A 534,399-nucleotide genomic window follows, 5' to 3' on the forward strand; every position below is an offset into this window, starting at 1 on the left:
AACTCAGGTTTTTTTCCATGTTGGTTGGAACAGGTGTTGCACATTTATGACTAAAGAGCAGCATTTAGATTATTTCATTACTGCAATCCTTTATGTAAATTCATGTGGTAAAACTTGCTGTCTTGAGCTAGAAAAGCTAAACTTCCTCTGGTGTCTCATCTACCTGCAGTAAGGAAGTATGACTGATTCAGCAGCAGCAGCTACAATTAAGGGGTATTTCCCACAAAAGTTCCTCCTCCATTACACGCCTTGACAGCCTCTTCTGTCAGAATGTGTCATGCATTTCAAACAGCTGTTAGGAAGTCTGACCTGTCCAGGTCGGTGGATGACTTGGTCACATAGAAACCCCATGCTAATAACAGGGATTAATTCAACTAAATATAGTCAAGGGCTAAATGAACACTTACCGGAATATACAGCCATAATATCACTATGTTTTTCAGAAAATTCAGACTGACGTTTACAAAAACATCTGAGTTGGGGGTTCAGTTGACCACCATTGCTTAAAGACTGTGTTGAATGGCCCTCCTAGGCAGACCACTTATAAAGTGTAGATGTAGATACGCAGAATTGGCTTTCCAGGTTCTTCTTACAGACGTCAAAATATCCAACACTGCATCAATGAAAACATTTATGCTGTATTTAAAAGCTTATGTATGCTAGAAAAGCCTCCATTACCATAGTTACGTTGTCATATCAATTGAAATGCAATGTCAGCCAAAAGTTGTCCTTGGGCTTCAGTGGCTTATTCCATATTTATTCCAAGCTGATGAAAGCCCCTTTCTTCAGGAATTCACACTTGTGGTTTTGCTAGAGTAGCTGGGCTTTCTTAGGTTGTGATTTTATTTTTGTGGGTGGTGAAAGAAGATTGTCATTCCCTCAAACATGTTTTTTGTATTTTGTGAGATTTTTGGTGTGTTATGGGACATAGGACTGAGAAAACCTGACTTGGAAAACAGAAAATAATGAAAGCTACATCTGGTATTTTATGTTCATATTAGCTCTTCTCATGTCAAATACAGAGGTAGTCGTTTAATATTCTAATAACTGTTAAGGGTAATTCTTGAGTATCTTGCAATATCACTGTAATGAACACTTTAAAAACATTTGCTAGGAGAACTAAAGATAAACATAATAATATGTGTAACAATTTAACTGACAGCCATATGACTGTCAGTTCTTTTGGTAATGAATTACATCACTGCAGCATTTAAGTGAATGTCAAAATACATTTTTCTGTGGGAAACCTGTGGCTTGATGTACATTGGTTCTTCCCAATAGCAGTATTTTGGATACACATTGCCATTTCCGATTACCCTGTTGCAACTTGGATGAAAACAGCTGCAGACTGAAATCATTGTTACTGAGAACAAAACTAAGTATGTTTCAGAAACGAAAAGCTGTTTTACAGAACTGTTAGGTGTGTCTCAAGCGTTAACAGCACGCCGCAATGCTCCTTTCCAAAACACAATCGCTAACTCCCTCTGCAGGCATAATAAGAAGAAGGGACTAAGTTTCCCTGCAGTTTAGCAAATCGGCCTGCATCACGTGTGAATGAAAGCTCCATAAGGAAAGCACTTAGCATCTTAGGGGCTTCGAGCATCACTGTTTGGGAGTGGTGCTCTTAGTTTATCCTGCAAGCGTTTTGCTTTCCCCCTGTCATTCACCTGGTGTCTCTAATGGCTCTGGCAAAAAGCAGCTGGTGTATGGGGTGACACACACTAGCAGAGCAGTTTGCGTGCTGAGCAGCTCCCAAGCCAGCCACAACTTCTTTGTATTCGGACCACAGTTAGATTCAAAAATATGTCCAAATGCTGGCGCATAAGTAAAATATGCTGTTTGGTATATTTTTTTGTCAGTCATTACTGTATCTCTTCCTTTGTGAACCAAGCTGTTTAATATTTGGATCAAGTTAATGAACTGAAAGGTGTATTATCTTCTGCAGTGAATGGGTTTATGTATGACTGAGTCCCTGCCTGAGATCTGATTTCTCTACACTGGTTTCAATGTCACATCAGTACAGAAAAATCGCTGACAAACCTGTGGGTATCGGTACAAAATGGGTTCGATTTTCCTTCTGTGGTACATTGAAAGGCGCAGCAGACTTGCTGCGTTCACATGCACCAGCTGCATGGCTGGAGGGGCTTTCTGGTTTCCTGCACCCACCTGAAGGACACTGCCCTGAGCTGGTGCCAAGGAGGGCCACCCACTTCTGCTCAGCAGAGAGCCTGGGGAGGTTCACTTCATTACACAAAGCCACAGGTATGCAACCTCCATGTGTCCTCATGCTGTTACCAAAAATCGTCACCAGGAAGACTCTCCAAACCAAGTGATAGTTTAGAAAGCCAACGCTGGTTTATTGCAGTGCTGGGTGCATGGGGGATCCTTCCTCCTAACACGCACACCAAGTTACTTGAGGGTACACATTATATACAGTAGAGTACTTGCATATTCATAGTACATTACATATTCATTTTCATTCATGCACAGAGGTTTCTCGCTTCTGATGCAAACTAGTGTGCATCCTCAGATAACACTACTGAAGATTTTTACCAACTACGCATGCTCCCCAAGTGGGAATTTCCCCTTTTTTGGGGGGTCTATGGTTGGAGGTCCCCATTACCACAATTACCTTTGTCCTACTTTCAACTAATTTTCTGTGGGTTTCAACACCTCATCAGCTTGTCTCTTCTTGGGGCCAGAACTTTCTCACTTGGAGGCTTCTTTCTGCATAATTTAGGTAATGGTGTTACCATCATCTTTGTTTCCCAAGGCTGACTCCCTTGGTGCAAAGTCCTTTCATTCATTAGTTTTGACAACTTGAGAGGGCGGGTCAGCTTGACCTAAACTTTGTGCACTTACTTGTTTAACATATAGTTAATTTGGGAGTTTAGGCAACAATGTCATTTCTGTTTTCATATGTATTTTTTCTGCTTCTGTGTCAGTGCTGAGGCTGGGTCAGTACAGCAATGGAAGCAGTGACGGTGCTGGACAAGGCAAATGTGGTGGCTGGAGCTTCCCATCACCTCAGGTTTCTCCTGAGGCCCGACCATGGAGGTGTGAGGGTCAGCAGGGTCCCAGCCTTGTGGTTAACAAGATTTATGGTTAGGAATTTTCTCACTGCCCTTTAAAAACAAAGAAACAAACGCACAAAGTTATAAAGTAACTGAACAACTGAACACATGCACACATACACCCCCCTCCCCCCCCCGAAATCCAACATACTGTGTATTTGTGATTAGCTGTAGAAACCACTGATAACCACTTAGTTTAGCATCACAGGGGTGATGTGTTAATGGAAACATACTATTAACGTCTCCCTTCAGGCAAAGGGTTACCCAGTGCCCCGTGGCCTCTCGGTACAGGCGACACATCTGGGCTCGACCCGCAAAAACTAGCAAAAGGCGGCGGGGGCGGCCCCGGCCCTCAGTTAAGATGGCGGCGGCAGCGCCGCGTCACGCGGTGGGCGGGGCGGCCCCGCGCGCGCTCCCTCTCGCCGTGGCGGCGCGGGCGGGAGGATGGAGCCGGCGGCGCTGGAGCGGTTCCCCAGCCCGGGGAAGGGCAGCGGGCTCCGCTCCCGCCGGCGGCTGCGGCCCGGAGAGCTGCTCTACCGTGCCGAGCCCTTCGCCTACGTCCTCTCCAAGGAGCAGCTGGGCGGCGTGTGCGAGCGCTGCCTGCGCAGGTACCGGCGGCCGAGGGGCCGCCGCCGCCTCTCCCGCCCGGCTAGCGCCGCCCATGCCGCTGAGGCGAGGCGGGGCGGCCGAGGCGCGGCGTGCCGCTGCCTGCCGCTCTGTTGTGACGGCTGTAAATTTCAGCGGCTTCTGTCTTGCCGGGCGCGGGGGGCTTGGGTGGAGGTTTGCCGTGCAGCGGGCGGCAGCAGCCGGCAGCGCCTGGGTGCTGTGCTGCTGCTCGGCGGCGTTTTGGCGCCAGCCTCCCCTCAGGGGATCTCCTCAGCCCGGCCGCCCGCCGCAGCGGCAGGTGCTGCTGGGGGCGAAGGGCCGGCGGCGGGGGTGCTGCCCAGAGTTACGTCTTGTGGGGTGAGGGGGGAGTTCTTACCTGCTGTAGCCCCACAAGGAAGCGGCTTGTGTGACCGTGACGCTGCTGCGTTATTATGCTCAGCCCTGGGCGTTCGTGGAGGCGGCAGGAGCCCCCGTGAGGCGGCCGGGGGGCCCGTCACCTGCGCAAGCCTGTCCTCTCTTTTGAGATGTACATTGAATAAACGCCTGCCTTCTTCCGCCAAATCCTTACAAGTGACAACTGGCAAACCAACAGTAGCTTTCTCTGTGTGTTTAAAAGGCCCTATGACTCTTTTCTACCCTTTCGCAATTTTCCAGCAAGATAGAATGTGATAGACCTCTTTGTAGGAGATCTGGGTATTAATACCTGAAACATGCTGGTAGATAATCCAAACCCATGCGTAATTACCAAGACTTGAAGAAGAGAGACAATTCAGTACTGCTAGACTTTACCTTTTTTTTTTTTTTTTTTTCTTTTTGAAGCTATTTGATATTTGGTTTCTTGAAACCTTCCCAGTATTTTGCTTCATGTCCTTACAAGGCATCTCAGCTTCTGTTTAAAGAAATGACAATATGATCCTCATTTTCCCAGAGAGAAGTCTGGCACTGTGTTCCAGGTCAGGCTTGCACCTAACCTCAGCATATAAAATAAAACCAAAAAAGTCTTAGCTAAAATACCTGTGAAGTCTGGCTCACGACATCAGATTCTCCTTCGAGTCATGAGAGGCTCCATGCAGGCTTCACGAGACAGGCTGAGTGCAGCAACAGGTGAAGTGAGAATGAGTCTGAAGTGTTTGGATATAGAAGTGTAACCAAGGCAAGTTTTATTGGCAGAAATGGTGGTATTGCCAACTGACATATTATGAAAGGTTATGCATTTGTGGAAGATGGTGGGGTTTTTTTTCTGAATAGTGGTGTCAGTTAAATTAAAAAAGTTAAATAAGGAAATAAAAATAAATTTCCACCAATCTACCTTCCATTGCAAAATGTACTGTGTTTTTAGTTTTTAGACAGAGTTTATAGATCAAGATTATGCAATCTGACTTTCTTCTTGCTCATCTAATTAAAGGTAGAGGCTTCTTATTAAATGGACTTTGTTAAATTAGTGAGTGATATGTATATCTATACATAGATCTCTTTTAGATATGTATATCTATACATAGGTCTCTTTTAATAATGTATAAACACCAGAAAAATGGTGAATGAATCATGGGATGTGGAATTGAACCGTTTCACGAATCTAATTTTCATTTAATACAAAGTGTGATCTTTGTTCAAAGCCAGGTATAAGAAAAACCATTATTGCTCACTTCCAGTTCTACACATGGAAGGAAGTCTGCTACTGTTCCTGTTTTTCACTCTGATCTTTAGGTGGCAGTACAGGAACACAAATTAAAAAAAAAAAGAAAAAAAAAAAAAAAGTCCTGTGCTTGACATTGATTTAGCATTTTAGCAGTCATATTGTATATAAAATTAATGTTTGAGGCTTTATACCGTGAAGTGTAATTCTATACTTACTTTTGTCTCCCAACATGTAGAAGTAAATGTTGTTGGATGCAGCTTTTGGCTGTGTGAGAAGCGCTGGATGAGCTAGAAGACGGGTAATGTGCAGAATATCCTGTTTCTGGACTGCTTGCTGAGAGGCAGCATGGTCTCGACAGGATTTGGGGTCATGGGCTTGCTACAGAGCTGAGTTACTCTGTGACTTTGATTGAGTCCTTACAGCAAGGGTCTGAGGTACCCAAGCAGAGTGAGGATGACTTTTGGGGGCAGAGTTTGCTGCTCTGAATGTTATTGTGGATTTTAAATATTGGTGTGTGTATATATATATATATGCAATCAGTGCATCTACTAGTAGAAACATTAACATCACTTCCTTACCTTACTAGGCTGTTGATACTATTTGTGCAGTGAAATTAAATTTTTTGGTCAGTGGTGTTAGGTCTATGTTGTATGTAGATAAGATGTCAGATTTTGGTAACTGTCACCCCTTCTATGAGAAAATCCTGCGTTTGCTAATGAATAGGTTCCTGTTGTTTTTTTAAAGAAGGCTGGGCTGAAATATTCTTCTATGGCTCATTTAATATGATAGCGTAGCTGTTTTGAATTCCATAAGCACTTTAAAATAAATACTGTCCTGAAGTAGGATACATAGTAATGGTTTGCTCAGAAAGATACATTTTGATAAAGAAGAAAAGGGTTTTTGACAGAGTGTATTTCTATGGAAGCAGTGTCTTGTGAGAACATGTGACATTGTGTTGCGTGATAGTACCTCCTTTGCAAAACAGTATCTGTAGTGTTAGGGTCAGTGCCTTGCTGAAAACACACTGTGCTTTTATGGAAAGCTGACAAGATTTGAATGGCCAGTCTCTTCCAGCAGCTTACGGGGGAAAGCAACAGAAAAGATTCTCGTTAACTAAAAATTTTCTGTATGGCTTCTTCCATGCTTTAATACCTTCTTAATGTGATGTCAGTGGCAGTACGGCTCAGTACAGGTTTATCTAGCAGGACTGAGAGGGTAAAGAAAGCAGGTTTATTTAAAATCTTAGGGAATTTCACTGTATTTTCCATTCTGCTGGACACTGATGATGATGGTGAATAAAGATAGTTGCCAGTGATCCCCAGAGGCTTCTATCACCTTTCTCTGCTCTGGAAAGCAACTATTACACCTCATTTTTTCTTCTCTATCCTTTACCTGGCTATCAGATTATAAAATGACCTTTCTTCCAGTCCCTAGTAATTTCACTTAATTTAGCCTTTCCACATTTCTTATGTTCAGTGAATCCCCTTTATTCATATGTGTGTTGCCAGCAGCCTAGAACTCAGGTGAATTAGAAAAGTAGGCTGTCCTTTCATAGGAGCTGTGCTTGCTCGATCCTTGTAGATTTTATTCATCCAGCTGATTAATGGTTTTATGCTTGATTATAGTCTCTATTGACTTGCCAGTGTGAGAAGCCAGGCTTGCAGTCAGTATAGTCAAGTAAGTGTGATGATTGCTTTTTTTAAGGAAATAAAAAAAAATGTAAATAATTCAGAGTACTGCAAGCACTGGAATACTTGAGTTGCTTGTACATTTAGAATTCTGCTGTTAATATTATGTGAGATTATAGATGACATCAGACTAGATCAGAAAATACTGATATTCTCAACTTTCTATGCAAAATTCTAAGTTTAAAGAAAAATATTTATCTGACCTATTTTTCTGCCATCAATTAGAAATATTTTTAATATTACTTTTATTTTAATTTTGTGGTTTATTAAAATTTGCTTTTATGTAGTTGATCAGATTTGGAGTTCTGTTAAATTGAGAAGTAACTGGTTATATCCAGATTTTAACAAAATAGTCCTAAATCAGTACTGACTTTTAATGTAGGACAACTTAACATTGCAAAGTTTGCTTGCCCATGCTGATTTATCAGGCTGTTTTATCTGGTGGTGTTGCTCAGTTTGCTTAGCTTGTTAAACCTTTACATGGCCTTTAAAGATGTTCCTTGTCTTGGTGTTTGGCAGTTCTCTTTCTCTGCTTATTTAATGTTCTGTTGGCTATTAATCCCTGCTGTTTGAGTTTCCTGCAAGGTATGTGGTTGTGATGGCACAGCTTGCTGTGACTTCTGGATTTTGAGTTGAAAATATACCCAGTCTGTTACAGAACAGAAGTCAAAATGAGAGTGAAAGTCAAAGTCAATTCTGCCTTTGGTGTTTGCTTTTTACAGGGCATTTCTGTGATGGGTTGTATTTACAAGAATCCACTGCAAGAAAACTCAAGTCTTAGCTGACACTTGGAAACAAGCAAAGAAACTTTCTAGAATCTCATTCTCAGAGAAAGTAGGAAAAAGAAGTAAAAGGAGGTAACACTAGACTATTTCCAAATACTGTACCACTTGCACTTTTAAAGGAAAGAGACACTTAAGAAAAGTGAATATTTGAGAATAGATAATGTACACCATGTATTAGACTACGAAATAAGACATAAGTGTTTCTTGTTTGGGTGAGGTCAGAGGTTTAGAACCTAGTAATGGAATATGAGGAAGTATGAATGTTTTTTTGTATGACTGCAACTTTTGTAAACATATGCAGAAAGAGGAAAAACATCTGAGTTAGAACTGTTGGTAAGCTATCCATGGCAGCAGATACAACTGCAGTATGGGTAATATAACGAAGAATTTGGTAAATAGCTGGGTAATTACAAAGTGCTAAACACGGGACAGCAAGTGTATGCTTCTTGCTGTACTTTACCTGACTTAAACATAGCTAAATGGACACACATTTACATTCAGGACTGTGCATTCAGTACTGTGCCTTCAGCACAGACACACTCTTAAATAAACTGCTCTTTTATTAATAGTAACAATATTATGTTATCCCATCATCAAAAGTTGACATACCATTGTTAATGTGGAGTGCCTACGTTAATGGCATCCTGAAGGTACAAAAATACCATTAAGTTATAACCACAGTGTGGAATGTTTTAAGTAGAGGGGAGCAGGGTTTGATTCAGAAAGAGAATGACAAGGAGGGTGGTTGTGATTGTGTGATCCTTCATACCACTGTGACCCTGGCTTAGACACGCACAGCTCTGCGGAAGGACAGTTAGCCCTTAATGCTCCAAGTGTACCTCTTTCACCCTGCAACTGGGAGATCGAGAGAGGAGAGTAGCTTGTTATTTTGGCTCTGTAGCAATGAGAATTTCTCCATGCAGGTGCTGTCATTCACCAACAAACCTAAGATGATTCCTTAAGCACCAAAGTGAGCATCTCCATTAGCACAGCGCCTGAGTTCTGCTGCTTCCAGCTGTGCTGTGTGATTAGGGGTTTGTTCGTTCTTTACACAGGTAGAAGTTTAGCATATATGAGACGTCCAGTAAAGTGCGAGGCTATAAAATCTATACAGTCTCCTCACTTACCTTTGAAAAATACTTCTGTTGCTCGTTAATATAGAGTTAGCTTTAAAAATATGCTAGCTTCTTCAAAACATACTGGCAATCACATTTTTGAGATGTGAGAACGATGGTGTGTATCATGTCCCTTCTGTGACAGCCAAAGTTCCAGACAGCAGTTTCCAGTAGTTTTTGAGATGCATAACCTCATATGAAGTAGAGGAATATAAACAAATTATATCTGATTAGTGGTAATCACAGTGTGGAAACAGTGTGACTATTAGCAGCAGGGATGTTTTTCTGCTTTCAAGGTAGGATAATCCTGGGAATTATATGCTATGATTTGATAGCATTTCTGACTAATGAGTTAGGAGTGCAATTGCAGTGCTCTCTTCTCTTGATATGTATGATTTTGTGTGACGTAAGGTCAAAGGATGTGAAACAAAATTGTATGTGAGACATGAGCTATACAGGGTATCAGAATTTCAGTTCCATGTACATGTGTGAGAATGTTTCCCAAGACCTGAGGAACTGCACACCACCACCACCACAAATGTTTCTATCTGTAGCTGAATGACTAATGTGTTTTAGGCATTAATGTAGCCTAAAACAAGTAGCATTTTCCTAAGAAGATATATCCTTCCCTCATGTCATCTTACTACAATAGCGAAGGTTGAAGCAACCTTATAAAGAACAGGACAGAAATGCTTGTTTCTGTCCTTGTGCCAGCTGGAGCCATAGAAGTGGCTTCCAGACTGCTATCCCATGCTGCCACAAAAATCTTCTGTAAGAGAGAGTGAGGAGAATAGGCTATTGACTGTGCTTTACTGCAGTATCTTCTCCAGAGAAGACTCTGAACTTTCTTGTCTAGAAGAATAAAGCCTGTGGCAGAAATTATACTTACAGACTCCATATCCCCTTCCTCCTGCTCAGTCAGGTTGAAGGTAGGGAAGGAGGAAGCTCTGGCATTCAGGATAGCATTCATACTAAGTTGTCCTGGCCTGCCTCTTGATTCGGTTTTCTTCCCTCACAGTACCCTTTAGGGTGGTCAGGAGTTTCCTATGTTGCTGTTAGGAATAACCCTTGGCAGGTGTTTTCCTTGACCAACTGTTTCTTCCTCTTGGAGATTTGTTTTGGGAATGTAATTCAGGTTCTGTTTGCTGTAAACCCTCTCCTTTCCATTGTGCAGAATTTAGTCCTTGCTCCGTGCCTCCTTACCGCCTTGGATGCTCTGGGATTGCTTTAGGTGAGGTGTGGGTCCTTGCCCATCATCTTCTTCCCTTTCTCCTGTCTTGTGATCTCGAGGCTGCTGTTATTGCCTTCTGCTGCCAACCTGGCTTTGCCCCTGTTAATAACAGAAGAAACAGGAAAGGTAGAGGCATTGTTAAAAATAAATTCTCCCAGGTCAAGTGTTTATTGCCATGTCTGTCATTTATGGAAAATGAAAATTTAAAAATAAATTCTCCCAGGTCAAGTGTTTATTGCCATGTCTGTCATTTATGGAAAATGAAGATTTAAGTTTAGCCATGCTTTAGAAGTCCCTAAAGGTCTTACCGTGTTGTGATTTTGTGTTTACAATTTCCATGTTTATACTGCTCTGTAATTTAAAGGCATTATATCAAAAGTGTTCTCTTGTCAAGCTGTGACTGGTAATTTAAGTTCTAGTCATCTTGTAAATTCTTCTGAATTTAGGCTTTACTATATATCCACAATCCATACCTGATATTATGTTTCTTTTGTGCATATATCAGTCAATAATATTAAAGTTTTAAAATATTAATGTTCTGCATGAATATTCTTTGCTTGTGGTAAGTGATAAAGTTTGTGAATTGGATTACCTTTAGCATGCATTTTCTTAGGGTAGTTTGTAATTGTGAAAGTACAAAATTAAAAGTAGTGCTATGAGGGAAAACATAAGTTATTAAAATATGGGTAACTTCTAGCTAATGTAATATATAATGACACAATTAGTTTCAGATATCTTCTGAGAAAGTTCTTAATTTTGCCTAAGTTGCTGGAAGTTTTATACTGCATTAGGGAATTTATTGTTTAACTTCTTTAAGAACTGTTAATGATATCTTGTCCATAGGCATTGGAATTCATTAATTGTTAGTGATTGCTTCCATTGTGGTTGTACTCAAAAGCCACTGTGTGCTTATGGCTGTATGGTGTACAAATGATGCTTTTTTCCCCTTGTAGAATCTATAGTCTTCTTCAGAACCAGTCATAACAGCTGTTTTGAATTGTTTGAACTTATATAGGTGAGGATTAGGGAGTTTTTGTCATATCTCTCCACCCCACCTATTCATGTTTTGAAGTGGGATATCAATCCATGTGACAACCTATCTGATGTGATGACTAGGAGCTGCTGAAAGGGCAGGTATTCTTACCACTCCCCAAAAGTCCTTGTTCTCCTTCCTGCATGCTCCTTCTGCTTCTCTTTTGCCATCTTTGCTGCTTATCTGACCTACGATATACTGGTGCAGAGATATAAAGTGGCACAAAACATATTTACCAAAATATAAAAATATTTTAGTACCCTTGAGTCAAATTATTGCTGGGGGGAGAGAGGAGCTGAGGTGGCCGTTGAAAGGGTGAGTCCAGGTCAGATAGTCAGGGGTGTGCCTTCTGCTAGTAGCTAGCCTTTAGTCTGCTGTACCTAAAAATGAAACCTTAAAGAGCATATTTAAGAGGCTTTTCAAGCTCTTGTGGGTGTTTTCAGGGTAAGTGGGGCTTTCAGAAGTGCAGGACTGACTGGCTTGTTAGTGTGGTGGGGGATTTTTTCCCACCATGTATCACAGATCAGTCCTGGGCAGTCAGGCCCCACCTTCGTTCCTTTACCTGGTCATGTTTCTGCCATATTTTACTTCCCCAGAAGCACTTCCTACCATTAGCTTCAGTTTAGTAGAAGAAACACTGCAGACATTTTCAGTTGCTTCTTACAACAAAGAAAGTATTTTATTTTTGGCTCACGTCTTGGTTACATAGGAGTGTCTTGACTTTTTTGACTATTTTTGTTGCTGCTTTTACTTATTTCAGGATCTGTGCTTAGTTCCTGCAATCATAATTCTCACAGTGTGCCTCTGCAACTGAATGGGAAATTTTATTTGGAGGCCAAGGTCAAGTTCTGAATAATTCCCAAGGGTGTCCCAATGTCTGTAGGGTAGACACCAAGTGGCACAATTGGTTGAACACCAGTAATTTCTATGCTAACTCAAGCTGTAATCCCCTGTTCATGCAATATTTAGCTTTCCTGTTTATCATATTAGTTGCCTTCAGCTCGAGGCTTGTTCTGCTATTGTCTTGATTGCTCAAGCTTAAGTAAAATTAAAGACTGAATTTATTTTTTTATTTTTTTTAAAGTAAAGTATCTTCTTGGCCTCTGTATATCAGAGCACCTGATTCTGCAGTCAATAGGCAGGAAATACCTTGCTTGGGCATTCATGTAGGGTTTGTGTGCTGCCTGTGTAATCAGGTTTTAGCATCCAAAGGAAGAAAAGCCAGCCTGTTGAGATGGACTTTTTAGGAGGGTGTGATTAGGAGTGGTTGTGATGTAGAAGTGTAGGAAAGGAACAAAAGATCATCCCTGAGAAAGAAGAGAGAGTAAAAACACTCTTATCGACTGTAAGCCTTTTCTTACAATTCAAATGAATATGGCTCGTTCATACAATCTAAAGGCTCATTCAACTGCTAGGAGGGTGTGCTGGTGACCTGAAAAGGCAGTATCTGAGGAGGTGTTATTCTTGGTGGTGGTGGTAAGAATTGTGGCAGAACAGGGGGAGAGAGATTGAGACAAGATGTTTGGTGAAGCATCGCCCTGGAAGAGGAAAGTTTTGGCTCAGGAAATGTCGAGCATGAAATAAACAATGTATGTTTCCTATGTTAAATCTTTGTTCAGTGGATTTCATGCTTCTCAAAGGCTTGTTTTTATTTATTTGTCAAGAAAAGCTTGAAAACAGCTTGTTTTAATGTAACGGTTCAAACTGGAGTGACGTGGGTTTTTTTGTTTACATTTTTTTATTCTCATTATTTTTTAAGTACTACTTCTACCTGATAAGACAAACTGTAGCACCTCTTCTTCTTGCTGTAGCCTGGCTACTGTTTTCTGTCACAGAAATAGAGCTTGCAGCTCCTTCTGAGATGAGTGGTGTACTTGCTGTGTATAAAAGCGTATCTCACAAATTTTGCCTCCTCCATTTCTATGCAACTTGTTTGTGTGGGAGGAGTAAATTCAAGTACCACATTGGAGATTGTTGTGCTGGGAATCTTTATTGAATGTTGCCTGGGATGAAAAAGGTTTGTGTCAGGCTAGTGCACTACAGTTTAATTTCCTCTGAAAAAAATTGAGGGTTTTTTGATGAAACTCTGGAACCAGCCGTTCTAAGCATTGGGCAAGTGTTGATGTGGGTCTGTACTTTGTGTAGCTTGCTCTGATTTCTGTGGTGCATTAACTCCAAGTCCTCTAGCTGCTGAAAGTATCTTAGTCCAGGTTTCTGAAGATGCAAAAACATACAGAAAGATTAAAAAGAAAAAAATGAAGTGGCACAGAAAATCACTTCAGAGAGGTTTGTGTTCCTAAGTGTCTGTGTTGTTTTAGCAAATGTGACTGGCTACTCAGCTATTTACAGATTTTATCCACTTGTAACATTAAAACAGGCTTATTAGCTGATATTGCTGTACAACAGATGGAATAGTGTGGAAACGATTTCTTGAAATACTGTATGAAACTCAGTATATGATGACGGATTTATCTGAAATTTTTGCCCTAGGAAAAAAGAGGCTATGCAGTAATCCATGCAAGATATGTATGACATCAGGTGCAAACCAGATGTAGCAATGAAATTGTTTTTATCTTTAATAAAATCTATTACAGAATTACATTGATTTTTTTTTAAAAGACTGTAGTTCTGGTTTTATTCCCCCAAATAAGCACAGAATACTATCTTTTACTCTAAGAATGTCTCTTTCTGTGGCTGAGACAGTAGATGAATTGTGCTAATGAGCACTATAAAGAGTGACAGATCAGGCACAATAATAGCGGGAGAGTTATAAAGGCTCATAGTTAGCAGGCAGTTACTGAAACGAGTTAATTTTGCCTCTTCTAATAGATACCTAGTATTTTATCAGACATGCAGTCAGTCTGCATATTGCTCATATGTGGGTTTTGGTGCCCCTTAATAGCCTTTGCTGCTTTGGCAGTCATTTTGATTGGATTACACTAGCTATTTTATGTGGTTAATGCCTTATTGTGTATTCTGAAAACTCAAAATTACTTAAATTAGATTTTTTAAATGAAACTCCGTAAGAAGTGTGGACATGCTGAGCATTGTATGCAAAACAATTAGACCTCTTTAAAGCCTTTGTGGAAATTTGGGGTGGGGAAATTGGACTCTCCTTTCTACTGAAAAGTGTGCTAACTGGAGAATCCTGTTGCATATATATGAAATATAACAGGCTGCATTCACTTGTGCTGAGTTAATGCTCCTTTTAGGATTTAGGACTAAAAATAAATAACTACATGGAAGGTGGTGTGTGCGTTTGTGCTGAAACACATGTTCAACTAACCTCTCACTGATTAGGAAGTTAGTGGATTTGTCAAGACTTAATTAGTTTTGTTTTTATGACGTTTGTTTTATTCAGTGTTTCGGGAAAGGTTTACCCTTCTGTTCCTGTTCACTGCCTTTATAGAAAATCACTTTGCAATAAAACATGTCACTAATGTTTTTATCTGAAGAGGCTATTGTAAGATTTTTCACTTGTAAAGGCTGGTTATTGTTTTCCTTTCTGCCGCCAGATGAAGCCTTCGTAGACAATCTTCAAACACAACTTGGGATAGGGGGTCAATTAAAGCAAAGAGTGGCAACTCTCTCCTTTTTAATTTGTCTTGCTTGTGTATAAAACCAAAGATATTCTCAGCTGATGGGTATATTTTAATGCATGTATGAGGAACACAACAGATGAAGGACAACCTTGTAGTTCAGCTACATCACTGAAGGATTAGAGCCCTTGTTTTGTTGCTGCCTTCGTCTGTGAAATTGAATAAGGTCTTTCATTGCTTACCTATTTAGAGAGACTTGAAGTTTATTGCATTCACCCATATACTTCGAAGTTGTTGATAGCATGTAAAATAGAAAATATTTTTATTATATGTTTGTGTATCACCTTAAGGGCAATATTTGACCCTAGCCCACTTGAACATCTTAAAAAGTGATTATAGGCAGCAGAAGGCATATCTGCTATAAATGTCATAGTACCACTAGGAAAAAGTCCAACACCAACAGGTTTATATGTATATTTAGAATTAATATGGCTTTTCAAAATTGCTAAAATATGTCCTAATTCTGCCAGAGCTGGAAGCTTTGTCGTGCAAAACTTTATGGCCTGTGCAATTTGCCAGATCAGAATATTGTGGTGCTAGATCATATGGTGGTTTCTTCCAGTTTCAAAAGCTGTGAAACTTGATCATCCTTGGGCCAAGAAAAAAAATCTATGTGTGGAAAAAAAGCAGCTTAACTGATACCTTAGAAGAAAAGAAAAGGGACCAGTGTAATCTGAATTACAACAGACTAAAGGAAACATCAGTGTGTAAAATTGTTCACCTGAGATGGGCTCAGGAGACATAACCTAGAGAGCAGTTTTAAGCAGAAGGGATATTAAATATTTCTGGGAAAAACTGATCATAAAGGAAGAACATGTCAGTTTTTTAAAGTGCTGGTTTGTCATGGGTGATATTGTGATATAAATCACCACATCAAAGAGAGAATTTAGCAGATGGAAGCTAAAGTAACAATTTATGTATGGTGTGAAGGGTTATGAGACATGCTTTCTGAATTTTGCATGTATGTGTAAAAATCTCAGAGAGATTTTGAAAGGTGAGACCTACAGTCCTTATTTTCCCTGGAAAGTTACAAGGTTGTGGCTCCTCTGTGTGATGGATGGGAACACTTAAAAGAATGAAGGGGAAGTGGAAAATACAGGTCTGGGAAGAGATTAATAATTTCTGTACATACAAGATTTGGATTTCCTGATGTTGCGAAGCATCTTAAGTAGAGGATAAAAGCATTTTAAATGAACAGGATTTCTTAACGGAAAAGTTCTCTTAGAACTTCTATGCAAACTGATGTGGAGGGAACTGGGTTTTGGGATTGGCAGTATTAAGTTGAGTCTTTGTATTTGGCTGGGAGAGCTGTGGGATGGAAGCACCAACACTAGACACGTAGCTGGAGAGCCTGGGGCTCTTTCTGTGGTGGCATTGGGGTGGTTATGCTGTCTGGTGATGGAAGAGCTCATAGGTATTACGGTCCATACCAGTGAAAGTGGACATTACTTGCAATTCAGAATATCCTGTTTCAAAGTTGGTTTTAGCCTCTTATCTTGTTTCTGAGTCTCAGAAGGAATTGAATTATTAAAGGACACATTCTGCCTTTGAACAGGTAGCTCTCAGCAAGGTCAGTGTTTCACGTGCAAAGAATACAGTGATGTTTGGCTTTCTGTTGGGGTGAGCTGGTGTAGGGCTCCGGTCACTTCTGCAGCGTTCCTTCCTTTATTAATCTGCTTTGAGGCAGATGAAATAATTTGCAGAGCTCCCAAGTGCTTCAGAAATAATTATGGAGCCAAATTCCTTGTCCGTAGAGATTGCTTTGGGAGTTGTGACTTCCGGAATATGTCTGTTCAGAACAACTCTACTGTAGACTTACTGTATCTTCTTTTTAACCTCCCCCCATGGAGTCTTATAAGCTGTAACTGTCTGTACACATACTATTTTATGACTCTTGTAGTTAGGGCTGCTTGTGAAACACATACTTGGTACTCATTCCCATATGTTCATATATGCTTTAATTATGTAATTAATTTCTACTATGAAGTACTTTACTAATAGCTGTTATTAATTGAAAGATTATGCTTGCTTTTCTGCTAGATAGCACATAAGGATTCAGTATCAGTTTTAAAAACTGCATTTGTTGGGGCATCTCAATGTTGATTCGTTTTACAGCTGGAAGGTAACGGCATTTTAAAATATTCATTTTATTTTCCATATACAAAGTCACCTGCACTGTGTGTTTACCCCGCTCCCTTTTGCTGTAAATTCTTCGAGGCATGTAATAGCTTGCCAGTGGTCTCTTACGCTCAGAAGGTAATGAATGGTTAGCAGTTTATTGCAGATAATAACTTAGCCACAAACTGTAATGCATGCATAAGCTCATTGTGTAGAATTTTTGCCTTTAAGACAATGTTTAATTGGTGGTTGTAGGTTTAGTAATGTCATTCCAGGCTGTGCTTTCCCCCAGGTCTTCGCAACAGAAACATCCTCCTCCTCTGCCATCCCGCCCCATTCTGTGAGCAGACGAGGCTAAAAACTTTTCTCAGTTTTGAAATGCTTCCAATTTTGCCACAAACTTTTTAGTAGCTTTTAGTAGGTGTTTCGGCTTTATCTTGTGATTCTTAGTATTCATTCCAACTGAAGGAATGAAAAGAGGAAATAAGTGACCTCTAGTCTTTCCCAGGCTTGTACCTGTGAAGTAAAGTTCATCTTTTACATGTGTATATCTTGTTTACTGCTGCTGTGGATGTGAGCTCACGATCAGGAACAACAAAATCTCAGTGGACTCACTCCTGCAATTATCTCCTATCAGAGTTTCTAATAAAGATAGAAAAAAGTTTTAAGTTTTTTGAACTTGTATGTCTCCTAGAATTAGTAATTTCCAAAAGAGCTGCTTTTTTATTCATGTTTTTTGTTTCTATGTTTATTTATGCTGCTTAAGCAATAAAAAGCTGGATTAATTTTAATTGGAAAAACAGTATGTTCTCTTAAACTTGTCTTGTAGCTGAAATAAATAGAAAATTAAGTTTTAATAGTTGCTAAATAATTTAGTTCTTACTTCTGAGAAGTTATTTCCCAACCAACATTAATTAAAAAAAAAAAATCCCTTAATTCCTTCTTCTTGATTTTTATTTTACAGATACTGAGGACATATTTAACAAGTAAATATTGTGTGCATTTGGGGAAATAAGGGTTATTATAGCAGTAAGGTTACTGCAGGCACCATGCACTACAATGTGATATGGTGGTCATAGGCCATCAAATTGATTTGTTACTTAATGAGATTTATTGCAAAGCATTGTATGGTAATGGCTTTAATATCAGGCTTTTGGAGGAGTTCTTCATGTAAATATTCTATTTTATTCAATTTTAAAAGTGTCATAGCAGTTACTGCAAATAAAATTACAGCCTTTAGACTTCTTTTTTCTTGTTTGACATTAGGATTTTCGCCTACTTTGCATAACTCTGTTGACAAAGCCTCATTGACAGAAAGTTAACTCTCGTTCTCTCATTTCATGTCTACAGTAAACATAAACATTGTAGTTGATGTGATTGTAGTTCCTGTAGCAGTGTCCATGAGGAGTGAAGTTTTCCAATTACACGGTATAATTCCCTAGCCTATTTCAGCAGTGGACTTACTTGAAAGCAAATGTCGCTCCCTCACACTGAAGGATTGCAAGCTTCTTAATTATGCATCAGGGTAGGGCGATGTCAGTGCAGCTGCTGCTCTTGTTTTGCTTTTAACACCCAAAGACTAATATTTAGGTGGTCCTAAGGTAGGTGTTTCAGGGTGCTCTGTGTGTGGGTCAGGTGCTCCACACTTTGTTTCTGGATTCCATGCTAGAAGCAGAGCCTAACTGTGAGCTTCTTCCGGAACTTGTCCAGTACTTGAATTCTGCAACAGCTGCTGGGGCTTCACCTGTGACCAAAACCCTCTGGGTCTTTGTTTTTTTGGGGTGCTCCAGGTTTGAAGAATTTCCTTAGGGAGGGCTAATGTGTTCTGGTTTGTCATGTAAACAGAGCTGTTTTGCAATAAGATGAAGAATTTTTCCAGGAAATGTTGCTTGTAGTGAGGAGAAACTGTTCCTGGTGAACATGAGTAGCAGCAGCTGAGGGAATGAACATTGAAGAGGATCAATGCCATTTGAAGAGGAAGTAAATGGATGTGATTGTGATAGACATGATTAAAAATGTTCTCTTGTGTACTGCTTTACGATACACTCATCTGAAACTATATTAGATCAGTGGAAGGAAAAAAGAAATTTCAAAACTTGAAATACAGTAGTGTCTGGTGATTCATGTCATGCTTTTATTTTAAGGTTGGCTATTTTTTGTGTGATTTTTTTCCAACATTTAAATGTTTTACATTTAAGGAGAAGTTGTGATTTTTTTTTTTTTTTTTTAACCTGGGAATATAGTCAACAAAAATCTTGAAATGAACAAAGGAAGAAAAATGCAAAGAATAGGAAAAATTTATTTTTATTACTGGAAGTGAAGTTGAAATGTAAAAAATGCCTTAATAAAAGGCATCATTGCTTATACAAGCTAGAAAATGCCTAGTTAGTGTGATTATTTGGTTGTGGTTTTTAATTTTTTTTGAAGTCTGGAGACTTAAAAAGTATGTCTGGGTTTGTTTCTAGAAATAGCCTAACACAAGAATTACCCAGGAAACCCCCAACTTTTTAATCTCAGACAACACGCACACCCACCACCCCCCGCCAAGTAACAATTTGTAGTTGCATTTGTCTTTTTGTCTAAATTCGCTTGAAAGGTTAAAAAGGCTTAGAAGTGTGCTCAAGTTTTTAATTTTTATGTTTTTTAATTATCTTTATATGCTAATATTTTCTTATTATATATTATTGCACACTATATATTAATATATAAAATAATATTAATATTTATATATTTTAATAATATAATGTTTATAGATTTAAAAAATATAATATATAAATATTTTAAAATTTATATATTATTATAATAAAATTATTATTATACAAAATAATAAATTTAATAATATATTAAATATCTTTAAAAACTTTTTTAATGCTCAGTTTCACTGAAAAGATGCTCATTGAAAAGATCCAGGCAGAGAAACAGTATCTAGGTAGGATGTAACAACATATTGTAAACATGCTTAATGAATTCGAAAGTAACTCTCAAAGATGTAAGTGGCAAATTGATCAAAACCACTCTCTTATGTAGTCCACATTTTTCTGCTGAGTTTACATGAAGCCACCAGCTTTAATTTTGCTTAAATTGTGGTTTAGAAGTGTGCATGAGTGTAATCTGTAGGAATTAGTGATTAGGAAGTCACCCTTTTCCCTTTGTGTTGAGAAGACTGATATTTACATATGGTGCTCACATTTGTGGATTTGAACTATTGAGTGTTTTTAATCACATCCATCAGAAATGTAGTCTGCAAATGGACTGTGTTTGGGAAGAGAAAAGTCTTCCACAAGTGTCAGTATGTTGTTACTACGTACTGGATATGCATAGTATGTTGTGTGTATAGTAAACTGACCTGTCCCATTAGCAGATGGATCTTTAGGCACCATGAGGGTTTAAGGAAAAGCTGTTACAGTTATGGTAGTGCTGCTCTTGATGTAAAGCCTAATGTTTTCCTAATTGCAAATATATTAATCTCTTACCTCAATTAACTTTTCTGTAGATAAGCAACATTATATGTTGCAGTAGTTCTTTGGGATTTATTTCCTCAGTTGTGCTGGTGACTAATCTGTTACTTAGGGCTGTAGGACCTGAGACATAGACAATTCCATCTTTCTTGACAGGTGTTGAATTTCTTTGTGTGTATAAAGACAGATAAATTAAAAAAAAATGGTGAAATAACAAATGAAGTCTGTCTACCCACTTGCAAAATGGGCAGCAGCAAGAGAAGCAAGTGAAAACCACCAAAACTAATTTAAATACAGCTTGATGATACTTTGGGTTTGTTTTCTAGGCAGCCAAAGTGCAGTTACATGTATCTTTCCAAGACAATAGGGGCTGGTGCTAACACAGTCTGACCTTGGGAGTTGTGTAGGTGTATCCACTCCTGTTAAAGTGAATAGACCCTGGATACAAGGTGCAGGAGGAGATGCATCATCTTGTAAGACTGAACTGTTTCACTTCATTTGTGACCTAATCAGGATTTGAAGTCAAGTTTCAGGAAATTAATGCTTACTGTTGCTATTTCATTTCCATAAGATGCTGTGGTGAATTAGGAAATTATACTTCAAGGGTACATGAGAACTCAGAACATCTGTTACAGTACTGGTGAAATGTGCCTTTCGCATGCCTGGCACAAGCAAAATAAATCCTTTAGATCTCCATATATTTTGGTATTGCATTTTTATTTAACCCCTTTAACTTTTTGCTTTTTCCTCTTAAATACTTTTGTTATTTGCAGAAGGCCTGAAAGGGTAAACCTGCAGGATTATTTTTCAGGACCATAGAATTATTAAACAACTCATTTGTTATAAGTTACTTCTGGTTAAAACTTCCACTCTGGATTTGAATTTTGATGCTTAGAAAATCAAGTTCTAACTTTAAAGCCTGATTTATGACAGTGTATGTCCAAGGAAGGTCTACTGGTTTTTTTTCTTGCTCTTGTGAACTATTCTGTGTAACACTTCGTGATACAGGATGTGGATCACTTTTGATACCAAAAGACATTAGACTGTTTCTCTGAGTGTTTGTATAATAAATAGCCAAATACTGAGAATGCTGAGAGGTTTACAGTAATGGAAGAGATTATTTATATCCCCTCCCTATTTTTTTTTTTTTGTTCCCCCTAATAACAACAGAAGATTTTGGGCAGTTATCTTCATTACTGTTGATGCAGGTATATTTAAATCTTGGTTTCTTCCTCATGATGGATCCCATCCTATGACACTGGATGGCTGACATTTTTCTGGAGGGTAGCTCGGCAGGATTATTCAGAAAAACCCAACCCACCTGGGGAGGGAGCAGAAATTTCAAAACAGAAAGATCAGGAGGGAGTCCAGTCATGCTGATTGTGTAAGCTGGGGTTGGTTCCTTGTGTTCAGACACTCATTGTCTTTAATCTGTGGGTTCTCCCCCTGATGTAAACATACCCCCAGTGATTGTGGTTATTGTTCTGGCAGACGAGGAAGTGTATTCAACATTGAAATGCAAAATTATCTTCAAATGATAGATCTATTTTATTGGGAATTGTTTAGCAGAATGTGAACAATGAGTATGGGCCGCTGTAGCTAGGAGATGCTCAGTTTTAGAGGTCTTAAATCGGGAATCAGTCTCTTACTTGTAGTGAAGTGTTTAAAACTACTTCTGTAGACACTAGCTATAATCTAAAGCTTTGTGCGTGTCTAAGAAATAATTATTTGCTTGGTCTGGCTATTGATGCTTGATGCATTTTATGATTACTCTGCCAGCCAAGAAATGAGATTGCTAATGAGAAACAAAATGACTATGAAGAACTGAAAACATGAGGGTTCAGTCAGGCTCTGAAAAAGCTGTGCAGATTCTGCTTTAAAGAAAACACCCTCCATTTTGCATATATGATATAGATTATAAAATGTACATATGCTGTTGTTATATGAAATGAATAATAACTGTACCTATTACCTAAAAAAAAGTATATATAAATTGTGGATTTTATTAAGAACATATTAGGCAGTGTTGCAGTCTTCCAGATTCAGTTGTAACAGGCTGCGCACAAAATCTCTATACATATCAGCTGCAGTTGCTATGAATAACTGAGTATGTTTTACATCATTTGTATCTATGTGATCATTTCTGTGATCATAGAATTTTCTGTGAAATGGTTTTGGTGGCTCAGAATTAATTTAAAGCATACAGAGTGTAGTAGAACAGTTATCTGATCATGTGACACACTTGCAGGAGGAAAGATCTATTTGATATAAAAAGACTTTGCCAGATGTTTTTCTTTCTCCTGACATATTTCTTTTATATGTGTCTGGATTTTAAGAGAGTTGAACTTTACAAGAGTTCTGTCTTAACCTCTGCCAGAGTCAATTCAGTGACATTTCTAGTTAAACGGTGTTCTTTCTTCATTGTTGTCATACATATCAGATAAAAAAAAAAATAATTTGCTAGTATGCCATAGAGGAGGACAGAGCTTTTATTTAGCTTTAGTTTTGCAATTCAGGACTATTTTTAATCCTGCAGTGACATTTTCCTCAGCCTAGTTTGTGTTGTGAAGCAAGAGATGATTTAACCTCATGTATTCTTCAACTGTTTTGTGGTACCAAGTAGCATCCTATTCTGCTGAAAAACCAAATGACAGAAAAACCCCAGTAACAATCCTGGTGAGGGACATGTGTCACTAACTAGCAAGTTATTAGGGAGAGAATATTGCTCAGCTGTTATTAGTTGCATTCTGTAAGTGTAGCAGAAACTAGGTTAAAATATAATGCAAAAGGAATCTTGTTTGTGGAATAAATTGAGTATCTTTTTAAAAGAGGGTGTGTCTGGCATCTTAAAGTAACTCTTTTTTTTGTGGGGCATATGTCCTCGGAAGGGTGAGCTGAAGAACTGAAAGCTAAGGGCACCATGTGATGGGTGCTGCTGTCACTGTTTGCCTCCACAGAGGGCAGTGAGCTGCTTTTCTGATTACCAAGAGAAAGGACTGATTTTAGTAAGCAACAGGATACCACAGGATGCTACCCCATGTGGAGCTGCGAGAATATCCCCTCTAACACTGCCTAGCAGAGCCTCTGATCATATTCTTTAAAAATACCAAAAAACCAAACCAAAACAAAAAACCCGCCACAAACCACCAAGAAGGCAAAACCAAACCCACTCCAAACCCAAGAAGGCTTAATACACAACTGACCTGCCATACGATTCATCCTTCTGTTCCCTGTGTCCTTAAAAGGTGCACGTTGAAGATGTACAACCCCCCACTCCCCACCCCACCAATATCTTAGTTGGAAGTTGTGAGATTGCGGTGTCCACTTCAACAGCGTGCCGTTCCACCGTGCGCTGTCATTTCAGGACTGGGGACTGACAGGGGAAGGCTAGTTCTGCTGCTTGTCTTTCAGAAGAACAGCGTAAACATTGCATATGTCTTGGCCCACTGCACTGATTTCCAGTTGCCTGTAATTGCATCCAGAAATGTTTGGGAACCAGGGCAAGTGATGAAGTGAAGGTAGGATGTGCATCCTAACCTATACCACCTCAGCACCCCAGCTGCAGTGTCATGAAATGACGGGAAGTTTCAGCTGGCCTTCCAGAATAACACACAGAAAATGCATTGCAGTAGATTAATGCAGAAATGACACAAAGGAAATGGTTGCAGGGAGGTGGAAGGAGAACTTTTTTGTTGTGGGCTGTAACTAACTGTGGCTAAAGAACCAGGACATGCATCACGGCTGTGGCTCTGCAGCCCAGCAGCAGCTGGTGGCCCAAAGGCGAGGTGAGATTGATGGCTTTGTTCTGCTCTTCTGCTGCGTGTTCCCATCAGGCACAGTGCGGCTAAAAGCCCTTCTACCCAGAAACTGTATGTGTAGCTAACACTAAACAAGAAACGGAGCAAACCCTGCTTTGTTTCTTCTTATTTAGGGTATAAACCTGGGAGTTTCATTCAGTTAGATGTTGGATCTGGGCTTCCTGATATGCAAACTGTCCTGGGTCTGTTTGTTTATTTGTGTTTATTTTAGAGCTTCCTTAGCTGTATCTGATGTTGTATGGATCCTTTTTTTCCCCCAAGAGTCAGTTATGAATTTTTATGGTATTTTTTTATATGAATTTTTGTGGCAGTTCATATACGTCTTATTTTAAACCTACTAGAATTATTATCCAAGATGACGCTGTGGTTGTCCTTGCCTATGGAACAATCGAAATCAATGAGAAAAGATGCAAATGTATTCAAAGATTATAGGAAGCCCTCCCAGACACGTTTGTAGCTGCAAGTAATCTGTATTCATAGTCTGCCACATGCAGGGATTTTACTGGTTTGAACCACGTGCGCTGTCCCACTAGAGGAGGCAGTTTTGATTTCTTCAAAACCATGTGAGGAGTGAGCTCTTTCTTGTGTTCCTGTTACAAGTAAGTGGGCTTCCTAATGAGAACCAGCAGGGTATTGTTTTGGTAAGGGTTCAGTGATGGGGCTACACTGTTTGCCGGGTGCCTGCAGCGTAGCACGTAACGGGGTGCAGAATAGTCACAAATAGCTGGACTATGGTTTCCAGTTACTCTTTCATATTGTGTTTATGTAACAAACGCAATGAAAGATAAAGATTAGGTTTCAAACTTTGTTAGTTAGGTATTTGTTAGAAGTCCGCTTCTGAGCGTAAGCAATATTTTTTAAATGCATACAAGCATAGATGTGCATTTTCAAGTTTGCTCAAAATTCAGGATGTTTTGGAAACTGAAGATAAGAACAACTGGTAGAAATAACTTAAGGTCTATTAGTATTACATTACTGCCTAAGGTATGCATCTTAAACTCAAAAACTGGATCGGTTTGGTTCCAGGAGGGGCAAAAGACGAAGGGTGAAGTAACTTTGGTAGAATTAAGCTCAAATTTCATATAGTATAGGCTGACTGAAATTGTGTACTATGCTAAGAATAACATTTCTTTTAAAGTTGCAATTAAGCTTTTAGTGCTGTTAGGAGGTTCACTTCTAACTGTTAAATTGTGAGGTTCTCATCACTCAGCTGCCAAGCTGTTTGTCAGGTATTCATACAATAATGCAGGCAGTGCTGGTCACAAGGTTGGGCATCTGTGGCCCTGATACCACTGAGCTGATGGCTGAGGTTTGGAGTCCTGTGAGTATTTTTTGGTTTAGAAAGGATGGCTTTAGTTTGCAAGAGCAAACTTTGCTATCCAAAGTTTATCCAAAGATTAGAATTTCTTTTGCAATGCAACTGTTATTTCAATGATACTTTTGCATTAAAAGCAGACTTGAGACTGTTTATGGTTTCTCACGAAAAGCCATCTGTTACTACAAATTGAGACATTTTCAAGGGTGTACTTAGAATTATCTTTTTTTCCTACTATTATGTTTCAAGTTAAGTGCATTAATCCTAAGTAATGTATTTAGTCCTGGGCAATAAATTTATTCAGATTGAGTATTTCTTTAATTTCTTTCAAAAAGAAAACTGTATTTGTGAGAACATAATGAATGACTTTCTAAGTGATATGAAATATCTAGAGTTCTTCACTGAAGCAGGACTTTTTCCTTAATAGGCAGGCTTAAACTTGTAACCACTCTTTAGAGTATTTAAATACATTAGTGACTGGAAACAAGAAATTCTGATAGACTCTTTCTAGGCATCCCACAACTGCTACCATCATTGTGCAAGCTCTTCCAAGTAATTGGGTATAATTCAAAGACTCATAGGCAGTCTAAGCTATTTCTGTATTCTTTTAAATGTCGTAATGGTGGTCATATGTAGACGCTGGGTGTAGTTTTTCTGCTATATGGTCTTAGCTTATTTTTAGGAAATGTATTTTATTTTTTATTTCAATTAAAGTAGTAAGTTTTGCATAGATATTAAATTTTGTTTTGCATATACATTAAATATTTTGTGTGCCATAGGCTTGGTAGCAGTGTATTTTATAAGTGCAATTAATAAACTCACATAAATATTCTCTGTGAGGCAGATTAAAATAAAAGTCCAGGTTGATTAATTTGTTTTCCAGGTATGGCAGATGTCTGTTGCAGGCATTTTTAAATAGTGGTCTATCCATGATGCTTAAAGCTATTTGAAGATGTCCAAATATGCAAGTTTTTTCTTGTTTTCCTTTTCTAATCTTACTCCCAGTTGGTCTCAATAACTGTATCTTACGTGGATTGAAATTCATGCCAGCGTAGGGGTTTTCATAAATCCTTCCTTACTTTAGGGCTTTTATACTTGTATTTAGATTTTGAAAGTGTTTTATTTTTTTTCCTAGGCATTTTTCTTCTTAGGATATGGCATGCATTTTGGGAGACAAATGTCTTTTTTTGTTTTGTTATTTAATTAATTGTTAATCAAGTTTACAGTAGGAAATACAGTGATAGCATGTAAAGGCATATCTGCCAGGCTCAGCGTGTGCTCAGCCCCTCTCTGTCCTGCAGAGCTGTTAGGATGCACAATATGAAATTGCTGAGATGAAGCATTAGGTGCAGAAATTTGCCTGGAGGCATGCATGTGCTTTACTTCGGTGGGGTGGCACAGCGTGCTGGCCAAGGGTCTAATTAACCATGTGTGCCGCAGCTTTACTTTGATGGATGGTGCGTGTAGCTTGGATATGGGTGAGATGTGAATGCCTGCACAGATTGCTTATTGTGAGAGACAGCAAGGGAAGAGAAGTTGGTCTAAGAAAGTATTTCAAGAAGAGCACTTCCTATGTAGGTAGCCAAAGAATGACAACTGCTGATCTGGTTGGGTCTTCAGAGATCTTTTTTACAGTTAAGCACCTGTGCACCAGAGGGAAGACTAAATGTCAAATTCTTTGGATGGGTGGGGTTGTGTTCTTACAGGTACTGCAAATTCTGGCTACAAATCTGTGATTTCCTCTTAAAGGAAAACTTGCTGTGAATATGTGGCTTTCTGCTGACGAGTGTGTGTTTATCTGAATCTGACTTTTGCTATTTTCTATCCAATTTTTAGATCTGTTTGATTTAGAGATGAGTTTTGGGCTCATAAAGCTAGAGTGAAGCAAGCCTGGTCAAGGGATGTATCTTGACTTTTAAGGGATGCATCTTGACTTTTAGTGGTCGGGACGATTGCCATTATGTTTACTGCCATAAACATAATTACATGGTTAACAAATTATGTGGATTTTTCTATAATGGTGAGATTGGTTGCTCTCTGGTTACAATTATGGTGTAGCTAATGCATTTATTGGAAACATTTATCTGTCTAAGACAAACCAGCACAGGGGTTCTGCTGTCAGGATAGTGAAGCTGGCCTATGCAGGGCTCTGCTCTCAATGTCAGTTCAGTTGGATTTGCAAGTTTTCTAACCTGTGCATCACAGGTACGTCATTCCTGTGACTGGGACTTCTCAAAGTGTTCCTTCAGGTTCTGCACTGGCTGCTTAATTCCTCCAGAGCTTCCATGTTGGTATCTAGTTCAAGTACTTAAAGTATCTTACTCTTTGAAATCTGAATATCTTTGTGTGGCTTTAAAGAGTTTGTAAAGTTCCTTTAAACTAGCAAAGGTTAAATGTTTTTATGTTTTTTGATGTAGTCTGATTATCTTGTGTGCTTTGTTTTATATTGCCCTTCTGTTTTCCTTAAGCGTAAACATTCCTGAGAATGGGCCCATCCTGATTTCTACAATCTCCGTCATAACCTTCTGAACTTTTAGTATGGTGAATAGGTTATTTTCAATAATTCTCTTATTTATATGGAAAAAGGGATAGTTAATGTGTTTCTTGCTTTCATTGTTCCATGTATCGCAAGTATGATATTTGGCTAATTAAATTTATCTACTTCTTTTCTGTAAGCATGTACTGCCCATCATTTGATAATTATTTCCAGAAAATTTTACTTGAACTTTCATAATTATGGAATTAGTTTCTATACATAAAGCTATTTGGATCCTTCTTTGTAGGAGGATCTAAACTGTAGAAATGTGGGAGTAAAATTATAATAATGGAAAAGAAATACCTATAAAGTTCAATTAGTGCCTTTATTGTACCGGTGTTCTATGTTACGAGATGTCTTATATTACAAAGATTTGGGTTGTTGGTCAGTTTTTATGTCTTAAAATCATAAGCTGAGCTGAGTAGTTGAACAGAGCTAAATATTTGTAGCTGAGGAAAGTTAATAACTTTAAGAAAATGAAGGAAGAATTATGGACTCTTTGGGGTTTCCAAGTCTCTGAAAAAGACTTAACCCAGATCTTTAAACTTGCGAGTAAATAGTGTTTGCTTTCTCAATAAATTAATCAGTTTTACTCCTATTAGGAACTCTTAAAAAGCAATGCTTCTTGCTTTAGGTAAGCTTCAGGCTATTTGGACAATTCCATTTGCACACTATATTTGTTGTGTACAATTTTTTTTTTTTGGTGTGGATTCTGGTACTTTTTGAAAGGCCAATATTTAGACAAAACTCTTTTTCCTTTTCACTCCCTCTTGTTCCTGAAGAATTTCCAGTTTCTAAGTTAGAGATTTTAAACTTCTTTTTTAATTTGTGGTATAGAATGGTATGCAGTTCCCTTTTTATTTATTTATTTTTAAAGCCATCTCATAACCTCACCTGTTTTATATTCTATTCAGTTAGATTAAAACAAAATGCTTATACATAAATCAGGCTCTCTGCTCTTGATTATTGTGGCCAGTGATGCAGGGACCAATTCTAATAGAATTTACAGGAAAGAAGTCAATTGAGTTTCGACAGGGGTCATTGTAAGATCCATAAACTCCCACGGGGCAGTTATCAAAGATGTAACTGTATGCAATGGAGCATAACAGACCTAATGCCTTTTACTTACTGATTCTTGATTGAACAATTAATTTGACAGTGGTCACCATGCACTTTGCCCTTATTAGATAGGTTTGATAGTACAAACAATCTTACAAGACATTTATAAGCTTCAAGGTGATTTTAAGTTCACAGATAATTCTTCTGAAAAGCTAGTTAGGTATTGATTATCAGAGACTTTATGCTTGCTTTCTAGGGTGTGGTTCATAGTCACTGTGTTTTTCTTAATATTATCACTGTTTTATGAAAAAACCACAACGTTAGGTGTTTAAATCTTTGTTTTAACTGGTTGGCTGGGCTGCTGCCACATGGCCCCCAGAAAAAGGAGGAAAAATCTCTGAGAAGAAATAGAACATGCATATTTATTTTTTAACAGAAATTACCCTATGACTGACTTATCTTTGTTAAACAGAGAAAAAAATTCAGGTTATAATCAACAGGTATATCCCTTGAAGTAATATCCCTTGACATTTTTTTCAAGGATTAAAATAAAATTGCCAACTTTGTGGCTGTTTGCTTTAGCTATTTATGCCTGCAATTAGTATTTACAAATGACAGTAGTGACTAGAACATTACTGTAGTAACAATCTTTATGGCAAAAATGGAATATGACACACAGCTTTTGTTCTGTAGGGTATAACTCATGTTGAACCCATTCACTCTAAATTTACAAGTGTGATGATAATGTGTCTTATGTCATTCAGTGTCTGTGTTTCGAGCCAATGTTGACTTGTCTCATATTTAGATGAATAAATAGGCAGGAAAAGTAGAAATTTTGCAGCATTTTCAATGGAAACTTTAACAGATTGCCTTTTAAATTGTTTTTATAGCTTTCACATATAAAGCTTTTCTGGCCAGGAATGGCTGGATGCTAAATATTTGAGAGATTCTGGTATGCGTATATGTTAAAATATTGAATATTAAAAAAATATTCAGTGACACAAAGCAACTTCAGTCACTGCACATCTGGATATATATTCAAATAATCTTTTATCTTTTAATCTTTAATCTAATTCTCTTCTTCTTGGAGTAGGATTGTAATTATTCTGAGACAGTTTTTATATAGCAGCTGGATACTTAATTTAGTTGCATTCAAAGCTCAGTTTAGTTGCAAATTACTCCGATCCTCTACAAGATAGTCAGGTTATCAACACATGTGGGTTTTTTTCCTGACAGAAGTTTGGGCTTTATCACCTGCAGTTGTTGACTCATCATCAGTTTCTGTGAAATTCAAATCTATACATACATTTGAAGGAAACTGTACAGGGGAAAAAAAATCAAAGATGATCAAAGTGAAACCGAACCTCTGCAGGATAAAAATAGACTGTCAGGACAACCTGTTTCATAGTTAAGGCAGCTGAGCCATCTCTTTCCCACCTGGGAGAAAGAGATGCTTTTGCCTGAGACCAGTTTCAGCCTTGTTCATTGAGTGGACACAGGAGGGCTGGTGGTATCTTGCTGTACCAGGGTGATGCCTCTGCCCTCCGTTTCTCTTTTCTTTCTGTGTGCCTATCCCCTTCGTTACAGAGATGCCCATATTTCTGAGCTGTGACCACTGTGCAACCTGGCACCCCTTCACATCAGTCTCCGTTGCACTGACTTGCCATGCGTGGGCTGTGGGACATCCTCTGAGCCTGCCCGTTTCATGGCACCTCCCTTAAAGCTTTTTGATACCCAACACTACTTAAATGATATTGCCAGACATGGTAACAAAGGCGGAACTGAAATGAGCAGTGTAGGAGGTAGTAAAAGTCACATTTGTATCTGCCAGAGTTGTTTGAAGAAACTCCTCATTCAAGATAAGAGTGGCAGAGCATCTGAAAAATTAAACAATGTAGTGTAACTGTGTGAAATCCATGGCATGATCTGTCTTGGTTTTCATTAAAGCAAGTTTGTCTGGTTTAAAGAGGCTTAAAAATCTGTTTCTGGCCTTGGGTTAAGGTTTGTAGCTCTTGAAGCACATAGATGGGTGAGGTCCAGGCTTCCAGGCCTGAGGGTACAGGGCAGGGGGTTATTGGTATCAGCAGCCTCCCAGAGTTGTCACCTTTCGAGTGCAGTGACAGGGAACATGGCGAAATGGAAGGGACTGAACCCATGGAGCACGGCCTCTCCAAGCCACTGCCACCGCTGAGCAAAGCCAGTACCCCTAGGACTGGTAGAGCTGGGGCTTTCCTAGCACGTCAGCATCCCTGTGGTGGCCAACCTGCTGACTAAGCCCAGCAGCCAGGGCTCTGGTGCTGGTTGTGGCAGCGATGCTCCTCCCGTTACTCAGGCAAATCCTGTTAAAGCATGTGCCATATTTCTGCTGCCCTGCAATATTCAGCATATGGGATTAGGCACTTTTTGACTTTCAGTAGCCCTGTTCATGACATAGGTTGCCCAGCCACTGTAATGTGGGATCTGCATTCAGCACTTGCAGTCAACTTTGTGACTCAGTGGGTGTACAGCTGGGGCAGTTTCAAAATGACCAGAAGCAACTGCAATGTTGTTTTCCCTTTTGTACCAATTCCTCCTATTGCAGTGATTATACTCATGGAAAAAATTGATTTTTTTTTTTTTCCAAGTGAGTCAATAATTATTAAAGCATCAGCAACTTTTTTTTCCTGTTCATCATTAATTGAATGATGAAATATTATGGAAAAGGCTCATTGTGGATACTCTTAAGTGTATGAAGCTGGGACAGTTATAATGAAGATTTTAAAAAATCAGACAAGCAAACTGGGAAAGACTATTCAATAATATGAGTGCAGTCATAGGATTGAATTCTGCCACCATAAATACTGTTTCCCATCTTCAGAGTACACCGTAGAACACCTCTAGGGTTTTCCAGAAGTACTGTATTTAAAATACTTTTCAAAATTATATTTTTCTTGTTCCAGTAAAACTGTATCAAGTTTTTCCTCTGTTGCTTATAGCATCTGCTGTATTTTTAGTGCCTTTTATGATTTTGAGACTAAGCAAAAAGGTGCTTTAAAAACTAAAGCATTATAACTTGCCTGGACGCAAGTCAGTACTATGGTTTGCTGTAACATTCTTCTGTATTGTTGCAGCTTTGTGTGTTACAGGGGACATTTTTGGCTCCTGGATTATGGTAAATCATATATGCAAATGGAATAATGTGGAAATAGCAGTGTGTGTACAATAATTCTCTGTCCCTGTGATCTTAAATTTTAAATTGTTGTTATATTTTTTATGATTGAGTCAGCTGGCTGCTAGGTCAAGGTTATCATTGACAACTTTTGCATTTGACCCTGTATGCATAAGCAGTAAGTGCCCAGTTCTCTCTTCTGTCTGACTAGAGAGAGCGAAGAAATTTTACTGTGGATTAATTCTTGAATGCAGATCCAGAATCTATGATAATGAGGTAATCTGTTTGCATTTGCAGTAGGCTTTTATTATTCATTCTTTGTAAACCATTTAGTTAGGAATATGGGCTAACATTGATTACTCCATAATTAGTGCTCACAGGCAGTATGGTTGGAGCCATGTTGGAGGGGAAAATTTATCAGCTGTTGAAGGCCACATGACTTGCGTGGAAGAACTGAAATGCAAGCTCTAAAGTGTATTAAATTGCTGTGTTTATCATCTACCTAAATGCTACTGTCAGTTCTCCAACTGCTTTATGTGCAACTGTTCCTCAAAGTGAGGCAGGAGTATCATGCATTTTATTCATAACAGATTGAGCATGAGGCAATTATCAGTAAACCATTTGATGCTGAAGCTTATTCCCCAAGTCAAGAAGCTAGAAACAGGTATTCTGTAACAGATTGGGAAAGGGCTTTTCAAAATGACCACATCATCAGTGCAGATGCACAGTGGAGCATCTGTGCAACCTTCAGGCAGTCATTTATATACATTAGTGAGAGCATCGGTCTTTGTGTGACTCCTGCGGGGCATGCAAACGCAGCTCAGCTGTTATTTTGCTGGAAGATTTTCTTGCCAAATTTTATTAAAGTACGTAATGGGATAACATACAAATGAGATGAGATAAAATGCCTAAAAAGACTATCTGCGAGCCTGTAGATAGTCTGCAGTCACTACTGTGACTTGCAAGCGTTTATTCTGGAGTTTGTCTTCCATTAAGTTTCAGATCTTCATGGGTTCACTACATCTGTCTTCCTTTAAAGCGATTCCCTGTGCAGCACTAAATGTAGTCTAGCTGCCTCCTGTGCAATACCAATGCCACTGGTATTGCTTGGTGATACTGTGTGTGTTTGAGCTCAGTGAAGCCTCACGCACCTATAAAGGATTTTTCGGCAGCAGTAGGTGCAAGGTAAGTGTAGGGGACACAGAATTGCTCCTGTGGAAATGGGAGAGGCAGCATGGCCTCAGCAAGCTGGGTGCATGTGTCCGTCTGTGCTGCCGTGTGTGTTTCTTCTGGTATTTGCACACCGAACAGTGCTGGAAAGTCAGAGGGCTGCAGGGGCCATTGCTCTGGGGCTGGCCAAGTGGCCTTTCTTTTCCAGTGCTGGTCTGCTGCCAGGGTGGGTGGGTGACCTGTGGTTCTTCCCTTAAATCGCTGCCCCCAGACACTCTTGAGCTTGGATTTTCAAAGGTTGCCTGGCTTTCCTGTCCACTTTGCCTCACTTCTTACACTCTGCTTAGCATTTTTACCTGGTTTCTTATTCATTCTCTGTTTTGTTGCTGCTATTAATGTGAGTTTAGAATTGACCAGTGCTATAGTACTTAAAAATTTTCAAGAATTCATGACACTGACCCAATGCCTCTTCCAGGTTTGTAAATAACCTGGAACTGAAAATAACCAGTTTCACAGAACTCAAAACAATAAAGTGAGTGAAATTAATTTATATCTGTTTAGGGGTTCATTTGCTCAGTGTGTGGAAAGCCTGGCCTCTAAAAGAACCGAACCTGGAAGTGATCAGCTGAAGGGGAGAAAATGAAGAATTTCTCCCCTTGCCCGCAAAAGTGAAGGGAGGGGTAGGATCTGGGCAGAAAGCTGTCTTGCATAATTGCAAATATATCAGAAAATGTAACTTTTAATGTGACAATGTAGGTTTTGAGTTTGCATCTTGTATTTGAGCCATCATTGACCTCTGAGCCTCTATAGTTAAGGATATGCTTGCCCTCTGCTTGCTATTGTAAACAGATACTGTCTTACCATTATGTACTGTAGTGAGGATCGTGTAATTATAATTTGTCTTCGTAGTTTAATATCTTGAACATGAATAAAGAATTGATTCACACAAACTTTCCAACAGCTCTGTGATCATTGGAAGGTATTGCGTGTGCAGTGAAATACAGAAGTCAATCATAGATATTCTATATCTATTAACCTGAATAACCTTTCCTTTCCTCTTGGTATGATGGATGGAGGAATCTCTGTCATGAACTCACAAGGTTATCGTATATGGATGTCCCATCATCTTTCAGACGGACTTGCTAAATCATTTTGGCAGATGAAGAGCTACTTTATTTTTTGACAGTATTTGTGTAGTTGCTGAATGCTAGGTAATGGATCTGTTGTTAACATTTATAAAGTTTTGTACTCACTGGGTTATTGAAAGCATTTTGGGTTTGTGTTCTAAATGTAGTAAGCTTCCTGGCTATTTAACAAAAAATTATGTAATCTCTGCTATATATAGATACTGAATTATTTTTTGAGTAAATGTGTTCATTAATTTTTATTTTTTTTCATAATGAGAGCTGTATGTGCTGTTAGTTACCACTTTTTCTATCTGTTCCTCTCTGACAATACAGTTCTTGAATCTGGATATATAAAGGGCTTTTTTTTTTCTTCTACTTCTTTGGGCTTTTTTTGTTGTGTGGTGTGGGATTTTTTTTAGCAAAAGATTTCTTTATTTTGTGGTATGGAAGGAGACGAGACTGAAAATATGTGGCGTATACTTGATACAGTGTTCCTTTGAGTCTTCAGACAGTCTGAAAGAACTGGATTTTCAGGTGATGTATATGACCTATATTTATTGATGCTAAATAATGACCTCTTCCAGTATCTCTTGCAAGTGGGATCTGCTCTTGTCCTCTGTACTCACCCTTGTTTCTCTATACTTGCTCCTGGATCCCAGTGATGCCAATTTGAGTGTCAGTGGCTCTTGGATGTCACCAAAAGGAATCAGTGACCCAGCTCATGCTGGTAGCTGCTCACCAGTACAAATAAACAGTTTGGACTCCTTACAGGGGGATGGATATATGGATTTACAGCAAGACCTGTGGAGTTCATGATTGTGGGATTTTCAGTGGCGCTTACTTTTAAGCAGAACATCTGCTTGTGTTACACCTGGTCAGCCTCTGAAGTCAGCCTTGCTTTGGGCAGGAGGTGGGACATGGTGACTTCCAGAGGTTTCACACAACGTAACTGGCTTTATGGTTCTGTGGTTTCATATGCTGGCTTGTGGTGTAAGCATCTTCCCACAGCTGCGCGCTGCTTTGTCCTTGGAGTTAAGAGGGGCCCTGAGAATGGTCCCCACAAAACTTGCCTGTTAATTTGAATTGAAAATCTTCAGAAAGCTCCCTTTCTTAGGCTGGTCTAATCTATACCTGCTTTTTCTCTTTTCCTTTGTTTTCCCAGTCCCTGTATCAAAGATGCGTGTAGCTTTAGTAGTTATTGACGAACATGTCAGCGAGTCTTGAATGTGGAGGATGGATTACTTCCTGGCTATCATTGTGTAGATGGTTTATTTATGAACAGTGATCACTAAAACAGCTTTCTGTTAGTGCTGAAGTTTTTGTGAAAGAATTTTTTCCCAAATCAAAGTTTTGGATTGTTTTTGTTACAAAATGTAGATCTGAACATGTGTCTGTGCTGCTGAAGCTTTAGATTTGCTGGGTTGACTGCTGGTTCAGTTGGGTCATTGCACAAGGGGCTGCAGCTCATAAATGGCCTGTTTGCCCCAGCTAATCTCATCAGATGGTCTTTTTTGCAGTGCTTTAGTGCACAGTTGATCTACTGTGGTTTGACCTGAAATCTAGAGATGATGATTTTGGTGTCAACGCAAATTTACTTTTCCACAGGTCAGAGGAAAGCAATCCTTGCTGGAAGAAACTAATCTGATTGTGTAACTTATTTTTCTACTCCTGCCTTCATCCTGTGCTAGTGTAGTTGGTGAAAACTTTGTCAAAGACTTCAGTGGTACAAGGGAAGTCCACAGCTGAGGAGGGTGATGGTACTGTAATGTAAGTTTTACCTTCAGGAGTTAGAATTCAGCATTGGAGAAAACACCAGTTCTTGTTTTCTTGTTCCCAGAAATCTGTTATTCCTCCTTTCATTTACATAGTTGCCTTTATCCAGTATTTTTACCTGCAACTGTCTACTCATCCAACAAACATTTGTTCCCCTAGAAAATGGTAACTTGTAAAAATTTTCCGTGTATGCAGCCTGAGTATGCATCATAAACAGAATTTTTGTCATCTTAGAAAATGTGCTTGAACAGTTTTAACTCTAAATCAAATAAGTATTTGGGAACTTAATTGGTTTCTTGAAGTCATAGCTACAAGAGTTGTATTTCTTTGTAATTGCACAGAATGAACAAATTGTAAGAGTAGAAGAGATCCAAGAATGAGTAACTCCCTTTTAAAAGTACACAAATCCAGTAAGAAAAATGGGCTTAAGCTGCTTTTTGGTTTATGTCTTTATAAGAATTCCAGTTAAACATTATAAGCATTATAGGATGGTAGAACCCTTTATCCTGCCAATTTGTCTGTTTGCAATTAGTTTAAGGTACACTGAATATGTTATTGTAGTACTTCACAAATTAAATGTGATGATATACTCCATTTAGGATTTTTTTTTCTTGCCAACATTCTAAAAAAATTGCACTTCCTCTTATTTTTTTTAATCTGATTTTCTTTTCAAAGTCACCTTCTAAAGCCATATAAAAGTGGTAATAAATTGGTAATCTGTTACCTGTTTTTATCCTTTGCTAAAGCTCTAATTTGAGAGTCATTTACTCTTAAGTATTTTACAGAGTCCAAGTCTCAGTGGTTCTGTTTTTCCCACCGGTATTTTTTAATATGTGGTGGTACAATTAAGTATATCATATTTTCACTCTAAAAGAAGGTTGTAGCGTTCTTTTAGTGTCCTAAAACAACTGTCTTGGCACTGTCTAGTTTATGTTAATCTGTTCCATATTTTCATAGGATCTATACTTTGCTTTGGGGTTATGTGTTTATATATATTTAGTTTTAGCAGATGACTGCATATTTATTTATTTTGGCAATATCATTAATCGTTCAGAAGACTTTTATCCCCAAATCCCTTAGTTTTTCAGACAGACTAGAACATCTGTTTGTAATTCTATCTTGAACATTGCCAACGCAAATTAGTCTTGGAAGCTCAGTCCATATTTTAGCTTAAAACATTCACAGACGTTTTCAGGGTTCACAAGTTTTGCAACAGCGATTAATACTGAACATGCACTAATCTGGATTTCCACCCAAGGTTTTAAAAAGTTTTTACAAAGAACAACATTGCCGTTGCCTGGTCAGGTAGGTTAAGGAATTTCTGCTGTTACAGGGTGAGACACTGCTGCTGTTCAGCTAACCTGTGCTTTAGGATAAGGAGTGTAGAGAAATAATTTCAAAAGATTGTGTTTTGTGTGTGTGTGATTGATCCATCAGTTCTTGGCCTATCGTGTTTGTGTGTTGTGGTTTTTTTTTCTTTTTTGTGGTGAATGCAGTGGTCAGAGCCTTGACTTTTTTTATCTCCTGCAGACGGCCTCATCTTTAGCAGTGCAATGACCTAGTATCATGCTGGGAACTTTTTATCAAATTGGATGAAAAAGTAGCTTTATATGAAGTGCAAACAAATGGTCCTGAATCAGCAAATTATTCTGTGTCAGTGTCTTCTTTATACTCTCCCAATTTCAAGTGACCTAGTTCGGAAACATCTGGCATATAGATATCTATCTCATAAATGCAAGCTTTTCAGGTTCTTTGAAAGTTTCTCTCTGTTGTGAAGAATCTCTACAAAATCCTGGAGTTACTGATGTGAAGTTAACCACATTATGGATAATTGCCATGTACTTGGCCTGACTCTGGTGTAGTGCACAGCAGAGGGGATGTCACTACTCAGCCCTCCCACCCCGACCCTCACCCCCCGAGTGATGTCATTTTAGAACAACTGAAATGCCTATTTTTAAGAAGAAAACAACCTTAATTACAATATGTAATTTTTCTAATTGACAGCCCTGAACATACATACGTTCTTTAAACATAACCCGTTAGTGTGGAAGCAATCATACCAGTAGAAAATGCACTACATGTAATTTCCAAAATGTAATTTACTTTTAGGTTAAATAACCCCAAACAATATGGATCATCTAGAGATTAGATTTCAGGTTTGAAATCTGAGTGGTTCCTTGGGTGATGGGAGTTTTGTTCCATGGTCTGGAGCTGTCAAGAAATCTTGTCTCCTCCAAAGCTGAGTTTTGCCACTGTTAACAAGTAGCTAAATTGTGGTGGGTTAAAGGTGGTATTCACCTTTTTGTCATTTTTGGCCTTCCTGTGTTTGAATGTTTTTATAATTTTTATTTTGTATTAACAGAGGTGACTTCCACAAGCAGCACTTACAAATGCAAAAGAGTTTGTTTTCCTCAGACAAGTATTTCAATAGTAGAACTAGTTTTTGTAGATGAGAGCTGTTCCCTTAGCTGCAATCACTGAGAAGTAGCAGATCTCTCTGTCAGGTGATGTATTCAGGTTTGGAGCAGTCCACCAAAAGGAGATGTGGAGTCTTTTCATATTGAATTCTTACATTCAGCTTAAATTGTAGTTGTGGTTTGGGTTCTTTTAGCTGTCTTAGTGATCTATATGAAATTAATCAGAGGCTTCATTCCACTTACTACTTGAGAATTATCTCAGTTTAAGCAGAGGAGCCCATCTCTTGATTAAAATGAAACACAATAAAAATAGTCAAACCCAAAAGTAAACCTGCATCTCCTGTTGTTTATACTGACAATATAACTTTGTTATTTCTGTTCAGACCTTAAAAAATACCTACTTCAGCAAGTATTTCAAGCACAGCCTAAGCAACCAGAATGACAGAGGCCAGGTGTCTGTCTCCCGGTCTGCAAGGTGCTTGTTCTTCCACCTGGCCTGCAGAGGAATACTTTCTCCGCACCTCTCATTTACAACTAGTGCATGTTGATGGATGCTTTCATAAGAAATACTCAAATCAGCTTTAACTTAAGCACCTATTGCAGGTGTGTAACAACAGTGGGGACTTAACATGAGCTTCTTTAAGTTCTTGGTATGTTGTAACGTTTTTGAGTAAAGAGTCCACAGTAGAAGGACACTTGTCCTTCCCTCCACATATAGAGACAAAGTCTTTGATTTGGATGTAAAGTTTGACTGGAGAGCAGTAAAATAAACTAAATGTAGGGTTTCTGCAGATCATTCTGGTACTGTGTCGGCCAGATGCCTGTGTGCCAGCAGAACTGTCAGAGGGGACAGGTGCCCGAGCTGGTGAGGGACCTCTACTGAGTTTCATTGTGTTACTGCAGGGGTGGTGGTGGATATTCAGAAAAGGTAATGAATTAGTGTAACGTTTTCATGAGACATAAAGTAGCAAATATGAGATGAAAAATTCAGAATAGGAATGAGAAAACCAAGAGACGCTGTATATATGGATAAAAATATGTACATGTATATGCACACACTTGAACAAAATATTTTTATTTTGCAATCTTAATGAAAGAAAAGTTTTTATAAACAGTGTGATTGTGATGGATCATTCCTTCCCACACGCTTTTTCAGTTCATTGATTTGGGGCATGGTTGCCTTTAGAAATTACCAGAGGCTCATGTTTTTCAAACATGTTTTGCTGGCATTTCTTTTATTCTGCAAAGCAGAGCATTGCTGTTGATTATTTAACTTCTACTGATATCTATAAGCCATATCAGCACTGACATACATTAACAAAAACTCTAGCTCTCCCAGTGTTTGCCTATCACAATAAACCTTTGCTTTCTTCCCTTGCAAATAAGGAATAACATATTTCTCATTTTCTTGTACTGTGCTCTGCAAAGTCTCATTCCATGGTTGTTGAACTGAAACAAATAATGTGATTTCACTCATGACCTATCGCTGAAGCTATGGTATGATGATTAAAGGCCCACGTTTCTTGTCCATAAAGAAAATGAGCTTTAACTGAAGACTTATAGTGATGTAAAAGTAGCATTTTCTGGAACATAAAAAACAATTTTAACTGGATAATTGTGCAAAATCTATGGCCAGTCCATTTCAATTTGTGATTCTCCATATTCAAACCTCTTTTCAGTGTCTGTGCCTCTTTGAAGCTTCTTCAATAACAGCGGCAATTTTTTAAATAGAAACGTGTGCACTGATGCATTGTGATTTGGACAAGTCAGCAGGAAGGTAGATGACAATCTCTTATCTTATGACAGATATGGCTTGGCAGATCCTCCTTCTTTCAACTTTCCCTATGGAATGTTGTAAGAAAAAAATAAGAACCAGTAGCTAAGTGTGAGGATGCATGTTGTATGTTGAAATTACTGTGGCTTAGTTAAGAAATTGATTCCATTAATGAAAATGATAGCTTCAGATTTTTAAAAAGCATTTGGTTATTTCTCATGGTAATGCAACATCATTATTATATTGCATGATAAATCTGAGCTAGAAATGGAGAAGGCTTCATTTAAAAATACATGGGCTCTTTTATTAAAAATTTAAGTTTGAACAAAATTAGTTCAAGAATTACTCGAATTCTGAAAGCTACCCACATTTTACCTAATTTTTTTACATTTCCAACAGAATTTATTAAAAAAAAATTGCAAGTATTATCTGAGCTCCCTCTCTAAAATAAGGTGTAGTTTCTGGGAGACACTAAATTATTCAGGTGCTTCCTTAGTTGGAGCAAGTACCTTTTATGAAGATACTGAGTACAGTTAAACTGTAGCAGTACTAAGAACTAGTTTATGAGACAGGGCTGCCATTTACAGACGTGCCTAAGCATGTGTATGTCCTCAAGCATGTCAGTTAGCTAGTGAAATTTTCAGTGTTACTCCCAGGGTTAGATGCCTTCCTTGTCAAACTGTTGATTTTTCAGCAGGAAGGTTTTCTGAAGGTAGTGATGACATTGGGTTCTATTTACATGTCTGAACTGGGCCAATTTCTTTTAAAATATCTTTCTTTTCAAAATGGACCAATTTGGAAACCATGAAGGGTGTATAGATTTGGCCTACTTACTAATTGATATGTAAATGGGTGGGAAGTGGACTGAGGCAAATTAACACTAGTGCTCTCAGCTGTTAAATTATATTTACCTTTTTTTCTGAAAGTATAGGTGTCCCTATAGTTATAGAGGCATTTCTCTTGACTTTTTTTGCTTCTCTACTAAAGGGAAACTTGGATGACTAATCTTTGAAATTGAAGAAACATTTATTACACTTTTAGCCATTGGATGTCACCAGAGTACAGAGAGTAGTTGGTGATGTGGAACCGATTTATGCCTTTCCTTGGCTGTTTATTTTGGAGTAGAAAGGCTCAAGTCCTGCAGAGGATTTCTTAGATCAGTAGTCGCAGCATCTTGGCCAGCCACAATGGCCGTGACTCTTAGATTTAGAGTATGGATTTGGGACCTTGTCCTGTTTCTGTAGAGGCGTTGACACCAAATGAAGTGGGGGAAGAAGCAAGCAAGAGGTGACCAAATATCACCACACAGTTCAGCAGTGGTATTTCTGGGTTTGTTATGGTGGAATATTTAGCAGAGCCCCTGAAACCAACTTGTGTCTTCACTGCACATGTAGCTATGGGAGTGCTTACTAGCTCGTGTACCCTCCCGTGCTTTCTGCCCTTTGGGTGGTGTTCTGCTGGCCATGCAGCAGCGTGAGCCTTTGCCCCGTTAAACGCCCGGGTGCTTACTGCTTTCCTGGGCAGCACCGTGCGCTGCCTGTGCGTTCCCGTAGTCCCGTACTCCAAGGCTGTTTGGGGACATGTGCAGGTGTTTCTGTGTACACAGGTTAACTGAAGCATGGAAGGACCTTACAAAGACCTTTGAGAAAAAGATGGATGCTCCAATGAATCTTTAAGCTCTAGGACTTTATGATTTCAGATGTAAAACGTTTAGTGACTACATTTTTTTTATAGTAAGGTTTCTTTTTGTCAGTCTGGCATTATAAGTTTTATATAGACATTAGAGAAGTTTCAAGGTTTAACTTCAACTTATGGCTATTATATACTTAGTCCTGCTTCAATATCTTGCTTTCCATCACTAATGGTGTGAAATAACTGTAACGAAAATAACAATTTGGCTTTAAATGCCTTATATAAGTCAAAAGTAAATATTTAAAAATATGTGTTCTGAATTTTCTGAATACATTCTATGTAGCATTGCTGTCCCACTGCTAGAATTAAATACCTTCATTCTTATTGGTGAACATCTTCAAAATTAAGCTTTAGAATGGGACTCATGAAATCCACCTTCTGATGACATGTAAAGGAAGGAAGCATGGGAAGACATCGCTTTTGTATTGACATCCAGAATCTGTTGGAGAGAGAAGTGGGAGATGTGACAGAAGAGATTTTATTGAATCACTTGGCATTTGGAAACTTCGTAAAATGTTCTCAGATCAAGTTGTTTGAATGTGGTCACCCTGATGTGCAATGAAAACTGCTGTAAGGAGTGTAAAATGAAAAATCATCATTCAGTATTGGTATTTTGCATTGTGCTTTATAAATAAAAGTCCACTCTTTTCAGGTATTGCCAAGCCATGTTTTGTTTCATTCTTGAACAGAAATTATTGGGAGAGAAAAACCTTTTGGGGCTGATGGGGAGCAAAGTGAGACTTCTCCAAGCAAACAACCAAGGCCTTTGTAATCTAGAAAAGGGGAAAGAGGTTCCCAACATCCGAAGAAAAGATGTTGAAACACTGAGAAAATTAGGGGAAAAAATACAAACAGTGGCAAGAAAACTAAAATGCCTGCAAGGCTGGAGATGACAAAATGACAGGAAAAAACCTGATGAAATATTGAAGCCTTGAAGAAAAATGTATGTTTAAAAAAAAGTTGGAAGGGGAGTGTGTGTTAATGGTAATTTAAAAGGCTGTCCATCCAGCTAGACTGAGAGAACTGGTTAGACAGCTCTTTGCAAATTTATTACAGGTGTTTGTAGATCTACTAAAAATGATTTTTCTTCAGGTTTCCTCACTGCTTGATAATTGTGTAGAACAGTTTAGGAGAGTAAACAGTGGTGCTGTCAGGAGTAGTCTGCATTTCTAAGATGTGAAGATTAGGCTTTGTGTCAGAAGTGCTTTTGTCTGAGGAAAACTTAGATGTGTTTAAGGGGTATCCCAAGAGGAACGAGTACAGCAGAAAGCCATCATGCTTTGGAGGGCTTGCTGGAGGTGGGAAGTGGTTGCTGATATCAAGAATATTTTCACATTCTTCTAATGCAAGTGCCTTCAGTGGGATTTTATGAGCATCCAGTTCATGAGAAGAATGCTTGGGATATCTTACAAGACCTCACAATACCAGATTACACCTGAGCAAAGGGGAAACAAGCAGTTTTTCTGGGCTCTGTGCCAGTATATGTGCAAATTTGTTTCTCTCTGTGTCATCAGCCCTCTCTATCTGACAGAAATACAATTTTCCCCCTGCATTTCACTCCTGTTTTCTAGCTTTGTGGGTTCTTCAGCTTAGAAGCAAGCAGAACTGACTATCTGTTCCAGTCATATTTGTATCCTAACTTGGGTGTGATCAGAACTTAAGGGCTCAGCAGGTGAAAAGGAGGGGTTAACTTGATGTACTTCCTTACCCAGTTCTAAATCTAGGAGACAAAATGCACTGCGATTTATTTTGAGCCCAGCTGCATTGCTATGTCTATCCAAGTTTGTTGCCTGTAATATTTTATTTTTTGTTCAGCACTTTCCAAATGCATTCCATAGGGAATGAAGGGACTTCTGGATGTAGCTCTTCATATTTGGAAGCACAAAACCAAGTAGATAAGTATTGCAGAATCTCTAAAAAAAAAAAAAAAGGTATCCACAAAGTGTAAATATGGCCAAGAAGGGAAAAGAGCTAAGCGGCAATATCTTCATCAGCTTTTTTTCTTTTTTGAGGGGGTCAGAAGGATTTATATTTCACTGAAAATCATAGATCCGTGTGATCCAGGAGGTAATAGTGGCAGGATGTAACTATTTACAGCAGTATGATATTTTGGACTAACAGCTTTCTTTTTGTGCAATGCTGACTTATGGGTCAACAAAAAAAGTACTTGGACATAGAGCAGACTAATGAACAATGCATTTATCATTTTTTATAGGGAAAAGTGAAAGATGGGATGTTTTTTTATGCTTGGCTTCATTGGATTGTAACCATATGTTCCAGAAATGAGCATTTAGAAGTATCACCTGTAGCTTTTTTTACAGGTTTCTAAGTTATAGATATGACCTTTTCATATTATGAAATATAATCTTCGTCTTCCTCAGTATTTGGCTTTCTTTTTTGATTAAAAACCCAAGGTGAAATGAATGTGCTGTGTGCCTGAAATTAATCTGTTTAAGCCTGAAATTGCTGGAGGCATATTGGTGTGCCCACTGCAGGCAAACACTGGAGATAACCTTGATTTAAGGGAAGTTGTGGCAAAGTACCTTTGCAGGGCAGGTAGGCGTAGGAGACAATTTGTAGGAGTTACCTTGTGCTCTCAGAGCCAACTTCTGGTGTGTTTCTGCTTCAGTGCGCTCAGTGAGGTATAGCGGTGAGTTTCACTGGGAGGATAATGACAGTATTTTCACACAACTATTGATTTCTGTTGTGATGGCATTTGTTTTACTCATTGTGCATGTTGATCAAGGGTGGATGTGTGTATATATGTATTACAATTGCTATGTGTGTGTACATATATACACATATATAAACATAAAAGGTATTTTATTCTAAAGCTAGTCTGTCTTCTAGAACAAAAATGTACTATTTGGGGAGATGCTGAATGCTTCTCCTGAAGAATGTTTTCAGTTAGAGCCTTGTACTGCTGAAATTACTTTTGAAGTCTTTTCTTGTTTTTCAGTTGAGAGATTTTCTTGTGTTTCATTGTATAGGTTAGGATCAGAGGTAAAGACTGAAAGAAGAAATATAATTCAAAGGTAAGATTAGATGTGTTGCCTGTTTGAGGACGGCATTTTTATGTATATTTCTTATAAGTTCCTTCACTAATTTTGTTGAAAAGCACTGCATCTGAAGCTTTTTATTAGTTACCAGCTTAATGGGGAGATGTACAGTTCTGGTTTTGGCTATATCAGAATAAATACTGCGCTTCTAGTGGACCTATTTTCAGAAAATTAGTGTGGATTTTTTTTTTTCAGTTTAACTGAAGAAGCATCTTTTTGTGGCTCTAGATCACTTTTCAGTTTTAGCAAAGAATCTCGCACCATTCTGTGAGTGTTGGATTTTTTAAAAAAAATCCAAACTTTTTTCAAAATAGTGCAAAGAAGTTTTGAAACATGAACGTTTTCATATCAGAATTTAGCAATGCCGCTATCGTTCCTTCTACATAATAGTAAATGAAAATCTACCCTTTGCATGTCTTTTAATTATTTTTGGTGCTCCTTTGAGTCCCAAAAGAAGAAAGAGCTGCAAATCCAACAGAAATTGTCAGAAAAGAGGATACTGGAATGAAGAAATGACTGTAACCAGTAACAAGGTCTTATTTAGAAAATGTTTTTCACAATTTTCAGACCAGGAATTCTTCAGAAGAAAAATCAAGATGCAGAAAAGAATTATGGGAAATAATACCTAACACACAAAACTAGACAAAAAATACCACCCGGAACATCCTGTCAGCTAGAGTCATATGACCCAGCGTATTCATTACCTATTCAATGTATATTTTAAAACCAAATAAAGTTAATACATATGTAAAAAACCAAAATGTGTAAGATCTGGATAGAACTGATGCCCACTAAGCAGAAGGATCCTCTCTCTCCCCTCATCTGTTTGAAATCTATTTTTTTTACCTGTAGAATGTATGCAGAAAGGTATTAGGGTGTTAAATATCTGGCTGGGAGTAACAAGGGTTACAGAAACCAGCAGCAAATGTGGGTGTTCAGGGTGGCATGTTCGACTTCAGAAGCCAAGACTTAAGTTATGGGAAGTCATCTTGAATAACCTGTGTTTTTGTTTGTGTTAGTAGGTGGTGTGCTTGGGAGTGCAAATGCCTTAACTAAACTTTTGCCACAGACCAGGTGCTTTTGCTGTTCATGTTTTTTGGTTTGGTTTTTTGGTTCCCCTGCTCCTGAACAATGCAATACCACTTTTGTAGTATGTTCTGGTATGAAGTGGTTAATCATTATATATGGAAATGAAGTAAGTGTGTTTTTCCTTTATATAAAAGATCTTAGTTCTTCCTTGAATAAGTGACTGATCATTGATGGTTAGCCGTAATTAGTATTTTTCAACTCTAAATATTCGTCATTCTTGCTGCCTCTCGGAAAGCTACTTCTCCCCAGTACTCCTGCTAGGTTAAAAAAGATTAACTCATATACTTAACACAGTGAGGTGTGCAAGTGGAGAATATGGGAGATTTTTGCGTGACTTTTAGGAACATAGATTTCAAAGGCTTTTTACCAGTTGTACTCTTGTTCGCCCAGACCTGAGAGCTGTGCACAGAATAACCTTAGGACAGGAAAAACCCAGCGGTCTTATTTCAGAGGCCATGGGGTGCATGAAGGATGGCTTCTCCTCCACCAGCTGCTCTGCTATTGCAGAGCAGGTCCAGAGCCCTCACAGGGGAGAAGCCCTGAGCCTGCCAGACTGCCCTAGGTCAGCACCTGGGGCACTGGAGGGGCTGGGAACCCCTGCTGTGGTGCTGGCTTCGGAGGGTTGTTGCTTGCCAAGGGCTTGGATTTGGGGGTGTTATAGAGTTGTATGCCTTGGGGTTGTTGCCACCTGGCCCCCATTGTTCTTGTCCTCAGAGCCCTGCTATGGCTTTTGGTATAGTGGAGATGCCGCCCCTGCCCCACAGGGCCTGGTGCCCACATGGGGCAGCAGTGGGGTGACAGCTGGGGACCAGCTGTGCCACTACACTGCGTGATACTTCTGCTGGGAGAGAGATAAGGAAAATAAGTTGTAATTGCATTATGATACTCCCTCTGCTCTCAAATCTACTGAATCTAAAATAGCTGTTTGATATTTGCATCTTTATTTTTATTATTGGAAGGCAGAAACATATTAGTAAAATGATGAATGACATGTTTGCTTATTGTAGGTATCGATTGCTTTCGCTTTGTGACAGGTCTGAAATGCACACTTGAGAGAATCCAAGTAGACTTTATGCACTTGACATGTTCGACTGAATTGCAAAGGTCTAAGAATTTGTTCAAGAAATTAGTTCAACATGACATGCATCTGAAAGAGCCGCTCTTTTGTTACATGTGTTATAGGACTTGATTATTAACTGAAAAACAGTATCAACAACAAAAATGCAGTAGGGGATTCATGTGAGATTGCCCTTTTCCCCTGCAAGCTGTGGCAGAATCAGAAGTGTGAATAAACTGCATAGAAAAGTGTGTTGAACGCAGTCTGGTAATCAAATGTTCTGTTCTGTCTGGCCATTACCTCGTGAGTAGGGCTGCAAATCAAATGTCTGCAATCAGCACATAAGTGTAGATGCATTTTCTTTATAAATTAAGTAGTCTAATTGTATTTTGTTGGAGTGTTGTTGTGGGTTTTTTTAATTGTATTGGGTCCTTTCCTGGCAAACAAGTATTTTGTGGTGTTTTAAACATTAACTTTAAACATTAATTAAACACATTAAAAGGGCATATGCTTTGTATGTTGTGAGAGTGCAGGTGTAGCACTGATAGGACCTGACAGTTCAGTCAAACCCTCGTCAGCCTCTTCACGTTGGGATTTAGACTTGGCATGTTCTTAGGATTTTAGCCAAGTGTTTTCAGGCTGCCTCCTGTGCTGCCACTCATATTTTTGGGAGCAGCTTCCCATAGGCCCGGCTGCCTCACCACTCATCATCAGCCCCTCCTTACAGTGTTCTGGTGGTCTTGTACCTTTCACAAAAGGGATTTTAAAAAAGCCAAAAGGAAAAAAGTTACTTTGCTGGGGAGGGTGTGTGTGCCACTTCCAGTTGAACTGCCTTACTAGTTTTTTCCCTGTCATAGGTTTTCTTCTGTTTCCTGTCCATATCAATCCCATCGGACTTCCTCCACTCACCTATATATTCAGGTGTAGTTTTTGTCTTCTCAGTACACATTGGGAAAGCTTATTCTATGAATGGTATTTGTAGACAATAATGATGAAAAGATTTAGTTATATCCAAATTCCTCAGGTTAAAGATCCTTCAAGCCACCGTAATGCCACACTAGAGGACAGCCGACAACCCCTGCTTATTTTATTCTTGTGGATTTTTTTTTTTTTTAATTACAGGCCAAGATCCTCACTTCTGCTTGGTGTTTTATAAGGGGTTGTGGTAATCTGGAAGGTCTTGTTGAAGCTGTATTGGGAAATCAATAATTTATTTTCAATTGCTGCATCTTTCCTTTTATATTGCAGCAGAATCTTTTTCAGAGATTGAAGTATTACTGAATGCATTACATCAAATTCTGTGCATTTTCTTCTCATCCATGAAATTAGTCACGTTAGGCAAGATGCAGTAGATAACTTGTGAGTAACCTGTTACTATTTCTAGATGATGTTTACAGGTAATGAGAAATGCATGGGAGTATTTGACAGTGACTTTAAAAGTGTTTGAATAAAGCCTGTAGAATTAATAAAATATTGAGAAGGATAGGAATAAACTAGGCAAATTGCCTCACTTTTTAAAATGTTCTAAAATACATGAATCTTGTGTGTATGTGTATATATGTATATATGTATATATAGATGAGTCTTTTTGAATTCTTTATATTTAGATTAAGTGTTTTAGAGCATGCTGTTCTATGTTTAAAATGTCATGTAGCAAGATTTACAGATACTATAAATCTAAACAATTTATGTTTAGTCCAAGAGAGAGGAAAGGATTGGAAGAAAAAACAACAGTTTCCTCAGTAGTTTCACTATTCAGCTCTGTAACAGACATTCTACATCTGCTGCTCATTCAAAGAAACCTTAAAATATGAATGGATAGTTCATTCATTATAAGGTGCCAGCAGGGGGTCACCTTATTCAAATAATCTGACTGGTAGTGTCAGTTTGGCAAAAGTCCAAGTTTTGAGTGATGGTCCTTAGATTTTTGTTACTGCAGCATTGTTAACCCTTAGGGACAAAGGATACAAAAGATATAATCCTGTGAAGTATTGAAACTTCTGTGGGTGCTGAAAGAATTTGGTGCTTTGTGGTGACAGGTCCACTAGTTGTTTTACAAAAGAAGGAATGAGTATGTGTTGGTGACTTAACACCTATGATTCCCGTAAATCCTGGTATCTCTTGGAAAAATACAGAGGTATACCAAGGCAAGGTATGCTTGCAGTATATTAAGGCTGCTGGATCTAGCCTTCTGATGGAAGAATGTGTAATCTGTAGGAGAGACTTCTCTGATAGTTATAGGCATTCATTCATTTAAATTCTGACTCCAGAGGGTTATAATTACTTTGCTTGGGAATTTGTTTTACTTGCTGGTGCTGAGACTTTTTGGTACTTTAATGTGTGTGGGACTACAGCTGCAAATGCTCTGCTATCAAAGCCCTAACTCATTACTGTGTTTTGATGAATAACATTTAGAACAAAAAAAGTCTGTCTTCAAAACAGTTTTGCTCAGTCATTGAGCAGTTAGGTGAACACTGAGTCATTTAGATAATACCATGTACCAACGAAGAGAAGTTTGATAGTGACTGCCAGCATGGGTATAGAATATTGAATACAGAGGAGGTATCTGGAAATGGAGAGGTTGAAAGCTCCTTCATGACCTTTGTGTGATTCTGTGCAGCCATGTAAGACAGACCTGTAAAGAGCAACAGGGATGGGCTGCGGAGAGACCGTCTCAAGGGCTGCAGCTGTGTGTGTGGGGAGCCAAACAGCAAATCAAAGTTCTAGGTACTTGGCTTTCTTTTTTTTTTTTTTTTTTTTTGCAGGTCAGTAGGCAGATTTTTAATGGTAATGTTGCCTGTGATGATGTGAATGGTTGACTAGCAGACTCTGAATGTAAAAAAAGTGATAGCTAAACAAGTTAAAGATCTTGTAGTGTTTTCTTTCGGTAATTTGAAATGTCTAGCTTCAGAAAAGCTTTAATCTGTATTATTAATTGTGAAATACCTAGAAAAAAGGTATGGATTTCTTATAAAACATTTTATGTCCTTGATACAATGTGCTGCTTAGTATGAAAAGATGTGTCAAAACTTGTCTCAGTGGAAAAGAATTTATATGCGTAGTTTACAGGCATGTGTTTATACCTGGTCTGCTTCTGATACCCAAATCATTAGGCAGGTCCAAACAGCATTTCTGCTTTTTTATTTTTTCTTTCCTTTTTTTTTTTTTGTCTACAATAATTATTCTACAGAACGTGTTTCTTTCCAAAATTACTCTGACATGAAGCTTCTAATCTAGAATGAGAAATACATGCTTCTCTATTGTAGGCTGGTTAAAGTTGTCATTGCTCAACCTTAAGAATGAAGCAGCTCTCCCCAGCTGGCATAATGAAGATTTCACACTTGTTTTGAACTCTGAATCATCCTCAGGCTTTGCAACTTGAAATCAAAACCCTGCTATGCATGTACAAGATTTTAGATTCTGTTTATAGGAATCCAACCATTGCTAGTTTTTTCAGTCTCCAGCATTGGCTTTGCAGGTAGGAAGGTAAAGAAAGCACTAGCAAAACATGTGCTTTATATCTGAAACGTTCCTGTTTCTCCTGGTAGTTAGTAGGAATGCCTACAATATATTGTGTGACAAAACAGTGATTTTTATGCAGTAGAAATGAAAATGTTGTTACTTGATTGTAATGATCTGTACGTTATGCTCCTCTTAATATTTAACCGATGCAGCTATCAGAACTCTCCAAATACTTATGAGTCCTAAGATAGTGTATAAGCTGTTATTTTTAATAATTCAAACACAGAAATATTTTGATACATTAGCAAAACACCCTTTCGACTTGTGAAGCTTGAGGGAAATGACAGGTTGGTTTGTGCTAGAGGATGCTCCATGGTATTTCTGCTGTTCTGCCCCTTACTCCTGATACTTTTGGTGTCATGGCTGAAATCAGTGGGCTAAATTCATCATCCAGAAGTTCTAGATTGAAATCTGTGGGCACGTTGGTGCTGTCTTTTTTAGGTTGTGGCTTTTGGAGAATGTTCTACCATTTTTAAAGTCACCCACAGAAATGAAAATTTCGTGACAACTGAGTGGTGTAAGTAAAAGAAGGTCATGTTGTAAAGCAGTTAAGCTGGGAATATGACTATATGGTATACAGCCTCTAGATTACCCATGGCAGTGGGGAAGTTTTCTTTTGCTGTCAGCAGAAGCAGAGAATTACACCTTGTTTTAGCCATACCAGTTGGGAGTGTGAGTGTAAAGAACGCACCTAGTACTGATGTGCAGGCACTGGGAATCTTGCCGTGAAAGGTCCTCCATCTGATCATTTGAACTTGCCCTTTCTGTTCAAAATGGGCTGTGTTAGATCCATAGTTACTTCCCAATTAAATGGGAAGGCTGTATTAATCTGTATAATAAGATTTGAGGTGGCTAAATGTAAAGCACTATAGCAACACAAAGATTATATAACTAAAATTACGTTTTGAGGGGGAGAGTGGTGTGACTGGCACATACCTCCTTCCTTGCCTTGCAGAAGGATGGAGAAGGGGGTTCTGAAGAGTAGCTAGTGGTGATAGTTTCTTGGGTGTAACTAAGCTGTGTGCAGCTGACAAGGTTAACAGTGGCACCTAGTGAAGTGTTGTGCTTGGTTGCGGTCAGAGAGATGGCCATGAGGGGAAGTAATAAGGATTATGCCATCCATACGGTCTAGCTAATTGTTTTGTCTGTAATGTAACTCTCTTGTCTTCAGTTTTAAAACCAACAACAAATATATACTGTTTTCCCAGCCTAATGAATGCCCGCAAAGCATGTAACTCTGCATGTTATCAAAGTGGAAACTTCCCAGTGTTACTAGGATAATGTAATATCTTCGTTATTTTCTACAGGAAAATGAGGGGAGAGAAGCTTTGAAATCTATTTTGTTTCTACTGATCTAAAGTAGATATCTTTAGTTGAATTTTTATACTTGAGGTGTAAGATTTGCTCTGTGTGTGCTTGCTCATTTATTATTTCCTTAGTGTCTAAAAATGTACATAGCTTCAGTGATATTTTCTTAACTCATATAATGGTAAAGTAAGACAGCAACAGAAAATGGTACTAGAGAGATGTGTTTGTGTTTTTTTTGTTGTGGTTTTTTTTCTTTTTTTTTTTTAAATTGTGATGCATAGCTCCGGTAGTTATTCTAGCTTTCACTGGACTTTTATTCTTTCCTCCACCCCACCCCACCCCCCCCCCAAAAAAAAAAAAAAAAGGATTTTGGTGTTGCTGTACACCATTCAGAAATATTTTCTTAGAACAGAAATTTCTGCTGACATGTCAACTTCAGACTCCATTATAATGTCACAACTACAGGTTCACAGCAGGGTCTTGCTTAAGACAGATAGTGACGCTTGCTTAAGACAACACTTAAGATAGAGAATAAATAGATTAGGTAGCTGTATTGCACAGCTCTGATTATGTTATCTACAAAATCAAACTCCTAAGGGTTATAGCTGTATGGAAAAAAAAAAAAAAAAAAGAAGCACATTTGGTATTTCTTTACTGTTGATCCAAAGTGGCCCCAGAGGTGCTGAGTCACATGAGTGAAGGGTTGTGAATACAGTTTTGAACATAATCGTCACAATTTGTTCTTGTCTAACAGTGCATTTTAGACTACTCTTGGTTTTCAGATATTTTTCTTGCCTTGAAATATCTGAAAATTGCTTGTTATGTAAGAAGGATAAGAACAAAGCCCTATTTGTATTTATAACTGATTTTTTTTTTCCCCCTAAACAGGAATGAACATCTGCACAGATGCTCTCAGTGCAAAGTTGCTAAATACTGTGGTAAATCTTGTCAGGTAAGATGAAAAATAACAGCTGTAAAGGGTTGGAGAAAACAGCCATTTGAATTCTTCATTTACAGGGTCTCCATGCATGTAGCACACTGTCATACCTCCACACTGCAATTTCTTAGTTGTAGTTATGGACAGAGTGTGTAAACATGCTGTCCTTTTTTATTTGAGAATTTTTCTAGCTACAAATATAACATAATCAGTGCAATAGACAAAACTAAGCTGAAATGTGTGGGGTTTGGCTATGCTTTGTTAGAGGAGGAGGAATAATTCTTCAGCTTTGCTGGCTGTCAACTCAAGGCTCCAAGTCAATTTTGAAGTAAACCAATTTGTATTTCAAGAGTAATTTTTATCATGGCAAAGTATATATTTCAGTTTTTTTAAAAGGAGATAAGGGTCAAGAATGTGCAGAGAAGAGGTGGCCTTGGGCAAAACTGCATCTCTGAGGAGATTTTCAAGAAGATAGAGCCAGGCTCTTCTTGTGTGCCTTGTCCTGCCCCTGTACATGGCGGGACAAGGGACAACAGGCTTAAGTTGAAAACAGAGAGGTTCCCGTGGGGTATAAGGAAAGGCGGTTGCACCCTAGGGACAGCCAAGGGGTGGAACAGGCTGGCCAGGGTGTTTGGGTTATTTGCGTGCTTTGAGGGTTTCCAGACCCCACTGGGTAAATTCTGAGCTGGGTCTGACCGCAGAGCTGACCCTGCTTTGCAGCTAGAGATCTCCATAGGTACCTTCCAACCTGAATTACCCTGGGATCCTATCCTGTGAAACAGTTCTTAAAGGTGTCTTAAAGGCTTTTATATTTGACTTGTGTTGTCACTTAAGCATATGCACCGAAGTTGGCAGGACTTGGTACTGAGTGGATGTAGAAGGGTAAATGACTGTAAGGTCTTACACAGCAGAGAAGCAGGCAGCTGAGATGTGAACCATGAGGGTAAGATTTGAACCATGAGGGTTGTCTTACAGATCCCTTAAATATTTAAATGATTCCTCTTAGCTTTGCATTGTGATTTCTGGGTTTTGGTTGCTTTTTTTTTCTTTTTTTTTTTTTTCCTTAAATAAAGAAAAATGAAGAAAGCTAACTAATGGTCAAACCAGACTAGTACTGATAGTCTATTAAATGTACATCAATTTAACTTTTAAAGTCCTTGATATTAAAATGATCTTTTCACATATCATGTGCTTCTATAAACAATTCTGCCTTAGTATAATCTACAGTATTCTCAACATGCCAGAACCCCCTCCTTTTTGGGATTAAAACATATGGAGAAGGAAAGGAAGATGATATGTCATTTTGATTCATTGTATGGCAAATGTGTGAAACGTACATTAGGTGCTTACTGTAGCATCAATAATAATGCCACAGGTAGATTTATTATGGGAGATCATAAAGGAAAATATGACTGTGAAGAGTATAAAACCCCCAGAGTATTTGCAAGGTAAGTTTAAAACAAATATCTGCCAGGGGAGTCATTGGTAAACCTTCTATTGGTCAGTCTCTAATGGGAAATGAGACTGTGCTGGCCCTGACCTAATACCCTGTCCCAGTTTAGGTGTAGTGGTAATGAAGGTAGGAAATGGGGCTTTCTCCTTGGGGAAAACAACCATGTGAACATGTTTCAGAGATTCACAGTAGATAGCCTGGAGCCATCTTGGGTATCAGTGTTTTGTGCTTCCAGCGCCAGTGTTCCTGTGCTTGGAGCCGTCCACAGTTGTAGGTGGTGTTTTCAGTGAGACAGGTTACGCTGCTAAAAGTAGTCTGCACTTAAAATGCTGTGTATTTACTGTTACATAATATCTTGAACTGTTCATATCAATATATTTGTATTGAGTTAATATTATATAATATCCTGTGCTATTAGGTAGCAAGTGAGAATAAATGCAAATTTTTTTTTTCTAGTCAAAACAGTGAGTTTATTGGGATTGACAACTCAGGGTAGGTGATCCAGGTAAAACTGAGACCAGCCAGATCCGTTTGGTTTTGAGGACTGTCCTCTCATTCATACTACTTCTGATAAGCTAGCTACACTACTGTGCAGCTCTGGTTTCATAGCAGATGTTAGCAAAGCTCTCCTTGGCCAGGCCAAAGGCTTTGTGCTCTACTTAGCTGCTGTAGATTTAGTGCAATTCTTTAATATGTGTGCTTCTAATTAAACTAATTGCTGAACAAAGTAAACAACAGGTTATTGAATGAAATTGCAGCTTGCACATTTAAAAAATTGAACATTGGCAGAACAGGACTATTTTAGTTTTTTAATACAAATAACTTCAGAATTCAAATTGTGTAGTTGGATTTACAATTTATACTTAGTTGCAGAATGATTTGATTATTTTTGTGTGTGTTAAATTAATCTTACAACTGAAAATACTTGGCTTATGCTTAAAAACTGACAGTTTTCTGGTGAATGCATTAAATGAAATCAGAATGCATGTAAAAATCTGACTTAAAAAAAAGAGATTAAAACAGAGTAGCTGAACTAGGTTTAGGGTAATAGTTGACTTTGTTAAGGAAACTTCAAAGTAAGCACGTCAGGGGATTTCCATGTTAGGATGTACCAATATGAGCCATTTTAAAAGCTGCAAATACCTTGTAAAAATCTTCATTTGATTTAAAATGTCAGATGGTTAAAAAAACTGTCTTTGGGCTAACCTATAGAAGACAAAATAGTCTTCTGAAAGGTATTTCCCTTTTTGGAACTTAGTGTGAAAATTGTTATCCTTTAAGGAGATATGTAGGCAGAGCCAGGAGTCCTGATCAAAACTATACGGGAATTCATAGTTCCAGTTTGTAGAAATCTCCATAATGTCAATATTGAAAATTTCAAGTGAGTTGTGCCAAATTTCAAATCCCGCCCCCCCCCCCCTTTTTCTTTTTTTGTCAGGCCAATTGAAGCACTTTGCTTTCACTTTTACCACTTCAATTCAAAAAATATTAGAAGTGTGGTACTGGAAGCTATCACAAGAGATTCTTTGGACTGACCTTTTTCAACTCAATTCTGATTTCAGGATCAAGCATATGTAGACCTTTTGTTTGTAAACTCCAACCCCCTCACCCCCCCAAGTTGGACTTCATAGACTTTTGCCACTCTTTGACAGGTCTCTGTTGTATCCCCTTTCCCACTTGTTGATGCTGAATTTCCTGGAGCTGCCTTCTCACAATGTTGGTTGGGTGCCCCTTCAAACCACTTCTGCTGCTCATAATTAGTGCTGTGATCTCCCCTGGCAATGTTTATTAATTTGGTGCATCCCATAGACAGGGGACCAGTGACAGAAATGACAATCCCTGACAAATACGAGAGTCATTTCAGGTAGAATTCAGAATGTGTCATTATCAAACATCATTAAAATGGCTTAATTAAAAAAAAAATATTTTTAACAAATCAATACCTTACAATGGAAAAAAATCCCACTTTTTTTAAAAAACGATCTCTAGTCTTCAGCTGCTTTTTATCAGCAACTTAATCTGCAGGAAACATGCTTTTTTTTTTTTTGAACCTGCTTAGGTTCTTTCATAGGGTTAGGGAGCACTGGGAGACAGGGATAGCATATGTCTGTGCAAGAATGGATGCACATTGGCAAACCAGTTTATCTAAAAATATCAAGACCTTGCAGGTAGATGCGAGGGGCCTTTGCCAGTGCCCTGAGCCGGCAGGAGATGCTCCTGGGCCTGGGCTGGCCAGTGAAACCCAGTAATGCTTTGATGCTTGTGTGGTGCTGGTTTGGAGCTGGGAGGGGGACAGACTCTCAATCTGCCACCACTAAACTGCTATATGCTGCACTATCTCCTAAATCATGTGGGATGCTGACCTTTTCACTTGCATAAAACCTGAGGATTTGTACTTGACTGAGAGAGAATGATCTGGGAGGAGGTAAAAGGGATTTCTGAATTACTAAGTGTAGTGAAGCCCAGAGGAGGGCTGGGCACTGCCCTGGGCTGTTGACTCATCTTTCTTCGCCTCCTTTTCATAGCGTTCCTTTCTAACAGGGGAAAAAATAAATCTGCAACATTCAAGATCTTCTGTGGCAGGGAGCAAGAAAGGTTGTACCAGGTGGCCGTACCTCTGTGCTGTAGTATGTATACTGTAGTATACTGCTCGTGCTGGGTATGGGGTATAGGAACCTTGACTGAAAGCCAGGATGTGTAGAGTTAAAAAAAACCCTCCCCCAAAGAACTGCAGGACTAATATAAGCCCACCAATAAGTATCGTTAGAGACTGATTTTAAAAATCGGTCTCTCCAGAGTCACAAATCTTCATGGTTTCATATTGTTCTGTGTTGTATTGGTAGTGAGAAGAAATATTGTTGAATTTCAAGACACTAAAGGCATTTGGAGCTGCCCCCCCTCTCCCTGGCCAGCTGGGAGGATGTGAATGCCAGTCTCCGTTCCAGCGCCCCTTCTGCAGGGGAGTCGGACTAATTCCTTTTTGGCGTTGGTTTCGGCCAAAGCGCTGTTTTGCAGAAGGCACGTGTTTGAACTGTTCTTCTCATGTGGGAACATGTCTCAAAGAAATGTGGCATATGATGCTGTGTGGTACTGCATTTTCATCTCATTAGGGCTTTATTTGTTGGGTAAGCTATTAATCATTTCGTTGTCACCTCTAGCATGCTTACAAATCTGTGCAACATTTATGTAGGGAAAAAAACTGACAGATAGAGGCTCACCCCAAAGAACAATTTTAGTTTAAATAGGATAAAAATGCCAATATAATTATATTACCCAGAATGTTGTCTGGACATTTACAAGCATGACCTTGTTTCTTCTAGACAGGAATAATTCTATTCAGCACTAGATACTTTAACTTTTATTTGTCAGACAGCATGTGACATAACTGTATGTGGATTAATGCCTTCTTGGTGTCATTTTTTCCCCTTTAGAGTTATGGGTAAAGGAAATGAAATCACAAATCTCCCATGTATCTGAAAGAAATAAAAAGTCCAATTTATTTATTACGTGTAAGCCAAAGGGCAAAAGAAAAAACTTGAATGAAATGGAATAAATGCTGCTGGTGCTGAAACCTAGTTACCTGAGCAATTCCCCCATTTAAACGCAGCTTAAGAAATAATTGTGATAGTCTTTGTAATCTTACGCCAGTGTCTACAGGTGTGATGTGCACTTGCACATATCACTGCCATTCCCTTTTTTTTTTTTTATTACTGAACATGTAATTTCTTTATATTAAACATTTTATCATTTTCTGTGTGGCAGTTACCTAACAGAAGCTGTTTTTCTGAGTTTGTGCTTTGGTTTGTGTTTTTTTTTTTTCTTTACTGCATATCTATAAGAAAATGCCACTTTCAGAAGCCCTTGGTTATTTTGAGTTCTTGTCATTGTAGCAATTTTTTGTTGTGCCTTATTTTTTCAATTTACTTTTAAAAAGTATTTGAAACAGCTGGGTGGCTTCAAATATATACTGTGAATATGTAAATAAAATGTGTAAATATGTACTATGTTAATGAGTTGGGCTTGGAGTTTCTGTAAATTATAAACAGAATTTTCAGCTTGTAAAGACACAAGGCAAAAAAAAAAAAAAAAAGTGATCAGAAATTTACTGTTTCTTCCAACATGTTTCTTTAGCTGAAGACTCATTCTTGTTCCTCTTCGGCAATAATTTGGGAGGGACCAGTAAAGGGAAAAAATTTAAATAAATCTCAAACCTGCTCTAGGTGAACCTACCTTAGCAGGGGGTTGGACTAGGTGATTTCCAGAGGTCCTTCCAACCCTGACCATTCTGTGATTTCAGTATATAGCAGCTTTCCCTCACCTTGTTATCCTGTTTCTTCTCTGCTATGGAAATGTTAGTCATTGTCTGCTACTCTAATAAAAGTGACCTGTGAAACAAAAATTGCAGGTTCAGGTATTACATGCAACTAAAATATTTTTGGTTCCATCTGTGGTTTGGTAAGTTTTGGTTACAGTGACCATTCCTGGTCTGAACTGTGAAAATATCATCGCCAGTCCTCCCAGCCATGGGCATTCATGCCTCATCAGCTCAGGGATCTTTGGGGACAGTTTCTGCAGCATGGAAAACTTGACCATTGCTTTAGAGCATCTGCATTTTGTTGAAGTGGATAGGCACTGAAGGCCTCTGTGGTCTCGATTGCTGAGTGAATGCTTGCCTAGAGTGCTGTGTATGTTGGCAGAATTAGAGGAAATTTTTGCATCTCTTCTAGTTCTGTCCCGTCTTGTGAAGTATACAGCTCCATCTCTTTTTACCACAATGAAATGAGAATTAGAGCCTGTTTTTTTTTCCCTCTAATACAAATTTCAGCTAGCTGGAATGGTGATATCAAGTTGAACTAAGCTGATGATGCTATTTATAGCACGTTGCATAAATGTAAAGAAAATTATTTGTGTAGCAAGAACATGGGACAAAAAATGAAGGTATTTGTTCTAGGTTTCTATGCAGTTCTCATTCTATCTTTGTGTTCCTAAAGGCATCAGATAAAATGCTTGAAAAAGTATGGTACAAACTATGTTGTCAGACAGCAGCATGAAGCAGACTGAACTAGGGTTTGTATTGGCAAGGAACTGGACTGGGAACTTGGCCGTATGGTTTTTTGGTTTGTATTTCTCTTAAGTTGTCTTAAAGGTAAGGTTAAATTCTGGAGTAGCATAATGGTGTCATGAACCTGCGCTGCTGTAGCTCCAATGTACTTAGTATCAGTTACACAATTAATTACATCAGAGGAGGGATGGAATGGCGGGGTTAGTTTGAGTGGATAACCCAGCCTACCCCTTTTCACAACACTCATATTATAGCTGCAGTCTTAGGCTGTGCTGGTAAAGCGTGTGTGCGCTGCTGTTTGTTTGGCAGTCGGCATCTGAGGTTGCCTGTGTTGGAGGCTGCCAGTCAGTGGCCATCAGTACCTGAGGAAGGTCCCTTCCTGGTCCTTTGGAGCTGACTTTCGGCTCTGCAGCTGTTCCTCCCAGCCCGGCTCAAGGGCTGTGATGCTATTGTGGCTCTGGATTGCCAGGTCCAGCCTGTGATGAGGCTGAGCATGTTTGTTTTTGTGCATATATAAATGCTGATAACTACATATATATAAAATATATGTGTATATGTAAAAAAATAATGTTAAGTAACGCGCAGTTTTTTCTTTCTCTTTAAAAAAATCGTAATAGAAAGAAGCTTGGCTGGACCACAAGCAGGAATGCAGGTGTCTTAAGAGCATCGTGCCTAATTTTCCTCCAGACTCTGTGAGACTTGCAGGCAGGATTGTTTTTAAACTAGTAAGTGGCATTTTTTATATTTATTCAGTGTAGCAAATACAGATAATACTTTTTCACTCTTCATTTTTAATGTAATTAAGAGCTAGAAAGCTGAAGTGACTGGGATTACTGAATACAATTGGACTTCATATTGCATTACAAGATTACTGATTAATTTGCAGAAATGCTGAAAGGATCAAGAGATACTAAAATGGATGCAATTAAGCTCAAGGGACCTGTTTTTCGACTTTCTCTTCCGATGACTGTATGGTAGCTTTTTAAACTTAACTCTGCCTAGAAGTAAAGCACAGAGGGATGCTGTTTTATCTTCGATACTACTGAAGTTAATGGTGCTTTTCCATTAATTTTGCTGGGAACCTCATTCAGCCTTATTTGGGTGCATGGTAAGGACAGATACACTGTTAGCTAGCCCTTCCTTTAGAGGGCACAATGCATGCTTTCAATGTTGGGTTTCCTTAGTGTAATTTACTTTTTTTTTTTTTTTTCTTTTTCTAAACTCTCATGGAAGTCCTGGGTGTTTGACATTGCCGTGGTTTGATTCCTTTATGTAGACTAAATTTTCTGTAAGGTTAAGCAGCTTATGACTGTGTGAGACGGTAAATCTAAAAGGATTTGCCCATTTTTTTGCTGACCCTGCCATGATGCTGTCTGTCTTGGGTAAAAATGCATGCATTTGTTGTAGTCTGAGGTGATAAAATATGATTTCACATCTTAATTTATATGTTGTTGAGAAGAGTGTGTACATGATTGTTTTTAAAGGACAAATATGTACCCAGCTATACTGTGTGTTAATTGTAGTCACATGAAATCTGAGACTGCTAACCTCATAAATTGCTTTCAATTATAGTGTGAAGGGCCAAAATAAATTACAAAGGGTAAGCTGCCAAAATAAATAAATAAAATAGTAGAAAGTGTTACATAACACTTCAGGTTTTTTTTTTTTTTTTCGTCTAGTTTACACCAAGTATGGAATGACCATATTTATGTTGATGCTGTTAGCCTTTTGTAATTATCTTACAGGCATGTCACATTGAATAATCAATCTTGTAGCATGTTTTCAAGATAGTGTGTGCTATGTGAGTGTTAATTATCTATTTTTCTCTACAGCTTAGACAATCAATGTGCCTTTCTGAGAGACTCTACTCTTTTTCTGATCTTCAGTCAAGTAAGTAGTCGTCCAAGTTCTGCTTTAGAGAATTATTTTCTTGCAGCTTGCCTTCTGAGGGTCTGTGCTGTAGAATAACAGAATGAAAGACAAAACCTGCTAAAACCTTTGTGGGGAACAGTTTTTTCAAAGATCAAGGGAAAAAAACACGTGTATCTTGTTCAAGCTAAACTTCCACCTGATTTTTTGGCTTTAATATTTTGTCTCATTTTATAGTGTACATCTTACCTGTTCAGTTTTTAATTTACCTGATGTCTGCCTTACTACATACAGTGGCAATATTTTTACTGTCTTATATTTTAGAAAATACATATATATTTTTACATAGAGCTTTTACTTTTCCAATATTTATTGCTGTTGCATAAAACATCAAAATAACTTCCAGAAAAAGGAAAGAAATCTAAAATTTACAAGGGATATGTCTGTTTTCTATGTGACTTTTTTTCAATGGCGCAAAATGATAAAATTGTGTAGATATTTTAGTGGTTTCACAAGTTTTAACTGCTTGGGTGGGAAAGGATGCTCAGTATAATCTCTCAGCAGAGCTAATGTTGGAATAGAAAACATTTTTTTTCCAGATTTTTATGGTAGCCTAAAGTTTAAAGACTTACAAGGGAAGAAATACATCCTTAGTTCATTCTTGCGTCTTGCTTAAAGGGATTTTCTAGAGAGTAATGTGAACGTTTTGATTACTTCTATAGTTTTTAGCATTATTCAGACCTTTGGCTATAAACCGGCTTGATCTATTCATACAGTTAGGCAGAAATAAAAATCACATAAATATAAAAAAATACAATAACTACTGTTATGTTTTACCTCTGTACATCCTGACATTCTGCCGCCTTCTCCCAAACTGCAAGGGCAAAAGACCTTAAGAAGGCAATGAATTAAAAGGGGGGAACAAAATAAAAGAGGGAATCCCTTTCACTAATTTAAAACAGCAGGATTTTCTTCCATAGGTATTCTGAAATCGTGTGACAAAAAATTATGGGGAATTAGATGAGTACCTGAATTAAGAGCAGCATTTCCAGATACTTCAAATGCACTTAAAATGCTGAAGACTATTGACTTCTATGCTTTGTGGCACTGCTGGGATCCAGGGAAAAAAAACAATTCATAGTGCACTATTGTACCAATGGCTGTTGCACAGTGACATGGGAGGAACTGGAAGGAATTGAAGAATTTCCCTTTGAATATTGATTGCCTGTACAGCAATTGTCTCTAGTGTAGACAAAGATTTTTGGGTAACTGCTAATTCCATACAAACTGAGGTTTCTTAGTACCCCTCAGGAGATGATCTCAGCTTCCCTTTACTTGACTGGAGACAAGGGGAATAGTGTGATAAGTTGTCTGGAGAAAAGCTTGTATTGCACAGGCCTGAGCTGAAATGGGAACATTGTACAAAAATCTGTAAAATAGTCAGAAGCTTCTACTCAAATTCTCGTTTTGAAGGAAATGCTGATATGACCTGTGATACAGGTGGAATGACTGTCCTCTCACTGACACAGAAACAGCTGGTCAATAGCAAGTTAGTTTAGCAGGAGGCAGATGAGAAATCTGCATCCAGTGCTTCATCTGTATTTACTCTTAACAGCTTTAATAACAATTCCTGTGTTATCTTGTTAACTCTAAAGCACAAGGTGTTCAGTACTCCTAGACATTAACTGAAGTTGGTACTTTACAGGATACACTACAAATGGCCTATGACGCTTGCATAATCTTACGTAAAGGTTTTGGCTGACTCTTTCCTTCTGCTGTTTTCACAGCTTCCTTGCTAGAGTGAGTAGATGTTTTTTATGGTTTTGTGGTTAGAACAGTTCCAAAGAGTATTTTGGGATGGTGTGACAAGTTGTAGTAGCTGTAAAGCTTTCTGCTGCCTCTGTATCCTCAAAAAGCTACTGTTATTGATAACTTTTTTCCCATTTACTGCACGATTTGTGTTGATAAACATTTACTTTCCTTTGATGCTTGGTAGAATCCATAGGAAAGTCAGAAAAGCATTTTTGTTAGAGGCCTAAGTGTATAGGGGGAAAGATTTCATTGGAAGGAGTCACATGAACTGCAAATACAGGCTGTGGTCTTCTGAAACAAGAAACTTCTCAGGAAGTGCCTGTATAATAGGAGATAGTATTTCAATACTAATCAAAAATATAACAGAATTGTAATTGATACGCCTTTTTTCTACTTCTTGTTTTTCTTTTTTTCTTCTCCTTTACACTGTTACTTTTCAATGTTACTTTATACGGTTGGGTGATTTTCAGTGTGGGAGACAAACTGAATAAAAGCATATGAAGTTTTAATCACTTATTGAGTAAGTATCTGATAAAATATATAATACATATTTTTTTTTTTTAAAAAAAACAAAAACAAAACCATGTGGAAACATCTGGCCCTTTATGAAGTTTTATTCCCAGCTTCATAGTTCTTTCAAATCCATTGTGTACCCTGAAACTCAAATTAAATAGGAGGGGTGTCTGCGTGCTTTGTTACTTCCAGTTCTCATTTATTATAAGACAATTCCTTACTTATGAGGTTCTACAGGCTTGCTATCTGTTATGATCATTCAGAAGTCAACTTTATTTTAGCCTAACAAGATTCAGCATGCAGCAGAGAGTTTGTGTACTGGACTATGGGCAGACCTTTTGCTACTTTACTTGTATCAGCATCAGAGCTGCATAATTAAATCCCCATGCCTTATTTAGAAAACTTTCCACAGGCTTTTTGTACCATTTTCTTTCCCACGATAGGGTTCTTACACAGCTGAAAAAAGTTTCTTAAACACAAAATGAAAATATTCTCAAATTTCCTTTCACTTTGCTTTTGGCCTTTGCTTCTTGATGTGATGTGAAAACCAGGTCTCGATCATTTGCCGTTAAAGATCGCATGGGACTTTTTGCTGGGATCATTAGCTCTGATGTCCTGGACGGATTCCAACATGAATGATTGCATTCTGCTCTCATCTCTGTCAGTTCTCCCTGAAGTTCCAGTTGGAGTTGGTGTTCTTGTTCGTATCTGTCCTAAGCTGCAGTGTCCATTTATACCATGCTGCTTACGTGAATCCTCTTCACCATTCTAGAGTTTTTATTTGATAACAGTGAAGCAAATCTTGCCTTCCTCTCCTTGTCGTAATACATTTTGCAATGTTTGTCAGGTAGCTTAAGATGAATGAGGTGATGTCTTGAAAGATTACATTTGAAAGAAGCAGCATCTTTAGTTTCAAAGGACTATTACATAAGAAATACGAGTATATGTTTATGATTTTCTTTAAAAAAATATTTAAACTTGACTTTTCCAGTCATCTAGATGTTTTCTGCTTTTCTTGCGGATACAGTCCTCATAGATATGATACTTTTCTATACCAGAGATTCCCATACATTGTGAGGAGCCCACATGTCTGGATTTCTAACATGTACATTCATTCTGGTTTGCATGATCACCCTCAAATGTCCACACTGTTAAGATGCACGTGGGTAGTGCTGTGGGTAGCTATAAAAAGGCAAACACTTTAGTTAGGTGCGTTTTGTGCCAGGTGTGGAGAGGCATATCTCAGCATTCTTAGTACTAACTGGTTTGAACTTTGTGAGGAGCTGAATCTGATTATTCTGGGAGAGCATGTCTCTCCTTCCCTAAATCTGGTAGGGGCGCACCACTCTTAAGATTCCTCTGGAGGCATTGCTTGCTCAGCATGTTGCAGAGTCACTCCAGGCATGGCTTGTAGATGGCATTTCAGCAGCAACAACTGACCATTGGAATTAGTCCAGGTCTTGGAAAGCGTTACTTTATGCTGAGATGGAAACAACAGATAGATAATATAGATGTTTCTTGAACTCTGTGTGTAGCATGAAGGAGGGGTACATTTGCCATAATCCAGTGTACTGGTAGGATCGCCTCATTCAGCGAGGCAAGGTGGCCCTCAGTGACTCCAGAGAAAGTCTAAACGGAACCAAAGTGTTTGCAAATAAGGAAACCCACACCAAACTAGAAGAAAATTGTGGCTGGTTCCACTGGAAGGCTCCTGGCTGGTACCATGGGTACTGGTCATTTTAGTAAGCCAGCATTTAGTGCTCTGCCAGAAGTAGTTCATAGGAGATTATTAAAGCAGCTCGCTTGTGTGGTATGTGTGGAAGGGAAACTTTGCGATAGCCAATTTACAGCCAACAAAACAGCCAGTATCTTCAAGCAGAGGGATGGCAGGTGGGATAAAGCACAGAAACCCCAGTATTGTACGTGCCAGACGGCTGTTTAACGAAACTCAGTGACATCTGCTTTAATTGCATCCTCTTTTTAAGTGAGTGACTAGGAGTTAGCTTTAAAGAGGAATACAGATCTTGAATTGTCCTTCCAGGAGGCCAGCAAGCTTGGGTCTAAAGTCTGGGAAGAACCTTTCCTGGTAAAAGGTTACTTCTGTTTCCATTAAGAATAGATGTTTAAAATAAAACAACAATTCATCATTATGCAGAGATGAAATTCATTCCTAGTCCATGATAATCCTCTTTGCCTTTTGTTATAGACTGATTCTTGAATCTGTTCACCTTCACATTTTCCATTGTTTTGTGCTAACTGGAAGGAAAAAGATGATGTGAAGTGGGGTAATTGGGCACTGAATTTACTAGGGCAGCTGAGTTTCACTTTCCATGTTACCAGTGACCTGATGCATGTGTGATCACTTCATTAGAAGATAAGGCACTATGTTTCTTTCTGCTTCAGGCTTCCTATCTGTAAAGCATGAAAAATGGTGTCTTAGTATTTAATAAATTGATATTTGCTTAATATTCTTCCATACCCATCCTGTTTACCAGCTGCTGTGTAGGAAACTACCTTTGTCTCTAAAATACCCTTTTTATCTGCTGGCATAAAGTGTTTCTGACATCTATGGAGAATACAGTATAATAATACACACAGCTGCAAGGAGGAAGGTTCTGCTGCATAAACTTTCAAGAGTGCATTTTTAATGTTACAAACCTAGATGCCTAATTTTCATATCTAATGCTTTATATCTGCTTACAGCTCTGTTTTATCTATTGGCTTTTGATCTTTAACTCACCATTGCATTCTTATGATATGGCAGGAGCAACCTGATAAACTTTTCTGTGTGTTGAGAGGTAGCTGTCACAAAAAATGACAAATGTCCGCCCTCCCGTCAAAATTGCCCTCTGTTAAGATTAATTGTGGGACTGGAAATGTCTAGACTGTATGGCTGCCATTGGACATCTTTAAAATGTTGGTGAAAGGTTCTGTTTATGACATGGTGTGCTTTTTTCCCTTCCCTCTAAGATATTGAACAGTTAAGTGAAGAAATGAAAGATGGCCTCAGGCACCTTGCGCAGACGTTGCAACTGTATTTGAAAACAGAGATCCAGGATGCGTCTCACTTGCCACCCGCGATTGACTTTTTTCAGATCTTCACAAAAGTAAGTGTTAAAATGTGATTGCTTGACAACCCATAAATTATCCTTTCCTTGTGTTCTTGATTTATTTTTGAGTTGGGAGTTCAATAGATACAGCCAGAATATGATATATGACAAAGTTAAATCAAACTTTTAATTTTTTCTGTTCACTCAGTATTTAAGCAGAAGTATAGCTTTTATATAATTGCAACACTTCAAAATTAAGGCAGCAGCCAGAGGATATTTTTTCTTTTCCATTTTTAAAGTATTATATTAAAGCTCCTGGCGGGGGGAGGAATTTGCATTAAAAACCAAACAAGTTCAAAAACAGTTGAGTCAATCAACCTCAGTAATTTTTTTCCACAATGTTAAAGAACATATAGGATCACTCTTTAGCCTAGAATTTTTTTGCAAAGTACGATATCTTTGTACATATACTCCCATCCCGTTATGTCATTTAGTGGTATGTGCTAACGAGTGTTTGTGACAGTACTGTATCCCACAAACTGCCTTCTCAGAGGCTGTGGGATCATCTATTCTGAATGGCTACATGTAAAGTAATAGAAATTAATTTCCACAATATGTACAATGTCTGTTATGTTACTAACTAAATATTGTTGGCTTTTGCTGTACATATTTTATTGCTTTCAGTTCTGAAAGCTTAATTCAAACAATGCTAGCAGAAATAATTCCGATGAAGAATAGTCATAGTTTTTAACTTGATTTCATCTTTTTGATTTCTAATTTATTGATACATTCTACCATAAGATTTATCTTCTCATGCATGTTTTACTTGTTTTAATAAACATTTTCTTATGCAGCAAGTCAAACTCTTAGATGTTTTTCTTCTGTTATAAATAAGAGACTTTTTAAAAGACATTGAATAAACACGCAATATATGGTTTTTACATTTTTTAAGTTTGTTTGCACAATCGTGGAATCTTTTTTGCTATGGACAGAAGGAGTAGGAATAATATAATCAACTGTAGTGTTTTTTTGGATTTTTTTAATCGGTGATTAGACTGCTAGGATGTAAAGTTGAATTTTCCTGAAAAAAAAAAATGCAGGCTGAAATACATTCAGCCAAAAGGACTTGTAGATAAAAACCTTTATGCACTACTTAGTCTCCACTCAAACTGTTTTACTGTCTTGTGTTGGCATGCTGGTTTGGTCTATGTTAGATACATTTCACATGAAATACACATGCTGTGTTATCTGGTTTAGAAGATTTGTACAGCTGAAGATAAAACTTGAGTATCAGAAGATGATCACTGTCTAACCGGTTTGAACTGAGTCGCAACTTGTAAGAAATTCTTCACAAATGTTGTTGCCTTCTATGTAATAATAAGCTTAAGATAAGCTGGCTGTGGTGGTTTTACAGGAGCAGTATGATGATTGCTCAATATATTGGAGCACTAGTGAAGAAAAGATCGAAGCTTTTAATTTTTTTTTTATGTACACACATGCATAAGCATCTGAACGTATGTGCACCTCCTCTTCCCTCACATGTGTTTTACTAAGGTGGTGCAAGCGGGCATGAAGGGCAGAATGAAAGTCAGAACTTCCCAGCTCCATATCCTGATAACTGGAGAACTAAGAATGCTCCTGTTAATGACAGCGTTTGTCCCACTATAGCATCGCTATCACAAAGATATTTTTAACTCAATGTATTCCTTATATTGCCTGTGAATTTGTCCCTACCCTATTGAATATACTGCAAAGTACAGAGTTTTTAAGTTGTTGTTGACTTTTCTTTTTTTTTTTTTTCCTTCTGGAAATTCAGAGGCTCTCAGACCATTAAAGTAGGTCTCATTTCCTTCTTTTGCTCATTTTGCTGAGTCTGTGTGACAGTCTTTCCTAGGAAAAAGGACAGCAAATGATATAGAACTATCATGGGTACAGGTACTTCGTATCACTAATAATAAAAATAATTGATAGAAGGGAAAGAAGAATCTGGCACAACAGGTGAGTTGGTAGGGAGAAAGGAGCTGTCAACTAAATATACTCATATGCTTTACATGGGAGTAAAATTAGTACCTCATTTGGTGTTCTGTCAAACACAATGCTTTTTGGAAAGCTCCATTGTCATTTTAATTTTCCATGTGGTAATTTATAGCCTTCCCAATTTGGTTGTTCAATAAGTGTGTTAGGAAGCATGGCATTATACTAAAATATGATTTTAATATGACCCCATCCCATGTGAGCATTTTCTGTCGCTTCCATAGACTGTTTTTTGGAAGAAAAGCTGAATGTCAATGCAAAAAATACTGTTGTGGGTTTGTTGGTTTTTTGTTTGTTTTGTTTTGTTTTTCCCCTTAAGCTGAATAGGATGCTTACTCCCAGCAGGTAAAATTTGAGGCTTTGGAATTGCAAAGTCTCTGATAAAAGACTTATGTGGTCTTTTCTCTGTATTGTAACTCTAAAAAAGACCAGCTGTGATGACTTCGCTGTGTGGTCATAGATAAAGAAATACTGCAGATACATGACTTCAAGATGTAATCTTGTTTTCCCAACCTCTTCCAAAATTCCTTTCAAGTTCAGTAGGTGCTTATTCTAACATTGAACTTTTTTGGATCAGTTCTTTCATTGCATGCCACAAAAATATCCAGTCAAAGGTCATTTTTTATTCTGTTTGATGCTGAATCCTCAAGAAGGAAAATAAGCAGACAGCCAGACAAAAGGGAGAAATGGTCCTGCAGTCCTGCAGTGAGATGACTGAATTCCAGATAGTTCTTGGAAAATCTCCAACCTGATTTAGGTCAAAAGAGTTTCTCGGAAGCTCTTTTAAACAGTCCTCCTTCTCTGCTGGCCATTGCTCTTGCTTTTGTGAAAATTAATTATAGTTTTAGTCACTTGCTTGTGACACTTAATAAGCAGAGAGTCCCCTTGAGTGCAGACTTGTGGAATCTTCCCATCAAAAGTCAAAGCAAGTGTTGCCATTTCTTTCTTTGGGTATAGAATTGCACCCCACTGTATGTTGAGTTTGCATAAAACGTGTGGAAAGCATCAGCTGTACTGGATGGAGAGCTGTTTCAGAAGGGTAGTATACCTTCCTTTTTGACAGTGTTGCCCTGTCCTTATTAGAAAATTTGCTTTTGAATCAACTGTCCTTTAAGCAGGAGTTGGATTTTTTCATTCTTGCTATCTGATCACTCTTTGGAAGCTCCAAGTTAGTTAGCGTGCCACTTATCAAGGTTGTGACTGTTTTTAAATTCTGATCCTCAGTATTAAACAGAATTATCTGCAGTTAATTACGTGTTAAGGCTTTAACTCCACTGAGACATTTTCTAATGTCAAGATAAATTTTTGACACTCTGGTTTTATGGTTTAATGATGTTTCCATAACCTTGAGATAAAATCAGTCCTTGCTTTTTATTCTTCAGCTTTTACTTACATGTGCGAGGAAGTGGCCTGGAATCCTGTGAGACATTTTATGGATGCAGGATAAGGAATTAATTTTTTTTTTGTATACATTTGTGGTTCTTTTCATAATAGCAGACAGAACCACGTAAGCTACTTAAGACATTGAATGAAATCTGCATGTTGACTGTAAAACTGTGAGTGATGCCACTGACTGGAATCAAGCCTAAGACAACTCTTTTTATAGACCAAATATAGACTTGGTCTCTTACATAGAATTGCAACTACTTATACTGTGTTTCATACTGTGTCTGAATTGACTTTTTGAGCATTATGAAATTGTCTGGAAAAAATAATATTTTTTTCAATTAATAAGAAAAAGAAGAGATTCTTATGTTAGATAAAATGGTAGCTGTTTTAAAGATCTAATTTCAAATCCTCAAATTTACAAAAAAGAGTAAGATATATGCAACTTCTGTCATTAAGTAACAGTAAGGTAGTAAAATTCAGTGACATTAATGAACTGTAACATGACAGATTTCTAGAGCAGTTTAGTAATCTTAAAACAGAATTTATTTGGAAATGGAAGGTTTTCTAAAAGATGATTTTATGAAACAGTTCATAAATTTTTGGGAAGAGGGTGCTGGATTCAAGATTCTTGGGAAATCTATAGAGCACAAATGATATTTTACTCCTGAAATAGTGATCTCCCTAATTTTTCTGCTATGCAAAATTTCACTTTCTGGACAGTATCTTAATTGCACATAGGGTGATAGGGATTAGAGAATTTTTAGCTTTTCGAAAGTTTTAATCTTTCCTACAGTTCCAATCTTGCCACTTTATTCTTATAAGTAGATTCAACTTTGAAAGTAGATGGGCTGCTTTCAGTCAGGTCACTAAAAACATCACGCATTTATATATGTGAGGGATGAATATGCCTCATGTTCTGCTGGTGGTCTGCTGCCCACCACCCTCTTCCCAGGTGCAGTCCTACTCTTTCATTTTCAGATCAGTTTAGAATCGACATAAATCAATGACAAAGGAAAAACAGGTCTAAGTGAGCAAAGAGATGTAAGTCTAGCATAGGATGAAACTCTGTATCCATATACATCGGGAACATATGTGCATCTTTTATATGTCAGGGGTTTTTTTTGTTTTCTACCATTTTTTTTCTAAGGTTCGTGAAGTTGAAATTAAAGTGAAAAAGAGAAACAAGTTTGACGCTGTATGCTAGTCTCTGTGTACCCACAGACAGTTTTAACTGAAAGACTGGTTTTCTGTTTAGGCTGTTGGTATAATTGATTGTATTTTTAACAGAAGTAGTAAGGAGGCCACTGTAAAGTGCAGGGGTACATGCCTCAAGAGACAAAGTGCCCTGGTCCCTTTAAAATTCTTTGTTTATTCTTCTTATCAAAATTTAAATATAGTTTACTTGTTCTTCTAAGTTTCAGACCTTACTACTTATTCCACTCAGTGCTTTGAATGAGTTCCTTTTCAGCTTAAAAGGTATTAATACAAATTTTAAAAAATCATGGTAAAGGGTTTTTGGTATGCATCTGCATAGGCAGAAGAGAACTGGGAGTTGAGCAGTGTCACTTGGCCTTAGTGAAGTCTGAATACTAGATTATGGTAATATATTTGGGTATCTTTTTAAGTACAAGTTGAAGGAAATAGTCTCACTTAATGATATGACTGGGAGAAGTATGTTTGATCTCCACATTGCTCCCTCAGATCTTACAGGCATCAGGTAGCACATGTTTTCTAAGAAAACCTTTGAAGACAAGATAAGCCTGCCTGGTCAAGATACTCTTTAGCAACACTTTTCAGTAGGCTACTCTTAGGATTCATTAGTTAACTTAGTAAACCATGTTTGCAGGGAAACGAAAGTGATTTGTATCAAGAAAGTCAAAAGAATTATTAGGATAAAGTTAAGGGTAAAGTTATGAGCAAGTTAAGAATTGTTAAAAGCATACAGGTGAAGGTTGCTTTCTGATGCCGGGTTGGCTGTTCCAATTAACTCTGGATGCATTTCTCAGTTTCCCTATGATTAGGAGGCCATGAAGTTCTTTATCTGGAGGTGACAAAAACAAGTGCATGTTTATCCATCACCACCTTTTGTTTAATTCAGACCTAATGTATGTTGCTACCCTGTGTCATGCAAACCTTTGTGTTTATGGTAAATTGAAGATCAGGCCAGTACTGACAGATTTATTTTTAGTCATGGCCCAGGAAACTATTGAGCCTAGGTGCTCAATAGACAAATCTTCTTGACTATTTTATTTTTGAGTTGGAGAAAGATATTCCTGCTCATCAGACTATATCAGAACCTTTTTCTCTGACTATTACCATCTTTAAATCTATTAACATGAGATCTGTTATCTTTTTATCTGAAGTACTATTGATTCAGTATTTCTGTTGATGGTTGTGCGCTCTCTCCTGTTCTCTCTGTGTGTAGTTTTAAGCCAGTGAAAGCTTCACACTTACAGCTGTTAAGAGCTGACTTGTGGCCATCAGAAATACTGTGCTCAGTTACTGCCTGAATAACTTCAGGATAATTTTTCTGTGCTCTGTTTCCAGTGTATTCCATAGGAGCACAACAAAACTAATTTTTGTAGACCTTTATACTTGTTTTCAGAGGACAGGAATGATCACTTTCCAAACATTTATTGTTGGTTCTGTAGAGCTGTCTTATCTAGCAAGAGGGGAGTTAGTGAAGGTCAGCCTCTGCTTGTGCAGTATGTAGAACCAAAGGAAATGGGAAAAGCTAAATGTATCAGGAGAAAACTAAGCACTGGTTTGTGCAGAATAGCCAACAACCAAGATTTAATTGAATATTGGATTTTATTGTTCCCATACTTTGACTTCAGCATTTTAAATTCATTTTTTTTATAATGATCCATTAACTGAGGCATTAGAAAGGTTTGGGTGCCCACACGTGCTTCCTGCCAAAATGGTTCCCTTTGGTTTGTTGGACAGGCTTGTGCAAGCCTGGGTGAGCCAGTGTCAGCTGATGGGCAGAGCAATTTGTCCCCTAGAGTTGAGTGCAGCACTAGAAAAAGTCCACAATGCAGACTAATTTCTGGCATAACTTGCCTTCTGCATCTTAGGTCTTTTGAGGAAGGATGATATTTCATAAGTGCAGGGAGGAGGAAAAAAGTCAGGAGGTTGTTTTGTAGTGAGGAAAGGTAGGGAAGGTCTTGGGGCTGTTCAACAATTCGTTTACTTGGTCTGGAATCACTGGGTTGTCTGCCTGGTATCCCTTGTTCTCCTGTCAGTTCTGCTACTCTTGAAAGAGTAGGGGTAAGTTGAAAATCTGAAGTTGACCTTGTTTTTCATTTATCTCTGTTTATGATTTCAGCATGTTTATTAAATTGCAGTAGTGCTTTTCACTTGCACAGTGCTTCTGATAAGGCTTAAGAAGAACTTGAAGACTTATCAACTATTCTTTAAAATTTTCTTGTGTAGCAGACAAATATAATTTTTGAGGAAGCAGTAAGGATGACAGAGAACAGCCGTATGGCTGTCTTTTCATAAGAGGTCTGTAGGGCAATCAGAACTGAATTGCATCTCTCCTAACGCACAGCGTAGCAGTCTCACGCTGCTGCTTGTTTCCACAATGTAGCAGTGAGTAAGTGTAAAGACACTTGGAATAGGAACAGTTGTGAATAAGAGCCTGCATCTTGGGTTGCATCTCTTTAATTTTGCAGAGCTAGTTCTATACTGCTGCTAAGATTCTCATGCAGTTTGGTTAAGTAGGTGTTCTTTCTTAAAGTCAGGATTGCAGAGGAAGCGGCAACCACTGTGCATCAGGTTTGGAAGCAATGGTGTAGATAGAAATTAGAGGGAAAAAAGTAACAACTTTAATAAAATGGGAAGAAATGTTTCAACAGTAAACAGTCTGAGAAGACTCCCCCCCTTCCCTCCCCCCAATGAAAGCTGCATTTTTACAGGATGTTATTTCTGTCTAATGTGATTTTTCAGGTTTAGTTATTTCCTGTTATTTACCCATTGAATTAAAATTTGGGGAGATAATTTTCCATAGCAATTATCTTAATTTTTAGTCAGAGTAGTTACCTTCAAGAGCAACAGGATATTGTACCAGACCATGAAACAAGGCTTTAACCATCCTATCTGATTTTAAATTAGAACAACGTTGTTACAATTAAATTATAAGCTTTTGCTAACAAAGCTTGGTGCAATGAAAGTAAGACCATAAGACTACAATACTTCAAACTGAGCTTATGGTATAATGCAGGTCCCTTTGTTTAGTTGTAGTGTGCACCATCTGTTTTACAAACTGTCTGTAGTGTAACAAACACCAGGTGTAGAAAATGAGGTAGAAGAGTTCTAAAACAAAGAGTGGTTGGGCAGAATTTGTAGTAACTTGGTTGTGTGTGTTAGTAAGGAAAGCTTTGCTTTTGGAGGGCAGGGGTTAGAGAAGAGAAAAGACTGTTTTTTAAGGACATTAATTAAGCCCTGATTGAAAAGCATAAGGTTCTAGAAAAGTCACTGCCTTGAGTGAGCCTGGGTGGGTAGTGGGGGAGGAAAGCACTTTTTGTTCAGTTGAACTTTTTTCTAATGTCATGCTAAGTTGGAAGCAATACATCAGAAAAGAGTCTCGAGAAATAAATGGCAGTGTAGTGTAGGCTATTTTGCAACTCTCACTTTTACATATTTTTTTTTTCTCCTCTGTCTGGTTTAGGTCTAGAGCTGTGATAGTGTTGTGCAGGACTGAAAAGGATCCAGGTGGCCAGAGACTTGATTATCATTACTTTGCCCACTGCTGCTCAGAGCACATCCACAAAACGCAGTGCTTAAAAAGCTAATGGTCTCTGACATGTGATATATATCAGTCTCTTTTCTGGCACCCTTATGGAAGTGAACTGGAAACTGTAATGACAAAAAGCTTTAGTGGCTGCGTCAACTGGAATACATGCACAAAAATATGTGGGGTGAGGCACCTTCTATGTTTAGGAAAAGCCAGCATGAGACAAGGTCACAGAGATGTTTAGTAAAGATCTGAATAGTAAGTGAAAAACACTTACATCCTCTATCAGCAATTTTAAAAGCCTTTAATTGAGGAGGATAAGCCTGATAACTGCTTGTAATGCTGTTGGCAGCAAACTGCTCTAGCCTTGTCTTTAGGATGACCTGCAGTGGGGTTGCTTAGAGCATTTTTGCTTGTTTGTTTTGGCTGTGAGCAGAGCTAGAATTCTGTGTGGCAGGATTATTAATCAGCTCTGAGACTTGTTTAACATGTTTAATAGATGAAAACGCTAAAAATTATTTTCCTTCCAGAATGGCATTGGATTAGATTGATAGTCTGTTGAAAAATAGCATGCTCTTTGCATATAGGATGGGGAACCATGTATTTGTGGTGTTACTGGTGACTTGCTGTTATCTCAGCTGCTTCAGAGCTGCTCTGAGAATGAGGATAACTTTGACAAAGTTATCCTGTAGAGTTAAATAGCTGTTATGATCTAAATATCAACAGAAGGTGAGCCAACTTCTGTCACATGTATGGCATTTTAGAGGGTGTCAATTAAATGATACCTACCTGCATGAAATGTAGTCGTTAAAGGTGTGTTCTCTCCCTATTCCCCAGTATATGGATATATATTTATTTTATTAAGACTGTGCTTATGATGTTAAAATAATTTTGGTGTGTTTTATTTCATTAAAACTACTCCTGAGTTTGTTGTGGAAATAAGATGGAGAAAGAAACAATAGTCGCACTGAGTCAGGATCACTGTTTAATTGATCCACTGTCCTGTGTTTTGGTGTGGGTGAGCAGCAGTCACAAAGCAGCTGTAGTGCTGATACACTGTGAGCTGGCCGGAGATCACTTGGCTTGTACCACAGCAACTTGAAGCTGACACAGTCTAATTTAGGCAGCTTCTTGGCATGGCAGTGGGTATAGCTCTTCCATAATAGTGGCTGGCAGCAGGTACTGCGGAGCAAGGTGCAAGAACTCTCAGATCAACAGGCCCGATGATTTGTCGTAGCTTGCTTTCTTGCATCTCCCTACACACCTACCCTGGTAGTTGCCATGTTGTCCTCGTGTAGTTAGATGTTGATTAAGTTGCAGAGACAGATCCAGGGATGGGTTTTTTATGAGCTCGTCTAATTTGCCTTAGTGATTTAATTTTTTTTCTTTCTTCCTCCAAACCCACCCCTTTCCTCTTGACTGTATAAATATTGACTATTTTTTTCATACCTATAAGCATCAATCAGTTGCACCACTTCTTAGAGATCCTTTGAAACTTACTGTGCTGGTTGTAGACTTCTTGAAGTTTTAAATGTGTGCAATCAGATGTGTCCCTAATGTCATAGATACTGCAGATGATGGATCTGAACGTATCTCCCTTCTGAATTTAAAGTAAATGTGAGATGCTATTAAGGCTTTTATAATCGCTTTTGGAAATTTGAAGGTATTGTTCTAGTTTAAAATAGAAAAAATGCAAGATTGAAGCTCCTTTCCACCTCCCATCCTACAAGAACATTTTTCAGTCTGTCAGTCAACCTTGTGCTTTGCATGTACTCAAAAGTATAAAATTCATCTTCTTTCTTCTTCTATTACTATCAAGGACAAGGTTTCACTCAAATTTCAGAGGAAACTGGATTGGACTTCCACTCATTGATGGGTATTTCCATGCATCACAAGATCACTGAAGTCAGAGCTGTCTACATTCATCATGTAAATAGACAGGATGTGATGATGTGTTGCGATTAGCGTAGGTAGAAATGGTGAAGTGTCAGCCTGCTGGTTTGTCCACGTTCATTCAGCGTTGTGTGTGATAAATACTTTACCTATTTGGGCCTCTATCCTGGGAAGATGGTAAAGAAGGGAGGGAGGTGCACAAATTGCTGTGCAGAAACTATATAGGCCAAGAAATGGTGACATGCTCCTTGTTCTGTAGTCATTTCAGCCTTACTGAATAAGCTTGCACTCAAATTTAAAAAATCTGTATTTAAAACAGCTACTTGCACTGTATGCATTGTGCTGTCTAATATTTTGAAGAGTCATGTTTGCTTTTATACTTTACAGAATACAAGATAAAATTCCATAAACTCACTGATAGTGAGAAACTTCAGTAACAGCATAGAATCACTGATTTTGCTTTTAAACTTCCAACTTCTAAAATGTTTTTATGTGTTTGAGTTTTTTAACTTGAGACAATATCCATCATCCTGGTGATATTTTAATGGCATAAATCTGAAATGAACATCTCTCTGAATGAGAGATTTCACTCCCCTAGGTTTTGTAATTAATGTTGCTTATGTTGACTTTATTTTCTTGTGTATTAAAGTGAAGTATGTCTATAGTTTTCTAAAACGTTATATATTGGCTGCAGAAGCAGCTTGTCTTAAAAATATAATGATAGTGTTGGCATTTTTGTAGTGAGTTTGGACCAATGACAGGTGAAAGTCCAACAGCATTTGCTGTCTTAATAATACAAGATCATTATGTTTCTTGTTCCATAGTAATTTTTTTTTCCATTAAATGAATTTTTTAGATGTATCAGACAGTCAGCTAGTAATTTTTGCTGTAAGCATCAGTTCATTTGACTGAAAAGCCCAATTCTGAAAACAAGCTACAGTGGTAAAACTTAGTGCGGTACTTTACCAGTTTGCCCCCATTCTGTAGTTTGCCAACAATGACACTCAGGACCAAAATTTGTACCATCACATGGATCATGTAACTAGGCCGACTCCACAGCTGACTGATGGCAAGAATGACCAAGGGAAGAATTCAGCTTGCTGTCTTAATACCTTGTCCTTGTACCTGTTAGTTAAAACAAGAAGTATATTTAACCATCTCCTGTAAGAAGAATATATTTGAGATGAATTAACAGTGGCTGCTAAGAATTACAGTAAGATGTTTACCATCATCTTCAGCATGCATGAACCACAAGGTGTGAAAAATAGAAGCAATTTGGGGTAATTGTGTTAACTGCAATTTTGAAAAATGTTTTTCCTGGTGAACTCTGTCTTTACAGAGTTCTCTAAAAGACTTTTTGACTTAATGAAAATGTTAATGGATATGCTTCCTGTGTTTTATTTATTTAACAGTCCTTATAATATCTTGGCACAAAATTAGAGAATATAAGAACCTGGAAACAAAAAATACTCTGTAACAGCAGGATCTTGTACAGCATTAATGGTTCTTATTTGCCAAACTTGCATCTTCTTGGAAGCAGGTGAATTTAAGGTAGATTTGCTGATGTCTCACAATGGCCCCTGCTGCTGCAGGTGTTATCAGTAGATAATGAATCATGGTGCATGTTCTTGCATCAGCAAGACAAACATAAATCTGTATGTGGGTACAAGACCAGAGAGATAACATATCTCCATAACCGCACAAATTGTGTAAACACAGAGAAGCCGTGCCAAATAAGTAGAGATGTGTCTGCTCGCTTGTGTATTCTGGAAGAAACGGTGATCTATTGGTACAGGTCTTCTGGGAGAGTGAATCAAAAGGGCTGGGGGTGTCCCAAGCTGTGAACAGTATGTTTTCAGTGAGAGATTTTTGACCATGAAGTAGCATACTGTATGGGAGAAGAGTAAGCATATGCACATCTGCTTTCCAAACGTGTTGCTGCCAGGTATATTTCTTCAAAAGTCTTTATCTGCTAATCAAGAAATTGCACCACAAACAACAAAATGAATACAAATTATGCTGGCAAACCTGCCCATGATATAAATAAACAAACCAACCCAGTTTAGTAGGTCCACAGTTGTATGGTTTCTACATATTCTACTCTTTTTACTACTATCTAAATATTGTAGATTCACAAGAAATTAATTTTGCAAATTCAATTTCCTGGTCACTCCATTCCTAGGTGAGAGGGATGAGGGAAATGTGGTCTCATGAGAAAGGCACAAAGCGAAAAACAAGCCTGGCTGTTAGGGGGGAACATAGCGTTCTCCAGTTAACTTCGAGACATTTGGGCACTGTTGTTTGCAACATCTTGATTTGCATCTCTTGATTTTTTGGGATGAGAATATTGTAATTTGTAGAAATTTAAGTGAATGTGCTTAAGTGTGAGAAATGGAGCTTAGGAGGGGAGAGTGAGTGAGTTGGTGGGTTTCCTACTCATTGGTGTAGCTCATCATGTTTTATATTAATTATTTTACTAGCATTAACCTGTATGCATAAGGGGAAGTGGGAAGTTGTGACTATATGTCAGAATATGCTTTTAATCACTCTATCTTGCTGATATACACTTGATTGGAGTTTTATTGTCAGTGTGTGGTTGGAGGAGGATTTCCCTGGACTACATTTTTGCATTGCTGGGGTAAAGGGAGGAGGTGGTACACAGGCAGATAAAGATGCACTAAGCTTGTTGTATCAAGCAGGTGTATAATAACAGTTAATTTGTATTTATCTACTGCCTTCTCCTGGACTATTTAACTCCACAGTTCTCACAGCCAGCTTTCCAAGATGTGAGGGTAGGATTGTGTAACATTCTTTTTGTGGCAATTGGTATTTAGTTCATCTAGGATTAAGTGGGGAATGCTCTATTGTCTGATGTTAATTCTGTAATTAGTATTGTTAGTGATTAGGAATCTTCTTAGGTCTCATTTCATGATTTATTTTCATGTAGCAATATGAAACAAGGTATGTAGCTGCAGTTTGGCAAGATTTTTCCTGGTGTCTAAAATTTTCAGTGGGTATTTGTTGTGCATGTCCTGCCTTTCCAGTGGGGAGATGTTAATTGTTTTAGTTCTTTATGGCAGAACAACTCTTTTAGACTAATAAAAGTTTCTCCATCCACCTTACCCTGTCATGACAGTGCTACTAACACAAGTACTCATCACTCAGCAAGTGAGAAGCGCTGAGTATATGAATGCTTTTGCCACTATTTAGAATCAAAATTGCACAGAAAATTTGGAGAATGTTTGAGAGGGAGGGCAGCTGGCTGTTCTAGCTCATGCAACCAAATGACTTGATTAAATTTATGTAATGATAAATAGTGGAATTTAGAATAATGAGGCACAGTGACTTCGATTTATCGCTCCAAGTAAAGCAGAGTTCTCAGAAAAAAAGATACAGTAGAAGATCTGACCATGGCATCCTACAAAGTTCATTTTGTCCTTTCAAAAAATGTAGCTAGCTTTGTTTAGTCAACTTTGCTTTTCTTCCAATAACGCTGATTTTATAAGTTTAAATGGAAAGCAAACCAATATATTTTAATATCCAGAATGCCTGAAAGATTTTTAAAGCTCAAAGATAATTTTGCATAGTGATGTTTATCTACCATTCTGTCCCAGATTGCAGGTTAGCTTGCAATTCCACTTGACTTACTCTCTCTGAATGTTGAGAGGTGAGGGTGATTTCTGCAACTTCTGGTTTGGCCCATGCATTCAAAAATTTTACTCTGGGAAAATTTGCCTTGGCAGAATGATTATACCTCTACAGGCTTTCTCCTTCTCAGGTTTGAGCGTAGACTTTTCTTGACAAAAGGCAAGAAACCGGGGCTGCCACCAATAGTAATGCACTGTGTGCACCTTCAGGAGGTCTCCAAACTCCCAAAACCAGAGCTCAGAATCCAGCCTCCCTGAGGTGGACCCTCAGGCTCATGTGCCAGGGCATGCAGTTCTGCTCCATGCATTGCCACAGAGGCTCATTCTTTTCCTGCATTTACAGTGTAATAATGTTCATCTCATACCCCTTGTGTTAGATGCGGTTGGGGAGTCCACCAATGCCTCCTGCGTGGGGTCCAGAAGGAGATGCTGACGGAGGGCTGTCCTGTTGGAAGGCAGATTTCCAACTGCATCGGGGCTCCGGGGACCTTGCCCCACTGTGTGCTTCCATGTGCCAAGGCACACACCTGTCCTGCGACCATGTGCCAGGCATGTGTGTGCTCTTTGACATGGGTATCCATTCCCCACCATGTGGCCTTACATTTAACCTTGTGTGTTGAGATTCCAGTAACTTGAGATTCAGTCACTGGAGTTCCATCATCAATTTCATGGGATCAGTGACAAGATCTGAATGTACTCATCGCTGCTTAGGAACAAACGGGGAACTAAATTTCAATTTTTTCCACACTGATTTGTTGCCAGAAGCTGCCTGTGTCCTCTCACATGTCATTCTGTCTTGGTAAGTAAATCTACCTCCACAGATCTGCCTTAGCTCTTCTGTGTTCTGGGAGGTGTTATATTTGAATTATGTTTGGCACAATGAGTATTTTCAGTGGAAGATGTACAGCATGGATTAACTGTTAAAGCTAGCAGGGTTGTGCATACTGTTTTGCTACAGGGTAGGATGAAATAATTAGCACTGCTATTAGTATAGTGTTACTAATTTATTTTACACTGTAGTCTTATGCTATAAAAAGCTTTCAATAATGAGTGTTTCACATGTATAACTAGAATGTGTTACACAAAAGAAAATTAAGTGAAATCAGGATTGCTTGGCTTTTTACTTAATGTAGGATGTATTTTCTAGGTAAAATGAAACTGGAAACTTACAGATCACACAAGACTTCTGTATGTGTGGCTTATACAGAATGGTGTATGTGAACCTGTGAACTTTGAATCCCTAAGACAAGACCTTTATAACTGTCATGAAGCTTGCTCTTATGCCAGAAGACTCTGAAATCACTTTGAAAACAGTATTGATGTGTTTGTTATAAATTAAGGCACTCAGCATCTTACCAGAAGTGCTAGTGCGCTTTGGAAGTTAGCATGAAAACTACTTTAAAAGTATCTCCTATGAAATCTCTCTTGCTCTCTGATGCTTCCATATGGCTGTGACAAATGCTTCTGCTCTTTTTTTTTTTTTTTTTTTTTTTTTCAAACTAGGAGGGAACCTATAATTAAAATACAGAAAGATGCACTGGAAAACAAATTGTGTCTTTACTTCCAGAATTTTGCTGGATTTCCTAGGTATGGGAGTATCTTTATTTGTAGAAGAGTAAGATGTGCTTGGAAATGCAGAAGGCTGCTCTGATACTCGAGACATCTGTCCTTGATTAGCTGTTTGAATCAGCGATGTTGTGTGTTTGTCTTGTTGCCAAGGAAGCTATCATTGGTAGCTTCTTTTGAGAAAGAAAAAGCAGCAGAAGAAAATGTACTCATTTACTGCTTCATTTTGAGGTTGAAACATTGCTCAAATTAATTCTTACACATTTCGTTTTTTGAGTGCTTTGTGGTTTAGTGACTGAATAATTGGGAAATAAGTTTGAGGACTTTTATGCAAAAGTGTAAAGGATAGAAAATACACTCTTTAAAAAAGTTCAGCTGGTATTTACCCATTTGTAACTATGATGTGGTATGAAAGACACCCTGTAAACAGAATTTGGTTATGCAGTTATTTGTGTTAATGAACTTTACCCATGAAAAATTATTTCATATGCTGTTCTAGTAGTTAGCAAGTTAAAAAAAGCAATTACCTTTTATGTCTTCTAATGTGGGACCAACCACCTTGCCTGATATCTTGTATTTTAAGCTTCAGCAGTTGTTGCCAGCAGCCTACCTGTCTATGCTAAATAGCTTTTGGATTACACCAAAGTACTTTGAATAAATTTCTTTTAATAAGTGAGTTCCAGAAACCCAAAAAGCACTTGAATGTAAGGATCTGGCAGTGCCTAAGCTGAAAATATTTTTAGAATTAAATACAAAGTATTTGTTTTTTACTTGTTTCCAGGCAAGTTCAACTCCAGGAGAGTTGAAGTTTTAATAGGTCAATGACAGTGAAAGAAATAATTAAGCTTTTTAAAGTAATCTTTATAATTTTTCAGATGTGCCTTGTGCACATCTTGCAGAGTCAAAGCTACGATAATGTTACTGATATTCTTTGAGTGGTGGGTTTATTACAGCAGAATTCCCAAGGACTTTAAATCAATGGGTTTTTTTCAGTCTTCTTCACAGAAGAGGACGACGATGGCGGTGATACTTAAACTTCAGAAACAGCTTTAGTACTGCTGCTCTTACAGGAAAGATCTAGCACTCTCTTTGGATGTAAATTACTTTCTCATGGGTCTGTCTGAATGAGCCTGGTGATACCACACTTAGAGATGCATCCTGTGGGAATTACTGGCTGCAGGGAAGCATTGTTGCAAGCAGAACAGATCTGTAGGCTGGAGTATCTCCTACGGGCTGGAAAGGATTGAAAAGAGAAGAGGCAATCCAAAGGTTATTTGAGCGTGGTTAATAAAGGGGACTTTTTCTATGGTTCAGAGTATAATGAATACAACACTCTGCTACAGCTTTTATTTTCTCTTCTTGCAGTGTTACTGGATTACTAGAAAGTCCATAATCTAAATAGTATTACTGTTATTTGTAATTGCTTTTTACTCTTTGGGTAAATGCTACCCTGTGGGTGTCAAGAAACCGGTATGTGGAGATAAAACAAGAGATAAAAAATGATCAATTTATTTTTACTGTGGTTTTGGTATCAGCTAAACAGCTTTTGTGAAGACTGTTTTAGCAGCTAAGACCAGACAGCACATGATGTAGAAATTTTCAGCAAAATCCCTCATGAATTTTATGGGTGCAGTGGAGTTATTTCTGCCCTTTAAAAAAATATGTTGCCACAGAAGCGACATAAGGTTTAATGGGTCTCTTTTTTTTCTTATTTACAATGTATCATTGACTTTCAATGAAAGCTGAACTAGAAAGCAGGAAATGTTAATCATGTGTGACATGATCTAGGATTGATTCGTTCATGTTTTTATCCCTTTTGGCATTCAGTATTTCTCTGAAATTTGCGTGGGTTTGCATTAGTAAACACAGTGAAGAATAATCTCAATACAAAATTATTATAATTGATATTTCTTTGTAGGCTTGGCTTTGTCAGGAAAACTAGTTGTGACTACTGGGTAATTATAGGGTTGGGATTGCCCTTGGAAATCCGACTGCGGCAGATTACTGTGCATGATTTAAAAGCTGGCGGACTTTTTGGCTCTCTTTAAAGGGATATTATTGTTGATAGTGACTTTTCCCTTTTTTTTTGATTAAATACAATCTATGTTGATTAGTTTTCAAGCTCATTTGTCTTTATTAAAAAGGGACTATGTCAACTTCTTGCAGGCCAATTTGGATTGTTTTGAATAACATGACTGGTATTTAAATGCTGCCTCCAGAAACTGCTTTGTTAGGGAGGCTCTATTTGTTCTTGTGCTATTACTAAACAATTTGAAAGGGTGACTAGTTCACATCAAAGCTCTGGTGCCTCTAATGGCCTGTTAACATCATATAAATTAAGCTAAACTGGGTCAGTATATTGTGATATAATCATGTTAATGCAATGATTTACTCTTTTTTAATATTATTTTTATTTTTAATGCTATTATAATTTAAAATATTGTTGTTCCCTGAACCTTGAACTTGAATAAATACTCTGGTATGTTTGACTCCAACGCTTTCTTTCTGTTTCAATTAGGAAAATGCTAACTGTTTTTAAATTGAGTAGAAAACCAAGAAACCATTTCACACTCATGGAGAAAAGGAGCAAGAAAGGCAGAGTTAAGGGTTAGGCCTTTCCATATTGTCCAGTAACTCCAGGTAGAGAAACAGCAGACCAGTGGAAAAAGGGCTGGAGTTCCAGTCACAGCTGCATTTTTATCTAGCATTTCACAGTAAACAAAATTTGAATCTTATGGCAATGTTTATAACGAAATCCTTTTGAAAAGGAGTAAAATCTTCCACTTGGACAGTTTAGTACTTTGAACGTGGAAATCTTCCCCAGCTTGGTCACTACATCAAATGGACCAAGAGATTTATGCAATTCTGAAATGATATAGAATATGTTTAATTATTTTTACTTACAACTAGTTTGGATTGCATGACACAGAATAGATTTAATCAAAACTGAATCTCTTGTTTCTGTGTTCCTATAACAGTGGAATGGTTAGATCTGTGATGATCTACATTGGTTAAAACTATGGAAGAAAAAACCATCAATAATAATAAAAAAAAATATCACCTCTGGCTTGCAATGTCCTTGAGAGCCAAATCGGCAAAGCCTTGGAGAGTGTATAAACAAAGTCTCACCCAAAGTAGCGCTTGTCTTGTTCATGGAGTCTTCCCTTGCCTCCTGCTGCGGGCCGCTTTTGGAGACAGGCTGAAAGGCATGATGGACTTTGAGTCGGCACTGGTGGAAACATGGGTTGCTTTGAAGGTCCCTCAGGGTGCTAAGCAGCTCCGACTGGGTGGAGGCTAGCTCTGCTCTCCAGCTGTGAGTTAAGGGTAAGGACACAGGCACCCGAGCAAGTTTCCAGGCATGGGCCAGGTGGTGACCCATGAGCTATGCTGAAGTTCGGCAACTCATTCGTGTGTCTGAACCGTGATATTGCTTCCCTGCTGGGAAAGCAAGAGAGACAGAAAAAGGAAAAGAGAGGGAGTATAAGAAGGTGAATAAAGTTTTTCATTTGGTGATTTCTTCATCTATTTGTTTGTGGTCCATATGCATAGGATATAAGATGCTGGGCAGCTACAGAGGAGTTATGTGCTGGCAGGTCTGCCCCGACAGCTGTTACCTTGGGCTGTGGAGTATTTTTGCTCATCTGAGGTACCATCTGGTTGGTCTGATCTGATAGCTCTACTTCATCAGTCTTTGGTAAGTTGGGTGGAGCTGTGGGAGCCATTTCACAGGGTGTTTCTAATGCAGTGTTGCTGTTGTAGTTAGTCCTGTGTAAGAAGCTGGGAGATTAAAAGGCAAGGCCTGGGGGAAGAAGATAACATCAGGTTTGTCATGTCTTAGGCTGGTGTGACTGCTGAGCTGCTGACTTGGAAAAGAAGACACTGTCATTCTTAAGATGAATACAGCCTCTGGCTCAGGAAATTCCTAAGGTAGAGGTCAGTGGGTGCTGGCATGAATATATCAGTGGCAAGATCCCTCTGTATCTGTGCTGTTACTATGCCTTTTCATAAAGGATCTGGTGTGGGCCGCTCAGAATCATGATACTGTGCTGCACATTGACCTTTGGTTTGACCTGGAATAGCCATCTTTAAATGACAATTTGTTAATCCTGTTCTATCAAAATCGAAACTTGGTGATCTGTCTGCCTGCTGCTGGAATTCCTCATGACTTTTCAAACACCCTTTGAAAGAAGGGAAGAATGATTTTTCTCCATATTAGTGAGTGAAGAAATGTGATCTGACTTGAAATTGTTACTTTGTTCCACCGATCTCTGATCAAAACCCTGCTTTGCTTACAAGACAATCCTAGCGCCATCTTTTGACTGTATGGATACACCTGCGTTGGGCTGCTGGCTTGTTTCTCCATTTTACACCCCTTCCATCCATGTGTCATGGTGCAGAAAGTTAAATATTGTAAAATATTCAATCTTTATCTTTATTTGAAATCAGATTTGATTGAGACCTACTGAGTCTCGTTACAAAAATGCCTGCAAATAAAGTAGCCAGTAGTTCTCCTTATTCTCAATGTCAGTGTTTTTTTAAAATATTTATTTTAAAAGATCATTTCTGGGTAAGATTACTGAAGTTGTATTTTATTATTATGCTGGAAAAAAGGTGAACAGCACTCCAGTGGTTAACCTCTGGCACTGGATTTGGGGGAGAAATTAACTTAAGGCAAGAATTCTTGATATATTGACTTGTATTGGAACTCACGTTCACAGGAATAAGAATTAAAACTCTCTATTAGAGTGAAATTAAATTTTATACATTTAAAATGCTTTAGAAAATTTTTTTAATAGGTCACATTATTAAACAGGATGGCTGTTTCATGGAGGGATGAAATTATAGTGATCACTGTCAATCTTTATGCTTATAATGTGCACTGGTCATATTTGTACTCTAATATGCTCTTTTCATACCATGTGAAAAATCTGTAACAGATATAAATTCAGATAGCTTTGCTGATTTCAGTGGATAGCTGTAATAATTTGCATTATGAACTGCAGTTGTATGCTTTTTTTCCCAGAAACAAAGTATAATGGTTGCTAGCAAAGGTGCAGCTGATTAATAACATGTGGATTTTGTGGTCAATGGGTGGAAATGATCTGCATTTGATTTTTATTTGGGAAGTGAACAAATAAATTACTTCTTTCACATGAATTGTGTACCTGCTTGCTACAGTAAGCTGGTCTCTGGATGACAATACAAAGCTGTTGGCTAAAATATTAGCAGTTATTGTTATATTTATAAAAAATGACATATTAAGTAAAAACAGTGTAGTTTTTTAAGTTTTCCTTTTTTAGTGTATGTGATCTTAAAAAAAACCCAGCACACCACATTTTCTGTATTTGCTTTGTTTTAATGCCACACTGTTTTTTTACCACCATAACCTGACAACTAGGATTAAACAGGACAAAACAGCATCAGGAATATTAATACTGGTTGCCAGGTCTTCGATTGGTGAAGTTTTTGAAAACTGGACAAAAGATGATGTTTAATCAGTATTTTAGAGAAAAAGTTCCAGTTTGACCTGATAATAATGTCACTGTCAAATACAAAATACTTTTAATAAAGACAACATGCAGATAAAAATGAAATCTTATCAAATCAGTCTTGACTGATTTAGTCTGGAGAAAAGGAGGCTCAGGGGAGACCTTTACTGCTCTCTACAACTACCTGAAAGGAGGTTGTAGTGAGGTGGGTCTCAGTCTCTTCTCCCAGGTAACAAGCTACAGGACAAGAGGAAATGGCCTCAAGTTGCACCAGGGGAGGTTTAGATATTAGGCAAAATTTCTTCATGGAAAGGGTGGTCAAGCATTGGGACAGGCTGCCCAGGGAGGTGGTGGAGTCGCCATCCCTAGAGGTATTTAAATGATGTGTAGATGTGGCACTGGGGTACACGGTTTAGTGGTGGCCTTGGCAGTGGTAGGTTTATGGTTGGGCTTGATGATCTGAAGGGTCTTTTCCAACCTAAAAGATTCTATGACCTTATGCAAAAATAGATTCTTGTTAAACTAATGATATGTATTTTTGACGAGTTTATGTGTTTGGCGGAGAAAGAGAATGTTTATGGTAAGACAATTTTAAGTATTTTTGGACATGTAAATTAAGAAAAGTATAAATCACACATCAGTTCAAAGCCTTGTAGAATTTTACAGTTATCTCAGCATTCATTGCAAATAAATGAATAGTCACTGTACAGATGTGGGGTTTTTTGATGCCTCACTCACAGGGATAGATGCTGGACCCTGTGCTGCTCAATACTTGTGTCAGTGTTTGGAAAAATGAATAAAGTGATCATCTTCTGCAAAGACTCTGACTAGAGACCAGGGAGCAGTCAGGTATTTGGAATGACCTGTATTGCTTGCCAAAGTGGGTAGAAACAAACTTTTTATTTCAATACAACTGATACTTACTGTGTCATGTTATTACTCAGTAAATCACATCCTCATTTGACCAAAACCATGTATTCTTACTGTAACCTAAATTGCTTGTGGCTTAAAGTGATAATCTTACAGGCTTTTTTTTTTATAGAGTAAGGACTAAAAAATCTTTATTATTCTATTCTTGTGGTGAAAGAGACAGAAGCTAATATATTTTCATTTATTTCAGTTTCAAATTCCTTAGTTTCCTGTAAATAAAAAGTTGAAGAATGCAACAGACTTTTGTAACAAAGAGAATTATTTAAACCACTCAGTGTGTAGAAATCTTTGTCTTCTGTTTTAAAAGCTAGTATGGCAAATAAGATTTTTTCCCTTTATCTAACAGATTACCACCGTGCTGTATCTTATTAGAGTGTTTTCATAATTGTTGGAAGACCTTTCATGCTACTGTATCTATTTGAGTTTGACAATGTTTTTGCTACTTTCCTTTATTACAGGGATATAGAGGTCAGAAGCTGTATGCTACTCACTCTGAAGCTAAAATTTTAACTTAATAGCTTCTAGAGAAAGAATTAGGAACGTTACTGTCTTTCGACAATTCTTTACCAAAATGTCATGTGTGCCATAGCAGAAATCGCTGGGCCACTTTCCTCCTTAAGCTGTTCTCTGGGATTTAGAGATTTAATTTTGGGTACTGGTGAGAGGACCAACCTTTGGTATTGATGAAAAGCAGAGTGTGTGTGTACGTGTACACTTGTGTCCAGCTTTTTTCATGTCATGGTATGTACGCTTGGGGGCAGAGAAGGGAGACAGTGGTGTCTTACACTGGAGAACTGCAACATTTCTGTGGGGATTATGGTAATGGAAATACTGTGGATGGTCTTGATTTAGACATTGTTTTCAAAACTATATTAACTTTTTAATAATAAGGTTTTTTTTACCGTAAACAATTTCTTTGTAACTCTTCAGATAAAACTAGCTTGCTATTTACTTGCATAACTAGATAAAGATGTTGTCTACAATGTTTTATTTGGAATGTAGTCAAATGATCACTTCCAGTAAATGAAAACAGCTAAGACTCTCCAAAATACTTAAGTAACTACTTTTCCAGTTATTGTGATAGCCAAACATGGAGTTGTGCAAACGTAAGCCTTTTACATTAGGAAGTCACAAAACTGCTTAATAGAAGGATATTTAATAATTATATAAAAACTTACTCTAAACTTGCAAATCTTGGCTTTGTAGAAGAAATTAAATATGAAGAAGTTGCACAGTTTCTTGGTAAACTCAAGGCTGTCAGAGGGAGACAGAGCATGTTTAAAAAAAAATACAGTATCCTCATTTTTTGTGGCTGACTGACTAAATTTATGCTGAGGTCATCTTTGGAGATAAGTAATTTTTTTTATGTTCTTCCTGATAATCAAATTGTCTGGGAAAATTCTCTGTGTTATCATAAATCCATGTCTGTACAGTCATTTTATGCAGGTGATTTTGAAAAGTAGATTTTTGACCTGATAGAAATGGAAATATTTTTTAGAAGTGAGAAGGAAGCATTAGTGAGGCCTATGTGTTTGAGATGATTTCTCTTCGAAATCTAAGAGGCAAAAATTGTAGATACTTTTTGAAAAACACACTACATCTTCACATCACATCCTGAGGAAAACCTTGACAGTCTCACACAAGGATGCTTAACCAATTTCCATAATAAGCCCTGTGTCCACTATTCCCTCCTATATAAGGAGAACTGCAGATTTGGTGCTGGTACATTTGGCAGGCTCTGCCTTCTGCTGAGAAGTGAACTCTGGAGTCAAGGGTATTTCACGGAAAACATCTGATCGTTAATGCTTTTTCTTTAAAGAAGGGTGATATAGCTAGAGTGTTAGCTGGATATTTGCCGGTAAACAAATGGTAACCTGTGTAGACCTTCAACAGTAAATGTCATCTGAAAAGCAATATATAGCTAGAGGCCAGTATATAGAGAAGTTCTATTGTGTTGCCAGCATATAGCAAAATGAAACAAGCAACTGTTTTCTGCACTGGCTTCAGCATTTATCTGGCCTCATATGGTCTGGCTGGATTATGTTACAGTAATCTGGACAGTCTTGGGTAAACATAGGAATGAACATAACTGGGAACTGTCTTTTCTTACAGATTTCTTTGTAGGAACAGAAGAGGCAAAAAAATCAGTGCTTATAACTTGCAGCTGTCCATTTGAATTAGGAGTGTCTCAAGAATTAATGAAAATCTTATGTGTGATTCTGTATGAAAAGGAGCGTCTTCTTTCCCAGAAGAGTCACGGGCACATGCATCACTTGGTTGAAACTTAGGCTTTTTTTTTTTTTTTTTTTCCCCTGGGATTTCTCTTTAATATTTACATATGAGTTCTTGAAAAAGACCAGTCATGTATGTACTCCAGGTAGGGGAAGGTTTCAGTCTGTCCTGTTGGGAATCCGTTGCACCAGCTCAATAACTACATTCTCGGCATTGTTTTCACCTGACTACTGCTCCTGTTGTTTGCCTCGGTTGAAGCCATGGCACTGTGGCTTGATTGCTCTACCCCAAAGGAAGGCTCCATACTTTTACTACATTTTGTTACTACTTGCAAAAAATAGCACTGAAATAACCTCCCACTGTTCTGATTGATTTCCACAATTTTCTGTATTTTGGGTGTTATGGTTTTGCCTCATCCGCCTTAGCCAGCTGCATCTGGTCCAGCTTCTGGCCGTGTTCATGCACGGGGGCCAGTAGCTCCAGTGAAGGATATAGGCCTGATTCATGTGCTTCAAGCTGAAGAAATGATTGCAACCCTCTGTTCTTCCACAAGACAGTCTGACAGAACAAAGGATTATATGATATCAGAGTAGTAAACCAGTGCCTGACCACAATTCTTTTCAAGCACGCCAGTTACGTGTTTTTATCGAACTGAAGAGTGGCATAAAATCTTTGCGCTGTCCTGTTGGAGAGGGAGGGCTGCAATTTTCTGTAGCTAGCTCATGGGAATTTCCAAGAGCAAATACATCCACCCTCTGCTGGGAACTGTTTATATGTCAACAATTCAGGCTTTTATGGCTGCCACTACTTAATGCTTCTTTTAAACTGTTGGTGTGTTATATAGATGCAGGTCAATTCAATTTGTCCTTTTGAACAAGTGATTGCAAATCCTCTAGTGCAGATATTCTGTCTTAAGTTCATCAGATCCCTATAAGACATGACTGGTGTAGTATGTATTATGAATGTGTTTGGTGCATTTTATGGTGACATGTTACACAATTTTGCTTTTTGTTTCATAAACTAGAGAGAGGAACCCCTCCTTGCCTCAGGTTTTCTGGTGGAAAAAAATGCTTTAATAAATTATGTTTTAGGAGGTAGGGTATGAATAGTGGTGGATGCTTAAAATGTGGTCAAAAGTCACAGAAAATCTAAAAGAGCAGGGAGGACAAAAAGGCATAATAAGCCAGATTACACTTGCTGTGGGATTTGGCCAAATATTTCAAGTTTTGAATCATGACAGGGTTTTACTGTGCTGATTGAACTAGTTCAGTCTACTGTGCTGATTGAACTATTGTGCTGAACTACTAGTGGTTTTTCATGCACTGCTTGATTATAGATTATAGACATGAAACTTGATGTCTGAAAGTGGAAAATACTGAATGAGCCTTACTCCGTCGTGGTACTATTCTTTTAGGCCAATGCAGAGTAGTGCTCTCGCAGACATCGACTGTAGTCCCAGGTCTCTTAGACAGTTTATGAAATAGCAGTTCCAGCTATTTCCTACCCTATAGTACCAGTTTCAGTCCTCTAATTTGTAGCAAGTGAGGAAGTAAACCATTTGCTATTTATAGTCACATAAAGTGAACTTTTGAACTTTAATGAAAAATGAAGATATTTCATTAAAAAATTCTAACCAAATGATTATACTGTAGCTGTTGGAAGTATAGTCCTTACAGTTACGGATTTACACCTTGTCTAAAGCATGACATTTCTGCTTAGTTGATCTTGCCACACAGGAATGCTAATGTTTAGTTTCTTTTTTTTTTGGTATTTAATTTAAATCTTGAGGAAAATCCTATCAAACAGGTTTATTATAAAGCATATGAGGTAATAGCTTCATAACCTTATTCTGACCCCTTTGCATCCTTAAAGGTACTGCCTGTAAAAGAGGCAGAGTTTTTGTCCAAATGCTATATGTATACATAGTATACGTACCTTCCTCCCCAAACATTTGCAAACAGGGGAAACATTAGGCAAAATGAAAAAAATTGGTGTGAACACAATGATAAAATGACATCTCTTAACTTTTCTAGAAAAAAGATTATTTAGATTTGGAAACTTTTATGGTAGAATCAACATTTTCCTCGTCATCTAGAAAATCTGAAAATGGTACAAATATGACTGTGGAAAAAAGCACACCCAGAGATTTTTTTTTTTTTAAAAAAAAAGATATCCCCCAATAATGTTTGTATTTCTTAAGCATTGCCTGATTAAATACTTTCAACTTCGATTCTTTAATCTTCTGTGAATATTTCTTTATGAAGGAAGGCAATATGTATTTAACCACAGATCACATACTGTATCAAATATTTTATTGTATGTTTTAGTCATAAATAGAAATGCAGTACTATCTTTTAGTAATACTGTGTGCTACCAGTCAACATCACTTAGTAACATTTAAATGTGATATTTTTGAATGTATGATTCAATGTAAATGCATTTTATGAGAAGGCATGTAAGAAAAATGTGATATAGTTGATATACTATTTCTGTAAAGCAAACAATTAGAATTATATAATAGCTTGAATTTTTCATTACCTGATATATTGAGTCCTCAGCAACCTAAGTTGACTCTGTAACTTTTTGAGTTCATAGGGTGGTATATTTAAATTAAACAACTGAGGATGGAAAAGGAAATTGGAAAGTAAAGTAGATGCCACTGTGACACTGTATTTCAATTCCTTAATGGTTTCTTACAGAAAACTTTGTGATCAGGATGGGTGAGCTTTTTTGGTTAAAAAAGGATAAACTGGAGGTTTTGTGCATTTTCCAAACTATTCAAAAGTCACCTAAAGAGCTGAGATATTTCCTAATTTTTACTGCCTCATCTCTCTGGACACAGACCACTTTCATTTTAATTTGACTCCTTAAGGGAATGAAGAGCTGTAAAATAGAACTCTTTTCCCCCAGCTGTTGCTTCAGTCTTTTTATCACTTTACCTTCTAGCATTTCCATTCCATTCTGTATAAGAAGCTGCAGAACGTACCCATGCAAGATTCCTCATAGAACTTCGTATTTTATTTCCAGTTATTTATGTTCCCACATTCCTGTTCCTTTTCTTGTTGGTGCTTCAGAAAAAATGTGTTGTTGCCAAACTTGGATCTTGTGAAGGATGCAATGCAGCCTGTCATACAAAAACATGGGAAAAAGTGAGATTTATAGAAGAAAAATAGACTAGTGAAATCAGTCCTTGGTAGACAATTGACAAAGTGCTCCCCCTGCCATTAACATTCTTTCTATTAAAAAAAAAAAAAAAAGTAATTCTTGAGCTACCTGAGTTGGTTTAACTTTCTGTTATGGATAGAAAGTATACTTTGTGTTTCTAGCCTATTACAATCTATGCTTGCTGTATTTATTTGTGTGTTTCTAGCAAACATGATCAATGATTTTGATATAGGAGAGACAACATATTATACTCTGCACTCACAACCTTATTTCCAAACCTCAAACAAGGAAGTGAAACTGTTGAAAAGCACGTTTTTCAATTAGATTTCTAATGCATTCACCATAATGAAAGAATCTCAAGAGGTTTCAGGTGAAGGCAGATATTATAAAAAGTGCCAGTCAGCTACCAAATGATTATTATTTTTGGATACTGATCTAATGTTGTTTAATTATATCAGAGTGGAATTGACAATTTTGAATTATCTTGTTACAGGACTAAGACAACTTTTGCTCACAAGGGATTAATTATCAGTGTAAGTTTCTAGATGAGCCTGTACTCAAATCACCATTGTGGTGTCACTTCAGGACTATGGGTTTGTCTGTTTTTTTCATAGGTGCCTGTAAAATCATGAAGCACTGAAAGACTGATGAAGTCTGTAATGGAAAACCTACTTATTCTACTGGTAAACTTAACTTTTAAGGATGCCTACATATATATCTGTATGTGTATATATATATACAGATATACATACAGATATATATATACACACACACACACACACACACAAGACTGTTGCCTTGTACTGGGTTTGTGCTGTGTAAACAAAGCATCTGGCCTGGCTGTTGAGGTTGTGTGGCTGACCCAAAATTAGCTGTGCAGTGTCTTTGTATCTGAATTCTTATTACTCTCTGAACTTTTGAGTCATAATTTAGTATGTCCGGGCTGATGAGAGAGAAGGTGTTATTTGTTGAATTTTACGTGACCGGACCCTAGGTACCCAAGCCAGTAATGGAAATGTGCAGAATGGGTGTGCTATCACCTTTAGTGCTAAACTGAGCTAGCTGTGAAGCATTGCTGACAGGGAAAAGATTCTCCAAAGGGTGGTGGTGTGGGGTGTTGCTGTTGTCAGCCTGTGGAAACATCAAATCCTCCGCTTCTCTGAGGGAAAGTAAAGGGGGAGGAGGAACACAGCTGAGGCTGTGCTGGAGGCATTCACTGAGCTCATCTGGTGATAAAGCTTCTCTGTAGGGGAAAACTATACCTGAAAGCATGAATCCATGACTGTGTAAGTCAAACTGAAGTGGGGATACTTGTGGTTTCCCTTTCTGCCATCCTTAACCACGTAGTTGCATCTTCTTTGCTGCATTGCCCCTCAACTGACCAAAAAGAGGATGGTTCAGGGTCTGAACCAGCTAAAACTAAACCAGAGAAACCTGTGTGAGGTGAAAAAGCAGGTCATAGAATTCAGCAGACTGTGAAAATAATAAATATGGTAGGCATGAAGGTGTCATCATAATCCTAAGTTCAGGCATGGCTGATCTTGGTGGTTCAGAATTACTGCTGCATTTGTTTTTAGTGCATTTGTTTTTCAGTGCTTTCTGCTAGAATTAATTTTGGGTGACCTTTCTTAACATTATCTGATCTCACAAGTTTGTGTTTGGTTCATGTATTAGAGCATTCTTCCTGTTTTTGAAATTATTCATCAGGAATCCTATGTTATGAGAAACAAAGAGATTTCAAGATCTGATTCTAAATGTCTCTTGGTAAAAGTCTTACTGACCGCACTGATATTTCTAAGTGAAGTATAGTGACCCAAGTGTTGAGAATTCATTCTTGTTAAATCTGATTCCTTCAAATGAAACACTAATTAGCAGTTGTGAAGTGGTGGGAAAAAACTTGATGTTTGCTATAAAGGAACTAGGATTTGGGATGTTTTTTGGCTGGAGAAAGCCAAGGGAGCTTTTGAAAGTAAAGGGAAAAAATTATTAAGCTTTATGGTGCTTGACTGAGGGGAATATTCATGCATCTATTTAAGGTGGGACTGATGAAGTAGAAGGTTGTTTGAGCAAGACTTCAGTCCTGTCTTGAACTTGCTTTAGAGAGAATTTGAACTGCAGTTACTTCCACTTATAAAGAGAAAATAAAATTAGACTTATTCATACTAAAATTAGTAGTAAATACCTTTTAGATAAGATACTTTCATGTTTCCATTGGGCCAGTTGTTCTCATGGAGTGGCAACAATTGTAGGTAAATTTCTCTTTCTGTTCCCCATCCTCCTCTTTGACAGTAACCAAAAATTGTGTGTGTGTGTGGGGTGGCAAGTCTTGCATGAGAATGTTTATAAGCAATAAACATGTGGAGACCCTATAGTTTAATTTGTGCCTTTGCCTAGGGCCTTTGTTGCTAGAGTACCATCATATGCCTGCTATAGTAATCAGTGCTGGCAAAAATGTATATTGATAGTTTATTTTGTTGTTTTTTTTTTTCCCCCCCAGCATTATATAGGCAGAAGAAAATGAAAACAATAGCTTTGCCTTTCTCCTTGAGTAGAGCAGTTTATCAGCTGAATACATCTGGCCTTTGACAGGACGTACTTGTATGTGATTACCTACTGGAGATGTAGTGCAGGCGCATACGAGTTTGGTAAACACGCTGGCTGGGCAGTTCCCTCACCTCCCATGAAGAATAACTTCTTAACAACTTGTCTTATGTAGAATTAAACTGGTGCAGTTCCTGTCACTGAGGAACTTTATCAAGTTATTAATTATTTATGTGAATTTACATGCTATACTTTGCTGAAAAAATATCTCATGGTTTGATATGTTGTCTTTATGAACATATACCATAAAGCAGTGGTTTTTAAGATGCTGGATCTTGAAAGAAATAAGAGGCTTTTTCCTTTTGTGTGTGTTTTATCTGCACAGCATGCAATTACTCTGTGCAAGTCTATCTAGAGAAGAGAGCTACACAGCACAAGAGTTCAGTGAAAGATTCATTGACCTTGATCCCCATACCATATACATGAGCAATGTCTATAATAGGACACAAGAAAGCCTTTGCTTAACCAAATACAGTTCAGCTATACATATATATATATATATTATATTTTCCTTTAACATTCCTCTTTATGGCAGTCATGAAAGCTTTATATTGTGGCATCAGCTGTTTTTCTGTTCTTCTTTTAGTTGTTATGATTCCTTTTTAAAGGGAAAGAAGATGCATAGCTAAAACATGATTTACCTGATGAATATTTTTAATACAAAGAAATTCAAATAAGACTTGACAATATGAGTTATGATGTACGACAGAGAGAAGGGAAAAATGCTTTAAGGGGACTACACTGCTCAGAGACATTGAGAGGTCTGCAAATCAATGCTGAGAGTGACGGACTCATATATCAACCATGACTCTGCACCAGCTTGAATGTAATGAGAACTTCAGTAATTTGGCTCTGCTATGGTTGAATGCTGCTTCTGGGTGAAATTTCATGAGCACGTTAATAGTGAGACCAGGCCTCTTCTGTCTTAGCAGACAGAGGTAATTTTAAAAATAGTAATACTTGCCCTAGAAATAAAACTTGGGTGAACAGCAAACTGTAGCTGTATATGAGAATAAGTGTATGCGTTACACTTCAGCCATTTGTTTCCCTCTTTTCTGTAGTGTTTTTGAATGGTCATTTCCTTATCAGATAGATTTGAGGGGAAAATCTGTAAATTAAGAGGTTAAAGAAAGTATTCACAGGCAAATGATGAGAAAACGTTGTCGCTTATATTTCAGGTTATTGGAATAATTCGCTCTGTGGGAGATGCTGGAAAGAAAGAAAGAAAAACAATCCATCCCTTAATATGTGTTGTTTTTCTGGTGCTGCTCTCTTCATGCCTTCCTTATGTTAGAAAGTGATGTGTTTATTTGCTGCTCTTGTAGCTATAATATGAAACTTTACTATAGCCTGAGATACTGCAAAATAAAGAAAGGCTGTTCTGATAGCAAAGGAAAAAATCTCAGATTTGGGCTGGTAGGTCTTTTTGACAGTAGTTTTAGATCCTTCCTTTACTTTAAGAAATTCTCCTGGTGTCATAGTACATGACCACTGCATTCTGATAAGGTTGGAATGAATTCCAAGAAAGTATTTTTATTGTTGCATCTAAGTAGATCAGAATCAAATTACATTTGCTTGGTGATGTCAATCCAGCAGGGAGCCTCTCGAAGCCTTATGGAGAAAGACGATCGATTGACTTCTGTTAATACACAAACAATGTTTAACTCTTAATTTCCTAGCTTTTATATTGCTTTCCAAATTATGCCATTGTTTTAAAAAATCAGGGTTTTTTCCAAAGACAAGCTATACTTTTGAAAGTTGGCAGGAAGTGCCCTCGGGATGGGAAATTACTTGGATGAACGATAGGAGGTGTGTTCTCACCCCCACCTTCCCCCCTACTGAAAGCATCTTTCTTTGGTTGCCAAGCTCTGTCTTGTGCTCTGTAGGTTTCAGTTTCTTCTTACAGCCATCTGGATATCTGATAGCAGTCACAGAGGTGTGGGTTGGTTGTTTTTTTTTTTTCCCCTAGGCTAAACAGTGGTATGCTTCTGTCCATCTCTCTGTATATGTATTTGTTAAAAGTTCTGATGGAGTCATCCATATCTGTCCCTTCCCACAGTGTGATACTTCAATCTGAGATTAACTCAGGCTTAAGTTCAGGGAAAACAAACTTTGTCCCACAGGTTTAGAAATGGTCAAATTTCTGAATTTTCAGAAACTGAAATAAAACCAGTTTTTAATCCTATTTAAAAATAGTTTACCTTTTTCTACAAAACAGCTCTTTAAAATTATTTTTTTAAATTTATCTCAACATTTAAAAATTATTTTCAACTGTTTTCATGTGTTTGTTATTTCACCCATAATGACTTTAATTTTAAAATATGCATTGATTAAAAAAAAGTTTAATTACAGCATGAACAGATGGCACTTCAGTATTGAAAAGACCTTTGAATTGAAAAAGACATTTTTATACAAGAACTTTCTGACTTCCTCTTAGCTTTGAAAATGGAATTAATAAGAGTCTGTTACAGCAGAGTTTGCGGGGCGTACTGGTCCATGAAAAGATCTGATTTAAGGCAGTAATCCTGAACTAAAAATGTGTAGCAGGGTGAAATCACATTTCTTGAAGTCCTGTCTTCCTTTCTGCCTGTCTGTATGATACCCATGGTAAACAGAGGCAGGATTGACCCTGAACACCTCCCAGTGCCAGGCAGATCAGGAGGGGAGTCCTTGAGCATTGAGCTCAAGAATGATTGAAGTCCCAGGGTTTCTGGGACACATCACAGTCTCTTTTCCAACTGATAAGCTTTTACAGTCAAAGAATTGCAGAAAAGTTAGTGTCATACTCCTGGAAGACATCTGATTAGATGCTCTTTCCCATAGAACAAGTCGATTATGAGGAAGGAGGAGACGTTTGGCCTTTTGGTGCTCAGTCAAACTGATTTTTCAATAATGCAGGTGGCGTCTGCACGCTGGAGTGATAGACATAGCAGAAGAAACACAAATGGAATTTTGACCTATTTCAGTCAAAATGCAAAGGTAATTAATGGCATAAGGAGCAAATGCCACTCCATTAGACAACTGTTCAGGGCATTAGATTAAAAGATGAATCACTTGGTAGGACGGGAATAGCCATTGCAGAGGAATGTGTTGGACTGACAGCTTGGATGAGAGAGATTGTTAAAAGGCTGGACTAAGAATTTGAAATAAGCAATATTGAATATATTGCCAAAAATCTTTCCAGGAAGAAGTAATTTACATCCCATTTTAAAATGAAGAAATCTTAGGTACAAGAAGTTAAGTTCATCTTTTTCTTTTCAGAATCAATCCTTTTAAACTCAATAGTTTTCTATGGCTCCTTCCTTTGTCTGTAGAGCATCGTTTTGTGATAACCGTCTGTTCCATTTATACTGTCTGTTAGTTGTTCTTGAGGTGGACAGGAGCTTGTCAGCACCCAAGACAGTACTTGCAGTTACCTGAATGGTGGGGCTTGTCTGGAGAGCACTGGGTTTCATGTGTCGGGGTTTTGTGCTGTTTTTTTACACACCACACACACACTCTTTTCTAATTAACATTTCTCTACAGACTTCTCAGCTGAGAAGTATATTGAGAGATATTCAGACCAGTTGTTCTATGATGAGGCTTCATTAATAGTAACTTGTTTGACTTTACTGCTACCGTGACACCCCTGTTACGAACAGAAATTGACTGTATAGTTAAAGTTTAACTGTAAGTTAAAACCTGGTGGTGCTGGACCTGCAGGTTTTGGGTTTTGGGTGCCCTCCCAGGGAAAGGGAGGCAGTGGCCAGCCCAGAGGAGCGCTCCTTGTCCTTGATACTGTTAGTGCACTTCCCAGCAGATAATTTCTCATAAGCTAGTGCCTCATTGACCTCTACAGAGAGCTAATACAATGTGCTTTGTAGTTTTTAGTGAGAGATGGATGTCCCTTCCCACCTTCCTGTTCAGTCACCTATGATGAAACTAAGTGTGCCAAGCCGAAACTAAATGTGAATCAAGCTGCATTAAGAAAAGGTGGTGTGTGGGGGAGAGAGGTGACCTATTCCCATTTGTTTTCTTTAAAGAAACACTGCTAGGGTCTGAAAGATTGCTACTTGTCAGGAATCTACCTTCTGTTTCATCAGCATGCAGTTGTTTGATTTCCAGTCCCTCACGTTTTGTGACAGGCTTGTAAGAAACCACTGCTGCTGCTCTGACTTCACAGAAGGAAAAAGGGAAATGGATGTTATCTGGAGTTGTATTGCAAACGTGCTTTCACGTAAGCACCCCATTACGTTGTTTACAGCTTTTATCTTCCACCGTGCGCTTTGGGTTTTAATCAGACCATGTCTAATTCAGTTTTGAGGATTTGTTTTTTTTTAATTCAGCCTTTATTGGAGAAGATGATTACTGAACAATATTTGTGGGTTGGGTTGGTTTTCTGTTTTTTTTTTAACTTCTTGCCTGCAGTGTATGCAGTGCTGCATGCCACTGCAGTTTGTCTCTTCTTTTTGTATCCTCTAGATAACTTTTTTTTTTTGCCTTTCCCCCACCATATACCTCCCAGGAATATTTAGCCTTTCAAAAAGTTTGTGTGTGTGCATGTGTCCATACATAAAATGCATATGCAGATGTTAATATATATTTTAAATTAGATGTGTACAGTATGTAATATTCAGATACAATGGTTAGTTTTGGTCATGTGAAAAGTAATTTTAAGGCAGATTGTATTTGTCCTTAAAAATAGGGTACAAAAAACCTACTGTGTTTCCTTTCTTTTCCTACAATAACCATTGCAATAAAAATTCAAATTCATAGAATATTTTTCACACAAACAACTGTTCCTGCATTTATAATTCATAAATAAGGGCAGCAATTAAATTCCAAACAGCCTCTTGGCAGATGTAACAAAAGGGAAAACAGTCTAGTTCTGTAATGGGGAGTCTGTTGTCCTCTGAGACAAGCCTGAGAAGAGATAACGTGCATATGGGACTGATATGGAGGTCACGTAAGGAGGAATCTTTTAATTAAATTAAAAGCATAATTAATCCTAGAGAGATTCTGTAACCCTTTACAGCTGGATTTTATGGGCCTGCACTGTTTGCAAGCCAAAAGTAAATGAAATTTTGACATTTAAAGATGATAAAGTATCACTTTTTTGCCAAGAAACCTATCTGATGGAGAAAGAATTAGTAAAATATTAAATGTCAATTTGCTGGCAAATATAAGATAGGCAACGCAAACCTTTGCCTCTTACAGTGAAAAGAATGATAAAACCAGCTTTTTTCCACACCGACTTGTTCCGATAAGTTCTGCCTCAAGGATTTTCTGTAGTAGTGTTATATGCTCCAATATTCAGAAATGGCGGTATGTTACAGCGTTCATAAAAGCCAAGGCATTAAGCAGATACAGTCTAAAAGCAAAGGCATTAAAGCATGCATTTAAAATTATACATTAAGAATATAACAAAGTAATATTTGTATTATGATACTGCCTTGCATTTTCAGCAAACCGATTGAACAATATGGTATTGTTAACTTTATTTTAACAAACACAATTGCCTATGAGGAGGAAATGAGAATTCTTTTGCTTGATAAACCTTCATTTTACCAACCGTTAATGAGCATTGGCTGCACTTCTCCACCTGAGAAGAGAAAGGGTTTTTTTGCTTCACATGGCTGCAACACCTTAGCTACTGTCATGCTGCTGTTCAGCATTTCTTGTAATTGGTGTCGTAGCAAGGGGTCATCCTTTATGAAGCTGCTGTTCATCACCTCTGTCTTGCTAGAATGACATCAATTTGTGTATCTATCATAAAGTTACTGGACCAGCAGTCTTAGACTCAGATGGCTTATTTCAATATACAGGCATCCTGAGATACAGTGAATTTTACTTCCTGAATTTCTCAGATGCAGAAATACTGAATAATGATTAGCAAAATTGGGAAGGGTGCTTGCTTGTTTTGTAGTCTGTAACTTTTTAGGGATGGCATCTACATACTTCATTCTGCCGTAATGAATGGTAAAAAGTTGTTTTTTCAAATTCTAATGTCGCACCCCGACTGCTCAGAAAAGCATCACTTATCTTGAAACTAGCAATAGACGATGATAATTGCCAAGACTGTTTGGAACAAGTTACCAGGACTACATGAAAGGCCAGATTCCTGAGTCTTTCTAGCACAGTATCTCTAACTTGTTAGGGTGGCTCCACACTAACATCAGCTCCCGTCAAGTCATCAAGCTTAAGCCTGAGTTTCTAGCACTGAGGGTGAATGTCTGTACTAAGGGAGAGGAGAGGTTCCTCAGGGACTGTGGACTGGTAGAACTGGGTAGCCTCTTCTCTTCCCCCTCATTGTGCTATGTGCTTTTCCAACTCAAGAAAATTATTTTAAGCTTCTCAGGTCAACCAAAACGTGTTTCTCTTCTGCATCACCCTGTTTCAGGATTTTCTGACTGATTGTTCTGAGTTTTTCATTTAAATCTTTTATCCTGTGCCCAGGCATAATTTTGTATTGAAAATCATGGATGCTCACCATGGATTGTGTCAAGTGAAACAATTGCAGACTCCTCAACTGCCTTTTGGAGCATATAACTATTTACAAGAAATGAAGCTATGGCATAGTTAAGTCAGTTCATCATTCTTGGGTTTTGGGCAATATTGAAAGTGTACATAAGAGGTTGAAAAGCCTGAATTGTTAAAGTAGACCATTACAGGATCCTGTGAAAATTGCTATGCTGGTACATTTGCTTAATGTTGTATATTAAACATGTGGCGAAGAGAAAGATGGATAGAACACAGTGGAACAAGAAGCCTAATGATTTCCTTCCAAGTACCAAGAAGTGTGTAGCTAAAGAAGGGCTGTGTATCTGAGTCCATGCACCAGTGTGCAGGCTGCCTGTGAGTCTACAAATGGGAATGTTTTTATGCTCCCAACTTCCGTGGAATGGAGCATGCTTCCATGCAGATCTTTTATTCCTGACCCACTTGTTTAGACATATTTGAAAGCTTCAGATTTGGTGATGCCAGTGCTGCTTCTGTTTCTTCTGCCACTGTAGCATCAGTTAGCATTTGCTCCTGCATACACACTTGTAATATTCTACTTCATCATCTCTTTCTTCGCTAATTAAGCAGGAAGAGGAGGAGCTCCCTCAAGTGTAGGAAAGAGAAAGCAATCAGGAGCTTTGCTTTTAAGGGAAGTAGGAGCATGGCCTCTTTTGCTAGCTGTTGATTTCATAGCTATCATTATGCAAAAGGAATGCAGATTAGTAACATCAGCATAACTGTAATTTCTTCTCATTCAAAGGAGGCCATAGTGGCAGAGAATTAGATGCTCCCTCTATATTTTGCCAAATCCAAGTGTAAAATATTATAGCATGGCGTTAGAAGTGAACTTATGGAAATTTAGGAAAGAAATGCAACAGTAAGTTGGGTTTTTGTTTAACTTGACTTTTACTCTTCAGGTATTTTTTTAGGAATCTGCCCACAGTGTTGACCTTCCTCAGTCTCTCTTCCCACCTCTTCTCTTGTTTCCTTCCCACTCCATATCTTGGGGGTTGAAAATGAGTCTGTGTACTCAGTGTGCCACAAGGCTTGTGTCCATGCTTCTCTGTCAGAGAAGGGTTTGGAAAAAAGTAAATAATGGCTACTTTATGTCATAAATGGAAACCGGAATTTTGCACAGCAAAGCCATTTCAGTACAAAGGAAGATCACAAGTGTCACATTTGCTGAGGTGCTGCAGCCCAGATTGGTCTTTGAACAGATTGTGTGAGATACAATACTTGTAGTACATTTTGTGTTTTTAAGATTTTTTTTCTTTTTTTTTGAAGATCAGGCAGCAAAGCAAGAGGAGATCACACTGAAGTGGAGGCCAGTAACACAGAGCCAGCTAAAGAGAGTGGGTTTTTGATTAAGTATTTGAAAAGGTTGCTTCCCAGGAAAAAAAGGTTTGAAATTGAAATATAGGTGGTTGCACCCATTTGAAATATAGGCGGTTGTTGTAGGGAAAAGACAAAGTAACAAGTGGGCTAAGGAGAGCAAAGAAAAAGTAGATCATAGAGTGCAAGAAATACGTAGCGAGAAGAGCTACCCAGGTTCCATGTTATGATTGACAGTTATACAAAAAAAGGCAGAAAACAAGAAAGAAAGTAGATGAAGTGATGCAATAGGGAAGGTTGTAAGAACTTGAAGAACTAAGGAAAAATATGGTGTAGCTCTAACAATGGAGGTGGTAAAAATAGGAGAGATGGTCCTTGCTGGCTTCACATGGAAGAGGTACAATTTCTTAGTAGATTACTGTGTTAGGCCATCCTTTTTGAAACCACTTAGTTGGTTTACATGGTAGTGCGTGTTCTGTCAGTGTGGTTTGAGTTATGAAAACTCAAATGCCTTGATGCATTAAAAAATGCCATTACAAATCTTTTTAAAAAAAGTCTGTTTGGAAGCTGGGAAAAGCTTAAAGCTGAAAAGCACATCTTTGAATGCAAAAATGAACTTTGCTTGTAAAATCTGTGAGGAGAGCCATTTTTTAAACCTCTGTACTTCCTTTGAGCCTCATCTTTGTTCTGCCTTTATGAATTCAGATCCCTCGTGTCCTTTCCTCCTCCCCCTCTTTGGCGCGCATCTCGATTGTTTTACAATTTATCTTTGCTGCGCAGGGAATCCAACCGTCTGGGGCCGGTGGCTTCATCCTGCCTTGGTGTCAAGGTCGAAATCTTTTAATTTTGCAGGTAGAGTGGGTATCATGACCCCGGGGTCTGCTGCTGTATATTTAAATCCTGTCAGTGTTCTCAGAATGACAATGTCTCAGGTTTATGTCTGTCAGCTGCTTTATTGAGCTCTTTGCCAGTATTTTGTCTAATTTCTGCTGGCAAAAATAGAACAGTGTTTTCGTGTAAATACTAAAAGCCTGTGGCATTAAAAGCTTTCAGATAAGTAAAGAGAGCTTAGCAACATTCTTATTACAGTTGTTAAACTGAAGAGTATATTTACAGAAGGTAAAAACAACAGTTTTGTCAAGGTAGTAGAGGTTAGCTTGCTTTTCTACAGTTTTCTGCATCATATCTTTAATCATCATTGGAAACATTAGTTATGCTAGGGATGTCCTGTATATATCTCCATTCTTGGGGAAGTCTCCCCTTGCAAAAGAGGAGAATTTTAAATACCTTTTGTGTCTATGGGGTTTGGAATTTTAACAAGAGATTGCATTTTCCTTTAGTCAGTTTTTACCAGTACAGAGCCTAAGTACCTAGATTTTGTGATTGGATTTGCCCATCTTTAGCAATGAGGTGTAGTAGGAACATGAACTGAAACATGTGATCTCTTGTGCATTGTCAGTGTTGCTTGGATGTTAACAGTGATCGTGATTAGTACAAATGCCCTGAAACAAATGCAATAGCTCTTTTGCACTAATTTGGTCAACATGTTGATATATTCTCAAGACCTGCAAGGTAAGTAAATTAAGGAAGGTTGCATGAAGAACCAGTTACACAAAAGTGGAAAATACATCTTCAGTTGCACACTGGAGCTGAGACGCTAAGGTACGCTTGGAGCAAAACTAGAAGATAGTTCAGCTCTAACAAGTTGGTACTGAATTTTTAATTCTGGCTTTTTTCCCAAAACTTATGAATTTTGTTTCTGGTGGATTATTTTTAGACACCTCTAATAAATTTTATTGTTACTTTAAGGTGTAGAAGTGTTACAGTAACCCAACAAAATAATTACAAGATTTTTTTTTCTTTTATGGGCAAAAGAAATTATTTCTAACTTCAGAAATGCTTGAGATGTTATTGCCTAAGTCTTTCACTTCTCCCCCTATCCTCTCTCTGATCTCATTCTTTCCCCAAATAAGAAAGTCTGAATCAGTCTGCTTGGTGTATTTCAGCTCAAACAGATGACATACGGAAGAATTATGAGTCTCTGAGAACAGCTTATAACTTCAGTGGCCTCAGATCTGTGGTTGCTGAGAATTTTTTCCTTTATCCATTACAAAATTAATTCTTTTGCTATTAAGCAAGAGCAAAGCAGGCCTACAGATTTCTCAAATTGTTTAGTCATCTTACTGATACAGTTTGAACTGCAAGAAAGCAGTTATTTATCCCTTACATTCAGTTCAAAAATCTATATTAGCTATTTATATGTGCCAGTTGACTGAATATTTTGAAAAGTTGTCCTCCAATTTGCATATACTAATGTCTCTTTTGCATTCTTTATGCTGGTAGTCTTATGAATTACAAACTCATGTATTGTGGAAGCTAAACAAACCTCCACAGGCAGCAGCTGTGAATTCACCCATCAGCCTTTTCCCTTAGAAATGAAACAAAAGGAACTCCACTAAAACCTGATCCCCTTATTGGATTTGGTCTGTTGAAGACTTAATCTTTGGTATTGAAAGGAGATGTGGCAGTCATCATTCCAGATCAATGCTGGAAACTGTAATTCTGAGAAAGATGAGAAAGACTTTTTAAAACAGAATCTGTAGGCATCCATAAAAAACCCAAATCCTGCAGCCTTATTCAGTTGAGTAGCTGTGTTGACTTTTAAAGAGTGTGGCATATTTATGTGGATAAGACGGATTATTTCTGGTCAGAAATGTTTTTGTGTCTGCTCAGTTTGGAATAAGATAGATTACTTATGCTGTATGTGCAAATTGTGGTTGTACTCAGTGGTCTAGACATATGGGTATTTGTGTTGACTAAGCTATATTATCAACTCATCAACTCCGTCAGCAAAACGTTTACATATTTTTTAATGTGGTAGTATTCAAAATTTCTTAGCATTCACCCACCTTTCTTATCATCTGTAGATTGCTGCATTTTCTGAAAAATCAATATTTATTCATCTTAATTTAGGAAATTACCTTATCTGAAATGGTTGAAGTTCACATATAAATAGGCAGCAAGACCTAGTTCATAAAGAGAACCAGATGCAGTGGGCTTCTCACACTGCTGATGGCCTCCAAATATGTGGTCTAGTACTTCTGGCTAAACACAAGGCACAAATTAGGCTTTTGCTACAAGTTCTGCCATTATTATACCACTGCTCTGAACACGTAAATAAAACTTACAGAACAAAACATTGAATTTCAATTACCAAATCTGTATTGTAACTGTATTTTATATTTATTCAAAAGTAGAGACAAAGGGATTTTATGAAGAAACTGTGTTTAAGGTATGCAGTTTGGAAACAGCGCTATTCCAGCTGTACATTGAAGACTGCTCTACTTGCTTAGGGCACAAGGATGCTAGGAAGCATTGGAAGTATAGTTTTACTCCTAACTTTTTTTTTTTTTTCTGCTAAATATCTAACCCAATCTTTAAATGTCTCCAATTAGATGTGTCTTATTCTTAAATATTTAAAAATTATTTGACCTGGCACTTGGATTTGATCAGTGTGTTTTTTGTTGGTGTGTGTTTTTTTTTTTTTTTTTAAATAACTTTTGACTGACATTTGCTTGATACCCTGAGCAAATTAGCCTTTTTGAAGAGAAGACTTTGAGCATTTTGGTACAGTGTTTTGCAGGCAGCTTTGGTTGTAGTCCTGTACAACTTTCTGGTAGCCAAACAGGAGGCTTTGGGACCAGCACTATTAGCATGGAAGTAACATGAGGTGTTCCCTGAGTAGGGCTGGTGTAGCTGGGACCCAGCGCCAAGGCAGTCCTCTCTTCCGAGTTGGAGTACGGGCAACCTAAGCTTGTGTTTGCTTTCAGAACGTGGTTTAACCTTTTGAGATATAAGATTTACCTATTCTAGCAAAGTGATTAAGCTCTAACGCAACTGCCTGAATAGGTGAGAGGATTTGCTTTCTCAACTAACTAGCTGAAATAGCATTTCATGTCATAAGCAGAATTACTCAGTTTCTGTAATTCAGAAGGTCAGCACCCTACTGTATGAGCCTATGTTCTTATACGTGTATTTAGTCTTTGTCTTTTTTTTTTTTTTTAATCAGTGTGTAATTAATGGAAGCAGCAGGATGACAAAGCAGAGACAAAAGATGTTAAATTTCTGGTTTTACTGTGGAATGATTTGAAATGTTATTTGTATCTTTAGAATGTTCCTGCTTAATTTGTTATTGAGTCCTTCGGTGTTTTACTGGTATCGTTCAGATGGAGAAACCGATGCAGAAATGTATTTGCTGAGTATAATGAAAAATCAATAATGCAAGCTAGAATTCTTGCTGGCCCATCTCTTGCTTGTTGGGTCACTGTGTCTTTAACTCTTTGCTTATTCAAGATTTTCACACGGAATTAAGGTTTTGTTTTGTTTTTGAAATAGTTTATTTTGCACTATGCATTCCTTCCCGCTGCTTTGGCTTTTTCCTTGAGCTACAGTAGTTACTTTAGAGTGTTTTTAACTCATTTCCTTGTAGCACACTATATACAGTTCCACTTGAGTGCTTAGAAATATAAAATATTTGCCTTGTAGAAATGAGGTTGACACCTGGCTGGAAGAAATTTACAGCTGGTAAGTGACAGCAGCAAGCTTGTGTAATACAATTTAAGGAGGTTCATAGGTTTTGTTGCTATCCTCTGTTAGTTTGGATTGTGCTATTGCAAAAACCATGGAGTTTGCACAAAAACCATTTGCTCTTTTTGTATAATCTCTGGAAGAATTTTTTTTAGACAGTCCAGTCTAGTAAAGGGGCAGTTCACAAGTAGTGTCATGAAAACAGAATGTAAATCTGAACCTCTCTCATCTTTTCAGTACTTCTGCACACTTTTCAAACAAATGACAATTTTTGTGTGCTGAATTAGTTCATCATTTGCTCAGGAAAATCAGAATCCTGCAGGGCATTCTGATTTGCTATATCATATATTTGTTCTAATTTTATATGAGACTGGATGTATGTCCAGTAGTACTAATTTCAAACTGTAAAGCTGAAAATGTGTCTGTCATGAAGAAGCATGTATAATTTATCATTGGCAGGCTGATGACCTCAGAGAATAAAACTGAGTTATTCTGTTAATTATTGAACTATGGAGTAAAACTGAATACTGTATCTTTAAAGTAAATAAAAGCTTGAAATCATGCTTTCCGAAAGAAGTATGGTATAATAAATTAATAAGTTGTTCTCTTTTTCTGTTAAAGCATTTTTTAACTGCAGGAGTGACTTTCAGTCTTAAAAAACCAGTAAAAATTGGTTATCAATTGGAGAAGACAAGAAATAATGAAGTAACTATGTTTTAAGTTTGTATGCTGGGGCAGCTTGCAAAATGGTGGATGGGAATAGCTGTTAAGCTAGATAAGTTTTGTGTTGTGTTTTTTTTTTTTCTTCCTTTAAATAGTTTCATTTGAAGCTTTGTTTTTATTTCAGTACTGTAGGAAGGGAGGGAATGGATGTGCAAAACTGGTGCCAACTGTGGGGATAGGGAGCACCTTAATTCCATACCCCTGAAGTAATATTTTTTCCCCACTTAAGGTGTTTCTTTTCTAACTAAAAAGCATAGATTGTTTTCCCTGTGTATGTACTAATACTCAGCCTTGATAGCGTTTGTATTAGTCTTCTAACTAATTTGAGATAAGATTTTAGATCCTAATAATTTCATCATAACATTTCCTTGTGAAATTGTGTATTAATTCTCTGTTGTCAACCTTAATATTCTTAAATGCTAAATAAAATATGCTAAAAGCAGGCAATATTTCAGAATGTCCAAACACACACGTGATAACCTAAAGATAACAACAGCAACAAATGCAAGGCCTGGCCAAAGAGTCTTTTAAAACTAATTTACAGGGTTGTGGTCATCTTCGGTAGCCTATATCTACATATCTATATATGTATATATCTACATATATACATATCTATATATGTCTACATATATACTATACAGGGAGTGCTATAAGGGTCTGAGCAATGGTTGGTTATCAGGACTTGGTACCTGCTTTGCATTATCTAAAATATGTGTATGTCCACAAATGATGCTTCATCAATCCCAGCTATCCAAATGTTTCAGATATGCTCTTGAAGGTTTTTATAATTATACTTTGCACACACGTGCATGTGACACTCAGATGTGTATACAGCAGCTTGCCTATAGGTTACTGGGGATACGTGTGCACATGTGTCTATAATAACCCACCCTGAGATTTGCAGGATAAATCAGAATAGAGTAAAAGTCTACTTCACAAAGTGTACTTCACAAAGTGGCTTCTTATTCTAGTTTTCCTAAAAGTGTCTTTGGAGAATGTTAGTCTGTATTGTCTATTAAATTAAACTTCATCCCTCATGTTGCTGTTCTCAGTATTTTCTTTCCAAGCATATATAGCTTGGAATTGAATGCTACAATTGCAGTTTTTTGGAAGGACAAAAATATTGTATCAGTAAAATGACTAAATGAGTTCTTTTGGACAGGGTGTAGAAAAAACAGGTACTGTGAAAAGCAGGGTGGTTTTCAACCCTATTTTCCCAACACTGTTATTTCACTACTTTCAGTTGCTTTGTGCTGTCATGCCACTCTCTTTACTTACTCTGTCCTATGAAGAACCCCTCAGACATTACTTTCTAGCTCTTACCTTCTGTAATTTAGTTCCTTTTTCCTTCTCCCACGGTTTTTATTTTTCATTCGCATCCATTTTTTTGCTGGTTTCTTAAGGGAATATGTGACTTAGCTGATCATGCTCTGTATTGTTTGACAATCAAGCCTTCTTTTCCCAAGAACTTTTAGAACTGCCAGCTCATCACCACCACATTTAATAGAGGGATAGAGGTTTCAAAGCTCTTTCTACAAGTTTTAGGAAAACACACATGTAGCTAAGAAGGAAAGAGACCCCTTAATGTTTTCACTAAGGAAATGGCCCCCACAATATAGTAATAGACATGAGATAATTGAAGCAGAGAGGACGTTGTGAATGAAGGCCAAGGCGACTGGGCTTTGTGAGTTCTGCTGTTGGTGGATTCAGTTTCTTTAATAGTTTTCAATGTCAAAACACATGAACCACACGCATATCTTGAAGTTTGTTTCATCACAGTCACCATGTTCGTAATGGACTTAGGGAAAGAATTAGATACCTTTTATTTGTGTGTGTGTGGTTGGTTTTTTCTTTTTTTTTGAAGATGCATAGACCAACCTATTTATATTTACACTTGTGCGTGTGTGCATGAGAAGAGCCCTTGCCTTAGCTCGGATTGCCTTTTCTATGCATCCCAGAGGCTGCCATTAAGCAGATGCAATAGCAACGAAGGAAATTTTGCAGAAAAAGAAATGAAGTGCGATCAAACCTATTAAGAAGCACTATCAAGACTGTAGGATAATATGACAGTGCTTTCTCAGCCTTTGCATGACCTTTCTCCTGATGAATAGTTTTATTTGCATGAGATGCTGAAGCTTGGGCCAAGCCCACAAAATCAGCTTTCCCTTCGTGTTAGTATTTCTGAGAAGATTTTGTGATGGGATTCATGTGGGGGGAATGTTACTACTTTACAGCATCCTTATGTGAGCTTTCTCTGGGAGAAACTAATCTAATAGAGGAAAAAATCTCCAAGAAAAACTGTTAGTTTCAACACTTGCTGTTAACATTATACTGAACCCCCCAAAAGTCAAGTATCTTAACCTTCAAATAATGCAACTTCAAGAATGTGTGACTATATTAATATTTTTTATTTTTTTTAAGTGACATAATTTTGTTATGAAGAGTTTATATGGTTTTAATGTGAGGGAGAAAGTGTTAACTCTTATGCACAGAATTGCTGTATAGCCAAATAATCTTACACGTCTGCCTTCATTTTTCCTCCCCATATTTTTATTGCTCCTTTCTGGGTGATTTCAGAAACTAATTTTGTGAGTTCCTTGGGTTACAAATATTTGTATAAGGAGGTAGATTAGCACACTGTTGGGTGTCGTTAAAAAAATTGTTTCCTTTCTTATAAACCTTTTTAAAAATCCAGATGTTTTCAGCAACTACGAATCCTGCCAGCAGGGGTCAGTTCAGTACCAATGGAACCTGAACCTGCAGGGCTGTGCACGGAGGAGCTGGAAAGAATGTCGAGTTTGTATAATCAGACTCCAAATAAACTGTGGATATAACTTGGTAGACAGCCATTAAACTGACCTTGCTGTTCCTACTGGATTTGGGATTTGAGTCTTTCTTAAAATCAATGAACAAATAACCTTTTCTGGAATTTTGCTGATTTTCCACAATATTTTCATTATTTTTGTCCTTGAGGAGCATGTGAATGGTGTATATTCAACACAGAGGAGCAATAGGATAGGAAGAAGACTAATTTCTATGACGACTCACGTTTAAACTGAAAAATTTGAACCTGATGTATGTACAGAAAAGTCTTCAGGTCAAGTTCTTCAACAGCAGAAGTACTAACGTATGTATAGTGGCTACTTGCTAACTGAAGTTTCATACCCTTCTCACCTTCCTTCCCCCATGAAGAACTCTCCATTGACTTTGGTGGGACCACTGGTGTGCTTTTGAAGTTTTAGTGTTTGCATGAGATCACAAGTGGCCGTAGTCATTCATTAAGGTAAGCATGACTAACATACAAAATCAGAAAGCAGGAAGAGGGTGAAATAAGGAAGAAACACAGTAAATAGGTGTCCGATAAGGAGAATCCCTGTTAGGTTTATATTTTTCATACAGTTGCTATTTCTGCAGCTGTCCAGCTTTGCCTTCTGTTTGCAGCCCTTGCCATTTCGATGCATGCTGCATGGATGGAATAGCTACGTAACTGCATCCACTTTTAGGTTCTTGCATTCCAGGGAAAAATAAATGACAGCATGTATCTTTTAGAAAGTTTTAACTTTCTCGTTATTTTAATAGTGACACCTGTAGAAATTCCTAGTTTGCGTTTGACCCCTCTTTCACAAGTAGTATGTTGGTGGCTCTTTCACCTGTGAATTTTAAAAACCTTGTGTGGATATTGAGAGTCATGTGAGACATCTGAGCTCAGCAGTTACTAAACTTAATGTGTTCTATATTGGTTGATCCTGTTAACTAATATTAATTATAAGAATGTTAAAGTGATGATATTTACAGAAGTATTTTGAAAAGGAGTAATTGCCTTTTATTTTTTTCTCTGCTTTTTTGTTCTTTTTTGATTCCTAGTCACCACGGTTCAAGCTAGGTCCAGTATTAGTTTTAGTAATATCATTGATGCAATGTAATGATTTAACTGAGGCCAGGGTTACAATGGGCTGTGTTTTAATGAAAGTATAGGAGGAAACATTATATTGAGAACACTAAAAAATTGCTTTTTGATTCAAACTTGTTGCCCAGTCAAGACTGAAATAACATCATATATTTCAAGATTGAAAATCGAAATAACATCATGTTATTGGAAAGTTTTATGACTGTGTTTGCAGCAGCAGAAAATAAAACAGCTGTGAATTTACCTTTTTCTTTTTTTCCTTTTTTTAATCTCCTTTTCTTTGGAAGCTGTATCTTCCTGCTTTTCTCTGTACTTGTATTTCCACTCTGTCACACTCTGCAGATTATGTAACTGAAGTGGATATGACTTTATGCATTACTAAAACATATCTAGGAAGATTACACAGAAATTCAACTTCTGTCGCTATTTGTCATCATTTCTCAGAGATTTGCCATGATGATTTTGACTTTGTCTGGTTTCTAAAGCTAGGGCAACATTCCTCAAGCTTTGGGACTTCAGGTACAAACATTAGCTATCTCTGTCCATAAGTACATTTCTAAAAGATATAGCAGGACTTAGGGACTTGGCCATGTTTTTCTGGAAAGAGGTCATGAATTAGAATACAGCTTTAATCACTGCTACCTTTTCAATGCTTTGAAGGGAAACATGTTCCTATTAGAATATAATATTCCTTAAAATGATCTTGCATGATGTTATGTTTGATACAAAATGGAATAAATTGATTTTGACCATTTTGATACAAACTGTATTGCTTCTTAAAAACTACGTTGTTGATTCTGCAGCTCTTGACTGACTTTCCATCATAGTTAGCTTTGGCAAGCTTATGAAAAATGGCTGGTTGAAAGATTGCTAATGCTTGTAGTATGTTACAAGTGTCGAGTCCCATTTTCCTTCCTGAATTTAGGGAGGTGTTGATAAATCTTAGTTCAAAAAGCAGCTGGGAGCTGCTGCCTCTCTCACTTGTCCCTTTTGAGTTGCCACAATTCAAAGCTCTTGGCCTCCTTCATGTCATTCCATGTGCTTACATGTCTCTGCATTGCCACCTGTTGTTTTTTTTGCTGGACTGCCAACAAAAGAGTACTTTTCTTGCCATTCTAGTTTCCATGGGATGGTTCTGCAAGTCTTGGACACAGGTCCTAAATCATTATTCTTTCTAGTCAGCTGAACCCTGGAACAAAAAATCAGAGCTGACTTCCCCTCTCCCCCTATATTTCACCAGTTCTTTCCTCTGTTATGCCCTTGAACTGCATTAAGCATACAGGGAGTCAGCCCTTCAAGGTCTGTCCTCACATGCTGTGTCTTAATCTTTGCTTAAGTCTTAGCAACAGTGTTGCTCGCTCAGAACCATTTGTGGCTTTCCATTTTATCTTCTGGAAAGGACAAAACCTTTCTTTTCCCGACTGTTTGTCTCCCTTCAGAAATGGGTAAGATTTAGCCCAGAAAGAGTATGTAGACTTCAGCTTTTAATTTAGCAGAGAGCACTGTGAGTGTCATAAACTAGCATGGCTTTGATTTCAAAAATCCCAGCAGTAAGACTTCTGGACAAATGTATTTTGTGCTTCTACTGATAGGCCCCAAATGGGCCAGGATCTGCCAGTGTTGTGTGCTAGGGCGACAGAGGAGGACTGCTGTGGTTTTTGTAGAGGGGAGGTGGGAAGGAGCACCAAAACTGCTAAGACTCTTGAATTCCTGTTCCACCCCTTTCTGTTACCTTCAATATCTTGTGAATTGGTACATAAGCTAAGATGCCCCAAGCAGCCCTCTGCTGTGGAGCTTTTTGCTTTGCAGAACGTCTGTCAGGGGCAGAGTGTGGTGCCTGCAAGATGTGGGAAACGGTTCAAGAGGATAATACTTTGCAAAATTGGCAAAATTCTCAATGATATGGAAGTAATTTGCTATAATCAGCAGGTTTTCTGATGCAATCGCTTGATAATTGCATACTTTGAGGCTAATAACATCACAACAAAGAGCAGGAAACCACTACATCTGTAAGTGAAAATGTTGTTTTAAAATGTATATAAGCCCCCAGTGCATAAAATGCCCCACAGGATGGGAGGTGGTATGTGGGAACTTCTTTTCCAATTTGTTTTGAAATCAGCTCTAATAAGGTAGGTGGTCTGTGAAACAATTTGCAAAGGACTCTGAAGGTCAAAAGATTCTCAGGAGTTTGGTGTTTCAGTGCAAACAGTTGAAAGGGAAGCATTTCTGTAGGAAAGGTCCTAGCACAGTGATAGTGTCTCCAAGTTTATATTGCTGGGTGAGTGTTGCACAAGGAGACAGAAGATACTGCTACACATGTTAAAAGCACAAAAGCCCTGTGTCCCCAGCAACTGGTACACAGCCTTACACCTTTGCAACTGAAATAAGCCATATTTCAAGTGAGTGATTTCCACATCTTCCACTGACTGAGCCTGTGACTGTGTAAATCAGGGGACCTACAAGGCAGCAGTAATAATGTGTAGCTTTTGTGGCTATTAACACTTCATTTTTCAATCTTCATCAGTTATATTTGGGCCAGTAGGTAGGAAATTCGTCTTAACAGGGAGCCAGAAAGGAAGTAAGCAATGATCTGAGGTGGGTAAGAAGATTCTCAGGGCGCGGATAATGCTTGTCATCTTTTTATGCTGAATTGAAGCAGTGCGAGCTTCCCTCAGAAACGCAAGGAAGCTATATGCTGGGGAAAACAGGAGATGAAATGGGCTAAAGCAAAAGTAACAGACCAGAATGCTGTAAGGATTTTGTGTCACGTTGCTCAATATTGCCAAATAGTCCTTCAGACTGGAATAGGATAATATACCTGAGAAATGACCCCCTGGGCGGGGGAGAGCACTGCTGTTGGATATCACCACTCAGTTATATCAGTAGCCCTTCCTATCAAATAAATTTCAAAGACACTTCTCAAGGAGAGGACAATAGAAAGAGAAGAAGGAGGCACGCTGGTAGGAGGGTGTCCAGAAGCAATGAAGATGGGTGCTGACAAACAGTGGATTTCAGGTAGGATTTTCAGCACTCACTCTGCTCTGTGACTGACAGGTTTTGTTAAGAAAGCATCTTGACTTTTGAATTCATCTTCTCTAAAACAAAGCAACATCTATTGACCTTCAGCATTCAGAAGTGATCTTGGTTAACTGTATCGGTGCATGACGTAACTTCCTGTGAGCAGTTCACTCTTCATTTCAAAGCAGGTGAGGTCTGCAGAGGAGCCAGGGATTAAGTGAGGTCCTGGGATTTTCAGCTGGGATCTGAGTCAGCTAAGCTCCTATTTTCGCTATCAAGCCAAAGGTGGGCAAAAATAATTACTGAGGAAGATTGTCTAATGGCTGGAGATCTTTAGCATGCTTTTTTAACACTATATTTAAGACACTTCTGGACCTAATGGATGAAGCAGCTGTGTGTTTTGGCCCCTGCTGTGCAGAGTCAGATCTATCTTATTGTCTGCATTACAGTTCTTTATTATGACTTCTGATGCTCTTTAAAGAATCTTAATAAAATACATGGAAGGCAAATGATGTTTCTCCTCTTTGCTTTAGGATGATGGCTAAACTAATGATTTAAATTTAGCCTTTATAAAATTAATAAAAAGGTGTTATCCAGACATCCTACATGCCAGCCCACATCCTTCAGAAGTGTAGCTGCAACTGAGACAGAAGCGGTAGTATCCAAAGCTATCTTGTGTAGCAGCTACAAAAAGAGATGCTGACAGACTCTGAAACCTTAGGGGTAAATTCCTTCTTAAAAGAAAAAGCCTTTATAGAACCAGTGTTTTGAATTGCTTTTTGCCCTCTGAAGAGTAGATTTATTTAATTTTTTCCTAAACCAGTAAGAAGAAAGACTTCATTAATATAAAGCTTTATATGTGATGCGGTATTCTTGGCTTTAGTTTCTCATTTTGCCCTTAATGTCATTAAACAATTAGTTTTATAATAGTTTCATTTCTAAGGCAAGAACAAAGTGTTCTCTGTTTCGCTGTGTATGTGAAAGATGTGTTGTGTGATGGTAAAAAATGTACAAGCTTTATGGAAAAAGACATTTTTGTGTGCTGGAGGAATATTCTAAATTGCATTAGAGGAGGTCTTCAGAAGAAAATCAATAGGACACTGCTTTTGTTACTAGCAGTAATTGGGATGGCCTTGTGTTTCTCCTCATTTGCCTGTATTTCCTACCAAACTAAACAAAGCAAAGCTGAATCTGTTTTGGCAGCATCACTACACTGATTATATAAATCAGTTATTTCCGGTATTGGATTAAATTCATGGGAGAAATCCACTGGTTTGGTCCACAGTTTACCCAGCTATACAAAGAAATATGTAAGGTGAGAAGAGGTACAAACTAATAACGAATATAAAGATAGTGTAGCATTCTCAATGCAGCAGCATTTGCAGGCTGGAGAAATCAAAGGAATCGCTAGAAAGAATGACCTGTATGCTGGTTAATAAGAGCACACACTAAAGCATTATTGATCCAGTAAACTCAAGGCTTTTTAGTTCATTCTTATCTCTCTCTCTGCTTTATGCCTGTTCATAGGTTTTCCAAGTGTAAGCACTTAGACAATATTGAGCTTTCTTTTCCCCTTTTGAATTCTTTCAGAGCAGGGATGAACTATTACATTAAGATGGTCATTGTCCTGACAAATCTGAAGGTGCCAACTTCTCCCCATCTAGTAATTTTATAAGAAATAGAACAGCACAGAAGTTGTTCAACTTAGCTAAAAATTGGTTTAGTTAAACTAGTGGAAAATCTTGCTTGAACACATCTAGATTTGTTTATGGTTAACATGAGCTAAATCAGTATGAGCTACATCGTACTGCTTTTATTCTGACCAAATTATTTTTCTTCAGCTTAACAAATACTTCGAAAACTTAATTTCAAACCAGTGCATTTTGGTGCGGATAGTGCACAGTAGCCTGGATTCAACCCTTCTATTGCAGTTTAATTCAGCAGAGAGATATGTCAAGTAATGAAGCTATCTTAATTTTCCTGTAATGTTTTTGAAGTTGAAATACCAAATTGAGTTTCATCTTAAAAAGTAAGGAAAAGAAAAAAACAGCCAACAACAAACCTCAAACCTTACCGAGCCATTTCAAGCTGTGAGAGTGTAAGGATTTAGACACAGGAACAAAGGATGTGTTGTTAACTGCTCCCCAGTAGCTGTCCATAAACATACTCGCTGCAACTTCAAGGTAAAACTGTGTTAATGAGCTGCTATTCCTGAACTGGGTGGGGATGGTGTGCAGGCTGGTTTCTCCACTATGAACTGATGCACTTCCAGCTTCATCTGTGATCACTTATCTTTGTAATGCTGTCACTAATAAACATTTTTTTAAAGTATTTGTGTTTTGAAAGCATGGAAAAGATAAAATACCTAGCTGTTCTGAAACTTATGAAGGCAGTTTGAAAAAGCATTTTCTGTTACATCTGCTGAAGGTAAGAAGTCAGATTTTTTGGCATTTCTTCCTCCCCTTTCTAACACTGAGCTGTTGGAGATCCAGTAGGGAGCCTGGAAATTAATGTATGTTTCAATCATAGCAAGAGCCAATTAGTTTAGATCTGGTGGCCATCTACAGCAGTCACAAAATTCCAAATGTAATCAACTCTAGCTACGTTGTTAAAAGAACGGAGGACGTTTTAATAGACAGGTGTTTGGACTTATTTTCACAAGCAATCAATTTGAGGAAGATTAACATCTCTCCTATAAATTGATTTGACATCCTACAGATATTAGTGACAAATGCCTGAATATCCATTCCTGCCTTGAAATCTGTTAAGTTCTTCTTTGCACCTGCTCTTTGGTGGAAGTGAGTTCTGATCACATAACTTGGGGAGAGTATTTGCTTTATCCAGTTTTTATTAACTCTCTCTTCAGTGTTCTCTTCAATTGAGAATTCCTTTGTTCTTACATTATGAGAAGCTCATGGCTGGTTTCTAGACCATTCACAATGTCATGTGCTTTTAGGATTTCATTCTGAAGGTAACAGTCATGGTTTGTTTTACATACCGCATAAAATGATTTTCTTGCCTCTCTTCTTTCATCCGCTAGTTCAGTAACATCTTCCAAATTTTAATCCATATACTTTGACATAGTATTCCTTACACATTATTACTGTTTTTTAACCACAACTGCTGACTAGCAGAGATTTTTTTTCTCTGCCATTGCTCTCTGTGTTGCCAGCTTTCTCAAGTTGATAATTTGAGTGGTCTGGTCATTTTTCTCCCATCTGGGCCATTTTTCTCCCAGATTTTGCATTCATCAATATAGATTATATTTTTCTATTGCTTTACTAGTTCATTCATTGTGCTCTAAAGTGCCTCATTGTATTCTCTGGTCCTGCACAATGTAATAACTTTCTAAACTACAACTATTACTGCCATTTTTACTTTATTCATTTCCACTTTCCTGTTCTAGAGCACTGATAAGTATGCTAAAGATGGGACATCTAAAGCGTGTGTCATCTGAGCTGAAAAGGTAAAGCTGTGCCTCTTCCTACAGCCAGTGTTTCTTTCACATTGGCATAACATTACCTATGCCAAGTCAAAATTTAAAAACCAACACAATTCACCATGCACCAAGTCTGTTGACTTGTTTCAGTGGTGAAATGTGTGGGAGGGCTAAAAAAATGTGAGAGAATAAAACTGCCAGCTTCCTCCTTCCTGCTTCTGAAGCGTGAAGTAGGTAACTAAAATTGAAAATTTTAGCCTAAAGATTATAATTACCCATATGTAATTACTGTATCACATTTTTTTTTTTTAAGCTCAGAAAACAGGAGAGAGAGAGAGAGAGAGAATTGCTTTAAACACTGTTGGTTAATGAATTTGGACTTGAGGAATTGCTCTGTTTCCCATGCTTAATTTCCTGCATCAATTCAAAACCACCTACTTTTTGACATTTCATGGTCTCTGAAGCAATTAACAGTGATATCCCAAACTACAGTTGTGAATTTAGATGAAGAATAAACTGCAGGGAGAGAAGAACTGTGAAGCAGCAGTGAAGATCCTGCTTTGCTGTTGATCCTTCTCTTAGTTAAAAAAAAAGAAAGAATAACAAAGATCTCTCAGCACAACTGTCTGAAAATAGGGTGTTCTTCTAAATTTTTTGGATGGCATCAGTAGGTGTTTTATAGTTTTGTTTGCATGTTTCCCCTCCTTTTTCTAGTGTTTAGCCTGCCCAGAAATATTGTTTGCAAATCGTAGATCAGCCTGCATCCAAGGACAAAGCAGCTAAGCACAGATGCACTGGTGTATTTGCAGTGACTCAGAGCACAACTCTGCTAGATGTGTGCATTGCCCCGTTAACTTTCTAGATTGGAGGCAGGTATCCACATCCAATAAGTTTCCTTTTAAGTGACAGCTGCAAAAAATATTGCTGCTGTTTGTCTCGTTAATTAGATTCTTTTATAGATTTAATCTCTGCTGCAGTTTTCAGAGAAGAAAACTGGTATATAACCTGTGAAGATAAAAAGGGATCACTTATTTATATTTCCTAAGGTCAACTCGTATGTTACTAACTCATTTTTTTACTATCGTTTCTCTTCAGCATTATTATTTTTTCCTTGATTTTTCTTTCCTAATTTTCATTGCTTCCTAGATTATTTGATACACATTTATTAAAACTTGCAGATTGATGACTTTTCTCAATTTAGTGATTGACTTTCATTGAAGATTATATAGCTTTGATAGGAGAAAGCAGCTTTATTGGCCATATCAAGATGAAATGATGGATTACTAACAGAATGTCATTTTAAATGTTTATAGTATTAGAGTTACTGCTTTAGTTCATGCATTTTAGAATCAGTTAGAAATTAAAACATTAATACAATGATACACAGAGGATGAAAATATTATCAATTTGCTCCAACGATTGCAATGATATTCAATATTAAAAATTAATTGATTTAATAATGCCTCTGTCAAATTGATCTAGGGTTTTTAAATTATATTTGTTACAAATGTCACTTGTTTTTAATGTGATATTGTTGACTGTATGTTAGCTATTTCAGGGTAGTTATCAAATAATTGCTTTTTCTTGTGGCTAATTTAAGGTTCATTGGTAAATCACTTAAGACCCTTTTTCTAAAGATCTTCAAGTATAGAAGTTCTCCAACTCCAGTTACATTCGCTGATACAGTGTCTACTAGAGTTTTTACTGATGACGTTAAGGGAATTTTATCTTTATCTTAAACTTTCTGTTTGTCCTAGTGCTTTCCCTAATGCCCTTGTTACGGTCCTGGGTGTTTTTTCCTGCCACCCTAGTGACCATAGTGAATTGCGCTGTGGTGTGGCATGGAATGATGGCTGCCTTCTAGAGGATAATTCAAATGCATGGCTTCTCTTGGTACAGCCATGCCCTGAATAGTTTTTATATAATATTATCATGTAAATCTTGCATGGATATCTATGACAGTAAAAAATGACTTAAAAAAAAATAAAATCATTTATGTTCTTTAAGTGAGACTTCAGTTTTTGAAATGTTGTGTCAGTAGAAGTGACAATTTGGGTATGTAACCTGAAGAACATCTTAACAGGAGGTTATGCTTGGATTACAAATTTTGAGTAACAGGAGAATGACAGCATTGTCCAGAGTCATAGAGGGGAAACTTAGAAACAAAAGGCAACGAGCTTGGTCACGCATGCTCTAAGATATCAAAAAAGCTTTTCCGCTCTCATCTGCTTCTGTCACTTTGCCCATTGCTTGTACTTTGGTAGATGTTATTGTGAAGTACCTACTTTCTTCACACATCGTAACAAGCTGTAGAAAATGCAGGCAAATATGATAGGAGCTTCTCCTTCTTTGTATTTTGTAGCCTTTCTTTTGCAATTTTTATGTTTTGTATTTGTGTACCAGTTCTGCAATGGAAGTGCTATCCATGTATGCTATGGATAATGGCAGGGCTGGCATAATTCCCAAATGTCCTGTCATTTTATGGCTGCTTTACCTTTTTCCAAGGAGGAGTTGGTATCCAATTATTTGACTGTTTGAAATTATTGCACCACACTGAGTCATGAAAGTGAGATGACAGGAGTGCTGCTTTCATTGGGCGAATCAGTCCTGTGACATTTGAAGTTGCTGACATGCATGTGTCTCCATGGGGGCTCTTGATGTTTGGAAGGAGATGAGCACAATTTTCTGAAATTGTTCATGGAGATTACTGTTTGTGGTCATGAATTGTGGGGCCTGTCTACAAGTGTCAGTGAAGGTGGTAGTTAATGCCAGTAGTGATAGCAGTGGTATTACAAAGGAAACTGAGAGCAGCAGCTTACGGAGATATGAAATATGTCAGAGGATAGTGCAGGGATTTACTCTTCTTCCTTAGGGTTCACCTCTGTGATTTACACAGGGATTTCCCTGTGCCCTTTTGGAAACCACTGGCGAGACGAAGGAATAGAGGTCAGGACAAGTAAGCTGATGAGCTTTCTCCTTCTGTGCCCTGAAGAAGGATGTCAGCAGGGTGGGATTCGCTGGGGTGATGATGGGGCAATCAGAACATAAGAATGGCTGTGCTAGGTCAAGCCCACTCATTTGGCTGATGACCAGAAGGAAATACTTCAAGGCAAATAATAAATTATCTTCCCTCCAATGTAGCTTTCCAGGATGTGGTATGCTATAGTTTGAGTCTTTCCAAGTAGAGTTGGTCTGGATTTGTGCAAGAGGCCTAAATTTACTTTTTTCCACTTAATTAATTGCTTTTTCTTTCTATCTTTTTCTACAGCAGCCTACAGCAATGCAATCTATAATGTGATTATACTTTACATGGAGTTTAATTTGTTGTCAGTATTCTACATGATACTTCTATTCTGCTTCATATTTCTCGTATGTGAGGAAATGAGTATTTGTTCGTCGTGTCCCTTCTGTGCATAATTTTGCCTCATCCAAGAAGCGTTTTTCGAAGAGTCTGTTGAGCTTCTCTCAATACAGACATCACTCCATAACTTCCATCCACAGTGTTGCTCTTCTCTGTAACGTTCCCAGTTCTGCTAACATTCCCTTTGAAATAGGGTGACACAGCCACATGCTGTGCTAGGGAACTGAATGCTTTATGGAGTGATTTGTTGTCACACTGACCTTCTGTTTTGTTCTCTGTTCCATTCTTAATAGTACCTACAATTTAATTTGCCCTTTTCACTGCTGCTTGGCTTTCAACTGATATTTTCAGAGAACTTTAAACAAATAAACAAAAATATCTTTTCTGATTGGTATTGGATTTGGACTCTAAAGCCCATTATGGTTATCAATCTGTTACTCTGTGTTTATCAAAGTTGAGTTTCATCTGCTAGTTCATTTTCCACTTGCTCATTATAGAAATTCCACAGATCTTCATGGTCAGTTTAGGACTTGATTATTCTGAAAAATACTATATTGTCATCAACTTTGCCATCTCACCTCCTCTTGTACTGTGTAGTTTTTGGCACAGATGCGCGTGAGACTCCACAGACCCTTTCCCCATTATGAAAACTGACCATTTCTACAGTAATTTTGTATCCTTTCACCATGTCATCATTTGTGAGAAGTATCTTCCTCCTATTTGATGCAGTCTCAGCTTCCAGGAGGGAGAGATTTTGGTGAAGAATTTTGTAAAATCCTTTCTTGGAAATTCAGGTGGGCTGTCAGCTAAATCACAGTCATCCAGTCCATAAATTAGATGATTTCTTTGAAGAAATCTGGTAGATTTGTGAGGTGCCATTTTTTCCAAAAGAGCTATCTAGACTCATGATATTCATCTCTGTCTGTATTAATTCTGTTCTCTTTTCTTCTCATTTCTGCCTTTTTGCATAGCGTAGAAGTCGAACTTGGAGGTGTTCATGTAATAGGTGCCCTTTGAAACTGGTTTGAAAAACTGGTTTCATATTTTTCACCATTTGCTTGTCTATTTTCTGATGTCAAAACAAAAAATGGATTTGTCGTTTTGACGTTTTTGCTGTTTCATGCACGTATGTTATTTCAGTAAGCAGAAGTGACTGGCTGTCTGTTTTCTGAGCGGCGCCTGTTACCACAAGAAACACCTTGGCCACAGATCGCTCTTCTCCTGGGATGCTGTGGTGGTTGTAGCTCAGTGATACGATGGTTTTGCCAACACAATTCTTTCTGCTCCTTTGTTCCTGTCTGTGTATATCTGCTGTACTGGGGCAGACTTCGTCATGCTGCTTACAGCAGCTGTGCTATAAATTGTTCAAGAAAGTGTTCTGGTTCAAAATTCCTTCTCTCCTAAATTATTTTTAACCTGAGACTCTCTCTTTTCTGGTTCATAATGATTAATATCCTGTGCCGTGTGGCCAAAGATTACAGCTGGGAACAGGGGAGAAGGGTAAAAAGTCCATAAAATGCTATTGCCGTCAAAGCCCTTGTGTTGTCAAATGACAGCTTGTATGAACTGCAGTCACAAGGAGTGCTTGGTTGGGAAAGAAATTGGTTTGTGATGGAGCAGAGTGATAAACAATGCTTTTTACACTTAACCAAAATACACTATTAAAAGCTACAGCGACTACTAAGTGATAGTTTAAAATAAATGATAGTATAAATGATGTAGTTTATAATTTATTATCTGTTTCATTGTAACAATAGCCTGAATATTCAGTGTCAGGGTTATAAAAAGTGATGAGTCTCTATGAATGCCATAAAATACTCGGCTGAGCTCTCGCATCTGGCAAACCACAGAAAATCATGTTGCTATAAAATCTTCAGGTCACATTCTGAGGTGGTTGTGGGTGTGGTGACTGTCTGCCTTGTCACTTAAAACCTTCCTGATGGATGTTGCTCATTCAAGAGTTGACCGCTAACGAACTAAGAGTTGACTTAGTTGATGGCGAAGGATCAATGTTGTTACTTTCAGACTCCCTGGGTGGTGACAGATCTCCCATTGCTGCAGTGCAGTATTTGAGCTGGATGCTGTTCCTGCACCGTGTAGGGCCTGAAGCTCAGGCTGCACACAAACTACCTGCGCAACATGCAGCCCGCTATAAAACGCAGAGCGGTTTTTCGGAGAGTTAGCAAATATGATTGACAGCTAAAGGGTAAGCACTGCCCGGACACTCCTTTTCCCCCTATGGTGGTAATTGATTAGACTTAAGAGAACAGTCGTTACAAGCAGACACATTAGCAGACTAAGAAGTCTGCAGGTTTGGTGGTGAGCAGCATGCTCACGAAAACACGTGGTCTGTGCTGCCTGCAGAGGTGAGTGTTAAAGTACATGTGCGTTGTGTGTGATACTCCTTCTGGCTTCTGCTACTTATTCAGAGTAGAAAATGTAGGTGAAATGAAGGAATGTGGGTTTGGCGTTTGTCTTCACATCAGCTTACGGTTACGCTTTAAAACAAAGGGATAGGTTTGCTTTCAGATATGAAAGGAGCACTCAGAGTGAGGTGTGATGTGTTGTATCACCATCTATTTTAATTAATTAACTTATTTATTATTAACATCACTGTACTGTGTAGCTCATGGGGGGAAGGAGGTCCTCCTGAGAACAGCTTTAGGAACTGTGGCTGCTACAGAGCTCTTCTGAGCACCATGGGGCTGCCTGGCCTGGAGGGCTGTGGTTGGGGGCTCGCAGCAACCTTGGAGGTGGGAAATTGCAGCTGCTATCAGGAGGTAGGCCTAGGGAAGGGCTGTGATTTCGAGAGAAGCAAAGGCTCCATCCCAGTTTTGAAAGCAGCAGTGGGATGCTGGCTTCTGGTTTGCTGTGCTCACTGCATTCAAGAGCTCTTGTACATGGGAATTCATCTGCTTTTGGATGCATGTTCAGAATAGAGAATAGGTGGAGGAGACATGGGCATCATGTTTAGCTTCAGAAGGTGCTAAGGAGATGGTAGAAGCTGTCTTAGACCTGAGAAGAGATTTTTCTTGAGGCGCAGAGGCTCCTAGCACTGCAGCTCAGTGGGGTTCTCAGCCTGCAAAGCAGCAAAAATCCATTGATCAGCTGGTAGATGGTGTCATGTCTCTGCATAAAATATGAGCAATTAAGTTAAAAAACAGTATTTCATTTCCTTCTTTACCTTTGATGTCCAACTTTGTGTGCAGTTATACCACAGCGTCAAGATCTTATATCACACATCTGGACATCTGGGCTTAGGCTGTAGGGTTTGGAGGAGGTGAGCCGTTCTCATGAGACTCCTGTGATTTTTTTAGAATGAGCACCAGAACAGTATGAGAGAGCGAGACAATTAAAAAAGAGACTTTTTGTGCTTTCTGGCGAAGTATACTCACTAATCCCTTGTACTGGTATGTTGTAAGAGTGCTATTTATTCTTTGCTGGGTTGTAACAGGATCACCGTCACTGACTATTTGTTCAAGGCTGGCGACAAAGTGGCATTGCTAATGCATAAGGATGACACTTGAGATTTGTCATCTACTCCTGCTTGACAGCACTTGTGATTACTGAGATTTGATTGCTACTCCAGTATGCTACATATCTACTAAAATGGTAAGATCTGAGAACAGAATTTCTATAACATCTGAAAAGCTGTGTCTTTCACTGTGTAGTGGCGTGGACATGAGCACCATGACAGAGGAGTGTTGTCTTAAGTTGATTGGTGAGAACCCTCTTTGCTTGGAAAATTCTACATTCCATGTAGATGATTTTATTTTTATTTGTTACTCACTTTTACTGATTTGTTTTGGGGAAGGTTTTTTTCCTTCTGGGCTGCTGTGTAGCTACTCTGGTTCAGGGACTGCTGTTCAGAAACAAATACAAATCTTTATAGAGAAGTCTTTTGGTTTTGTAGTTGGAGAGTTGGCTTAAAGAAATACTCTGCTTGTATAGTTTTTTTCGTTAACAACTAGTGTCATACATAAAAGCTGAAAAGTCTTTTAAAGCTTTGAAAGCTTTTGTGATGCAGTGTTGTTGGTGGGATTTGGGTTTTTTCTTGGTTTTATTTTTTTGTTGATTTTGTTTGGTAGTTTTTGTGGAGTGATTCGTGGGTTTTTTTTGTTTTTTTTTTTTTTTGAGACCATCACCAGTGGAAGACAAACATTAAAATCAGTTGAACTCTTATCCTAGGTAAATTAGAAAAGATAAAATAGCATAATAGGATTAACTAACACCCAACGCTGTGCTGAAAGCAGGGTCTGCTCTGAGGTCAGACCAAGAAGCTCAGGCCCTGTAAGGACGGTGAGATGGCACAGCCTCGCTGAGCAGCCTGTTCTGTAGTCTGTAATCCTAAGTGAGGCTGCCATTCCAAATATTTCCGCAGCTCTTTTAGTTTCTCTTTTATTACAGGACTGCTGCTTACATTTAGTGTTACGTCGCACCAGCTGCTGTGCATTTGTGAGTGCCTATATGTTTTAATATAGCTCTATTAACATAATTCTTAATCGTGGCTGGGCAATACCAGTAAGAAGTGAAGAAAGCTTTAACATTTTCAATGATGCCAAAAGACATTTATCAGCCTTTGTGAATTGTGGGTTGTATTTCTAGCCCTTTCTAGATTTATGACAAAGAGATACTGGTTTGTGTAGTTCTGTTGTAAGCCTGAACTCTACTCTTCTGCAAAGTTGAACTGAAGTTTAAGGATTGGTCCTCTGTAGAGTAGCTGAACAAGATTAATATTAGTTGATGGGTCCAGACAAAAATAATTGCTAAATAATATAGCTACATTTAGGTTTTAATGTGATTTAGACTTACACTTATGGATGGATAAAAAAAAGTAGCTGGAGTACTTCCTTGCCTGTAAAAAGCTCCTAACGATTCTACATTTGTAAGACAAGATGCTTTATTTATGTGGATTGTTTATTTAAAGAAAAAAAAAAAGTCTTTAAACCCCTAGAAAATCATCACTTCAGAAAGTCATTGAAACTGAGGGCAAAAGCCAAGAACAAAAACGGTATTAGTCATTTGTTCTGCAAGTGGGAATTATAATTGGAAATCAGGAATTCTGGAGTCAGTTACAGCAATTATTAAATTGGAAAAACTAGGTAAATATAAAGCATCTGAATACCGTCAATTTAATTTTCAGTGGATTTTATGCAATTAAAAAAAAAAAAGACTGTGATAAAGTAAATGTGTTTGTTGAATGTACGTTAGGTTACAAAGACTTTTTTGAACAATGCTGTACATTTAAAAAAATTTATTCTATTTGTCTCCTTATGGCCTTGTTCCAGTCTAGTTAGGTTTGTGTTTCTTAAATAGCATATATATATTTATTTAAATATAATAAGTGTAACCATGAGTCTGAATTTCCAGCAGTTGCAATTCCCTGAGCTTTTAATAATTATAACTCCTTAAATTTGTTATTACCACTAAGATTTGATTTACAAGTGTTGCTTTTACAGGGAGCATGGTTTATTATTGAAATGCAGATGGTAACACTAAAGCTGGAAACTTTAAAGTGTGCTGCTTTATGGTCTATTTAATGACTAGGAAGTATTCTAAAAGTATTTGTCTCAGAATGGCAGAAATCATGCTTAGCGCTGCACTGTCCTAGCATGCTATTACCCTCCTGGCCCCATCCACAGCAGAGTCAGAGGCAGGATGGGTCTGCCTAGCAATATTAAGAAAATTTATTCTTTGCACATTACTGTGCTGTTCTGCTAAGTGTGAGATGCCAGAGCAAAGTTGCAGCCCACCCTGCGTTCCCCTTCCTTGATTTACACTTGGCCAGTCCTACAGATTCCCTTTTCTTGTTTCAGACACTGAGTGCCTTCATTCCTACCCAACTGCCAGGATCTTGGAATGAAAATATTGATTTGTATTTTCTGTATTAAGCAAATACTGCTTTCTGTGAGAAAAAGCAGAGTGGAGGAGAGGAAAAAAAAAAACATAATTGAAAAAAAAATTATTCCAAGGTAGTTAGAGTACTACTTTTCTACAGCTCTAAACATGAAGATTCCCAGATCAAGGTTTTAGGGTGAAATACATATATTTTCTTTTTATTTAATGGTGACAACTTTCTGCTCATCACAAGTGTGTAGTGCCCAAGGTGTTGGAGCACGAACAGCTGCTGCTGCTTGCTGGTGCCACAGCGTGTTTGCCACATTGCCATCCCTGCCAGTTCCTCTGCTCGTACAAGTCAGCTCCTGGGTAGTTTCTCTAGGTTTTTTAACTGTCTTGTTGGTTGTGGAGGTGCAAGGTCCATGCTCATAGAAACTTGTATTTCCTGGCTTCTAGGTGCCAGCTGGAGCTCTCTGGGACCAGGGAGCTGCTGCAGGGTTTTAGAAACCTGGGGAAGCAATGGTTTTGACAGAGGTTTCAGGAAGGAAGCTGCCAAAGCTGCCTCCATGTGCATGTTTAATGCTACCAGGCATGCTGCAAATATTGTGAGATTTGTCCAAGCCTGTTCCTATTAACTCATGGATTTTTGAGAATGAAACTCCAGTGCAGAAGACTTCCCATATGATACTGCAGCATATTTTTTGAGTTGGTAGTTTTAAACCATGTTGATGCCAAACTACTGTCAGCATAGAAAGCAAAGTGCCTGGGTATTTTCTTTAAATGAGGAAATTTCTAAGTGTTGCTACCTGTGACCATTAGAAGCTGGTGGTTTTTTTTTTTCTCCTTCACTGCTGCAGTGCTTTCCCCTCTCCTCCTTTGCCTCTGTCTTTCTGCATCTTCATGTCTCTTGTCTTTTGTGCTCTCCCATTTCCCTTTTCACATGTGAATGCAACTGTACAATATTGAAAGCTGTGTGTTCTTCACCTTCTCGTTCTGTTATCAAGCCTCTGCTAATGTTTTGATCCCCTAATTCTAATTCTGTCTTTGGGATCTTATAATTCTGCCATCCTTTGCCCACACCAACCCCCCCCCCCCCCCCGTACAGTTCTGTTTCTCTCCTCTTTTCCGTCATTCATGTCCTGTCAAAGCTTATTCCATAACGATGACCGTCCTTGTTATCCTGACTGTTCCTTTCCCTCCCTCCCTGCTCCCATCCCACACTGCTGCCCCTTGCTTTCCTGGCTGTGTTCTCACCGTGTTCCTCCTGCGCTGAGCTGTGTCGATGCTGTGCTCCTTCAGCCGTATGGCTGTGCCTTCGCGGGCTGGGGGGGAGGGAGCAAAGCTCTCAGCAGTGGCCATGTCTTGTGAATCTGAACAAATTTAGCATGTGGTAATTTAGTCGTGGCATGTGACAAGTGTGCAAGAGGCAAGGATAGCTGTCTGCCCCTGTCTTTAATGAGGGGATGTTACAGGAGCTTGGGCGTAACAACCCTGAGAAGAGGATGCACTTCACATGTTACTTACTGGAGTACCAAAATAATATTGTGGGTTTTGGGTTTTTTGTTTGTTTGTTTGTTTTTTTGTTGTTGTTGTTTTGCTTTTGTTTGAAGCACTTTGTAACTAAGAGTTGGTTAGACAAAACAAAAAGTGAATTTAGGTTTAATCTCCCTGACTATGCAAATGCTTGTCTCTTGATAATAGGAAGACTAAACCCTTAACTTATGCATGCATACAGGCTTTGTATTTTTATTTCATCTCTCATGTTTCCTTAGAGCCATCACAATCAAATTGTAAATGAGAGTGAAGAATAAGTAATTGTCATATGTTCAAGTGGCCAAATGCTTTTTCTGTGACAGAATCAAAATGAAATAGAAATGGCTGGGAATAGGTTTTTTATTTTTTTTTCCCCAATAGGGAGATATTTTGCAAATATGTTTTACAGTGCCTGATTTTACAATGCCTTGGACACATGATACTCCTAGGCTGCTCTGTATTGTGAGGTGGGTGAGGACTGTATGTTAAACTGCCTGAAGCTGTATCAATAAACAAGAGTATAGATAATGCTATGAGGATTAACATTAGTTTTGCGCTTCTCTACGTAACCAGGAGTACTCACTAGCTTAGACTTAAATCCTGTCTAATAATATTTATGAAGGAAAGAGGTGGAAGTAATGAAGGAATATGGCTGGAATGTGAATGTTTAGTATAATGAACATGGGATAAAACACAGCAGTTAGGTTTTTGGAAGATTTTGCATGGATTTGTCATGTAAGATTGAGGAGTGTGCCGAGTGTGTGGTGAGGGATGCTCCTGGAGTCACGCCTCTCTGTTTGGCCTCATCCCTTGGAGGGGATTTCAAAAGCAATGATCTGAAGCAAAGCAGACAGAAAATTGCAGTTAATAGCAGTCCTAATAAAAGTGATATACAACAAATAATAGTAGGTTACGAGGGAAGAGCGAAGGGGATTAAGTTTATTTAGCCTTCGGTGACAGCTACAGGTTGCTCTTAGGCTGCTGCTCCCTGGGACAGAGGCAGACTGTGGAAGGGAACATGGGGCCAGCATCCTCAGACCTGGGGCCACCCTGGGAAGGCACAGACTCCTGTGGGGCTGTGGGTATCTCTTTGGAGGGCTTTCCTTCAAACCCCCTTCCTGCAGGCAGCTCACGGCCAGCCTGCTTTAGTGTCCCTTTTGCTTCCATGTATCCCCCGAGGAAAGCCTGCCCTAGCTGGCGTGCTGTCTGTACAGAGCCTCTGATGTGTGTGGTGAAATGTGCAGGAAATGGAACTAGAAAACTAAACTGCTCAGTAGATCTTAAGTAGTTTTATTATTTTGCAAAGTAAGAGAGCAAATCTGAATTATTTGCAAATGTTACCAGGAAATCTAGAGAAAGTGAGCCATACAGGCTAAGTACCTATTTTATTTTTTTCTCCCTGCCCTCCTATGCTGAAAGTGCACCTTGAAATGCCATTACCTGCTGTAGCTGCGAACAAGGTAATTTGTAATGTGGAACAGCTAATTTTTCATTGTGCCTCCACTGGGGCATAATGCAAAACAATCCAGTATAGCTACAGTGGTAGTGCACTCACCCGCGTTCAGAGCAGGTACCGTGTCAGCTGCTGTATCCTGTCGCCTTTGCCAATAATGAAGCTATTTGCAAAATTACCATAGGCTTTTAAAGATATTTGACATATTTACTTTTTGCAAAATATAGAAGCCCATGCAGGATGGAAAAAAATTGAGCTTGGGCTATTACAAAAAAATACATAAAAATGCAACTTACAGTTAGCTGACATCTCCCCCTATCTAGGAGCCTTAATTACATTAAGGAGCTAGTCTGGTGAACCAGATAAAAAAAGAAATGTTTTCAGAGCAAGCTTAGGCAATTTTCTGAGTGGTTTTTTTTTATTTTTATTTTATTTTTCCCCCTCCCTTTTTTTCTTTTTTTCTTCTTTTTCTGAATTGTAATGCATGGAAGGAGCTGGGAAATGCCAGCATTTTTAGGCTGGCAGCACCCTGTGATATATTGACTTTAAGAATCCAGCTTAGAACAACTTTCAGTAGGACAGTGAGCTGTCATTCTTCTGATGTTCCCTTAGAGGGACATTTTTTTATATTTCTCTTGTTTTACCCAGCCTTTAATTTTCCTGTAACTTGCTGAAATACGATGTCTTCCAGACCACTGTTCTGTTGTCAGATTAAGCTAAAATTGGCCAGAAAACTTGTGAGTTCCTTGGAGGAGATCTGTTGGGCTCTGTGATTGCACAAGCCTGCTTTCTTGTATCTTGTGACTAAAAACCCAGTGCAGCCCCCAAGAAACAGAGCCCCTTAATTTTGTGCAGAGGCAGTATTCAAATGTTCAAATGTCCCTCTGCGTTTGATCTGCATGTTTGGATTCAGCAATCGAAGTATTGCTATACACAGAGGTATTTATATCATTAATACGCTAGTACTCTGCAATGGATTTTTCTTCTCAGCAGAGCAAATTTTGCTGTATTATATTTGGTTCCTGGAGAATCCCTGAAAGATGACTGAAATTTAAAATCTGAAATTGCAGCGTAATTCCTTCCCTGTGAGACAGTCAGAACCCCATTCTGCAAAGCTAGATTCTATCTGCTCTCTGTAGATAACAGGAAAAAATATTTTTTACTGTGTAATCGCAATCCTTTTACAAGACTGCCTGAATTAGCAATTCTGATAATCTTAAGTGGTATGCTTCTTCAACCCCTGTATTTACAAATGCTTTACTTATTCAAGGCTTGCCTGTCTGAATCAAAACCAACTCATCTGTCCTGAAAGAGAAAAGGATTACAGACTCTGAAATCTCCTTTTAATAGCAGTTCTGTTGTTGTATGGAATCAATTACTATTTTTATGGCTTTATTAGAGGCTGAATTATTTCTGGTATCATTTGATATAAGAAAGAAACTGAAAGCTCTTAAAAATAATAGTAACAAAGGTAAATTCTCATTCTAAGTTGCACTCAAAAATTTAAATTAAAGTCATGTAAGTTAGTGTGCCTCAAGTGAGAATCTCTCTCATTAATATTAATCTCCGGACTCTAATGAGAACACTAAGCTACTATGTAATGCTAAAAGGGCACAGGTGTGACAGCCTCAGAGAAGGTGGAAACCCTAAATCCCATAGGCTATTAAACTGTAAATTGCACTACCTAATTATTAGGCAATTTCTTGCCTGGTTATTGAAAGGGATGAGGTTTTTAGTGTTTATCTGTGAAAAATAAATGCCCACAGAAGACAATTTATCATATCACTGAATTTCCCTGTAACACTGAAAAATGATGGAAAGGAGTCTGATCCCACTGCTTTATCAACATACTAATTCATACCCTAGGCAGAAGAATTCCATGGAAAGCTGTCTTTTCTTCTTTTTGCTTCCATGGGTTCATGATCTCCTGGGCTGCTCTGTTTGTGTCAAGGTGGTGCTGGGCTGGCAGTGTTGAAACTGCACTGCTTTGGGTTGGAAGCCTAGTGTATCAAGCACAAACGCTTTGGTAGAGGGCACCCATGCCAAGGAAATTGCAGGAGAAAGCAGATGACTGTATTTGGAAAAAAAGGATATATTTGCATTTTACAAACAGTAAACTGTTTTTATTTTCTTTTTCAAGCAATTTTTGGGGGGAGTTTTCTGTCTTCCCATCACCGTGTATCAAGGTGCTAAGAAAAGCAAAGGTTTGAAGCTTAGGTGTGTTCTCCACAGCTCAAGCATCCATCAGTTGGTCTGTGATTGGTGCTCAGTGGTTTCGTCTTAGGAAGGAAAACTTGAGCACAGCAGGGAAGCTGAACTAGGCTTGAAGGGTTAAAAGAGAAAATAGAAACTACAGTTTCTTTCCTGGGCAATGTCAATGACAGCAGCCTGGATGCATGCAGGGAGCATATTTAATCTGTTTGTGCTCCTAGACTTTACAGTGATGGATTCTGTATAAATAAATAAAGACTCAGGAGATTTAGTAAGGTGCCATAGGAAGGTGATCACAATTTTTCTTTACTAGAAGCCTTGTGGTAGAAACATCCATAAACTGTATACAAATATGTTGTCCACTTCCCCCTGAAATGAAATTAAAATTATAGGAGGAAAAGAAAATTTTTTAGTTGTAAATGTCCTTTCATTATTCTGCCTGCTAGTGTAGCTGTTGTGTTAATTGATGGCTCTTAATGAGTCCTCTGGTGGTGGAACAGAATTGAGGTGGGATGGGAATGTGCTGTGTATCTTAAACCCACAAGTAAAATATGATTCTGTTGTCTTGAACAGAGAATTATTTACATGGTGAACTGTACAGATGGCTTGTAAAGGAAAATTACTCTTCCTTCCTGAAAAACCACTTGATAAATCACAGGCTTCTCTTTATGTTTGCTTCTCTCTTAATGTCTAGAAAATCCAAAAGTTATGCAAATGTGTAGTACTCCAATCACACTAAACACCTGGAAAAACATAATAAGTACTCTTAACAGATTACCTTAATATGCACTTTTAAAATTCCTAACACTTGTTGAAAAACTCATGAAGTCCTAGCAATGTTTTTTTAATTGGAAATGAGAAGTTTTCTGTGTCATGCAGTTAATGAATGTCTCTTCTTTTGTAATTGATAAACTAACCTTTTTGAGTGGTTCACTAAATTCGACATAAATTATTGCTTATTATTTTTTTTCTGTAATAGGCAATGCTAACACACAAAAAAGTCAGTCCATAAGTCTTTTGCTACTTAAGGCTGGGCTCGAGTTCTTTACAGGTGGTGAACTGATTGGTCTTCCAGGTGGGACAAGGACTGAGGTTTTAGCTCCTGATTTTTAGGGATCACTAGGGATGCTGTGGGCTGCCTTTGCGTCTGGAGGAGGTGCCGTGTTGCTTTTGGGGACATACTGCACAACTGGTACCGTGTTACTGTGGTGGGTTGATGCTAGCTGGATGCCAGCTGCCCACCAGCACAGCTCTGTCGCTCCCCCTCCTCAGCTGGACAGGGGAGAGAAAATACAATGAAAGGCTCATGGGTCAAGATAAGGACAGGGAGAGATCACTCAGCACTTACCATCATGGGCAAAATAGACCTGACTTGGGGAAATTACTTTAATTGATGACCAATCAGATCAGAGTAGGGTAATGAGAAATAAACCCAAATCTTAAGAATACTTCCCCCCCCACATCCCTCCCTTCTTCCTGGACTCAACTTCACTCCTAATTTCTCTCCCTCTTCCCCCTGAACAGCGCAGGGGGATGGGGAATGGGGGCTGTGGTCAGCTCATCGCGTTGTCTCTGCTGCTTCTTCCTCCTCACACCCCTCCCCTGCTCCAGCCTGGGGTCCCTCCCATGGCAGACAGTCCTCCATAAACCTCTCCAACACACCAGCCCTTCCCATGGGCTGCTGTTCTCCATGCACTGTCCAGCATGGATCCCTCCCGTGGGGTGCAGTCCCTCAGGAGCAGCCTGCTCCAGCGTGGGTCCCCCGTGGGGTGCAGTCCCTCAGGAGCAGCCTGCTCCAGCGTGGGTCCCCCGTGGGGTGCAGTCCCTCAGGAACAGCCTGCTCCAGCGTGGGTCCCCCGTGGGGTGCAGTCCCTCAGGAGCAGCCTGCTCCAGCGTGGGTTGCCTGTGGGGTCACAAGCCTGGCCAGTAACCCTCCAGCCTGGGCTCCTCTGCCCATGGGGCCACAGGCCCTGCCAGGAGCTTGCTGCGGCATGGGCTTCCCGCAGGGTCACAGTCTCCTTCGGGCATCCCCCTGCTCGGGTGTGGGGTCCTCCATGGGCTGGGGGTGGGGACCTGCTCCATCATGAACCCCCCCCGGCTGGGGGCACAGCCTGCCTCACCATGGTCCTCACCACGGGCTGCAGGGGAACCTCCGCTCCGGCACCTGGAGCAGCTCCTGCCTCTGTCTGCCCTGACCTGGGGGCTGCAGGGCTGCTGCTCTCACACGTTCCCACCCCTCTCTCCAGTTGCAATTGCTGCTCCCAGTTTGTTCCGCCCCCCCCCCCCCCCCTTTTAAAATATGTTATCCCAGAGGTGCTACCACTGTTACTGATGAGCTCTGTCTTGGCCCTGCCTGGCATTGCCTCTGTTAGACACAGGGGAAGCTTCTGGCAGCTTCTCACAGAAGCCACCACTATAGACACCCCCCCGCCCACCCCCCACCCCAAACCTCACCGTGCAAACCCAATCCAGTTACACAGTCCTGCTGTGATTCTCTGTGGGAATGCAGCATGTTTGGCTGCCTGGCCTGAAAAAAACCCAGTGTAGCTCTGCCCTCCTGCCATGCCTCGCTCCAGGGCAGCCGAGCTTTTAAACGTGCATTTGAAACGTGGCAGTTGTCACACTTGTTTCTGCCCTGCAGTCCTCGGACGTTCCAAGGAAAAAGTGTTCCTCACGTGGCCTGCTGTGCTGGAGTTCTGTGGCACTGTGACACTGCCGTAGCTCTGCACAGAGAGTTGTGGGATAAGGTCTTAAAATTGTTACTCTGAGGTGTGAAGAGCAGCTGCAGTAAGATGTAGTAGGCTGTTAGTTCGTCAGGATTGCTTTTTTCTGTGTGCTGGATTTCTGTCATCTCAGAGAGAATCTGTTATTAGCGTGTCAGCTATGGCTGCCTCCTCGGTCCTTATTTTGCTGTGGTTTGGCTGATTTTAGCCAGATTTGTTAGGAAGACAAAGCTTTGTTTAATCTCTCCCCGTTGCTGCTTCTTTCTCCAGAAGTGTTTTAAACCCATCGGTGGGTTCTGAATGACTTTGGCAGGAGGATGGAGGTCTCACATTTATCATATTTGCATGAGGTTGGGGAGTGCCAGGCGGAGGCAGGGGCTGTGGTGGGGGCTGCCTGTAACACCAGGGATGCCAGTGAATCCATGTGAGCGAGGGCCTTTGAACCAGGCTTTGCACCATCAGCCAAACAGGGAGTGCCTTGGGCTCTCCAGCCTCTGAGAGGTGGGTCAAACCTTATGGATGGGTTGTCATCTCCTTGTTGGGTCCAGCCAGTCTGCTTATGAGAGATAGCTTCATTCGCGTGAGTCTTCCTCATGAAACAGAGATCTGCTATGGTAAACCCAGTGGTTTAACTGCAGCAGATCTTTATTTCATGATGTGATAAACCTTTATTAATGATGGGATGATTTTTATGTCATGATGTGAAACCACTAATGGTTTAACTGGTGATTTTGGGAGTAAACTGTAGCATAGATCATATGGTGGCCGTTCCCTGCCTCACCCATCCCCACTTGTCCCTTGCTCGGGGGGCTGCATGACTTCAGTGATCCCTGTGAAGACAGCACGTGTGGGCATGTTCTACATTCTACTCCTGTCCTGTCGTTGCCACTGAAGTCCAGCAAAGATTTGGTATCCAAAAGTACGTGCTCTACAGCAGAAAACAGCACCAGATCTGATTATTACTTGTTGAAATTTATTTATTTTTCTTCAGTAAATATTTCATCTTAATGACTTTGTAAACAGCTTGCTGTTTGCATTTGGGGGGGGGGGGGAAAGAAGAAAGAACCCTCAAGAGAACAATATCAGATCGTTTGTTAGGGAAAAAAGCTTTAATGCTTGCTAATTGCATGCTTTAGAGTTTTCTTTTATTAGCATAGCTGGTTAAAGACAAGTCTTTCCCTTTAAGCATCGCAGGAAAAATATCATATGGGTTTACTTCATTTTCTTAACAATAAATCCAAGACAAACAAAACCCCCTTCACTTTAACTGAGAATGAGGCAGTGCCACATCAAAAGAAGGTGGATAATGAGACAGTGCTGGAGCAATGTTAAAAGTTTGAAAGCGAGTACAGTTGACCGGAGGGTGTATGAGCAGTTAGGCAAAATGTTGATAACGTCAGTAGTTTATGTCTCGTGTTGCAGGTTAAGGTGATGCACGCTGGTGGCATGGTGAGCTGTGCAGTTTGGGCAGGAATGGTGGCTCGGGGCCCAGGAGCAGGACAGCTGTGTGGCCGTGTCTGGGCAGGGAGGCCATGCCCGGGAGCCGAGCAGCTCGGACACAGCGCTGTGGCTGCGGCTGGAGTCAGGAATCTTCACTGCTTATTTTAGGGTACAGGGTTGAAGGAAAAGATGGAGGGCAAGTCTGCAGATGATGGTGGTTTAACCCCAGCTGGCCACCAAGCACCACGCAGCTGCTTGCTCACTCCCCCCAGCCCGGAGGGGTGGGGAGGAGAATTGGAAAGGAATGTAAGACTCGAGGGTTGAGATAAAAACAATTTAATAACTTAAACAGAATAAAAAGGACATAATAACAAATGTAAAACTCGAGGGTTGAGATAAGAGCAATTTAATAATTTAAACAGAATGAAAAGTTAATAATAATAACAACAACAATGGTTATAACGGAAAGGTGGGGAAAAGGATAAAATCCAAAGGAAAAGGGAGAAAGGAAAGCAAGTGATGCACAGGACATCTGCTCACCACCTGCTGACCGATGCCCAGCCAGTCCCCAAGAACGATGCCCACCCCCAGCTAACCCCCCAGGTTTATATACCAAGCATGATGTCCCGTGGCGTGGAATACCTCTTTGGCTGGTTCAGGTCACCTGTCCTGGCTGTGTCTCCTCCCAGTTTCTTGTGCCCCTCCAGCCCTCTCTCTGGCAAAGCCCAAGAAACCAAAAAATCCTTGACTCAGCATAAACATCACCCAGCAGCAACTAAAACCGTCAGTGCGTTACCAGCATTGTTCTCACATCAGAGCCAAAGCACAGCGCTGGACTAGCTACCAAGAAGAAAGTTAACTCCATCCCAGCCGAAACCAGTATGATGATACAGGACTGGGAGGAGTGGCTCACATATCAGATGGTTGTGCTGCCATTCAGGGGGACCTTGCCAGGCTGGAGAAATGGGCCAACAGGAACTGCATGAAGTTCAACAAAGGCAAAGGCACAGTCCGGTCCTCTGGGATGAACAACCTCAAGCACCAATATAGGCTGGGGGCTGATGGGCTGGGAAGCAGTCCTGTAGAAATGGACCTGGAGATCCTGGTGGACAGCAAACTGCCCATGACACACCAATGCACCCTCATGGGAAAGGAGGCCAATGGCATCCTGAGCCTCATTAGGAAGAGTGTCACTGTCAGGTTGTGGGAGGTAATCCTTCATGGAATCGTGTAGCTTGGAAAACACCTTGAAGATCATCAAGTCCAACTGTTGGACAGTTCCTCCCCCTGCAGCACTGGTGAGGCCACATCTGCAGTACTTTGGCCAGATTGGGGTTCCCGGGTCAATGAAGGATATGGACTTACTGGAGCAGGCCCAGTGTAGGGCCATGAAGATAATTAAGGGACTTGAGCACCAGTCAGAGGAGGAGAGGTTTACAGAGCTGGTCTTGTTGAGCCTGGAGAAGAGAAGGCTCAGGGTGGATCTTACTGATGTGTATTAATACCTGATGGGAGGGAATGAAGAAAAGGGAGACTTACTCTTAGCAGTGCTCACTAATGGTGCAACTCAAATCTTCCTTCAAATGTACATGATATGCTTAATTCTTAAAGAGCTATGTAAGCAGTGAGTTCAGGGAATTTACTAGTTCTGTACACAAAGCTTGTTTTTCTATTTTCCAAGATGATTGATGGCATTGTGATACTGTACTGGTTTGGGCTGGGCTGGGATTAAACTACAACATGTGCATGCTCTGCTTGCCCCAAATCAGTTTATTTTAGGTTTTGGTTGGTTGGTTTCTTTTTTTTTTTCCTCTTTTCTTTCTTCTGGTGAATATCTAACTACCAGCAGAACAACCTTCTGTGTTACAATCTTACATCAACCTGAATTTTTTTCCTGTTCTGGCTTTTAGTCATCTTCTTAACGTTATCTTCTGCAGTTGTTATAATGAAAACACACTACCTCCTGCCCAGACTTAAAAAACGTCCTCCCAGTTGAAAGATTTTGTGCAGAATGCTCTTTCTACAGGTTTCTATCACTGTGCAATATTTACCTTACAAATGAGGTTCATTTTGAGAGCTGCTAAACACATATTGTTTTGCAGGCTATATGCAGCATACAGTAATGGAGAGAAATATCATTTCAAAGTGCTAAAATGCATACCAGCATATACAAACCAATAACCAGCACAGTATGATTTGACGAAATGACTTCCCCGTATAGAGTGCATGTTCTTTAAAGAGAGCAACCACTGCTTTCTAGCTCATTGTAATTCACACTGCGTCCAGCGCTACTGGAAAACTAATGAAAATGCTGGGAGTACAAGGCTTTATTTTACTGTTGAGAATTCTCAGTGGTTACAATATTATGTGGTGCCTAATTCTCCTGGTATCACATTTTTTTAACGGTGATTTTTATTTTCAGCCCAGTGATCCATTTCATGCATTAACCCCCGAACTACTGAATGTGCTGTGTAGCACAAAGGAGCTTTCAAAGCAAAATGCTTTTACTAGATTAATTGTAAACAGGAAAAATCTTCTCAGTCAGGTGGAAATCTTATATGCATAGGCTCACTAGCATGGAAATTTGGGAAGCAGAGGCTTTTAAGTCCACCTCCAAAAAGATCAAAGTGCGGGGATAGGAGGAGGTGGTGCTGGTTTTATTTTTTCGTACAAGACTGCATGGTATGAAGCAATGCAACTGTTGCCATAGTAAAGTTATATTGAATTGACTAAAATCCAGTCAACACCACTGTGTAGCACCCCCAAAACAAACAAACCAACCAACAAGAAGGGTCAACACTTCTCAATTGACTTTGTTTTCTCTCCTATCACAGGGAAACATAGGAACTGATTTTAGAAATCTTTTTTTTTAAAAAAATATAAATGTCAGCAGTGAGAAGTCCGTGAATATTTTTGGGATTTGGAGTATATTGTGTTTTAGATATAATTCATGTTTTTTTGAAAAATTGTCATTCATGAAGCACCTTCAGTTGTCAACGGTGTGATGAAAGAGTTGTCTCTTCATTTAACTGTGGGAGTATTAAAATGCAGAAGGTATTATGACTAGAATATTATAAAGGGTATCTTTACACATCTGTTTAAGTTTTAGAGGAATTTTCTTTCATCCGTGTCTTGTTACTCCGGAGTAATTTATAATGCATCTGAAGAGTTGCCTTATCTCCTCTGCTGCACCCAACATGTGCATATTTGCAGGGACTGAGAGACCAGGAAACATCACCTGTCCTGGTCTCAGCTCCTCAGCGTCTGATTTTAGGGAGACATCTAGGAGGCTGTTATGATGAAATAAAAGAAAAAATAACTTTTGGTTGTGTTTGTATTCATATTTACATGGTTCAGATCTGTTATAGGTATATAGTGGAGTCAGTGTCTGAAGCATGGCTATACTGTTATAAAAAGCCATTAAAACATCCAACAAATCTGGATTTCTGTGACCAGAGCAGCCAGACACAAAGCACAGATGTCCGTCCATGTTAGAGATCTCTTTCAAACGTTACCCTCCCGCTGCACAGGAGGTAAGGGATGACAGCCTTAGTACAGAGCCCTTCTTTTGCTTCACAGGTTCTTAATTTCCTCTTGGTGCAGCACTTAAAAATGCAAGTAACATGCTAAGGGCCAGATGCTGCAGTGTGAGCCTGTGTCCACTGCCACTTGTGATGGTTTTGAGTGTCCCACCTAGCCTGCAGTCGCTGGTTTCTGTCAGGTCCTGTGTCTGTATCATGTCGGCCAGCCTCCGAGGTTGTTTTAGATGCACAGAGCATCTCATGTGGCTCTCAATTTAGTTAACTAATCTTGCTTCAGGCAACTAATACCCTCGCTAATGCGATGTGCTCTTTCAACTTTTCCAGAGAGGCAGGTGTACTTTGAGGGGCTTTATTTTATTTGAAGGGGCTTCAAGTGTTTATTTAGTGCTGTGGCTTTAGGGGGTAAGGCAAATTGGATAAGTGTTTCTTGCCCTCTGAAGGCAGGGATGCTGATGGTGTTCATAAATTTGTAAGGAACAGTCTCCCGCAGAGCTCTATGGCTGGTGCACAGACAGGCCCCTCCGTTAGTGCTTAAGGCTTGGCCGTGTCAGGAAGGTTGACCATGGCCTTCATTTTGGAGAGTAAGTGATAACTTCTGTGCCTAGAACCTGTGCCCTTGATTGTCCCAAATGTCCAGGTTGAAAATAGATGTCTAATTAACATTTTAAAAACTAGCACTGCAGCAAACCCCTTCCTAACTTTTTAGGTGCCTGAGAAATCAGAGGTATTCTCTGTTTTGGCAGTGAAGTTATGCAGGTATTAAAACCTGCTGGGTTTGTGACAGCACTTAAGTATCTTAAATCAGCAGCAACAAGCTGAAATCCTTGCCTGCATCTGGCCCCAAGACCTTGAATTTGATATGATGCTTTAAAGGGAGCAGGCTTTAAAAACAGATTTCTTGTGTTAGAAGCTTAAAATCCACCTAATCCGGAATAAATAAATAAATAAATAATATTAATTGAATTGTGCTTGGGAGAAAGGGGACAGCTGAGGATACTTGTGGCCCATCCTGTCCTTTGAGAAGTGCACTGAGACAGTGGTCAGTGTGTTATGTGGTGATAGCAAAACCCTAGAAAGTGAAATGCTGCTCCTTCAGGTATATAGGAAAGCGCAGATTTGAAAATTCAACAAATAAGCAAAGGACCTTACTAGCATTGGCAATCTGGGAAACAAAACGTGAGGGATTTAGAGAGAAACAAGAATAGGCCAGCGAAATCAAGGTGAGCCTAAAGAGATAGGTGGTATGGGCACAGTGGTGGGGATCCTCTACAGCACTATGTGGGAATGGAGGGGAGGAAGGAACAGCGGCATTTGTCAAAGGCAAAGAAGGCTTGTTCTTCCAGCCTGAGCTTATTATACCTAACAAAAAAGTTTTTGCTTGCTGAAATCTGTACACACAGATAAGGTTTCTGCTGTGAAGGTATTTGAATTTGCTTAAAAAAAAAAAAAAAATCAACCTGAGTGTGTTTCCATTTCAGTTCAATTTATTTGAAGCAAATGTCTAGTAAATAACTCTTCCTTTCTTATTTTTTCTCTTCCCCTTTTGTTAAAGAAATCAAAGCAGGAGTTACTCAGATGTCCTCTTTCTGCAGGAGCTGACATTCTTCTGCACCCTCTGAAAGCATGTCAGCGTGCTGCAGTGTTCAGCTGCTTTTGACAAGGAGTGTTGGTTTTCCACGTGTCCTTCCCCCTTGTGTAAAAATAAGGCTTTGGTAGTCAGGACTGTCCCTCGGGAGGTCTTGTTCAGGTAAAGTGCTCATTATCTGCACTGTATGTTGAATAAAGCTTGAAAACTTCATGTAATGGCTAAATTTGAGCCATAAAATACACGTAGAATATACTGTTAGTTTTCCAGGTACTCCAGATGCTTGCCTGTAATTACTCCTTTTTGTACAACATAGCAATCTCATGAGCGTACACATTTCATGTTTCACCTTTAGTAACCATAATTTTCAATGTTACACTTTTTTATTTTTTCCTACCATTTATTTTCCAGTTAGGGAAGGCTTGTTTTTAGTAAGCAGGTACAATTCTTCTAAAATAAGTGCATTTTTTTCTAAATACTCTATTTTTATACCTCTTAAAATAATTATGTGCTCCAGCATTACTGCACATCTCTCTTCTGCAAAACATAGGACAGATTTTGACATGAGCAGTAAGGAGTAGTATGGTGCTTCCCATACTTTCTTCATCCTGCTGCCTTGTAATCCACTAAGCAGCTTTCTTATTTACAGCATTGGCCTGATGTGTTTATACTATTGAGTCAGGTATTACAAAAACAGTCGCTGAGGAAACATCTGTTAGTTAAATTGTACTGACTTATCACTATTGATTAGCAAGTCCTTATCATGATGTCTATTGACTACTTTTGTTGACTGGCATTTTTAAAGGATTATTTTATTTTATGGCATCCTCTGGCTATAACCAGTAAGACAGCTCATCCATTATTTTTCATTGTCTCTTCTATTATAGCTATTACCTTAGCTCATGTAGATGTAGTAGAAATGATATTTATAGGAGATAATTCAGTCTCTTCTGTTAAAAGGAAGCCTTTCTAGATTCTACCCCATGAGAAGGAAAGATTGTTCTTTTAAGGACATAAAAAGGGGAAAAAAATACATGCCCCAAACAAACTATATGTGTTACAGAAACAGCAGCATATCTAGTAATTCTTTAAGGCAAAATTTGCACCCTTATTTCCCATAATACAAATGTAATCAGAGGAGCACTGTTAACATCGGTGTTATGTTGGGCTGATAGTGGACCAGAACTGTACACAAGGGTTTAGCTTTCGTGTGAGCAAGTGGTGATGGTAGTGGAGGGCTCTGTTTATCTTCATGGTTCAGATTATATTTTAAAGATCATGGAATGTCTCTGTATAAGACCCCATTTCCCACACCCCCACCTTCCACACTCCCAAGAATTTTCTTGACTTTTTTTTCCTAGTACCTTGCTAATTTTTACCGAGAGGAATTACATAGTGTTGTCACCTTCACCATTAAACTTTACTGGATTCAATCCTCATGTTCTGGCCTTGTGCTTGGAGAAAAAGCCGAACATTAAAAAAAGTTAGATGTCTCTTTCCTGTGGTTACTGATGAGAGCTGTATTTTGGGTAAGAAAAAGCAGAGGAGATGCAAAATGTTCCTTCATCAGAAGAGAACAGCAGGAACAAGCCTCTTGAGGATTGCCCCATCTGTAGCTGTTGCAGAGAAAGCAGACCTTGCTAAGCCCTGCGCATAGGTCAGAGCTTTCTCCCAGCCTGAGAATTGTTAATGGGAATCCGTTTTCCCCTCTAGAGATAGCCAAAGCAGGAGTGAGCTGACTGGCCGTTAAATGAACATGCAAGGAGCCTAAAAGCCTAAAAGCCCCACTTGTGTACAGTGTTTAGAAAGAAATGTTGCGCTTTTAGAAAGGAAAAGAAATGCTGTTTCTTTCACATGTGCACTTTGGCTTTGAAGTATCTTTCTGCATTCACTGTTTCATTCATTGCAGGAGAGTATGATTTTTAGCAACTTTCTCTTCTTATGAGATAAAGGAAAGAAAAAAATCAGGGCTTTTTTTTTTTTTTTTTTGTTTGTTTGTTTTTAACTGGTCTGAAGAAAAAGTATGCATTGGTGGAAACTTCAGGGGCAATGATAAAAGATAAGATAGCTGTGTCGCTGATCTGTTGGCACTTATGTGGAACTTGGCAGCCTAGTTCCTGATCACTGATTGAAGCGCTTAAATTAGAAAAGACAACTTTTGCCAGCAAAGATGGAAGATGAAGTGGATTTTGTCTCCTTTATAAAATGTTGTTGTGTCATTAATTCAAAACTTTAATGTGATAGATGAGCTTGCATATGTTATACAGGAAAAACTTGCCAAAGCTGACTGGAAACTCTCATATGGAGATACGCTACCATAGCCGCTTTCTCAGACCAAAGCTCTTAGAATTTTATGCTATCTGTGTCTAAGACCATTGACAACCAGTACAGACTTAGATCCCAGTTCTGCAATTTTGTCTTGGATTTTACAGGTGCTGGGATTTGGCAGAAACTTTTTTTCCATTCAGTTCTTGGCACAGTAGGCCAAAGGCTTCTTGCCATCCGGGGAGGTGAAATAGGGGACAGCAAAATGTTGGTAGGCCAGCAGTTTTCCCCCTTGTCATTCGGGTTTCATTGCCATGTAATTTTTTTATTATTATTATTATTTTGCTTTTTCTATGAATCTTTATTTTCTTCTCTCCTTTTTTTTTTTGTTTGTTTGGGTTTTTTTTTCTTTTTTCGTTCAGTGCTAGTAGAGCGTAACAACTCCTGGAGTTACTTAAGGCGTTATGAAATGGAGTTTTGGAGGATTTCTGAGGTTTGAAAAACACTGAAATCTCCACTAGACCAGAGAGGCCTATAAGCAATTGGTTGTAAAATATGATAATAGCTATTTATCCCAAACCTTACCCTTATTCTTACTTCTCTAGCATTCTCCAAGAGGACTTTCATGGTTAAGTGACATTAGTTGTTTAGAGTATGTGGTAAAATATTTTTGCTGTTGTGTTGGAGAAGCCCAGGAGTTATTTCCACACTTGCCTTGTGTGCCTGCATACAGATGCGAAGGATAATTCTCTTATGTCAGCCCTTGTCTTGAGAAAGAGAGAGAAGAGGTGCTGTGGGGCTGGTGCTTTGCTTTTCCTAAAGGGCTGGACAGGGCCTGTATGAGATGGGGTAAGGTGCTGGTGGAGCCATGGAGGGCTCTGCTCTGGTGATTGAGGGAAGCTGAAGAAGCATCATAAGAGAAGAGGGAGAAGGCACTTTGCGTTGATTTCACATTTGCAAAACTGAAATATTTCCAGAACTCGCTGGAAACTGGAGATAAAAAAGAAAAAAGTAATATTCAGCTTTTAGAGAAAATTTAGAGAAAATTTTAATTTTGCTTCAACACCAAATTAATTTTGACATTCTTTTTTAGATTATTAGTGCCACAAAGGTAGTATAGCAGTTCATGGCACGCTTGATGTTGTACAGTCTAAGTAGTCAACTGAAATAATCAAGTGATTGTGGTATCTTGTCATTCTGGGCTATCAGTGGACGTCTGCTATGATGATATGAATGAATATTGGGAACATTCATGAGTGAGAAAAGTCAAATATAATTTACAACAATTTTCACGTTGCTGTGAAATATTTTGATTTAAGAAAAAAACACTTTGAGTGTTATTTTAAATTAGTCAATAATATTTAGCAAAAGCACAGTGCCTTCAAAGACATAGTAGAAAATGGTTTTAATGGAAAATTTTCAGTCAGCTGTAGTAGTAGTTTTCTTCTACAGGAAAGTTGTTGTGGCAATTTGTATACATATATGTTTATATATAGTGAGTCTCTCTGAATTGTGGACGTCAACAAGCTAGGATAGGTTAACGTAAGAAAAGCAATGGTAATGAATAATAACATGGATTATGCCATTAATGATCATTTCTTCCTTACAGCATAGGAAAATAAGGGGGAGGTCACCAGAGAGAAAAGAGAACTAACAAATGAACAACAGCAACAAAAAAATAGTGAATCCTCTTTTCTCTCTCCTCCTCAGGCACCCTATATCTGAAATCCTTTCTCTTGTTAGGAAACTAATTATATGCAGGTTGCCAACCCAGGTCTCTTTCAAGTACTAAAATAATGGAGAATCTTTCTCTGTCCAGGTAGCAATTAGCAGTCACCTAGTTGTAAGGCCGACACTATCCTGTTGGCAATCTGCTCAGGGAGCCCCTCTGCGCTGATTTGAATGGGAGCAGTAGAAAAGTTCCCATTAATTCCTGATGAAATTTTTTTAGTTCTTTGTCACATGCCTGATTTCCCCTGTGGTACACTGCTTTTTCTCATGCCACCTATGCTGACTACTGTTCATTTTGCTGTCTGTTGTGTAAATTAATTCACAGAGCTCATGGTTCTGCAGGATGTATAGTGTTCCCTCCCTCTGCACACTGACTGACACCACCATTAATAGGGTCGCTCAAGGCTGGGGACTGTGCTTGGGGGCAGTAGCCATGAGCAACAGGAGCAGTCTGTCCTTCCCCTGTGAAGTATCAAACGTGCTTTTGTACCTCCTGTGATGTTAAATAGGTAAGCTGCTTCAATAAACTGGTTTTAGCACGTAGCCAGATCACCCCAGTCTGGAAGGTTGTTCCTTATTCTTAATGTTTTTTGGAAAGCCAGAGGTTAATTAACTCTACTCCTATTGGAAATAAGTTGTCTTTGCAGCAGCTACCAAACATCTTTAATAATTGCATGCTCTGAAATCAGAGCCACGTGTGGTTTATGAAGTCAGCTTCTATTGCGGCAGCAGATTTTAATTAGTTGATTGGCATGAAATTTTAAAACTTAGCACTGGAGCACATTGTTATGGTTGGCCTTGTTAATCATAAATGGCTAACTGACATGTTCCGGTGTGTCCCTTCACTTTCTTATTGCTTTCTTCTTTACTCAGGTGCCATACTTGGTTAGTAGGATGCTAATGTCAAGAAGAATCTTTACACAACTCCAGGGCTGGTCATGTGTCCATGTATGAGCACACAGTTTCACGTGCCTGAAATCAATGTCAGGATTTCCTCAAAATTCTGTGGCAGACATTTTGCAAACATGACCTGCTTGATAATGAAGTAGAACATGAAAAGACTGCTTACAATCTTTTTTTTTTTAACCCCAAATGACAGAAGACCAACCCATTTTGAACACCTACATGGACAATAACACAGAGACAAGAGCCTACCTAAGTATACAAAGTCGTATATACTACGTATATACGTAAAACTTGGTGATTTCTTTTGACCTTGGTTCTGTCTTGGGCTGTTCTGCAGGGGCCATGTTGCAGTGCCAGCAGCAGCAGTAACGGTAGCAGGATGCAGAACCAACGTGCGCTGGCAGCAGGAGGCAGCCACAGTGCATGGAGGTTGTTTCGGTAGCTTATGTGAAGTGCTCTAAATATACTAAATAAATAAATAAAATAAAAGGGAAAAAGAGTTCAGGCAAACTGTACGAATTTCTGAACAGAACAAACTCTGCTATTATTTCAAGCATTTTCCTGATTTTAAAATAGTTTTATTTCATGTTTATTTTTTCCACATATGATTCTCTTTCCTTTTCTCCTTCTTTTCTATGAATTTGGAGAATATGTGGCCTTACCTACAGACTCTCTCTTGTTACTTGTTTCCCTACAAAACCCAAATTCTCTCACAGACTTCTCCATAATAATGTAGGTGTTCAAAATGGGTTGGTCTTCTGTCATTTGGGGTTCAAAAAAAAAGATTGTAAGCAGTCTTTTAATGTTCTACTTCATTTTCAAGCAGGTCATGTTTGCAAAATGTCTGCCACAGAATTTTGAGGAAATCCTGACATTGATTTCAGGCACGTGAAACTGTGTGCTCATACATGGACACATGACCAGCCCTGGGGTTGTGTAAATATACTAAATATTTATTTTATACTAAAATACACTAATGTGTATTTTATGGAGACGACACTTGGTGGTGTTGACTATTAGAATATGCATGAAAGCCCTGGTAACATGAACGGTCCCTCAGAAACTTGTGGCTCAGCACCCAGCCTTTTCTGGCTCTGCTGGGAACATCATATGCTCAATTTTTCCCTGTTTAGGATCACTCAGTTTGGAGTGATCCACCAAAAAGAGGAGGGAAGTCGGTTCTATGCTTAAGAAAGTCAATGTCATTGAAGAAGTGCTTGCAACAGTTTCTAAATTTTCTTTTCAGACAAGACTGACTCATGTATTTAATTATTAACTTCTTTAATTATTGATGGGTTTGGAATAAAATGTTTGTGTCTCCTTGTAAATGATTCTTCAGGAAATCAAAGACTTCTCCCTGAGGACCTTGAAGCATGGACCACTTCATGGCAATGCTTTCTGTTGAGAGCCTGATGTAGATTGCTGTCTTGTTTTATCCTTATAATACAGTTTTGTTTCATCCTGTGTGAATCAAGAAGTCATAATTCTCAATGTACATGTTTAGGAGCTTTTGGTGGTTTGCTTAAGAATTTTGGAAAGTTGGTAAAGAACTCTGTGGGGCTTTTAGGGTGAGAGGGGGGAGGCAGCTGGTGATTTTTACCAGGGCCAGGCTTGGCTGGGTGCTGTACGACTTACTTTGTATACGTAGGTAGGCTCTTGTCTCTGTGTTATTGTCCATGGTGGATGTAGATGTAAACCTGGTGATTTCTTTGGACCTTGGTTCTGTCTTGGGCTGTTCTGCAGGGGCCATGTTGCAGCGCCAGCAGCAGCAGTAACAGTAGCAGGATGCAGAACCAACGTGTGCTGGCAGCAGGAGGCAGCCACAGTGCATGGAGGTTGTTTCGGTAGCTTATGTGAAGTGCTCCATATTTCTTGTCCCAGTTTTAGTGTATGGGTAACAGGTAGTTAACAGAGGAATTACTAGTCACTGGCCATTCTGCTGCCAACCTACAGGACCTGGAAAGTGACCGACTTCCCACTTCTTGAAGTGACATTTCTTTTTAAAGAGTAATGTTTATATTTTATTCATTTTTATAGATAAAAATATGTAGGACTTTAGAGGATGGTTACCCTACTCCTCCCTTGAGTAGTATGCTTCTCTTAAAATACATAAATAAACTCCCTTTATTCTTAAAGTTGGTTTGGTTCTCTCTAGTTATTCTTTGTGGATTTAAAATGTGCAATTTTGCATACACATATATACCCAAGTATATACTTGTAGTGATTGAAGGCTTTTTTAATATTGTGGAAAATTTTCATTTCAACTCTGCCATCCATAAAAATCGGTATAATCTACATTCAGTGTTGTCTTCTGTTTTTGGTGTTCTCTGTGGTTGTGTGGGCTTTGGGGATCAGCTTTATGCCACTACAATTGTTGGCAGGTATTCAAGCCTTAAAATAATTGCCCATCTGTGCAACTTTCAGTGCAAAATTAACCATTCAGAAAGAGTAGCTTTGACATAATGTGAAGTCTGATTTGACAACATGTAAGATAACAGAGGGAAGTGAGAGGTAACATAATACACAGTCTATCAAGTGAAAGTTGTTCATGCATCTCTGAATTCACAATTCATGGAAATGGCAAAATCAAGAATCAAGAGCCAAAAAAACCCAGGCATTATTTAAAGAAAACTGAACATCAAAGGAAGATGTAATCAAATTTTTCCTGGTAGAAAGAACAATATAGGAAGAAATGTAAAATGCTGAGGTAGAGCGAGGCCTGGAGGGTAAAGAAAAAGTAATATTTTAGAGAAATAATGAGAGAAAAAGCATGCTTGCAATCTGTGGGCAGCCAAAGTTGTGTAAGGGTCGGCTGTCTGATAAAGAGCTATTGGTTTTGATCAGTGATTGAAGGAAGATAATACCAGAAAGTGCTCTTTCTCTGAACTCTTAACTCTCTTAACTCATTACTTTGATGAATGTCCATATGCTGATGCAGCTACGTGTCTGAATGTTACCTGTTTGCCCTACTCCATTCAGGGTGAACCAAAAAAAAACCCCAACAACTTGCCTCTCATGGGGTGGTCAGTGCTGTGTGCAGCATCCACGTTGCGCTTGAAGTGGATAGACTAGACAGGACTTTCTGTCTTACAAACCAAAACTCTTACCGTTAATTGCCTCTCCACTGAACTTTCCTGTAGTATTAATGTTTTGGGTTCAGTCCTGTTCCAGAAATGTTTAGATATGAAATATCTGTAATCTGTGAATGATGCATTACTTTGTGCATGTGTGTTTGTGATATAGTCCCACATGTGACTGGCATCCAAGGAGAACATATGTTCACAAACAGCCAGAGAAAAAGAACTCACTTGCCAGATCAGTGACTGATCTTCAGATCTACAAATCCATATATATCCTGTCTCCTCTTGCTTAAATGCTGTAATGCATTTGGGTCTCTGAAGGAGTGTGTATATATATGTAAATATAAATGTATTTGTTTATATATAGGAAATGTGTGCATGTGTATGTGTGTGTATAGGCATACATATGTATCTTACAAGTGTATATAGATGTATAAATATATACATGCATACTAGTTCAAATATGCAGCTTTCATGAATTGAACTATCGCTAGTAAAATCTGTCATCCTAGGACGCATGAAATGCGTGAGGAAAACCAAAAATCCTAAAGAACTCCACCTATTAACTAAAAAGTTACTACTAAAAGCTTTTTAGTTAATAAGCAGCTTTATCTGTTTACTGATTTGTAAATTTGTATATTTTTACTAAGCACCAAATCTCAGAATTTCAAACACATTTTAATATTTTTCTTCATTAGACTTCTAATGAAAATTTACCTGTTTCAGTAAGTAAAGAGAGTAAAATGCTGAAAAGATGAAGTGATGGATGAATCTTACAGAGGAGTTGCCAGAGCTCTGGTAAGGTGGAAAGCGAGCACAGCTCCTCTTCAAAACATTGCTCCATTCTAGGTGCTTTGCAGTGTGTCAAGTCTGATGACAAGCGAAGTAGCTCAGCTGTGTGCAGGATTTTCCAAGAGCAGCACATAGTGAGTCTGTATTAGTTTAAATATTGTGACCTTATTTTCTCATTTCCATGTCCAGGTATGTTTTGGACATTAGATATTACAGTAATTATTGGTTAATGGTTAATTTTTGTTATGATTGTATATCCTTAATTTTTTTTTTCTTAGTCTCTAATATGTAGTGCATACTAAACCATCTGAGGTGTTGCAGAAGTTTGACAGTAAAAGCCAAACAAACTTTTAAGTGTGAGTCAGTCCATCGTTAATCGGTAATGATGTTTGACTGAGCAACTTAGACGTTCCCTGTGTGGCTAGAAGCAGTAGGCATCCTCACAGTGAGTAAACCACGAGAGGCTTAGCTTGATGTCAAATTTGCTTGCGTTCCCTTAGCAGAATTAGTTTGAGAGTATATGGCTGCGTTCACTTCATTGCTTATCTCTTGGGAACAAGAATGATGCTTCTCAGAAATTGTGGTACATTTCACCATCCATGCAAATTACAAAAATGGACTATTTTAAGAGGTCTAGAGCAGCAAAGGTGTCACTGCAACACTGTAACTGCCGTGTTAATCATATTATCTGGCTCAAATGTTTTTTGAGATGTGTTGAATGTTTGTACTCACTAAATAATGCCATTTTTAAACTTCTTACATGTGCAAAAAATACCAGATTTTAAGAAAACAAGCCACATTCCAATTTACTAGGAGATGATGACCTAATTAGAACTGTAAGGTCCCACCACCAAAGAGTGCCCATGAGCTTCCTTCCAGTTGTACAAACAAAATCAATAACTCGGCGAGAAGCCTTTGTTTTAGAACAAAGGGAGGTTAATGTAAGTCCTTGGCTGCTGGATTATATAATGCCACTGACAAGCCCTGAAGACAAATAAAGCCCTCTTGTTACATTGTGTTATGCTCTGAGCAACGTAGCCTGCTAATTTAGCTATAAAACTAATTTTTTTTGAGGGGTGTCTGATATATTTGAGTCCAGGTAAGGTGAGGAAACATGCTCCATTTCACCTCTAGAACAGAACACATCAGCAGGTTTCTCTCTGCCTCATGAGCTTCAGATGGGAGAGTTCTGTGGGTGATCCCTCCGAGGAGAAATTTCTGTTCAGAAAGGTTAATGGGGGTGCCCCCCTCGCTCATATTTCATGAATCCAGTCGGTGCCGGGTTTCTCATGTGACTGGGGGTAGACATGAGCGCTCTCTAGACTCTGGCTGTTGCTGCCTGCCGGCAGCGCTGCAGGTCCTGCGGTAACTCTGGTGCTGGGGTGCTGCCCCAGCGTGGCCGTGAGCCCCACTCTCCACTGGTGGGAGGCTGCCACACCGTTTCTCCCTTGGCTTCCTCTGGAATATTGCTTAAACCAGGCCTCTCCTCCAGCTTCAGAAATGGCCTTTGCTGTCCGATTGCTGTGTGTCCTCAGGATAGGGTGCTGCCGTCACCTGTGTGCACCCCTGCCGGGGAGCGCAGCTGGCAAGGCATAGGCTTTGCACAGGTTTCCAAATACTTTCCTTGCGTGGTTAGAAGGTAAACACAAGTTACCAAGGAACGGCTAGGGAAAAAAACCCACCTTTCCAAGCACAGCGCTGTTCCTTTCATTCACCAGTGTCCTGGGATGCCACCCGTGCCCAGGAAGGCAGGTTATATTCCTCCTTCTAAGGTGCTGAGGAGCACCTCTAGGTGGGAGGGTGCCTGCCCTGTTGCCACATTCCAGTCATCGCTGTTCTAGAAGTGGTGATTGCAGGTGCCAGACTGGTGAATGGACCACTGAGTGACAAACTTCTTTAATGCTCTATTTCCATCTAGATGAGTCAATCTGATGCAGGGACAGATGCTTGGCCAACCCTCCTCCTCAGCCCCCAGCCGCCAGCATGCCGAACGGCTGTGGCAGCATCTCGCATGGTGGAAGCAAATGGTGTCAGCCAGCATCTCCCAGCTCTGTGGCTGGCACTCAGCGCCGAAATCCAGCAGGGCCAGGGTCGGTATCTGACCCTGTGCTGCTGGGCACCCAGTTGCTCTATCCTTAAGGCAGAAATGCAGGTGTCTTCCTAGGCTTTGTGCGGCTCTTTTGTAGGGGAGGGATTTCATCTGCTTCACAGCTGGTGTATTTATAGCTGTTGAATAACCTGAGATATAATATTTTGCTAATATTGATTAAATCTTGGATCACCTAGGTGTCAGCATAGAATTTTTTTTTACTTTTCATTGTCATTCCGAAAGAACCATGAAAAAAATATGACAGGGCATAGTTTGGTTATTAAAGATACCAGGTACAAGGAAAAGGAACCGTGTGAAAAGTATTGGATTAAGAAGAAAAAAGATGACTTGTAAAGAGCTTAATATAAATATTATAATGAAGCAGTAAAAAATGAAAGTCCTACAGAAATATCTAAGTAGCATAATTCCTACATATAATTATTCCATGTTAACAAAATAAAATAATACCATATAGAAAAGATAGGGGAGACTCCAAATCCACAGGGAGCAGGAACAGAGACTGGAAATATTTAGATGACATTTCAGAGGAAACTGCAAGAGAAACTGTTGAGAGAGTAAACTCATTTTGTGAAATTATAATCCAATACACCATCTGGGAATGTGCATGGTTCCAGCTGAGCAAGAAGTCTTAGTGGTTTAGTGTGATAAATACTAACTCATTGTAAAATCCCATTTTCCTGGTGGTGTTAATTTATTTCTTCTGTTGAGGGGAAAAAATTAGACAAAAATGCATGTAGCTTTATTTCTGAAAAAGAGAGTAGTAAGGGTAGTGAATAAATGAAAATATTTTCTGTACTTTAAATTGAAAATTCACCATTTGTCAGGAGCGCTAATTAGTGTCTTAATGACATCACACTACATGATCTACATTAGTTTAAATGTTGGACACAAAATGCATATTTTCATTTATATATTTTAACTGAAGTTGATGAAATTTGCGCTGCTATGGGATGCCTATAAAATGCTCTTTGCAAAATTTTATTATTTTCCATATATTCAATATATTTATAGCATGTATCAGAGGGCCTTAAAACCAAATAGATTAGGTTTAAATTAACGTTAAGTGAGAAATAAGGTGTTTTGCAGATCCTGGCTTTAGGATGCATTTCAACCCCAGGTTAGTTACCTTTGCCAAGGCACTCTCACGGGTTAACAAAATGAGAAAATCTCTGGCTTGTTGGATAAAAATAGTTTAGCAACCAAATGTGAGTACATTAGTGTGTACTAATCGTTATGCAGTATACAATTTATTTTTCATTAGTGCACTGGGCACATAAGGCCAAATCATATTGTCTATAGCAAAGCAAAATGCTTATTGACAGTTCCAGGCGTTTTGCTTGTGGAGCCTCTAAAGAGTTTGTTGTTGATCTATATATTAATGCCTTTTAAAACTTGGTTTGTTACATCAGCAAATGATTTTTGGGAACGTGCGTACCTGAAATTATTGCAAAGCTTTGCATGTGCCTGCCGAGATGTACCGGGGGCTGGGCGCTCCTGCTGCCCCCCAGGGCTGCCAGCACCCAGGCAACACAGGGTGATCATGGGGGGCCACCGCCATCAGCTCTGTAAGAAGAGATCCCGGTTGCACCCAAATCCTTTTCAGCGGATGCGTTTGCTCATCAATATTATTTGAGCAAAACATTAAACAAAATGGATCCCCTCTCAGTTCTGCCTGCTTTTCCTGCTCCTGTGTCCATCAGGGTCTGCTCCTCATCCATTCTACCCATGCTGGTCACCCCCTGGGACTCTGAGCTCCGGTGGCCTTCCTGACTGAGAAATACTGGAGGGCTGCCTGATCCTTGGCTTCCGAGCACATAAAGGGGTGGGCAGCCCCCCTACCCCCGTTGCTGTTTGGGGGAGCAGAGAAGGGAGGTGGGGGTGCTACCTGTGGCCTGTTTCATGCAGGAGCTCACGTGAAATACAGAGCAAGATGCAAAATGGCAAATTGACTGTCATAAAGTTGTTAAGTGATAAGCGTGGCAACTGAGGATTGCAGTTGAAGGGGTTTTACTGAGCAGCTCTGAAGCACACCAAGCTGGCTTGGTGGGTGAATACCTTGTTTTGTTTTGTTGGGGGTTTTTTGTTTGTTTGTTTTTGTTTGGTTTTAGCTCCTTGGCCAAATTCTCAGTTGGTACCAACACACAGTGATTTCCAGGGGCTGCACTAAATTATGCTGTGGTGGAATCAGGGTACATGATATGTAGAGTAAGAAAAAAAACCTTTGGATTTTGAAAGAATCATACAGATAATTAGATCTGAATGTCTGAAATATGGAGTTCTTGTTTTGTTTGATCTTGGCTTTCCTTCTAGTGCAACAGGCCCTACTTATCTTTGAAGTTGGTTTAGGTAGAAAACTGTAGCTTATTCTGAATGTTTTGGTTTTTCATAAGAGCAAAACATCCATAAAAATGTAAAATAACAAAATTATTCCTGTTCTATTTTTAATACTTTGCCTCACTCTTTAGTACTTCTATACTGGTCAAAGGAGATCAGTGATAAATTTGGCTCATCTTTCATTTTTTCATATTTCCGTCTGGACTGCTGAAGAGCCTTGATTGTGGACAAAGACTGCAACGTGCTAGATAATGTACAGATAGAAAAAAAAAATTAAAATCTGTTCCTCGCAGTCAAGCAGTTCAATCCTGCCTGTGTCTGTCTCACATCAAACAAGCTCTTAGGATATTAATATTGTTAATAACAGTTTTTTAATTGCCTGCTAATATTTGGATATGTATGAATGCCAGGAGAGCTGCAGGTGAGGAAGAATAAATAACATGCTACCAGAAAATATTTAATTACAGTATAAAATTGAGATAGCAAGCCTTTTTTTCTGTGTGCAGGGAGGAGTGGAATTGGTAGCAGCAGCTATAATTCATGATAGGTCAAGTCATATATGAAGAAAAATCTTTCATTTGTAAACACTGTCAAGCCCAGGGGGGAAGCAATTACTGATGAGAAACAACTTTCTTTCATGTCAATCTCATCATGAATTGTTTTTTGTTTTTAAATAAGGGCTGCTTTTCCCCCCCTGTTTTCCCCAGAAACCAACAAAAGTGACGTGCGATATAATGTAGATTGAAGAGGAAATTCAGCTGTCAGTTCCATGAACAAATTAGTACTCATTAAACAGACTTAGGTCTCTGAATGTATTTCTTGCAAAGGGAAGGGCTAGATTTCACTTCTGAGCGCAGCTCTGAGTCAGCACATGTACTAAGTGTTACTAGACCAGTAAAAACCTTCAGAAGCTGTGTTGCCACCAAGACACCCTCCAAGTTTCAACTTTGTCCCATTTTCTCTTGCTGTGCACGTGTGTAGTAGTTTGCTCTTGGCCAGTCTCACATTGTGATCGTCCTTTGACCATCCCAGATGTGATGGCACACTGTTTCGGAGGTGTAAAACCCAGCATCTATCTGTTGTTACCTGCCTGCCTGCAGCGGGAAGCGTCAGTACCTGCTCGTTCCTTCCGTGAGCTCCTGAGAGACGTACACCAAGTTGCAGTCCTGCCTCAGGGGAGAAGACAGAGTCTGGTAGGGCTGGCAACAGAGACAAGTAAATATTTACTAATTTTTCTGTGGGGATGAGTAACTTGTAGAATTCTGTTTCAGTTGGATTGCGTGCCATGGAACTGTTTCTGCTACTCTTTTACGTTAGATCAAAGAACAAAAAGCATCTTTCCAAGGTATTAGTGCTACCTTGTGTCTTTGCCATAATTGATTTGTTATTAGTATTAGTTTTTAGCTCAGTAGAAGACTCTCCATCAGTTCTGAGCTTTTGACTTTCATGTTTATGCATATGTCTTTGTAAAAGAACTACATAAATAAGATATATCTAGCTGATGTGGGACCATTCTGTGCAAAATTTTCTTTAGTGTTTTGAAAAACGTGCTAGAAGGCATTAGCTCCAACTCATTCTCATTTACAGGAAAGACCTGCTTCAATTTGAACAGCTGGTAGATGGTGTGGATCCGGTAAGCAGAATTAGCAAAAAATCATTACTAAGAATGTGAAGAAATAGCCAAAAATTCTAGGCAACCACATGTTTAAAACCAGTTGTTACCTTGTGACTTCATGATGCTGATGGCATGCTGGTTAAAAAAAATAATATAATAAAAAAAAAATAGTTCCAAGGTAAATCACAAACCATTATTTCAGAGGAAGTGGATAGGAACTGTAGTAAATAGTGAAATTTATGGGCATGTGGGCCATAATTTATGGGAATTTGTAGGCCATATGGAAGAAGAACCAACACAGCATTTGTAAAAAGAAGTGCTTCAGAAATCAGTGGAATTCCCTGATGGTCTCAGCACATGTGTGGACAAGGGAAGTCTCCGATTAAAGGCTCTCAAAGGAATTAAATTCCCATAAAGTAAGAGCATAATCTGTTTCTTGAAAGATAAAATTAAAAGGTGGATTAGTCAGTTCAGTCAAAGCAGAGAGGTCATTAGTGAAGTCCATCATGGGTGCATGCAGCACAACATACTCATAGATGATAGAGGGAACACCTTGCAGGCTGTGGTGATTAATGGTGGATCAAATCAGTGTAAAGAAATCTTAAATGATGCATAAGGGGCGGTGGGTGCGTGTGCGGGGAAACAAAACCTCAAAATAAGAAGTTAATGGAAATGAAATGGAAAACAGCAAGGAACATCACTGCAGGTTTGTAGGTTAGTGGTGCTCTCGCATCTGGACCCGTCTTCCCTCTCCATTCACAAAGCTGTAGTAGATCTGAATTAGGTACCTAGAAGAAGGATTAAATTTATGGAACAGTTTTCATTCTGGAGAATCACCAGTTTAGGACTCTCCAGGCTGGAGAAGTCATCTGTGAAGAAATGTATTTTCAAGTTGAGTTTTGTCAGCAATTATCACAGACGCTTTTCCTGGATTGAAAAAATAGTAATTTAATGTGCCTCTTTGAAGAAACAAACAAGCCCCCAGCTCTAAAGAATTTAGATATGATTTTGAAGTAAATTTTCAAGAGAGTTGTGCAATTACTAAACAATCTTCCATCAGACTTCTGTGATCTGTAGTTCTTTAATTATAACCACGTCTGTTAGCAGTTATCCTCATCGAATATGCTGCAGCTCTTCCACTGAGGGAGCTGCACAAGTGTGGTGCGTATTTGAGGATGAAAGCTGATGTAAGGGCAGGCAGTGCTGCACTGAAGTCACCGCGTAGCTCAAGCCTCCCCTAGTTTCTGGAAGAATCCATCTTGCATTCTAGAGTGGTGCTGGTTTTGTGTGAATTCCTGACCTAGGATAAAATGTTTTTTACATTAAAGTTCGCTCTTTAAGCTGAGAAAAGCACAGCAGGAATATCCAGGAGCTGCTTTTGCTGGAGTTGCATTTGATCTTGGACCGCACAGAGCACAGGGCACTCGCAGGTGGGCAGAAAGGGAAGGTGTACAGGGTTCTGCTAAGCAAAGCACTTTGACAAAACAGCAGACTCCCACAGTGCTCGAGGCAGAACCAGAAAATAACATGTGTAAGCTTTGGTTTAAGTACAGGTATATTCTTCTATCTGTTGCTTCCTCATGCTTGGTTTTGTTGTTCTGTCACCGTTTAACATCTTGCTCCACTAGCTGCTACCCAGTGAGACACCCGAGTCTAGCAGATAGCAAAGCCATTTTCCCTGTTGAAATTAACATATGGAGGTTTGGTGGGGGAGGGAATCAGCAGAAGAAGTTGAAAAATAGCACACCATGTAAAGACACGTGGTCAGTGTGCGTGGTGTGGAAGCCGGAGAGCTAAGGGCAGCTGCCACAAAGAGAGGAAATGCTGGCTGGTGGACCGGGATGTTTTCAGGCTCAGATGCAGACCTGGTAAAAGTATGTCTGGACAGTGGAGGAAAGCAGTATGTGGGCACAGCTGGGTTTTACCAACCCGCTTGAGCCTTCCTGCTACCGACGATAGGTTTGTTTGTGATGGGGAGAGTATAGGATCTTTAAAGTTCACTGATAAGTTCCAGGATTTTTGGTTCGGGATCTTCAGTAAAAGCCTTTTAAATCGAAGTTCTGCTCCTGTTTCATATGGGTGGAAACGGAGCTTCCTAAAACCTAATGAATAGCTTCTACCAGCTTTCTGTACTCCATGTTTGATTGATTTGTTCCCTCGCTTGCGTAGCCTGTTTAATATCTCGGATACTAATTTCTTTTTTGTGTTATGACATGCACTCTGCAGCACATCTTCTGATGTACAGCTATTACACGTATGATAAATGAACATTGTAATGTCAGGCACACTGAAAATCATTGCTGTTAATACGCAAACAGATAAGGGACCTGTAACCTCTCTAAAGGGAAAGCATCTCAGTAGCTACAGGAATCGAAAGCTTCACAATTTGGTGTTACCTTGTGAAATTAGCATTCAGAATGATAATTCAGGCTAATGGCTTCAGGCTCCCATTGGGGCAGCTGGAATAGATTATGAAATGGCAGAAGAAAAGGGTATAGTAAATAAACGCAATGAGCTGTCAAAGAATATTCCTACATCAAACGAGTCTCTGAACCTTTTTGTTCTCCATAATCTGACCTTTTCTGGCTGCTCCGTTTCTTGACTGAAGCAGATCACAAAGTGAAACACATTAGCCACGAAATAATAATAATAGTAATAATAATAACAAAACATTTATATAGCCACTAAAACACAAGGTGTTAGAGTATTGTAGAGAGATTTCTATTAATTTACAGTAGATCGGTGAGGGTAAAAGACCCTTTGATTGCAGTTGCTAGGCAACCCTTCTCCGAGCAGATGTAGGTACCGTTCCTGTTTGTTTAACACCAGCCTTACTGGAGACTGTCAACAAAATATGCTACAGCAGCAGCAGGGAACAGCAAAGAAGAATTATATCATCACAATGCTAAAGTATCTTTCTCCCGCATCCTTCAGGCATGAATAATACAAGTGAGGTTGCATGGAGAACGCTTGACATATTGGAGAAAATAAGCTTGTGTTACTGTAATCTTTTCACCTGTTGATCACAAAGTGCTTTGTAAAGAAAAATGTCATTATTCCCATTCTGCAGATGTGGAAAACAGGGCACGGAAACTTTAAACTTTCCTATGAAAAGTTGCTGTAGGCAGTGACAAGGCTGAAAGCGCAGAGCCCAGGTCTTCTCAGTCCCATGCTCAGTGGGCTGTGTAGCGTTTGCAAGACTGATTGGTCCTCAGGGTACCACCATCCAAGCAGCTACGTAGGATTATTTTGTGGTATTTCTGTTACAGGAAACGTTATTCCAATTCAAAGGATTGTATCGGTGCTTAGAAAGAAAAGAACCAGAGTGTTTAGAGAAATGTGATCTATGCTTCTGTATAAACACTGGTGTAGCATATGTTTTTGTCATTTATATTAACTTCCAGAATGTGCTTTTTTACGTTATTTACTTTTACAATTAAAAATTAAGTATATTTTATTCAAGACCAAGAGTGAGAGAGCAGTGTGTTTGGATAAGTCAATTGAAAATTCATGTTTAGGGTGTTCAAGTGTGGTAATTTCCTTCCAAGAGACCTCAGGCTTAGAAGGTCAAATGTTTGCAAAAGCACTTGTTTCAGCAGATCTTTGCCATTGGGAGTGGTGAAAATAACACATTTTTGCTATTCTTTGGTGCACCATATGTTGCGATGGCTTCTGGCATGGGAATGTGAATGAGGCTAACAGATAAAAGATGAAATGGGTTCATTGTCCACCTGATTTTTAAACTACAAATAATTAAATCTGTAGTTTAGAGAATATGAAGTTAAATCACTGGAGCTGATACCGAGTACAAGGTAACAAAGATCTGTGATAGTCTTCAGTTTGTCCTTTTTTTTTGTTTCACAGGTCACGAGCAGGCTTTTTTTTTTTTTTTTTTTTAACCTCTCTGGACATAGAAGGATGGATCTGCCTTTTTCTTTGGAGAAAGAGTCTGGAGACAGGAGGTTCTCGTCCTTTTCTGTTTTCCCTCACAGCTCAAAAGAAATAATGACCTCTTCAGAAGAAATGAACCTGAATCTGGTGGTTTGGGCTTATGATCAGTGCCACAGTTTGTACGCAGCTGTGGCTGCCTGGTGGGAAAGCTGGGGTGTCCCAGGAGTGACACAGCCAGGGCATCCTTAGTTACTCTGCCTGTTTCCACAGTGAGGAGGGGACAGGAGGACTGAGTGCTGGGGGACACTGGAGGTAGAAGTCCCCCAATAGTTTTAGCCACAGATATTCTCATTTTATTTTGGTAATTAATCAGTGTATGGCAAACTCTCTTCCCAACTTGACTCTTATTTGAGTAATTCCATGTAATAGTATAGCTGAGGGTCCACAGGAGGATCAGAGATCTCAGTACCACGTAGCCAAGTTATACAGTGAGAGCTCTAGGGCTGTGGGCAGCTTCATAAACAGGTCTGAGCTGCTTTGTTGGTGAAAGCAATGGGGAGTTTTCAGGACTGAAGTCCCGTAGACATAGAAAAAAACACGTGCCCAGATTTATTGTTAGACTCCCTTACAAGAGTTCTTCGAGTTTCTGTTGTGTAGCATAATATCTGTCTCATCTTTGTTTCCAGTTAATCGGTTCATCATGTGGGGTTTACATGTTGTACAGATCAAACGCAATGTTCTCTGTAATGAAGATGATTTATATTACTTTTCCAAGTTGTACATTGCTTTCTTTTTCCTACCTGGAAGAAAGGTAGGAAACAGCCTCTGAGGTAGGACAGAGAAATTATTGTGTTGGGTTTTTTTTTAAAAAATTATATTTATGAACTATCTTTTCTTTAAATTGGCATCGAATGTATTTCAGTCACTTATTCTTAATGTAAAAAAAAAGGGTGTAATATGATATTTCACCTTCATATAAAATATGCCTCTAACTACAAGCTTAAGGGAGTAACTCCATTATGTCTAAGAGGACCTTTCAGAGCTCAGTGTCTGTCATCCCAACTATTAAAACCTCACGAAACGAACAGGTGTAGTGCCCTCAAGAAAACCAGCAGCTTGGAAGCATGCTTTAATGTAGTGTCGGTACGATGTAAAAAAAATGTTCATGCTTCAGTCGCTTGATATGAATGGTGATAGCTTCCTTTCCAGTTTCATGGAGCAGTGTAATACCTGGTCTCAAGGTGTAGTCTCCCTTCCTTCACATGTGTACTTTACATTTTTAAGAATGGGTATTACACACATGGATTATGGTCAGGATATTTTGAAAAGACATTCAATAATTTCTGAAGGTGAATTCTTAGTGTTTCAAGTGTGTTGAAAGGTACAGATGACTTTAGCCATGAGGAAAGTAAAGGAATTCTGCAGAAATTGGCTGTGTTCAGTACCGTATTTCACTTGAGAATCAGATAATATATAAAAAGAGAAAAGCTAATCTTTCCCAGTCCGTAAAAGTCATTACCATTTGACAACTGTTGGAGGGCTTGCATGAAATATGTTAGAAGTCTCAGTTCAGTTTCTATAGCATAGGTGTCTTTCAAGCACCACAGGCACCAGAGAAATAATGGTGGTGTAGCTCTTGTGTTTGTAGCAGAAGATCTACTTGTTATGGATATGGAGACGGAAGTTGAATAATTTTACTAAGCCAGGCATGTCTGTTGTCCAACAGGCAGCACACATGATATTCTGGGATTTGAAGGAGTAGTGAAAAGTGCTGAGGCAGCAATTGCAATCGTGCAGCTCAAAACCGAGCACAAGGAGTGGGGACTGTGCTTTAGGAATAATAACAGCAGAAGGTGATACTTAAGTTTTGGATGTTAACTGCCATGCTCTTTCATGTGACAGGAATGGGTGCATGTATTTATGTCCCTGAAATTGCTCATTTTTTGCTTGGCTGAATGAACATTGTTGAAATCATAACTTTTGTCACTGTTAGCTTTGTTTCATTAGCCTTATTCTTAATGTAAAATATGCTCATTCATCTGTGATATTTTATATTGAAAAAATCTGTAGTCATCTCCAGTTTGCTTTTATTCAGTTCCCCATCCATTAAGAAAAGCTGTTTCAGTAACATTCTGTTTTTTTCACTAGTTGCTGTAGTTTTCATATGTCTTGTTTAAAGTTCAGAAATATGGGCCAGACCCTCGCCTATAAATTCATTACCATTGCACCACTGGAAAACAAAACAGACCTAAAGTTGCCTCTAACTACAAGTAAAGTTTTCTCAGGTATTGCTGTGTGTCTACCAAAACTGATGAGGGACAGGAATAATGCGGCCAGCTGGTCTGGGTGTCAGTCCGCAGCAGCGTGAGCTCAAGGTCCTGAACAATAAACCCCGTGTTCTGCATTCAGAATGCTCTAAGACGAAGGTCATGGCAGCTTGGTGTTAGAGGTATCTGCATGTCTTGTAAATGCTGTACTGAATGCCTCGTTATCATTGTTTCCCTTGTGTCCTGAATTTGTGACTATAAAACACCTCCTACATTAATTTCCTTCTCATTTTAACTTTTCATGGATTCTAATGCATGATCCTCCCTTTTGTTGTTTCTTCTCATTGAATCTGTGTGTGAAACCAGGCAGATACTACAGTAGGACTGCTTGGGTTTGCTCTCCATTCAAGGAAAAAATGACCCACCTGACTTTCTAGCCATGTGTTTGGACTTGCTGCATGCTTTCGGTACCAGCCAGTTTGTGTGCTTGCCCTTGCTTTTCAATGGGGATACCTTCTCCTGGAGCTGTGACTCATTTTCTTGTCATTGTGCTACAATTTCAGCTGCTTCTGCAAAACAGACAGTAATACATGAATTTCATACACATCCTACTGAATACTGAAAAGAGAGGAGGACAGGAATGCGTCGATGCAGGACAAGGATGAAATATCAGAGTGCACAATACAAGGCAAAGGTGAATACTTGGTTATTTGGATATAACATGCACAATTGGTGTAGTTGACACCATTCAAAAGATAGAAGGGGAACACAATTTAAAGTGAACGCAATTAAAAAAAAAATCTTTTTGGAAAAAAATACTCTTAGTTGGTATAAGGCCCAGTCAGATAATCTTCCTTGCAGTGACAGACCTGCGTGAGAGGCTGCTGTTCCAGCATGAAGCAGGCACTATTACTAGAGAAGAAAAATGTAAATTATAGGAAAGGGTGACTAAAGTCACTTCCATCCTAACCTGGATCTGCTGCCAGCAGAGGCTATTTGCTGGCCGTGGCCAAAGGGAGCAAGCTGAACATTTCACATCTGAGCTTGGTATTACAATAATCTTGCATCAGATCGCTTTGCGCTTGGGTCTTGCTGTATATGCTTTCAGACTCCCCCTGGAAGTGCAGAAGTCCAGAGAACTGGAAAGGAAGGCTTGCCTTTACGATTTTGGAAGTTAAAATGTATTGTGTCATGTGAATTAATTTCTGTTTATGCATGTAAGTAGAAATAAGGGTGAATTGACATAGTAGATGCAGATACCCTCAGCATTGGTAGTGTTAGTTTGTACGTTAGCTCTTGAAAGTCACATTCTGAATTTTTTCAAGTTAGATGGTATACTTTAGTGCAGCCAAATTTCAGCACCCAAACTATCTTGCCCTTAGCTTCTTACCAGAATCTTTTGATAAATTTTGTGGTTAAAACTAATTTTCATTTCTTTTCTGCAGACTGGCTTAAAACTCCGTATCTTTCTTGTTTCTATAGCTTTAGTCTAAAACTAGTCAACATCACCGTCAGAGGAGCAGTGACATTCTCCATACAGAGTGATCTGGACCAGTGGTTATTCAAGGTTGGGGAACAGGCAGCTAATCATGTTGTCAGCCTTTCCTTCTCATTTTCTAGTAACAAGTTTTTAGAAAGCCCATAGACTCCTGGAATACAGGTGGGGTTGGTCACGGTTGATAATGGCTGATGCTCTTTCTGACTTTTGCTCTTTTTAGCGTCAGAGACTAAGGGGATTTTTTTTCACTAAAAGTTATCTGTTAACTTTGTGTTTTGTTCACATTTTCAAAATGTACTAAATATAAAACAGTCTTGATTTGCCACCTGTTATCTATTGTTTGTCAGAGGGAATGACAAATATACTCGTCTAAGAAGTGCTGAAGTAAGGTTTCGGTGCAGCTGAGACCTAAATTGCTTTTGTGTACTACAGTGGATAAAAATCTAGAAAAAGAATTGAGTATTGATTTTCCTAATCTGTTTTGTGTTTGTATCAACAGACAATGCATACACATGCAATACCCATACCCAAAAAGCTTCTTTATGTATGACTTTCTCACGTATTTATATATTTGTGCACAAAATATACGAAGATTCTACTTCTCTCACTCACAAATATTTTGCGTTAAATCCTCATTTAATTTGACATTGAAAACCATGAAGCATTCCCTTAAAGTCATTATCATTTTTGTTGCCATCACCATGCTCTAAAATCAACATCTTAGAATTTGCCGAGCCTGTTACTTGAGCAATACTCTTTTGGCTTAAAGCCTGAATCTCAACTTCTGCTTTTATTTATGTTTGATTTGCTTTCTTCATGCTGAGTCTGGAGTGGTATATGCCTCTGCAAATGATCTGGCTTTGCTAATGCAGAGATTTATAGATATCTCATTTTCCCTTAACAAAATAACAGATATTAATGTAAAATTACTGTTTTACCTACACATAGAAATATTTCCTAAATACCTGTGAAGCACTAACCTGTGAACTAACCAGAAAGCATCTGCTATGATCAGCACTTAATATATTTCTATATTCCCATAATATATAGACTTGCCGTAATGCAAACTGAAGTCATGAGTAACCCTTACCTTTGGGGAAAATCATTTAGAAACCCCTTATATCGATTATTTTTTTAAATTATGATGGGACCTATCGGCCACAGTCAGGTTAGGCACTCTGCTGTGCTTAACTGCATCAGCAGCTGATGGGGGCAACTTCGGCTTTAAGTAATTTTAAAGCCATTTGCATTTGATCTGGACCTTAACAAAAGGTGGTGGAAGGTTGGCGAGATGAAACCAGTGTATTGAGAACTAAGTCAGCAGGTCTTTGCAGAAATAGGCTGGTAGTGGGTTGACGTGCGGAAAGCTAGAGAGAAAGAGATGCCAGGGACTGCCCTTCCTGAAACCCTCCAAAGAAAGTTCCCAAACTGAGAACAAGCTGCAAGTTCAAGGAAATACGGATTTACCTTTAAATTCTGCAACGCAAGTTTATCTTTAATATTTTACAATACCACTTCATTATACTAAACACATGAGAAGAAGTGAGATACTTGCAGCTGGGTATGATTAACATAAATTTATGCTGCTAATTTAACACTATGCAAATCATATTCTTTCCCGGTTAGCTCATTGAGCACTGGATGTGAGGTGTCTCTCAGCAGAGTGTGAGTCCTCTTGCTGTAATTGTTTCATGCTTTTCACTTGCAGAAATTAATTTTTCTCTGTCTCGTCACACTTTTTGCCATGTTTCTTTTAATCTTGTAGTTACTTGGAAGGAAAGCTTCTAAATGAGAAATGCAAACTCAACTGGTAATTATTTGAAAAAAAGATTCTGTGAAGGGTTGAGATTTATTGCCTCTCCCCAAAGGCTCGGGGACTTTGATTTTAGGCCAGGCTTTCAAGAGGTTTTTTGTTTACAATGAGCTGAAGATGGTGGGGGTTATTTTCATCCCATATGGGTGTAAATCAAGAAAAACTTTGAAGTTTGGCTGGGGTTAAATCCAGCGCAACTCTCCTGAGACTCAAACTCCTGGTGTTTCTGTAAGTGCTGGGTGAGGAGCATACACTCGTGCTGGTGGACCTGTGGCCCCAGTGGCCGTGGCCGGTGCCAGTGCCAGTTCCCGTGGATCACTGCATCTCCCTTGCCACCGAAGTGCCGTTGCCTTTTCAGCATATAATGGTGTACACATTCACTTACCAAAGGTCTAAAAGGAGGTGAAGCAACCATTGAAGGCTGCTGACATTTTTCCTTCCCTTCTATTTGAAATGGACAAAACAACACGGGGACTTCAGCGGAGCGGTGCGATGTGAATTACTGCCATCAGGGCTCCCATTATAGCCCTGCTCACAACTCAACGAGCACAATGGGCAAAATCACAGATTTCCTTGATGGATCATACCAGTCTGCACTCACAGAAAGGCTCAGGGGCTAAGGGATGGCAGTGCTTGGCGGGGGAGCGGGGAAAGAAAAAGCACTTTGCAGTTGTTTTGTGCTAACAAAATAACAATCCTTTCTGTTTAATAGCAAAAAGCCCAGGAGAAAATGCCCCCATGCTGAGCCCGGCTGTCATTTGTGTGCCACTGGGATGCTGGGGGAGTGGGGGGCTGTCAGGCATTGTTTTTTCTGCAGAGACCTTGGCTGTGGGAGTCACTCTGTCTTCCCAGCTTTCGTTGGTCAGAAATGAAGACTCACAGGGGATTGTGTGAGGACTGTGTGCTTATGCCGTGGGGGCTTTCTCGGCTAGAGGTGGTTTTGTTTGGAGTGTTTTTCCTTCAGCTGATGTTGCTGAGCTCCCTTGTTACCGCTGTTGTGAGCGGGTGGTCCCCAGACATGGGCTATCTGTGGTTCTCCTGGTTGGGTGAGCGGGTTTTTACCCTTGAAAGACAGCGTGACGATAGTGGTACGCTCCTTCGTGTGATCAGCTTGTGGAGAGAGGAGACCCTGCAGCTATCAGGAGAACTGGCATGTGGTCTTTGGGTTTGAGTAACACTTTCATGGTCAAATGTAACTGTAATAAAGGACGCGATGTGAGTATCTCCACCTGTGGCAGGTTTTTTAGTGCCTTTAACTGTAAACACAGGCAACGTCACTGCTAAAAAGCAGTTTTGCTTTTGAGGCTATTTTAGTTATACACCAGCTTAAGTAACTTTTGGACACTTTTGAAAATACTGCTTAGGAGCTATTGCTGCAATTTAAACATTAGCATGGCACTGTGTTTATTCCCACCCTTCGCTGCTTTCAAGAGGATATTAGGAGAGGTGTGTCATCTGCTGATTATTGCTTTTGAGGTTCCCTGTGTTTGCCTGGTTTAAATGTTTTCCTGTTTCCAAACAGTTTTCATTGGATCAGGCCAGTTCCCTTAACCTGAATTTATTACTCCTATGCTTTCTATGTTAATGAAATTAATTCGGTACACTGTCAACAGTGGCATTTTTACTTGCATATGTAAAGTGGGTCGGACTTTGCACATCTTGCGAGGAAGCGCGACATGACGGGGAGGCAGCAGTTGTGGACACGGCCCTCTGTTTAGTGAAGCACTCTGGGACCCAGGCAGATGAAAGGCAGTGTAAAAATGTAAAATATTATAATTACTCAAGCAGGATCTTTGCCAAAAGCCTCTTATTGTTCTCATATGCAGGAACGTGTGCTGCTCTCTTAATTTAAAAAGTAATTCAGATAGCTTAATGAAGGCTTACTGGCTCAGTGAGGGAGAGCCTGAGCTAAGGGGGATGTTAGAAGCACCTTTTTGTTGGTTCTTATAAAAAAATCCCTAAACCCGGGAATCAGAGATTTCTTGAAGTAGGGGGGAAACATTGTCTGGTAACAGCCATGTGGCCTTGCAAGATTTTTTCATATATTTACTGAGAACACTTTGCTAAATCCAGCTTTGTGGTGCAGTGTGTGCTGATTGCAAAGAGCTCCCCATTAACCTGAATTTCTCAAGTATTTAATATCCTTGTTTTTGCAAGAGTTTGCAAACCATAACACTAGAGTCTGCGCAGCTAGCTGTCAATCTAAAATGCAAGCAGTTCAACTTCAACCCATGCAGAGAAGCAGGAGTGAGCTGTGCATGCTAAACCCAACCTGAAGTATGGAAAAGTCATGAGGCTTGCTTAAGAAATGTAGATTGAAATAAATTTCCTCCAAAGTTTGGGTTAATTTAATCGTTAACTTTGGCTTATGTTGTAATTTTGTACTGTTCTTACCAGCTGTTAATGCTTACGAGCTTCTTGTTGTTTCTGACTTTTAGTTTGTTTTACTTTCTAGCAGTTAAGACATTAGGAAGAATGCATGTCTTTGGGACAAAGACAAAATCGAGAGCTTTATATTGGTGCAGGAAATAGAGTATTTCTAACTCCCCTTCGTTTGTATATCATCACCTGCCATGTGCTTTTGGCTGGAAAACCCAGCTCAAGGGCTCTGTCTCCTTCCCCCTCTTTGTCCAGCAAGGGATGCTTACGGGTGGCAAAGCATGTGTCTGATCAGTTCTTACTCAGGGGTACAGTTCTTTGCTTGGCTTTCAAGGTGACGTGTAAGGAAGGCTAGGTAGGCATCCCTATTCTCCTATCAACCCATCATCCATATTCAACAGAGTGATAATTTATTGGTAGCTTCAGCTTATATAGTTATCTGTAGCCAAATTCTGGTTAGAATTAATGCGCTATACAGGGATTTGGCCACAGACCTGGGAAGAATCATAAGGCTGTAGAGGCAGCACCTCTACAGGTTGCATTATTTTGGTATCTTTTAAGTATTAAAATTAATATTTGGGCGAGGTAAAATATGTGGAATACTTCTTGCATTTACAGCATATTAGTCTAATTTCCTAGTTTTAGCTCCTGTTTTGTAGAAGTGAGACCAAAGGAGGGCTCAGGAGGGGAAAAAAAAAAAAGTAAGTAAAATGATATGCACCTTTCCTTCAATGTTATCTGAACTTCACCAAGGTCAGCAGGCCAGAACAGCTGGTGTTACTGTACCTTGCCCGGCACGACAAAGTGTTTTGCATACTATTCATGTACCATCTGCTTAGTTCAGGGATACAATGACCAAAATGGAAAGCAAAGACATTTGCGCTGGCATTGTGTAAAATAGACTGCTGGAAATCCAGAGCACTTCCTAGCTGCCTACTTGTAGTTTGGTCCCTTGTTTATTCTGATAAATGGCTGTCCTGGAGGGTTACTGCCAGCCTTTTGGAAGATTGCGTGCCCAGGTTTTTAGATGTTGAATATTCAGCAGGCACGTGTACACAAACATGTATATCTGGCACAGGCGTGCACTAGGGCCAGATTTCAGACGTCCTTGGCTTTTACGCAAGTGTTACGCTAAGACCGCATTTCCAGAAAAAATAAGTATCAGCAAGAGCTCATATTTTTAAAAATTTGGCTCCATGGAATAAATTATTTTGATGCCTAAAATGAAATGAAGCAAGAATTTGCTTCTTGACAGTGTCTGCAGAGCATGGGAATATTCTGGCCAGGGTGGCCAGTGACAGATATCTGTGTTTCTCTTGGTTGCTCATTTAATGTGTGAGCACTCAGAGATCCTTTTCAGGAGCAATGGCCTCCTAAAGCGAGCTCTTATGCATAGAGCGAAAGGAATCTGGCACATATGGGGGGGGGGGGGAAGTGCAAACCCCATGTTTTTAAGGATGTGGCAAATTAAACAAGAAAAAAAATATATATTGTGACAAATGCAAAGACTGTCTTTCTCAAAGCAGAGTCACTGAAAACTACTACCCATCTAAAACCCAGGAGATTTTATGCAAAGCACTGTTAGGTGAAAGTTGTCATTCAGATGTCCATTGAAGTGTCAGCAAATGCCGGAGTTTGCGTGTTGGATCTTCATTCTGACATGGAGCAGTGCTTTTTAGAAGACCTACACCCAGGAATCAGTGATTCAGCAGTCAGAACTGTGATGTTATCTCAACTTTGTTTGACTTCAGTCAAAACCAGGTGGCCTTTGACACTGGATTGTTCTACTCTTCCAGTTCAGACGTGTAACAGGGAGGCATCAGAGGTCATCAGCACTAATGAAGGCATCCTCCATCTTTTCACAAACCTTCCCAGAAGCTTGCTTTATATGCTGAGCTAACGGATGGCAGTGGAAAGTCCCAGGAGCATGCGTAAGACATCGTTTTAGGTGGAGGGAGAACTGCTGAGGCGTTAGGAGGAAACAACCTTTGCGCTTCCAAATTCTTACCCATGCTCAAGTGCCTGCCTGTGACTTCTTTTGAAGTCTGGGTCCGTAGGTTTTCAGTTTGACCTAGGACAGCTGTCCTGCACTTTTCGGTAGGATTGTGCTATGAAAGTGCTATTGCAGGAGGGAGACCTTGAGCAGAGAAGGGGGCTGCATGGTCGTTCGCGCCACTTCCATCCTCCCCACTGTATGCAGGCACAGGCGTGGGGCAGTGTAATGAGCTAAAGGGTTACCTGGTCTGCAGGTGTATACAGATGGTGACCACGGGTAGAAGATGGTAATACATGGAGGCTTTATCCTCTGAATTTCTCTACTTTATTACAGAATACCACAAACACTGCAAAAAGTCACCGCTAGCAAGTATGTCTAACATTAATAAAGCAAATATATATCTCTCAAACTACTACAAATTAGTATCAGCAGTCAGTAATATAGTATCAATCAATAGTATAGCAACAATCAATAATATAGCACTAGCAAAGAAGGTATATACTATTACAGATTACTACAAACTACTTCACATTAGTGAAGCAAACTTATCAACAATATAACAGCAGATATATTTATGATCAATTACTTATATGGATATATAATACTGGTATCAAGCAAATTAGACAGATTTCAGAAGGGGCCAAACCATCCCAGAGGGGAGGACAAACCAAATCAACCCCAGAAGTGGGTGCAGAGGGGGGTCAATAAAGTAACAGAGTCTCACTTTGATTGAGAGCACCCTCAGCAAGTGTGCAGATGACACCAAGCTGAGTGATATGGTAGACATGCCTGAGGGACAAGATGCCATCCAGAGGGATGTGGACAAGCTCAGGAAGTGGACCCATGTGAACCTCATGAGGTTCAACAAGGCCAAGGCCAAAGTCCTGCAGCTTGGTCAGGGAACCCTTAGTATCAATACAGACTCGGTGGAGAATGGATTGAGAGCAGCCCTGAGGAGAAGGACTTGGGGGGTGTTCGTGGATGAAAAGCTGGATGTAAGCCGACAATGTGCACTCGCAGCCCAGAAAGCCACCCGTATCCTGGGCTGCATCAAAAGAAGCATGGCCAGCAGGTCAAGGGAGGTGATCCTCCCCCTTAGCTGTGCTCTGGTGAGACCCCCACCTCGAGTACTGTGTCCAGCTCTGGAGCCCCCAGCAGAGGAAAGACATGGACCTGTTGGAACAAGTCTAGAGGAGGGCCAAAAAAATGACCAGAGGGATGGAACACCTCTCCTATGAGGACAGGCTGAGAGATGGTTTTTTTCAGCCTAGTGAAGAGGAGGCTCTAGGGAGACCTCTTTGCTGCCTCCCAGTACTTAAAGGGCCTGTAGCAATAGGACAAGGGGTAATGGTTTTAAATTAAAAGAGAGTCGATTTAGAATAGATATAAGTAAGAAATATTTTGTGGTGAGGGTGGTGAAACACTGACACAGGTTGCCCAGAGAGGTGGTGGATGCCCCATCCCTGGAAACATTCAAGGTCAGGTTGGATGGGGCTTTGAGTGACCTGATCTAGTTGGTGATGTCCCTGCTTACTGCAATGGGGGCTGGACTAGATGACTTTTAAAGGTCCCTTCCAACCCAGACTATCCTATGATTGTATGAAAGATGATCTCTGTCACAGGGCCGGCAGTCAGCCAAGTGTCCCAGATGAGAGTTCAAGAGCTTGCTAGAAAACTTGAGCAAAATTCAACCTGTTTAGGGAAAGGAAATGTACGAGAAGTGCTTGGAGAGAACTTTTTTTCCCCTTTGCCAGACTGTATTTCACTTTCTCAGGTGGTAGTTTGCTGTTGCATTTCCTTGGCTTTGCACCTATCGGTGTTATCTGGGGATGTCTCCAGTTTCTAGGTACCCAGCTGTACTCCAAGGAGGCCAGCTGCACTTTTCAAGGATGTTTTCAAGGCTTACAACTCCCAGGCTGGCAGGAATTTTCTCTATCAGTATTTTTCAGCAGACATTTTCTTTTGTTCAATAATTTGCCCCTTTTAACCAGGCTACCTTTATGGCTGCTCACATCAGGCAGGCAAACCAGCATCCCGCCTTCCCCATGTCACCCTCCACAGGTGCCCTGACACCCCAAATGTGGTGGGTGTGGAGTGGCAGCAGCCTTTCGTCCCACAAGGTCTTATCTTAGGTCATGCTACCCTGGACACTGATTGTGTAAGAACTCCCTCAGGGGGGGAACACTCTGGATCAAGAGACCTTTAATTGGCCATTGATTCTCACTTTTCCCCCACACAAACCGATGTTTGCTTGGCCTTTGCACTGGGGGATCTCCGCAGAAGGGAAGGCAACTGAGCCTTTATTTCATACAATTTCTTCTGCAAAGCCTTGCCTGATTTAAGATAATAAATGGTAATATTTCTGGAATTAGTAAGAATATCTGCTTGCTGCTAATGGCAATTTCATGAGATCTAGAAACAGAAATGATAATGTATTTAAAGTGGTTTTCTGTTTGTTTGGACTGGTCAAGAGTAGCTTATTAGTTACTTCTAATAAAGCTAAGTGCCTGCTGGAGGTACTATAAAAATCCCAATTTACTCATGAAAATGATAAACTTTGATAACTGATGCTAGTAATTTATTTTTCTATTTTACGCTGAGATTAGCACTTGCACACAGAGAGTTAAAGTTCATAATTTACAAGTGCCAGAGGCACTGGTGGGCTATGTTGACAAGCCTTTTAATGACTCCGGTAGGTTTGATAGTAAGAAAAGCCACTGGAAGTGCCACATGAATATTCATTTTAATGATATATATTGGTAGGCAAAGAATTGCAACTTGCATGATATAGCTGTCTCTTAAAAATTAAATGAACATACGGTAAATGATAGGCATCTTAAAGAAGCCCCAAATAGTTTCATTACAGTTAGCTGGCAGTGATGGAATTAAATAATAATGAGAAAAAGAAGAGCTTTCCTTCCGTGTGCAGACTGAAACCATGATTACACTGGTATCACATGTACAGGGGAAGTGGGAAGGGACTGCCCATACCATCTGAAATTGCTGACAGCTGTTAAAATCAGTCTTGTACCACACGCAAAGGCATTAATCATGTTGCTGACTACATCTGTTCTTGGGAAAGGGGACACATCTTGCCTTTGAGGACAGTTACCTGGCTAGAAAAGGCTTGTTTCCAATTATTATGCAGAACCGCATGTCATACCATTGCCACAGACTGTGAGCTCCTGATAAGAACTAATTGACTAGCAATTCCTTATTTGCATTGCATTTTTGATTCCCAGAAATCAATGAGTAACCTGAAAGTCATGACATTGTAGAGGTCAGTGTCTGCACACACACCCCAGCAAGCCACAGAATTTGATTAGCAGGAATAGTAACAAGGTTTTTGTACATTTTTTTTTTTTCTTTGATGTGCAACACAGCCAGCCGATGTAGGTCTGGCTGAGAAGTGCTCACCTGCAATCTTTTTTTCTCTCTCATAAAACCGGTGGCAGTGTACTCAGGTGCCGTTAAACCTTGTACTGCTGACAACAGTTGATGATCTTGGGAGTTTCTGGTGAAGTGTCGTGATGCTGAGGAAGCAAATTTAATTATTTCTGACGTTGTTCCTATGCTGGCTAGAGAAAACAGGATTTTCAGGACGAGCCTAGGAAAAGAAGGTAGCCCATTGAGGAAGATGCTCTAATATCAAAAACATGTGTGCTGAAAGCCTGAGGAATGCCTTTTTGTTCCTCCAGAACAGCAACCCTTGCTTCATACTAAGCAGGATTTCTAATATGGCAATTAATCTAGATTTTCAGGTTCTGCAATGCAGTGTGTGGTATTCTGTATGAATAATGAATGCTTTGAACAACCAGCCATTCTGCAGCAAACTTAAAATCTAGGAGCATCAATTAAATATAATGCACGTTACATACATCATCATAAATGGTCTTGATACCCCAGAAAAGGTTTCTCCACACAGCTCGTTTTCATTAACATGTTGCATGAGAAAAAGAAAGGTCAGTAATCGTTGTTTGTGCAATGTCTCTAAATTGTCCATTAAAGCTCATGTTAACAGTACCATGGTTTTTTTAAGAGAAAGGCTATTTGTTTATCTCCGTTGCTGCTAATATGCTGAATGGAGTATTGAATTGAATTAAATGAGGTGGTGGCAGGAGACAATGATGAGAAAGAAAGAGAATTGATGAGAAGAGAAAGAGAAATGATACAGAGAAAATGGAAGTAAGTAGAAAGCAGAGAGCTGTGTGCAAATGGGAAGAGATCAAGATATCTACAGATAAGCCAGGCTGGGTGACACTGGGAAAAACAGGCTTCTGAAGTCTCCTGCTGGGCTTCTGTTTCTGTTTTCTTTCAACACATGAAATAGAAGAAAAGTGAAATAAACCCCTGAAAAATATTGTCAAATTCAAGAAATGCTGAAGAGTAGATAAATCAAAGAAAAGAAAGAAAAAAGAGGGGAAAAGGCCCTGAAAAAATCTACAGCTGTGTCTTAAACAGCAAAAACCGCTGCTTTTCCTGGCCCCACTCCCTTGCCACTTGCAAGCAAATGAAATGTAAGCTAAAATAACGTTGGTTCAGGAAGAGATGCTAGAGCAAAATCTAAAATGAAGGAGGGGAAATAACAGACAGCGTAAAAGTCGTGGCAGGGACATATGTGGAAAAGCTATGTAAAAACAAGGATCTCTGCAGAGTTACCAGAAATGAGTAGCTAATGTTATTTGAGGTACCCTGCATGGGGTGGGTTGGTAAGATCCAGGCCTTACGGCAGTGCTGCTGCCTCAGGAGTGCTAGACACCAGGTCGCATAAGCGTAGGCATCTAAATTGGCATGAGATGCCTTTGGGCGGTAGAAACAAACCCATCTTGGAGGTCATACGCCTCGCAACCCCCCTCGCGGCTCTGTAGATACATGTGTATGCGTGGTGTGTGCTTAGCATGTGCCAAGATATGCTTTGTATTACAGCACTGGTAACTTCATACTGCAGTGTGGTAATGGTGGGCAGCGCTGAAGATCTTTGTTTATTAAGATTTTGTTTGAAAACGCGGATTTATAGTCAAGTTTTTGTAGGACCTAGAAGATTCATCAGCCTGTGAAGCCGCAGTGCAAGGAGCCATCTTCCCTGCCGGGCTTTTGGGCAGGTCTGGCTTCTGATCAGAAAAACATTCCTGGTTTGGGCTCTGCTATTTTTGTCTCCTGCGCCACGTGTGGGAAAGCAGTAGTCACATAAACAAGAGTGTCACAGCACTTGCCTTCTTGGTGTCACTGGTAATTTTTTTAATCTAGTACAGTTCATAATTTGGATCAAAATCAGTGTTTACTTTGTGTAATCTCATTCAGCACATCTGTTACACTATATACTGTTAAGGAATTAAAGCATATATATTAAACAGTCACGTGGGCGCTGCATGTTTGTCAAAAGTTTTAATCTGTGAACCAAATGTATGGAATTTGCAGTTAGCTTGTAGCAGCAGGTAACCATAGGGGTTTCTTTACAGGGTCTGGTTTGGTGGTCTTTTTTTTTTCTAGTTTTGCAGATGTTCTTGTATCATATCATGCTCCTTGCTTTCCAAAACTGAGCAGGATCTTAAGAAAAGAAAGAAAAGAAGCTTCTGGAAGAGTCTGATTTTTAAAAAAACCCCAACAACCCAAACTACTAGCCATTTCATAAGGAGCAGCACTTACCTTGTGTGATATGCATTAAAAGGGGAGGGAAAGATGAAATGCTTTACAGCCTTCAAACAAATGGCTAAAGTGCACAATAGGACAAGTCTCCTTGCATCTTAGACATTTTCACTTATTACATTATATGACTAGGATTTATGCGTTTATTTACTACTTAAAATTTTCTTCTTTAGGGAATGAAAGATTTCCATATTAGCATGGCAGGAATTTCCTCAAAAGTGTTACGACTTTGCTTACTAATTAAGAAAATCTTTTTAATCCTATGGAGTGAAAACAGACCAGAAGGTTTTTCACTGAAGGCACACTAGCTGTTAAGCAACGTGTATGTTAACACAAATATCCTTGATTTCTTTCTAGTCCTTTATGGACTTCATACACAAATATGAGTGTTCTCACCTACCATTATGTTACTATATATGGATGTAACAAATGTCATGTTGTTATCTTGGACTCTATGTGTCCACGAAGTAGAGACATCTTTTTAGTAAAGCTACTGATTTTCATGAGCTCTTCACAAAAAAAATACCTAATGATCTGTTAATTCTGCTTTTTTGTTGGTTTTTTTTTTAATAAGGAGTACTGATATTTTATTTATTTTTTTTTAAAAAAAACATCTTAAGCAAGATTTTCCCCATTTTTGATTAGTGAAAAATCAAAATCTGAAAATTCATTTGATAGGAGGCATTCTCACGATAGTAGGCATACATTATGGCATGGTGTTCTAAAAGAATTGTTAAGAAGCTGTAAAATGATATTTGTAAATACAATATCATGACGACCAAAAGTAACAACTTATTTTATAGGTTCTATGTGCTGAAGCAGTGCCGTAAGTTATTTTTATTCCTGGCAGAACAAAAAGCCCACTCCCTAAGACATTGATTCTTTATCAGTTGCTGCACGCTGTGTAAGCTGCTATACGCTATAGGAGAAGCTATGCTATGGACTGCGCTGCCTAGTACTGCCCCATGGTACCTCAGAGGTTCTGCTTACTGGTGAAGATGCTCAGCAGTGTCTTAATTTAATAAATAATATATAGCATCACCAGCAGCACTTGTAGTTTTTTGTTGCTCTCTGTAACCTGATCTTCACGAGGCTGGGGCATGGTGTGGAGAGGCAGAAAAAGCCACAATGATTTTGTAGTAGTAGATGGTAAGAGTGTGAGCAAGCTCTGTAGCGTGAAGGTATCTGTAGCTTCTCTCTTCTGGAGGCACATTATGGTTATGTTAAGCAGGCTTCTGGAGGACTAGGAAGCTGGAATGCATTTTTATTTTACTTATTTATTTTCTTTAAACAGAAGTACCTTCTATTTGATGGTTTATGAAATAATGAACCAAACTTTAATGTGTCGAAGGTTGTTGTCTGGCGCTTTCCTGGGTTAGATTACATGTTGGGTCTTTTATACCAGAAGTAGGAATAGCAGTGTTTGAAAATAGAGACTTGTCTGTTCCAGTATCTTTAGAAAGGTATTCCTTGCTTGAAACAAGCATATCAAAGGATGATAATTAGTGCAACAAAAAAGAAAAATGTTTCAGTGTTAGCAATTCAAATCCTATTGATTTGTGTTGGTTTCCTTGGAGAAAGCTGCATTGGGTGACATTCGTAGGAGGAAGTGCAGTGAGCAGTGGGCTGAGCGTTTCGAAGGGCGCATCCCAGAGCGGAGGGAAGAGGGCACCTGGGCTGCCGCACGGAGCCGGCGGGGAGAGGTGCTCACCTGGCCTTTGGTATTGCCTTCTCAGCATTGCTGCTTTGTTCCTCTTTTTCCTGGTGTGCTGCTAGGAAGAGTCAAGGAAGCACTTTGCACCCCCTCCACTCCCCTGTCTGTAATATCATGACACTTTGTTTTTAGCATCTTAATGAAGGAAAGGTTTTCCATCATCCTCTGCAGCGCTGAGGATCCCTTCTTCTCTGCAACTTCTGTAAGACCACAGGGTTGATCAAACATTTTGAGGCACCAAAGCAACGCTCTTGTGCTGCAACAACATGGTGACTCAGACTCACTGTGTGGAAACTGTAATCGTCTCCTGCCCGCTGGAGATTTCACATGGGTTTGAGAGTGCCTGCTTGGAAATCAGTGTAATGGGTCCAAATGTTTTAAACCGGTGATAGTCTTTTTCACAAGGTATTTTTCATTTAGTGGCCATATTTTGATAATAAGGTTTTAGAAACAAAAGGGTTGGATTCTGCAAGCCTTTACTCTTTTTTTCAGTCCTGTTAATTTAAGTGGATTTTCTCCCTATTTCAACTATATTAAAGATAAAATTGAAGAGATGTTTTTGACTACTGTTCATAAATGTACCATAATCTACGTTTCTTACTGAACAGGATTTGAATTCAAGATGTCCTAAAAGATTAGTATTGGAGTCATGTAGTATCTTATCTCAAATATCCCTTTCTTTAAAGCTGGTTTCAACTTTTGTAATACTTAAACCTTCTGCCTTGTAAATAATGCATATGTGCTATGCCCCTATTCAGTATTCAGTCTATTGTTTTCTATTATCTTTCTTATTTATACGGTCTTCCTGCTGTAAAATGAAGAAGGTTTTGGACATATTCCCCCAGGACTTGAAAACTGTTAGTAGAATTCAATCCTCTTTCTTACAGAAATTTGAATATAATTTGAATACATTAAAAATAATCTTAAAAAGGTAGCATTCTTTGCAGAAAGGTATCAATAAGCGTTTTGCAACAAGTTGAGAAAGTATTTTGTATGTCCCAGTAGTTTGCTGTTATCTTTCAACAATCGTAGAGAAAACTCAAAAAATGACTTTCAGAAGTCATTTTACAGTGTATTAGAATATCAGTGTATTAGAATATTAGTATAGCTAAAGTTTTACTCGTTGCAAATATGATTCTTCATATCATTTTGCAAGCAAATGCGCTCTGCGATGCTGCAGCATACGCTCGGAAATGGCTTCCTGGGGACTGCAAAGAGGCAGCTTCAGTTTGGGCTGGTTTCCGACGTACTGCTGAGTCTGAAAACTCACATCGCCTCTGCTGGCTTTTTTGTTTTCTGAAAAGATGAATTGAGGGGCACTGTGCATCCCATGGCTGTGTATGTTGTTCTGTAGGTAGTTTTTCTTGAAATGGTAATGTTTTTGCAGTAAGGAAATCCAACCCTGAGGCTCAGGCTGGCATTCTGTATTTGTCCAAGTAAATCTTGTGCAGCCTTTTCAAACAGAGGCAACATAAAATTATGAGTTAAAATTACCTATCTGCTTGAGGATTGATAGAGTAGGCATCTTCTTTGCACTATAAAAATGGCAATAAGAATGGAAGTTGAGTCAAGCTGGTTTATACACCAAAGAAAATAATGAAGTGAAATAGAACAGAATAAATCCCTTTTCATGGGACTCTCTCTCAGCTGCCGCAGATGCAGTAATACAAAATGGTAAAGCCACAGAAGTGGAGCAACATGTGTGAGAGAGGGCTCTGCATAACAGTAGCTTCCTGAATAAAATAGCAATAATGCCAGATTCTTGTAGTCCATTATTCACAATTCAGAAGACAACTTTCTAAATATTTGTAGTTTCCAGCATACAAATAAATCATAGAGTAAAATAATTATATGTCAGACCATAAGGTATGAAAGTGTTATACTGTTTAAGGGGCCTTACAGATCTTGTATCACTTAATCATTTTGTAAATACGGGTTTTCATTGTATACAAAATGTATGCACAGTAAAGGCAATTAATGTGGATGATACGTACTACAGCAGTAAATAATCCAGATAGTTGAATTTATCTGCTCAGGGATACTTAACTGTCACACCTCGAGTTGTATTGAACGGTTATAGTTATGGCATTATAATATACCTCTTACTAGAGGTCGACTTTGCCTCAGTTTCCGCTAGTTACAATTTATTATGTCAAAAAGTGACTACCTTTAAACTCAGCTAATTAATTACTGGCTTAATACTTGGCAGTCTTGTTACTTTGAAGCAGGGTTTAAATCCAAGTTATTTATGATGGCAGTTCAGGCACTGGAAGTGATCAGTTTTCATGAGCTCCAAGTTACTCAGGTTTGTGGATCAGCACACACTCAGTCATATACGTAAGAAGAAGGAAGGAAAGCAGAGCAGTGACAAAGGAATAGCTGCTGCACAAAGAAGTACAGCCCCCACCATGATGCAACAGCAGCAGCAATTGCATCAGACACACCAAAATATCATTATCTTGATTTTTAGAAGAAACCTCCTGTTTTGCAACCACAATTACTTTCAGCAGTAGCGTCCATGTTTACTCATCTGAGTGTTGGGCCAGGGGTCCCATGTGCCATGCAATCTCAGGTCTCAAAGTTAGCTTAGGTTCTTTAGTTGGGAGTTCCACAGAGAAATCGGAGCATCTGCATTAGATACCTCCCTCTTCTTATTGACTTTATGGCATCAGGTAACCCAAGCATTTGATTTAGTGCTTTAACACTAGATACTAAAGCCCTCCTTCCTGTACGTGGCTAACCCCCCAAACAGCTCGATAAGCTATACATACTGTGCCATGACTTGATTCTGCCTTAATTTAATGAAATGGCTGTAATCAGAATTAAGTGATGGCAGAGTCTGGCTTACCATTTACACACAGTATCGTTATGAGTGATATAAGGTGGGAAATAACAAAAGCCTGTCCTTCAGGGCAGTGTTGGGTTTCACCTGAAAGATGCTGGCAGTGTGGCAGGAGGCTGTGAGGGAGCACACGGGCTGCTTCCAGCTGACGTGAGGGGGTGATCTGGTGTGCATCGCCCCTTGGTTTTGTCACAAGCAATGTCTTGTTCAAACAGGTTTTCGAAGAAGATCAGAAAACAGGTTTGTGTTAAGCTCCAGTGTTTCTAACCCCTGAACCTCCTCTTTCTTTTTCATCACCTTCCTTCAAAGGTGAGCCATGATTAAGTTAAAAACAACAGAGCTACTTCTGGTTTTATTTTCTGCAGTATCTTTCTGTGTCTAAGATATTAAATCATTGCTTTTATGAAAGAAACCCAAATATGGAAAACTTGGATTTTCTTTTGACATTATGTTTACTGAAGACCCTGAATAAACATAATTTGTGAGTATTGTGAGTTATAGTCTATGTCAAACCATACATTAGTGAGAAATGTCCTTGAGTTCCATGGATATATAATGATTTTTTTTTTAATTAGGCTTAATGGAAAGATTGAGGGAAATTTTATGTATAAATTGGGATCCAGAATTCTGTGAAAAATGCAGATGTGTCATGAAGTAATAAAAGTCAATACGTCTAAAAAAATCTATTACAATATTATGTTGTTTATTAGTGTCAAATTCAAACAATTGGTAATTCTGGCTTTGTTATTTTTATTGAAGCTGATTTTGGGTGGACTGAATTGCTCTTGGGACGTGAGTACCTGTCCAGGGAGAGCTCTGGGTGGCATTTCTATATTAAGTGCCTTAGTGGCATTCCTAAATCCAGGTGGAGATGAATCAGTGTTCTGTCTCAGCTTTCTTTTTATGCTTCTGCAAGTCTTGCTGCAAGGAAGTATGTTAAAATACAGTGAGAGAGGAGGAATGAAACTCATTTTTACCTGCAGGCAGTAGTCATGTGTCATAGATCAAGGTTATAAAAGATTGTAGCCTGCAATATAGCAGTGAGCATGTGCTGCTGGCTGCTGTGGCTCCTGGAAGCGTTGTTCCTATGAGGGAAACTGTCCGATTTGGTCCTTCAGTCTGTCTAAAAGATGTCTTGTCTATGTCACAGCACTCACATTATACAATGCCCCTTCCTTAGATCAAGCACACAATTCTTAGCTCCTTAGATTTCTTAAACACAAGCTCAGGAGTGGTGTGATCCATATTTACATGATCTAGGTTTTATTTTTCAAAAGGTAAAATATAAGATGAATGTGACTGAAGAGGCAGCTTTGGCCATCTCACCAGCTGAGCACTCCTCAGCCTCCCCTCTGCTGAGCTGCAAAGCACGTGGCCTTGTTGTTCCCAGTGAGCCCACACCCCGGGCTCCCCCAGTGCTGGACACTGGAAATCGGATCCCCATCTGGGCCAGGCTCAGTTTGCTTTTTGTACCCAGCCTAGTTTGTACCAGACCCAGACCATTCCCAGCATATATCTTGTTCCATCTCTCCACCTCCAGGTGTCCTTTCCCATGACCAAAGAGCAGAAGAGAAAATATACTGATTTCTTATTCTTGCCCTGTAAAAGAGGTAAGGCCCAGCATGCCAGTGTTTACTGGTGCTTAACGGGACACAACTGTCTGAAGATGCTGCGTGCATCTTTAGTGTCAGCACGTTTTATTTCTGCAAACAAAAAAAACCAAAAATAAAATAAAATCTCACATTATTTTGAAGCATTAACAAAGGTTTTTTTCTTTCCCCTTTTAAAATAAAGCGTAAAATGAAACTCCAACCCCAAATGCCCTATTGCTTTTAGAGAATTTATAACATGATCTCTGTGAGTGTGACGAGTTATTAAAGCATGGAGTTTTCATTACAGAAATTATTCAATTTGAAAGTTTCAACTTGAGGTGTAGATACAGATGCCTTAAATCACAGAATCTAAAGACAGAGCAGGCTTTACAATATTTAAACTTCTGCCTGTAAAATTATGCCACTGTTGCTTGTAAATATGCTAAAAGCCTCCTGTAGTGTCTTGTAAATATGCTAAGCATCCCCTGTAGTTAATTCCCCACTACCGTTATAAATGGGAGCAAAGAAAAGGTATTTCTTACATTATAGCTTCTTTTCCCAGGTGTCAATCTGCTGTTTTGTTTGGCATTAGCAGCTCCATTCCTTGACTGACAGGCTTCAGAGTTTGCTGTAATTGTGAGCCATGCTCACAGTCACTGTGCTCTAGAGTCAGCACTGTACTGTGTGCTATTTTTTCAAAAAAAGGAGCATTACAGTGCCAACAAGTAATAAATAGAATCGTAGAATCATTTAGGTTGGAAAAGACCTTTAAGATCGAGTCCAACCATAAGATCCTTTGCATTATCACATGATAGTCTGAACTGCTACAGTTATAATTGTCTTAGCACTCCCATTATAAACCCGAGTTTTTATGTGTTACTGAAAGAAGTGGTGCTGGCTGGCCTGGCAAACTGCCTATCAAATACCATGCTTGCTTTCTAATATTCATTCCAGGAGCAAGACTGTATAGGTAGGAAAAGGGAAAATGATTTCCAGGAGATCCTGGTTAACAACAGTGCCGGGGGGCTGACATACAGGGGCTGCATTGGTGGGCAGGTGCCGGAGCTAGCCATGGCCAGCCAAACATCAGCTGTAGCCAAAAGTCCCGTCCAGCGTTTGCAGGGTGCGGAGCCCAGGCAGCGCTGCCAGGGGCTGCCCATGGCACGGCTGTGCTGAGCCCACCGCCGGCAGCCGACCTCGGCCCCGGGCTCTGGCCAAGGGTCCTCTCCTGGGTGCAGCCTTGGGGACCTGGGGGGACCCTGCTGGGGGTACCGTGAGTTTACACGGGCTTTTCTGCGGGAGGGTCAGGACAAACATCGCGAGCCCTGAGCCAGCTCCTCAGTGTGCAAAGGGTGTGTGTGATGCAGCAGCACAGCCCCCAGACCCTTCTGGGCTCGTTCCCAGCAGGGACGTTTCACAGAGGTATGGCCCACAGTGATGAAATTGGTTTTTTCTCTTCATATTTCACCAGCATCGGGGAGGGGGGCAGCCCAAGAATTATTTAGGGGCAGTCTGGAGAACAGAAAGAAGAAAATATTATGTTTGTTGTGCAAGTCTGATTTTCCCATTGATTGCGAAGGCCAGCTATAAGTTACATGGTTAATACTAATTCAGAAATCATTTATGATGTACTAAAGCTGGAGTATCCCTATTGAGTAATGTGCTGTGGTCAGTAGAGTTCATCTGAAATGATGCCAGCTTAATGAAGAACATTGTTTGGTCATAGCTCTGTGTTTAGCCTTGAATCATCTTCCTTTTCTTCTTTGAAGAACTGTTGCAGCTTTTGAGATGCAGTTTCTGATATTATCTCGACCGCCTTCTCTTTGTTTCACTGTATTGTTAAAAATGTATTATTTCAACCAAAATTTATGATTTTGTTTTGTTGTTTGGGAAATGTAAGGTTCTAGGTCTCTGGGCAGACCACACTACTGCAGTCCTGCCGTCCTGTGAGTTCTGCTAAAATGGGATCTTATTGCTCTTACTATGTTCTTTAATGTGTATAGCATACTTTTCATACCTATTTAAATGCCCTCTTTCTGCAGTTTATTATTTTATGTGCTGTTTTTCTGTTTTCCGCACAAGCCAACATAATTGCCTTCATGTACGTTCAGGAGAAGAATGATTTATTTACCAGACAAAAAAAAAAAAAAAAAAGGTATTGGGCATAAATAACTTCTGAGTGTGTTCTAACATTCTTGTATTTATTACATGGTCATACAAACATGCCTAGTTTGAGAGCAACTCTTTGCAGAAAATAGATTGCAAAAAGTACAGAATGTGTCTAGAGACTTTTCAAAAACACAGTTCTATTTGTGCTGTGAGGACCAAAGAACTGTGAAATATGTGGTAAAACATAATGCAGAGTGATTTTTACATACCAAAGGTGCTGACACATACTAAAACCCATACGTGCTAACAAAGACCTGAATGTTAAAGGTCTGTTCAGAAGCTGAATAAAATTCTGAATAGACTGGAAATATTCAGAGTTGTATTTTAAGGGCTTAAGAAATGAGGTATTGTGTCTTTCTGCAATTCTTTTTGTGTGTCACTTGGGACTGTATTTACATTTTTTGTATGCTGTATTGTGTACCGTCAGTTTTTCTAGAAAGTAATTTTGTAATGAGGTGTCAGTAGAAATGAGGTAGATTTATTACACTTCTGTGACTGGTTATCAATAACTTGTTGCAGTGCGTTATTTCACCGTGGGATAAACCGGTTATGGTCTAACACTCCCTGCTCATTCTTCTTCCTGCTTCTATTTAACATTTCTACTAAATATTCTGTTTAACATTTAGTGCGGTATGTTGGGTGGCTTTTGTAAGGTCAGATACTGTTTTGTCTTTAGACAGAACTTGGCACTAGAGAGTTATCAGTGTTACAGAACTGAAATTTTGATCATTTGGTCTGGGTTTTTGTTACAGCTTTAATTCAGATTGCCCTCTGAACGCAGTCTGGTGTGCATGGGGAGTCCCAATTCGTTTTCTTGTTATTGGTTCCTTATTAATAGAAAAAGCAACAAGAAAGTAAAATTTGAAAAAAATTGCAAATTTTTTTGCTGAAGAATGGCTGCTTTTTGGGTTGTTTTTTTTCAGGACTAGTTAGAACAGGTCCTTGAACTCCACAGACTTCATTCACATACCGCTTTACTAACTGCTGAACAGATTCTTCTACAGCTGTTCCTGTTGTTCTCTTGTCTCACTGGAAGCTGTTTGAATAACAAAAACATAGATAACCCTTTTTCATCTGAATGGTGCTTCCCAAAAGAGGTGGAGTGTTGCAATGGAACGCTACTGGTTTGTAAAAATACTGTTAGGTTTAGAATCCAAGCTCTTTCAAATTCAAAGATATTTCAGTTTTGGTACTTTTCAATATATAAATGCTGATTTTTAGTACATGCTTCAGCAATATAGCAGTCATAAGCAAAGATGAAGTTAAGAAGATGAATGAAGAACATTCCTTCCTTTTTACCGTATCATTTCTGTTCATCCTATTGTGGCTTTCAGGATTATCACTGATACTTCCTGAAAACTTTGCAGTTGTGTGACAGTCTAAAAAACATGGATTATGAGATAAAAATTGGAAAGACTTCAAAGTCTCTTGGCCCTTCCAGTGTCTAAAGATACCTTTTAGTATCCTCAGAGAATAACTTTGCTACTAATTGTTTACAATATGTGTTATGTTTCAATGAATCTGCATCTTTCTTTTGGGATATTTTTCCTGGTTACTAGTCTCAATGCTGGTTATTTTGTTTGCGTATAATCTTATTCATCTGTGCAGTTGTCTACTGTAAGACTCTTTCATCCTGAACTTGGTATTTCCACTCAGTCTTCTGAAGTTATCCACATGGCTTTTTCCTTCCTTCCTTCTGAGTTTCTCATCTTAATGTCAATCCCTGTTGCAATACCTTCCATTACCACTCTGAAGTGCATAAACACGCTAATTATGCTAATAGCTTTTCCTGGTGTCTTGACGCAAGTCTGTTCAACTGATAGTGCTGGTGAAAAGCAACTTAAAACAACTTGTCAGCCCTACCCAGTGAGTGCTGGCAGTCACTCTGCCGTTCCTTTCCTCAGTTATTAAATGTAAATGTTCAACAATATTAATTTTCTAGCTTCAGAAGACTCATAACTTCTGTGACCCTGCAACACTGCTATGTATACCTGGGGGGATAAGGAGCCAGAAGAGATATTCTTGGCAATGATTTTATTTTTCCACTTCCATCCTCTTCTCTTTCCTTCCTTGCAAGGGTCATACCAATGTTCATATGCTTCTTGAGTCCTGTGAGGCCAAAATGTTTTGTTCAGCCCACCATTAATTTTCCAAAGCTGTTTTTGAAAGTTCCCTGTCATCGTTGGAGGTAAAATGGCTTTTCCCATTGCCTTTGCCTGTTCGGGTCAGTCCTGCCCAAATCATCAGGGACCAGAAGTGGGGGCGTCTTGTTGCTTTGGCCTTGGAAGGCTTGTCTGTGCCTGCTGAGCCTGACCCTGCTGCCATTGCTGCCTTCAGGAGACATCCTCTTCAGGGTAGCCTTGAGTTTTAGGAACTACCTTTTCTTTTCCCAGGCACCAGGCCTTGGGGATATCCCTTGTGCTCCTGTACCCAGGGCAGCAGGCTGTGAGGTCTCAGATCCCTGGGGGGGAGGATGAGTATGGAGTTCAGATTTTCTCAGTCCCTCAAGTATCTGAAGACACTTTCTGGTATACATGAAGAGAAATATTACTACTAATTATTTACACTAAATAGTTCCCCAAATGTGTTACATGTAGTATCTGCGTACAAGAACAGCTCACTGAAATATTTTCATATAATTGTTATATGGTATATATCTCCCAAACAAAAAAAAAGGTAACAGGCAAGTTAAAGTGGAACAGCCTCTTTTCCCTGCTTCTGCTCCCCCAGTTTTCTGTTTAAAGGCTTTTAATAAATCTTTTATAAACATTACCTCTCAGTTAATTTAGATTAATTAAAAACATTTCTTTGGTCTTAGCTGTTGGATATCAGTTCTGGCCTGCTGATACGATGATAGAAAATGTGATACAAAGATTTTAATTGGCAGCTGGTGCTGAATCACTGCTCCTGCTAGCTGGCAGGGGCAGCCTGTCCTGGTGATATTCCTGCTGGTTTGCCAGGTCCCTCAGCAGTCCTGAGGAAGCCGTGGTAGCTCTGGCTGCCAAGATTTTTTCTATGTGTATCAATGTATAAGCTGGCAGGGTATTGAAGTTGATTCTATTATTTCCCCCCCCCTCGGAGATCACTTAGCCTTATTTTTAATGTAGGTTTCTTTGCTTCATGTGTCTCTGCATCCACAGAGGGGAAAAAAGCATTAAATAATTTCTCCTTCACTGCTTTTATTTGATTTTCTAATTTGTGGTGCTATGCCCAGGCCCTGAACCTTTTAAACATCGTTACATGCGCCGCTTCAGGTCTCGCTCATGCTGATGCTTTGGGCTCTTGACTTAACATTTCTCTACCGTTTCCCCGTGGTTTCTGCCGCCTTTGGGAGTTCCACCAAAAGAGTATTTAGATGTGAAATGGATCATTTCTTTACCCTTCATTCATTCCCTTTTGCTATTTTCTTGTGCATTTTCTCTATTGATGAAATGGACGCTTCTTTCCTGTACCTGCCATACCGGCAGGTCGGCGCGTGGTGCAGGACGGAGGTGAGCCAGGCCTCCCACTCAGGCAGAGCCCAGAGCCAGGCAGTGCCCCACGGCAGGCAGATATGTCACCGTGTTCTTGTGACGTGGAAGCACGTAGAGTCTTAGTTCCTCAGTCTTCTCGTTCGTGAAATGGGAATAATAAACTTCCGCGTGTGGTTAGCGTTCAAGGAACGTTGGTGAAAACTTCTACAGGAGTTGTTCATATAGTACAAGGAAAAAAAAATGATAGAGACTAATTAAATAAAGTAGGTGTTGTGCTGCATACTTTTCATTTGGTAAGCAAAGCTAATACAGGAAGGCCATTAGAATGAAAAATTGTGTCTTGCTTGAAACCTTCTTTTGGTTCTTTAATTTTGTAAATATCTTGTCAGTTGTTCTAGGAAAAGCCAAATTTCTATCCCACGTGAGAAGTGAAAACATCGCTGCCAGTCCCCGGACCCCTGAAGTAAGATGTCTCAGTAACCCCATTCTGTTTTACAAATATGCAGAGACGGTAGCGTTTGGCCAGTAGGGTGAAATTTTGGTATCTGTTCCTGCTTCTAGATTTACAAGAGCAGGTTGCACTGCCATGTTAAAGTCGGGCATAGAGACTGGGATTGTAAGAGTTGCGCCGAGTTAATGTCCTGCAAAAATCAGACCAGATTTTCAGCTGATGGATTTAAGCACACCTTTTATTAAAATAATTCAGTTTTTCCCTATTACATCAGCAGCAATAAATTCCTCATATCACTGTGAGATAATTAATAATGTGGGATTATGATCTGTCTGTGCAAAGTAGATAAATTAAGGATGCAGAGGTAAAAAATGAAAATCTGATGATAACATCAAAAATAAAACAACGAATGGGTGAAGGAACTACTATATTTAAAGAGGTATCATGTACCTAGAAATATGGTAGAAGTGTGTAAAGAACTGGTAATGTAGAGTAAGGAAATGAAACATATATGATGCAAATATGTCTCATATTTCAAGGAAATATTCCTTGAAATCAAAAGAAAATTTTAACAGAACAGTCTTTAAAAGTCACGAGCGACGTTTTGCAGAACACACAATTTTCTCATGGTATGCACTGCTTCTGGGGGAGTGGAGTTTATTTAAATTCGATTAAGTGTATATATATTTATAAATCTGTATTATAGAACATATGCCCTGTGCTCCTCACACATCAAGCATTGTATAAACACTGTGAGATCAGTGAGTTCTGGTGGGAGGACTGAGAACAAATACTGGCAGTACACATAAAAACAGAAAAAAAGAGGTGCCATTGTTAGCTTATAATAAAGAAAATGTTGAGTTAAGGAATAAATTCTGTCCTTTTGACTTCAGAGGTGTTGGACCTTTCTACCATGGATCTGGTTCTGGCCTGCAAGGCAGCAGAGTCCTCTGTGTGTGAAGCAGGTTTGATGGGTTTTGGTGGGCTGGACTCATGCCAGGCCTCCATGCACTGCCTGATCATTTCTTGTGAAATGCATTAAAGTATTCCCTTTTTTAACTTTGGAGAAGTACTTTGTCTGCGAAACGCGTAGATGCGTATTCGCTTACACTTCACAAGTGTGTGAATGCATGGGGTGAGATAGATGACAGTAATTTTTGCGGTTTAAGTTGCCTCTTTATCACAAGGAAGCAAATAGGATCTGTATGAGGTACGTGCTATTGCAGAGTGTGCTCCTTGTGTAGCATTCGGCTGCGGTTAAAGCCATCAAATCTCCTTTATGACTCCTTATATCTCAAGACTCTATTTGCTTCAGATTTAGGGTGCGTAATTCGCCTGTGGCTGCATTCAAAGCAACGTACTCCAGGCAGGAGACCAGCTGCGGGATGCTGCCCTGCAAGGATGGAAATTCAGGCACAGAACATCTGCATAAGCCGGGAAAACTTGAATTTCTAGTGCTAGAGGAGATGTCTGATTCAAGAAAGGGTTTTTCTGTACTAATTCTTAGTAGGGATTAATGAACAGCAAATTCCAATAATTCTCACTTAGTAAGAGTTATTGGAATTTGCTGTTCATTAATCTCATTAGGTCAGACAAAATGCTTTGTTTAGTGTGATATGTACTAGTAAAACCCCCATGTTTAGACATAAAAGGCTAAGCAAAATGCTTACAGCTAATTAAAGAACATTGTTCTCTATTGCTTGAAGGACCTATTGCATCCTGGTAGCCTTTATAGCCCATTTCTGATAACAAAACAGATAGAGACACTAATGCAGTGTTTTAAATATGCCAAAAAATTATTAAGGGTTGCCTGAAATACTGACTTAAAATTTTGGTACTGAAAATATTTGAAAGTGACTGCCATTTCCATGCATTAAGAAAACAGACATGTTAATTCTTGGGAAAATATATTATCTTATCTATAGATTCTCTGAGTTTTGGAAGTCTGTTGCCCATTTCATAGCCCGTATCATTCGATGGAACATTCTGCTGGAAAGATCTATCGTTTGAGAAAACGGTCGTTTATGTAATGAGTTTTCTTGGGTCTCTGCAGTTCTGCTTTGGTTCTCATGCTCGGTGCAGCTGTGCCATGGTTTGGACGATGAGGCTGTTGGGTGCGCCGGTGGGTGTGCTGCTCCCTTTGGTGTGTTCTGAGACGAGCTGGCGGCAGCCGCCCGCTGCCCAGTGCCCAGGGCTCTGTAAGTAATTTGGTGGAATTATTGGATGTTACAATATGCTGATACGTTTGAAAAGAGGTTACTATAACAATGGGATTTTGAGAAATGAAAGATGTTGACTGTGTGTCAAGTCTGCCATGGCCAAAGGCTGGCCTAGTGTGATACACAGCCAGCAATGACAGGCTTTTTTTTTTCTGGGGGGGGGGGGGAGGGATTTAGTAACCCAATTTCTGTTACAAAAAGATTTTACAGCCATCATATATCTTGATGAGGATAATCTAGACACAATTTATCTCTGTAATCTAATTTGGATGATTATTTACTGAGCTATTTTTTAATGTTTTTACCCTTACATGCACGGTGTATACACTAATGCCAATTTGCAACTAATCTTTTTAACCGATACAAAAATTGAACCTGTGCTTTTGAATGCCATGCTAACCCCCGGCTTGCGTGACACAGCAGCACAGTCCCTTCGGATGAAACGTTGGCCTCTGCTTTTCTTCTGCAGTGCCCTCGGTTTTGCAGGCTTGGCACCAGCACAGTCCCAAAAATGCACTTTGGGAGCCACGGCTTGCGTGGCACTGCAGCGTGCTCTGCGTGGTGCTTTGGACTGGCCTGTTTTAACCTGTGTAGTTACGTAGGAATATGTAATGGTATCATTTGTTGGAGATGGATTTGCAGCTTGCATTATTTTTACCGTAGCACAGGTCTTCTCTTCTGCTACCTCTGGAGGATGTTTCAGGTGGTTAAAGGAAAATCCAGTCTCTTTTCCGTGAGCTAGTTATGTATGATTCTCTTTGGCTCACATTATGACATCAGCTTTGTAGAATATTTTTTATTCATTTTCAAAGCATCTGAAAAAGGCAATAAACTACCTTAATTCCTCTCCTTCCGCCTCCACACCCCCTCCCACCCCCCCACCCCCCCATCTCAATGCAGCCCTGCAGCTGCACGGCATTGCCGTTTTGTGGGTTTGGGCTGCCTGTACAGTGCAGGCAGATCAGGAACATGAGACTGAGCACTGGCAGTGATTTCTGAGAAATTGTGAAACAGTGATCTTTCACTGAGAAGAGAGTAGAGGCGAGCTGTTGCGATACTTTCCATTTGAAAGCTGAATGCTCAGGAAATGCAGGGGAAGGAAAAGGAAAGGGTAGGAGGAGGGTGAGGGGAACCTTTGGGTGTACTTAGATTATCAAATTACAGACTTTGTGAAAAATGAGTTATGAACTTCACTAGGAAGCAGTGATACAGTAGAAGGAAAAGATGTAATGAAACATTTCTGCATTTGAAGAAAGCACCTTTGCTGCTCACCTGAACTTAAGCTGAATTTTGGTTTGAATATTGAAGGAAATGATGCATCATAGGACAACAGGGCTTTTCAGATGCCCGTGGCAGTTTGCATGCAAAGTCATCCCTTAACCAATGATAATTTTTTCAGAAAATCTTGTAGGCTTGCAGCTCTTGTACTCATGTACTCCTTCGGGGGGCATAGTGCTAGTCTAGCAAAAGGTGGGCATTGTGCTAATTTAGAATCATTCTGTTTTGGCATTCAATTGGAAGTTGCGAGGTAGCTCTGAATGGCAGGTTGCTGAGGGTGTCTGCCAAAGCACCTGGGTCAGAGGGTGGAAACAGCTTTCAAGCTGTCCTGCACACGAGGAGCTGTGGCTTTTACTGTTGAAATTTTAATTCTTATGGAAAACAAGCAAAGCTGTAACTGGGAACTGAGTCCCACATCCAAAGGAACAAAATGTGGATTTAGAGTTCAGGTTGGACTCCTCTTTAATTACTGTTCTTAGAGCAGGGACACAACCAACATGGTCAATCCTGGAGACTGTCACTCCCTGAGAGCAGAGATGAATTGTTAATCCATGGGAGCTCCTTTTTGTGCACGCCTATTCTTGGCTGCTGAAAAAGTGCCATGCTCTTACATGAGTATATTCCTAACAGGCAATAACTGATCATAAGATGAACACTTGCAGTATATTATATTTTATCATCAGTCTCTTTACTTAATAAGGCTATAATAGCAAGTCGTTTGAAGTCAGTTTATTTTTTTAATGCACACTGCTGAATGTACAGAAAATTGGTGGGTAATTCAGGATTTTTTTTAATTTAGAGGATAAGTACTACTACAGATCCATTAGTTCTGTGACAGATACACCTAATACATGTCGTGGTTTAACCCCAGCTGGCAACTAAGTACCACACAGCCACTCCCACCCTCCCTCCCTTGCCCCCAGCGGGATGGGGAGGTGAATGAAAGAAAAGTAAGACTTGTGGGTTGAGTTAAGAGCAATTTAATAATTGAAATGTAATAATAATAATAAGAGCAACAAGAATAATAGGGGAATAAAACCCCAGGGGGGAAAAAGACCCAAACAAGTGAAGAAACCCAGGCGATGCAAAATGCAGTTGCTCATTGTTCAGCCAGTCCCCCAGCAGCGATCGGTGGCTCCCGGCCAAGTCCCCCCCATTTATATACCGAGCACGACGTTCTGTGGTATGGAACATCCCTTCGGCTAGTTGGGGTCACCTGTCCTGGCCCTGCTCCCTCCCGGCTCCTCGTGCACCTGCTCACTGGTAGAACATGGGAAACTGGACAGTCCTGGATTTAGGGTAAGCACTACTTAGCAACAGCTAAACCACCAGTGTCTTACCAACATTATTCTCATACTAAACCCAAAACACAGCCCTGCAGCAGCTACTAGGAAGAAAACTAACTCTATCCCAGCCAAAACTAGGATAATAATGTCTTGTAATTTTTAGGAATTATTTAAACCAGCAGATAGCCTTCTGCTTTTTTAAATGCTCTTTTAAGCTAGTATTTGAAATACCTCAGAACAAAAGGTTTCTGTAACTAATTTTTGAAATGTAGATGTGCTTTAAAATACGTATCAAGTCACAAGTAGGAACATGTGGCATTCTAACCTGTTTGTTGCTTTGAGGGCCAGCCAAAGTTTCAGTGCAAAGTCTCAATATCCACGCTTGCCAGAGAGTTGATTTGTGACTTATCCAGAATAAAAGTGTGTGTGTAAATGGGGTTGCTCATTCCTGCCCAAATCCTGCGCAGATTAAAGCACATCACACCTGCAGCACACGCAGCAAGCTCAACCAGGTGTGCGTGCAACAGGAGTGGGGAGGTGGTAGCTGTTGTACATGGACATCCCTGTGCCATGCCCCTTCCACGCTTCCAGGACACGGCAAGCAGAGTGGCTCTTCTGGCAAGACTGCAGCGAGCGGCCTCAGCCAGCACTTCATTAAAAAGCTATTGTTACAGAAAGTGGCAGAAAAACTGCACTCATGGGGTAAGCTTTGCCGATAGGAGTAAAAGCTTTGGTTTGCTCCTCAATCGGCAGATCTGACTGTGTGCAGGCCAGGAGCAGACTTGCTGCAAGATTTTGTTTTACTATTTTATTCCATTTCATTAATTTTTTTTTCACAGTTGGTTTTTACTCTGGTACTATACTGAAACTGAGTTTAGGGCATTGTTATTAGCACACATGGAGTGAACATAACCCAGGGAAAGACATGGTTTTACCGTGGGAAGTGTTGTACTGTCATAGCGAATGCTTTGGTGCAGCAGCTGAAATCTTGTGTTTTGGTGAGGGGGAGGGCACCATCACTTCATGTGAAATCTCTCCGGGGATCATTTCCACGTTTGCTTATTCATTTTTTAAGACAGGTAGAACATTAATGAATGTTGTGAAGAAAACATGATCTAATACCCTTTTAAGCACTTTATACCAAAAGAGTGACCACACTTTTGTCAATCTGTCTGATATATTTTCCATGATTATGCAATAAAGCTAGACCAGCTTGTGGACTGGTTCAGGACCAGGAGGTAACTTCTCATCAGGTGGAGATCCTTCCATTTACTGGTTTATTTTTGCCCTTCCACAGAGGCTGGCCAAATGAAATGTTCTCTTCATGCCCTGCTCATCACTCTGGTGTTTTCAGCAATTTGCGCTCCATCTCTAGGGTTAAAAGTGTCACACAGCTGCAATAAAGTGTCATTTTTGCCAATTCTGTGGTTATTGACAGATCTCAGACATTTAGTGCCCAGTTTCTTGGACCTTTGTCTTGGGTGAGCCGTGTGGGATACGCGCTCAAGAGCTATGAGAGAAATATGTGTAGCGGATCCCTCTGTTGTAATAATAAAATATAGAGCTAAGGATCGTCTCATGCCCACTGACAAGTAAGTTCAACTAACTTTATTTATGTTTCTTGCTTAATGCAAATTTTTGGCCTCTGTGATTCAGAGAACACCTTGAAAATCTTGTCTAAGTGACCTGTTATGAATCAATAGCCAAATAACAGAATCTCAGCTTTGTTACTCCTAGAAAAAATCATTGCAATTTTTAATAGCTTTCTTCACTTGTTTCCTTTTCAACGAAAACATCAAAAATCTAAACCATCAAAAATCTATGAACTGTTTGGTTGCTTAAGCATGGTGTTACTGCAGCTGCTGTTTCTCCATAACCTTTTGGGAAGCAGGCAAGTTAGATCCTGGTCTGGCATCAGAAGTGCAGACACAGACATAGAACAGCTGAGAAGACCTGCACTGGGGCAGTCCTACCATATGCTGTCTGCTCTTGGAAATGAATCCAGGATGTTTCCTGCAACTTTTCTGGGAATTTGTCAAAAAATTCCTGTGGCAAGATTGCTCCCGGTACAGCTTCCAGCCAGGCCAGGCAAAGGTAAAGCTGTGTAATGCCCCAGTTCCCTTTCGGGTTTTGAAGCAAGCAGTGTGCTGAAGCCTGGGCAATTAGGCAGCTAATAAACCTTGAACAATTTAAATAGAAATGGGGTGCGGAGGATTTTGTGACTGTGTTCTGTGCCTTGACCATTTTGCCATGTTAGGAATTCATGACTATTATTCCCACTCTCCGGTGAACCCTAGGTTAATCACTCTGTAAGCTTAATGACCTTCAAGGTAATATTTCTTTTTTTCCCTTTTAAATCAGGCCAATTTTTTAAATGTCAAGCAGTCTACGACTAAGGGATGACTCATTTTGTGTCATGTTATATCTTTTGGTAACTATGATTATATCTTTCCTGAGTGTGATCAGTTAGAAAACTTGAAAAACTGCTGTTTTTAATTATAGGCAAGGTAGCACCATAGCAGCGTTTAGTAATCCTGTAAGATTTCTGGAACCAGAATGTATCGTAAAGTTTAAAGGTGCACAGTATAGTGAAAATGATGTAAAAACTCAAAGTTAAACAGGCTAATTCAGTTGCACATTGGAAGTTAGAGATGCATCTGGCCTTTTTCACTTGCTATGTGGGAGTGTTGCAATGCAGTGTTGTTTGGGGTTTTGCACTGCTTGCAGTTGCCTTTGCAGGATGCACATGCAAAATTCAGCTGAAACTACAGAGCCACTTGTACACAGGGGTGTTACGTTCTCAAAAAGCATGAGCAGGAAACAACTAGAGCTGCTAAAGTATTGCCTGTGGTAACGAGAACATGATGTGCAGTTTAAAAATCAGTAATAATTAATATAAAAGAAGATAATACCTGCAATCTGCCTTGGACTCCTGTCTAGAGCTTGGTTGAGGGAGAGGAAGAAATGATTCTGGAAAAGTTTTGTGGGGCACTGTATAGTCTGGCTTTAGTGCTCCAAATGGCTTAAAAGTTCAGTTACCAGTATCAGTTCTTGTAGTGCAGATTGGACTTTTTGTTGGGTGAAAGGGAAGGAGATCAGAAAGAAAGGAAAGGACAGGTAGGTGTGCAGCACTGCTTCAGACTGATGGGCAGAGGGAGATTTATGGAAGAGGTCTCCCTGTTTAGAAGAAATACTAATACTCTGTCCTATGGTCTCTGAAAATGGCCATCAATATAGGGAGGATTTCAAGAATTATCTTGGAAATGTGATAGCTGAAAGGAGAGTTGAAATTTACTGTTACTACCTGTAGCAAAGGAGGTAATACCTGCAGACTAAAGCTGATGGCGTGGTGGTGAAATACCTACAAAAGCAAACTGAGGTGGACTTACATGCTAATTCTGCCACGCCGAGTTACACCTGATGCTTTCAGAATCCACAAACATTCATTCTGCAGCATCCCCAAAGTGAGGAGAGAATAGTGTCCTTACAAACCATGTCCCTGTCTTGTTGCAATACAAACCAGTAGGCTGCAACAAGGCTTTACGTCAGTCGGATTCTACTGTCCCTGCTGTTTCTCCTTCCCCCAAAGGCCACACCACACCTCCTCCATCCAGCCCCCTCTCCCACCATCCTCGGTGCTATTTAACCCTTGGTGGGAACGAGCTGCAGCTGCACATCATCCATGTCAATCAACCCGCTGCCTCCGTAGCAAGGCCACAGCTGCATGTTATCAGTGTTAATCAACCCACTGCCTGCATTCCTCTGCACCTATCTCACCCTAACCTCATGGCAGAAGAGAAAGGATCAGTAAAAAGGCATAAGTGGAGCCCAACCCAAACCAGTTAACAAACCGTGTCAACTAACATTTAACATTGGAGCAGGTATTAGGTAACAAGCCATGATCTAGCTTTGAGATTCTGCCTCCAGTTCAAAGCATTTTCTCCGATGAGTGATAATGTCTTTGTCATGTCTCTGCCCATTACTGTCATTCTTAGACTAAGTCCAAGTTTGGGGATTTCAGAATGACTAAATAACTAATGAGCCATGCTTGTGTTCGGAGTCTGACATTGCTGATAAACTTTGCAGTAAAGAAGTGATTCTCCACCAGCTTCAGAACATGTGACACTTGCTGCCATCCCTTAAGCGATAAACGAAAGAAGGGATTTATAACAGATGCTTTATAAGGCACTTTCATTATGTGCTTTCTTATGTTTCCTTTTACGTTCTCTGTTAAACCGAAGTTTTAAAGCTGTTTTCTTTTCAGACAGGTGACAAGTGAGTCAGTAAGTGAAGGTACAGATGCAGACAGTTTGACAGCCCATGAAAACAACGATCCAGGGCACCAATGGCAAATCTGATTTGTAATTCTGAATTATGTATTGCAAAATAGCGAAAGTTCCTAGGAATAGTTATATAGTCTTGGAAGTTTCTTGTTTAAAAATAACCTTCCCCTGTGTTGCAAGTGAGAGTGTCAGCAGCTGCTGCTGAAAACGGACAAATATGAGGACTAGAATTTGATTTTTTTAAAACTTTGAGTTCTCTCTTCATTATCCGTCAGCACTGCAGTTCTCATGGCTCTCTGCCCTCTGTTTCCCGTGATTTCTGAATGACTGCTGTCCCTTCAGTGGCTGTATAATTCCTGCCTCTGCTTTGATAATTTCACCATTTTGGTGGAGGACTGCTCAAAATGTTTGTGGCTTTGCCACTAGTGCATAAAGTGCTTTTTAAATCCATGATGCTAAAGTACAGGGTTTCTTTCCCGGTTCCTACTGAATGTTTCTGCATACACCGCTTGGTGCAGCGGGTGCTGAAGACCCCCTATGAATGTCTCTGCAGTCTCTGAAGAGTCCCTGTGATTTGGTGGGGTGGGGGAAGGCAGGTGCTGCCTGGTGTGCCTGAGTGCCTCCCTTGGTGGCACGGCAGTGCCAGGGCTCCCTTTGGCTTGTGTTCTGTCTGGGCTGCAGAACTTAGATTTTCACTAAGTTACATTTTCATCACCCCGACTGTTGCCAAATAGGCTGATTAATCAGTATGCATATAGCGATTGCTGCACCTCCTCACTATGTGTTAACACAGTAAAAGCTAGTTAGGAGTTCAGCAGAGTGTAAGGTAAGTTGGAATTGTTCCCTCAAAACAGCATTAATTCAAAATTATTTTCACTCATTCAGAGTCCTGTGCAGCTTTGGGTGTCCTAAAGAAGTTGCTATTTAAAAGTTACCTGTCTAGAATCAGGAGACAGCTCACACACCTGCTATAAATTCTCTTCATGTAGTTGGGAGGACAGAATTAGGCAGCTTTCCCAGTGGCAGGCTGGTAACACTTGCACTGAAAGGGCAGATGATCCCAAACCAGATGACACTCTGAATTCCAGAGGTAGAGAAAGAACTTCTTGTAGAGGTTTTTGTTGTGAGTACCTTAAACCGCCACCCCCCCCCCCCCCTTTTTTTTTTAATGCTTCAGAGTCTGGTGTCTTCTTTTTTATTATTTTTTTTATTATTATTATTTTTTTCTGTGAAAATCTATTGCTTCTTCGGAGTCTTTTACAGTTTGCCATGATGGCTGTGGCTCGATGCCAGCAGGGTACACAACCTGACTTGCTGTGAGACAAGATTGGGGACTGTTCCAAATAGCTGGCAACTACAAATAACTGCCAAACAGAGAAAGGCAACCTTGCTGCCAGCTGTCTCTGCCTGACAGAATGCCATCTTGGGTTATACATACAGAACAGAATGAATAAAAAAACTGTGGTTGTTTTTTTCCCCTTTTGTTTTTTTTCCTTTAAGCCGATTGAACTAAAGAATCAGAGATTTGACACCTTATATAGAATTCAAGAGGCATACACACTATGACTCATTCTTCATTCTTCAACAGATTCAAGTCCATTGTAGCAAACTTCACAAAACCAAGGCTATTATTTTTATTTATGTTTTGAGAACAAAATAATTTACACGTAAATGTTCTGTAATATAGAATATGTTCACGTAACTATAAAGAAAAATTACTCATCGGAAGTGAGGGAGGAGTTTAAGATAAATACGCGTTAAATATAAATAAACACTAATACATGGGAAATTACACTTATCACAGCATGATGGTGTGTATTAAGACAAAGAAATGCTTTATAAGTGCTGGAATGAAAGAGGAATTCAGTTGCACTTAAGTTGATGGTTTTAAAAACTGAAAAACAAGTTTCTTTATCATCAAGCTATGTTTAAAAAACAGTTAAAACATTTCAAACAGTCTTTCCTACTACACTGAAATCTAATCAGAGGGGCATCTCCCATTGTCTGGGAGAACTGAGTCTGGCCCGTTACCTAAACTGTTTGTATTGACAGAAAAGATTTTTACTGATACTTTTGTGTCATTGTCCCCCCTGCCCCGTGGGCGGGATCCTTTAATGCTGGTTAGTGTACAAGACAGATGCGGTTCTGAAACAGTGGCCCCACTTTATATGTGGGTATAAAGATTTTCAAGAAATATTGACTGAAACGCAGATGAGAAAAGCTTTAGTGGTTGTAGGATTGCTTCTAATGAAGAGATGACAATTTCTTAGGGTTATGTGTCTGCAGGGCCAGTACCACAAGTAGGATGTTTTAGGATGTTTTGAACACTAAACTCCTAGGACCCTGGGGTTTTATTAGCTTTACTCTTGGCTTGGACTTGGTTCAGACTTTGGGTTAAGGTCCATCTCTTGAACTGGCCAGCCCAAATATTTCTGAAGTCTGAAATGCAGAACCAAAGTGGAATTAGCAGTGTTTAACCCCAGCCATTCCCTGGTGTCACTGTGGGTCTCTCTCAAAGGACTACAAGAGGTGTTTTTCCCTGTAGGTATCAGTGTAGGAATTGACAGCACAAGGCTGTCCCATCCATCTCAAAGCAGTCAGGTGAAGTCACTTTCTGTTTAAAAATCTCTTCTTTCACCCTGAAGTAGTGCAGTTCTGCTTATCAAGAAACTCACCATCATTGCTTGAACTAGCAGAACTATAATCCTCTGAGGTGCTGGTGTCTGAGGGGCCAGGAAGGCAATGAAAACTCCAATCTGGGTGGCATGAAAGCTCCCAGGTAGAGCTGCCTGGTGACTTAGCAGCAGCATGAGCAGCACTGATTTTTACCGCACCACAGATGAAGGGCTTGGGCTGGGTCGCTCCTGCTGCAGGATGGGGACAAGGGTGAGAACTGGAGCTGGGGAGGAGAGCCCTACTGAGATGAGTGAGGGGTGTGAGTGTCCGAGGGGAGGGTGCTCGTTGCTGCAGCTCCTTGCATGAGCTGTCCCCTCTCTGGTGAAATGTGGTCAGGCAGCAGCAGCAGTGAAATGCCACAAGCCAGAGAGAGAGAAGTGAACAGGCAGAATAAAAACATTAAGTAGTGTATTTTACCACTGTCTTCCTTTCTCCTGGGACAAAACCCCCCCCAAACCCACCCCTTTATTGTTCTGCCTGTGTGATTTGTCTTACTGTGCAGAGGTCAGAGGAGCCGTGGTGGTGCAGCTGGGCGAGAGCTAGCAGTTACAGGTAATCCAATTTACACTCACTCTCCAGACGATTTAACTTTCCAGGTTGGTTTGAGGTCTGTAATTTCAGTGTAATCCTGTAAGACAAGACTGCAGAAAGGGAGGGTGCAGTGGCTGGAGGGGTGCTGAGCTGCGGCGAGCCACCCCCGCGCAGGGGCACTAAGACACACAAAGACCCAGGAGGCAGCGGTCCTCCCTGTCCTTGGGTGTACATCCCGCTGTGTGGTGGGTCTGTCGCTTCAGAGACATCAAAGCTGTGTCCTGGTGGGTGTTCAGATGCCCTCAGTGCGCTGCCTTACCCGCCTTCTGTTGATGATCCTTCAGGTGATGCTGTAAGAGCCAGTACCACTTCCCTCAGGCTTTGCTGTTGTCAAAGCAGGTGATGTGTGGCAGGGTGGTGTGTCTCCTCTGGTGAAATGCAGCCTGGTGGTAATGAAAGGCCAGATCCTGCTGGGCCAAAGCCTTCCTGTCAGTCCTGGGAAGCACACCAGAAGCAGGCTCCAGAAATCCCGAGTGCACCGTATGGTGTCTGAATTTGTATTTGGTATTGACTTCAGGATTCACTCTGCATGTAGAGAAGGCCATCGTCTGACTTTTATGGAGAGAAAAATCAGCTTTACGCAGCTGAAGGTCCCCGTTAATTACCTCACAGGAAGGTGGCGTCAAATCTCCCTTTCCCCCCAGTGCTGAAAGCTGCGAATGATCCTCTTCAGGAGCAGAGCACCAATGCTCCCGTCACGGGCTGCACAGCTCAGTAGTGGATCCATAAAAACACAGTTTGGTTTGGATTTTTTTGAAAGCCTGCTTTCCTTTACACCGGGCGTGAATAAGACGTAGAGGAATAAAGCGCTCTCCGCTCCCCTTTCACCTCTGAAAAGCAGCACCATTCAGGATAAGATCCTCCACTTGGGTATCCTTATACAGAGTTTCTTATGGATTCCGGCTTTTCTAGTTCATCCAAGGATTATACGCACTTTGTAAGTTTTCACTGAGCTCTTTCTGCTCTTGCTATAAACGTACAATTCCCATTCATGAGGAAAAAACAGCTTTAGGTGTGTCTATCCAGGGCAAAACTTAATTTTATTATGTGGCATAATTTAACCCTTTAAAGGCATAAACCCACCCTCTTGTCAGAGAGAGCTGCTTTAATTAAGCTATGGCAGAAAGTGCCTGTCTGCCATTATTTTAAGAGGCACACAATTTTGAAAACGCTTTACATGGCTTGCGAGATAGAACCGCTACAGCCTGTGCTAACAGATCTTGCTGAAAGAGGCATTTGTAGGAGCAAGTGAGACCTGGATACCTCCAGCCCCACCGTGGACTTAAAAATGCCAGCAGTGCTGACGTGGCAGGACCTTGCCTGGTTGCTCTCGTGAGGGAGAAGGTAATGCTTTCTAACCATTCTCCACTTACATGCTTAGCATGGAGTTGATGTTTTGTTTCTAAGCCTCCTCTAGTTCTCCGAGCATAGGGACTTGTTTGGCAATGTGTCCTAGCAATTTACCTGCAGCTGAATCGGAAATTTATGTGCAGAAATCTTATTCTTAAGGGTTATCTGGCAGGTCTCTGACATTTCCTGCGGAGGGAAAGGAGGTTTCTGTAAGCCTTCATAGATTTCTTCATTTAACATTACTGTTGGAGACGGCTCTACAGATAAAATCTTTTATGTGTATTTTTCGTAACTGTACATGAGAGATAAATCAAGATACAATCAAGATTATATGGAATATTTCAGTAGCATTAGTGATAGGTATTTCATTGCTAAACTATGTGTACAGACTGTGATTAGAAGATTTACAGTTGAAGTAAAAGAATAAAATAGGTACTGATTTGCATTAATGATTACATCAAATACATGATCTGGTAGTTAAGGTTGAAGAGATGCTTGTATTAGATCCTAAATTCTGGTACATACGTGTAACTTACGAACTTTAAGATCTGTATTTCAAAGTTTCACTTGTATAGTCTCAACCTTGAATTTTATTTAAAGTAGTGGTTGAAGAATAACTGTTCATCCATCATTCCTTCTAAATTTGGAAGAAGCTGTTTAGAAACTCTTCACAGACTTTTAAAAATCCTGGACACTTTAAAAATACAATTTCCAGTAGAATTTTGTCAGTATGTGAAAAACAGGTCAGCATATGTACCTTTGATCCATCTGAATGCTTTGCTGTTGTTGGATAAGCAACATGCAAATTGCAAAATGGATATCAGAGATGTCTGGTTCTGATACATGTATACTTCTTCCCAACTGTTCTCAGTTCAAAAATGAATCATCTTAGAATCGTCTCCCTGCCTGTAAACACCAAGGTGTCATTAGCATAGATTTCAAAATTTTGATCTGTCCAAATGTAAACTTGCAGAAGACCTAAAGGGTTTTCAGCTTGAAAGTCCAAATCCAATCCTGACATTTCTCAGCCCATTTTTATTTTCCAAGGAAGCTAACCGTGGTATGTACGTTAATATCATAACCCTGCAGAATCTGGAGGGCCAAATGCTCAGGTACTATACACTGAAGGATTTTACTACCAGCATTAGGTGATTAACACTAATTTACCACAGCTGAAGATGTCACCCCATGTATTTACTCTCTGGTGAAAGTATTTTCCTGAGCCAGTCTTGTGCTCTGGTGGGCATGATCTGTGGATGTATATGTATGAGTTCATGAATATTCTGTGACTTAATTGGGTTATAGAAATGTCTGCTGTGTGGCTTGGATTAAATTCACTGTATACATAACCTGGTTAATTAATAGCTGAAGTGTTTGTTATGAGTTTTGCAGTAGTGCAGTGGACCAACCTTCTGCTTCAGGCGTGATTACACAACTCTGATCTATGAGGAGGGTGGTAGAGATGCGCAGCGTGCCACCAGAAAGTGATATGGAGGAGGGGGTCTTTTTAAGTCCCCGAATTCCCTGATCAGAAGGGGGAAAAAGGTTTTGCCAAGTCATGAAAGGACATTTAGCTTCTCCCTTTCCTGAATTTGTACCTGCTGGTGTGCACACGGAGGTATTGTTCTTCTGTTTAGGGTTATCTGGGCTGTCAGATCTTGCAGTGGCCTCCTGCTGCTGGGCAGAGCGATGGGAAGGACTTCTTTGAGAGCTATGTAAGCTTCCTGTAGCTGTTGGATGAGGCAGGCTGTTCTGGATGTCTTCTGTCTCTGGGTCCTGGATGCTCATTCCTGCTCCATCAACAGCTGAAACCATCTCTGTGTTGGCTGCTGGTGACTGCCGTGTTGTTGAATACTGTTGGGAACCACACAGAGAGATTTTTGCAGGCTGGAAGTGTCTTGTTGACTGCACTACGCAACTCTGCTGGAAAGGGGTTGGATTTTTACTTGTAGTAAATGCTGTGCTACATGTTTTTGCATGTTCCTGCTGGAAGTTATAGTATGATTTAAAAGCCAACCTTTCACAGTGTGACAGAAACTAGGGAGTCACTAGCTTTTTATACATCCTACAACTGTCCTTCAGTCTTATGGAAGGCTACTACTGACAGAAAAACCCAAAGGCTTTCAAAGCTCAGAGGAGTCATCTACTGCCTTTTTGATACTGAAGTCATTGCTTTGGTGGCATTGTTTTACAGAGAAGGCCAATCCTGCATTTGATGTTCACCTCACACAGTCACCTGCTTGCATCTGTTTATGGCTGGTCCACGTGAGGCTTTTCAGTTTGAACACATCTGACTGGATCGCACATACTCGCGCACGGTTGAGCTGGCCTCCTGTTTCTCAGCTTCTGTTTGGGAAGAAGCTCATTGCTTGTGGAAGGTGTTGGGGTGAACAGAAAAGTGTGCAAGGCATTCTTCTGACTAATGGTGGTTCTGTTTCACTCATCAAAGCAGAGCATGTGTCTACATGATTTTTTTTTCCCTGTCAAAGACCAGTGTCCAAATATTTCAGATCATTCTGGTTCCATGTGACATAGGCTGTCATGAGCCAAACCTCCAGTTCTGAATGTCTCTGAATTGAGGGTCCCGTCTCCAAGTGGGCTTTTTGTTTTGGGTTTGCTTTTAAGCTTTGTGAATACATCTTTTCCCATCTGTCTTTCTGAAGTATCATGCTATATTTTAGAAGAAGGAAGATGTGTGTAAAAAAAAGAGAGGAGAAGGATGTGATATTATGCAAATCCTGAAATCAACATTTGCACACAGCGACAAATAGCAGTGTTGCTGGAAAGACAAGTAGGTGTGCCTCAGGTGACCAATGCACCTTGAATAACAATGTAATCCAAAATAATAATAATAAAAAAAAATTAGTTCTGCAAAGATATTTCATGGTGGTATTCTAAACAAACAGCTTAAACATCCTAGCATTTTTACGTAGGAAGATGCTTTCCCACACACTTCAGCCTTTTATTTCTTTTGACTTGGCTAGTGGAATCAACCGTGTGTCTGAGGCATGTGAGGTGTAGAAGGACAGAACACAAAATCATTTTTCTTTTTGGTGGTAAGTACTCCAAAATAGTCACTGGAAACTAGGAATAAATCATGAATCTTGCAAAATTATGCTCTTTTATGGTGATGCAAAGTTGTAGGACTATTAACTACAAGAGTGGATGTGAAAATCTAGTCTGTAGGTCCCTTGATAAATAATTCTACAAAATTATGTATTGCGTTATAGCTCAAACCTCACTCAGTGGACGCAAAAGGAGAATTCCTAGAGAATTCAATGGAGCTTGATTTGTGTGCACCATTCTTTGAGAGCTATGTAAGACACAGCCTAAGACACTGTAGCTGTTGGGAAACCAGAGAATTAGCCTTGCTTTTGTTTTCCTGATTAAGTTTTCACAATTTAATTGATTTTTTTAGTTTTCTGAATTGTCAAGAGTATTTTGATAACTCTTTTTGATAAGACATGAGCAGAAGCAAGATCTAGGTTTGTTTCACCAAGTATCTGCTCATGTGTGGTTCTGGACTTGAGCAGTCTAAGGCAAACTCTTGGTATTTTCCCTTTTTCATCTTCAGTACAGCAAATGCAAAAGAGCTAAGATAGGAAACTTATTATATGATAAGAACTCCAGCAATTATTGTCGGGTTTTCAGTGCTTAATGCTCCCTTCTATTTCCTGTGAAAATTAACATGTTCAACATTTTGCTCCCTATTGAAAGTCTATAATTTGATAGTTTAGACAGAGACTTTCTTCTTCTGCAATATGTTGTATCTCTTCATATACTAGAATCTTTAAAATACTCAGTTGGCAATTTCTATTATAGTTGCTTATTTGGACCAGGCAAATTGCCGAATAAAAGGTTTGTAAATTATCTGCTTTATATTTGTGCTGTCCTCAAAGGACTGAAATTTGCTTTGGGGAAAAGCAAAGGACCAAGTAATAACATTTCCTTTTTTAAAGCACTGCCAGAAACTTAATTTCAGAGAGCTTTTTATTATTAAATTTCCCAGCCTTCCTTTCAAGCACTTTATTAGGAACATGGATCATTTATTTGGGAGGGGGAGGAAAGCACTGAAGAAGGGGAAGATGAAGGTGAAAAGCAAGCTCATTAATTCATATTGTGATCTAAGTGTAGTGTTCATGTTGGCAACAGTTTCGGTTTTCTAATGTTCAGTCATTGTGAAAGACTGATTTTAACATGGAAACCTTAAAGAATTAGGGAAATTGTTTCTCTTGAACTTTCTTTGGAGCTTGTTTATATTGAAAATTTCAAGGCTTTTGGAATTTTCAAGTGGCTCTCCTACAGCAGGTGAAAAAGACCTTTGTTGCTTTATCAAAGGAAACAAGAGAACTCAAACCTTTGCTTGTTTTAATTGCAACTAGATGCAGCTTTGAGCACTGGGCTGGAGTCTGATGCTGTTAGAAAAGCGAAGGGAAGTCTAAGTAATAGATGCAGTGTCAGGAGGAATTGATCCTGCCTATGGGTTGTGTTCTGCAAGTGTCTTTCTGTTCGTTTACATTCAAGGCTTAGCAGATGGCACCTAACACAGAAGGGGGGACCATTTGTTTCCAGCCTGCAGAATAGAGCTGTCCTGGTAAAGTGCAACAGAAGAGGTCGGTGGCTGCTATTAGTTATATAATAAATGCATAAATCTTCTCGGTGAAAGAAATGTTGTGAGCCTACTTAAATAAACCTTAGGTGTGGGGACAATCCAAAGTCGGATTTTTGTCAGTGACACTTGAGAGAGCAGACTGGAAACTGGGATTTCCATTCCCCAGGAGAGCTGGACATTTTGAAATTTTCTGTCTTTCTACTTTGAGGCAAAGTCTGGCAAAATTAGCATTCTGTGATATTCTGGTTTAGGGGCATAGAAACATTTCAGGTTTAGTATTATCCAAAGAAATGAGAACGCTCTTGGTTTTTCTGTTTAAATATTTACCAAACCTAATCTGATTAAATTAAAATTTTCAACAGCAAACAGCTCTCTCGAGAAATGTCTTTGCTATTTGATTATTTGGGGGCTGAGGACACATCCCTCTGAGGGAAACCCTTCGTTTGCTGCCCGTTTAATTTAACTCTTTTTCTGCTCTTTCTACTGACTGTCCAAGCTGGAGCTCTGAGCCATTGGCTGTCCTTCTCCAGCAGCTGTTTCTGTAGTGCATGGGTCCTGTCAAGGAAAGCATAGGATAAATTTCCACTTTCTTTAGCACCGTTAATGAGATGTTTCTAGCTTCCTGAAATCACTTTCAGGCACGGGTAGAGATCTGAGGAGCTGTGTGTGTCTCTGGTGCTTTTAGAGCTTGAGATCAGGAATGTTCTTCTCCTCTACTCTTTCTTAACTTGCTTTAACTCTTTCCTCTGAAAATTTGCTGCCGCCTTACTTATACATTTTGTCAAGCCTCCTTTTCTTGTGGCTGGTTTTTCTTTCACAGGGCTGAGTTTTTTTAACAGCTGATTTGTATTTTGCAGGCTTTTTCTCTCTGATTGTGAGGCATAGTCCTTCAGCAATTATCGTGGTGCAAGGCTGAGGACAGGGTTGCTCTACAAGAAGTGTTATTTAATGGGAAGGGATGTGTCTCCAACACACCTAGATGGAGAGAGCAGTGCAAACGATGTATTTCTTCCAGGTGGCACATTGCGTTATTTGTAGGCTAGGGAAGTGTGACAGCACAGATTTGAAGGAATACACCCATACTGTTTCGGAAATTTCAAAAATAATAACAGTCAGCTGAGAGGTGGCAGCTGGAGCAAAGCAGAATGGGCACATCCTACTTTTCTGTGTTGCAGGGAGCTGCGGTGGGGCACAGCAGGAGCCGAGCTGTCAGGCATACCTTCAGGTGGTTCAGAGAGGCACTGTTAGTGTCACTGTGAAAAGCAAAAAAGCTATTGGCACTTCTGCAGGAAATGGAGGGGGAAAAACCTTGCTACTGCTATTCAGAAATGCTAAAAGAAACCAAACCCAAACAAATACTGTGGATGTTTGCTGCAGAGCAAATGTTGGATAGCGATCTGATGTTAATATGTAGCATACAGGTAGTGGGTTTTCTACTGTAAATCCAGTCCTGTTTCATTAATTTTACTCCTCTGACCTTCACCTTTCTATGAACTTGTCAAACCCCACCTAAGGTGGTGGGGCTCTGATGGGGAGGCACTTCCAGAACTTTGCTGCTAGACACACTTTTTCTTATTTTCTTCTAAAATTTATACCCATGAGCTTAAAACCCCCTTTGAACTGTTTGGTTTACCTCGTAAACGACCAGGCAGGAATACTATCCTCCCTGTCCTGGTGTTGCTAGGGTAAAAGGTGAGGTGGTTTAGTGCTGTTACATCAGAACGTTATCTTGATAATGCTGAAGCCTAGTTCTGGGCCTGTTCTGGTTGGAAGGACTCCTGGAGTCTGGCTGGCACTGTACATAGTATTTCAAAGGAGGAGCTCTCACAGGGGCCTTTACCATGGGAATTAATCTTCCTTCGCTATGCTGAGGATACATCACCTGATGATTTTACTCTTTTCATGGCTGATGATTTGCAGACGTCCCATATTCTACAGATATACTTCTCCCTATGTAGCTCCTCCAGCTGACAGCCTTGTAGTTTATAGCAGAAAGTCTTGTTATTAGTTCCAAAGCTTCTGACCTTGCACACTGCTATTAAATTGCATCCCATTTCTATTACCCCTCTAGATAATCCAGCTCTTACTGTGCAAGCCCCCAGTCCTCCTTCTGTCGACAAGGCCTCCAGACATTTAGGTCTCAGGAAATTTATTTGTTTGCTTTTATATTTTTGTACCAATGTCATTAATACTGGTATTAAGCGAGATTGGTCCCAACACCGCTCTTCAAGGGGTTTTATTATTAACCTGCCTGCAGTTTAACGGTTTCCCTCCCGCTGCAGGCCGTGTGCTCCTTTAGCAGGCTGTAGCTGAGGAGCAGAGGGGAAGCCTGGCCTGGCCCCTGTGCCCCCCTTTCTGTGGATGCCTTTGGGGTGTAGGGTGGGCTGCCCTTCCCGAGCACCCGCTGGGGAGGCCTGTCGAAGAGAGGCTGGTGGAGCAGAGCGGACAAGTGCACACAGTGAGCACTGCCCTTGCTGCCAGGGGAGGCAGAGAGGCACAACCAGCCTTTCAGGATGGGAGACACAGAAAGTGCATCAAGACAGAGTTTGCAGCGTCTGCTTTGATCCAGGAAATGAGCAGGTATGGCTCAGCCAGAGCCCATCCGGAGGAACGGACCTGCCCTGCCCAGGGCATGGAGCCTGGGGGAGAGACCTATTTGTAGTCCCCCTTGCTTTCGCTCCTTCATCCGGGGGAGCTGAGGATGTGTATTCCTTCTGTTGATAACATTTGCTGCTCTAGCTGGTGTTCAAACAAACCTGACTTTCTGGGATGTTGGCCTATCGCTTTAGGCAATAGGTCTTGGCACTTCCTCCTAAAACCTTGTGTTGATCTGAGGTCTGCTACAGTTATGAAAGAGCTAAAGTGTTAGAAGAAAAGGTAGAAAGCTGAGAAACCGCCTCCCTTTCACTTTGCAGTGCCAAATATGCTAGTTTAGTGGGTTGAATTTGCTACTTTATTGATGATCACACATATTTTGTCCTTTGGAAGAAATAATTTGCTCAGGTTAACAACATCCACTAATGACATCATGTTCTGACTAAGTTTCGATGGTCAGAAATGGTATAGAGGGACAATATGCTAAACACCGCCTTTTGTGGGCCATAATTAAACTGTATTTTCTTGCGTTAGAACACTCATGAACACGTCAAAGTTAAGACACCGTGCTGATGCCTGTGCTGATACTTAACCACTTTGCAAGTTCACGTCCTTGGACAAACATTAACGAACTAATGTCAACAGTAATTTTCATAATGTGGCTTAATATAATAAGGCATTGTGAACCTTGCTTTGCCTCCATATGCTCAAGGGATTGTAATTTGTACCCTTTTGCATGCGCAATGAAGGCTATACCCGTCATCTACCTTCTCCCATTCATCCTTTTCCTGCACAGTTCCCACCAAAGGCGGGAGCACCGTTGATTTCAGACAGGGCTCCAAAGAGCCTGGGCCGTAATTTGTCTGGCTGTCTTCCAACTTTCTAGATGGTGCCAGTTTGCTCCAGGCTTCCTCTGATCTGTATCACTGCAAATCCCTTTTTTTGCAGGGATCAATTTCCCCACATCTGGAACTACAGCTCTCATTGCACTGCCAGGAAGAAAAGCCCACCTGTATCTCAAAAGTTCATGCCTGCTACATTTTTTACATTGCCTTACGCACTTGTCAGCAGGAAAACACTGCCTGCCTTGTGCTTGCTTTACTTTTAAAATGCTAGTTATCCTTTTGCTTCAAGTTACATGTATGTGCATCTATTTTGGCAGCTTGATTTCAAATAGCTGTATTTCAGGTGTGAAGAAGCGTGCGCTCTTGGGGCTTGCAGGAGCCAGGAACAAGTGAAATTAGAAGATTAGAAGGAGGTCAGGTGAAGTACTGAAGGGCTCGACTCAATTTAGGATTACAGCAGAAAGCATAATAAGAGAGCCAGCTCTCCCAGTTGTTGCAAGTGTACTTGAAGAAGCTGAGAAGGTACCATCAGATGTTTTGCCTCCTACCAGATGGTGCTAACTGGGACTCCCACAGCCCTGATTGTGAGCTGAAGGAATCCTTATTGGGGTTATCTCTCTGTGATACCGACCTGCACTCAGGGAACGGCCTTTATAGCCAAACTTGCTGTGTCCTGTGAAACCAGAGCCTTTATTGAGTCCATAGCAAGATCGGGATCCTTTGCCTTCAGGGATGGTTAGCTTCATGGCCTGGATGGTTAAGGTGAAAGGTGGTGTGTGTGTGTGTTAATTTTATTATACTGTGGGTGGACTATGGCCTTCCACACTGGCTAAAATGTGATAAATTGAGGAAAAAAAATTAAAGCCTCTGTCCTGCAGTTTGTTGAGGGGAGGCATGCAACTGACAGCTGATAGAGTTTAGTATTTGCAGCTTAAAGGTGTAGATCCTCGGCGCTTCTGAAGAGCGAACAGGAGTTGAATTATTTACGTTATTCAGTGCAGATGTCTTGCTTTCAGTCTCATCGTTCATCATTGCTCAGCAAGCACCTGTGTTCATACATTACGTCATAAGTACTGCAAAATGAATATGTAATTTAATGTTCTTTGAATATGACTCTGATTCACAGCCACACAATGACATGCACAACGGCCATGACGTATTGCTTGTTCAATATATATGCAGAATGATAGTTGAACCCAGTTATTCCTGTATATAAGAGACGTCTTTACTTAATAGCTCCTGTGCCAGCAGGGGATTGTGCTCCTTTAGACCGGATTTAGCCATGCCAGAATGATGTCTGGGAAGAGCCTCCCTGTAATGCTACTTATCAGATGGGCAAAAGTAGGCCTGTAATTTGTTTTATCTTCTAACTTTGAAAGCATAAACTTTAAGGACTCTTGTTCATGCTGATAGCTATAATGATGAGCTCAAGAGCTGAATATAGGGCTGGACTAGAATTCCGTAGGTTAGAGGTGCAAAACCTGTAGAAACCCCTGAATTCTTCTTGTGTTGCTTAGGAAGAAAGCTGAAAGACTCCAGATCTACGTGGATGAATAACCACACCCAAAACAGACCTTAAGAAGTTGATAAAAAGCCTAAAGCAAATGAAAAACACAACTTTGTTATCACAGTCAGGGAAGACAAGGATAATCTGAAATTGCCACATTGGTTTGAATCTTGCAGAATAATTGTACAGAGTACCTTATGTATAATGATAACAGCAATTCATCAGTCAGGTGGAACTGGCTGATTAAGTCTAGATCTTTTATTCTAGATCTAGAATAAAAGAACCCTAGAATAATTTGGGCTGAAAGGGACCTTCAGGGGGTTGTCTAGTACAACCCCCTGTTCAAAGCAGGTCTAATTATATCAGGTTGCTCAGGGCGGTGTCCAGTCAAGTCTTGAATACATCCAAGGAGGGAGATCTACAACTGCTCGGGGGCAGATAAATTCCTTACATCTAATTGTAATCTCCCACCTTCCAACTTGTGTCCACTGCGTCTCATCCTACTGCTGTACAACTCCAAGAAGAGTCTGGCTTTGGCTTCTCTGTGTCCTCCAGTCAAGTAGCTCAGGAAAGGAAATGAGATCAACTGAATTGCAGTGGCTGGGGCCAGGTAACACAAACTGTTCACGGAGTGGGGGTCACCAGCCCTAGTGATTACCACCAGTCTGGAAATGACTGGCCAGTACATATCGGTGTGTACTGCTCAAACTTACCATGAACCACCAACACCGACCATTAATGAGATGCTGCCAAAAATATGTAAAAGCACTCTTGAAATTTATCGACTCAGGAATTTCCAGAGGTGGTTTTTAAATGTAGCTCAAGTCCTGTTAGAGATGGATAAAATCAAAATGGAGCAGATAAAAAGCAGAGCTATGAAAATGATTGATTATGGGGAATATGAAGAAGTAAGAGAGTTTGATTTGTTCAGGCATAATGAACAAAGACTTTGAAAGGCATCTTACTGCTCCCTGTAAGTTCATTAGCACTAATAGGTATAAATGGGAAGAGGTAGATGAATACCGTTGATTAGAAAAAGGTTTTAAACATGAAAGCAGTGAGGTCTTGGAACAGCCTTCAGAAAGAGCGGTTGTAAAAATACATGAAACAGAAACAGAAACAAAACCAAACTGACTTTGACGTGGGGGTCTGCAGGGGTAGCTTTTGCTGTATATGCCATTTGTTTTTTCAGGGTAGACATTGTGTTCAGGAGGAATTTACCTGGCATTTCAGTACACATTGTAGCACTTTGGGTGCTCCTGTCATGCCCCGTTATTTCCTGAGCACATGGACAGGATGAGGAGTGTGTGTGCAGTTTGTTTGGCACATCCCAGGTGTTCCCTGGTGCCTGCACCCTGTGAGTGTGTGGTAAGACTTGACATACCATGGAAAGGTCCAGCGTACTTTGTGTGTGTGTGTGTCTGTAAACCCTCAGTGCAGTGAGCCCACGTGAGGCCAGGAGCTTTGCTGGTGTGTCAGCCAGCTGGGCATGAGCTTTGCATGTGCATTTCTGCTGAGGAAGTCCAAGATAAAAATACAGCAGTCAATAGAAAGAAACATTTGTGAAAGAGATGGGATGACGTGGACTCAATGTGTACCCTGGGTCCCGATGCTTTCAGACCCAGGTCTGTCTCACCACAGCATCACAGAACGGTCAGGGTTAGAAGGGACCTGTGGAGATCATCTAGTCCAACCCCCTGCTAAAGCAGGGTCTCCTCGGTCAGGTTGCACAGTCGCATCCAGGTGGGTTCTGAATGTCTCCAGAGAAGGAGACTGCACAGCCTCTCTGGGCAGCCTGTGACAGCGCTCTGGCACCCTCACAGTAAATTAGTTTTTCCTCGTATTCAGGTGGAACTTCTTGTGTTGCAGTTTGTGCCCATTGCCCCTTGTCCTGTCACTGGGCACCACCGAACAGAGCCTGGCCCCATCCTCTTGCCACCTGCTCTTAAGCTATTTGTGTGCATCGATAAGGTCCCCTCTCCGTCTTCTCTTCTGCAGGCTGAGCGTGCCCAGCTCTCTCAGCCTTTCCTCACAAAAGGGATGCTGGATCCTACAGTCCCCTCATCATCTTCACAGCCCTGCCCAGCAGTTCCCTGTCTCTCTTTAACTGGGGAGCCCAGAACTGGACCCAGCACTCCAGATGGGGCCTCACCAGGGCAGAGCAGAGGGGGAGGATCACCTCCCTCGACCTACTGGCCACACTTGGAATGCCCCCCAGGATCCCACCAGGGCTCGCTACTGGCTCACGGGCAACTTGCCGCCCACCAGACCTCCCTGGTCCCCCTCCGCAAAGCTGCCCCCCAGCAGGTCAGCCCCAGCCTGGAATCCTTGGGTGGACACAGTGGTTTTCCACAACTGAACAAAAATAACCATTTCTTAAAATATTAGCTGATTTTTTTTTCAACTCTTACGTTTTATTTGGCAAAATTATATGCCCTACAAGCCATTTAAGACAAATCATGAAACTAAAAGTTGATCCTAATCTTGTTAAGAGTTTAGTTTAGGACAGCCTGGCTCTGAAGCAAACAAAATAAAAATGAATTCTAGCTGAGATCTGCTTCTACTATTTGTGATTCTGAAGTCGTAATTTGAAGTTCTCAGCTGTTACAGCATTTCTACATTTTATGTTTAATTTTAAAACTGTTACCTATTTTGTGACCATAAATGGGATAGAAGAATGGGAAGGCACTGATAAAACAAATATTTCAGGGTAAAATAATAAGTTAGTGTTAAATCTTTTAAGAGTAACAATGAGAGGGCTTAGGCAGAATACAGAAATACCGATAAACTGGTAGAGGAGAGGCAATTAGTGACATGGAAGTTCAAATTGGAGAAAACGGGAAATACAAAAGGATATTGAAGAGGTGGGTTTTTTTGGAACAAGAAAGTATTAAGGAAGTTATTGATAAAATAGTTTCTTCTCTAGCATTTAAAGATCAAAAGCAAACAGTAGAAACTAACAGTGCTGGCAAGAGATGGAATGAACAGTGGTTTGGAAAGGCATATGCGGCTGAAAAAGAAACAGATTCTGTCTTCTCAAAAAGGGGATGTCTGACAGATAATTAACTGATGTTTGCGTCAAGGTCAGTGACTGACAGTGACTGAGCGTCTCCAAGTTTTTAGATAAAAAGGTCTTTGAACGAGATTGATCCATAGGGGTATTTACACTGAATTAATGGAACTGCAGGCTGGGTTGTGTGAGCCCCCATTGTTTTGGTTTAGATCGGGTTTTGCCTAGCAAAGCTCAGCAGTATCGTATTTTGTGTCACTGGGAGTTTTTATCAATGAGCAAAGCTAAAAATAACGGCATATCTGCTGCATTTCTAATGTAACCTTTTAGCACAAGCACGCTGACCACTGAGCTTCTGAATTTATATGTTGGGATGCTTGACTTTGTCCAAAGCATAGATTGGATAAATCCATATGAATTTGCTGGCTCCCAAAACAAAACTTCCATCAATTTCTTGTGGGGTAATTGTGTATATGATCACATCTGTTATTGTAGCTGTTTCTCAGTAGTTTTTGTGCTGGTATCATGAAGAAGCGCTTGATGTTTGGCGAAAGGACTGTTTTTGAAAAGGAAATCTGGAGCGGCTGCGTTGCCATACTGGGAAAAGCTGAAAGCAAGGTGCTCAGCCATGCTGCAGCTTTCATGTACCCGCTTTCATCTTGACACCGGTGACTTCCAACATGAAAGAGGAGAACTTGTGTATGGGGAAGATATGCAGATTTACTAAAGCTAATCAACTGAGTTTGTACCTTCAAAAATAACTGTTGCAAGGCATGTGAGAACTTGCCCAGATTAAGTCAGACCTGTTACAGAAATTGTGGTGGTACTTAAAGATCTACCGGCAGGAGGAATTTCCCTGTTCAGGTTCCCATCTGAGTTTGAGCTCCAAATCTATAGTCTTGGTCCAGCAAAAATTAGTTCATGATCTGTTTGAGTAAAATTTCTAGGATTTTTCTCCATAACTTGAAGAGATGTAAAGGTTTTTAGTGAAGAACAGAAGCGCATTGTTATAGTAAGTGTTCAAGTGTAATGAGGGTGCAAAGAGATCTACATTTAATTTACTAACTTTTTTTTATTTTTAACATTATTGATCACAAAAGTGATTAGTTTTGATATAAGCCTTTTTACATGTTACCAGTACCCAGATAACAGTTGCTATTTGCAGTTTATGGATGGATAGAAAGACACAATTGTTGTTCTTTGATAATAAATACAGTTCTGACTCATATCAAAACACTAAACTTAGCAGATGCAAGTTCATTAATGTTGCATTTTTAGGGACCATTGAAATCTTGATTTTTTTATTATTATTTGTGGAAAATTATGTTTAAGAGACAGTTCTAGAACTGAAATAAATATTTTTGAGGGCAATGAAATATGCTGGGAAAAAATGCTTTCTTTGAGCACTAAAAACTTGATCCCAATGCCATTTAAAAATCAGTGAAAGTTTGATTTCAATATGCTTTTGATTAGGCCACAGTGTGTAACATCTTTGAAGTCAGGTGCATCTTAAATACCTTTCAAAGCTGTAACAGCGTGTTTTTAGGCAGTACCTTTTACTAGTGTGTATTAAACTTAAATGTAGCCAATTAGATCAGTTACAGCATATATAGGGGGTGTTTGTGAAGCAGAGATACAGTACCCTATCAGAGACGTAACATATACGCATTACAGAAATACATACTAAACCAGAATTTAACCTTGAAAATGTCTATTTATTGTCCTTCTGTCTGGGCATTGGTGGGAGAAACCAGCTCGTGGGGTCTCTTCTTGGCTCAAAGGAGGTTGTTAATTTTAAAAAGATTTTTGTTAAAGCCCAAATGTTGCAGATTAAGATTGGGATTACAGTAGGAGACAGCAGGCATTTTTAAGGAGAGTTAGAGATGCTCCTTACCCTTTATAGGGAAAGCTTTTCTGCAGATATATGTTACTGTGCAAATAGAAACATCTCTTTTCTTTTTCACCTCAGCGGACACTGATGTTGTTAATGTGATTGATGTGTACATATAAAAAACTGGAGACCCTCCTTTGTGAGGGTCCTTTAGAAGGCTGTAGCAGTGGGGTTTGCCGTGCCTGTTCAATATGTAGGGAAACACTCTTGTTCCTTGCAGGTGATAAATTATAGCATGTTGACCGAAAGTACAACCTTGCATCTTGTAGCCCCGTTCAGCCATGTCAGATGTTTATATGACAAGCAGCCATTCAACAAATTAATGGCTTCAAAAAGCAAACCAAGAACACCTACGGTCTCTGTGTACTTTTGTCCTCCTTCTAAACGCAGTAAAACTTTTGCCGATTTCTTGAGGTTGGCAAAGCTTTTAAACAGCTCTCTATAAATCATCGAGAGTATTCTGTTTCTGCTTCCTGGAGGGAAACGTGCATGGTAGGATTCAAGCCAGTCATTTAAGTGGTCCTCAGGGGCATGGCATCAGACTGCACTGTGGGTGCCTTTTTATTGTCATCATATGAAGCCAGCAACTGTGGCATAACTGGAATTTTTGGGTGTAGAAATTCTGGAGAAATTTGGTGTGGTGTGGAAATCCTGGCCGTGTTCCTGTGGCCAGCTTGAGGCAGAGCTTGTCCAGTGTGCAGGAGGGAAGAACAGGACATGAGGTGCTATGAAAAAGCAGTTCCAGGAAACCAAATCAAGTCTGCTTGAATGCTTGTGTTGGGTAGCAGCAGATGCAGAACTGCCAGGCAGCTTTCTGCTGGAGATGTGTAAGGTTTGAAGAGTTTTGGTTCTTCCTTAAAGCGTTGCACCTTGGGTCAGAATTATTTACAAATAACATGTAAGTAACAGCCTTTTGCAAACACCTGAGCTGGATCTCCTGGGAAACTGCAGTTGTTTCCAGAGTTCACTTTCATTGGAGAATCTGTTTCTAGCAGCTTTTCCATCCCTCCAACTGGTGGGCAAGTTCAGTTTTTCCCAGTTTCCTGAAGACTCAGCGGCGCTTGTCGCTGCCCGTGACTAGGGCTGCAGACCTGTGTGTCCGTGCCACCCGGAGCCTTCACCGCCACTTGCTAGCACCTTGCCTGGGCTTCCCCAGGGATGCACTCATGCGGGAGCGGCACCGGCGTGGCGTTGTGCCCCTGGAGCCATGGTGGCGCAAGGCTTCAGGAACCTCTTTGCTCAGGTTTGGTGCTGGGGGCAGTTTGTCCCGGAGCAGTGAGGCTGGGCTCCTCAGGGCACATTTCTATTTCTCATGTTACGATGTGTTTCTGAATACTAATTACCATTTACAACTATTTTAATGTCTGCTGAGGGACTTAGCTTGAAGGGAGCAAAAAGAAATGCTGGTGATAGTTTGAAGAGTACAAAGGCCACATTTTTAGCATGTAACAGTTTCAGAAGAGTACAAAGGCTGCATTTTGTAGCAAAGCATTTGGCTTGCTTTACATTAAACGTGCCCTCAAGTTCCATATTTATTTTTAATGTATTACTCCTACAGCTTCTCTTCCACAGTGATTTTTCCCTTGCTGAATAACATCCACGCAGCTTTCCTTGTCCCAAACAGAGCTGTCAATCTTAAAGTTTAAATTGGCATCATCCTTCCCCCAGCCCCAGCTGTCCTGTGCTTCCTTGAGTTCTTGTCAGTGTGGTCAAAGTATAGTGCACTTGTACCCGTATGTTTGAAGTTCTATACTGGTTTCGTTTCTTTTGGATAGTACCTAGTCTATCACAGTGGTCAAAATTGTTTCTGGCATCCATGGAGATAATTATAGTGTGTCATAATGCTGTAAATAGCATATTGCATTGATCTCCTTACATTACTGGGGGAATGCTAGATATGAAAAATAACTATTTGGCTTATAGTGAGAAATCTAGAGGTTGATGTTCTTCTGTTTTTTAGCATGATTAATTAACAAACTTGGCTTAAAAGAAGAAAACACCTATGAGCCTTTTCTGGGTTTATTTAGTCTGCGGGAGAGACCTGTTTCAAATCTTGAGCTGAGATGAAATGCATTTAACAAGAATTCTGGCACGATCAATGGCAAAGCTATCGGGGGAACGTCTTGCCATTTTTAAGGTTGGACTGCTGCTTCTGTCTTCATCCTAGTCACTTTTATTTATTTATTTTTCTTCCCAAAAGATACTTTTTGGTTTTGATGTGTTTTGTAATTCAGATTTTTGTTCTATTTTAAATCTTCAAAGCAAAAGACATCATTGCCGCAGTGGATTGTAATAGATGCTATTGCATATTCTATACAATGTTCTGGTCCACTGGTCAGTCTTCTTTGTTAGGGAACCTGCCAGGACCCCAATATGAATGCAGGGTGGGTTTATTAATTTAGGATTTGGACACTGTGTATATGTTGTAAAAATGTGAATTTGTTATGTGTGTGGGCTGTAGATGCAGCAAAAATAAATAAATAAATGTGGCATTTTCATCTACATTTTGTGATTTAAGGGCTAAATAGAGCTATATTTGCTCTAACAGTGCCAAATATGCCGCATGCCAAAGAGTATTCAGACAATTTTTGGCAAACTTTGGGTTTGAATGAACAATTTGTTACCTCCATTAACCTCAATCCTTTGTATCTCTCAAGTACCACAATAATAGAGCATCTGCTGTAATAAGATGTGGTTTCTAACTGTAGTACGTATTTAGAACTTTAATTATAATATTTCCCCAATGAAACATGGGTTGTTCCTTGATTTAACTCCTTGTTTGATATTTCTGTTTCAAAGAACACTCAATTCAAGAATTTCTTTAATTTTATGAACATGTGCTCCTGATAGAGGAAGTTGGACTAGATGACATCCAGAGGAACCTTCCAACCAACATTTCTGTCATTGCTTGACTAAAACCATGGCTGTTAATGACTTGCAGACTTGCAGATTTGTCACCTTTGATAGCAACAAAGGCAGTAAGAGCTGCTACATTTGTAGTTTTTAGAAGGAAATAAGTTTTGAAAGAAAAATGAGGCCAAGACATGGTGATGTGAGATCCAGTAATGGGAGTACTCTTACCCAACTCTCAGTAGAGTTTGCCATAGTAGAGTTTGCTGACAAATTTACTTATATTGTGAAATCCTGTGTAATATAAACAATAGTGCTTCATGGTTCCTGTGTAGTTAGTCTGAAAAGGAACGTGCTGGAGACTGTGCCTTGTAAGGAGCTTGTCTCCTCCCTGTTACTGAGGATTATTTTAGGTGGGACACAAGCAATTCTGAGAGCCAAAGCAAACAGGTCTTTGTGGGAGACCTTTATCTCAACAGTCTCACCATCGCCTTCAGGACAGTGAAATTCAAGTCATAAGATATTTTTGCTGAGATGGAGCTTTGCAGAGCCCATCACAGTATTCAACCTGGAGTTTGTCATTTATATTTCTTTTTTACTAAATCCTTGCTTCACACCACTCTTCCATCTAGCTCTGCTATTAAACCCAGGAATGATTAACCACCAAGCCACCTAAATTATAGCCACTTTCCTACCTGGTTTATTGTGCTTTTGAGTAACTCTGTTTGTTTGGCTTGTTTTGCAGGTAAGTAGCACTTAGCACCTGTTAGTCAGCAATTTATGGTAAGTGTTTTGTACTTAACAAAAACAAAGTTAAAGTCGTGTTTTGTTCTTTAAAGGGAATATACAAACTAGGGAAGTAAGTCATACAATTTATTTTTTTACAGATGCTAATCTGTGCCCAGAATCTTTGCAGATGTTCTGGATTTACAACATTTTTCTCTTCAAAGTATTATTCATCTGTTGCAAGAAGAAATAAATATAAACACTCAAGGCAATATTTCAAGGAAGTTGAGCAAACAATGTTTACTTTAAACAAAATAAACAAATGGGGTTTTCTCTTTTACTCTCAACTCCTTTCAGCTATAAGAAACTTGGAAGTTGTTTGTAACTAAATGAAAATTGCACACACAAATACAGTATATAAACCTTGGTGTCCCTTGACATTTTTTTGCTACACAGTATTTCTTAAACTATTTTGATTATCCTGCCTTTAGCTTGATGGAAATACTGTTAATATTTAGTTCTTATCTATCTTTTTAATTAATAGATCTTATTGTGTTTCCTAAAAGATGCCAGTGTCATCATGCTTATTGTTCACCCAGGGAAGTGACAACAAAGGTGGAAAAATGTGTCTTGGCTCAGTGTCAGGGCTCTGACAGGGCTCAGGATCCTCAGTGGGTGCACAGGCATTCTAAAATAAATCCGACTTTTCTAGTATACATCACTCGTCTCATCAGTTTAAAGTCTTAATATGGCACCTGGTTACTGTCCAAGCAAACTGTAAAATCTGTTTGCTCATTTTTACTTTTTTTCCTGCCTAGCCCCTCCAGAGGCAGTTACATTCTTATCGTACTGGGAAAGGTGTTACAGCTTTGCACTGCAGTGTTTGGTATCTAATAAGTGTACATGGTACATTTTTTTCTTGTGGTAAGACCGATAGGCTCTCAGCATTTGACACAGATGCTGTTTAAGTGTTTGATCCACTTACAAAGTCACTGTGTTTTTCCTCCTCGTAGTTTTGACTTTGTAGGAGATTTTTTGTTATTGCTAGACTACATATGATTCTTAGCTTGGTTTTTTGTATTTTGGGTTTTGGGTGTTTTTAAACATTTTCTCCTTTCTTCTCTTCATAGGCCCGTTTTTTTTTGGGTTTTTTTTTTTCCTGGAGCATTTTTATTTCGAATTCATGTTGTTCGCTTCAACTGATCACACAACTCAGTCGTCCTTAGTCACAGAGGCTTTTTCTTTCATCCTTACCATACCCTGACAACACCTGTAAGTTTCTGATCTAGTCTATGTTTATTTTAAACTCTAGTCATTCAAATGTGTTTGCTATACCAATGCCTTAATTAGCAGATTTCCTTTGGCTATATTTTCTCATTTTCCCATGACATCTTCTCCAGAGGTTTGCTTGTGCTGCCTGCTTTCTGTCATCTTTTGTAAAATGTTTTGCCAGATGATTATTGCTCTACGTCAACTAATTTTCTTCCCAAAGATTTTTCTCATGCATATTTGTACATGCACATGCAAAACTCGCATTTGAACACAGGCTGACAGAGAAATAAGATGTGTGTCTGCTAAAACTGTCGAGACCCGAATCTGGCCATGGAGTTACCTGTTGGGTGGGGAGGTCAGCTTTGAATTCCTTCTCCCCTCTGAGATGTCATTCTTGCCTTGCATCCCCATTTTATCTCTTGTGGGCTAAGTTGGTTACATTGCTGTGTTTCCATAACTCAGTGTTTTGAGGGCAGGTTACAGGGCCGGTATGGTCAAATCAGAAGGATGAAAGGATACTTTTCATTCATGTTTTCACTTGTTCTGTCTGGTCAGGGATGGGGAGGTGAGTCTGAGACTTAGAGCCTTTCCTGGCAGAGGCTCAGCTCGTGGTCCAGCCACAGGGAGTGGTTTCAGGCTGTGATGTCCTGGCTCCAGCGCCTCATTTTAGCCCTAGAATTAACAAGATCTAGCTGGACCTGCTGATAGCTTTTGCTATCCCAGCCCAAAGCACTAGCAGTCTTTTTGTCTAGAAAAGATTATGTGTGAACAGCAAAGTAAAAAAAAAAACTAACCCTGATGCTGATTGGCTTGGACATATTTTACTGGGAGGTGGGATTTATACTTTTTATATAACTTACTTTCAATATGTTTTCCTAAGACTGAACATATTTCCTAGCGTGTTTTCCACCTTCCAGCAGAACCAGAGTGTACCATATCTGCAGGTCATACTGCAAACACAAATCTTAGGTTATTATGGTCTCAGAAATTTGTAGCCTACGATTCTGCATATTGTTTCTGGGGCAGTGCTTTCAAAAAGGTTGTAGAAATATAGAGACTTAACAATGGCCAATTAATATTGTTTTAAATTAAATTTTAAATTAAAATGTTTTATGAATACATTGGAAATAGTAGCATCAGAGACTTTTTTGACTGTCATAAAAAAGGGGGGGGTGAAAGAATCATCCTTATTAAAAAGATACCCATTGTGCCTCTAATAACAATGAGTTTTATAGTTAAAGTAAGGACTGAAATGTATCACAAGATTATGTATGAAAATTATGATGCATCCCTTCAAAACTGTATCACTTATTCTTGAAGTGCTGAGTACATTTTGTGCAATTTCCCAAAAGACAGTCATCTGAACAGAGGTAAAATTAATGTTTTTAAATTTTCTTGTATGTAAGGGATTTCTTGTATCTTGAACAATGTTTACTGTTCCTGTAGTGAATGATCTCCAGCAAGGCAATACCTTACATGCGTGGAAGTTCCTAGAAAAGTGACTAGTGAGTACCCATATGTAGCTTATATAAATATATCTAGAGGTATTTTTTTTTTTTTTTTGCTTTTACCTGGGAGTTTCTGTGTTGAAGCAGTTCTTCAAAGAAACTAATGAAGATTTGTCCTCTCTAAAAGTTTTTTTTTTTTTTAACTTGTATTCTGGATGAGCCTATTAATTGAAGATACCTTTACCAGAAAGATCCCCTTCTATTCATCCGTTGACTGTGGTTTGGGATGGGCACTGGCAGGCGCCTTCCCCGGACAGGCTTCCTGACTCTCTGGCAGTGTGGGAGAGGAAAATCTGTCCTTGTTTCTACTGGCAGCAAAAAGCTGCCATGATCACTGGTCCTTCCACCATAAAATTTCATGCACTGTTTATCTTTGCTGGTTTTTTCCTTTGGGAGCTGTTTTGCCGTTGTACTCTTTATTCTGAAACAATATAAGTTCTGGTCAGAATTTAGGCTTTACATTTTCCCAAGAGTATCATCAGCATTATAACAAGCAATGTAAAATGCTGAACATCAATGGAAATAATGGTCCCGTTTCCTTTGTGTCAGTAGATGTATAGTACATCCCTTTTACAGGCAGGCAAGATTAGATCTTCTATTGGCTTGAGACGGCAGGGCTTTACTCTCTTATAGCACCAAAAACCATAAGCAGGTTGTGTCAATAGAAATAATTACACTGAATCCAACACATCCCATTTCACGTCTTATCTAAGTAAAGCAGCTAGATTATATATTTATTAAAATAATAATAAAATACCAGTTCATCTCTGTGAGGCTCCATTTTAATGTGCAACTGTCACGTTCACTATGTTGTAACTCTTTCGTTACTGTTGTTTAATCAGTGAAGGAAAGAATAAAAGCGGTGGCTGGCTGAGAGATGTATCTGCGACTTAATGTTCTCAGTGAGTTACCCTGATACACTTATGTCTTGTGGTTCTTCTCAAATTTTTTTGCTAGCTGCCTTGTTGGAATATGTAAGGTGAAAATTCAGGTGCTATTTTGGAAGTGTGAAAGCTGTGCTCTCACTTTCACGAGCCTTTCTGAAAACCTTGGGAAAAGAGATGAAAGCAAAGGGATTATTTTATGTAGCAAGAGGACAAAGCACTCATTTGTTTTATGCAAAAATTCCCACTTTCATATCAGAGGATAACTATATGGGAATTTATTCTTATAATAATTGAAGGGATTGATTAAAGATTTTGTGGTTTAGTGGCTCTTGAAAGGTAACAAGTAACTAACACTGTTTTGGTTGTTTCCTACTATTTCCTTTAGCATACTTTAAAACAACCCCCTTTTTAACTTGTTCAAATGTTACAACTTGTGTCAAGCAGAGATATGTCAATTAGTTTCCTGAGACTGAAAGGGTCTCGACCTGATATGGTTTAAAGTTCTCGGTTGTCAGGCTGGAGGAGCGTACACCATTTCTAGAACAGCACAAGCGGCAATTTCTCTGCACTGTTTTATCAGTGTGGCTCAGGAGGGTCTCATCGCAGCAGAGATGGGTGAACGAGAGGTTGTCCCTCTTTTTTTGACTTGAATCCTTTTCCCTGTCTGCAAGCCCTTTCCACAATGTGCAAATTAATGTCACCACTTCAGTGGTGACTTTGATGATGTTGGGTACTTGTCTACAGGCTACAAGATAATGTCACTGAGCAATCAGGTGCTGCTAAATTGTAGTGGTGATCAAAATGGTTTGTTGGGCCGAATTCATACTAATAGCTTCTGGAGGAATTTCTGTTCCCTGCTATATGTATTCTTTTTTTAAAGGTTTTTGGGTTGGTTTTTTTGTTTTGGTTTGGTTTGTTTGTTTGTTTGGGTTTGTTTTGTTTTGTTTTGGGGTTTTTTTCCCCTGCATGCTTTGTAATGCTTCAAAACAAAGCCATTTTACTAACTTGACTTTGAAGCTGGAATTGTCCAGTTACAAATTAGAGCCAACTGACGTGATGCCTACACCCCACTTAGAGCAAGGGGGCTACCTGGGCGCTGGCGCTGCTGCTGCTCAGGTCCTCTCCTCTGCATCCAGGGTATCCTGGGACATGGGCAAGAGCAGGACCTCATCCTTCAGCCAAGCAGCGCAGGTTGATTGCCAGTAGGGATGCTGGCATCCCTGGTATACTGGCCATGCCTGGGATCCCATGCCCTATGCTCCAGGCCCATGTGCAATTCGTCATACTTTTTGACAGTCCTGGGAAGAGGGGATAAGCCAGTTGCAGTGGAGGTGCAGCTGCTGAGATGGTAAGCTGTGATCAAACTAAGGCTGAAAATCTTTCAGCTTTTTGTGGAAGGAAACAAATTAGCATATATATGCTTAGTCCTGGGGGTTTCAGTTGCTGTCTTTTGTAGCTACAACAGAAATACAAATCCTATTCCTGTGATAAGCTTCCATGTGGTTATTACTGAGATATGCTCATTTGTCGAAACTTAATGGACCACAAAAATGAGTGTTTCAACAAGTGCATCTACATTCATGTATTAATTCAGATGAGGAGTGCTCTTCTGAAATGAATTTCCCAATCAGTCCCCTTCGGTTCATTTTGGTTGAGCAGCAGTCCTGGAGTGCATGAACTTGATGCTTTTTTAATGAAACTGAACTGGAGGATGTGCTCAGGGAGTCTTGAATGCATTCCAGGTGCAAGCGAGTTTCTGGACAAGGCACCAAAGCAGAGCTAGTCTGAAGTTTAAAGAAAGACACAGAAAAATCTGGAATAGCTACAGCAGGGGTGAGAGATCCTCAGCACAAAATTTTGCTTTACAGACCAGTTCCTGTTTGCGTGTAGTACCTGCTGACATGTACCTGGTCAGTGCTACCCTATGCAATTTGGGTGCTTACTGCCTCGTGGAGTTAAAACATCTCCAGTCTGGACAAACATACTGTGTCCACTTCTATGATTTATACTAACACAGTTCCTGCATAAAATCTTACTCTTTTCATAGTGCTTAGTACTGGTAAAATACCACAGAAATGTGTGTCCTTCTGCAGATTGGGAAGATGAGTGTTGGTATGTGAGGAGTGGCAAAGCTGAGAATTATGAAGTGGGTGCTTCTGCCCATTTCTAAAATGCATTCATGCATTATTCAGCATTTCTTCCTTTGAAAAAGCCAAGTCTTGATTGTATCTAAAGAGTCAGCATCCTGGCTTTAACGTTAGAGATGTGTGAACCTCTTCCTTCGGCCACAGGGTTAATGCCACATATTGAATGCTGGTGAGCCATGTTCTGATGCGCTGCGCCTTTTCCAAGTACCCTGAAGAATAGGTCCAAAGTAAAACCGACCCTTTGGGGTCAATGACTGACAAGTACACCTTTGTCCCCCCTTTCCTTACAGGTGGTCATTAATCTCCAGAAAAATCAGAGCAGCTGGTTGTGTTGGGTCATTGCTGCTGTGTCTTAGTCTTCTGAATACTTTGGGGAATGACATGAGGTTTCTGTGGGTTTTGATGTTTACCGGGTTCCAGGCACTGGGCAAGGCATTGGCACCTTCCTTTGTACCAGCTGAGCATGTCTGATTAACAACGTAATAATTCAGCTCATGAAACTGCTGGATGAAGTTCCGTCTTACCGAAGGCTGAGGGAAGATGTTGTGAAGTCACTAGTGTGACAAGGATAAGCCAGAGTGGCAGTGGTAAGGGAGGCTGCTGGTGACCGAGAGAGAAAAACTGACTGGAAAAGACAACAGTAAAGAAGCAGAGGAGATGAGTGCACTGTAAAAAACATTCAGAGTCCATAAAAAATTCCAACAAAGCTTTTTTTTCGATCAATAATACTGAAGATGGGTTAAAAAAATGCGCCAGGGCCATTATTATTCACATATGTGATGATGTTCATAAGGATTTAATTGCAGCAGTAATAATTTCCTGTTATAAATAACAGTCTCAAACTGCTACGCAAAGGGAGTTGCTGTTTTTACCCCATTTCTGTGCACGGGGAAAGGAGATGGCAGAAGGGTACAATTACTTGTTGGAAGCCACTCAGCAGATCCAAACAGATTGAGCAGCAGTTCCCAGATAACCCTAAAGTTTCAGATCAGTGTGCACGGTATCTGCACACCAGCAAACACCAGTTTCTGGCTCTGTGGCGTAGCATGGGCTCTGCTTGGGGGTGCTCACCCAGCCTCTGGGACCTTCCAGCACCCTGGTGGCCTCAGCCTGTGCGGTTGGTATCAGATTTGGGACCGGGAGGAGGAAGACTGGGGGTGGACTCCTCCTCCTCCTCCTCCTTCTCCCAGAGGTGGTCAGTGTTATCCAGTTACTACTGATAGTTATGTGCAGACATGCAAAATTTGTGTGTAATCTGTCTAGTTTGACTAGCTACCGCGATGTCCAAATTTTGTGGAGTGGCAATTTTGTCAGTAAGTTGCCCCACATAATTTTGTAGGTATTAGTAAATTCATTTTATGTTCTTTGATAGGTCTTATTATCTAATTTATTTTAAATGGTGTGTGTCAGTTCAGTAAACACTGGTTCTGATTTAAAAAGCATTTTCGCAGGTGCTTTATTACATTTGTATTCAAGAGGCTTATGCTCCTTTTGAATCCATTGGATCTAATCACATGCATACGGCATACGGATGTTCAGTTACTTTCAGAAGCAGATGTTTCCACCCACGTATGGACGGATTTCTGTAAGATGAAGTAGAGGCTTCTCTATCAGAGAAAACCGTTGTCACTGTCAAATTCTTTGCTCTTGTCGCTCTACTGCATCTTCCCTAAGCATTAAATTTGGTTCCAAAATGTGCAAATGACAACCAGGCAGGGGGAGAGGTGATAAAGCATCTCCAGAAAGCCGTTGTAACTGCATCAGGCACACGATCCAAGGGCTTTCTTCTATCAGAGCTGCTGGAAGCACCGTGTTGCTGGCGGCTTCGGGCTCTGCTGGGGCACGCTGCTGGGCTGGGCATGCGGTACCCCATCCACATCCACCTCACCCCATCCACATCATCCACATCACCCCTTTGGACCGGTCACCTTTGAAACATCAGAGGGAGGTCAGGGGGTGTTAGGATGGTTGTGTGGAGGGTGAAGGTGAAGCAAGGATGTAGGGAAGAAGGCATTATCGGATTTCCTGATAAACCTGGCAGCTCTTTTTGCTGCCTGGGTGCCCATTTCATCGCTCATTTCTGAGCTGCATTCTCCCTCATGTCCAGTAGATGGTAACGATGTCTTAAAGATGCTGCTTCATCCCTATTTTGATCGGAGGAAATACTGGTACCACAATTACAAAGAATGTGCTTTGTTCCCAAGGATTATATACTAATGATTCATTTTTACTACTTTTTTAAAATAATTATTTTATTTTTATTTCCTGTAAGTTAATCAAGCTGCTGTGATAGCAAGGCCTTGGTCTGTATTGCTCACTCATAATGTTTCAGCTTAGATTTTGTTAACACTTTCACAGATGTCACTGATTCTGTGTTATCTGTAGACTTCTTACAAAATACTATGATAAAGTAGGATGGGCTACATGATTAATGGCCCTTTCCAGACCTGAAATTTTATAAATCTTCCTTCCATGGTATATTGAAAAGATAACTAAGACTCCCTACACTACAGAGGAAGAAGGGGAGTTTTTTTTGAACTAAAACTTCCAAGTGCATTTATCTGGCTTCCACAACCTCAGGGTCAACTGCTTTTGATAACTGGAATAAGCGTGGGTTGGTTTTTTTTTTCATAACTTGCTAGGGGAAAACACAGTTTATGTGCCACATTTGCTACCTTAGGGAGACCATAAACAAGCTACTAATTGGAATGGCTTCTAATTTCTACATCCTGTCTAAATGTCCAAAATTACCTGAATTTTGGAGGTGCTAGGGTTTTCTAGGTACTATTTAACAATGTGAAAATCAGGCTACATTTGGCAAGGCTTGTCTATAAACCAAACTTCCCATTCGTTAGAGAAGCTAACCAGTAAAAAAACAACGATAAAAATAGACCTAATAAACAGATAAATAGTTAGGCTTGAATACAGCGAGAGTAATTATTAAAGATGAAAGTACTTCTGGCATTTCAGTCCATCTGTTTATATAGGCTTTTCTATACATTTTATCAGCATAATGCCTGAGCAAGTAATTGCATCTAAAACCGGCATTATAGTTTTGCTGGATTCTGATACCCGATTTAATGGTTATGCTCTTATCCTGTAAAAGATATTTAGGAAGACACCTATGTGTATGCACTGTTATAAAGATAAGTATTCTTTACTCCATCAACTGTTAGGATTTTTTTCAAAGCTGTTGACACTGGTTTTGTAGTGCAGCTCTTTTAAAGCTATTCTGAAAGGAGGTCCAGTCACCATTAATTCCTGTGGAAATTAAGCATAATCACTCGGAGAAGAGAGCCTTTATTTAGTGAGTTTAAAGCTCATTATACAATTTTGTGGGGGGAAAATTACTGTGCCTGTAAATTAGCTGCATTTCCTAATGAAATAACTTGGCAATTTTTTCAGCTTCCTTTGATAGGAACAAAAATTATAGTGGCACTGGAAGGTAAAATCATGCTATTCCTACTGGCAGGTTTTCCATTTCTAGAAGAAATTATAACTGTGAACATATTTTGGTTCAGATTCATCTCAACATGTAACAAAAGCATCTTTTGTCACGGTGTTTTTTCATCTCTTCTTTTCCAGCTCTTTTATTAGAGCCTAAAGCTGGCTCCACCAGCCTTACTCGCGGTGTATGATGACACAAATTCTCTGGGGGCATGTGGCTTTCTCAAGCAATAAAGCATCATTACACTCCTCATTCTTGAGGACACACTATTTCAAGTGTGAATCATGTTTCAAGGGCCGAAACAGCAGAACTCATCATGTTCATTTTCCCCAAAAATGAGGCTTGGATCCTCCCATCAGGCTTGCAAAGGCAAGCGTATTTACCATAGGTGTCCGGGCTTATCTGGTTTTATCCTGACATAGTTTTAGACGGCAGCAAATAGATGGCATTTTAAGTGCTTTGGCTGCTGCTGCCAGCAACAGGAGTGGTAAAAGACAAAATAATTGTTTTTGGGCAGACTGTCCTCTTCCTACCAGCAGCACCCTCACGTGTGAATTAACAGGACAAGCTGGTGCCTATAGCTCTGCAATGCATACACAGCCGTCTGCTAAGCCAGGTGTCATGACTCTGTTTCAGCAGCTAAAAGCAGGTGTCCATGGACCTGCTTTAAAATTGAAAATAATTTTAAGGATGCCTGAAATAATTGCTGTTCCCTGAAATTGGTTGCATTTTATAATATTGATATTAATCATATGTACTCATGGAGTGTGGTTGTGATTCTCTCATTTGGGAATGGTATAAATGCATTTAGGGGCATATGGATTGGTATTCTCAAAGTTTCTTTTTTCTATTCCTGCTTTGGTCAGTTTTCACCTGTATAAAATAAAGATCTGGGAATGGTTTGGCTGTGGAAAATAACATTAAGACAGATTGATAAAGGAGTATTCAGAAAGGTCAGCTCAGTGTATGGGTGCCACCTTCATTTCTTCACACATTAACTGTTTGTTGTACAGCCACGGTAGGATGCGGTTCTCCTTGAAGTCTTTTGCAAGTGCATTAAAATCAGTGAAAAATGAAATTGGGTTTTGTTACATTTGATCAATGTATAACTTTACATCGGTGTGAACAATATTCCCTCAGCAGTTAGGAGCTGGTACTGAAATTCTGGTGCTGGCCAGTGGTTTTGGGGTCAGGCTACCACAGAAGGTCGATAACTCTGGTTTCAGACTTGCTCATGGTCCAGCACAGAAAAGCAAAGCCATTTCTCAAATACCAAGCCTGTTGATTTCTGTGTAGAGTCCCATTTAAAACACAGGGCTGCCTATGTCAAACAGGTCATCAGGGTGAAAAATTGTATTTCTATTTTGGATGGTATCAGAATGTAGCTTCCTGAAGTTAGTACACCTAAGTCTGAATTTTCGGGACTCTTGTGTATGTATGCTACCACTGATTTTCAGTGCTCAATGGTAGATGGGCAGCGCTTTTCAAAGGTGATGTATTTCTGCTTAGCATTTTCAGCATCTGAAGAGGGGGCCCTGAGATAGTCACTAACAATAAAATTCATTCTCTTTGGAAATATGGTGAAATTAAAATGGTGTTAATTTACTAAGGCAGCCATTTCTGAAAAATATAAGATTAAAAATTTATTTCTGATTAAATTGAAGTTTCTTGGTTTGGTTTCAGCCTTCATGTACTTTATTTTTTATAAATCAAAAAGACAAATAAGATTGGTTGTGGCACAGGACCAACAATTAACATTAACAAAGTTATAGGATGGAGGGAAGGAAAAAGAAAAATAAGCAAATTTGAGGTGAAGGGCACATTACTCCATTGCTGCTCTGATAATTAGAGAGAAAAAATTAATAGTCGCCATAAAGTATTTTAAATATGAGAGTCTCTTATTAGGTTCTTTGAGAGTGTAATTAATCACTTGCAGCCACATATGTTCTTTGTGTAGTGGTGTACAGTACTAGCATTTCATTAAAAACCAGTTCAATGATAATGGGTCATTCAAGCTTCATTTTCTCTGGAGAAGGCTGGGAAGCTGAACGCATGCTGCTTCATCTCCGGCTGCTGTGCCGCTGTGCTGAGCAGGGTGGTGCAAGCCAAGTGGCCGGGCATTGCGTTCCAGACCCCGCCTTGGTATGGTGCAAATGCTGCTGTGAGCCCCTGGAGCGGAGGGACGGGTGTAGGGCAGTGGTCTGACACACATGCAAGGCAGTGGCCGAAGGACAGGGTGCCAGCGAGCCCTTTGGCCAGGCTGGCCCACGCTCCCTCACCCAGCCTTCCCCTCGGGCAGCGCAGGGGACAATGTCCCCGGTGGGGGGTGCTGCTGCTGGAGCATCTGCCGGTGTGGGGCTGATGTATGTGGGCACCATACATGCGCACAACAGCCGGTGGGGCACCAGGCTGATCCTCATCTGTCAGTGCATCGTCTGTCCCTGTGTTTCATCTGGTAGTGGGTGCGCCGATGACCCTGTGCTCATGTGGAGGTGGAAGTGCCACTGCTGGAGCTGTTTGGGGACGCTTATTTGATATTACGATATATCTAGATGCCAAATTAGATGAAGTCTTTAGGCTGGAACACTGTCAGGCCGCTGAATTTACATGCTGCTGCCACAAAATCATCTTGGGCTTGCCTCTTGTAGCCTTCTGATACAGCAACTGCAGGTCACAGTCAAACTCCAACCGAAGGGAAGTCCCATGGTTATGTAGAAATATTTTATTAAAAATATAAAATCGATGCAAGTAATATATTGCCCTAACGATAAGAGTTTTTTGGCTGTAACAATATTTTTTTTTAGCAACGGTCGTGGGTTAGGTACTCACAGCTCCTGTGCTGCCCTAGCGAGTTTGCACGACAGTGAAGTTTAGCGGTAGGCAGACAAGCTGTTGGAGATGCTCCCATCGTTGCTTGGTATTATTAATCTCTCAGGGAATGAGATAAATTCAGATTTTGCCTATGGCATTCCATGTTGCTTCTGAGGGATGGGATGAAATGCCAGCAAGGGTAAGAAGGTGCCCTGGGTGCCCACTGGGGTTTGGGAACTGAGAAGCGTTCTTGACTCTGAAGCACTATGGCAAACTGCAGCATCTTGAGGGGATAATTTTACATAGAAAGCAAACAACAACATACAGACATTTTACAGGGAACCTGGGGTACTTCAAGGAGACCAGATGAACAGATCAGGGTCAGCCGGCAGGATTGCCAGGGCAGAGTCCAGAACCAGCATCGCCCAAGCTCCAAGAGCTGGGTTCCTGAGTGGGTCCTCACAGAAGGTTGGGAACCGCTTCGCAAGTTCATCACTGCATCCTCCTGGGGTGGCCGGTGGCCTTTCATGAAGCATGCAGTAAATGAAAGACATTTTCCCATGCAGCTGAAGAAATCTGAAGCCCCATCCTGTCTTCTACTTGTGACTCACCTTCCTTTTTGAAATACATCTCACCGGCGTTACACGAAAACACGTTAGTCTCCTGGAGTCGTGCTTGCTGTAAATGAAGAACAACATATGTTGTGTAGTCACACCCTATTTTATATTTTACTTCGTGAAGAATCTTTTGCCATTAGCTTGTTGTTGAAGTCTACAAAGTACAAACACAGGAAGCAGAGCAGTTTGGATAGGGAGGGGACCTGTCAGTAGCTGATCAAGGATCTTTTTTTTTTTTTTTTATTATTCTTAAATATGATTTAATGCTCTGTGAAAAGAATTAAGAATCCCATTTTACACTGAAGCATGCTGTTAATGTGCATATAAAAACCTCAGCAATTTTATTGACAGTTACAAATTTACAGCTGCTGGTGGTGAATTTTTTTAAAAGACTGCTTCCCTTTCCCCAGGTCTTTGCAGAGCATTGTCATAGCTTGCTATTAGCTAAGGTAGAACCTTATTTAGCAGAAATGCATAGGACTTCAATTTCACTGTATACATCAGGAAAAAAGAAAATCGATGTGAAGCCCAGACTCAATGTGCTGAGAGGACTGTCTGTAGAATACAGAAAGAAAACCATGCTCGGATTAATTTTTTTTCTTACACTTTGGATGTTAAAAATGACAGAAAGAGGCTACTGTTGGTGAGAGTTGTGACTATTACCTTCTGTTTAAATTTGGGGTTAATCCTAGAGACTGTCAGTGTATGTATCTAATATTTCAAGTACTTAGTATTAATTTCTATTTAAGTTAATGGAAGGATGAGTATTAAGAAACAATATGTGCATTCGCAGTTTCACATGTGCGATGCATATCCACTGTGTATGTATGCAGACAATTGCCACATACCCAGGGTTATATGTGTACGTATATAGAAATGCGCATAGATGTTCCAATATGTATGTATACATATATCTGACTTTTTATATGATATATATATATATCATTTAAATATATATCTCATATATATATATCTCATATATAGATATGATATAAATATATCTGTATATATATATAAGAACCACGGTCTGAATGACTCTTTAAATCGTGAATGAATATTCACAATTCTTCTTGTGATATGTATACAACAGCTAATCATCAAGAATATAGAGAGGTGAAGATAATTTTTATTTTCAAACAAGAGGTCTGAAAAAAACCCCCAGTGCCCACCCTTATGCAGAGCTGGGTCCCGTTAAAGCGTCGCCGATGGGTCTCCGCGTGGTTCAGTGCAAACACAACCATAGCTGTGGCACAGCGACCTGCAGCTGGTAGGGTGCTGTCTGGCCAGAGAAACCCAGTGGGAACAGAAAGTGAGGGTTTTGTGTGATCCTGTTAATTTTTGGTCTAGGGGCAGCTTCTGTTAATTTGACTGTCACTTAGAAGGATCCTTATAACGGTGTTCTTTAGGCTGGTTAAAAAACAAGGAGCAGATTTTGTGAAATTTTGCAAGCCTGAAAGTTGTTGTTTCATTGGATTTAAAGTGGACTTATTTTCTTTTGTATAACACCTCCCATGATGTTTTTTACAGACATGTATTTAAATAATGGTCTCAGGTGTGTATGTTGGCCAAAAATATACTTCTTAGTCAAAAACTCGTGTTGGGTGGTGAAAGAGAATCTTGTAGTAAAGCATTAAGAAAAATATGGGAACTTTGAGAAAATGGAAAGGTATGATTGTATCTATTCTGCTTTTGAAAATGAAAAGGCTTCTTTTTTTTTTTTTTTTTTCCTAATCCTACTGAAGCTGCTATTCTGGCCTAGGTAAAATGGCACTGACTGGTCTTCCCATCAGAGTATGAGAGCTATTGGGAGTCTACATCAAGAAGAAGTGGAGCTCCCCCATTTATTTCTACCAACTGTTTTATTAACAAAATAATAATCTCTCAGGCTTTTTCTAACGTTATTTCCAGCAGTTATATTGATACTGTGTTTGGGATCAGGGCCTGCAAGTCTCATATACTAACTTTTCTGATGATTTAATTTATAATTGTTACTTTTTAATTCTGAAACCTACAGCCGCAGTATAGCTCTGTAATGTAATTGAATTTAATAATTAATTCTGGGGGAATTTGGAGCTTTCCTTGCCCAAACTCATTCTGTGGTTAAAAAAAAAAAAAAGTCTTGGGTTTTCAGAGACATGAATTCAGCATACTTGAACAGTAAATTTGCCTGAATTTCCAAATATGCATAAATGTCCATAACTCAGCTCGGGAACCCAGCTCCAACCTGGAGCTTGGGCGATGCTGGTTCTGGATCTTTCCTAGCAATCCTGCTGGCTGACCCTGATCCGTTCATCTGATCTCCTTGAAGTACCCTAGGTTCCCTGTAAAATGTCTGTATGTTGTTGTTTGCTTTCTATGTAAAATTATTCCCTCAAGATACTGTACTTTGCCATAGTGCTTCAGATTTTAACATGAGGCTGAAATATTACATACTTCAGATAACTCCAGTGTCAGATTGTTTTAAAACTATTCCCCATGTTAACTTTCTCCATTATACATGTTTCTTTTGCAAAGGAAAGATTTGAAGGCAATTGATTTTTAAACACTTGTTTTAGAAAATTATTTTCTTTTTTTTATTACTTTTTTAAAAAGTTGTTTGGGTTTTTTTTTTTGTCTAAGGACCATCTTAGAAGTGCAAAGACATTTTCTCATTCTTTCAGAAATATAGTGCCTGTATGAAATGAACCCCATGACAAGCCAGATTATGACTTCATTATTAAATATACAGAATATGTGTGGTGGAGACAAGAAATGCAAAGTCCTGTGTCACACACTGTAAGGTATTTTTCTGTACCTAATAATCTATGGTCTTTTCCCAAAGATGATTGTTAAATTCTAAGTGAGCTACGCTGAATTTGTATATAGTGATTGAAACTTACATAGCAAATATTTTTCTAATTTTAATGATGATTCAGCCTTAGATTTGGAGGTGTTGCTTCTTTTTCAGTGAACTAATCACATCTAATCCGCCGTTCTATCTTCGATGCCTTTAATCAGCTTTCTCTGGTCAGGTAACACTCCTAATTCAGTAAAGTTCCAAAATGTAATTGTGTTTATGTATTGTCGGCATTTACGGTAACGCTGTGGCTTGCTTCTTTGTACGAGCCTCAGCATTCCCCCATAACCCTCCAAATCAATTTTGATTCCTGTGGCGACCATAAGACAGCGAGGGAAACTGCTGCAGTAACACGCACAGCAGGTTTATAGCATGGCACATGATAATGGTAGGTATCACGTTCTTCACAAGCTGCTGTTCGGGGTTGCATCTTTAGGATAGACATGTTTCATGCATCTGTTTCCATTCTCTGTTTCTGAGCTGACAGTTTAGGGTGGCATTTATAGGATTCCCGTCTCACCTCTCTACTTGTTTGGTAGAAACGACTCTGTTCCTGCAGGATGAGTTACGCGTGCATCTGCATGGGCTCGGAAGTCCATCAAGCCTAGCTCTAATCTGCTCCCTCTGCACTCCCAACAAATCTTCCACTGGATTGATGAGCAAAGACATGGATATTTTGGGAAACTGATGCCTTCATGTGTTTCTGCCCCTTGCCTGGGCCACAGGGGCTCTCCGGGATGGTGCGGAGGCGAGCCCCCCATTTGCCTCTGCTCTGCACTGGCAACGTTTTGCCCCGGAATATTTTAAATTTCTTATCCAGAAGATGAGAAGTAGCAAGTAGCAGGAGCCAGCATTTTCTCCACGATGCATCTGAACACAGGCGTTGCAGCCTTAGAAATTACTGACGGCTTTTCTGGGCAGTGTGATTCATGCCGAGCACCTGATGCCCCTGAAGCCTTGTCTTTTGACGTGCTCAATTAGTTATATAGAGCCCTTTTTATTAATACTGTAAACAAATCGGTTTTAAAAGACAGCTATCAAATGGGATCATTGCTGTGAGGCTCAATGATTTCAAAGAGAAGTCTTCCAAGGGGCTAAAGAGCAAAAAGCTTCTTTCCTCCTGTTTTGTTTTTCCTTCATTCACATTGTTATCTGCCTTTATTGTTCCCAAAGCTTTTAAACCCAGTGAGTCATCAGTTCGTGGGTTTTAATTCTTTTTTTCAGAAACTCTTATTTTTACCACAGGGAGTGTATTTGGGCTGAACTTGGAAAATGACCTGCAGAACTCAGTCAGCTTCTGTCGTAACACATTTAAAAATGAAACACCTTGATACTTCTCTGCCATCAAAAGAACATTTCCTTTCATTGCTCCTTGCTGTCTCCAAGAAAAGGCTAACTCAGCAATACTTCAAGTATATTCATATGCTATTTAAGATAGTCAAATGTTAAACCATTTTGGAATAGTTTTCCATTAATAATTTTAGCTAGACAGGACCAATTTAATTTGAATTAACCGTTATGCTTAAATTCTACAAAAAAGAAAAAAAGGGGTTACGATATCTGTTGCATGTGAAGTCAGATGTTTATTTTGATCTCAAGGCAGGACTGGTTTTGTGCCTACTAATGTTTGTTTGGGTTAGATCAAGTACGAAGAGTTCAAAATGGCAAAGAAGTATGGAAAGTGAGTGAAGGACAAATATGTGTGCATTGCATAAGACGCATACCTGTGATCTGCTGCAGAGAGATCTTTGCTGCTGTAAGACACTTTTTCCTTTCACTAAGTGAGGATCAGAGCAAAGCATTTGCATCACAGATTTTTAATTCAAACCAGTTGATTGATGGCAGCACACCTGCTGAATTTGCAAGCAAGCACCTTTACGTAGTTACAGGAGCACGGAGTGTGCCTGCCTCTTGGGAAGAATCCAGGACACGCTCAGCCTTCCAGCTTCGCTCTCTGGGGGAACTTTTTGTTGCTGGTGTTGCTTTTCTTCATTTCCTGTACTGCAACGATTCCTAAACAAGTGCTGGTTGATGTCTTGGTTTGTTATAGCTCACTTCAAAGTTAGGATGTTTTGCTGACCCACTGAAAGGATAGAAACTTTTTTTTCTGGATAAATTGAATAAGGATCTCCTCCCTTTGCCTAACTGCAGTGCCCGACAGCAGGCTCACTGGCCACCTTGGGTGGCCCTCTGGAAGAACCCCAATGGCCCACCTGATGTCCCAGGTTCCAAAGCTGCATCTTTAAACCATAGGTTACACTTATTTGCAAGCCATCCCAGGCTGTTAACACAAGCAGGCTAACAGGCAGCGGGACCCCCGCCTCCAGGGGAATGCCTGAGGGGGTGTGCAGGGAGGAAAGGACAAGGCTGGCAGCTGGCATGGCTCAGCGGGGCTGGGGTGGGCACTCCTTCCCCAAACTCCGAGTCAGTGAGGGTTTCAGTAAGTTGTTCAGTCTTAAGGTTACTCAGTGGCAGGCTTGCTCCTGCTTTTTCCCAGGCTGCTCAGTTTCATCCTTGCAAAGCCTGTACGAAAAGGATCCGTTACTGACACGTATTCTAGTTTAGAGATGAAGGCTGCCATTTGTGTCACTCTGGAGTACCGACACACATCATTACCTAGTCAGAGATTTAAGGAAGAAGCTACCTTTTAAGAAAGAAACTTTGTCAGCGATGAGAAAAAATGAATTTCATTGATCAGAGAAGTGTTTAGTGTCCTGTATTTCCCAGATGATATGCCCGCTTTTTCTTGTGTGTAACAGTTCGGTGCAAATTCATCAGTGCATTCTGAGCAAGTACAGGTTGCAATAATTGTGACATTATTTTAGCAGATGCTGCTGCCTGGCAATAGCATTTTCAGTGCTCTTGCAGATTTCACCCAGTTGCGCTTAATGTCTAGTTTGTGATGCCAGTGAATTCTAGAAAATCAAAATCTTTGTGCAGGATAGAAACACCACTTAATTATGAAATTACAAAACATTGTATCATAGGTCTGGTAAATGATTTTCCACTTAGGCAGATGCACACATGATTGTGTTCAAGAACAGCTTCTGCTTGAAGAAGTACTGAAGCATTGGGTTCTGTTGTATTGAAATATCTAGTAGAAATAAAGCAAAAAATGCAATGTTTACAATACCTGATTAGTAAAAAGGTAGATTAAGAATGAATGGAGGGATAGTTTTGAACTCTACTATTTTAAGGAATGGTAGAAATGCTGTTTTGAAGGACCTCCAGCAGGCACCTAGTCCCAGGTTTTGCTTGGAAGAGGGCAGTTGCAACAGAGGAGCAGATCGGCCATTGCTTTGTCTGGATAAGCATTTGTAAGGACAGAAAGTCTCTACTGTTTGACAGCCCTGTTGCAGTGCTGCTAGGGAAGGTATTTTTCCAACAGCCCAGCTTGCACCCCTGAAGCTGCTATGTGTTCCTTGTTACACTGCCTGGCACTACCGAGAGGAGTTTGGTGGTAGTGTCCAAATAACTGCCCTTCAAGTAGTTGTAAGCAATTATTAAATCACCCTGTGGTTTCCTCGCTACCAAACTTACCATGCCCAGCTCCTTCAGCCTCTCTACACCGTTTATGGCTGCTAGGCACCTTGGTGCCCTTCTCTGCATCCCTCTTGAACCGAGGGTATCCTGAGGCTGCCGCAGCACTGGCTTCCCTTGCTCTGCTGCCACGGTCCCCCTGATGTAGCTCAGCGTGCAGTTTGCTTTCTTTGTAGTGAAGACTTACTGCCCTGGGGTCTGCTGTATCGTGACAGGCATGTTCTTAAGGGCTGCTGCTGGGTACAGTATCAATCAAAGTGTGGGGTTATTCCACTCTGGTTGCAGAGTTGTGCATTTTTCCCCATTGAAGGTCGTGACATTTCTGTTGGTCGGGCCTCAGACTGATTGGAGACCACCTGGACTGAAGCTCTGGCATTCACCACGCCAGCCGCTCTCCCTAGCTCACTGCTGCCTGGAAGTTGGCTGTGTCTGTTGACATGGAGGCCATCCTATTTTTATTTTGATAGCCTCCTAAGATTCTCTAGCAATGCTTTTAGGAGGAAAAACCTCCATTATATCTAACATTATACTCCTACTTTTGTAAAGAGAAGGAAGGACTCAGCAGTAAAGCAGAAGGTGGTATTTTATTTCTTATGCAGAGATGATGTTGATATCCATAGGTTAATATATGAAATTTTATAAACCTTTTTTTTTTCTTCTAAGCACAGCATTTTCTGTTCTTTTTATTTCACTGGCTAATATGAACACTCTACAGTCTCTAGATTCAGTGTTTGGTTTGTGACAAAGCAATGTGATGTGTGTTAAGAAAATATTTTCAGGTTAGACTCTTATGTCTCTCCTCGGGGAGAAGCACCAGCATCACATTTGGTCTTCTGAAATCTTTATCAGAGAACTTAACTAGTTTCCACATCTTTGTGTGAGTTTGTATTACTTCAGGTACTATTTGACAATTTTGTCCAAGGGACACGGGCTGAATTTCTGTACCATGTTAAAAATGTGTTATAGTAGGATTTTTTACTGGAGCAAAAGAATGCATCTTTGATTTTTTTTTCTTTTTTTTATAAAGCTATTGTTTATCTTACATACTAGCCCCAAGCCAGACATGTATTTATTAAATTCTTTATATTTGCAAATTTTAATTTAAGTCAGGGAAAAAAACCCTGGCAAAACATGAAAAGCTGCTTTAATCTAATGTATTTGTTGGTTTGGTGTGGGTTTTGTTGTTTAACTCTCATTATTCGAACCCATTACCTAAATGACCAAGTGGTTCCAGCTCTTCCGTTTATGAGCTAGATGATGGATGCTGCAATATTATAGCCGTTGTTCTGAAACAGTGTAAAAAACACAAGTTTTTTACAAGTTAGGAACTGTTGCTTTGTAACTGAAAAATGGTTGTTGTATATTATGAGCATGTTAATGGAACCAGGGGGAAGAGGAGGGTCTGCAGAAATTCACAGGAGGACTTTTGAGGCTTTCTGGAAGAGCTCATGGAACTGAGTCCAGTGACAGCCTCAGTTTCACTCTCCCCAGGGATCATTTAGTCCACCTGGATATCTAAGGAGGCCTTTGGTCTTGTGTGGAAGATGTGTATTTGACTCAAGTTATCACCTGAGTCCAGTAAACTTAGTTGAAGAAAAATTTCTGTGCAGGGCTCGATTTTGTGTATGTGAATCTACTTTTTTTTTTTTTTTTTTTTGATTAAAGAACACGGTCTTCCCCTTCATGAGAAGAACAAACAAATCTGGTTCACTTCACTATTAAATTCGTCTAGATTTCCTCATGTGTTCAACATGCAAATTACCATGAATACAAGGCTAAGCAAGGAATGCATTTATAAAATACTCTCTGAGAAATGTAGCATGCTGTGTAAGCACTTGTTAGCTGCCAGTATATCAAGTGTATAATGGAGACCATGTATATGGCTCTACAATAATGCTAAAGAAAATGAAGAAAATTACAACCCAGGTTACCTCCCAGGAGCACAAATTCATGATTGGTCCTACAGGACCACATTAGAAACCAGATTATGATTTATACCTATATGATTTAAATACTCAGTGTGATTGCTGTCCAGTACTTTATGCATTTTGTTTTTGTGTTTTATTAAAGAAAATCCTAATGTGAGAATTTTATTATGGTGGAAGACTACACATTGAACCAGGTGGCAGTAATTATCCTTGAGAGAGTCTGGTTTTATTGTACACAGCAAAGTTGTAAAACCCAAAGGATGTACTACCTCTTGCCTGGTTACTGAAATCCACAGCAATAACCATTATTGTATTAGTTTAGATTGTACAGTGAGGTTTTTTTTCCATAAAATGTAACCTCCCACCTTGCTGTGGAAGAGGAAGTAGAATGGACCATTACTTCTTCAAGAAAGCAGCATTTATTTTAGGCAATTTCTCAGTGATTCCTTTGCTTACAGCTTCTTAGAGCTACACAAAACCACTGCAAAAACAACGTCCCGTAGGCTGTGATCGTAACACATTCTTGACAGCAAAGCTTCGAACAAAGGGGAGTGAGCAGGAGGAGCTGTAATAACAGGAAAATATCGGCTCTGGTAACCTTGCATGATAACCGGGGGGCTGCCTGCTTGCTGGCACTCTGCAATGGGCTGTTTTCATCATCACAGCCTTGTGACACTGCTGGCACCATCACAGAGAGGTTTTTGTTTGGTTGTTGTTTTTTTTTTATTTTAGGTTGCTGAAAGGACTTGCTTTGTAGATATGCTAGTTGGATCGATATTCTTCAATTGAAGCCATGTATAGCTACATGATGTTAATATAATGTTTGAGTTTGGTAACTTCTATTTTGCTTTATGCATTTGTAACTCAGCAGAAGCCAAGTGCATTCAGCTAAACGTTTGTTGATTCCCTATGAACCAAAAATGCAAAACACATCAGCTTCCTCTGCATAATCATCTCTTGTGTTCCAAATACCAATGTTTTCAAACACTAGCCGCTTATGAGAAGCTTCTGAATGTAGATGTTTATAATGGAAGCCACGTTTTTATGTAAAAAGCAGATCTGCGGTCTCTGCTACAGACTATTCACGAAAGATCAGTGACTAGTTTAGCTTTATACCAGCATAAAGGGGGGCAAAACATCAGCCATAAAAAGCGCCAGCTTGGTACCTCATGGAAAATACTTAGATACCTTAGGGTGAACTATTTCTTTTGGATAAATACATACATGTCCTTTAAGAAGGTCAAATCCTATCCTCAGATTTTTCCATCCCACTGAACCCAAACCAATACTGACAATATTGTTTCTAAACACAGCAGAATGAAGCTTCCCTTTAAAGTACCTTTTCATAACAACCCATAGCATAAAGGAATTTAACTTTATTTTCAGTTACACCTTTATAGTCTCGCAGGCAACAGTAGGAAAATGTATATCATTGTGTTGAGGGGGAAAAAAAGGCCGGTTTTCGTGGGGCAGTTCTGGGTAGTACCCCCCCAATGAAAAAGTCTTCCTTTGCTCTCACAAATTTTTATTTGGCAATGGGCTGCCAGTGTTGCTCTCAAGTATATGTGGAGGGGGTAAGTTTGGCTAGAATACTATATAAATTTGATATTTGTGGTCTCTTCAAGTAACATATTTAGCTTGGCGGTTGTAGATTACTCCTTTCTATTGTCTCTCATTATGCAAAAAGGCTGCAGACAGTGCTGAGCAGGAGCTGATATCCACCACGCTGTAGAGACATATGCAGGTTTACCTGACATTTATACAGAGGAAGCAGTCAGACCTTTGCAGTGAACTTTTGTGTCCAGGGGCTGTTTTACTCTCCGTGGGTCAGTGGGGTGATTGGCAGCAGATGACTCCATCCTTCACTGGTCAGGACCAAGTCATCCATTTCCCTTGGAGTGATGCCTTCTCTCAGGGTGACATCTGTCTTACCATCTCGTCTCTCTCTGTATGCAACACAATTCTCACCATGACCAAGAAGCACCTGCCTCTTCACTGACTGCTTTTTTAGGACACTGACATTGTTTAAAATTGGAATGCTATAAGAACCACTGGAAAATTAGTCTGCTGGTGAGTCGCGTCAATGGCGATAGCTCTAGAGCCATCCTGAGCTGATGGAAAAAAGTCCTGAAATTAAAAAATGAATGGTGCTGCCCTTCTTTTCTTCCATCGGTATAACTTTGACCTCATTGGTGTTTTTGTTGATGTGTTGCTGCACGTTTACCTTGGCAGTCCAAGCATGATGGGGCTGCAACCCAACTTAGGGGTGTTAGCCCCAAGATCTCAAGGGGACATACCTGAGCCTCTGAAATTTCTAAATTTGCTTGAAAAATTCCTTCTGGATAAACATGTCTGTCTTAGGGATTATAGAGCAAGCGTCGCTGAGCTCCACTGTGGATTCTGCCAGCATCCCTGCAGCAGGACGCCACAGTGATCTTTGTCACAGCCGCAGGGATTCTTGTCACAGCCACAGTAGGTGTCCTTGTCACAGCCAGCACCGTAAAATAACGGCGGCAGCCGCAGCCTCTGCCAGCTCCACCTGGAGCAAACCTGCGCGGCCAGGGAGCGCAAGCTCTGTGTCCTGCTGGTGACCCAGCAGCAGCATGTGCTCCACAGCCATCGGCACAGCCACAAACAGGCTGTGCTCACCAGAAGGCATTAGAGCTGACCATTTATCAGTGGCGACATCGCCGTGTTGGTTTGAACATGACACCAGGCGCTGAGAGCCAGGTCACCCTCGGTGGGAGGGAAGAGGCTTTCCTCAGGGCAGCTCTGCCTCCATGGGCACTGCTGGGGCTGACCTGCCAGGAGAGGTTTAAAGACCTAAAAATTCAGAGCTTGTGTCAATGATTACATACAGGGCACGATATAGAATGGATTTGAAGCATGGAAAAGCTTTGCCCTGCTCTTCTGCCCCTGCATGTATGGACTACGTATAGAGCTGCAGCTTGCCTTAGCCTACCTGCAGTGTTACCAGAGAGTTCTTCCACAATCTCTTTTGCTTCGTACCTTCCCAATCTCCTTGTGGCTTTGGCAAGGTGAAGGGATAGTAAGGAGCAGCTTCCTGATATTACACAGGTACACTGTTTTTGATTCTGAGTCCAGCTCTTGAGTTTATTCAATCTTAAGAAACCAAAATATGTTTCAGAAAGACAAAATATGGTAGAAAACATTTATGAGTGCACATGCCCGATGCAGCTGGCCCTTTTCCGTTTGCATCTTTCCTGCTGGCAGAGGACTGATTATAAAGACTATTAAAAGGCACTTCAAACTATATTAAACTCTTATGACTTTATGTCATGCATCACTATTCCTAGACAAAGCTGGAAGAAGTATTACTGAGCCCCAAAGGCAGTCCGTTCCTAACGTCAGCAGTAGTCATTTGCTTTACTGACTGTAGTGTCCTATAAGGCAAGTTTTATTAACCTCAAAAGTAAATGTCCGTAACGTGTGCCCGGGCTGGATGATTTTATAGGGGTCTCACAGCTAAGTGTGTTTGTCTGGTGGTGTCCTGCTTGGAGCCCTGCTTCCCTCAGTATTGCGCTGCAGACAGGAATAGCAAGAAGCGTCTCTGGTGTGTCAACGGCTGTTGTGTAGCAGCCACATGAGCCACAGGTGTCCCTGCTTGGAAATGAACAATAAAAAGCAATCTTCGTAACGGTTGCTCAAGTTACTTCTTTATACAACTGGATAAGATCTTTCTGTTTGATTCTCAGGTAGTATTTCTATATCTATTCTTCCAAAGGGACTCGGAGTGCTCCCATTTCTCCTCGGAAGTGATTTTCTTTTTTTGAAATTATATAGAATACTAGCAAGGGGTATGTGTATATTACTGTAATTATTATAGGAAAGTGAATCCAGTTTTTTCCATGTGTATGTTAAAGTCTTGTTTATAGGGTTATTGTTCTGGTTCCTCTTCCAACAGATATTTTCAGCTTGAACATCCCGTTTTTCCGTATTTGAGCACTAATGTAGCCAGTACCACTGGGTAAGTGTATGTTTGAGCTACTCTGAGTTAATCCCGCGTTCCCTGGCAACAACTTCCCTTTTCTTTCCTTATCTTTCTGAGGTGCTATGAGGGTTTGATCTGGGGCACCATTAGCAGAATAGACGTAACAATTGCATCAGTTAATTAGAGGCATCTAACGTATTTGCTGGACGTTGGTTACTGCTCAGTAATGGAAATAGATCAAGGGAATACTTCATGAGTCTGCAAAAGAAAAGTATTACGGTTGACCTAACAAGCTAGAAATCTGCCATTTTTCTTAGAGGCACACAGGCGAGTGTCCCGTGTCCTCATGGCAGTGTGAGGGGTCCCTGGTGGAAAGGCAGTGTGTCTGCTGGCTTCGGTTTGCCTGTCTGCTTGGTGTCATTCACACACCTGCCGAGCTATGGTCACCCTTTGGATTTTCTGTGAGTGATTATATTGTCCCAGGCTTAAACTGGGAATCTCTTTGCTCAGGTTACATTTGTCTTACTTTGCCAGAAACGTGAGCTGGTGACTGCTGCTATGTATAATACTTAGGAATAACATAGTACATAGGTGTAGTAATTAGGTATGTGTGTCCATGTGGGAATTTCAGTATATTGTGGTTTCAAAGTACTTCATAGCTATACTAGGATTATTTTCAACTATTATTTGCTGGTCCCACCCCCCACCCCCACCCCCCACCCCACCCCATGGAGCTGTATTAATTACCAAATTAAATTTCTTTTTTTATTATTCTTAATTTTGATGATGTTACTTTATTTTCTTGTATCCATTTTGGTCTTGCCAGAGCCATTTCCAAATAAAACCAACATAATTTAGTGGAGGAAAGCAGCTCAGCTGGTTTATGAAAGCTTTATTAAAAGGGCTGCTGTCTGCATGCAGTGCCTATTTAATCATTGCCTTTATTTTCTGCTCTCATTTTCAATTCAGTGTATTTTCTAAGTTTTAATTATATATAAAAAGGTGACGATATGCTCTTTTCTTCTGTCTCTTTAGTTTTCCTAAGAAAGTCTCATTTGAATTTGTCACCAAAACCTGTCTTTTACTTCTTTCAAGTTGGCGTTAGAGTCCTCCAGAGTCTCAGAATTTATATTTTCTAGCATTTCTAGATCTAGAAAAATACTGGCTCAAACCTTGATGCTGTTAAATTCAATAGACATTTTGCCATTGACTTTAATAATGCTAGGATTCAAACACTTATTTTTGGGTAGGTTAATAAGTTCATGATAATGCAGGTTTTTAACCGAAAATTATGTAATGTTTAGGAATTTCCATTAGTACCTACTTATGATTACTCAAAGGAGACTTTTTTAGCCATAGTTAATTTATTGATTACTAGCAAATAAAACTACTTGATTTAACAGCTTAGGAATTTCAAATTCTGTTAGATATGATGTATTTTTAAAATCTATTTTTATACCTGTCATCTCCTGCAAGTAGTTGGTATAATGCATATATAACATTAGTAGAAAAATGGTACTTGAGGATTTTCCTGTTAACTATATTAAGAGCTGTCTTTTCTTTCTTTTGTTTCACCTAAGGATCAAATTTTCGTTGAGCTAACAGTAAAATAACAGAAGTTATTAGACAAATAATATAGGTGGTTTGGGTTTTTTTTATTTCAGAAGTTATAAAATTAAACTAAGTTCCTCTAGAAGGCAGGATGTTGTCTAAATGCCAGCAACCTTTTGTTCTGCAGTATGCTGGTTCTGAGCACCACCAGTGCTCACAGTGGCCTTTCATTCATCTGTGACCTGGCAAACTGTACAAATAACAAATCAATACACAAAGCTACAAATGGCAATTACATGATCAGATCCCCAAAACATTTACTGTTTAATTCCTACTACTGAGATTATCCTAATTGAGTGACTCTAAACAATTAGCAAACATTACATTCGTCAGAAAGAGTTTGCAGGGACTTAAGTGATGATGTTCTTCAATTCCTGAACTGGTTCCTACTTGCAGGCATGGTTGGTTGTTTGTATCTGGGCACAACATTGCATGTCTTGTGAGAGCAGAAGCAGCAAATTTCACAGTTTCTGCTTCTTGATGGTTCACACTGCTTGACATAAACCCAGTGTTTTGTTGCTGCTTTTTTGTGAGTCATTTGCAAGAAAATTTTAGGACACAGATGAAGAAGCGAGAGATGTGTTGTCAGCAAATGTCAATGTATATGGACCTTGAACTGGGTTGTCTGCCTCCATCTAAATCCCATTCATCACAGAAACCGTCTGTCAGTGCTTGTTCTAGATAGTTAGCCAAGTTGAAGACTCACTGGGTTTGTACTTCCAGGTATCTCTTTGAGAAAAAAACTGTTGAGTTTTAAGATTTGACCTTATACATTTTAAGATAAATGAATGGAATGCGCCAATAGCTGAAACAAATTTTCAACCCTTTCTTCCGTCAGTAATCTGCACCCACAGAAGTGTCCTCAGGCTCAGCCAGGTGAGGTCACAGGGTTATTCCATATTTGTGGGGAAACTTTGTGGATGAGCTCAGGATGTTTGCTGCTTCCGAAGACTGTGCGATGCAGCGGCAAGGTGGGGAGTGTGAAGCTGACTGTAATTCTCCAACCTTACCCTGTTCAGGGTCATGTTTTACACTAGCCTGGTGAGAGCCAGGAGGTTAATAGAGATTCCAGATCTAATGCATTTTTCCCGTTCAGATGCTCATTCTGCAGGTTCCGAGCATTGCTGTTGGAACCCTTTCAGTAGCAAAGCTTTACTCATCCAGCAGTGGTTGCATCTGTGCACTGAGACACCCTTCACATCAGAGCGGTAGCAAAAGGTTACCTGCCTTTGCTGGCTTGTCAAGTCCAGGACTCATACAGTGAATACCAGGTGGATGCTTAAAATAATAATAATAAAACAGGGTATGTGGGGAGTGGAATGGGTTTTAAAGATGCTGACCTAAATTGCACGTAGCGTACTGTGCAAATGCATAGCTACCTTCACAGCATAAAATTTGCAACATTAAAATAAAAGCTAAGGTTTGCTAGGAAACTAGGAGGCTGTTTATTGATTTCCTTCTATTATGAGTATTTATGCTTATATCTCTGGGTCACTGATAGCTCTGGCAAGTTCTGAGTATTATGGAACTGAATCAATAATCGCTTATTTGCCTCTTATAATTAATTCAGATTCAGATAGCAGAGGTTGATTGGTTTGGCTGTTTGGTTTTTTTTATTTCCATGCATCAGTTTGTTTTTTAATTTGACACTTAACAGAATTAGAATTGATCCTGCTGTGAAAAGATGCTGGTATGAGCAGCCACTGATGGTACTAAAAAACAAAAGTTGTCGATACTGCTTATAACTTTTAACCAGGTCTAATTGGAGAATGGAATGTCCTCTTGCAAAATTCAACCTTGGTATTCTTTATCCACCTTGAAGTTAAAATGTTATGAAAAAAACCTCTTAAATGTGTAAACCCAAGAACCTTTAAGAAAACGTCAGTCACATAAGGTCTGCACCATGCTGAACCTCATAGCAAAGATTATTCCACTGAACATTTTTCTGTTTAGTTCCTCTGTTATCGCGATGCGAGCTGTGTCGTGTGTTTCATTTTGTGTACAGCTGTTGCTGTGAAAGGCACTGAATCTATACAAGCATTTGGCAGAATCATTCAGGGAACCGTAGAGTACCTCAGGATTGAAGGGGACCTCTGGATCAGAGGAATAGACCCCCGGACCAGAGGTCACCTGGTCCTGTGCCCTTTCAAAGTAGGGTTGGGGACATCAGGTTGCCCAGGGACTTGCCCAGGTGAAATATCTTCAACAATGGAGAGTCCACATCTTTGTTAATTGTTTTGGAAATATCATTCAGCTTTTTCTTATTTGAACCCATTAATATGCTGAGGAAAGTCAAGTTTCCTTCAATAACATCATTCTAGAATGATTTGATGATTCCAACACCTTTGTTAAAAAAAAAAGAAAGAAAAAAAAAGAAATAGAAAGAACAAAAAAGAAAGAAGAAAAAGAAAGAAAAAAAAGAAAAAAATCTGCAGAATGATTGTTCAAAGATTTGCATGAAACTAGTGTAATTATAAAGCATGTAACACACTCCTTTGTTTCTTGTTTGCTTCTGCTGTGGTCTGATGGAAGCAGATTAGTTTCTATCACACAGCTGCCATGAAACCCCTGCTCTCAAGGAAGTTTTCTCCCAGGCTTTTTTATTATGCAGAAACCCAGGAAAGGAATTGGGGAATCCTTTCTAAGACTTAAGTGAACATGTGTGTGTAGCCACAAGTGCATAAAGTCCCAAAGAATTTGGACAGTATCTCAGCAGTCCAATTAATTTAATTTTATCTGCTCAAGATAGGGTTAACACTGTGAATATTCCAGTTCATGACTGGGCTATGTGGAAAGTAACATTCCCATCTGTATCGCTACAGCTTGAACTCCGGGAGCAGGGTAGTGCTCTCATCACATGGGCTTTTCTTTTTTCTTCTGTAGTGGACCTTACTGTGATGTTTTGCCTGGTCCTTTGTGTTAACGTGTAGTACTCTACTCTCCCTGTTCCTGGTGTGGAGGTGTTGGAGCCATGACTTTGCGCTACCTTCACATTCAAGGAACTAACAAAGTGGAGCACTGCTTACTATTTTTCTGGCTTAAAGGGATGGCTTAAAATTAGCAAAAATCATAACTGAATGTGTATTAGGTTTCTACATGCATTTTTCATCACCTGAAAAAAATCGTCTTCACAAACTAACTTTTTAATGAGAAGGCTTCTGGTGTTGCTTGTAGCAATGAGTAAGTGTCTACCTACTATAGCACTTCTCGTTAGTTCGTTAAAAGGCTAGCCTTTTTAAGTGCATTTCCATGTCTTTCCATAATTTGTACAGACCTCAATAATTATATAGGTGATAATCTGTCAGCAGAATTGCAAAAGACCTTGATTCTTAAATATGCAATCCCTCTGGCAGTATTTACAGTTACATAATAGTATGTTGCCTTTCTGATGTGATTTTTAACTGAATATTAGATGCTGCTGCTCATATAAATCTTCACAAAAGGTGTATCGTGGAATGGATGAAGCCACTTTGGGGCAGATATATGCAATCTGTCCCCTTGCTGCCTGTGCATTCCAAAGGTGGATCTCATTTCTGCTTTAGTTATTTGAAACTGTCGGTGGTTTTATTTCACTAGTAAGTCATGTTAAAATCTGAAATGAATGTTATTTTTTGCTGTTTGAAGGCCACTTCTCTTCGTGATGCTTGGGTGGCCAAAAGATGGTGAATAAAATGCATACTGTGTACCTGCAGCCTAATTGCTGAAGGTGCAGAGGTGAAGCTGGGGGATCGGTGCTCACCCTTGGAAGGTCAGAGCAAGGACTGAGTTGTGTGACTGGAAGTGCCAAGGCCTTACAGTTCTGCTCTAAGTAAATGTACCTGTTTTCTCTTCTATTTGTTCTTTTCTTCAGACAGATAGAAAAGTAAGACATCCTAATATATTTTCTTTCATCATCTTTTACCTGGTCTTCAGTTTTAGTGTAATTTTACCTCTTCTTTAATACCCACGTGAGTTAAATGCTTTTATGTCTGTATCTCATGTGGGAAATGCCTCCAAAGACATTCATTTAAATATAACAATTTCAGTGCATGGCTCTCTGAATAATTGAGAGCAAAACGATCCGTCATTAGATGAAATTTGTGCATGCTTATCAGTGCAGTGGCTCACTTTCTGATCATCTGAGAAGCCTTCACACTCTCACCCATGAGTTATGCAGTCATTGGTGCTCCATTTCTAGCAGCATCTACAGGTTTACGTGTGCTCTTGGCTCACCAGCTCCCGGCTTAGTCTCCCCTCAGAGCAATGCAGGGCAATTGTCTTTCTAACCTTCTGACTCATTTTAAGACTCTTCTTGGAGACCTTTACACCTGTGTCATTTTCTTCTAAAATATTTTTTAAATGTGCCATTTTAGCACTAGGTTATGCCCTTCGTTGTAAGAACACGGGAGCTAAACTGGAAAGGGAAGAAAGGAGAATGACTTCTGTGTTTGGTGTTAACGTTTGTACCTGCTGGGACATGCCTTTGGCACAGGCTGACGTGAAGGTCGCGCAAACAGTGACGGAAGGCACTTGGCTGAGGTTGCAAAGAGATTTTGTAAGCTGAAAGAGTTTCTGACCACCTGCCTGGACAAAGTGATTTCATCTCAGCTTTCTGCTATTGGAATTGTCCCTTTGTGGTTTGGCAACTGTTTGGAGCATCCTCTTTAAATTGTTTCCGTTTGTGCACATGATGCAAGTAAAAATAAACTCAGAGAAAATAAGAAGGGTATATTCTTTTCCAGAAAAGCTTGTGACCTATGGCTGATTCCTCCAAATCACTACTCTTTTACAAAGGGGCAACCATATGTTGTAAGTAACAAGTAACAATAAAACAGCTGAGAAAACATAGATAAGAGCCATATATTGGAAAAATAAAAATATTAAGGTCTGAGAGTTTTCATAGTGTGCAAAACCATGTACTTTATAATTTCTAGTATTCCATTCTTTTAAATCGCATTTCATTAAAAATCATTTTATGCCGATGAAGATATGTATCTGTTGCTTATTACACATGGCTGTTTTGTGAGCTTTAGTGTTGCCCTGAGTTTCACGTTAGATTGTTATGTGATGCCACCATTATATTTCAAAACCACAATTTAAAAAAAGCCATAAACATTATCGGCTAACTGTACTTAGCAGAGATCTTCTGCATCTCTGATGGACTTTATGAATTCTTAGGCTTCCACACTTTTTTGCTCTTATGAAGGGACCATATAATTTTTATATATATGTGTATATATATATATGCATTTACCTGGCTTGGAGCTCCCTTATTCCAGCATCCTCAGTTTACCAGCATCACTAGCAGAAGAACAGAAAAAGAATCCAGTCTTTATTTACTACTTGTATTGATAGATGAACAGCAGAACCTACCAGCCAGCTAATATAACATGCCATACCAACCGTGATGTTAGGTGTGAAGAGCTGGTTTGGCAGGATTTTGGAATGTAAATCAAGTGACTTGTAAGCAGATGATACACAAAATTTACAGCCTGCCTCAGTATCTTTCCTGTTACTCACATGGAAGTGGCAACAGAGTTCCTGCTCCTCAGTTCAGGTGGGTTATAAACTTGCCTACCTTCTTGCCGTCAAAATATTGGTGCAAAGAATTGAGGCCTGGTGCCTGTTTGATGACAGAGTGGAAGGGTTGTTGTTCGAATGATGCTGAGATGGTACGCAATGGACCATAACCTTGTTAAACAGCTGGGTGAAAGCTAAAAACAAGCTCAAAGCCATTAGCTTTCAGAGACGTGTTTTGCTGCTTGCATGAAGGGTTGGGTTTTTTTAACCTGCTGACTCCTCATTGTACTTCAGACACAATTCATATCACATCATTTTAGGAATTATCGTTTCCTAGGCTACCCTGGCCTCCATCAGTGCCATACCTACAATACGGACAGTCTTTGTATAAAATGCCCAGACCCACTAAAAGTTATGCTTCTAGAAATAGTGATAATATTCAATAGATTATGGTAAAGATAAATTTTTTTGTCATTCCCTAACATTTCCCCCTATGACTATCAAGGGGAAGAAACTTGTATTTCAGTCTCCTTAGTGCAGTAAGTGTTGACTGAGGTGGATTTAGCTACTTGCCTCCATCATGATAGATAAAGCTTAGAACTGTATAAATTAAATGCTAGGAATATGACTAATATTTTTCCAGGAATCTGCAAGGCAGTTTATACGAACTGGAAGCAACAGGTAAAATGTTGGGGTTTCTACATCAAATTGGCTTGAGTAATACTGGATTTTGAAACTTGCCTCGTTCAATTAACTTTTTCTTGTTCTTTTCTCCTTGTTTGGTGAGGCTTGATTTATTTTACTAGGGATCGGCTGAGTAACATTGGTGCAATATTCCCCATGGAAGCTCCGGCACTGGTGTCCATTGTTCCATGACATTGTGTATCCTGTGTGGTCAGTCCCACCAAGGGTGTTATTGTACCAGTTGCTCTAAATTTATATAGATATTTCTTTTCCTTCCTAAAATTAAACTAAGATATTTCAAATACTTGGTCTCAAGGGCACAGCTGATTCATGTGGGAGCTTTTCAAAGCAGAAATGGTAATAATGTGCCCAAATTCTATTTTCCTTCTGTGGGAATAGGGCACTGAAAGGACTGTGTGCCTTGAGGTCCCCAATTTATTTTGGTTTTGATGGCTTAAATATTGCCCATGAAATACTCGACAGTTATAGTCCTTGGCTGAGTTATGAATAGGATAAGCAAACAAGCATTGTTCTTTTATGGGTTTTTTTGTGTCAATCAGTAGCTCTCATCTGATTTTTGAAGTATGCTTAGAAATTCTTCTTGGAGTTTCATGACGTCATCACATCTGTAGATTTAGAGGTCTGATGCCAATGATGATCTGATTCAGTTAAAATGACTAGCCTTTCAAAACACTAAGAAAGTTTTGTATTCTCTCCATCTGCTATATGTCTGACTACATTCCAGTATTTTATTTATGTTATCAAATTCGTTTTGAATTATGTTCTTTTGCTGCATGCATGAATGCTTTATGAGTCTTTTTTTCCTGGTATATCACTGTTGGGAACAGCTGGTCCTCCCTTTGTTAAGCACATGATACTTTCTGAAAACTTCTTGTTCAGTTAAAAGGCTAGTGTTTCTGTTGTTTGACATCATTTAATGTCATGTAATTTGTAGTTAATTGTCCACACAAATAGAAATTGAAGGAAACTTGGGGTGAGATAAAGTTATAGGGATTAATTCATCTCTATTGAAACTTTGTTGACCTATAGACATGTATATTATAATAGTTTTCTTCATGGCCTACATGTAATGAATCATGTCTTTACAGCCTGGATATTTACTTCCACGCGCTTCTCCTGTGAGCTCTGGTAAGAACCACTTAGAGCTGTTGCTTGGATTTCATTTTAAGAGTAATCCCTAAGGGCTATTATAGGAATAGTCCTTAAAGATTATTGCTTAACACCTGTTTTCAAAACACTAAACAGATAAAAGGTATAAGGAAACCCCTTTACAATGCAGTCTGATATTTCATGAAATACATATAGTTTGTACTCCCAGTTCAGCACAGAATGTAAGAAATTATATTTAGATTGCTACCCGCGCCGTGTGTCTCTGAGAAGCGCTTCATGGTCTAATCAGAAACATTAGCAGAAATGCTGAGGATTAGGTGTTTCACGGGGTAGTAGTGCAGGGGAAGAAGGGATTTTTTGCTCTTTAGTAAAAAAGAAGTCATCCAGTGATTCTGTTGAAAAAATTTAGTTTCAACACTGACATGGAAATATTGCACTGAAATGTAAACAGATGACTTCAGAATGAATGCAGTAAATGCAATTATGCTTCCACCCACGATAATCTTAAATGAGATAGTTGATTAAATGTTAATAACTTTGGGGACTACATTGGTTTCTTCTTAGGTCGTTCAAGTAAGAGTTACTCTGTGCAACAAGATGACTGCAATATAAAGAAGGTGGGATTTGTACCAAGGGACATTTCTGAGGGCTTAAAACCATTTGAAATTTATTAATTTTCTGGATTTGGGTTAACATGGTTCCATGAATAGGCACAAGGCCTGGAGAGTGGGATTAGGAAGGTTTCCAGAAGCTCTGAACTCATGTCAAGCAAAACTGTCATGCCAAGCAGCTAAGTCAACTGAACAGGGAAAAGCCTTGAAAGTGCTTTATCAGTGCATAATGTTTGTAAATTTTATTCAATTAATTTACAGCTGCAGGGCTCATGAGACTGAAATTAAAGTTTTGAAAAGTTTTTATAAGGAAGGAGCCAAAATCAAACAAAAAAAAAGTTTGATGAGCTCTGGTTTGAAACAAGTTGGCAGGGGAACAAAATTACAAGCAAATATTGCAGAAGTTGCATCTAGTCTTAGGAGCTGCGGTGGGCTGGAGCCTACTCGCACCTTGCGTGGTGCCTGCAGTTTGCGTTCCCTGCAGCCAACAGGTGCCTCCAGGAAAAGTCACGTCCCAGAGAAAAGCCCCTGGAAGCTGGTGCTATCGTAATACTTCACAAATAAACATTTTGCTTAAAATTACCGTTATTTCTATGACAAGATTAAGTGGGATTTACTTCAGACAATAAAGAGTAATGAAAAAGAGGGCAGCCAGGGTACTAAAATACTAGCTTTACACAAAATATTCAGTGCCTTTTGCAGGCCTGAAGATTCTAACTCTTGAATAGATGCTAGCCATGCCACTGCTAATTTGTTTTCTTTATATATATATATATATATATTATATTTTTTTTGTGGGAAGATCAGAGAAACCCTCACGTTCCCCAAGAGCCCACTGGATATATCTTGGGCAGATCAGAGTCAGGGTTGCCACCTGTAGAAGAATGGCTCAGAAGCATGGCCTTAGAATCTCTGAAGATCTGCACAATCCAGGCCTGGTATTAGAATAGGCCTGTAATCAGAATTATACTGAAGTTGCTGTGCTGAAGTTAACAAGAAAGGTAGCCTTGAGCTATTCTTGAATCCTGAGACCAAGTAATTATGTTGTGCCAACAGGCCGTGGCTGTAACAAGCTACAGCTGCTGGGAAAGCAGGTGCAGGGCCAAGAAAGGTAGGGACCGGTATGGGAAAATAGGGAGTAACAAACTACAAGGCTGAAGCACAGCAACACAATTAGCTACATGGATAGAATGCTTATTTTAGTCATGATAATTAGGGGTGTGAGAACCGCGCGTGTTTAGAGACTACTAACCAATTATATTTCTGCTTTACGAATATGCATGTGTATCGGTTCTATATGAGTAGTGTTAGAAACTAATAAAGTTGAGCAAGATGCATAACTCATATTGAGCATCTTCTTGACTCCGGTGAACCCTTCTTCCAACAGCCACCCCACTTCTCTGGTCCTTGTGGGTGAGTAAAGGAGAAGTGGTGTTGCCTGTTCACACCTTGTTTTTGTTCCTCATGTGGAGCCAGGATAGAGCAGACTTTTGGAACCCAGCTTAAGATGAGCCCTCCCTCTTGCATGCAACATGTGTCACTGAGGCTGCAGTTCCTGTTCCTTTTGGTTGTGTGTATTTGTTATTTCATGTTTGCATTAGTGGAAGGCATAGTATTTTTGTTTTTTTTCTTACATGCATTGTTAATTTTTAAACCTGAGTTCCCATTTCTCAGTATTGTTTCTTAAGATTAGCCACATGGATTATCTAGACAGCTTTTTCACTTACAGGCATTGTGAAGTTTATATTTTATTGGGAACCTTCTGCCAGTGTATCTACAATGAAAAGGGAAATTCCATTATGATTGAATTTTCACATGGGAACCCATCCACTTTTGCTGAAATATTTTGGTTTTCTTTGGGAAAATCTAAACAAAATCTCAGTTTGTTAACAGTGTCCTTTATAGGGGGGTGAGTGCTATAGGTTTGATGCATCCCAGTCCTGTCCGCGTTGTGAGGGATGCACTTAGGGAATGCTGATCTGCCTGGAAACAGGAGCTTTAACTCCATCAGAAGCCTAGCCCACATCGCATCTGGGCAAAATGTAAACTGGTTTTTCTGGGAACAGAGCAGAGTCTTGAGGGGAGAAAAGCAGCGCTACCCTTGCTTGCGCCTCTGCTGTATCTATCATTGAAGTCCTGTGGTTTTGAGAGAGACCTAAGGGTGACGGGAGGTTGCTGCGGGGGGGTGGTGGTGGTTATTACCTTTCCTGCAGCGGGCACAGCTCCCTGTGTGCCCTGGGGAAACTGCTGTCCCACTGGCAGTCCTTTCACCAGGGCTTCAATGGGCTGGTAGAAGTTTTACACCAAAGTGGCCCAGATCGTACCCAAACACCAGTGAATTGCTTTCAGAACTGGGATTAGTTTCTGAAATGACGGTGGCGGTACCAGATTAGGATCTTTCCTGAAGTGCTGTTGGTCTGGGAGAACTTGAAGGCTTTGTAAGTGTAAATCATGCCATGCACTATTGTAATATGACTTTGAACTCATTGTTCATGGTTGGATGCTAAATATGTTTTGCAATCTTATTTCCCTAACTATTTGAAAAGAAGCAAGTCTTCCTTATATTAAGTAATGTTTTCTTCAGAAACTCTGCTGACATTTTTAGGATTGGAGAAAAAAAATGGAGACAAATAGCTTTCAGTGAGATTCTGATCCTTCTGGTCTTAGAAAGCTACTGGGACTGAGCCCCCAGACTTTCTGGAGAGGTTTGCGTGCCTTCCAGAGAGGCTTTTACACAGGGACAGCTGGTGACAGGCATCTGGTTTTGTACTGGGAGGGTTTATACAATGTCTTGAAGGTCGTTTTTTTAAGGTTCTACTGAAACTTCCTTGATTTTCCCCATGTCCTGTACCCAGGTTCATGATTTTGAAACATAGCATGTGGATGAACACTCATTTACCTCAGTGGTATAATTTTTTTTTTTTTCAGATTTCACATATTTTGAGTAGTTCTTAACATTTAAAAAGTACAGAAAGAAAATTTGTTACCACAAGACTGATCTGATGGGTTTCGGTTTGGTTTTTTTTCTGATGGGTTTCTTTTTTTTTTTTTTTTTTTGTTGTTTTTTTAAATAGCAATCATTCCCACAGAAGGAAATACATAGGTAATTTATGATCTTCCCCATAGACTGAGTTTTGGCTACATTTTTAGAAACATACTCTCAGCTTCATAGAAGTTGGTCATATTTTTTGATTCCAGTCTACTTGTGCAGTACAGAAGATACCCGAAGTTCATTATCTTAATGGTATGGCATGACCATTTTGGGCTTGATGAGCTATTTGTCCAGTTTAATTTTGGTTTTCCTTATTTCTTCCTTCAAATCCCTCTGTGGATTTTTCCAGAATAATTTAGGGGTTGACAGGGCACTGTCTCAAAACAGAAACCTGAAAGTTCTGGTACAGTGTGACAGCTTATCCATTGCTTTCCACTCTCACCACCAAGAGGAAAACAGTCTTGCAGTGCATTCTTAATACTTTGAGAGTCTTAGTATTCTTAATTCTTTTTATTACTATTTCTAAATAGTAATAAATATTAAATACACAGTAAAAATGTAACATTGCACACTTAAAATCAAGTGCTGTATTTATGTGGAGCTATAGCTGAGCTGAAGCTAAACATACACAGCATCAAACTTTGGACAAAATTCAGATTTTTGCGTCCTAACTTTGCATGAAAAAAAAAAAAAGTAGAAGCTTTCTCTGAAGTCTCTGAAAAGATTTGGTTTGGTATTCATGAATGTATGTGTGAAAATCTAAATAGTTTCTGCACTTTAAAATCAGACTCCAAAAGAAGTATTCTGGATGTTTAGAATGATCATGGTTTGTCCCTCACTGAAGTGTCAGTAAGTTTTTAAAAGGCAGTCATGTCATACCAGCTCCTTAATCACACCGCTAGTGCAGGTGTTTTTTCAATGTGTTGGGGTCCACCTGTTTATTTCTGTTTTAGAAAAATAAATTATGTTTCTATATAGAATTCTTTGATGATGGTAGAAGAAATAAAGCAAAACTCTACTGTACCTTGCATCTATTACTAAGAATCTCAAAGTATAAAGAATGTTAGAATAATAACCTGTTACAATAAACCTATGATTGACCTAAGCCCTCTCTTTTTAAGGGGAGAAAGCTTTGATTCATCACTCAGGGGTAAATATATGCCAAGGAGGTCAGTTGTTTTACATTATATAGTATACAGTGAGTCTATGAAATGAATAAAACTTTAGAACTGAAGATAATTCAAGAAGCACATCATGAATTAGTTTGAAATACCAGGAGTCATGAGAAAAAGGGACTTGTTCTCATAAATACTGATTTGATCAGGACTTAAATAAGACTATTTTATAGCAGAAACACTGGAAAATTCTATACATTATACTGAAGACATTAGGAAAATATAGAAAAAGTTTCTATACCTACACAACCTACCTGCATTCTGATAGCAGCTGTGATTTGTTTGTGCATGGTCTCTGCAGTTAGTCCATCATTAAGTCTGTTGCATTATTCCCTGTATTGCAAAATGCCCTTTTTCGATTTTGGGGGAAGAAAAGGAAAAACTGCCTCTATAAAATCTAACCTGGAGACTTGGAAGGCATTTCTGGACTTTTAATTTTATTGTGATTGTCTATAGCATTCAGTGTGGCTTCGAAAATAAAAGTTGGGAGGAGGGGGAGTACTGCTCTTCGTAACTTACCTTGAGCTATGTGTCCTGGTGGACTTCAATTCCGTTGGAAGAGACTGATCATATGGCTGTGGGCTCCCAGGCTCGCTGGTACGCAGCTCCGCTCAGCCTGAGGAGCAGCCAGGCTTTGAGGAATACTTTTACTTTGCACTTTATAGCCAAAGAGCTGCAGATACGTTCCCAGACAGGTACTGCCTTTGTACAGTTGCATTTGCTCTGCCTTTATCCTTCTGTTGTCCAGGTGCTCCAGTCCCCTGTGGCCTCTGCACTGCCCTTGCCTGGCTCTGATCTGCAAACCATCCTGGGGGGTGTCCAGAAGTCAGCATTCCTTCCAGCCCACCATGCGTGCCCCTGGTACGGCGCTCGTCAGTCCTGGCTGGTGCCACTTCCACTGACAGCTGGGCTTGGGAGCGCTGGTGGCTGTCAGAGGTGTGGTCTGAAAACGGTTGATTTGTAAGAAAATAATGGTGGTGGACATTGGACACAGACATGGCTGATGTCTCCCTTTAGGTGTAAGAGCTGCAAGAACTTTGTCTGATGGAGGCTGACCTCCTCGGTGAGGAGGGGCTCAGTGAGGCTCCCCATTTCAGAAGTGCCCATCTTAGGGGAAAACAAGAGCATAACAAAATACACAGCTAGGCTGCTGTTGTTTCATGAAACATTTTGTTTAAATGTGGTTTATTGATTAATATTGGCAGTTAATACGCTAAATGAAGTGAAACTGTGCTGGGCCAAAAGCAATATTTGAGAAAGCTGTTCTTCCCAGGGTGACTGGCACATGGGGTTGAGGTGTGATACTTGTACCTGGTTGATTTACGGCTAAAATTTCAACCGATGTTGTAGCTTCTGTTTAAAGCACATTGAGTTTTTAATGAGATTTCAGGAAGTTACTGTGTTTTGCAGCCAGCCTTTTTTACTGTCTTTGTTTTTGTAATCTACTAATATGCTCTTACAAAAAATACCTGTCCACAAGATAATGCGAGGGAGATATAGTTGCCTGCAAACTTTCTTCCAGAGCAATTTCACTCTGAGCTCAAGGAAATCTGAATGAAAACAAGATAGGTCATGGCCAGGGGTGTATTTATGAGTACAGAGATCTGCCTGCTGTGGGGGCACTTGACAAGAACCAGAGAAGGCACGTGAAGAACCAAACGTGTGGCATGATTGTTTATATCTCCGTGACTGCTTCTCTCCTCTGTTTGCGCAGAAATCTCTGAATTTTCAGTCTTTTTGAAGTCTTTATTCTTCTTCTTGATTTTAGGTAGCTTAATCCAGGATTGCTTGTGCCACTTTACTGTCTCTTTATAGTGCAAATGTTTTAGTCTCTGCTATGAGACAAGTTTCCCCTACCAAATTATTTTCTTACCTCTGTGCAATCTTTGCCCTGCCTCAGGTGGGACCTAGAGGAGCAGATACACTATGTATAGTTTTCATGGCTGCCTGCAATATTTTTTCTGTTACATAGCAGCGAAACTCAGTGTCTTGGAGTAGTAGTTTAATCTTGTAGTAGTTTGTTTTGGAAGGAGGAAAGTAAAGACAAGCAAAAGCTGTGTTCTCATATTTTTCTGTAAGTGATCTAGATTTGCTGGCATCTATCTCAACATCACTAGTTGCATCTTAATTAGAATCAAATCTTTGGCTTCTTTTCAAAATACATCTTGTCTCCCCACCATGGAATCACTTACACTGCTTCCTTGGAAATATTAGCCAAAATCTTGCCCCTGAAAGGCAGTTTGGAATAAGGGTTGGTTTTGTAGAGCCATAGTGACAAGATGCTGCAGAATTTGTCTGCATTCAGTCAATCAGAGGGGACTCTCAGTTCATCGTGGGAGACAGAAAAGTGCACAGCCTTTGGTGGATTTTCCTGTTACCGTGAAATATATTAATTATAATGCTGAATTGGACCCCTTTCCATTTAATAATTTGATTAAAGAAAACAAAAAGAAAGGCTGCTCAGACCATCTCTCTTTACAAAGCAGCGTGTGCGTGTGATGGCTGCTCGGGCACCGTGCCGGGCCGTGCGTGGTGCGCAGCGTGTGCGCTCTGTGTCACGCTCTTGCTCTGGGTAACTGCATCGCACTTGCAAGGCGTAGTAATGGGCATGCCAGACAGCAAGCTGGATTGGCATTCAAGAGGTTAATTAGAATGGGAAAGAGCAATTAAAGGGACGTGAGGAAGTCCTCATAAAACTGTAATTGAGCGCTGTTCATTAAATGATCTCATTAAATGAGGCAGAGGGTTTTTTTTTTGTTGTTGAAATTCTGAACCTCCCATTAAGACTGTCTAATCAACTTTCTGAAAGAAGAGTTATTACAGTACCATCATTTCTGAAACCTTTTGTTGTTCTCAAGGTGCTGCTAGGTACGTTTTACGTGGGTGTGTTTTCCTTGGCCTCAAAACGGGAAAATGGAAGTGGTGATATTGCTTGGGTACGAATGTCACAAGCCCATTATTTTTATTTGCCCAGCCTACAAGACAAGTGAAGATTTAGCTCTTTGTTTCGGTAATTGCATTGTTATATTATGTGTATTGTGTGGTAATGTGGCTCCACATGCAGAATACAATTAAATACCTACACGGCAAGGAGCAGATGGATGGCTTCTGTGAGAGAGCTCGGTTGTCCATTTATTGATCACAGTGAGTAGTTTATGTTAGCAGAGATGTTACCACCACTACCGGTGCCAAAATAAACATCGCTTTGAAGGGTAGCCCGGTGAGAACAGGCTCTTGGGTTACTTGGTGAGTTCTGTCATGTCAACTGCTAGCCTGGCTCTTGGGTCGAGCCTACACAGAGTGCAGGGACTCAGGGAGAAAAAGGAAAGGAAAATCAGTATCATTACATTTGTGTTGGTATAAAATAACTTCAATATTGCGAAGAAGTTAAGTATTTAAATCACACCAAATAAAGCCTGTCGGGGAAAAAATTAATTTAAAAAGAGAAACGGTGAAATGCTGCTGATTTAAACTGAACCAAACAAGAAGTAATAGCTTTGCCTAATGTGATGCCATTCATATTCCTGCTGTATAGCGCTGCATCAGTGATTTCTGTTGTTTTTCTTTTCTGTCTCTGGATGGCCAACAGAACTGCAAGAGTGCATGTTGAGAAAGGACAGCAAAACTCAGTGTACACAAAATACTGTTGGCATAGAAAGTAAGCAAAATGAAAGCAGAAGGAAAAGCTTCATATCTCTCCGCTTCCCTCACCGTGACCCTGGGTGCCATGTGCTGTAGCGGTGAATGCCCACGCAGTGATTAGATTACAAATGATTTTTTGAAGTTCTTGGTGTCCTTCCAAAATCCTTTAAAGTGATTTACATGTGCCAGTGTGTGGCACAGGTTTCACGGGGATGTTTACGCGGTCATCTTGGCTCACGGTATGTTTTGCACCGTGGCCCCAGCTCTCCCATTGTCCGGTGTCAGTTGTCTTCTGGCCTCCCCTTGGCACAGAACCAACTTGTTCCCACTTAGAGGAAACCCTGACTGCTGAACACAGATATATTGACATATTTTCCACATTTCCACTGGGGCATGCTTTCTACAGAGCAGTGTAAATATAACCAATCTGGAACAGCATGGATGCGAGCCAATATATGCCATTTGCTGCCAATTTTTCTTCTATATTGCAAAAGCAGTCTAGAGGCATCCACAGCGTACCTTTACTGGAAACAGCATTGTTCTGATTAGTCATAGTAATAAAAGTCCATTTTTCTTAAATGGCCCTTCAGTGAAGAACTAATTGACTGTAAGGATTTGGGAATCCACATTGTGTAGCTTGTGCTTTCTATTAGCAAGAGATGTAATTTATTGAAAATACTGAAAATGGGCAGGAGAAGAGAGAGGTACAGTACATTTTATAAGTGGCAAGGAAGGTTGGTAGTTTTTAGTCTCAAACAAACTCCTAGACATAAACAAGGACGGACCCTGTAGGAAATGTGCCTTTTCCCCTCCTGTCAGTAGGAGATTTTAAGACTGCTTTGCCTGTGTTTGCTCTTGCTTTTTGCTCTTGAAGCCTAGCAGATACCATTGCCCCTCAGCTGTGTCCTGGCAGCTGCACTGGCTGCATTTGTACCCTCAGTTTTGGGAATATGAGAAATTATAGGGGGAATGAAGTGGCCCAGAAGCATAGCAAATACCCATTATCTATTTTAAGTAAATTACTGAAGAAACTGTGTAGTTTCTTGCCCACTTGCCCAGACCAGCCACATGGTACTGCAGCAAATTCAAACACAAGGCATAGCACATCAGTTCTTACCCCTTCCTGTGGGCTCGGCTGCTTTGTTAGGGTTGCATCCTGTAGTTCCTGTAAGGATTAAAAAGGTCCCCAAAACCTTCAAACTAGTTCCCTTCCTGGTAGGAGCAGCACAGGACATCTGATGCATCAGGTGCTGTGCCATAGATTGTGCGTAGAAATACTGAGACCCCTGCTCCTGATGGCCTGCCTTTGGTAGGGGGGTAGAGGGCAGCATTTTTTTTTCTATAAAGGTGTATCAGGAAGCTCAAAAATAATGTAATGGTTTGTATAATTTAGCATAGGGAGAAGATGCCCAGAATTCAGCCTGATGTATAAGTCACATCTGTGGGAGGCAAAACCCAAAGCCCAGACTCTCTGGTTTGCATCATCAGTACTTTATATCATGCGCTGTGCTGATAGCTGGCTGTACGGGACTTCCAAACATGATTGACATTGCATGTACTCTTTGGCCTTTCTTTATCTTCTGCTGAGCAGAAAGAAACAGCCACTCCATCCTTAAATAGAGATCTGGAATAGGGGAGCCAGAGGCACGCAGCACATAAAAATCGGATGATTGTAATAAATAAAACTTGGTATTTTTCTTTTTTTTTTCTGAATGCCCTTGCCAGACACTCTTTCCTCATCCTTTGCCAGCTAATTAGCATCTTGTGATAGTCGTTTCATTTCAGGGTGATAGCAAAGCTTAATTTGTGCTGTTAATTACTTTCCATCAATTTTCCCATCTTTGCATGGACAGTATATGTATCTATACTATTACTGAACAAAAAAAAAATTCCTCCTATATGAAGTGGAAAAAAAAAGTAGCTTGTCTTATCTCAATAATTTTAATGGTTTTTTAAGAGAACGAGACTGGATTATGACACATTTTAAGTGTAAATGCTAATTCAAATTGATTGTAAATTCTAGCAAAATCATAAAGGCAGTATGCAACTCAGAGAAATGTTTCCAAATTAATTTCTGGAACCTTTCTTGATGCAATTAAAATGTTTTAAAACATTAAAATGTTGGCTCAGATAAATAATTTTTATTTAGTCATTAGCCAGACAAACAATTCTGAAACAATGAGATCTTCATAATATGACCTATTAATGGTATCTAAGGGAAATAATTGAGAAGACAGCATAACGTAGCTATGCAATTAATTCTTTGAGATATACGAAGGTCTGAAAGCTGATGGGATGACAAGCTGGATAAAATTGCTGTACAAACACAACTTGACTATGGAGTGCAGACAGCAGTTTCTTTAATTGTAGGTTTTGATTTAGCAGGACTCATACCTACGTCGTCCGTGCTTTTGATTTCTGATGGATGCAAAAGTAGCACTTTGTGACTACCCCTGTTTCGTAAAGTTCTGTCTCACTTCTGTGCTGCTAGGAAGTGAGGAGCTGGGTGTAACTGATGAATGGGGGAAGGCTGCCAAAGTGATTTTTGTTAGTGCGATCATTACAAAGCTCACGGAGGCTTCTGCTGAAGTGTTCCTGGGACAGTTACTGAAGGCTGTTTATTTTGGGCTGTGTACTGTGAAAGTTTGTCAGCAGCACTGATGGGAGCTAGCTCTTGGGCTTTCTTCTCACTGTGTCTGAAAAACTGTCATCGAGCTCCAAACCTGAGGTGATGCCGATTTCTGTGAAGGTTGAGGAGTCCCATCTATAGTTTGCACTTGCTCAACTCATCATCAGGCTCCCTCCTGAGGGACAAAACCACATCAGATGCCAGAGAGGCACAGGTATGGCTGTGTCCCCTCTCTCCCTGCCTCCCATTAGTGCAAGCACACAGGGTGCATCACCCAGGAGGTGCTGGCTGTGGGTGCTAAGGGGAGGACCTGGCTGCTCATCCGTGGCCTGCTGCTTTGAACACCATCACCAAGAACTCACAGCATGGTGTAGTACCCGTTTGGAGTGGTGCAAACTCCTTGCTTGATTTCAGATAGCTCTGAAGCAGACCCTTAGAGCAGAGGGTGCTTGATTTTTTGCAGGCACATTTAGTATCGCTACTGTCTGCTTCTAATTTTCTCTAACCCAATAAAAGAGAAATGTAACCAGAATTGTCTGTCAGTGTACGCTGCAAGTACCAAAGTTAAATAAGTACCAGCACAGCATTCAAACCTGGGAAAAAACAAAGCAGGGTCTGTCCGTGGGAGCAGATTTTGCCTTCCTGAGTGATGTGAGAATGGAATAAAGGTGCAGCTTCTGTTTTAGAGCAGGGCAATTCCTAACACTCACTCTCTGGATTTGACTCTGCAGAGGAGACCATGACTGCGACAGGAAGGATCCACAGCCTTGCTAACTGCCAGAAGTGTCCCTGAAAGAGCTCTCTGAGTTCTGCTGGAACCCCAGCAGCTTCTGGAGCTTGTGATACCTGTTCTGGGGAGTGGTGGGAAACCCCGGGCAAGGGGACAGTGCCTCAGGGATCCCGCAGGAAGCGAACTTGGGATGAGTGGTTGATTGGGGTTCTTTTGCTATTAGTTGTCTAATACAACCAAGCTGAAGAAAGAGGAGAAATTTAGACTTTGGCAGTATTTATCCTTCCTAAAAGTGTTATAGCTGTTGAATGTTGGTAAAGGATACAGGATGAAATTTGCAAGTGCTAAATTCAAAGCAAAACAATGAAGCCAGTTTTCTGCGTGATATGTTGTTAACCAGTGGAAATCCTCACTGCAGGACATTGTGGATATAAAAAATACACAAGTTCTTGAGAGTATTCTCTTGAGAATTAATAAGTGCACGAAAGCATGCTTGGCTTAAGAAAAGCTTTGGCTGTAAATGTTTGAAGAATAGGAGAGTACTTGGAAGAGGTGGCTTGTCCTCTTAATATGCTCGTTCCCAAGGCTTTCACTTAGCCACATTCCTGGTGGCTCTGTTCTTGTGGTTTTGTTGAACACCTTGCTTGCGAGATAACTCACAAACTTCTGGAGTTATTTGCTTATAGTGTCGTGTATCTGTGTGTCCGATGGTTTCTAGCCCTGAGTAGATGGCTGGCTTTTATTTGCTTGTTTTATGTAGGATAAATTCAGAAGGTCATTTCCAGATAAACTGTTGCAAAAACTTTGGGACACCTGCTATCTGCAAACGTTCTAGAGGAGAAAAGTAATATCAGGAGAATATAAAAGCACCATTTTTTTTTCCCAGGTGCTGATTGGAAGAGGAAAGCTGGGATAGAGAGGGCTCAAGGGCTCTTGACTCTCCTTCCACAAATGCCCTTACACAATTCTTGCTTTTACACTTGCCACAATCTTACCCTTAATATAAAACCAAAGAGAATTAGCAAATGCAGGTCAAACTAGAAAGCATTTTTGAAGTAGTCTAAGTATTTTAAAAGATGTTTTGGCCTATCACTTTAAAATAGGCCTTAATTTCAGCCTATATTACCATAGAATTATGTCAGAAATAGCTGCAGAAAGAAAATTGTTACTGCCTGTGGCCGGTGAACTATTAATTTCACCTTCCTCAATTCTATGGGGAGTTTATTGTAATGATATTTTATCTAATATATCTCTAATTTCCATCACTTTCACTTAGGCTTATTCATTTATAGTAGATGTTTTTGAGGAGAAACTTCTCTTTGCTTTCTATTCACGTCCTGTGAACTGGGCTATCCAAAGGGACACACTCTCTATGACTTAGCCAGAATAATTTTGAAAGCATTTCAGTGGTTACTTCCTACCTTTCCTTCCCAAACAAGCCACGTTTTTCCCAGCTTGCGGTAAACAGGCAAGACAACCGCTCTCTTGTAAAGATTGTCACTCCAGTCACTTGTTTTATTTGAATTATTTGCTTATTAACAACAGAATTGGATTATAACAGCTGAGTCATTCTCCTCTTAACAAAGGTAAACAAACACACCATAAAAATAGATTTAGTGTGATCTTAGCAAAAATCTCTTAAAATCAAGAGAGTTTGTATCTTTTTCATTGTCGTCATGTTTAGGCTGGTGACTGAAGTTGACATGCAGACTGATTCGTTTTCCCTTTTCTTCTGACGCAGTGAAGGTAAAATGAATAGCACCATGGATTAAAACGTTCTATGGCCAGAGGTAGAGCCCAGATCTTCAGAGATGTCCTTTATAATATTGGAAATCAAACCACAACAATAATTGCTGTGTCAGGCCCCATGAATAAAAGGGTAACACATCTTTGAAAAGATAACTAGCTTTGATTTAAAGGCATCAGGCAATGGTAAAGCCTCTGCATTTCAGAGTGGTGTTGCAGTGATTAAACTTCTAGCCTGCGTTTGGTTAACTTCAGCTTCCACTGGTGTGAATTGTTACGGGTTTGTCTGAGAAAGAAGCAAAGAATCTCTTCCACGCTGAGACTGTGCACTAATTGCCTCCTTATCCTATCTTAAATAAACCAAACGGACTGTTTGAAGTAGATGCTTCCAACAGGAGTAGGCAGATTCAAATCATTGAAGCTTGCCGTGGGGAAAAGATACACACCTTGCTGGTGTGTAAGGCAGCGCTTGCCTGATGGTGACTGGAAAATATGTAAACCTTGAGTTCTATTTTGTCGGACAATTCCATGGATAAAGAATACCCTCAGACTTGCAGGTGTGAATTAATGGTGCCCAAGACCTGTAGAGAGGAAAGGAGCTTCCCCAATACAAGTTTACTTCTAGATTTTCTGGTGCTGGAGCTGTTAGCAGCTGGTTTCAGCAAGGCAGGAGATGGTCATGCTGCAGGACTCAGTCTTTTGCCACTATGAAAGTGTGAGACTGAAAGACACGTGAAAATTTTCTCCCTGGATGTTGACCAAAGCTGCTATTGCTCTCTGTGGACCTCCTGTGTGATCTGCTTATTTTTTTCCAGTTTCCTAGCTGATCTAATTCCTTTTGCAGTGCTCATCCAGACCTTATCGACTGTGCTCACGGTCTGTGCTGTGACAGTGCAGCTAAGCAGAAAAGGTGAAAACATGGCTTTTGCCATCTATATGCTTAGTCCTCGCATCCACCTTCCAGGAACAAACTGGAGAAGTTGCCTGTTAGGCTTTCTCCTAGTCAGGGCTGACAACAGCGGTGCTCTTTCTGCCGCAGCTGTGATTTCCCCTTCTGCAGCGGGAGCCTGATTCCTTCACTGCTGGGTATTTGCAAAGCAAGGTGGACGATGCAGCTTCTGCTGTCCTAGCTCCCATCCTGGTGATTTGCACTTGCTTCCATAAGCAGATCTCCTGATGTCAGTGAGAACACACTGCAAAAAGAAAATGGTTATTTTGCTGCTTTTACCTACTTGTTTATAGCCGTTATCTAATGGGGGTAACTGAATGGCTCTTGACATCACCTTTGGGGATATTAGATTTGATCTGCAACTGAGAAGCAGTTCAGGCACTTTTGGTTTAGCCTTGGTCTTGATAGAAGGAAAAAAGACTTTTAGTTTTCCATTTCTGTTTGAAAAAATACTGCCAATTTGTCTAGTAAAGAGCTGTCCCCTTTTCTTACAGGTCCTTTTAGTGGCCCAGGTACCTCTCTTTGGATGGGCTAGTGTACCTGTGCTTTAGGGCTGTATCACTTGCCTGCTGCCAGCTGTGTGGAAGGGCAGAAGTGGCTGTTCAGTGGTGGTTCACCTGGGTGGACTGTCACTGCAAGCCACTTCAGCAGAGGTCAGCATCAACCCCTGCCTTCCTCTGTATTTCCATCCAGTTCGGTTCACTGAGTGGTATCCTGATTTTCCTGTACTACCTGTAGAATAACATACTTGGCATGGAAGCTGGGGCACGTCTGGTGAAATCGGGTGCCTGCAGACAGTACTGCAGCGGTCATAAATCCTGTAATTTAAAACAATTGTCCTCTGCTCGATCGGCATCTGCTCAGATCAGCCTTAAGTTTGGGGAACATTTTTGTTTCTTGCATTTCCAAATGATATCTTTAATTTATATATCCTCAGCGGAGTCTTGATTTGTATGAATGTTTATCCCACAGGCAGTGTTAAATATCTTGCAAGCAGATCTAGCTGTGCTCTTCACTGGGTTCATTTACGTAGCCCACTCCAGGCTGGTCTTAGCAAAGGAGATGCTGAAACCGTACAGTGTGGGAGCTGTTTATCTTCAGATTTGCATCTCTGTGTCTGGTTTGTGTGGCAGACTGAAGAAAACAGATCAAAGTGACAGATCCTGTAATTTCATTACCTTTGTGTTCCACAAATTCTGTTTGTGCCTGTTCTCAATAGAAGGGCACTGGGACTAAAACAGAGATTTGAAAATTCTTTGAAGTTTGGAACATATGGGAGGAAGAACAGTCTTGTGACAGTAGATTTTGCTTGAAAGCTAAACTGGTAATTTAATATACAGACTGCATTATGGAAACCACTCGTGTTTAAAAGCGTCGACAAAGCATCAGTTCTTAAACAAAAAACAAACTCTGTCTTAGATTTGCACAAACTCTGTTCTTGTGTTGGCAGTGAATGCGCATGAAGCCTCTGTTCAAGACCATGGCGTTTCCCAAGCCTAATGGAATTGTTGTGTTTATTTTGAGGGGATGAGAGAGGTAAAGGATCTTTGCAGAATTAGTTCTTCATTAAAAAAAAAAAAAAAAAAAAAAAAAAAAGCAGCAGCTCTTCTGTCAAGATCAGTGAAAATGAACATATATTCCTGATAGGCCTGTTTTTCCCTGAGGAAGAAAACAAGGGATCCTGTTGAAAGCTGTGAGGAGCCCACTCCCATCCAAATGACCAGCAAGATTTTAATATAACCATTTTTATCCACCATCTTTTGATGTTCCTTAGTGCTTTGCATTCTGTCTAGCTATCAGCAGCAAACTTCATACAAAGCAGCTGAGAGATGCTGCCAGGCCAGAATCGAAACTCTGGGTTACAGCCTTTTGAATACATTTAAATGATATACAAAGAAGTCGGCTTCCAGTTTAGGGACATGGTATCGTGTCTTTCTAAGCTGAAAATTGCTAATTTTGCTGAGTTCTCACAAAGCGCAGCAGAGTACACAGTGTGATAAAGAATCCTGTAAGATGTTTGGTGTGCTTTTAATTCCGGTTGAAATGAGGAATGGGCATTAAAGATTGTGCTTTTCAGCTGAGTCTGGATTTTCTTGGAAGATCAGATCCTTAAATTTGTGATGGGCATTTTATTCCCAGATCTACTTTGGTTTCTCTGAATAACAAGTTAATATAATTCATAAAATAGTACATTGTTTTATCTGTAAGTATTGAAGTGTGTATTCGTAGTTTAAAATCACAGATTTGTATTTTAAAATTCCTACATGCATGGTCATTTTTGACTGCTTCTTCTGAATAAATTTCCAGATTAAGTATAGACGAAATTGTAAAAATCATAAGTGTAAATTTAGCGTGTATAGGAATAAGTGAACGAGTGACGAAAAAGAACGCATGACAGTTTGATTTTTCTAATAACCTTCAATAATAACTCTTCATGGATCAATGTTTGGTCTGATGCAAAATGTGTGATGCAGTTGATTTATCCAGCCAGTTTCACCAGAACTGAATAGCCTAAATAGTTCAGTCTTATAAGCTCAGAGAGAACGTGACTACAAATGAGGAGTGAGTTAAAAGAAGAATTTGAAAATAATCCTTCACTAGTAAATATCAAGTCCTCTGTTTGATTCAGAGTAACAATTTATATTCAGTCCTGTCTCAATTATTGCAGTGAGAGCTCTGTGTGTCCAGGAGAACCCTGGAATGTTTGATTGATGAGCGGTGTTGGCCAGAATGTAGTTTTCCATGCATGCTGCTTTTAAATCTAGGAAAAATAAACATTTTTAGTTTTGAAAATTCTAAAGCTGAAAATAGGTGCAACACGGTAAATGTGATCCTTATTCTGATCCTATTTCAGATTACATTAAAGTTAACTTTAATAGCAGTGCTTTGGCTGGTCGTATGTTTTGAGAAGAACAGTTTATGGTCAGTATACTGTTTTCCTATTTACTGTTTCTGAACATAGTTGTATGATATATTGCAATAAGGAAATTAGATGTTATATACTTTCAAATAAGGAAACTAAATTTTATGTGCTCTTACTTACTAGTTGTGGAGAATTCCCTCTCCACGTGCCGTAGGAAAATCTAGTTCAGTTGATTATTATCTCTGTGAAAGTAAATATTCATAAAATCAGGTTATGATTCCCTTAGGATTTAGAGTGATCTGCAGTCCTTTCCCTCTGTGCTCCCAGGCTTTAACCTCTGCACCTAAAGGATATTATCACATTTAGAGCATACAGGTCACCTCTCTTCACCATCTCCAAGGCACTGTATCCCCTCAGCGGATATGGAAGCAATGCAGCGGTGGCCATAAAGAATCAAAAACAATCATGAAAGTATCTGTGCTTTTAACCAGAGACTTGGTCTAGAAACAGATGGGACCTCTCTTGGACCTTTGTCTGTGGGAAAGTGGAGCCGAATGCCGGTGCCTGTGGGATAATGAGGCTGTTGCCTCTCTGTGGAGGGCCAGGAGGGCCAGGCAGGGGCAGGCAGTGCTTTCATCCTGTTCTGAAGATCTAAGTGGGATTAAAGCCAACCTCTGTTTCCAGTACCTTGTGTTCTGCCTTCACCTTCATCTGCTTCAAAGCAAAGGAAGGTTTGGGCTTTGCTCCTTGTCTTACTTGAGTGAGTCGCTGTTTCTGTCTTCAGGGGCAGGATGAAGAGACATGCTGTGGCTCCTTGGTCCTCATCTCCATCGCTCAGCTGACCAAGGTTCTCAACGCTGTCTCCCAGACTGCATCAGACCCCCTCCTCCTTTATTCTTTCCACCCATACCTCATGTTCCACCTGGGTATGAAGCGGAGTACTTCTCACCCCAGGGGGCTGCTGTGGAGGTCAGTGCTTTGCAAGGCTGTGGCGCCCTCAGGGATCAGAGCCACACAGACCGAGGAAGCAGCGATGAGTAATCAGTAACCTTCTCTTACATGAATGTTGGTGTCCATTCCTCGTGATTCCCTACATGTCTGTACACGTCTTGCCTGTCTACTTGATATGTTCCCTGTGCCTGCTCCCGAAGAATGTGTGCTGGAACAAAGTGGCACTGCTGCTTGTTGGGGGGGCTCTGCCTCCCCCTGCGCCATGCAGGCAGCTGGGGCCGCACTGCGGTTCATGGCACAGCATCACCTTCCTTTCTTGGCTCTTTGGTTGCTTCAGGAATCTTCAAAATACAGGAATCCACCTTACAGTCATAAATATATGTACACTGACACTGTTGTCATAGCATCAAATGTGTTTTTTGAGCTTGCTTGCATGTGGGAATGTGTGTCGGTACGCACACGCACGCCTTAATTTCCACTGGTGTATGTACACATAAATGGCCATGGGTGGAACCTCTGTTTATATCCCATAAAGTTTTGTTCTTGCCATCTGTGCATCAAAAAATTTGCATATGATGATTTTTTTCCCCAGATGCTCAGATTTTAGTTTACTTTGTAAATTCTGTGTTTATAGCCAAGCTTTTTGTTCTACTTTTGTTTTGATCTCCTGGACTGCTCCACTGCAGTGAGATTTTGATGTCTAGAATATGACGTTTTTAGGCATGATTCTCATTTTCAGTTAGAACTGGCTAAATGTATACATTTTGGAGGTTTATAAACTCTTTAAAGATTTCTTAAGACCTCTAGAGTCTGAGGTTTGGCAGCAGTTTTGTCCTCTGACAGTCTAGCCTGAAAAAAATGGAGAATAGAGATGAGAAAATTAATTTGATTGAGCTCTTTGTGAATATTGACATGAGCTCAGTAAGGATGATTTCCATCAGCTCCATCTATACTCAGTGACGGAAGGGTCCTCCAGAGAGGGACTCAAAACAGTTAGATTAGCCTTCACTGGTGTTTTTCTCTCCATTGACTGGGGGCTGTTTAGACACATTAGCCACACGTGATTAAATTAGCCTTGATGAGTATTCTTTCTGATGGGCTAATCTCAGAATTGAGTTCCAGTCATTAGGAAAGCTGATATGAGAATGGTATCTCTGTATCTTGGGCAACTTACCCTAAAGATGGGCAAATTAAGCAGCATTATGAAGTTCTTTGTAGATCATTTTGCATTAGGGTTGTATATTTCAGAGTGGACTTTGATCCATATTACCATAGACAGGACAGTTTAATGAACCCAGGGAAAAAGAGAAATAAGTATTAAAAGAGTAGGAAGATGGAAGGAAAACAGTCTTCCTTGAACCACTGAGTTTCTGACACAAGATCTTCAACTTCTATTTTTTTTCCTCATTAAAATAGACGTGCATATAATTTTCATTTACCGAGTGCAAAAGAAAAGGTGGCAAAAGCAATGTGCTAACTGAAGGAGATGCCCATGGCAGGAAAACTGTCTAACCCTCACTGCTGGAAAATCCTCACGTGGCGGTGGCCCAATATCTGAAAGTACTGACCTTGCCTGCCCTTGGCAGATTACGAGAGGGTTGGTAGGAAATAACCAGAGCTGGAGTGCCGGGTGCTAAGGGAACACGGAATACAAGAAGTTAGCCATGCAATGTTATGATTGCAAGTAGAAAAATCATTTGGAAAATGCAGTACAAACTCATCCATAATATAGGCATTCTACATTAATTACATCACTGAGTACTGCTGGCGATGTTTACATATTATGTTACTAAAGAAAGGCATGTTTTATCATTTGAGCAGATGGTTCCATGCAGAAGAAATATTTATATTTTCTTTATGTGAAGATTTATCTGTTACATGAACCATTTTAGGAAAACGATTACGTGACTGACAAAATAACCTGGTTTATATCAGTTTAAAAACCCTACACTGGTGTTCTTTTGCTTGATATGGCGTGATGACATTCTCTGTGGTGGAAAACAACCGCTGTAACCCAGGTGGCATAACTTTCTGTGGGTGTTATAGGTGTCACAGGAACCACACACCTAGGTGGCTCTTCCCTGGAGGCCCTTTGATGTCGGAAGTGTGCAGTCTCTTTGGGAATCCTGGCTCTTCCAGGAAAAGGAGAGCGTTGTGTTCTCAGACTGCCACTCCTGGTGCATCACCACGGGAAGGCGCGGGTGGCTACTTGTGCCATATTCCTAGGTAGTGGTTAATGGGAAAGTTGTGTCGACTCTTGTAACTTCAAAACAATGCATAAACTAGTGTATTGGGTTTGCGTGGTGAGGTTTTGGCAGTGGGGGGGCTACAAGGGTGGCTTCTGTGAGAAGCTTCCAGAAGCTTCCCCCATGTCCAATAAAGCCAATGCCAGTCAGCTCCAAGACGGACCCGCCACTGGCCATGGCCAAGCCCATCAGTGACAATGCTGGCACCTCTGGGGTAACAAATTTAGGAAGCAGGGAAAAAACCTGTGGTAGAACAGCAGCTGGAGAGAGGGGTGGGAACATGTGAGAGCAGCAGCCCTGCAGCCCCCAGGTCAGGGCAGACGGAGGCAGGAGCTGCTCCAGGTGCCGGAGCAGAGGTTCCCCTGCAGCCCGTGGTGAGGACCATGGTGAGGCAGGCTGTGCCCCCAGCCTGGGGGGGTGCGTGGTGGAGCAAATCCCCACCCCCAGCCTGGGGAGGTTCATGGTGGAGCCGATCCCCATCCGCAGCCTGGAGAGGTTCATGGTGGAGCAGATCCCCACGTGCAGCCCAGGGAGGGACCCCAGGCTGGAGAAGGGGAAGGTTGTGAGGAGGAAGGAGCAGCAGAAACATGTGATGAGCTGACCACAGCCCGTCCCTCTGTGCCGCATGGAGCAGGGACGTAGAGAAATCAAGAGTGAAGTTGAGCCCAGGAGGAAGGTGGGGTGGGGGCAAGGTGTTTTAAGATTTGGGTTTCATTTCTCGTTACCCTACTCTGATCTGATTGGTTATAAATTAAACTAATTTCCCCAAGTCGAGTCTGGTTTGCCCATGAGAGTAATTGCTGGGTGATCTCCCTGTCCGTATCTCAAACCATGAGCCTTTCATTGTATTTTCTCTCCCCTGTTCGGCTGAAGACAGGAGTCACCAAGCAGCTTTGGTGGCCACTGGCGTCCAGCCAGGGTCAACCCACCACCGCTAGCAAAGGTGGGCACTTGTGAAGGGAGGCCAGGTTGGAAGAGCACTGCCTGTCCTCCCTCGTTGTCTCCTACAGCAGGTAAAAACCTGTCTGCCTGATGAGCATCGTGTTTCTTTCCTATCCTCAAAGAGGCAGGATGACAGGGAACATGAAAACTGACTTGAGATAAAATAATTCAGATCAGTTAAAGCAATAAATATTAACTGTTGTCACTTTAGGAGTTGGAATTATTTGGTTTTAATTAGGAGTGCTCACATTAGGTACTTGTTACTTGTCCTTTAAAGGCGCTTTGGAGATTGTCTAATACAAAAATATCAGAAATATGTTTAATCAAAAGAGGGAAATATCTCTCCTGCTCTTTTTCTCTGTGCGTGTATGCATGTATAGGATATAGGATGATTTTTGCAATGAAGTGGCTTTAAGACCAGGTCAGGCAGGAGCAGAGCCCTCTGATGCTGTTCCAGCTGAGCCCTGAACTATGTGCTTGAGGTTTTGCTGGGATTCTAGCAAGACCATTCAGCACTTTTCAGAATAAAGATTTATTTTTTTAGATGTCTGGGACTATTATATAAATCTAAATTTTGATATAATAGGATAGCCAGTACATCCTGCTGGGAGTGGTATAGGGGGCTACATGTGGTTCATGGTCTTTATGTGAGATCCCAGGAAGATCATGCAAATCTGATCCATTGGCTCTGATAAGGAATGAGATCAGTGGGATTTAACCTCTGACACTGCTCTCTTCTACTGCTAAACATCTATATTCTCCCAGTCCCACAATACTCACATGGCTGAATACCCTTTTTTAAGCGATGACTTCATATATTTTGATTAAAACCCAGCAAGACAGGAAATGAGATGAGAGACACGGATCTCAGCTCGCGCTTTGAGGAGGATGTTTCTTGTTGAAGAAAGGACTGCTTTGTTGCTTAAAATATACCGAGAGAAGTGGTTCAGAAGGGACAACTATATGAGCAGATTTATCCAAAGAAATGCAATTGTTTCCCTCCTTCCCTCAAAAAACGTCACTGATGCTGATGATGACATTTTAAAAAATAAAAAAAAAGCTTAAAGAAAGCAGAAATGTCTTTAAAACTTTTTTTAATTTCATTTCAACTCACAACATTCATTTCTCATAACAATTCATAAGATCATAGTAAGTAATCATGCAAATATTTAGAGATATTAAAATTGCTTTCTGTGTAAATTTCATGTTAATAAATTGAAAAAAATACTTTGATTAAGGGATTAACAGTATTTAGTCTTTGCAACAATTATGTATTGGCTAGTAGTAGTCAGAATACCGACCACTTCAGGATGGAAATAGTGACACTCAGAAAACATCTTAAGCTTTTATTTTTGTATTCTAATTAGTTCTACAGTAGCATCTATAGGCCTTGGGTTTGGAATAGTGCCACCCTGTGCTAGAACTGCTCAAACACGTGAGATGCTCTGCCTGGCAGATGCGACGGCAACAGCCGAGGCAAATAAAGGGGAGGGGGGAAGAGGTATAGGAAAGCGAAGAAACTTGCTGAAGGTAATCCAAGAACAGAGGTAATTCTGGAAAGCAAATCCATTACCGTACTGCATCCACTCTCATTACTGCTTTCTTCTGGGAGTTCAGTATTTATTATAAGAATTTTGATGTCGGCTCAAACTAAAATGAAGAACTTAGGGTCTAAGTGTATAAAAGCTTTAAAATAATTTGGTGGCTTCACTGCAGGCAATTCATAGCTTAAGACAGGCACAGCAGTTCCACCGAGGTGCTAACATTTCAGTTTACCCCTTGATAATTCGCTCAAATGTGTATTACCTCAAGATGTATTAGTATCTGACAGAGACAGCTGCATATAAAAAGCATCATTACAGTCAGTGGAACAAATTTTGTTAAAATTCCTGAAATTCTACAACTGCAGAGGTGTTTGAAGCCAATAGATACTGTCTGTGCCTTTTTGGTGAGAATATGGAAGTTATTACCAATCAGACCATTGACCTTTTTTCAACCATGTCCAGTACATCACCAAAGGTTTAAGTGCACTTATTCTTTTTTATTTCCTGTGTGAGTATTACCTGCAAAGTTTCTAATTTTCTTTTATCTCACTTTGGTATGATACAACTGGATGAATGGTTTGAAAGAATTTAGATTGCCCATGCCCTAGTTCCACAAGTTCTCATTCAAAATCGGGTCTGCTTTTCATTCCATCAGCACACATTGCATTGAGATAGGCAGATTCTTCAGAATCAGAATGTTAATAGGAATGTGTGTATTTCATTTTTTCTACTATTGAAAGCATTTCTTTTTTACTTTTGTGTTGTAATTTACATAATGTAAAAATAAAATTATTCTAGTTTTATAGCATAATAGACAAAATTAAAAGTTGAAATGAAAATGTTATTACTAAAAATGAATCTATGAAAACCAATGTTTAGATCTCCAATCTGTCTTAATTCCTTAAGAAAGAACAAAAAGATTGGAAAAGAAATGTTTCAGAATATTTTACAAGTGTCTAGAATAGCTCAGTTTTTGCACGCCAATACTTGCAGTGGTGAATTCAGAACTTATCTACAGTGAATAACAGGTTAAGAATTCAAATGCATGTTGCATTTCCTAGAATACTTGTGGATATAGTTACCTGATATTTACACTTTGGATACATGAATAAAGCTTAAAAAACTAACTGCCTATTTAACACCAGTTTTACTCTTTATTTACTCTTCTTATTTTTAGGAAAGAAAGATTTCTGGTCTTTAACAGACTTTTTTTTCAATAAGATTCATATAAAGCAGGCCAAAATGTGAATCATTAGGCTTTTTTCCTTAGAGTTCGGTACTTCTGGTATTTGGCTTCTTTAAGACTGGCTAAAATAACCCCTTCAGTCTGTATTTCTTAGATGTTTGAATAGTTCTGCTTATAATTAGAGGTCATTGAAGACCCAGCACTGTGGCTCCTGCTGTCACTGTTAAGTCAGATTACAGGATGGCTACTGACAGTCCTGAGGCTCCCGAGCTCTTTATTGCTTCTGTGAAATACGGGCAAGAAAAGGGTGAAAAATGAATCATGACCTGAATGCTGATCTGTGCCCACACTGCCAACCCGTGATATCTATGCATTATCACAGAGCACCTTGTTGCAGCCAGGGCCAGCCTCACTGGGATGCAAGGCGACTTGTACATTGCAATAGTTTTCCAGGACACAGCAGCAAGGAATTGGGTCCTAGAGGGTGGTGAACTCACACAGACTGGGTCTGGCTCCTGAACTCAGCACGGAAAAGGCAGGACCGTGGAAATGCTCGTTTTCTCTTCTGCTGTACTCCATCATCTAGTCAATGCTCGTTTTCTCTTCTGCTGTACTCCATCATCTAGTCAAAGTCTATTTCTGGGTGTTCACAAGTCCTCGTCAGTTCTGGATGCCAGTCAAAACTGAGCATAAGTAGGGTTCCAGCACACATCTATAATGCCAATATACCTAAATAGTTTTTGTGTAATGCCTTATTTAAAAATGATCTTGTATTGCTTCTTGCTGTTACAAATATTTGAAATAATTGTCTTAACATATCTTTGTAGTATATGGTCTTACTATGAAAAAGATTGACATTGCCTGCATTCTTCTCTTTCAAAATGACCTACAACCCTGCCTGACCTTATTTTTCCATACCTAAATAACAGAACTCTTTACAAAACCCCCAAAACTATGTGTGCAGGATTTCAGAATCAGCTTATAGAATGACTCCTGTCTCTGTACTATTTCAGTTGCTAGCATGCTGCGCTTGAAAATGCAGCGTAAAATTACATGTTAAGTAATGACTTAATTTTTTTTATTGTTATTCATGAATATGTGAGCCTGTAGTTGAAAGTTGTTATGATTAATCTCTGAACTTAATCCTCTGAAGGAATGAAAAGTAGAAGGGACTTAGCATTATTTGGCTTGCTGATGCCAGATGACAAGTGCTTGAGTGTTCCTGCACAGAAACAGGCAGTCAGATATGCTTTTAGATCTTCCTTTACTGAAAAATTGAGTGGACAGTGAATAAATTATTTGAAGTAGTTCCTCTCTTTGCTTATCAAAATATTCAGCAGAATAAAAGCATAGTACTGGAAAATCTTTAGCCTCTTTAAATTCTAGATCTGATACATCATTAATGATTTTTTTGGGTTGTTGTTATTTAAACAAATTAAGCCAGCCTCTATGTTATCATCTGAACAAACTTGTATAGGACCTTCTTTTACAGTATTTTTTCCACAATAAAGTAGGGGTGTGGAATTCCCCGGCTAGTCCCTCCCTTGTTCCTCTCCTCTCCTTCCACCTCCCACAATAATGCAATAGCGTGCACTACTAAAATTAGATAAAGGCTTCTAAATCCTGGCCTTTAGTATGGGAAAAAGAGGGGCTTATAATGGATCAAGTGCCAGACTGTCTGCAGGTATGTGGCACTTTATTTACTCAAGCTCACTTGAGATGTTATTCATATTTATTTGAAATACTTGTCTAATCTCTGAATTTGGAATCCCATGTTTTTGTCTGGCAACTTAGAGTTTGGAAGAAATGTTTTGTTTCCAGTATGTTATGCTATTTGTAATAACACTTGTTCTTTCACCTACAATCTCAGGTTTGTTTCTCATTCTACCATGATATTTTTGAATATAAGTTATTGCTCATTAAAATGGATCAGTTGGATTTGCTCCAAATCAATCTTCTCTCAGCTTCAGCTGGGAAAAGGGAGCATTCTGGATAGATCAGGAATCAGCAGTTTCAGAACAGAGCTCCTCCTTGAGCTCTCCCAAAGAGCTAGACAGGGTCTTGAGCATCATCTGGTCAAAGGGTGTTGTCTTCTTCCAGGGACAGTAAATCTTCGTAATGATGGAGTATGTATGGAGTGAGTATGGAGTATGTAATTGATGCTCTTTGAGCAGTGTTTCATGGCACATCTTCCTCCAATTTTTCCTTCCTGAATTTTGGTACATAGCCTGAGACTGCAGAATTGCAGTCCCATACTTACACTGCAATCACAGATCTGCTCTCATGTCAGAGGGACATTAACCCTATTTGTCCACCCAAAGAGCTCTTAAATTATATGATTAGAAAGAAATTTTGAGGATTGCTGAGAGTACCACATACTTAGCAAGTGTGCAGTCCCCTGCACTAAATGTCACTTGTGCAGGAAGGACAGGGGAAGAATTTGATGTAAAATTTGCATAGGAATTATTTTCCCGTTCTGAAGTTGAACTTCCTTATTATTGGCATTGCAAATTCTATCTGTAGGCATACCAGAGACATACTACTTCACTTTACTTTAGAACCATTAATTTAATAAACCTTAGGATCCAAGTACCTTGTTTAGATATGTAGTCAAATGTTTCTTTCACAGGAGAAAACATTTCAGATGTTTCAATCAGATCTTTCTGGCCATTACGCATGATGAGAAGTGTACAACTATGATTTTAAAAAAAGATAAACTTCCCAAACGAGGTCAGACTGGGATAACTCTTCTCTGCTAAAAGAGAATAAATAATGAGAAATAAGAGCGAAAAATGTTTGCCCACACCTGAAGTCACTGGGTATGTACAATGGGTTTGTCATAAGGTGTGGTGGGTCTGCCTGTATGAGGCTAAACTGTGCCTCATTGCCCAAACCCTATTAAAGGAAAAAAAAAAACCACCCCGAAACTTAAGAGTATTACGTGTTTATGACTGTCACAGGCTTTATTTTTCAAGGGATGAAGTCAGAAGCACTGCTGCATAACTGTTATAGAGACAGAGCTTGTTCCCAGAACTGAACTTCTCTAAATTGAAAGAAACTTCATGGAAGTCTACCAAAAATAGAATGAGCTATGAGCTTTCATGAGGCACCATGGCTGTTAGGAACCACTTGTAGGCAAGTAGCAAAAGCTGTCAAATGTGTTGGTGGCACTGCTCAACATTTAGAATAAACTTCTGCTCACCATAATGCGCATTGCCCCAGGGGTGGAATCTGTCCTGTGTCATTCTAGATGTTTATAAGATGGATAGTATTGCAAAGCAGGTTGTCTGGACTCCCTTTGCAGCCAGAAGTTCAAATGATGCTAGGATGAAATTCCTCAAATCTAAACCAGACAGCAACTTGAAAATGAGATGACTCATGATCTAGAAAAGGCTATTTAGTGATCCTAAAGAGAGGTTGGGCAGCTCTCTGGGATGTACGTCTAGAATTGGCTTGACTAATCCTAGCCTGGATTTTTAATTACTCATGCTAATTTTGTGTGTGTGTGACTTTCTGATGAAAAAAGCCCTGGCTAGAGGTTTTCTTGTGGTTTTGATCTGTAGCTCTAGCTTTGATTTCCTTGTGTCTCATAGCCAGACTGCAAATACTGCAAACCCATGCAGTGTAGCTTGCAAGCAGGCAATGAGAAGTAAGAAATAAGACAATATTACTATACCAAGTGTTCAGAAGTCCTGGTTTTCCTTCCAGTGTTTGAATCACTGATCCAGCTGGTTCATGTATGTTCTTGTGTTCACACCTTGGGCAAATGCATTCAAAGGCTGCTGTTCAGACATTATTTTTTTTACCTCTGTAGTACCTGTAGCCCATAACCTGAACTCTCCACACTACATGGTTCACATGACAGCAAGAGCACTGGAGCTCATTCCTACTTCAGTTTCCTCCTGTTTATTGTCTGTGTTACACTTTCCATCCCCGTCCCATTGTAAATGCTTCACAACCCTTAGGTTCTCTTTTAATGCTTTTGAGGACTTGTACTGTTTTATTCTTTTGCTTTATAACTTTAGTCCTGTGTTTCCCCATCTCATCTTTAATCTCATACTGTACTTCTGGCTTTGGTCCAGAAAGTGTGTGGTTATGATCCCCCCCCCTGGCACCAAGGGCTGCAGTTGAGAATTTTTGGTCTTTAACGGGCCTACCCAGGTTTTTTCCTATCTGGAAGAAGTAAACATCACAATTAAATATCCTGCATGGCACTTAAACCCGGAGCTGGATAGAAATGAAGGGGTTATCCCTGGCTGCTTGATAGCTTTGCATACAAAGGATTGCACGTTTCCCCTCTCCAGCACCCCTAGAGTCAACTGTAGAGAAAAATAAATCAAACCCCTCCTTGGTTCCAGGGCTGCTCTCTGGCACAGGTTCTGTGGGACACAAGGAAGCAAGGCTCTTGTCAGCAGGGCTCCAGAACCAGACAAAACGGGTCTTCAAGAGACACTTGTCAGCACCAGAGCTGCCGGTGTGCGCTTCTGTGTTGGGAGCACACAACCTGGCGGTCCCTCAACTACAGCAGGGGCTGTGGGGGGTTGTGTTTAGAGAAGAACTTTGGCCATATGTGAATGATATTAGTATTCCATAATGATATCCATACCTATGATTCATTCTACTTAATTACAGAAAACAAAATCTCCCCATCTTTTGTATCACCACATATTTCACAGAAATGGGTAAAGGGTAATTTAACTAACAAGCCCTGCCAGCCCAGCTGAAATGTGAAACACCGCACCTGTGAGATGTGGCGCTGCATAACATTGTTGGCTTGCTCTCGTAATTGTGCCCATGCCTGTACACACACACGTACTTTAAATTGCCTGGCATAACACATATATGCAGCAAATATTTGCCTGCAGGACTGCTGTGGTAGTACTCCCTCTCTGTACTTCCTACCTGAGAGTGGGCTGTTTGCAACCTTTGCTAAACATAGCAGCGTTTTAGGGTAGGAATGTACAGGACATTTGGCTTTCAATCATGCAATATACATTGACCCTTTTTGGGAACGTTTTTCTTATATAGCACAATTCCTAAAATCCCAGTTGTTCCCTATATACTCTGTTGTAGAAATTTGTTACGTATATATGTTTTTTGGTTCAGATGGAATAATAAGATCTGGTTTAAATCATGCATTTTTGTCCATTTTTCTTGTTAATCGAAATTATCTTCTTTAAGGGGTTTCATGGCCAACAGCAATGTCACCTTCATTTAGTGTATTTGGAGGCTGGTTCCTTGTTCGGATGCCTAGAAGGCCTCAGCACAGAAAAAAATGTTGCCTAATCTTTAACAGAACTCAGAAGTCTTGCTGAGAAGTTGAAACAGGATTAGAAATTTCAGTATCTGATCCTTTGAGGACAGCTGCTTCAAAGCAACTATGCAAAGCTGGGAAGAGAGTGAATGAACAAGCTTGAACCCTTTGAAATATTTACTGTTCAGTGAGTTTGGATAGGAAGGGGGAACATGATGAGGCCTTCCCTCTTCTGAAAGTTGATAGCATCCTCTTGTTTTATTAATAGAAAAAAGGTGATGTTACTAGTTTGACATTTCTTTTGTTTGACAAAAGCTGGAGACGGTGATCTAACTATTATACTTTATACATATATACATAGGCATATGTGAAAGTGGTAGATAAAGGCTGTAAAAGTTCAAATTTTCCTAAATATTGGCAGATTCTTTTCAGGAATACTTCAATTCCCTGTAAAACACATTCAATACTTGGATCAATAGCCATCATATATTGAACATGAAGCGTTAAGAATCATTCTTTTACAAGGTTTGCGCTATCTCTCCATGTGCTGGCAGCAGTTTGTCCCAATTTCAAAGCAGTTGTGAAGCTTGAGCTTTTGTTTTGGCTCTGTGCATCAGATGGAGATTGGCATGCCCTGATGAAAATTCAGACCTGGCAGGAAACTAGTCAGCTTGTCACCCAGTGTACCTAATCCTGCACCTGAACTTGTTTACACAGCCACGATTTGCAAAGAAGTGTGCAGTTAGCCTCTGGTTTCTTATGTCTTCATAGTGTTTTTTATTTTTTATTTATTTATTTATTTTTAACTCAGGCTTCAGGGTTTTGGTGTTAAACTCGAATGTTTTTTGTGATAGATTTCCTTATGCTCCTCTTCTGAAAGCATCTTACAGGCTCACCTGTTCCATTTCTCATTTTGCTATTGGGGTAAACCATAGTTATGTAAAAATGGGTGGGCGTGAATCTCTCCAGGCGACCATTCTGTCATCAAGACATCTTCCCAAGGGACTCAGCATAGCACACCTTAGATGCCTAGGGACTCTGCCAGCGTTAACCATGCAGAGCTATGTTTATATGAGCTCCTAACTGCAAGGGAAATTTTTCAAGCATAAACCAAATATAATTTTGACATTTTTATTTGGGGACCTCGTTGAATTGTGGTGTGGAGCCAGTAAAAATTCAGTGTGGAGGAACAGCTCTTGCCAGCTCAGCCTGAGAATGAGCATCCTAATAACCAGGCGTATGCCCTTCCTGTGTGCATGGTATTGGGGTTTTAATTGCATTTAGTGTAAAGGTAATCAGAGCTTGCTAATAGATTTAGGAAAAATAATTATTGAAAAGAAAATCCAGTCTTGAGTCAAAAGTTCATTGGTTTTGAGAGGACTGTAAAAATATTTCAGGGGACGCCTGAAATTCTTGAGTGGATTGCTATTTATCTGTGGTCATGCACATGCTAAATAATGATATTAAATAAATGACTCTCCTGTTGTGTTTTATAATAAAGCAAAGCCTTCCAGCTATATAAACAACACTTTATTTTTCCAGCATTACGGAATAAAACAGGGAGAGGTGGCCTTGTGGGTTGACTTATTTGAGGTTCATGACTAAACAGCAGTTTCCAAAGCTGAGCCTTTATGCCTTTTGCTGTGCTCACTCATACAAATTAAGGCAACTTTTGAACAACCTGTGCACATTAGATTTCCTATTTGGTAAATCTTATGCATTTCCCACCATGTTGGATGGAACTGCCAATGTTTTAAAAAAGCAATTTATTTTGCCATCTTTGAAGTAGCTGATGCATTAGTAACCCTGCCACCTTTGAAATTAAACAGGGTTTTGTCTGCAGTTTAAGCACTCTGAAGTGTCTTCTATTTTTAAATCTCATATGAGTATTGGAAATGCCTTCAGCTCTCCTGCAAATGGGTTTTGTTTAATGATTGTCTCTAAATGGGTCCTGGCATTTTTAGTCAGTTTGTGGTGGAGCAATTATTTTTGCTAATTGAATTTACAGGGGAGTGACTTGGGACATGGAGCAAACAACACCACATAGTCATGGGCACTTTAGGGTTGAGAAGGTCATCCAAAATATGGGATAGCGGCCTTTGCATTTCAGCTTGTAAGTATCTCAATATACGAGTGGTTTTAAGGTCTGTGATCCAAAGGCTTCATTATTTCTTCAAAGTGAAATACTCACTTTACAGGTGTAAAGCTTGCAACAGAAGTGTCCTAAGTGACTTTTGCCAGAGCACATTGGTTTTGGTACACTGCTCATTGCCGTTAACTTATCAAGTACTACATGGGTGAGTGCAAACACTAGAAAGATAGATACACTGTCAGATCCTTCTGATTACCTGAGCTTATTCATCACACAAGCAGAGCAATGGAAGGAAAGATGGCTTTGATCCATGAGTAGATGTTCTCGCATGCTGGGAAGATAGAAATGTCCCAGCCTTTTCCCTCCCATTCCCTCACCAACTTCAGCTTATAGCACTGTAAGAAGTATGTTACTGTGACTCCTTTGGTGTGGATCATCACCAGATATGGCATTAAAGAAGTTTCAGGCTAAATAAACTATTTAACTTTTTCAGAGTCTTCAAAACATGCTGATTTCTGCTGAATTGTATTGATAGAAGTAGTTAAGGAAAGAAGGGAGCTTACTAATTGCATAGCAATTGAGCAGTGAGGTAGCAAAGCTTTGGCAGAAGGTGAAGAAGAGAAAACTGAGGTACTCATTAGACAGCTCGCGCTCTCTAAGCTGAGATCGTCCTGTTCAAGGCACATCTGTTGCCAAGAAAGGAAAAAAATCTAGGTCGAATCGAGGCTGGCAAAATAAGTAATATTTAAAAATAACATATGGATAACATTAGTCCCTTGGTATTGGACAAGGCAAACTATGAGGTTAATGTAGTATGGAAAATCCTGTTGGTAATGTTGATATGTGCGCCACAAAATCAGCTGCCCAGGGAACGAGGGAAGCACAGCTCTGTCTACTTTAATATGTGACAAAAGAGATCTGGAGCAGTCAAAAAATCAGATTATTGAAAGGTATTGCACCAAGTAATACCAAGTAGCAGGTATTCGCTAAAACAGCAGGCGCTTGACAAAGGACTTCCCTAATTTCTCTTTGTACTGTGGTGTATGCATCACTAAATTTCTGAAAACCACAAAGCAATCTGATCAGCTCTGTTGGGGAGTTTCTAAGTGTCGCAGATTGTAATGTATGGATTCTTAGAAATGGCCAGTAAAGAACATTAAAGAGAAAGCCATAGAATCCCTTTAAAATATGCCAAACAAATCAAGCAAGGACAAAAATCAGGAGGCAGAAATGGCATTTATTGTTGTGAACAGGCAAAAATGAAATTTTGTTCTAAGCAAAGTGATGCTTTGCCATCACTTAGCACCATTATTGCCGCACTAACATTCCCTGAACAAACTCTCTTTGTCAATGTATTTCTGTTAATTTGACAGCCTCTGGTAACATTCAGATCTCTCTTGGGATGTTAATATGTCCTGGGCTGAAATGAATAGTGTAAGCATGGTTTATAGCTCATTCTAAAATAATTTTCTTCTTCAGAGCATTAAAAACCAAGCCCTATGCATGGTTTGAACTTTCCACTACCCAGGTGATGGGGAATGGAATAAACACAAATAAAAATTGGCTGGCATCCTTGCAGTGTGCCATGGAATGAGGTCTGGTCCTGCGAGGACTGTATCTGCCGTCGAGCTGTGGATACTGGTGAACCCCCAAATTCTTGTGGGGTGAATGTGTGTCTAACAGCCGCTTTGAAAATATCAGTCCTTTGAAAATACCAGGGCTAAAGCAGCAGAGAAGTCATTGAGCTCTGAAGTAAGACGTTATAATCAGTGGGTTTTTGTCTTCCAGCTGATAATTCTGGTCTTGGTCTTTTGTTAGATTGCCACATTCCCATGAAAATGAAGTTAGGATGTGCAGGGAAATATTACCGTTCATTTTGCATTCTTTCCGGTGTACTTTTCATCTACACATCATGGAGCAGAAAATGAGAGGCTTGCACTACCCCAATTCTCACAGGGGATCATTAGGATTCCCCACTGTTGTCTAATCATGTGCTGTCCTATTGATGTGTAGTCAATTGATAGGGTAATTGTGTTTGGTGCAGTAGATCTTGCTCAAGTACAGCAGTGTGTTGGTTTTAATTATGAAAAACTGGTACAGAATTTAAGCTCTTAAAAGAACAACAGACCTTTCTGTGCTTTACAAAGTATAAGCACAAATTATGAAGGGATTAAGTAATGGAAAAAGGAACATTTAAAATACATATATTTGCAGATGGACTTTTGTATGAAAGAAGTGTGTCAGATGCATGCCAAATCAGCTGAGTTTTTAATATTTATAATGCTGGAAGGAGTTTTCGAATGAGACTGCCAGTCCATTAGAGGGGCTGCCTTAGCAGCTGGAGCATGTCTATCGTAACACACGGGACTGAAGGTCCTGCTGGGAGCTGGGGAGCTGCAAGGCTCCACCAGAGAGAGCTAATGAGTGCCATGGAAGGAAGAATTTGTCTTTGAGTTCTTTCTTTATTGTGCGTACTTAATGCTCTGGGCTGCAGCCGTTAGCCCATTGAGGGGACAGGGAGTAAGGGCTGGAGCCGTGCTGCAGTAAGGCTGTGGCTGATGCTGTGCTGGTACCCACGCCGCCTTGGTCCTGGTAATACTGCAGAGTTTTTTCTGCGGTCTGAGGGAGCACGGGATGCTGCGGTCTGATTTCTAGGTGTAGGTTAGGAAAAGAACCCCTCAGCACCAGGGTGATTATCATGAGCCCCACAATGCCTCCTGGCCATAGGCTCAACCTTATTTATAAAATAAAACTTCCCACAAACTTATAGACTGGCTGGGTTGAGGGAAGGCTCACTTATTTCATGGAAGCAGCAAATTCGCTGACCCCGTCACCTTCATTTCCTCTGGCCTGGCTTGTCAGCCCCAAAAGTGCTTCTGCCTTTGAGGGTTCGTGCAGGGGAGCCCGTGCTCCCTGTCCCAGACAGCCAGGGAGGGGGGTCACCTGCTGGGAGACATGCTGCGGTGCCTGCCCGCGCTTGGCTTTTGCTTTCTTGCCACCTCCATGGGGTACACCATTCTATTTTGAAGCCAGTGATACTATCATGCTGAATTAAATTAAACCAGGAACCTTCACGAGGTTGTGGGCAAGTCTCTCCAGTGCTGCAGGGCAATATTGATTAGCCCCAGTGTGAATCTAAGAGTGGCAGCCCTGGAAAGCTTATTTAATATTATTTGGTGGCAGCACATCTGTTTCGCAAATGGCTGTTTTGATGGTCAGCCATTTGCGTGTGTGGCTTTTGCCATTTTCCTGTCTGCCTTCAGCCCGCAGCCGGGCTGGCCGTCGTTATTTCCTACTGTAATTTGTGAGGTTGTGTTTGAGATGAAGGCGAGAGGGAGGGCAGGTTAGTGGTGGTGATGATGAGGTGGTGATGATGAGACATTAGGCAGGAACAGGAGAAAGGTGAGAAGCTGGTGCCTGCGCTTGCCTGCCTGGTGCTGGTGTGGCAGCGTCTGTGCAGGTACATGGCCGGTAAGTCAGCGTGTTGAGAACCACTAATTGAAAAGTTATAAAGCCTGCAGAGTTGTTCCAGCTTCTGTTTTATACAGATGCACCACGGTTTGAAATGATGAAATTTGCTTTTAGAAGATTTTGTTTCCTCTTATTTTAATGCACTTTGTATACCGATGTGTTCTATTATAAAACTCTGTTTTCAGTGTCCCGTACATTTTCTTTTAATGTGTAATGTTTCTCAGACAAGGCAGGCACAAATTCGTTTTTCATTTGTTTCAGCCAAAGGAGCGTATGATTAATGGAGTTCGGATACAAAGGTGCATCAAAGAATTATCAGAAATAAGACTTAGTCCTTTATCATTTTTCCTACTTTTCTTTCTTGTATAATTTTAATTTCCCTTTTCCTTCATTCTTTTTTAAAGATTGGGAAATTCATATTAAAAGATGTATGTGCCCACAGTCCGATTTATCGCCCAGGCAAAATTATCATGACATCCAAATGCAAAATTCCTTCAGTTTACTGACTCCACTGATCAAAAAAGTGTTTTAGTTATTATTGGGAGGAACTATAAAGGTCCAGTAAGATTAAGAGGTTTTGGCTTTTTTTTTTTGTTTGTTTTTTTAATGTAATGACTGAATAAACAGGTCCCAAGAAAAGTTTGTTTGAAACTGCAACCAAATCCTCAATTTGGTCATTAAAGTTGACTTTGTAATTCCGGAGTCAAGTTATTTTTTACTGCTAGAAGGTAAAAATGTAGTGAATATTACTGCAAAATAACTGATGATTGAACATGGAAGTGAAGGCAGAGTGTTCATGCTTTTTGAGAAGGGAGGGGAAAAGCACAAGAGGTTTGTAAATATGTCATATTTTTAATTCCTTGATATAGTCGCTGAGGGATATGGCATTACTGTCTCATTTTGTATTAGAAAATATAGGTATACATGCCAAATATGCCAAATAGAAATGGTTCCATGTTGTTCATTGTGGTATTTTCAAGACATCCCCCAAGTCTCTGTCCCATTCACCACTCCCTTATTGCCTGCAGATAGCTCTGCTAATACTTGGAGAGTCATCATCTGATTTCTGAATTGAAGAAAAATAAATGTCCATTTGATGTGAACGGGGTTCTTCCCACCAAGAGAACCTGGAGGTTTGCGGACTTGTCACAAGCTGCATGTTTTAGCTTTGCAATATGGCTTTACACGTTATAAGGATGAAGAATGCAGTCTATTACTACCTCTTAGCAGACAGCAAGACCAACCTGTTGACAGGGATGGATGTGTGCTTGAGGTAGCCAGCATGCTAATTGCTGCTTCCTCAATTTGGAAATTCCAGCTTGTTCATCAAATATGAAATATCAAAATCAACAACAGCCTGGCATTTAGCATTTTTGTATTACCATCCTCACTGTTACTGATGTATTTTTTTAAATCGTATTTTACATGACTAGTTGCAAACAGTTGGTTTTCCGTGTAAGAACAGCTGGTAACAGCAGATTGGGAGTGCAGGAAAGCAGAGATGAATTGCCCAGGCCTATCAGTTGCACTCCAGAGGGATACAGGAATTCAAACGTCACTGTTTCGGAGGGCAGGGAGGTGATCAATGTGATTTTGAAGCTCGTCTCTGCCTCTCAGGTGACAAAATGTTCCTGACATCAGCGTTAGGAGAGGTGCTTGTATTATATCACCTGTGAATTGGTTGGAGACGTCCTTGTGTGGAGAACCTTTTGATATAATGTCAGCTGAAATTCTCATCAGACTCACAGGAGAATTCCACCAAGACTCAGCATTTCTTTGCATGGACAAGAAAGTGGAAATCTTAGTGGTAGACTCATAATTCAGGAAGGTAACTAAAGGGTGCCAGGCCCACCTCACTCCAAATGTAAAGGTTTTAAGGTCAGCTCGTACACACCCCAGTGCAGAAGCTTGAGTTTGCACCCAGTAAGTGTCTGTCTGCTGCCTGGGAAAATTTAAATGAAACTGTGGGGCTTGGCATAGCGTTATGTCAGATACCCGTATCTGTAATTTAAGATCTTACTACACTGGGAAATAAAATAAAACACGAAGACCCCAGAAATATCTCCAGCCTTTTCAAACTAACCGTTGTCTAGGCTAAATCAATTGCATATTATATATGTGGAATTAAGTAGATAAAAATAATTCAAAAGCAGCTATTCTTTTATTTCCCTGCTAAATGTTATAGTCAAGATTCATTCCTTCTGCAAATAAAATTACAAATATATACATTTCTGCCAAGATGCATGTCCTGTTGGTTCTATATATTCACTGGAAGCACAGGGATCAGCTAGGGTAGGGATCACCAACCTGTTCCATGCATATCATTGAATACTCCATACAGATGATTGCTGTGGATCTCATGTGCAACTGGAGATACAACAACCTAACATACTGAATTTGCAGCTGTAATGCAAATCTGAAAATCAAAGCAGGACAAAAACATAAATACAGATAAAGAATTGCTTGCATCAGTATCCCGGTAAGCAGAGTCCAAAAAACGGAACTGGCCTTTGTTCAGTATATTGCCCCTTCTCTGTTACATCCTGAAATATTTGTACCAGTAAAATGTCTCCATGTGTTGGTAGGGATTTTTGCATGAGCAAGGACTGCAAGATAAGGTTCTAATGAAGTCTACACCTTTTGAGGGGTATCACTGCTTCATTCTATGGGGATTTGTACCAGTGGTAGCTCTCCATAAGCTGTCTGAAGTATGTACCCTTAAGAATTTATGTTGGTTGTAAAATTTCTTGACTGAAATGCTTCTGAGTCTCTTCTCTTACATTATATTTCCTAAATTAATGGAAAAAATGCTGTACGTTTTAGACATCTATTTCAAAGGTCAGCATGGAGTTCTGTCTCAATCAATATACAAAAAAAAGAAAAATAACAATTGCAAGAAAGCCTTGCTTTCCTTTGCCCCTTTCATATATCTTCATATTATTTTTGCTTCATTTACAGCATAAAATTTCAGGGGATGAAGCCAAAGTGGACTTTTGCATCAGCTAGTCTCACTCATGTATAGCAGTTCCTTAATTATCAGCTTCCTCTTTATTGTGCTCCTTGGTTTGTAAGGATTGCTTTCAGTAAGACAGCTAAACTCAGTATGAATGTGGATGGAGATGAAAAACCTGCCTGTTATTTTGTTCCCAGCTCTCATCTCTACCGTTAAAAACATACATCATGTAGGAATCTGAATGCACCTGGTTTGGGCTTCTAGCTGCCAGTTCTTGCTCTGCCAAGAGTGTGAAGCCATACAAGAACTTTGGCTGTAGAGAGGGAAAAAAGCTGTAAATATGATCTGAATAATAACTGTGCTTTAGAATTTTTAAGACACCTCGCTTTAAGCCTTATTAGTCTTTTAAGTTGTGGTATCTCTGTGCTAGTATGACCTGAACAGAGAGAACGAAATAATAATATCCCTTCTGCTGGGGGTGAATATAATGTATTTTTCTTATTATTATTGGAGTCTCTTAACAGGAGTTAAGGCTCATTGCTTTAAAGACACATGCATTTAATAACCGGGATTTGATGTGTTCTGATCTCAGTGCCCATATGTAGTCTCCTACAGATCAGAAGCAGCGCACAGCTGCAGATATTTGTGCACACGAAGTGCCTTAGAGGACCACTGCCTATACGCATACATCTTCCGTGCTTTCATTCTGATATGGATCTAAAGCTGCCAACAACAGCGTGGGAGCAGCAAAAATGAAAAAAGCAGGGAAGGAATGTTTCCAATAAAAGTTCGCCTCCCTTGCATAGCCTAAGTGACATTAAGCATTCCAGCTTTGAGGGCTTTCAGTTGGCATCGTAGGCAAGAATATTTCAAAGTAGGGAGAAAAAGACCAATACAAAGAGGGGGAGGAAAGGACTGCAGCACCACTGGGCTTCATTCAGATTTGCAGCCAAGACTGAAGAGGGAGGTGATGACAACTGTGAAGTTAGATGTGCGTAAGAGCGGAGTTTCCCACATATGTTCTCATCCCTATCACAGTTTGGGTGCTTGGTGATGGAGGCTTGGGCTCCAGCCGGTAGGGAGGCAAGGCCAACCACACAGTTCAGAACTGGATCCAAACGTTTGCATGTTTGGGAATAGTTAGCCCTCTGGTTTGAGATTTTACTCATCTTAACTGCACAAAACTAAGTAAGAAACCTGAAGATGATTTTCAAGTTGCGGCTGTAATATTTCAAGCCCTTTAGTAGATTTGATTAACTAGGGGGTTACACAAGATTTCATTGTGGGTTTTATTTTATATTATTTTATTTTATTTCATTTACACAAATTTATGTATGAGAGATACTTTGTCACTTACGTTGTGTTTCAGTCTCAAATGAGCCTGAAATCAGGTTTGGAGGAAATGCCGCTTGTGCCTCCACATTGAGTCTTCTGCTTTAGGGAGCACCTGGCTGTCTGCAGGAGGGGGTGACCTCCTCTCCTACCATTCAGCCTTACTAAGGAAGGGACTGACTGGGAGCCGCCATGCTGGCAGTGGTGTGGCAGCCACTGGCCGGTGTCACCAAACCATGGGTCCTGCTGTGGGCTGCACTGGCTGCACTGAGATGCAGCATGTTGCAGGGCACCACTGTCTTTTGCTAACCAGCTCCCCTTTCTGCCTGGGAGACCTGATTTCTACCCCATTTCTGGGGACTCTGCTGCTGTAAGCATAACTGTAGATATCCTGTGCTCATCTTCCTGACCTAATTGCATGAGGAAGAGTGTGCAGAAGATGCCAGAGACTCCCTAATTTATTTAAACTCGAGGGAATGGCTTTGGTTGCTGGAGTTGGTGTGGCAGCTGCCTATAACCTTCTCCTTTTTCTCTTGCACTTCTGTTGTGGCAAAAGCTGCTCAGTTGTTGCAGATGCTAGAGAGACCCTGCTTCTTCTAAGAGACCCACTTCTGCTAGAGCTTCACTACCTGAAAACCTAAAAGCCAATTCCTCCGCACACTGGGGTTCTGCCTGGTTTGGGGTCCGAAGCATGTCCAGCAGCTCCTTTGAAACGAGACACTGGAATTGTGTCAATCCCTTTTCATTCCATCTGAATCACAGATAAAACCATCGCCAATCCATATAAAATATTGCATGTGTTGATCAGACTCTGAAATTTAAATTTAGTACTATAACTACAGTGATTCATGACAGGTTATGTAGAATGGACAGATTTGGAAGATACAGTTTGCTTTGTTGTTGTTTTTGTAACAAAAGAAGCTTGTGGCCTTTTGTAAAAACTCAGTAACTCACTCAGGGAGACTCCTTGGTAGCAAATCTCTGTCTGGATAATAAGCCCGTCCCATGCTCCCGATGTGCTGGTGGTTATGTCACATTAAGTAGACCACTGAGCAAACACACCACAGACAGGTCCTTGGGAGGAGTCCTTCATAGTTTAAGATTTATTTATTTTTTTGTGAGAACATAATTTTTTAATCTAAAGTGTTGGGTTTTTTCCCCCTGGATATTAAAAAATAGCAATCTAAGTAGCCCTCATGCTTCTCCTAATTACACTAACTACTGGGTTTGTATTATGTGGTTCATTCCAATACAGACTGTTCACATCAAGGCGCAGTTGGCATCAAAATGATCCTATCTTATGACTACTACAGTATATGATAAAATTTAATTAAGCAGTAATCCCTTTCAAAATTTGTCATTAGCATTAGCTAGCGATTTGCTAAGTTTGCTTCAAAAGATTGATGTTATAGCCATGGTAAGCAATAACTAATTTAATGGGGATTTATTGCTATTAAAAATTATAATCAATTTCTAATAGCAATACTTAATTTTTTAAAAAGGCTGTAGGTTGGGTGGGTGCACTCAGATTACTTTACAATGGATATTTTTCTGGCAGATGAGTAATTCTCTGCTAGTCAATTCAGTTCTGAGTTTTCAGATTTAGTACTTCAATTATGCATTCTTTGGTTGTTTTATTAATTGTTTGGTTATATTTGACTATGCTGAACTATACATGCATGCATAATATATGACACATTATTCATGAAATTTTCCAATGTGACAGGCTCTGGTTACTCATGAGTGATACAGTATCTGTCACATAATAAATAGAGTAAAGCGACTTTATGTAAGCTTGTTCTAAGTTCTTAAACATAATTATCTGAATTGTTGAAAGGAAGTAAGTGTTGAAATTACTCTGATGCACAATGTAGTAATTTGAGGAAAGAAATTTTTATGCATCAGGTAGAACTCTCCTAAATACGTTTGTGACAGGAACAAATGAGGTAAATGGAGATATTCTGTGCTTAACACCAAGGCTGAAGCTGGCTGAGACTGTCATGCCAACCCTTGCTCTTACTAATTAGCAATTCATTCTTTCTGGGCCAAATTATCTGCTGCTGTAAATTTCTGCAGCTTTATTAACTTCATTTGCATTGGTTTGAATTACATAGGCATAGAAATCAGTTGTGAAGAAGGATTTATTGCTGCTGTGTGGAGCTGGAGTTCTTGCAGGATTGGCCTCGCATGGTAGGAAACACATGGCTGGTGAATCCCTGAGATGCCGTACGCTGGGAAGCCTGGTTTCACGTCTCCTCTGGTTATCGAGTGCAGTAACTTCAGCTCCCCCTCTGTGCCTGCAAATGCAAATATTCTGCAGACACAAAAAAATCCCATTTCCATGGAAATGGAAAGGAAACCTGTCTTGGTTTGAATCAAACACAATGAAAGCGATTCAGTTTGCTGAATTGCAAGGTTGTGTTTTGGGTGAGTTTGGGGTCCGTGTGGCTGGTGTGTGCCACCCTGTGCCTTGTGGAGCTGCGTGCAGGTGGTGTGTTCCCTTGGCCTTCGCTTCTCCTGCTCCCCAGTGCTCCTGCTGCACGGAGATGTTGCTGCATTTTCAGGATAGTGAGAGTCTGACTGTAGCCTCAGTAGATGACAGGAGAAGGTGAGGTGACAGTCACTGAACTACAGGTCCCATCAGGCGCCAATGATTGAGGATGCCAGGTTCTGCACTGAATGTGAGCTATTCTTCTTGAAAAGTAGCATTACATAGGGACTCAAGGAATTATATTCCAGTGCTGACATTCAATGTTTTGAGGCTTTAATGTGTAAAATACTTTTGTTTGAATTGAAAGTACCAGAAAAAACACTGAAAGTTTCAAATAATAAAATTCAGATCATTTTGTTCTGTAAAGCATTTTGATTTTAACACCCCCCCCACACACACACACGATTTTTTCTTAGGGCGCATGATGTTACATGGTCTTGTATTTTATATGGTAGAATACTTTTCAGTGTTTTCCTGCATGGTATGGGGTTTTGTATACACAGAAGGTGAAATAATGTTAGCAGGTAAATTTTGCCATTTAATGATTTCCATAAAATACATACCCACCTTCTCTGAACTTGCAGAGTAGCTTAAAATTACTTTTAAAATTTACAATATTTTGTTAAATCCTCCTTGTTGGTGGTGGTTTTGGTTTTTGTTTCTTTGTTTGTTTGGTTTTGTTTTGGTTTTGTTTTTTTGTTTTGGGTTTGTTGGGGGTTTTTTTTTTGCCTCTAAAGCCTGTATTAGCATTACTACTTTAGAGCTTTTACCAATTGTTTACATTCCAATAAAATTTTGAGATATTTGGCCTTTAAATAGATATCAGGAATTAGTAAAAAAGGAGGATGTAAAGTGAATTCACAGAAATCATTGGTACAGTAATCAGTTACACTTTTGTTATCTGATTGTGGTTTGTAATTCACATGCAGTGCAGTCATTAACTTCACAGGACAAAACAAACCTCAATAGAAGGAACATCAACCAACATGTTAAGGACATTTCTCCAAATTCATGCTCTGGAGAGTTGCTCCAGCTTCATTAAGACAGGGCAAACACAAGCTAACGTTCTTTCCTGGGTTTTTAGAAGAAAACTAGAAAATTGTACCTGTTTCTGTGCTTGCAAATCTTCAAGTTTAATCAAGAGAGGGATGCACTACTGAAAAGAGTTCATTTGTTGAGTAAGTTCTACAGCAGAGAAAGATTTAAACAGGTGTGCATTATGTGATGTTAATTTTGGTTCTTCTTTCGGACTGTTGTGCTTAAAGGCAATCTGACATCCTAAATATAACCTGTTACAGCTGAAATTCATGTGTGTTCATTAATACAGGAAGTTAGTTTTGAAAAACTTCAGCCATGTCATGATGTCTTGAAATGCTACTAATGTATACTATTACTTTTTTTATGTTCTCTTCTGGTAGTAAGAATTAGATTCTGCTTTCATTTTTTACAAATGCAAATTACTGCCTGTGTAGTTCATTTCCTAGTGTGTAAAACTGCAGTTAAGTTGTGGCATCTAGTTTCCTGGTGCAATACAAAAAGGAATCTAACTTCCAAAAAAGAGTTCTTATATGCAAAGGGAATTTTGGGATACTCTGAGAGAGTGAATTCAGTGGCTTTATATAATCTTCTTTATTACACACTCCATTACAGAATTACACCAAATAATAATACTTTTGTTTAGGCAGAAGTAGGTTAAGCGTGTAGACCAGTGAACCACAATTCAGTAAAAAAAGTTCTGCGTGAAAATTTGTTACAAACATAAATAGGAATATCTCCATTGACTCCACTGGCATTCTGCATTTCAGGAGATGGAGCAGTCTAACGAGTCAATACCTCACACAACTTGAATGTATATTTCCCCTTTAGTCTCATTATATTTGCTATATCTTTCAGCTTGCATCAGTGCTTTGGTTGTCATGCTACAGATTCTATTTTATCAGTTCCAGTGATACGTAAGTACCAGTTCATCCAGTATCCTGACTTCTCTGACACAGATATGTATGTGGTTGTGGAGGGTTTTATTTTAAAGAGCACATTGTTACATTAGTCATGAAGTCACACAACAGTATGCCATTTATTACTGAAAGAGAAGTATGTATGAATGAAATGCACTGTTAGTATTGAATAAGTAAGCTTTACTATGGCTATTTTTATGCATTGAGAGTATGAGAAGAGATCTGTCTTTTTGTAGCATCTGAATAATAATCCTGAGATGTAGCAAATGCCTAGTAGAAATGTGGTTCCTGGAGCTTCTCTTACACCGATTGCCAAGTAGAGTCTTCTGAGATGGCAGAATAAAATCAGCATTCAATGCGTATTTGTGTAAGGGCTGTTAAAAGATTTACTTTCCATTCGCTAGCAGCGTTTTTTCTCTCACATTTCTCATCTTTTTACCTTCAGACTCACCAAAGGGCTTCGTTGTGTGCCCTCTTCCATCATGCAAATGTGCTGGCTAGCAGAAAACCAACAAGAACATTACTGCATTGATTTTTCTTCCATGCCTGCGAGCCATGAAGTTTCCATGATTAATATAAATCAATATTAGTGGTAGAGTAGGTGATCTGCATAACTGCTGATGAAAGAGAGAACACTGAAACTTTATTTCAACACTCTGCTATTTGTAAATACTTATCTTCAGAGGATTCCCACTGCACCAGGCTTCATACTGCGAATACCATCGTTAATGTGATATTGGCAGAATTTGCTCAGCGGTGACTCCCTCAAAAGATTTTAGCAGAAGTAAAATTTTAAAAAGAGCTAGAATCTGAGCTAGATCCCCTGCTTTCTTACTGCTTGGTAGAGGGGAGATGCAGTAGAATAGAGTTGGAGTAGAGTATTTCAGTTGGAAGCACCTACAGTGATCACCTAGTCCAACTGCTTGACCACTTCAGGGCTGAACAAAAGTTAAAGGATGTTGTTAAGGGCATTGTCCAAATGTCTCCTAAACATTGACAGGCTCGGGGCATTGACCAGCTCTCTAAGAAGCCTGTTCCAGTGTTTGACTGCCCTCTTGGTAAAGGAATGCTTCCTAATGTCCAGTCTAAATCTCCTGATGATGGCCATTAAATCATTCCTTGAAGACTGGAAGAGTTTTGAATGTGGTGATGATGCTGGGCTTTTTGCAGGCTGGAAAATTGTAATCCTAGCTATCCTCTGGGTTATATCCTCCTCTGTAATAACGGGAGACCCCGTTCACTTGTATTTCCTTTTTGCTTTCCTCATGTAGGACTCTTTTCAGTCTCTTTTTTACCAGCTCTCTCTAAAGAGATCAAAAACCAACAACTATGAACTTTGAAATTGTAATTAATAAGTTAATTTCTTAAAGGTACATGTTCATGTATTACATGTAGCCAAGTAAGCACATTATAAGTCTTATGGGAGTGATAGGGGGAATGCATTTCAGGGAAAGACTTTGTAGGTATCATAGACATGATTCATAGTTCAGGTTTCAGCTAAGAATCCACTAGAAAATTTATTCTTCCTGGGCTCTTTTTCCAGGAGAAAAGAAGCTATTACAGTGAACTTGCTGTATAATCACTTTAAGGCTTAAAAGGACGTGTACAGAGTTTGAAAACTTAGTTATTTGTTTTCAAAATGGAAGAATTCCGGAGTGTGGGTCTCTCTCACATTTTTTTGGCTGCTTGTACAAATTCTGCATAGAAAACTGGCCTGCCACATGTGGCATAAAGTACATTAGAAGTGTAACACTTCACTGTGTTCACTGACTGCCTTTCTGTCAACAAATCCACTTTTCAAGTGCTTCACATTTTAAGCGTGTAAGTAACTCAGTGAAAACAGGTCTGTCTATGGGCTAGTAACTGAGCATCCTGGAGGTTGGAGGTAAATCCTGAGCATCCTGGAGGTAAATAGTGGTTCTGTTTCTCTTTAAAGTTTTACATTACTTGAAGGAAAACTTTATTACAGCTAAACTAGCTACGCTTTTAGGGATACATATTTATTTTATATGTCTAAAGGACATGGCATAGAAAATGGTCTAAACGGACTATCATGACCTGTCTTTGGACCTGGGTAAGTATGTGAAATGTCGGTGATCGCAATGATAATCTTGGTGGTTTGCTTTCTATGAAAAATGTCCAGTCAAACAAGTATTAGTATTGTAACACTTTGTATAGAATCCACAATTCAATGTTTAGATATGCAGTTTTAAAAGTAAAAGAAAAAAAAAAAAAAAAAAAAAAAAAAAGGGGGGGGAACATCCAGCCTGTCTACAGCATGAACTGACACAGGAAAGAAGTGATTATAGTGATTATAGCTTTATAGCTTCATCAACTTCATGCAGATGTCTGTATAAAAGAACAATTTTGGTTCTTTGTTTACCGGTGTTAGAGTTGGATGTTTGGTGCAAGTAGGATGCATTATTAGTAAAGTCAGACTGGCTGGGGTTTTTTGGTAGAATTAGGGCTGAGAAATGTAAAAGGTGGATCTTTGCAAACTAATACTGCATCCAGTGGTGTGGATTGTGAAAGATGTAAATTATATGTTAGCCTAAGTGGTGGTTTCCTTTTAACGCTAAAGATTTTTCTCTGGTAGGTCTTGTACTTACGTAATTTGTGTGAGAGTTGTAAAAATGGGTGCAGCAACAATTTTGCTTGTGCAGGATTGCTGCACAACTCAGTGTCCCAAAACAAGTGATTTGCCTGAGAAACACTGGTGATCTAATGCAGAAACGAGGTTTGCAGTTCAGCTCAATAGTTCGACCACAAACCCATTTGCAGTTTTATTGCTCTTGTTCTGTACTTGGCTTTTGATACACTGGTATTCACCCCTGCCAAACGCTTGTCAGTCCAGTACTTTTTTGAATAACTGCCCTGTCTTCTTTTTTTGAATAACGGCAAGGACAGGTGACTGCTTAGCTTCCAATCAAGAAAAGAATGCTAATGAATTATACAGAACGTTTGACTTGCATTTAGTAGCACCATGACATGTTATAACAGCCTGCCAAACCCAGCATTTCTTATAAATCATGTTTAAAGGCGCAAAGCTATCCACGTGTCATAGCTGAGGCCTCTGCAGGAGTCAATATTTGAAGATGACATGATTTGCTCCATCTTGTAAAGTACCTTTTTGTGCTAGATGCTTCCTTTTTAATGGACAGAATAAGATAATTTAATGTTTTTTCCCTGCTGCCCAACCAAGACAGCACTGTGCACTTTCCTTCATTTCTGGAAACACTGTATTGTTCTTTTGCAAGAAGAAAATCCATTTCAGGGATGGTGTTTGAATAATAATTGGCAACATGCCTGAAATATTGACATTGTCTCATCAGGACTCTGTACACCTACCTGCATGTCCGTGTAATGTCTAATCTGACTTGGCAAGAAATTGATTTTATATAAGTTTGTTAAACACTGACTGTTTTTACATACTTATCTTTGTGGTCATACAGATGGCTGGGAGCCAAGCCATACCATCGGCAGATACACTGATGATTTATATCTTAGCAAAAGGTGATACGATTTGTAGATGTAACATAAGGAACCACATACTAGTTCTTCACTAGACAGTGATGTCTGTCCAGCCACATTAAATCAAATGGGTAAAGTGATTTTTTGATGTAAAACAGGGAGTGTTTGTTTCAGAATTTATGCTCAGGCCTTTGGGTAAGGAATTAATCATTCAGTTTTCAGAGGATCATAACAGTGAACTTGCTTCTGCAATTTGACCTGATTAGCAGATCTCAGTACAGAGAAGTTGTGTTTTTTTTAAAGGTCAGGTCATCAGAGAGTTATTTCTGTCTTACAAGTGAAACGGGCAGGAAGGAACTGTCAGTACTCGGAGGAAATGTTCAGCCATCTTCCAGCTTTCTACATTTTCTGTTACATACCTGTATGAGAGATCTGTACAGCTCTACGAGACACTGGTTGACTTCATGGAAACAAGAAAGGCTAAATCCCCAGCTGGTATAAATCAGGCTTGTTTTACCGAATCTGTAGAGCTATGCACTTGCTTTACACCAGCAGACAAGTGGGGTGAAAGTGCACACTGGAAAAAGGAAGCTTATGTGCATACAGGTATTATTTACTATGTGTATTGGTGGTAATTATCAGTAATATAATCCCAGTGGCTCTAGGGGATACATTAATAAATTTTAAATTAATTTAAAAAGTAAAGTAAAATTGAAAATAAAGAGGATTAAAATAAAAAGAGGATTAAAATAAAAAAGTAAGGCCATGGTTGTGCACAGCTGCCACTGGAAGCGCAAACCTGGTATTTTATTTTATACATGACTCATTCTGTCATGTATAATTTAATTCAAACTTTGGGGTATGTTAGTCTGGGGCTTCATTTCTTTAAGGGTAAATTGTATCACTTTTTTGATTGAATCATACTGCTGCTTTATGTGATCAAAAATCCGCTCTGGTCATATCACCTAGTTTCCATCATATTGCCTAGTGTTATTTCTGCAGTGTGTAAATTCAGTACTTGCATGCTGCCATCACTTGCCGAGGCAAATAGCTCCGGAGCAGGCGTGTTCCACAGCGGAGCAGGTGATGGTGGCATACAGGGGGGTCCTGAGCTGGGGAAGCCCCAAGGGAGTGCAAAGACCTGCCAGGAGCTGGCAGCTCCCACGAGAGCATCACGAGTGCAGCTGATGAGGTGTGGGCAGGGCCAGAAGTTACAGCGGGCACCTCCTGCTCCGACACAGGGTGGCCCTGGGGAGCACCAGTGGCCAGGGCATGGGGTGACAGTTGGGTGGGAGGACACCTCTTTGACCTCCAACCCAACCCATTCTATGATTCTATGATCATCCTGCGTTTGCACAAAAAAAAAAATACCCCCAAAAACCAAAATAAAACAAAACTGAAAGAAAGCATTAAAACCAAAAGAAGGGGGAAAGGAACTGTTGTTGCTTTCACTCATTTTTCAATGTGCTCTTTAGGATTAGTCTCAGTTCAGTCTTCTTCATTCTTCCCAGGAACAGGTGGGGAGTTCTGAGGGTTTATTCAGGGAATATTATGTGCGGGTGAAACAAGGTTATGCCTGCCTCCTTTCCAATGGCTCATTCCTCAGACCACTCCCAAGAAACATCTCTTGGCAGCGGACACAATGAATCATCTTAACAAAGGATGGTATCCAGCAGAGAAAGATATCAGTAAGTGTATGAAAGGCAGTTGCATCTAGCAAATTGTGTTTCCAGCAGTCCTCATCATTGCCCTACCTTTTGGACTGATGCACACGTTGGTTAACTAGAGAGCTGATGTGAGGTGGAGTTCACAAGAAAAAGGGGGAGGTTGACACAGATGCAATAATAAGGAACAGGACACAAAAATAAAAAATGTGTGAGTGCATACATCATGAATTAATCGTAATAAATCTGTGCAATGAACACCATGTGTTTAAAGATGATGAAAAAATACTTTAAATATTTTTCAGTTCCCCTATAGAGTTATGCTTTTCTTGTGTTAAACCTTGATCTGCAGTCCTATGGAGGGAAGAAGCATGTGCAATGTTAAAACAACCCCTTTCACTTTAGATTTAAAACAGGATGACAGAAATATAAACATTATATTAACCAATATTGATTCCTCTTTTCTTTTGGAGGGAGAGGAACAAAAGTAATGAGAAATCCTGAATTTAGTTTCAAAGCCAGTCCCTTCACCCTTATTCTGAAAGCTTAGTCTTTTAAATGGAAGAAGTGCCTGCTGACATTATTGAGTACATAAGTCAATGACAAATCTTCCACTGAATTAAATGGAGCCCCAATTTCATCTCAAGATATCAAAATAGATCTTTATGTATGTGCTCATTTTCTTCCTGTTTTAACTTAAATTGAAAGCTTAAGAACTGTATGGTATGCTATAAATTTTTTAGATTATTCTGAGGAGCAGAGTAGCGATTACAATTTGGCATGTACTTTCACAGGAAGAAACGAATCTGTTCAGCCCTTTCCTGGAATATTTTGGACGACTTACTTGATCTTCTCTGAAACTAATTTTCTTTACTAGACTTCACTTACTTCTACTTCAGACTTTGACCTACGTCTGTTCCACGTCGTTTCTCAGCAAATTTATGGATGATGTTTATATTTGTAAAAATGCCACGTACGATAGAATTGGGATGGAAATCAGCATGATGGCTGTTGTTTGTAGCATTCTTAGCGGAGAGCTGTGATGGTTGAAAGTCAAAGCAATGCAATTCATTCACACCCAGTCTGGCAAAGGGCAAGCATAATACGTCATTTGGGAACTAGCATGCAAGCAGAATAATGTTTTCATATGATGGACAGGTCTGCACAGGTATGATATGTAGCTGACAGCTATGATACATGCTAGGCAGGTATTCCTTTTCAGGAATGGGAAACAGAAGAGTTTTACCAGATCACTTTTATATTCTGTTTGGGAGTCCTCTTGCCTTGAGAGAATCCTACGTGCCCCTTCCCGTCAGCTGAGGTTGTTGAGTAAGCATCCTTGACCCATCTTGTGCATCTATAACATAAAGTTGTCTTTAAAATGTATTTATACTTAGCTGAGACCTGTGGATTGCACCTGTAAACTTGCCCACATGGACCTAAGCAGCAGAACTGTCATAGCATATACCTCATGGGCAGTGTCACAGCTCAGCTGCTTTGGCTGCTGTTGGGATTGAATTGACTATTAATTGTTGAGATTAACCTGACTTGCTTAGATGCACCTGTGTGAGTTGCAATCCAATCGCTTTGTAGATATACCGTGAAAGAACCTGAAGTGGGCTATGGTAGGCAGCTCTTGTCTTGCCTCCTTGCTTGCTTAGAGCGTTCTTGGACATTTGGTCCAGAAACACTGTGATAGTCACAGATCCAGATGAAATACTGAAGGTCACTAGCAAGTGTCCTTAGTGTTGCCACAGCGATGCATTCTGTTGTTGAAATTGGGATTCTGGTCAAGCTTTCTATTTAGGCACAAACTTTACAACTCACTGTTAGATGGTAATAATACAATGATTATAATTGCTAAGCTGGCTATGTATTAAGAGGATGATAACTGTTAGTGAAGGTCCTGTGATAAAATAATGAGAAAATTCTACAAATTCAGGATTGTGGGGGTTGCATTATTGCTGTAAATGCAAAAATAGCTATAGTGAAAGATAAGGAAGATTCTCTGAAGGTATATTCTATCTAATCAAAACATTTCCCACATGAAAAAGTAACAAAAGCAATGAAGTGATAAAAGCAACATTAAGCTGTACAAAGATGTGATATGCAGACAAAGAACCACTTCAGAAGGAAGGTTTCCAGTTATAAAAGACAATTATGGCTGGCTGGTCCCCTCAGAGTTTATTAACAAACACTTGGGAGCACTGATTAGGGCCTATATCTTTGTTTTTCCACTGGCATAACAGAAGTAATTAATGGAAAAAATGTGAAAAGATTGACGAAGAACTTGGTATTAGTTTATGGGACATATTCTTAGCTTTAAGCTAATTGAAGTTAAACTCTAAAAAACTCTTCTGATCCTCAACAGTTGAAAATTTTCTCTTTCATGTTGTTTGGAGACCATTTAACAATACAGATATCAGAAGGGAATAGCAGAATGGTTATTTAATTTGTTTATTCCCTTTGCTGAAGAAACGGCTTTTAAGACCTTTGCTAATTTAGATCTTTACAGAGCCGTAAGAAGCCAAAAGCATTATTTATTTATATTTTTCCTTTCTCTTATTCTGTTTAGGCTTCAGACTTTGGACAAAATAAGAAAAAAAACTGATTTAGTTTTTTTGAAATAAAATAAACCCAAAAACCTCTTTAAGATTCTGCAGTTTTAAAACACTCTTGCTTTTGTCTGCTCCTTCCATTATCAATATGTTTTTTCCCATGGCTCATAAATTTCCAGTAAACCTCAGAGAAATATTCCAAGCCCACAGATAATGTTTAAGACCATGTTAAATTAAACCCAGCCCATAATGATTATTAATTATTTTAAGTGCTTCCTTTTTAGGCTTCATTTCCACTGTTGGCAGTCTGGGTTTGAGAAAAGCCAGTGATCTGAATACCAAGGAACACTCGCAACTTAAGCCCACGGAAATTAGCAGAGTTATTTCAGATCTGAGCTGCAAGCAATGCCAGTCTGTTTTGCTTCAGGGATTTGTCTGCATCTTCCTACATGGGATCTGATTTAAGGACCTGACTCAATGTCCCCTGGGTCAGCAGGTTCACCGAGGAATTTGAGGGACTTCGGACTACACCACCAAACTCTAGACCTCTTCTCCCATCTAGGGATATTGCTATGGGTAGAGGCTGTCTTCCCAGAACATGCTGCTTGTGGAGGGCACGTGAATTTTTACCAAAGCCTTCTGTACCCACATGTGTCCCTGCCATTCCCTGTGGTGCCATTTCCAGCTTGAGGAAAGGACACACTTCACACATCCTCCCAACCATAAAACAGGTGTTGGAAATAATAGTAAACTTGCAATTAGGGTAAGCAGGATGGTTGTTTCCTCAGGAGCAGCGAGTTCCCTATATGTGAGGTTATTTGGAAGTTACTCATATTGCTAGGAAATTTCAAAGAAAATAACGAGTCAAATTTAGGTTAGGTATGAAATTACAGAACGAGAAAAAATGTTAAACAAAGGAGAAGAAAAGAAAGCATGTTGTCAGGTATACCTGTGGTTTAATTCTGTGTCTTTTTTTGGGACATGTCACATAGATGCCAGAGCTGAGAGCACCGTCCTTCCTCACACACTGCTGAAAGCATTACTCCTCAGCACCTCACCTGAAGGAGGGGTTGTGTAGCCAAAAATGTGCCTTCCGCGCCCCCCCCCCCCCCGCCCCCGCCACCCCCTCACCTCCACCCTGTATCAGCTGTTCTGATGAAAAGCATTAGCTTTACTTACAGACTTTGCCTTGCTTCAGTACGTAACCCATCGGGAATACAGTGAAGGCACTACTCAGCCTCTAAACTGACCCTCTTAGACACCGTGTCTTAGTTCTGGCTGGGATGACCTTGGCTGTCCTTGGACTGTATCAGTGGAGTGAACTGCCGAGAAACCGCCCTTCCCTTGGAGCGGCTTCGGCTCTCAGCTCTGCTCCCTCGCTTTCTCTTTTGTTCTTTTGCTGTCCTTCTTTTCAACTTCCTTCCTAGATCTTTTTCAATAGGAAGGCTGCCTGGGGACCTGCGCTAAATAGAGATGCGAAGGATCAGTGCTTCCCCCCACTGCTAGCTGTGGCTGGGCCCTGGGATATGATATGCAAATCTTGCAAGGGGTACGCTCCCTCCTTCCTTCCTGTTTGGGGCCAGGATTTTCTCTTCTCCTTATCTGGCTGCTTTTAACTTGCATTTCACTTGTATTCTTTAATTAGCACATTCCTTCTAGCTTGGCTGGCTTTTTCCTGTTTACAGCCTCCCCACAATTGCTACTCAGCTCTATAAATCATACACTTCATGAGAAGTACTCACTGTAAATATGCATGTTACTAGGCTCATCAATTCTAGTTCACTGGGAGCTTTGAGTATAAATTCTGTATTACATATTAATAATGCAAATAGTAACTTAGTACTGCAGGTGCCTTCCTAAATGGCATTCCTTTTTACTGTGTTTGAGGGTGTTGTCATACCTGAATGGGAATTTCCAAGAAAGAGAGTGATGCCCAAATATATCAGGTGAAAAGACATACTATATTGAAAATGAAACTAATAATTTTGTGAAGTGGAGTGAGTGGCAGAGTGTGAAGACACTGCTTCTTAAAGGCTCATCTTTGTCTCATCTTCTCATCAGGAAGAGGCGAGGAGAGGGGTTATGATGTAACCCATTTAAAGTCTGCAAATAACAGTGCAACGGCGAGATGGAAGGAGGGAACAGGGATAGGGTATAGCCTTCTCCTCCAGGGCAGCGTGTCCACTTGGCCACGCCAGACATGCAGTGTGACAGCGCTCTGCAATAAAGGAGCCTGTGCAGCATTAGTTGATGTGCTGCTCCAGTAACGTCTCATTTAACAAATTCCAGCGTCAAGCAATGGACATGTGAAATACCTTGTGCAGTGAATTTTAACGTCCTGTTAAAAAGATCGTGTAAAAATTGTAAATGGTGTTAGACTTCTGAAATGACATATCAAGATTATAGAGAGGTCCTAATAAAGTCTCTAAAGTCTTTATGTATGAGCTAGCAAATCAGAAAATTGGATTACGTCTCAGAATGGCGTAATCCTTTAGAAAGTGAATTTGATCTGTGATTATGTCAGTTCATAAATACATTACTTATATAAAATGTCCAAGAATACATTCAAAACATGAGGTGCCTTTCCACTCTGTAATAGTATTGCACAAATCATAGCAAAGTGTTTGAACACTGGGCGTATTCTAAGCAAGAACAGGATTTGGCTCATGTTACTTCTGCAACTCAGTGTGGGGTGGGTATATCCGTGTGTCAGTATCGGTGGGAGAACATGAGACGGTCACTGCAGCGTGGTGCTGTGATTGCCATTCAGTGCTATGAGACATCCTGGGTTTAGGTACCATGTTGTAGCCATGAATGTCAAAAGAAAGAATTGAGGCTTGTAGGCTGAGGTAGTCCTTTGTTAGACCATCTGATGTAATTGGAAAAAATGATTGAAAGCTTATCTGTTTTTTCCTCTAATATCGCTCACTCTTATGGAAGATACTACTTTGTTCCTACAGACCTTCGCTGTTATATTCATCTTTCTAGGTGTAGAGGGGATATATTCTTATGTCAAATGTGCACTGCTAAATACTGATTACTTGAGACATTCTATGTGATAAAGCAAATAAAGAAAGGATCTTTGATGAATGTATAGCAGAGTTTAACCCAGGCAGACTTTCCAGGCTGTGTTTATTGTAAAGCACAGATCTCTGATGTGCAGAGCTGCCGTGAAGTGGCTAGAATTGTACTGTACAGTGGTAGGAAGCAGCATACTAAAAGGTTTAAGCTGAAGTTTACAGATTTAATTTTGAGGCAATTGCCAAAGCTGGAAAAGAGGTTAAGGTTTTCTTTTTCTCATTCTGAAAATCAGAAAACTCAGTGTGATATGCCAGTTTTTCTTTTTGTGAAACACGGACAGCAATATTGCAATTGTAATTCTTTCGTTAAGACCAATGATTTAAGGATGAATTAAAACACTATCTTTTGGAAAGATATGTTCTGGATCTAACAGTGCAAATGCCAGAGAATTTATCCATGTCCCTCAACACTTTTTCAATAATGCCTTTGCTAACATGACCATCCAGTCAGTAGATCTTTCTGCATCTTTCCCCAGAGGTTGAGAGGTGCCCAAACTCAAAAGATTTTTGATAAAATAGATTGTGAACAGTTGCTTTAAACTTCCTGTTCTTAATTTGGCCAGAACTTTTAGCACAATGATTTTTAATAGCTTCAACCTGCACTTGCAATTCCAGCTCCAGACTCTAACTGATATACTTGTATACTCCAGATGTTAGTCTTGCTGTGCTACACATGCCTTGAGCAACCCAGATCTTCACACAGTGCCAACGGAATGGGAGACAGAAATATCTGAAGATGCTGGGTTTCAAGCATGCTGTGTGTACTGTAGCTTGACACGGATCACTGGCTGGGCTCCTGTTAATTTTGGTGCTTTGTAATGTGTGAAATGTTAACTGAAAAATGTTATCATATGAGGTTTTGGCCTTTTATGGACAGAATGATCTGAAATCTGAAGCTTTCATGGCTCAGCTGAATGTCATATTTCTTGCTGAGTGAATGAGTCAGATTCATTTCCTGTTTCCTAACAAAATTAATCTGAGACCTTAGCCATAGCATACAGATTAAAAGTTCTAAGAAATAAGAATAAGCAGATCATCACTGAAAGCTTTGAGGAAGAAATGTATCAATGAGGCAGTTGAAAAAGGAAATAATCATGTGGTCCCAGAAAGTTGGGAAGAATGATAGAAAAATATAACAAAACCAGAAAAATCTACAAAGATTTGCTCTGGGTTTTGAAAGTTGAAGATAGGTTTTCAGTCCTGCCAGAAGGAAAGATATGAAACAAGCAAAGGTTTTGTGTGGAGTAGGAGGCAGACACAGTGAGGGGAAAAGAGGAAGTCTTTCATATTCTACAAAAGAGACGGGCAATACAGAAGAAAACAGTTAATACTATGCAGAGAATACAGAAGAAAGCGGTAATCATGTATTGCGTTGATTTAACCCTTAATATAATACACTGGGCCGAACTTGCCTTCCATAACTCTTCTGATTTCAGTGGAATTTTATCCAGGATTGATTTTGTCAATATATTCCCTGCTATGTAAAATAATAATAATAACAACACACCAATGTTTTGGCTGTTGCTGCAAAGCCCCAAGGCTTTCTCTTTTTCGTGCTCTGCCCTCTCCTAGTGAATAGCCTGGGAAGGGGACACAGGTGGGACAGCTGACCCAAATCGGCCAAAGGGATATTCCATGCCATATAACATCTTTCTCAACAAGTGGTGTTCCCCAGGGCTCAGTGCTGGGGACAGACCTGGTTAATGTCTTTATTGATGATCTGGACAAGGGGGTTTAGAGCACTCTTAGTAAGTGTGCAGGTGACACCATGTTGGGGGGAGTGTTGATCTGCCTGAGGGCAGGAGGCTCTGCAGGGGGGTCTGGGCAGGCTGGACCCATGGGCCAAGGTCAATTGTATGAGGTTCAACAAGGCCAAGTGCCGAGTCCTGTACTTGGGTCACAACGACCCCACACAGCGCTACAGGCTGGGGCAGAGCGGCTGGAAGCTGCCTGGTGGGAAAGGGCCTGGGGGTGCTGGTCAGGAGCCGGCTGAACAGGAGCCAGCAGTGTGCCCAGGTGGCCAAGGCGGCCAACAGCACCCTGGCTTGTAGCAGACACAGCGCGGCCAGCAGGACCAGGGCAGTGCCCGTCCCCCTGCGCTGGGCACCGGTGAGGCCGCCCCTGGACCCCTGTGTTCAGCTTTGGGCCCCTCACTGCAGGGGGACGTGGAGGGGCTGGAGCGTGTCCAGAGCCGGGCAGGGGGCTGGGGCAGGGGCTGGGGCACCAGCCTTGTGAGGGGCGGCTGAGGGACCTGGGGGGGTTGGCCTGGAGAGGAGGGGGCTCAGGGGGGGCCTGATCGCTCTCCGCAGCCACCTGACAGGGGCCGTAGGCAGGGGGGGTCGGTCTCTTCTCTTGGATAATGAGTGACAGGTCAAGAGGAAACAGCCTCAAGTTGGGACAGGGGAGGTTCAGGTTGGATATTAGGAAAAATTTCTTCATCAAAAGGGTAGTGAAGCACTGGAGCAGGCTGGCCAGGGAGGTGGTGGAGTCACCATCCCTGGAGGTGTTCGCAAAACATGTATATGGAGTGCATAGGGACATGGCTTAGCGGTAGGCTTGGCAGTGCAGGGTTAACAGTTGGACTTGGTGATTTTAAAGGTCTTTTCCAACCTAAACAATTTTGTGGTTCTATGAAAAAACAACCCTGGGGTGGGGGTAGGGGTGAGGCTGTGGTGTGCCTTCCCAGGTGGCAGTTGCTTAGAGCCTGGCTGGACATTGGTTTGCTTGTGTGAGGAGGTGAGTGATTGCCGTTGCATCACTTGGGATTTTTTCTCTTCCCTTCAGTTATTAAACTGTCTTTATCTCAACACACAAATTGTCTTGCTTCTGCTCTTCCTCATCCTACTGAGGTAGAGGTGGGGAGTGAGTGCAGGGAGGGTGTGTCATTGCTGGCCGGGGTCAACCCACCATGTGGCCTTTACTGCATGGGTTAACGGACTGTGTGGGTTTGTGCTCTCTGATGCCTGCAATCTGATTTCCTTAATAAGTATATAGCCATTGGCAGCTACGTATCCTTAAACTCTGAGTCACTGAGGACCATTTTCAATTAACCAGAACACCAGGAAAAATACTGAGCAGTTGGCTGTCAGTGCCTAATGCTTCAGGATATACATTTAGGTGGGTGAGTCATCCAATTAACATTCTGTATTCTTCCTATGGAGTTGAATGAAACACAGGGTTTTTTCCACAACAGGTGCTTTTATCAGATAGACTGATTTCATAACCATTCAATAAGTAAGTACATCCTTCCATTTTAACTGCGTGCAGCACTTAGAATTTCCTGTCAAGGCAGTGTCACGACTGAACACCTGTCCCTCACATTAGTTGTCTCAATGTACCCATGCCACCATAAAGTGCAATTTAGTCTTTGAGGAACTATTCTTCACAGCAGGAATTACTCTTAACTGTGTGCCCTCAAGTAGAGCAGGAAGAGCAAGAGCACTCGGTGCCACAGCGAGTTAGCTGAGGTGACTGGCGAAGGACGGTCTGCAGGCTGGAAGGGTTAGTCCTAGTGTAGGGATGAGGCTGGGGAGCCCTATCACAATAGCTGATCAGTTAAAAGTCAGATGGAAGGCAAATAGAGCAAATCTGAGAAAATGTTGCAGTATTATTCTGAAAATCGGTGGGATTTCATCTCGAGCTTGCAATTTGTAAACTTTCCTTTATTGATTGAGTTTTCTTCTCTTTCCTTGGCGATGATCTTGCCATGGGCAGTCAGTTAAAAAGAGTCTAAAACTTGAAATCAACACTGTAATAAAGAAAGTTTGAACTTCCTTAGTCATGAATATTGCTACAACTAGCGTTTTCCTGTGATGCTGAACAGGTGGCACCACCTGGCACCACTCTGCTTGCAATGGTTATGGAGAGTAAATGTATAAGATATGGTTGTGCTAGTCTCAGCAATTGATACTGTAATAAGTTGAAAGTGATGCCAGAGATGGGCCTTATACCTCTCCTATCAAATCATAGACAGTTGTCTTGGAAACACTGATGGTCATCCTAGTGCTGCTTTTTTGTAGTGTTAAATGCATTTGAATGACTTTCTGGACTAGCGTAGAATGGTCTACAGTAGGGGTGGTAACGATGAATATACAGGCAACTGAATATTTTTTTGCTTGGTTCAGTAGACAGTTTTAATGCTGCCTTGGAGTACTGCTGAAGATGATTTTTAACTCAGGAAAAAAAAATTCCAGTGATTTTTTTGGGATGTATATATATGATTGTTAAGAAAACAGTCTTCTACCAGCAGTAGTGGAAATGCAGTTTAATAACATAGCAAATATTTCATGGATGATAATCTGGTTTCTATAAAGGGAATTACTATTAAAATATGATGATCATAAACAAAAGTTAGAGGAAAAGTTTTAAGCAATGGGAGGGAGAAAATTCCTTTTTTAGAGAGATGTTATTCTGCCAAAGAACTGACTAAATAGTATTATGAAAATGTATTCTCTTCCTTCATTTTCTGCAAGTCATCAGCTCTTAGGCTTCTATATGAAAACACTGGATCAAAACACTTTGAAGTCAGTGGGAGTTTTTCCACCGAGTGTCATGAACTCTGTGTCAGATGCTTGTCTTATAACTTATGCTAACATACTGGACATGGGGAATGTGTCTCTCCACTGTTCTAACGCTGAAAATGGAGAAATAGCGTTGTTTTTCTGTATCACAAGTTGCAGGACAAGTGATAGGTTTTACCTAGTTCTGTGCTGATGAGCACACTAACATTTTTTTGTGACTCCTTTCAGGCTGTGCAGAGACCAAGCATAATGTTTGTCCTTCTAATGCCAGCACATGATAGCTTTGAATATTCTAGACCAGATGCCACAGAAAGAATGACCTTACACATGGCAGTACTGGGCATCTGGCTATGATAGCAGATGTGACTATCCTCTTCTTAACTTCTTCCAGTGGCATTGAAGACCAACGACAAAATGATCCTTAAAGACAAAACTTACTTCTCAATACATGAACTAGTTTTGTTGGGGGATGTTTGAGACACATTAGTAAGCAATTGCTTGAAGGATTACAAATTTTTCACTTCTTACCCAAATATTACCACACACAGTAAAAAAACCCATAGGTCTCTTTGCTCACTGATGGCATTGTTTCATGATTACATTTCTGTGATCTTATTAAGGGCAAGGGAACTCCTCATTTCAATTGGTTTATTTAAAGCAAGTGAAATTGTAGGAAGGATTCAGGGCCTCTTTCCAGAGAACCTTCTCTTGTAGCATTCTTCCCATAAACAACTGAGTTTCCTATGCACTTAATTTTTGATGTTTATACTGTTTTTTTTCCCTCTTGGATGGAAGTATAATTGAGTTAAAACAATCTTTCACTGATGAATACTTCATTTACAATAAGCATAACTATAGTAATTTTATCTGTCACTCAAGATGCTGCTACCCTGTAAAGCTACATTTCAGAAAACCTGCTGTTTTCTTCCCTAGACTAATTGGAAATCACAGTTGCTTAAGCAACATTACAGAAGGTCACTGTTCTTAGAAATAAAAAATAGAAGATAGAATTATCCAAAAATAGTTGAAGACAGACCTCTGGATATCTTTGTCACATAGAAGTACATATTTTCAAAAGTGTGTTTGAGAAATTGGCATCTGTCTCTCAACCACATGAGACAGTCTTATCAAAGTCAGTTAACTCCAGTTAACAGTTGAGATGTGTTTGAAACACTGATATTTAGCTTGTTTGGGTTTATGTCAGATGAACAGATTTTACATTACGAAAGGTTTGGCTGTAGCTTGACTCTGGGCTTATTTATTGCAGAAAACAGGGTATGACATTAGTGAAAGTTGGAGGAAACAAGAACAAAGGCTCTGAGCTTTTTTGTTGTTGTTACATCACATTCTTATGAAATGGTACTGTAATCCTCACAGGACAGGGAGAAACCAAAGAAAACAGGGATACTGAGCTGTAGAGTTGGATCAGACTATTTCTTTTAAGTGCAGAGCTCTGGGTCACGGAGAGGGTAAGTGATTTGCCCAAAGCCACAGAGGAAGTACATTGCAAGCCAAAGGTTTGAAAACTCGTGCTCAGATTCTTTGATACTCTTCCTTTACTGCAGGAATTAGTGAGCACTGCAGCCAAACTGCACTGTGTCATTTCTCTTGCTCACTATCACCCTCTTTTTATATTTGCTACCTTTTTATTTTATTTTCTTACGTGACACTGGGGGGAAAAAAAAAAAAAGAGTAAGGCAGTAGCTGGTATATTTATTTTTACTGATGTGCCAGAGTTTCTGGCAGCCCTGTTTGTTAGTTATGTATTCTACATTCTGCATCACTAGAATAATGATTTGTGAGTGAGTGTATAGCCAAGGGCCTGCCCTAATTTGCATTGTTAAAATTTTAACTAATACAATAATAACCCTGCAGGTCATTTGCAACCTGCGTAATCTATTTGCTGAAGCAATGTCATGTAAATTAGAATTGTGAGTAGATGATTGTAAATGATTAAGTTAGCATGTCCTAAGAAGTTACCACCCTTGAGCTGAGATGCAGTAACTGGTTGTTGCATGCTTCTATTTCATGACTGGTAAACTGTGGCTAATTTGATGCTAATTTAAGTCACCATGCAGTGCAAGATTCATTTGACCATACCTTACAATTTATTCTTTTAAATACCTGGGTAATTTTATTTTTTCACAATGTTAAGTCTGGCATTGATTGCAAACTATCTAAAACTCTGATTCATCTGAAAATAAAGGTCACACACTTGACTCAGGCATTTCAGAGAATGCATTTTGTTTGGGGATCTGTGTATGGCACTGGAAGCTGCTGCTGGTTTCAGATTCTGTTTCCAGTGCAGGTGCATGGCAGCACACAAGCCAGCATGGCTGCTCTGGCACAGGCACTGAATACTGTCCTTGGGGACAGGGTGGCCTCTGTACTCTCTCTACCGCCTTTGAGTTTCCTGTGTTTACTGAAGCAAACAGTGTCAGATGTTGACATCTTTATATTCAGTGACTGAGATGATAAAATAAATGGGGAAGCAACAAAAGGACAGGGGAATTTGCTTGGAAGTCTCAGAAGTGTTGCTATTCCCTACTAAATAGCTCTATATACATATACATAATGTTGGCACATTTTAGAAGGAAGGGCAAGGCACGAGCCAGAATGCTCACTTAAGATTCCTTTATCCACTGTAAGACACGTAGACTGACACAGGCACAGTGTTTTCTTGAGTACCAGTGAAGCTCTGCATAGCCACAGTTACTCTCAGAAGAAAGATTTTCAGAATGGGACCATAAACTGACGTGCTGTTGGGGGAGCTTTTGGGACAAGATGGGCTCCCAGAATACGGAGTGCAGGCTGATAGTCGGGAAGTGTTCAGATCCTACAGTGAGTGCTGCCAAAGTAGGGCTCCAGCTAGACAGTTTAAAAACCTAGACAGAGATTGTATCTGGCGTATTTTTAGAAAATAATTATGCACATTCTTTTGAATATTTAAATTGATGGTGAAAACTGTATCATTCATCAGGCATGTTGGTTTAGAAAACCAAGAGATGCTTTTAGAGCCTGAGAACAGAGACAGCGTATCTTTGTGAGAGATTCACAGACACTTGATTTCATTCATCCACCCACACAGTCTGAGATAAGCATAAGAAAATTGTTCTACTTCAAGACAGAAAGTTAACTCGTTTGAAAAGCTGTCTTGGAGGTCAAGAGCTTCTGTGATATATCTACATTTTTATTTGATCAAGTTTCTTAATGTCCATATAAGAGTTGGTTGGCTTTATGTTTTAATGTTCTCAGAGCAGAGAATTCACATTTTGACAAATGTACTGCTGTACATTCAAAAAGGACACTATCATGAAATTGCTGTCATTACCAATTAATGTTCTTATTGCCATTTTCTTTCTTGTGATAATGTTTAATTCATTCTAACCTTAACAGAGATTCCTGTCAAAGAGAAATGAGAGTGAATGTCAGACAAAAAGAATTCAGCAAATGAGTTGGGCCTGGGTAGAATATTTAACGTTACAAAGAAAGCAACCAACTTCCTGATTACATTTTTGTCACTATCTGATAGATCTTCACTGTTGTAAACCGTAACAGTACCATGTAAAATCTGCTTGAACTGTGCTCATAAGCATAGCTGGGGAACTTGTCCAGTGCTGCCAGCACCTACTGGGTCTCAGTAGTTGGATGGGCTTAATCGTTACAAGCATGGCTATATTAGTGCTGGGGTCTGCCAGTTAATAGTGCGATTGAGAAATCAAATTAGTCCAGCAGTATGATATGCAGTCTGTTTAGCATCACTGTTAGAAACAGTTATTGTAGTTCTATGATAATGTCTTTATTTGTGATGTTGGATGTGCTTTGCCATGATGTAGCTGGTTGAGCTCCAAGTGCCCGACTCATGCCAATTTAGAATGAGACTTCATTCTAAAATTTTTCTTACAAACAAATTCCCGGAAAAAAAAAATAATCAGAAAACTCTCCTACAGGTTATTGCTCAAGATAAATGTGCTCTCCAAGATCACAGCAACAATTTTATGAGACTGGCATTTCTGTAAAATACTTGGGTTCAGCAACATGGCATTTTCTGACAAACCATCAGCTGAATCTAGTTTATAGATTATCCTTAAAGTGCTCAATGTCAAACCTATTTTCTCCTTCCCAGGGAGGATATTGTCCTATGATTTATCTAAGCTACAGCTGCTTTCAGTTTTAATCTTGAGAAGAGATATTGTCTGGGTAAAACATATGGTCAGGTACCCTGTGCCATCTACCTCAAACCACTATACTTTTGTTAAAATCTTGCTTGGGAATGAAGTTTCTGGTCTGCTAAAGTAGATGCTTTTGCACTCTTAAGTTCATGGCATCTACGAAGTTGTTTTCAACTATGTCTTGCATGAAGACTGAGGGAGAGTTCCTTAAAGCAGCATGAATCATGCAAGAATTTGTGGTTTTCTTTTACTTAGTGCTATTATTGAGGCTTATGGACCATACCTAGAAGGAAAACTCGTATTCCCAGTGAGACTATGCTTTCTGTGAAGCACAATGCAATATGACTATACAAGAATTGCCTTCTTTTCCTGGAAGAGCCTTGTGCTTTTGCCATTATTCACAGAAGGCTATACAGGATGTTTTGACATCACTATACATACCTGTAAAAGCATCTATGAAGGTTTCAGAGCACCAGCAATTTGTTAAAATTATTTTTGAGTTATGATGTAGAGTTGAGCAAATGGCTGTATGATCTGAAACCAAAAGGGACCATGTATTTTTCTCATGTTTTTTAAAAAAGTTGCATATGCGTTTGAATTAAGAATCTCTAGCTGGGGCCTACTGTGAAAACAACCCATGGAAATAAGTTACCATTCATCCCAATGTGCTCCTTCTAAAGTGGCAAATAACACAGATTTCATTGTGCACTTTCAATGACTCCAAGAAAAACAGCTTATATTATTTGTCCACTGAAAATGAATAGCAGTGAATGTTTTCCTACACAGAGTATTTTCCCACATGCATTGTTTTCCTACATACATTTATATATGCCTTACATGTATTAGTTCTCTCACTTTCTAGACAAAAATACTTGCTTTTTTTTTTTTTTCCTAAAATTCATTATAGATAACTTGTATAGGAGCCAGAACTGCATATGCTTTCAATATACAGAGAAGAGCATAATTTTGGAAAATACAGAGTTGATGAGGAGTTGTTTTTCTTCTGTCACAGCAGAAGTTTGCCTCTTAAGGAGGGCTACCTCCTCATGGAAGGGGAAAGGGGGAAGACAGCCTTTTAGATCGTCACATTTTCTTCTTTCAGTGAAAAAAAAAAAAATTAAATTCTTCTGGATTCGCTGTGGTTTCCTTGTGAACACGTGTTTTGGAGATATCTGTTGACGCACTAGTTTTCTACTGAACCTGCTTTCTGCAGTGTTTTGTGGGGAGTATTCCTCCATCACGGAAGGTGGGGAGGAGGAACAAAGAGTATTTGCTTTCAGGCTGGCATAATTATGCTTCTGTTGTGATTATGTCTTATGTACCGTAACCTTTTCTTGGCAGAATTTTGCCATGACCTGATTCACTGAAGAAAGCACTATAAACTGGCCAGGGCGCTGAACATGGCGGGGGCTCCGGCGGACCTCAGGGCAGGGCCCGGCAGCCAGGGCCTGTCCCTGTCCCAGCCCCGCCAGGAGCCGGGCAGCTGGGGGGGCCGGGGGTAGCCCCGGTGCCCTGCACATCCCTGGGGATGGGCTCAGGCTGAGGGAGCCATGGTGGGTGGGCCCAGCTCCGGGCTGTGGGGAGCGGGCAGGCTGCCTGGCCGCCAAGCTGCTGCTGCAGGGGCTGGCAGCCTCGGGGATGGGGCTGGAACGGGTTTCCTGGTCCGGCTGGTGCCCTCATGGCCCTGCCAGGAAGCTCCGCCATGTTCATACTCTGCTGCAGGGCGAGCTGTGACAGCTCAGGGCTTCCTGAGGGCTGCCATGGCGAGGGTCCGTTCCAGGAAGCCTCCGCTCCAGGGGGCAGGGGCCTTTCCCAGCTCTCCGAGAGACAGGAGCTAGCTCAGGGCTTTCCATCTCCCAGTAGGAGTGTTTTGAGAACATGAACTCTTAACCGGGCATGCCGACAGCACACCAGCTGTGTTGCTTTTAGTATTAAATTTAGGGCCTGACAAGCTGAGCACTGGGTACTTTCCTAAGTGCCTTCCTGGCCTGCCGCTGTCCCCTGTGTTGGAGGTTGCAGAAATGGCAGCCCCCCACTGCTGTCAGTGATGTCCCCCATCACCCGGGGGGACCAGGCGAGCTGCTCCCAGCAGCAGGCACCCCTTCACTGTCAGCGCTGCAGGTGCGGAGGGGCAAAACTGGCCCTGCCGAGGGTGGCCACGGCATCGAGATAGTGGGTGCCCTGCAGTGAGCGGGCAAGGTGGGCTCTGGTGCTTTCTGTGTTTTAGCTGCTGAGGAGATTTATTTCCCTCCTTTTTGTGTTGCTCACTTTTTTTGTTTTCCGTATGATGAGTTCCCTCTGTAATGGCAGTTAGCAGGCATCCAGTAATCTACATAACTGGGGGAAGACAAATGTGGACTGAAAATGCGCCAGAGAAGTGTGTTGGAACTACCAGCTGATTTCACTGTATCACGCAGCCAGGATGGAAGACGTGAAATAATACATGGCCCCTGAACTGGTGTAACATCACCAGTGCTCTGCCTGCAGCTGTACTGCAGCAGGGCACCATCAGCGTGTGCCACAGGGAACCGTAAAGCCAGGAATCCCATTTCAACTGCAGATTTTATGCTTCTGTTATTTTTTTTCTTTTTAACTGTAAATTTTTTGGTGGTTTGACTCGGTGATCTTAAAGGTCTTTTCCAACGTAAACAATTCTGTGATTCTATGATTCTATGGTACAAAGACTCTAAAAAAAATTCCTTTGTATGCCAAACTGCTGCTGATGCACTCTGTGACCTTGGTGTTACATTCAACATCTTTATGATCTGGTGCCACATTTCCATTCTTCAAAGGGCAGTTATAACACTTAACTAATTAATGTCTCTGTGTTGTTTGATGCCCTTGAGCAATTAGAAATATAAAGCTACAGATATACAGGCAAATAATAATATTTCAGGCCTGCTGGACTCTGGTTCCAACTTGCAGTCATGAAACTGAATTGTCAAAGTGAGAAGCTGGAAAGAAACTCTGTAAGAAGCTGCAGTGAGGAAAGGATCTCCAAAAGCATTACCTTTTTTCCCTCCCTCCTGATGAAACGCTCCATTATTTTACTTCCTGCATTTGAATCATTATATTTCTTGCTCCCAGTTCTTTTCAGAAATCATTGAAGTAGTTGTTACTCCAATAACATGATAATGGGAGAAGAAAAGAAAAATTTCTCTCCAAAACAGTAATTCTCAGGATGGTCTCAGTAACAATTTCTGTGTGGGCTAAAAAGTGAAGAAATAATATTTTCAAAGACTCATTCTAGGGAAGGGCTTCTTCCAGTTTTAGGAAGTCTTTAGGATTGTGATTTACATTTAGAATATATGCTGCAGTGCAATGACAATAAACTACAGTATTTTCAGTTTTTAAGTTAGACAATGTGTCTGCAGACTCAGCGACTGTCACAATTTTAGTACTTGAGTGTGAATTTTACTACCTAGTTCATGGTTGGATCATTGAATTAAAAAATAGCAACTAGAACGAAAGATTTGAGCTGATTTCAAATGAATTTTGACAGATTTATAATTACTTTCAGAGATTCCATAAATAAAGACAGAAACTGCTTTTGGAAGGTAAATGATTTGTTGAACATTAATTGCTCAGTTCTAATTAGGATAAACATTTTTACTCATGGGAATATACAGGCTCAGATGTTTATTAATTCATATATGTCGCCGTTTTGTTTATGAATAATTTTGAAACTGATAATACCCAAGTTCATGTATTGTGCAGTTAGTTACTATGGATACTTGGTTTGCAAAATCTGTGGCTTTATGGCTTAAGTTACTGCCAAAGACTGTATTGTTCAATAGTACGTCTTTTTTTTTTAGAGAAACACATGAGGTGGTATGAAAGTATGGTCATAGTCATGCACACAGATCTGGCAGAGCAAACTCTGAGTAAATATCAGTGTGCTGTATTTTGCAGTCATCTCTTTGTGTCTTGGAGGAGATTTGTCAGATTTGTATAAATAGGGCTTTTAAAATAATGGCTTTTATGTAAAAATTCAGGCATTATTTTTGTTTTGACAGAATCTTCCCCCCTTCTATCTCCCCACATGCCAGTACTAATGCAGCTCTCTGAAAGCCCAGTCAGCATTCCTGCCCTTTGCTGTTGTTGTCCAGTCTCATGGCAGTATTGTGCTATAAATAGTTCATCCTTTAGTTATCAAGACTGTATGCTTCACTTGGTTTCTCATTTAATGTGTTTCCTTTGTAAAAGAATTTTACATCCATTTTATTAAATATTGTCAAGTATTACTCAGTGACACATTTACCAATAAGCAGCATGTAAAAATGGTGCTCCACACAGTTGTTACTGTCATGTTCCCATCTCAAGCGCATGTCCTGGGGCTATTGCTGACTCTTCTGCTTTGGAAATCCTCTCAATGGCCAGATTCTGCATGAAAATCACATGTCTATTCAATAAAAAAATAAGTTTAAAGGTAAAATTACCTTTCTTACAGTAGTTATATTGCAGGGTCTTTAGACACAGTAAGACACAGCTAGTTATAACTGGAATAGCAGTACTCAAGCAAATGGATGAACCGTTTGTGGGGTGCGGGTTGCAGGGTGGATTGCTGAAGTGGCTAAGCAATGGCAGCAGAAACCTGTGAACAGAAAATGAGTAACCTTCTGAGGTTAGTGAGAAAGCTCAGCTGAAAACAAAACTTCCCTGTAATTGCTTGCATAAGCAGGGCCTCTTTCTCAAATAAAAGCAAAGCGTGAAGATTTATGTCTCCCTCTTCAAATGTCTATTTTGTACAAAGTTAGGTGACAATCCTAAACAAACTTCTTACTCATAAAGCAGCAAAAGAGAATCATTATTCATTCAGGGTATCAGTACTCATTCAGTCAGTCATTCCCACAGTGGCAGCTGGAAGTGCAGTCTCCACGTGTAGGTGCTGATGGGGTGAGGGGATGTCAGTGGAGGGACCCCAGTATTTATGCAGCCCCTTTGGCAAGGCAAGGCGTGGCGTATGATTTCTGTAGCCTCAGTTGTCCGGCAGGTAATAAGCTGTCCTTAGTTAATAAGTGGCAGTTTTTGTGAATTGGTGAGCGTGGCTTGGAGTCGGGGGCCTTGAGATCCCCAGGCAGGTGAAGATTCAGCTCCACGGGGCTGAATTCAGCCCTGCATTTGCACGCAGAGGCAAAAAACTGCTGCTGGCTGTTGTTGTCTGCACTGGCACCTTTGAGAGCGTGCCAGCAGGCACTTACGAGCAAGTACTGTGCCAGAGCTGGCTGCATCGCTGCTTAGAACTGCTGAGTAAATTAAGATGTGTACTAATTTTGAAAAGAAAACTCTTATCTTTACTTATATTCTCTTGGGCCCTGTGTATTCTAACACCTTTGAGCAACAGGTGGTAGAAATTAAGCACCATTGACCTTGACTAGTATTTTGCCGGGTCCTCTCCTCCATACCCTTTCCACAAACAAACTGATAATAAATGCTCATCAAGAAGCAAGTTGTCTGTTTGAACTTGTTTTTTGAATACATTATCTCCTGTAGTTTCAGCTTCTATTTTATTTCTCTTTACTTCATTCAGTCATTTTATAGGTTTTGTTATTTTCCTTCTCCTGCTCCTTATCTTCTTTGTTAAAAATCATGGATGATTAACTGTAGGGCTGGCAATGTAGCCTGGAGAAACAGATCTAGAAGTCTAAATTTTGTCCTAAGTGATAATTTTCACATACTTGTTTTTAATATCTTACATAAACTGAATGATTGATTTAAATGGTCCTTCAAGTGGTAATTGCTCAATGGACTGTTCAATGTAGTGCTATCACAGTGAATATAAAATGTCAAAAAAGTAATAGCAATGAAGTTTAAGAGAAATAGGCACGTCATTCATGGCTAGGAGGAGCCTTGCTGATGAAGAGGGGCACCTGTCTGAGCTTCACTGAGGAGGTGATGTTACTGACTGTCTATGGGAAGACACTTGGACTCAGTCTGAAAAGGCTGGTCCCAAAGGCTAGAGCATGATTCAAACTTTCAAAATGTTTTGCATTTTCATTAGGCTGAGCTGAATATATATATACAAAAAAACCCAAAAACAACAAAACCCAAGCCAAAACAAAAAAAAAAAATCCAAAAAAATGGTGGAAGCATTTGGTATTTGAAAGCTTAATATTTAGATTTAAGTAGATGGATGACCTAAAGGTTACAATTTCATAATTTCACACAGATGATTTATATTTGAGATGAATGGCCAACAGTAGCACAGCATGTAAAATACTTTAAAAGTACATTTTAATTGTAACTTAAACAGGATTTAATGGAACAAATTGCTCTTTCCTGTTATAACATGTAAAAAAGAGAACTATTTCCACGTTTGTTGGTGAAAAAAAGGCATGAATTTACTTTGTTTGTTCTCCCATGGCTCTCATAACAAGAGCTAACAGTGAAACTTTACCTAGTGCAATTTTCTAATTTTTGTTTTAAATTCTTACTGTATGAGTGTATGAATGGATCCTTAGGGTGAAATGTCTTGGTTTTAGGCATTACTTTATAGATTTGCCTCATTCTGTTCATGGAAATATAACGTTTTAAAGGTAACATTTTCATAGGCAGTCAAATCAGATGAGACACTAGTCCTAGATGAAAGGCAAATATGCTCTTAAATAATCATAGGCAGAGTATTGAATTTTAACTCGTCAAGGAAGAATGCATTTTAGCATGTAGGTGTTTGGCATTATGCTTGGGTAAAACCAGTATAAACATAAGGAGCAGAGTCAGTGTCAAAATGCAGATTATGAGGAGAAATGCAACAGTAGATTTTAATAACCTCATGCCTTGTGATTCATATTTCTGATCCAGTTTTGCACTTTCTGTAGTTTTGTGGTGTTTTTAAGAGAGTTTCAAGGTATAAACTTGCCATCGGAGGTGGAAGTGAGAAATTTGCCAGGATCCACTAGTGCGACCAAAAATTAGTGTGTTCTTTCCTGCCACCCTGGGTTTTGTCAGGTGTAAGAGCAACACCAGCTACTCCTGGTTGCTTGCTGAAATCACTGTTTATCTAGCTGGTTTGCTTGTCTTGGGTATATATAAAGATCTGGCTGGCAGAAAATGGAAAAAAAACCCCACAACCCCCCCCCCAAAAAAAAAACTCCCCAAAACCCCTGAAGTAAGGAGTATGAGAACTGTAGATAAAAAAACCTGCCCGGGCACGACTCTGTGCAGCCTGCTGGAGGTGAGCCTGCTTTAGCAGGGGGTCAGGCTAGATGATTTCCAGAGGTCCCTTCCAGCCCCAACTGTTCTGTGGTTCTGTGATTTGCTGAGAGTGAATCTGCATATCAGAAAAAAAATAGGGTGAAGCACTAGGAGAGCGTTGTGAATCAGAGAGGTATTCTGCAAATCTGTAATTAGTTTTGTAAAGCTGGCACAGCCATCTCAGCCATCTTTCTTGCTTGAAATGTATAACACACCACCATTGTAATTGTCTCAAACTGTAGCAAATGTTGAGACTTTGAAATATAGAGATCATGTTTGTTCTTAAAGTTCCTGAAATCATGAATCTGGGTTATGAAAGCAATTGAATTGACTTAAAAACTCTAAGATAAAATGAAATCAAAGCATATTGGTAGGCAACAGCTTTCCAAGGTATGCTACTGGTATTTATTTTCCTGGGCTTGCATATATGGGGGAAGATGATAAAACTTTTCCTATAAAGAAATTTTGATACTTGTTGGTAGGCAGAAGTGTCATTTTCACATGAAATAATACGTGGTTACAGCAGTCACTTTGTAAATGGCAGTATATCATTTGAATGCTGGGGAAACATAGATGTTTTTGATAAATGCTGTTTCAGTGCCTTTCAAGCTAACTCAAGCTAAAGAAAAAAAGAATAAGTGAAATAAAATTGCATGTTATTTTTTAAAATGTTTCCTCAGCTTTCAAGTCTGGCTAGTCAGGCTATTTAATGATATCACATGTACTGTCCATTTTTAAAAAAAAACCTTCTATCTCTTTATTTTAATATTTAATATGAGCTCGAGACATTTATGGTGGAGAGCTTACATTAAGAACTGAGCCACCAAAGTTCACAGATGTTTAATGACAATGATTTATTTTGTTTGAAATGTACAGAATTTTAACCACATGGAGTTACATCACCCAATTTCAGTACTTACAGAAATTTTAATTCTAGTTCAGCTTGTGAACTTTTTTCTAACATTGTTGTTTTGTGTAACTCATCTGGTGCCACTGGAGTCGCTGTCAATTTACAAGTGCAAATATTGTGCTCTTACTTGTGTTACAAGCTTCAAAAAAACACGTGAAATCTGAACAAGGACAAATGAACAAGGAGTAGATGATTTTGTTCCAAGCTTATTTGTATAAAAGTATGTACTTTATCAATTAATACTGGCTGAAATCATGTTTCTGAGAAGCTGACAGATTCTGTTCCTGGCTGTTAGATTTAGTTCATGTCATAGAAGTAGGGGGCATCCTGTTCATCACGGAAATGCTTTTAGGAGGTTTCTTTGCTGGTGAGTTTGTGGAAGGGCAAAGGTGAAGGAGTGAGGAGAAAATTCTTTTGCTAATGCAAGTATTTCCTGTAGACAGCAATTACATACAGGTCTGTGAACTTTAGTTAGCTATGTACAAGCATTTGAACTGTGAGCTCAACATAGTGTTTGTCTAACCTTCCTTTTTTTCTTTGTTCCAAGAGATCTGGTACAGACTTCTCAAAATAATATTTTTTTTCTTTATAAGTGAAAGATCAAATAATGCAATTATTTGACCATTTTCTCACCAATTTACAGTCTGTATACTGTAAGAGAGTTCATTAAGTGGGAAGCATACATAGAAGTTTGGCTTTTTCCTGACTTTTTCTGCAAGCTATGATTCTAGCTGTGCTAATAGAATCTACTTGTTACGTAGCTATTTTGCAGTTGTTTTATCAGCTCATTGTTTGATGTCACATTGACTAGCAATTCTCTGTTTGAGCTTAATTTATGAGCTTATTCTGGAGTAAATAATTATATTTCCTTTGTTCTGTGCCTCTTACTCAAATGAAAGTATAGCTTAATGCTGCCTTCAGGTGGTGTGGTTTTTTACCTAACTAGTAATAGCGTCTAGTAACAATACAGAAAATCTGTATAATGGCTAATACTGATCTGGCACAATAAAGAAAAATGCTATTTCAAAGGAAAAATACTCTATTGCATTGTAGGTGGAAAAATATACTGGGAGTTATTATCTATTCTGTTGAAGTAATGTCATTTCTGCTAAGGAATGCTGATGGATGGGATGGTGACTTTCTCTCTGCTAGTTTCTGGGGTACAGACTTTGTGGTTGCCGTAAGCCTTGTTCCCATGTACCCACCCAAAATATGCCTATGGTTCCTTCTCTTGGGGAAAATAATCAGTTATTTTCTACTAGTACTTTCAAAAGTCACAAAGGAATCCAAACAGAATGTGAAAGGGAGGTTCCTTTTCCTCTGTACCAGCTCTCCAGGCATTCCTGAATGGAGCAGGCTGTAGCATCCAGAGCCTCTTCAAGCAGAATCCCCCACCCTGGCCTATCAATGGGAGATGCAGCTCTGAGGTGCTCTGGTTTAGGTCCTGGGTGCCAAATGTACCCTGTGGGTCCGAAGGAGTAGAGCAGGATTTTTTTTTTATTTTTTTTTCTGACTTAACTGCTTCTCACTTCCCAATATGGTCAAATATAGGGCACAGTGCTAGCAATTGTCTTTGGTATTGTTAGAACTCATTGACTGACTGTGGTTTATCATCAAATTGGATTGTCCAAGAATGTCAGACGAGCATCATGGGAATGAGGGAATGAGTGGCATCAGCATGAAAGCTATGCCTCACAGTAACTAGAAGCGTATGTACTGTGTTGAGACTAAACACGTCCAGTGTTATGGAATTCTGAAAATTAAATTATTTCAACTGTTTCCTGATTAGAGCGATGTTTGAAATAACCCCCAAAATGGAGATGCAGAAAAAAACCCATGCTAGCTAGAAATCCTTGGGGAGCTGATTTTTCAGAGATACTAAGAATGCACACATCCTATAGAAATCCAAGAACTCCTTGAATGCTGAGTAGTTGAGTTACACAGGCCTTATAATTATTACTTTAGCTTTAATTTGTCCTATGTATCACATCCCATCTTTACCTTAAATTTAATACTGTTCTATTTGGTCCGGGGAAGGAAATGGAATCTGACTAAATTGTCAGATTGTTACCGCAAAAAGAAACATCGAGTGCTATAGCAAACACTAGTTTGACACTAGAGCTGGTTCAAAAACCTCATGATACTTATGAAAAAATTATTAGAAAAAATGTGGGGTTTTTCTCCAAAAATGCTTGCCACGTTTTGTCCTTTTCAGAATAATTTTCAAAATCAAACCTTTTTTTAATATTTGTTTAAGTTTTTAGGATTTAAAAATACTCATTTTATGCCATCGCATTTTGGAAGAGATGTTTCATTTTTTTCTACTCTTCTTGAAATTTTTTTCTCAGCTTTTGTGATTGCAAAAATTTCCTGGAAACAATTTTAAAGAAGTGGTATGAAATCCCCAGATTTTTATCTTCCTCCCACTTCCCCCCCCAAGTAGAAAAGATAATGTGGGGCACTAGTTAAAGAATGAAAAAAAAAGAACTGGAAAGAGAGGCAAAAATCCACTAAGCCCAACAGTCCAAATCCGAAGTCTTGATGGTCAATGAACTTCCAGAGCTAAATATACATGAAAGTCTAGCTCAACAAGCACCTCCAGAAGGAACAACAATTACATTGCATCAGTGAGAATAAAGATGGCAAGCCCTGAAACATTTAGGCTAGGTTTCATCTCACCCAGCTTAGGCTGCCTAGCAGTTATGAGCCTGGCAAAAGGAAATCATCTGGGTAATGGAAGCAGATGACAGACAGTAATTTATTCCACCTGTATTATTAGTTGAAGTTATACAAGATTATTTCATTAATGTTTTGCTTTTGCCTATGTAATTAACACTCATAGCTCAATCTCAACCTAATTTTTCTTATTGTCCAGCATGTATTTTTTCAAGATACCATTACAAAGCAGATAGACAGCTACCTGTAACAAAATAGGCAAGACAAATACAAATCAGTTAACCACTCTGGGATGCCCAGGAAGTTTGATCTCATTCAAATAAATGGGCAGTTTGTTTTCAACAGGCAGACATGCAGTGGCTGTTGAAATCAAGTTAATAACTCTGCCCCATTTCACAGGAGTGGATTTACCAGTAGGAAAATGAGGATGAAGAGAAGGATGTCATGCCTCTACTCCACTGCAATTAATAATGCCAAACGCTGCAAGCGTGTGGTAATACGATCCATTAGTGGCTTTGCAGTTCCCTCTCTCCAGTTCTGCTCCAGAAATAGATGCATTTCAGTTCTGTTCCAAAAAGCAGGAATAATAATAACATTTGCAGGGCTGGGTAAAAAGCTAGAGTTTCGCTAAAGGGAGCATGAGAATTACTGACTGGTGTCAGAGGAGAAATTTGTGAAAAGGTTAGGACAGGTTGCACGAAACTTTTAATGGGGGTTCCACAAAACTTCAAGATACTTCATTTTACCCGACGAGTGCGGTATTTTTGCATGTTTCAGATTTACCTTCTCAAGTCTTAGGTTTATAACTACATCTTGCACACACGTAAAAAAAAAAAAAAAAAAAAAAAAAGTGCCCATAGCAATCATAACATTAATCCTAGTAATGATGGCTTTGAAATTCTTAGTAATCAAAAATATTTAGCTTCATAGCTAAATATTTTTATTTAAAAGATTGGAGAAGTATGTGTGGGGTTAAGAAGAGAGGAGGTAATTTGCCATGACCTATTTTCATTCCATTCCAATCAAAATTACACCACTTAGCTGAGTACTAAAAAGGGATGCCTGAAGCACACTTGCATTAAATCATCTGTTAATGTCAGGCCAAATTTCTGGTCTATTGCCTTGTAGGTGGTGACAGCCCTTTGCAAGGGATACCTGTGTTTTGCACCCTCATCAGAAACTTTTATGTGCTAGGACAGCAAAAAAGGCCTGAAATATTGATAGCTGATGTGAAGAAAGATCTCCAAAGACATAAGATGAAGAACTAAGAAAAGAGTTGGAAAAACACATCTCCCCTGTAACTATCTCTGAAGTCATGGTAGTCTAATTCAGCCAAAACATTCATATTTTGGCACAAGAGATTCATAGGATGAATTTTTCTTGACGTAAAATGAAATATTTGCAAATTCAGTCATGGTGTGAAATAAATGTAACTTCTCCAAATTTCATGGTATTGCAGCAATATTTGGCTTCTGAACAAGTATCACAGTTAAGTACTTGTCCCCTTTCCTCAAACTGAAAAAATGTAAGCAAGATAAAGCTTTCCCAAAGACGTTCTCATATGTTTTGATTTTTGTCTGGAACAAGACACCTAAGAATCATTTTTTTTTTTTTTTTCTCGGTTTATTTTGATCCTTCTGATGCCTCTTTCATCTAGTTTTGGTTCTTGTGGCTGCCATGGAATCTGGTAGGTAAGTCCTGAGTACAATGCAATGTAGAATTGGATTCAGTTCCTATTTAGTAAGACATGCAACTGTCTGTATAAGCCACAAAGGTCTAGTTTGCAAATACACCTTGTAACAGGGCTCCTTTCAGCACAGCATTCTGGTAGCAGATGCCTTCCCACCTCGACCCGCCTCCCCTCTCCCTCTCCAATACCCTGTCCAGTGGATGGAGCTGGGGTTGCAGAGCAGGAAGCTCTGCCTGTGAAACCTGGGTGTTCTGGGCTGTGGCCACGAGCAGCTGAGTGAAATACACTCGAAACAGGGGCTTGACAGGTCTGTCACCGCCGCGGCATACTGTGCGTTTATAGTTTAGCACTGTTGCTCTAGCACTCTGTGTGCCAAATGAAGTCGTTAGCAGCTTTGAGATCTATCAACCATCTGTGCCCGCTATCTGTTCATCCTCAAGGGGGAAGGAGCTGTCGGTGCAGAGCTACAGGGGGATGTAGTGGTGCTGGAGGGTCTCCGGGGTATGTTTGGGGCACTTGAATTAGTGTGTGCCTCACACAGCATCTACTGTCCATCCCCTCCTCCTGGATAGTGTTTGGGTCTCTCGAGAAGCCCGAGAACTGGTTACAGCATCTTTTGTTAAATATTCGCCAATGACCAGGAATACCTAGGCAGCTTTGGTGTGAATGAGAAACTTAATGATCTGTGAAGGGTTTTTTTATATCTTTAATTTACATTACATTGGGTTCATAAATTAGGGAAAAAAGTGTTAGTTATGGATTTCTTCCTGGTGGTGGGTTGGAACAAACCAGCTGTGTCACACCATTTACAGAGGTGGCTGGAGTCATTGTATATCAAAGCTGAAAATTATATTGACCCTATCAGTGCAACATTCCCTTTGGTAGTCCTTCTGGTGAGGGTTTCTTACATGCTATAAGAGCTGCCTCACTGTGTTGCAGTAACACGTGAAGACACAATGATCAATTATTATATAGTAATTATAATTTTAAATTGTTATTATTATTATTATATTATAATGTTATAATATAATATTATAATACAGGAACACATGAAGCTGGAATGATTGATTATTAGTTCTGGTGTTCGTAATTTGATTTGTGCAGCAAATGCTAGCTAATAATTATTTGTTTTCTTTCTCTTACTCCCTGTTGATATTTTTCATTGTCTTAGTGTCCAAAATTGCAAATCTGGAATATCCTGCTATCAAGTATGAGGCTGCTTTATTTAACCCAAATGCAAATCCATGGTATAAAGCAATATGAATAACGTCCGAACTGAAAGTAATTTCACCGGTATGTTGCCAAACTGAAGCCTTCATACCTTGTCAAATGCAAACACCAAAATAAATCTTCACGGCCAGACTGTTGGGTCTGGCACAGAGATTGCTCAGACAGTAGTTCCAAACGTCTTGAGAACAGAGACCTCTTCATGGGGTAAATTCGCAGAGTTTTTGTATGTCACTCAGAGATTTAACAGATTGCAGTAATTTTTGTTTGCTGATACTGGTCAGTCCGTAAAGGTGGTTTATTCTCTGTGTGTTTACCAGTCCAAGAAAGGTTATGTCTTCTACGTGGGTTACCTTACTGGGTCCAAGATACCTCTTTAAAGCATGTGCAGTCTCTCAAAAGAGCAAATCTTTTTGCTTAAGTCAATCAGTTTATAAAATATTGTTTGTTTTTTGAAATCGCAATTCCTTTTAAATAAGTTTGCAGGATTTATTGCCCTGGAGCCAACTCAAAGACTGAGAATTGATTGTTTAAATTGTTAGTGAACTGTATGGGCAGTCAGGCTATGATGACAAGCCTTGAGAACTCTCGGATACTCCTAAGGAAGTTTTGCATCACAGAGGTTGAAAAGTCTGTGACTTTCCCCTGAGAATTTTCCTTTGGATCTCATGCTGGGAGAGGTATTATTTCAGAAATTTTGGAAATGGCAAAGAATTCATCTCCACAACTTTGAAGTTCCGACATACGTGGACATTTTTCCTTATTTGTGGGCATAACAAACTGTGTGAGTACTCTGCTCTGTCTCCGTATGGGGATATGCAGTTTTGGTGCTGCATAGCTGGATAGAGAGGAATTTTTAGAGGAATCAAAAGGGACAAGTTGAACAACAGCACAAATTAAATAACTGAGATAAATGATTCAGCAGGAGTTAAGATGACAAGGGCCATGCCTTTGTAAAGAAGAACACATTTCATGCAGTGCCAGATTGCTGAGAATTGTTTGTTCTTATTTTAAAACCTGGGATCACACAGAATCAGAACCTGATTGTAGTGTAAGGAATAAGGTGGCTCAGTTAAGGCAGAAAAAAAGACAATGAAAGGTGACCATGAAACCTGAATGAAATACTGTGATGCATGAGAAAGATGTTGTTTGTTTTGCTTTGGGTTTTTTTCCCCTAGAAATGGAGTTAGTTAACTTCCAGTCCCAGTAGGTTTTGATCTCTAAACAATTGCTTTAGGAACAAGCAGCTTACCTGCAGCCGTGTTACGTACTCCAGATTTAGCTGTTATTTGAGCTACGTCTGTGAATCTGGGGAGCTAGGAGAACAGATTTTTCTTCAGGTGTTCTGTAAAAGAAATGCCTTCTTCCTTTTGTTTCTATGGAGGTGTCAGCTACGTCACCTCTGGTGGTGCATTTTTGGATTGGAAACTCCCCTTGGTAGGACTGATCTTTAACTTTGAGATTTAAAACCTCTTAAAAGTTAATGTAAAGAAAATTGTAGATGAGATTCAACAGAATTTTAGAGAACAAAAAAACCAACCCCATCATCAGTTGACAGACTATGAAGATTTTATATTTGATTCCTGTTACCAGCTGCTAACTGTCTGTGAAGGACTGACATTATATACATTTCTCACACTGTAAACGATGAGATCTGCCTCCCACCATGACCATCTCAATTTGTCTCTCTGCACTTGCTGAGAACAGGAAAAAATAATTATAATTACAAAAAAAAAGAAAACCACAAACAAAAAAAAAACCCAAAAAGCAAAAAACCCCTAACACAAAACCAGCTGTCCGTGTCCCCCCCCCCTCCCCGGATATTTAAAAATGTAACACTTTAAATGTGTATAGCTTTTATTTTATTTTACTTTATTTGTACCTGAGTTTAAAAGGGGGAAAAGATTGTTGCCTGGGTGGTTAATCAAACTTCAGAGCACCTGAAACTTCTTGTGCCTATGGATTGTGTGCAAAATCATGCAGCTCAAAATTCCTGGGACCAGTTAGATTTCTGCTTGTGTTTATGTACTTAAATACCTTTTTTGATTCCTAGTCTCAAATTTGAAAATGCAAATAATAAATAGGAATAGATGGTATTTCACTACCTCTCTGGGATATTGAGATGCAACTGCATACTATGAAAATATCTAAAATAGAGAGGTTAAAAAGTGCCTTATGGCAAACTATTCTTGAAAGAAGTTCTTGATGTCTGAGTCCCAGAGCATCTATTCATCTCGTTTTTCCTCACACATATCCTGGTATAAAAAGCTAATGAATGTTTATGAAAAGGAAAAAGTAAACCTATTGCAACTTCTATGTGTAAGACTTTTCACATAATAGAATACGTACCTTTACTATGAAATGGTGAAACAGTCTCTATAACTCTACAGTAATAAACATTCAGTATTGCTAATATAAACATTTTATGGTAATAATAGGAGATTTGCAAGGAAGAAGGATTCATTTAGCTCTAAGAGATGTTTGACCTCTGCTACTTCATAATCCGTTAGAGAGAGCTAAGGTCCACATAAGCTGGCTTTCTTTCTCTTTTACCTGGAAGGCATTATTTTCTCAATAAATACCTAAATCAAGTAAATACTTTTAGAACTAGGATAATTGCCACTTTAAATGGACTAATCTTTGCTCAGAAGTTGTCTGACACTTTATATCCAATGCCAGCAGGAAAGAAATAATTAAGATGTATGCTTTTGGTAATTGATCAGGAACATTTGAATGGGTTACATAAATAATAGACTAGTCAAAGTATTGTCTAACCATTTAAAAAAGCACATGCCCTACTGCATGTACATTTATTTAAATTAACTTTGCTGTCAGAATTTATGAGAAATTTTGAAAGAGGATTTCATTTTCACCTTATGGCTAATGCTCTCATAAATAACAATTTGTCAATTTATAGGATAAGATATACTATTAAATTGTTCAGCGTACCTCTTTAAAATAGAGGTGCGCATTTACTGTTCTGGGCAATTATTCTATGGATAAAACTGCAACTTTCAAATCTCATTTTCACGTCTGCCAAATCCTACTCTAACTCATTTTTTGTTCTAATGAGGATTAATGATATTAATAATCTAAAGTTATGCAGAAAAGACCTGGGACTTTTCTTGTATATGCAGTATAATGCTGTGGTTTTCTACATAAAATATTTTGTTAATATTTCATTGATAGCTGACCAACAGATTGTCTAAAAAACAATATTAAAAAAAAACCCACAAAACCAGCTGTTAAAAAACAAAAAATCAGATATTTAAAAGATACATTAGGAACTGGGTTCTGGTCCTTGTTTAAGCCCATGAAAATGATACTTGCTAATTATTTACTAAGTGCTGATCTGTCTGGGAGTTGAACACCAAGAAACTGCAGTCTGGTAGTTTGGGGTAGGGTTATAGCTACTTGCAAGCAACTTCCATTTTCTAAAACCACTTTAGCTTTGTATGATTGTATGAGGGAGGAATACACTATCAAGCTGAATATTTGAGGTTAAATGAAAGGTTATATTTCTCTTATGTGGTAATTTGAACATGCTTTTTTGTTGGATCTTTTACATGCAAACCAAAATACCCATAATGTTGGGGTTTGGACTAGTGTGTCTCCAGAGGTCCATTCCAACTCTGACCATTCTGTGATTCGGTGATTCTGTGAAAGATATGGTATTGCACAGTCTTTGTATTTATTTATGCCTGTATCAGGTTGCCACAGTCCAGGCTGCTGTTTGCTTCAAAATTTCCCAGATATATTTTTGGGCTCTGCTGGTACTCATTAAAAGGTGCTGGGACAGCCTGGAATCAGCAGAGTCCCCACATGGAAACAGCCACTCTTCTCCTCAGCAGTCACTGTCATCTGTTTGTGTTGTCTCTGGGCTGAGCTTCTCAGGCTCTGTGTAGGGTGGCTTTTTTTTTTTTTTTTTTTACTCTCTGGAAAGGAAAGTAGGGCCTCTGCATGTGTTTAACCCCACATTTTTGCAGGATACTAATATTTCTGCTTTTAATTGACTGCAGTTTTACAGGAGAGTGTCCCCCAGATGTGATTGCTCTAAAATGAAAGAGCGCCAGTGTTGAGCTTGAATGTTTCCCATCCAATTACCAATTGCCCCTTCATTTTATTTTGAAAGTTTTTTCTTTTCACTTGAGTATGGGGTTTCCAAATGATTCTGGTAATCCTGGATTTTTTCCCTTGTTTTTACAGGTGACCTGTAACTGTTTCACCATCAGTAATGGAGAGATGCAGGATGTTGGTGTTGGCCTGTATCCCAGGTACTGTGGACACTGTTTCATTCATAGGCAAAATCTATGTAAGTTTTTTTTCCTTTTTTCCTAGGTAGCTGTAAGGGCCATCAAAGCAGCAGGTAACATGTCTAAACAAGAAACTAGGAAATGCAAATAAATTACAAGAGAATAAAAAATATGATCAAGTTGAAAACATTCTTGATAGTCCCAATTACATAATCAAAACAGTTTAAATAAAATACATCTTCTTATTTTATTTTTGTGGAGGTGGTAGTCTTTTCTAAGTAAGAATAAATGCTAACATCAAAAATACATGACTGGGACTAGCATAAGGAAACATACTAGCATAAGGAAACATCTTTAGAATACAGATATTTTGCAGCCAAGAGCCTCTGAAATGGTAATTTTAAAAAAAAATAAATAAGAAAGATTGAACACATTTATTAGTAAATTTCCATAACTACAAAACCAGTACGGTGAAAAGTTACGCCCCTTGAAAGATGGATGTTAATATTTGAATTTCTTATTAGTATTTATTTGTATTAGGTAAGAAGTAGGTACCAGGGATGGTTTTGCCTTCATAGATTTATTACCTGTAATTATTAATGTATGTATAGTCTATATGTTTAGTAAAATTAATATGTATAGTCTATATTTTATATATATATTTTTATATATATATATATATAATACCATCTCATTTTTTTGTGAATGTACGGTTGAACTATGTTGTCAATACCTCAGTGAGCCTGTCTCTGTTGCTTCTTTTTCTAATAATGTCACGTTTAAGATTTGACTAAGGACACTTAATGTCTTAGAGCCTGCCTTGTGGTACAGGTGAGGGAAGGGTGGTTAGGAAGACATGGGAATCGGTGTTATGAAAAGTACAGAACAGTCATTTCACTTGGTAGTGGAATGGAAATGAATCCTTTCACATACTCGGGGAAAATGGAATATTATTTTGGAGCATTATTATTATTGAAATGTTTTCTTCTGGTTGAAAAAAGACCCTGACTGCAAAGAGAATGGCTATGTTCTGTGATAATGTGCTGCCAAGGGATGCAAGAGACTCTTTCCCAAGTCAGTTCAAGAGTTTTGCTGTAGCAAATCACTCTGAGCTGGGAAAATTGTGAACTTAAATCTGTGGTTCCCAAATCCTAGGCATATGCCCTTCCAGATTAATTCATATGCTTCCTGATGAAATTGTCTTCAAACCCACTAGTGTTTCCATAAGATGAAATGTGATTAAAAGTGCTTTGTTTAGTCTCAGTAAGAGGTTAGATGTTATTGCGTGTCTTGATAGCTTCAGCATCCCAATATATTTTAAAACAGATAAAACTCCTGCAGTCCTTCTCTGCATCACCTTGCCAGCAGCTTTGGGAGTATGCCCAGTGATCTCACAATAAGTGAAATGGATACTCTCTCCCAGCGTACGCTACTGGGTTCACGTGGAGATTAACCACAGATATTATATTAGGCCAGAAGAGGTATCAAGAGAGGCAGGCCCCTGTTGATAGCTCCTTTAAGAGTTAAAACCTGAATGAATAAACGTGGTTTGGTGCAGAGCTCTGACCCTCAGCAACATCCTCTATTTTGCCAACAACAGTAGGCATTTGGAGTTGCTGAATCAAGCAGTCAAAGAAAGCAATTAAAGGCAGCCAGGAGCTGGATAAGCCAAAAATTCTTCTTCCAGTCTGATGATGCCAGAATTGTTCTTTCAATAGGTCATTCCCATAGGGGAAGAACCATCAGCCCCGCGTCTGCTTGGGACAGATGCTGGCCTGGCAAAGTCAGTTGTTTCTCAGCTAATGAAGCATGGGACTCAAAAGTGTATAGCAGATATTGATTTTGCTCTGAAGTTTTCTTCCCAAAAGAGGGAAGGGCATGCCTGTGTTAGGAGATCCACCAGTGTTTGTGTCCCTTGGAGGTGGCAGCAGCTCCCCAGTGAGCTCTGCTGCTTCAGCTGTCACAAGCCACAAGAACAGAGGCTGAACCAAAATATTTGCAAAACAGAGGCAATGGCTGTCTCTCTTCTTTCATCTCTATATACCAAGTACTTTGGTTTTGGGATGTAGTAAATCCATTTTGTGCCTGATATGAAATGCAGGTTGATTGCTGGTCCCTTTGAGCTGCGGTTCCACTGATGGTCAGGGTAACCAGTGAGGTTAGTGCCCTGAAGCCGAGCAGAAGCAGCAGAAATAAAACACAGTGCCCAGGTACTAACCTTTTGCTCTGAACTGCCCAGGTTGCCTTGTTCCCCGCTTGCCTGCTTTGCCCTCACCCCTAGTCAGGCCTCTTAGAAAGTCTCTGGGAGGCCACCACCTCCCTCCTGCCCTGGGTACACGGGAGGCATAAACACGTGAAGAGATCCAGGCATGCCTCCAATTAGCAATGAATAGGAATCTTCTCAGCATTAATATTCCTCCACTAACCAAGAGCAGCTGATTTGCCAGGGATTTTATTTGTTCCATAACTTTATTACTTGATACTTCAGATATGATCATGTTATCTGCTTTTAAATGATTAAAGGGGAATGGCAGTGGAGGCTCCTCTGTAAAGTTCTTTTTCTCTTTTGCTCCCCCTCTACCACCCCTCACAGCATGTCTTTGCTGAACCACAGCTGTGACCCAAACTGTGTGATCGTTTTTGAAGGATACCAGCTTTTACTTCGCTCTGTCCGAGAGATCCAGATTGGTGAAGAGGTAATTAACTTGTCCTCCCTTCCATCACAGACACCTGCAACAATGACATCTCCCTAAATAAATTCCAGACTCCAGGGCCACCAGCTTAATATTTTGATGATATATTGATGCCACTTTCTAGCACATAGCTATCAGGGGAAAATGATAAATAGAATCATCTCTTCACACTGCCTGGGCCCCATAATCATTACTTCTCATAAATCACTAGCAGTCCTGATAAATTCTTGTTCCTCCTTTCCTCCTCTAGGCACTTCATTTTGTTTGTATTTGAACGTCTTTACCCTGATGGAAACACTTACAATATCTCTGGGTGGAATGCAGTGCTCACTAAGTCATTGCAACAATAAGCATTTGTCAGGCTGCAACTATACTGTTGTAGTAAACCTTTCATTGACAGTGAAAGTAGCAAGATAAGGTTTGTTTTCTTGTCCATTTCACTAGAAAAGACTTCAAAATATCCCTTTCAAGAGATTTCTGATTTGATCTAAAGTATTCTCAGCTTTGTTTCTATGACAGCATTTGTATTACTTCAAAAACAATCATTTGTGGCTAGGAAAGAATTTAAAAGTAAATACCTTTTGCAGCAATACAATATTGAATTTGCTTAGTAAGGCCAGCAAAGACATGTGTGTATATATGTAACTTTACATCCACCAGTGACCTATGCAGCCCTAGCCGTCCGTCATTTCAAAATTGTAACCTAATATAAATACAGTTCATGCCTGTGCTTCGAACTCTGGGAAGATCCAGGGCATATGTATTTTAATTTACAAGTAGTATCTCTTTTCCTCCCTATGAAGTGTTTTCTTTTTCAATGTATCATTTCTCTAAGATAGTAGGCCATCAAAATAAGTAAATGGTAAAATATTTTTTTAGGCAAAATATTGTAGAGAACCACAGAAATACTTTTGCATACTGACCTTTTTGTCAAGAGAAATCTTTGAGGATGCGTTATACTTTTCTGGAGCTATTAAGTGACATTTTTTGGTCTGGTATTCTTGTTCAAGCCGAATTATAGGCACCTTTCTTCCATTTAACCCCCATGCCAATAACTTTCCTCTAGGCTTCTGAATTCACCAAGATGTATTTTTTATTTAAAAACACAGTAGATTTTAATGTCTTCCCAGGATGCATTTGGCTTAATAATTAGAGTTCTAAATTCTGAAGCTATCTGATTTTTGTGTACGTAGTTATATGTTTTTAGGTAAATCTCATAAAGCAATTCTGTTTAACCAGCAGCGTTTACAGGGTGGGAGGGTTGCTCAGGTGGTCTGGGTGGCTCTGGAGCGAGCGGTGAATTCCCTTGCAGGTGTGACCACCATGCAGACTGTGCTGTGGTTGGGAAAATATGACCCAGAGTTTAGACGTAGGTAGGGTTAGCAGTCTGTAACCCACAGAAGTCTCTAGGTTCAAATCAGTGGTGAAACAGATCTGGTGTAAGCTATGAGTCACTTGTAAGGCAAGCAGGAAGTAAATATAAATTATAAAGCCGGGCAAATAGGACAAGTTTCTTTGCAATGACTTTGGCATTTTTGTGAATATAGGCTTTAAAAGGACTTCACCTTATGTGGGCAGATTATGTTTTATAAAAAACTTTGCCTCCAATGAGGCAGTAAAATAAAGTCAGAATTTTCCAAAGAGCTTTAGGTTCTGGTGTGTTTGTTGCAATGAGTGCTTCTGGTTTTGGTACTGAAAGGAAAACTTGCACTAAGGAACAAGTAAGATTTTTTATACATACACACACATATATATACACAAAAATGTATGCACTGTGTTAAAGCTGATGCCCTGTTGCCTTACCTGGAAATAAAAGTCTCAGTCTAACATACGAACTTCTTTGAGTTAGGGGTATCTAAGGAAAAAAATGGTTGTAAGTGAGAAAGTAATGATACAAACTGAGTATTAGATTAGATGTTATGGGAGGAGAACGGAAAAGAACATTATTATGAAGGTACGTACAAGTCGGAAATTTAATATTATTTTCTACACCCAATTACTTTTCCTCTTATATAACTGCTACTGCTTTTCATTTTGTCTTCTGTACCGTAGCTTTGGTACAACTTCTTTCCACACTGCCTTACTGCAGCAAGGTGAGCTTCGTTTTCTTTATAGCCATGTACTGATTTTACACACCTACATACATGTAACCACGTTACCTTTTACGAGCTTAGTTTTTACTTACATTACTAATCTGAGCTAACGGGACAGAAAAAACATGTTAGGAATGCGAGTGGGTTTTCTGAATATATTGAATGCTCTGAGGTGGTAAAATGAACGGTTTCAAGTCATGAGGCAAGAAGAAAACTTAAATAATTATAAGCAGTAGAAAATTTGCCTTATCCTGTTCAAACTTACACTAGAAAAAGACATGATGAGATCCCCTATGTAATAATAGAAAGTAAATAAGCACTAAGATTTATTAGAAATTAGAAGCTAAGCAGCAAGACAAGCTCAGATTAGTAGAAGAGGACTATGGCTTTACTATCCATACAGGAACAAACTTGATAGGGCTTCGGGACCCTTGCCAGGAAAGTTTCAGCCACTGCAATATGATGTGTTCACTAGGCCAGTTAGAAGCAAAAATATTTTTTCACGTTTGTAGTGCTTTCTATCAGAGAATGCTGCAACAGTTGACTGACGTGAAGGAGTTGTTGACCATCTATATTAACAGGGAAAACAGACGCAGGGAGCTGAGGTGACTGACCATTGTGGTCTTCTGGCAATTATATAAAGAGGGAGACCCCAGTACACTGGAACCTAGCTGCTGCAGTGTGATGCAGGTTGAGTCAGGAATACACTTTAGAGTGCTCATGCTGTACATAGTAATTATATTTATCAAGGCAGTGATAAAAAGCATGCAAGGTTATGAGAACCTCAGAACGGGTTTATGTCCTGGTGGAAGTTTTCAGTTCAGTTTTAGTCTCATGTCTAGGCATATTTTGTTGGCTTTGCATGTTTTTGACAGGAAGTCCTGTGGCATTTAGTGGTTTTTAATTGAATTTTGGTTTGGGCTTTGAAATTTGTTCAAATCCTAAGGCCAAAATGTATCTCAGTCGGTAGAAAATTAGGATTCCTGAGCCAGGAAATGTTTGCCTGAGTCCTTATAGAATGAAAGTGCTACATTTGATGGAGCTGTATATTTGGAAAACTAATCAATTCTGAAATCATATGCAAGAATTCTAGCCAGCTAGACCTTTTTTGTGGCAAAGACAGCGTTGCCAGTCCTGAAGCACTAAGAAGTCATGAGTCATGGATGTTACTGGTTTTTAGACATTGAGTATGGTTTCCCAAGTTGAAGCTTTAAGAAAACAGAGTGTATTGCAAGAATCATAGGAAAATAGAGTTGGCAAAATGGAGAAGTGTCTGGTCTTTTTTTTTTTTTTTTTTTTTTAAAACAAAAGTTCAGATTTATCTTTAGGTATATTATTTGGGTTTTATTCTAATGTGTTTCTATGGAAATGCATGCTCTTTGAGGACAGAGCTACCATTTTAAACAAACACACACTACGTTCCCATTGGCTTTTGCCAGTGAATGCTTTAGCTGATGTTAAAAATAACAGCCTTCATTTCAATAATTATGTAACTTATCTGTCTGTTGAAATGACATTTATAATCCTCATTAGATGTAGACTTTTTAAAGTAAAAATTTGGCTTTGATAGGAAACTTCCTTCAAGCTTGGAAGCCTTTTTTTTTTTTTTTTTTTCCTTAGCCATCCTTGCTCTAACTTTCTTACAATTCATATAGGGCAGTAAGGGTCAGTGCTAATACCCCAAACTGCAGTGCTTGATCAGCTGGAAATGGTCACCTCTAAAACTGTTTTCTGTCCTGCAACTGGCATAAAGGGAACACAACAGATAGGGAACAGAGGAGAGGACAAAAGAAGTGAAAGTAGGACAAGGCTGGGGAGCAACTGTTGATCTCTATCCATAGTCTGGGGGTCGAGGCGGCTAGGAAGGGTCTCCTAACAGTCTGTATACTCTACTCTGTACCAGGTTTTTGAGCATAAATGAGTCTAATAGCGGGAAGAAAGAAATAATAGATTTTTGTGGGGATTTTATTCTATATGTCCATACTTAAAAGACTACAGGGCTTTCTGACACTTGCTTCCAGCAGCTCAAAACTAATTATAACACCGTTTTGTTCTTCAAGATAATGTTAGTTGTAGTGCTGACTATCACAGCTTTTGTAATTTTAGGTGATGTTACTTTGACAGTATACAAAGATTACGTTTTCTTGCACTTTCTTCTTTGGAAAAAAGAATTTTAAAGATTACAAAAAAAATGTAAGATATGGGGAAGGTTTATAAGAAAGCAAAATTTTTCACTTTGAGATCACCAGGGCTTCTTCAGTGATAAGGCAGCCTATCAGCTAATTTATTTTCTCAAAATTACAAGCAACCTGTAGTGAAGAGATCTTCATCATTTCCCTACCGTTAAGTAACCACTTTAAACAGCATCAAGATGTGTGCTATAGTTTCAGTTAACTTTTTGGTAATTGCTGTGTCTACCTGGTGTTTTGCAGACAGACATGAGCTCATTTTGCCTATTTTCCAATCAGAAGTTGTATAGCTGTGGTTAGTTCAGTGCCCAGCTCGAACTAGTGAGTCCTGCTGAGAGACACGAAGTATTAGCTGAGGTCCAGTTCTGCTCCAGAATGGGCACGTGGCTTCTCATCAGCTTCAGAGTTCAGTTAGAGCAAATCTGTATCTCTCTGCAGAAAGTCACATAACAGACCGTACTCTTACAGATCTAGTAATTTTTTTAATTAATATTAAATAAAAATCATAATTTTGGATGGCCAGCAATTCAACCTATCTTCATGATAGACTTCAACCAAGATAGGTAGTATTTCTGTTGTTATAATTCTCTGAGGAGAAGTTTTATATCTGTGTGTGTTTGACATATTACATTTGGTCGCATTCCGTTTTTTTTAAAACTGAATTTTCCCTTGAGTTAGAAGGCATTTTGATCAGATATGTCAAAACAGAAAAAGCACAGACTGTTGGCTACTTACAAAACTCTGTCTCAGGAACAGTTTTGTACACAATTTTCCCTAAGACCCTGACACCCATGACTGCAAAACCAAGAGGACTCACTTTTTTCCCCCTGCCATTTGCATTAAAATAAATGATTTAAAATTTCTACAGAATCCTCTGTCTAGAAATTTTGTAGCTTAACAGTCTTTTACAAAAAACCATAAATTATGTCTACTGCAGACACTGAGGTGCTGAAGCATGTCCAGAGCCGGGCAGGGGGCTGGGGAAGGGGCTGGGGCACAAGCCTTGTGAGGGGCGGCTGAGGGACCTGGGGGGGGTTGACCTGGGGAGGAGGGGGCTCAGGGGGGGCCTGATTGCTCTCCACAGCCGCCTGACAGGGGCTGTAGCCAGGTGAGTATTGGGTCTGTTCTCCCAAATAATAAGCGATTGGACAAGGGGAAATGGCCCTCAAGTTGTGCCAGAGGTGGTTTAGATTGGCTATCAGGAAAAATTTCTTCATGGAAAGTGCTGTCAAGCGCTGGAGCAGGCTGGCCAGGGAGGTGGTTGAGTCACCATCCCGGGAGGTGTTTAAAAGATGTGTAGATGCAGCACTTAGGGGCAGGGTTTAGTGGTGGGCTTGGCAGTGCTGGGTTAATGATTGCACTTGATGATTTTAAAGGTCTTTTCCAACCTAAACGACTCTATGATTCCGTGGCAGTATTGGAAAATTGTGTCCACCTCATTTGGAAGATGAGGAACATGAGAAAGTAACCACCATACCCATGGTTAAAGAATTTCTGTGTCAGAGGGAGAAGCGGGGCTCAGGCAGTGCTGCATTTCTAAAGAGAAAGTCTTGGGAGTCAGTAAGTCTCACGGCTGTTAAATAATTCCTCGCCTTCATAAATGTTATTTAATATATATTCTCCAGTTTGGGGGAAAAGATTTACTGCATTCTTTATAAGCGATGCAATAAAGAGTCAAGCTTTGGTCAGTTGAAATAATGTTTTAATTAGTACCATACATCCCACATGCAAATACCATTAAGACAACGTTTGATAAATGGGCATATTTCCTAAATATGTAGAAGTTAAATGAGTCTTGCATCTAATGAAGGGATCCAAAATTAAAAGAAGTGTAGGAGAGAGACCTGAATACAGATTTTTTATGTTTAAACGATTAAATGATTAGTATAGACTTAGTCACCATTAGATGGGTCATGCTTCTAAACATTCTAATTACATTTTCCCACTCAGTCTGCCAGCTACAAACATTTTTTCACCTACAGATTTCTGCTGGCAGGACTGGGAATTTGGACTTGGGCCTTTAACTGCAAGAGGAACCCTAAGCTGTAAAAACTCTTAAAGGAGGTATCAGTCTGATGAAGCCTCTTGTCCTCCTCCTGCCCAGTCATATGCTCTAGCCCAGGGCAGGTTGTTACGTGACTGTTCGTATCCGCAACTGTTTGGTAACCTTTGAAAAAGAAATTACTGCTTTCAAACTTGTTCCTACTTCAAGGTTTCTGCAACATGAATGAGAAAGAAGGAAAAAAAAGAGAGAAAAAATAAGCCAAAATGAAAAACAAAAAGGCAGGAAGCCTGTAGGCTGAGGATCGATAAAGCATGTTCAGTGTTGGCTGTGTGTTTGTTTTGCAGTATTAGAACTGAACCCTGCCTGACTGATGGGTTCAGCTGTATTGATAACATTCAATTCATTGTCTTATGTATTTTGGCAAAGAATAGACTAATCTCACATGAATCATTTGCCCCAGAAGATTCCTACTGTTTTGCACTGTGCATGGACTTAATGAAATCCCTTTTCCTTCTGGGTGCCACCTGAAGATGTAGCCCGGCAGGACATGGGTCAGAACCAGTGGTGTTTATGCGTAGGAGAAGAGACAGGGAAAAAGGCACTGGGTGGAATGATTTTGACAGAAAACACTTGTGAGTTGGAAGGGAGACATGGAGATCAGAGGGAAATTGGGTTTGGAATGGCTGAAGGATGAGGTTAGGACTACAGCTGGAGTGGAATCTGCTTTGTGGGAAGGAAGGCAGACGGATATTCCTTACCACACTGGGGAGGATGCAGAGTAGGACCAGCTGGGGAAAGAAGTACGAAGTTGGTGGGGTCACTGAAGGTGACTGGGAAACCAGAGCAGGGCAAGAAGGACTTTTAACTTGGGAGAATAAAAGTGTTGGTGATCTAATATGGGGAAAATGTGTCAGATGAGGCATGCAGGGGAGGCAGAAGGGCACATCTGGGGTTGGCAGGATGGCAAAATCAGCCCGTTGTGCCAAGAACGGCTATGCAAGGAGCTGGACCTGAGGGCTGGAAACCAGGTTTGGAAAATGACACTCATGTTCAGGGGCAGAGAAGAGAGAGAAGAGGGATAGATTGGAGAGAGTAGCACAAAAGATACCAAGCTTGGGAGAAGAGTGGCAAAGAAAGAGGCAAAACCATTTCCATCCATGCACCACAGAAAGCTCAGAGAGAAGCCTGCACCTCCTGTGTAAATGATTAGTACAGACTGTTGTGCTGTCAACCAGCAGTGGTGAAACTAATCCCCCCTCAGCTGAGACACACGAGCTGGGACAGAACATCATTCCATAGAAAGCAAAACCTAACAAAGTTCTCACACTTTCTAACTTTTGATTACCTGGGGAAATTTAGTTTGTCTCTTTCATTAATTATATTATTAAACTTCAATGATGAAACCATTTTATCTTTTTCTGCAAGCTTTCTGCTAAAATAATTTTAAATGCTTGACTTTGCATCTCAGTAGTCTTAATCAAATTACACTGTAATAATAAATGAAAAAAATAATCAGGCATTGTTTTTGTTGTTTGTTAATTGCTCATTTAATTAGAATGCTCACTAATTTGTGAAATGCAGGTTCTGACAATGGATTTCATAGTCATTACTACAAATTGGTCAGGTTTTCCTGTAATTTCTTTGAGTGGACTCTCATGATTTAACTGAGAACCATGTGAAAATTCTCCCAATTAGTTGGAGTGCCTAGGCTCAGGATGAAATAATGTGACCTGAGTTTTTTAGCTCTGACCTCTCTGGAGTGTTTCAAAGTGTATTGGGCGTGCAGTGTAATCACTCAATAGCATGTATGACTGAATGCTGGTCTGAGCTGGGCTGTTGTTTTGTTATATTCTCTCCGCTATCATTAGTTTGTGCCTATGCAGCACTTTAAACTTTTGAAGAACTTTACAAATGGTTAGCCCTGTAAAATTCCTCCTGGCAGGCGTCAAAGTGAACAAACTACAGACCTCTCTGTAGTTCATTGAAATTCACTCTGTACAGCACAAGGAGTAGAAAATGGCACAAATGTAGGCATTTTCTTTTATCTTTTTAATAAATTTTCTTGTCATTAGTTTCAACAACTTTGACTGCAATGCTTTTGCGCTGCCTTGGTCCCAAAAGAAACATCGCGGGCATACTGAAGATGGGTATGGCATAAGAGGAGCTTTCTTCAGGCTCAGACATATATTTGCGAGAAAGTAAGGGCTTCTCCAAACTGAAATTTTTGGAGATAGTTGGAAGTTGTATCACATCAGGGCTAAATACACACTTGAGCTTTGGAGCTAGACAGAAAATAAGATTTCATGCACAGGGAGTTCAGATACTGAGCTGCTTCCCCACCCCCCATTGGTTTTTTCCCTCCTTTTTCTTCCAAATTAGGATGAAAAGTTGAATTTTAGGGGGATTAATAGTATCAAATGATATTGATCTGGAAATGTGAAAAAAATGTTCCTCCATGGAAATTATCTTTGGCCTTTGATTTCACGCTTTGTAAAGTAGTCAATGTCTTCTAGGAAATTATCTGTTAAGATAAAATTTTATTTTATGCTGGAAAAATATTGAATCCACCTTAGAATACGGTGGATAATACACCTTAACATACACTGAATACGGAATTTTTGTAACATATACCAACTCTGGGTTTGTATGTACTGCACACAGCTCACCATCAGCTATATTGAGTCCCTGATGCCCACCAGTGAACGCCAAAAGCAACTGATGCGCCAGTATTGCTTTGAATGTGACTGTCTTCTCTGCCAGAATCAAGAAAAGGTAGGTTGAATGAAGAAATTCCTGCCAATGAAAAAGAATTTTCCAAGGCTTGTCAGCGTCTTCCCTTCTTTTACGTAATACTTATCTTTCTTTTGCTACTAATTGAATGGGCAGAATAGAAAAGCAAATGACCTCTGCCCTCAGTGCTGTGTAGGTTGCTATGAAAGACAACTGTGAAGGAAAGAAAAGCAGGAAATGTTGACAACACGATAAGAAGAATTTCTTGCTGAAACATGCATTGTTCGTAAAGCTAGGAACCACTTTCAGTTCCAAGATGGGGTTCAGATCATTTTGAGATTCAAGAACCTCTGTACATGATAGTTAACGTGACTTTAAGCTGAAAGGAAAGAATCTTATATTTTTTTCTATTCAAAAGTATAGTGTTGAAACTTTAACTGAAGCCAGTTGTCTGATGCTACAGGAAGGCTCTGCTTATCCTCATAATATGTTTAAACTAAAGCTGGCAAACACATGCATCAAGAACTTTCAAGAAGTACCAGACACATTTAATAGTTTTTAGAGAGAGTGGTGAACTTCCTTGGAGAACTGTTTGCAGTTTTAATGCTCTCTTTAACAAGTTTTTGGTGTAGCAGGTCAGTAGTTGTGGTAGATAACATTTTGTTCAGCATGACCTTTTTACTAGCGTTCAGCCTAGCCTGGTGTAATTATATTCTGTGTTGCTTTGTATTTATACAGCCTGGCCAGAATAATTTTGGCTCCAAGCATGATGAGAGATCAAATGGAATATGCAAAATGAGACTGGCTTTGTAGCAGTTTATGCACTTTGTCTCTCTAGTTATATGTACACTTGTTCTTATTTTCACAAATGCCTGTTTTGAGTGAGTCACATGCCATAGCTAAATGTGTTCCCCGTAGATTAAAAATGGTAAGAAAGGTACTGATGAAAATGTGATTCCAAGAAGCATGATATGATTCATGAAATAATTGCTATACAGTAAAAATGAAGAAAAAGAAAAAAATCACCCGAAAGTTTAGACTCTGTGTTGGGTAGGACAGTTGTGTGTGTGTAGTTTTGTTCAAACCAAACGACACCCATTGAATACATAATATAGCCTTTGATTCATCAGTAAGCAGTTGAGAAAAGAGAACAGAGAAAAGTTTCAGGCTTATGACATAATGCTAAATGACTTCCTGCCATGGGCAAAAGTTGTTGGCATTCTGTGCCTGGTAAAGATCGCTGCAATGCTACTCGGAGGCAGCGGAGGGACGTGAAGACCTCTTTTGTCTTTGATTTAAAGATGCTCACTCAACTGCCGTGAAATCTTAAATTAGTTCTGGGGAATGGCACCCTCACAGATGCAGTGACGATTAAGAAAAATATGCAGGTTAAAGAGTCTTTAAGGATTGCTTAAGAGTTTGTGAAAGGGTAGGTAAGTGGTGTGAAGACCATTCAGCATGTGAAATGTTTTAAAAAACAAGGTCCACAGGCTGGAGTACACTTCACTGTCAGAATCAACTTACAACATCAAAAATATTGTAGTAGAATTATACGTGCATATATTGATGAAATCAGTAGTCTCATACAAAGGTTAAAATTAATAATTTTTTCTCTTTGAAATTTTTAATTGTGATTTGAGTTCATTTTCTATAGATAATTTTGGCAAAATTCCCTGTGGGGATGAGATTGCAAAATGTTTGGTAAGCTTTTTGTGACTGCATTCTGAAATTCTGCAGTTTCCTCATTGTTACCATGTAGAGAGGTCTGTGGAGGGCTAGGAACCGCATGTCAGCTTCGTCTGTTGATGTCAATGAAGAAGACATCTTTATCCTCAGCTTCAGTCTAGGACAATCAGATACAATCTGCATCAGTCCTCATAGTACTGCGTTTCATTTCGCTGTGACAGATTTTATAAATACAACTGTTTAAATTACTAACTTGGAAATATAGATTTATTTTGTTTGCCACTGATTTCAGTCACTGTGGGTGAACTGAGAGGTGTATAACACTGCAGCTACAGTGGGAGATAATTTTTTCAGAAATTCTGGTTTTTTTAAATTGCAGAATGCCTGGATTTGAATGTGTAAAAGTCGTTGGTTGGCAAAATTATTCCATAAAATCCCTGCTGAAATACCCCTGATACTGAGACAAATTTCTAAGACATTTTGGAAAATTTTTAGAAGGCAAAGTCTTTGCCAACAGAATAGGATATGGCTACAACTTGTGTCATCAAGGGTGGCAGATTCAACCGTGTGATTCAATAAATAAATCAACTGACAATAAATTCCCATATTACAACATTGCTTTGCAAATACAATGGCTTAGTCAACAACAATCCATCTCATAAATCTTTGTTACAGGTAAAAATGCAAATAGCTGTTTGGCTAAGAAATGCTTTATGCCTTCAAGTGAGTTCGTGGGCATTGAGGATTTTACTTTTAGTCATCTCATCAAAAAAGCTACAGTCCTGTTTCTAACAAACACTTACAGAGTTCATAGCTTCTTGTTACTTCCAGATTCCGTTCTTGCTGAGTGTGCCTGCCGGCTGCTGAGCGCATACTAGGGACAAGTGACAGCAGAGGAATCACTCCTGAGATGCACGTATCAATTTACAGTAAAACTATAAGTCAAGTAATTTTCATTGTAGCTTTTATTCTGCATCTTCTGTAATGTTTTAACAGCCGTCCTGGGAATCCTGTGAGACATACACATTAAAGTTTATATGAAGGGCATATAAACTTTATAAGTATTAGTATGTGGTTATATGTATGCTTATTTATTCATTATTATAAAAATACTCTGTATGTTTCCTATCGATGAAACTCATGTCTCCTGCTGTATTTTCTAAAGGCTTGCTCATTTAGCCTTACATGCCCAAGCGAAGAAGGAAGATGGTATCAAGTTTGTGTTTTCAAGTCAGTTACCGACTTCATAAGTGACCTTGGTTAATTCGTTTTAATCAAAACCAACCTCTGTGTTTTCTAAGACCCTGCCCTATTTTTTCAGAATTAGTGAGAAGCTACCGTTTCAGTGGGAGCTGAACAGGTTTTTGACTAGAAACCAGATCAGTCTGTCTAAATGGGGGACGGTTTACGTGAATGTTCTGTAGAGCTCTCTTTTGCTCAGTTTCCCCAAATGCAGCATGAAGATGGCAAGTTGTACTTCTGCTGAGAATTCTGATGTCCAAAGGATAGTAAAGAATGATGTTGCATTTTCTAAAGTCTGTTAACTTTAAGTGCTGGATTTTTTTAAATAAGAATAATTCCTTGAGGTGGAAATGTTTGAGGTTGAGTTGTATGCTGTATGCAGTTCCCATTGCTATGTGGCATCTCAGTTCTGTGTGAAAAAAATCCAGCAGGTTCATATTTAACCTCCAAGACATCTACATGAGGAAAAAATAGATTTAGCCTACAAAATGCTACTAATTTCTCCTGACTTTAACTAAGCATCTAATCTAAGCCCATTTTTAGCTTCCCTCCATACCCCAAAAGGTAAGCAGTTCATTCATACTGTCTTGCAGTAGAAATCTATGAAAACTGGAATGAACAGAAGAGGTTAAAGGAATGCCTTCAAGTCGGTAGCCACAATTTAGATGGATAAAGTTGGGTGAGATAAATTATGCTGCTCTATGAACAACATATAAACACAAAATCAAAAATCACATGATTACATTTCTGTGCTAGCTGATAGGGATAGCAAGAATGCAGTTGCAACTGTGCAGGTTTCAGCACGCTAACATCCAGATTGTTGATAAATTTTTTTAATGCAGATCACTCCAAGCATTTGTCTCTGGCTGCTGCTGTAGACATGTCTTACAGCCAGTGTCATTGCTTCTTCACTTATTTGTGCTAAAACTGATTAAACTCAGATAGTGATTGCATCATACTATAATCACACAGTTTAGCTATGCACACAAAGTGTACCAAAGTGCTTTTAGGCAACTGTAGGTTGCATGATTACGCAAGGGCTTTTTATAATATTGCAGGCCTCTGATGAACTATGAGTTAAAGAGGCAACTTATCTATGAAGAAATATTCTTTATTTCTCATTTACTGTAATATTTCACATCACAGCTATATAAAACGGGGAATCACTCTGACACCAGCAATGACTTTAAAATTCATGGTCACTTGATCTTTTTAGCTATATACGGCAGCTTCATACAGCATAAGAATCGTCTCTAACCACTGCCGAAGTATACACAATTCATTTCCACATTTGCCTAGATCTGAGTCTACAATATGGCAAAGGCTGTATTTTCAAACGTATTGGGCTGCAGCCCAACCACAGGGACCCTCTTGAAGCTGAAGCTGTTGAAGTTGACGCTCAACTTCAACTGATGCACACTGGTACACCCAGTGTGAGCAGACACAGCCCTAGACCACATGGAGAGGTCCACTGCTGTGTGGTCATACTTGCATTGCATATCATGAGACCAAAGGTGCCTCACTGGTCACTACTGATGAAAGGACTTCCAAGTGAATCCCTGCTTGCTATGCACTGGTAGTTTTTTGTCCTCCTCTCCAACTGTGAGCACAGCCATGGAATAATGCAGGTGCATAGCTGTCATCAGGGATAAGAAAACATGGAGGCAAATGGTAGCGACTAGCTGGACCTGTAGATCTCAAATTTTGTTGCCTGGTTCTCAGTGTCAGCTTCGTTTTTGATTCTAAGTCATCACACTGTAATACTGGCCAGTCTCTTTTAGCAATGGGTCAAGCAGCCTGGCTGCTGAATTGACAAGGGAAGATAGCAAGTGCTAACACATCAGTGTAAACTGGTTAAATAAGGTTAAGGCGAACCTTTTGGCAGTACAGTTACTGCTGAATTAAATGGCACTAAACAATACTTTAAATTGACTTTGGCCCAAGTTGGAAAAAAAAAAACCACCACCAGTGACTAAAGTAGAGAAAAAACCCATGTATTTCTAAAAGTCACTCACAGAGTATTTCCTGACTGTCAGTACTTTAAATTATTGCTACTGTAATGTCTTCAGTTCATTGTTTCTCTGACAGCTTTATATATTATTATTTGCTCCATTTTAAGATCAATCTCCACTCTAATTTGGAAATACGTGTCTTCCTAAAAGCTGAACTCTTGGCAACGTATTACCATTCCAGCACATAAAAGCCCCTTACATTAATTATAATTAAAGATGGGATTACATTGATGACAAACATTTTCAATGGAGAACAGTTTTTTTCCACAGTCATGAGCCAGAGTATTGTTCATGTTCTACATTTTCAGCCAAGGATTTCAGGGACATTTGTGCTTATAGAATCACTTTGTTATGAGTTGTCTTTCTCCTTTGGAGCTAGGATTTAATATTTTAGCCTAGCTAGGTTTTTGGAAGGCTTTTAATTATTACAAGGTCAAAAGCAACGCGTTTCAGTCTGAATCATTTTTATATTTGGCCGGTATTTGATAGTTCTCAAAGTTAGTAATAACATAATGCCAGTAAATATGTTATCCCTTTAATCAGTTTATTGCTTTGCTTGGTACTTACTTATATTGCACCCTGAGTTTGGTAGGGAACATCACAAGTCCAGTTTCCAACTCAAGGACTCTCAAAATTAGGTCATCTCAGCAGCAGCCAAGCCATCTACATCTACATCAAATTGTCACGTGCAGTTCTTTAGCTGGTATTGCACTTCCATACATCCACCAGCTCTTTTATGAAAGAACGCTAAACAAGTTCCTGAACCTACTAGAAGTTTTGACATTCTTTTCATATCATAGGAAAAACCACAACTGTAGTTTAGGAATTTCATCAAATGTAAATGGTCCTCTATGTGAGTTGATCAAATCTGTTGCTAGAGCATATGTCTGTGGTTGATTTCCCTCACCAAGGTTTCTGAGAGATGCTTGAATATGACCAAGGACAGAATTTACACGACATTTTCACCTTTGATCTTCATGTTTGGTGTCAGCAATACCATTGAAGAACATGTGCTTAAATCGCAGAGGCATCATTACATGAAAAATAGTATTATTGACTGCTGTTTTGAATTAGCATGTAAAGGCTTCACGTAAGATCACTGTGCTTGGTGTTAGTACAAAGTATCACCCCTCCCTCAGGCAGCGTATATTTAGGACAGAGGAAATACAAAACTATATGTTAAAGAAGTGCCTTTTAAAATTGCTGAATTGTCAAGTTCCAGAAGTTTGTGTCCCAGTTTCCACAATATTTATTTATTTTCAGACATTTACATCCTCACTATGTTTTCCGAGTAAAATACAATATGAAATATTAGATCTGCAAATTAATTCAAAAGGTGAAGCCTGGGAAGGAAGGATTAAATAAAGTTGTTGAAAACAAGTCTGTTCATACAGCTAACTGGACCCAAATCCCATTGATCAAAGCAAAGAATAAAGTAGGAGCATCTGTATCTCTAGTCATGATTCTAAGGTACTTGCTAAGTACTAAGGTACTAAGGATGTGTTAAAAAAAAAACAGGACTTTGTTCCTACAAAATTTTAGTTTACTCAACTTCCTATCAAAAGACCGAGTTTGCAATAGTTTATTTTAGAAGTGGACTGTTTGTTCCTCATCTTCTTTTTACTCTTTTGCCACTAGAACTGTCTTTGAAGCAAATTACAGAAGAAAGTTGAGCCAGAGCTCAGTCATGTTTCACCCACCTACCCTTTCAGCCCAACGTTAGTATAAATATATGTATATAATATAGTTAGTTAGTGCCTACGACAGCCAGTGGCAGTAATTAGCAGCCCACTGGGACACAGCGCTGATTCTTTCCATAGGTGCTTGGCTGAGTAACATTTCCTTCCTTCTGACAAGACATTTGGTAGTGACATAAAGCCTGGATCAGTTCCTGAAATCCAACAGTCCGTCTAACAATCTTCTGTTCCCTTTCACTGGATCTTACCCTCTTGGGATGTATTTCCAAACAGCCAAGGACAGAGGGCTTTTTATTTTATTCTTTTTTCCTAGTGGCAAAAAAAATGACACTAAAACCCAAGGCAACTACTTGTAACTCTCTTCATTAACAAAGGCATGATCTCATCAGCTTCTCAGCATTTCTTACATGACTTCTGAGGCTTCTTCCATCTTTCAACACTGTAAATTTTTTTTTTTTTTTTTGCATCAAAAGGCAGGGCGACAGACAATGACAAATGGGCTGTGATCATTTTTCCATGACAGCTTACCTCTCCCGGCTGCTTCAGGAGTGTCTCAGTGTGCTCTGGTCACAACTTGGCAGCAGCCAGCTGGAGCTCACTTGGGCTGTCAAAGGTCAGAGAAGATACTGCTGGTCTTATGAAGAGACGTGAGCTCAGAGCTGTGCAGACTCCCTGCTTGTTCAGAAGGTCCGTAATGGGGAAGCCTGTATCGATTTGGTCTGACAGGTTGATATTTGGAGCCAGCATAGGATTGGAGTGTGGCACTCTCCCAGGAATGTGGCTTTCTGCTCAGCTGAGGGGAGCAGAATCTCGTTCCTTTCAGACCCGGCCATCTAAGGGGAAATGTAAATCTTCTGGCAGTTGTTTTAAGCAGAAACACTTTTTTTTTTCCCCCTCTCATTGCTGCTTCAGGCTGCAGTGGCTACATTGACATTCCTGGTCCTGCTTGCCCAGCTTCCTTGGCACTGTCGTTACAGCTCAGTATTGCCGTTACGATTTCTTTTTTTCAGATGGTGTCATTCCTAATAGCAGTCACTATTTGGTCTCTGCTGAATGATAAACAGAAATAAGAAAAGTCTTGCTTTGGCTTAGCAATCTAAAATAAACACAGAGAAGAGAGAATATGCTGAGGAAAAGCAATTTAAAACATAAGACTAGATCAGACAATTTTCCAAACACCTTTTCCTGCAGTGATTTTGGGGAGACTAGTTCACAATTTGTTTCTAAATATATATTGAAACCAGTCGTTGCTTTACCTGATCTTGAATCTCTGAATCCTCTTTCACTGAGGTTGCTGTAAGGTTTTGTGTGTTTCAGCCTGACAAAGTGGTTTCTAATACCAGTAGTACCTAAGGGAATAAGCTTGATTTTTTGATGCCTTTTCTTGATTTGTTTATCAGTCACTTTCTTCTACTCTGCACAATGTTTGGTCTTTTTTAATCCCATAAATTAAGTAATTTACTTGAAATATGATAGATTTTAATTCAGATCCCATTTTAGTGAGAAAAAGGGACGACACAACTTTAAACTGTGGTTTTCTGGACTGACTGGGATTCAATTTTCTGGGTTCAAGTATCTCTCCTGTTGAAGGTCTCCCACTGTAAAACTTCCACTGTAAAACTGAAGACTGAATGCCTTGAATTGAAATATTGCTATAGTAAGCAATGCGCCTTATCAATTTCTTGCCATTAATTTAATTAGTAACATAACAATGCAGTAACTAAAGCTGTAGTTACAAATTTTGCACGTAAGCTTTATTTTTAGACATGAATAGACACTTTGTGTTGTATAAAAGGCTTGAGAAGACTGAATTTACTCCAGGCATGTGAGTTACACGAGAGGACTGTGTAATTCGTTGACCTGTTGCAGGGCGTCCTGTTATTTTCCACAGGATTGCTCAGCGAGTTGTATGAAAGCCATTGATTACACTGCAAACAGTGATTCCAACTGGGGAGCCTGGTAAAACAGTGTATCACAGTTCTGCCCAAGATTTATCTGACCACAATCATTAATAAAAATACGTTGCTGCATCATATTGCCTTGGAAAGGATAAGGCATGAATTTGTCATAGTCAGGTCTGACAAGCGTTGGATATAAAGTAAATTTTCTGCACTTCCTTTGACAATACCTAGACAACTAACTTTTTACTCTCAAAATATTTCTAGTGTACAAGTTTACATTAGGTTCGCATCATTCCTGTGCACAAAAGGAGTCCTTCTGAGCTTTGAAAGCTTATGACATGATTCCAGCTACTGCTTAATGATATTTATATATATAGTTTGAATCTATAGACATTTGGTATAGGAGAGGTAGATACCGTGACGCTCAGTTACTAGTACATTGTATTTGGTTAATGAAGATGGGGATCCATGTGAAGTGAGCTGCTTCGCCCCTTCCCCAAACCCCCACCTGCAAAAGAAATTGTAAAAAGGACTTGAGAGAGCATGCTTTTCAGAAGGGTGACACTCATCCATCTGCCTGCGAAAAATATTTCAGGAGAACAGTATGTCTGTTTTTAAGTGATGAGTGAAGTAATTAGTGGAGGGTACTTATCAGAAGACAGAGAAATAGATCACTAGTAGTGTGAACTGTTTCATAAAACTGGAAATCCAATTTAGGTTATGCATCACCAAATTATGTTGTTCCAGCGTGTCCCATAAACGGCTGCTTCCACGTAAGTCAAGATGTCTAACTTCCAGTATGTGTTTTTTGATCTAGGCTGCCTCTCCTTGATCAGAATCACCTCAGCCGATCACCGTTGATCACTGAGGCACATAAAAACTTGAAACAACGGCAGTCAGCAGGAGGCAGCTGCGTGATAGCTATTCAAACAGTAAATAAAGGCCCGGAGACATATTCAAGAGTCTTATAATAATTTCCATGAAATTATAAGATTTTAGAGAATGTTCTTTTTGCTCTCTGGAATGTGGCCATTTTCCTTTTTTTTTTTTTTTTCCTTTTTTTCCTTTTTTTTTTTTTTTTTTTTTGTGATAATAAGTAAAATGTCCGTATTATTGAATCAGGATAACAGAGTAGTGGGAAAGTCCTGGAAACAGTTTGTTTCAAGCACTCACTTGCCTTATGGAGTTTTTCTAGCTGCTTCCCTGAAGACTGGAAGAACCTCCACTGGTTGAAATTGGTGTCAGTTAAAGGATAGTCAGTAATAATTCTCCGAAGTAGACATCCATGACATGACTAAAACACTGTACTACATCTTTTAAAAGTATTTGCGTACCTCTCCTTTGACTGTATGAAAGTAACATTCGCCTGGGAGATGATCAAATTTTTTGGCAAAATTCTAGAGAGGAAATTCCAAATCCTGTGCTCTCTTAAGAGCTGCAGTTGTACAAAATGGATTCAACCTTTTTTTATTCATGACTTTAAAACACTTGGAGACTGCTCAGTGTGGATTTGAGCATTGACATGGAATATTCAAGCAACAGGCTAGTGAGTTAGGCATTCAATTTTTATGAGTACTCCAGGAATTGCCACTTTCACTTTAGAACTCTGTCAAGTACTTTAAGGTATAGCGAACGTGTGTATGATCTTACCATGTTGCAAGTGCTTTTCTAAACCTTAAATTCCCTGTATTTCATACCCATTCATTCAGAAAACATATGCTGGAGTATATATTGTTAAATTGCATTGCATTATACATTTAAAAAATTACTATAGCTACCATTTTTTTCATGTGATATGTCATGCATTAAGATATTAAATCATTTTGATATTCGTGTTCAAAATAAATATCTAACTTCATGACACTATATCTTCAGTTAGAACCAATAATTCAATGGGCACAAATTGTTCCAATGAGTGAAGCATAAATTGAGTTTTGATACACAAATAACTACACCTCAGTGAAGTATTTACTCATTCACATAAATATTGATTTTAATTGGATTTATGCATGCATTTAAACTTAAGTATATATTTCAGTGCACTGGTGAATGTGGATTGGATTATGTGTTGTGAATACCTAAATATTATGAGGATTTTTGACCTACATATCTCTTATGAGCCACTAAATGTCCTCAGTGGCACTCTGTGTCTCCACGGGTTGCAGAATTAAGGAATAAAGCAGATTTGCCTTATAGCTGTCAGTTTGTTTGGTAAGATAGACCTAGAGATCGCCTGAACAAATGTGTAACGTCTAAGGCAGTCTGAAATACCAGCCTCACAGTTGCTAGGGATTAGGCTGAACAATATCCTACCTCAGGTAACTGAATTACCCACAGGGGTTTTTTTGACTGATGCTGGAAATTACAATGGAATTACAAACGTGCCAAGAATTTTTGGGTGGTCTGGCATAAGGCCTTAGTTGTCTGATGCTAAGATGTAAGTACTTTGCTTTGCTTTTCCTCCCTTCCTCCCATCCTCTGGCTTTTATGAGTTAATAGTGAATTTCTATTTATTGCTCTTCCCATGGTCCAATCAATTTTTATTTCAGCTTGTAACATATGCAGCTGGGCTGGGAATTTTGCAGTCAGCTCTAAGCTCCTGAAATTAGTAGGTTTATAAAGGCAGTGCTGTCACAGGCACAAAACTCAGTCCTGTGGCTCATGGAATAAACCACAACCTCCATCGTCCTGACTGGGAAGTAGGGTTTGGGGTCTTGGGCTTGCAGAATACTTATTGTCCCCAGGCACCCAAGCTGTGTGTGGCACAAGGGGGGTTGTAATGCAGTAGGGAGGAAGGGCAATGAAAAGAATTAGGATAGCCCTTGTGTAATTATGACTTCTTTTCCAACAAAAGGAGTAGTAGTATTTAAGGGACCTAGTTTTAGGAATAAATACGGGAAATGTTTTGGTCAGCAACCAGAATGACCAGCACTTAACTGAAATGGCTTCAGAATGTATCAAATGCACGTGCCTCTTGTTTGAAGGGTCTCCAGGTCCAGGCAAGATGCTATGGTGAAGGTAACTGCTTAGCACCGTGTATTATTTATATTTTGTCAGATCTCTTTAGATACTGTCTTGCTTTCTTGCTAAGTAGCCTAGTATCCTTCTGTGCTGCTTTTTGAGAGAGGAAATACTGTCTGTAATGTTATTTGCCTAGGTTTTTATCACAAAGAGTGCATGCAAAATAGAAAAAAAACTTTAATAAATGCACTTGGTCTGTGAGCATTATTGGTCTTTGAAAAGTGTGTGATGTTTGAGACTAATGAGAGCTTTGAGTTATTTTGGTGTCTTCTCTCTTATTACAGGAATTTCTACATATACACTCTATATATACACTCTAAAGATTGTTCTGACAACACACTTACACATTAAATCACCATAATCATCAGTTATATATAATGCTTACCAAATAGTTGCAGACTGTGTCCATAATAACCCTGTTTCTACAGTACCCAGCATTTTCATGAATGAATTGGAAGTAACTACAAAATCGTTGCCAGTTAAATTCATGGGTGACAAAGACTGAGAGAACAATAAACATTTATGCAGATAGGTAAATAATAGAGAATCTGGAATCGCTTAGTAGATTAGACCTATTGAAATAAAATGTGCCGCCACTGCAAAGGTAGAACACGTTCCACATTTGAGATTGGGATCTACAGCTATGATTTATTTCACCAAATCTCAGACAGCTACAGTGTAAAGGCTGGCATCTGAGCTAGTGACTCTAGACCTCCTTTGTGGATAAAATGGAGAAAAATTTAACACACATTCATCTGCCATGTTTTAGATGCCTGCTTGAGGATGATCCAAATTACACCCTGAGAGTGCTGCTTCTTCACTGTCAAATAGAAGAGTAGCCCAAATGTCTCCATTTGGTCATATGAATCTCAGCGTGGGTATCCGAACAGAAATGGAAAACATTGTGTTCTCCTCTGGCAAAGAAGCTGAATGTGACCCTTGAATCTATAAGCAGCGGAGTCAGTAGGAAGAGGGATGTCAGTTTGCTTCACTATAAAACACTTATGAGATTTCCTCTGTAACATACAATATACAGATGCAGTGATCTTTGAAAAGGCTGTTTAAAAATGTGTGTGTCTATAAAAATTGCAGAAGTTAATAGCTGAAGTGGGATTGCAGTGGGTAAGAGTGGAGTATGAGTCTAACAGAAATGCAATTACAATTTTTGGGGTGCAGAACTGTGAGCCTGGCAGCTGGGCAGGTTGAGAACTATTGGTCTCCTCTGTTACCTTATGCTTTAAGACCTAAATAAATATAAGATGTTATTGGGATAGACTTATCTTAGACCCATTTAATTTTATTGGACAGACTTCTTAAAATGGACTTGCTGATCTTAATTTTCTCTTTATTAAAATATCTCATTTTAATAAACTTTCCACAGTTGTCTCTGATGCCTCCTTTTAAATTTCTGAGTAAATATTGTGATGTTGTAACTAAGTTGAATAATGTTAAGGAGAGGCTATTCATACTGCCATGTGAAGGTCCTTGGTTTTTTGCACTAATTGTATGCTGGGTCTGGGGAAACCTTCATCTTGATTTGAAGGCCTGAGTAGAGCACTTAAGCGTGAATGGTGTGAGCAACTGTTAAATTTTCCAATACCTGTACAATTTATAGTATTACTAGCCTGTAGTTGTTACCCACTTCCAGACAGCAGAGTCAGTAATCCATGAAGAGCTGATATCAGTTCTGTGAGGTAATGCAGCCTGCCTAATACTGAGCAATGTACCGCACAGCGCGATACAGCACCCAACTGCAATGTGTCTTATTTTACTTTCAGAACTCAAAAATAAAAAGTACAAATTCAATTTGTTCAGAAGTTGGGTTCGACCCCCCTCCCAACAGCCTCACAGGGAACATAACGTTTGTTTTGTCTGCAGACAGAGTAGCTTTGAAATTGCCATGTGCCACCCTGTCCAGAGCTGTATGACACGAGACACAAGGTCTTCTCTTCGTCGTGACAGCTCAGCATCTGGTGAGGATGACCTAGTGTGGCTTGGGAAGGATAGCTGAACTGGCATATACAGAGCTGGCATTATTTTTCATTGGGCAGGGCAGGGGAGCTTTCTAAACTTCAGAAATCACATATAAACCTTGAATCATGACAGGGCTCTTTGCGCTGATCGTTTCACACACTCGTCGTTCTTAACAAAGTACATTCACAAGAGGGAAGGTGAGTGAAAACCTCAGCTGAAGCTGTAGGCTTCTATAAGCCGCAGCCCTCAAAATAAGGGATGAGGGGTCTTTGTTTCTGAGTTTAAATTGCATCCAGTACACAAATATAAATCCAGCCCAGACTTCAGTGTGGAGCCAACCTCTAGTACCACAGTTCGCTTCACAGCAGCCAGTGCTTCCCAGGGAGCATACGCTTCTCTTCAGCTACACAGTCCCCTATGACAAACTGCTGTCCCGTCACAAAACTGTGGCTTCAAAGTTGAGCACAAATGATGTATGACAATGAGAAAAACGTCACATGTTTTATAAGAGATGACCTCAGATATTTTGGGAAACCAGTCAAGTGTGCTTTCTCTTGCTGTGCCGGTAGCTGCAGGCACCTGTGACTGCCCAGCAGGTTCTTGTACCCTGTTTGCTCTAAAGCACTCAAAAGTCACAAATTCAGTTTAGCTGCAGTGTAGCGCTGTCCATATCACATTTCCTTACTGCATTTTTCTTTACCTTTACTCGAAGTGAGTCTTCAGGAGATCTGCGGTATCTTCTACTCATGTAATGCTTTCTTTTTGCTGCCAAGTATAAAACAATGAGTTACTGAGTTTACTAGAAACACACATTCAGTAGTTCCTGCACTTCTAAATAGGATCAGAAATAGAAAATTGTTATTTATGCTTTCAGGGCATAATGTAACAGAAATCTGATTTAAAATGTCATGCCCTAATTTAAAGGTGTCTGAACTCTTCTGACACCTTCTTCAAACAAAACCCAAGGAAACCTCTTTCGATTTGAACCTATCAGGCTGGTCAGAATTGTTCTGTCAGATGCACAGCTGTAGTTGCCACTTACATTTTTAGAAGTTCAGCAAATCATAAGTCATGGTCAGCAATTTATATGAAATGTTCAGATTTTTGATGTATCCGTAGCTTTTAAAGTGTTAAAATATTACAGCCAAGAAAACTCCTTGTTCAAAGATGTTTTTAAAGCCTCCACAAAAAAGAGAACAAGAACAGAATCAGATGCTGCTGTCTCATAGGATTATCATTATGTAGTCATAGATTTTGTGTCCAGAAGGAACTGTTATGATTATTTAGTGGGATTTTTGTCTCTTGCAAAATTATCATACCCAATAATATTTCATATTAAACCCTGAATTTCTGGCTGAACTACGGTCTATAAGCTTTTACCATTGTAAAAATGACATTTGCTTGTGTTTACATGACACTATTGTATTCCATTTGTGTATTTAGAAGAGAAGATACTGGTCATGGAAAACTTTAGACCTTGTTTTTTACTCCTCTCAGAGCATCCTGGCACGCCCATACCCCCTACAAAGCTTTGCTTGTTTCTGCCTATGTGGGACTGGATACCTAAACACTGGAGAAAAGCACATAATGAGGATGCCCTTGGATCTGCCTGGTGTAGGAGGAAGGCTGGGAAGAAGAAAAAGAGGTGTAGGAGTGCTTCACAGTTCCTCTCCACAGCAAATCTCTGGCTTGTTTCTCTACCTCCATCTGTAAGAAGGAGAAAGTTGAACTTTGTAGAGAGGACAGAAAATCCATCTCCTATTTCCATCCTTTCGCCTAAGTATGAAAAGAGGAATTGCCCTTAATCAACCTTTTCAATGTTCAGGAGATTTTCGGAGGTGCAGTGCATTACAGATGAGCAGCGTTGGGGCTGTGGGAGTGTGTTTGGGCAGAGGGCAGTGATGCTGCTGGTTGGCGTATGCTTGTTTTGGTGAGAGTGGTATCTTCTCTCAGAGGTTATGCCTGTCTGGGAATCTTTTAACATCCAGGATTTTAAAAGTTGGGGTAGCAACACTGGCTGCTAACTTTGTGTGTAAAAGCAGTGGTGCTTGAAATGAGTAGGTAAGGAGTGCTTTTAGGAAGTGTAAGAAACAAGAGCAGACAGGGAAAGAAATGTAGTATAAAGCAACAAGAAGGGAAGAGAAAGATCTATCTGTCCTTTGAAGATTATACTCCTTTCAAAGGAGAGTTCAGTTAAGGATGGGGTGTGTTCAGGACAGTAGAACAGCAGAAGAGATAGGGAGAGAACTTCCTACAAACAACGTGGGAGCAAAGGAATAAGAGGGAATGGAACAGGTGAACATTTTCAAATGCTTATCTCTGTGGTGGCTGATGTCTGTAATTGTTTCAGGAGACGATGCTTTTATAGTAAATCTTTGTATCACTTAAAGCCAGAACAGCAGAACATTTTACATTTGATCACTAAGCAAACAGATGATAATCCTCACCAGATACCCTCTGGTTTTCTTATTTCCCTCTCTTCTGTTATAAGTGGTTATAACGTCATTTTTACAAGTGTCACTAATGGAACCTAAACTGTGGAAAACTGTAATATTTAAAGCAAATATTGACAATTAGTGGTATGTTGTGTACCACAAACTATTTTTATGAGCATTTACAGGATGCACCGGGCAAAGCTGATAGTGTCTGTTCTCAGGCTCTTGAAATATAGATTGCAATGAGTGCCTTTGAAAGTCTGGAAAGTCATTAGATATAAAAGCTGGAAGTATTCTGAAAGAAAAACAACAACTAACGTTCTTCTGATCTACAAGCTATAGAAATTACGGTGTTCAAGCAAATAGTAAAGAAAATAATCTTGTTCTTGAATCTTTTATATAGCAAAATTATTGTGAAATTTATGGAGGAAAGATGGTTTTTATGGCAGGAAAATTGTGCTTCACAGAATATTTTGCATTTGCACATTTCAAGAGCAGAATTTCATCTGGTTGAATTATGTAGGTGAGCCTTCATGGTTTGTACACCCGAACTAAGTTCAAGAAGATGTGAAGGTAAACAGTGTCCTTCTTTTGCGAAGTGTCAGGTGTGAAGAGTTTAGTTTATAGCTTGTTTTACTAGAAGAGCTAGAAAATTGTTCTGTCTAAAGGATTAGAAGCACAGGTCTAAGCAGCCAGGGGTAAGTAGTCCAAGAGGTAGGCAGTCCATGGAGATTTCTAGAAAGCTTCAATGTTAAGAAGATGAATCTCCAGGTGTGTTTTATCAAGAAAGCTGTAGCAGCACCTGCCATGGTATTGGAAGAAAACAGAGAGAGAATTGATATGGTACTGTTGCATGTTAACTTACCTTTTAACGAACAACTTTCCCCTGCGCATGCTTGGAGTAATTGGAAATTAGGTGCTGGAACCATCTGGCATCTGGAATAATTGCTCAAAATAAATCACAGGGTCAATTTTCTCTTTCTTGCGCCCTAGATTGTGGGTTCAGCAAGCACATCCAGTGACGCTTCTGCCGCCGGTGGGTTGCACCTGTGTTACTAAGAGTGTTGCAAGCTTGTGTTCTTGACATGGGAAAGCACGGCTTGCAGCTGTCTTTTCTACCATCCCCATGAGCCTTCAACACATCCACTCTCAGTTTTCTCCAGCACGTCTCTATGTGTGAAAGCTGATTTGTAAAGCGTGCCAGTTTCAGCCATCGCGACGTTGTAATGCATTTTTGTGGCTAGGTTCTCTAGTCTAATTATTATTTAGTCCGAGACACAAATATTTTTTTGTTCTGAAGAACAAACTCTTATGTTTAGTTTCAACGTTAGAAATAAGGAAGATAATTAGGCCCAAGCTGCTAACTCTTCATTTTCAAAAGCCTCTTCCTTTTCTTCAGCGAGGGTTCTCCTTTTCCACACACAAAAAAGCCTGTCTTCCTTTATTGTTGGCAGCTCTGCACACCTGGAGGTTTGACTGGGAACATGTTCTGAAAAGGGATGCTTTGAATGAGTGTTACTCTGTGGAAAGCTAAATCTCCCATAGCTGTTACTGCCATGCTCTTAGATTAAATTAAACAGTTCAGCATAACTAGTAATCACTTCAATTATTTCCATAATTCAAACGCCAAGGCAGCTTTGTATTTTTAGCTGGCTGAGTCATATCACATGGCCGTGACTTTCAAGGCATTGTCCAAGGGAGAGAAACAACTTACTTGGAAAAAGCTTATTGGGCTGGAAGGCTGAAGTGTTGCCAGTGGTGACAAGGAGGGCTTGTTTTGCAGAGTTGTTTTGCAGTCGCTGCCTGGCTGCTGGTTTGGAAGAGGCCTCCCTGACGTGAACAGGAGTGTTTAGGAAAGGACAGGACTTCTTTAGTGGGTAGAAATCAGGTGAAGAACAGTACAGGTGTAAAAGGCCCAGCTAGCCAGGTGTTTGCTTGTTCCTGTGTGGGCCAATCCCCAAAATGCCTCACCTTGAGAACACAGAAAGCGTTGAAACCTGTGACTTAAATCCCTCCATCCTAAAGTCTCTTACAAAAGGGATAAGGAGCGTGATTCTGGAGAGGGCTGGGAGATTACTGGGCCAACAGACACTCCCTGGTATGTCCCTCAGACACTACCTGAGTCTGAAGCCAGTGTTGACTTAGCCCTATGTGCTAGTGTAAAGGGTAGATGCAATCCCTACCTTGCACTGCTTTGTGGTGTTAATGAAATGCTAGAAGACAATGAGACTCAAAAGACTGCACAGGAGAAAGATTAATCCCATGTCAATGAATACCTTAACCCGATTCATCCATCGGTCCCTCTGTGTTTAAAGTTAGCCCTAATGATGCATCAGTCATTGGCCTGCAACTTGGTGTATGGTTGTTTTTGTTCTTTCACCTATAAATCTGTCCCAATTCCCACATTTCTGAGGTTTTAATTGTAAGGCTTACAACATGTTACAGAAATACTGAGAATTATACTTGGGCTGGTGGGAAAAGATAGGGAAAAAAATTCTTAAGAGAATTGTTCTTTTTTGGTAGCTCCTTAAACCTAAAGTTTCACAGACATCATTATTAGTATCTTACAGGCCAGATATTTTTTTAGCTTAATCACTGAGCAGGGCTTGATCAGTCTCTAAAAGATGTTTTAGAGACAGATTGTATCAGGTTCTCAGGCTAAGTTGGGAAACAGATGTAGTCCCATAAAAACTGGTGGAGGTTACATTGGAGCTAACGGATTCAGCGTAAGTCTGTCACTAAGCTGTTAGAGGGCTAGGTATGCACATTAATTGTGCTGGTAACATTGATACAGTATGAGCTTCTTTGTCTTAACATTCACCTTATGCCTTCCTGTGGCAAATTCAGCTATCCACAGAGTGATTTCCAGGGGATCTTTGTGATAACAGAACCGATTGTGGGGGAAGGACACATGATATGCAGCAGGGCCGGGCTGCCCTCCCTGTATAAGGCCCTCACGGAATGGTGGGGCAGCTGAGACCAATCTGGATTTATTCTTGATTTAATCAGCCCAGGAATACAGAGGTCTGCTCTTGCATGGAGCAGGAGCAAATGGAAAGACAAAACTGCATATGAAATGTGAAAGTGAGGGCTGATTCTTACTGTAAGGTTTTTTTGGGTCTGAATTTATGGTAAATAAGGAGCAGTAAAAGAAGAAAATTATGGAGTTCTAGACAGATACAGGTTACAGGCTTTTAAACAGAGGTACTCCTGCGATGCCCAGTGAGCATCTGTTGGTTACTAAGTGCTTGGTTAGGTTTTCACACACCTTCCCTGTTCATCTCCAGACCTCCAGCCCTCCTGAAGGCTGATTTTTTTATTATTTTTTAATTTTTTTAACTGTATTTATAATACTCCTGCAAGAATTTGTACTTACAAAATTCTTTTGTGAGGGCCTTTTATAAGGAGGGAGAGGTAATGAACTGCAGTGTCTTAAAGGCCAGATTTTTAAAGGTATTTAAGTGCTTATGGCGATGGAAATTGAATATCTAGATGCTTTTGGAAATCCTTCAGGATGCTTAACCGTGTCTGTGGATGCTTTAATAAATTTGTTCCAAGTGGTTTGCCTAAGGTGCAGTTACTAACTGCTAGAGAGTTGAAAAGGGAAACTTTCTGCTACTGCTCTAGCCATTAATCATTTTTGCCTTCTTTATGACAAAGCAATGGGAAAATATAGCTGTTTATGGAATCAGATGGAGTAGGGAAGAAATAGCAATGAGTTAAAAAACAAAACTGAAGTTCAGCTTTTTCTGACTACTAGACTTCTCCTGCAAGCTCATGCTGGTAACTGTAATAGATGAAGGTAGCCTCCCACTGTTTATAAAGTCTATAATCACCACATGGTTAATCAAAATTATTTGCTAAATCCTTTCTGCACTGTGGTTGAGGCTCTATGAAGTATTAGGTAGCAGGTTTTTGAGAGAATTTGATCTGCTTAATGCATTTTAATATTAAAAATCACATGCTATTATTTTTCTTTTCTGGTTGATCATAGTTCTTGTGGCAAACATAATGTCTGGTTTGAGTATTTATTGTTTCCAAGTGTGCATTCATTTTTCTTGAAATCATCTCATTTGCTTACAAACACAGGATGAGTACTAATGCCAGGTGAAATGATTTTTTTGTGCATTTAAAAAAACCCGGTGACACAATCCCCACAAGTAGCTTTCATCAATGTAATTTTTTTAGTGTTTTTCAGCCCTACTGCGTATTCTCAGTTTACTGTTTTTCTCATCAAATGCTTTTGTTTCCGTCAACCAGGATGCTGAGAAATTGGCCGGTGACCAGCGTGCCTGGAAAGAAGTCAGAGATGCTGTAAATGAAGTAAAATATCCAAAATCAAAAGAAGGTATCCTTTCAGTGGCAGGCTGCAGTCTGTCATTCGGTTGCAAAAAAAATCTGGAGAGACCCTTGCTATGCAGTTCATCTGTTGAGATTTGTTTCGTAAAGATTTATGTTTTTATGTGGTTTTAAAATGTATTTTTCATTCATTTGATGTTAAAAATGTGTAATATTCTTAATTGTGTTAATAATAATAGAGTCTCTGATTGCTTGGCCTGGAACTGCTTTGTGGCAGGCGTAACAGGTACCTGGGATGTGAAGGGGTATTTTGGCTCAGGTTTAGACTTCTGCCGTCACAGCCCATCACTTCAGATAAATCCACTTCTAAATGAAATAAAGCTTAATCTGAATGTTGTTAAATTCCTTATCCCATTAGTCCCATTGTGAACATTTCCAGGTTCTCATTCTTCACACAGCAGTGACAATAACAAGAATATAATCAGTCAGGTTCACTGCAAACATTACAGAATCATTATAATATGTTATAATAATAATATATAATAATAATTGATAATTAAGCAAATTGAATGAGATGATCTTGCACTAATAAACAGAACTGGAGCCTGACGGCCATCATGCAGATATTCAATCTAATTAAAACAATTAGTATACAGCAAAAGCCAAGAAAAGATGAGTAGAAGAGAGGTGCAGATTTTCTCTAGAAGGCTGAATATATTGATCCCTCTCATCTTAGTCTGTTCAGTGGGATTTCACTGACTGCAAACCTGGCCTATTGTAGCAAGATGCCTTACCATTTTCAGAAACATGGCCTTTCTCTGGAGCTAGAGAGAATTAAATCTTCCAGTTTTACTTTTCAGCAGCATAAGAAACATGTTTGCATAGTGATATTCCAGACTGGAAACAAATGATCACAATTTTTATTGTAACAAAAAAAAAAACAAACCCACACCCTAACTGGGTTTGTTTCTTTCTAATCCAGAGAGATTAATTTGTTAGCAAAAGGGAAACACTCATCTCGTCTAACTTTAATTTTCATATAGTTTCTAGTCTGCTTTAAGTCCCTCTGTAATCACTGGATTGAGAAAGACAATGCTGAAATACATCTTCAGGCATCCAGTTGTACTTCAGGGCCCGGGTTTTAACCTGAAAGTTAAGTTATAGATATGCAACGTGCAGTTGCAATCATTTTTATACCAAAAGAATGGAGCCCAAACACTGGTCCTATTTAACGTTCCTATGCTTAATTTCAGGAGAAATTGCACCTCCTGAATTTTGCTAGTGGCTTTAATTAAGATGGCTGATTTAACTGATACTTAAAAATAAGTCAAACACGTTGTAGTAAAAAGGTATCAGGGCTGCTTGAAAAAAATAAGTCCTTGTTGTCTGTGCGGCTTTTGTTCTCAGGAACGGGGCTATTTGGGATGTGTCATCTTTGCCACAGCACCGGTGCTAATTGGCATGCGGTGCTAAGTGCAGTACCTGACGAGGGAGCCTGGTATTTGTCTGCTTGCCAAGAACAAATAGAAAATCTTGCTTGCTGACTGAAGCACGCCATCATTAGTTTCTGCAAATGTGTGTGTGTTGTTTTTGGGGTTTTTTTTAGCAAATTAACTAACAGTTCCTACAGTTGAGAAAGTTAGTGCCTTCCAAAATCTGAGTGACTGATGATAGCTGGTGCAGTGTTGTAATGCTAAAGCTGCAGTTAGAGAACCTAAAGCAATAGGTGTGAGTGAACTGTCTTAGGCCCAAATTGCAGTTTAGGCAGACAAACTGAGATGCTAAAGCCCAGTGCAAGGGGATTATGGTGGAGAAAGGGATTCCTCTACATCTCAGGCCACACAGTAGCAGAGCTCCTGGAGGAGCTAGTCTTCGGCAGATACAGACAGCCATCTTCTCTTTAGTCCTGTTGCACTGATAGAGGGTTTTCTAATTTGCAATTTATATACCTGAAAATTGGGTCCCATCAGGTTTTGCAATATAGCACAGTTGCTGTTAGATGCTACTGAGGGAACAAAGCAGTATAATGAGAAATAAAAGCAGACAGGCTAATACTATGCATCAGCTAAAATGGTAATCTTTCAAGAATGTCAGTGCTTTGTACTTTCTACAAAAATTGTATCAAGTGGAAATAATATCCCTCATTCTTCTGTTTGTCTGTCCTTAATCAGTTGTAAAGAATACATGGATGTTTGCCAGAGATACAAAGGTTAAGGTGCAATTTTATAATAACACATTCCTTCCCTTATATGGGTCTTTCAATCCAAGGGCATGAGAGCAATTCACAAATAATTAGTTTAGCCTTGTAACAACCATGTTATAAATCCTGGCCCAGCCATGAGTGGTCACATACTTAAATTTAAGTATGTAAATATTCCCATGTTCAAGAAGGACTCGTTACTTCATCACAGGGTAATCGTTGTACACTGAAATCCATTGCTGGAGTGGGGGGAATAGTATTTTCAGTTATGTCATGAAGGTAACTGCTGAACTTCCTTGAGCTGATTGTGTGGAAAAGGCTGTGATGCAAACAATGCTATTACTTCTCATACTATAAGTCTATTTTGTTGTTATTATTATTTCATTTGTTCTTACTGGTGTATATGGTATCTTTTTGGTGTTTAGACTACTTGCATTCTGGGACTCCTATAAAGTCCCAGATGACAGTACTCACTTAAAATCTGGGAGTATTGGTATTCAGCTTAGGTGTGGTCAGAGCGAGAAGAATCTGCTCTACAGAGAAGTCAGATCAGTGTGGAATGTAATGAAAATAAGTGATTTGTGGTTAGGAATATCCAACTAAAGTGAATGCAGGGTCCAGCTTACTTTTCCTCTCTCCCAAACACACAAAATATCTTCTTGTAGCAATGGAGGTACACATTTTCTTTACTGCCAGGATCCTTAAACCCAAACTGCAGTCAGATAGCAGAACTACAATGCTTTTCTTCCTCATGCATGACACATGCAGCTGTACTTGAAAAAAATAAAACAATGCTCTTTACAACTGTTTCAGGGAGATAGAAGATTAATTCATTTCAAGAAAAGGTTCTAATTTCATGAGAATTCTAAACAAAATCTTGGGCAGCTTAAAAGTGTGTCTCATTGTTTTAATATATAAAAAATACATTTTTTTCTTTTTTTAGCTGCTGAGGCATTTTGTTAAGACTCTTTTCCATGGGTCCTTGCCCTTGGATGTAAGATTTGGAGGCGTATCTTAAGTAAGTAATAATGTTTCAGCAGCTAAATAAAAAGTATTTGAATTTTAATTTGTATCCTTCCATTTTGTCATCTTTCTTTTACTCTTTATTGCTGAAGTACTGCCTTCTTTAGAAATTGTTTTTCTAAATGTAAACGAAGCATAGTTACCTAAGCTACCACTCCTGAGTTCAAGTATGTTTTCAGGAATTGAGTCTGGAATGGTGGCAGCTTTTTTATCTTAATGCCCTGTAGCTCTTACTCCTTGATAACAACATTTAGAACTTGTATTTTTGTTTGATTAGAGATATTTCTTTAACTAAGGCTAATAACAGACTGGGAGCAGGTTCTGGCAAGATGCCAGAATCTCTTGAGCGGCAATGTGGGTCGTCTTCCAGACACAAATATTTATCAGCTGAAAATGCTTGACTGTGCCATGGATGCCTGTATTAACCTTGAATCGTGGGAAGAAGCTTTGTATTACGGCCACAGGACTCTGGAACCGTACAGGTAAGAGATGTAATTGGTTTAACTGTTTCCAAAGATGGGGGGGACAAGGGGCTGTCTCATTAAAAGCAAAGATCGTTGTGTTTCCTCTAGCTGCTTCTTACTGGTTTTATTTGTTGCTGCACATCTTGCCTTGCTTTCCAGGTTAATGGATGAGGTAGAATTCCCTTTCTGCTTCTGCAGTCAGACTGAGAGCAAATCAAATGATGAAAGGAACTGTAATAATCACTGAGTATTATTAGCCTCTCACGGTTCCCTGTGTCCAGATGCTGCCCTGTTCCGGATCAGAAGCTGACTTTCTGCTTCAGGTTCCATTGCAATGGGGGCTTCTGTATTTTATGCTGAGTTAGGTCAAGCTTGAAGGACAGGTAGCTGGTTGAAATAATGTATATTCTCTGTATATTCTATACATAGAGTTTACAGAAGGATCTGCTTTTTGCAAGAGTGTTTTTTTTATTCTAACTGGACTGAAAGAGCCCCTGGTCCTTATTTTGGGAAGAGGCTGAGCTGGTAGAGCACTTGTTGTTCTTCTCTCCTGGACAGTACTTGTTGCTATGCAATGTGCTGGGAGTTTCCGAGTCTGATGGCCTGTTATCAATCAGGAAGGATGCTCTAGGAGATCCTACTTTGTGTGGTAGGTCTTGAAGTTGATTGGAGCCTGGAGCTGTAATGCGACTTTGGTCATCTTGTGGAGAAAGGGTGGGTGCTGTCTGCTTTGGGCTGTGTTCTGAAAGCGCCAAGACTTAAAGGTTTGGGTTTGGGATATTTGCATTGTATTGTTTATAACTAAATGTAAACCTGTGCTGAATGTCCAGATCTAATGTCATGCACATGTGAATGTTCATTCTTTGTAAGGTGTTTTTTAGAGCATCCATTCCTTCTCTGTTGGTTCTTCTACACCATGTGATGTTCCAGTTCACAGTGTGACATTAAGAAGTGTGAGGGGCATGCTAGTGCTGAATGGGATGTGCTGCTGTGAACATGAACATCTCAAGGTTTGCACGTCTTCCCTAATCAAACCAGGATGGCATCAGCATTCCGCATTTTGCCTGAGGAAATTTCACCTGGCAGCCTGTTTCTGAATAAAACCCTGGGCTTTACTTGAAAAACAACACAGCATTTCAGAGCTTTCACTATGAAGTGATTAGCGAGAAATCTGCATAGGCTGTGGTACTTCAGAGCTGTAGAAAAGCTCGGGGTTCATAATGACTATTGCTTATGAAGGAGGGCGTGAGTGCCTACAAATTCCACATTTCTTTGGAGTGAAATTCACGTCATGTGTGTCCCACTTAACCTTTCAAATGGGGCTTATGTCGTACTGCAGCAGTACATGCTTCCTGGCAGCCTGCTACCATGTGCCATGCTCCAGGTGAACAGAGCAGTCTGCCTGCTTAAATATCCCCTTATTACATACTAATAACCCCCACACACACTTGCTTTTCATTTTATAACTTGTTAACTCAGTTCTTCACAACTGAAAACAGGATTTTTCTGCATACACTTTTGAGAGCAGGGATTACAGTAAGACCAAGTACAATTTTACCAGATAATTCAATAAAGCTTTCTCGGTGTTGCTTACTGAAGTGTACTGTAGTTTTCAAGCTGTTTAACGCAGGAGTTTGGAGATGAAGGAAAGGGTCCAACTGTGCATCCAATTAGTATCTCTTAAGGAATACTATTTGCATAAGATATTTGACCTTTTTTTCCACCTTGAAGAGCTTTTCCTTGTTCTCTCCTCATCCAAAAGCATTATTTAAGAGAGATTTTCAGTTGTTGGTTTTTTGGGTTTTTTTTCTTTATACCTTCAAGTCACCACTGCAAGCTTTGGCACACCTGAAACAAAATCCTCAGTTTCTCATTACAGCAAATTGTGCCCTGAGCAGCGGGAGAGCAAATCCTAGGAAATCTTTTGGGATGCATTGAATTTCTCCTGTTGAATCAATCTACTGCTTGGCTGCTCCTGCAGTTCCATTATAGCTATCTATTTTCCTTTCCTCAGCTCTGGAAAAAGTATTCATACAGCTCTCCACAGGGAATCACCTGAGAATTCAAGCAGTCCATATGAATAGGAAATCATTGTTACAACTTTAAAGGCTCTGGAGATTTGGTCAAAAACAATTTTAATTTCAGGTAATGTGTTTATTGTGCATTTTCCATTTCTTTAGCAGCAGGATTAATTTTCACTGCTGTGTGACACTTTGTGTCGTAACGTATACTTTCATTATGATGGCTGCTGGCTTTCTCAGAACCATCCACTTCGTGTAACTGGCAGAGACAGATGCTTAAACTACATAAAACTGATCTGTCATACTGAATACCAACCTCTGCATTTTAGGTAGTGACAATAACCTGGAAGGAACATTGTTTAGGACCTCTCAAATATTTTTTAGACCTTCTAAAAAATAGGGAGACGGCAGCTGTCGAGATGAAAAGCTGCCTTCTCCTTTTGTGCTGAACCTCAACTGTCCGTTATTTAGTAAAACCTGCAACGTGTACTTTCACTGAACATCCTAAGCCAAAATGTACCTACCCGGCTTTTGTTGTAATTGTCGCAGTAATTGCCTGTCTGTCCAGGAGCCTTAACAAAAGTTAAGACATTTGCCTAAGTGAAAGCTGCCCCACGTCACAGTCAGCCCTCGGCAGCTTGCAAAAATAAACTTCCTTTCAAAAATCCTCATGAGCCTTAACCACAGAATAACAGAATATCAGCAAGAGGTGTTACATGGGGTTGTCATGGCTCAGTTAGCACATTCACACTCCGGGCTGACTGCTGCTCCTGCAGGATCAGGTTCAGAGATGCTGAGTAAGGCAGGCTTCCTTTGGGTTACCTCTGAGGAGGGACCCCAGCATTTAGCCCTTCGGCTGCAGAGAAAGGAGATATGTTCTGGGGATTGGATTTGGGGTATTTCCCCCCCTTGTCTCAAGTATTCATGCTTACACAGCAGACTAAGAGTGGAAGTATGCTTCCATTATAAAACTCTGCTAGATGTCCTCAGCTACTGCGACAAGAGTAGTAAGAGGAAAAGAAGTAGCTAAGTGACACCATGTACCTACTGAATTTAGGGAGCAGGGGGACTTGGTAAAGCCGCATCGCCTCCTGTGGCATTGGGTCTGGTGAGATTCTGATATGGCGAGAACAAGCATGTTCCTCTGTTTCTGTTCTGCACTGCTCATAATCTCCTGCTGGACTTAAAGCTACTGTATAAGTCCCACTGATTTTCTGATGGGCTGTTTTAATTAACAACCCTCCATCTCCAGTGCTGCAGTATTAGGTGTTAGTGGAGGGCTCCAACGTTAACAAGAGGAAATTCCTTCATTTCATCCCACACAGGAGCGTGGGGCAGAAGCGCTGTGCTGTCTCCCCAGCAGCCTTGCACATCCTTCTGTTGTTGCCCTCCCTCCGCCGAGTCAGCACTGGTACAGGGCTTGTGCTGATGTGGCTGTTCTGGTCTGGAGTGGGAGGAAGCTGGTTAGGTGCTAGCATCCCATGTTCGTGTTAGACGGGCATCATTTGTCTGCTCTTCTCACTCCTGTTCTCTAACCCTGCGAGTGGTGTTTTGCAGTATCCCATTACTTCACCTTTCCTCAGTGACTGAAGTCTTTTAGGGAAGAGGGAAAACAATCCCAGCCAACGCAACTTTGGATTGCTGTGCGAAGGGCTGGGCTTAATAAGCGTGGCTGGGGTGTGCTTCTTGTTGAGTGTTTTCTGAGAACGTAGTTGAATTTTCATTGTGTGAACAAAATGTCAGCCAGGATTTTTTTTTTTTTTTGTTTAGAATTCTAATTCAATAGATATGATGGACTGCAGTTTTCTAAGTATGTGCACTTCAATCGAAAGGCAGATGAAAAATTGATGGTTGCTATAGTATCTTTTCCGTGAGTCGTGATCTTGTAAAAAAGCCAAAAATATCTGTTAGAACCTAATATTCTTGGAAGAGCCTCTTAACCTATTTTCTTTTGTTCAAAAAGGCTCTCCAATAGAGTCAGGTTTTGTTTTGGTCTGATTTTTCCCCCCTTTCCACTGTGTTTTACCAAAAAATCCTGCTCTTACAGGTGCGTGTTTTGTAACACAATATATGCAATGACTGGAAATAAATTAGGTGTTGGTTTGTTTTTTTTTTCTTTAGCTATGATCAACTGTCTATGGTTCTTTACTGAGTTCGGCTGAGTCCTGAATACTAATTCTGAGGCACTTTGAAAACTCCAGAGTGGTCTGCAGTGAGGAACAGGACCACTGGGGGATGCTGGTGCTTCAGGGTTAAAGTGTGGCTCCAGCGCCAGTCGGCGTGGGGGAGGTCGCCCGGAGGCTTGTGTGAGGCTGGCAGGTTTCGGAACCTACGGCTAGTAGTAATTCAGTGACCGAAGTTCAGTGTCTTAATCATAAAACATGAGTAGTAAACATAAATCTTACCTCTGGGATCACCTGAGAGTGAGGCAAAAATGTGGAGAAAGCAATTCAAAGAAAGAACGGAACAAAGAACAGAAAGGAGAAAACCTACCTTGCTGACTTTTCGGGGGTTTTAGAAAATGGCCACAGGCATTTATCTCTAAAGTTTAGAGCAAAACGTGGGGAAAGAAGAGAAAAAGAAATCTTACCGAAGAACTGTGAAAAATTTTAAAAAGTGCAGCTTGTGGGAAAATCTGAATAGCTGGGGTATCATTTCTTCCCATTGTCTAAACCAAAAGGTGTGAATTAACTTGTAGTTATTTTATATACAATATATATAAATGATATATATTATTTAAGTAATATCATTATAAAAATATATTTTTTCATTCCTGAATGGTGCCATTGATTTGTCATCTAGAGATGGTAAGACAGTGGTCCCAAGTAAACCTCAGAGGTTTGTCGAAGGAAGGATGAGGTACGTTTGCTCCAAGAGTAGCTGTGTCTGTGGGCATGAGCAAGGCTGGAGCATCACGGCTCTTCGGAGCCTCCAGGAGCTGTTGCTGTAAGCCGAGTGAGGAGCTGCTTGGCACACCTTCAGCAGAGGGATGAGAGCTTGATAGTGACAGACTGCTACAGCAGGTAGAAACGGTGGTGAGCACCAAGACCACCTCTCTACTGTCCTCCCAGGTTGTTGGTAGCCGCTCAGTCTTTACTGCTTCTGTTTGGTCACATGAAATTAGCTGACACTATTAGCATAAATCAGCGGAGGCCAGACCATCCTTAGCAACCACTGCTCATGAAGCAGTTAGAAATCCTTATGAGAGACTGTTGATGTTAGAAGTTATATTTATAGCCTAGCAAAAACATTCTTCAGTTGACCATGTGTAAGTCAGACCTTCTCATGCGCTGTACTCTGTATGGTTGTGTTATACAGCTTCTTAAAAAATTGGGATATATATGAACATTTGTAGCATATGTATGATAATTGTCTTCCTACTTTACCCCCACTCTATCTCACCTCTCCTTTATGTGAGATAACACAGGGCTTGTAGTAAAACTTTTTGCTGGATAATATTTGTTATTTTTATATATATAACACAATATTTGTTATTTTAATCAGAAGTTTGCGTTCTGGAGAAGTTCAGACATCTCTTGTGCAGATCTGAAAGTACAAAAATATACATCACAAAACCGTGAAAACTGTAAACTCCACTTGGTTCTTTTTTTGTTGGCCCTTTGGGAGGGAAAACCCAGTATAAATTGGAGAGTGTATTGTCTGTGCTTAATGGTAGGCAATTCTTCGAGAAGACAGATGTTTGTAGCAACATTTGCACAATTTCTGGCTCCAGTGTACCTATTTTATAGATAAACAGGGAGCATGCTTGTCCCTGGCCTGATATCTTTAGGAATCCCTTAAAGCACTTCAGCAGCCCACTCCTTCCTACTTCCTCCCCTGCAGACCCCTCCAATCCCAACAGCCTTTTCAAAAAATGAAAAAGCAAAGTTTTCTGCCTGAAGTCTGGTGCCTGTGTTATCTGTGTCCTGATCAATCCATTTCCCACATAGGAAATAGATTTTCTGCTTTGCTGCTTGCTTGCTACGTTTGCATAGCACCGGCGCCTTCGATTCTGTGATTCTTCTCTAGTTGTTTTTTTTGTATCCTTCCATTACAACAAGGTGTTGAGCCCAAAATTGATACTTAGCTGCGTAATCCTCGGTGATTTCTGAGAGCTCACACCACCATCAGTGTGCCACCGTCGACCTTTCTTCATTTTCACATATTGTGCACGTGGATAAAACGTCTCGCTGTTCTCCCCAGTCACGCCAGCTGTTTTTCAGGCATAAATTTGCTGTCTCTAGCTTGTCCTATACACTCTGTCACTCCTGAGTGGAAGTTCAGCAACATCAGTGTTAATTTGCAGTACCTCATTCGGTATATACCACATTTCTTAGGTAGGCTAAGCCTTTTAAAAATAGCTTCATTGCTGCAAGATTTTCCTGACAGTGTTCACCCAGTAGCTCTGTATTTGTATACTGGTGCTTACTAGCTTTAGTTCTAGTTTCTAGTTTCACCTTTTGCTTATGCCAAGAGCTATTTGAATCTCAGTTTTACAGGCAGTGATCTCCTAGTGATGTTAGTGAACTACATGCCCAAGTTTCCAGCGTTTCTTTTTCCTCTGACCCAACTACAAGTGCCAGTTTCTCCCCCCGTCACATGGCATTGCCAAGGCGTTCTAAGACCCTTCTTGAAAGGACTGGGTTCTCTGGCGACGATCACTTGATCTCTAGAGATCGGGGGGGCTTGCACTGTAGGATCTCTTTCAGATTAAGGTGTTAGACCATTCAGAGCTTCAAGCTTTGTCTAGAATAAGAATTTCAGTCCTAGTCTACCTTCCTACCAGAACTGAAAGATTCAGGTAGTTACGGGGTTTGGGTTTGTTTTTAGTTTGGTTTGGTTTTTTTGTTTGTTTGTTGGGGATTTTTGTGTGTGGGTTGGTGGGATTTTTGGGTTGTTTTTTTTTTTTTGGGGGGGGGGTGGTTTGTTTGGGGTTTTTTTTGTGGATGTGTGTGTGTGTTTTTAATTAAGCAGAAATAATTGGTATCTTTGTCTTGTAATCAGGAGATCTTTTTTTTGTTAGGGTTTGTTTTTTTTTTTTTACACGTATCCTTGCAATTTACAAAGTAAGGACTTACGCAGCCCTTACTGGAGCTCTTTTCATTAGTCTGTTTGCTATTATACACCAATTAAAGGACACACGTGACCAAAGTAGAAGTGAGTATTAAACATGTACTAAGCAAAACTAACCTACATATGCATGAGTAGATATCATGGACCTGTGTGCTGTGAGAAAAACGCAGCATGGTTATTCAGCTGGAAGGATGACGAGAACAATTTTTGGGAATTCACAGTGTCTGGGTGAATTTTGTTAAGAAGGGGCGGGGGGAGCTGATGATCCTAAACAAAGGTTTGGTTAGAACCTGAGCTAAAATGGGATTGGGAAGTAATGTCAAGGGAACAATTAACAGTTAAAAATAGATACGTATGAAGCGTATGACGAGTTTTGGATTCCTTTGACAGTAACTAAGTATTGCTTTGAAAAAGCTATTTTAGAGGCAGAAGTCATGGTGAAAAGGGAGACAAAGGGGAGGAGAATCATTAAAAAATAAAGATAAACTGAACAATGCTAGCTCTGATGAAAGAGAAGAAAAGAGAGGACATGCAGAAAATAGAGAAGTTGTAAGGAACAATGCATTCTCTGAGGGGAGAATTAGGAAGAGTCTGATTTTAGTCAGAAAATATCTATTTCTTTGTTTGAATAAATTGTCAGTTTGAGTTGAGGAGGCAGAGAGCGGAGACTTGGCAGTACTTCTAAGAAGGAAATAAATTAAGAGTGCCTAGTGGTGGAGATGTGAACAGTGGTGAAAAAGAAAAATCACGATATTTAAGCAAGAAAATGGTCTAAGCAACCTTAGAGATAAAGGCTGAAAAGGATGAAAAAGCAATAATTTTTTTTCTATTGAAAAAGTGGAAAAGTTACTGAAAATTAAAAATACAGTTGGGAGGGAGGGGAAAGAAAAGGAGCAGCAGATAAGGAGAGCAAAGAAACTGAAGAACACAGAGTCTGTTTAAAGGGTGAATCAATGAGATTGGCCAGGGAGCATGAGTGATGGAAACACGGTGCTTTGCAGAGGGGTGTGCAGAACCAGAAAATTGAAGGAAGTATTGTCAAAGAAGAACTGTGCCAATGAATGACCAAATTCCTAGTGAGATGATCCATCCACCATAGAAACCAGAAAATGAAGGTCAGAGAGCTTCTGCAGCAAAATAGGTGATGTTGAGTAAACCTGAAATTTCACAGACTGATGTTGACAGGAAAGGAAGAGCAAAACCTGAACATGGAAGTGAGAGCAAAAGGTAAATTACTACAGTGAGCAAATCCTGGAGACCACACAGTTACTGGTGTTGTGGTAGACCACAAGCTCATCAGTTCTTTAATTTACCAGTGGTTGAGTGAAAGAACTAAGATGTAATGGAAGATCTTATTAAGAATGCATTACTCGGATGTCTCTGAAAAACAGAAATATCCTTATTTTCAGGTCCTGTGTTTACTGAGCTTGTGCATAATGCTACATTGGTTAACGGGTTGATGCATACTCCTGTCCACCATATCAAATCTCTGTGAGCTGTATTTCTCTTGACCTGGTCAAGGTCTGTCAGGCAGTTTTCCTTAACCCCATAAAACAAGAAAATCCAGTCCTTCTCTACAGGGAACATTTGAAGGTATTGGAACTAGTTCTGTCTAAATTATCTAATCCTGGTATAAGAAACGACACCAATGCATTAGGACAGCACTCTGCTTCATATAATTAGTAGTAGAATTGTGCCATAGGGGACTGCTCCAGGAAATGCTGAGAATTTTGACTGCTACACAAACACTAGTTGCACTAAATCCTAAATACAACAGTTCCTGGCCTTCAGAAATGTAGGTAATGGCTAATCTTCTAATCTCCTTACTTCTCTGTACAACATCTCAATGTTGGTTTATGCAATTTAGAGTGAAAGGGTTGACGGTGTGATGTGACCCTATGCCCACCTGCAAAACCATCCTGCATATTTCAAAGGTGCTTCTTCCTTCCTTTCCACTCTCGTTTTCTACTGGAAAATTCTGTCTGCTGGTATCGAGCACAGAGATGCCTGCTGATCTCCTGATAATCCAATTTCATGGTTAAGCAGGTGATTCAGTGCTTCTCTCCCATCTCCTTACCGCTCCCAGATGCCCTTCTCTTCCCTTGAGTACACTGGAACATCTTTTCTCAGTTCTCAGTTTGTCATTTCGTCATCAGGCAAGACACAGAAACCTGAATCGCCTTTAGTTATGTGACTTTGAAGATGAAAGTAAGAAGGAAGAAACAAGAAGCAAATGACTGTGGGTAGAGAGCTGAACAAAGATGATAACTGATTACAAATGTTGGAAGGCTAACAAAAGACAGGCTATAGCACTTCTAAGGAGAAAGCCTCTGAGGAAGTAGGTTGCCAAAAGGGCCAGGAAAGCTGACAGAAGTGAGAGCAAGATAAATATATCAGAGAGAAAAAAAAAACCCAACAACCAACCAACCAACCAACCTTCAGAAAATGATGTAAGTCTCCTAATAAATAATAAAAAACAGGTATTCTACAAACAAAATAAAGTCATCTTGGAGGAATACTGAGGAGTGCAATGCCCAGTAATAAACAACCAAAAAGCAATTATGAGAAGCCCAGAAATAGCAAAATTAGGGAGAAAAATACCTTTCTTTTAACTTCTCCCCATCATCACAAAAGATAAGAAAGGAAGAGAGCAAATCAAACAGATACTGCCACAGTTGCAAATACTTTCCTAGAGGAAAATCAGCTTTCTCTAGCCATGCAGTGCACTCTTGGAAGATACGGTTGATGGGCTGCCAGAAGTGCAGATAAAGTTCTGGAATCAAAGAGTGTTCATTACAGCCACACCATGAATATATTTCCATATTAATTCAGGTATGTTGAATGATGCACACCAAGGATTTAATGTACTTTTAAGGCTGGCCAGCATTTCAGAAGTCTTCTGAAAACTGGCAAAAGTGACAGCCAACAAGTAGAAGCATTCTAAACCAGGTCTTTCTACTCCATTCATTATTGATGAAACAGAAAAGAGAAAGAGAAAAGAAAATCTTTTCATGCAGTAGTGTGTTTGGCAGAATTTGAAAAATGGAATTAGATCCTACATGGCTACAAAACAAAAGCCTCAGTATATACAGTCATAAAAAGGAAAAACATGTAAGAGATTAATTTTCTTGTCATATGGGGAATTTGCAAGGTTTACCACAGCATTTTGTGGAGAACTTTGCTTTAGACAGTGGCACAAAATACATGTTTTAAAAATGTTTATGTAAATATGCCTGGAGATCTTGCTTGGGAAGAATGGGTAATTGCTGCATGTTGTACTGTTTGAGGTGTTCTGAAACACAGGCATTGCGTCCTAAGGTACATAGTGTCACTTCTTAAATCCTAGGAAAGAATCACACAAAGCAATTTATGACCAAGGGAATGTCCTACAAGTTAGTTGGTTTCATGACAATAACTAGATAGGTATTTGTCTCAGTACAGCACCAGCGTAAGGCCTTTTAGTTTTAAGAGATTTCAAAATGTGTAACCAAGTTGGGTAATATTACCCCTACTAATTCAACATCTCAGAATTTGGAGATGAAAAGCAGGTTTACGTGCTTGCAATAAGATAACATCCTGAATGCAGACTCAAGCTTTATCTGTTGCTACCCATCTGGATTCAGTTCATCTGTGTATTGTCTCGCTGGCATGTTTGCAGCGCAGGGGGGCTCAACCAATGCTGGGTATTTATCAACAGATGCTATCAAATTATGCAAGTTTGCTTGTGCTGGTAGAGAGAAAGAAAGAGAGGAAAAGGTGGGGGGAAAGGTCTTTTTCATGTAACAGAGCATCAACATTAAGCTGTGATGCAAATAGAATTATATTGGTTTTCACTAAAATTGTTAATCTTATTAAGTGCTCCATGCTTTCACCCCCCTGCCTTGCTCTGAGAGCAGCATTGTCCCAGGGAAGTACTCCTGTCTTCTGATACCTTGAGGAGAACAAGAAAGTTCTGGTTATACCCGCTGGGGCGTTGAATTGTGTCCATGGATGCACAACCTACTCCAGATATTGCAGTGGGGGAACATGATTTTTCCCTTCCCTTTTGCAGGGGCGAGGACTCTCACTGTGCCTACACCTTTGCATTTAGCAAATATCAGGGACAGAGCGTTTACTGCATCCAGTGACCCTCATAAAAACCCACAGAGAGTTCTCCTCAGACCCTGCTACGTTAAGCAAGGGAAACGTGACTACAAATTTGCTGATAAATGAAAAGGACACAGCTCCATAGAAATTAGTGGTGGTTTGTGCATCCTGATTTCACTGAAGGTCTCAGCAATGTGCAATTCAGTAGCAAAAGGCTGTCATTGTTCATGATAAAGGTGTGGTATATATAACTGGGGGGGTCAGTCTGCTTCTATAAAATCTGTTTCAAAGGTCAGAACTGGGCAAATATATACCAGGTTGAACGTGGAAGAAAATTTACTTACCATTTCTCTGATACTCACCCTAAACCACTATCCCTTCCTTTTGGTGCCCTATATTTAAACATAAGGCAAGGTGACGTTCTTGGCTGCTCTGAGCTAGCCAAGCTTGTTTTACATCAGGTAAGGATGTAAAGGATTCTCCATGAAACTCTACCTTCCCCACAGGCACAAATGCAGATATTCATGGTGTATATTCAGGTTTTGTATATATTCATACCAGTTTCTCTTGCTGTTACTGCTTCCTAGGTAAATCCACAATTAACTGGATTGCTGATGTCTTTAGCGAGCTGGGCTGTATTTTACTTGAGTTTTGTTGCTGTTGCTTTTTATATTTGCCTGATATTTCCTGTCTTTGCAGCCATTTTATCAAGATCTGTTTGTAATGGCTTCAAGCAAATACATGCATGCTTAAGCCATGCAAGTTGCATTCCAGCAAACAGTGCAATCCTTTGGCCATTTCGGCACACTCCTCAGGTGGCTCATCCCTAACCCCCAGGGCTATTCTTCTGCTTGCTTTTGTTCAACTGAGGTTGACAAAAACTATTTGATTTCCAGGGTCTTTGGCAGGGCTAGTGACAACAATGGCATATATAGAGGTACCTTAGCCTGTTCCTGAAACAAAGTTAGTGTGGTGTGTTCAATGCAATAACACTACCCCATCTTGTGATTAAGTGCTTTGTGAGTTCCATTTCCTTATAAGAACATGTGTAAGAACCCAAGAATGTATGCCACAAGTGAACTAAGCATTAATCTGTCAGCAGCTTAAGTGTGTTTGGGATAGTGCAATGGAAATATGCAGTATAGTGACACAGTGTTTGTTCTCTGGGAAGCACTTAAGAGCAGATGGAACCTGTAAAATAGACTGATTCATGAAAGCGTGCAGCTTCTATCAGATTTGTTGGATGCTTCCTTGTTTTAACCTAAATAAACAAAGGCCTGGATTTTCAGTAAGGTGCCAGTAGCTGCAGGTGTAGAACCCAACATCAGTAGGTGCACAGAAACTCATCAGGAAGGGGCTTGACTTAAAAGGTGTGCTCCTCTCCTAAAATAATGAGGTGAGTAAAAAGTACAGTATCATTGTGGATATATCTTAAGGAGCTGGAGAAAGAAAAGTGAAGTATACTGTGACAACATAAAGAATAAGATGTTGGAGTCTCATTACAATACAATCAAAAATTAAGTCCGTAGCAGGCATGTCTTAAAATTATAGTTTAATTCAATAGCATCTATAAAAATGAGGTAGAATTTTATGGAAATGGCATACAATTCTGTAACATTTGATAGAAAAATGTTAAGCATCCTACAGATCTGTTGAAGCATACTGTAAATCCCTGCAGACAATGGATAGAGTTGCAAGCTGAATTCTGCTAGGGTATGTACATAGTGTAAGGGAGATGTCACATCTGTATCCTGAATGGTGACTTTCTGAGCTCCACCACTCGCTAATCTGAAGAAATAATAAACCCCATATCAAGATCTGGAAGACCCTTACCATTTGTGCAGAGCTTCACCACAGTCACTGCTTTGTGGATTTTGACTCACACGCCATTGTGGCAGTGGCAATTCAGGTTTTGTGTTCCATAATTTACACCAAGTTGAACCTTGGGATAGAATTTGCAGACAGCCTACGCTGACATTTATCCTATTGTTTTATACTGAACTAAATCAGCTTAACTGAATCAAAAGAAGGGCTAGGTTTTCAGAAGCATGGCGTGGTTTTTTTCAATTTTGGAAAGCAATCAAATCAATGCCTCTCCCAAAATAAAAAAGAGGATGTGGATTTCTAACGACTTGCTTTCTGTGTAGTGCAGAATTTCTGTACCTGTAGCAGAGATCTTGTTTCAGCTGATTGTGAGAAATTTGCCTGGGGTGAGCAGAATAAGAAATAATATTAAAAATGTGTCTCTGGAAATATAATTCTACTCTTGTGAATTATGTGTGCTGTAGTCTCCAGTTAACTTTAAAACTACATTTTATGTGTTCTTCAGGGTATAGTATATAATACTGTATTGAGCTGGTTTGCATGTGCTGTTGGTAGGAGGACACATCCTTAGCCTGCTTTTGCAAAGCTCAATAAAAGTCATACCTCTTCAAACCTAAGGGAATCCTGACTATGCAAAGTATGGCAAAAAAACCCCAGAGCAACCCCCTCCATTTTCCCCAGCAATCGTGTACCATGTTCTTTCTGCCCAGAGCACGAGAGAGCAGAATGGCCGGAGTCAGAAGCATGCTGAAAGAATGCCATGCATTGTCCCAGTGAGTCCTTGTTCTTGCAGCAACTGTTAAGAAATTAAAGACATTTTGCTGTCAGTGAGGCTTCTATGATTGTGTCGTCTGTGCCTTTGCTTGTTAGTGCTACCTAGCAACTTGCATGAGACGGAGATGGCAAGCGTACAAAGTTCCTACAAGTTTATAGGAAATAAGAGGTCACATACAGAGTGCCTAGAAAGGGAAGGAGTTTAAGCTCATGTTCAAATATATTAATAGACACCAAAATGTCCCCATAGCAAAAAAGGAGGTTTTAATGTCCTGGTGGTGAGGAAAAAGCTTCACACCTATCTTACTGTGGTAGCGTAAACCAGCCACAAGGAGTTTGGTAAATTTGGGCGCTCCCACAACCAGCTGAACTCTTACTCCGCGGCTCACCTCGGTGGCACAGCTACGGGCAGAACCTCGGCCATCTCTCGCCCCCGTTGGGGAAAGGGAAAAGCTACAAAGAAGGTGAAAGAGAGCCGTAAATAGCAGCCAATATATTTGCTTATTCAGGGCCCGTATTTCTCTTAGAAATAATGTCATCAGAGCTCAGCATCTGCATTTTGCAGATGTGGTACTCTGTGATGTCACTTCTCAATGAATGCTTTAGATTAACAGAATGTACACTGCATCAGTGCAATTATGTATGATACAAAAATGTATCAATGGAAACATTTGGTTTCCTTCCTGCTTTTTCTGCTACAGAATTGTTGATATGTTTTATCTAAATTATTTTGTTTTATAGCTAATGTACGGAGCAAAAAAATTACCATGGTAAAGATGGGGTGAAATTTTTAAAAATAATGAAAATCTTGAATCCTGTCTGCAACTTCAGTGTTCCTTGAACATTATGTGGGAGCAAAAGGCATTGCATACACAGCAGTTCTCACTACACTGCCTGAGCGAAGCTGAGAGAGTTTTTCAAGTCTCCATTCTTTTATATATCAAAGTAAACACCATCTTTTGTTAATGTGTTTGGAAAAAATTCAAAGCGATCAGGTGGAATACTTGGCACTGTTGTAGTTATGGGTGAAATTCCCTTGGCTTTGTTCGGGCTAGAGTCTCATCTCTTGTGCTGGTTGTGGATCCCTCGGCTGTGGAGGGCTTGTGGGTGAGCCCTATGTAGGTGTCCCCAGACCTTCAGAGCTGTCGAGCCTCGCACGCCGGGTGGGAAACTTGCTCTCCTGACCTCTCCCTTGCACTCCCCAACCCACGGTGCAGTGGCTGCTGCTTATTTCCATCTCCATGTCTTTTGCATCTGCAATGAGGATCTCTGGGAAAAGTCAGCTGGAAGAATTTATTGCTAGATGGTTCATTATCCGGGAGCAATGCAGTGACATCCTTCTCTCTCCCATGCCTGGGAGTACAGGCAGTCACACGCACGTACAATTGTCATCCAGCGTGTGCATCCCGTAGTGTGTTTCTTTTCCTCAGTTCTGTAGGGGCAAATACACTTTCATGAATTCAAGACCTGATTCTCTTTCATGTACATCATTTTTAAATTGGCAAACATCTCTGAAAGTAAGAAAGCTGCACTGGTGACTGTTCACTGTAGGAGTTTTTGTTACGATATGTAGACAAATGTTTCTGAGTTCAATAAAGCATCACCTGCTCTTTAATTTTAGTGCAGCCACATTTTGCAATTTTACTTTATTCTCAATTGGTGAAGATACCTGCTTTTCACGGTCTGATGGAGATTACAAATTATTTTATCATGTAACCCAGACAAAGCAGTGATTTGGAAAGCAAAGAAGATTTTGTGAGGCATCAATGGAATGCTCTTCTCTGTGTAATGCACCCTCTTCTACTAAGCAAAAGGTTTTTGAATAATGCAAAAAAACCCCACCATTATCAAGTCTTTTTTCTTGAATTATCACTCTTTAACTTAACGTCAGTGAAGAAAATTACTGAATGAGAGTTCAGGGAAATGGAAAGGGAACTTCTGATTAATAATTTTGAAACTGTCTGACTACATTACTTTCTGTGTCTTGGAGAGCATACTGTGCACTGTAGGAATTTGTCATATATGATGGTCTTTTTTGAATGGCAGTCCTTAATAAGCTGATATTTATGTACTCTAACATTTCTTAGAAACCTTTTTTACGTGGAGATTATGTGGGGCCAAAACCATAGGATGGGCTGGAAAGGACCTTAAAGACCATCTAGCTCCAACCCCCCGCCATGGGCAGGGACACCTGCCACCAGCCCAGGTTGCTCCCAGCCCCATCCAGCCTGGCCTTGGACACTGCCAGGGATGGGGCACCCACAGCTGCTCTGGGCAGCCTGTGCCAGCGCCTCACCACCCTCATAGTGAAGAGTTTCTTCCTAATATCTAATCTAAATCCTCTTTTTCAGCTTAAAACCATTCCCGCTTGTCCTAGTAGTGTGCCCTGGTAAGAAGCCCCTCTCCAGCTTTGTTGTATGTCCCTTTACGTACTGGAAGGCTGCTGTAAGGCTGCAGTAATACACATCTGAAGATTGTGTATCCAGTTTTGTGAAGATTGATACCTGCATGACTGTTGCCCTCTTATCCCCTTTCACAGCTTTTGGTTTTCAGTGATTTCAGTACAGGGTGGTGGATCAGAGGGACCAGAGGTAATGATGCTATCGAACTTGAAGTGATAGAAAAATGAAGTTGGTGTGTAGTGTAAGTCTAAATAGTTATTGAGAATGAATCCAGCCACTGACTGATGCTGGCATGATATTTGATATTGAAGGTGCTGGAGATGGCTCATCACAGTCTGAAGGAGCAAGCCCTTTTTGTACTGCTTTGTTTTTAATAGCTGCTGCTATTGTTCCTTGTCTAGTGTGAAAATATCCCCAATTTTGTACATGATCTGCCTTCTGTGTCACTGCATGTTGCCCTGTTTCATCCCTGACACCATCCTATGCGTGCCCTTTGGCCAAGCTATCATGACCTTTAATTTTTTGCTGATACAGATCATAGCAGCGACCAGAGTCCAGTGATATTTATGTAAGATACATCCAGCCCTCTGTGTCTAGTAAGACTACCTTATTTAAAAAAAAAAAAAAAATTAAATAGACGCGCTTCATAGAATGTTATCTGGTTTATTCTCCTCCTGAAGGCAGCTTGCTAACAACAGTCGCTCAGGAGATCTGTTTTTCTTCTTTGCATTTAAATGTTTGCCTTTTGTAAGCCACAGATTTCCCTGAAGTGCTATCCCTAAATGTACAAGCATACAGACAAGTGGGCTGCAGACATGTGCAACGAGCATATTGGAAACCTGCGGTCTGTGGACTCATCTATTCACAGGATTTCAGAGCTGAGCTCAGTGTGTTCCTTGTAGCCTTTCACTGCTTGTTAACACTCAAGACCTTCATGGTACCTGTGAGGAGCACCAGGGCAATTTCTGGCTGTAAGAAGCTCTGGGAAGCGACAGAGCTCAAAAGGAAAAATACGACAAGCAAGTTGTTCACTGGCCCCCAGAACTAAATGAGCTATTAGATTTTTATCTCTGATTGACTGGCTTTTTATGCTGATTGACTGAATGATAGCTATGCCACGGTGTTCATGCACTACTTATTACACATCAGAGAATTCACTAGAGAGGCAGCATAATGGGTTTTATAGTGCACAAGCCCGAGTTTCCCATGAGTGGAGAATTTATAACACTTTTCCTGCATGCATTCCGTCATCTCTATCTCGAGGCGAGCTCACACTGTTCTTTACCATGGGGAATGTAGTATTGGTATCTTTACCTTCTGTTATCTTGGTTTTTTTAGAGTGCTGAACCATCTTTGAGATTTCTGCTTCACTGCCAAATTTAGCTAAAATTGGCCAATGGATTTGGAATTTACTAAAGAAGAACTGGCAGACAGATGATGGCTCCATAAATCTTGTTATCAGGCTAAAAAAGGGATTCTTTTCCTGAGCTGTCACAGAAGTAGATAAAGCCAGCAGGTCAGGGAAGGACAGGCTGACAATAAGGTACAGTATGATCAGGACATCACTCCTGTCCAGCCTTAGACAGTCTGACTACTGGTGGGCATGAGTGGCATGTTACCGCTTCCCACATAATCTAGACGTTATCCAGGACCTGTGATAAGGAACGGTTTTAGTGAGGGATTTGCTGAAAGCTAATGAAATAGTTTTATGGATGCTTATAGGAAGCTTCTTCCAGGTGTGAAGGGCAGCTTGAGAGAAAGTGTAGGGAAAAATGGGTGGGTGGGGTGTTTCTCCTATTAGTGTAACCGAGCAGTGACAATTGAACATCTCGGTTTGTTAGGTACCCTAGCACTGATTAGATAGCTTTAGCTAATCAAGTTTACTGGTTGCAATGCTGCATTGTCTTCTTTTTGCAAAGACACTTATGGCAGCTGCCACATCTCCAGGAGTCACTCTTTCCCACCTGGCACTGGGCACTCATTTCCCTGTCTCATGTAACACCAAACACTATCTACCTATTTCCCCATTTTCCTACCCATGCCAGGATACTTTCCCACCCCTGCCCACTTTGCTGCAGGCGTGTGTTTTCTTTACCAAATGCCCACCTTTTTCTCTTGGAAGGCAAGCTACAGATGACAAGCAGAAGCACAGGATTTTCCTTCCTGCCTCTGTGTTTACCCCCAAATACTATCTCCCCTTCCACTACCCGGACGGTGCCCCTGCTGCGAACAAAGGTCACCTTTGGATGCTTTCCCAACATTTAAAATGGAGTTATTTTAATCAAAGTGGGTCCCTTGCGTAAGCCAAACCAACCTCAAGGAATCCTGGGAATGGCTACATAAGGATATATGAGTGTCTTGCATTTTGTAGTTCCCAGTAACAATTTTTCAGCAGTTGAACACGTGCCAGTCCCACACAACATGACAACTCAGCCAGAGCTTACAGGCCTCTGTCACTGATATTAGAATTGGGTCTGAACAGAGCAAATGATGACAAAAGTGAAGAAAGTAATGAATAACAACTAATTTGTTTCCCAAAATTCATTTCTCCTTTGCCTTCAGAACAGCCATGAGCATATTTGCAGTTTTCTCAGATTTATTTTTAGTGGAGTTTTTAAAATTAATGTATTTTAGAATATTTTAGAATATTTTACTTTGTGATTGTATTGTGAACCTTTAAAACCCAAAGCTCAGTTTTTATCCCTCAGGTAAAAATGCTTTCTCCCATACTAGCTGAGCATTAAGTCAGTTCCAGCCAAGTGCTGGTGTTAAAAAATGGAGATATTTCTGCTGCAAGTTTCTGCACAAGCACAAAGCCATCTTGGAATCCTTACTAATAGCTTAAATTATGGGAAACAAGCTTTAACTTAACAAATTCACACATATGACTGGAATATGCACGCTATGAATATTTATTTCAGTAGAATTCAAGTTGTCATTGACTGTGAAACAAAATCAGGGACCTGATCAATTCAGTTAAAATGCAGGCAAGTATGTTCCACTTCGTAGCAAAGAACAGAATATTTTGTGCTGCTTCTAGCACGCTTCTGAAATGAGAAGGAAAAAAAAGCAATGTGTACGTTTCCAGATACTATTTAGATTGTCAAATACTTTAAATGTTTGCAAATGTATTTTTTGTGTGACAACAAATGAATTTCTGTGTATATATATATATAAATGAAAATCTGTAGATTTTTTTTTATTTTTTCATTTTATTTTTTTTAGCCATATGGTCTAGTTTACAGATGTAGTTTACCTCTCTTCTGTGTTCCCAGCCCTGGTACTTCACACATTCTGAGTGGTTTCTGACTTCCCTGAGCTACCTAAAATACTCCATTTAAGCAATTCATTCTGAAAAAAAAGCCAAGAAGATAGTACGGTGATGTGTTTGTGCTGGATCCAGCGGTACCAGTAGCAACAGTGATTAAAGTAAAAATCCAGCTGTTCAAATGTCTTAGTTAACCTGTGGGGGAGGTCAGGGCAGTAAACGAGCCTTTCCAGGTTGCAGAGCCTGGTACTAGACCTGAGAGAGTTGGGTTGATTCCCCAGTTGCACCCACTGCCACGCAAGGTTGCTGGCTCGGGTGTGTGTCATCAGCCTGGCTGCCAGAGAGGAGGGAACCAGCAAGTGGAGGTGCCAGGGTGGCCGTCACCCTGCGGAGCAGAGCTGGCAATGGCTGCTGGCTGCTCAGTAGAGAAAGCAGTGGGATGGAGAAAATGTTCCAGGAAGGAATAATTTGTTTTCATTCTGGGGTCGAAAGATCTGTGAACATTTGGTGTTAAAGGCAGTATGGATCTTCTAGGATCCCTTGGTTCAGATTCTTTTTGCTAACCTCAGAGAGGTGTTTCGGATCAGGTTCCTTCCTCTCCCACATTCTTCTTACACTCCTTACTGCTTCTTTGACTCCAACCTGTTTATTTTCCTTTGTTTGACTCCACTCTCTGTTCCTTGGTGAAGAATGAGTTGGGGTGTGTATATGTGTGTGTGTGTATTTCTGTAATTTCTTCTTTATTCTCCATCACCTCATCAACTTGAGAGTACAAATGTGTATCATCACTGGTGGCCTCTCCTTTTACTACAGGAGATGGAAAACCAGTGCTCCTTCCAGTGTGGAAAAAGGATAAAGACCCTATAACTTGACTTCTTTTTTCCCCAAGGAAGAGGTTGTTCTTGTCACACAAAGTCCTCCTTTCATAAACTGTCATTTCTCCAACCAAGTTAGAAGATCTTTTCCATCTTCCAAGAAGTGAGGGGAGTCACCTCCCCTGCTTAGCTGGTGCTGGAATGAGGAAACAATCAGCTCACTAAAGCTTGGCTGCTCCAACTCAAATGGATGCCTGAGCACCTTGGTGCCTGGTTAGAGGGATGTGAAATTGCGAGATCATCCAAACCCCATTAATTTCTGTGGGCTTTGGATGTGGTTGTCAGAAGGCAGACTTTTGCTATGGCCCAAGCATTCCCCACCCAAAGCATCTGCAGGCTGGCATAAGCTAGAAGAGCGGTTTCAAGAAAGGCAGGGGGTTTTGAAAGTAGCTTTACCTTTGTTACCCTTCTCCAGCATTGCCTTCCCCAGGTTCATCTGCTGTCTGGACAAAAAGAAGAAAAAAAAAAACCAAGCCAAGAAATGAAAAAAGAAAGGCTGAGCATAGAAAGGGATTTCATATACTATAGCTGCTTAGTTTGTTAAATCAAATTTTGACCTATACAGAGATCTCTCTAGATCATACAGAGTTTTCCCCTTTACTTAAATGTAGATGGACCGTTGGCACCCATGGAACTGTGCTGCCTGGTTCCCATTTACATTACTGGGCAACTTGCCCTGTGGCTGATGCCAACAGATGCTCCCGTGCAGTTGTGTCTGCCTGTGCTTTGGTGGGTGACGGAGGGTTTTCAAGAGTTTTTTATAAAGCTATTTTCTTTTCACCCCTTTCATCTATTTGTTGTGTATGCCCACATGACCTCCTGAAAATACAAATACACTTCTATTTGCAGAGCCCATTATCAGCCTCGTCTTTAGCCTCATGATAAAGGTCAAGTAGATTAGTTAGGGAGGCTCTTGCCTTTCTAAATCCACGTTGGTTATCTCCTTTTAGATAATTACTATCCATGTACTTCTCTAATGTGCCCCAGGGTATAGTTTCCATTCCTTGAATACTGCAAGGTTAAATTCATCTACTTTTGACACATTTCACTGGGTTTCAGCTCTGCTAACTGATTTAATACCAGTGCTTTTGTGATTAGTCATCCCAGACAGGGGAAAGAGAGCAAGCACTCAGAAAGAATACTGTTCTCTGATGCAAACCCTCTAAGAAACACTTGTGCTACACCAGCTAATGTTCCTGACTTCTCATGTAACAGTTCTTCAGCTATCCATGCTCTAATCTCTTCCTCCAGCACCATACTACCTATGCAAATTCATGCTGTTTATAGAAAACCTGTGGGAACAAAGTAGTGCAACAATAAGAAAGCAATGACTAATATTAACTTCCCTGTAACTTCTAGTCAGACTTTAAAATGCCACTGATACATCAAGGCTTTCCACCTTCTTATTCTAAAAAAATAATATTCTTATATGAAGAAGCCCACATTTCACAATTAAAAAAATAAAACCATAGCAGATTTTTTTATTTTATACTCTGTCTTCATGATAATAAATGCAGGAGAAACGTAAGGGCTTTAAACATATATAAACATGCAAGATGCAGCTCAAAATTATTAGCTTCCAGTGAATGTTCCTTATCTACTGAATTGTCAAGCTGGGTAACTATGCTTTAATAGGCGCATAGGTCCATAGTTAAGCGTGTGCTTTTTTTCTTGGTTTTCATGATTACTCTTCATCACAACAAGACATTTAAAATGCTGCGTAGGTTAATATGGCATAAGGAATATGGAGAAAATACGGTGTTCCTTTCAAGGTCTTTACTCTCCTCTGTAATTTGCTAATTATAATACCTGGTTCTGCCTCATTTACACTTTCAGTGTAATATTGATTCCTGATGCGATAACAAAGTGGGAGCATTTTGATATTTCAGTTTTGACAGTACTGTATCTTTAGAGGCCAAATGTTCTCATGTGATGTATCTTTTCAGCAAAGCAGCAGTGAGGATTTATCACAGTGAGCAGCACTGGTTCTCCAGATAATCTGTATCACTATTTAACTCCTCCCTTAAGAAATAATAACAATAACAACAACAATAATAATAAAAAAAAAATACAGTCCACATTACTGTGATTCATACAGATTTACCAAAGATAAAATTCCCTCATCCCCAGAGGGATATTTACATTTATAACTAATGTTCATTTGCAGCTAATGCATGTGTCCTGTGGTCGAACAAATCTATGATGGCAACGAGCACGATGCTTCACGCATATATTTTCCTTCCATCCTTTTTCTATGAGCATGGATAGACAAATAATTTCTCCTTATCACAGACTTCCTCTTCTCACTAATTCCCCAATGTTATGTATGGAATTAAATAATTCAGCCAGACTTTTATACTTAGGAAGCTCTCCTGTGCTTGAAGTCAGCAGGAACAAAAGACGCTGAGGCCAAAATGAGGACACAGCAGTTTGCCTCTTTCCCTGTACTCTGAACATGAACCCTTTTCAAACATAAGTTGGTTTTCAGGTATGAGAAGATTTAAGCACTAGAAAGACTGTGTCAACGTATTGCCTATTTGTATGCTGTTCAGATGCCACTGCATGTGGGGTGTGGTATAAAAGCCTGGCTAGACTGTACTGCATCCAGCCTAACATTTGTCCTTGGCTATACACCCATTTAATAAAATCCTTCAAAACGCTAGTATGTTTTTATTCATAAGCATTTCTCTTTATATGCAATATTCTGTGCTATTCCTGAATGATTATAACATCTCTGTAGAAGGAAATGAGGTAAATATTGCAATATACGAACTGTTTTTCAAATGCTAAAGCTCTGACCTTATAAAACAAAGAAGCAACCTTGAGTCAGCCAGCCAAGAGCTTTTTATCAGTTTAATGTAGCAGAACTCGACCAAAGGGGCAAATTTTTTGCATTACCTTGCCACTGATGCGAACGCTGCAGCTGCGTTTGTATATCCATATTCATTATTGCTAGTGCTCCTCCTGGATTATGACTAATCCAGAAGAATTTGAATCTTCATTTTGAATTTTTTACTTTTTATTTTGGTAGAAGCAGACAGAAGGAATACTCAAGGCATCCATTATTTCTTTCCACAATCTGCTGGAAGTGGCAGAAGTTATTAAAAAATGAAGGCATACATATCTCATGCTATTCAGCTGACTGGTAATTAAAGCACGATTAAATTTTTCATGGTGTGGATTGTGTCTGTTTTCCAAAGAAATTAGAAATCGTGGCCCTTTGAGAATTGTGCTTTTAGTCTCTAGACATTTCCTGTTACGGCATTTCTTAAATGCGATCGTTGATGAAGTTTGTATATATATATATATATATATATGTATATATGTATAACATACTTATAGGAGGAGGTTTGCAGTTAGGTCACTTCTCTTTTTGGAAGCACGTTGTTCCTATAGAAATGCACTGTTCTGAAGCCTCCCATATATTTCAAAGATTAGTAAATTACAAGCAAAATCGGTCATTCTGTATCCTCATTTCAATTTGGAGAATCAAAGTGTGGCACAAATGGCCCCACAGTTAGGAGTCTGGGTCCACATGACAGAAAACTGAGCTCATGAGATGATCCTGAATTATTAGTGCTGGGGAATACTCAGCAGGGTGAGCTAGGTATTCTGAATTTCCTTCTCAAGGAGCCCTGGACTCTGCACTGCCTATACTGGGAACCTGGGAAACTCCCCGTCCAGGCATCTAAAGTTGACAGCGTGAATATACCGTTGGGATAAATCCCGCTTTTACTGTCATGTCAGAGTTTTCTAAAGTTGTGTTCAATTATAGTAGCAGAGCTGATTATCTCTTAACTATTTAGACGCAGGTGCAGGTAGCTCTGGAAAGGACTTAGACATGTGCATAAGGCCCGCAGAAGTCAATTAAGCAGGTGCTTAAGCACTTCCTTAAGGTAAGTGCCGTGCTGTGCCATGCGAAGACGTCAACTGACCTCAGAGCACAGACTGGGAGATAGATGGGCGGAATATAGTGTTGCCCCCAGAAACCTGGTGGCAGGGGTTACTAGAGGATTCCTCAGGAGGGAAGAGGTTCACGTTCTGCTTTGCATATTCCGCAGTGCCTAAAGAATTTTCTAAGAGGGATTTCAGTGAGGCAATGTAATATTTTGGTGATTTGGCATGAGAAGAAACATAAGGATATATAGAGAAAGATGTCCAGAAATGAAGCTGAAACCAAAAGAAGTTTTCTCAAATATGTTGTCATTAATAGATCAGATAGGATCTGATAGGAGAAAGTCCAGTAGCACTCAAAGCATGAATTCTGTAGTGCTTTCAGTGCAAATTTACCACTTGAAGTATCTGTGGCTTTTCTCCAGGAATTATGAGGAAACTATTCCAGTATATTGAGGAATAATTCCAGTATTATGAGGAATTATTCCATTAGGTTTTCCTTTATTTCACAATTTAGCATGGATCCAAGTAACTGAATACTTGTCAAAATGTTTAATGTCTCAAAAAGAATTGGTTTATGTTGAATTGTGGGGATAAATAGAGTTTCCAGATTTCAGGATGCTACCTTCCTTAGAAATGGTGACTAATGCAGAAATGTAAAGGAATAGAGAAACCTGTAATTACTAAGAATCCATGAATCCTAAAAAATTGCTCATCAGGGATTAAAATCCAACTCCTTATAGAATACAATTTAATCATGCATTTTAAAATCATATATTTACGTGAACAAAACAGGTAATTGAAAGCTTGTATATCTTGGGAGCTTAGTACAGTATTTGTCCTGCCCTACGTTTCCTGACATAGAAATGAATTTTATTGAGTACCACTAAAACCCCTTCCTTTAAAGAGAGAAAGACAGAGAAACAATCTTTTTCTTCAGAGTGAACCATCCGTCTTCCTCTTCAGGGCAGGTTAAATGATAAAATGTCGTATATGGGCCGCAGTTGCTTGCAGTTGCTTTGTGCGTGAAACTACTTTGTTTTGCTGGGAGAAAGGGAAGAGCGACAAATACAATTGAGGTGAGAATTCCGATTCCGATTTGCTAACAACCTCCTTAATGTTCAGATTCCAGCTATCTTGACAGGTATATTCATAGAGGATGAAACTCGCATGCAGCCAGCCAGCCCCAGGCTTATGCACCACATAAATCCTGTCTAAGCCTTTAAAATGTGCTTTAAGTGGGCCTAATTGATGTACAGGACCTATACTGGCCCTTATACACATGGGAGAATTGCTCCCAGTTTTTAGGCTTGCAATAATTAGCTGTTGTACTTGGCATTAAAAATCTTTTATTCTTTCTGATCTGCTTCCATTTTTTCCTAGTAAACTGCTTTCGTGCTGCCTTCTGGTTAAAGACAAGCAGAGTGGAGTATCTGAGATCGTGATGCATATATTAGATACAAACGCAAATGAAATGTATATTGGAAAGGTCAGCATTCAATAAAAATTCAAATCAGATATTTGGATCTGATTAGCCACTGTGTGATCTATGCAGTATGCACATGGGGATTGTGCAGAAAATCCACTAAACATGATTATGAGAAAGCGCATGTTGTGTAAAGGACAGAATTCATCATATCCCTTAACAATTCTCAAGACATAGGTGGCGACTAGAATTACTATAGCAACTGATTATGTGTTCGTTGGTAGTTTAGTATTTGCTAGTACATTAAGGGCAATATGCCATTTCTGATTAATACTTCATAATTTGTATTTCTTGTACCATCTATTTTGGATCAAAATGTAGCACAACCAGTTTATTAAGCTAATAAGGCAAGATATATTTTTGTATCCAGTTTGCACCTTGCCCAATTTTGTCTAGTATCTGAAAGGACAAATCTTTTTTTCTCCATGTTAACCAGTTTTCTGGCCACCTCCTGTCCACTTAGAGCAAGTAATGTAGAAAACATCAAATTTTACCCTGAGGAGAAGGTACTTACACAATCTTCATCATAGGATTTTATCTTTACATACGTTTTGGACCAATTTTCTGAAGAAACATAGGCTTTTGAGTTTTGTTTGAGCAATGCTTCTACCTCAAGGGTAAGTAACCCAAACAGATTTTAAAGTGTTTTAATTAATCTTTTCAAATACCTGTGTTTTTCTCAGTTTAATGCAGTATGGCCTAATTTACTTCGGAAATGAATCAAACCAGATCTGAAATACCTCTGTTAGTTTTCAATGACAGCATCTACAACATGGCTGAAGTGATTACTGTAAATTCACACCATTAATTAAGTCAAATTAACCTTGAAAGTCTATAGGTAGACAATCTGTCTAACTCTGGTATTGTGCAGAATAATTATGTCTACCCAAGAACTGCAGTTATTTCCAAACTGGTGCTGAAAATCAATGTGCTTGCCCATGTATTATAAAAGCTGAAAATTTGAAATCGTAATCCAAAAAGTGTTTCATAATGTAGCCATAATTTCTAATCAACTCAACTCAGGGCTCATTGGGATAGCCCCATGTACACTGCCAAGTACAGAGCTGAGGTCTGAGCAAACACCCTTTCTTTAAAGTATGTGTATATTGTCCTTAATCTATCTATTTTCAGTTGCTGACCTTATCTGTAAAGTAGAGAGATTTGTTGTAATTCACAGAGTATTAAATTGTTCAAATTAAATGTGATGCAGTAATACACGTGTAGTGAAGTATTGAATAGCAGCGTTGTGGTTACTGGGTGACAAAGACACACTGGGTAAGCAGCTTTACAGGTATTAAATGCCCAGATTGGCATTAATTTTATTCACTACTCTGATTTATGGAATCTGTTCTTCATGTAAATGGTCATACACTGCTTTTAAAAATATTTTGCTTGTAGAGCCATGCTACAAAACCATTGGCAATGAGAGCATGTGCTGGAGTAGCTCAGTACACCGTACCAAGCTTATCTCTCAGGTTCGCTACCCTACTCTGTACATGAGACTTACGATGCAGTTAGCAAATGTGATGGCTGTGGAGAACAGCGGTCTTGTCGGGAGCCCTTTGCAGGCAAAGCCACAGGAAAGATACGTAGTGAAGGAGCCTTGGGCATGGGCAAGCCGTGTTAGAAGCTTAAAGATTCTTGGTGGTGGAGGGTTCAGAAAAGGCTTGGCTGTTCCCGAAACAAGAAGCCAAGGCTGCCAAAGGAAGACAGAAAAAGAAATGAGCGTATGTGCTCTGGTGTGGAGACTGAACAAGGCATTCCTGTACTCTGTAGCCCAGTAATCTCTCCATTTATTGCTTTTGTGTTGAGGGGTAGATAGCTGCCTTCTTCAGTCGTTGTTTTCTGTTTAATTTCATATTTTGGTATTTCACCACATGAAACTGGCTTAAAATGTTGTCTCTTGTGTGTGGTATAATATTGTAGGACATACAATATGAAATGACTTGATCTATATTCTATCATGTAGGAGTCAAAAAAAAATAGTGGTATGGTTATATTTAATCTGTCTGGGCTCATATTTTTAAATGCTGAGGCAATCTGCATATCTGTACACATTCATTTTAAATCTACTTATGTCATGGTGGAAATACTTGTACTATACAGTAGTGTTCATGCTGTCTGTACTTCTGTACACAGCAAATTTCCTTCTTGGCTCATCTCTATTCATAAACAAATGGCATGGATAAGTAACTACTCTGCAGTTTTTTTAAAAAATCTACTGTATCATGCCTCAAACCAGCAACAAAAAAAAAGATAGGTATTTTGCAAAACCTACTTGCATGGTTAGCATTAGCTGTACTTTATAGCAGCTTTACATGGATCAACTATCCAGGCCTTCTGCTGTGTTGTAGCTAAATAACACTGTGTCTGGAAGTGGGCTTCATTCTTACTTCTGTTCTGGAAGTGCACTGTTCAAAACTATGATAGCATTTCGAAATGCGTAACTTTGGGTTTCCTTTTCTTATAATTATCTTTTAATGTAAAATAGAAATTATACCAAAAAATTGCAACATAATCCAGCTGCTTTCTAAGCAGGGTGATGGGATGTTAGATCTCAAAACCGTGGCCTAAACACCAAAGCAGGGGTCATTCTGCTTTAGGATGGGATCTAGAACATGCCTGGGAGAGGTAAAATGCACGCAGGGCAAAGCTGCTCAGAAAAGTCAAAGCAGGAGCTCAGCCATCGGTGTGTCTGCCCTAACCTATCCGTAGCAGACCTGGATGAGAGCAGATCTGATGATTCCAGACTAAGGATGGCCGTTGATGGTAGCACCAACCAAGTAAGGGCTAGAACTGAGCCATATACCTTATTATTGAAAGGTGCGATTCTCATCAGCTGTTCATTTGATGAGGGATGATGTAAAAAACTGCCCTAAATATCAGGGACTATGGTAAGGTATGTCATAGTTTTTGCCAAAAAAAGTTGGCAGAAAGCCAGTAAACAATTAGCAGAGCTCCTTCTAAGAGCTGGTCTTTCATGTGAAGCAATGTTGCTGGTCCTTTGACAGAGCCTTATGAAAAAGAGGAGGATGTGAACCAAGAACATTACTTGATGTACCGCCATGAGTGAAGAAAGAAGGTATAGCTCCACGGAAGAGCGTGAAGTCCTTTTATTACCAGAGTTTGCAGTGCCGTGGTGTGCATCTGCAAGGTGACTCCAGAAGAGATCTCCTTTCTTCTGGGAGAGAAGCTGTCCCCTAGCAGAGGCCTGTTTCTGCACTCGGTTGAGATGCATCTGGCCCAGCATGAAATACAAACTGGAAGTGATATAAAAATCCTCAGAATGGATGCCGTGAAAGCCAAGAGATATCTAAGCCATATTTCAGAGAATTCACAAATTGACAATCAAATGATGAGGTCCCATTGTGCTACTTTGCAAAATCAGATGGAGCAATGACATTTTGTTTTTGCTCGAGGCAAGTAAATGCCATTTTAGATTGTGATGCCTGCCTCATGCCATGGATTCATATTTGATAGCAAAGACTCAGTATGTGGTTTTCCTTTGCCTCACAAAGGAGTATTGACAGATTTCTTTTCATGGCTGCCTCCTGTACCAATTTAGAAATATGCCCTTAAGGCTGCAGAGATTAATGGACACATCATAGATCAATGGGTGCTTTCCTGAGGCTTTATGCACAGTACACCACTGTGTGTCTTAACATGTAATTTTCAGTGTGTTTAGGGAGTCACTCTGAAACAGCTGTTAGTGGTCTCACTGTTGCTTTAAAGATGTGTCTCTTGCATGAAGCCCACCCAAATGAGCTATTAGCCTCCATAGGACGTACCACTTCGGTTATATGTAGGTAGACAGGACCCAGCAGTGGAGAAATATAAAATTATGAGCAAAAAGATGGCATTAGGAGGTTAGAGGGGAAAAAGCTGACTTGGTAGGATAGAGAACAGTGAAAGAACATGCAAGGGTAAGGATAGAGAAACCAGGAAAGAAAGGTACAAAAAATAGAAGGGGAAAGCAGGGAAGAAAACAGACAAGTATCTGCAAAGAGGGAGAAAAGGGCATTTCCTACTGCTCAAAATAATGACTTGGGAGATAGACTGGAGGTTCTGCCTCAGACACAGCTGATACGTGTAATGGTAAACTGATAGTAAATACTATGCCAAAGTGGTTTAGCCAACAAAGGGGCATGACCTGGGACACGGGAGGAGAGCAGTCGAGGACCCATACGTAAGCTATGCTGGCAGCTCTGCTGCACTTGCACAAGAGCTTGCTGAAGCCCTTCCCAACATGCTCGCTCTGATTTCTGAGCTAGACCTGTGAGTCTCACTTCACAGAAATAGTCTACTGGGAACCGTGGGCCAAGCATTACAGTCTCTCTTTAGCTCAGTGGGACACTACTAACATTTGACAGGAAAAAAAGAGTACTTGATAGAGTCCACATGTGTTTCTTTTGCTTATTTCCCCTCCTCCACTCAACCATAAATCACTGTGCTAATTGCCTCCACACACTTGGTTGAGAAGGAAGTGCGGTTGCTCACTGTTTCGTAATTTTAGACTGCTACAAGCCATGTAGTCATGTGCTTTAGGCATGATAGTGCAGTTGTAGCTCTCCCTTCGTGCCTGCCGCCCCTAGTGAAGAGGGTGCAAGGTAAACATTCATCCAATTGTTTCAGAGAATTCCTGTCCGATGTGGTGCCGATGGGTGTCTACCCACACCCTCCAGGGAGAGGAAGCTGGACATGAAATGTCTGATCCACCCCCGGTGCCTGAGCAAGTACCATTGTGAAGGGCTGGACTGGTCAGGTCCCTGGCAAGTAACTCCACAGGGTTCCTGTGCAGCTTCCAGAATTGGATTTTGTTTGGGTTGGGGGTTTTTATTGGTTGGTTTTGGTTTATTTTTTTTTCTGGTGATATCATGGCCATATTCTTCAGCGTCGTGTTCAGCCACTGCACTTGTGGTCTGGCCCAGAGAGGCAGACACCCTTCCATGGCTCTTCTCACAAGGGCTGGGACTCCCATGGTTGGAGAAAATGTTAACCTTCCAACAGACCCATCATGTATTTTTCTGCAGTAGCCACTGAGTGGGAAGAAAACTAGCTAATTCTTTGGGAACTGGGTTCCTGTGTATCGTATCCCTGTATTTTCAGTCTGGGGACTCTTTATTTCTGTTTTCACTGGAGATTTAGTCAGTAGGTCCCTGAGTGCATTGCATTTTAGCTTAAATGAATTGTGCATCCCTTATCTTGCCTATAGAAATATATCCTTGTCTTGTCAGGACATGAACCTCCAATGACCTAATCTAGAAACACAAACCAAAACCTCGTACTGAGGAAATTCAGTGCAAAATGGCAGTTGGAGAGTACCTGTCATCCTCCTGTCTCACACGGCTCTAAACAAGCTCCGAGTGGCTGGGCCACGTAACTATGCCTAGGTATAATTTTGCAAAATCCCAGAGTCTTTAAGGGCAACAAATGATCACAAAATGGTGGATTGAGATTGCAAATAATTTGGAGCCAAAATCTGAGCATAAAACTTTACTCCGTGTCCCAGAGCACTATAGGAAGGAAGCAACGTTTGAATAAAAAGTGAGACAAAAATCTTTTAATCCATAGTACTATGCATTCTGAGCAATGCGCTGGAAACTCAGTTTTGATTCTGTGATTCTGACATTAAATTGTTTTATAGACTGTAGAAGCATAGTGTTCCATGCACTAGCAAAAGGTGATGTAACCGTGGCAGTCTGTGCATCTAGCATGAGAATCAGTGGCATTGTTTACATCTGGAAACTGGTTTACATCGATGGAAAGTGCCATAAGGTGTTCTGCTATCTGTAACATACATGTTGCATTTCACCATTGGAGACAGTAGCTCACAAACTAAACTGGCTACTGATAGGAGTTATCATGTAAAGCATGAAATCTTGAGAACTGCTTTACTTTGTGTGAACTGAAATATTCATTTCACGGATCTATTTCCTCCTCGAGCAATCTTTTCTTAAGAATTTTTTACCCCCTGCCTATTCTGCCAAGGTACAAATGCACTCATTAATCAAGGGGTACAGCAAACCTGGGTTTGCTTGAAAAATGCTTGCTCAGTGAACAAGCTACTTTCAATTACAAACAGAGAGTTCAAGCATGCCTTGGTCTTTTGAAGTATTGCATGCCGGTTTCCAAGCCATGAAGAGGCATAGTGGTGTTACCTGAAAAAAAATCTCTCCTTTATATTCAGCCAGCATTTCAGGCAGCACTGTAGAGCCTGGGAGTGATTATTGCTCGTGATTGCTGTTCATAAAGTTCATAGCAGGTCTCCTTTTCTCACTAAAGAATGCTATTTTCCCCCTCCCCTTCCTTCCAGCTTGTTTTATTTCCTAGGAAACTCTGGTGCAATTTACATGCCTTTTGGGTCATGCAAGAAATTTTCTAGCCAGCTGAGAGACTGGATGGAAGTGTTCTCCAGTTCAGACAGATGGTCTTATTTAGCTGTCACATTTTAACTGTGTAGTTTACCAAGTATTTGTAGTTCTCCTCGGAACTAGTGCTAATATTTTGAACTTCTTCAGAATCTTATAGTTAAACTCTCAGAACTCTTCACAAGCACAAGTGAATTTAGCCCTCATATCAGCTCCACTGAGCAGATCAGGATTCACATGTTAAAGGTGGAAAAGCTGAGACTAGGTTCAACAGCTACCCAACCAACTGCATCAGATGTCTGCTGTTGGCGTGACAGTGAACCAGCATCTTGCTGGTGTGAAGATTGTTGGGCAAAGTAGAGATCCCTGGTCTCACTTTTTCCCATAACATGAAATTCTGTTGGTAAACTCAATGCCACTGTGGTGTCAGTGCAAACAAGAAGGTCTTTACTCAGCGAACAGCGATGGCAGGAGACAGCACAAAGCAGAACAGACCATCTTGCTAATTGGATGCAGAGCAAATTCCTTTCTGTATTCACTCAGCATCACTGTTGGCTATGGATGTGGTACGCTGCGCTTCCAAAGTACCTGTGGTGCTCAAAGACCATCCTCACGTCAAAGGTGACACTGAACAACTGAAGAGTAAGGCCCATGGTACTTGTGGAAGGGGGAACTAGAGGGCCATCACCTCAAAGATTTTGGGCAAATTGTGAAGACAGAAGAAAGTAAAAGGAATAGAAAATGCTATAAATTTCTAGCTGTGTTGAAAATGGATCATGGAAGACTGTATTTTTGATAAGATGATATAATCTAAGGGAAGGAAAATACTAAGCTTCAGTGAGGAATGTCATGAAGTATTACAGAGTTACTGTCATTCTGGTTGGTCATTTGCAGAAAAATGATAAGGTGGGTAAGAAACTGGGTAAGAAAGAGGCAGGTTTTGTGAGACATCAAAAAAAAAAAAAAGAGGGAGTTTCCTATGAGTCCTTTCTCACTTTTCCATCCATTTTAAACTGGAAGCTTAACATCTGGAAATAGCAGACAGGGAAGAAGATTTGGTGATCACAGTGTGACTGTAACCTGCCAAATAATGTAGATATTGGGAGAAGAAAATAAGAACCTGAATGTGGTTATCCATTTACTTTTTGATCAAAAATCCACTGCGCCTAGAGGTAGGAGGCTGATGGCTCAACTAGTGTCTGAGACAGAACACCTTTGCATTTGTTCTGAACGTGCCAGTTGGTTTCAGCTGATACCTTCTGGGTATTCTGGAAGACAGCGGCGATTCCTCATTTGCCTTTTCCACGCTACCTGTGATTTTGTAGAGCCATCAACAAGTCCTTCCACATTCATTTCTTTTGCAGGCTTCTCCTGGTCTGTTTGTTTACTCCTTCATTGCACTGCCTCTAACTGGCCTCATCACCTTTCTACTGAAGTCTTTTGGAAAGACAGGATCAGAATTGCATACCGTACTCAAGATATAGGGGATGATGTATTTTTACAGCACTTCTCTGTTTTCTTTTCCTAAAAAATATCCTTATATTTGTTTTGCTTTTTTGACTATAATGTCCACAGAGCTGGTATTTTCACAGAAATATCCAGTATAACTCCAAGATCTATTTCCCAAATTATACAGGTTACTTCAGAACCCATCACTGTCTGTATAAATGCCTACTAAAACACTGATCGGTATGTACAAAAAAGTTTTAATAAAAATAGCAATAATTCTAGTCTCCTGAAGTGGAAAGTGACAGAAATCCAGCCGAACAACAGGCTGCTTTGACTCTTTCCTGACCCACAGCTACCATAAGAAAAATGACTGTGTGTCTCCATATTTCAGCCATCCTGTCTGAAACTGGTATTTGTCATCATCTCTCTAAAGAGAGAGTCATTGCACTGCACCAGACAGTTTCTCTGGAGAATTGTCTGGAGACGCAATAGAAAAGGAAACAAGGAAGTTTGATACTATTGCTTAAAGCAGTGATCTAACTCACGTTATCAGTCTTTTGCATCACAACGGTCTTCCATCTGAGATCCTGGTGAGTGGAGAGAAGACGCTCAGCACTGCAGATATCAATACCACCAGCGGCGCCCACCCTTGTGCAGTTTGCACTCACACGACCTCTCTGCAGTTTGCCGACACCAGTAGCAGTTGGATGTGTGTGGCTCTGATGCTGGGGGGACTCAGCAGAGCAGAGGGAAGCAGAGGAGAGTCATATGCAGCTTGCATAAGGGATGCAGCAGTGCTTTTCATTCCCCTGTCACTCTGGTTCTGTGGCTGGAGAGGCCATGCAAACCTCTAGATCCATGATCTGCTCTAAGAGAACTGGAGTCTGAACTTGCATCGCTGGTACCTGCGGCCAGGCCTGTGTTCTCAGCTGTACGGGATGTGGAAGGTGGGCCGTTTTCCTGAACATCAACAGCTAGTCATAGGTTCACTGCTGGAGGAGAAGGTGACCCCAAGGACTCTGTCACAAATTACAGTGTCTCTGGTGTACATTTTCCTTCTGTTTTTTGCTTCTCTTCCCATGTGTGCTCCCTTTAACTAGCTTTCCCGTGCTTCCTCTGCCGTCTTCCCTACACTTCTTGTGTTTTCTGGCATTCTTCCAACATACTCTGTATGGCTTTAAAAATAATTTTATAAATCCTTTGAACTAAACTGTTGACTTTAATCTCCTACTCTTATGGTTATGCAAGGGCTGAGACAGTACGTTCCTATCTGCAGCGACAGCCCATCCTACCTACCATCTTCAGCTGTAAGGATGGTGAACCTGTGACAAAAAAACAAAGAGCTACAAGATGTTTTGAAGATCAGGACACAGGGAAGATCTATATAAAATCTTTTCCTGTTTCCATTCCAGATGGAGCACACTTTCTTTCCTTAACAACTCTTAACACCAGAAGACAGAACATTTGAAGTGGACATTTCCAACAGACAGTGTTAGCATTTAAAGTGGGTGAGTTGTTAGACAGATTGAGAGCCAAAATGAAAATTGCATTTTATACCACTTCTTCATTTTATTGAAGTTATCATTCAAATCTGGCAGAGCCAACATCTGGAACAATATCCATTTTAATGTGACGTAAATTATCAGCATAAGGAATATGGCAGAATGATCAGCATCCAGAAAGGAATGATTTCTGAGATGGATAGCTAACATTTCTGGAGAATTCAGTCGATTAAGAAGTGTGATTGCTTATTTGATCACATCAGTTAAATTACTGAAACAAATAGTAATGGAACAGTATGAGATGCAGATGTGATGAGAAATACTTTGAGCCATAATTTCACAGATGTAAATCCTACACTGTTTCCAGAGGCAGTTGTTTCACTGAAATATCAGGACATTTCTTGAGTGAGGACAGAATAAATAAAAAAACCAGAATAATAAGTTGGCAGTCTGGTACAAAAATTTCTAAACTAAGGTTACTGCCTCTGCATTTCATTTACAAAATACAGCAAGCCTGTTAAACCTGTAAAACTACATTTGTTTTCATTTGGATTGGCAGAGCTAGACAGATAGAGGAGACAGCACAGACACAAGAACCGGGCTCTGCATGAACCAAAAGTCATCCTGAAGTTACAATGAGATCTAGGTTCAACTCCTAGCTTTCCCGGAGATTTTTTTTTGCAACATTTCTCTTGCTGCATTTGCCTGGGCCTTGTGGCTGATCTGCGTGGAACGAGGGCCACCATGCTGTGCTCTTCAGTGCTCTGTGGCATGAGGCTCGTGCCCGAGTTGGGGTTGTTGGTAAAAATTTTGATATTGGGGTTACTGAGAGTTTTGCCAGTACAGCAATAACACAGATAGAGAGCATGTTTAAATTAGGCTGCAAAAATGTGCAGCCAGGATATATTATAAGAGTATGGAGACTTCCAAGTGAACTTGGAGTAGTGGCATTAGGTCTACACATCTCTAGTGGTATCAGGCCACAGCTGGCTCAGAAAGTGTTGCCGACTTTTTGCTGTTATTTGGTTAAACCAGAATAGTAATTCTCTTAGTGGTAATTAATAGTTTTATGCAAGAATACCAGAAAGTAACTTTTCCTGCTTTAGCTTGCTAGAGATTTCCCAGCATAAATTTTCTAATAATAATAACAATAGTAATGTCTTCTTATCACTGGCAAAGCTTTTTTGTAATGCTTTAGGGATGTGCACTAGCAGTTACCTCCAGGAAAACCTCCCAGCTAGTGCTGAGGAGCTGATCCCAAAATCCAAGTGAGAGAGGTCAAATCTGGGAAAAAATAGAAAAGAGCGATGCCAGCACTAAACTGTTCACTGATGTTTTGATCATCTCCATGAGACACAGTGATGGGGAGATAAAATGGACAATAAACCTTTCAGGGAAGCTGGAGTCTATCAGGTCTGCCACAGGTAAAGCATTTAGCCTGCTGCTCCCAAAATGGCACGGATGCTGCAGAAGGTGTAAGGGGAATGGGAAGGTACTGAACTGGTTCACGCTTGTCTGGTTATCCATGATAAATAGGAATTTATTTTGAGATTATAACATTGTTGAGAGAAGAAAAGAAAGAGAGGGAGAAAGAGAGAGGAAGAGAAACCAGAAAGTGTAACAAGTTGACACCATTATTATTCCAAGCAATATTATCATGGAAGCCAGGCCAGTATTCTTTCAGAAGGCTTTCACAGGGAGCCCTAAAGATTATACACAGGTTAGTATAGATCTATTGCCCTTAGAAATTTTACAATTCCAACTAGGCTTCTAATACTTAACATGCAAAACAGAGCCACTTAGTCCAGTACTGATAACACATTCCCACTCCCTCCAAAAATAACCCTGTAACCTTGTGCTGTTCCAGGCAAAACTCTTGCACAAGTCTCGTGCTTATTAAAAAATACTAATATTGAGGATATTATGTATAAAGCTGCTCAAGATCATTTTCCATAAACACAACATTGCTTGTTAAGCACTATTTAAGCCCCAAATTACTGATTTTGGGGCAGGAATTGCTAGGTGAAATTCCGTGTAGATCAGACTGAACAGCAGCAGCACCATTGCCATTAAGATCTGTAAGCTCCTAATTGAGCACGGTTTAGAACACCTGTCTTATGTTCCCACAGCACATGATTTCTTCGAGTTTCATTAAATAACTAGTTCCTGCCTGGAAATGATGATAGATACCAAATGTTTTATACTTTTTAGCACAAATCGTAATTTGTCCTTAAATTTGTCCTAAATATGTTTCTCATAATTGCCGTATTTAGAACCCATTGACCATCCCAGCCAAGGAGCAGAAATAATATCATGTGAATTAGATGGCCGGTCTCACATCACTGAATAACGAAAAAACAAATAACTGGACAACATAAAAATAATTCCTAGGCTGCAGTTCAATGAACAGCTTTAATTAATGTGTTCAAATACTGAGCAGTCAGAGAAAGAAGAGAAGGTTGAACTTAGTGGGTGCTGTATTGGTGGTGGACATTTCCACCAGCTGTAGCAAGTATGTTTCTGTTGTGAGGCTTACACCACCCTCTCTGCTTTCTGCTCACCACCTTTGCTGAAGCCCGAGAGCCTCTTCTTAATTCCTTCTCTGTTGCTGAGGCTCCTGAAACCCCTTTATGTGTTTTATGCTGTCATATTTACTTGCACTAAAAGGTACTGCGAAGCAATTTACAGTTAGGTGTAGCATCACTTTATACATGTCACCATATTAGAAAGCCTTGTAACATTTCCATTTCAAACTCTTATTTCAGGTTTTATAAATCCTGCCTGCTTCTAATTATGTCAGGCTGAAGACAACAGTGTAAATGTTAACCCCACAGACTGATTTACAAGGAATGGTAGGCGTCTATTTATTTTAAAATATGAGGCATCAGAAAAGGAAGTGATTTGGCATAGTCTTTTTTTTTTTTTAATACTAGGCTTTAATTCACAAGAGAACAAAAAAGCTCTCATTATTTACCCTGTAATGGGAGATAAGTTGAGTGGAATTAATGGAACTACAGTACTAAGAAATAGGAGGAACTGGCTAAAATTTGTCAAGGCTTGTCTTCTTTACATTTTCCTTTACATGAGAACTCAAGGGATTGCTTGGAGAGATTCAGAGCTAATATATAGACTGAATAAAAATATTTTTTTCTTTATAAAATATGTGATCAGCAACTGCTCTGGGGGTTAATCAAGGCAAACCTTGTAGATGAATTACAAAGAGGAGCTATTGATTTCATGGTGTGTTAGAAGCAGATATTGCTTTACAAAGTCTGGGCCGTGTCTTTGCCTAGTGAAAATTGGAATCCTTGTATTTTGTGACTGAAATGCAGGAACTGCTGGTGCCTGGAACAGTGAAGCACTGGTGCAAGCTACCCGGTGACTAGGAAATAGCTTCCTTTTGAGGTTTTGTACAGTAAGCTAGACGGTGCCGCCTTTGCTCCACTGCTCACCTATGACGTCTCCCAGGCACATCCCAGAAGAAAGGTTGAGCCAGGGATTACCTGGGAGCGTGTGACCCCTACAAACACATCAGACCTGATGGCTACCTCCAGCAAAGGTGTTGGGAGAGCTGGCCAGCTTTGCTCACCATTATCTTTGCAAAGTCGAGAAGATCAGGGAGGTAACACCCAAGTTAGGGTGTTACAGTCCAGGTGAGTAGAGCGCTAGATGACAGGTGGAGAATTGGTTGGGTGGTGAGCGCGAGAGGGTCTGGCTGTTGGGTCATACCTGTCTGGGTGCCAATAGCAGTGAGGTACCATGGGGGTCTGTCCTGGGACTCGTCCTGTTTAACATCTTTATCGATGACCTGGAGGAGGTGACAGAAGGCACTTCTGTGTGGTTTGCAGATGACACTGAAGTGGGGGGACCCATCGATAGGCAGGAGGACAGGCTGGAGGCACAAGCCAGCATGGATGTTGTTGGTCATAGATGGGAACAAAGCTGTGCTGCCTTATATAAGCAGAAAATGTGACACAAAATGTACAGCTCTTTCTCAGCCTCCTCCAATTCTCTTGTTTACAGCGCAGCTTTACTTGTTAACTGTTGTATTCTGTTTAATCTCTCTTTGCAAGCGAGCTACTGAGCATTGACCAGTGCCAAGGGCCAGGAAACATCACTCCACGGAACTATCTTTATTTCAGCTTTCAATATGTTACTGTTCCCCTTCCTGTCCCTCAGGTCCTGGTAAATCTCATAAAATCCTTTTCAGATTGAATTCCTACTCTACCCACGCTGTAACGTGTTTCACAGCATGTATTTCTCTATAGCTGTCTTAGTCTCTTGCTGACAGTCTTTAGGTACCAGTTCCTTGGCTGGTAAATGTCTCCCTTATTCTTAAATTTATCCACTTGGCTTTGTTCAGAGCAATGTGTGGGGATAATAAATTGGCTCACAAGTACCTGACACTGCTTTTTAGTCCTTTCTGCCATGCCAGTTTTTCATAATACTGAATCCTAGGAATGCCTGGGAGAAGCCAGCAGCATTTTTCTCACTTACACGTCTCCCAGAAGAGCCGCAAGCTGTCTGCATTTCTCTAGTAAACTCACTCAATGGATGTGCTTCCACAAAAGGTGTTCCAAAGTTTAATAGATTTATTCTAGAATATGATAACAAACAGTTGTTTCAAATGTCAGTTGTAAGGCTTGCCAAATATAACTATGTACATGCATAAGATCAGAGTATAAATCAGCTCAGTAAAACAGCTTTGTAAATATTTATGAACACAGGGTTCTTCATTTCACACTTACTCCTTCTGTGTCTTCATCTTAAATTTTCACGTGCTTTAGTTTATGGCCGGTAGTCCGGGCTGAGGGCCTGACATTGCTGAATTGCTGCCTGTTTTCTCCAATATTGCATATACCACAATGCTAAATCTTTACTGACTGCAGGTGAATGTATGGAAAGAAACCTGTTTGCATGGAGGGGCAGGTTCTGAATTCTGATGGGCCCAGGTGATGTTTAGCAGGTGCCACGTTGCTGAACGAAAATATAGCCTAGATTTGTCTGTGTGAGCTGCCATCCCTGAGGTGGCTGCAGGCAAGGCACAGCCCAGGTTCCCTGTTCCTGTTGGCATTTTGGATGGAGCTGGTTATTCAGGAGGGAGAGGAACATGAGAGACATGAAAAAGGTGGTTGAAAGGATGAAAGGTGTGAAATGAAGGAGATGTGAAGAGGCTGTGAAGGAGCAGTGGGAAAAGAACCAGACCTGTCAGGGTACAGCAGAGACAGTCTAGTGGGGACTGCAAAGATGAGTTATCTCCTGCAAAAGTCTTTGCCTTCCTGGCTCCTCTTGTGACTGTGATCCTTGCCCCTGGCATCCTGGCATTTCTGTGGCCCAGAGGAGAGGGAACGACCATTTAACTCCTTCCTTTTCAGCAGCCACAGGTGAGGGCAGAAGTACACAATCGTATAGGCATCACTTTTTTGCAATTTTTACTAAGTTGTGCACGTGCTCACTGCTCCCATTTGTGCTGTGTTAGCGCTGCAATTTCTGTTGCTCTTTGCTAATTCACACCAAAACCTGTCACTTAGTTGCATTTTTTCCCTATTCAACTAGTAGCAGATAGCACCATGTTAACTGGTACAATAACCAGAAACAAAATCTAAAACTAAACCTACTGATAATTTTCTGGTGTTTGTTTAACCAGATCCTTGAAGCTCCTGAGTGGTCGGGTTGGACCGAGATAAGCGCTACCATTTTTCTGCTCTCTGGCCCGCTGGCCCTCCAGCCTTCTTGAACTGCATCCCACAGGGGGGCTGAGTGGGTGATGCTGGTGGCAATGCAGGATGGATTATTCTCATTGAGGAGTTGGTTTCTGTTGCTTCATGAGAGACTTTGGCAGACCAGGAGCTGTTGCTTCTGAGATCCTGCCAGGCATGCTTCCCATGTGTTTCTGTTTGTCTTCACTGAAACTGCGTCGGATCAGCAGAAAAGGGATTTTTGGGTGTGAAAACATTTTCCATGATGTTTACACATCTTCATTTGAGATTTGGAAGGACAGCCAGATACATAGCCATTTAAACAATTACTTGTGTTTAATCGTGTTTGCATTTTCATTACTGAAAAGTAATGGAGAAAGATAACTCATTCATTGCCACACAGATTTATCAGAAGATTCCTCTGCACTGTACAAATTTACATCGTTTAATGTCCCAGCATGCATTTAATCATACTCATGCAGGTTTAAGTGTCCTTCAGACTGCAGTGGTTTCATTCATTAGCAATTCCCCTGAAGTCCGATGATGGTAGGTTTGGGGTAAACACAAAACCAAATTCTTCAAAGAGCAGATTTTAGGAAGCTTATTGGCTCTTCTTCCTGCAGTCGTGACAAATTCTGTATTTTTTTAGACAGTCCTCAAGCACACCGGTGTACTTGAGGAAGTGAAATGCTGTTTGATCGGATAGGGTGTTTGTCTTCAGTAAGTGTGCTTAAGACTTTTATTCTTTGATTTGTGTAGTTAGGCAAAAGAAATATAAGATCTTTTTCAAGTGATGTAACATCCAGGTGTGTCCCTTCACCTCGTATTTCCTGCTGACCAGTTCCAGGCAAGTCACATCCACAGCTTTCTGTAGCCCCCAGGTTGCTCTTCTGAGATGCCATGCCCGCCACAGCTCGGGCACAGGGCTGGGCTGAGGTCCAGGTGTTGTGAGCCAAAGGCCAGCAGGATTTGGAAATGCAGAGTGGTCACCATGAAAGCATGGACATTTCAAGAGCATCTGCAGAGGAATGAATAATGACATTGCTCTCAATCTACTTCCTAGAAAGAAGGAGAGCATAGTTCTGTCTTTATTAACTCCAGCGAGATTGATGGAAAACCTCTGCCTCTGCGAAATTAATTAAGAATGGGAGCGTGTCCTCACACTAGCAGATGCCTTGTCTAGATGCACGAGCCAAGGCTGAGATGTACCCTTGGGCACGCAGCACCAGTTCTTTCCACAATGAGGAGCAGCAAGCAAACCCTCAGAAACAGTGGCCTTGGTGTTAGGTACCTGCATTCCCTGCAGTCCCTCTCCTTCATCTTGGAGGATCCAGAACTGGGTTCCTTGCTGAAGCTTCCTCTTAAAATTATACCTCTCCAGAGACCTGAGATTGTGAACGACCTCTGTTTGCAACACTAAGTACAGTAAATGCTATTGTATTCTCCAACAGTAGCGAATTAAATAATCCCACTCCCGTCACTTTCTAACAGGATAATGTTAAAGGCATTCCTCTGAGATGGAGAGTAATAATTTGCTAATTCCCGTCAGTATTTCATGCTTCTCAGTAGTGCAGCTAATTTTCTCTGAGTACCTTATTAACATTCACAATGACTTTGCAGTCCCACCCTAATAGCTCTCAGCAGAGGCAGTGACTGTGAAGGTGAGAGCTGACACGGACTTTTTCCTCCTTTTTCTCTGCAGCTTGTATTATCCTGGTTTCCATCCGCTGAGGGCTGTCCAGCTGATGCGAGTGGGCAAACTGCAGTACAGTCAGGACATGTTTCCTCAGGCACTGGAGACTTTGAAACAGGTCAGTATTGTCAGCTTTCTTCTGTCCCCCTCCCTCCTTCCCCTGAACCTGCTGTCTGTGTCCCCCACTTCTGCTCTGACTGTCCCTTGTGCCTTTGCATACTCCTCACTGCTTTTTCCATCAGCGGTGTCTCCACAGGCTGCAGCTGAGTGCGGTGACGGGTCACTGTTGCTCAGTGTTTCAGGCACCGACTTCTTCCAGCATCAGTCACTGCTAATTACAGTTTGATAGCTCAGAGGTGCCTGGATGAAAAATTACTATTAGATCCGAAGAGATAAAAATATCTCAGTGCCTCACACTGTCCTCCTTGCCATAGCAAAGTGAGTCTGGGAGTACTGACAGTGCAAGAACAGGAGCAGAGCTGCAGTTTCTTACCCTCCTCATTCCCTATCAGGGATCTGTGATTTCAGATTGGAGAACTTTACCTTTAATGCTTGTATTTTATTGTGAGCCACACTCAAATCAACAGGCAGGCTTCCTGATCCCTCCTATTTCTATATCATCATCTTTCCCTTCTTTGATCTCTTTTTGCAGCTGGTGCTTTGCTAGTTACATTTCAGCTTTAAGCCATCCCTCTTGTACCTGAGCTGACTTTTATATTAATTTCCTCCTACCTCAGGCTTTCATTTATCCTGCTGTTATATTGCTGTTGGTATCATCTTTAAATACGTTGAAGAATCCCCTTCCATGTGTAACATGTTCTCAGGATGCAGGCTCTCACTTGCTTCCCATCTCAAGCCCTCAATCACTGCTAGGGTGTTTTTCTCCCCTTGGAAGATGTGCTGCCCCCAGTTCCCCTCAGAGATATCTTAGGCTTTTATTCCCTTGTATTATTGATTGTCTTGTGGTCAGCTTGGCCTGAGGACAGTACATGCTCCAGGCGGTTCCACCTCTCGTCTCTCAGCCCACCTCCAGTGCCTGGCAGTGGCTCCTCGTCACCTTGGCTGGTGCTGCAGAAAGCCACCTGGCCCAGCTACTGGCCCACTGCTGCTGGGCAGGAGGAGGCCCCAGCGCTGGCCCCAGTTTTGGAAAGAAGTGCAGAAGCTGGCTGTGTCCCCCCGATGGTTAAGGTGCACGCTTGCATGGACAGCTAGTCTTGTGGCAAAGAGGTAGGGCAGCTGCTGGGGATGGAAGGGAATGGGTGTCTGCACTGGGGCTGTGGGGGAGAAGTGAGTTTCACTCCTGCCTGGATCCCCTATGAAGTTAACATCTGTCATGCTTCTCTAGATAACTTAGTATTTTGTACTTACTTTTTTCAACCCCCATATCTATTTGTTTGCAACACCCGATTAATTATGCAAGCTGAAGAACTGATACTTTCCACATGTTGAAATAATAAACTAGTATTTAATACGATGCCAGTCTTACTAAGTCTTGGTAACTTAAATCTTCACTTGATATATTTAACTTAAATTATGGCCAATTCTGATCATTAAAGAGCAGATGGAAGAGTAATCAATTCTATTTTCCATGCATTATTCAGAAGTAAGTCATATATCTGTCATATGCCAGGTAATCTGCTCTGCTATTTCCCCCGTAATATTTATAATTTCCAAACATTCAGACTTTCCTTTTCAGGAGGTAGAGCGAGACCCCAGTCAGAGAAGCTTCTATTTGCATTGCTGCTGCCACAATATATCAACAGGCATTCTTCTAATTGCATTTCTAATGTGATACTGACTAAATTAAACTGGAGTGAATCCTCTAGAGAGATCTGAATGCTGCTTGTCAGTGAAGGTGGAGGTTGTGATGGGGTTTCGGATGTTTGTAGTGAAGGAGTTGCTCATTGCAAGCCAGATTGCTACTGTATTATTCTTCAAATACTAAGCAATGCCTAATGAAAACCCCTTTTTCAAGCTGTGATCTCCTTTTTCCCTGAAAAGGGAGAATAAGATGCTGCTTACCATTCTATGCCATACCTCAGTGCACCTCTGGCTGTGGTCCCCAAGCCATTACTGGTCCGCAAGGATGCAGTAAGTGCTTTACAGCTGAGACGCAGAACCATGTACAAACTCATCCTGTTGTGGTTTTGCCTGTTCCCTGCAGAGCCTCTCCCCGTTTCCACCCACATGTGTGAGACTGGGAGACCGAACTCCCACTCTCTGGGAGCACAGCTGAGAAAAGCTTCTTGTCATCCTATATCTCGATGCAATTTGTAAGCGTAGGATGAGATAGGAAACTGATTCTCTTCATTGCTGTCTACACTACAACAAATCAGAGCAAGATATAATTCCCAGTTTGTTGGAAATAAAGGATGTGATTCCTAGTGTAGAATCATAGAATGGTTTGGGTTGGAAGGGACCTTAAAGACCATCTAGCTCCAACCCCCCGCCATGGGCAGGGACACCTGCCACCAGCCCAGGTTGCTCCCAGCCCCGTCCAGCCTGGCCTTGGACACTGCCAGGGATGGGGCACCCACAGCTGCTCTGGGCAGCCTGTGCCAGTGCATCACCACCCCCACAGTGAAGAATTTCTTCCGAGTATCTAATCTAAATCTACCCACTTTCAGTTTAAAGCCACTCTCCCTTGCCCTGTCACTACATACCCTTGTAAAAATTCCCTCTCCAGCTTTCTTGTCATCCCCTGTTAGGTACCGGGGTGGCTGTTATAAGGTGCCCCCGGAGCCTTCTCTTCTCCAGGCTGAATTAACCCCAGCTCTCCCAGCCTGTCTTCACAGTGGAGCTGCTCCAGCCCCTTGATCATCTTCGTGGCCCTCCTCCAGACTTGCTCCAACAGGTCTGTGTCCTTCTTAGCTCAGCTAATACCCTAGAGTTATCTGAGAACCCAGCCTGGCCCTTTGTGATTAGATGTGTCAACAGAGCATGCCACATGCTCAGAGCAGAAACTCGATTACCTTCTCCGCTTCATTACTCTTCTTAATGCACTCTGACACTGAATAGCAGCACCCCATTGGAATCCTCGTCAGGCTAATTTCAGTGTGGCATTAAGGAGAAGGATGTGGAAGGTGCAGAGGAATTGAGCTCTGAGTGAAATTCACCTCACATATAAATCCTGTTTAATCAGGCACAGCCTCGGAGTGCTGGGGACCGACAGCTTCCGCATCAGATGCACGGTCCGGTCAGCCCAGCAGCAATTCATACCCAGCTCTGCAGCCCAGCCCCTACTGCCGCCCTCTGTACCACCCAAAAACGAACCCCCTTACTCTTAGTGCCCTTTGGGTTTAGCTCTCTTCCCTGCACCCCCAAGGAAGGCTTAAATAATGTGGAGTGCTTTGTGTTACCTATTAAAAAGAAATCACCCCCCAAAAGTATATTAGACCCGGCAGAATCTAATTTGCCAGGTTTTGGAAAGAGAAATGTTACAGAGAGGCAATACTCCGCTTCTGGAATAAAACCTGAAGGTAGCCCTTGGTTTATTGTACAACCAATGTATTATCTTTAAATTTATAGACATATATATATGAAAGATGTAATGGTGGGAGGACAAATGGAATTATAGATCAGGAAAACCTTTGTCAGCAAAAGGCCAGAGCTGCAGCCCAGTCTGGCAAACCTAATTTAAAGAGCCTGGAATGACTGTAAAAAGCGGCAATAACAAAAGTTGCAACAAGCTGTCTTGTGAAGGGAGAAGCTTCTCTGCCGGGAGGCGGCACTTCTGCAGGAGCCAGGATGGGGCTGCATCTCTGGGGCTCTGGGGAGCCCCTAGCAAGTGTCCGGATCAGTCCTGAGCTGTGCTCCTTAGCACAGATATTTGTTAGGCGTCGTTTGCTACCTTCACCGCACCATAAGGTCACCCGCTTGGTTGCCCACCCCCTGAGTAGAGCCGGAGTCGGTTTGGGAAGGCAGGCAGGGTGCAGTGGGGAAGGCTTGGATTCAAGGAGACGACTTCATTCTGAGCGCCGTGCCCTGGAAGCATGCCGACAAGTGCCGTGACGTGCTGTGCCCTGGAAGAACGCTGATGAGTGCCGTGCTGTGCCGTGCGGTGCCGTGCCGTGCCGTGCCATGCCCTGGAAGCACGCCGACGAGTGCCACGACGTGGTGTCAGGGCTGCTGCTCCATCCCCTGGGTGGCGGTGGCTGCCTGTACCCATGCACTGCGGGCAGGGTGCCCAGCCACTGAGCGGTGGCTGGTGGGGATGGGGCAGGCAGGAGGGTGCACACGTGTGCAGCACGGACCGGCCAGGCCCCCCGCGGGCCCTGCACTCGGCTGGCTCGGTCACAGAAGCACCTTTGTCCTCCCATGAGCTTATGGGCATAGCCATCTTGTCTCATGAAGTCCTGCAATAGCTACCATATAATTCCCCTTCTTACTGTAATCCCTGGTGTGGGGGCAAAAAGCACGGGAATTGGGTTTAAATGCCTCCTAGGTTTCACAGCAACACTGAAAAGAAATCCCCTTTCTCTTTTTATTTTCTTCAAACGCTGAATTGTTGACCGGCCGTGCTTGATAGTAACTGTGATGCTTTTGGCTTTTCCTATGCCTGCTTTAGTAAGGCATAGGAATCCCCCTCGATCAAGAGGGATGGAGACCCCCGGGTACTCCCCCCCACGCGCTAGCCTTCTCTGCTTTCCCGGTGATGGAGCGGTGCTGTCCTGCATCTGCTGGCGGTTCCCGCAGCTGTGGTGACAGGCATCCTGCCCCATCCCCATGCAAATCAGGTACAAACGGCTGCGCAGCGTTTCGTTTGCATTCGTGGAGCAACAGCCGTCCCGCTAATCTAATGGGTCTGATATTCTTCAGGGAGACGGTATGTGGTTGATGACACTGTGGCCTGTGCTGCTGTCTTGCGATTACTGTAGTTTTTTGTAATTAGATTTGTTCTTTTTAGCTGAGAGGAAGGCCGCACAGACCACAAGACTCTGCTCTGCCTCGACTGCGCTGGTTAGCTGTGTGATTTAGGAGGGCAGGGGAGTGCTCGGGGAGCCTACATGTTCCTGCTTCTGCCCACTAAAACGATTCCTTGCTTTGGAGGTGGAATTATCCCCAGTTTTGCTTTGACCTTTGCAAAAACAGCTACATAACTTAATGCCGGTTTAATGTGGGGATTACAGAAGTCATTGCTATTCTAACTTTGATGCAGCTGGTTCTGACTGGCACTGCAGTGTAGAGACAGTACATTGCATGAGAATGATTTTCTCCCTGAGGAAACAAAAAGATGAAGCCTGGGTGCATTTATCTGCCAGACTGAAGAAAGAAAGGAAATAGAAAGGAAATGTTGGAGGCAAAAGAGACGTCAGCAGTGCTAGCATTATTTCAAGATTAGGTTTGATAGAAGGGATTTTTGCCTTTTGACAGAGGCATATCCATATGGGCACCTCTAGCTGTGCATCAGGGTCTGTCACTGACCTCTGTCCTGTATGTGGGCTGAAGAGCAGGGTCAGGTGCCCCGGTGCTGTGACTGAGATGTATCCAGGTGCACAGCCCTTAGCATCCATCATTGACAATAAAGCCATCAGCTTTCTTGACCAGGGCATGCAAGCACTGTGCACCACGTGTGGCTGGATCCACGGCCAGTTCACCTGGCCACTTTGCCCTGGGGTGGTCCTGCCCCTTCCCAGTTAGCCTGGGTGCAGCTACACTGCAGCACACATGGCATCCCACCTGCAGCTATCCTGTTCTGCTCCAGCCAAGGATTTGTATACCACGCAAGCTTTCATCTTTCTCCATCCCACTGTTTCTTCCAGGGAAGGACTGGCTTTTATTCTTGCTTTTTTGCAATACTTTTCAATTTTTTATTGGGGGGGGGGGAGGGAAAGCTCCTGTACAGCTTAATATCTCACACTCCACTATGTTGAAATACTTCATTGATCTATTCTTTACAACATTTCCCCAGCATGTTAAATTAGGAAAAGCAGAACACTAAGAACAACTCAGGTAGTCTTTTCAGTGAGTGTAATTATGACTTACTTGCAGACATTATAGAAAAGCATGAGCAGCTTTGTATTTCTGCTAAACTAGAAATATGAAAAGATTAAGGATTTCTGATTTTATTTCACGTTTCTGAGGCATTTCTAAGGGTGATGAAAGCATTTCCATTGTTCTGTTTAACTGAGTGTTTTATCATTCACTGGTAAGGCATTGTGGTAACTCAGAACATGCTTGACTCTCTTTAGAGCTCCTTGCACACTCTGATTTGTTTTGACTGCTGTTTCAACTTGTTCTTTCAATCTGTTGCTGCCTCCCTCTTCTTTTAAGGATCAACTAACTCGAAGCAAAAATAAACTGTGCTAGAATTTCCATATGCTTTCCAGTCTCTAGAATTTGGAAGTAGGCTTTCATTCATTCCACTAAAGGATACATTTGTTTTCGTCTTTACCTTTCCAATTTAAATGAGGCCCCTACCTCAACATTTGATTCCGAAAAGAACCTTTTTCTGCAGTCCAAAGCTGATTTAGCTGAATTTTGTCAGTTGACTGGACCAGGAACCCATTGAAACACAGGCTGCATTTAGTTTTTAGCAATTCCTCAGTTTGGGATGAGGAAAAATTTCTGATGTCTTTTTCTCTTGCCAGTACACTTCTAGCTTCCTTGTTCTTTCTTCAGAAGTGCTGCATCCATTTCCATCTGGTATTTCTCTCCTTGCAGGAGGAATTTAATAGAAGGACGAAGCAGAAATGTCATATGAAAAGTGATGATCTAAACATAACATGAGCTGGGCAAAGAACATTTCAGATGTATCGGTGGCAGGGAATCAGCAGCACTACAGGCAATATCAGCGAGTGTAAATTGGCCTAGCTATGGCAGGTGACAAATACACAGAGAAAATAATCCCTGGGAAAAGCTGCAAAGACCCATTCCCCTGCGTGCCTTTGCAGAGTGAAACTACTGATGCACTCATTTGTTTGGTGCTGTGCATAGTTTCTCACTCATTTGTTTGGTGCTGTGCATAGTTTCTCCTGATACAATTCAGGCACTTTTTATCCTGTTGGTTAAGCATTCGTCCATTTCTGTTTACAGGATTTTGAGGCTACTAACATTATAAACATCACAGCCATCTTTTAAATAACGCATCAAAACCTTGCATGCTGTAGTTGACCAGTCTTAAAATGGCCTTCATGCCTCAGTTGCTTTACTGTTCCAAACATCCATCTTTGCAACCTTTTTGTGGGCTTTAACACCTAAGAATATTAATGTGTTGGTGTCTCCTCCCTTATCAAGGACAAAGCATTACACACTTGGGGATGCTTCACTCCTGTCTCTGCTGTGCCATGCAATCCAGTCCCCCGCTGCCAGCCGCCCGAGGGGCCGTACCTACACCCCTGCCCCACTGCAGGGCCCAGCCCCTCTGCTGGATCTGCACAGTGACTAACTTGTCCCTTCTGTTGTCTCCTCAAGGCCTATAACATCATGAAGGTGACCCACGGGCCAGATCACAGCCTGATGCAAGCCCTGATGGAGATAAAGGAACAGTGTGAGGCCATCATGAGGGTACAGCAACGATAACCTCTGGTCTGGAAAAGAAAATATTCAAGGAAAAAGGAAATCAAATGCTTTTCATTGCATTGGGAAGCTTCTTGAGGATTTTGGTGTCTTTTCATTAGGCCCTACTTGCTTTACAAAAATGTTTAGTATTAGTTTTGCCGTATGATATGAATTGAGTTGATGTTTGGAGGAATATCTGCAGTTTTCTACCAAACAATCTAATTGACCATACCTAATTATCAATTTACAACACCTAATTTAATTGATGATAAGTATTGGGAAATGCATACGAAGTCTTCATCAGTTACGAAGTGATACAAATTCATTGCTATCAGCGGTCAATTTTTTATACAGTTTCTGCCAGCAGTTAAGGAACTTGTGTCAGACACATTATAAATATAAAGAATATATTTTTTCCCTTTGCCTTGCTCTTAGGTGTGGTTTCCAAAAGCCTGATCCAGTGCTTTTTGACATCAAGTAAGTTTCCCAATGTTCTAAATGAGATTTTTCCTCCCTGCCAATATATCTGCAGGGCTCTGTACCTCTTCTTCTTGCATTTCATATGTTATAATACTGAATATTAAAATGGATTGAATAAAAAATTTAATCAAAAGTGTATCTATGTGGAAATTGCTTACTCTGTTTTCTCCCTGTTTTGACTACTTCCAGATTTTCTCACTTCGTGTTGCTTCTTAGAAGAGCGAGATGTGAATCTGTGAGCTCTGTGGTGTGGTTTCTAGACCTTTCTGAGCCTGTGGGCTTTGGATTTCACTTCCCCAAACAGTGAAGCTCTGAGACCTACAGGTGGACGACCGCTGACTTGGGAGGTCATATCTGGGGGAGAGAAGGATGCCTTGGAAAACACGGGCACCCCAGTTCTCCACGCTCCTCAGCGAAAGACTTGTTCTTGCCAGAGCTTCTGACTTCCTTTTTTAACAGAGAAACAAATGCTAACAAAAGCCAAACATTTATGAGGAACATTGAAACCTAAATAATTTAAGGCCTTTGAAAGTATCACTTCAGGTGTATCACCCCTCTCTTAACGATTTATTGCTGCTACTCCAGCCATGACTGTTATTTCATTAATCCATCGTTGTTGGAAAGTCAGGCTCTTTTCACACCAGTAACTTGACACCATTAATTATTATGAGATGAGAACACATTTAAAAAGAAAATGAACACTCTGGGCATAATTTCCTACCACATCACGAGAATGCCAACGCTGAGGAAGATATCTCCTTGCAAGGCGTTTGAATTTGTTCCAGCGTATGGAGCATTCACTTGCCCGGCAGTAATGTGCAAGCAATAACCTATGAAATGCAGTGCATTTCTGGAGTACGTAGCGTGGCTTCGTGCCAGAGGCCAAGTCGTATCAGCCACCCAAGAAGTGCAATAATCCTCGCAGAAATTCACTGCTTGGGTGGGGGAAAAGGTCAGACCTTTGTATTTATTGGGATTTCTGATGAGGTACTGGCATCGCTGATGGCCAGTCAGTAAATTGGAGGGGTACCCAGCATTAAAGAGCTATTATCTGGTTTTAAAGGGGCATTGTGCATATTAGAATTTATGTGATTTTTGTATAAGGGTGATGCTTATGTTTGATGATTACATATCTAAGATGTGCAAATGGAAGGGACCCAGAGCATAAGCTAAGGTGATGCATTAGTTTGTGCAGCAGATATTGGGGAATGGCCCACCAGCTCTCGGGTGCGCCTGTAGAGGAATGAAGGGGGGTTGATTGACATTGATAATATACAGCTGTGGCCGTGCTTCAAAGGCAGTGGGTTAATTAACGTGGACAATGTGCAGCTGTAGCTTGTTCCTGCTAAGTGGTTAAATAGGACTGAGGGGAGGGGTGTGTGGTTTTGGAGGAAAGAGGCCCTGGATGAAGCAGAGAGAAGGAGGAGTGTGGTGTGACCTCTGGAAGCTGGAGAAACAATGTGGACAGTGGAGAATAACCTTGAGCGGCAGCAGCTGGACTTATGGACAGTAGAATTTGACCCACAGTAAAGCCTTGTTGCAGCTTGCTAGTTTTGCCTGCATGGTGATGTGTGCAGGCACGTCTGGGTGTGTGACCGGCAGCACTGCTCCCGGGGGCTGCTGGTACCAGGGCACCTCAAATCCTCGGGCACGATAGCAGGGAAGGGGGGGTGGACAGAATTACCTGATGTCAGATGAGAAAGGCCACGTTACATCATGCTGAAGGACAACCCCATGCTGGTATTTTCTCTGTTTCTGTAGTAGATGCTTAGAGAAAATGTACAAGCAAAGCAGTTCGGTGACTGGGGGAAATGGAGCAAGAGGGTGCTGTGTTGGCTGCGGAGTGCCATGTATGTGCTGCCATGTGTGTAGGGCTGTGGGAGAGTGATCAGTAGCCCAGTGAGCAACTGAGGAACCGAACGGTCCTCAGGCTGCTCTGTGGCTCCGGTTTCTGGCTCCGGGTCCTGAGGGCACCACCACGTTGCCTGGCCTCCCACTCGGGGCTGGGCTGCACAGGCTCTGTACTACGGGGGCGTAATTCATGCTTTAGATTCATCACTGTTGATGGAAAACTTGCATTGCTTTCAGCTGGGTCAAGGGAAAAAGTCAGGTTTTCTGGTTGTTCTCAGTCATTTACTGAGTGGTTTCCCTTGGCCATTCACATGCACTGATGCTGCTGGTGGAGCTGCTGATACTGCCCTGGGAGGTTGTTGTGGGCAGATTTTCTCTCCCAGTGGTCCCACTCCAGCCTGTTTTCTGCAAAGAAAGCTGGCTGGTGACTGCAGAGGGATTTAGCTAAAGGCATCATTTGGAAGTGCGGTAGCCAGCAAGCATGCCAGCAAGGAAGGAACATTAGATAAGCACTCATTTCAAATCAAGTAATCTTATTTTTTTAGCTTGGACTTAGTAGCTGGAGTTGTCTTTGTACAGACATCATGTTTTGGTCTTCATGAATAATATCTGTGAAATTTTTCAGGTGGTATCAGCTTGCTAAGATAAAGATGCTGAAGTCAGAAAGAGGCAGACAGCAATGTTATCAGTAATGCTGGCAGGCTTGCTGCTTGCTTCCAGCTGGTCAGAGACTTTTCCAGTGCCTTTTTGGAAAGCAATGGTAATTAGGGTTCACCTCAAGTTTTAGGCACACATTTTGAGTTACATTTGATTTGTTGTTGTCCCTTAAATTACTCCAGGAGCGATGATGTTAGCTTTTAGTTAGAGGGAGTTGAACTGCATTGCAGTATCTGTTTGGAAGAAAAGTGGTACCAAAACACAGGAGAAAAACATGGGGGGTTATATAGTTTGCTAAGAAAAATAGATTCCACTTGAACAAAACTGTCTTAAAAAAAAAAAAAAATCCCTAAACTGTGCTGTTTCTTTAAGCATGGTGTAATTCCCCGTGTCCGTACCCCTCAAGGTGTACTGACCTGATGTTGGAAGTAAAAACTCTCCAGGCCCCAGCAAACAGAACTTGTAGTGTGTAGCAGAGGTGATGGAAAATAGAAGAAATGCAGTGAGAGAAAAATGCAATGAACCAGTTTTTTAAAGCTTTGACCATCCTGAGTCTATCAAGCTGACTATGGAGTCTATCATGTGTGGGTTTATGTAAAACTCGCCCACTACTCAGCCCTTTCTCTGCTTCGTGCTGTAATCCTGTTCTCTGATGGCTAGGCTGTTTAAGCTTTGCTTAGACAGGTGATTTTTTTTACATAGCACAATTATGAAATACAGAGGCTGTTTCCCTGCACAATATATTCCAAATAGTCCCTGGTCACTGCAAGACTTTAATGAACTGAGTTCTGTTTTTCACAGAGGTTGTGCCAATTATGAGGATTTTTTTTTCCTGATTCAGAAATAAACCTCCCATAAGACAAGAAGAGGGAAGGTCTTTTAGTTATGGATGTGGAGTCCTTGTTTGGCTTCCCTGCTGCACCAGAAATGGTGCCTGACCTTGGGCAAATCAGCCAGGGTTAGACTGGTGTCCAGAGTTGGACTTTGTCATTATTGATCCCTGGGAAATGTCTCCTCATAAAAAAAAACAAAACAAACTTGAATGTGACACTCTCCATGCATCTGCCTCTCCACTTCCCTACCTATAAGGGCTTAAAGAGTCTATATGCATTCCCTTAGTGCATTATTTGCAGGACAGCAGGAGAGCTAGGCACAGAAAACGTAGTTCTCAAAATACCGCTGAGTACTTTAAAATACAAACGTTAGTCATGTCCCATATGACTGTGTCCTGACTGGTGACAGCGCTGTAGCTACACGCAATGTCTCTGTTCTATTCCTGCCATCGCTGGCTGCGGGATGAATTGTCATCGCCATACTTGTCATGATCACAGGTGTTGCCGGAGAGTTCCCCCACAACAGAGTTGCTGCTCAGGGGCAGAGCATGGTGAGCTGCCCGTGCCCAGGCTGTGCTTCTTCGGTCTCCACCCACAGGACTTCAGTAAATCTAAAGAACAGACACAAAAAACAAAACCAAAAAACCAGGCAAATGCCTTTGGGTATTTCAGACCAAAGCCATGCTAGTGTTCCTCTTTTCCTTCTTTTTAAATTGCTATTCTCTTCTTCCTATCAATAAAAATTTTCCCTTAGGAAAGTCCTTTTCTTTTTCAGTTCTGATTCTGCAAAGTTAATCAGCCTGAAAATATATTTGAGATGGCTGGTTTGGAAAATGCTCCCTAGAAGAACATCTAAGTGTGTATTTTTCCTGCCCTAAGCATAAAAAATGCGCCTTACCTGAAAATCTGTAGTTGGCTGTTCTTGCCATGCAGCATGGGGGTTTCTGTTTCTCCCCACAACAGTGGTGTGTAAGCCATGCCTATGTGACCCCCATTAGTATTTCATGGGGAAAGTTCAATGTTTTTATTTGCTCTGCACTCGTGATCAACTTGGACAAATCAATTCTAATTCCATCATTCCTTAGACTTTCTGTAGGTTTTAATAAGGACCTTAGAGATTCCTTCCCCTCCCCCCAAAAAAGAATAACTCAGGCTTAGCAATTAGGCTTCGTACAGTCGCTGCTCAGACAGAGGAACCTAACAAGTTCTTTATAGTTCCCAGGAGACCAATTAACCTTCTTTTAAATATATCTCTATATAGCTACAGAGACGGGCACGCACAGAAACGTGCATACACACAGGCTTTGCTGTATTCTCAGACCGCCCAGCCCCTTGTTAACAGTGTTCTGGTGGGGCTCAGCAAGAGACCAGGGCTGAACCATCCTGCCCGAGTCCTTTTTAACTCCAAAGATGCCTAAATCGGGGCAGAGCACCATCTCTTCTGATTTCTTTGCCCCCAAGACAGCAGGGAGGGGATGACCACACAGCCTCTTCTTTGCTTGCAGTTGCCCTCTGTCTCCGGGGCTCGGATGCTGGCTGGTGTCCTTACCTGGGGGCAGGACCCCTGCCCCCCTGTCACTGCTTTAGGGGGGCTGGCAGACCAGAGGGATGAGCAGTGTTCTCTGCCTCCGCCCCTCCAATTCGACGGCTCTGATTCCTGCTCCCTAGAGGCTCTGAATCGGAAGGTGGCAATTTTACATTCCTCTTGGAGGAAAACTGCACTTTAAATCACAGGTGATTCCTCTTGACAATTCCACTTGACTTTCAGAGCAGGAGCCAGGAGACGGTAATAGAGAAGGGCGTCTGATGAGAAAATTAGCGGAGCTCCACTCTTCCCCTCCCCCAGGCCCTGTGCTCTGCTCTGTGCTGTAGTTGCCTGCTCACTTTTAATGAAGCTCCTTTTGATGAAGCATTTTTAATATTGCCTTCCCCTTGCAGTAGGTGCCAGGTGTGGTGGAAGCATCCCTTGATGACACAGGTAGAGGAGAGGTCTGGCCTGATCCGCCCTGTGCTGTCCCTTGCCCGCTGGGGACACCCAAGTGATGTGTTGCAAAGTCACGGAGCTGCCATCCCTCCCGCTGGCAGGAGCCCACAGCGAAGGGTGGAAAGGTGGGTGGTCTTTGGGGAGAGTCGCAGCATCACACGGCTGTGGGGAGGAATTGATCTCCGTGCCTGTGGTGGTCTGCACAGGGGTGAGGGACAGCTGGTGGTCTGGGAACTGGAGTAGCTGAGGTGATGGGGACTGCGTGGAAGGGAGCAGTCGTTGCTGGGGGGTCGCTTCTGCTTCTCCTAGGCAATCCCATTCTCCCATTAGGACGCCAGGGCCCTGTTGTGCTTCAGTCTCCTTTACAAAGTCACGTCAAGCTCTGGGGAGAAAGTCTTCAGTGAGGGACTGGCAGCGTCTGGATTTCTGTTCTCTTTAATGTCATCAACGTCTTGCACCCAGCTTATTCCCAATGTAGAGCTGGGATCCAAACACTGTTACTGGGGTGTGATGTTCCCCATCATGCTAACAGGAATGCTGAATGAGGGTAATTCTCTGTCACAAGTTGGGAATGTTAATTTCTGAACATCTGTGGCTGAACACACTAGTAAATAATGGCATTTTGAAAGGTCAGTGCAATGAGGGTGTACAAAGACATGGTTTTTTTCATCCTTACCAAATGTTTTCTGTGGGGACTGTTACATAATTTGTGAAAAATAGACAAAAATCCGATTTTGTATTTGCTGCAAAGACCAGAGGAATGCTGATCCAAAGTCTGGGATGGGGCAGCCCGCCAGCCACAGGCAAGGATGCCGCCTTGCTTTATGGCTGGCAGATGGGAAGATGGATAAAAATCCTTCAGATGGGCATTGTCCAAATTAATTTCATCAGAGCCCCAAAGCTCTTCGTGCAAGCCATGTAATGTGACTGTGATGCACTCAGGCCACAAAGCTGCTTGTTTTACCATTTCAGTCTAAAGCCTTGGCAAAACGTGTCCTTCCAAGGTGGTGAAGTTCATCAACAGAGCAACATCTCTGCTGTGGAACAACCCTTTGAAACCTGCTGCTAAGTCACAAGAAATGATGGTTATTGGGTGGTGGGAGGGAGGAACTGGTCCTGCTCGTTACTTGGAAAAAGGCCCTTTTGCTGACAAGCCTCTGGTCGGCGTTTGCAGAGCTGCAGAAAAGTCTAGAGCTCTGCAGACCTACAGACTGACTCCAACCTAGCCCATGGCTCGGGGGCTTTAACCTGCACCGCTTTGCTCTTGACTGAGCTCTGTCAGAGCGTCACCCAGCTGGGCAAGTAGCTCTATTCAAGCCAGAGCCAAAGGAGGAGCCGAGGGAGGCAAAGACAAGGGGTTTGCTCCTGCCTGGTGTGACGATGCCTTCAGCCAACACCTTTCTCCCACGTGTGGGAATGCAGCAACAAGCCAAAGCCAGCGCTAGAGCACACTGCATTTTTCACAGCACAGCACAAAGGTGCCTTGGGACACTTGTTGAGGCTCTACCTCCTGCTGCAGTGAGCGTTTCGGGAGCTGCAGGGACCTTCCCATTTACCCGCTCTGCACCACAGGGAAACCGGTGCCTTCCTCACCGTCCCCTTGGTGTCCTGCCCTGCCAGGGACCCAGCCTCCCAGGAGGGGCCATCACTTCTCAAGCTGTTGAGGTTTTACCCTTGTAACAAGATGTCAAGTGTCCAGCATCTATTGAGGGGGGAAGAGAGAGCAAAAATTTATATAAAAAAAACACCCCAAACCAAACAAATAATAAATTCTGAAGTGGAATGGAAGTGCTTAGCTTGCTGTTCCACCCTTGGCGCATGTCGGAGAACAATGGTTAAGCAGGACAAGTCTTCAGCTGCTGTGTTGGCTTTGGATCGTGGCAGCTTTTTTGTGCCCGTCGCTCCCTGGCACCGGTTGAGCCCAGCCAGTCCTGGCACTGGCCACCTGCCCCTAAAGCCCTGAGTGCGCCGGGCTCAGCTGCTGCTGCTGTTCTGTGGCACAGGGCTTGGCAGCCTGGGGGTGCCCACAGGGGCAGGATTTGCAAAAGGCACCTGAGGAAAGCGAATATTGTTGTTACCAGGCTTGAACACCCTCTGCCATCTGCAACTCCCACAAAAAAGCTCACGCAGGCTGCCAGAGGAAAGTGGTGGAAACCCCAAACTGCCTCCGGCTGGCAGATGTTCCCAGGCAGAGATGCCCAGGTTTGGCCCCCGTGCCCCTGTGCCACCTTCACCCAGCCCTGCCGGGTACCCCAGGCACCACGTGAAATTTCTCACAGCAAAATCTCACTGCGTGAAGCAGCCCAGCTCCTTGCCAGCCAACAGGACCTTGCAGCCAAGCAAAGCTTTGGGGATGTGGTCAGGTGTGTGATTTCTTAGAGAAATGGGTTTACAGCTTTCCCATCTGAAACACACCGGTTATTTGGGGTTTAATTACAAGTTACCTTACTGCGTGCTTTAAAAAAAAAAAAAAAAAAAAAAAAAAGTTCTACTCTGTCTTGCCTGGGAAATAATGTCTAGGGTCATAGAGGGAATTTAAAGCTCAAAGGTTTACAATCCCAGTGAGATAAGGCAGCGTAACAGCCTCCACACTTTATGGTGCTAGCTTATGAAGAGGTCAAAATGTCTTAGCATGAGGGTCAATTTCACTGAAAGTTCCTGTTTGAGGAAGGGAAAATACATCCCAAATCTTCATCGATAGCTTTGATATAACTACTAGATTATAGGGGTTTGGGTTTTTTTGGCTCTAGCCCCAGTGGGTTTCTGCTTCCAGAAATGAATCTGGAAATGAGACGGTGACACCGTGTGTTCGGTGCCTTTGCAGGGGCGAGCAAGGCGCTGTCATGTTCATCCTCTCCGCAGCCCACCCGGTGCTGCTCTGCCCTTACACTGCTGGCGAGTCTGTGAGTGTCCATCCGCCTCCATGAAGTGGGACTGGTTTTGCCACCCTCTTTGTTTCCCCTCGATCCCACCTCTCTGTGGTGTAGCGCTGCCTGCCCCCTGCTCCAGTAGCACTGGCCTCAGTTACTACAATGTGTAACCACATGTCACGGACACTGTTGCACAGGCAACATCACTGTCCTAGTGTCTGGGTGATACACAGTGGTGAAAATGGCCGGCTCAGAACAGCCTTGAAAGCATCTTAATGAGAAACTGAGGGCAGCTTTGCAATGACTTCCTAGGGGGGCTCACACACCTTGCCCTTGATGTCTGCACTGACCTGCCACAGAGAGCTGGGGAGCCTGCCTCTTGGGCCGGCGTATGTTGCAAACATATGGAAAAAACTGGAAAGCAAACTATTAACAGGACATAAAAGCAAGATAGGAATTGTTCAGAGGGGCAAGAAATAAATACTTCACAGAATGCGCCATGAGTGCATAGGTGAAGTTACTGGGTGGAGCAATCAGCCCCAGAACAGTTTTTTGCCCTGTGGGGGTGTTTCAGTGCCCCGGTACTCTCGCATTACCTGCATCCCCATCAGAGATGTCAGGGGCCAAGCCCTCTTGCTAGGTGAGGGCTGTGTTTAGCATGCCCACAGTGTTGTTCCTGGGACCATCCCGCTCCGCAGCCCACTTTGTGCCACTGCAGTGCCAGTTGTGGAGCAGGCTGGGGGCGGTGCTCCTGCTGTTTTGGCCTGGCCAGCAGGGAGAATAAAGTCCCATGGATGTAAAGTCTGCAACGCCGAGGCTTAGATGCTGCCCAGAACCTTTTCTGTGGATTTCACAGCATCTTAATGGCTTTATGTATAACCTTCAGAAATGTTCTTTGAGCTTCTGGAAACTGAGGGCCGGCGTGAGTCCCAGCTACACCAGCCCGCGGGAGCAGCAGGAGTCACCAGCCGCAAGGCCAGGAGCCAAACTGTTCCCTTTCTCATTATTTGCATAATTGCAATGCCTGCCATTGTCCTTGGAAATTAGGAGAAAATTATGTTTACAGTGTCTTGCTTGGCTCCCGTGGTGCCGCTTGCTGGGTATTGCGAGGTTTCCATCAAATGTGGGTTTGGAGCAGGCAGCTTGCACTTTAATAAAAACAGGGCTGTGAATCTTCCCGCAGCTGCCGTTACTCCCTTCGGAGCTGTGCCCCTGGGCATCCAGGTCCAGCACAGAGAGAGGAGTGAGCTGGGCACTATGCAGGAATGGGCACTGAAGGACAAGGGCAGGGGAAAAGCACTGCTACTCCTCCAGCACCGCTGGGCACGCTTGCTTTAAGCAAGCTGCAAGGGGCAGGCTGAAAGGGGCCGTGCTGGGCGGTGCAGAGCATCCAACGGCACCGGTGTGGAGGATTCCAGAGCACAACCCAGCGAGCAGGGTGGCTTGTGTGCTCCCCTCCTCGCTCCTTTATTATAACTACAATCAGTAATTTATCTTTTAACGAACTAAACAGAGGAAAACGTCAGGTTTTCTCCCATCTCCCTGATTTCCCGTCATTCAGAGAATGAAGCTGAGCGGGGATGAGGCAGGGACTGGGACAGCCCCTGCTCCTTTTAAAGTGAGTGACAAAGGCCCTCCATCGCTGGAGGTATGAGCCGTCCTCCCCGCAGCAAACCCCGAGCCCTGCCAACCATACCCATGCTGTACTTGGCTCTCTAGGAGATAGAAATGGAAATATGAATGTGTGCCAGACACACACAGCTGCATACATTCAGCTGCCAGTCGGTTGGCATGAAACCGGCAATCTGAGGCAAAACATGGATGCCAAACCCATGCAATGTGTCCACAGATGAGATGCACGTAAACATGTATGAAAATGACTGCAGGTCTTGTCCCTGGATACAGGCATCCACTGGGGATGGACCAGTTTTGGCCATCTTGGAGCTTTTCCCAAGCTGGCTTTTGCCAGGGTTGGTCTTGAAGGGAGGGTGGGTAGGACCTCCAAGCCACCTACTTGCTTTTGGAGGTTATGAAAATGGTCTTTGAGCCATGTAGCACGTTTGTGTGGTCACAGCCAGTATAGCATTGCTCAGTGGTTAAATAGCAGATGTCAGCTTCCAAAACTGCCAGATTGGCAACCGTCAGGAACACTAGCAGATACCATAAAACTTAAAATCCAGTTACAGATGGCTTTTGCTAGAGGAACTAAACATTAACTTTGTGTTCATCCGAGAGACTGGGGGCTGCTGAATTTTCTTGCTCCTCTCCCTCCTCAGCACCTTCCAGGATGCTACCAGCCAAAATGAGCCTGAGGTCCCGGGAGCCCCAGTGGTTTGCGGGCAGATGTGGGAGAGGATCCAGCCTGAGCAACTCCTCCTTCTCCTGCTTTACCAGTAGTTGGGGAGCTTGTTCAGGACCCCGCAAGGAGGTGAGGCCAGTCAAGTTTCCATCTTAAACACTCTCCTGATGTTTAGCCTGGCAAGTTACTGGTTTTAAAGCCAAGTTAAGACAGTCATGGCTAGGGCATTAGCTTGCAAGAGGTGCCAACGATTTCAAGCAGGTCTCATAAGGACACCAGCCTTTTGCCAGGCATGAGCCCCTGCTTTCGCTCCATGCCCGAAACCTCTCCTGGCAGCCTTGTCCCAATCCAGAGGTGCGTAGCACAGAGGTCTGTAAGGCTTCAGAATGGACCAAGAGCCAATCGGTTTTGTTTTCAGCTCATATAGAGCTCCTCACCACCAGTTTGGCCTTAGACAAAGTCTAGGACTTGCACGAACCCATTTTTCTCTGGTTTTGTCACTGTAAGGCACTTTAATACTCATGCGGCTGCATGATAACAGCAATGAAGATAAATTACCTCAAAAATAGGCAATAAGCCTTTTAGCTCTTTAGAGCAAATCAGAGCTATTCTGAGCAGCCCACAGACGAGAGAAATGGCTGTTTGTCTTAATTTACAGCTCCTGTGGAGGGGCACCAGCATGCAAATTCACTGGCCCAGGGGCAACAGCTAAGGCAGTGCTGGAGTCACAGCATTAGCTGCAGGGAGAGGAGGAAGAAGAGGAGGAAGGAGAGGAGACTCCCTCCTCCCTGCCAACACACCATCTCGCTAAGTGCTGCCCTTTGCCTCCATAGCCGCTGGGATATTTTTCATTTGGAAGACCTGGTCACTGTAGACGACTGCATCCCCTGCCACCGAGCCTGCCAGCCCTGCCACCGAGCTGGTGTGACAACAAGGGAGAAGAAAGGGCTGGTTTAAATGCTCACCAGACTGTCAACCAAATATCCAGCTGCCTCGCACACTGATGTGTCCCTCCTAAAGGAGGGAATACGAGGGAATCATCTGCTGGCATACGATGTGTCTTAAAGGAGGTTTTAAAAAATTTCCTTTTTTGTCTTCCCCACAAGAAAGAAGACTAGTTGTTTTCTTCCAACAGGAAGAACACAATGGCCTTATCAGGGCTTACCCAGGTGTCAGTGAGCTTTTCAGATTTGCCCAGAGAGCTAATTCTCATCTTGCCCTGCAAGTGAGGTGCTGCCTTAATTATCAGCAGGGAGCACCACACACTGCAGGAGGTGAGCAGGTATCGACACACCTTGGCAGAAGCTCAGGGGCTGGCTGAACCTGCCTCCAGCACCTCTCTGAGAGAAGTGTGTCTTCAGGAATGGACACAAACTCTTTTCATGACTCATACATTGTGTTATATATATATATACTAGAGATTGCCAAAAAAAAAATTATCTACAAACACATTTTTATCATTTGTTTGGTCTCAGGTTTTCCCCTTGCTCACAGGTGCAGGCAGAGCAGTCGCTGCTAACACAGGGAGGCATGAATGTGTAACCCCTGTGTACGAGTACGAGCCTGACCCATTCAGGCTGAGTGACGGTGGTTTTTTTTCTGTTTCTGGACAGCAGCAGGGCAGAAGCTAATGGTGCTATGCTTGGTTGTGATATTTCTGTCATTATTAGCAAACCCTGACATTCCTTACCGTTTTCTGGTGAATTTGCTTCCCAGCAATACTCGCTGAGTAGAACCCCTTTGGTGGTTTTATTTTCAGGTTTGATCTTGCTCACCCTCCATATTACAGTGACACATCCTCTCGTGAGTCAAAGGCACTGTCTTCTCTGCCGTGTCCTAAATGCTCTCATCCAAAGTGAAATAGTCAGGAGGAGGAGGCAGGTATATTGGTAAGATAAAAGTAAACATTTAATGCCACTATAGTTTGATTTTCTTTTCCAGACATCATATTTTTGACAATGTTTCACACCTCAGATACCACAAAAGGGATATTTTTTTAGCCAGCAAACAATAAACTTTACAATTTTAATGGCAAAAGGCTCAATGCATTCGTTGACCAACTTGGAAATGGCTGTGACTTTCCACATTTTGAACTTGTCCTCATGCTGTTCTTTCTTTTTCTATTTTTTTTTCTCCATAAGATTTAGTTGATAAAATATATATATATCTACTACTGATACATCCTCTTCTGGAATTACCCACTGGTGGGACCAGCAGAAGTTCTATATCCATCAGTTTGTCTCCTCCTTAGCCCTATTTTATACCACTGTTATAATGAGAAAGAACATAGCCACAGACAGTGTGAAATGGATTTAGCAAACATACACTTCAATGCATAGCACTTAGATAAGCATTTCCAACCATGATGTGTAAATAAATTATAAAATACAAGCAACTCTATAAAACAAGAACATCCTGAGTTTACAAATAAATTATATCCTTCATACATAGAATATGATGTGGATGTTAGTAACCAGCAGTTTCAGCTATGGGAGGAAAGGAAGTAAAACATAGAAAAGTTAGTATCTATGCATACATAAAACATATATGTATGTGTGCTATATGTAAATACTCACACACATACATATACAATATAGAGGGTGAATACATCAATATCTATAGTATATAGAGAATATGTAATATAGCTGAAACTGCCTCAAGCACCAATTTATTACCATTGTTATAAAGTTTGCTCAATACTGAAGTAGGACCACTCAAAGTAAGATGGTTTGAGTTGTGTTTTATTTCCTGTCCCGGAGGGTTTGGAGGTGGTTAGAAATATTATAGGTGAATGCTACTATCTCGCTTTCAGCACCTCCATTCTTTGTAGAATCATCATCCCCTTTGTCAGCTTCAAAATATGTTGCCTAAGTGAGCACAAGTCTGCTGTCCGTGAAGCTGGTGGCAAAAACTGGATTGACTTCAATGGGGTTGGGAAAAGGGTGCTACGTTTTCAAGGGAAACTGATTTTTCTTTTTTTTTTTTCTTCTTTTTTTTTTTTTTTTTTTTTTTAAGCTGGCTTGAGAAGGAGAAAGAAGAAAAGATAAAGACAATAATAAAATGGTTTATTATTTCCAAGTGCAGGGACGGAAGCTCAGATAACCCTGGGATGAGTGCACAATAAATGCAAGAGATAGAGATGATTAACTTTGCACTAACAAATCATTCACAGTTTTGTTTGCCATAGTTATTTGGAAACCTGTTTCAAATCTTGCGATAGCTAGCAACGGGCAGCCTTGCGTCTCCAAAAACTGCTGGGTGTTGGAACAAAGCAAAGACTGTGAGGACATCAGGATTAAGCAAGGTATGTTGCCCAGTGGGCTGGAGAAGTAGCGTCTTTCTGGTCATCACCACGCCTGTTGGTACCCAGCAATATGAATGCTTTGATCTCTGCAGTGAGCTGGTGTATCCCTGATGCTGTGCAACTGTCCCTCTCATTTGAACTGGCTTCAGGGGGTCACAAAACCTCGGGTTTATGAGAATCTTGTTTGCTTTGGCAGTGCAGAAGCTTCAAGTAACAATTTTAAAGCTATTACGACTAGACAGCAAGCTTTCTCTCATAGACAGCAATGAGTCCAGGCTTTCAGTTGATATAACTATGCTGTATGCCTCATGCATATGCAGAAACTTATTTATTTTTTTATTCAAATTGTTTTACATTTAACAGCTGTGATTGTAAACTATCTTGCCTTTAATTCATGACACCCTGAAATACAGAGTAGTTTATTTGGATTACTTTTACGGGCTTGAACGTTTCAATGACAGGCTCTACATGGGCACTGCAGCAGCTTGGCTTGGAGACCAAAGAATGTGGGGAAGAAAGGACCTTTAGAAGAAGCCTTCAAAAGTGTTTCAAGCATACGTTTTCCCTATAGTGTGTCCTAAGTCAGCTTCATGCTGGGGAGTGCAAGGAGAAAGGTTTTATAGGTGTTCCTTGGCGGTGGAAGGGGAAGTGGTGTTGTTGCCGTTAGTGCACAGCTGTGCCAGCTGCCCACAGTGCCATGTGAGGGGGCTGTCTCTCTCAGGCTGTGTGTATATACCTTTGTCTGTATGTGTATATGCCTCATGGTTACAGTTATTTTTAGCTCAGAAAAAAAGAAGCAAGGAAATTAGAAACATTTGTAGAAGGTGATGTTTGTACAGGAGTCTACATCCTTCAGCTGTCATAAAATTTTAATTCTGTGCCACACATAACAGTCTCTATTTTAAGACAAACCATATCATCAAGATAAATGAAAAAAAAAAAAAAAAATCACCTCAAGATGGACTGAGCTTATCCTGTGAGCAAGCTTGGGACTTGATGTGCATTACTCCAGCATCACTTCCAGCTTTCTGCCTCTGTTATTGCCATGTGCAGAGATTAAAGAAAAAAATACCAATGTGTATCTTTCATCCTTTTCTGTACGTTACCTGCAGCTCCCACTCAGCTTGCTTCATGTCAGGGGATCACGCTGCTGCTCTTTACCAGTTACTGTTTTACGGAGCTGCAAGTTTCAGAAGTCAGGTTGTACAGCAGTGGGAGCCTCCAAGACTGGATGGAAGCCAGTAGATGTTCCATGACAGACCTGTGTGTGGCCCTCACGCAAAGCAAGGGGGTATCAAATAGGTAAGAGAAGCATATTGTTCAACTATATAACTAGTAGCACGGTAAATACCCAAAGAAATAGCAGGTGGATTATTTTTCCTTTTCTTCCCAACTGGGTTTACTCTGCTATAACTCTCCTGCCTCTGAATTGTGTCTCAGCTATAGGAGTGCAGGTGAGATGAGAACAGATCCGTTACGAAGATCCTGAGCATCGCTTTGCTTCCTTGCCTTGGTATGGAATAACACTCTAGATCGCTTCAATCCAAATTAATTGACAGGGAATCATTTTGAGGCAAATACAAGGCGTGCGTAGCAGAAGACACGTGTTGTTATGACAAGCCCACCAGGAATCGGGGCTTTCCCACATCCTCAGGGATACGAAGTGAACCGGCACCTGGCATCAGTGGATGGGCAACCCGTGGCTTTCTGCCTGCTGCGAGCCCTCACGCAGACCGGTGGGATGCCTGGGTCCATGTCACAGCCACACTCTCCGCTCCAAGGCTTTGCTCGAATTTGTAGCTGTGGGGCAAGTCCTGCCGCCTGTGTAAATAAGGTCCATGTGTGCCCAGAGGAGCAGTTCTCAGCCGGAGACCCCTGTGCCCATGCCCGTGCAGTGGCCATGCGGAGCAGCTCGGGTGTCCCCAGCCTCTTCACAACCTGACGATGAAGAACTGGTGAGTTCTTAACAAAGAGCTAACCCTCAAACCTAACGATGGTAACACTGCTATTTCCTACTAAAGCCGTCCCAGGGAAATATGATTGACATGTGAATATGCAAATAATTAAGCATTACACTCGTGTTGCTTTTGTGTATTCAGGGCAACTTGGTGTCTTCTAGAAAATCAGCATAAAACCAGCATTATGCTGGCAATTCCTTAAGGAACGGGACTTCCTGAGCGACTTGCAGAAGTGTATGGATCTTCTGTAAAACTCTGGCTCCTGTAGACTACAATCAATTTCATAACAGCGTCCTGATGCTTTTAATGATCTGTTTTGCAGCTATTTGAAGTATAACAATATCAATTCTGTAGTAAAAAGCTATTTTCAACAAGAAAACATTTCAGAGGTGTTCAATCTCCATACATTTTCATTCTCTTTTATTCATAAACCCACCACAATATAGTGGCAGATTCTGAACTGCGCTGACAGAAAGTCAAAAAAGCGAGAGTAAGTATGGTTTTTAGGATATGAATACTGGTAGATGATGGGAATGTTAATGGCTAATCTAATTAAGTCCTCAGAAATAAAATATTTGTGGGAACTGTGATTCTCCTCAGTTAGTACATAACTTTCAGTGTGACAAGTCCATCCTTGGCATAATCCATTTGGTTTCAGGAATCCTTTTGGTCCATCATGATAAACAGGGCAAACATATGCTCTTAGTATTTAAAATGATGGCTAGAAAGACAGGCTTTTTGCTGTGCTTCCTAATCCACAGAGGTACTAAATCTAGAGACAATGAATAATTGAGTTAATTATGCTGGCGAATATTACACGTAATACTAGATATTTTACAACACCTCTGAAACGTGTCCACTTGATTTATAGAAACATCAGCACTTCTGTGTAAGTCCCAGACTATGTGAGAGGGCATCTCTTGTTAATAATGCATTCTGTACGTGCACTATTTGCTCGGATTCCACCTTCTATCAAGTGTATATTTACTTTTACTGTACCGCTTGACATTTAGCATCTCGCCGCAGGTCCCCAGGGCGCCCAGTATGCCCATTTTGGGCTGCTTGTTTTCAGCAGAGGAAGAAGGCAGCATCCCAGTTACCCAACACCCACCTTCCAGCAAACACGCCTTCAGGAATGCTTAAGCTTAAAGAAGGCAATATTTAATGTCATGTGCAGAGCTTGGCTGGTGGGGAGGGACCGGGGTTTCCTTGCAGGTGAGGGTATGGCCCAGGAGGCAGGCTTAGCCCAGCAGCACGGGGCGAGCGGTACAGACCTGCCTGGGGATGCAGGGGAGTGAGAGGTGGCGGCTGGATGTAAAAGCCACCCGGGGGTGGGGAGGGGGTGACCCGGCAATGTGTATCTGGGGCTCCCTGGACTAAGCCCATCAAGAGGGATGCAGTCCATATCCCCAGGGTGCTACATCTTCATCCAGCACAAAACCACAGGGGCGATTCCCGTGGAGCTGTACGGAATTCATGGGGCTCTGTGGAGAAGATGGCCTCGGCAGAACCAACACACGGCAAGTGCTACCAGCATTATTGCAAAGAGAAACAAAGCTAGCTCAGTCGTGCTGTTTGGGGGACTTTTCAGAGGTTGTTTTTGCCTTGAGAGAGAAGAGTTAGAGAGATCAGACCTATGTCTTTGATACTTACTCGGAATTTAAATTTCATAATAGGAGAATGCTGTGGAACAGGCTAGAAAGCGATTTTCATGTAGGACCCTTTTTTCCTCCAAATAATCCTACAGAATGTAAGAAGAATCTCCTACAAAATCCAGTGACAAGGCTAATAGGATGAATAAGATTTGTTATTACAAGTTGTAGAGTACTAAAAGAAAATAAAACCATATAAAAGTTTTTTTCTTTTTTTTCTTTTTTTTTACAGCACTTTTTTTCAGCTAACTGCTAGAAAATCTATTAAGTATTTTTGTAGGTTTGTATTTCCATTGAGACTTGCTGCTTGGAATATTGTAAGATGGCATTAATAGGATGGTGCAGGTAAAAGAAGAGTTGCATTTAAGTGCAGCAGTAAACTGATGCATAATGAGTATATATTAAATGATGCTCTTATTTTCTCATAAGCAACAGGAGGGTAAGACAACTGTGAGAGAGGAATTTGTGTTAATGGGCTTGTTTCAATACAGAAGAAGAAGAAACCCAATTAAACAAAATAATTCTTCATGCTCATATGTAATTAAAATGCAGATTTCACACATCCCTTTAAGAAACATGAGGGATGTTCCCTCCCACATACCGTTTTGTAGATAAAGAGACAAACAAGTAGAACATTTAGATGTGCATTGAGGGACAGACTCTCGTCCTTTTGATGTCAGTGTGAATTTTACCATGGCTTCAGTACTGGAGGGCTGGTAAGGAAAATGCTGTAGCCAACATGCCCGAAGTGCTATGACCGTTCACTCCCGACCTGGTTTACTTCTAGATGTGCTGAGCTAAGCAGAGCCTGCACTTCTCAGGTACATCTGTGACTACAGACAGACTGGGCCAGTGACCGAAAGCTGCCAAAACATCTTCTGCAGTGGTATATGTCAAAAAGAGGTGAAGCTGTTTTTTATCAGTCATAGTCTTAAGAAAGAAAGACAGAATACATCACTTATTTTTGGACTAAAAAGCATGGGACCTCACTGCCTAAACAGTAATTTTCCAGCAAGTTACTAGCACCAGAAAAGGGGATTAGGATAAAAGCTCCTCCTGATCCATAACTCTAGCTAGTATGAAGTTAAAAATATATGAAAAAGAAAACAAGTTATGAGGGCTGGATGAAATGGGAAAGATATTTACTTTGTGGTAAGGTCACTTCTCCTGTCTCATACATTGCAGAACCTACAGGCTGGGAAAATTACTGTGTCCTCCAGCATGTGAGATAGTACAGAAGAACATGAAAGCAAACCTTATGCAGTGCTAGAAATATTTTTTGTGTCATCTGGGAAAGCAGAATTTCTCTTTGAGTGGCCTTACTCTGGTAACAAGAAAAGACAGTTAACATTTATTCATATGTTGTACTGATTAGGAAATATCTCTACAAACACAAGTTACTTAGAAACAGCAAGTCTGAAATAGGAGAAAACACCAAGAGAAAAACAAGCTGTAAATACATTTCAAAAGTGTGTTTGTTTTTTTTCCTTTTTCTTTTCTTGACTAGCACCATCTGTACACAATAAAGTATGAACATAAATGTTTGGATAATAAAGATTTGCAAGGCACTTAAACAGTTTTTCTGGATAGGTTTTCTTTTAATGAACCTCTCAATGGAAGTCCTACAACCATCTTTCCTCCTCCCTCAGCTAACGCAGGGAAAGAAGTGTCTTCTGCCAGCAGTTCTTATTTACAGACATGTCCTTAAAGGTTCCTCAAAGTGCTCTTTTAGGCTAAGAGAATCAACAACCTTATATCTCCATGTTTCATGCTTGTCCTGTTTTATTTAATGCTACTCTTCCGTATAGTATAGCAAATCTCTCATACACACAGTTGAGACTTGACTCCAACCTTCATCCTCATTCTGTTTTCTTTGGGATGCTATTCAGAAGGGAAAAGGAGGATGACAGAGATGCGCATCGGAATTCTCTCGAGGTTCATACTTTATCGGCGTCTGGAGGTGATGTCGAAACAGGTGATCATCATGAGGTGGGCCTTGCAGAAGTTGACACGGTTTTCCAATCGCTCAGTAACACATTCCAGGGCCTCCAGGTATTCCAGAGAATCCAGCTCAAATACCTGCTCCAGATCAACTGTGGGAAAGAAAACACAGAGCTGGGAAAAGCAGCCAAACCCACTGCTGGGTGGTGGGAGAGACAGCGCTGATTCACCTTCAGACCCAGCAGTACTTATTTCTAGACTCTTTGATATGAATTCACCTACTGGCTAATAATAAAAATTGTTGTACAATTATGGCAGTACTCTCTGTCTTTTTTCCTTTGAGGTGTTGAGGTCCTCCTTCATTTGAATGTGAATGCTCTTTAAGCTGTCTGAACTTTACACATCTAGAGTTATAAAAAAATGGGCCAAATTAATTTTTCATGTAAGCCCACTGGTGTCAAGGGACAAGTTTGCTCCACAGTGTTATTTTGTGGTAGGAGAGCAGATTTATAATAGTGCTCATGTCTGAGTGATCTGAGGGGAAAAAAAAAAAAAAAAAAGAAGAAGAAAAATCTCATTTTCAGGAGCTGTGGACTGAAATGCATGAACATTAATCTACCAATGGCAATAATCAGCACCACAATGCTGTACCATTTCAAGATTCAGCTCTCAGGCAAAAAGGATCGCTCAGTTCTACTGTCAACATTTAATAAGAATTATAGGGACTAGTTCTAGAAATACAGTCAATCTAAAACTTGCCCTTAGGTCATATGTCAGTTTATTTTAGTTTACAAACACAGTGGCTTACATCTCATTCTTAGCAAATATTTCTGCTCCCTTCTTCTGTCACCCCTCCATTGACTACACCAAAGGACACCTATGAGTCCAGGCAATAAAATGATGTCCTTACATTCACTGAGCCATTTATTAGGGTCCAGCATCAGGTACTGTTTGGTCACCTCCAGTTCTCTCATTAACCACTCATACTTGGCCTTGACCTCAGCAATTCTCTGCTGGCGATGCTCCAGGATTTTCAGCTTGGCATTGAAACATATCACCTCCTGCCAACCAGAAACAAGGAGTGAGAAAGGAATAGGTGAAGAGGAGAAGAAATACCCAGATCCGTTGAGTCAAATATCCTCCTATCAACAATACTGACAATGAGCCATTTACTGTGGAAGAGTATGAATCACTACATGAAATCATCCATCACCTGTTTTCTTTTTATTGCTTTTGTTTGGTTTTGATGTTTTCCACCAGTGGGCTTTGGAGACTTTGCAATGATAGTTCATAATAAGCCATAATAATACCAGGCAGCATCTTGAAATCAGATTAACTGTAAGCAAAACTTTTCTGGTTCTTGTCACCAGAAGTTTGGCTAAGAAAAGCTAAGCTCTTGGGAGAAGGACATCCATCGCTGCAATGTTTTGTGTTTTAATGCATTGTGTTAAAGCCCTAAATACATCTCTGTGCTTGGCGCATCAGAAATGCAGCAGTCATAAAATACAAGAACTAGCAGCAATATCAAATTTAAAACATCCTTAAACAAAGGGAATGTTATGGAAAGCTCTAGCAATTCACAATCATTAATTGAGAAGATATATTTTCTGCAAACATAGAGGGCATAGTAACGGCACAGGGTGCGGTGCTGGCTGGAGACACCCAGTCTGGCCTTGCATGACCTCGGAGGGGTGGCAGCCATCAAGGTGTGCGGTAAGTGAGCCCCTGGTGAGGGCTGTGGTACCCTGGCTAGCGTGGGAGCACTCCCAACAGCAGAACTATCCTCCTCCGAGCCCGTGTGAAGATCACAACACTACTCTGCCTTCTGCTCTGTAGACAAACGTGCCATGTGGGTAAAGTGCAGGGGAAACCCCACCCTTGTTGGTGATGATTTTCTCCATACAAAATCACATCAGAGAACATCACAAACAGCCTGACCAAGTGACAGGGGTTGGAAGAAAAAGTGCCTTTAATAATAGCCTGTATCCACAGTTACTTTAAAACTGGTGCTATTCCACCAACCTCAGATCATCTTCCCAATCGTACCTTTCAAAAGCTGACCTTTGCAGTTCCCTGATCCTGTAAATTTGGAGGCCTGAGGTTGGCAGGAACCACTCTGTTAGAGAGAGGACATTAGCTATCCTGAAAAGAACACCATCAAAGCTCTTTGGGCTCCATCGCTGCCTTGACAGACAGATGTGACAAGGTGCTGGAGCACAGCATCCACCAAGAATATAAGCAAGGGGCAAAACCACAAGGTACCAAAGTCGGTTAGCTGCCACAGAAGAAGCCACAATGTGAGTCATAACTGTCTTAAATGAGATAATAGGTTTTGCTGCCTGTTGAATTAACCATATACAACACTGCACATTTCTGACTGCATAATCTGTGCTCTCCCTCTCACACCCTCCAGGAGGAAGGAGATGTTATATGGATTGCACTCACCTTGCTGTCACCACCTCGTCGTCGCTGGAGCCTCTCCACATCATCTATCTCATAGACTTTGATCTCAAAGGGCTCCCCCAGCCCCCTCTGCCCACTTCGCAGGGGTCCATCCACCCAGCGGACCCCGGGGCTGTTGGCAGGCTTCCTTGCTGGGGAAGCGGTATCAAGTGATAAAGCTGGGATAAGCCTCCGTCTCTGGGAACCTGCAAAGGCAGAAAGTTCCATTTCACATCAGCACGGTTATTGCCTCTCCTTTCTGCTCCATCTGCAGGGATGTCTACAAACTACAGCTATCCAGCAGCGGAGCAACAGCCCAAGGAGGCCATGGATGGGAGCTGTGGCTGCAACACGCTGTACCCACTCACCAGGAGTCAGATCCACACATGTTCTGTGGTGCCTGGCTCCAGGATGTGATCCTCAGAGGGGCACGTACCCTAAAGTTTCCACAGCTTGTGCCTGCTTCCCTTTGCTCAGGTCTCAGTGCGCATAGCTATGCCAGTGAGGGACCAGAGCAGGAGGATGGAACCAGTCTGGCTTTTCTGTCCTATCCCTATACTGGTACCAGCTCGTACCACCTAAGCATCAGCATCAGCCAGCCTCTGCACAGACCATCTCCAGGGGAGGTGTGGGTTTGGTTTTTCTTTAATCACAGCACAAAAACCGCTTTGATACCCAAGTTCTTTCACTATGCCGGAGCTGAGTGCCAGTGTGCCACCACCTAGTCCTTTGCACAGCACCGCTGTAGGCTGGCCAGAGCAGTAAAAACACTGGCAAGGACAAAACACCTGCAGCAAGTCTGCTCAAGCTTGGTGGCTGCCACCAGAATTGCATTAGCCTGGTCTCTGTTCAGTAGAATGTTCTTCTAAAACGTTTCCCACTTACGCACCGTTAACACCACCTTCTCGTGTGGTGGAGAAATTTAAAACCATCCTTAACGGAAAAATGGTGCCATCAGCCAGAGCTAGATCCAGGTCTGAGACACTCTGGGAATGCCAAGGTTCACCTTGCCACAAGAACACCGTCAGGCTTTTCTTGGGAGCAAAGCAAAACAGATGTCAGCAGGCTATGAAGTACAGGGACGAGGGCAAACGTTTTGCATTTAGTTCCCATTTGCACCCATTTCACTCACGAGAAACAGAAGCCTGTGCTCTAGAAGGGGGCTCCAACCTCCTCTCTGGGAGGAGAGGCAGCGGGGACTGCGGCAGTGACAGCAGACACACTTACATGTCCTCATTATATTTTTCTAGCCAGAGCTGGCACCGGGATAGCCTGTGGGCTAGCACAAGGAGAGGCTGGTGGCCCTTGGCACACTGGGGCGATGCGGCAGGGCAGAGCGGGCTGAGAGGGGCCGACCCACTGCCCCCTGCCCAGGGCTCCCTCGGCACACGGGGGGTGCAGCTCTCCCAGCGGGGACACTTGTGTGCAAAGCAGAGGAGAAAGAGGGATGCCTTTTTATCTGAGCCTTGAATGCTGACTCAAGATGATTTATCTGAGGTTTAGAGCGCTTTGGAGAGAAACAAAACTAAAGTCCTCCTGCATCTTTGTAGTGAGGCAAAACTGGATCTAGTTTATTCTAAACATACACTAATTAATAGGCTGTTTATTAGCTCAGGTACAGAAAATGATGGTGTCTTTTGACGGGAGACTCCTGCCACTGACCTCTCCAGTAATCCTCTGTTTTTTCTGATCTCACCTTAATTGGGATCAGTAAGAAGATACAGCCAAAACAGAGCTTCAGGGTGAGTGTCACAAAGCAGATGACAGCTTGCTCATCCGTATCAACACACAGACACAGCAATTAAATTGTTAAAATTTATATATTTTCCATTTACATAGAAAACACCCATTTGAAGTCCTGAATTTATTGGGAGCACTTGATGGGGTTAGGATTCTCATAAATTTTGACTGTATAATACATAAAATGCTTTGTAGGAATTACAGCTCACCAGTCCTCTGCTGCCCCATACAACCTCTTACGAGGATGGCGGGGGCAGCTGGGGAGCTCAGCAGTCTCAGCAGCTCCCTGCCCAGCACCTCACACACCAGCTGACCTCCCTCCACCTAAATGGGATTCCTTTCTCCATCCAAAAAAAAAAAAAAAAAAAAATATATATATACCAAAAATCGATCTGAAAGAAATCCTGTGAGCTGAGCCCAGGACAGAATAATGACACTTTAATTTATGACCCTCCAGCATGTAAAGCAACATGCCATTTGCTAAATGTCTTGGAGGATATGCTTTTCACTTAGTTTGAATTTCTCCACGCTCAGAACAACCCCTCTTGAGCCTAGCTTGAATATGAATAATCAGGCTATGAAATAGCCCTGCACATGCCCAGAATGTAAGATTTGCTTCCACAACATATCGGTTGCTCTACCTTGAGCTATAGGTTAAGGTTTAGCCAGGTTAAAATTAAGATAGAGTAATGCAGCAGTGGAGGTGGGCAGCGTGAAAGCAGATCTGACTGAAGAGTAGCACTGAAGCTACAACATACTTCAGCAAAGATAAGCCCCACGAAGCCTTTTTAGAAACATGAACCAAGCCAGCTAGGTATGCAAGGGTAACGTTCAGGGTAAGAAGACTCACTGACCTCAGCGAAATTGCCCAACTGCACAAGGATGTGTGCTTGTAAAAGTATGTGTTGACAAGGTCAGAAACTAAGAGTTCTGGTTTTGCTTAAGTACTGTATATTTTGAAGTGTCCCCCTTAGATTGCCTTCCAAGTGCACATTCCAGACTGAGCATCTTTTCTGTGAAAAAGGTAAAGGCAAAAACTATAAATGCAACATCTTCATGAAAAGAAGTATGATGTCTGTCACTTCAAAGCAGGAGACGTCTGAATGGGATGCAAAACAACTGCTGTCCTAGAAATTTCAAGGTGTTCCAAACGGAAAATAAAACTGTAACCTGATATGTCATAATTCCCGAAGTTTATAGTGTGTGCGCTCAATGGCAGGATGTGGAGCCAAAGCTGTTCCCCACTGCACTGAATGGCACGGGAGGTAGAATTGCCTTTCTGCACAGAACCTGGTGTTCAGCATTTTGTTTTTCCTCAATAGATGGTCCACCCAAACTCAAAGTGATTACAAAAAGCGATTCTGGCTAAGTAGAGCAGCACCTCTAAGCTCCCACCGTTCCTTCTGTGGCTTCATTTCCAAGAACTACTGAGCTTCCAGCAGCAACAGCATCAACCTCAAATGCAGTATCAAACTGTTTGCTTACTAGCAAAGAATATCTGTCCTGTTCCCCCTGCTGCTCCTTGCTGTCTGCCAACAGGGCTCCTGCTTGTTTTGAGTTGAAAACACAAAACCCAATGCTGACATCTCCTCTCATTCCCGTTTCCTAATGGGGTCTGCCCTCATGGGCAGCTGTCTGTGACGGAGCCAGCTCCTCCCCATTCCTTTGACCTCCTTTCTCCTAGCTGATTTTATAGCACTTTCCCCAGTGCAGAGCACATAGCCTCAGGTTTTCACACAGTTTGCACGGTTCCCCTCCCAGTTACTGCAGACGTCACCAATGACTTTGCATGGAAGACCCCTATGATGATGTGGAGACTTCACCAGCACTATTTAGGGTGCCTATCTTAAGGTCAGCACTCCAACCGCCAAAGAACGCAGGCATTTATTGCCAGAAAATCTAAACAGCATTTGCTCAGCCTGGCAACTCAGATTAAATAGGGAAAACCGTGTTGTACTTGAACGCCTGGAAAAGGAAATACTGACAGGATCCAACATTCAGAAGAAAATCTTCAGTCCACCTCACTGTAAGATAATCCAGGTCATATTCTGTGTTGACTTCTATTCAATCCTGCTGTTGTGAATCAATAAGAAATACAAGGACACTTGGGTCTAGAAATTGTTTCTTGCTATAATAAGAATAAAGCAACCCTTGTTTATAATCTTGCATCCAAACCTACACTAGATTTGTTGTTTCTGTACTGGTGTGAGGAACATGCTGAGGGACAGCCTACTCCTAATTTTTTTTTCTACCCACTCAGTTCCTTTCTTAACCTTGTTTCCTGAATTACTGTCTCACTTTAACAGGAGCTTTCCAGGGCAGTTTAGAGCTGGTGAATGAGCACTGCTGCAAGCACATCAGGAAGCAGCCCTCCTGCAGTGTGGCAGGTTGACAAGTAATCTGGGAAATGCTTCAGGGAAGATGCATGTTACGGTGGGGGTTGTTTTCAGCACCCACTATTCCTAGCAAAAAAACCCACCAGAATCTCTTTATTTAAAAGAGAGATGTATTTATTTATTTTTTTTATCTCATTTGGGGCTGGATTTTGGTTTAACAGGTATTTCATAGAATCACGGAGTTGTTAAGGTTGGAAAAGACTTTAAGATTGTTAACCCAGCACTGCCAAGCCCACCACTAAACCATGTCCCTAAGCATCGCATCTACACATCTTTTAAACACCTCCAGGGATGGTGATTCCACCACCTTCCTGGGCACCCTGTTCCCATGCTGGACACCCCTTTCAATGATGAAATTTCTCCTAATACCCAACCTAAACCTCCCCTGGCACAACTTGAGGCCATTTCCTCTTGTCCTGTTGCTTGCTAGTTGGCAGAAGAGACCAACACCCACCTCCACAACCTCCTTTGTCCGCACTGTGGCATTTCCTTAAGAAGCCGGTTATTGTTACTACAGTATTGCACTAAAGAGCTTCGCTGGGTGCTTGGGCAGCAGAGGCTGCAGGGGGAAGGGGGTCTGCAGCCAGAGCATTAGCTCCCAACAGGACAGTGGTGGAGGCGCCTCATTCCAGTGAGCTAATTCTGTGGCAGTGTCAGGAGCAGGTTTTATTTACGCCCAGCCTAATGGTGTGCGACTCAGTCATGCATGTTACATGGAGCCTCCACTGTGCACAATAGCCTGCTGCCATTTCCTCTATTAAATCATTCCTATGTTCATGTGGCTGAAAGCTCAGTACTGGCATGCAGTAGTCAAGCGTGTAAAAAATGATTACTCTGATCCCTTTCAACACAGATTTGCTGCATGAAATGGCCTGGCTTTGACCTGGGAAAATCAATGCTGTTGTTTTAATGAACAAGAAAAAAATAATAATCGGAGCTGAAGCCCACGCTTCCCCTCCCTCTGCTCCCCCCAGGGCTGTCCAGCCAGCAGTCACATGCACAAAGTGGTCACCTGCATGCAAACAGCTTTTTCCTGTATAATTCTAAACATCCTTTGTCACGGCGAACGTATAATGCGGGAGATCAATTAGCTACCATCACTTGTAAGCAAGTTAAAGTAGAAACGCTGGAGATGTCCTATGGCTTTGTGATACAAAGGGCAATTTTCAGATCCCCACACTGTGCCTTAGGCAGTCTAAACATGAACCAAATTCCTTTTCACTTGGATTCAACAAGAAAAGCTCAGACTCTTTTTGTTGGTGTTTTGTTTCATCATTATCATTTTGGCCACGTTTCAAGATGTTATGCTTTGCAATATTGGTTGGAGATGGACTTTCATAATTTACAGCCCACGGATCCAGCCTGTTTTCTGCTGGCTTTCGTAGGCAGGGCTAAGTGCTTCCAGAGACTGAATATGTTCAAATATAGAGTTTTCAGGGCTTTCCAGGAACCTCTAAATGTCCGTCTTTAAAACCATCCCACCAGCGACACACAGAGCACACAATAAGAGAGGAAAATGGACTCTAATTGTAGACAATTATTGTCATGTCTTAACAGTCTGTCTTTTTATTAAAGTGTTTAAAATCATGCAGCAATTTGCTCTGCTTTGGTGGTGAAACTTAGTACTGAGAAAGAGCCGCAAGGAGTCATGAAACTTTACTGCAATAGCCATAAAATGCTGCAGCAGGAATCTTTAATTATCTATAGTCCAACAGCTTCCCTGTGCAAAGATGACTGAAGCCTGTGCCCAAACACATGCACCCACACTGGTCCTATCCTGGACTAAGAGCAGGGTCCTGCAAATGTTGAGATACACAACTCCAGCTCGGGACATGGGTTTAATCTTCAGCAAGTCAGCATTTGGAAACCTTAATTTTCCCCCAGTCTTGTTGCTACTTGGCCTTACTTTTGATAGCAGCCCTTAGAGTTTTGTTTTCTGATGCTGACTGATACTCAGCACCCAGGAAGGCTGAAGACTGGCCCAACCTGAAAGCACTTCAGGGAAGACCTCTCTCCCCTAAGCCTCACTGCTTTGCCTGTCTCCTTCCTTCCCACATCCTCCTCTTGTGCCCGAGTGCTGGGTCTGTGTCCCTGTGAGCAGCTGGGTGCACACCAGCCCGCAGCAGCAGTCCCCACCGGTGTGTCCCACCAGTGCACCCTCGCTGGGCCCCCAGACCTGCTGGGGCCACAGGGCGCTGCCCCCAGCGTTTCAGCCTGCTGGCACTGGCCCCAAAAAAACTCAGCTAGAGAAATCAAAGGAGACATGCTCCTCGGCAGAGGGCCTCCCATCTCAGCAGAGCACTGCAAGCAGCAATAGACTGCAGCCCTTGGGTCTAACGCCATGTCACATGGATGGGGACTCTCTGAGGCACCCAGCTCGATTCCCAAAGGCAACAGGAAAGAAAACAGCCTCAGGAAGATCTCTGTGGTCTCCATGAAAAGCCTTGTCTATGATGAAATGTCTCAGAGCCCTTCCTGTTCTGCTGTCCCCAGAGAAGGTCTTACAGGCCGCTCCAAAATGTTGTAAGGGACAGAAACCAGAGAACACCATCTGTAGCAGAGGGTGGTAAAAGGCAGAAACAAGGCATTCATGCGTGTTACACGAGAAGGCAAACAGGACTGGCTTTACTAGGTAAACCTCCTCAGAGCCTGGGCTTTTGCTTTGCTGTTTGCTCACAGTGGGCAGGACCCGGAGCCAGCACCAAAGCTGCATCTCTGCAATCATACAGCCACGTTTTGCATTGAGAGTTATTTCAAAGTAACGCCCACATACATCCAAATGATTTTCATCGAGAAAAGACGCTAAAAAACCAAGCGGAAGAGCAAAAAGCAGGTAGGTAACATTTCTGATCTAAGGACCCTGCTGTTACTTTTTTTTTTTCTTTTTTTTTTTTTTCACAACACTGTTTTCTAGTTTTATGAGCTGGTAACCCAGAAATTACAAGAGTTGCCCAAGGTGACACAGCGAACCAGCAGCACACCGAAGAACACAACAGAGATCTTGCCAGCCCTAATCTACCACCCTCCCTGCCTCGCTCTCATACCTGTTGTGCTCCCAGGATACAAATTCGGCTTTGGTAAAGCAGAGTTCAGCTGAAACGCATTTCCTGAACGCATGTGGGAGTTTGTATTATACAAGCACCCTTATCGGTGCCTTTCCATGAAGTAGCACTGGGCCATTGCACTTGAAATTGCTGAGGAATTAAAAACCAGTATAGAACTGGTGCTAGTGATGGCAGTACAAACTGTGCCCTAACCCTTCAGTGCCCTGCTCCAGACAGCACTGCCTACCCAAGGGAGAGGGGACCAGAGCCAAAGCCAGAGATCTGGCTGCGATGCCAGTGGTTTCTTACAGGGGAAAGGCTCACGGAGCGAGCGAGGAAATCAGAGAAAATATAGTTGCACAGATGCTTGTAGGCAGAGAGGGAAGAAGAGCCTGCCACAACATAAAATAACAAACGAGCCCCCCCCCCCTCCACTGCTCTCCAAGGGCCGGGGAGGATGTGTGGCCAGGTCAGTTGGCGTTGGGGTTGGGATGTCAGTAATTTAACCCTGGGTCTGGCTCTCCCTTAGCTGTAGGCATGGGGCAAGTCAGTGAATTTCTCTGCCTTCATTTCTCCATCTGTAAAATGAGGTCTGGAATAATACAGCACAGGGTGGATTAGAGCAGCTGTACAGAGCTTTGAAACATACAGCTGTAGATCAGGGCTAAATAGCCAGAAGCAGTCACTTTGGGGCAATATATGCTGACACGATGTTATAGGACCAATGTTAAATGCTAGAAAGATGGGAAAGTTTATTAAATGGAGAGGTTAGCTTCAGGGGAAAGGCTTATCGTGCTTCATGATGCAAACGTGATTTTTCAATAGGTACCAGAATGTAAGAGGGAATTTATTTTTTTTTTTTTAATTTTCTTTTAATTTTGGACACAGAATACTGGGATGTCTGTGAACTGTACAGGCACAGCCCCAAATTTAACCTAATGCTAACACCGAAGGATATGAACTAGCTTTATCTTTCACAAGCTGTCAGTGTAGGTCTGATGCTTCATGTATGACATCCAGAAAGCACCTACGCATACAAATAATGCACTTAAGAGCATTGAAAGGCAAGATCTTAATCTCAAAAAACAAAAATGATGGCTCTCCAATGTGTCAGAACTTCAGAAGTAATTGTGAGATCTGCTGGTGATTCTCTTAAAGACTCTTTATAGCTCCTCTTAGAGGGGCCTTGGGCTGATTCATGTTGATCGTGTCTGACAGCTAGCATTTCTGTTAATAATAATCATAAATAAAGTGGACAAGGTTGCCTGACCTGAAATGAGCATATCTATAGTGCCATATCCATTACAGCACAGTGGATCTGTGACCGCAAATCAGGAAAGGTCCAATGCTCTTGACACTATGTATTAAAATAATGTCTGTCTTTTAAGAGCTCAGAACCTTTGTCTGCTATCTTTTCCATTAAAAAGTGTTCCTTAAGAGAGAACGTTCACACTAGAACAGACCTATAGAAAGGGGATATTACAGAAGATGAAAGATTGCAAACCTTTGCTTTTTTTTTTTTTTTGTTTATTATGCAATAAAAATATATTTGTGAACAGCTCTATTCTCCTGCATATCTCAGCTCCTCCTTCATGTTCTCCAGCATTGAAGTCATAATCCTGGTTTTATGTCATCATAAATCTGCTGACATGTGAAAAATTATACTATTATCAAACACATCAAAACAGAATTATGATTTCACAGCTGCAGGATCAAATGCAAACAGGAGCTGGGTTATAAGAAAGTGAGGCCTTATTAATTTCTAGGCAGCGGTTTGCTGCTGGAGATATGGAAGGGGGTAAAGATATTTTTTTTTATTATTATTTGCATAAACCCCTTGATTGTACTTATAAACAAACACAAGCCATTCAGAACAGTACAGGAATTCCTTGCTGGCACAGGGAATCACTCTCAAAAGTATCAGTGATGATACACTCAGAATCTCTCCACATCGGGTGATGGGTTGAATTAAGAGAGAAGCTTTGGAAATCACTCTGAGGGAGGGCAACCTGACAGACTATCCTGAGCCCACTGGGGCACGCAAATGCCACGGACACAGTTCAGATCCAGCAACCGGGAGAGATCTGCAACACCGCTGACCAAGGAGAGAGGAACTAACCCACACCAGAAATTAGAATAAAAAGATTAATCTGTTGGCTGGCCAAACAAAAGCTGTTTGTGGTGAAAAAGAGAGGCCAGATGTTACACAGCAGTAAAAAAGTAGCACAGCTGAGACTCCCCGTGTTCCCCACCAAGGGAAGAGTCCTGCTCGCCTTTGCCTACCTGCACAGCACGACAAACCAGCGTCACTGCCCTGCCAGGTAGGCTCAAGGCTGGATAGACCATGGAAAAGCCTCTTCTCTCCCAGTGTGCCTTCCAGACTGCTACAGGAGCAACTTGAGCCCCCAGCCTCACACAGCCCTCTCCTCATAACCCTTCCCGTGGCCACTGACACCGTGTTCAGTCCTGGGCAGGAGTTACTGAAAGCCAGAGCTGTCAGCCAGAATAGAATCCTGGTATAAAGTACAACAAAAAGATCTGAAGCTCTTCTGTAATTACAACACAAAGAGGATGTTTTTCTCACGCAGGTCTCCAGCCTCGTCCAGCTTCCAATGTGCTATCAAAGCAGAGAGAAGGGAAACAGAACAACTTGTTTTATGAGCGTCATGGTAAACAAATCCTGGTCTCCTACTGATTTAGGTTTAGGATGAACTGTGGGGTGTAAAGAATCTGCAGGCTCTGCCTGAAGATTTTCTCAGAGTATTTTTTAAAAGGTCTCTCCTAGGGAAGGAGTGATGGTCTTTATGGTCTAATCAGATTAAATCTACATTGCCACTTTCTCTCTGTTCCCCCATCTGCACAGATGCCTGTTTCCACAGAACTTGATAATTTTTGCATCTAAACGTTCTGTGGAAAAAGTCCGTATTATGTGGACAGCTTCTCCACAAGACCCAATCCAGTTTTCAGTGTAAACCCACAAATGCCACCTCTGTGGGCAGCTTTGCTTTCCTTTCCCACAACACACAAATCATCCTTCTTTTTCTTGGAAGTTGCTATTAAAATGTTAATATTTGAAAGGAGCTATCACAGGAACACCTCAGAAAGAGGAAAACGAAGTTACTGCCACGTAACCTGAAGGGATAGGAAAGAGGTTTTCTCGTAGGATGCAAAGTTAACTTCAGAAAGATTATTTCATCACTTGGTCTGTTTGCTCCATGTGGAGTGATCACTTTCAGGTGCATCCCCTGAGCAGGTACCACCAGCCATGCACTTATGGGTAAAACCATAATATAATAAAACATATTATGGTTTTAATAGCGCTATCTGTTGTATTCACATCTGTGCTGCACATGTTCTTCCTGCCACCACAGTTGGGAGCGGAAAGAAAGGGCGAGTTTTGCATTACTCAGTCCGTTCACTGCAAGTGAATCCCAGAGGTGAGTATCTCACCAAGTGGAACAGCTGCTTAATTAGCAACTCTAGGAGAGTAACACGGCTCGGACAGCCAGTGCTGCTGTAGGATAAGTAGCCACTGATTTCACATACCTGTGAGCACCAGTTCCAATGCCAAGGTGCACTTTTTTCAAAAGTAGGTTAGGCAGGACTTGTGCTTCAGGTTGGGAGAACAGCACCCAGGGAAAAGGTGAGGTGATCAGGTGCTCCTCATCTCTGTCCTGCAGTTTTCTGAAACCCATTCCAGTGGGAAGATGGATCAGTTGCAACTGCACAGACTCTTGGTATGACCCCGGAGGCTCTTGCCATTTAATTAAAAAGTCTTGATGTGGTTTGAAAGCTACTGGGCATAATATCTGAACAGAGATCAAGTCTTTCTGATCCTTTCTCTGATCACTAAAAAGGTTTTGGATTTACAAGTGCTTTGATGCAGCAGTTCCCATTTATTAATATGATTTATTATTTTTATATATAAAATACTGGGAAAAGAAGGGCTCTGAACTCAAAACTTCAAACCCAAGAGTCTCAGAGGCAGGATAACATCTTTCCAGGGGCATGGGCACAACTTTGTTCACTCTTCTAGGTGGGAGAAAGGAACTCAGCGGTGGTTTCAGCTGCCCAGCATCTTGCTGCTTCAGGCATCCAGAGCACAGAAGGAGTGAAGGGGGGCTCACAACAGGTACTGCTATTCAGCAAGACTCTGACCTTGTGCTGGTGAAACACATGCATGCAAGGAGGGGAGTCTGCCCAAGTGCTTAAGAATAACAGTTTCATTTCGCTGCCTCACAAAGGCATCCTTCTGGAATCAAATCAGAAGAATATTTGTACAAATAAATACTGGAATGTGGCTGCCATTGGCAATAGTAACCAGTTTTAGGGATAAATGTTCTTCTGTTCATGTGAAGTAAAGCGAAGTGAAATGGGCGAGAGGGAGTCCCCACTGCAAAGGCAGTGCAACCACGTGGGATTTGTGCCTGCTGCAAAGTGAAGAACCTGGGAGCCTAGGATGCTTTCCCTGCCCTCACCTCTCTGCTAAAAGATACAGCTGGTATGAGCAAGCTCACCTTTAGAGCAAGCCTCCCCACCATGTACGAGGCACCTGCTTCAGTCTGCACCCCTCTTTCGTGCCACCGCAAGCTTACCTGTGTTGGATCTTTTCTTTGGATTTTTGAGACTTCGGCACCGGCCGCTGGCGGAGCTGCTGTTCTCGCTCATGGAGTCTTGTGCTGAAGAGGCGCTCCCTGTCGCCTCACTGTCCCGCATCATGCTCTCGTAGCCGCTGCTCCCCCCGCTGTGGTAGAAGAGGGCTGTTTTCCCCATGGCAGGGGGCAGCTCCCCGCTCAGGACACTGCTGTTGTCGCTCCCATGGCCACTGCTGCAGCGGTGAGGTTTCCGAGGAGGGGTGATCTTGCTGTAAGGTGAAGGCAGCATGTGAACAGTTGGCTTTTCATCTCCAGGAGGACCCCCGCGCTCGTCTGCCTCCGAGCTTCCCCGCAGCTGTAAGCCTCTGGCACTGGTGCTCCCTTGGAGCAGCTCCGAAATCCGCCCATTGACAGCCCGAAGGGGCAATTTGGAAGCAAGGCTGGAGCCCCGGTTTCTGCTGAGGGACTGCATCGACCAGGACATGTTCTTCCCACTTGGAGGCAAACTGGAGCTCTGCCCTACGGACTGAGGCAGAGACTTGGTGGAGAAGCTGAGCGTTTTGGTGGCAGAGGCAGATAGGCTGCGAGCTTTGGGGCTCGCCAGCAGGAGCTTGCTGACTGCAGAGATCTTTGACTGGCTGGCTTTTGGGGAGGCCCCCGCCGACTGGGAGAGCCCCGAGTTGGTGGGTGAGGACATGACACTGCGGCTGAGGCTCCGTCCAGCCCTAGGCATGGTGGTGTCTTTGCCAGGGCTCATTTTGGAGCTCACTGAGGACAGGCTTTCCGCTCTTTCCAGCGACAAACACTCATAGTGGCTTCCTGTGGACCTCCCAAGGGAGTTGGTCCTGCTGGCGAGCTGCTCCAGTTTGGCACTGAAGAGCTTGCTGCTGCTGTTGTTGCCGCTGCTGTCAATGCCAGGGCCCTTCTGTTTGGCATTCAGCTCCTCCGGGAAGCTGGCCAGGAAGGACCCCGGCTGGCTGGAGGGACTGCTGGTGGTGCTGCTGGCTGCACTGTGCTGGGGGCTGGCTCTGTTCTTCTGATCCAAGCTTGACTTTCTCACCGGTGGCAGAGGAGGAGTCCCTTTGGGACGAGTGAGGACACAGTGTTTGGGAGATGCCATCTTCTTATCCAGACTGGCCTTAGAAAACTGCGGGAGGGCAGGAGAGCCAGCTCCGCTGCTGTCAGTGGGAGTAGGATGGAGGTGACTGTCGGGCTCCTCCGCCTTGCTTGCCTTTGGGAACCCTCGAGGGAGGCTACCGTTCTTCAAGCCATCACTGGAGTGAACAGGGCTTTGGGTTGCAGAGCCGGACGCTGCCACCTCACACCCGTCCACAATCCTCTTTAAACTGTCAGATCCTGGGGAGATAGAGGCATCCCCGCTGCTGCTGCTGCTGCTGCACCTGTCTGCTGAGGACTGCTTGGTGTTGTGCTCAGCCTTGGCTGAAACGGCGGCAGTGTCAGCTCTTTGCCCATCACTGCCCCCAGAGCTGTCCTTTTTCATATCTTCTTCTCTCTTCAGCCAAGGGTCTTCAAATTTTATATCCTTCTTAGCACTGGACTCTTTCCCATCATGGGGATGAGCAACCTTTGGGTCTGCAGTTACTGCCGGTACAGCATCATCAGTGTCTTGGGCTTTGAAGGGATTAACGGCGATACATGGATACACGGTAATGTTTGTCTTCATTGGGATGTAACCTTCACAGCTGCTGAGGCTTGCGGTGTTTTTGATCGTGACAGTAGTTTTCCCGAGAGCTGATATTTTACAGCCTTTGAGGGGTGGCACTTTGCCGAAAGCTTCCTCCCCCATTTCCGACAGTATAAGCATGTTGTCAGCCACTGGCTTCTGTTTGTCACTTACACAAATCATGCTGGCGCTTTGTATGGTGCTTGCAAACTCGGAGACAGGGGGATCTGCCATTGCTTCCCCATGCCCGTAGCATGCCTGGGCTATGAAGCTGTGGCATGACTGCTCGCCATCGCTCCCTGTGCTCATTTCACTCAACCATGAGCTGATGGATGAGCGCCTGCTGCCATCGTCCTGGGATTTGTCATCCAGGCCCAGCTTTGGAAGTGGAAGGAACTGCGTGATGCTGACTTCAGACACAGGAGCTGCACTGGAGTAACATTCCAGATCTTCAGATATGCTGCTGATAATACTGACTGGCCGAGAGCCAGAGGCCAAAGCCTGCACGGAGCAGTCACTGTTAAAACTGATGATGCTGGTTGGGCGCCCATTGTCAAGGACCCCACTAATGGTTAGTTCCTCTACAAGGGTGAACACCAGCTCGTCCTCTCCATTCAGCTCTAAGGGCTGCTGCACAGTCACCATGGTGGTGCTCAGAATCTCCTTCTTGGATTCTGGAGAAAGGCTTTGTTGTGGATCTTTGTTGAGAATGGTCTCCTCAAAATCCCCATTGCTGGAGGACACAGACTTCTTCATGATCTGAGGGCTCATGCCGACAGGTGGGGTCCGGATTTCTGGCTGCAATAAAGATTCACTAGATGTCATCCCAGTATCCTTACTCAGGGGAGCTGGTGGGGGACTGGAGCTGGGCAGGACTCCTTTCTGTGTATAGACCTTGCACCTCTGGGAAGGGGAAGTTGGGGGCTTGTACTCGGATGTCTTTGAGAGGCTTGCAATGCCCAGCCGGGGAGAGCCCATCGGCCGAGGTTTGCCTTCCACAAATCCACAGGTGTTGAGACCTTCCCTGCTGCTCTGCAGGCTGGTGCTGTGTGCTAACTGACCAGAGCTAAGCTCTTTGCCAGAGCTGCCTGTTACACTCCTGGGAGAAGGAGGAGTTGAAACATTAGTAAGGGCTCCAGAAGGAACAGGGGAGTGATTTCTCTTAGTTTTGCTGGGTGTTGCATTTATATTTTCCTTGGCTTTTCTATCAGGATGCTGACATTCTGGCATCGTATCTTCCTTATCTGACTCTGGTAAGTGGCTGAGCTCTGCCAGCTGGCTGGAGACAGAGCACTTCGACATCTGGTCTGAGCTAAATTGAGCAGGCATCTCTTCAAAGGGAAACTTGTCGGTCTCTTCACTGCCATCTATGCAATCCAGCCTCTCTTGGAGCTCTGCAAAGGTGTTGCACTTCAGGCAGTCTCTTTCAGATGTGCTGGGTCCCGATTCACTCACTTCCTCCAACCTGCCCTCGTTTTTGGTCTTTTGCAGAGCAGGAACTATGGGAACAAAGTCAGGGGGACCCTCATTATCTGTCAGCTCCTTATCAGAAAGGGCAGTGCCATTGGGGCCAACATAAATCACCGTGTCGCATGACTGCTCACTGCTGGATGAATAATCAGGATCGCTGGATAAATGCAAAATAGGGAAGTCTGGGTCCACAGCATTTCTGGAATGGAAAGGCCTCAGCTGGGTTGGCCTCCTCATCCTGCCCTCCTCACAAGAGCTCTCTCCTCCAGAAGAACTCGATGTGTACTGCAGGAGGAGAGAGAGAGAGACCAGGAAATTTCAGCATTGCAAGCGTCTACCTGCGCGCACACAAGAAGGTCACGGTCACATCTACGCGGGGGAATCTTTGAACTAAAGCACAGAGCTCTGAAGCTTCTTATGCACGGTCCTACAGCAAACACACAACCATCTACAACGAACCCAGTGCCCCAACTCTGTGTCCCACTCAACATGATGACACTTCCATAACATAGTACTAAACAAACAGATTTGGATCCTTCCCTTAATCAAGCCTGGCCAAACAAATCAGAGATTTGGTAAAGGCTTTGCTATTTTGTGTGTGTGTATGTACGTGAAGAGGAACGAGAAGACTTACTACACAAATAAGGCACAGAAAATAAAGGCAATCCCTGTCTGGTCATACTACCAGTGTGTGGAATTGTACAACATGCACTCAGAGGTCTCTGGAGACACGCTGCTGTGATGGCGTGTGGACCGAATCCCTTCACTTGTCTCTCTTCAATCCATTGACAAAAAAAGGTTTTGTCAATCCATAGGCTGTCAGTTTAAATGAAAGGCTTGAAATTCACTTGTTGTGCCCAGTTCACACTGTAAGTTGTAAGACTCTAAAACATGAAAGTCGTAAAACTCTAAAACATGAAAGTGGCTACAGCTCACCCTCACTCTACCTGGAAAATCTATCACCTGTATTTGGTGCAAGTGGGAATAAAAGGGGCATCAGTGCTGGCAATGGCCACGCTGCTTTGCATTTATTTTGCTCCTGCTCTCTCTGAGAAGCATAGACAATCTAATTCTTCACTTAGCCCAATTTCCTTTAACTCTACAGCAGTTTCATTCCTCTGTATTTCATTAGCACTAAGAGCATAACTGAAAATAGATGCTGGCAGCTGCATCATTAAACGAGGCCAGCTTACAAGCTGGCTACAGCAGATAGGTCTGAACTCACTGCTCTGTACCTGGGGCTGAAGCTGGTCCATGCTCTGCTCTGAGCCACTTGCCTAGGACAGGGCACACACAACACATGCTCTTTGGAACTGGTTACTGATGTGGTTACATGCTGCTCTGCCCTATTAAGGACCCTCCAAGGTCTTCCTTCCTCCCTCCTCCGTCATTACAAGAAGGAGTTATACGTGGTCTTACCTTAGTTTTCTTTTTCTTCATCCTGAGGACCCTGGATGCAATCTGGATGGTGGACAGCGTCTCAGCGTAGTTCCCCGCAGTGGCTGAAATGTGAGCTATCATCGTGGTGCGGCAGTTCATGTTCCCCAGGGACTCCCGAAGCAACATGGTGAGCTTGCTGTCTCTGCAAAACAAAGTGAATTAAGGCTGCATTAGCGAGCAAGGTTTCACTTTGACCGTCATGATGTGACTTGGGCCTCAGCAAGATTTTTTTTCTCCTCTTTTTAATGGAATCCTAATTAGTTTCCTTCCTCAGGTTTGCACAGTACCATGACTGCAGCTGAGCATGCTGAAAGACCCTGAGCTACAATTTAAACTTCTTTCCTTTTCCCAGTTCCACCTTTCTGTCCTCAGCCCTTTTGTGCTGTTGCTGCTGCCAGTACAGAGCTGCAGACCAGAGCTCAGGACTGACGTTAAGGAGCCGCTGCAGCAAACACCAAACTGCTGCCCTTTCCCCGTGCTCAGTGTGCAAGCAAACTCTGGCCCAGCTCTGGAGGACAAGAGGATAGTGGATTAGATTAAAGGACCAAATTTTTTTTTCTTGCCTTCTAGGGCACTTTGCTAACTCACTAACAATAATAGTTAAATCACTGCAATTATTTTTGGATGATGCTGGCGACATGCAAAATAATCAAGCCTTAAGACTACACAATTGTTCTTTCCAATTAGATCTTTTCTTCCACTGAGGTGGAAATCAAATTTTCTGTTCTTGCCATTTACATTACATTGTTCGGCACAGGATAGCTGTTGAAATGCTGATGCCTTGCTGTGGAGCTGTCTGCGACTGGACTAAGAATATGAATTTTAACAGCATAATGCTGCACATATAATGCCTCTGTGGTGGTCAACTAATCCTATAGTCAGAAATGCATGCCATAAGCTTTAAAAAGAGCTTTAGCTACAAGGTGTACAGGTCAATGGCGAGTTGAGAAATGGCATCCTCTTGAAGAGAGCCTTTCCTACGCTGTAGGTTGTTCATGATAGTTACATATGGCTGAAAGCAAAGGCAGCCACAGCCTGATATTTACTTATTGCTAAAGGAATTGCTTTCACTTTTTACATTTGTCACGTTGTAGTGATAGCGATACCTTCAGATGCTGGGGATCAGATTTTTGGGGCTCACTGTTCCATATCTGCTAATGACCCACACTGCACAAGGGCTCTTGGTTGTCCACTTAACATTTCCAGCTCATGGGAATGCTGCATAAAGCTGCAACTGCTGGGAACTGAAGCAATGCCTACTGGATGGGGCTGAGACAAACACCAACATTCTTGAACTTCTCTTTTTGACTGAGTAAACAGCAGCATTCGGGATGCATATTTTGATGCATCCAGCAGTAAGTCTGGGGAGCTCATAAGCTGCTTCTCCTGAGATTTCCAGTCCTTGTGATTTCAGCTAGGCTAGCAGAACTGGAAGTAAAACATTTTTTGTTTCAGGATTTCTGCCTCCACCTGCTCCAGACACATTGAAGACAGCCTCGTGTCTTTGGGAAGCAAATAAACATCTATAAAGACTATACTGAGACAGCCTCACTCCTTTCGCTTGTGACCTAAGGCTGCTTTGAATCCACAGATCCAGAGTTAATAGGCTGCTGTATCTCAGGTTAGTGGCCCTCCTTTCCATCAAGGAATAATTAAGATGTCAAATTTTGTACATCAGTTACTGCCACTCCAATGCAGAGTTACATGGAAATTATTAACATCTGCACAGGAATCAATAACATGCCTTTCATTTGCTAGTGCTTCTATCATAGCAAAACATGAGACGACAGGGGAAAGGGCAAAAGAATACATTCTGAACATGTCAGTCTCCTGAGAATACATAACCCATGCAGCCAGCATCAGCACACTGCGGCGTGGCTCTCCTAGAGGTATATGCATTATGAATATAAAATAATCCATGCCATCTGCCTTGTACTGAAACACATGCTTGCAAGAAGAATGACACAGAGGAAATACCTATTCTATAACTCAAATGATCCTCTGACATATATCAGATAGGAACTAAAGGGCAGGCTTGTTTAGGATTAAAGCCTGAAACCAGCAGCAAAAGGGCCAGCCAACACCCAAATCTGATTTTGGAGTTTATTCATTCAGTACTGTCTGCATCTTGACTATCAACTTTGCACCCAGACAAAATAACCAGCCTCATGTCACTATTGCACACTGAAAAATAAAATGAAGAGAAAGAAATATGCTAAACAGATTTTTGTCAACTCTGGACATTGTCATAAGACAAGTTCACCTGTTCAGGGTTCACTGATCCCTCACAATAGCACCTACAAACTTCTAAAGGAAAGCAAGCAAGCCAAAGAGACCATAATAACACAAAAACGCGTAGCTTAATTTTTAACTCAACCTATCCTCATCAAGTAAAATATCGGTAAAATATTCTGGATGTCTCACTGAATTTGCTTGACAGGCAGCACGAGACACAAAGTAGATGCTTTGTTCTTCTGAATGCTGACACGGCATTTCTGCCTGAAGGAAAAAAAAATTAAAAAGAAAGGCTCTGAACTGTTTCATTAGGTGATTCATGAGCTGGTATTTGCAAAAGCAAAGTTTCTTGTGAAAGCAGAAGTTTCACAAAGGGAAAGCCTGCAGTTCTGCACTGGAAGAGCTTTGAGAAGGAAGCCCGTTGTTGATCTTCTGGCTGGGCAAACTAAACAAAGACACAGGGAAAAAGGAGCTCCCGGCCGGGCGGCTGCTGCGGGGTCCGTGCTGCTCGCTGCATGCAGCAGAGCCTGGCTTGCAGAAGGTCTCGGGCTCCTCATAGCAGCATGGTGACATGCACCAGTGTCTCCACAGCAAATGAGAGGTCTTCAGGAATGCTAACAGTCCATTTCCATTCTGCTCCAAGAGCACTAAAATTATATGCCAGAGCAGCATGATGGCTCTGTTTTATATACCTATCTTCATTTTAAGTGTATTTCTATCCCATCCACTTGTGTTTTTATAGTTTAGGAAATATACCATAACCCATCATGAATACTGGGATATAATATAGGGACCAACGAAGGAGGGGTCAGGATACCACACTTCAGACTCCAGAGCCTGTATATCAATAAGTCAGTTCTGCAGCCTTTTCAGTACTTAAAAGTTACCTCATTTTTCTAACTGCATCACTTAGGCTAATAAAATACATTACCCTTACTTGTACACCTTTTCTTCCCTGACTTCTTAGATCATCATGGCTACAGCAAGATAGTACTAAATACTATTCGTATATCCCACACAGGGAAAAACCCGAAATAAAGTATACGAAGCTGTGTCTCTGGAAAAGTCCAGAGGCAGGAGCCCTGGGAGCAGGAAACCAAACTCAGACGTCTTGGAAGTATGTGAGGAGGTACGGCACGGTGGATCCCGAAGGGAGGAGCTCTGCAGAGTGCCAGGCGGAAAGCTCTGGTCCATTCCACGGAGTAGCAGCCCTCCACACGGAAAGGAGCGCTCTCTTCTCCACGCTGCTCCCTTACCTCTCCCGTATTCCACCCTCTACCATTAAAGCAGCTACTGAAGGACTTAGAGCGCTGTTTTCTGCACCTCTCAACAGCTACCGCAAGGAGCCCCAGCAGGTATTAAACCTCCCCGAAAGAGAGATGTGGTAGTGCTGCAGTGAGCACAGTGTTCTCCATTTCTTCTCTTCTGAGACTTCACCATGCAAAATGGGATCAGTGTAAATTAGTCCTTTCACTTGCTCAGTAAGAAGGAAAACTGTATGTCTTCATGTGCCTCATACACGTTTGTGTTATCCTTCCTCATGAATGATTAGTTGTACTCAGATTCAAACAATACAGAACCTTACATTGAAGAATGGAGCACTCCATGATATGTTTCCTTGGACATCGCATAGATCCCACTTGCCTATGTGCATTAAGTCAAAGTCTTTAATTTCGTGACTGGATACTATTTTTCCACTAGACCCCTGCCTCAATCACTGCGCAGGATAAACAGTGCTCACTGAACAAGAAGTTATTCAGTTTTCCACTTAATCCTTGCCTTTTAATGTGTGGACTTGTGCCTTACCTACCATTAGGACTATACAAACGCAGCTCTGAAGCCAAAATGAATGATTGCTTCAAAGGTTCTTTTTCTTTTTTTGTCCCCTGTGGAGCTCATCAATGCAGTATCTAATACTGGAATGCCTCTGAGGTGACGTATATAATCCTCTGGTAATACCTGCAGCATCAAAGGCTTCACTAAGTATAGGTGTTTGGTGTGAAGCACTGATCTTTCAGAGTACTGAGCATTATATAGTCTTCTACATTCAAAGTACAGCTGACTTTGACTTGTCTCGCAGAGAAAATGGGGTAGCTGGTGTTCAGCCTGGGTACCCAGAAAACCAGGAACATACAATTATAACTCATCTAAAATGCTGAGGAATGCATTGGCAGAGCCAGTTCTGAAGATGGTACCAGCTCCCTTCAGGACACCTCCCTTCTCTTCCACACGCCTTCCAACTTCTGCTACAAATTAGGGAAGGAATTTGTTGGCAATGAGCACATTGCTGTACAACACTGATGCATCTCTAAAGCAGGTCCTTCACCTGCCTTGAAAAAGATGATAATTGGGGTGGGGGGGTAGCTATCCTGCAAAGGCAACGCAATATGTAGCCCATATAAAGCGAGTTTGTCAGGAAAAACTTAACGTTGACATTTCCTGCCCATGCGGTGATTGATTTCACACTCTGAATGCTCTTATGCACTGTCATGTGGATTTGTGCTTATATTTTAATGAGACATCAGCAAGCCTGGAACCTTCCTATGTATTACAAAGCCTCAGTTGCTGAACTGGCCGAGTAGCTGGGAGCAGCAGCCGGCTTCCACCTTTTGTATGGACAAGCAGTAGGTGGAGGAGGACATGGAATAATTTACCATGAGGTTTTGCAAGTATTTGCTGCCTGTAGAGAAAGAGTAAGGCTCAGGAGCGTCACAATCCTTTCCTATGCTGTCGGAGAGCTGTGCTCTTATGTGCTCACAACCTTTTTGCCATGCTCTTCTCTCATCAGACAATCCCATTCTCACAGTGTCTGTCCTGGGCTTTCCTTGTCCAACCTTCTCCTCATTCCCACAGTGTGACCCTCACCCCCAGGTCCCCGCCTAAAGAGCCCAGCAGAGCTCCATTTCATCCTGCTGTGGTCTGACCAGCCACACCAGGCTTTGCCAGTCTCCAGCATCACTGCTAGACACTCTCCCAGTACCAAGTCCCTCTTTCCTCACCTCTTCTCCCACTAATGTCCTCCACTGTCACTGCCCGATCTCCAAGGCCCCTCTCCTCACTTGAGTCCCCCCAGCTGCTCCCAGATACCCGGCAGAGGAGCTCCATAACCCCACCACAATTTGGCATGGCTGACTGCATCATGCTGCCCAGGAGAGGGGGTAGAGCATGGGCAGTGCCCTCCTGGGTCTTCCTCGGTCAGGTCCTTCAGCTTCGTGAGAATCCCTGCGAGCAACGTGTTTGAAGTGAGCTACACAGAAAAGCAGCAAATGGTAATTGCTTTTGTTTAGGGCTGTGAAATAGAATTCATGAATAGAAAATGAAGCAATAAGAAAAAAATATTACGCTCAGGAAATTTGCAGGAGTTTTTGTCGCCCAGCATCTCATTATCTGTATGGAAGAGGCAAACTCAGGAACGTTCCACAAAAGGAGGGAATACTGGTGATGAAGAACCAACTAAAGTCTTGGAACAATGACTTTTCTGTGGAATTACTTAACCAATTCTGTTGTATGATTTATTTGGGTTCCCACACACACACCTTAATAACAAATATTTTCTTTGTCTTCTGTTTCCTCTCACCCCACTGCTAGGAGGATTTTGGCTATTCAGTGACAACAGCAGCACCATCAGGAATAGAAATAACATTTCACAAGGGATACAATACAATATTATAACCAAGCTTTAGGATGTGCAAGGGTGTGTGTTTGTGCTCTCTATTAATCACGTACCTTAATGTCTTCCTAGGCACTTGGCCAAAAGGAGAAAGTTGTCAACTCCCTCAAGGTATTATTGTTACAGGATCAGATGATGTACGCCCTCAGGTGTCTTGTAATCTAATTATTTATAGAGGTGTGTCAAAGGAAAAATCTCAGCAACTATGGCAGTTATTTTTGATCATGAAATCTTAACTCTGCTCCCTTGTGCTGATGCACTGCTTTATTCATAGTAATAAATGCTTGCATAACAAGGGAACCGCATAAATACTCCATTTGGCTTTGGCTCTTGTTGCATGGAAATAATCTTTACAGAGGACAGTTTATAGCTGAAAAGGCACAAACCCAATAGCGGATGTTACAGGTGTGTAACAGCTGAGTTCATGATGAACCAGTACGGTTTGCTTAGCTACGTCTTTCATTTCTGTTAATAATTTTGAGAGAGAGGGAGGAAATGGGAGCAATGTGTGTAGGCACAGGCAAAATGGGGCCAGGTGGAGTGATAAAGCCCTTGGTGCTTCAGCCACGTGAGCCTGGCTTTGTTAGCAGAACGAAGCGAGGCAGCTGAAGAAAGATGGGTAACACGCTGGACCTTTAACCTGGGGAATCCTTCACCTGGTGCAATGAGGCATCGGGGAAATAATGAACTTGGTCCAGGTAGAAGCTGACTAGCCTTAAAGGGAAAACTAAGCAAAGTGGAAATTTCCACTGCCACGGCAGTTAGTTGCCTCACCTGCAGTACACCAGCACAACCCAGCAAGCTGTGCTCGCTGCCCAGTGAAAGGGGAGCCAGCTGGAGGGATGAGGCTGAGGGGATACCCTGCTGGATGTTCCAGTACTGGGAAAATCACAGCCACATCTGGAAGGGATGTGACACTGCAGCAGTTGAGAGTAGGAGAAAGGTGGTGCTGCAGCCAAGTATGGGATAACAGGGAGTTACATTAAGATTCTAGTATTTGCATATAAAATGTTGGGGGGTTACCCTACAATTCTTGTCTTAACCACGCACATTTCATATTGCAGGACAATCCTGTGACAACACATGAGCATGTGGCAGATGCACAAAATAGCATCTTTTGTTTCTTTTCACTGCAGACAGAAAACTAATGACAGAAGGACCGACTCCCAACAATTGCAGCTATTCTGACTCCTTGAAAGAGACTGTCCCTCTCACCATAAAAGGGGCTCCTTCAGGAGCTGTAACTTTCGTATAAAAGTTGTTCCCAAAGCTGATGAAACTAAACCAGTCTACAAAACAGCCAAGGAGTACCCTATTATCCAAAAATGACATAAAAGGGCCCCACTCTTTGGAGGTCCAGCTCAGCTGCGTGAGCTCTGAGATCCAGACGTGCTTTGAAGTCACAGCAAGACCCAAGTGCTGGGGTGGGAAGGAGGAGGTTGTTGGGAGGGCAGCTCTGCTGGAGACCAGTGGTGGTTTCAGAGAGGAGACAGCACTGAAAATGGACGAACTGATCCTTTTCCCCTCTGTACTCCAACTTCCAACACAGAGTCAATCATTCACAAGCATCCATTAAAAAACCCCACAAACAAATCTCTAAGACAATCAAAAAGGAAAAGGACCCTAGTGGTCTGTCTCATTACAGTGCCAGCTCCTAATAAATTCTAGCTGAAAAACAGAAGCTCAATCAATTCAGGGGCCTACTCAGGCTCAGCAACTCTGCGTTGGGAGTTAAAGCCAGATTCACCAAAAGCAGCAATGCCCCTGTGTAAGAAAACACGCGCAATAAATAGACTGCGATTTACAGGAGAAAAAAGTCCCACACTTCAAACCAATAATGATGCAGATTTTAAATAATTTAAGGACTCTGCATGTGGCCAGGCTCTGTGCTAACATCTGCCAAGGCACACTCACAAAGGGCAGGAACAAGCCATCCCTCCTGCCATGCCCCTCCGTGCCTGGCTGTCTTACCTGGGAGCATTACAGCCACCCCGGGTCTGGCTCAACTGATCTCTGTGAGGCCATTTGGTTGCTTGATATGAGAAGGCAACAGTCGTTACCTGCTATGGAATAGGGACTGGAGCAGCTCAGGAGCCTGCCTGCTTCTCCTCCAGGCTGCTGGGAGCACTGGGAAGGGAAGCCTTGGCCAGTGCCCCTATAGGGCAGCTATAGGGGAAACCACACAGCAAGAGAGAAGCGTGAGGAAACATTCCCTGACTCTCTGCTGAGGATGAGTTCTGGAAACCACCTTCACACCAGCCCCTCTGGTGGCTAACGTTGGCACGAGCACAGCAAAGAGACAGGCACGAGGGCATTCCCAGCACCCCTCCACCAGCACGCAGCAGGATCCGCTCCCATTGCCCAGCGTCATTGCTTGCAGCGCTGCCGCCCCCAGCTCCCCCCACCTTCACGGGGACAGGCAGGCAGGCGATGCAGGCGAGGGGCTCTGTGTTCGAGGGGTTAAGCACACAGGTTGTGTTCAGAATGCCTCAGCTCCCTCAGCTGCTGCCAGTGCCACTGGCTGGGGTCACACATGCAAGGAGCCCTACGGTTCATATGCACAGCGAGTGGAATACCAGGGTTATTTCCTCAAATGAAAATTAACTTCCAATGTTTGCAATTGATCCATGAATATTCATGATCCATTGGGAGAATTTAATAATTACTTCACTCTGGTTAGGCTCATTTGATCAGCTGTCGTGACAGCAGTAGGCTTCACTCCTTCATCAAGATGCTGAAGATGTGGCAGTGTGACCTTCCCGGTTCCCTGCACTGGAGAGCAGCTCTAGTTAACCCTAACTGCAATCCCAAATGGAGTGGTACCTGACACTAGAGTGACTGCTGTTCAGTTTTAGAAACCACTCCGCTTGGCACTGCTCTTAGCATAAATAGGTGACATCTCCAAGAAACTGGGAAGGTCACCCAGCAAAATACTTTGCATTTTGATAGGTAAGATTTCATATGTCCCCCTCCTAGGGCCTCCAGCCCACAGCATTATAGCAGAGGGCGGTGAAAGTGCAAGCACTCTTGTGCAGAAAGGAAAAAAAAAGAAAGAAGGCAGCAGTCATTTGCTGTCATGAGTATTATGGAAATTATAAAATTAATCTCTGCCACTTCACTAGACATATTCCCAAAGAAAGTTAGGCTTAAGAGTTCATACTGCCTATGCACCTGCGCACAAGCCTGCCTCATCACCTCCAGCAATAAACTTCTAGCCTGTTGGACAATTTGAAGAGACTTTGAGAAAATAATATAAAAGCCTCAAAGATAGTAAGTCTCTCTAAATGCTGTGAGAATTGATGTCTGGGTGGATGGAGAGAAATCTTACTTGTGCTCCCACAGAAGCAAGACTGGAACTCCTTAAACTCTGCTCTTGAACACAGCAGAGAAAGCACACAGATGAGAGAAAATCCCAACCACAGGGGAACTTTCAGCCAGTATTTATACCCTTTTGGATGTCAAAATTAAGACACGAATTGTTAGAAACATTATTTTCTCAATGCTGATGCTCTCGAGCTGTTCATTTAGGTCAACAGACCAAAAAATATGCACTCATATGAAAGTAGCTCCTTACCATAAGCTGTCAAAACACAAAATAAAGCAGTGAAAATATTAAACAGCCAGCATGAAAGCAAAACAAACAGTCAAGAGCCTCAAGTCATGCTTCCATCTCTAGTAATCAATTTATTACCTTTTGAAGTTCCTCTTCACGTACAGCTCCAAACTCTGTTTCACAGAGAAGCATGAAAGAGCTAAAGGCTGCTAAAGAAGCAACCCCTGCCCCTTGGCAAGGAAGCTGGACTTTACAGCAGCCAAGCAATCTGCAAACCTGAGACAGGAATCAAGCAGGTGAAGCAAGTTCCCAGATGGGGGATGTTTTACGTGTCATCTCCCATTTCTCAGCTGGGGACACCCTGGCCTCCGATGCCCAGTTCCAAACCATCTAGGAACTGAAAACCGGTGACTGCTCTTTAGTAACTAGTAACACTGTATTGGCATGTCCAGGTAACTTATACAGGTCCCAGACAATATGCATGCCCATCTCCTTCCAGAAATCTGGGTAAGCGTGGGCTTCACGAACGTTGCACACGCTTTCTCTTTTCAGAAGAGTAAGCAAGCTGAGCTTCTCCTTTACACCTATCTTTTTCAAAAAGCAAAATGGACTAGAAACCTGATTTCACTTCACAGCTTCCACTTGCTTGACTATTCAATATATAGTTCTAGGGTCAAAATTAATTTCTTGGACACCTGCAATGACATTCGCAGAATCTGATGAACACAGCATTCTCTGGCCTGCAAGTCCTTTATACTTGTACTGCCAACAGTCAACAGGGGTTGGGTGAGCTTGTTAGGACCTGGAGAGAGACAAGCAACTCCTTTCCCACCAAAATGACCGGCCATCACACAGCAACAACTTCCCCCGCCCCAGATGGGCTCAGCTACACGCACAGTGGGCTGATTTAGAGACCTGATAAGACAGACCGAGCAACAACAGGGACAATGTTGATCTTGCAGGGCAATTAAAGATCATGGATGGAAAATTCTCTGCCTGTGCCTGGTTTTGGTGATGTCTGAAAAGAAGCTCCAAAATTGAGATTTTATTAAGTGAAACCCATGGCACTGTGGTCCGAACCCAGCTGTCACCGAGAGGCTCACATAGGCTTCAGCAAGGTCTCAGTTGGCCTTTTACAGATTTAATGACGGGGCACATGAGATAATGAATAAGACAGCCCCTTCCAAAGCCAAATACACGGCACTGAAGTTAAACCGTGGAACCACAGCCAGTTTTATGATGACATTTTTGGCAGCACAGGGCCAAATGTAGCAGCTGCTCAGGGCAGCAGGAATTTTGTCATCTATAAACACAGGCGCAAGAAAACTAAATGTTTGGTTCTTTTATCCTTCTCACACTCCATCATACTTTATTCAGAGTACTCCAAATAAAACCTGATGGACCCCAGTCTCCATGCAAGTACTACTCGGTGTAAATACAAGTGGCCAAATCAATATATAAAGATTTTTAATGTATACCTATTTGCTATTTAAACCATTTGGAGATAAGCTGTATCAAATACATTTATCTTCATCTATGCAGCAATCTAAAATATTAATGATACACATGCATTTTTCATGTTATCTGCAGTTTTGTGCCCCCTTTAAATGGAGTCTCCTATTTATTTTGCCCACTATAATACCATTAATTAGACAAGATTCTCAACAGGCTTTTATATCTCCAGCACTTCAGAGATCTCGTAATAGCTTGTGACAGCAAAGGAAACAAACTCTTTTAAACCTGCCACTTAGTAATTGTTACATAGCTTGCAGTTTTACCTGAGGTAACCAGAATATGCTTTAGAGTTCAATAGGTATCTATTACGCCCAGAAAACCAACCGTAAATTCAAGTATTTCCACGTTAATAGCTGCCTCTGCAGATTGGTAGTCAGAACAGTTGTGAGTGCCTGAAAGCAATATAACTTTTACAAATATACATACATATTTATATGCAATATATATATTTACAATATACAACTACTGATATACAATTAATATTTGTATGTATTTAATTTTAAGTGATAGAAAGATAAGTATTAGAGTTAGCTATTCAAAATCCCAGAAGCACTAAAATAAAATGTCAAAGCCAAGCTGAGCCAGTCTTTCATAAAAAATTCCTTTCAACCTTCAACCGCCTTCCAAAAGCCTCAGACCAGACTCACAGTGTCTCTGGAAGGTCCCACTTCTGTTTACAAAGCCGCTGCTGAAGCTCAGGAATTCCTCCACCTGAAAATAGTTGAGGCTACAAGAATATTTTGGCAAAGTACTCATTCTAGCCTTATACTCTCTCCTTGGCATCTGCCGTTAAGTGCAGACGGAGGCAGGGTGCTAGAAAGACGTTTGGCCTGGATCAGCACGGTCATTCATATACCCTCAGTGTCAGTTATAGTGATTTACAGTGAGGGTCTGCAGCCTCCTGCCCCCACCCGTGTGCATGCCTTCTGCGATCTCCTAAGGATGGGGAAAAGTGCTCCTCAGCATCCACCCAGCCCTGGCCAATGGGCCTGGAGACACAGGAGAGGCCAGGAGGAAAGAGTCATTCTGTTAAGGAGAGCGCACAGACAACAACCACGGAAGGAGAAGGAGGAAAGAGAAATGCATCGTTTGGTCCTGCAAGCCTGATGCCTGTGGGATGTCATCAGAGCAGAGATGATGCTTGGGGAGAGAAGAAGCTATGAAATAATAGCTCCTGCCCCTACCTAGTTCAGAGAATCATGTAATTCTCCTGAAGTATTTAGAAAACCCAACCTTAAAAACATTAGAGCTTCCTAGCGCTGCCCACACACACTTCCATTTCGAAGTAGCACACTGGGAGCCATCTGCTCCCCTGTTTGCCCATACCCTTTCGTTTCCTTTGCTCTTTGGGTTCCATTCCATTTCCATTCTCACTGCCTGGGGACAGGAATGCTCCCGCCGCATGTACAGACACCACCGACACTTTTTCTCATGCTCTCTCCATTCCCTAACCCTATTTGGGTATGCAAGCCAAATTCTTTTCATCTCTCACATGAAAACCTATTGTTCTCTCCTTGCCAGCCTTCCTTGTACTCACTTCAGTCTGAATTTGTCCTTCATCTGTATGGGTGACCACAGCTGCCTCCAGGAAAGGAACTGTTATCCCCTCGCATAAGGACGTCACTATTTTTTCTGCTGTCATTCCTACTGCCTCCTCAGACGTTGTTACCTTCTCCCTGTTAGATCAGCTGTGGACACCTGTGATCATTAACCAATATGCCTAGATCAGCACACACACACCACCCCTTTTCCAGCTGATGAGCTCCCAGATTTCAGTAGAGATTGTTAGCACCCAGTCGGGGTGAGCCCTTGCATTAGTGCCCTTTCTATTGCTGCAGCCCTTGAGGTCCCACAGCTGCTCCCATCTGATGTTCTGACCTCCCTTTGTGCAGATGACGGCTCTCAGCTTTGTGTAACCAGCCACTACGATTAACATGATCCCGCCTTGTGTGCCAAGCCTGCTAATAATAGCACTAAATAAAATCTCTCCCAAAACTGGTCCTTGAAGAACTTCCCCGCTGGCTTTCCCTTTACTCTGATAGCTCCCACTTCAATGCTAGTTACTGTTGTTTCATTAGTCTTTGCTACCTGATGCATCTTACAGCTCCTTGTCTTCTTCAGCTTAACTAATAATTTCTCCGGGGACACCGATTTAGTTATTTACTCAGGTCTAGACAGGTTACATTTACCACGGTTCTTTCACCTGGAAATTCAGACATTAGGGATCCTGCCTGCAGAAAACAGACAGTGAGGGTTGTACCCAGAAGGTCATATCCAAATGAATGTCCATTTTGGAAGGAGTGTTGAATTTAAATGCACAGGCAGCTGTTCCGGATTTCCCTGTTTTGGGAACAGTCGAGGTATTTCAAGGCTCACCCTCTGAGAAGGCAATACCTGCTCTCTGGGTTTACTCTCAAGTGAGTTTTAACTCAGGCCTGCAGGATTCATTACTCTCACATCTGAACGCTGATACTTGTCGTAGCAGGGCTTTCTTAACACCTCGGTGTTAACTTTTGTAGCTATTGCAGTAACAAGAATTGATCACTTAATTCAGACCATCTAGCAGCGAGCTCGTTTCAGCTCCTCTCTCCTCTTTGTCCCTCCTCCTCCTCCACACACGCTGATGAGCGTATCATTTAGAGAGGGTTTGTCTGCTGACTGTATGAATTTCACTCAGCAGGGAAAAACATTCATCTAATTGTATTTCAAATTGTGAGAATCTGAATAAATGAACAAGTTGTTCTATGAATAGGGGAATTAATGAAGACTTGTTTCCTGTGGGCTGGTGTCCTGTGTTGTTCCATTTCCTACACTTCTGCCATCCCCTCTTCTTGCCACATCCCACCTAACTCCAGCTGCAGCTCCTTCCCCTCTCCTCACTGGCGTGTGCGTGCTGGCCATCCAGCTCTGGACTCCACTGGTCCATGACTGCGCTGGTGGCTACTGGCTTCACACCTCCACAGCCCAGCCTGCCCCTGCCCCACTCCTCTCCCAGTCCCACCAGTCCTGCACAGCCCTCAGGGACCTGAAGACCTGCCCCCGCATCGAATCTGATTGGAAATGGTCAATTAAATGGCCAATTAAAAAATGTATTAGGATGACTAGCAATGAGATTGTGTGATGACGTATGCTTCAGCCTTGCAGGAGGTGGCCAAGAATCTCCTGGAGCACCCGTGTCTGGGCGGTCCTTGTCATGCTGCACCGTGTTGAGGCAGGACACCGTGCACCGCCGTCATTTGCACCACCAGCTACCAAGGACATGTAGGACATTGCTCATATTAGCATTATGAGAGTGATTAGAGCCATTTAATTATAGCTGTGCAATGACAAAAACCTCAGCTCACAGATGTCAGGTTAGCCAGGCTTTTAAGCCTTTCATGTCCTGTGGCTGAGATTATTCCTGCCTTCTAATTTTTCAGATCCATGTTATGATTTTATGTGCAATTAATTCTGTGGGAGGACAGCAGTTCTCAAATGAACATGGAGTAAATACAATCAGTAACAAATGGGCTGTTATGAGAGTTCAAATCATCATTGCATTGTTAATATTTTCCAGTAGTTCGCGTTTAGTTATTTTTCTGTGTGATGTATGACATATTTAATACATAGCAAATATCTTAAAGGCCCTGTTCTGCTTTCAAAGCCACTACTGTACCGCTTTTCAAAAAAAGCAATAACCCAAAAGGGACCAAAGAAGTTCTGAGAATCTTCCCTCTGTGCAGCCCATTTGCATATAGCATAGCTAGGAGGTGTATTTGACCCAAGCATTTATAATTAACCCTTAACTTGTCATATATAAAAAAAAGTTTACTTTCATTTCAATGTTTTTGTTGCAGTGTAATTCCAAGAAACACCAATTAGCTATCAAATGCTGACAACTTGCGCTTATCGCTGATTAGGGCTACATATGAACTATAAACCTAGCACATTACCACAGTGCAACAGCTCATTACCAGTCTAGCTTTCCTAGCTAATCTTTTCTACTAATTTTTATTTAGGGACTTTCTGGCTAGCTCATCAGAAAATTACACGCTAATGATCTGAGCAGAATTGAGAGCTTTAAACAGTAACACGGGAGAAAAAATAATTCTGTTTGATCTCTTTATGTTATGATAGATGCCATTTAATCAATTAGCACAGCAGAACGCAGCGTTCTATCTCAGGCCTGGCAAGCAGAAAAGAGAAAAGGGTGAGAACCTCACACATCTCTAGACCTTCCCCACCAGGTAAAAGAGAGTCATATATGGTATCAGAGAATATTTTGGAGCATGGTCACTGAGGCAGCAGCCCAGACCTGTGGGTCTGTGGGTCTTCTACAAGTCTCCCAGAGGGGATTGCCAAGGATGTGACTGCTGCAAATAGAGGGGACATGGCAGAGCGAGGGTCACAGGGCTGCGCACTGTGTCCTGTGGAGATGCCGGGCAGCAGGGTGGCCCAGCCAGCATCCCGGGATGCCTGCTGCTGGTTAAGCCTCAGAAAGGTTTAACATGGGGTGCTGTGCCCCTGGAATGCCCCAGAATCAGAAATGTGACTTCCAGTTCTGCCTGCCTCCTTCCCCTCCACCTGCTTGGGATTATGGAAGTGTTTGAGAAACAGCAGCCAGAACTGAGATTCTGAATAACCATGGACTGAAGCAGCAGTGATGACGAGTGCTTCACAGTTACTTGCCAGAACCATAGATAAATAAAAATTACTTCTGAAATATATTGGAAATAAAGTAGGAAAAGAACTGAATATTTCATAACGTTACCACTTGTCAATGAGTGCAAAGAATTCCAGATAGTAAGATGTAGGTAGGAACAGGTAGGAAAATGTATCTGATCCACATTCTGTAGAGCTTGTGTAAATCAAGGGCATCAAGGGATATACAAGTTCTATATTTAATAATTAATACAAACAGACTGACAGCAATGACAGAAATATTTGAGAAGCAGCACAAGGTCACATTTAGGGGCTATCTCATTTACTGCAACTGAAATGTGCTGGAGTTTCTTTTCTGAAGGCTATGAGAGTCAGCCGACAATCCCATCGTGTCTTGTGTTTACTGGTTCCTACTCTGAACGAGTCAAAAATAGAGATAACCAAAATGCACATTAATGCCTGAAAAAAACAAATCACGTCTTTAAATCAACCACGCAAACACATCCGTCCATTGCTGATCTATATGTGTGCAATTCAACACTTGGATAACGGCAGAGCACAGCACGCTGAGCCAGTTCCCAGCTCTTATCTACCCCTGACCTTAAGACAATAAGTGCATAGCCCCTGATCTGCAAGAAGCTGCAGCTTTTTCCTAAAGATGGTGGTAGAGATTTTTACTTCTTATTATGGGTGAGAAGAGCAAGAATCCCTCAGGATTCCCCTTCTTGAAACCTGTGCAGCAAGGGGAGTGCAGATTTGCCGTGCTCTGCCCATCCTTCCAGATCTCCCAAAAGAATGTTCTCTACTTAAATATGCAAAGGATTGCAGATTTAACTGCCAGAAATGTTTCAATATGAACATAATCAGACCGTACAGCTGGGAGATGTTCATTTACTGTGGGAAAGGAGCCGGCAGGAAAAAGCACCGTCCATATTCCTATTGCATATTATGAGATTAATACAGTGGAACTCACTCTTGCATTCAGGTATTGCAAAATGCAGTGAATGGTCATATGGGCAGCATTTGATTTAAAATGTCAGTGCAGAATACCTAACTCTATCCCTTTGTATTTAAGACAATAATAATTGGTAAATTTTATTACTTGGCTTCTGACACAATAGAATTGTACTTCCAAATGGTGCAGTCCTAAAAAGGAACTTTCATGAAGCTCCAGTTCCTGGGACTATTAATGGATAATATACAGAGAACAATGCAGAATTTATTAGGTTTACTAAAGATTACAGATTAGATATTAGTTGGAAACATTTGGATTTTTGTATTTCTGGCAGATGAATTAAGGTGAAACAGACCCACTGGTAATACTTATCATGATGCATACAGTTATTGGTTTTATATCTATACAGATATAAACATAAAATTATTAAGGACATTATTTGTGTTCTGAACTTATGTTATCTCTCTGTTGAAATGAACCTTAACTGTTTAATGCATAAAATAGATGTGTAATTGCTAGTCAAAATGACTCTCACATACCCACACTTACTGCTGGAGCTGAATATTACCTTACTATAATTTCATACGCAGCCTGCAACATTCTTTATTCATAGCCCACAACTAAACATTCCCTGTTGAACAGATGTGGCATTTTGTTGTTACTCTCTTCAGTTATCTATTGTTCTCTGGTCTTCAGCGAGAGGGATTCCTTTAGCAACAGCAGGTTGCTCTCTGATTAGGCATATTAGTGTGAAGCTGAGGTTCCTTAAAAGAATCAGGTATCACCCTACAGAGAAACATCATTGATGGATGGACCCTGGCCAGTGGAATTAAAAACTTATTTTTAAGGGTTATACTACCTTTTGCATGGGTGTGATATAATAGCATTGTCAGATAAAATTCAAAATCTTACGCCTTAAACAATGCAAATTCTTTTCTAATCAAATGACCCAATTTGTAAAGAAAACCTTATTGTATTATGTTTCAAATAACCAGTTTCTCGTTAAATACACATACTGACTTGCTTGTAATTCTTTGCTTTCATTGTCTTATCTTTCGGTGAAAAGTATGTTTTGTAGAAAAGTTTAAGCAAAACTTTTTGCTTTTTGAATTTGCTTGGGTAGGTGAAAAAAATCCAGTTTTCAGCATGCACCTAAGTGATTGGGATACCAGTAGAGACTGGGGAGTTCTGCCACAGCACCCCAGAATCACCATGTCCCTGCCTGGATGAGCCTTGGCCCTGCTGGGAAGACAAGTGACAGTCCCTGGGAGCATTTATAGTAGAGAAACCCAAAGCATCACACAGATTCACAGCAGCCAGAGCCTTCCCCCAACCACCACCCTCATCACCCTCATGGGGCTCGCTGTGCTGAGGGTCAGGGGAACAGACATGGCACCTGCAAACGGACACAAAGGACTTGTCAGTTGTGCAACCTACTCAATATTTATGTCTGACACACACACAAATGATCCCAGGCAAAGGAACTCCCAGAGGACTTCAATCAAGGGAAGCTCAAAACCAACAAAACCAACAAAAGCCACCGATTATATTGCCATCACACAGCAAGCAGCCATCTAAAATGGCAGTAGTCACCTAGCGAGAGAAAAGAAAACCTGTTACCAGCCTAATGGGCTTGTTTTATATTCTGAATGATGCAAAGATCCTAAAGGTTACCAAAGCACACCCTCACTTTTTCTTTAAAACACGCTCCACAGTAAGTAGCCTCAACCCTTGGCTGGGGAACACGTAGGAGCGTTCCACAGGTCTCCCTGGAGCACAGGGTGGAAGAGTGCCAGCTGGTTCTCTTTCACAGACATGTATTTTCAGAGCCAAATCTTATTCAACTTTGGTCCTCCACCAGCTCTCCTTTCACATCAGTGTAAACTGTTGCAGCTACAGCAGTTACACTCTGTTCCCTTTGATATGAGAATGAGATGAATATGAGATTCTCCGTCCCTCCAGTCTGCCCGTGAGAGAGAGGAGCAGGATTCAGGAGGTGCACATCGGCATGGGCTGACTGAGTACATGGAGCTCCTAGAATACTCTCTCTCCCTCTCTGAAAAAATGCAGTTGTTTCTCTAACACCACACCTTTGGAAACGTTTGGGGTTTTGTTATGCAGTACATGCCAGCTAGGTAGCAGATCTGGATCCTGCGTCTAATTCCTGTGCTCTTACATGTGCGCATAACTTCAAAGCACATCTCATGGAGCCTGTGAAAACTGGTGTTTGCAAGAGAGGAAATGCAGTCTAGGAGCACAAAAGATTCAGCTACTCTGTTTCTAGCTGGAAGGCAGACATGAAAATTGTGTTCAGCCCTTAAAAGCCTGCTCCAAGGAGCCTCAGGTCCCACCTGCACAGAGATGATGAAGTGCTTTGTAACAGCTTCACCCTGCCAGTGGCTCCCCTTGGCTGTGCTGCAGCTGCCTCCGGGCTGAGCGGTGCAGGTGCTAGTGCAGCCCAAGGTGCCGCAGGGACACAGGAGCTACATGAGACCCCTGCCCTGCAGAGCTCCCGTGAGACCCCTGCCCTGCGGAGCTCCCGCTGAGGGCAGGCAGCACACCCAGGAAAGCTGCAGGCTGTGCCAGCTGCCTGGGGCGAGGGCAGCGGAGAAGCCGGAGAAGCCACTTCGATCAGTGAGAGCACCCACTCCTGCAGACTATAATGCGTTGTGCGTCCTTTTCCAAGCCCCCATATCCCGACACCTCTATGCCAGCTTCCCACTTTCTCCTGTTGTTCTATCTACAGAGGCTGAAGACTCTATCTCCATAGCTCCCAGGTTTGTAACAGCACCCAAACCAGCCACCGCCACTGTTCTGCCACCCCGCACTCTGCTCTTCAGAACCACCCAGAGCACCTAAGAACTGATGTTTCAGCATGGGCTTACGTTCTGCCACTCATTTTCAAAATGAGTGAAGCTTCATTTCTGCCCAAGAGCACAAACTAAGGAATAGGGAGAGAAACAACTCCCCGCACCCCTCAAAAAGAAATCATTGGAAAATAATTTTAAATACAGCAGGTAGAACAGTTTTGCTGATGGAGTGATGAGATAAAATACAGCTAAAAGAGTTAAACCTGCTGTCTGAAATTAAATTTACTGAGTCTAGTCACATATTGCTAGAAAGCATGTCACCTGATGGCATTTATAAACAGACAAAATTTAGAAAATCAAAATAATCTAATGAGCTCATTCTGCAGCAGGAGAGGGAGATAATTTTAATATTTCAGAAGATAGCTCTAACCAGCCTGCTTAAGTTTTTAAAGCCAATGCATATTTTAAAAAATTCACTTCACATCTGTTCATTGTGCACAGGCCTGGAGGCAACCTTCAGCCAGAGAACTTTGATCATCCAGAAGAAGCTAGCTGGTATCTGAAGAGCACAAGAGGGTTGTCTTCATTGCTTTCCTCTCAAAAATGTCAGGAAAATAAGAACTTCGGTAAAAGTTTGTATGGAAAAAAAACCATCTTGCAGTGGCAATGCCATTCAAACACGCTTGAAGCAACATGGCAAACTGGCTGAAATACTCCCTGCTTACAACCTCACAGATCTCTTCAAAGTTTCTAGGGCCTGTTGCTCTGTTGAGGGGGTGGTGTCAAATACAGTCCAAGAAATAAAAGAAAGAAAAATTGTTCAAATATTTGCCCAGAAATGTAAACCATGTTTTTGTTCATTTTTCAGTTAAGGTTGAAAAAAAATAGTCCTGCTTGTGCCACTTCAGTAGTCACCAATCCCTGCTTATGTGACAAGCTCCTGTACAACCTTCTTGAGCTCCAAATTCATGGTCACATGAGGGTTTTTTGCACTCATTTGCAACCAGTCAATAGATGATTGTACATATCCAGTTCTCACATTCACCAATCCCATCAATCACATCCCTTGCAATCCCAAACAAACTCAACGCTAGGTAACACTTCAGCACATACTGCCTCTTTCAACAAATAAGCTGTTAATCACCAAATATTGAACGTGAACTACGGTATACAATATCCTTTAGCAAGGATTTGAGGATTATCTCATCTAATTAGATATAAGCATGTTTTCTAATCTGTGAGCTTAAGCCAAAGCCCAATAAAAAGATTTCTATTGACTTACACTGAGTTTTGGATCAAGCACCGGGAGAACTTGCTTTTGCAATTCAAAGAGAAAGAGACCTTAAAGAGGTTAACAGAGTTAAGTCATCCGGCACAGAAATGGGCTGGACATCCATATCCCTGTTAGATACTTGAGAAAGACACCACTGAGACATTCTGGGTTTCTTTCGCCCTGCAAATGTAACAATCAGGCTGACTGCTAGTTTTCAGACTCCTAAAAGCAGAGGAGAATCTAGTAGACACACCAGAACATATTTTATTGTCTCTTTGTATAACTGCCTGCCGTGTGCAAACCCTTTGCGAACAAGGATGAAGATAAATTATCAAAATGGAAGCACAGCTATTGAAAATTGCTGGTGATTTGGACCCAGAACTCTGCACTGAAATTGCGTAAGCCTAGCCCCTAACCAAGCAGGACCTGTTTATTATATAACCGTTAATTAATATTTGGTTGTTACATGTTTATTTTGCTTTTAAGTCATTCTGCCAATGGAGTATTTGCTTCAGCTCTCAGGAAGTTATTCCATTGTCTTGCAGGAATCACTGTTAGCTTGCTTTCAAGTTTATATTCCTCTGCCTCATTACTTAAGGATAAGGAACCGTTCTGCCACTGTCTCATCAGAAACAGTTCTCTCCTCCTGTGTGTATTCACACCCTTGAAATACTAGAGTAGTTGTCATCTCCCCTCTCAGAGGTCTCCTTTTCCCTGCAAGCTATGAAGATTTATTTCTGTCACGATGTTCTTCCAGGTGAGTAACCCTTTCATCTCCAACTGTTCATAACTCTTCTTGCTTCTCTTTAAAATTCTCTGCAGCCCGTAACCTCTTTGTAGCAATGAGATGCCCAGCTCCAAACAAGGGGCTACAATCCTGGCAGGATGGAAGGAACAGCTATTTTCTTTGGGTGTCGGCAGCGGGATGTCTCTGCTCTCTTGCCCTGAGTCATACTGGGTTTGTGCAGGGAAAGAAGGATCAGTAGGGAAACAAAAGTTAATTTCACAGATCATATCCGTATGCAGCTGTTCAAGAAACCAGAGAGAACCAATACCGCGGAGTAAGGCTAATAAACATTACTACATGCTTTCTGATAATTTGCTGCACTGCACAAGAGCTAGTTATTCCAAGAATATGACTATTTAAAAATTGTTCAATTATACATGAAATGAATTATCACCACATTTCCATAGGAGAAAATGTATTAATGTTCAATTGAGCCTGAACCAGTGGTGGAACAGGTGAGAATAAACTGCTGGATACCCTGACTGAAGGTTCAAAATGGCATTTTAATGAATTAAGTACAGATTCATTTTTATATGAAATGACCACGATGGCCTATTTGGGTCTTACTCAAGTTATATTTCAGCAATAACTGCACACTACTGGATTGCTGTTCATTACCAGTCACGTCTGTGCTGGCCCGGGACCAACGTCATGTCCTTCCCCGATGCAGCTATCTGCCACTGATAGGAAAGACTATTTAAATGCAATTAGTAATTGCTATTAAATCTGACTCTAAACCACAAGCACTTCCCTTCTCATTTCATTTTGCGGTCCATCATTATTTGCTTGTTACAGTATCTGTAGAGCGGTAATTCATTGAGAGGTTCAAAGAGCATCGTGAGGCCTGATCCTTTCCACTTCAACACTTGTACAGAATGGAGCCATGTTGGCTAAAGTCTGTTGCAATGCTGGTGTGACAGGGGATCGGGCTCAAGAATTCAACCTACTCACCCACACTCACTACACGTGCATTGCAGACATCTCTGCTCCAATTATTATCACATTACCAGCCTGGCAGGGCTGAGTTGAAAACCCAAAGCTGGGGAATGGCAGCTCCACCGGAGCTTTCCTTGAGGATTTTGTCTACTATCTCTCATTAACTTGATGAAACACAGTACTGTAAGACATGTGCAGATAAAGCTCAAATCTGCACTATCAGCTGTGCAAACTGTCCTACAATAAAGTGCATTGTTGACGAACACTACAACAGCGATTGCTGGAGCATGCAAAATCTGTTATCCTCATGCTCCTGAGTTGCAGATTAAACTAATAACATGCAAGAAGCTTTCCTACATTCACAGACTGTGCATCCCTGATTCCATCTATTTTATGTAGTTCCCTGGAATCAAGAAAAAAATTGTCAGAAATCCAACCTAGTAAAACTGTCATCTACAGAAAAACCTCATAGGTGTAAGTGATTGCCAGATGCTCCAAGTCCTCGTTATAGCCACGCTGATGGTGTTTCAGTGCTCTTGCTGGCAACCGCATCGCTCTTCCACGTTGCCAGAGCACTCTGGCTAGTGTCAAAGAGCAAGTGCCTAAGGCCAGGTCCTCAGCTGGTATCATATGGCATCGCTCCAGTGGCTTCAGCTTCTGCTAGCCAAGGCTCTGGTCCATATGACCTGGCTGCCAACAACATGGAAAAAGTCTTTTGTTTCTGAGCAGCTCATGTTTTTGATAGCTAATTAGGAACTATTTCACATTCAACAAAGTCTCCATTGAACACTCCTCTACAACTGGAACATTCAGGGGTGTTTCTTAGGCTTATTCCTCTTTTTGAATGGGCTCATTTCTTTTTCTTTTGCTTCCCAGTTCTTCTCTGTGGATTGTTGTCTCCTCTCCATGTTATCTCGGATGTCTCCCATTCATTTTGGGCCATTTTCCAGTCCTGTAATTCTGTTTCATCTGTCCTCATTTTCAATATTTCTCCTCCTTCTGCTCTCACATTTCCACAAGTAGAAGAGCAAAAATTTCTTCACCCTTTTCTAATATATTCAATGCTAAATTAACACAGAAAGATTAGAGGTTCCAAAGGCAGCACCACATATTTGCTGAGGCTCTCTGTGGTCTTTGTACCATGTTCTCATTGAGAAGAAGCAAAAGCAAGGATCAGAAGACTAGTAGATGGAGCAGTGGAAAGCAAAACTGATTGAAATTTCTCAGTTAAAAACCATAAATCACTTTAGGCTTAGGCACTGATGAAGTAACCATTAAACAGATGGCTCATTGGGCACATAGTTCAATTTTGGCATTAAATTCCTAGGCCTAGTAAGCAGACGCAGTTGTGTGAATCCCACAAAACTAAGACTTAGTTCAGGCTCATAAATAAGGATAAAATTCTCAGTACTAATACTAGTTGTTGTACAAGAATTGTATTGTGAACTGGGTTTTAGCTTTCCTTACTTCTTCCTGAAAAGTTTCCACTGACATTTCTTCTGAGAAAAATAACTTCATTCATGCTATAAATGCAAAGGCAAGATGTATAAACGAACCTGGGTTCCCAGATCTCTTCACGCAATTTTTTTCACATAGATGGAACAACTGCAGACAGATACACCCATTTAATCAAGAAAAGAATCTGAATTACTGGATCCATCCAAACCTTATTGTCGTTTTACTCCAATGATTAACTAGCAATTTAAAGAAAATATCTGATATACAGCATATTCTTTAAACTCATCTTTTATACCACCGTACTATAATCCATAATTATTTTCTCCTCTTCGCTTAAAAGCAGTATTAGTCTACCCTTGACCAACGAAAAACAGAATTTTTATTTCATTAGGACCAACTATGTGAGTCCTTAACTCTAAAAAATATAAGAAAATAAGTCAACAGAGTCCTACCAACAGTTAAAATGTAAGTAGTGCTTTTTGCCAACTCGCAATGCCCTTTACAAATTCCTACTTTGATTTTTTCTAGTTCAGTTTTATAAATGGAATAAATAAATAAATACAGAAATAAATTATTTTCCAAAGGTCATGCAGAAAGAACGAATGGATTAGCCCATGGTTTAAGCACCAGATTAGATCTTAAAACATGGTGGCTCTGCCACTAAGCCTCCTGTGCAACCTTGCACCAGTCACTTAATATCATTTACTTTCTACAGATAGGATTAAAAAAAACCCCAAACAATACCAGCATGTAAGACCTGGGACAAACTGCAACTGTACGACAGAGAAGCAGAAGCGCCAAGAATAAAACTCATGCTTTTGACTCCTGCCCATCTATTTTACAGACAAGACTCCCTCCTTGGATAAGCATAAGCATGTAGTTCAAAATATAGGATGCTTCCAGAAACGCTAGCACATTGGGAGTGCACATTAAGAGAGAAGCCTATTAAATAAAACAAGCAACAATTTCGGAAAGAGAAATTCATACAGCCTTGCACTTTTCTAAACAGTTTTCTTACATTCTCATAGTCATTAAAATGTATAAAAATGATTATTTCCAAAACAGCATTACCATGAATTATCACCACCCCTGTTGCTTAGCAACTGGAGTAATTTTTGAATAGTGAGCTATATAAACCAGTATCTGGAGTTTGTGTAAATGGGTGTTCATTTGAGGGTTTAAAACACATTCATCTTGGAAATCAGAGGCAAATAATGCAGCACTAATGTAAAGCTGAAATGGTGTTAAAAAAATAAAATGGCACTAACAATTCCTGCAGCTCAGCAAAGCCCTGCGCCTGTAGCAGGAGCAAACTCCTTTGCTCTTCCTCAGCCTTGCACGTGCCCCTTTCCAACTTTTATGAGGACATTTGACAGGGCTCCAGAGAAAATAATTCTTGCCCAGTCTTTTGAGGGGTTTGCTCGTCACTCAAGAGCAAAAGAAACTGGTGACATTAAATGGCAACGTATTGAAGTCAAATTAAAAATTCTATTTTTACATAACATACTGAGCTAGACGAACACACTGGTTCACACCACAACAGAATGATGTGCTTAGGAAGGTACCGCATAGGTCTGGACATTGATAGTGACAAAGAGATACTGAGATATTAGAGACAGATTATAAGTACATATGCGGAAGAGACAAACAAGAAATCACAGCCTGGCCACTCACTCACTGCATGCGGTTGCCCTTTATGGGGGATCTTGCCCATTTTTCAGACCCCTGTGGAATGTAACTTGAATGCCCAACAAGATCCTGAAGCATATCAGCCCGTACTGTTTGATGTCTGAGAATTTCTACATTACTTTCTTACAACTTTAGCAGCCAAGTCCCTGCTAAAGCTAATGTTAATCTCTGTTACATGTGTGTGTGTGTGTGTTGGGGGAGGAAGGGTGTCCCCAAGGGAGCAAGATTCTAATTTAATGGCTTCCAAGGCTTAGCCTTATGGGTAAGAAAAAAAATTGCAAAATGCACTGAACAGCAGCATGTGTTTTTCATAGAAACTGCAGGCAGAGAGGCAAATTCCTCCCTGGCATAAACACACAGCCCACAGAAGGCAATCCAGTAGCATCTGGTACCAGCTATGAATCTGAACAAGCTTTTCCCTACAACTACTACCTGCGGAGATGAAGCTGGATACTGCACTGAAGGGAGTTTAAGACCTGCAGCCTCTCAGCGTTTAGAGAACTGCGTTTCTGCAGTAAGAGAAAACCTGATGTCTATGAAATGGTGAGTTCCCAGGCTCCCGGGAAGCGATACAGTGCCAACTGACAGGCTGCCATAAGATACTTAATGGCTGTTCAACAGCTCGGATAAAGAAAAGATGCTCCATTTTGTCTGCTGCTCTATGGAAATTTGCTGAGACCACCCACGCAACGTGCAATGCTGTCACATAAGAAAACACTTCTGTTGTTTTCCTTCAGTCCCATTCAAAAAAGGCAGTTATTAAAATTTTAATTTTAACCTTAATAATCAACAACAACACCCTTAAAGAAAGGGAAGTGATATCAGCTATATAGGCTAGCCGCTGCTCTGAAGAGGAGGTGCCACCGAACATGTATCGCATCAGTCTATAGGATGCTCAGCTTCCACAATGCAGCACACACATATACCCCCGCCTGCCTCCCTTCTGCACCGAGGAGCAGCACACGCCTGCACCGCTGGGTCACTGAGCAAGTAGCCTTTGCGCTCACCCAGCCACCAAGACTCTTATTTCCGTTGCTCGTGAATAGATCACTTTAGGGAAAAAATGCTTTCTGGACTCTTCTTGGCAAGATGTGAACAAAACTTGCTCCTAAGTATGCCAGTATGTTTTTCAAATTACATTTTAAAAGTCCTCCTTAGAAACAGAGAGGTTGGCTGTGATTTATAGATGACTGACCACTTCTCTATATTTATGATTTATAATATCTTCTCTTATAGGAGTGAACTCAAGAGGAGATGCTGGCCATAAGAGAGCTTTTATCGGCTTTCAGCAGCACAGACAGTGATGGGCGAGTACGCTGGCCCCCCTGGCTGTGTAAGCTCGGAGTGCAACAGACAGGAATCCCAGCAGAGACTGGGAAGCAGCAAGTAGAAGAGAAATTTGGTCTTGAAGACCTTGTCTTGAAGACAAGACGATTTTCTCCCAGTCAGCCACTGCCAGGAAGGACAGCTGTTGTCTTTGGTAACTATCCCTTGTATGTTTACTTCTAACCTAGGGAGCATCATTAACATCATTTTTTCTATTCCAACAGCTGGCCTTCCCTTCAATCCATAACATCTAGCAGGAAGGAAGACAGAGTTTGATAAGCAGAGTTTGAGCTACGCTTTGTGCAGTGCAGAGTTCAAGCTATTTTCACACTGTGACTAGGTGCACAGTCCAACAAACAGCTGATGAACATTTCTACGTACAAATTTGGTTGCCCCTTAACTGAATTTCAGTCTGAGTGAGCTCCAGGAACAGAAATGTTTCCAGAAAGCCGGTTTTAAGCCAGACTGCCAAATAATTTTGGAAAATAAATGTTAGAAGAAAAATTAAATTATAGCCAATCTCAATTCTTTTTTATTTTCCAAAATGAAAATATGAAAACCATAGAAGAAAACTTGTCAGTACCTTGCAATCTTGAATGAATATGAGAAAACAAGCATGTTTACAGCCCTTAAAATGATAAGAAGGGTAAAATGTATGGACTGAAACAGGCTCTGTGAATGACTTGGTTCGGTTTTCCTGTCATCCCGTTGTTCCTAACTCCAGATCTCATGTACATGTCCTTCACCAATGGTGACATTCATTAGCAGTTCAATTACAAGATGCTCCTGTAAGCTGCCCCTGTGATGCTAGTTGCTACTCCCCAGGCTTTAGGCTAGAGAAAACCAGCACCATCCACCACATCTGAAACTTCTCAGTAGGAAGCCTGTATGACTAAATGGGCTGGGTAATGAATCCAAGCTTGCTTTCAGACCTGCACAAACGGAGTGAGATGATGCCAAAGAGACGTGAGTACAAAACATACCCACCAGGTGAGCAACTCCGCTCCTTTTCCCGAAGTCACCTGCAGTAGCCAAGGCCACCTGTTGTCTAGCATGGGAAATAATGCCTCATACTTTTTTGCAAGTGAAAGGCTGACACTGAGATTCCAACCATACCACAATAAAATGTAAAATAACCTTGGATCACAGAGGGGATCTCATGACAAGCATGCATGCTCATTGCAACATGTGTCTTCAAGAAACTGAATTCCAAACAATGGCCAGCAAAATGATTTTCTGTATAGGGCTGCATTATGGCAACAATGCTTGCAAAGCAAATACGGAACCGGCTCTCAGATGCTTTGAAACATTCAAAATATCTTTGAACAGTCCTAGAGAACAAAATCCTAACCTGCTGAACTTTGAGCCTGAAGATCTTTAAGACACCTAGGTCCTATTCTAGCAGGTTTCTTCCTGTGAGACCTGAATATCAGACACAGTGCAGCTGTGTTCAGCATCAGGTGGTGCTGAACCTCAGGCAGGTTTTGCTGTACCTCAGGAGGGCTGCACCACTGCTGCTTACCTGGAGCCTGCCTCAAACCCAGGCAAACCAACTGCTAGCAAGCATCTCTCGCTAGGTGTGACACAGAACACCACTTACTTGTATGGGATGTGCTTGCTTCCGTTGACTAGAGCGAGGATGACGTTGCCCAGTGCTGACAAGGAGAGGCAGAGGGCAGGGCTGCCCTCCCGGTTTTTGCTGAGCACTTTCACGCAGCTCCCCAGGTCAATCAGGTGCAAGCGGCTGCGACCTCCCGACACTGCCACAAACAAAACGAACAGTTAGCGTGGGACTCCAGCAGCAGCCTCTCAGCAAGGCAGAAGCCTGGCCACCACCTGCAAAGAGGAACACAGCCCAGAAACTTCTCCTAATTTGTGTCAGCAGCAACAGACGGTGGGGGTTCTGTTAACTCGCTGTCAGCTTTGATTGCTGCACATCACTGTCCACTCCAGACTAGCTTACAAATTGCTGAGGCTTTCAGTACTCACCAGCTCCCGCAGATTTCACTTTGTGAGTGATCATTGTGGGTTTTTGTTGTTTTGGGTGTTTCCCCCCCCCCCCCCCCCCCCCCCCCTTTTTTTTTTAATACAGCTCTGTTAGCCTGTACCTGAGTTGGCTCTGTTTTGTCTCTGTCATTTCTCTTCCTCTGCCCAGAAAACTCCAGGCTGGGAATTGCTGCTTGGTGAACATTGGCCCTGTGGTAGCCTCTCTTATCTTTCCCATCTTGATCGTCAGAAGAATCTGTGGCATCAGCGGGACTTTCAGCTTTGGTTTAAATCGATATACTTCTACATTTGCATTTGGGCTAAGAGAAGGTTTGCCATGCCATGGGTAACGGACTGTCAACACACTGCCCTGCTCTGAAAATTGTTCCTGTAAAACTGTCAGTGGATCCCCGTGTTTTTCCTTGTTTTCTCTGTATCAACACACTACCTTTAATGTGAAAAGGTGCTAAAGTTGAAAAATCAAGATGAGCTGACATTTGATCTCTTCAAAAGCTATGCTTGTGAACCCAGGACAGGGATTCTATAGGCTTTACAGAAGTGCTTCTAGTTCTCTACTCCCTCAAGACAATTCCCTAGCTGGGTTTTTCTGCGTCTGCTCTTGACCACTCCTCCCTATTCTCGAGAGTTAATTTAGAAGCAATCTGTAGGAAAAGGCAGTTTTAGTTCTAGGATCTTAACTCAATAGTTCAGAGCACTATTTGAGGACAACACATAACTCAAACAGGAGTGGAAATACTTTCACATCAGAGTTTACCTCTATGCAAATATATTCACAGTCATTTTGACACAGGACCTCAGCTTATGCATCTGGTAAAGAAATGTATGAGCAGTGGGGGAAGATCAGTTCACAAGGAAAGATGGTGATGGGAGAAACTGCATGATGGGGACCTTAGAAAAGTATTTTCCAGATACATTTAATTTGGAAATGTCTTATCAACCGGAAGTATGTTTTTTCAATGACCCTGCATTCAGTAGCTGTGGTACCATGCCATGGTACACAGGTGTGTAGGTGCCATAGGAGGAAGAAGGAAACAAGCTTACACAGAGATGTGAAGAAGACACTTGGTAAAACTTCTGCATATAAACAGGTGATACACAATCATATCATTTTGCAGATTTGCTCACAGAAAGTCTACTATGAAAAATGCATATAAAACTTAGAAAATATATGGCTCCTAAAGATACACGTCACTATTAGCTGTAACTTAAAACATGTTAACTTACACTGAAAAAAATGAGAGAGGGATTTCATTTTGCAAGCACTGCAAAACACAGGGCTCACTGGTTAGTCTTACTGCCTGGCATCTTGCATGATGCTAAACATTCTGTAAAAATATCCATCCTTTCTGTACAATGTGTTACATACAATGCTGTAATTGTAGGTGATAGCTAATTAAAATGAACAACAATAAAACAAGTAGATTTTTTATGATAAAAGACAAAAGAAACAAAGAGAAAGAAAAGCAAAGAGAAGCAAAGAAAAACAAAGAAAAGCAGAGAGAGAAAAAAAAAGAAAGAAGAAAGAAAAGAAAAGAACAAATAGAGAAGACTTTTTCTGAAAGTGGTTTCTGCTATGGGATTTGAGAATAATATTCCAAAAATGTAGCCAGCATCTCTGTCAACAATTCTTAAAATACAATAACTTGGGCTTCTTTCAAGTCCTGTCAGTTCTTCAGCTACATCAGGTATTAGGCAACAGAGGATTTCCATGTATTAAATTATACTGTGACATTGGTTAAGTCATGCTGAGTATCACGAAACAGAAGTGAAGGATTGACATCTGATTAAAATTAATGTTGGTGGCTAGGCATTCAAAACACAGATTACACGACAACCCATGAAAGGTGTCCGTGGAAGTTTCAGCACCGTGCTCCGAGTGGTGGGAAGAGGTGGGACACTTCTCATGGGGAAGCATCCAGAGGCACGACGGGCTCCCGCACTCACTGCAGAAGGTCAGGCTGCCCTGGGACCCATCCAGGCAGCTGCCCTTTCACCCTGCAACATTCGTGGAGCACTTTTGCCTCAATGCTAAAAGTCCTTAAAGCAATTAGACTGTGGAGTCCCTGAGTCCTCTAAGACTGCTACACTCAGAAAGCTGAAACTACCTTTTTTTTAGTATCCCCCAGTGATTTCCTTTGAAAAACAAAATGTGTTTAGCGGCTACTGAAAATGACTGCAGGTGACTTGACTGAATTATATACAATAAATATTTCTGTTGCTAAGATTACCGGACATTGGGGAAATGAAAGAAAATTGAAAAAATCACTGCCCTTCAAAATCACAGTCATATTGTTTCCAAAGACACTCCAATTACAGAGGCTGAGGAAATCTAGAATTAAGAGAAATAACCGGATTTTTTCTTCTTATTTAGTTTACAAGTCAAAGACAGACATGTTTAGGATGGCAGATCTACTTGCTTGATCTGAAAATGAAGTTATTAGGCAAGTTCTCCACTAATGTGCCTGGCAGCTATAGAGAAAAGAAGTGGAACACCCTGACACTTGGTTTTGTCTGTGGCCACAGAGGCTTCGGAGAGCTGACAGGTGAAAAATGATGGTGCCAGCTCTGCCACAATGCCATTTATTTCAGTGGTGCTGAGCCTGCTTCATGACATTCCTGGTAATGAATCTAACAAGGAGGTAAGTACAATACCAATGCGTTATTCTAAGTCATTTTATACTAAAATCATAACGTTGGCCAACCCTTTAATCTCTTGTGCTTTAGAAGCTGTTTCTTTGGGGGGTTTTGGGGTTTTTTTTTTTCCCCTCTCCTTTTTTAATCCTGTTACTGGAATCTATGTATCTCTACTATCTTCACGTGGGGGTTTTTTGTGGGTTTTTTTTTCTGAAAAGTCCTTCATTACAGCAGGAGCCAGTGGTAATCACTAGGCGCCCTTTCGGAGCAGCTGGAATTCCCCCCTCATTCAATTATCAGTGAGATCTGACCCTGCCTGGCTTGTGAGGCCACTCAGATATGGGAACTTGAAGACAGGAGGTGGTGTGGCCACAAGACAAAGATATAACTAAAGGCAGTGCGTAAAGCATGCCATATTATAATCCAACAGGGTCATGTCTCATTTTTTGAAAATGGGTCATTATAGCCACAGGAAAATAAATTTTCCCTTTTATTAATTGTGTTTGAAAACAGTAGAAAAGGACTGTGCGTACATGTACATGCATGCAGTAAAAAGCATGGAGGATTAATAATTCCCTCAAAATCAGCCATCTTTATTCCTATGAAGCAGTCTGTCTGAGCATTCAGTCTTCCTTTCCACCGCAGAGTGGTTAATTAAGAAACCTTCAGTTAATTGAGATTTCTGCCTGCCAGTTCCACAGGCGTTATTACTTAAACACATGCAAACTGCATTTCCATTTAGAGCAACTTTCTGGTTTTCTCTCTTGTAGCTACAGACAATGTAAATTTTCTGCATTTGAACATTAGACATTAATACTGCAGTGGTGTTCACCCACTGCACATCATAGCTTGCAATCTATTCCTTATTACAAATAACCTATGCAGAGACAGGAGCTGAAACATATGCTGTTTCTGCAGAATTGCTTAAGTCCACAAATTTAAAGAAGCAGAGGTCTCTGGTGTCTTTCAAACAAACATTTTTTCCCCTGTAAAAAATGATTATTAAAAAAAAAAGAATTTTAATGTGAAAGTTTTCTTTTTCGGTGGGGGTGCTTATATTATACAAATCTGTTATCACTGGAACTTAGTAAAAAGCAAACAAACTTCTGTCTCTGGTTATAAACAATCCAGGAGGCTTGGAACAGAAGATAAATACAATAAAAAAATAGAAATAGTGCAAGTCAAATGAAACCTTTGAAAAATATAAAAACATGTAAGTAGGAATGGAAGCATCTTTTCCTCATTTACAATTGAGAGATGGAAGGAATGACACAAGCCAGAGAAAACACCTGTGGCAAAGAGAGGGAGCAAGGCAACCTGAAAAGCCCAGAGCCTTTACAAAGAACCACAAGAGTCCTTTGTACACATGTAGCTGGGCTGGCAACTAAAATATTTTGTATCTCCATGAAAAGGTACAGTTTATGGATTGCCAGCATCAGCTTCCACACACACACTGCCCTATTTAGATGCCGGAGGAGCAGCTAACGTGAGGGTGGCTAGGAATTCCCATCACCACAATATTTTACTCCATGACCTCAACACTGTCGGTAAAGATAATGTTAAAAGCCAGTTGGAAATTTCTTTTTTTTTTTTTTTTAACATAGAGAGGCCCAGACAGTGCTGAGGACTAACTGTTAGTATCTCCACAACAGCAATTAAACTGAGAAGTGATGGTGATAATCCCCAGTGGCATTTGATGGCTGTTGGTGGGTCTTCACCAGGCAGGTGAAGAGCCTGGTATGAATGACTCCACCCTGTGCTGAATGCAGAAACCTGCTAATTTTCATGGCTAAAGAATATTGTTTAAAGCCCATTTGAGTCAGGTTTGGAGGGGACAGAAGGGAGCAAGGGGACAGCTTACTTCCTCCTTTGCCGCTCTTCTCCATGCGGTACTGGTAGATGTGCAGGGTGAAGAGCATGTGGGAGTTGCGGTGGTCCTCCTCATCGCAGTCCCGCTGGCTGCTGCGGCGTGAGGCGATGGCAGCATCCAGGAAGAAGGCAGCCTTCTCTGCTGTAGGGGCACGGAGCTCACTCTGGTTCTGAAGCTGCAGTTAAGACAAGGGAGAAATGACCGAGAAGCTCCCACACAAGGCAACACCACCAGACAACCTCCCTTAGTCAGGGCACACTGTCGGCACGCTGGATCTGAGGGCACCAGGAAGGAGGAGGTGCCCATGGAATGAGACCCTCCTGACACCAGCATGTCCTCCAGGAGCCCCATGATGGAATCCTGGCTTTTGAGTGTTCTCTCTTGGGGTATCTCTGGTTGAAGCTGCTACACATAAACCCCAGCAAACTGGGAACCGTTCCACGGGCCGGACAGGTGCATAAATTTCTTCCTTTGCTTTCCCAGAATTTTAAGCCATTTATGCTTATTACTTATTCATTATTTTCATTATTTTTACTGCCTTTTTTCCCCCTGCATTGCTGGTTCTGGCAATCACTATGTCCTTCTGATAATCAGAAGTGGGGGGAAAAAAATTGTGTGAGAAACACCGATCCCAGAATCAACAGCTGGTGGAGACGGGCAGGGGCAGGACTGTGCATTACCCTTCAGAAAGTGTTAAAAGGGAGCAGTCCACAGATAAATAACAAGACTGAAGCCCCACAGCATGTGGGGAGCAGCACAGAAGAGAAGCCTCTTTTTTGCCCCTTCATACCACAAGCTTATGCATCTGCTGACAAGCCAGGGCAATCCATTAAAGGGAACAAGGCAGGTAATGCACATACAGTCACATTTGCTGGACCTCAACCCCAGTCACCAGCCTCCTCTTATCTGTCTCAAGTGATAGACAGCATAGGAGGGCAGGCATTATTACCCGCCCCCCGCCCCCGCCCCGCAATGTTAGGAATGCATGCATGTTTCGTGTCACCCAAGATTAGTTTTTCAGTGGAAGGGACATGTGACTGTGCGATCTTATGGCATCAGTTCTGGTAGTATGCAGAGATGGCCTGCAGCCCATAGGATAGGCTTGTTTTGCCTGGTGTAAAAACAGGGACAAGCTCCCATCTGCAGGGTTTGTTCCCCTACTGTGTAATACAGCTAGAAGTCAGGTTCTCCTAAAGAAGACAGTCCTCCTGTCTTCTCTTCCTGACCATTGATCAGCCTGAGGAGGGATAAAGGCAACACTGTGCATGGGAGGGGGTGACACAGCTGAAGGCTAAGCTCTCTCTAGAAAGAGGGAGAGGAGCAGGAAGGGGTTAACCAGGCAAGCAGAAGGCAGGCCAGTCTGTGGGCTGATCTCACTAATGTAAGCAACAAGAAAATGTGCATACTTGGAAAGGCCCAATGACAGACAGTATGACATATGGTGATTATTCATTTACTACACACACTGCTGATTTTGCGTATCTGCGTGGCTACAATATAATATCTTCCCTTCATCTGAGCATTTTGAGAATTCAGGTGTAGGACACAGGACTCCAGAATATCACTATGTCTTGTGAACACACATAAAAGGCTTCTTTTCTTGCAAATCGATGCAGTATCTTACACTGCAGAGATACACAGGTGTCTCATGGAGCTACCTTTTCTCCACCGATCTAAAATAATTTTGCATATAGCTGTTCTGTATCTAAATGAAAATAAGCAACACAAATGGGATATTTATTATTATTGTTGTTGCTGTGCTTAAATACCTTAGTAAAGAATAGTTGAAGGAGAGGCCAGTGGTTACACGGTTATGTAACGGATGTAATCTACATATGCTAATTCAGATCTTAACTGGCCCTTCTATCACCCCAATGGGAACTGTGAAGACTCAAGTCTCCCACCTTTTATTCACTAGACTGCACCCATTCTAGATACCAGAGGGTGAGATCTCGTGATACTCTTATGTTTTTCATACAGCACCAAAGCCAGGAGTCAAGGGAGAACGAGAACCTTAATTGTTATTTTTAATCAAGACATAACTTTGTAGTCCCTGGGTAGAATGGAAAAGAATGGAAAATATGACCTAAGTATGTCTAAAAGCCATAAACCACAAAGAGATAAACCACAAAATTTATTACTTGCTATTTAAAATCTCATGATTCATTACTTTTGTGGATGTGAATCATGATTTCTAGACGCTTGGAGCTGGAAATAGGGTACGTGACCCTGTAGGTCTGTTCCCTGCTTCCTCCATTCCCCAGCCTTGGACAGCCAGTGTCCTGCAGGTTCTCCCGAAGCAGCCTTTGCTTTTAAGGTTGAAAGAATGGATTCAAGCTCCATCCTGCTGGTTTGCTCCCTCTTCATCTACTCACGCAAACTGCAGATTTACTCCTTCAGAGACAGCAAAATAAAAGAATAAGTTCTTTTCCCCTCAAACCAAGAGGGGGGAAAAAATAGGGCTGCTGAGACTTTCTAGTGGTTACCCAGGAAATACACCAGCCACTTACTCATTCCTGCTAAACCTCCAAACCTGAGAAGAGTTTGAGTTATTCTTGGCTTGCCCAGCTCACAAATTTATTTCTTGGCAGCAATTAATAAGTAGCAATTAATGCTTCCTACAACATTGCTAATGAAAAGGTTATAAATAATGTAGTTTATAAAGAGATAAACAGCCATATTAATGGCCTTCAGCTATTTGTGCAGTACTGTAAATATTTTAGCTTGTTGTTTTACAAAAAAGAGATCACACTTTTTCCTTTTTTTTTTTTTTTTTAAGAATGAGGTGAATTTTAGTTTGCACTGAATGTTTTCGTATTTTATTGCAAACACAAGCCCCTGCTCAATACCAGTTATACCAGAGGTACAAATATTTAGGCCAGGAGAGCAGATGGCCCTGCAGCTGCAGGTCATCATGTTCTTGCATGTTTTATAGTAAACACTTTCAAGTCTATGAACTTTATGCTCTGGGTAGTTCTTGAATTTGAACCATCTTAACAGAAAAAAAAAAAAAAAATCACATTGCTTGTTTCAGTGTAAAATGAACCTTGGATTCACCTGCATGCCACAAATGGGGTCTTCACAAAGGTAGACACCTGGGGACTGGCCATCTTGCAGGCTGCCTGTGGCCACTTCTGACAACAGGTCTCTCAGATTTTCTTCCTTCCCCCATACTTCCACCGCAGAAATTCGGACCGAGAAGCGGGCTCCCGTCTTCTCTTTGCGTTCGTTAATCAACTTGAAGAGCCAGGAGATGGCACAAGGGATTATGCCGAGGTTTTGCATGGAATCATCCTTCCCGATCATGGTGTATGACTTTCCTGTCAGGAATGGGGGGATGGAGAAGAGATAACAACATCACTCCCAGGACCTTCACAGCCTTCTGCCAAGAGAGATTATCTTGCACAGCCTCATGAAAGCGACTTCTTCATTACAATAAGGACAGTCAGCAAGGGAGAAAGATAGGCAGGCAGACAAATAGGACATGGAACATGCAGATGAAATCTTGAGCTGTTTTCAAAAATCATTTCCTCGTGCATTCCCCTGACATCTCCCATCCCCCAGGCAGGGTGCTTCAGGTCCCAACCACACAACACTGTAGCCCCTGCCGTGGGTGGGTGGCGGGGGGAATTGAGCAGGGCAGGACTGCCATGGTCTCTAAAAATCCCTACTGTGCGTTTAGTGTTCTTTGAATAGCATTTTACTTCAAACAGTCTATTACGCTTCGGTTGGGATTGCTGGAAACCTGCTCCCAGGATCATACAGATATAACTTCATCCAGAAAAACCCCAACAGCTGCATGTGCTCTTTTAGTGCAGAAGTGTGTCCACAACAAGAAATGTTTCTCCTGGGTCAAAACTTGCCCCTGGTTTGCTATCATTTGACTTTGCAATTATAGCTCTGGCTTGTCTCTCCTCTAAAACGTTTGCTGATTATGAACAGACACACAGTACTATCTGATACCGCTTTAGGTGTCACGACGTATAACACTTTTAGACAACTTTTCTAAAGCTCCTAAATTTATAAGCCAAATGATAAAGGTATACACAGTTTCAGGCAAATACTTATGGATTCTTTACCTTGTTGACTTCCTCATGTTGAATCTCTGTGGAAAAAGATGAGTGAGGAAAGTATGTCTATGCACGTGCCTGTGGCGAGGTCCGGGTGTGCCTGTGGCTGGTGGCACAGGGCAGTGCAGGCACCGAAGCTCCTGCTCCAGCAGAGCCCCAGCTGGGCCACCTCTCTAAAGGGCACCGTGCACTTGTGAGACACTTACCTGGCGGCTTTCTTCTCCTTCTTATTTACCATCCCCTGTTTGGCAGGTCACAGGGGGTTCAATATCCAAGTGTCACTCCTGGCTGGCCCAGAGGGGCTTTGTGGTAAGTTGGACCAGTGGCCCTGCTCCCTTCATTGTACCCGAGCTGGTGGCATTACAGCACTCGGGACTCTCCAGTCTTTGTTGCCTATAATTTGGGATAATCATGGCCTGATTACAGCTTGATTTCTTTATCATCTGAAAAACTGATTTATTCTTTTAAATGATATATGTAATGCTTCTTTGAGATGGTAAAGAACAGGGATCATTGTACACACACAATACAATGCTCTTAATTACAGATACAGTATTTTCAAAATACTAGTAGATAAGCATGAACAAAACCCATGACTACTCTTGAAATCCACTTATTTCAAAAGAATGGTGTGTTAATGATGATGATTCTTCTTTTTATTGTCTTTCCACAAATACCTGAAATGCTGTTGATGCGTTTGCAAAGTGCGAGCTTTGACCCACTGGTAACATTCAGTAAATCATTAGAACAGGATTTGTTGGAGACAGAATAGGAAGAGGTTCATAATGAGGGAATTGTCTAATTAGGGAATAGAATATAAATCAAACATTGCAAGTGCCCAGTCACAGCACTTGAATTGTGCCATCACAAACGTCAAGTACTTGAGTGGTTGTTTCCAGCCTTTACACAGCCTGATAGAAGTGGTATTTTGGCAAAGAGTCTCCAACACCAAGCACATTTGTAAAACTGCAGATCACTGTCAGATCATTCATTAGCAATTCACTGTTGGATCATTCATTAACAATTGAAGACAGTGCTAAAAATTGCTATAGTACTCAGGGGACAGAATGAAGCAACAACTCAAAGATAACTTCTGTTTCAAAGAGCATGCTGCCCAACATTTAGACAATATGCAAAGTGAATAGATGTGTAAGCAGAAGGTGAAGGTGTAGTACAAGGTCATGCACAGTGTACCACTTTCAAATACAATTACTATGCACAGACAAATGAAAATTTGTTTTCCCTAATCTAATGAACTAGCAGTCTTGGGTTAAAAATATTCACTTTGCTGCTTGAGTAAGGAAATTTAACAATACCAACCAAGCTTGGCATGGCCAAAGCAGAACACACAGCCATCTGCCCCATTGACCACAGACTGGATCACCTCAGCCACAGTCCCAGCACATACTTCAGCCTGTAACAGGTATTAAAAAACAAAGAAAAAACAAAACAAAACAAAACAACAAAAAAAAAACAAACAAACAAAAACAGAAAAAAAAGAAGGAAAAAAAAGAAAGAAAATAAACCCATTAACAATAATAAGGAAAATCAACAGAGTATTTTTACTAGAAAATGGTTGTAAGATCATCAGTGTCCCAGCTAGCATGTTGAAATATCAAATAGTTTAATCTTGCTTGTCTCATTCATGTGCCCTATGCTGTTGCTGGGAATGGCGTTACTTGTGTAAGCACACAAAGCAGGACTTTTGTTCTGTGTCAAGTAAGTTTCATTTGCTGAAGCATCAACATCCTTTGTGGAGTTAAGCAAAATACACACACTGTAAGGGGATGCAGATGGTTTGTTAGAATTGCCTATTTAGGGGACTTAAAAAAAAAAGAGAAAAAACAACCAATACTAAGAATTTTTACAGGCTCTATTATTTCCCCAATTATTCCCCAAATATTGAACTCCCCTGAGTTCAATTCTACTAGCAGGTGGGTAAGGAATGTAAGGGGAACACACAGCCACTTTGGAATTAGCTAGGTGACATTTCTTAATTTCTCTATGTTATTATGAGCTGTCTGAGGTTTTTGCAGCAGTAGGCTCTATCCTGAAGGCTGTAGCAGTAGTTTAAGAAGTACAACACACAGATTTAACCTGGGCATTCTTAGATTTAAAGTTCCAGCAGGCTGAATGGTCTGCAGTGCGTCTGCCCATCAACAATGGGTGAAACGAAATTAGAATTAGCAGTTCAGGTGAATGTAAAGCGCTTCGCATTTGGTACTAAATCATGTAAATTCACCTCGTTCATAGGCGTTTCTTGACTGTCTCTATAATTGTAAATAAAATGGGCCAAGAAAGGGACTGTTCACAGGCATCCTGGCATTAGAATGGGAGGTGCTTGCTGCAGGGACCAGAATTAGGTCAGGGACTGCTCTAATGGTACAATCATATGAGGGTGCTTTAGCTGGCCCTGTGTCCTACCTCTGTCTAGTTAAGTGTGCAGAAACAGTCTTACAGCACAGTTTTCTAATTATACTTTGCAATGTTACTTTACTCTTCTTCTGTCCTCCTCGTGACGTTTGGGTAACATAGTTTATCAAACCAAAGAAATCTAATAAAATAAGAAATCGGAATATTTACACATGATTAACGGTTCGTGGGTTAAAATCCCCATGCTCCTACTGTAAACTGTACAATAGAATACTGAATAAATAATCCTTGAGTTTTTAATGAATAGAGGACTGCATTGGATAACTGCAGTTCTGATCAGATTACTGTATACACCAGATAATAAGATCTTACAATATACAATAACTTGTTGATATTGAGGATTTGCCCACTAGGTACCATTTAGCACATACCCTGCACATATAATTTTAAGTGCAGTTATTTAAAGAATAAAGAAAACACACCATTACCAAAATATGATTTAATAAGCCGGTATCGTTATTGATGACATCGGTGGGCCAAATTGAGCCCTGCTCTAACTGCACTGGAAGTACCATCGTTGCAGCACAAACTAATTTGGCTCTGGTGCCTGCTGTTGTCTAGATAACTGTTCTGATCACACATCGCCTACCTGTGATGCATCCTGGGGGAAAACCGCATCGAAAGCAAACATCTTGGGTGGAACCTGGTTGCCCCTTTTCTGGAAAGCATTCTGACCTCCACAAGCCAATGGGTCGTACAGTGTGATTTGCTTCTTACGGGGGTCAACTTTTAAGAAAGAGCTGGACTCAGATGTGTCTCTGGCAAGCGTGGAAGAGATGCGCACCATGACTTTGACCTGTCAGCAAACACACAAAAAGATGATCACATTTGATTAGTCTGTTGGATGCTCTGGACTGGTATGTTGAATGAATTTTCCAGTTACACTCGACCATATCACGCTTGCTGTAGCATCTCGGTGGAAGTCAGTGAAGACACAGGAATTATTATAGGCAGAATTTGGCCTAAAATACACAGTGAACAAAGCCAGAACTCATCTCCGTCTATTTCAACAAGCAACTTGTGTATTGAGACTTACAAGGCACTTCCATGGTGTTTAAGCATCGATGTTATGCATGTACAATGATGAAGCGTTACACCACCTTGTCTTACTCTCAATATAAATTGAATATTAACTGTACCCCAGTGGCCCAATTAAGAAAACTGAAAGGTAATCTAGACTGCTAAGCTATCAGAACTGTTGTGGTTTCTACGAAGCAATCTGATCGATAAAAACACATAAAAGCCAGATCCATAATTTACACCTTTCCAATTCTAATCCAAACGTGAAAAGATGAAGTGTTCAGTTCTAAGTGTCATCATCAACGAGTCGTGAAAAGAGCCCTGTTTTAACAATCAGGTTTTGAAATTATCATCGAGGGAGTGGAATGTAATAAGCGATGAAAGATTTGTTAAAACATGTTAGCTCACAACTCATTAAACGGCTACATAATAAAGCGTTATTCCTAAGACAAAAATACATCTTCATGGGTTTAATGAGGTTATGCTGCATCCTTAGCCCAGTTGGTAAGCAATTTAGAGTAAGTAAAAGTGACTACGATCAGTCTGGCTTTGGTTCTCCCCGTGAATCCACCAAACAGACGAGTTCCTGAACTTCACAGGGCAAACGTCCCCTCTCCAACAGCTCCAGCCATGCGGCGCAGGCTGCGGCCTACAGCAGACTGACTTCCAGCCAGGCAGAACTTCTACATCGGTGCTCCTTAATTGTACAGCACTTGTACCAAACCCACTTTGGGTTGGCACGCCAGGGACCACGAAGTGTCACCCCAGCAGAGGGGGAGAGCACGCCTGCTGCTGGCGTGGCAGGGGCACCCTGCAAGGAGGTCAGAACCCTGTAAGTCAAAGGTGGCTGCAGTCCCAGTTGGCCTCATGGAGACCGGAGCTCTTTGCATGCAGATCTCATTTCATGCTGGCCTAAGATCATCCCACATGGAAATAAGTCAGCTGCTTTGAGAGGTAAAATCTGGGAAATTTCATTTGGAACACAACTCCTTTGAAGAAAACGGAATGAGGCCAGAGATTAATGGGAATTATTCGGTATTTTTTGTGATATCTGTGAGTCCAGCTGGTGATTTGACTCTTTGCATTTTAACCTGAGAAAACAAGTTGTGGTTAGATGGTGAAAAGGCCATGAATCTGTGAACATGATTTCAGTGTTATGCAATATAGTTGAGGGGAAAAAGGAAAAATACAGCTTGGGTGTGAACGGTTTCTCTTAACTGCTCAGTTAAGCTGTTTATGAAACCTAACCTCTAACTAAAAAAGCCACTTCTAATATTTTGCCAAAGCATTCTACTAAACCCAAAGCAGAGCTGATTTCTACTAAGGACAAAGGCAGTCAACACCCTTGGTCAGTCCACATGAACTGGGCAAGGCTGGAATGTTGGAATGTTTATTCCAGCTCTAGGTCTCCTGGTAGCTCAGAAGGGAGGCACTAGCTGAATTAGCAAGGAAGGGAGGGAGTACAACACTGCAAGTCCCAGAAGAGCAAGAAAACAAAGGGCAATAGCAGCCTTGATCTGTTTTCCACCTTGGATGCCTTTGGCTTTTTCTACCGTGCCCCACATTTTTAAACAGATGCCAATATCAAGAGCATTAGACTAATCTGTTGAAAACCAAAATAAAAAGTATTCTTCAACTATTTGAAATAAAATACTTGCTCTGCTTTAAAAAGGTCTTCCCCCAGAAGTTTTATGTGTATTTCTGGCTGCTATGAATTCATGTCTTCCAGATCCTTGATCCCCGTGTGCAAAGGAGAGTTAACTGAATAACCCTGGGGCTACGTTTCTTTGGGTTTTGGAGAATGGATAATGCATGAAATTTAACAACCCTTCATACAGGCAGTCTAAGAGTTCTTTCTTGCCTCAAACTGTATGGGCATTCAGTTTTAACTTCAGCTACACCAGTTTTGTTACATTTTAATATCACTGGCTTGGGTCCTGATTTAAACCTGTTCACACAAAATCAGATTAATTCCTGTTACTTCTTACTGAAGTAATACTGCAAATCCTCCTAACTCCCAACAGCTATAGTGATGGAAGGTTTATCTTTCCCTGAAGTAAAAGACCAATTTAACTGAAATCCTAAAAATTTACCAGCATCAGATAAACTGAATGAACTGCTATAAAAAAAATGCTCAACTCAGAAGTCCCAGGAGTTGTCTATACATACATTTTGTGACCATTTGGCTCCTCCACTCTGGCAAATACAGAAATTTCTTAAGAAAAATACTGCTATTGCCATGACCCTGTGCATTTCCTGTGGACCTCTGTATTTCCTGTAGGATTTTTGTTTTGGGACTTAATGGTTCATAGAATCATAGAATCACTTAGGTTGGAAAAGACCCTTAAGACCGAGTCCAACCTTTAACCTAACACTGCCAAGTCCACCACTAAACCATATCCCTAAGCACTGCATCTACGTAGAATCGCAGAAGCATTTTGGTTGGAAATGACCATGTTTGTGTGTTAGGGCAGAGAAATATCATATTGATAGCATGGGGGTATCCCGATAGCTGGACCACTTCTTACTCTGGAGCTAGCTTGTTTGCAGCTGACGTGACGTCTGTGCACCTTGGTAATTCCTCTCACCTCCATTTAGACCAGCCTGCAGGAGCTGTCTCCATCTGAGCCAGTTGTCTGACCCCTCTGTAGACAACAGAGAGAAACAGGCACTTCCAGCACTTATTCATGGGGTCTGTTTTATAGACCTGCCTTCCAGATAAGATGCGTTGCACACCGCGAACGCTTCTTGCTTTCCCAATACCACCACAGGCATCTGAAATGATTACCTGAGATGTAGGTGCCTACACTGCAAGCTGTCTAAAGTTATTCTTTTTGCTGTAGGCAGAATAAAAATGCTTGTCCTGGGAAGTACAGTCCCTGGCCCGAATTCAGCAGCACGCACAAATCTGTGTGAAAGTCTTCAGCAAAAATTATGGGCTAGCAAAAATAAAGATGAATGCATGAGTGTGATGGAAATTGAACACAAGTAGTAACACTAAATTATTTGAGCTCATCTGGTAATTTGTAGAGCCTAGAGTATTCTTCCAGGCAAGTTTCACACCAGTGTAACTCTTCCAGATTACTCCTGATTTATGTATGTTAATTGAGAAGACAGTTATATCCTGGCTGTGCGAAAAACACATCCACTACATGCCACAGAGCTGTGACTATAGCAAAAACCCAACAAACAGGCAAGATACAGGCAAACTTCAGTCTGGAGAAACATATATAGGGATTCAGACTGCATAGTGACTGTGGCACAATGAGCTAGGTGGACCAAAACAGATTTTAAAACACCTGAGCTAGATATATCACCCAAGGAGACTGGCACGCTTGTGGTCTGGAAATGGGGCTGAGCCTGGGGAGCTGGGACCCCTCCCAGCGGCTGTGCCTCGGGTGCTGTAGGATTGTGAGCCAGTGATGCAGTCCGTTTCACCCTCCCCACCTGCACAACGGGCTAAATCGAGCTTCCTCCACCAGCAGGCACACCATCATTACTGGCCCTCAAGGACGGGCAGTCGCCATTAGGTAGGCACTCCGTTATTAACCATTACTATGCATGTAACCTAAACCCAAGGATCCGCGCAAAGCATCTCCTAGTGGGGGTTATGACAAGAGTAAATCAACCAAGCTACAGCAGTAGAAACGATGGGGGACCATGTCCTCCTGCCCTGCCGTTTCACACTCCTGTGGGTGATGTATAGCGGGGGGGAGCGGAGGGGCTCAGAGCCCGTGCTGGCCCCCTCAGTCCATGCCGCGGGAGAAGCAGCGCCAGGACAGGCACACAGGACTCTGCCAGCTACGGGGTAGCTCAGGAACTTAGTGGACTTAAAAGACTTCAGTTCAATTTAAGGAACAGACGGGCTGAAGTTCACCGTGATGCTCTGTGGAAGGCAGAAATACAGTGCGGTTAATTTGAAACCAACTGAACAGTGACGTTTAAGAACTCTAATACTTTATGCTTGCAATTTATATTTAAATAAATTGTGAATTGAACATCTCCTTAAAAAGAAGAAAGCAGGTTTTCTGCTTCAGTTCCTATGTGTCATTACTCCTTTAGTCCAATGCTACAGTTTCCCACTAATCTCTTGTAATTGAAGCATTTAAGAGAGACCGCTTGCGATTAATGGGACCACTCAGGCTGCCAGAAATTCTTACTCGAACCCCAGCGACCGGGTCTTGGCAGCACCCAGCCTCGGACGCACCTCTGACCATTCCTACAGGAAAACATGGAAGCAGTTTCTTGAGATACGCACTATCGGAAAAACAAACAAAACAAACAGCCTGGGCCTAATTTTGATCGAATTTTACACTCATGCCAATCTGGCTGAACCCATGAAGAATTACCTTAGGTTAAGAATGGAGAGAGAGGATAAAAGAAAAGGTCACTTGCTCTGCATCACTATTGTGCCTTTTCGACGATAAAACTTCACCTCTTCATTCTGCTCAGGCTCAGGTATTTTTTAATGTGTTTTCTCCTCTGAGTCCACAGGATTTCATTTGACAACTACGCAGTCCAACAGGACCCTCATTTACTCTGGATTTCAGTCCCCCCCTGCAAAGATTTGTCCTGTTCTACCGTCACTGAATCCCACAATATTACTCCTGATGTGCAATGCCACAAATGAAAGCAGAATCAGAGCTCTGCTGTTCAGGTTTTAACAACAAAGTTTCTTTGCATTTTTGTATATGAATTTTATATGCATATTATGTATATAATCTACATACATATACAATAATATACACAACTATATATATGCATTTATTTTATATGTGTGTGTATTTAAATTGTATACATTATTTGTAAAAAGCATACACGTTTTCTGAATATATATAAAAATAATGTATACACTTTTCATAAATTTATCTCTACATGGTAATCATTGGCACTGAAGAGTTCCTTCATGGGTACCATTCAGTGGCATCAAGGGCAGATACAGGGGAATTGCTGTACTATCACTATACTTCTGTACCGTTAAAATAAGCACAGACCTTTTCGTCAGCTCTGTTGCAATTTCTGAACCACGTCCCTTTGGTTCTCCTTTGTTATTATTTAGTGCATCCCTATTACACATCAACTATTTCTTGAAGAGTCAATTTGCTAATTGCAGGATTTTCCCCAGCTGAACACAATTTGTGACCTACCACCACAGACCTTTTGTTATGTTCTTGCTCTGTGGAGCAGGACAAAGGTTCAGCACGCTCTGCAAAGTAGAACTGATGCCACAGCAAAAAAAAAAAAAAAAAAAAAAAAAAGACAACAGAGCCCAGTTCCGGTCACTGACACCCCCGTGTCTCCTTGGCCCACAGGGGTCTGTCTGGAGGACTGGCAGCAAAATGAGCACAGAAGATGGGAGAGGTAAGCTGTGTCAAATCTGTAGCACACACAAATAACTACAAACAGAAGCTTGAACAAGGCAACGCAAGCAACTGGGGACTGACACCGAGGATACTCTCACATCCTTCTACTTCTAAGATTTCGTTTGGGGTTCATTTATCTAATTACTGCAGGGACAGGGCTAGACAGCTGTTGCTTTGGGCACTGTGCGTGCCTTTCTGAGCTGCTTTTCTCATCCATCATACCAGCAGCTTGTTGGATGTGTGCTGGGTAGCGGTGGGAGGCAGGAGCTGTGGTGCAGTCACGGGCAAGCTGGGCCAGCCAGGGCTATTGAGCTGTATTAGCACTCCATCAATGTAATGGCAACCACTGGCTGCAGGAACAGCCTTATTGGAGGTTAATGAAGAGTGGGGGTTGTAATTTCTCACTGTTACAGTTGTAAATAATAGTGGCAGGCACACATTTTTTGCTGGAGCCAGCCACAAGGTACTACAGCACAAGAAAATCTATGACATGGCAAATGCTCATGCACATACATGCTTTTGCATGAGGGATGCATAGCTGGAAGCCTTTCTATAATGCCCAGAGAATATGGAAACAGTCTGTTAAGCATTTTAAAGGAACTTTCTGACAGATCATGGGACAATTAACTGATTGTTCTAACACGAAATCTAGGAGGTCAAGACAGACGGACTGGGGCAATGAGACAAATACAGAATTGCATGAGCAGGCATTGCTTTAATGGAAGTCTAGTCACATTTGGGGAAAAAAGTGCAAACTCAGGTAAATTATATCAGTGTAAATTGGTTGGGAAGCACGTGTGAACAGGCCTCACTGTCCTCCCTTGTTCTTTTCACAAATCGCTTCGCTTCAGCACAAATTAGAAAAAACTCAGGCTTGATCGCTCTTTGTGGGAATGCTGTTACTGCTACTGCTGCTTTGGAAAGGCAGTGGAAATAATTCAAAAAGCAATACCATGAGGGCTTGCAGGCCTCCTCTTTTTTGTCACTGTCCCCTCTGTTCCTTTCTTGTGCGATTGCTAAAACTTTGCCGGCTTGTCAGCCCTGACCCGCACAGCAGCTGAACTTGCCAGTGCTTGCCGTGATAACGGGAAACAGCGTCAGTGTCCTGCACCCAAATGCCAGTCACAGCATTCAGAAAGCTTGCCCTTGCCAGGATTGTTCCCTTTTACAATTGATGATGTGACTTTATTCATAAATCCAGTAAAATCTGGTATGAAATACACTCAGGTCACAGGGCACGGCTAAGTGACCTCTTGTCCTGTCCATGTCAGCAGTGGCTTTGAGTTTTGTCACTGTGGTTTGGTAAGGCTGAAGGGCAGCACTGAACATCGATGCTGTCGGAAACCAGCACATCCATCAGCCCGGCCATGCCGCTGCCACATTGCTACTTCAGCATTTGCTAGATTAACACAGAGCACTGCAATTTTCTTCTGCTCTTTAAAAAATATATTTTTAAAAGAAAAAAAAAAAAAAAGATACAAGGATCATCCTGTCATGGAAACAATCTTTCCCTACAGTTCACCACATGCAGCAGACTGTGTTCCTGGTTTTCCTTTTGCTTCCTGCTAATAATTTTGGGGAAATTGGCATTTCAGTCCTTCATAGCTGGGACAGGAGCGTGTCATTTTAAGCAGGAGGAATTTTCCCACCTTCTGCCACTCTCCACAGATGTGCCCAGAGATCCACAGAAGCATACCTGCATCTATGGTGAGGCCAAGAATAGTCTCACTCAGCTGTGTGTGGGGATGAAACTGCAGCACTTTTTTTTTTTTCAATACCTTTAAACATCACTGGTAGTGGCATTTTCATAAAACCTAAACAAACCAAAACATCCTTCCATAATCCCAGCATGAACAACACAGGATCAGCTGGTAAATTTGGTCTTCCCTGTGGTGGATCTGCAGATCTGCCAGCGTGCACCTACTGGCACGGTCAGCAGATGCCTTACCGAAACCTCGAACATGCTACTGCAAAAATTTGCTCTGCTTCTCTCACTTCAGTAAGAATTTATTTTTCTGTGCTGAGTAGCAAATACAGTTGGCTGCTACAAATTTCAAGATCTCATTTCCTTGATGTAAATCTCATTATCTTTCAAAATCATCAGATATTTTGCTTTGCTTCAGCAGCTATTTAGAGTAGAAGGTTTTCCCCTTCTGTTTTTTCTGCTTAATACAACATTTTCAAAAGGGTCTTTAGATAAAAAGTACCTATCTAGTAAATTAAACAAGGCAAAACCTGCTCCCCGGCACAAAATGCCCAGCATCGTTCCCTGTAATTCTCATCCCTTGCTATGGTGTGGCCATATCCAATGGTCTGCCAAGATGGTCCCTTGCCCATGAGAATTTAAACACCATGCCCGGAATTGTCTGGGAGAGCAGTCTAGTGGCCCAACACCATGCCAGGGACCTTGTTAACAATGCAGGAGTATGGATGACTGAGTACCAGTGCCCAGGAACATGACCTGCTCCTGTGTAATTTACTTTATAGTCTGTGCTGGTTTTAGCTGGGATCATTAATTTTCTTCATAGTAGCTTCTATGGTGCTGTGGTTTGGATTGGTGATGAGAACAGTGTTGATGACACAGGGATGTTTTCGTTACTGCTGAGCTGGGCTTACACAGCACCAAGCCCTTTGCTGCTTCTCACCCCACCCCACCAGCAAGCAGGCTGCGGGGGGCACAAGAAGTTGGGAGGGGACACAGCTGGGACAGCTGACGCCAACTGACCCAAGGGATAGCCCATACCATAGGACATCATGTTCAGCAATGAAAACTGGAGAAAGAAGGAGGAAGAGGAGAACATTCAGAATTACAGTGCTTGTCTTCCCAAGTAACCATTACACATGATGGCTTTCCTGGAGATGGCTGAACATCTGCTTGCTGATGGGAAGCGGTGAATGAATTTCTTATCTTTGCTTGTGCACACAGCTTTTGCTCTTTCTAGTAAACTGACTTTATCATGAAATGACCCACGAGTTTTCACTTTTACCCTTCCAAGACTGTCATGCATCCCACTGGCAGAGAGTGAGCAAGCGGCTGCGTGGTGCTGAGCTACCTACCAGGGTTAAACCACGACATGGTCCCAGCCACAGAACGTTGCACAGTTTAGCCATATTTTCCATTAAGTTAAATACAAGAAACTCAGATGGTGCAGTAGTGACCTCCCAAGCATGTGATGTGCCATGCTACTCTGTTCTCTTCCAACCTGGCTTGATATCTACAGATCCCACAGACAAACCGGCCAAATCCATCACACACATTTGTGGCACCAGCGAGGCAGAAAGACTGGAAAGAACTTGGCTTCACTCATTAAAGTTTCCTTTTGGAAACCTACCCTTCTAGCAAAACATGGCTATACTGCCTCGGCCGCCGCAAGGACAGGTGTTGGTACTGCTACTGCTTTCTATCAACAGTAGCAATATCTCAAGCATGTGCATTGATAATTATGCCTGCCATATTACTTCTTAGAGCCCTGGTCTCCCTTTTTATGAAGTTGTGAAAAAGGTGCATAGGATGCAACTTGGTAAGATTAAGCAGGCAGATCATCTCATCCCTGATTAGGGAAAGGGTGGCACCAAGGGCTTTGCATTATACGTTCTCAGGAGAACAGAAACTCCTGGATGAACCAGGCTCTCTGCTTTTTTGTCTAAAGGAAACAAGAATGTCTATGGAAAGAAGGCAGATAAAAGACAAAGTTTCCCTTACGCATGTCTTTGAGATGCCTTTTCAGTGCTAGGGAAACAAAGGATATACAGGTATTGCACAGAAGATGTATAATCACAATTGTAAGCTTTTCCATTATTTATAAAGATGATCTCCATGACTGCATACGAAAGAAGATTCCCCAGTCTACACATAACAGTATATGGCATAGCACCATAAATAATGAGCAGCAATGCAATCAGATAAGGAGGATTTACATTATTTAAGCCAAGCTAGAAGAAGTGACGAATTGCAGTTTAATGCAGATAAACATGGAAAAAGACGTGTAAAGCTTTGGAGTGGTGGTTGGTAATGACAGCTATTAAATAAAAGGGTTAATTCATGCTACCAACTAGGAAAACGATTTGGGAATTCACAGGGAGGAGAAAAATCTCAAAGAAAGCGAGGGGCTGCATAGCTAAGAAGAGTCTATATAAATGGAAGGAGGTGCAATTATCATATTAGGCAATATAAGTGTGATATCTAGTAAGTGTTTGGGTATTCAGAGGAGAAATCTAGTCTCCAGAAGGGAAGTATAACCAGCCTCCAGCGCCATACGTCACACGAAACAAATCAGCAGAAACTTCAGGGATTAGAGCTAGATGCTTTAGTGAGAAATGGAATACATCATAACGCCATTGAATTCATCAATAATTCCTTATCTACCTGCAAGTACATGAGATGAGAATTTGACCTTAGTTAGGAACAACCACCAACAAAATGAAACTTGAAAAAGGAGGAAATGATAAAACCGGGATCCAAGCAATGATATGATTTATATTGTTAGTGAACCTTTCACCTGAACATCTTACAGGGCTTTGCAAAGGCTTCCAACAGGATTAAGACATACATTTACAATTATGCTCATTTTTCAACTGCAGAAATAAAGCATAAGAATAAATGAAACATCTAAGATCCCAGGAAAGGAACTTGAACTCTAGTTCTTCCTTTGCTTATCCCATAACCGTAGGCTAGAATGTTTACAAGGGCATAAACATGACATTAAATTTAGTTTTTCTTTCATGTTGTATCCTATTTAATACTACCTGCATGCTTCTATCTTTGGCAGTGGTACAGGGAGGTACAATTACTACAGAGCCCAAGCAGCCAGTCACATAGAATTAATGAGATTCATTTGTAATGCTATATATTATCTCCAACTAAAAATGCAGGTTTTTTGAGCCTTAGCAGAAATCTGCGGAACAGATTTTTATTGTGGACTTGATTCTGCATGCCTCTGAAAAAAAAACCAACCAGGATTATTTATTGTGCCTGGGACAAGAGAATAGAAGACAAGACCATACAAGACGCATCTAAAAGTTCACATAATTCCAAAATATCCCATCTCCAACAGTGACCCAAGAGCCTGCCCCTGTGAGCCTCCCACTGTGGTGGGCTGCACTGGCATCCCACCAGTCCCCTCCAAGCTGTGCTTTGCCAATACCCCCATGGCTCATGTGCCACTTGCATCCTACCAAGACACAAACTGGGGGGAACTTCTGTTATCAGGAGAGCATCACAGGCTCTGATGAGCCAACTTGCATTCTGAATAAAATCTACAGCCCGTTGGAGACATAACTGGGCTTGAGCATGTTCATAGTGCCATTTGTGGGATGTCGTCACTCCTCTGAAGGGTGGGAAATGTCCCAGAAAGGTCTCTGCTGGGTACATAGAGCACACAAAGCTGACTCTCTCAGCTCTTCCAGAATATGTTGCTGAGGCTCTGGTTGTTTGTACTTCCTCAGATTTCCCTTAGTGTTTTTTTTTATTATTATTATTATTGGGGGGGGGGGGGGGTGTTGTTGGGTTTTTTTATATTTATTTAATTCCTTCCCCAGTCCTAATATCCGACTGCTTTCTGCCCAGTAGTGAACAATGTGTTGGTATTTTCAGTAGCCTCTAGAAGGCACTACAACCTGACTTACTCCAGAAGGAAAGCAAATCCAAGGAAGTCATATATGTGAGCAAATCTGTTCCTAAAAGCTGGGGATCAGCAAAAGCAGCGTCTGATGGTACAAGGATGCTCTTACCGGCAAAAATCCAAAGACATATTGACTAACCCTACACCACTGGTGCAAATGGCCTCTGTGTTGCGTACTCTGCGGTATTGGTTCCTGGGCATGCATCTGACAGGTCCAGCGCAGCTCATCTCCGCTGCACCCTCTGTTCCCAGGGGAAGAAATCCAGGCAAGCAGGCAAGGAAGCATTGTATGCACTGCGTATGTGTACGGTATGCACTGATCCTGGTCTGTCTGATCACAGACTAGAGATATCAGGACTGTAATGTTTTCTTGGGGTTTTTGTACTGAAAATAACTAGCTAAATAACAGAAGAAAATGATACTAAATCAGAGGGGCAGACAGATGGAAAATGCAGAAATAAAACTAACCAGGAGCCCCCACATGAGAACTAAATGGAAACAGTACTTTGACAAATTAAACTTGCTTCATGTCACAGGGAATCACTAACTTTTACCCTCAGCTGTAGTATACAGCATAACATTACTACTGACCCTCTTCCTTGACGAATGCAATGAGAACCAGCCAACAAAATGCCCATCTGCCTAGTGACCCCTGCTACTAATGATTTCATCCACTGCTTGCTGCCTTGTTAAACACTGCAATGAATAACAGCAGTGTTTGTGAGTAGACCCAGTAGCAAACCACTTGCCCTAGAACAAATATCCACTGCTTGTTAGTGGTCTTTGTACATGCCTTCAGCTGTAATTCTGCAATCTTAATTTGGGAAAAATTCCCATCATCTCCAACCTCAGCTGCCATTTCCTGACTTTTGAGCACTTAACCATGCAACCTTAACATTCCTTTAACGTTGCTGTTTGTCAACAGAATAATTCATTATGTTATGTGTAGCTTAGAGGCTGTGTAATTCTTCTAGCAAGTAGCAGCCTTTAATGAATGGCACCTGATCAATAATGCAGAATTCAACATTTGAGAATAAATAAAAGGCCTTTTTCATGAGGGGTGTCTGTAGGAAATGTCAAAACCATTTATCAAGGGTCCAGGCTGATAGCCTGCAGCTGCTGTCTATAAGAACTATAAAAATGAACTTTGTTGAGTCCTGCAAATATGTTTTTTGTATTGACTATAATTAGCTCTTTCCATGACCAAAACACAAAATAGGGACTTATTGAGTATGAACCCAATGGTCATTACCAGAGCTTTTTAAAGTAAAACTTTGCTATAATAGTACTTTGTCCCTAAGCTGCTACTTATACAGGATTATTTTATCTTTGTTTCCAGGTGCACGTTTAAAACAATCCTCACTGTAACTCTAGACAAGCTGAGCTGCTTAACGCAAACGCAAAAATGCATTTGTATTTGGGTTTCAGAACCTCAGATTAACAAGGCAGTTGGACAAACATCACAAACCGAGACAATGGTAAGCACTTTACCTCTTCTGGGTATCTAGGTGAAGCTCGTATCAAAGGAGCAAGCAGTTGTGACTGATTTGGAAAGCTTTTACATTCCTTAATGAATGATCTAACAGAGAAGCATAGGGCAACTCCAGCTCCTTTGCTGGTAATTCACATCTGGCAGTAAATAGAGTACAAATAATTAAAGGCTATAATCACTATTGACAAATATGAACAAAATTATGAAAACAGAAGTTCCGTGCAGTTTGCTTTAGTCCCTCACAGCTTAAAAACCCTCATTGTAAGTGCCAAAGTGATCCCTCCTTGTCAAATATGAAGTCCAGTGTGATCAGTTTTCTAGGCATGCTATTTAAGTAGCTAAGAATAATCTCATTCCAGACTCTACAAATCCAAGCAAGGCTCCTTCCATTGCATCTGACCCCAGGATGGGGACTGCCTCAGCCACATAAGGTTACTTTCTAAAGGTCAGGCACTTGATCACTTAGGAGCTGCTTAAGAAGGCTTCACCCTTAGCTAGCCTGAACTACACCAACATTATGATTTCTCTTTCCACATGCAGGCAAGCAGAGTGATCGGCTGGGGGACAAGAACAAGCGGAGGACCTTGCTGAGGCTGGGCAGCTGACAATTCTACAGCTCCAGCCTTTTTATCTCTCAGAGGTGAGCAACAGAGCTGGCTGCTTCATCTCCTCTAAAATCTTATGATTTCCACCTTGGTCATCTCCTCTAAAATCTTATGATTTCCACTTTGGTGGTCACTTTTGGGTGAGGTGTTGTGGTTTTTTTAAGAATCATCTTCCCACAGTAGATTAGAGCACAAGCAGAACAAATAAGCAAGATAAAATATATCAGAATGACAAAAGGGAGAAGGTACCACAAAAATTACACTTAGAGTGATTTTTAATGTGCAGCACAGAATGAAGCCTGATGAAATATTCAAACTTCAAATCTAAACATAAGCCTACACCAGCACTGCGTGGTAGGGAAGGAGACAGCTCCACTGCCTGTCTGTCTGCTGAAGGGTGGCTTGACACCACAAAACCTGGAAAAGGTATGTCTTGAAGTAAGTGGGACTGCTTGAGTACAGGCTGATCATATACATCAATACAACATGTGAGAAGCATGGAAAGTGAGTGTGGCCAGGGTTAGGCCATAATCCAAAGGAAAGTCATGCCAACCACAACAATATTTAGATTTTCACTGGTGGAGTCAAAGCCCTAACTTGCATCAACTTGGTTTTTCCTCCCTCACTTCTTTCAGTACATAAAATCCTTCCAAATAGTTCCTGGAATTGACAGTACCACATTTAGACAGAACGGACCACAAATCTGTCCAGCTGGGAAGCCTCAGGTACGGTCATAGGCATAACGACAACTATTACGGTGAAAAATTAACAATGTGGGATTTTTATTGCATTTCTAAAGCTGTCTTTATCACTTGTCATCCAGTACTACAGCTGTACAACAGCCCTTCATTTTTTTATCCTCACAGCAGCGCTCAGCTCTGGGCACTGCCAACCATGCAGCTCGGTGCTCACCTCTTCAATAGCCAGGTACCTTTCATTCTTACATAGTATTTTCACTATACAAAGAAAAAAATTGGGACATAGATCTTACTTTGGACAGTGTGCATCTCAAATTTGGGTGTATTTACACCTGGCTTTTGATTCAGATTATTCAGTAACATAAAGCCTAATAAATGGTAATGTGTCACGGTTCACACAACTTTGCCTACACCACTGCTCTTACTGTATATCTGTTAAAGGCTGCACATCTTACCTGCTGCACGCAAATGTACATTAGCTAATATTCCATACAAGTGTTGGTAAGGTGAATATTTCATATGAACTTGCCAAAGTAAAGGAAATTAATTCTGTCATTCATTTCTACCAATTTGCGTAGATGTTGCAAGAAACTTGGTCCCTGTCAAGATCAGGTCATACCCCGTCCTCTGTTCAATAACAAGATAGAACAGGGTACATTTTCAACGGAGTGACTATCTCTGGATGTCCTCAGATAGCGTGGGATTCAGTAAACCTCTTAATATTATTTTAATTAAGCTGTTACCGTCCATCATGTCAAAACATAAAAATACAGATTATATAAAACTGCAGTAGGGGACCTTACAAAGCCCTGATTAATGGCCTGATAGGTTGTAAAACGAATCCAAACTGTAAATTTATACTGAGGGCTTTTCTAAAATGTGAATTATGGACTTGACAGATCATAATAACTCTTTCCAAACTATTTTGGTCTATGGTTCAAATCTTTTCTGTATCGTTCACTGACATGCACGGTAAGTCTAATTTACTATGTCTCTTACTGCATGAACACCCACGGACTGCAACATCCTCTGAAATGTACTCTGAAATATTGCAAGTGACCAGATGGACAAAGGCCCAAGGAAGAAAATCTATAATGACTTCCAGACAGAGTAACACAGAATCCCTCCCACCAGCTCACCTGGCAGAAAAGTTTCTACCATTAACGAACACCAATGCCTGAATATGCTACATGGAATCTGCTTTATGCATCAGCTACCTTGGCCCTTCAGCGATTTCCATCAGGAAAAGTGGGTTTATTTGCTGTTTCTGGGTGCCATTATATCTATGGCCCTAACACAGGAGAGAGATTTCTAATACATAGCAGATTACACCTAGACTGCTATGTTAACATGAGCCTCAAAAACCCACTTGAACCCAAAATGTCTTATCTGGATATATTTTAATCACCTTTAATTACCTCTGAAGGCTGGAGCAAACCTCAGCTCATCAAATAGGAAATCTCAGACACTGCAGGCAAAGAAGGCATTCCAGATCCTATGGAGCTCAGCCCTTATAGACCGTACAGATTCAACTGGGTCAAGCTGCTCAGTTCTGGTAACCGACACTGTTGCAAATACATACAAAAGGCATTAAAGCGTAGCCCCTCTCCCCCAAAGGATGCCGATAACTCAGAGCCTGTCTTGCCGAACCTCTGCAATGGAGATTTCTTCCCCTGAATTTAAAATTCCAAACTCAGATAAGCCAGCATATTTTGCAGAATGCCTTCTTTTCCCTTTAGTAAAAGAAGGACTCTCACACATACCTACACTGAAAATTTGTATCTTATTGCAAGATACACAGTTGAAGCTATTTTGGTTACAAGAAGTCACAACTACATTTTAACTTGACAACTTTGAGTTACATCTTTAAAGAGCCAACATTTAGAATTTGTATTTTATCGGGACAGAAACTTTGATGTTTCAAAAAACAATTTTGTTTTGAACAGAAATAAAAAACTGCAGGACTAAAATTTTCTGAGAAACGCTGAAATTATTTTGGATTCATTTGAAAAGTCTGTCAGTAAACCAAAGTGTTTTCTTCTCACTGACCTAAACTACATTTTCAAAGTATTTAAATATGATTTTAAAAAGTAATTTTTAAACTAAAGTATTCCATAACTATGGAGTACAGTTAACCCAAATTTGTATTTTGGGGAAAAAAACCCCCACAAACAAACAAAAGAACAACCAAACAAAAAAACCCAGACAAACAAAAACTGATTGATAACTTTCAATTAATTCCATCAGTTTTAAAATTATACCATTAAATGAACATTGGGAACTAGAATGACCTGGCAAGGAGTAGCTATCCTGAAATATAGCTACTAATACCAAAAAAACCAAACCATTAGATAATTAAGTTGTTCTTTTGGTAGAACTAGACCTACTAAATGGGTGTGTATTGAACACTTAAGTACCGAAAGAGTTAATAAAAGCACAGTAGAAAACCAAAATTAAAACCTTTAAATTAGAATCCATAAAACTGAGGAAAATAAGACTGAGCAAATTGATATCTACAAAGAGTTCTAATCAGGCAATTATATTCTATTTTTCAAGTAGTGTAACATGTATTTTGTAGAGCTAATCTATACTTTGTTACTCCCTCTAGAAATGCTCACTCGGAGCAAAGTCTACCTACATCCACTGCATTTCCACATTACTAAAAACAATTCATTATCTTAATATGAAACAAAACATGTTAAAAAAAAAAAAGGATATCTAGCCTAAAAGCCAACATGTTTTTGTGCAGAAAACTTTGAAGTTTCTGTAGGTATACGTGGCACACTCTCCTGTATTTACACTTTCCAGAGAGTCTGCAAAGGAAAAGCCGGAATGCTTTTCATGTATAAACATTGAAAACCATCTAGAAATCGTTATCATAAACCTTTTGCAAATAGCTCTCGCATAAGAATAAAAATGTAGAGCAGGAGTACGCAGAACTGCCCGAAAGAAAAATGATGGGTAGATATTTAAAATGTTGTTAAAATATTTGTCAATATTTGTTCATAGACCAGCCAAAATATGCAAGATGAACTCCTGGCCCACTGACTCGCCACAAGCTCTTTCAGACAGAGTAGTTAATCATAGGACCTTGATTTGTTTAAGGCAGTTCAGCTTTTGAAGATGAACGGGATCTTGTCAGGCTGGAAGGAAAAGGTTTCACTTGAAGGAATGAACAAAGGTAAGGGAAGATCATGGTCACAGTAACCCAAAAAGCATGTGTCTCAGAGGAAACTATGCAGAGCAATAGTCAAACTCTTTGAAAAGAAGAGGGTACATGGGGCTGGGCATCAGGGGCTGGGCTCAGCCTTTGAGTGTCCTCTGCCTAATTCACACCTTCTGCCTCAGAAGAGAAAGAGGACGGCTGGCTGGGGACCACTGTGAGAGCTGAGCTCTTCCCCAGGGCTTCAACACAGCCGGGTACTGACGCCCTTGGTGAAAAGAAGGAAGAAAGCCTACACATGGCCAAGCAATCAAAACACTTTAAAAACAAAAACATCAGTGTAGCCAGTAATATAATTCCCCCAAATAGGACACCATCCCTGTGCTGAGGTTCAGCCACCTTCCATACATTGGGAACTTTGCTGTTGAAATACTAGGGACTATAGCAAGGGAAAGGTTTACAAGTGACAGGAAGATGAAGCTGGCTTTTCTAGTTCTAACATCCCACGATAAATGCTTAAATAAAAAATTCACTTTGAATTCTCAAGCAGGGAAAGTAACTCTGGGAATGATATTAACAAGCATTTCTCTTCAGCATGCAGCACTACTACATAAGGCTATTAAGGTAAACACTGTAACTGGATTTTTTTTATTTTTATTTTTTAGTCTGGATGATGGTTCGACCTTTACAGGATTTGTTCTGCAGTTGTGGTCCCAAAGGGATGCTTCAAATAATCAAACCTCCTACCACACTGTGTCATCTAATTGTCCACAGTATTTGGAAAGAATCCTTCCTCTCCTTTTCCCCAGCCAACGCTGCTGCACAGTTTGCAACTTAGTTTAAGATATCCTTTAAATCACCAGGCAATGACCTTCGATAGAGGCAGCAGGAGACTGGACTGTATAGACCACTGACCTAATCTTTGCCAAATACATGTAGGCATGTTCATGAGTTTGCATGGATCTACCCAATATCCTTGCACCTCCTCAAGCGCTCAGTGCCTTCAAGAGCAGGATTTCTCCTCCTTCCCTCCATTCCATTTTACATTCATACACAACTCAGTTCTCTGGGCCTTACTGTGACTCATTATGTACATACTATTAATTACTTTGCATGATACTCCAGTGTCTTGAGAAGAAAAGATTGGGGTTTTGCCCTCAGCATCTAACAATCGATGAATCCAACACTTAATCAGGCTGAATACTACTCTATCCTGCTACATTCTATGGAATTGTATATTTATTTTTTTTTAAAGTAAGGCATTGCTCAATATACCCTCAAATTTCAAAATTGCTCCTTAAATTACTAAGTGTTAAGTAGTCAGAGGACCTCTTGTAGGACCTCACCATTTAGACACACAGGGAGGGCATAAAGGTGCAGAACTGTAACAGCCTGGAACTAACGGCACTGTGGAAGTGTCCAAACAAGCACTGAAAACGTTGCACGGGGTTGGTGGTATTTCTGTTCATCCGCCACAGACACAGTCTGAACAGTTTCCTTGCAGTTCTCTATCAGCGCTTTTCATTTCTCACCTGGAAAAGCTCTACTGCTATTCCAGTCCTAAGCCTTTTCTGGCCAGAGATGGAAAACCGCCAAAACACGCAGAAGTGCTGTGAATGAGGTGTGCTAAAGAGTCTGCTGAGACTACAAACTCATCTTTACACAAGGTCTGAGCAAGGGTGTGAACCCAGATGCCTAGAGATAGACTATTGCATTAACCTACTGCACCGTTCGTCTGTGTCCATAACAAACTCACGCTGTATTTCATGGACAAGGCTGCACTTCAGCCACAGGCTGACAAAAGAAGTGCTATAACATTAATTTGTAGGGGGGGGGGGGGGGGGGGGGGGGGGGGAGTTCCACGTGGAGCCATCTTCTGCACTGACAAAAGATGCATACTTTTCCACTGACACCGCAGGGAACAGCCATCAGATGTCAAGGGGGATTTTTCAAAAGCCTTCAGAGACCTAATTAGGCTGCCACTGAAGCCAGTGATAAAATTCCTGGTGCCTTTAGAGGAACAGGAACAGAGATGGGTCCTTGCTGTGCTCTGCCAAAGCTCCTGCTCTCTCACCCATGTGTTTTGTCACAGCTCAGACTCTTTTCTCTGGTCATTTGGACCCGGTCCATAACCTGGTCCTATATGTCATCTGTTTTTCCAGTCTGATTTAGAAGAGAAGATCATTGAAATAACCTTGAACAAACTGATGGCAAAGATAAAAACAACAATAACTGCCACTAACGCTCAGTTTTTCAGTGCATGATGGAATGGAAACCTGTCTTATCTGAGCACTGTAAGGATTTTTAAAACACTGCTTTAAGAAAATATGGAGACTGTTGGTTGAGCATTCCTTGTTTAACACTCCTGTTGTGACCAACCGATAAATACATTTAGCCAGTGGATTCATTGCCTTGAAATTAAAAAGTAATAGGGTTGCTTTATTTTTTTCCCCAACTTTAGGCCATGATAAATTTATCTTTATTTTACTAGCTCTCTCACATTGTATTAAAGGAACTTTATTAAGTGTTTGCCAGGCCAAAGGCTAATCTAATTACATAGACTTTTCTGGATCTTATCCATTTGTTACAGACAATTTCAGTGACTTGGCTCCTGTCTGTGCCTGCATGTGTCTATACAACATGTTAAAATCAATGTTCTCTCCACCAAGCTGTGAGTTTCACTTTTACACACAGCCTTCTTGAAAGATCCAAATGTATTTTAAAACTGAAGGAAAGAAAAAAAAAAAGAAAGAGAGGTTATTTTTTAGGATAAGTTCATCAGGGATGATAATTTACACTGCAAAAATACTGTGTATCAAATAAATATTTTTCTCCCCAGTAAAGTCTTTAAAATGCCTGTGTTCATTAAGGCAGAAATGTCACTTCCCCTTCTCACTCTTCCTCCTTTCTCTGATTCCCAGCTGCTCAAATCATTACTGCTCTGCCCCAGAGCCAAGTTCACAACTGATGTGGAAGGCTGGTTTATGCGGTGAAGGACCATAAGTGCACGCTGAGGTAGCCAAGAGAAAACCCACATGGGTATAACGTACTTCTTGAAGGTGTAAAATGTCTGTTGAGGGAGTCAAAACCAGATGTCTGGTTAGATTCATCATCTGCCTGTTCCAGTGCATGAAACTCCATGTGCCGAGACACACACCAGCACGTTGTGTGCACAGGACAGCTGCACATCCATCCACATGGTGCAAGAGCCCCAGGGCTAGTGTGAGCAACTAGTACTGCTCCAGCCTCACCTCTCCTGCTCCTTGAAGCACACCAGGCACAGCCTGTTAGCACATCACTCGGCAGGTCAGAAGGTACAAAGGAGGCTTCACCAGCCTTCAAAACTAGGAGATGCACCCTTGGGCACAGGGGAGCTTGGAACGAGGTTCAGCTGCAGCCAGTTTCATGTCTCATGTGAGACTTGACAACCTTGCTTCAACCTTAAACCCCATCAAAATTGTTTGGCACATCTCCAGCACTGCAGCCATGTGAAGGTGCTCCCTGACCAGCTGTTGATTCTCCCAAAGTGGGGAAAACCTATAGAACCGCTAAATAGGAGCAAGCCTGGTTTTCCAGGAACACCAATCTTTGAAGGCTTCAGCTAATCACAAACATGAAAATCCTAACAGGCCCAAACACAAGCTATGTAACAGTCATCTTCTGAGGTTCTTGAGAATATTTAGCTATTAGATGCTAAACACTTCCCCATCCTCAGCAAGAACTGAGAGGTATTTCAGGCACCCTTGTTGATGGGCAGTTTTCAGTTTTGTTACAAGAAAAATTCAGTGAAGCCATTCAGCCACCAGCCTGCCCGTATTCCAGTGAAGTAACTTACTGTTGCTTCTCCTGTTCAGCCTCTTCTCTCTCTCCATCTCTTTCTCTCCCACCCCTAATCATTTTGCTATAAATCTGATGACCAAAAGGGGCAGAAGCAAGCAGAGGTGACTACCAGAAAGCAAAGTGGTTACTGGTTGAAGTACATAATGACATCTAGGGAAGGGTGAAAGTGCAGAGATTGCCAAAGAACCTGTCTTCTACTAATGTCAACTTTCATCTTGCTTTTTGTTAAAACATGAAAACGAAACCATTCATCTCAGATAGCTGCTGGCAGCCTGTCTGCCTGTCAGCCTGAGAATGGCTTGGTTTCTGTATTTCTCTGCAGCAGCATGACAAAGTCACTGAGCTGCTGAATACAATATTCATGCAATACCCGCAGTGTGACGGGCTCCCAAGGTAGAGCAGCATATCTAGGAAATCTGTTTTCCCAGCCCCAGATGGGATCCCTGTGACAAAGGCACGCCACGAGTGAAGGAAATGCTGCAGGAGCATGCACCACTCCAAAAAATCTCAGGCAAAAGCAAGGGCTGCTGGCAGGGCCACCGAAAGCACGCCAAGGGCAGCCCTGCGGCTGCTCAGCTCCTGCGACTGAGAACAAAAGGTAGTGCAAACACACGAGGAAGGGCAGGAGCCACCTGGAGCCCCTGTTATCCCTCACATTGCTCTCGTACGAAGTGAAGCACGTGAGGGACTGAGGATGTGGCACAGTACCACCCAGCCACAGACCAAAGGGGGAGGAGGAATCTGTCCATCTTGTTTCTGGTGACGTCCCAACCTCTTCTCACCCAAGCCACAAGGCACATGCATCCAGCCCCAGCATCCCAGCAAAAGCCCGGCACGGATGTCCCCAGGCATCACTCAGGTAACAGATTTTTAAAGTTGACTTTGAACTCCATAAAGCAAGAGTTTTTTCTGAGAAGCCACAGCACACACAGAAGAGAAAGCAAAATGGTGTAATTAAAGGCCTTCTCCTGTTATCAGAGGATATTGGATTAGTTCAAACCACATCAGAGGAAACTAGTTAATCCGTGTATAGTTGATTTGTACACTGGGGAGGCCAAAAGATTTTAGCAGTCACTGTTATTTACAGCAGCTATAACATCCTGTCAGTTTAACGACAGAAAACCCAGCATTACTTTTTTGGCTGAACGATGAAGGTTTTCTTTTTTTAGTAAATACACATTTCTAAATATCTACCTTCTAAACCAATATTATAAATATACTTTGATTTGTGATGTTAACTTCAAGAATATCCATGACACATGAATTAACTGTGCTGATAACCTCCGGAGAGTTGCAAATAGGAACATGATGTAACAGCCATGGTAAGTCATTTCAGGAGTAGTTTAATTCCACATGACAACAGTTCTCTTGACAGAGGGGTGGGCTGGGAGAGGCCAGGATTTGCCTGGATTATTCTCTAGGATTACTAGCATGCATCCTGACACAACATCTACAGTTCTTTCAACAGAAAAGCATGAGAACCCTGTCATGTCCCACTGTGTGCATAAGCCAGAACAGCCTATTCAGCTTTTGTGTTGCTTTCTGGGTGAACATACTAATAAATAATGAGCATACCTCTAAACACACTCTTTGTTAAAGGGAAAATCGGGTTCTTCATTTATGGTCCCAAAGTTTCCACATTCCAGGTGGGTCATTTCTGGCCTTTTTCTCCTCGGCACACTGTTTAGACAAAGCAGTGCCTGTATGCTTCACTAACCCTCGCGCTGTACTAACTCTAGGCTTGAACTTTCAGGCTAGGTGATATTTTTTCCCTTTTCTAAATGAACGCCTTGTTCAACACATTGTTGATACAGGTCTGAAGAGAGGGATATTATACCGTAAGGGACCAGTTTACATACAGCCATTCCCTTTTTTTTTTTTATTAATGCAATCCATCATTTACCTTATCCTCTCTGTGAGCAAAACAAAAGGATCAAATTTATATGTAACTGCCCGATGCAGAGATTCTTGTAAGGCTTGTTTATGAAAAGAAAAGCCAGCATGGGAGTAAAACATAATTCATAACATATAAATACTTCCTAAAGGTACAATAGAGCTCATGGCATCAGCAGAAATAAAAAGCATTATGGGAGAACTTGTAGCAGATCTTCACATTAGAAAGAAGGCAGCGGAGAGAGGTCGGGAAGGAAGGGTATGGGGGAGCTGGCAGCCCAGCTCTGGCCCACCCAGAGCTAGCAGCAGCCTTAGCTGAACAAGAGGGAAAAGAATGTCAAGCTTCTGTCTCTGGGAAGTCTGTTAAAATGCTGTTTCTAGCAAGCGATCTCTCAAATATCAGCTAATACAGACATCTGATATTGCAGTAATGGCATCTGGACCAATTAAGAGTTCTTTTGTATACCTCTGCACGTGAGCAACGTGAAACCGAGTACTCGTCTACTTCTTCTATCTATAAAGAAAATAAGACATGATGAATTAGGTGCAAGTTCCTAAGGTTTTAGGCATCAGATCTTTAGGAGATGTAAATAAGCACCAATCAGCAGAGCTGCTCTCACAGACCTCTGCCCTGATCTACTCGATCATCGTCTTCTGCTGTGGCTCAGGCATCTTCCCCCCCTTTTAGAACAGAGTAAGGTCAGCGGGAGAGCTGGGGGAAGGTGGGTGGGAGTGAAGGCACAGGCTGGTGGAAGAGGAAAAGACAGATTCCAAGAAAAGGGAGACAACATGGAAGACAGCCCTGAGATAAATGTGGGAGGATGAAAAAGTGGTGCTAAGGAAGACAATGCGGATGGACCGTATTCCTGGAAGCAAAGACATAAGGCAATGAGGGGCAGGCTGTAGTCCACAAAGTGAGAGTGGTACTGCAGTCCAGAAAACTAGACACAGCTAGTAAAAGGGCAGGCTGGAAGAGTTAAATATCACAGTCATTAATGAAGTGAAATTAGATCATAAATCCTTTCAGATCTGTCACCCATTGCGGTAATGATGCCCTGCCTCTTCATTTCACTGCAGAGACCATTTCTGCTTATGAGACTGTAAGCAATTAGAATGAGAGCCTTCACCACCATGAAATATATCCAAAGAGACACAGATCTGAAGACCAGCACATCACAGACTATGTACTTGTTGTGCAGCTATTATAAAGTATGTAAGAAATGCAGTGGGATACGGTTTTGGCAGCTGCTGTCAGTTAACAACAGAAATAGAAAAGATAAAAAGCAAGAAAACTAGAGGGCAAGAGGCTGCAGCGGCCACAGACGAAACTGCTCTATCAGAAATGGAATGGAAAGAAGATAGTGCTGTATTTCACTTCACCAGGAGGTGATCACGTCTCTTGTTTGGGTATAACAAGCAGCAGTCCTCACAGGACATTTGGCTCTCTTCTGTTTGCAGGTACTCCGGGCCTCCCAGCCCTGTTGGTCCTGTGAGAACAAGCCTTCTGAGAGAGCAGGCAAAGAGGCCAGTCAGCCATGCATGTCCATCATGTGGAGGGTTAGCCTTTCTGACTGCAGACACTAGTCCGATAGGCTGGTCCACAGGAGCACCTTATTTCTCAGTTGGAAATTATTTCTCTGGGTCTGTCAGCAGCACATAGCAATGCAGGTCCTCCGAGAACAATATTCAGTGGCTTAAAGCAGAATCAATGCAAATACATCAGAAGTATCCTTGTATCCTTTCTACAGCCAACCAAAATAAAAAACAGAGTATTTGTGATATGGAGTAGCTGAAAACAACAACAAAGGGAAGAAGATGAGCCCAGCACACTGGCCCTCACACACCTTCATTTACACTTTTGATGCCACTCCTGTCAGTCTCCTCTGCTTAGCCTGTATTCCCTTCTGCACCTCATCAGCTGTATTAACTACAATTATTTTTAAAGAGGGAAAAAAAACCCTATGGACAAGAGAAAAGGAAGAATTTTTTCCAAAGGACTCTTCATAATCACATTACTCTGCTTTAATCTCTAAACTGGGTTCTGTATCTGATTTATACTAAATGACACTACTTTCTATTAACAGTTAAGTTTTTTAGTATGGTCTCATCTGCTTGCGCTGCCTGGTAATTCAAAGGAAAGAAAATCCATGAATTACATGTGACATCCTTACAGATCCACAAGTATAAGGGTCAGATGAGCATAACTGATAAAATAAAGACATTTACACAACAACATAAAAGTTTTTGTTTAATCTGTGATAATGATTTATCTACCACCTTGTGTACTTTCTGTGAAAGCAAAGTTCTGAGCCAGGCAAGGTCTAAGAATTTCCAATTCATTCTTACTTTCCTCCCTTCATTCTTTTGTGACATTTTTAACATCTACTCAAAAGAAATTCTTCAAAGGGACCAGATCTGAACCGTGATGACAAAGGCATGTCTAGATGGAGCTAGGAGTAACACTGGGGTTTTTTCCAGTCTGTATTGAAAGGAAGGTTCACTTCTTTCCTTACCTGTCTTATCTGTAAGATCAGTACAACACAGACAAATTGGCTTCTTAATTGAGGAAAAAAAGCACAAGCAAAAGCATTTTTACACTGTGGTGTTGCAACAGCCTTTACTTTCAAGCTCAACTAAATAGCAGCAAATGCAAATTAACATCTCACTTAATATGAAGCTCTCCTTGCCAGTCTCTAATCCTCCTCATCCTTTCTCCTCCTCCCCTGTACTCTTGAACTTGATGTGGTCTCTGGCAGCTATTTGGTTTGCTTAAATTAAAAGGCACCACCGCATGACAGACATGTTTTTCTTTGACTCCTGCATGCACAGGCTGGGATGTGAACCGAAGGCATGACTGCTGGGACAGTCTGCCCAATGTGCATAAACCAAGATTTATTTTCATCAATTTTTTTCGTTGTTAAATGAAGTGAATTAAAAACCGCAGAAGATGCCATGTTGACAATTTTGTTCTTGAAACAGACCAGGTACTGCATAAACCGTATCCAGCTCGGTTTACCTATTAACATAGCTCAGCTCTGTTTGACTAGAGCCATTTCCAGGGGCAAGAAGATTGTTTGGTGCCTGTGCCCATTTAATCCTGGGCTCTCAGTCAAGACTGCTAATGCTAATTCACAGACTGGTTTTCCTGATCTTTTTGTCTATTCACTGAGAGACCACCAACAGCCTTCCCTTCACTGCTCTGGATCTCTAGCTGTCTGGATTTTGAAAATACCAGGTCCTAAAGCTCTCCTTTTAAGACAGTATCTCCCCGTTCTGCCTCTGTTTGGGGATATAGTACCAACTAAACAAATGAACCAGGCTTCTGTGGTCTTTTCGAAAAATTGATTTCTCCAGCATAACATATACGTAAGAATCCAGAATTCCTGCATGTGTCCACCCAGGAAAAGGCAGTTGCTGGAGGGGCCCCTGCCCCTGGGGGGTGACTGCTGTCCCAAATAACCCTTGGGCTCCACTTACCACACGTAAGTTGCTCTTACGTGTGGTGTTATGTGACGGGTATGAGGGCAGCAGATCTGCAAACACCCCCCAAGGCTTGCACAGCCAGGCAAAAGCCAGGTACAATTCCTTTCCATTCTTAAAAATCCCAGCAGCAGGAACACACAGCATTCACAAAACAAACATTTTAATCCAGATTTGCCTTCTGCTTCTGAGACTTGTAGCTGAATTTGGTTCCTATTTTTTTCAGAAAGCAGTCATTCCTACAGAGACTTACAACCTTTTGCCTCCCATTCAGAAGCTTGTTTTAATATTTAATTCTAAAGAAATCCACTTCAGATGGTAACATTTACATGCCAAATACTCAATTCAGCTTCTGATTCAGATCTTAGTTATTTGTTGCATTTCCACAATTTGCTAAAAAGTAGCTTGTTACAAGGTACAAAAGGTCCCTCTCCAGAAAGCATCAAAATCAACCAGCCTTTAACTATCCACAGCTGGAGTTTGTTACCAGCTGGACTTCGAACCACCATAAAAATTGGACTGAATCATTTACTTCAAAACAAGCAAGCACGTCGCAGCGTAAGGCTGTGGGCATTTTGCCTCTGCCAGCTGGGAGGAAGATGCTAACACTCCAAGGAGACAATCGAGAGGTTTGGGTGGGCAGCAGTGCTGTAGGATTAAGGTGTCAGGAGCGAGGGAGGGTGAGAGCACGTTACCACAGCTTTGCTTTGTCTTGTAAGGTCATTTGATCCTGGACTAAGTAATGGACATGTTTTCTTAGTAGTGTATTTTTAAAAGATTTCGGGGTGGGGTGGGGGTGGGGGTGCAGAGAATTTGGGAAATACTCTTGTATCCCACAGTAGTAAAAGAAGCTAAAAATAAAGGGGGGGAAAATTTGACTATGAGGGAGCAAATTAAACAGAAGTGGGAGGGCAGTTGAGAGAGATAGAGGTAAGTGTAACTTGCAGTGAAAGGAAATTGAGCTTTGTTGAGAGTCTGGGATTTTAGACTCACTTGCTACCTAGGACAAATCCTCCCTGTCTTGTTTCCATATGCTCTAGGACTACCCAGTAAGAGACTGACAGAAATCATTGTGTAACACACCAAAAGAAACCCAGAAAAAAAACCACAAAAACTCCACTGGGACGCAAAAGGCTTCCTATGAAAACTAGAGCCTCAAAGGTATTTTCAGCTCTTAGAAAGCTTCCTTGAAAAAATGAGGGAGGGGGGAAATAAATGCAGTGCAGGCACCCACCTTGTATATTTTCTGTCTAGACAGTAACTGGGAAATCTGCAAGAAAATATGAATAGCCTGCCACCGTGGTACTCTGCGGGTCTGCTTAGCCCCCTGGCCAAACCCCCACAGCCTAGCCCTGAGAGCCAGTGGGTGCCAACAATGCCTGAACACAAGGATTGTCTCGTTTATTGCTATTTTGTGATTATTGCTGGAGAACTGAGTGAAGGGAGACCCAGACATATGAGAACAGCAGTTTCAGTTTTTGTACTTTTAACTTCTAGTTTTTGGTAACTGATTGCATGTTTTTTTCCCCTTTGTCTCCCTTTAGATGCAACATAAAAGCAAACCATTTTATGATGTGTATTTAAATCACATCAGGGGGAAAAAAAAAAAATAAAGCCTTCCTGAATGAGAAGAAATGATGGTATTTAAGATGCAGTGCTCAGACCAGACCAGGCACAGGTAGAAGGGTTGCAGGTTCAGGGGAGAGGCCACCTGAGGGTGCAGCGATGGTGAGAAGAGTAACCCAGCTAACAGAGGTGCAAAACTGAGGTAAGAGACATGGGTGGCAGTTAGGGACAATAAGATGCACCTCAGAGACATGGACAGAGGAATGGAAAACATTGTAAAGCATTTCTGGAGAGGAAACAAAAGGAAAAGATTCTGGATTTGGATTGGTAGGCTTAATAGCATGACAGCAGCTATTACCGTGGGCTACAAGTATCACGGGTATTCAAACGCCTATGAATCCTGAAAGTTCCACCATCCACATGAATTCATGCACTCAGAACATTTCAGTCACTGGTTCATGAGATGAAAGTGTTCCCCGTGCTGCTTTTGTCAAGGGTAAGCACGGGTGAATGGAGCCTGCCCACTTCTCATTTGGCCAGTGTAGTTTACCTACTGTCACTGCTTCACCTTGAGCATGAAGCTGGTGAATTTGTGCCTGATGCTCTCATCTACACCATTTACATTACTGGATGTACAACCTGAATGATGAAGAGTGACCAGCCAACAGGGTACCACTCTGTTACAGTAGATTAACCATCATTAACACTTACGATACTAATAACATGCACAAAAAGTCCAGGATCAGTGTGATCTTTGGATCAGATGGTACCATTGTTTGTCCTCTCACATCCCCTCCCCTCCAAAGGACTTTCTTCTTCTGCTGTCACTGAAGAAACCAATATTTAAGCAACAGCTTTCTCCACCCTTTTAATCTGACAAATTACAGAGGATATTCCTGTGGCAGCCAACTGTGATGAACCATTCTGTACAGTAGATTGAATTCTTCAGTATTAACAATATTACATGGAGAAGCTTTTTGGACTGCTAAACCCATATTCAAAGGATGACACATGATTTACAGTCTTGGACACTGAACTCCCATACTGCTGGTTTCACAAACGATGTTGCTTTCCAGAAAAACGGTGGAATAATAGTTGTGCTGCAGCTCTTTGCTAAGCTTCTGCTCTATCAGTGTATCAGGTGTTCAATCAAATGGGCATCCCTTGATAGCCTTATCTCTCAGGGGGCCAGGGTTGCTTGGATGGAGCTGTGTGAAATAGCTGCACGTGGCACAAGCTCTTTCACTGGGAGCAGAATTTGAGCATCCTGACTATTGCTTAGCAAATAGAACTTGAAATCAAAGCGACAGTAGTCTCATGCCCTAACTAAGGCACATTTTGGTACGCAGCAGGGGACCAAAGTGTAGTTCTGAGTCATTATTTTAATTCTATTTAAAGGAATCATGCAGAGCCCCCAAATCAGGGAAAGCCCTGCCAGGTCAGTGACAGACCAACACAGGCGGTGCAAGAAAGGACTGGGGGGAGCACAGTCACCCAGTGCCGGAGAACTGGATACGTTTCTCTTTGCCCAGCCTAGCTATTGCACCTCAAGAGACTTGGGGTTGCTGTGGATTTCATGCCACTGCAATCTGGAAGGAGCTTACAAGCCTCCAGGGAAGAGTCTGCATCAATTCATCCTGAAGCCTGAATATTTGGCGCTTGTAATGTCTTGTCTGCCTTTATATTGTGGGCTGGGAGTGGGAGGAGAAGATGATAAGAGGTTTATGTAGAGGAAGGCTAATAATCAGGATACTCTTCTTATTCAGCATTATTAGTCCCTACTGAATTAGACGGATCAGCAAAAGATACATCATTTCTTTGGAGATAAAGAACAGCCTGAAATCTTGAGGAAATATTGTGCCTATTAGTGTCTATGTAAAAGCCCTAAAAATAATGCTCACAGAGATAAGACTGTGAATAAGAAAATAAGAAAGGCAAAACAGCAAAGGCAAATTTTCCCCTATGTGCAGCTCTGCAATTAACTGTTTGAAGCAATTCCCGATCCCCTTAATCTTAAGAACTCTGCTTATCTGCCTATCCAGTTATTTTTAATTTGTACTTCTATTATTACTGCTGCATTATTAATACACCCTGATAAGATAGGAAATAGCTCGGTGGTGTTCTGTTTCAGCAACAGCATCATCGTCTTGCACAGTGTAATAGCCTTTATGATGAATAACTCCCTCCCATCCGAGGAGATTCACAATTCCCACCACTCACAGAGTACGAGGCCCTGGGGGAATCCTGCTTCCTCCTCCGTGTCACTGTTCTGTTTCCCAAAAGCAGCTTGGGCCTCCTCGTGCTTATCACATCTGCACAGGCTGGTATCCACCAGGGTGCATGCCCTCCCCGCCTGCGCGGCCAGGTGATAGGCATCCCGGCAGCCTCTGTCGCATCTCATGCCAGTACGTACCTTAGCACTGCTCCCCACGGCTGTCACACACACGGTGCTGAAGGTATGTGCTTGGCGGGGTGGGGAAAGGAGGGCAGCTTTCCTAGCCACTGCTTCCAGAATCTGGGCTCAGGTGCTGTGGCCGGGGTAGTCAAGAACAGGATTTTGCAATTTTGCAAAAAAAACAAAACGTTGCAAATTGAGATAAAGCTCCAACAATACTGAATGGTAGAAAGAAGGAGGTAAGACATTAAAGCAAAGATTATGATGCTCACACTATACAGTTTGAAATACATATATCATATTTTCTGTGGTAAAAGGGGGCAGGGAATAAAGGATCAACAGTTTTTAAGTTTTCCCACATCTATGTTTCCAAAATGGAGTATGTGATGCTGTAAAGGTTATTGTATAGATTTCCTCCTGGGGTTTTAGCACACACCACATTGTGACACTACATCTTCCTTTCCCTTTCAGTAAAAACACTGTAAATTGAGCAGATCTGTGGAAAATCCAGCAGCAATTAACATGGATAAGAGCAACTGAAATGTACAGAAATGCAACAGAGCCTCAATGATACCTCGAGAATTTAATGTAAAATTCTGCTATTTGTATGAGCATTTTCAATCACCTCATAGGAGAAAAAAGATCATGCACTGTATAGAAGGACTGAGCTAAGCAAGAAGAAGGATATTATTCTTGATTAAAATCCATGAGAGATTACTGGCAATGCGCTAATGGAATGTTGAGTTCTCTCACTTTAAAAAAAAAAAAATCCAGTAATTTATAAACAAGAGCGAATCTATAGCTAGTTAGCCTTTCCAATTTTTTCAGATAACTTTCTCAAAACTCCATATATAACTTTTTCCTATGTATTCCCACCATACTGGTGGGGAGGGTGAGATGAATACATTTATACACAGATATACATGTGCACACCCAGATATATATTTCTAGATGCAAATGTACACACAGTATGTATTGTGTGAATGACACTTCTACCTACCCACCCACCCACCCACCGGCACTGCACCCATGCCGCCTCTCACCTCTGAGTGCTACAGGGGAGGATTTGAGGGTCAAGGGCCTTAAAAGTGTATTAGCCTACCTCCCGATTCTTTAAGATCAAACAGGTCAGTGATTTCAAACTTTGTTTTTACCTTCAACATCTAGAAAGACTCTTTCATAAAGAAAAATCAGAACATTAAAGTATCGCTTTTCCTGTCTCACTATCCAATGAAAGATCTAACTGCTAATCACTTTAGCGACGATATAGAAGAAAAAGTCTATTTACATTTGGAAAACAAAATGGCATTCGGGTGTCAGAAATCCAGACGCACTAATGAAACGTTCCCAGATCCCAAGCCACGCTGCCTGCCCTTCTGGGATGGAGTCGTCGCTGAAGCAATTCACAGGTCGCACAACAGAGCGATGAGAACTGGGGCGCCTGAGGGCTGGAGGCTCCGACCCCAGGGGTGCACACTGCGACCAGCTCTACAGACCCGTGCGGGCAGAAGAAAAGCTGGATGTCTCCAGTCCTTAAATGAGTAAGGATCCATTCAACTTCCCTGTGCTTTGCATAGGGCCACATGTGTCAAAGCCCGCTTGGTCCCTTCCCTTGGAGGTCTGGCTGCTTCACGCAGCCTGTGCGCTCCCACGCTGCTCTGCTCGACCCCACCAGGTGCTGCACAGCGAGACTCTGGCCCTTCTTAGGCTGCCAAGCAGAGGATGCAGACTTCCACTGCAGAAGAGATGCAAGTACCTAGAACTTTCTGCAACCATCTTGTTACTACATCTCCCAGTAGCTGACTTACTATTAACGGTTCTGAGCAGAACCCAAGAAGAGACCATATTCCTTACTTGAGCCAGCCAAAACAGATACCTTGTCCTAAGGCAGCTATCCAGGTTGCTTCTATAATCAACTGAGAAAGGAAGGAACAAATGGTAGGCAAGTCAGCCCATGCGAATACAGGTAGCACTTTTCTCCGTTCCTCCATGGGAGGAATCCCTACGCCCTAGCTCAGACAGATGGCAGTCAGCTCCCTGAAGCTAGCAACGTGAACGGCAGCCTCAGGGAGCGCAACAATGGTGGCACTACACAGTG

The 534,399-nt window shown here is 40.8% G+C and overlaps 2 protein-coding genes and 2 long non-coding RNA genes across 5 annotated transcripts; 1 reads left to right on the top strand and 3 right to left on the bottom strand.

The window, feature by feature from the left end:
• Window positions 1–2,451: 2,451 nt before the first annotated feature.
• LOC119150269 lies at window positions 2,452–4,245 on the bottom strand. Its single transcript, XR_005104987.1, has 2 exons — window positions 4,057–4,245; window positions 2,452–3,125 (listed from the first exon to the last, which is right to left on the bottom strand). It is a non-coding gene; the product is annotated as an uncharacterized LOC119150269 (long non-coding RNA).
• Window positions 3,475–423,281, top strand: SMYD3 (SET and MYND domain containing 3). Of its 2 annotated transcripts, XM_037392671.1 has the most exons (12): window positions 3,475–3,682; window positions 53,099–53,162; window positions 60,280–60,387; window positions 61,495–61,552; window positions 66,827–66,963; window positions 337,039–337,106; window positions 339,679–339,781; window positions 348,727–348,837; window positions 369,024–369,111; window positions 372,593–372,767; window positions 415,173–415,281; window positions 422,577–423,281. In XM_037392671.1, exons 1-12 carry the CDS (start codon window positions 3,519–3,521, stop codon window positions 422,682–422,684), a joined length of 1,293 nt encoding a protein of 430 aa, XP_037248568.1. In that variant the 5' UTR covers window positions 3,475–3,518; the 3' UTR covers window positions 422,685–423,281. The 2 variants fall into 2 exon arrangements, with proteins under 2 accessions (XP_037248568.1, XP_037248569.1); XM_037392672.1 differs by lacking the exon at window positions 53,099–53,162 and having other exon boundaries at window positions 3,581–3,682.
• On the bottom strand, window positions 395,419–423,120 carry LOC119150270. The gene is made up of 3 exons (XR_005104988.1): window positions 423,051–423,120; window positions 414,208–414,214; window positions 395,419–395,430 (listed from the first exon to the last, which is right to left on the bottom strand). It is a non-coding gene; the product is annotated as an uncharacterized LOC119150270 (long non-coding RNA).
• A 17,552-nt stretch (window positions 423,282–440,833) lies between the features above and the next one.
• On the bottom strand, window positions 440,834–501,939 carry KIF26B (kinesin family member 26B). The gene is made up of 10 exons (XM_037393104.1): window positions 501,755–501,939; window positions 500,053–500,146; window positions 497,720–497,982; window positions 494,654–494,837; window positions 489,752–489,911; window positions 461,283–461,445; window positions 456,710–460,148; window positions 444,938–445,140; window positions 443,403–443,553; window positions 440,834–442,644 (listed from the first exon to the last, which is right to left on the bottom strand). Exons 1-10 carry the CDS (start codon window positions 501,794–501,796, stop codon window positions 442,496–442,498), a joined length of 4,848 nt encoding a protein of 1,615 aa, XP_037249001.1. The 5' UTR covers window positions 501,797–501,939; the 3' UTR covers window positions 440,834–442,495.
• Window positions 501,940–534,399: the final 32,460 nt, after the last annotated feature.

Source organism: Falco rusticolus, chromosome 6, assembly GCF_015220075.1.
Source record: "Falco rusticolus isolate bFalRus1 chromosome 6, bFalRus1.pri, whole genome shotgun sequence".
Classification (NCBI taxonomy): Eukaryota; Metazoa; Chordata; class Aves; order Falconiformes; family Falconidae; genus Falco; species Falco rusticolus.

Coding starts and splice junctions, on each gene's coding strand:
- SMYD3 (XM_037392671.1), top strand. CDS start 3,519: ATGGAGCCGGCGGCGCTGGAGCGGTTCCCCAGCCCGGGGAAGGGCAGC. Junction 66,964..337,038: donor TTTTTCAGATCTTCACAAAA/GTAAGTGTTAAA, acceptor TTGTTTTTACAG/GTGACCTGTAACTGTTTCAC. Junction 337,107..339,678: donor GGTGTTGGCCTGTATCCCAG/GTACTGTGGACA, acceptor CACCCCTCACAG/CATGTCTTTGCTGAACCACA.
- KIF26B (XM_037393104.1), bottom strand. CDS start 501,796: ATGTTTGCTTTCGATGCGGTTTTCCCCCAGGATGCATCACAG. Junction 497,983..500,052: donor CTTTGGCCATGCCAAGCTTG/GTTGGTATTGTT, acceptor CATTCCTGACAG/GAAAGTCATACACCATGATC. Junction 494,838..497,719: donor ACCCCATTTGTGGCATGCAG/GTGAATCCAAGG, acceptor TCTTAACTGCAG/CTTCAGAACCAGAGTGAGCT.